The sequence below is a fragment of the Argiope bruennichi genome, chromosome 8 (assembly GCF_947563725.1).
Source record: "Argiope bruennichi chromosome 8, qqArgBrue1.1, whole genome shotgun sequence".
NCBI lineage: Eukaryota > Metazoa > Arthropoda > Arachnida > Araneae > Araneidae > Argiope > Argiope bruennichi.
This window is the reverse complement of record NC_079158.1, coordinates 94183471-94640338: the sequence shown is the minus strand read 5'-3', so window position 1 is coordinate 94640338 and position 456868 is coordinate 94183471. Positions and strand designations below refer to the sequence as shown.

General features: G+C 28.5%; 2 protein-coding genes across 12 annotated transcripts; one reads left to right on the top strand and one right to left on the bottom strand.

Annotated features, from left to right (window-relative positions):
• Positions 1-12095: 12095 nt before the first annotated feature.
• On the top strand, positions 12096-30457 carry LOC129981861 (solute carrier organic anion transporter family member 74D-like). The gene is made up of 9 exons (XM_056092895.1): positions 12096-12964; positions 13387-13473; positions 16948-17124; positions 18046-18210; positions 18878-19067; positions 21110-21254; positions 21909-22081; positions 23576-23640; positions 27754-30457. The coding sequence occupies exons 1-9, from the start codon at positions 12358-12360 to the stop codon at positions 28017-28019; spliced, it is 1875 nt and encodes a 624-aa protein (XP_055948870.1). The 5' UTR covers positions 12096-12357; the 3' UTR covers positions 28020-30457.
• A 3686-nt stretch (positions 30458-34143) lies between these two features.
• LOC129980820 (solute carrier organic anion transporter family member 74D-like) lies at positions 34144-379766 on the bottom strand. Of its 11 annotated transcripts, none has more exons than XM_056091212.1 (14): positions 378637-379765; positions 293180-293247; positions 200839-200936; positions 102287-102377; positions 56441-57410; positions 51278-51535; positions 49767-49856; positions 48946-49254; positions 46978-47142; positions 45278-45467; positions 42679-42829; positions 42391-42551; positions 41152-41216; positions 34144-38909 (listed from the first exon to the last, which is right to left on the bottom strand). In XM_056091212.1, the coding sequence occupies exons 5-14, from the start codon at positions 57381-57383 to the stop codon at positions 38623-38625; spliced, it is 2619 nt and encodes an 872-aa protein (XP_055947187.1). In that variant the 5' UTR covers positions 57384-57410; positions 102287-102377; positions 200839-200936; positions 293180-293247; positions 378637-379765; the 3' UTR covers positions 34144-38622. The 11 variants fall into 11 exon arrangements, with proteins under 11 accessions (XP_055947187.1, XP_055947189.1, XP_055947188.1 ...); XM_056091214.1 differs by having other exon boundaries at positions 378855-379765; XM_056091213.1 differs by lacking the exon at positions 378637-379765 and adding an exon at positions 321560-321637.
• Positions 379767-456868: the final 77102 nt, after the last annotated feature.

The window sequence follows — 456868 nt, the reverse complement described above, 5'->3', positions numbered from 1 at the left end:
TTGAAAATATAAAAAGAATAGAATGCACATTAAAATTTTAATTTTATGCTGAATGATAAAAAACATTTTAAATTATTTTTTCACAAATGCAAGAATATTACTTTGAAATCAAGTGAATTCATTTTTTGAAAAACAAAACTAAGAATTAGGTATTAAACTTTACACAAATATATTTTGAACTTTTATGAAACATAGTGCTGTTCTGAATTTGAAGCAGAATATGAAGAGAAGTTGTTCGACTAATTATTTAATGCCAAACATTGTGCAACAATTAAATGTCTACAATCAGTTCATTTTACCAAAGAGGGGGGATGATCTCCCTAACGCTTTCTCGCATATTCTTTAATAAAAGTGTTATATTATCGCATAAAACTGTGGACCTTAGACAATGCCACGAGTGCTCACATTTTTATTTTCAGTCCCTACATTACATCTGTGTGCTTCATAATATAGTATCAAAAAGAAAAACGGTACTTGTGTATTAATTAGAGGACAAAGATGAACAATAATTGGGAAATATCGATCTTTGATATGAATTTAGTGTTTTTACTGTATCCAGCGGCGAGCTTCGGTGATTAATCGCTAGCAATAGGTTAATACATAAATTTTAAATTTCTATTTGGGATGCCCTTTATTGCAACCGAACCGACTAAACCAGAATTTGACATAGAACTATCAAAGGATCGCATATCCAATTTAATCAATTAAGTCAATGGATTTAATACATGTGAACGTACAGATGGGCAGACAATTAATGCTTTGATAGTTTAGTTGAAAACTTGATTAGATGCTAAACCTGTGGATCAAATTCCATCCATTCATTTTTTTTTTATGTTTTTGAATTATCGTGTTTGCATGTAAATAAAAGTACAAACAGGCAGATAATCAGCCGAAAATGTGATTCGAATCGACAGTTTAGGCGCTTAACCAGTATATAAATTCAATTACATTCAAACAGCCGGATACAGATTTCCTCTTGATGGATTTCGTTCAAAACTAGAGATAAATTTACAAATTTGGTTTAAAGTCCATTTATGAAATTCCATCCATTTAGCTCAATGTGTTTTTGAATTATCGTGTTCATAGAAAAAAATACTGCCAATAATTGGACTTGAGGAATTATGAAACGTGGATTCGATAAAATCTCGAGTCCGAATCTTTTAACGATCACAATTTTTTGTCTTTTATCGTTTTTTTTTATATGAGAAATTAAAAAAATATTCAAAGTTATTTATAGTTACATTAAAATCACCTCAAAATACCAAGAAATATATTAAAATCAATCTATAATATTCATTATCTTCATTTATGAAATTTCAAAAGTACTTTTAATGAAAATGAAATCACCAAAAAACGTAGGTGTAACAAACTTGATCAGGACACAATATATTGACATACATCAATTTCAAAGCTTCACATAAGTATATTTTATTTTTCTCAGAGGCTATTTATAGAATTTAATTTCTACGTATATGCATTCTTATAAATATACACTATCACACCAAATTATTAAAATAAAATCCAGTAATTTTCAAAAAAGAAAGGGGAAGGGGGTGGAGGAATGGAAATTAAAAAAAAAAAAGCTTTAATGAAATGGCGTTTATTTCTACGAATAATAAAGTTGTATGTGTGTGTTGGCATGCAACAGATCAGGTCGTTTCACATACAATTATTAAAGTTGGCACAGATAGCCTTGGGGGATAAAAATGTGCACCTCAGAGCGTTTTTTTTTTTTTTTAATTTTAATTAAAAATTAAGATGAATTTTGGTGTTTCTGGCAATACCTTTCGAAAATATTATTTCACAAAAATAAATTAATTATACCATTTCAAAAAAAAAAATTAAATTGTCTTTTTAATAATTCCAATCTAATAGCTGTGTAATTTTTTTTCTGTATTTTTACATTAAAAAATTTTTTAAACTTTATTTTCAATTCATTGTTGCTCTAAAACTCAAATGGCTTTCATTGCTTAATCAAATATTTAATCGCGTGATTTTCTTTATATTGTTGAAAACTACATCAGGACTCTGTTTAATATCTGTGTAGTTATTTAATATCTGAGTAATTTAAAAGTCGAATTGAAAAAGTGGTTATAGTATTGTGAAATTTAGAAGAAAGGTGAACCGCATATTTGCGTTTTAAATAATGTTATGTTACTATGGTAGGATTGTGTAAACAATTAAACAAAACACATAAAAGAGAATTAAAATTACACTGATTTTCTGACAATTTGACGGAACCCTGGACTAGAAGTTATATCTGAACGATTTCACTGAAATTAAATATAACCAATATCCCTAGTTAATCAACTGTCACCAATGGCGACAGTTTTACATAAATATGGGGAATTGAGAAAAAGTTAGTTCATTCACGAAAAACAGTTCTTTAGTATAGATTTACAAGAAAAAAAAGTTTACATGAATCTGTAACTTCAAGAATTTATAAATTCCTAAAAGAAAATTTTTTTTAAATAAATTCATTGTTTATTTCAATCGACAAACGATTCATATATATTTTATCATCACTTACTACTTTAGAATTCCTAAATTCCAGAAATAAAAATTTAAAAAGTGAATTCATTCATTATTTCAGACGACAATCGATTTATATTACATGAAAGTAGCAATAAGAGTTAATTTAACACTGTTACCAATTATAAAATAGAATAAGAAAAGTATGGTTTTATTTACATAATGTACAAAATATAAAGTAAAACTGGAAGAACATCAAATATGTTTAGCATATTCTAAAGGTAAATTCAATCCAGCCACTGGACCTACAACACTTAACCAAGTAATAATGTAATTTTTAGAACAACATGCTGAAAGTAAATCTGAAGTGTAACAAGGATGTATCATAAAGTAAGGAATTCCTAATATAGGATGTTCCTGTTGAGTTAACATATTCCATTTTGCATCTGGGTCATTATTTTTGAAGCAATTTGGAATAAGCTTCCATAATTCTTCCAGAGATAATAATTTTCCGTTTGAATGATGAGCAGTGAACCATAGAACAGGAACATAATAACTTTTACTATATATAATATGATAAATAAATACTGCATATTCAAAAGTTGGAAATTCCACTTCATCAGAATTGTTCTTATCTTGACATTCTTTATCACACGACTTTATGATTCTCTTTTCTAAATATATATCTTCAATGTCATTTCTTTTTGTTGTTTTTATGACCCATTCATCTCCTAATTGTAAAGAAATTGAAGCAAAGTCATTGGCCAGTTTTTTGAAATTTTCAAATTCTAAGGTCATTGTTCCATTACTTTTTTTTTTTCACCTGAAGAAGAAAACATAACTCAGAAAGAAAATAAAAGGAAAAAAAAAATGAGAAAATAATGAAATATATTATAGAATGTATTCTAATTTGTAAAGTAATGAGTGACAAGTGAAATGATCATAAACATTTTAACACTTTTTTTCATGGAACTATAACAAATTAAAAAAGCATAGGTGATAGTTATCTCACATCTATTTTTTCATTGTTAAAATTCTACTATTTCATGTTTTTAACTTATAAATCATTGTTCATCTACAATATAACCTTCCCGTGTCATCTATGATGCTGGGCAGAGTTGAAAATACCCCCCCCCCTTTTGGTCTGCGTCATTTTCACATATAAAATTCCAACCTTCGTTTTGGTATCAAACAACTAAGACAGTTTTTTTTTAAATATTTAAATTGATTGATTAATCAGTGTGCGGATAAAGATAGTCACGAATAAAAATCAGTTGTGGAATCGTAAACTTCATATTTTATTTAATGTTGGATTATAGCAAAAGCTAATGAGCTGAAGTCTGTAATTTTTATTATTTAATATTTATGTTGATTCATAATATTCTCACCTCTGCAGAGGTTATTGCTAACATTTCCTTTCAGCTTATTTTTTTTTAAATTTTGTTTTGAATTTACTTTTTTTTTTTTTTTTTCTGTTAGCGTATTACTATTTGTTTCAAACTGATGTTCGAGATTTGTTTTGATTTGAATATTTACGAACAATATGGATAGAGAATATTCTAAAGTAAAGAAACAAAACTTTAATGTTAAAATATATTGACATCTCAAATGTACAAAAAATAAGTTTTGTAAGCATGCTGCTAATGTGCACGAGATTTTCTAATGCAACTTTCGTTAGCCAATTTATGGCAAACATATTCATGATGTGTGCGTGTGTGTCAGAGAGAGAGAGAGAAATTTTAGCCCACATGTCATTTTTCAGATTAAAAAATGATATCTAATTTTCCACGCCAAACGACCGTTTGCGTTTCATGAGGTTCCTAAATACTGTCGCTGGTTTCACGTGAATTTTTAGGAGGTTCTTTTGTTAGTTTTTAGTCATCTTCTTCACAATAAACATTAGTAAACATAAATAAATGAAACGGAACTAAGAGCAATAGCTGTCCAATTAATATTTATAAAAAATTTTTGTCAACATTTCAGTTGATTTGCCACAGTGAGTTGTTGATAATGTTATTCTTAGAAAGCCATTCCCAATTGAGATTTTAATAGTTAGGACTTTTAGTTCTCTCCAGTACTAAATCCATACCGACAGCTTACGTTGTGATCGGTGAGTGACTTGCGAACTAGCTCATTGTTCGATTCATGAACTAGTTTTGTTAAGGTATTTGGGGTATGAAACGAGTGTTAGTCTTTAATACTCGTTTGCAATAGTGAAATATAAAGTTGCGTTAAATAAAATTGTTGACAGAGAAAATTCTTCTGTCATCAATAAGTAAATATCAGCAACAACTACAGCAGTAGTAATAATTCCAGAAACTCGAGTATTATAGCAGGATTTTACTCTTCATATCCCTGACGACGGGAAATGCTTATCGACGACAGAAGAAATTTTCACTCCCACCAATTTTATTTAACACAATTTTCTTTTCATAGGAGCAAAATTATTGATAGAAATAAGGTTCACATATTGATGGTTGCTGCAGAAACCTTATAATCAAAGTTCTCTACAGCGCCTCCGAAAATTTTTTTGAAAAACGGAACGTACAAAAATTCAGTACAAATTTAGTCAAAACGACTACTAAGATTTTGCATCCCACTGAGATGGAAAGTTACTCGCAGAATTCTAGGGGGTTGAAAAGATGAACAGACTGGCAATAAAAGTAACTTTTCAATGCAAGGTGCAATTGTTGCGAGTCCCTGAAATCCCAACATTTACAATAGTGCAATTCAAGGCTGCTCATCAAGCAATGGAGAAGTGGGTATAATTGATAAAATTCAAGCATTTTGTTGTAATGTGATAGAAAACAAAAGAGGTCGAATGCATGATATCTACAAAAATTGTAATCTATTCAGTCGTAATTTGATGTACCTCGCTTACCGTCATCTCATTTTTAAGATAGTTTTGAGGGGCGTTTTAATTCACTGATGAGTACAACTTCTGGATCAGACATGGTGCTTTTTAAAAGATTTTAGGAAACTGGATAATACTCGACAAGAACATTTACATAGCTTATACAACAAAGATGATATGGTTGATATTCGCTCAACCATTCTTCGATTTCTTAAACATCACCCTTCTGCACAAAAACAACATGGAGATAATTACCGAGAATTGTTGGAATTACCTATGATCTTTTTGGATGGTATTCCAGATAAAGATATATTATTTTATTTATCCGGAGTTGTAAGTCATGCTAGGTGAATAACGAAAGCTATTTATGTACTTAATATTTACCTATTTCATGATCAATCTGAATCGGATAGGAAGAATTCTTTACAAAGATTATATATTTTTCTTGCTCCATTGTACGTTCAAGCAATAACTGGTTCCCACCATTCGAAGCAATTAAAACATCTTATTTATAGGTGAGCTGATAAATTATCAAGATATTAATTCAGAATAATGTTAAAAAATAAACGGCTGTTAAAAAATTTTCGAATCTTTATTCTTAGTTGATGACAATATATAAATCCCGTTAAAGACCAAATATGACTCAGGTTGTATTATGGAATAGGAAGAAATAAATAAATAAAAAAAATCAACAAAAGAAATACATTCTGCATCAAAATGATTTTTTTTTTCTTTTTTTACAAACAATGAGTTTTCGCCTTTAGTAACTCCAGTCACAAAAATTTTATTTGTGAATTTTTCGATGGGCACATACTTCCTCTACAAAGACTCTTTAACCCATCCTGATTACAAAAGTGAAATTGAAAAACTTAATAATGAAATTGCAACAAGAAGTGTCAAATTAGGAAATTAAAATCAGGAATACACTAACATTTTCACAAAAGACGAAAATGAGAAACAATTTGTCTTTCAGATCATTGCTGAAGATCATAAAAAAATACCCAAATGATTAATCCTCTCTTAGGAAAAACTAATGTTCTATGTTAGATCGTTCACATTATGTTCTGATTCTATAAGATTTATTTTTCTAAATAAAGACGCATTCTGCTTATAGACATTGTTGTGTAATTACAATGATAATAATATTTAAAAAAATTTCATGTTAGTTCAAGGATTGTTCCAAATTTAAGATTTTTGCAGGTAGCCTAATATTGTTCAAAAATTATATATATATACTAGCTGACCCGGAAAACTCCTTATAAATTATTTCTATTGAATATTTTGGTTGTTAACGAATGCATTGTAAGTGTGTGGGGATGGGATCTATGACAGAAAGAGGAATGGAACGCTATAGACGATGATCGACGATAAAAAAAATTAAAAAAAAAAAAAAAACACCAACCATTCATTTCCTCAATGAAATGTATTTAATTAACATAACAAACATATACATTGTTTGATCTCTTAAAAGTTAAACGTAAAGTGAAAAAAGTAATATATTTTTTTATCCTAAAGTATAAAAAGGAAATTAAGAAAGTCAATATTCATTTCGAAGAGCAATTGAGTGTACAATATTTTTTCTCAGTCCGTCTGTAGCCAACACAAATAAGCTTGATGGTTTGCCCACGCGAGAACATGCCACATGTGAAAAACATGGTGTGCCCAAATCTAAGCCGCAAACAGACATCATTTGGCCTTGTGATTTATTGATTGTCACTGCGAATGCGAATCTAATAGGAAATTGAACGTGTTTGAATTCGATTGGCACATCTGTGAGAATCATTGGGATTCGTGGCAGCAAAACATTTTCGGCTCGGAATTTACCATTCAAAATGGTGGCTTAGATAACGCTTTTCATCAATTTTTTAATGACCAATCGCGTGTCATTGCACAGCCATGGTGGGTTCAAATTCCAAAGTAAAATAACCGGTGGTCCAACTTTCAGTCGTAGAAAGTGTAGTGACATGCTTAGCAAATCCAGTGAGTTCAAAAACTCTGTTGGATAATTTACAGCTTCATTAGCATCGCAAACTATCGATCGATTTGTATGATACCAAGTCGCCTGGCAATGACTGCTGAATCTTGAAGTTTAAATCGTCGACGTCCACATTTTTTGCTGCCAAAATGGCTCTTTCTGCCAGTCACGCATGATTTATGTATTGCGTGCGTACATCAGAAAATATGCGGTCAATGAGACCATTTTGTGAATCAACGACAGTGCAGAAATGAGTGGACAATTTTATGCATCCAGTATTTTATTAAACAGCAAATTTTCCATCACCGATATCTAACAATTGGTCCGAGAATGTGTCAGCAGATGGATCTTGTAGCATTTGGACACGCATGTTTATTTTTAGCTAGACGTTTTCAACATTACACCACAGTGGCGATGATTTCAAGCAAGCGTTGATCTCATCAGCGTACGTTGAACGGGATAGGGACACCATAATTACCTAGCGTTATGAAATGTACTTTACGACCTATTCTCATACCTACCAAATACACATAAAAAATTTCATAAAAATCGGTAGAGCCGTTTCGGAGGAGTACGAAAACAAACACCGTCACGTGAGATTTTTATATATGAGATATATCAATGTAGAACAAGGCAGTCAATGGATTAATTACTCATCAGAGGAAGAAAAAATCATTGTGGACTGTAAAATAATAATAATTATATTGTTTTCTGCAAACAGCAATGGACAATAAAGTGAAAAGATATTGTTTTCAACCTTATCTATACTTATAATAAAGCTCAATGTGTGTGTGTGTGTGTGTGCGTTGGCGCTCTACAGGCCAAATCGTTTGACCTACAGCTACCAAATTTGGCACGTGTATACCTTGGAGGCCGGGAATGTGCACCTGGGGGTTATTTTTTCGAATTTTTAATTAGAATTTTATTTATTTAAAAATTAAGCGAAATTTTGGCGTGTTTCTGCTATAACTTCCGAAAATATTACAGCACAAAAAATATTTTTACATGAAGTTAAAGATCAAAAATTCATCTTTTAAATGATACCAATGTTTTAACCTTAAAATTAAATTTCTATTTTTAATGAATTTTTAAATAAATATTTTAACTATATTTTTCAACAATTTTTTTCGCACAAAATAAAAATAAAATTTAAGCTGCACGAGCACGTTTCGCATTCATGGGAGAAAATTAGCTTTTTTCAAAATGTTGCCATCACATTGATTAAAGTTCCAATTAAAAATAAATTAAATCTTTTTGGAAATGAAATCTGCAAAAATATAATTTTCGGCACGTGTCTGTAGGAAATGAAACAAATATGAAATATTATTTTTTTCTAAAAAATAAATTCAAGAAACGTTATTTTATGATCTTTTACACTCTCTATATTATTAATCCAATAAATCAGTTTTATTTTAAGGCAAGTTTTGTTTAATATGAACAGGATATCCATTCAAATCAGGGCCACACAGCTAATTTGCAAACCTTTAGTAAGACACAGATCTGCTAAAATGGTCTAAATGGAAAACGATTATATTTTATGTAACTTGATTCAATAAAGGCTCTAATAAATAACGAATTTTTGATTTTACATAAAGCTTCTGCTGTGGAAATCACTTTTCACAAAATGTTCTTGAAACACTAATATTTTAAATAAAAAGAGTTAATTTCCAATCAACTAAATCAATCACTTAAACTGACTGACTTATGAAAATTTGAATATCACTATTCAATAAAAAAAGGATAATTTTAGATTTTACATCGATCGTTTCAAAGAAAATACGCCAATCAGCGCGCAGATTTCTCAAGATTAATTGGTCTAAGATTATGAAAATGTTGAGTTTTTCTAAATTTTTAACATTCAAAACTTCATAAATAAGTCTTAGTTGATCGTGGAAAATAGAAACATTCATTCATTTATTTAAAATTTGGTGCGTCCAGAATATTTCTCAGAATATGATACCTTACTGCATTAAATTTAGACTTCATAATTTTTGAAATATATTTATAGGCCGGAACAAAATATTATTATGGATTTCATTTCAATCCTTTTGAAAGCAAAACTAAAAACTGAATTTTATGCTGAATCTTAGAAATTTTTGTTGAATTATTGTTTGAGATATTACATAAATTATGAAAATTATTTTGTAGTTCACATAAGACTTAAATAGCGAGCGATTCTGTTTGCAATACTCATATTCAATAATAATAATAATAAATAAATAACAATAAAGATGATAAATAAAATAAAACGCTTGGTTTTATAAAAAATTACCTTTATATGAATTGCATTTTCGTCATTTCCACTTCAAAATAAAGTTAAGTTTAACCGGAAATGACAACAAATTCGGAAAATATATATAGTAAATTGAACGAAACGATCTAAACCACAGTATGAAATTGCTATGACTATCAAAATTTGAAGATTAAAAATGTTTTGTTTGAGAATATATTAAGAGACCAGTTACTTAAAATATTTAATTGAAAATTGTAGCTAGCGGTAATACTGGCGAACCGGCTGGTCGCCAAAGGCGGCTAGTTACTATAATAAACCAATATGGATAAGAATTAAATTGGTATACAAAAAGGAGGTAATATCTAAAGAAATTAAAAGAAAAATGTATAACAGACTAATGCAAATATATTTGGATATAAGATTGGAAATACTCTATAAAAGTAGAGCATGTAACACTAAAAGAGAAAAATTATTACAAAAGACTCATATCTCTTTGCATGTTTGACAAAAGTGTGTTAATATTGTGTATCAAGCTATAAGACTGTGGTGCCTGTTTAAGTATTGTTCGGGAAAGGTTGGGAACAAACACAATGAAGAAGGTAATGATAGAAATTAAGGAGAAATTAAAAAAGATATAATTTGAAACTAAAAATCCCCCCCTCTCTCTCTATATATATATGAATAAAGAAGTAAAATAAGAAAATTTGGTATAAAAGGTGACTGGAAAAAAATTATGAAGAATAAATGTTAATATTTGGAGTCCTTAAAATCAAATAAAAGATGCATTTTTGAGGGTCATAATAGGCATTGTTAGCTAGCATGACCCTAATATCATTTGCAAATGTGGTAGAATTGCTTTAATATGCAATCATTTGCTAGCATCCTGAGTCATTAATTAAAAGTTTATGGAAAGAGATAGTTATTATTGATAGCAAGATTATTTTTTAAGTGTTAAGTTAGCAGTAAGCTAATTTTGTAGGGTATTTTAATAATTCCTATGAATTGACTTACAATAATGTTTTTTTTTAAATTTTTAAAAGGTATCGGAATTCAAAAAAAAAAAAAAAGTAAAGATAAATTTGTTCTATTTATTGTAACTATAAATTTTTATATTGCTTTGCTCCTCAATAGGTGGGACTAAAAATATTCTAGGACAGTTATTGATTTTTAATTAGTTTAGTAAATGTTTTTGATTAAGAGAATTAAAATCTATGAAATTAAAAATAACAATATCATCAATGTATCTAAAAGCAGAATTAATATTTAGAACAACAATCCTTTCATAGAAGTGTAAATAGGTAGGCCCATAGAGAAGAACAGCCAGTTCCCAATAGTATGACTTTTATTTGTTAGAATATATTTTCTCCATTGAAAATATAATAATTGTAAATGCAGTAACATGTTAATAGAATGCTATACAAATTTTTTTAAGATCATACAAACAATTTATTAAAACTTGTAGTTTATCTAAGAAATATATAAAGATCTAGGAAATCATAAATTTCTATTGAATTAATTTTACTTTTCTGGAGGAATTCAATAACAATATTACTGCTTTTTTTTTTATTAAGATGCAATTTTCTTTTTCAATAAAGTGGAAGATGATAATGAGAAAATGCCAGGTTTTTTCACATTAGGCATTGGTAGTACAGATAGACAGCAATATATGCTCTATTAGTATTATAACATTTTTTTTATTTAAAGTAGAAATTTTTTTATTTAGTAATGGTGATATTAGATCTATTGAGTCATTATGTTGTCGATTATTTTAATTCTTTGTCTAAAAAGAAATTATGCAAGTAACTACATAAATATTTTTGCTTTTTCGATTGAATATTTAATTTGTACATATTTACATAATTAAAATCCATTATGATATTAACAAATTCAAAATGAAAAATAAATAATACTTAGAATTCAAAATTAATGTTAACTATTTTCTCATTTGACAGTAATTTTCTACAAGACATTCTGGAATTTCTCTTTTGAAATTCTTACAAAATTAACTTAAAATTAGAAAACAACTACTAAAGATACTATATTTCTAAATGAAAGATTTATTTCATTTAATTTTGTTAGTTGACTGACATATCACTTTAATTTTATTTCAAATTGTATATTTGGTAAATACTAACCTTTAAACTTAAGCTTTCTAATCCGTAGCTTTAATTCTTAAAAAAATAGAGAAAAGTTCAGTAATCAGATAATAATTTTGAATGATTTTCAGATGTAAAATTGATATTTCGCAATTTTATCTCTAAAAGGAAAACCCATTAACTTAAACATATAACACATTGTTTATTTATTTTTTCTCAATCACGGTTACAGCTAGTGAATTTCTTTTCACTTTTATTTCAATAGTTTTTCGCAGTAAAAATTTTTCTCTGTTTTTTTTTTGTTTGTTTTTTGTCTCCTATTGCTACTTTTAATTTAAAAATGTGTATATTTTTCAAAAAATTATATAAAGGCTTTAACAAAACAGCATTCGTAAATTTTTTCACTTTCACATTGATAAAACCACATGTCATAACGAAACTATATTTGTAAACAAAAGGGGAGGTCTTTCGCATTTGATACGTGCGCGCTTTTTTCGTCTTTCAATGAAAACAAAATTTATTTACGAACTTATATTTTTTGGTTTCTTTTCTAAAAATTTTTCATACTATCCATTTTTTAAAATGCATGAAAATTTCTGTCATTGTGTTTGATGAATTTTGATGTTCTAATTAAATAATCAGCGTTCTAGTCATGCATCCCTATATATATATATAACTAATTAAATAATTGTTTATAATTATTTGTATTTTTCTTGTACTTTTAAAAATGGAAGAAACATTTGTTCCAAACGATAGCCATTCTTCTAGAAATTTCAGAAACACGAGATGTGGTATTTTTAATTGGTATCCTCAATTTCTACAACGATTTGCAAATCCCAGGTGGTTTCTATTATTTTTTTGTCTCATAGGAATTTTACAAGGAGCTTATTTCACTTATTTTATCGGAATTTTATCTACATTGGAAAGGAGATATTCTTTTGATAGTGGAGTTACTGGTATAATTTTGATTGCAGATAATTTGAGTCCTGTTTTATTTGGTGTCTTCGTTGGTTATTTTGGAAAATATATGCACAGACCTAAACTAGTCACATTTGGAATGACAATAACTGTTTTTAGTTGTTTTCTAAGTTGTTTACCATGTTTGTTGTTTGGTTCTGAATTTGATGTATCTTCTGGCAATAAAGAGAGTACTGTATTATGTAATCACAGGGAAAACTCGCAACATTGTGCCAAATTATCTCAAAATGTGATTGCTATTGTAATTCTGTTTGCTGCTAACTTCTTAAATGGTTTTGGATCTATGTCTTATTATACTGTTGGTACACCTTATATAGATGATAATGTCAAGAAAAAGAACTCTCCTTTGTATCTAGGTATAGAAATGAACATATTGTATTTTATCTTCCTTCTTTGTTTTAAGATTTTGTTAATAATAAAAAAGCAGTTTTTCAAGCTAAAGTTTTCAAAAATGTATAAAATTTCATCTTATTTAATGGATTTACATATTATTTTGTGTCCAGTAGATGAATATAGTGAAATTTTAACTACATAAAAATCTATTGATATGCATTTTTTGGCAAATAATCACTGTCATGCATTTAATACGTAAATTTGATTAATATCTGATGCAGTATTTTGTCATCTTATTACTTTAAAATTTGTTATATTAGTTTGCTTATAGATAATAAAATAGAGAACCTTTATTTATAATAATTATTTTGAATTTGTATCAATGTTTTGTTCCTCAAAGACTTTGAAATGTAATTTTATTGTTGTTTTTGTTTTATTATTTAAGGAGCTATGTTTGCCTTGAGAATCATTGGTCCGACTTTAGGATTCATGTTGTCGTCGTTCTGTTTGAAGTATTATGAAAATCCATTCAGTAAGATTTAACTTTACTTTTTGCTTTTATTGGATAATATTTTAAAATATGCACATATTATGCAGATTTTTTTTATTTACTGCATGTTATTTTTTTATCTGTTAAGAGTAGTGAAGATGTTAAGTTAGCTATATTCAATTAATCAATTTTTGATGGGAGTCACAATTGTTTCAATTTTTTTAGTTATATTTTCAGCAATATTGTTACTAAGATTCATTTTATTAACTGGAAGACTTTCGCAATTATAAATCCCTCATTTTTCCTATATATCATGGCATATTTTATACTTTTTGAACTTAAGAATTTTATTTATTCTTTATGTTGCATTATATACAAATAATTTTTAAATTAACATTATAATGGGAGAGTATTTTAATTAATTTTAGGAAGGGAAAGATATTTTTTGTAAGTATTTTCATTGTAAAAAAAAAAAAAACATTTTTAAATGACTAAAAATTATTAGTAGGCTACCTGTTCCTTTTTTTCTATCATTCTTTTTTTATTGAAATAATAAACACAATTTTCTTACGTTTTTCTCTTGAATTAAGAGATTTCAAAACATAAAATCTTTATACTTGTTGAAAGTTGGATTAAAATATAAATTTCTTCACAAAATATATACCTGCTTGAATACAGATTTTCATATGTATAATTGGCAAAGATTTAAGTTTCATGGATCTGGAATTTTTTTTAAAGATTTTTTTTTATTAATATTATAATAGATTTTTCCCATATGAGGACTGGTACTATTCTACTCACACACCCATGTCTGATTCTAAATAGACAGATTGCAACAGCAAAATACTGGAGGAGCAGTTAGTGGAGCAAAACACATTGATATTGAATCAGATGTGTGTATGAGGCATAAATAGATGTAAAAGCTTAGTTCAAATAAAATTCCAGATTACTAGTATTATTGCTCATTTTCTCAGAATTGGTGCAGAAAAAGCATTACTGTAAAATAATATTTCCAGAAGTTATCAATAATAGTTTTTTTTATTTTAAATTTTAACTTCAAACTAAAATTTTTAAAAATACACTAAGAGGCATTTTTCCATTTTTGTATTATATTTATGGCAAATTTGGTTAGTATATGTCTGTCAGCATACCTTGTAGAGTGCCTATAGACACACATTCTCTTTTGTAATTAGTAAAGATATATTTCCAATACAGCTTTTATGTACATTTTCCATAATATTGTCAGTTTTTGTCCATTTTAATCTTGTGAATTTTTTAAATATAATTTACAAGTTAATTTTGATGATAAGGCCTGCAATTCATGGAATCAAGTATGACTTCATAATTTCTACATTCATTTGAGATAAGATTTTGCATAGTTGAAGAAAGTTCCAAGAATATTAGGGGGGAGTTTTATACCTTTGACTTTGTCTTCTGTGCTCACAATGAGATTCAAAACCTTATAGATTTTGTATTTAGTTTATAGATTAACCACTAATTACTTAATTTAATTAATTGCTATTTTTAAAAAAATGAATACTTTGATTAATAAAGATATTTATCTTATTTTACAACTAAAAATCATCTATTATGAAGATAATATATTACCCCAGGGCATTTTTTGATACTATTAAAAAATCATATTGTAATCATTCTATTGAAAGACTAATAATCTTATTTTGTGTAAATTCTGATTTTTCCTATTTCAAACTTAAAATGAGGTGTAGAGATTTAAATGTGAAAGTGCACTATATTATATCTTTGCACTATATCAATATAATATTTCTTAGAGAAAATTAAAGACATTTCAACCAAGACAATTTTCTCAGCTTTTGAAGAAAGTTATAATCTGTATGCCATCTCTATTTGACCCTTGGTACTATGACCTTTTGCAAAAAAATTCTATGTTATTCTGTTTTAAAATAAATAAAAGAAGAAAAAAAGAAACATTGTAAGGATGGAAGATAAATATATTTTGGCAGCCCAAAGCAAATGTTATCTTTCCATTTTTCTGTGGATTAAATGTTTATTCTTGAAAGAAGGATTTATGAAAATATTTCTGAGTTATAATCATTCTATTATTTGATATGCAATATTGTACAGTATCTTAGTTCTAAGTAGTTTAATCTTTAGTTAATCTTTTTCTTCTATGATCTTTTTCTTACGGATCCTAATTTTTTCATTATTGTTTAATTTTCAGATTACTTTACAAGACTACTTTCCATTATTATTTAAGCACTTTATGAATTGTATCTAACCAAATCCTAAAAAACTGGCTCTGTTACTTGACTACAAAAAGTTTCTTGTTTTTGAGGTGGCAGAAAAATGTTGTGATTATCATGATCTCTCATCCTCCCTACAATTTTGATTGCATCAATTAGACAGTGATATATTTGACTGATTCAAAAATTATTGCAACCAGGCTAGAAAAAAAATTGATATTAACACTAAGTAATAGATGTAATCTATTGCAATATGATATCGCTAAATAGGGTTACTAAATTTGAATTCAAATAATATCATTGAAGGGTTCACTGCCATAGTGTATTGGTTTTGTTCTTTTTAATAAGAATATTTTTATTAAAAATGAGTTACTATCTTTATCTGTAACTGGCAGACTGATGATTTATTCATGATTCAGCCATTGTAGTTCATCAAGACAGATTCTTACCCTAACTCTTGTTAATTTAAATATAACAATGGTCTCCTCGGTAATATGTCCTGAAAATATGGGACCTTTCCTTAAGGCTAGAGAAGAATTAGAAAAAAATTTAAAAAATTAAATCAAGCATTATCTTTTGTAATCCTAAAAAACTAGCCTTATAGGCATGAAATCAAACATTTATCCCAAAACTTAAAATAAGTTCTGAAAGTTGATTTTTTTTTTTTTTTTTTTTTTCAAATTATAAAATTTAGCAAAGATTTTTCTCGTTTATTTAATAGTAGTATAATGAATATATTTTTAAAGTAGCAAACTTTTTAAAAACTAGAAACTCTTGTAAATGGCTTGTTTTAATGTATAAAGGTTTGAAATTTGTTTTAATGTATAAAGGTTTAAAATTTAATAATAAAAAAAATGTCTCATCATTTTTTGTGATCAAATTCATTTTCTGATTTATGTTTGTTTTCATAATAATTGCAAACTAAAGGTACAAGAATATGTTGTACCTTTGACCAATATATGTGTTGCTTAAAAAAAATTAAAGATGTTAAAATTGAACATTTTAGTTTAGTGTAACATGTAATAAATGCAAAACTAAGCAGAATTAAGATCAGAAATCCTAACAGAATTGGGAATTTATACAAGAAGCAAATAAAAAATTAATATTGAGAATTGGTCAACACTCTACACATTTAATATTGAACTGCATGATTTGTAATATGTTTATTTTTCTCTATTGTTTCTGTATTATTATTTTTAGCCTCTTTACTGTATAATTTTAAAAAAATGTATAGTGTGAAATATTTAATATAATATGTTGATTAATGCATTATATTTATTGATTTGTAATATAGTTGATCCTGGTTTTAGCAGAAATGATCCAAAATGGGTTGGAGCTTGGTGGCTAGGTTTCATCATTCTTGGATTAGCTCTATTCCTTGTTTCATTTCCTGTTGCATTTTTTCCTAAGCGCATGAACAATAACTCATCCTCAAATGAAGATGATAATTCATTTGAAACATCTATTTCTGGTTAAGTATTTGATGTTTTTCAATTAAAATAAATTTTTAAACATAGTTATGTATTTGCAATAAAAATTTCATCTGATTTTTTCACTCTAAATTTACTTATTATCAGAATTATTATAAATTAGTAGAATTATATCAAATGAGTAATAAATTTGGCCTGATTTTATGTCCACATTAACATTATATGTATGTATATGATTTTTTGAAATTTAATTTGAACTTAATTAATTTCTTAATTTTTAGCTCAATTTAGCCCATATTAACTATTCTTGAATATTCTCTTATTTCCTGATCCCATTCCACTTTTTCTATCTAATTAATTCAACACAAGCTTTGTAAAATTGCTGAATCGACTAAAAGCCTAAACATTCTCACACTCTGAGTGAAGGGGCAAAAAACCGCTGACTTGACAAATTCTTCTAAAAGATCCCTGTGTTTCCCTTGCTTTTTGATTGACATGAGATGGAAATCTCTATTAAAACATCACAGTATATAAGACCAGGGATAATAAGTTTATCAGCTTTTCCCTCATTTTTTTTCTGTGTTGTGTGTGTGTGCTCGTCGCTCCTGATTGTACATAATGCATGCCTCTCCAAGATGAAAACGGCGTCAAGAAATTGAAAGTCTCTTCATTGTCTTCGAAACTGCCTTCTGATTAAAAAATTATATGCTTACATATGTATGTATATGTTTGTGTGTGTCGACTGTATTATTATTAATATAAGATGGAATTATTTATTAAAAAATTAATCATGATCAGATAATTGTATATTTTTGTTTTATTCCTCAAAAAATTTAATTTTATAAACATGAATAACACCAATTTAAATATTAATTTATTTAAACATTTTGCATTTTAAAGCAAAAATACTTCTTATTCGAATAATATGCTAACATTTCTGCTTGTTTTCATATTTTTTTTAGATTTGTATCTTTCATTGAAAAAATTGATATCAAACCCAATTCTTATGTTCCATACTCTGAGTATTGTTTTCCAAATAAATGGATTATTTGGCTATTTTGTATACATGCCAAAATATATGGAAAGTCAGTATCAGAAAACTGCATCATCGGCTAGTTTTTTTTCAGGTAATTTTTAAGAACATCTATTTTATAGTAAATTACATTTTTTCAATGTATGTAAATTTTAAATTTGCATCTAAATTGTACTTCATTTGTGTTAAAGATCAACTCAAATGACTAATAAAATCTATAAGATTTGTAATTACTCATGGTGTTATATATGATCCTGATATAATTAAAACTATTAGACAGATTTAAGTAGGATAGGTTTTCAATGTTAGCACTTATTACTTCTTGTAATAGAACTCTTATATTTCATAGATGCTTATCATGCCATCTGCATGTAATGAGGCAATTTGTAACTTTATGATGTTAGCTTAGGATAGAACATTTTGGAAATTAAAAATCAGTCTTGGTTCCTAATGAATTTTGATGACTCTCATGAGAGTAATCGTTTGATTTATTTTAATATCCTATTTCTTTTAAAAGCTATAAGTTTTGATGTTAGTAATTCCATTTTGAAATTTTCCAGAATTAAAATCAGCTTTCTTTTGTTTAGTTATACAAAAAAGTCAAGAAAAATTAAAAGGTTTATGTAAAATAATGCTAGAACAAATGCTATTTCTCATTTATATTTTTTAAGTATTACATATTACTGTATATTTTCATATATAATTTGCATAATAAATTCAGATATAAAATTTCATTTTATACAAACTATTTTATTTTCTAGGTACTATTACCATGATTGCTATGGTGATTGGAGTATTTTTAGGTGGTTATTGCATCCATAAAATCAAACCAAGAGCTCGTTTTCTGATTGGATATATGTTATTCATTGAAATATTTGCTGGAGCAGTACTTTTATCTGCTACTTTTATGGGCTGTGAATCAAAACAAATGCTGAAAACTGATTCTTCTTTGTAAGTTTTTATTTTTAATTACCTTGTAGAGTAAATTAAAATGTATATTAACTATTAGCATTGTTTTTCTTTTAAGAATTATTAGTTCTTTTAGATTCTGTATTTTGTTTAGAGCAATGTTTTTCATTTTTATTTCTATGATCACTACTGTAATGTAAATAAAATGTATGTGTGTCACTTTTTAATTTTTTTCACTTTAAATAACACAAGAATTTGAATTTCCATATACTGTTGCATCAATCTGGTATCTATTTTTTTATCCAGTTAATTTCTCTTCAACAACATAGTGCCTTTACATTTTTTTTCATGATTAATTATCACAGTTATTTAAGTAATTTGCTTTAAAGACATGTAAAAATGTTTTAAGGAATAATTGTAATTAAAAATAATTAATATTTATGTTTTTATTTCATAATAAAGGCAATTACTGTTGAGTAAGTTAAACTTAACTTAATACTAATTTTGTATTTGACATCTTGATCTAATTTCGAATTACATAAATGCAAATTTTCTTCCTTCTTTTATATTTAAACTCTGAAATTTTTTATGGGAAGTTTTGCTATGTGGCATTTAATTTCAATGCTTTTTATTGAAATGAAATGTATATTGTTGTTTTTTCTACATATTTCTTAAAATGGAGATTTTATAATTTATCAGCAGAATGGTAGTTTCAGAAAGAAATATTAAAACTTAGAATATCTCTCAATATGCTATAGAATCATTTACGTGATAAAACATTTTTCCTGTCCGAGAAAATTTCTGTTTCTTTGCCACATTTGAACAAACAAAAATAAAAACTTAAACGAGTAAACATTAACAAAACATTTTAAACGTTTAGAAGTTTCAAAATGTAGAAGAATGCATGAAGTGTGTTATGGCCGCCCTGCAGAAGTTTCACTTGAAACACGCTAGATGCGTTATGGACGCTGAAGAAGTTAAATAGTATTAAAAAAAATATATAGATGATGATGATAGTAGCATTAAGATTGAATAACTATAGATTATAACCTTAACTCTCAGAGACCTGTACGTTGTGTTAACTCTAATGCTTTCTTTTGTTCCTACACAAAATTTGCTAAAAAATATTGATTGTGACTTCTGTAGCTTCCTTATATAATATTTTATTTATTTTCATTTTTATCATTATAGGTTGACTTCCCTTAATTCTCATTCAAACATTATTGCAAATCTAAGTTTTAGAAACAAAACAAACAAAATGGTAGATTATTAATAATGAAAAAAATATTGATAAATAAATATGGCTGTCATTACTCTTGCTTTATATGGATAAAAATATTAAAATGTATTTTTGTTTTTATAAATAGTGCATATTAAGTTATTTTATCCTAATAATGAGCAATGCTTTTAAATGTATATGCCAATTAGTATGTAATTTTCATTGCAATAAATTCTTTTATATATATTTATTATTATTATATTGTAGGTATGGCTTTATTTTAAACAAAATATGACTTGCAACCTTGGTAAAATATGAAGATTTGTTAAAAACAATTTCGATCAAGCAAATTATTTTAGTTTGGAAATTAATAAAAAAATCGTCGTAGATTATCTCAAAATTAATTTACAATCTTGGTTAAATTAAAGTCATTGTAATTATATTATCTTTGTTTTTAGATATTAAATAAATAATAAGGACTATGCATTTTTATTCTTCTATTAACTTAATTTTTAGTGAGAAATATATTTCTTTAAGACATTCAGTAGAAATTTTGAGGAATATCTATCTTGTTTGGAGTTTTCATTGTATATGGTTGTATGAATTTAGTAGCATGCACAAATTATTTTGTATAAATAGGGTAATTATTTATGAGTATATAAGGAAAATTTAATAAAGAGAGACATTACTGTAAGTTCAACATTTTTGCATAAAATCGAGGTATTTAAATGGAAAAGCTCCATTATGATTTTAAAACATTATGATGTTGGCAGAAATTTGTATATTAATAACAATTAATTGAATAAATGTCTTGAATAAATTTAAAAAATCATTGTTCCATAATTTTAAATTGTTTTATTTTTAGATTATCACCAGAATTGCTAAAATGTAGTCAAAATTGCAACTGTAGCAATCATGATTTTCAGCCTATATGTGATATTAATGATATTGTTCATTTTTCACCTTGCTCAGCTGGATGTCAGAATTACAGTATTTTTGAAAACCGAAAAGTAAGATTGCTGTATTTAAGTTAAAATTGTAGATTTTGAATTTTGTATGTGTTTTTTCATATTTTTTTATCTTTGTTAATTTTTTACTGAAAATTATTCTGTTTAAAAAACAAATTTTGATTTTCTTTTGGTAAATATTATTAATAAAAACTCCACTTTAACTGTATCCCATGTTGATTTAAATAATTTTCTAGGATTGTTTGATATAATAGAAGTTAACAGGTGCCATATATATTCATAATAGTGTTTATAACTAAAGGAACATTTTAAAGTTGATGTAATGTATATGAAATGTAGATATCTTAATCAGTTCTTAGCAAGTTTTTTAATAGATAATTTTGAAATGAGAACATCGTTATTTTTGATTTGGTAAGAATAGTAGTATCAAAAATTTATAGTTGAAATAAATAAATAGTTTTCAGGCAAATACAAATCAGTTTCTGAAGAAAGTTTTCAGAAATAAAATTTTCTATTGTTAAATTTTGTTATTAATTTTTTTTTAATAAAAAATTCATTTTGCAGAAAGGTTGTTTTTTTTTAATTATACATTTATACTTTTCAAAATTATTGTAGATTTTATATGAGTGGCTAAAACTTAGGGTTTTATTTTGATTTTTTGGTGAGAGTAATTTATTTATTTGTAACTCTTTTTAGAGATTTCATGAATGTTCTTGCATCTCACCTGTAAAACAAACAACGAATTTTTCTGCAACTAGTGGATTTTGTTCAGTAGAATGTGACATGTTCCTGCCTTACCTCACTATTGTTACAGTTGCAAAAATGCTTTCTGCAACAGCTCGTGTTGGAAATGTTATTGTAACTCTTAGGTAAAAATAATTATTTACTTTTAATTCAAAACTCATTTTCGGATTTAAAAGCAAATCCATATGTTTTTTGAACAAATCTATTTAGGATATAATTAATTTAATTGTGTATAATGCCACTTCTGTATGCCAAACTGTACCAAGATAGCTATATAAAAAAAAGTATAAACTTTTATCATATAATTAATTTTAATTCATCTTATGTTTTACTTACTTTTCATTCCAACAAAATATAAATAAAAATTTAAAAAATATATAAAATTATATAAAATATGAGAATTAAAAAAATGTGATAATTATTAAAAATTCTTCCATTGCAGTTTCCTTTACTTCAAAAACATATTCCAGAATAGATTAATGAATAATTCACAAAAAAGTTTAATGACTTTAAAAAAAAGAATGCTATAATGGAATATAATTATACTTGGATATGTTTTGGATGAATTCAAAATGACTCTCTTTAATTTTTATAACTTTTGTTTCTCTTTTGTATCAATATTTTTTAATGATCGTTGCCTTATTTCCCTGTTATATCAACTTTATTCTAATTGAATTTGTTATTTGCATAATGCTTACTTTCTATAAAATCAAAAATTATTTCTTTAAGAGCAATTTTTAAGTAAGTTTACTTCTAGTGAAATAATTCTTAAATTTTTTAATAATATAACAATGACAAAATGAATCTAAAGCTGTAAACATTGCATTTCGTTGATTCCGTAATGTATAGTGAATGCATTTATTTGATATCAAAAATGTATAGTAAATGCATTTATTTGATACCAAAATGTATAGTGAATGCATTTATTTGATACCAAAATGTATAGTGAATCCATTTATTTGACACCGAAATGTATAGTATCAATAATATCAGTTTAATAATTTCTAATATAACTACAAATTTATATTTTATATAATCATTATAAAAATATAATGAAAATCTATTGAGGAATTTGAACAACATCTTTTATTTATGAAGATTTATTAATTTTTATTTAAAATTGATCCTTACAGTTTATTTGGTTTATTCAATGTCAAACAGTGCCTTTTCTCTATGATTTTTGCTTGATATTATATGAAAATTGATAACATATGTAACATTAATAAATTACAGACAGATAATGTGAATTGTTAAAGTATATGTATTTGTAAGAATTAAACGAAATAAATTGTTGATATTATATTTTAGAAGTTTTACTAAAACAGCCAAAATATAAGTTAATTGCATCATAAAACTGAGCAATGTTTCATTACTTTGCAGAACAGAAAACCAAACAAATGAAACACTGAAAGATTATTAAAAATGTTGCAATATATTTAATCAACAAACAAGCATACAAAATAAGTTTATATATATATATAAAAAGGAATTCTTTTTTATATATAAAAATCCTTTGAATATGGAAGCATAAAATTTCTTTTATTCTTGTGTTCTGAGAAAAAAAAAATAATGACCAACAAAATTTTGTTTTGAAATTAAATATTTTGTTTTAATTCTAGATGTGTTGATGAAAAAGATAAAACACTTGCACTTGGAGCTGTTGAGTTTATGATATCTATCTTTGGTAAGTTTTTTTTTTATTGTATGCTTTTTAAAAGTAATGAATCAATATCTTTTATGGCATTCATGTTATTACTTATATTATTATAATAATTTATTCATAATTGTAAATTATTGTCTATGGTTGTAAGTTACTTGTGAAAAATTTAAGCCAAATTATTCTTTTCATAATTTTTGTAATTAGAATGTAATTGTTGTTGTGTTTTTATTGGATGAATTCAAAATGGCTGATCTTAGTTTTTTTTTAATATTTATTTATTTTTCTTTAATTTTGTTCCTTTTAGCTTTGATATTTTATATAGAAAAATTTTGTATTTTGATATATGTTTAAGACAAAGTGGACTCTTATTTATTAATAAAATTATATTAAAATTGTAGATTATTGATATAAAACCCATAAACAGTTCTGAAATTAATAATCAAAGTAATTAATGGCATGTTTGATACATATAATTTATTACGCTTTTCTGAAATGCACACTTTTTAAATTGAAATAACCTATTAAAATTCAGAGAAAATTTCTTAAGCTTTCTAATCATTTATTTTGATATTGCTTCTTTATTATCAAGTTACAAATTATGTATGTTTGCTTTATATTATATCTATGCCATTTGTATTGTACTCAATTTGATTATTATATGTTATTTGGAAAATTTACCTTTCTTTTTCTTTTACATGCATACTTATTTTTCAGAAAAGACAACAACCCATAAATTAACTTAATTCTTAATGCTTTGCTTTAATATTATTATTTACTGTAGTATTAGTTTCTTGAGGAGAAGCTTTATGGTTAAAATTGGCATCTACCCTATATATGATAGCTCATCCATTTTATTTACAATGAAATTTAATTTATCTTTGAGCAATTTAATGTGCAGTTCACTACAATTACGTACATATGTCATTGAAGTCTTTTATTGGAAGATTTATTAAAAATATGCTTTTACCATGAGCAATACACCTTCTTTCTTGGAAGCACGCTCTCACAAATGCTGTATTACATTTTTACACTTAAAAGTTTGACAAGGATATTGGCCTCCTTTTTATTCTGCAACACTATATTTTGCTATGAACATGCATCATAAAAAGAATGCTGCTCAATCTACAGCCAACCTCATGCATTCAGAACTCACATATTTAAAAATGAAATGATACCGATTAAAAAACAATTATTGTATTAATACCTAGAAATTTCAAGGAAACAGGAAAACGAACTTCTTTGTATAATATGCTTCATTTAGCAAAAAAAAAAAAAGTTATAAGTTTTAAAAAACATGCATTATATTTTCAGTATTATTTTTAAAATGTTAAAGCAACGTAAAACATTCATTGCCTGTGATTAACTTTATTGAAATGCATGCATTTACATTTGTAATCAGGATAATATAGATGTTCTGGAGAGAAAAATATTATTTTTAAGCAATTTTTAAAGTATGACTTTCCAAAGAGTGATTGTTTAAATTATTGAAACATTTTTATTTGCATTTAATGCTATTCACAGATAATACTGCTACATTAAAAAAAATTCTGAAAAGTTTTAAATGTTTTCATAATTTAAATAGATTATGGTATTTTCCACTGAATGAACATAGAATATTATATTACTGTCTAGTCAGAACAGATTTCATTCAATTCAGAAATTTTATACTGCATGCATTTAGCTTATGATAACAGCATTCAAAATTCTCCATAGCAGTCGAAAGAATGTCAAAATTTAAATATTGTCAGATTTTGTGTGCTGCTAAAGAAATATATTGCAAGTCTTTTCAATTAATTCAATCAGTGTATAATAAAGCAGCAGAGAGAAACTAAAGTTTATGAATGACCTCAATGGAGGATAGAAAAAAAGGATCAAGTATGAAGGTACTGAGAGATCAAGATAATCACTATCCACAGTAGAAGTATGAAATTCATCAAAAAACTATTGATAATATTACAAAGCTTATTGGATTAAATCTTTGCATGCTTCAATGAAGATGCTTGTAAGAACATTTTTGGAAGGCTAAGGCATGGATTCTCCATTGTGATTATGTACACAAATCCTTTTGGTATCAAATTACATGTCACAGTTTTACATTCTAACACTTCCACAACCAGATGATTCTCCTCATCTCATTCTATTAATTTTTTCTCCCTAAATGGAAACATTTGCCTAAAGAGAAATAATTTTTCTTATTTCAAAACAGTACAATGAGCAGAAACAAAGAACAGATTATTGAACCTTGTATCTAAGTATGGGCTGTCATCTTGTAGCAAAGAGTTTAAAAAAATCTTAAGCAAAATTACTGTACATTGCATTTTCTGAGTATGGGCTATCACCTTAGCAAATTGTTAAAAAAATATCTAGCAATATTCTTTAGTATTTAGTAGAAACCTTTTGTGTACCTTTCATGTCTTGTTTTTCAGTTTAGCTATAAAATTGTTTTTGTTATGTAAAAAGTAAAATTGTTGCAGAATTGTATTTCTTTAAAAACTTCGAGAAATGTGTAAGGATTTCTGTTATATTTTAGTTTGTGCAATATAATTTTCTAAGTAAACCTGCATATTATTTGTAAGTTTCAGTGTGCCATGTGAAGATTACAGCATATTAGAATGTAAGCATATCGTTTTGTGCTTAGGATTACAAATACATTGTATACTATGAATCCTGATCTGAAATATATGATGTTAATTATTGCATCTTTCATTATTTTTATTACTATGGATGAGGATAATGAAAAGAAGAAAATATTCATCCTAAAGCTACCATGCAAATAAGCAATTAAATTTGTCTGTGATGAAGGAGAAAAGAAATAGTATATTAAGCAAGATGACAGAGATGAACTATGAATTGATAAAAAAAAGGAATTTAAGGGATTTATAAGTTTGCAGTGACAAATAATAAAATTGAATCTGCCAAATAAAAGAAAGAAAAAAGAACTGTAAAGAAGAATAGTTTAGATTATTTATGATAAGATATGATGCAAAATAATTATGCAGAAAGACAGAAAAGAGAATTTTTTCAAGTGTAACAGCTTTCAATTCTACCAATGTTGAAACTTTCTTTAAAAAAAACCTCGAAGATATGGTTCTTTTGTTTTCATCATATCTGAAATCAGGTGAAACAGGACTGACTATTGTATAGAAAATAGTTTCATGCAAGGTACAAGAAGCTGTGACTGCAACTGCCTCAGATCTTTGCCCAGCTTATTATGGATTCCCTAGACTTCACTGTTTCCATTTCACTCCCAGCAGTCTTACATTTTCATTGGCTCCTCTCAATTTGCTTCACCATGGTTTGGAGTGACATCTTCGTCCTGACTGATTTTGCTGATGATTCTATTATGTAAAATGTACTTTTATGCCCCTCTTTTGTTTATTTCTACCTCTTTTTTTTATATTTTTTCCCTACTGTTTTAAATTTTATATCATTCCTGTTTTTGACATCCCTTTTGCCTCTTGACAGTATAAAATCTATTCAACCATGTAACAACAATTATTATATTATTCTACCACAACATTGGAGATGAAGAATTTTTGAGTTAGAGTACTCCATTAACCACCACTCAAATTGGCAGTCAGTGAAGCTGCGACCCTAGATACAAACCCATCTTGAAAAATGAACTACTTGGCATACAATCATAATTCTTTTTAAATAAAATTCCTTTTTTTTTTGCTTTTTATAAATAGTGAAAATTAAAATTCAAAAAGTGTAACATAACATATCCATAACTAAAATAGAAATGTTATTTTAGTTTTTAGTTTATAATAATAATAAAAAAAGATCCAAGATATAACAATTTCCCTCTATGGCAAAAGATGGCTTGTAATCTACATTTACATATTTGTATGAATGGTTGTAAAGATGAATAGTTGTGCTGTGCAATTACTTTGAAAAAGAAAAGAAAAGTTTCTATATGTACTGATTCTTCTGTATTGAAATAAGTGCCAGGAATTTTTGTATTGTGTAGCATATACTGACTTATTACATAGATCATTATATTGTTTATTGGTTTTTTATTTGCTGCTATATTGTCATAAAAAAGAACTACTTAGTACTAATCTACTTAGTAAATATTTAAATAAGATATTTAAATTCACAAGATTTTAATTATGCTTATAATTTTATTAATTTTAGCTACAATACCATATCCTCTCTTGTATGGCTTTGTTATCAATAAAGCATGTGTCCTGTGGGATGAATCCTGTGGACATCGAGGAAATTGCTGGCTGTATGATAATAATTTGTTTCGACAATATCTGCATAGCTTGTCTTCTGGATTTATATTTTTGGCTATTATTTGTGATTTTGTTGTGTTCATAATGAGCTCCAAAATATCAAATATGTATGGTATAAATACTAAACCTGTAGAAAATCTTGAAGTGCAAGATACAAACCTCTGAGTCTCAGTTTTTACACTGTATGTGATTAATTTTTTATTTTTTGTTTCTCTCGCTCTCTTTTTTTCAGCAGTCGTGATATATATATATATTTTTGCTTATTTTTTAACCTTGTAAACTTTTATTGTTATTTTCTTTCACAAATTATTACAATTTGTAGTAGCTTATAAAAAGTATTCTTTTAATGCTGTGTGTGTCTATTTTTTTCAGAAATGCTCATGATTCTGAAATAACAAATTTTTAGAGTATTGTTTGAAAGTTATAATTATTTTGAGAGTACAAGCTTTTATGTTTTCTTTTATAATAATGCATTTATATCCATGCACAACAGTAAACTATTTTTAATATATATTCAGTTATAATTTTTTTATTTATTTTCCTTATCAGTCTTAAATGTTTTCAAAATTGTTATTGTTAATCATTTAAAAATATTTATTCCTTCATTATTCCTCATATATTGTCACTGAAAATATATCCCCCTTTAATTTTCCATAGTATTGTTTTTTATCATAATATTTATACTATTATATAGTGCTACAATCTACTGTCTTATGATTACTATTAAATTCTACTAGTGGTAATAATTCTTGAAATAATAAAAAGTTAAGAATTTTGGAAAAATTGCATTAAACCGTTATGATTTTGTCATTCAAATGTGTACTGTTTCCAATTTATATTGGAATTGAGGTATACTTGCAAAACTCAGTAATAATTTCACTACTGTTATTTTCTTTTTGTCTTTAGATATTGCTTAATACAGTTATTATCCTATACTTTATAACTTTATTTAATATGCTGTCATATTTATAAATTTACCTTTAAAACATTAAGCAGAAAATAGGGAGGATAATCTCAGTCAGAATAAAATCTAAACATTCTTAGAAATATTACTTTGCCAAATCTTGCAAATTTGTTAGATACTTAATGTTACTTTTTTACACTAAAAAGAATAAAATCTTTTCTGAAAAATACTATATATCAAGGTAGTGTAGAAATCACCTGCATTTATTTTTACTAATGATTTTTTTTTAAATTTCACAAATATTAAACAGGAAAAAGTCATTCATCTTTACTTAAAATGAAGAAGAAACAACAGTGCTGACAACATTTAATATATTTATTATCCAGGTATCCACTTATCAAGATCTGGTAATTAATTTTTAAAGCATTTGAAATATGCATATACTTTTGTTCTGAAAAATTCGTTAATTGACTCAATTTTATTGCAATCCAGTATTGCATCAGTGGTTCATTTATTATGTTTATTTTAATAAATAGACTGCTAAAAAAATTACAAAATCTAAATTTTTATACAATTTAGTTATCAGTTATATTTCTTGACATTTAAAAATAAAAACTTCACCTCTTCAATTGAAATTCATCGACTTGTGACTACTTTAAATGATGACCACCTATTTTAAACCATTTCAATGGCATCCTTGTAGAAGATTCGCCCATCAGTCAATCAACAGCATGTGTTTAAAGTTGCTATTCATTGGCTAAAAATAATGTAATTCTGAACTTTTTAATTCAGTAAGTTTTAAACAGTGAAAATTAGAACTTTTTCTTTAAATTGTCTTGGGTATCAAGAATATTTTGTTAAATATGATTGATAAGATTGTTGACTCAAACAACATAAAACATAATCCATTACACTATATATTGCAATATTCCAAACAGAAATATATGTCAATCTTTTAGTTTAGAAATTAGCTTTTTGGACACAATTAGAATGGCTGACATTGGCTATTGCTGGCTATAATTATTAGTATTATATTTTATTATTTTCCTGGTGCAATGGGATTTTCTTATAATTGAATGAAAATAACCTCTTTAGAATTTATAATTTAAAAGTCACACCCATGTGTTATAAATTGTGTAATTTATAACACATGAGCTACCACTGACTTTATCTAATAATTTACTTTGATATATTTTAATAGTCATGATTTTCTTCTGTTGATATTCTTGAACATTTTCACCATTATGTAGTCTTTGTATTCATTCTGTAATTAATATATACACTAAAGGAAAATAATATATCCAAGAATAAATATTATACATTTATATATGAAAAGGCACTTGTTTATTTTTATATCCCCTAGCCACACTTGACCATTTTCAAATTATGTCAAGATTGCCTTCTTCCTTATACATAATGCATCCACTTTGGCAATATAGCATAGTTACTTTGTGATAAAATCCAGGGGCCATAAAAATAAACAAATACCTATAAATTATAAAGTTTACATTTTGATATAATTTACTTATTTATTCAGTAGTGAATTTCCCTAATTTTTCACTTTGATTATTAGTATTTAAATACTTTATTATAGTTTTTATAATTATTATATATTTGCTTGAAAGTATTCATTTCAGTACTCTGCACAGAAATAATATGTGATAATGTAAAGAAAACTTTTTAATAGAACAAAATAATATCTCACTGATTGTATTTATAAAGTAAAAATACTAAAAATTAAGTAATTGATTTGTAATTGTATAGCATTTTGAAATTATATATATGTTAAGCATTTCTTTGATGCTTAATAATTTTTAATATAGAAAATTTAGTGCAATATGAATATGATTTTATAATTGTGACAACTTTATGTTAGGTGAATTTATAAATATATAGTATTACTCATAATAAAATGTTTGAAATTATTATATTGAATTAGTGAATATATATTTTCTATTTAGTTGAAATCTATTTGTCTGTAATTTCTTGTTATAGTTTTAATTTGAATGTCATTTATAGAGATCTGATTGTATTTTGTTTGTTTTTTATTATATTATTTGAATGTTATTCTCTTATTTAAAAAATTTACCCTGATTTGTTTTCAATTTGATTTTGATTTTATTAGTACTTACTAGATTATTTCAATTTGAACTCATTTTTTTTATCAAATTAATATATTAATTTTAATATTAATATCCTTATCATAAAATGTGTTCATATGGCAAGCAATTTATTTGCATTTTTGTTATTTTAAATTAATTAGAGCATTCTTTTTATTTCTATCTTCATATTAGATTATTTTGTTATATCTCTATAATTTTCCTGTAAAGCTGAAATAGTTGATCGACAAACATTATTTTTATGGCAAATTTTTATGTGCATTATTATGTCAGTTTTATTCAAATCTATTGCAAAATTCCATTCTGTTTATTAATAAATTTTTTTATGATTTGGACACACACAAACACATTCATAAATAACCTTGATTAGATACCTTTATTGTGTCCATTTCATGAGTTGAGAACATTGGCAATTTATAGTTAATTGTAACTTTAATCAGTTGTCCTTGGCTTAATGGATGAAAAAATCTTTGATTCTACTTGTTTTCTTTATTACAAAATAGTTCCGTGTGCACATTAAATCTTTGAAAATGCATTCATTGTAATGCTTTGAAATGTGATCATTGTAATGTTTTGGAAAATGTGCTTAATGTGATATTGTTACACTGATATCTAATCATTGTTCAAAATTATATAAGATCTTCTCAACTTATAATCCAAAATTTATCATTAATCAAAGAGCTTGGATTAAGTATTAATAAATTGTTTTCATTCCAATTCCCAAAATGTTAATCTTTGTGCACATTATGATGATTGAAAGATATGTTATTTTTAATGATTTTTTTTTTATCTATAGCATTTGTTATTGTGTATTGGATTCTTTTTAAAATTTTCTATTTATTTTAGGTATATATTTCTGATTTACTAAAAAAAATGGTTATATTATGTGTATAAATTTAAAATTAACTCAGTTAGTTATGCTTCTGAGAATGAAGAAATTGTTTTTTCATTAATTAAACTGTGCAAATAATGTTTTATCTGATGATTGCAATATAATCTGATATATATTTATAAATTTGTTAATTTAGAAAGCATAATAATTAAGTTGTTCTGCCTATCCTAAAAAGGGTAGGGGTTGAATTGTTTTAAAAAATATTTTTCAAAGTAATAGAAGGGCTTAAAGGAAATTGCATTAATTTTTCTGATGCAAAACTGTACAGTTGTAAGGAAAATGTTTGCCATTTTTTGCAATTTATGTATTAGGATGAAAAGTGCTTCAAATAACTTTAATATGGAATATACCATGCTGAGTTATAATGTATATATTCTATTTGTACTTAATATTTTCGAAGAAATAAATATATTTTACCATGCATAGTTAATATTTTTAATTATATTTTATTCCTTGAATGAATGCAAATAAAATTTGTAGAACAAGGAATGATTTTCATGTGATGTTTTTTTTTTTTTAAATTTAAAATTCATATTAAACATATTTCTCATTGTATGCAATGTTATCTTTTTATTTCATGTTGGTAGGGTCATATCGATATTTAAATTACATATTTTTATTTAATTATTGATAGTTTAAATATGCATGCATATATGTTCTTTAATAATTTTAAGTTCAAATCCCAAAAGTTGGATGATTAAGCTTCAGCTGTAATTACTTAAAGAATGCTGCACATGTACTTCTTTTATTTTTAGCTTTTTTGAATATCTTGCAATAAACTTTTGTTTATTTATTTCCTTTTTGAAAAAACTGTGAAGTACTTAAATAATTATTTAACATTTTCATTGTATTTTAAATGCTTAAATCAAATGTATCTATTAAAATAACCCCAGTTTTATTTCTGAAATTTACAATTGTATTTTTTATTTATTTATTTTTTTGCCTGTGATGCATATTTTACTATTTCAATTCCAAAAGACAGGTTTCTTGCATGGTAAATCGTTGACTGATATTTTGATTTTGTTGAGGATCCAATTCTTGGAGCTGTGCATATGAATCTTTTGAAATCTGCAATACATAATTCATGCTTTTTTCCATGTTTTGGAAGGTAGAGCGTAAGTTCAGGTGTTGTTGTAGTACAATTAAAAATCTGGTTGCATGTCAAACATTTGCACTTTGTTGTGATAGTTTAAGATAGTGAGAACCAGCCCAAATGCTAACCTACTCATTGAACCATGTTTAAAATTGCTTGATTCATTTTCAGTAAGATCTTGAATAGTTCGGCTGGCCAACATCAGCATGTGATGATGATTTTGACTACATTTGATTTCTCGTTAGTTTTGGTGAAAAAAAGAAACCTTTGGTGATAGATTTATGCTGAAACAATTGCTTGTAACTAAATATTGCTGTTCTAAAGTGTAATGTTCTGAAGATTGAAGAAGAAAATTGAAAATGTTACATCTCTGCAGTGAGTAAGTTTTAGAACTTTCTTGAGCTATATGGCATAGTTTATTAGATCCAAATATGAGATTTTATATTATTATGTTGAAAAGCTATTCACTATTGCAGTTTGACATATTCTAAATATAATAGTTTCTCTTTGAAAATTTGATTTATCTTCGTACTAAATAAACTTTTCTTTAAAATGTATTACCTGCATAGCTTTTCCTCCATTTTAAATTTTTACAAATTCTTATGGAGCTAATCAGATATTAGGAATATTGTTTTCATTAACAGAAGTCAAGCTCATCAGAATCTATATAACAATATGTTTTTGATTTTTAGATGCTTTTTTTAAATGTTAAACAATTGATATTACTGCAGGTAGTTGTTTTATTATTATTTTATATATATGTATATTTTTTTGGTGTTTTTATCCAAATCACATCATCAAACTTTTGTTATGTAGAAGACTTTTAATATGATGTGTATTAACCCCTTGGATTAAGATGACAATCCAGCTTATTGTGAACTTTCTTGAGCAAAATTGACAATAATGAAAGAAATCATTGGGAGTTTATATTTATGAAAAAAATTTTCTTTATGAGAAAAACCCTTGGTAAATTTCTATATTAATCCCTTCTCTTAAAACTAAGAAAATTAAATTGTCTAGCCTGAGCAGTGTTTACTGAAAACGAATTGCAGTTCAAAGGGTCCATTTTAAAAATTATTAATAAATTGTTCATTTAAAAAATTGGAAAAGTATTGAAACATTTTTTTCATTATATTATCAATTCATGATTTTTGAAATGAAATTAATTACTTATTAGCTTGATATTTTCAAATTCTAAAGAAGAAAAATTCCTATGAAAAATAATTTCAATTATTTTTTATAGGAAGTCATAATGAACTATATGAGTAATGAGACAGCAGTATTTTTCAGCCTTTATTTGGCTCATTAAATCCTTTAAATGCATTCATTGTGGAAGCATAAAGAACAGAATAATTAAGCTTTCAAATATATGTAACATTAATATACCAACATAGCAAAATAACATTCTAAGATTGTTCCACAATCTGTAAAAATAGAGGTTAACCACACATAGGTGGTTGTGAAGTGAATGAACACATAGAATGATTACAAAAAGAAGAGACACCTGTGATTCCTCCCTTGTAGAATTTACATGGTTCTTGTTATATCAAATCCATTTTTAATTTTCTGATTTAAAATTTCATTTTATGTACTAATTTTTTGAAGGAAAAAAAATTTAATTACTTCATAATTTTTTCTCTCCCCCCCCCTTTTGTTTTCAGAGTTTTTTAAATAGTTATGGAGTTTACTTAGTTAATTTTATTTTTAATTAATGTAAGTTTTAAATACTATCTTTAATAGAAAGAATAATAAATATGAATATTTCAATTTAGCAGACAAAATCAATGCCTCTTCCCCAACAGCTGGAATTTTACTATTTTTCTTAAACTGTTACAATTAATTTTAATATTGATTTCATAACACACAAGAGTTCAATTAATTTATGTGTTTTCTAATTAATTTCACAAATGCCTCTCCTTTGAACTGTAATAAAATGTTGTGAAAATGAAACACAACAATACATGGCACAAATGCTCTGTACAAAAAGGGAAATGCAACACATTAAGCATTGAAGCATGTCATGATTACATGCAAGATTGATCATTTAAGTCATATTTATATATTTAAAAGTTTCACATTCAACGAACGACATGTTTCAACAGACATTAATCTATCATGTTACTTTATAAAAAGAACAACAAATATTAAAGAAAATGTGCACACATCATAGATTTTGTAAAAAGATATCAATAATCATTATATGATGCCCACTTTGTAAGAAGTAAAATAGAATGTTTTGTACTTAAAACAAAATGGAGAAATAGTATAAGCACACCTTATTAAGAAATTCTTTATCTTGACAAGATTTTTATGTTAGATACCATTTGTTTTTCAGAATTTTGAGCATCCATCAAATTTTAAATAAACAGAGACAAAAATAAAATAAAGTTATCTTTAAATTTGATAAATTATTAATACAAAGAAAGAAGTGTGATAAATATGTTGCCAATAAAAATATGCAGTAAATAAGACTTAAAGTAAATACAAATTCCATTTAAAGATAAAATGAAACAAAAGATCTACTTGCATAATATCATTAACATAAGATAAATAAACTGAACATAAAAAAATAATACATACAATAAAATTATTAAGTAAATTTGAGAAGAATGCATCATCAAATACATAAAAAAAATTGATAAAATATAATACAAGGAAATTTTGTTCTCTTCTCAACTACTAGTTCACAAATAATTCATATGAAAGTAAAAATAAAATCATTTTTGGATATTAATAGACTTTTTTGAAGAGAATAATTCGGTAACCTTTTACAAATCAGTTCAGTGTGTATGCACTCATGTGCACATGAAATATTTACAGAAAGTAAAGAGAATTTTATAAAATTTGTAACAAGCATCAACTGTATTTATTCAGTTGCATGTTTTATTAACATATAAGGTATAAAATCTAAAAAACGAAGTTTTAATCTTTTTTAAAAATCTAACATTAAAAATGCTGCAAATTGTACTGTGCATAATTCATTTTTTAAAAATAATAGTCATACAATTGCATACAATGTAAACCACGAATAAATTTATAATGAATTCATGCACATAACAAAGGGATGTTCATAATAAATTATTGATTCAATAAAACTTAATAAATAGTTTAATAACATTAAAATAAATAACTGCAAGTACACTGATATGAGCTTATTTTGAATCTAGTCAGAAATCAACTAATTTATATTCTAAGTGTATAGATTTCATTTGAACCTTTGGCGGATTTGTAAGATATTAGTGCACAACTCAGTGAAATCAAATGCACACAGTGTACAACGAACATATATTAATCATCATAGTAAGTACTGTCATCATGATAGAATTAGTAACTAGTAAACCCTTACACCTGAGTAATTAGCACAGAACAGTACTTTTTTTAACTAATTGAGCCTAAGTAGGAACCATTGAATGATATAAAAAAAGATGGCTCAAAATTTTCATATTTTAAAACAATGACTGAAGAACACATTTATCAGTAGGATCCAGGATGTTTTGTACTATCAGATATCAATAATAAGATGAAACATAATTTATTAAAATATAACAACAAGTTAACCAAAAACTGTTATTACAAAAGTTTGTTTTGTGCATTGTTTGGCATTAGTAAGTCTAAATGTTTAAACAATATCAACTAAAATTTATATGTTGTTTCTAAGAATAAAAATTATTGAAAGAGTGTATCATATTATATTTGAACATGTTTTACTTATAGCATAAAATAATATTTTAAAAATTTCATATTGCAGTTTTAACTTTGTTTCATAAAAATGATACCGAGACGACCCATTTTAGTATAATTTATCCAAAAATAAAATTATTTTATAATTTTATTCCCCAAAATTTTTCTTAAAAATATTGACATTTAAATAATATAATTATAACATAATTGTTTTTCATTACATATTTATAATTATTTATGAATAGCAAATAATAGAAATGTTGATTTTAGTTAATATTTATACTGCATTATTATGAAGATAAATAATGCCATTTTTGAACAAAATTTAAGTAATTATAGTAAACTCCTCATTATCCCTAAAATTTGATAGAAAGGTAATAGTAGATAATCTGCAAAATGGCCAACAAAAAGGGAACGAATCAGCACAAAAATGTGGAACAATTTTTATTTATAAAGGATTATAGGGGCTGGACATACACTTATGACTTAATAAATAAATAAAAATCTGTAGTTATAAGTTTAATAATTTACTTTTTTACAAAAAAAAATTGGTCACTTCTTGTATTGAAAAAAACTTTTAATGTGAATTTTTTTTTAACAATTTTGTTTTGTGATTAATGTCCACGGATAATCCACCTGCAGATAATCAAGAGTTTACTAGATTTATTTTATTTTACATATAGAAATTTCTTGATTGTTGAAACAAATTACTGGATATTTGTTACGATTTTTTTTTTCCAAATAATACTTTTATTTTAAAAAATACATAATATAAATCTTATGTTTTACATTATAAAATCTATCAGAAGTAACAAAATTGTAATTTAAAATAACCTAGAGTGTCTTAAATTAATATATTCAAATCCTAATATTTAATTTCGTGATTATTAGACTGTTTTATTTTTCATCACTTTTAGAAACAAAATCTATAGTATGATCTATACTGTCTATGCATGTGTACATATGTGTCACTGTGTATACATAAATTAAAAAATAACATTAAATTAATGACATTTCAACAAAGTCTAAAAACTACAAACATCCTGGCTCAGGGCTGATAAATTACAACCTGATTGGTAACAAATCATGAATATAAAATCACATGATCACAACTATATATATATATTTATATCATATAATTATGTACTACTATATACAAATACTTCGCAGATGCTAAAACTCATCCATTATTGTTCAAGATTGTTTTTTTGTTAAAACATTCATACATCTCATTAATATCTTACTTTACACATGAAGTAGGGCGAAAAAACATGGATATGTTTATAAGATTTTGCGCTTATGAGATGATATCAAAAAAGTTTTTTGATGTTTATGAATGTATCATCAGCACCATCTGTACGAATCAACATCAATAATTTCACCATGCAAAAAGTGCAGCACAAAAGATTCAACACATTAGATTAATTCACTATCAAGATAACATCAAAGCGGGGTAACTGCCAAGATATGCCAATCAGCAAGTTCGAAATGCTTATAGACGAAGAAAAGGAAATAAAATGTTGTTGATAATGATGTATTATTTACAGCAAGTGAAATGTCTTGAACTGTCTTAATCAAGTAAGTACAAAGAAAAATAAAAAGACGAGGTAAAAAAAGGTGATTTTTTTTTTCTTTTTTGAGTGAGATGAAAGTTTATACAAGACCGAATGAAATGGAATATTTTTGTGGTTGTTTTCTAACGCTCGCGTCGCACAATGACAGCTGCCTCATTGAATGTGGGCATAACGGAATTATCGTCTAAAAGACTTCTACTATTCGAATTGCCTTTATAAGTAATCGCTTCATTCAACTTGGCCATTTCAGTTACAAGATAAAAATTTCGCAATGTACCAAGTCAGCATTTCAGACATTTTGAGACTAAAAGCTAAATATCTGGAATGCAATCGGTAGTCGGAACAGTCAATAATCTTCACCATGATCTTCCAGGATATTCGGCAAAATATTAAGTGGCCCAATCTTTCTGGAGGATCATGTTACCTCTGTAGATCCTTCAGAAGGTTAGTTGGCTTGCCGCAGTGAGTTAGTGCTGTAAGTGGTACTTTGTTCACTAAAGAAGATCACACGCTGCTCTCGGACTGTGCGCTGGTCTCATTGAAAGGCACCGTTTCTTCGACGTCTATGGCTTCGTCGTCTTCTTGGAACTGTATGGACTGTGCCTTCTTGCAGACGACGAGGTCGACGCAGAAGGCCAGAGCCATGATGACCGCCGTCACTCCGTGGAACACTCCCCGGAATTTGGACGGATCATACAGACGACAAGCTCCCGGTTCCCCACAGTTGTCCTCCCAGAACAGACAAGCAGAGTCTACGACGGCGCCGTAGATGATTGGACATGGAACGTTGCCTGCAGAAAGGAAAAGATGGTGAATTCCAGGCAATGAATGTCTATCAATAATATTTAAAACTGAGATGCAAAATATTCTACTCAAAAAGAGAACCAATGTTTAATGGTAAATGAAGAGCGGGGGGAGGGGGGCAGTAGATGCTATTTGTCATTGTGTAAATAAATTACCACTAGTATAAAAGTTTTTAATAGATTGGTAGTTCAGTTCTTACATCACTTAATGAAGGAAACATATTTCTGAATTTTATATTATTATGTTTTTAATATACTTTCTTCATTATGTGGTTTAAAAAGAAAGGAACAGGAAATGAACTGCCATGTTTTTAAAAATTAAATGACAGGCGGAAGGGGGGGGGGAGAGGACCGAATAAAAATATTTAAAAAAAATTCAGAATAATGAAAAGAAATGAATTAAAAGTAATGGAAGTGAAGTTTTGAAATATTTGAGTATCCCCCCCCCCGTTTGCTAATTAAGAAGACTTGCTCAGAATCGTAAAGAAGTTATTTCTTTTTTACCTAATTAAATTGGTAATCCGAATGACCCTTGTCGTAAGGAGATGAGAAACCGAAGATGAGTTCCAAGGACTATCATTAGTTAAGGCACAACCTCCGCTCCTCTACCCCATAATATTACTTTGCTTACGGGGATGCGAGAGCCTACTTGCCTATTCAACAGTCTTTTATCCACATATTAGAGGTGGGGAATATTTGCAACTCTTCTTGTTGTAGATAAGGAACATTTAAAATGATTTAAACGGGATGTTCATTTCATTATACAATATGGACAATTGTGTTAATCATAATTATAGGAAAAATAAAGTATTGATTTACAATTAGATTAGTTGTATGATTTAATGTATCAAGGAAAAGATTTTCGCAGAGTTTTTTCTGATATCTTCCACTGGTTCAATTTCAGATCTGGGTGAATGACTAAGTTAGTGATGTACCAAGGAGCCTTATTCTGAAAATTCTGTTTTGTTCTGCTTGTTGGTTGGTACGGCAATCCCCAAATTGGAGAAATGCATGGAACAAAACACTTTTAATGTTAAAGCTTCATTTGAGAAGGTAAGGCTGAAGAACCTTTCAATTCGATTGTAAGCAGCTATATTTATTTTGCCCAAGAAATTATCTTTGGTATTATAATTGATTATTTATTAATGGCATACCAATATTATTAAGACTTAACTGTTAATAATCAGCCTACGATACTTAATTTCAAAATGCTAAAAAGTGAAAAATGTATAAGTTTGAAATTTTACTATAGGAAATAAAGAAAAGAATAGCATACTAATGAGTCTAATTTTTTTCAAATCGTATAATAGTTTTGACAAAAATAATAAAATATAATAGAAAAATTTTCAGACTTGAAAAACTGACATTAATATTACACTGCGTTCCAAAATGATATGAACTTTCTGAAATTCAAAATTAAAGAACTCTAAACTGTACAAACTGTTTATTACATATTCAACAAGCTTCAATATTACTACGATACTTGTATATGATTTCAGCAGCTTATACATACAATTCTGATTCACTAGCAAAGAATTTTTTTTTTTCCATTTACATAATAGTAACTATTTGACCTAGATCTCGAGTAAATATATAGCTGTATATTGTACTAATCTAGAACTTTCTATACAAAAAATACAGTTATAAAGATATAAATATAATATCTTCATAGAGAATCAAATTATCGATTTGTCTCTCAAAAGAACAAATTAAATTCAAGACAAATGACTTACATCAGAGAATATTAGAACATTACCTTATTATGAACGAAAATGAAGCAATCATTTACTAAGAAATTAAAAAAAAAATTAAGGATTATGTTGCTATTAATATTAATAAAAAAAAAAACCCAAGCCATTTCCTGTTTTAGTGGGTTTGAAATGCAATACAGAATTTCTCAACAATAATTATTAAAAATATATATATTATTTTCTTAGAGTTTAATGTTCTTTCCTAATAATTCGTTAATGAATTATGCAACTAAACAAGAACATATTTTATATTAAATTATTAACAAGCTGTCAGTTTCAAATTGTTTGAACATTTTTTTTTCAAGCTTCTGTAGGATGTGTTGATGGCTTTACAATGCTGCTTCTGATTTCAATTTAAAATTAAATTTCACCTTGAAAAGGCATATAACTAGTTCTACACAGTTTGTACAGTCTTAGTTCTTTAACTTTAAATCAAACAGATGCTTCAATCACTTTGAAACGCAGTGTAATAAACTTACCGAACAATCCGATAGCAAAAGCAATAAGTCCTAATGCCATAGCTTTATCTTTAGGTTCAACGCATCTGAAAATAAATGAGATAAAGTAAGAATCAATACAAATGTATGATTTCTCAATTTTTTATTTAAGTTAAATAAAAGTGTTTATCATTTCATGTAATTTAAACAAATTTTAAATATTTTAAAATTCAACTCGTACCTTTATCAAATAATATAATACTGTGAAAAAACTACCCCCTCTCCCTTCATAAAGGATATTAACTATGAAACTATATATACAACTGAAATATTTGGGATTTTAATTCATTATTACAAATTGTATATTATGTGTAATTTTATTATACGAAATCGAACTCATCAACAGCACATTTTATAATGAGAAAAATAAAATTTGACTAATGCAGCATTAGTGTTTTCTATGATATTTTTGTAAAAACAGCTGAGCTTCGAAATGTGTATTCATTTCCCATTCAAAATTATACTAAATTAATAACAGATTATGCAAAGAGAAAATTTTTTAATACTTTATAGGCTTGCTTGAAATATTATAATTAATTTTAATGAACAAAACTGTCGATTTTATTACATTTTTTTTTTCCAATTTAAAGGAAATTCGATTTTTTTAATCCAAAACATCGCAACATGACAATGCTGTAGGCTTGATTCATCTACCTTCATTTTCATTTTAAAAATTTGCTATTAATCATATAAAAATTATAACAACCAACAAAAATTAAATGTTGTTGCACCATTTGTGAGTATAGTTCCACAATTAAAACAAAGAAAAGTTTTGAAAATATATCCTTAAAAAATATCGAAAAGGGGTAAAACTTGTATAGAAATTGTCAAATTGAAAATAATAATATTATCACTAAAAATTTTATTTTTTAAAGTGGCTTTTTTTTTTTTTGTTATAATATGTTTCGAAGTTATTAAAATAAAAACGTTAAAATTTCCATTCATTTTCAATTAAAAATCTATTTAAAATTTTTGAAAACTCTTTCTTAATCACTACTAAATACCCTAAAAATAAATATATGCCAAATTTCATAGTTCCAGATTCAACGTTCTCTCCTGTAGAGAGTTTCGAACGATTTTTTTTATCATGTATGTCACACTTTACAAATAATATGTTTACCTATGCACATTATCAAGTTAAAATAATACCATTGATGGTATCTGCCACACATGGGGTTGATATGAAATATTATTTGCTTTCATTTATCGGTGCTTTCTTACCTCAAAGTCAGCAGCATCGATCCCACTTCCGACGTGGAATGAACCAGCACGAAAATGGCGAATACAAAGATGTAAGGAAGTAAATTGTTGCACTGCAGTTGACAAAATCCATTCGTAGCAGTTACATTAGCTCCCAAGCAGAGGCAGTCTCTATAGGTAAACTAAAGAAAACAAATGAATTAAGCTTAATGCAGATACAAAAATTATACTATTAGAAACACGTCAGCAAGCGATAGATTAGAAATGAGAGAATTGAAAATGACATATATGGAAAAAAAAAAATCTCACCTCTTCATAAGAAGCGCCATACACTTGTGTACATCCAGCTAAGCAAGGTGATAAATAGGTTACTCCTTCACTAGTACAGATTGGTGCGAATTCCCCGGGTTTGCAGTTGCAAGTTTCATTACAAGATTTCTGAGTTATATCCTCATATTCACTGAGAAAGGCAAGAACATGTGGATTTTAAGTATACTGTTCATATAATATAATACCAACATGACAGTAATTAAATAGATAGAAAAAATGTATATTAATGGTCAAATTTAAATGCTACAAATGAAAGTAAATAAATACATTTAAATATAGCAAAGAGTCGAAAGATATTTCTTCGCAGTGACGACTTATGAATAATCATTGTAATAGTAAAGTTTTCGTATAGGAGACAAAACGATATAAAACTTCGGTTATAAGTTAATATCCCTCTTGATTTAAGGAATATGTGAACTGCGATATGGCTAACATGATTTCAAAATTATTCGCAATTGATGATCGAGAAAGTATCTTGTGTGAAGAAAAAAGTTAATTCCAAACTTATTTTGCTAATCCAAATACAAGTTAAAAAACATTCAATGAATTTAATTTGATTCATAATGTTACACTTAGTATTCACAAACAAACATACAACGATTAAAAATATTTATAAGCACTACCTGAATGCATATAAACTGTAGAAAAGAAGTGTATTGTGGCGGATTAGTATGGGTGAGGATAGAACCTGGGACCTTGTGGTTCGCAGCCGAGTAACGAGACCACAAGACAAAAGTAATTGCCCGTGTTTCATAGCTGTTAGCTGGCTTATAAGTTTTTCACCACAGTATATTAAGTATACAAAATATGTAATAACAATATGATATTTGCTAATTCCATAATAAATTTTCAAGTTTAAAATTTAATAAAAAGTTTAATATTGCAATATTCTATAGTAATAAATTAATCTTAAATGATCTAAATTTATTATTTTAATAATCTTAAAAATTTTTAATTATTATTTTTAAATAAATGTACCTTTGTAGCATTAAATTGGCGACTATCAATATTTTTTGTTAAAATTTCGATTATATGTTTTTTTTTATTTATATGTTGTTTACCGCAAGTCCTTCGGGCGGTTTTTTTTACTTGTAAATGTATAAATAAAATACTTTTTAGCGATCTTTTTAAACGATAACTATTTGTATTCTTCTTTCTATATTTAGATTTCAGTTATATTAATTTTTATTTTGCTCGGTTATTATAAAATATCTCATGCGCTTAAGTTTGATTTATAATAGGAAAGGAAAAAAAAAAATCGTTTTTTTTTTTTTTTTTCTGAAATTTTTTACTATACCATCAATTACTATATTTCTACCAATTCATAAAATAATTTAAAAACTAATCTTCTGATTGAGATCGTTGCAAGAAGAATATATAGAATATTCAATGTTAATATTTGAGACAGCTAAACTTCTAGTTTTCATGCATATATATATGTAATATAGGGCATCGCAAACTTTTTTTTTTTTTTTTCATTTGCAGTCGTTTTTCTGGTGGATAAATATGTTAAACATCTCCATTAAATACAAACAATATTTCAATGACCTTAAGGAATATATATGTTGGGAAAAAACAAATAAATATAGTATTGGATGATGTTATTCAATTAAGGTACTCTCTGTAAATCAGACTGCATCAGACAAAAGACTACATAATTTCATCTGCGCCAGAGCATTATGTTTACTCATTTTACATTAACTTTCATACCTGTTAAGAAGGTATTTCAAGGTATAAAAGTAATTGAATATTTGAAGGTTTAAAAAAAAAAAAAAAAAAAAAAAAAACTCAGTTTTTTTTTTTTTTTTTTTTTAATCCATCTCGCTTTTGTAATACAATCGCAGGTAGCAGTGAAGTTGTTCAAATTTCAATTAAAGCTTGCCTGTCCTCTTAAAATAAATCCAGATCGCTTTAGTCCAGACAAAAGGACATAACCCCATCCTATGGGGAAAATGACTGCCAGATGTTTCCTTACAAGTAAAATTAGAAATTTCACCGGGTGTAAATCATTAATGTTATTGAAAATAAAGCATTGGCTTATTCCTTACTTCAAAATTGATAACATTAAATGATGCAATGATCAAACTAAAATGAATGTTCTTATGTGCATTTGAATACGTTGGTACGGAAAAGAGGATTTGATACTATAAAGCGAATGATAACATTAACCGCAATCATATTACGGCAATAAATATTGTAAAATAGAGTTAAAAATTCCATTGTCGCTCCTAAGTCACAGCATTCTGCCATCTATTATGTTCTATTATAAAAAATTTAAATCTTGCACAGTGAATTATGCGCATTTTGGTGCAGTTTTCCATAGTAAATTCGATATCCATAAAATGACGGATGGCCCTACTGCGTAATTATATCCCATTAATGAAAAGGATGTTACTCTCGAAAATTCTTTCAAATTAAACTATTTTTGAAAAATGAAGCAGAAGCACACACGATCCCAAAACTCATCCATTTACACGGCGCAACTGAAAGTCCATCGTTTAACGTTAGCTCTAATAAATTGAATTAAAACAATTAATTTAATTTGTTAACTCTAATGGTAGTGATTGAAATGCCTTACCTTCCAGCATTGAGTCCCACATAGCTGTTCAGAGGGCATCCGAATATCATGAGGATGAGCATTCCAATGGCGTAGAGAGCTGCAGAGGCCGCTATCCAGCGCGCCACGAATCGAGCGTTTGGCTTGAATTTCCTCATGTACGATCCGCTGGCGAAAATTCCGATGCCCATCACCAGGATTCCTGCGATGCCTGAAGAAGAAATAAGAGAGATTTTAAAGCAGTTAATTGAATGAAAAAAATATGACGGGATTCAACGGTTGTATCTTTAACTAATTGACAAAATGCTTTTAATGTTGCAAGTAGTGAAGAGAAATTTTTAATTTTAGTTTATAACAAACAATGAAATATGAAAAATATCTACAGCGTTTCTGAAATTCATTTTATATGCGCACCCCTTGACCTGTGATTACTGTCCACGCATCTGAACCCCACATCCCATTATATATAATTACTAACATCTACATAGATGCACAATAATAAAACTATAATACAAACGCTTTATTTCTGCCAGTTATATAAAAATCTTATCTATTGGCATTCACACATATTTAATTGAATTTAAAAATATAACATTTTAATGGAAGCCTTGAAATTGTTTGGCAGCACAGAATAATTTAAATTCTGATTATATATATCATACTACAGGTTGAAAAACGCCGATCTATAGAAATAGTAAACTTTTGTAGCGGAAGAAACTAATAAGATTTGCAGCAAAACTAACGATTTTGTTATCTAGGAAATAGCAAGTAAAGCGAAGAAGGGAAAATAAAGTGATTTCCTCCGAAAAACAAAGTAGTAGAGGTGGAGTTGTGTATTCATTGCATAATTAAAAATAAGAACATCCCATAAATGGAACTTTTTACGACCTTGCCCTTTAGTGGCCAGACAGGAGAATCGGGTACATGGTGGACATTCGCACCAAGTTGTAACCTTTTGTTGGCGATAAGTCGTCAAATGTGACAACCTTTTTTTTTTATCATCTTGTAATAATCTTAAAAGCGAAAATGGATGCCTCACAAGCGATAAATCGCCAATTTTCTGCCCGTGCTTTTTGAGGCTTCAAAAACCTGAAACTAAAACAATATCATGTTCTCGCATGATAAAAAAAACCTCTAACTATAATTCTGTTGTCAAGTAGTGTGGATTTGAGGTTTATTTTAATCTCGAGCACGTAATAATGAATAATTCTGAATAAACGTGTAATATAGCGTGGAAGATGGACGAAAAATGAATCCATACATTACAATGAAAGACCGGCACCAGAAAATGCCAACATTAACACATTCAACATTCATCGGGCGATAGTTTTGACATTCGCTGGAGAATGTTGATATTCTCCAATTCTTATCTTTCACGGTAACACATACACTAGGAAATATTTCAAATATTTGTCAAAAATATTATTTTCAAGTAAAAGACCATTTTGTTCTGTTACACGCATGTACAATTGCTGTAATTAGCACTTTTAAAATATTGCAAATATTTGCTTTCAGTTCGTGTGCTCTTCCTATACATGAGAATATATTTATGGCAGTATCTTAAAATTCATTCGCTTCTTTGCCTTATCCTGTAGTTAGTTATATTTCAAAGACCATAGAGAATAAAAAGAAGGGAGAGATTTTCTTTAATACTAGATAATAATGACAGTCACCAAGATATTTGAGACTGAAGAATATATTGAAAATGCTTGGATACTTACCTGAGACCATATTAGCCATAGCAGCGGTGAGTTGAAACTGGCTTTCCAAGTATTTGGGCAAGAAAGTGTAAAGTCCCGCAATCGGCAGAATGTGCAGGACACTGCTGGCGGTTCGGTACAGAAGGATTTCATTCTTTAAAAGTCTCTTGAGCGCAGATGGAAAATCTACATTGGCGCAATGAAAACATTATTATTGCAGCAATAACGTGCACCTGATATTTATTTTTCAGGGAGATAATGTGCATTTCTTAGAAATATTCTCTTTTTTTTTTTTGTGGACATTTTTTGTAATTTTTATAACCCCCCCCCCCTACCTCATCATTTAAATCGATTAAACTTATTTGATCACCGGTATATATACTTTTTAGCCCTTTCCATCCTAAATGCAGACAAAAGACTTTATAGCAAACCGAGACAGTTTGTAAATATATTTGTTAGAAAAATTTTTTTAGAGATATATAAATTTGGCAGTTACTTTCTCTTTTCTATAAATATTTGCTGTCTGTTCAAAATGTTCTATCCTTTAAATGTTCTAACAAATGTGGCAATGATATACTTTTCTGTATGGAGAGTCAAGCATACCATTTTGAGTGCAAAGGGATTTAATTTTTAATTTATCAGGCACTCTGGATTAGCTAAGACAATCCTCCTTTTATAGATTTTGCATTAGCCTCAAAACCAGCAGGAATGGTCTCCCCAAAATTTTCTCGCATACTCTCTAATAAATGTGCTATGCCAGAGAGCACCTCCATGGCATTGGCATACAATAGTTACGAAATATTAACTTTTGATGTGAATTTAGCATTTTTACTGAATCTATCGTGTGATCCTTGGCGAGTTTCTCGGCGATTAATCCTTGGCCATGCGAAAATCGAATTTGTGTTTTAGCCAAGTTTTTCTCAAACGATTTAAACAAAAATATGACACAAAACTGCACTCTGTAGTCGCAAATTCTCATACCAAATTTGATGTATTTAAGTCATTGTGTTTTGAATTATCGCATTTACTTATTTCTGAAAGTACAGACCCATAAACAGTTAACTCGTGGTTGAATTTGGCGCAAAATTTGATGGATGTCTATACTATAGATGCTAAATCTGCGTACTAAATCTTATTTATCTAGCTTTCTTCATTTTGTAGCTATCGTTTTAATTTATATTCGAACAGTCAGACGCACGGACTTCCTCTGGACAGATTTTACTCAACATTTGATAGAAATCTGCACATTTGGTGTAAAGACTGTTTACCAAATTCCAACCGTCCAGCTCAGATCGATTTTAAATTACCTTTGTAACAGACAGATGGAAGGACATTTTCTAAAAATATGTTTTTCAAAGTCAGGAAGGTTTAAAACATGGATATTAGTCAAAATCTCGAGTTCGAATTTTTTTGATGGTTACTTTACTTGCTTTATACTACGCATACGAGAAAGTAAAAAGAAAACAGCAGATTTTTCCTTATTTTTTTTAAAAAGAGTCGAATGATGTCGTTTTTATTAATAAGTAAATAGTACAAATTAATTATTTCAATATAATTTAATGTTTAAAGATTTGATTTCGGGGAACATCTCTTCCCATCTTCAATCTTAACATTTCAATGAATAATCCCAATTTCAATGTTTTTGAATATTATTACATTCATTGAATAGGTTACTACTATCATAAGTGTAAATGATAAAGCGATCAGATATCCTAGTATTTTATTTACTATCTCGTCTTGCCCCTCCCCCGCCTCCATATTTAGAATAAAACTGCGACAAAATTCACACAATCCCGTCATCTTATTTTATACATGAAGATACTAAGTTTCCTTCAACTAGTCTGATTAAATCTTAAGAGATTACACCCTATAAATGTAATCCACAAAACGAGTGTCTGAACCCTATATTATCGGGCTTAACACCAACATACACATAAAGGAAAAGGTGGAGAGAGAGAGAGAAAAAAAAACCCTGCCAGCAATACTTACCTTTCAGACTCGGTTTCGTGAGTTCCTGATTGTGGTTGTTGTAGTAAGATGTGTGTTGGCACAACTGACAATGATTATTATCGGTTCCATTTGCTGTAGGGGGCGGACCGTTCCCGTTCGACTTGGCAATCTTGTTCCCGTTGTGGTTGACGCTCTTCTGCTGAAGTGGATGAAAGCAGGGTTTGGGCAAGTGCTTGGGAAAAGCCATCATCGGGAAAGCTGTCAGGATTAAAGCTGCACCGACTATCAGGACACCTAGCCACCATGCGCCGAGCCACTGAGGGTTGTCGGTGGTGATTTCCGTGTTTTCTGTAAGTAGGTGTCGCATGCGGTTAGTGACAAAATAATTACATACGCATATGATTGATCATATGAAGGCGTGCATTAGAAAAGAAAGCAATTCTAGGGATAAAAATGAGAAATAATCATTTAGTCTAGATTCTAAAAAAAAAGCAATTTGTCTTTCTGCAATGCAAATGCAGGAAAGACGGTTTTTCAGAAAAAGCTTGAGCATGAAAAGAAAACTACTCAGAACTGATTAATGTTTTTAAAAAATTAAACTGTGAATCACATTAATTAGCAAATGCAGACTTTCAGTGCGCAATAACTTATATCACTGGATTTTTTTTAACAAAAAAACTAATATATTCTCCTAATAACAAGGGGAAATGATGACTTACCTGCCTTAATAGAAAGTTTAAGTTTAAAATTTTAAAAGAATAGAACCTACAAAATCATTCATAGTATTACTTATTTACTCTTTGATCTTACGCAGTATATGAAGCATTGTTGTAAATATAATACGAATAAAAGATACTTACCAAATGGAAAGTTAACATAAATGCTAGTACAGAAGGATCCGAGTAAAAATCCAAACACTGGTCCAAATATACGAACACCAATAGTGATACCTGTTATAGAGGAGAGAAAATGATCAGAAATGAATTCTTCCCGTATGTCAAGAAACAGAAAACAAAAATTGTTTAATATAAATCAGCTTGCCTTTCAACTTTTCTCAAAAACAATTGTAAAATACGCGAATCATTGCAGCAGTCTAAGCAATGGAACAAAAAAATAATAATTCTTATTAGTAAAACATAACTATTAAATGTTTATAGCAGTAAACTTAAGAAATGACAATAATGCTACTAACTGTTCCTATCTATCCAATCAATATGTTTGGATAAATCAACATTTTCCAACTTTTGACTTTAAATCAATTGCTATTCATTTTTATTTCGAAAATGAGGCTTCATACTTCTGAACAAAAGGTTTTGGATGGGAAATAGTTTAATTTCAAGTGGAAATAATATTGTAACCAAAAATTATTTAAATGATAGAAACATCTGTAGTTTATTTGGGAGGGGGGGATTCTGTAGACTTTAAATGTGCTAGAGTCTAGATAATTTTTTTGCCAATTCATCTGTGCGTTAAAAGAAGCTCCGTATTGACACCGTTTATTTCAATTACTAAAAATAAAAATAAAAAAAATTGAAATCTGTTATGGCAAATTTCAAGTTAACATGTGAGAAGATTATTTTTTATCAGGGGGTATCAAGCCGATAAAAAAACATCATGTTCTCACATGACTCATATTTTGCATTCACCAACATTTAGAAAAGCGATGGTTTTTAAGCATCTCAAAATCAATCGAGTTCTAAAAAATTTTTCTCGAGGTCAGATTTTTTTTTTTTTTTTTTTTTTTTTTTTTCGTGAAAAATAAGTTTAAACCGGTTTGAAACAACCATGTGACTGTCAGATTATGCATGAGTCGATATTTAGAAAACGATGCCCCCCCCCCCAACCCAAAATCTTTCAAGCTCCAAAACGTTATCTCAAAGCCAGAATTTGTTTCCCCAAAAAATCCGGTTAGAACTGGCTTGGAATGACCACGTGACTACTGTATTGCGTAATCAACTTTTTAAAAAAAAGCGATGGTTTTTTTTCTTTTCTTTTCCCTATCCTTCACAAAATCGTTAGGGATTTTGTCAAGTAGAAATTGAAAATTTTAAAAAAATGTTTATATAACTTTTGATACCTCCCCTCGCTATTTTGCATTCATTCCCATTTTCTTCTCTGTGCTATTTCGGGCGATAACTTCTTACGACCCTGTCCTTTATTAGCCAGATAGGAGAATCGGGTACGTGGCGGACATTCGCGCCAAACTGTAACTTTTTATCGGTGAAAAGACGCCAAATATGACAATCTTCTTTATCATTTTCTAATAACCCTAAAAGCGATAAGTCTCTAATTTTCTGCCCATGTATTTTGAGGTTTCAAAAACCCCAAACCGAAACAACATGTTCTCACATGATGGGGAGGAACAACTCACCGAAATAAAGAGGGGACTCCCTCGTGGCTACATTGTCGTCTATGTAAGGAATGCCCAATGTGTACACTGCCGTCGCGCCAATTCCGATGAGCAAGAGGCTGGCGAAGAAAATGATCAAGACCGTCTGTGTTGTCCTTGTGTGCAATCCGGCTCTGTTTCTCTCCTCGCACTGGTCCTGCTTGCCGAACAGAGCTTCTTTAGAGGGGGACATAGCGGGAGTTGACAGGCCATTGCCGGAAGCGGATATACGAGGATCATCTGAAAGGAAATTTATTAAGTAATTAGGAAAATTAAAATACTAAATCTTGAGTGTTATTTATATAAAATAGTGCATATGATGACGCAGTGCATTTCAGTAAACTATTTAATATGAGTCAAAAAGAAAGTAAATCTCTACATATACATTTAAAATGTAACTTTGGATAATTTTAAGAAAAATTAATTTCTTTAAAATATAATATTTTTATAGATTTTATTATATGGGAATCACAAACTGGCAACTCCGACCCGCCGTAAGGCACACGGAGTAATCTGAATGACCGGACCGTCGCAACAGCAATACTAGCGAGAATTGTGGTTGAGTTCTAAGGGCCTTCACCGGCAACGGTACAATCTTTCCCTTGGGAAGTACGCCCCGTCATCGATGGGAGGAGCCCAGACCCCCACCTTTTCATGCACCCACCAGGGTGGCGAAAACCAACCACCATGCTGGAAGCTTCTCATCCTCAATGATGAGGTGCTCCCCCCCTGTGGGACTTATATACGGAAAAAATGCTTATGAAAATGCTTGAGTACGTATGAGAAATTTGGAAATATGCGTTAAATCTTGTTTGTGTAAGACAGTTTACAAGAGACAATTTCGAAATAATGTAGTTATTTAATATTTTATCAAAATTTAGAGATGACCATTATTGAATAGCCTAATAAAAACCACAGTTTTTTTCCCTTGTTAAATAAATGAACATGTACTTTTTAGGTAATCTAATCATTATTACAGCAGTGCCGCTTTCTCTATTTTATAATGATATTAGTCGACTTTCAATAATATAAATATTTATTCTAGATTATTATATTATTTACTAGACTTGTATAGTTCTTAATGAAAAAAAAGGATAAAGCTAAATTTGAATTTTATTTAAAAAATGTAAATATTCATATATTTTTTAAAAACGATGGAAAATATTACATATTATTATTTTTTCCTTCATTTCAAGAACTTAAAAACTCAGTACAATTATTAATTAGAATTGTAGATGAACTTTAATTACCTTTAAGTTATGTATATTTTTGTTATTTTGACATGCTTTGAATTCGAGTGTCTACATCCTTCATTATTATCAATGTTTGTAAAGTTATTATTTCTGTTTGCTTTTCATAGAATACAAACGATTGCTTTTTTAAAATGCTGAGTATACAACACAGAATTTGAGAGCTCGTTCCAGTAGTTTTTTTTTTGCAGAAAATATGAAACAAACGATGTCGCAAATGTAGCCTTTACTAAATTATTCATCAAATAAAATGCATGAAAATTGCACTCTTACCCGAGATTATTTTATGCTAAAATATACTAACAGCATCCTATTTTATTGCAAATTTAAACACTACTTATATTTATCATTGAAGTTTTCTTTTAACAATAGTAGACTTGGAGAGACAAGAAAGTTTCCAAGACCTTGTAATAAGGAAAACAATACTACGGAAACAATACAAAAAGCTTCTCATCTTTTTCACAGCATCCATTATCCAATAGCATCCAAGCAACTAGCATTCATTACAAAAAATAAAGGTGAATTATTTCGAAGGATTCGTGACAGTGTAGTTTTCTCTAAAAGCATCCTGATATTAGACATGATAGAGACTGACTTAAACACCGGCAAAGATAAACTTTTCTCTTCACTGCAGAATTTATCTAAGAGGAAGATGATGAGAAGATGGATAAAGGACGCTGAAGGGGTTTCATCCGAACCAAGATGAGACACGCGCAGTGTGGCAGAGTACTTTCATAATCGGCTTAAGCTCACAAACACGCCATAGACTTATTTAGCAATGGGGTTTTAACTAGGTGGAAACTTTCTTCGTTAATGATAGCCAGGCATGCACTTTTCCGTCACGCAGGCTTTAGGAAGAGCGCTAGAAACTGAGTCGTGGTTTTGAAAGGCATGCTGGAAAGAGCATTAGCTCCCTTGACACTGGCGTTACAAAGGCAGGTTAGTGAGACGATGATTGTGGTTTATTGATTTAAAGAGCTTTGGGTCATTAAAAGTGTTTTAACAATAGGTTTAAAGTGAAAAGTAATTTTACACAAATACAAAATTGTTCCGAAGGAAACTTCTTGTATAAGAGTCAAAATCACCAGAGCAATCAGCACCACAATTCTGTAATATGTGGAATAGAAAATCTAAGACAAAAATATTGAAAATTATAGAAAAATGGGAATAAATTAATTTGTATTCACCTGAATTAACAACCTCAAATATCTAACTGTAACCAACATCCAAATGCATTTGTTATTCGTCACGTTCTTTTTTTTCAGCCTTGTATGTAATATGTGTAATTGATTTTACATTTACATTGACATGCGTATTTGACATTACCACGTCAGCAAAAATTGCTTCAATTAAGAAATAAATCATTTAATCTGTGAACAAATCAAAACTTCGTTCTAAAATAAGAAATTCGAAACTATCAATGACTCTTCGCAACTAATATCAAAATAATTCGAGTTGAAAACAGAATAACTCGAAATGTTATCATAAATTATATTGCAAATCAATACAAAATTACAAAAGCGATCACTGTTAAAATTTTGCAGGCAATTTCCTGAGTAGTTTGAGGCAGACTCGAAGATTTGGAGATTCTCATAACGCTTTAAGAATTTTAGCTACACAATTCCAGAAAAAAGGGATTCATATTCCATAAAAAGACAGTTATTCGAACCAAATGTTCTAGAAACAGGTCGGTCTTGTGCAATCAGGGATGCAGATGTAAAATTAACATACATCAAAAAGGAGAGCTAGTTTAGAGAAGAGGTGAAACCTAAAAAAGCTTCACGAGCTCCGCGAGGAACGTTCATGAGACAGGAAATGCAGCTTGAAGTCAAGGACGTTGAAAGTTCAACTTCTCAAAAACACCGTTAACTCACTTCGACAACTAACTTGGGTGATGCAATACTCTTACGAATTCTGTTTCTTTTGCTATGCAAATGAGACAGCGTCTAGTTTAAAGACGGTATTTTCTAGCGCAAATTTGTTTGCATTTGAAGTAAATTGCTCAAGTCTCATAAATGTATCCAATATCATTGTTTCAAAATTTAACTTTTTTACTATGCATTTTAATAGCGAACTAATTGGGTTCTAATCTTAAGATCTTATACAAAACAATTCCAGATTATTTCTGCTGGATTTTCATCATTAAATTTATAATCTTCAAGAAAATAAATCGAAATACTGTGTTTTTATTTAAGATGCTTTATTAATTATTTTCAAATAAAAGAAATGAATTAAATTTCAGTTTATTGTTCATAATAAATGCTTTATAAATTATTTTATTTTACGACCCTAATAGCACACAGTATATTGTACAATATTTTATGATATAAAACAATATTCGCAATATTATATAATATCGTACGATATTGTGCTACTTGGGTATTTGTATACACATCTGAATCGAGAATTATTTTTAACAAATGAGTTCTTGATTGTGTGTGTGTTTTTTTTCTGTATAAAAGAAAAACTAACAATTCAACAGAAAGTTCAATTCACGCTGAAAATATTTAGCTTAATCATTATTTTCAAAAATTCAGGCAATTGTTATAAAAAAAATGCAATTTCACAGATAATATGCTCAAAATTTCATTCACTTTAGCATTGTGCAGCGAAAGATCATTAAACAAATAAAAGTTACTTAATTTATTATTCGGTAAAGATCTGAAGTGTTGACCTTCACCTCACACGCGTCTTCAAACAATGCTGCATAAGATATTCAAATTATTTCTGAAGCTGCTAAACACTCACACCGACAGAAACTTAGCCATAATTTACGAAACTCCTGATTAAACAATGCGTTCATCTAAATAAACAAAGAAGTCGCCAAGGAACGGAAGTAAATTAATTTTCCAGGTGAGCCGATGATACTGTGGCATTGAAATTCCATGCGTTCATTATACTTACACTGTTAGATCTTTGCCAAGGTTAATGTCAAATCTTTCAGTATAAAAATAGGGATTGGAGCATAGTTTATGAGCAAAATTATTTAATAAGTGTCATCTTTGGACATGAGTTTATTCCAGTTTTATGTTCTAACTAAAAAAGAAGAAATTTTAAATGTCCCTTATGGGAGTTGAATGGTATATTAGAAACTTACGGGTATGAATTAAAAGAATAAATTTTAGTCAAAAGATATGTTTTTAAAACTATTCCATGTCATATATATGAGATTGGAATTTAAAACCAAGATTCAACATTAATTGCATGTAAATTGAAAGAACAAAACTCTACCTTGGAACAGAAAAAAAAAAGAATTTGTATCAATGTTAAGCAGTTATTAATTGCATTAAGGTATGACTATTTCAGGTAAATTTTTATTCAATTTGCCCAAAAAAAACAATATAAAAGAATGAAAAATTAAACGTGTCCTGAAAAGATGACTTATGATAAGGATCCTAACTTGAAGAGAATAGCTATTATCCTGACAACTTTTTAAAATATTTAAGTTAGATGGCAACAATAACATGCAGTTTGAAAATGATTTTAAAATATAAACTTTAAAATATAAAAGAACACATAGACGGTATTTAGGATTTTTTTTTTTTTTTTTTTCTAACAGACATGAACAAACGGTAGATAGCTTTTTTTTTCAAAGAGATTTCAACGTTTTAAAATATAAGAAACATACTTTCAGATTCAATATAATTTAATCCTCAGAGTTCCATTGGCTCCGTTACGGAGACACCAAAGGCTTAAAACACTTATAATTCGATTTTTTATTCAAGCAGTATAAACAACTAATTTTGGTTGCTAATTAAAGTAACTGCTTTGTCTTTTAAGGAATTTAACCGCCGAAATGTGACCGGCAAAGCATTAAAAGCATCTAATTAGATTTTTGATAGGAGAGAAGCGTTAAGAGTTAATGTATCGAAGTATTAAAGAACATTGTACTCACCTGCATGCGCAGAACGATGGGATCTGTTGTACATTAATGTTGGCTGAAGATTTTGATCTATCGCAGTATCATTCGTATAATTACCTAGAGACGATACAAAATCTTCTTGAGAAGAATTGGATGAAACTAATGGCAAAGGTAGCGTTATTCTCATGGAAGTCGGTTTGATATGGCAGAGTTTAGTCCTGAGTTCTTTGAGAGCAACGGCGGATGAATTTTCTGCACTTGAGGTAGACCGCATAGGACTCATGACATCACTATACAAAAAGTGAGGTGTGGCACAAAAAATGGACGCAGCGGCGAACACGAGCATGCCGCATGCTATCCATTTTGGTCTATGGCCTTGTCCGCCGTAATAAGTTAAGAGAAGAGCACCACCAATTTGACCAACCTCGGTCGCGGACATAATCATGCCTGTAGTCTTGCTTTGAATTTGATACAGTTTTTCTATTGTAGTCAAAACACTGACAAAGTACGTATAGTACATGCCCTGGAGAACACTAGTTAAACAAAACACTGCTAGAAACACCTTCTTGTTTGCCAGCCTCTGCATCCACTGGGGCTTGCAGGACATCAGTCCACATGAGCCATTTTTATCTTCAGATGTCTCCTCAAAATGTTTTTTAGGTGACGGCTCGGACTGTTTGAAGCAACACAGACTTTCTTTAACCAAGTTCAGGTGATGACCGTTCTTCTCCATGTGGTGGCCGTTTTTGGAATTACCATTGTTGAGATGAGCTTTGATAAGATGGCTCTTGGGATGACCGTTTTTGATGAGCAAACTGCCGTGGCAACCAGTGGTTAAGTTTTGAGGATTTTTCAGGGGGGTTCCATGCCCAGTAGGAGTAATCATGTTGCAGCAGGTGGGAAGAGAAGTTTTTTCGTCAAGAGTGTTCAAACAAGATTTACAGGTGATGCCTTGTGGAACCTTCCACCGTTCCATTAGAGAGATTTATAGATGATGAAATATCTGCAAGAAATATAAATGCGTGAATTTTTACTATAAAATAATAATAATTATAAATTATGCTCAAGCACATAAATAAAAAGATGTTTCTATGTGATTAAATATTATGGAGTAATTTTATTAGAAACAATATTAAATGAGGGACTGCTTTAATTTTTTCAGATTCTAAGATAGAAATAATTATTTCTATCTAATTTGATCATTTAATATTTTGATAAAAAATTGTCTTGAAAAAAATTCATTAAATATTATTAAAATTGTTATGAAGTTTAGTCAGTTTGATTATCAATTAGAGATTTTTTCTGCAATAATATTTTACTTATAATGAAAATAAGACGAGAATCATCATGAACAAGTTTCTCAAAATAGAATTAACAAAATTCCCTTAAAGCATTTAAACTGAAAAAAAAAAAACTATTTCCATTGTGGTGTAAAAAAAATTTCATGATAAATGAATTTATGTAATTGGAACTAACTTACTTCTATTAATTACTTTTTAAACATAAATATTTAAACGATATAATTTTTTTATTACGTTAACCACACAAAAATGAAATTAGAAAGACAAAATCCAATCGGAAGAGAATCAAACAGTAAAAAATAGCATCAGTACCGGATTCGAATTTAAGTCTATGGATAGCTAGAAGGTAAAAGAACAAATGCGGTTGAACAAATTATTCATGATAAAAGAAGGAGAGGAGTAAAAAAACTGCGTCCGCATCAACCCGGAGATCTTTCGAATGCTTACGAACCCTCCGAAGATCGCTCATGCTTTATATTTTTTTATCATATTTTACACTTATAGTCAAACAAAAGGCATTAAAGTACCTCACAATAGAAGCCAGTTCTCTTTGTTTATTTGAGTAGTGACCTTAACAACACCTTATCTATAAACTCATGAATAAGAATATCAACCAAGGTTCCCTTACGTAAATAGGTTAGTGCTATTCGAAGACGAAAACTCGTTTTGTTTTCAAATCCGTTTTTGCATGGAGATGGTACAAGGCGAGCGAAATAACTTCACTTCCAGTCCACCCCTGAGTTGGCTTGCAACGTAGGATGGACGAGAAAGTGTGTCACTGTGGCAAGACAATGGTCGAGAGGCAATTAGATCAAACCTGACCTAATAAGCCGATCAAGTTATAAAACCGATGTCTGCCTGGTTCAGACGATGGTCGAGGCCAGGGTTACCAGGTCACTTTCATAGAGATTATTGTTTTAAAGTCGATCATATGTTCCAGAAGATTATTGCAACGTGATTTTTAGAAACTGGCATCAATGCATGAGGAATGGAGTCGTGAAAAACACGGAAGGATGTAGTTAAGTGTTTCTGAAAATTCCGTTTCCAAAACTGAATTTCTTTTGTTCCATATATCTATTTCTAACATTTATTAATAACAAAAATGAATCACTAATTACATTTAATTCTGTAAGTAAATTCTTTACCTACCCAAATAAGTAACTGATATCCGTATACAATAAAAACTTTTAGAAAATAAAAGACAATTGAATTATATTCGCTCATATTATCCTGCAATAATTTTCTTATAAAACTGAAAATGTAACTCATAAAGTGTGATCAAAACACATTGTATATAGCATTATGCCATCTAATGATCTCGATATACACCAATAAAAGTCCTCTAAATTACTTTTTCGAATGGTTATTTTTCACTTTTTTATATAATGTAATTTCGATGTTTTTTAGTGATCGTTTGAAAAAAATATTTTAATGTCATCGTAGATTTTAAACATTACATATTAAATAACAGCAGTCTCACTATCATGCTGCGTTTATCTCTGATTTCCACAGTTAAAAAAAATCTTTATTGGACAGAGTAGCAATGCATTTGTACATAACGCAAAAATCAAAATGCATATAATACTTTCATTCATCATAGATAGCAAAGTACAGATTAAAAAAAAAATATCTATTAAAAAATAAGGCGATCCTTTTCGTGTTCTGCAAAGTGAAGTGAAGGAAACCGTTTTATTTATGTGTTCCAGAAAAATATCTCCTCCCACAAACTAAGTCTGTCCTTAACATGATAAAGATTATTTAAAATCTTATGCCAAATTTTAGCTATCTTATTCGCTGTGTTTTTGAATTATCCCGTTTCACATATACAGACAGACAGACAGAAACATAAATGCAAAAAATATTTTATCAGGAATAAGGGGTTCTAAAATGGTGATCAAAATCTTAATGTCAAATTTTTAGACAATTGCAATACGTAGAACTATGTAATTCACATGCAAAAAATAAATTTTAAAATAAATATAAATAAATAAAGGAAACCGCCATAACCTGATGCTGTATAGTACAGCAACTCTATCAAAATGAATTTGAATAAACAATTTTTTTATGAAAAGATTACAATAATTAACAAATAATCTATATAATAAACTTAATTCTCACCATTACAAAAATCATTTTAATTTCAAAATGAACGCGATTAAAATATGTTTTCTTTTAATTGTAAGATCTATTCCACGCTATGAGCAGAATGTTTTTTCGCTGCACGTGACGAATGAAACAAACATAAACCATTCCACCATCAGCCTTAAGAAGCGATTAGCAATTTCTTCAACAGCTAATAGTGTTTCTGAAACAGATTGAAATTTTAATTCGCTGAAAGAGTGTTAGTTGCGCCTCTATGTTAATGAGACACCAAAGCGTCACGCAAAAGTTGTATAAAAATCAGTGAAGATATATGCTAACCGAACCATCTGCGTTTTAATAGAGGCAGGTTCCTCTACCGTTATAGGCGCCAAATGAATGTAAGGAGGTCATTTGTTGCTCACTGTTCATCAAAAGAATACGGTGCATCGAAGTCACGTGGTCGCAAAGCATGAAAAAATAAAAAAGTTTTCCTTTTTTTTTCGAAGATTGAAGAGATTGGGGATGATTTAAAGGTTGCGGTTTTCATTGTACAAAAATAAACAATAGGATAAAGTAGATCAACAGGGCTTGAAAATGAGGAAATGATACAGTGTAGCGAAGACGAGCATTTTTTTTCTTTCTTTTACAAGCACCGCGCCTTCTCATTTGTGTATCGTGACTGGTATGACTATTCATAATATGTTGTTAACAGTTTGCAAAAAAATATAAGTACTTGTTACCGGCCAGCTTCTCAATTATGTAGCAGAATCACAGTAACAAAGAAAAGGCGGAAATAGATCTACTTTAAGATAATTTTAAATATGTTATATTCATACTAGAGCGACAAGCATCCAAAGAATTTCTAAAAAATTGTAAAATTCAAATTTGATTCCGATTCAGGTAATTAATTGGGAAATTTTTTTTTAAAAGTTTTGTATTCTCCATTAGACATATGAGAAACGAGAATTAAAAAATAAATAAATAAAATAAAAATATGAAAAGGCAACATATGTATAAAATCATTATTTTACACAAATTTCCTAAAATGCGAATCAATGACAAAAAAATAATTATTTGCATTAACAATTACAAATTATTAAGCGACCAGCCGTTTACCTATCATATCGATAGTATCACTACAGACATATCGACTAATTTTTAAGAAATATATCTTATCAAAACAAAAGAGAGTATTATTTTACATTATATATGCACGAAATACAGATAAAGCATTCTATTGGAAAGAAAGAACTTCTTAATTAATTAGCTATGCTTATAAAGTGGCGGAATGAGTTGACAAAAATTGGAGAAATCGATCTAGCTGTTGAGGTTTGTGGAGTTCTAGCAAACTTTTATTTTGTTACATCTCTCGGAAATAAAAATAGCAAAAGATCACTCATGACGTAGTTAAATCTCTAGTTTGTATATGAAATAAAAGTATTAGCTTGTATATGGCGAAATCGGTACAGTAGTTGCTGGAAGATTCTATCAACTATTAGATCCATAAACGCATAGTAGCAATCTTTCGAAAATGGACGCTAGTGGAAGGCAGACAACAGCTGATGATGCATTTAGTAGTCAATGATTATCAGATGTAGTAAAAATTGGTGAAATTGATATAGTAGTTGCTGCTGAGAAATACAGTCAACTGTCTGTAACGAATGTACAATGTTTGTGAGATTTCTCCTGAAGATAGAAGATGACATATCTAGGGGTTATGAGCTTTCGTATAAAATTAAAATTATCGAAATCGGGTCGGCGTTTAGGGCTGGGTGATTTACTTTTACGTTTTGTAAATTATTTTAAATGTACCAACATCAGTAGGGGAATTTTGTAATTTATTTTCATTCGTTATATTCGAATATGAACAGAAGACTTTTGGTTTTCAGCTTCAAAAGCAATCCCCTCTCAAAAGTTTAAAAAAAAATGTATATGAAATCTCAATTTTAGGCTGTATAAAATCTTGCAAAAGTTTGAAGTTAATTTATTGATGCATCCATTCTGATTTGAAATATCATTCTACAGATAAGTAAATAACATTCTATAATCTTTTTCGAACACACCAGTTTCAACTTTAAAAATTAAGTTCACATAAAGCAATTCATTGTTTTAATAATTCAGTTCCTATGCATTTAATGTTCTTTTTATCATGTAATAATATACCATGTTTCACATAAATACAAAAAAGTCTATAATTTTATTTACTATGGAAGTTTATAATTTTAATTATTACGCCATTTTTTTAAATCATTATACTTGAGATCAATCTAATTGATACATTTTGAAGCTATTCATGTTTATATTTTAAATTATTCGTTTATATACAAATATTTTAAATTCAATCGTCAGAAATAGTTCAGAAATGAATATAATCTGTTAAGATGCTACAAACATTGTGGCATGACCAACTTATCACTATAAATATAAACTTTTAGAGAATGATTTCCATGCAACAGAACTACTATACTGCCTTTTTATAAGTTGTAATGCGGAAAATTTAATTGTTATAGTTTTCAAAAAATTCCGAGTTAGTTACACTGATATTTTGTAGATGGCAGCACAGGTTTAATTTGCTCGTAATTTTTTTTTATTACAACTAATAAAAAAAATCATAAAAATTGATCTTTGACACTCTTGACAATTTTTTTCTCATCCCCTTTGGAAATTTGCATCTAACTTTTTCTTTATATTTTCTAAAACTCGGGGCGGGTAAGAAGGAGAGTTAGAAATGACAAGAAATTTCTAAAAATATAATGAATTTTTTTAATAAATTGATAATAAAATTCAAGCAATAAATCTATTAAAATAGCTGCAAAATATATTAAAAAACTGCAATAAAAAATAAGATTTTTATTATTATTTTTATTCCACTTATGATTTTTTAATATTATTTTTAAACAAATTTATATAAATATATTTATATGAAGGGGGGAAATGTTCTAGAATAATGAAAAATATAAACGTTAAATAATTACCTATTTTGTACCCATATCAACAAGATCATCTCAAGGAATAGAATTTGTGCAAAAAGACTGTTAAATTTCATGATTCACGAGGAAAACATTCCATACGTGATAAAAATTACAAAGAGATCCAGAAATTAAAATAAATAGCAGCCCATTTTTGAAAACCAACAAATCGTTTTTTTCCCCGTATTTCGTGAAAAAAAAAATTCTTGAAACGTAATCCCAGTCATGTTTAAAATAGCTTTTCACATTAGTCAAAGTGAGTGAAGCGAGTATTATGTGTACGGAGTTACAGGTACGTCATTTTTCAATGTCACCAGCTCACAGTCGGTTTCGTCCTCGAGTTTTTTTTCCTTCATCTTATTTATTTATTTACATACAGTATCATATAAAATCTAATTTAGACTTCAAGAATGATTAATATATTATTTTCACAAATAAATGCTCGTAATTATATGGTAAATAAATATAATTGTACTGTTTTTTTTTTTTCTGTTTTTTTTTTTTTTTTTTTTTTTCTTTTCTAATTTATACTGTTACAGCAGACTTACAGTAATTCGTCATATATCAGATAAAGGAATGCCGAATTAGAGGAGTTTTGTTTAAAAAAAAAAACGATATCAACATGTAAACTCCGCACTCGCCCTATTAAAAACACCGGAATATAAGATAGTCTGGATGGATGCAATACCGAATTAACGCGAGTCTATAGCATTTAAAGTGTTTCTTTACCTCTATTTTCTTGTTAATATAAATAAAAGTCATTGTTGCTTTTTATAAGCCATATCTCCTCAAAATATATAGATCAAATTCAACCAAATTTTGCACACTTATTAAAGATATAAGAAATAACACTGTTCAACTTTCCTAAGTACAAAAATTAATTAAATATTCAATTAATTAGATACTAACAAAAATTCAACCTTTTTTTTACACCTTCAAATAACCTTATTTTTTAATAAAAATTTTCTCTAGCATTTGTGGACAAAATTTGTAGTGCTAATTTAAAAAAAAAATATCCAAGATAGGAAATTAGCTACTGATAATTTTTAAAAAACGTTTGTTCAACTGATATTCTACTAATTAAAAAATATTAAAGATAGGAAATTAGCTATTGATATTTTTTTAAAAATCGTCTGTTCTGTTTATATTCTACTAATTTAAAAAATATTAAAGATAGAAACTAGCTACTGATAATTTTTAAAAATCGCCTGTTCAACTGATATTCTACTAATTTAAAAAATATTAAAGATAGGAAATTAGCTATATATATTTTTTAAAAATCGTCTGTTCAGTTTATATTCTACTAATTTAAAAATATTAAAGATAGAAATTAGCTACTGATAAATTTTAAAAATCGTCTGTTCAACTGATATTCTACTAATTTAAAAAAATATTAAAGATAGAAAATTAGCTACTGATAATTTTTAAAAATCGTCTGTTCAACTGATATTCTACTAATTTAAAAAATATTAGATATAAAATTAGCTACTGATAATTTTTAAAAATCGTCTGTTCAACTGATATTTTAACTTTAATTAAAAACAGATGGCAAAAGGATTTTGTACATTACAATACTTCATTATAAAGCAGATTTTATTTTTAAAATATCGTGCATAAAATTTTTAATTAAAAATTTAATTAAATTTTTAATTAAAAATCTAATTAAGATTTTTAAAAGCCTTTTCTTAATAAGGATCTACTACACAAAAAGGAATTACGCTCCCAATTTAGTGGTTCTGTATTTAAAGATATGTTCACTAGAGAGTTCTGCATAATTTCTTTTACATGCATGTTAACCAATAAACATTGACGTGTTAAAACTCTACTTTAATTATTTATTATTTAAAAAGAAAAAAGAGAAACTCATTCCTGTCATCATTCAACTTATAAGACCAGAGCTTCTGAAATATAAACTAAAACATTTTCTTTTAGTTCTTGCTATATACATTTATTCAGTATGCTTCTATCTTAGTAACTGAAGACTAGATTAGTTAAAGCTAGCTAATCTATTCATCTTCGTACACGAAGTATCTATCACCTACTGCCCGATAAACTATGATTTCCGTTCTCAAAACAGCTTAGCACATGTAAATGGGCCACCCACTTTATGAGGGCCACGTGATGGAACGAGGGTGCCTCTGAGCTCCTCCTTATTCTATTGAAATTTCTAGTTGAATAAACCCCACAATAGGGATCCGGGATATATCCGAAGTTGTTCCGGCAACGCCCATGGTTGATATTATAAAAATGATGGAATTAAGCAAATATTTTTCACTCTTGTCAGGTAATATAATTGAACATGATGCATATAAAGAATAGTGGTGCTGATTTGCATGTTTTTTTTTTCCAACTCATTTGAATTCAAAATTTATATTAATGCGATTGTGGAAATTTCAACATTGTCTTAGATTCCTTCTTATCTTAATCTCTTCATTCTTACTTTTCCTTTAATTATCTAATTATATTAAATATTCTGGGGGGTGTTGTCGTACTTAAGTCAATTAAGAATCTATAGGATGTGGATTTGTCGACAGTCTATACGGCGTTTTAGAGTGATTCGATTTTGGCTGATGAATCTGAAAAACGATAATTGATGCATGAGCCCAACTATTAAGAAATGAAATAAATCGGAAATATTTTCTACCTATTAAATTTTAAAATAATATTTAAAAAAACAAACCTCACTGCGGATCTCATTAATAAATTTAAAATAAACTGTCTTTTTTTATAAATTTCAAAGTACAAAAAAACAACATTTACTCAGAAATACCACTGAAAATTCAGACTCAGTACATCAGAATCATTCATTAAAAAGAATGAGAAAATGAGCAAAGAGCGAAGATAGTCTATCCATACATTGATCAAACTATTGCATGCTATTGATACATGAATCAAACTATTGCAAGCTAAAAATGAACATCTTCAATTGAAAGATATTTTTTATTTATTTAAACAAAGGCTTCAATTTCACATATCCCACTATAAAATCTCTAATGCCCTGTTTTCTTAAAAAAAAAAAAAAAAAAAAAAAAAAAAAAAAAAAAAAAAACGTTATTTTAAAGAATGAGAGACGGCAATTGAAGGTCGGCGACAGAAAACCATTAATTCTGAAAATTTTAAACGCAAACGATCGCCATAAACAAAAGATTACACAATCGTGATTACTAAGAGGGGAAAAAAATATCAAGGATGATTTAAATAAAACAGAAAAACACAGCACCCTGATGATCATTAATACTATTACCAGATGTTCCGAATCAGCGAGCAGCTGTTGCAAAACATTTTTATTTTTTATTTTTTCAAAATGAGTAGTCAGCAATTGTCCGGAATAAATAAAAGATGTTTGTTTACAAACATAAATTCTGACAGTTTAAAATTATGAAAAAAATTTCAATCCATGAGGTTTTTCAGATTTGAAGTTTAAATTTCAATTATCAGTAATAATTTTTGAAGGTGAAAAATTATAAGGTCTTCATTTGGGTAGGATTTAAAAAAACTATATTATTCGCTCACTTTTTATTGTGAGAGCTTAGATGGGTTTCAATGCTTATTCTAACTTTGATTTAAAAAATAATTTAAAGAAATTATTTTGTTTATTAAAAATTATTTAATTTTATGTTCATTCAAAGATTCCTCAATTATAAATTGATATTTTGGTAAAAAAAAAAATTAGTAAAAGTAGAAGAAGTGCACTTGGACTAACTACTAAAATGGTTTTTGTTTATAATCAATAAATAATAAATCAAAACTTTGTAAAAGGACGATACCCTTTATATGAGATAGATGAAAATAAAAGACGAGTTACTGGAACAGTTATTTAATTATTTTCTAAGTTCCACACTTCACAAGACAACACAAATACGAAAAATACACGACACTCATTAGAATACAATTTAATAATGACTCCTGAGAAAGATAATGGAAAATATACTTTAATGTTAATAAGGAAACGCCATCTGTTGTATCAAAAGAGAAGGTAGTAGAGTTAATGTAACCGCTACAGTTTTCTAAAATACTTAAAAAATCTTATTTTTTTAATTTATAATAATTTATCATTTACAAATTTCTGAAATGAGAGTAAAAGTAAATGTAGCTACTTCTAAGACACTAATTATAACGATGCAAAATATTCCACAAATATATTTTCTGGAAGAAATAATTTGGCGGCTATTTTCTTTTTGCGCAATAGAAAGTTACGTCCCGAAATCACCTATTTTGCCTTTTCGCAAACAACAATCTCGATTCTACAATTCGGGTAATTCCCTGATTTCAGGCAAATAGGTTATTCTTAACTATTTCACCTTTTGAACTCGTAAGGTAATATAATTCATAAAAAATTAAGCACCCGATAATGACATGAAAACGATGACAAATTTACGATGTTTTTCCTGCAACAAAATCTAGGTCAAAATTGAAAGATAGTTATTTTCCTTTTTTTTTTTTTATTAGACAAGATAAACAATATTTATATTGACATTTTAACTTTGTTAAAAACAATAAAAATTATTTATAGCACCAGAAGAGATTTAGACAACTTTGTTTTAAAAGCGGGGGTTATCAAAGTATGGGCGTGCTCCTTCAAATAGATATACATGATAATAATAATAAAAGGGAATAAGAAAAAAAGATATATTCAAACCATAAGAAAAGAAACAAATGTTAAACAAATGATTTCCAGATTTATAAATACGAAATGATCTAGCTATTGACAGAAAGAAAATAAAATGTTAAAAAAATCTTTAAAAAACTATGGTTTAAGCCTAATTAAGAATCTCGATCGGAAGCTCCACGGCGATTTTGGGATGAACTTCATAATTTTGAGCTGTGATCAGATGACGATTCAAAACGGGAATTCCCCGAATAATATGGGACATTTTGTCCTATAATATCGATGGTAGTATAGATTTACTCATAATACAAATCAATAATATCCAAAGGAATTATGTTACTGAATTATTATTATTTATTGAAATAGGCAGACCATGTCAAAAGTAAAGAAAGGATATGTCTATCCTTTTTTATAATATGCGAGGTAGAATGGACCAATAACTCAATTTACAAAATCAACTCATACTTTTAATTTAATTTTAAACACACTTTTAAGTTTAAAATAGTATAATGCCAGAAATTTTATTGAGAATCGTCATAAATTCAGGATAATTTTTCCCATTCCAAATATTTACTGAAAACTGGGATTGTCTGGTCACTGTATTGATGTAAATATAATATGTTAATCATATAAAAGTGATTTTATATAAATAAAATTTAAGGCATTTTAATGCTAATTTACAGGTAAAAAGTCACGATTAAAACCGATAGTAGAATATGAGTTATCAATTTTAAAAGAATTCGTAGCTGCGGCATCATAAGTCTGTGGCACTATAAAGTCCATTAATGAAAAACTTTAAAAATAACATTAATTTATCAGAACAATTAATTTACTTATAAAATTAACAGAGCAAGATCTTTCGCGAGTTTGTTTCAAACTCTTTCTTTGTCTATTGTTAAGAGATTAGTTAGGATCTAAAAAATAAATGCTTTCATGTGAATAAAGTCCCCGGTGAGATGACTTATTTGACGGAGAACACTAAAAAGTTACAATGTTTCGCGGTCAGTACGTGTCTCACAGAATTCACAATTGAACGTAACACGATGTAACAAAAGTGCAGAAAAAAAAGGGACACAAAATTATAACAAGAAATTTTTATTGAAAAGACAGTTAGTTATGTTTCGTTTAGTTAGGAAAAAGAAATTTTTTTAAAAAATGAGTTCAATTGACAAGTAATGTCAGTTTCAAGGTAATCCTACGTAAACTAGTAATTCCTGTTAATTTCGTCTTTTTATCTGAAAAGTGTTAGTTAAAACAAGGTCATAATAGCAGAATAACTTATTGCTTAGAATTTTATTCTAAAAATGGATTAGATTTATGTTTTTTCAGAAGAATAGAGAATTGTTGAATAAATGCGTATTATCAGCAGTGTGAATTTGCTATAATGCACTTCATCCTATAAATTATCATAACAACATTATTACATAGTGCGTGAAATTTACTTCTAGTTCCTGATTTTAGGAAAATTTTACAGATAAAATTTAGCGACATTAATATAAATAGTTATTTTTTTAGGAATTAAAAGATACATTTCTATCGCGCCTGCGCATTACTGAGCAAGCAAACAACAAGCCCAAGAATTGTTTCGTAAGATGAATTTAAAATGGCCCAAAACATAGGAAAACGAAATATTTAAATCAGATATATTTTCCTTATTGATATTGAAAAATGTCTCGTTAACTTGAAATTTGTTTTGATTTTTCTTGTTATTTAAAAAATAAATTCAAAATTTCACGGTCAATAATGTCCGCTTTCCTGTTCCAAGCAGTAAATGCATAATTCAAGTTGCCATTCATAATTTTTAAATAAAGTTTTCAATAAAAATTCTTAACTGAAAAAAAATTAACTTTCTGCCTTTTTTTTTTTTTTTTGAAAGTTGCAAGTGACAGACTGTTTTCGAGAAATTAAGGGACTTTAAAATACTTTTATGTAACATATTTTCTCATTTTAATTAAAAATAGAACTGCGGACGATCGAAAGATTTTTTTTTTGTTGGAACTCCTTCGAGTGTTAATATTAAAGATAATTTTAATTTCTGTTATACGACGTTTTCAAATCTATTTTCTTTTCCCATGGACAAATATTTCATGATCATCTACTCATTTATACAGATAGCTCTAAATCTGATACAAATGCTGGTTGCGCTTTTGTTTTTGAGAATAACATCGTGATTTTACCTCTGAATTGACAGCATTATACAGGGTGTTGCCGAATTCGACCAACAAATTCAGAGGGGTGATAGTAGGCATCAGGAGGATATAGAATCTCCATACAACATGGTGTCTCAAACGACGTTTAATTGGTGAAAATCGCAACAATATAGAAAGTTGGGAAACTGTTGGAAACTGTAAAAAATTAAGTAAAAAAAATAACAAATGGTGTTTCAACTACGAGTTTTTAAAAAGTAAAAGCACATTCTTAAAGGTGTTTTTTTTTTTTTTTTTTTTTCATGCTGTTAACATGCGGATTTGATGATCTAGGGGGTCGTAAATTACTGAAAACGAAAAAATAGTTTTGAAACCATATTTGCAAAAATATTAAAACTTGAAGAAAAATAAGAGCTTGAAAATAAAGGAATTTTATAGTTTGTAATTTGATATAAGTGTGTAATGTGAGAACTGGAGAGTTTTAAAGATATTCAAGAAAAATTAAAATGGGAACCAGTAAACATCGCTTCAACATCAGTACCGATGTTCGCAGAGAGCGTTGTCAAATTCGAAAGACAAATTTAGAGCAAGGATAGTAAGCATTAAGTAGATGAAAAATTACCAGAAAACTAGGGTCGCAGGTAACGTTTTTCAATGAAAATCACAAATCGGCTGGAGTTTCCATGCTGGATGCTTGATGCCAAACAGGAAGATGCACATTTTTATGCTAGAGCTTTATTCTCAGATGAAGCCTGTCTTAAGAAATTACTATGTCGTCGAACGTGTAACTCAAGTTTGATATTAACATCTGGGCAGAGTCATCTATTTGGACCGTATCTTCTGCCCGAGCGCCTCAGCGGCAAAAAGTACCTTGTTTTCTTCCAGCACGTTTTTCCGGATTTACTGCAGGGAACACCGACAATTTGGTTTGCATGATGGAGCACCAGCACATTTGAGTTACATTCTTGAAATCTGACTTGTTGTTTGCGAATGAAGTATGACGACCATCCATTCTACAATGCTCATTAATGAATACTTGCTCGCTGCTTTTATTTTTCTAGAAAGCATGAAAAATTTACATACGAGAAGGCTTCTCAATTAACTTGTTCTTGCCATTCTCTTCGCCAGACTCACTGTCTTTTCGACGTTTGTTTTTGAGATTTTCACTGAATAAACGTTATCTGAAACCCTATGTTTTCTGGTAATTTTTCATCGACTTAATGCCTACTATCCTTGTTCTGAATTTGTCTTTTGTATTTGACAACGCTCTCTGCGAACATCGGTACTGATATTGCAGCGATGTTTTCTAGTTCCCATTTTAGTTTTTCTTGAATATCTTTAAAACTCTCTAGTTCTCACACTACACACTTATATCCAATTAAAGACTATAAAATTCCTTCATTTTCAAGCTCTTATTTTTCTTCAAGTTTTAATATTTTTGCAAATATGGATTCTAAACTACTTTTTTCGTTTTCAGTAATTTACGACTCCCTAGATCGTCAAATCCGCATGTTAACAGCATAAAAAAAACCTTTAAGAATGAGTTTTCACTTTAAAAAAAATCGTAATTAAAACAGCATTTGTTATTTTGTTCATTAATTTTTTACAGTTTCCAGGTTTTCTATATTTTTGTGATCTTCACCAATTAAACGTCGTTTGGGATCCAATGTTGTATGGTGATTCTTTACCCTCCTAATGTCTACTAACACCCCCCTGAATTTGTCGGTCGAATTCGGCAACATCTTGTATATAGCACTAAAATATCTTTCAGAAAAACATCCAGTAAAAGCTATTATTTACTCTGATTCTTTAAGTGCTTTGGAATCCATGAATGATGGTATAAATTCCCATGGTCTCATACAAGAAATTAAGCGTTTGCAATCCCACCTGCTTAGGAGGGGTTTTAGAGTTTTATTCTTGTGGATATCAGCACATGTCTCATGGATACCAGCACACATTGAAGTAAATGAACAAGCAGACACTGCAGCTAAATTTGCTCCAACGTATCGTTCTCAGCCTCTGCATTATACTGATAAACTATGTAAGTGGATCCTGAATAATTGCAAAATGGCTGGGATCAAGAAGTAAATAATAAACTCCACGAAGTAAAACCTAATATTATTCCATGGACTTCATCTTTCAACGGAAGTATGATGTGATTTTAACTCGACTGCATATCGGCCATTCACGTATTACACACAGACACTTACTATTTGGAGAATCTCCGCCTGTTTGCGGTTCATGAAATGTTCCTTTAACTATAGGCCACATTTTAATTGGTGCTCTGATTTTCACAGAGACCGTATTTCTGATTTTAACTTGTTTTTCCTAATTCTAAGACCTATTTCCTAATTCCCGAGATCACATTCAAATTTATTTCCGTTCTTGAAAAAACTTAGAATTTTTAGTGAAATTTAAATTTGCTATTCTACTTTTACTTACTGCTTTACCATTTTTCACGATGAATTTATGGAACTGAATAAAAAAACTAAATAAGTGAAACTTGTTTACGGTGCAGAATATCCTAGAAAAGGATCTTGCGCCAGGAAATTACCACATCCAATCCAATCGTATACGACGTTCTTGCCAAACAGCTTTCAACAACTGATTTGAAATATGATAACTTTATAAATATTTGTTACATTATAAACATTTCAAATTTTGCTCACTAACATCGAAGTGTAAGAAAAGTTTCAACGAAAGATTTATGATAATTAATGAAATACAGTTAATTAATTAAATAATAGTTATTTTCTATTTTTACTGAAAAATAAAAACTGGAAAAGAATTCCTTATGGTGCAACGATGTAATCAGTTGCTCAAGATATCAGTTAATAATCCTTAAAAGCCTTGCTATAAATAAATAATGGTAAAATAAGCAATAGCATGACTGACAATATAAAAATAAAATCGAAATCAGTGAATTGCAAATAATACGCAGAATTGAATACTCATGATATTATTGAATGATTCATTAAATAAACTAGCACTGCTAGAATATGAAATGCATTTCAACAAATATTTTAGACCTTTTTCATGGTATGATTTCTTTTAGGAACTAAAGTTTATTGTTTTATGATTCATTGATGCATTTTATTTCTGCGTAAGTCTTTGAAACAAAACTTCAATTTGAAGTTTATTTTATTTAAATTTTCAAAATTACTTCAATGTACATTTCAAGGAATTTCTTTTTTTTTTTAAAGTTGGAATAAAACGAAACATGCATTTTAAGAATAAACACAGAAAACATAGTAATTAATTTACCTATTGACTATTACAAATTTCCTTTCATTTCTTTTAACTAGTGATAACTAGAATGATTAATCACAATCAAAAAAGGTAACATTTTATCAAAATGCTAAAATTTTACAAAAATTCCAGCAGTAGCTACATGGACTAGAATTTGCCACTGTGTAATACTTGAAATGTAGAAAAGCAATAACAGATTATAATCTAAATAAGGTTGCTGGTTTCTCCTATTAGTGCTAGAGATCTAATTTATATATTAGTTTAAATCACCCTTTCTTCCGCCAATATTTCCAGTAGACTTTTAACCTTTTATCGTGAATTTTCTGTCAAAAAAATTAAATTTAAAAAAATCGAAACATTTTTAAAATTATACTAATATTTGCTTATTTCTATGAGTGAAAATTTATTTTTGACATTAGTTGTTACTTATTTTGACTTCAATAATTAGACTTTATGTCTCTTACTTACTTAACTCTTTAATAGGCCATTTTTTTCTAGTCATGGTATATTAAAATATTTTTTTAATTGAGATGGGCTTAAGAAAAGTGATTCATTTTGCTTATTACATAAATTTTAATTTCATTCATTCATTAATTTGGTTAATTAATAATTAGGAGCAAATCAAGCCATACCATTTTGTGTGAGATAAAGAATTGAAGCATCTAAGTTTCTACCTTATTGAAAAAAATTGTCAGAACTTATGCCAACCTACATAATTTCATATAAAGATTGATGAATTTGGTGGTAAGCATTCTTCCCATGGGCCTAGAAAGGTCCTTTTAAAGTCCGAAAATATGAAGCTATTTGAAAAGACAGTTTTATAAATTTAGACTACAAAATGAACCAATTTTACCATCCAATTTAATAATCAAGAAAAAAGAGAAACGCATCTTTAAAAGAAATGCAAGTTTTAACATTTTAGAATGCTGATTGGGCAATATCGATACAAAAATTTCAGAGACCTTGACCTACTGAAGACGGCACGTTCCCTCTTTCTCTCTCTCTCTTTTTTTCCCTTTCGTCATCGAAGAAATGTTTTCTATAAACATCCGGTTGCCTCACGATAACGAGATGGTTATTTTTTTTCCTACTATTTTTAAAGAAATCTATCCGAAACCAACCTATGGACGCGGAGTTCCTCAGAAAACGTTGGCAAACAAGACATGTGAAGGAGAAGCCAGGACGAAAAACAAAATGCCTCACAGGAAATGCTATCAATTTCACTCATTTTCTCGGAAGCTGTTCAGAGATAATGGAAAGTTTTATCAGAAAAATAATTGATTAAACCACTTAAGAGAAATTAAAAAACAAAAATTATTCTTGCACCAAATAAAGAAAAGTTTGGATTAGTGAAATTGCGACATTTTACACAGAAAAACTGGTGAACTAGTGTGTTTTATCAGTGTTCTTTGATACTTAAAAATCAGGGCTTTTTAAATTGTGGGAATTTCGAGATCAAGAAAGCACTGTCATAAAGAATGCTTGATTAATTGGTGAAATAGTGTGCCATATCAGTGTTCTTTGATATTTAAAAATCGAAGTTTTTTAAATTGTGGGAATTTCGAGGTCAAGAAAACACTGTCATAAAGACTGCTTGATTAATTGGTGAAATAGTGTGTCATATCAGTGTTCTTTGATATTTAAAAATCAGAGCTTTTTAAATTGTGCGAATTTCGGGTATCAAGAAAGCACTGCCATAAAGAATGCTTGATTAATTGGTGAAATAGTGTGTCATATCAGTGTTCTTTGATGTTTAAAAATCAGGGCTTCTTAAATAATAATGCGAATTTCGGGATCAAGAAAGCAGTGTCATAAAGAATGCTTGATTAACGTTTTTCAATATAACATTTAAAAAAATTAGCTAGGCTAGAAATAGCGTTTGAAGACTTTCCAAATAAATGTTAAAAAAAAGAAATGATTTTTTAATAATTTAATATTTGCTTAGTAAGAATACTCCACTTCTGCTATTTATTAAATATATTTAGAATCTTGAAAGATTTATCTTGCAGAGATAGGGTTCATTAATGAAAAAAAATGACGAAAGCTTTTTAAAATATTTCAAATTCAAATATGGTGGAAAACAAGCTGCGATTTTCATCGAGAAAATGATAAATATCTTTTCAATCTTAAAGTATACAAATTTAAATGTTGAAGAAAATGGAATATTTTTTAATAAAATTAAAATGAACTCTGAATTAAAAAAAATAGCAAGTCCAAAAATTCTAGGCAGAATTTCTTAAACATTACGATCCTAATTAAAACGGAAAAGTTAATCTTGTTATTTTTCATTTACTACAACGCCAAGGAAATCTTTTTAAAACTACCATTTTCTGCATAAGAGATTCTAAAACTGGAGGAATAAAAATAAAATTCATTTCAGTTTTACCAAATAGCAATAAAACTAACAATGCAATAAAAAAAGAGAAATATATTTTAAAAGTAAACAAACTTCCTCAAAGTAGCTTAACAGATCCACCTGTAAGTTATTAAAAAGATTTTAAGTCTCACATTAAAAAATTGATAGAGGGACTAAAATGCCACCTGGAAATATATATTTAGAATTATCGCAAAAAATACCGCGAGAGCTCTCCTAAATTGGCAAAACGAAAAAGAGATTCGGGCGTATAGATTCCTCTCTTGTTGCTATGACAACAGACAGAAGATAAAAGTGACGTCAGACAAAAAAAATTAAACAGAAAACACATGGCTGATAATGATCATAAAAATAATTTTCGCAATATTTAGCTGCTATTACATACAAAATTAATAAATTCTTCATTTATTGAATTTAGTATTTCCAATACTTTTGCGGACTTAAAATATGCTAATAAATGAATGATATTAAATTATATAAAACAATAATAATACATAAAATCTGATAGAAGAAATTTAAATTTATTATGCATAAACTCTAATCTCGGAAAAGATATATTTTTTCTTTATTACAGATTGAAACTGCCTAAAAATGCATAGAAGTATATGTAAATTAGAGCAACATCGTAGTAGAAAAGACCAAATACTTCCACGTGTAAGCGTTACTCCTAGATGTTTCTGCTGACATCACACAAGTGAAAACTAACAGGCTTTAAAAATTCTACTCAGCTGGAGCTGCCTGGCAGAAACATCGCCTATATTTTTTCGCCAAACCTTTCTTATTGTGCTGTTGGAATTGGGCCGTCTAATCAAATAATGTCATGCTTGCACATATGATAGCAATTTTAAGTACAGAAAAACATATGCTATGCTCAACACCGTCGGTCCTTAGACAAGGATTGCCGATTTCTTATACTTTATCTATGCTTTAACAGCCGATTTCGAAGTTCAAAACTATCGGAACTTCGTTTTGTCTACTTCTTTACGCAGTATGTTTATAGGCTGACATTACTATTCGTAAAATGCATTATGCGACATATATGATTAAAAACATAGCTCTAATGGGCGGATCATCGGACCAGGAGCTACCAAATTTGACATCTAATTACATCATGAAAAGTAAACTTTTGACTAAGAAAGGAAGGTTTAACTTCTTTGTGATATTTTAAACTAAAAGTTAATTAAAATCATAGCAACTTTTCTTAATAATTTGGTGGTATACTATTGCTCAAAACTCATTTTCATACCACTTTAAAATTAAAAAAAAAATGTTTCAGTGAAATAAATCTCTTAATGTACAATTTTGTTCCTAAATGAAATAATTTTTAAAAATATGTTTAAATACATTTACCAACAATACTTTTCATCGTTTCACTTATTGGATTTAGAGTCACTATGTTGGTATTAAAAAATACTTAAATATAATACTATACAATTAAAAGCAAATCATAAAAAAAATGCAAAGAGAGGAATCAGGCCTAAAACGTTATCGACTACGGTGTTTCGAACTAAAAGTTAGAATAACTTCTTAACTTCTTGGTTATCATTTTTCCCAATTGTAAACACAAAATTAGCTTCCTTAAACATATTCAGTTTTAATACAGTAATACATTTTCTTGTTGATATAAAAGTTATCAATTCCATGTTTTCAAGCGACACACAAAAGTTTAAAACCCCTGTATCAAATTATTAACATTACACTCCGTTGTTAAATACCCTATCCGATTTCATTACTTATCATTTCAAAAATAATGACAGGTAAAATGATTTGATTATTGAATAATATTAGGTCTTATAGCCATAAAATGAATTCGGCACCTTTATAACGGTTGTTTTGATTATTCAGAATCGAAGGGTCAAATGAATGTCAACTGCTACAATTTAATTCTGTTAAAGAGTTTGTCTTTTGTTTAAAAATATATTTAAATATATATATATATATGGCAAAGGGTTTGAGTGACTTGGTTTTAGAATCTCGGCTGTTTGATTGGAGCATTGTTGGTTAGAAATGCGATTGCTTATTTCTTATACTTTATCTATGCATCAATAGTAGAGGTTATCTATGACACGCCAATAAATCTGATGCAAATGCACAGTTTTTAATACCTTAAATGCGGTGAAATTTTTCTGACAAAAATATCAGTTTTAAAGTGGCAGTAGCAGACATATTAAGGCTGACATTTTCCCTTTCAATTCATAGATTTCATATACATCCTGCTTAAGAATTATTATATGGAAAGTTATTACATGGAATTATACTTAAATATTTAAAGAGATTATTTGTTTAACAGCCAAAATTGGCTTTCTACCTTAGATAAAAGAGGGAAAAGAAACCATTGGGGAAGAATAAGCACACGTACAAGCATCAAATTCCTTATTCTCAGTTGTATACATATTCGAAAAGCAATTACAAGGCATGTTTGTACCATCATTTGGAATTCTTCACCGTTCTTATTTTCTCATCGTGAAAAACAACTCATTCTTTTAAGATCCTCATTTCACTTTTTTCTTTAAAAGATAAGAGGCAGTCCTACAGGTAAGAATATGCAACAATGCGTGGCAATTGTGATCGTGGAGAATCCGAATTTTACCAACTTATCCAGATGAGACAATTGAAGCGACGCCAGAGCCTTCTGGCGATCCGGAAATTTACTGGGGAATATTTATGGCTGACGCGCGGTTTCAAGGTTATGTTTCTTTTTAGGATTGTTTCGTTATTATTTTCTTTTGCGAGCAAATGTTAAATTATACAATTGCGCTCACGAGATTCAGGAAACGGCAAGAAAGTTACGCACCGGCGAGTCTGTACGCATACGTCTAGAACTTTTCCTGTTCGTTCTCGCTTTTTCCTGCATTTCCTTCGCGCAAAAGACTGCGAGATGCTTTAACAAAAAAAATGAAGCAGGAATTTTGATTGAGTTTCTCGTGTTGCTGAAAACAGAACAAAAGTCGATGTACCGGGAAATTCGGAGTTTATATAGATTCGATTTTAAATTTGGAATTTAATCAGCTATTCGAATCGATGATCCTAATGCAACGAAGAAGACTTAAGACGACGAAGAAGAATTATTCTGAAATTTTGGAATTTGTTAACAGCTGACACCCTATGATTCTAGAAAAACCAAATTACCATATGCGCTAAATTTGTCCTTTTTTTCCTATCATTTCTTTAAATTAAACAATAATTTTTGGTAAAGAATGTTGAGAATTCATCTATTTTTTTTTCTTTCATACATATGAAATAATGTATAAAAATATACATATACATATGAAATATATATATATATATATATAAATATATATAAAAAAACGAAAAAAGGAACAAATAATTTAAATTAGCCAAAAGAATTCAATCCAATTGAAAGTAAGAACATTTCGTTTGAGAAACTGATCATCATACAATATAAACTATCATCATAAGAACATTTTTGAAAACTTACACAACTGAAAACTACAAATTACTTTAAAAATAATTTGAGAGATGGTTAAGTGATTGAGAGATTGTTGTTATTAGATCACAATTTCATCAATTTGAAATCGATAATTAACTTTTAAAGAAGTTATAATAATTGCATATCTCGCACAAAACTGCCACGAATTTCCAAACAACGATTTAAATTCTATCAGAGATATTTGAGTTCAAATTTAATAATGAGAGTTTCAAAAAAAAAAAATATTCTTAGAAAAGTAATCCAATATTCTGAGAAAAATATTACGATCATTTTTTTAACCAGAACATGCCATAAGGCAATGATTTCAATTACAAAATGCAACCGAATCGATATTAAAGAAGTACAGCTATGTCTTTTTTTTTTTTTTAGGTAAACAAATAAGAAAAATAAAAGTAAACTGACGGAAAGTTTTTTATTTGGGAAATGAAGCAAAACAGACGCTTTCAAGCTCAGAATTCTCCCGCCAAAACTAACGCCCACTTCCAGCAGAAGGACCCGGAAGACAAAACCATTGCGCCGCTTTTAGCAGAAATAAATAAAAAAGTTTCACTTACAAAATCGTCTGCACATACAAGGCTTCAGTCGGGCAGCAGGACTCGCGAGCTTTATAATTTCCATGGAGCGGAAAAGAGACAGAATCAATAACAACGTCTGGTCCCAGATTTCTATACGCGAAGTTTCAGTAATGTCTAGAAGCCAGTCTACGTTATTTTCCAACGGACTGTCTATCCTAAGTCTAGACTACAAAAGCAGATTGGAGCAGACCGAGGAAATATTGGGTTTGCCAAAATCAACTAGTTAGATGTGTGTCGAATTTCACTTGCTTATTTCTTCTTTATTTTCGTCATTATTTGTGGAAAACATTCATTTCTTAATAGCGGTGACAATGGAAGCGCGGGAAAGATAAACAAGAATATCACGCATGACTGAGTTTTGGGAAAAAAACAAATGAAAGAATGCAAGAATAATTTCGCAAAAAAAGAATTAAATCATGCTTTCGAAAATAAAGTTTTTTTAAAAATTTTTTATTTATTTTTTCTTAATCCCTGGTGATGTTACAATCGAAACAGTTCAAAATAATTTTTATGTTTTCAACCAAAAATCTGTTGATGCAACTGAATAATTAGTTCAAAGAAGCAATTAAATGCGAGAAAGGGTAAAATTAAAGAGTTCTTGTAAATTTAGGATTAACGGATGGTTTAAACAAAGATCTTGACACCAATTTTGAAAAAATTTACTCAAAAGAATTGTAGAGAAAGCGTTTTATTCAAACATTTCTATTAGTTTTTTTATATATAAAGGTACGCTTATTTATTTATTATTATTATTATTATTGGTATTTATAAACTAGATATGGTAGAAATCCATCTCTCCACATACTTATTCAAATGAAATATGTTTCCCCTAGGTTATTGGATGATGATTAAATAACAATACTGATAAATCAACAAGAGTTAGTTTAAGCCGGAGTCATAATTTATTTTGAATATAATGCTTGATACATAACATTAGGACATTTTTCTTATAGAAGTAGATCTAGACAGAAAAAAAATTATAAAAGAACTTATTTTAGAATATTTCACACTTGAACATTTTTTACAGAAGTAACTTTTGTTTAACTATTGGTCAAAGTATTTAACATCTCTTTTTAAACAGCACAGAAAAGGATTTATTATCAAAATAGCATAAGTATATGGCATTTCCAATCGAAGATGAACAGACATTTTTTTTTTTTTTTTTCCGTTTGGAAAGTAAACAGAGAAATAACGCAGTTGTCTGGAGCTGGTGGTTTTTTTTTTTTTTTTTTTTTGTGCCGTTTAAAATTTAACCTCAGAACAATTCTCTACCATTTCCAAGAAATTCTGAATTCCAGGAAAAGAATAGCACGTCGGGCCAACGTCTCCCAATGGCGACATTAACTCGTCGTCGTAAATTTGAGAACTGAATAGTGTCATGAGGCATGTATTTTGATCATCCCCTGCATTCTACATGCCACAAATATATTTATATGGAAAAAGTTCAATTACACAATTTTTTTTTTTAGAATTATTAGTTTGAGACGAATAGAAGATAATTTTCTTAACAATACAGCATTCTTCTTATTCATAACTTTTTGTATTCGAAACTAGCTTTCCAATCCAATCCAAAATGCTGGATTTAATGAAATATAAAGAAGAAAAATTTTTATATTTCAAACTGTGCTATTAAGCCTCACCTAATAATCAAAAGTGAAGAAACAGAGCGAGAAAAATTTATGAATTTGGAATGAAAATGAAAAATGATACATATTTTATTTAAAATAATGGTAAACCAAGATTTCAAATACGAAGATTGTTGGGTAAATTTTGTCGCTCACATAATACTTCTAATGCATGCTTACAAAATCACCAGACCAATATTAGCGAATTGCCTTCTTTGGAATGGCGATTTTTCTTCAAGCACAGTACATTCTACAGCACAGCACAATTAAATTCTTCGGCCTCTAATGCTATTAGGCATCTCCATAGTGATGTACTTTTCTAGGCATTTGCACTTTTAATTTGGACTGGAGAGAGTTTGAAAGGGCATAGATGATAAGATGACCTAGATACATATAAATAATAAAATTATTTTAATTAACTATTATTTAAATGGGAAATATTTTTGTTTGTTCTTTTTAATTAAAAATAATTATTATTTAAGCGGCAAAGTATTTAAAAAAATTCTCCAAGAAGAAAGCATGCAGTAAATTTTTACTACTTTTAAGTAATAAAAAGTAATTAAGTCAGTAAGTAGTAAAAATAAGTAAGTTAAGTAGTAAACTTCTACTTTCAAATAGAAGACTTAAATAAATTGTAAGCAAATTTGCTTAATTCAGAATTAACATATAATAAAGAAGAACTGGCTAGTTTTAAATATCACAAAAGAATATTATTGAATTACTCCCAACTCAGTTCCTAAATTTCTTTAATAAATTTTTATTATAGCCATATAGTGGCATACGAAACAACTGTTTTTTTTCTTTGCTTACGCAATATTTATAATATTCATGGCAAAAGATCTTCAAATTTTAAATAATATTTTGACATAATCTTCGACCATTGAATATTGCAAATCAAAATTTTTTTTTAAATATTCTATAAAATACCATTGCTCAAATGTCGATTAGCATTAATATTATAATAATGGAAATAATCTATAAGGATGGGTATTTGTTGTTTATGTGAATCATCAATAATTGCGCTGTGAATCATCAATAACTTCAGTGCTATTATTGATGATTCACATAGCAAAATTTGTTAACGGAAGAAATTTTTATTATAGTTTCATAATTATCAACATTTGAAAATAACTCGCGACCTGAAGCGTTTTAAGCCTAAATTAGCTAGCAGATAATTTGAAGGAAAATGGTGAAAACATAGAAAGTGATAGAAGAAAGATTGCAAATTGACAATATATTTACATTCTTATAATGATTTTCAAATTCAACAGGTTGAAAAAATCTCCCACAAAAAATGAGAACAACACCATTGGAATATGTATTAGGGATAGATAGAATAGATAAAATACAAAACCTTTTTAAAAAAGTACGTGAATAACACATATAAAAAAAAAATTCGAAACTTTTTTTATGGCTTCAGAAATATGATGTCTTCACTTAGTTCACGCCAAGGAAAATGTGCAACAAGAAAACATAAAAGAAAAGACCTAGATCATTATAGCTAACAGAACTAGGGTTTCGAATAGTTGATTGATTGTTCTGTGCGAATCTTATTTTCTTCATTGGATTTTTAGAGTCATTTTTATTGATGGAAAGAAAAGAAACGATCAATTAGTGTCATTCTCGACTCAACGACTGCTTTAAATTCGTCAAGTGTTTCGAGGTCTTGAGAGATGATCTAATTATGTTTTTCTCTAGATTTCACGCTCTTGTGACCACTTAACGAAAAGAAAAAAAGGCGTTCATAAAGCAGAAAAAAAAAAAGATCTAAACCGATGAACAGGATTCTTTCACGCTACGATACTTAAAGTAAGCATCGCTGTAAATACTTCGATATCATGAGAACGAATTCCTGCGCTGATTCTGGAGAAAACTGGTATGCTGTAATGTAAGTTCTTTTAAATTTCCATCTTTGGATTATTCACACCATAAATCAAACAAGATCTTATTAAAAAATAATGGTTTGCAATCGAAAACGAATTGATGTTGTTGTAATGTAAGTTCTTTTAAATTTCCATCTTTGGATTATTCACTCCATAAATCAAACAAGACCTTATTAAATAATCAATTCGTTTTCGCTTGCAAACCATTATTTTTTATTTAATGGCATTAAAACATTAAATTTTAAATAATCAATTATAATATCGCAATCGTCGAATCGGTAGAAATGCTAGCTTATCAAAATTCTCTGAAATTATAATATTTCATATAAATTCAGGAAATTAAAATACAAAATAAATATTCTTTGAAATAGTATACAAAAAAAAAGGTATCATATAAATATAAACTAATTTTTAATTTTAAAAGCTTTATACAAATTTCGTTATCAAAATATGAATGAAAACATATAAATTCAATGGATTTCCAACTCGACAATATTGTGTAAAGTGAACATGAAAATGAATTCATTTTTCTTTCATTCAACCAACCAAAAACACAAATTTTCATTTAAATAAAGTGAATTTCATGAAAAAATAAGCAATACACTAATGGCTGAATTCCCAATTGCAGACAGCTGTATAGAGCAAGTGGACTGAGGAGGGGCTCACAGGCAAACTATTAATAAATATTATTAACTTAGATACCAAATAAGGAAATTTGTGAAAAAAAAAAAACACTAATAATAAAGTGTCCCACATGCTTTACCTTTTGACCCATAGTTTACCAAATTTGGTATATATAATGTAAAAATAAAATGATTTCAATAATAGGGAGACCTAGGAGGGTAAAAATGTGTATCTCAATAAGGATTTTTTTTTTTTTTTGAAATTTTTATTATTTAAAAATCAAATTGAATGTAAAGATTTTTCCTGATATAAGTTCCGAAATTTTATTGAAAAAGGATGCATTTTACATTGTTTATAAATTTTTTTTAAAAAAATTGCTTTCTGATTATGACAATTTAATAGTCATTCAAATTTTTGATAATTTTTTGCAATTTTTTATACATTTTTTTTTTGTCTAATTTGCAGTAATAGATTATATTGTTACGCTGAAGTTCAAATCATTTTCATTGTATCAACTACCTAATCGCATGATTTTTCTCCACTGTTAGAAGTAAAAGAAGGATTTTGACTGGATTCTCCAAAATTTAGGATAAGTATAAAAACCTCAAGTTAAAATACCGCGAATTCATGAGGCAAATTAAAGGCATTTATCTTAAGAAGTTTTAAAAACTACAGGAAATTCAGAAATATAATGACATAATTAAAAACACAAATTATATTAAATACAATAATTTAAAAAAAGCAATAATTTTAGAAAATACAAATAGCTTCAAAGCACTTTTAAAATTATTACATTTATTGAAGAACATAGTGGCTTAAGTGACTTTCCATAAACTCATCACTCGAGTTCTTAACTAATTACGGTAATCTGTCCAAATATAAAAAAAAGTAACCCACTAAAACGATCTTTACTATCATCTGTCAGCGTTAGCTGGAATTACCATTTGGCGAAATCCTCCGGCGGCCTATCTTGGCGACAAACGTTTTATCGATTTGGCTGGAGTCTGAATATCGCGACGTGAACTTGACCTCGTTCCTAAATAGGTTCTAGTAGCAGGGCCAAGGTTACAGCCAAGCGCGCGCGTCGCTGTTGCTTTCACTGCCAGATGATGCTCGGGAACCGTAACTAGTGGTGTTTTAATCCATTAAAAAGCGCCTTTTTGCGATCGTTATCTCATCTCTTCTTGGAATAACTGTAGGCAGAAATTTCCTGCCCATGAAGTGATAAGATTTTGGACGTCGGGCGCGTGTCCCGTCACGATGAGATGGCGATTGCTTTTTCGGTGGATTGGCGATAATAGGCCCATTTAGACTACATCTACAAATTCGAGCCTCCTGAATTATTGATGAGGGCCTGGACCAGAGGTAAGGGGTTGAGCGAGGCAAAACATGACTGTTATGCTAATTTCTCAGATTTACTCACTGCGTCCTTTTGTTGGAAATCTGATGACGGAAATGGAATGACATGGGAAATGTACACTGTAGTTGTCACTCGTCTTGAAATACTAGTTTGGGAGATGTACGGCTATTAAGTGGAAATGCTGGTTCTTTTTTTGACGTCGCGCCGCATGCGTCCAGATTAAATGGGTTCTACCATCAGTCGTGACGTTCGATTCTACAGGAATATGTTCCATTCGTCATATGCGTAGCAAATACAAAATAAAAATGTCAATAGAAATTGACGTATTGACAAAGATTTCCAAAACAGTTCGATGCAAATAAAAGTTAAGCAATCTCAAATGGAAATATCATGCATATTTTAAAACTAAGTCTAAGTTTTAATCTTCAAATGAAAGTAACTTAACATTGCAATCGCGAGGCCGAAAAGAAATTAAAAAAAAAAAAAAAAAAGGAATTTTTAGATGATATAAAAGATAGCACTTTTCCATCAAGCAATGCAAAAAATTGCAACTTTCCATAACGTCGCCAAGTCAATAAATTTTTGTTGATTCTGACACACTACTTACTTTTACTGACTTTATTAACACACAATAAAAAGTGGCTTTTTCTTGACTTCTATTCGATTTTGTGTGTGTGTGTGTATTTACTAATCCATATCTTGCATGTGTTTGTTTACCATTCAATAATCGTTTACCCTTACTCAGTGAATCAATAATTACTTTTAGATATCTATCACATATTCCTTCTATAAACATTTGATTTTCATTTTAATATCCGCGATTATATTATGTTCCATTGCATCGCTTGGTAGCTTTAATTTTTCTTTTAGTTTGAAAATACCTTGTTCGTACATTATGAAGACTGAAAAGTGATCACAAAATCCACACAGATTTTTATCTTAGAAAAGGTATGATAATTAACATCATTCCAATGAAAATCGCTTCCATGGTAGAATTTATTTTGTAGAAATATAAGGTTTCTCGAATAGGAGGTTGTAACAGTCAATTTACATGCATCACAGACAGCAAAAAACTTTATTTCCTTACAATGCATTTATGGATATTGTGTCTCGAGTTTCCAAGAAAAATGAAGAATATATCCGAAATTTGGAGCCAAATACTGCAAAACATTGCATTAAATGATCAATACATAAATTATTCAAAAGAAAATGTATTCATAATCATAACAAGATAGAATAGTAATAGCAGTTGTGGAGAGTAAATGTTTTAAAAAAAGAATTATTCTAAAAATAAACGAGTTAAAATTAGAAAATATATTTTACAGCTTAATTTTAAATATGATTTTTTTTTTTTTTTGGTATTTGTAATTCTACACTGCATACATAAAAACAGCTTGAACCATCAAAGATTCGATATAAAAATGTAAATCCATTACTTTTAATGATTAAAAAAAAAACCAAAATGCCGCTGCATAAATATGAAAAAAAAAAAAGTCCACAGTGCAAAGAAATCAAATTTTATTTATTTAATTCTAAGCAGCAAAAACCTAGATCTTTACCATTGTAATATTAAAGACAAAGAAAGTTTTGATGGAAAAGTAGTGTTAAGCAATCATTTCTTATCAAGGTCGAAGTTAAAATTCAGCGGAAACAGCCTTGAAAATCCACGGGGTTGTCTACGGTAAATGCCATTATGTTGCTCAGGCCCTTTTTTTGTTTTGACATCGTTGTTAAGATTCGAAGCAAACTCGGTTTCTAGACAAGATTAGCCGACTTCTTTCCCTGTCATTTCATTCGCATATTTCCAGAAATAAAACTAAGCTTCTTATTTCTCCAACTTATGATAATCAATAAGAAAATATATAATTGAAAAACGCCGTCAAAAACTGAGCTTAAGCCTTTTTTTTAAGATTTTTCTTTTCCAAACATACAGTAAACTAATTAAAATATTCTTCTGAATTCTATTTACTTCTAAGACAAAAAAAGTGCTCAATGTCATGAAAGGATTTAAAATATGGCCATAATATATATATTTTTTTACTTTATTCACATCCAGTAAATTTTAATAATTAGGTATTCAACTGCTCCTCGATGAATCTAGTATTTCAAATTTTTTTATTCAAACATCAGTTGATTATTTGATCAAACAAAGAATAGCTTTATTAAGTAAAAATTTTCAAACTAATTCTTTACTCATACGCATGATTTAGAGAATATAAATGAACGAAAAATTATAACAATAATTTTCCTTTAAAATATAAAACAAATATCACAAGGTAAAAAAATATTATTCATCAAAGTAAAAGAAGTAACTTAAATAATAGTAAAAATGTTTTAATTTAAAATATATTAAGGTCATTGACAGTGAAATTGAAATTTCTTTTCCTTACATAATTGGCTGTCCATTTCTTTTTCTTTTTCAGTCTACAGAAATAAAATTCTCGGTTTTCCAAAAATACTTCATAAACAGCATTAATTGAATTCAGATAAAATTACATAAGAAGATAGTATAAAAATCCAAATTCAAAACAAGACTTATTTTGAAGATTGAATTCCTCCGTTTGAATTGTTTTTCTAAAACGTTAAATATTAATTGAATTAAAAAAAAATTGCTCTTCTACAAATGTCAATTATTGAAGAAAATATATTCTATACATTAAATGTTCACCATTCAAATATACCGAGATAAATTTTTTATATGTACGTTTGGATAAAAAAAAAAAAAAAAAAAAAAAAGGAGAAATTTTAATTGTAATTTTTTTTTCACTCTCTCTATCTTTCTCTCCCTCTCTTTAAAAATTACTAAAATCAGTTTCCATCTCAGCATTATTCCTTGTATATATATAAACTATTAAAAAGTCAATATATGATGCATTATCAGAAAAAAAAAAAAAAAGGAAGAGACTCTTTTGTTTTCGTCGTTAAATACACGGGAAATTTTATTAAAAAAAAGAAAACTTCGAGTGCAGTTATTTTTAACGCCAACAGTGAATGGAACGTGGGATGAAAAAGAAACATTGTTCATCTTATGCTCGAGAAGGCGTAAACTTAGTGTGAAAGGGGTTTACTCGATGAAGTAAAGTAAATTTCATTAATATTTTCAATCGTTATGTGTCAAAAATGCAAAGAACAATAATTCATTAAAAAAAATCTCAATACATTTTAGAGATATAACAACATTTTACTCATTTTAAACACCTTAAAATTTTGAAATTTTATTCTCTAATAGTCTATTTGTATAAACTATGATATTAAAAAAAATCACACACAGCACACAAAAACACAAATGAAACACGTTCGAAACTCTAATGTCATTCAAACTAAAATTAAAAATATACATATTTAGAATAAAATAATAATTTAGAGTAAATCTAACGAGAAATTACAAGCTTAATTCTAAGCAAAATATTTTTACTATTTTTTAATCAACTATCATAAAAAAAATTGCAATCATTTTTTTAAAAAAAAATTCATTTTTAAGCTACAAAAAATTGATATTCTACACGTAAAACACCATGAGATAATACTCAAAAGAAAAAAAAAAATCCACGAAGCAAACAACTGCAATTTGAACTTTAATTCTTAGAAATGACAAGGTATCAATCTTATCAAAAAGTTTCCTGCAATTAAACGCAGAATCGCAAACGATTTATATTCAGAGCTTGTGATGAATAATTAAAAGTAGACAAACGACTTTTAACGCCTTTTGCCAAATTCGCCCATTGTAAATAATTGTTGCAAGGATATTCTAAATCTTTTTTGTTTTTTTCAATACGGGTTTAATTGTTTTTAAGAAACAGATTCACAAATTATTTTTATATATTAACTAAATTAATTGAGCTAGAAATACGGATTTATTATCATTGGGAAATCACGGGATTCGACAATATAATGGAGTCAAATTCTCAATAAATTTGAATATTTAATGTCTCGCTGTTTTTATCATAAATTGTTATGAAACAATGAATGAATTAACGATAAAGTAACTGCATGATTTAAAATCAAAAGATGGATTAAAATAAAAAAAAATTATACAACATTTGAGAATTTCATAATGAAAAGAAAAACACTTCTCCGTAAATAAAAGTAAACAAGATTAACTTTGATTTTGTTTCAATTAATAATTACAGTATCGCTCTTGTATTAATTTGTTTCAATCTGGTGGGTATTCTTACATAATCTTATTGAGGTCTGGGAACGAAATCACTGAAATGAAACACTTTCTACTCAGCTGATTTTTGTTATTAATGCATTTTGCATCTATGAATCTAATCTTGTTTATCATGGATAAAATGTCATCCATCAATGAACATATTTGTTACTGAAGATGAAAATGAAAGAACCATTTTTTTCGGTATTTTCCTTAAACTGAATAATTTGTAAACAATTATATGAGTAACGTATTTCCCAAGAAAATATTTGAGTTTTAGTTATAAGAACAGTTTTAGAACCATTTAGAAATTTAGTCGAATATTTTTTTTAATTACGATGGAATTTTCGTAGTTATTTATTACTTTTGATTATTTAATTTATAATCATTACATTAACTTATTTATTAAGTTAATGGTACTAGTAAATTAATGATAAGTTGAAAAGATTCAAGTTAAATTTGGAATATATTATTATTTTCTTTACAATATTGGGTCCCTACCCCCTAAAAAAATCCTCATATCTCGAAACCTCATCATCATAAAACCCCATTGCATTCTATAAAACGGAATTTAAAAATTTAGAAAAATACAAAAGTTTCAAAATTAACTAAATGTAGTTAGCAAACCGGTTTTAGTTTAGTTATATTAACATCCCGTTTTAAAGCAATACCAGGGCTATTTGGGAGTGGACCTCGTCATTTTGAACCGCGGATGAGGACGTTACCTGAGCTGGCATCCACACTACACCAGCCAGCGGAAGGACGTTTGGCCCGAACAATATATATATATATATATATATCCTTTGTTTTTCGTTTAACAAAATTGATTACATTTCGCAAAGATGAGAGAAAACATAGGAAAGAAAGAGAAAAAAATATTATGTGATGTCACCGACAATAGAAAATAGAGACAATGAGTCACTTTAGAGAAACATTAATTACATCAAAATTATTGCAAAATCTTAACATTGAAATTCGATTTTCACATGCAAGCATTCCCTCACGAGCCATTCTGCAACCCAGGAAATGATTCGATTCGCCTTTTTTTAAGAATGAAATTAGAAATTCCAATTTCGACTTCAAAAGCATCGGTATGTATTTTTATTTTTTTTCTTCAGAAAACTACCGATGAAAAGTCAGCAGAGAATCATTCTCGGTTCATTCACATCGTCGCAATAGTAAATATTAAAATATGCGGAAACGGAAGTTAAAAGTATCTTGCAGAGAAAAATTCAATTTCATCAAAAGCATATCCACATGAATGAAACAAAAACAAACAGACGTCACCGACAGACAACAGGAGAAAGTAAAGCAATTTTCTCACAAAAACACAAACCACAGAGAAAGGAAAACTATTCCGTTATGTTTGGTTAAAACTAGTTTCAATAACGATTCAACAGTTAAATGGGGAGTGGGAAGGGTAAGATGAAGGGAGGGGGGACCTTGAAGTTCAATGCACTAAAACAGGCACCGAACGCGGTTGACGTTCTTCCCTGTGAGTCGTTTGCAACAAAACTAACTCATCGCAATCTTCCATATTTACTTTCTTATTTATTTATTACTTCTTTTCATGTCTAAAAACTGAATATAAAAGGATTTTTTTTCCACGGGGATATAAACAAGAATGAAGGTAAGTTTTCTTTCTAGAGTAATTGTTTATAAGAGCAACTTAGCGGTCAAATACCTCAGAGAGTGCACCATTTTCTCACTCAGCCACCATATAACTGTTTCCCCGAACAAGGAGTGAAACAAAAGGGATGATTTTTTCCCATTACTTACTTATTTATTTTTATCGTCTGAAGAAGTTTCTTTTAAAGAAGTGAACTGGTGTAAGCGAACGATAATAAATCTCCGGCTGTTAAACTTGCATCTTGCGAATGAACATTGTGGACTTCACTTGCGGCAGTCTTACGGTTCAGCAGTTCCCGTTCCAGATATAGTTAGACCATGTTTGGTTGAGCTAACTAACCGAAGGGAGCAAAGGTGAACGAACGGCGACTTCAGATTCTCAAACAATACGAACTAATTCAACGGTTCACTTTGCAGCATAGGTATTCTACTCCATTCCAGAGAATCATGACGCAATTCTGATCCACCTTGCTCAACGTCGTCTGAAAAAAAATCAACCAACAATGACTAATGAATAACCTTTTGTCTCTTTAAAAACGAATATATGCTTCTAAGGGATAAAAATGTTTTATTTGAAGTATTATAGAGCAATATTTTATTTGTCCTCTCAAAAATTCAGTCTTTAAATTAAGGCAATAAAAACCTCACGAGCACATAACGCTGAATTCGATTGAAGCAATATTACGCAAAATCTTATCAGTGCATTATATTAATAAACAACTCGGAATACAACTGTATATGTCGTCGTGAAAAATCCTGAAACAAATTTTTCACAATATAACTAATAATCTGTGTTTAGACTCTACATAGTGATAGAAGATTTTAAATAAATGGAATTACATAAAAGCCAGGAAAATAAATCCACTATTAAAATGTATTACAGTTCTATTAATTGTAGATATTTCTTATTCTGATTATGCTGATTCCGTAGATGAAAATGGGGAATAAAATTAAGCATCCTAGAAATAAATATGTGGCAATAAAACATCCTAGAAATAAATATGTGCTTACTGATCTCTTTCATGAATCGTATATGCACAACTTCGTTATTTTCAGGTAATAGCATGTTTAAACCGATTGACCACTTGTAAATGTTATTTCAGTTTGAAAAATCCATTTTTTTATTATTATTATATCATTTCGCTACTAATTTATTGGAGGGGGGGGGAATACTCTGCAAAAAATATAAAGTCTATTTTAAAAAGCGATACTTATTTTAAACAAAAAATATATTACTTACAATATCTACCTTTGATATAGGTGGCATCCTTGTTAGACTAACCATATGGGTGATCCATGAAAAGGACCGGAAGCCAAAACAACATTTTCTTAGCCAATCGATTTTTAAAATGACGCACATTATCGAATGAGTCCCATCTTATAATCACTCTAAGGAAACAATGACAATGACCTTTGAATGCTTAAAACACACACATGGGACATTGAGAAAGATGCATCTCAGAACTGCAAGTCAAGAATACTTGGCTTACCTGTTCATATTTTTAACCACAGTTCGGTTCAAAATGTGGAAACTTTCTAGGGGCAAGCCAAGATGCAGACTTCAATTGTCGTTATCAAAAATGAGAAACCAATGCTGTGTGAGCTTTCAGAATATGTACACAATAGTAAAGCCCTCATGTGGCGACTACGAAGTGCTCAGGAAATCTGCTGAGATTCTTACAGAGGTCATGTCACCGCAGTCTCGTTCTTTGTCGGTGAGAACCGAAGACCCGCCAAATCGTTAGAATGAATATAAAAGAGACAAAAATTCCAAAAGAATATGAAGATGGTAGAGGGCAACACAACAGACTGAACGAGGAAGTAGACTTTTTTCATTGCTGATTATTTTCGGATGGATACATTATGTTGTTTGAGAAATCATTATTGCGGTTGAGGTAAAATAAGGCATGCAGAAGAAATGTTCAACAATCTTTGTACCAATGAATTTGATTTACACTTAATTAACGAAGCGAATCTGAAAAGACGAAACAGCGGATTTCGAAAGAGTGTGTACCAGAGGTAGCATTGGTTCATTTATTTTAGGAAGAGAAAGTCATAGACAAGAAAAGACAACAACAATATATGGTTTTATATGATTATTACAATGCTTTTATATTCTTCAAATTACTTATCTAATACAAAATAAGACACGCAGAAGACATTTTCAACAATTTTTGTACCAATGAATTTGATTTACTCTTAATTAACGAAGTGAATCTGAAAAGACGAAACAGCGAATTTCTAAAGTGTACCAGAGGTAGCATTGGTTCATTTATTTTAGGAAGAAAAAGTGATATACAAGAAGAAAAAATTAATACATGGTTTTATAAGATTATTGGAATGTATTTATATTTTTGAAATATCTTATAATAATATAGTTTTATTCAAAGATAATACTAGTTTATAACTATGAAGTGTGTAATCGCATCCAGTTAAACAAAATCCTGAATACGATTATTCTAATATATTTTACAGATACTCATAAATATGATGAGAATTTAATTCAAATACTATTATTTGATATCACTTGAAATAAAATTTCATATTAAAAATGAGCATTGTTTCACAGTAGAGTTCAGTTCTTTGAAATGTTTTTACGGAATCAAGCAGAAATATATATTACTTTATTGTCAAGGGATATAACGACTAATAGCCTTTCGTATCACGTGAATTTGAATTGCATTTAACTAAAAAAAAATAGGAAAATATGCCATTGCTTCCAGTGTTTTAGTTAAAAGGGAATAATAATGCAATTAATATGTGAGCATTGGTATTACATAGATTTGTTCTGGTATGATAACTTCAATTATCATACAGTTTTTGAAACTGTTTCCAAAACATTTCACTGAACCCAGAGGTACAACTGGGCGTCATTATTTGCAGGAAAAACTGTTGAACAGAAACTGAAGATAAATAATCTTTTAAGCAGTATCACTGTTTTCACGTGACCAATAAGCCTTGAATAATTTATAGGTTGAGCATTGAGGTTAACGGAATAAGAAAGAAAAGGAGAGAAAAAAAAAAAAGGCCATTTCACCCACTTCTCTATCCATTACCTACTGATGAAAACAGGTGAAAGTTAACTCATCACGCAGTTCAATGTAGAGGACGGGTTTTTTTGCATAAATAATATTATATGAATGGAAACGGGTCAAAATGACTGAACACTTGCTTTTCTTTTTTATGTTTGAAAAATATATTCATTGAATATTCAGCACATGATATTAATCTCGAACAAGTTTAAAATGAATTGACAGAAATGAATATTTTAGGCCCTTTTTCGATACAGTTTCATTTTTCACCATTGATCTTAATTAGGTTGACATAAGAGATTTAAAGGAAGAGGAAATACAAACGAAAGCGAGTTCAGAAACAACTTCCTGAACTCATCAATCTATAAGATAACTTCTAAAAGTTAAGTTTTAACGTCTTTTTTTAATGAAAAATATAAAGCTATTCATATATAAAATATTTCAAGTTGTATTCGTTTTAATTAATAAATATTTGCCATATTTCTAGAAAATGAACAAGTAATTTTTTTAAATACTTTTTTAAGTGTTTTTCCTTCGTATAAGAAATTACTGATATGCTTCATTCTTTTTACCGAGTTGTAACAACAATTGTATTTAGAATTCTGAAACACAGAATGCAGTTTCCACAAATAATGCTTATATAACTATTGTAAAGATCAATAAAAAAAAATTTAATACGAAATCCAAATTTTTAAATTTTGATACATATTTTCACAAATTTCTGAGTTCACATCAAATTAATATATTAAAGAAAACTATGGAAATTATAAAACTAATATAGCCAAAGATGGTAAGTAACATTTCGTTAATCTTACTAAATGTGTAACATTAATTTTTGCTCCTTCTTTCCAACAGCGACATACTCATAAAGATAAATTGAATGTATTATATTGTACTTTAACTGCACAAAATTTTGATTATAATAAAATTAAATGGAACAAAATATTACATATAAATCATAAAATACAAAAAGCAATAAGTATCACAATCATTTAAAACATAAAACTTAATAATAACAAGTTTAAAGACATTAAACGTAAATGATTTTAAAATTATTTAAACAACTTCAAATCAAATAAAATTTTATTTTCTTTTTATTTATCCAAAAGAAAAATTGGATTAAATATTTTCTTTATAACAAATCAATGGCTGTTAAAAAATACCAAAAAAAATAGTGAAAGACAATGAAGAATAGTGAAAATGATCGCATTCGTTGTTATTAACAAATGTGGTACAAAATCAAAAGTAGCCGAATGCTTATTTTCTAGAGCAAAATACGATTTTAGAATTTAACGTAAAAAACATATATTCGTTGCTATAAACACATGTGGTACAAAATCAAAAGCAACGGAATATTTATTTTCCAGTGCAAAACACGATTCTAGAATTTAGTTTACGTAAAATATATATATATATATATATTCATTGCAAAATGCATCAAAAATTTAGTAAAAATAAAATTTATAGCTTACACTAATCAAGTTTTAGCTTATGATGATTAAAAATGTTTTTAACAAAAACAGTTGTGAAAAGCAAAAAACTCGTTTTAGTTATGTCTATAAATTTTCGGAGAAAACTTCTCAAGGTTAACTAAATCATAAAATGAAACGAGTCATCAATATTTAAATCCAAAATCTAAAAATAAAACCACAGCATTGAACTTTTCAACTCTTAAATTGGCTTCAAAATAAAAAGAGGGAAAAATGAAAAATTCTTTAAACTTTTAATTAGCTACAAGCTGATATGAACGCTTTCCGATTAAATAAGGTTTCTTTAAAAGAGATATCTATAATAAAGAAATAAAGTTACATTATTTTTAATTAGTAAATATGTCTAAGATATAATAATCGTCTCAAGCTTTTTTCTTTCCAATTTAATATAATTAATTCATACTAACATCGTACTCTCCGTTTTCAAATTTAAATCAGTGAGAACTGATAAGGAATCACTGATATCAAAAGATAAATACAACTAGATGAAATTAATATGAATACAAACCGCCAGTAGATTAATTTTATAACAAGAAATAATTTTCAATTTAAAGTAAATAACTTTTCATTCAAGAAAATTTTGTCAGTAATTCATTTTTTGAAATGTTGCATTGTGTAAACGAAAATTATAGAGAAATACAGAAAAATTAAAAGCAATCCACATTCGTTTCATAAAAGATAAAACATTTTAACTATAACAAAAATTAAATATCATAAAATTCAAATGAAATAAGCAAAAGTGGATTGGACCCTGCAGGATAAAACATTTTAACGAAATTTATTACATTAAATTTCAAATGAAATAAGCAAAAATGGACTGGATCCTGAAGGATAAAACATTTCAACGAAAATTTATTCTATTAAAATTCAAATGAAATAAGTAAAAGTGGATTGGATGTTGAAGAATAAGACATTATAACTATAACAAAAATGCAATATATTAAAATTCACACGAAATAAGTAAAAGCGTATAGGAAAAGTTTAAACCTCACTTTCGGTATCCCTATGGGCGAGCAACTGTAAACACCAGAAGGCAAACCATTAATAACACAGCTTATGGGACTGAAGCCACTGACCTCTGTCCAGTGTAATCCACAAATATTATGTCCAAAATTCAGCTGGACATCGTCTGTTAAAGAGAAGTTCAGTGAACCTAGCACCTGCCCTTCTTAGGGACTATAAAGAGGGGTTGGGGGTTGGCATGTGTAAACTGAAGGAACAAGAGATTAATACAGCTATTTTTAGAAAGACGTTTGTAATCCTCGGATGTTCTGACTTGAACGAATTCGATTCGCATATCCATAATTTTACACAATTTATCTCATTTTTTAAAAAACGGAATGGATTATAAGAAATCTAAACTTTTTTTCACGTTTGGATTCTTCAGCCTTCCCCAATGAAATTTAAATTTTCTAGAAAAATAAGATCACCTTTTTTTTATATATATATAAATGAAAATTGTTTATCGTTTTAAAAATAAAATTCCAATGAAACATTTTTCTCTTACTTTTTTACGTCAGCATGTAATAAAAACAAAATTAAATAATAACAAAAAAAAATTCTAATCAATAGCACGATTCTGTACGAAACCTATCATGTAAATAGTCATTACTGACAAATTATTAAAGTAACAAAAGATTTACAACTTTCAATTTGAATCAGTTTTCTTTCACAATTTAAATTATAATATACCAATTTACTACAACTATTGTATCAAAATATGTGCAAGTTGAATGATAACTGTAAAATAATTATTAGAGAATAATATTAATGAACAAGTTTTTTTTTTTTTATCTATTTTCTGAAAACAAAATTTTGAAATTCCCAACTGCCAGAGATTTTGAGTAATTATAAAAAAATAATTTAAAAAATCCATGGTACCCCCCCCCCCCCTTTAAACAAACGAATCTGAATTCTAAAGATGTCAATTCAAAAGAATGAGTCGAATTACCTTTTCAGCACTAAAATCTATTCAGATTTAAAGCGTAAGTAGTGCACAAATTATCTGTTAAATCACTGTTGCCATTTGAAAGTAATTGTACATTTTCAATTTGTTCTTATGCTATTTTAATGGGAAAAAATTAAAGTATCATTATAAAGAAATCGAAATCACTCATTTAATAATTATAATATGACTCTGAAGAAAGGCAAAGATCTTAATTAATTTTGTTAAATAGTATAATTCTAAAAATCTTTGGAGACTTTGAAATTTGCAATAAAATTTATTAATATTTTAGAAAAAATTATTATTCAAGTAAGAATAAAGTGAAATTGTTCTACTATAAATAGCTCAATATTTCAGAATGCGCAACTGCAAAATGTAGTTCTGAAATCTATCACAACAATATACAAAAATTGTTTTCTCCAAGGAGATTTTCTTTGACTCTAGTAACCTCATGCCCTACATAAATTAATGGCAGTTTCATGGTGATTTACATACAAAGTAACATTTCCAGAATGCATAGTGAAGTAAGTCCATGACGGTAAAGCATATCCTTCCCACGAATCAAGGACTTATCGAAAGCAAAAGTAAGCAGTGCTAACAAATCCTGCTGTTCCAGACGCATAATTTTTCCAATTTGAAAGATAAAAGAAAGCTTCCAGTGAAAGGACCAGCCAACCAAGGTCAGTACCTAGGACTCCCACCAAGGTCAGTTGTTCCTGACCGGATGTTTTTACGTTTAACGACCCTTCCGGTTTTTAACTGAAAGAAGAAATGAGAGCCTACAGTAGTGTAAATAAAAACAAACTCATTTCGGAACACCTGGCGTTCCAACACAAGGGGAAGATGGTCGAAAAGCTATTTTTAGTACAGTACAAATAAAATGGAAAGAAAAGCTGCTATTGTAAAAGATATTAGAGAATTTCTAAAGGTTGAAGGAATATGAAAAATAATTTAAAATACCGTTTAAAATTTTAAAAACTTTAATAATTAGGTTTAATTTTTTTAATCACAGACCTTGGAATTTTTAAACAGATGATTCTCTGATAATCGCATCTTCATATCGAATTTAATTTCAAAGTTGTATTGAATTGCAATATGATTAATATAGTTGGAAATATATATAAAATCCATGTGTAAAGCAATATTTCATGATTCTAATATTTTTACGCAATATTGTAAATCAGTTTGGTTATTACAAATCTAAAACCTTTAATCATATGAATAAAAATCTTAATCATCTGTTTAAATTAATCATTTTCATAGTTTTTTTTCTTTGGCAAAATTTAAAATGTTACAAGATTTAAATGTTTAGAATTTAAATAAGTGATATAATTATAACGTTCTAAAAAGTAACGACGGTTGTTTGCAAAATTTGTGATTTAAAATAAATGTAAAATAACTCCTTGAACTGCCATTTATGATGTCAGAAACAGCTTCAGCAGACAATTTAATTTTTTTAGTTTTAATAGAAGGGATTGATATAGAAACTTACGGCTTTTTTTTCCATTAAAAAAACTTTAAAAAAATACATTAACTCTCAATACTTTCTGGTGAATGTAGCTCGTTGTCATTTTGCTCAAGAAAGTTTATATCGTGCTGGACTCATCATTACAGTTCAAGAGGTTAAGTTTACTGGTGGTAAACTTTTATAATCTTGTTGATATATCTTTGTGATTTTAAGCATTACATTATAATCTCGACCTTAATGCCTTTTGAAGTAGTGACAAAAAATTATATCAATAAAAATCTGCTGTATATCCACGCAGAAGATAAAAGACTTAACATTTATGCCATCAGGCAAGAAAAAAAGGTTATACTAAATGGAGACATAAATGTTCTTTTGTCAAAAATTCAAGGCTAGTTCAGTTACCTTCACATAGTGACACTGTAAACTCGACACAGAAGCTCAGAACATTGACCTAAAATCCCCGCAACATGTTTCTTTTATACATAGAAAACAACTTAAGATATCACGGCTTTGACACTCGTAAGAGTTGGTGGATATTTTTAGATCTCGGAAAGACGAATGAGTATTGGGGTGTAAATCCTCGCCCTTTAGCGCCTGGTATTTTTCGGTTTTGGAACAAAGGAACGAAAAAAAAGTCACCGTTCATTTCCCACTAAAAACATTTTCATACTCCGTGCCTGTTCATAATACTCAGAAGATAACCCCCAACTTTTTTGGTTCGGCAATCCACACCAATTCGGGGATCTGGATGTATCCGGTTTCGTTCGCTCCCTCACCCCCCGGAAGTGACGTCGCATGTTTGGATCCACAAGGAAGCTGTGGATGCAACAGGTGATGGTATGACTAGAGGGTGGGTGGACCTCAGTGGTACAGTGACCTTCAAGGATGGTTGCTACCCCAAACGGAGGAGGGATTCAATACGTTATTCCACAATGGAAAGTTTATTGCTCCATTCTTCGCAGATGATGTCTGAGGTACAGCAGAACGTAAGAATATATCATCTTTGTACTAAGAAACGTAATCTGATTTAGAATTATTGAACTCACAAGACATAAAAATCCATGCATTTTGTTTAATTGAAATTACTGATTGATTGAATGAATTAAATGTAAACTTCAATCAGCTTAATTGATTTAAAATATCAGAGAAGGAAAAAGCTAATTAGATAAAATAGAATAATAGATAAAAATATAAAGAAAAATTCGTTTCGATTTTCATATCGAATACGAGAAGCGAGATAAATTTTAAATACTGCTTTATGTTGGACTAGGCAGTACATGTACATTTGTTATTTTAGTAGTTTTGGTATATATTAACTCTTATTAATAATCGCATATATCAGACAACTAAATCAGAATTCAAATATCATATTTGAAATTAAATGCAAATAATTAAGTAAAGCAAACTCGAAAGATAAATTGCTTAAACCATTTAAGCTGACTGAAGTATACACAATGGCATATCAGCTTCAAAATGTACATTTAGTAATATAAATTTTTTTACAAAAAATTACAGGTAAAAATTCTAATGCCACATTTTTTCCGAAATTAATTATTGCATGAAATATGTATTTGTCGCGTAATGAATTACAATTGCTTTAACTTTGCAAATCATATAGTGAATATTTAAGTTTTATTATTGCAAGTGTATTATAGTAATAAAGAAATGGGCCAATCAATTTTCTTTGCTTATAAAATATTCTCAAAAACATATTTTTTGCAGGATATTTCGTTCAATAAATTATTCAACTAATTTCCTTTATAAAAATACTTCTACTGATTGCAAGTATCAAGGAATTCTTCCCCCTAAAAAACTGTACGACAACAACCTAGAATAGAATTCGTCCTACGAAAGTCTCTATTGATAAACAATATTATTATAAAGTCATTTAATACCATTTTTTCAAGGTGCATCAAATAATAAAAAATTCTAAAATATTCTTACAACTATAATAAAATTCGGAAAGTATGGTATTCTTAATAAATTTTGTAACAAAAATAATTAAATTCCAAGCAACAATTTAGCAAGGACTAAAATTGAAAAAAAGTGTCCATAAAAGTAAACTGACTTCTATTTCGCCAGAATGTTTGCAACAAATAGATAAAACATGTTTCAGGTCTTCTAATTTCCACAATAATAACAACAACAACGACAGCAGAATGTGATAATTTGCAATTAAAATAGCAGCAATTAGAGACAGTCGTTTAATTTCACTGATGAAAGAACTGCAATTTGGAATGGGAATTATCTGATTCATTGGCGGCAATTTGGCGAAAGCATCTTTGGTTAGCTAGCAAAAAAAATTCAGGCAACCTCCTCTTTTGAAGGCAAATATCGCAAGTTCAGAATCTCTCGAAGTAAACTAAAAATAGCTCTGTGGATAACAACCCAGGGTTTCTCCTGGAAAAGATGGAAAAAGAAAAGGGGGGAGGGGTAGAGAAGCTTTGGGGGGGGTAACGATGGTAACCAAACGACTGAATTTGTTGTTCTCTTCGACAGAAAAATCACCTGTGATTTCCCGTGATCCTTTTGTGTTACGTTTTTGGGATTGCGTTTTTATTTTTAGTTTGAAGGAACTGCTGTCCGAGGCCTCTAGTCTCTACATGGAGCTGCTATTATTCAATGGCCTATTATGAATCGGGAGATTTTTCAGCATTTATGTAAAAACCTTGAGAAAATTTTGTTAGCCACTATTATGACGTTTCTATCCGGAAATCGAGTGTGAAAAGTCGGAAAGAAGCTATTCAGTTAGAAGGATTTTCGGTTATGCATTATGCAAGTACACAGGTCATAAGGTGCAGCAAAATTTGGACTAGAAAAAAAAATTATATGTTAACGTACTTAGAAATAACAGTGATTTCGATTGAAGTCACTTTATGCTAGTGCAAAATTTTTTGCATTAATTTTATTTTTAATTCAACAGATTATCCTCCTGGAGTAGGAGAAAAGATAAATAAAAACGACACAATATAACTTATTATATATATATATATATATATTTGTTTGATTGTCATATGAAATGAATTGACTTATTTACAGAAACAAACAAGAAATGGAGCGTTAACGTAAATAATTTATAAGAGCCTTTATATCAAAATTTTTACCGAGAGGAATTCATAATTTTTTTTCACTTCTTAATTCGCATTCATAATTGATATTTAACAAATTCTTTTTAACCACATTGGTTAATGATTTCAAACACAACAAAAAAAGCTCTGCAACTTAATTTTAATAGTCTTTAATACATTGGAGCATATCAAAAAGCTAAACGTTCTTAACATATGAATGCAAGAAAAGATAAGTAAAAAAAATGACAATAGTTTTTATAGCAAAACAACATCAATTTTGAGGAATTAATGATCAATATAATTTGATATTAGAAAAAAAAAAAGTCAGTTAAGATCAACTTGCGTAAAAGAAATTTCGAAGTATAAGAAAAAATACGTTTCTTAACTAAAAAATCTACCAAATAAGACTATATCATAAGTAAAAAGGAACTATTTCGTGAAATTATGTTAAAACATTTTGTAAGATATTTAAAAAATTTTCTAAACGAGTTAAAAAAAAAACTCGTTTTAATGTATTCATTCTTTTCAACTTCAAATATTCTATATTTCTTTAAAATCATTTTTTAAAAATTCGCAAAAGTTAAAAAGTTTAAATATGCTCTGCAACAAAACATGAGTGACATTCTGTTTAAAGAATAGCTTATTTATATTATTATTTAAGAAAAATTAAGTAAAATCTTTGAAATAACAAATAAAAAATAAAAAAAATTGATTGCAAATTAAATATTTTTCATTAATCAGTGCAACTAAATAAAAGTGAAAAAAAAAATGTTTTATGCATTCATTGCAATACATATAACAAAAATTAATAACAAAGATTTATACCTTTGTATATAAAAGTAACTTACAAGTAATCAACGAAGAATTTTTAAATTTTTCTGAAAATTTACTCCCAGAAAAATTGTTCAGTGGTAGCATCTCGAGTAAATAGGATATAATCTGCGAAAGAAAAACACACAATTTTTAGATAACTAGATAATAAGCTACATATTTCTAGAAATTATTTTAGATAAAAATGCTCATACTTTTTACAAACTTCTTTTTTTTTATACATATCTTTTAATATCTGAAGATGTAATTTTTGAATGAAATACAATTTCACATGATAATGTTTATAGGCGGACATATTATTTATATATTGCGCGATACATCATAAAAACAATATAGTTTGTTAAAATGTTGTATAAAGTAGACCATTGGCTCTAGATTTGTTATATTTTGCATATAATTACTACTTGGATAGTTAAGATAATATTTTTCAACATTTTAATTGAATTTTCAATTAAAATTCAATTAGAATTTTTATGCTTTTCTTCAATAACTTCGGTGCATATTATTACTTAAAACCATTTAAAAATTATAAGAATATGTCTTTTAGTGATATCAATTTTATTTACATACTTTATTACTCTAGTTTATTAAGTTTAAAAAAACATTTTTATGTTTAATTTACAGTAAAATTTTTCTTTGTTTAAATTATTGAATATATATTCACGCTCTTTTACGACGATATTAAATACATTTCTTTCTTTATTGCATCTAATTAAGTACGAGAGCAAACATTAAAAAATAAAATAAAGACAGACAAAATGAATCTAAAACACAATAACGCAGTAATACTTCGATTTAAAGATTTAAATCTGTTTTAAATTATATAAAAAATTATATTTTTGTTCTCTATTTCTCTCTTTTTAAATCCGATTTAAGTCATAATTTAAGAACAGAAATGTACTATAAATTTCTTTTAATTAATTTAAGAAACGTATTTCATTGATCATTCTTATTTTTGTGCTTCAAGTTTATCCTATAAATGTACCATTTCCTCAAATTCGTATCATTTAAATCAATATAATCATTAAAAAAATTCGGTGAATTTGATTCTTTAAAAATTACAGTGCGAAATCCGAAGTTCATTCTATACTTTTTTACAAAATTATTTCAGAAGATTTACATTTACAAACTTTTATTTTAAAATTATTTCTGATGATTTACATTTACAAACTTTTATTTTAAAATTATTTCTGATGATTTACATTTTCAAACTTTTATTTCAAAATTATTTCTGATGATTTACATTAAACATAACATTCATTCTGTAAAAAAAGTACAGAATGAATTTCGGATTTCGCAACTCATTTTTAAACAATTAAATTCAGTTATTGTACGTTTATCAAAAACAATCTTGATATATTTTTTGCATAAAAATAAATTAAAAGCTGCAATTTCGATGAATAAAACATATCAACTTAAACCATCACTCAGAATTAGAATTTTTTAAAACGACAAACAGCTTTCACTTAACAACATCAGTAAGATTTCATTTCGAGGTACAATGAACTTTGAGAAAATGTTAAAACAATTTAGCATTAAAAATTCGATTCCAGAGTAGCAAAACATCATAAGAAACATCAAAAGTTACCATCGGCATCCAGTTCACGCAGCGAGAAACTTCTACTGAAACTTGCCTGACCATCGGAGTTGCTTATTTTCATCATAAGTTAGTTAAAAAAAAATTGAACATCGATAACAAACAAATAAAAAGCAACCGGAAAACTTGTAGATCTTGTTACAAAATGAATGAAGAGAGGCGAGAGGAAAGAACTTTTTTTTTTTCCTTCTTTCATTCTCTTCCCCAAAGCTGATCAATGAATTGCAGGACAATGACTCCTCCAAAACCTGAAGAATTTGTCATCACCGGTAAAGAATTTCTTTCGAATAGTTTCTTTATATTTAGAGAAGGAAAATATTTCAGCCGATTGCATTGTGCTTGTAATTGGGATTTATATATATATATAAAAAAAATGCTTTAACCTGGCAAAGATATTTCGTGCTGCCGAGATGGTTGAGTATTTTTAATCTTTGATGAAAGTATTTGGAATTTTGCAGGCCAATTCGAAAGTAATTCGATCGATACACTTAAGATCGCTTTAATAATAGGTTAATAATGGTATTTACAGAATAAGGAAGATTTTTAAATCGATTATAATCAAATGCTTCCGACAACCATTGTATTTTACTTATCTGTTAAATTATCAAGGGTTTTAAGAGAAGAATAAAATCAGCATTAATATTCAGGTTTTATTATGTTGCAACCTGCATATAGATGTCAAAATTAGTAAAAGTTTACTTTTTAAAAGAAACTTTTTTTTATTTAAAAAGTTGCTATGCAGCCATTCTAGAATATCCACCATTGAATCGTGATCTAAAATTAGAAATCTAACTACCAAGCTAGACATTTAAATTTGAATATAAACGAAAAACAATGAGAGATCATTTGCATTACTGAATTAGATCACGTATAAAACACATGGAGAAGTTCATTATCACAATTACGTTTGAATAAGAATAAATATAAACTTTTTAAATATATAGAAAGAGATTTCATAGTAACAAAAGATGTATCAAAATTCTTTTAAATAAGCAAGAAAATTATAAATCCTAATAAAATACAAATTGCATATTAAAAGAGCAAGTGTTTCAATCAAAAGATGGTCGTTAATATACACAAGTATTTCTATTACTTCTGCAAACAAATACAGACATAAATCCACAAACTTTCAGTTTTTGAATTTAAAATAAAATGTTTCCTCATATTCAAGATATTTTTATTTGTGTTAATCCATAAAGGAGAATGAGACACATATTTTTGTTTCTGTTTATTGAAAAGGTTTTCTTCGAGTTTCTCACTTAAAAAAATATGAAGCATAAAAAATATTTTATTGAAAGATGCTTAACAATTAAATAGATATTGCGAAATGTAATATTTATGCAATTAAATAAACATGGTTGTATTCACAATTAGTTTAATAAACTGGATTTTAAATAGTAAAAACCTGGGAAATTACTTATTTTACAAAAACGATCTGTTATTACTAATATGATTTATTTTACGTTACTGAGAGTAAAAAAAAAAAAAAAAAAGTTTCTTTTAACGGGAAAACTATTAACTGTTTTGAGGTTTTCCCTGTTACTTAAAAATTTATTCAAAACTTTTTATTTGTTTTTAATGATTGATGGTAATTGAAATTTAACGTTGAAGATGGCTAACTTCATATTTCAAATTGTAAATATATATCTTAATTACCATTTACAATCATTAAGTTTCACTATCATTCTATAAACAATAATAAAAAAAAAAATGAGGGAAAATTAGCTTTCTGTGGTTTCAAAAATCGTTTAGAATAATCTGCAATAAATTTTTTTAAGTAGAAGCGAACTATTAAAACTCCTTGATTGCCGTAATATATTACAAATTTGCAAGCCCATATTATAAATTACAAGCTCCTATTGCCGTAACATATTACAAAGTTGCAAGCTAATTTGATATAAAATAACATTAAGTTTTATTATAAATATCTGTTACAAGAACTTCAAACTTTACTCACAAGTATTAAAGTAAAAGGACTGCTTTAATGTAAATTTTCAATCAATAAAATAGTATTTTCCCCCATTTTTTTACAAATGGAGAAATAATTTCAGCCCAGGCAAAGCTAGATATATTAGCTAGTTTGAAATAATGTAATTTAGCAGTTACGGGAAATTAAATTTCTCATCTTCTTTTAAATAGTTTTTTTTTGCTTTAATTAAAGGTTTTACAATTAATTCCTCAGTTATATATTCAATCTCTAGTTAATCATAATTATAGTCAGTATCAAACAGTCAATTTTACCTTAAAAGTGGACTGAAAAAATGTTATATAAACATAATATATTTTGAATCTGCAGAAATGTATATTATTTCCTTATTGATAACAGGGCCTTTCACGCCACGGCCACAAAAATTGCATTTTATCAAATAATTTTTGTCAATCGATTCCCGGATGCGTTTACGTTCAGAGCAAAACAAAAGAAAAATCTAACACGACACACAATCATACGACGGAAAGAGGCTCATTAAAATGAAGAAAGTAAAACTCATCAGCTTTCAGATGACGGAAGTTAATTCGTTGCGTAGGAAATAGAAAGGAAGCCGCTCCAAATAGATTTTTTTTCGTCAGTTCGTAAGCAATTAATTTTTTGCTTACACTCCTCTTATTAAGGCAAGAGAAGGGGGGGGGGGGAAATACGCAAACAAAACAGAATTATCCCTTGCTAAGTTTTCACTGAATATTAAAATTTTTAAATAAAAAGAAAAAAATAGAATAGATATACTTAGATGAATGTGTGCAAGCAAATAAAATATAAATTTAAACAATCCAATTACATGATCCAATTACAATCCAATTAAAATGATTAATATTTTAAGGCTTTCACATAAATATACAAGTTAATTCAAATAAATTATCATTTAAATTACCTACATTTGTATTTGCTACTAAATTTAATTAAAACATTCATTAATAAATGTGTGTAATGTAATTGTAAATAATAATCCTGAGTCCAAAGCTATAAAATATTTAGTTCTAACGTGTCGCAAATCTTAGTAGTGTATTTCGATCAAAACTAAATTTTATTTAATTGGGCAATCATTAGCAAGGTTTTTAATAAATTTTGAATAATTTTCCTATTTTAAAAATTATTATAAGAAAGTTTTTTTTTCCCGACAAAAATAATATCATATAAAAATGGATTAATTAACCTTTTCCTTCTCATAGAATCTTTCAAAAATAAAAAAATAAAGACTTGCTCGAACAATCGATATTTATTTCTCTGAATTCAGTAATTTTTTTTAAAGAAATTTTCATCTTCAGTTTCAGGAAGCGAAATTAAAAACGCAGAAAAATAAGAGAAACAGTAAATTAGAGAAAAAATGTATGATTAAACATTGAAATATTAAAATATATGTTCAGCATTCATCAGAAATTTCCGCGTCCGAATATATAAATGCTAAATATCAAAAATACTAATGAAAAAAAAAATTCAAAATATGTATCTGTATAATGGTATAACGTATTTGGATGCATAAAAATAAAATAATATAATAGACAAGAAATATATAAAAGAATATAATAATATAATAAATACTTCAAATGACGAAAGATTTTTCAAATAAACTGAATTCTATTCTAGTTGAGAGATCTAGGCTAATAAATTTTCTTCAATGTATCCAAAAGCAATTGGATACTTTGGCTTCTCTCATGAGATATTATTACAGGTCTCATGAAAGAAGTGCATTGTGTAAAACTAAATAAAATGTCTTCCTCTTAAATTTGTAGCAATAAGATTTTACGTCTCATACAAAAATAGCTATATATTGAAGAAGATATTAAAATGCTTGCACCTTCTATGAACTTAAATACCATTGTCACAGCTGAAGTTCGACATTATTTTCTGGATCTATCAATAATTTTTTAAAATTTGAAATGTTTGATAATAAGTCTGTCAGTACACCGTGCACTCTCTTTTGGCGGATGAGTATTTAAACGAGTTCTACAATGAATGAATGTAACGAGTGAAATGAATTCAAGTTGCCAGAAGAACCAAAAGGTTTCACGCGACACACTTGCAGCCGAGAAAATGGACTTCCCCAAGCAGTCACCTAGATAGTATGTCTAAATGGAGAATTAAAACAAACCGGAAATTTAGACAGCGTCTTCCTGAATCTACGGGAAACCGTTTACCAACTGGCGGCTTACAGCAGAATCTTTGGGCAAACAGGATGGCATAAAATAATAAAACTGTAGCGAAAAAGCATATGTAAATGCGGCGTTGTAGGTGTGGGCTCATCTTCCTTTCGTGACCTACAAAATTCTGAGTAGGCCAGTCGACGTCATGCGCCAGCTGACACCTAAAGTCAATATTTCCTATCAAGAGAGGGGGGAGGCGAGAGAAATAAGGCATGTAGACAAAATCCATTGTGTCTGCTTGAGGAAAAAGGGGAATAGACCACAAAATTCAAAGCGGTTGATACCCTCTTAAAAAGCAAATGAACGAGAAGATAAGAGTGAAGATGTAAGTGTGAGAGGCAAGAGGCGTCCGAGCTATACGTTGCAGAAGATGTTGGAAAGTTTGCAGCTCCTGAGAATTTAGACACCGTTGTCACTGCCGATATTCTGCCTTATTTTCTGGGATATCTTTTTAATAAACAACTGTGCAATGGCGCAATGACGAGGAAAATGTGGAACAGAAGACCTGGATTACATTCTTTAGTGAGGAGCACAGATAAAACGTATTAATATATTTCCCCAGGTAGCAAGCACATCCTGTTGCACAATATTATATTATATAATTTAATATTCAACAATATTATGCAATATTGGGAATATTGTTTAATATCATACAATATTGTAAAATATATTGTTGAATATTAAACTCGTTTCAGTATCCTGAGACGACCACTGTTCGACGACTCTATTTCACTAAGGGGTGAGACGCGGAAGGATGTGCGCATTTCCGGAATTTACTTGATTGTTAAATGTAAACATCTCCTCCTTTCAGCCCTATATTGCTGAATTAAACTCATCCTAATGCATGCGCAAAAACGCGGTGGGTTTTAGAATCCGTTAGCAAACAATATATGTGCTACTAGGGACAGTCACATTTATAACCAAATATGCTGAGAGGTCTAAAAATATTGTCATTCTCTAGCTCGATACACCACATATCATTTAGTCAAATGATAAACATGAAATGAAATCTCGATGCCACTTAATCATTTTGTCAAAAAAAAAGTTTTTTTTTATAAAAAATTACATATTGGTTTTATAATCAAACTAAATTTACATCCATTCAAAGGATGCACTAACGTGATGGTTTCAAGTAACTCATAAACTAATTCAAAAAATCAAAATATTCATTTATCTTTAAGAGAACTTTAGCTGTATCAGTGATGAATTCGGAAAACTAAATACCAACAGACAGGACATTCCTCAGTACAGCAGACTACAGCAACAGTCCCCGTTCCCATCCACAGGTGGTTTCGATGGTCTTTTCTCCCCGTGCTCATAGAAACGGGGTGATAAAATCTGGCGCCGCACTTTACATACCAGAAACGTCAGCGGCCACTTAGTATCGGGTTTCAGCAAATGACACCCGCGACGAAATTGTTCTAAAGCTGGAAATTGTTTAGACAGATTATTAATACTTTTTGGTTGTTTAACACTTTTTATGATTGAAATAGCATCGATCTGAGACAGCTAGCATTTGCTTTATAAACGGAGTGGAAAGTTGTTTCTACAAAATCGGTCAGTGAAATTTGTGTATAACATCACATGCTACAGTGGAATCACCACTTGCCCTACATCTTTCTTGTTGAAAGCCTTGATAATAATACTTCTTTTTAAGATTTATTGACAGTAATAATTACAACTTTTTCATTCCTTTTTATCCTTCTGTAACATCTCATAAAGAATAGATGATACTTTAAAATGACAACCTAGTGAAATAAAATAAACAAGAAACAGAAATTACTGCAGAGTATTCTAAATTTCAAAAAAATGAAAATTACCACTTACTGAAGTATATCTAAAGGTTTAAATTCAATCTGAGTCTCGATTTGTTGCATTCCTTTTTTATAATTTTAAGTTATTAATGATTTAACATCTGAAAAATAATTTAAAATACTTTTACTCTGAAGTAAAAAAAAAATTGAATTAGATAGGCGTTTGTTTTGTTATTTTTAGTGCATCAAGATGTAGGTCATTTGTAACCAGGTGTGCTTTATCTTTGATCTACGGTTGCTAACGTTTCCAAAATGATTAGACCGTTATGGTTGTGAAAATCATTATTAATCTTACAAAAACATACGCAAAAAAGCATAACGAATTTGTGAGTGCATTTTTTGTGTCTTAATTAGCCAATTCTAATGGCATTTCTATGTTTAAAGACTTTTTAATTGTAACAAAATGAAAAAGATTTACTTTTCACTGGCTGAGATGAAGAACATCCAGTTGGGCTGGAAAATATTCAAATGATTCATACAAAGGAATATATGCTACTGAATCCTTTTAAAAGTACAAAGATAAACAAGATAAGTTTATAAAGAATGCTTTTCGTGAGATATAATATATTGGAAACATTAATTTACAGATAAAAAACTTAATATCACAAGCTTCTTCAAAAAATATTTGATGTGCCGCATATATAAAAAAGCACTTTTATCAATTCGTAAATGGCATATTGAATGATATTGATTAAAGAAATTCTACATACACCATTTCTGCTATTTTGAATGGTAATATTTGGCCGGATCCATCAGCCAATAATTAATCAGAATGTCGGAAACCTGTATTTATTTCCTACTGAAGATGTGTTAGAACTAGTCAAGGCTGAAAAGTGAAATGATAGGCCCTTTAGCAATTGACATTAAAACCAGGTTATAATTTTGTAACTGGCTTACGAAATAGGTCACGTGGTGTGGAAGCAGTTGGTCGCTCCCTTCATCTTACGTGTCCTGGAAAAAAAAGTAGTTGAAATACGGGCATTTTTCGAACCCAACAGCTCGCGAAGTAGTTTATGACTTATGTGCGGAGTTTGAATGTTGTTTTTCCAGCTGCAAAAGATTTTCATGCCTTTTTTTTATATTTACTTTTTATTATCAATTCAATCATAAGAAATTTTAGCCATCGGGTTTCAAAAAAATTTCAAGGGTTCTCTCGAAATTATTTTCAATTAACGGCGAAAATTAAGAATCCGAATTATTCTTAATATTTTTTATTGTATTTAAGGGCAACAGAATATTTTAAACATAGCTAGAATATATATATATATATAACTCGAAAAAATTAAATTATCATATAATTTTATTCGTAGAAATACTACAATTTATTCCGTGCAGCAATGAAAAACATATTTACGATAAAATTATTCGGTAATGATAAAAAAAAGAGACACTTTAAACTTTTATGCGTAATTTAATAAAGAACATTAATTAAAAATCATGAATATTTTTAATTTACATGAAATCATTCAGATTAAAATAAATTTTTTAGTGCAAAAATTCTGATTTGCACAAAAGATAAGGAAAAATGAGAATCACAGAGGCAAGAAAAAAATGATAAATAAAATCGTGATAAAAAAAATTAAAGCTTTGTATTTTATCCCATATAAAAAATAAACTTCCTTTCAACATAGTTTAGTTCAACAATTTCTCCAAAATATTTTAGTATATTAATAATGTGCCCAAAATTAAAGTTCTCACATAAAAGTATTATTTTTTAAGCCTTTATAACAACTATTCTAAAAGTTAATAAACTAGCCAATAGGTAAAATCATGCCAAACGATAAGAGTTGATCGGAATTATTAGTTTCACGAACAACTTGAAGAAATATAAAAACAGAATAATGGAACACTGAACTATAATCAAAAGATTATAGTTCAAATCTACACGACTATATGTATATATGAGATAGAATAATTTTATATAATGAATTTTAAAACTGATTTAAGAGTTCTATCAAAAACTGTTGTAAATGTGAAAGTATAAAATGCTTAAAAATCTCATTACGGCGTTAAAACATTTTTTAAAACTTTCATTTATTTATTACTTCAAGAGTAATTTATAAGAGCAGCTAAGTAAACAATTATATATATATATAGTGATTATTAAAAGATATATAGAACAACTTTTAAAAACATATGATAAGTTTTTAAAAAATGCTAATTTGGTGTTACCATTCATTTGTAAACTCAAATATCAATAAAAAATCATCTAGATTCATCTATATCTTCTTAATTAGTTCTATAAGTATCTTTAATACTAAATTCATAAAAAATATATTTTACTTACTTGCCCAGTTAATAGTAATTCGGCCTAGTTATCTGACATGGTTATTTAGATAAGTAATGTAAGTCACAAAGTAATAAGCAATATAATTTACCAAGAATACCGATAATGAAAATTAAAGTATGTCACAAAGATATTAAAAGAAATTAATCTAAAAGTAGTAAAATAAAAGACATATTATAAATCTGACAGACAGGCTTTTAACCAGCAAAATTCTACTTGCAAATGCAAACGAGTTACAGTTTTATGAAGTGATGAATTCAAAACATTATCCTTTATGCAAAATCTTGTTCCGGACAATAAAACATCCCTTTCATGAACTCAACAGATAATTTTAGCTAAAGATTTTCAGATGAAATGACCAGAAAAACTCGAGTGTTGCTAAGTGAAGCAATCATTCAACAACTCTTTTCTTAATCTAACAAAAAAAAAGAGGGGAAATATTATTTTGTGCCAGACCTTATGACATTAAAAAGAAATAAAAGAATGATATACATGCAGATATATCAACCAACGCCAAGCCACTAATGGAAATACCATTTTTCATGAGTCGGAAAGTGATGACACACGACCCTCCAATGTTATTATTACACAAGTTGATCTTGATCATTTTTAAACTCAAAATAAATATCAATATTACAGAGATGATGTCCCAAAAAAAGAATAGTCGGAAGAAAAAAAATTAACTCGAGGACAACTCCTCTACTATTTCCTTGCTTTTCAAGGGCAAAGCAACTCAGACACTTTAAGGGGAAAAGATCAGGACTGATTGATATAGTGACACAATTTCATTGACACAGGAAGCTAAAATGCAAAAGTGCAGAAAAATCATTTTAATATGATAATTAAAGAGACATTAAAATTGATGTGACTGTTGCCACGATGTTTATCAAACAAATACATAAAAAAAAAGACCGAGTCATTGAAAAGATAAAATATTTTGATGTAGTTTAGATTTTCTAAACACATTTCCCAGATTTTTGTTAAGAATAATTTATATCACTAATTGAAATAGAAATCTCTTTTAAGATTAGGAAATAACAGATAATGATTTTTTTTAAAATCTTAACATCAAATGGAGTATAACGCGCTAAATTGAGTTTTATATCTTTTAAACAAAATGTTTCTGAAAGTGTACTTATTACGTAAAGACGAGAAACACTTTAAAACATTTTTTCATAGAAACAGAAAAATATCTCTTTAATATCAAGCATATTTAGCACATCTTACACAAAATGAAAGTGAAAAATTGGAATTAGGAGTTCACAAAAGCTAACTGTAACCTATTATAGCTGATAAGATGAGTAAAGAATATTTTAGTTCAGCAGTGTGACAGTCCCACACATAGTAAAGAATACGAATGATAACGTGATTATATTATGAAAAGAAATTTTAACATAAAAATGACAGTACTATGAACAAACATATTTCACATTGATATCACATTATTCTTTTTAATTTAATATCAAAGAGAATTTCACAAAGAATAAAATATTCTAAAAATGATTTTTCTTCGAAAAGATTGACAAAATAGGAATAACAGCAATGAAAATTCTTCCGCCAAGACATTAAAAAGATACTTTTGTTATCGCAAACTAATAAAACTGAATATTACAGTTGTATGTTGTAAATGACAATACAGCAAAAGGAAAAAGTTGATTGATTTTAGTATTTGAAATAGCAAATAATAAATTTCTGGACTTAAGACTTCTGGACATTCAAGAAATCAGAAACATTAAAAAAGTTTTAAAAAAAAAATGTTACATTTTGAAGAAACATACATTGCATTGATTCACTAGTTTATAAAATCAATAAACTTTTTATTACATATATTTATAAATAAGTGATTCTTGAACTATAAATCAAATTTATACCTCAATAAATACTTGGGAATAGAATTTACTTTGCTTAAACAATTTGAAGGACTGACAGTTTTATTTTTAACATATTTACCAATTTTTCTTTCACATTCACACTTAAATTTAAAATTGCTGTTATTTTCTCTTTGCTGGACATGGCTGAAGTTTAAACATAGCTTATTAAAGTTACACGTTTTACTTTTCTCATAATGTCAAAACTTTCTTCTAGCAACATAAAATGCCATGAGTAAAAGCTACCGTCAAATATTAAATTCAATTAATGTCAATTATAGAATGTCTTCATCAAAAAAAATAATATATATTATAAATCTTAACTTTATCATTATTTTGGTCACAGATTATTGAAGAATTTATTTTTAGGTATTTTTTGCACATTATGAGGTCTTTCTTTTAGGCCATTTTAGTTTCACTTTTTAACTTATTCAATATGTTTATTATTCCTTTAGGTTAATTTCTTTTGTTTATAGTAACTTTCTAAAAATGCTAATATTTATTTTTCATTTTATTATGACATACCGTACGAAATTCACGTTTGTTCCCAATGTTATTTAAGCAGATGTTCAGTGCTTGTATATATTCAAATAATTAAGTGACAGCATTGAAATACACAGAAACTAGAAAAATTCACAAAATGGTAGCACTGAAATTTTTTTTATAATTTACAGAATTTAGATTTTTTTAATTAATTTATTTGGCAGCTAAGTGAAATAAATTAGCAAAATTTTAAACGGAAATGTCCCTCCATCAGCCAAGCTGTCTAAGGTAGTTGTCTAATCAGAAATCAGCTACTGGATCTGCTTTAAAATTAGATAATACTAAAAAGCGATCTCATTCCAGCAATAACATCAGAAACACATGGAAAATATCAGGCTTGCTTAACTTTCCAGGTAGAAAAACAACACATTATTTTAAATGATTTAGTGATCGTAAAACATAGCAATTATGCATCATGATAAATGAATACATAAGTCACTATATCACTTTCTGTAATGTCAAAACAATATTAATGTTTTGCCAGAAGAGATGAAACAAACAAATAAAAGATCTTTTATTCATAAGTAGATCATTAGACCGACGACGTTGAACTGAATGAAAATGAAAGCTGCAGAAAACAAGAAAAATTACGGAGTTAGTCACGAATTTCACGAAATATTCACACATGTATACTATTGTGTATATATACAAAAAAAAAAAAAAAAGTCCTTTTCAGAATAAACGTATAATCAACCCCATAAAAATATAAATCAAGTTTGCTACATTGTAACGTACGGTTCGGCGCTCTCAGTACTATTATTTACAACTAGGCTACATACGTTGTCAAGATGCATTCTCCCCTCTCAGGCTAACACAATGGTCGTTGCACGGGATACCGTCAAAAAGAAAAATAAATTATAGAGATTAAACAATCCTCGAAACGATGCCGAAGGGTAGCTAAAAACAAGTGTAACAAGGAAGAAAAGTTTTAGCTGCTGTCAGAGAGTATCCGTCAGTAAAAACAGTAAAGTCATGAAAAGAGAAGGAAGGAAGAAAATATATAGAAAAAAAAATTTCAAAAAAGAAAAAGCATACTAACCGGAAGTATGTGACTGACCTGTGTGAAGGCTTGAACCCGAATGCCTACTACTAATATCCACTTTAGGTTGTAAACCTGTTTCGCACTAAAAAACTTGTACTTTCAACAATTTCTACTACGTTGTATACAAACTCATGCGGTTGGAGATTGCCTTCAGCCTGCAGTTTTCTGTGAAGATTCGTCCTGTCGCTTTACGCGCGTAAAGCGAAATGATGCGCTGCGGTTAACACGTTACCGAAACCTAAGTCACAGGTTGGCGAGAGGTCTGGAATAGCGCCAAGTCGCAGCGCCAAACCGGACTGCGGTACCAGGAAAAATATTCTTTCTACCTTTTTGTTTATTATTAACATCTTCCGCTCGCTCGATCAACATCTGTCAGTTAAGATTTCTGCAACGTTAGTATTATAAATATTTTTGCTTAAAGGATTCCGTACATCAGAAGAGGAACTCTTCTTCCGGAAAGGTAATGTACATACACACACAAAAAAGAAGTGATGCAGATTTAACTCATTAAACTTTCATTTTCGCATGCCTCCTGAAAACTTTAGCTTTGTTTACAATTTCGAATGTAAACATCCAATTATTTAAAAATAATGACAATAATTTAAAGAGAATTGAATTAAAGAAAGCAATTACAAATGCAAAGATAATTTCTATCTAATATTTATGAGTATCATGAAAATACTTAAATTACTAGGATCATATTACAGCAATGCGTATAAAAAATAAACATATTTATTAGAAAAAAATCTTGCCAATATATTCTAATTAATTTATGTAAATTAACTTTATGGGAGAGTATTAAGTCATACATAATTTCAATGGTTTAGAACTGTTTAATTTTTTTTTTAGTCCTGCTTTTTAAATTTCCACATATATCTTCAATAAAGAGATGTTTTAAGGAAAAAAGAAGGGAAATTCTTCTTTGGTAGATTTTTAGTTATTTTGTCACTTTCCTTTTCTTTTTCTCATTTTTGCTTCCAGCACTGGCGAATTCCACAAAAATCTTTTTCCAATTAAAAAAAAAATCTTTATTTTTTTTAATTATCAATTGTTGAATTACCAATGAACTATTTGAATTACCAATTATTTATTATATTACATGGAATAAAAATTTAATGGAAATACTTGCACAAATACATCTAATTTGCATGAAATTTAGTTTCTTTTTAGAATGCTTACAAAAATAAGTATTACTTATTACATTGGGATAAATCACAGAAGAGCACATAAGTGTAAATGCACGGTTAGATTTTCTTTTTAGAGCAAGTACTATCGAATTTCATCAGTTAATATTAAGACAAAAAATTAACTATAAAATTAAACTGAATACGATCGTAATATAACATTAAATTGTTTCTTTCATACATTTTCACGGACAAATTTTCTCTTTTGAACTGAAATATTTCGTTGAAATGCGGAAATACAAATTGCGGCTTGCACAAAAGGCGATGGAATTCTCAAATTGATTAGAGACAGAATGAAAAGGACTGCGTTATTTGACCAGAAACATTTTTTATGTCTCATCAGAGTGAAAAGAGAGAGAGAATTTGCACGTCATTTCTTGGAAAAGTCTGCAAGAAAAGTTGATGAAAGGCAGCTCGTGTGCCCAGTGCATGAAAGAGGAACTTTCTAAAATAATATCGTCGGGAAGAGGGAAAAATTGACCTTGACAATGCAAAAAGGAGTTACCAGCTTGTTCCCAAGGGGATGGATAATTTTTGGTTCCACGTGGTTAATTCTCCACAGCATCAGTATGCAGCCCCATGCGTTTTAGAATGCGGATATGCATAGATTGTTTATGTACCTTCGACAACTGTTAGAGACGAGTCATTCTTGTTGAATTCTCTACCTCGGGGAAATTTAAAGCTTCTTAAGTTGTAACTTTGAATTAATTTAATTTATTCGTAATACGAGTTGAGCAGGTATTTTTTAGATATATCTTTGATCAGCTATTTTCTGACTTAAAAAAAATCACTTTACTTATTAACGTAATTAAATGAAATTTACAAAATTAGTTAATGACTTTAAAATAAAATTTTATTCGAGTCGATGCGAATACATATAATAGCACTTTCTTTTATTAATATCGTCTGGATATATAATAAGTTTAAGTGACTTGACGAAAGAAATCCTTTGTGGAAAGGATTACATTTTAAGAGAATTCATTCGTTTCTTTCACAGAATTTCTTGTTATAAGGTCTATTAATTATCAAATTTTATTTTCAGGCAAATAAATGATTATAGCTGTTAAAAAAATTTCTTAGAACCTCAACTCAAACTGAGGCTTACTTCTCAAAATTTCGCTAATCGTCTCGTACAAGAAAGTTAAAAATAAAAACTTCCATAATTAAATATAAATGGCGCTTTGGTTTTCTCCGCCCCCCCCCCTTTTCATGAGCATGGTTATGTATCATAACAGAAGACATCTGAATTTGACAAAAATCTTTCATTTTAGAGTATTTTTTTGGTAAAAATAATGTTATTAAATGTTTCTAAGATTATCGATAGTAAGACAATAATGATATTGATTTAGTAAGCCTATAATCATTGGCTGTCTTCTTTACTATTTTGTGATGTTGACTTAGCAAGACTGTAATAATTGGTTCTTTTCTTAACCATCCAATGATAAAGAGAAAAATTACGTGTAGAGAGTTATGGTGGTAAAGCTTATAATTGCATTTTAATGTATCACTTTTTTTCAGGAATCAAAAACTAACTAACAAAAGAGTTACTTAGAAGTTTGCAATATAATGTAACACGTGCATAAGTAGTTTGCATTCATTAAAAGATTAGTGTTTTAATGCTTGTTTACTTATTTGTTTTTAAATGTATTAATATAAAATCTATAGCGTAAGACGACAATAAAAATCAAAATGAAAATAATTATAGTGGAAGTTAAGAAATACTCTTTAATTTTTTTCTGGGACCGTGGGAAATATAATTACACGCATCTTAATCTATTTTATCATATCTGGTTAGAGCTGCCTTTCCTTAATAAATTCAGAACTGGCAAATACACTATATAAACACATAATTAGGTTTTAATAATCAAATTAATTATAAATTAAATATTATTATTATTATTTAAGGTAACGCGTCAACACCTAACGCTAAGAAACTGCAAGTTCTCACCACATTTGGCAATGAAACAAAAACTTAGAATTTTAAATATTTTCTTGATTTTTGATAAATAATTTTTTAATAAGTTATCAAATTAATTAACAAAACAAATTAATTTTATCTAATAAAATAAATTAATTCCTTTTCTTATACTAATCTCAACCCCCAAAAAAATTAATACCCTAAAATCCTTACTAGGAACGCATTTGATCTTTAAAAACTTAAAGAATCACATATAATGTTGTATGTTACAAATTACCACATTACCACGTATTTTATCGAATTCAAGTTGCAATAAAATAATTGTTTATGGAAATTCACAGAAAGAATAGCAACTCCTGTTGCACATGTCTTTGAGCAACAGAAGCATTAGCATCTACCTACTTGTAGAGGGAAACTATTTGTACTGATTTATGGTACAATCCCACCTCTGATGTGTGAAATTCGATTTCTTTGCTCCCTATTAGTTGCAGGATGTTGGTAAAAGATAATCTTCTGGGAGATTTTCTAAGAGACCCGTTCAAACTGGTTGAAAAATTAAAGTGACCAGAAATTCCTCGCGCAGCCATTTTGACCTTTTCTGCAACAATTGCCAAAGCAATTTGATCGTTGTCGTTGATTGGTCTGTATACTCACATAAAATATTTTGTATCAGTTTCAAAAGTAGGATACTAGGTTTTCTTCATGCCGTTGAAATAGTTTCTAAACATGACAAATGAACTATTTAATTTTCCTGACTGTACTTAATAAGTTTCTTGTCAAAACAATTTTGGTATAATTATTCATTATTTACATCAGTTAAGCAGTAAAATGGAACAGTCTAAAATTCATTTAAAAATTTCCTATATTTATATAACAAAACGATTAAATATTCATGATATTTAAAATTCTGCAAAAGATAAAATTTTGTTTTACTAAAATAATAAGAATTGTACATTTTGCAATACAAATGCATAATATAAATTATGCATTTAGATAATATGCGATACCGGATTTTTTTTTTTAAAAAATAAAACCTTCCTATATTGGCGAATAAGAATAAAATAAATCAGCACAGAATAGGAATGAGAAATTTGAGAATAAACGAATTATTTCAAACGTTACTATACGCCAAAGCCATATTAGTCATTACATTGTTGTTCTAATTGTAGGTTTCATAAATTTCAAAAGAGGAATAAAAAATTATCTTGAAATATTACAACAAAATATTTTTCTGTGAAAAATAATAACCGATGCTTTTCTTTCAAAATCTAGCAATATCAAAATAAAAAAATAAAATAATTGTTCTTTATTGACCTGAAAATAAATATATTAAGATGGTCAATGCTAACACGTCATATTAGTCAGAAAGTTATATGCATTAAAATAAGCCTGTACATTTCATGTTTGTTTATTAATTAAAAAAAATCAAACAATTTTTCTTTAAATGAACAATCGAAAGAATTCCCTAAAATGTGACGATTTTATGCAAAAATTATAAACATAAATTAAATTTGGTGACTTAACTTTGTTTAGAATTTCAGTTTAACGCAAAATTTAAAAGCATAAATTTATGTAACAATGATAAAGTTTTATGATTTATAAAATATGCAGTCTGGCTCCAAAATGTTTCAATAATTTAACTCTAATAAGCTTGCCTTGCAAATGTGTATTCTATCATTTTATTTCATCTTGTATAATTTTCAGGGCAGATTATTCCAGAAGAATAAAAAATAAAGCCAAAGAAATGTGTCTTTTTTTATCAATAAAATCGTCTTAGACACACAATTATTTTCTAAATCATATAGAATCAGAGTTACGAAAATAGGAAGCATTTCTTGTGACCCATTTATTTAAACAATAAATCACTCTTATAAAACTGAAGAAAGGAGAAAAGCAAATAAGAACAGATAGTGAGTGAGTTGCCGGAAGATAATTATTTACTTTTCTGAAGCTACAGATAAGACAGTAGAACGACCATTTTGATTACACTTTACATTTCTAAAGCGATAAGTTTAGATTTACAAGACAAAATTTATTCCTTGTAGGAAACGGCTCGTTGTAAACTGTAAAATCTTACGATATATTCTCAACGAACTGAAGAACCGCAAAAAAAAAAAAAAAAAAAAAAAAAAAACAGCACAAGAATTTTATTCAAAAACAAAAATGAAATAGTCAAGAATGAAATGTCTGCGATTCAGAACTTGACTCAACATGCAGGTGATTTGAAAGGAAGTTTACTTTGGAAAGTTGACTGTTGCTTTGGATCTAATGTGGTATTTAATCAAGCAAATCTCTGGTCATGCGCTACTTACAAATATTTTTATTTCCTAATATTATTTTTATTCCTAACTCTATCAATATGGGTAGTGTTAAACAATAATGTAAATTGCGAAAATCGTACAACACCTTTCAAAACTTATAACATTCATCAATGAATAGAAATGAATAGAAAAATATTAAATTCAGTCCAATTCTATGATCCATATGATATTGAGAAATGTACTTCGTCTCAGTTTGTATTAGAAAAAAATCATGAAATCTATTAGGTTCAGGTTAAGGTCTATGAGGAACAGTTATTCTATGCACGCATATCAAGAATTGTTTTATATATATATATTGCAACTAACAATAAAAATTGACTGTAGTTTCATTAGGTCCCCAAAGACAAATAAAAACATGAAACAAAAAAAAAAGAGAGAGGGAGTAAGAAATAAATAATACATTCATGGAAAATTTCAAGGAAATTTGATGAGTGAAATTAATTTTTATTTAAGACTAAAATAACTAAGTCTTTTCAAGTGGTACACATTTAAATCCGCCACATCAGTTTAATTGCTCCGAAGTTAGTTAAGAAAAATGTTAAAATTTTGATTAATTTTTAATAAAATTAAAATTTTGAAAAACCCTTTTTTCAGTAAGTAATTAGTCCTAAGACGTAATTATCTGCCAAATTTGGTAACTCTAAGACTAGTGATTTGCCCTGCAGAGTGTTTAGCCCAATTTTTAATGATTCACGCATGTCCAATCTTGCGTTGCGCAGTTTGCAGATAATATATGAGTCTATAAACATTATCTTGTTAAAAATTACGAATTTAATAAATACACAAGTTACCTTTAATAAGAGTCGAAAATTCTAGCTATTCCACACCAATTTTACAATCAATTCTCAATTCTTCAATTTTCTGTCGAACTAGCCGCCTCAGACTACCGGCTGATACGCCGGGAGTATTAGTTAAATTGATTTTAGATAAATCGTTCAATGAGTTGTTGTCTCCAAATTGTCTCACATTAAAGCCGTGCTATTGTAATTATGCATATGTTCTATTCATTGGGTACATCCATTTTTCTAATAGATACTAATTCCATGACTCTAAAAGCGTAAATATCAAATTTATATATCTTCTAAAATTTGAGATGTTGTAACTTCACTTTTTTATTTTTCTTGTATACAGATATTAAACTATATTGTATATAGATATTATATATAAAATATATTATATACAATATAGATTTATATTGTATACAGATCTTGTATATGGATATTTAACTATGCAGATATTAAACAGAATCTCTCTTCTTTAGCTTTCAGCAATGCAAGAAAATCACGTGATTAAATTTTTAATGAAACAATGAAAATGGTTTGAATTTTAAGGCAAAAATGTAATCTATTACTGGAAATTATGCAAAAAAAAATATTTGTCAAAATTCAATTAAAACGGTATCAATAAAAAGACGAGATTTAATGGCGACATTGATTTCATTTCTAATTTTCCATGAGCAACCGCACTAGGGTACAATAAACTCTTCTTTAAAATCCAAAGGATTCTACTTCTTGAATCGAAACAGAATACATTTATTATTTTTGTTCAACGTATAATTTTGAGAAATACTTGGAATCTACTCAACGTAAAAGCCATTAGGTCAAATTTTCATTTGTAGTAGGAAAGAGTTAAAAAGACAAGAAAATAATGGCGACATTGGTTTAATTTCTAATTTTATATGAGCGGCCACACTAGGGAGCAATACACTCTTCTTTAAAATCCAAAGGAATTCTACTTTTTGAGTAGAAACAAAATCCATGCATTAAAAAAATTGTCAAATTCAGGAAAAATTCACAAGACAATTAAATCAGTACCATTAAATGACAAGATATAATGGCGACATTGATTTAATTTCTAATTTTCTATGAGCGACCACACTAGGGAGCAATAAACTCTTCTTTAAAATCCAAAGGAATTCTACTTCTTGAGTAGAAGCGGAGTCCATTTATTATTTTTGTTCATCGTATAATTTTGAGTAATACTTGGAATCTACGCAACGTAAAAGCCATCAGGTCAAGTTTTCGTTTGTAGTAGGAAAGAGTAACAAAAAAATAAAAGTCGTTCTCAAATATGTACATTCAAAGTTCTTGTTCAGGGTCTGGCTAAATTTGTGGTTTCTTACCACAGGTGTGAATGACCTGAACCTCCTTCCGCATGCTACTATCCTGCTATAAATTTTTATGAGTTTGGTTAGTCGCTGTGTGTTTGAAGAGCGATTGCGAAAGGTAACGCAAGGAGTTTTCCCTCCGAAAAGGCTCTTCAGTGAAGTGACGGGCTGAACATCTCAAATTGCCAATTTTCTACAAGGACCCAGGGAGGTCTCACTTTGCATTCATTTTTTTTTTATTTCATCACGTGAATTTTTTTTCTGCTAAATTATTTCTGGCCCCTACTTTATGTAATACTGTAGAATACAGACGGAATTACAATAGTTAAAACATGAGAAAAAAAGAAGTGGAAAAAAACAGCACCCCCTAGGTGAGTTTTTTAGGTATACATACTACAAGGTTTATGAACAGATCTAATTAAAATTGAGTAACGATTTTTAATATATTAGAACGAAGCGCATTCTTTACCACACGGTGTGAACAAGGTATTGCGATATAGGTTATTGACTTCCTGTACGAAAGGCGAAATCCGCAAGGGTTCAGAAAAAAAATTCTGAAGTTTTTTTTTTTCTTTTGAAATCGCCGAAAATAAAATTATCACAGCCTGTTACCATCATTTAATCATTTGTTTGTGATATTTACATTTGATAATTTTTAATTTACTTCGCAAAAAAAAAGCTATTGTTTAAAAATAATTAAAATTTTCGAAGCAATTTAGTCTCTTAAAGCGGTTAAAATTTATGTAATTGAATGAATACTCATAAGGCCAGAAATTTTGTGGTCCATAAAGTAAGGTGAAGAAAAAAGAAAATGTGAAAAATATTTTATGCCGGTTTTTTAAAATTATATTTACTAACCTCATTTGGCTCACCAATTGGGATGGTGAGCAAAATGCAGCTGGTAAATATAATAATGAGATTAATAGTTGCTAAATATTTCAATTAATTATTTTGTGTAATTTTATCTTAATAGCTATCTCAGCCAAATATTTTTTTTCAAATTTTGATAGATATATAATTTATCCTATTTTAGAAAACCTTATTTCATTGTGCTATATATCCTCAATTTTTTTTGTCTATCTTTATACAAAACATTATATTATAGAAAAGAGCAGTAGTATGAAAATGAAAGCACATTAAAGTAAAAGCCATATGAAAATAGAGTAAAGGTAGCATGATAATGAAAGTACATTAAAACTTTTTTGACATCTCTCGATTCTGAATTCAAATCTTAATTTAAGAACTACAAAATTTTAAAAATTTCGTTAGTGTAAAATATGAAAAAAAGTATGTTTTATACTGAAATTTATTCAACATGGAGAAATGAGCCGAATTTTTACAACTTGATCACGAACAACAGAAAAAAAAATCCAGGATGAGATTTTAGTAACAACAATGAAAATAATTCACATTTTTCTTCAACAACGAAATACATCGGTACCAAATATGATTAAATGATTTTTTTAAAAAAAAATATCAATAGAATGAACATTATATAATAAAAATATTGATATCATTGAAAAGATAATTTTTGAGTTTTAAAATGATGTAAAAATACTTTTTCAGATATCGCTTGAATTTTGGTTAAATAAACTTTTAATTAAAAATTTAAAAAATCAATTTGAGGTGCGCATCCTCCTCCTCCACAGATACACACATCTTTATTAGTAGTACAGATTATTTCTCATCAGAAGAGACTCAATTCTCCCGATGTAATTACATAAAATACTATTAAAAAGTAGCATTTTATAATATCTAACCATTCTTCAAATATTAACTAAATAATTATTTTTATTGAGCAACGTCAATATTAATTTTTTAATAATGGCTTTAGTGCATAACAAACAAGAAGATATATCAGAAGTATCTAATGTATCATTTGAATTTCAACCACTATTTTCACTATTCTCTTTCAATTTTGCTTAAACTCTCATATGAAATCATCTTTAAAAACAAATCAAAATTTTCTTCGCTGTAAGGTGTTGCGAATAGTATGCATGCACTAAACATTTGCCTGTTTGCAAGATTTACTGAAACGAACATTTACCCCCCTTCTCTCGTCAAATATAGCTGGAAAATAATTGATTTGCCCTAACTTGACTTTAAGACTATGCTTTGTATCGTATTTCTTTTACTTTTAGAACGTGGGATGTGGGAGACTGCGTCTGTCATTTCAAAAAGCTTCAGCCCCATGCTAAGACTAAATATAGGGCCCCGCGATAGTGTTGCCAGCCTCAACTCAGCGCTAGTAAAATTCCAGGTTTTATGTTTTACTCTACACTGTTTCGCTGATGGATGTATCCTGGAGCTGTGTTCAAGTTGTTCAACAAAGTATACTTTCTGGTAGATAAGAGTTCTGATTTACGAGAGTTAGAAAGCATTGGAGGGAATGGTTTGGGTTTGTTCTGAAGGTCACTTGCCCTCTCTGCTGTTTTTCGGGCTTTGTCATTATCCCTATTAAAACATTCTTGTTCCTATCCGACCCAAGGGTTGTCGAGGGGCGACCCTAAGGGGGGAAACTTCGGAATGGAAAGTGGGAACGTTGACTCCAACGGTAGGAGCTGGAATCCTGAGATTAAAATTTATTCATGGGATTTCACATGCGTGTTTCTCTCTTTCCTAAAAAAAAATCTGTTTGAAATTAGCTTATGCCAATGAAATGGAAGAGAAAGTGTTTCAAAATCTTCACGATGTTTTATTTTTCTCCGTCCAAGTTCATTGACATTGCAAGAAAGATAAAAACCGCAATTTTTTTTTTTTTTTTTCTAAATTCCGCTTTTTGAAAAAAGAAAAGAAAAAAATAATCACGGAAAGTGAATAGTTTACCTAATGCAATCGGGCCCTGAAAAATAATAAATGTAGTTAAAAAGGATTAAGATGCTAATTTTAGAGTGCCAGAAAATTATAATTAACTTAATATTACTTTTAACTTATAGTCATTTATAACAACTACTAGTAAATTAATAAATACAGGCTAGTAGTGGTTTTGAAGTGGTTTAAGTATTCTATAGATCAAGTTATATGGAAGAGAGAATCAGAGAAAGGTTAAACTCTAAAGGTGATCTTAGGTAATGTAAATCTTTGGAATTCCCTTTTGTCCTTTTTCACTTTCTAAACCAGGTATTTTTTATTAATTTTAATTCTCTATATAAGCCTTTTAATGTAAATGACTCTCAGAAATCGACAACATACTTAATTGCATGTCCCTTTGAGAGAATTGGTTACAGTAAATTAAAATAATCGAATAGTTCGAATTAAAAAATGATTAAGATTCAAATTTAAAAATCATTTTTAAATGAAATAGCTTAAAAAAACAGCTTTTGAACACAAACTAAATATTTTTTAAATCATTATGGAACATTTTTTTAAAATTATACAGTAATATACTGTTTTAGAGTTTTTTTAAGTGAGATAATCTGAAACTTGTAAAAGAAAATTAGTTAAGAGTGTTAAAATAATGTTCTAACATTTAAAAGATACTTGCATTTAATTTGAATCAGTCCAAGTACATGGCCCTTGTAAATTAAAAGAAAACATAAAATTAATATATTCAAAAAGTATCACATACTATATTACATATCGAAATTTCGTTTTAAATAATATTGCAGGACCTCTATGCAATTTCCTTTTCCTATTTGATAATCCGGCCCTGAATAGAGTTTGTACTACATCAAGAAACAGACGGCCGGCTATCTCACGATCAGAATCTATTACTTATCGATATTGATATGTAATTACATTGATACTGAAATGAATATATTATATATTTATATCGATACATAATATAACATTTAATCAATATATTATATATTGAATTCGATATAATATTTTATCTTAGACGGAATATTGAAGGAAACCGACAGCTAATAGAGAATTTTTTGAAATTACAAAACTTACTTTTAGGTTTCAACATTCTTAAATGTAAATATATTTTTCGTAATATATCATACAAATTTAAAGACAGTATACAGCTTTCGTAATACTTTATTTAAATGAAAAGCTACATCACACGCACAAGAAAAAAAAAAAAAAAAACTCGAATACTTAAGATTACAGAAAAAAAAAAAATCTTAGAAGCATTCCACATGTTTTATTAAAAAAAAAATGAAACAAACATCAAATGAGTGATAAAGCGCCAAATGTATCGATCTTGAAACAAAACAATTTGCTGAAGTCGAAAAGAATGCTTTGAAATCCACAAAAGAGAGGGAGAAAAAAAAACAATAAAAAAAAATCAGCCTGTAACTGAGACGCAGAGTCAGAGTCAGTGGCGGAATGTTCACCGAGTCAGGCTGAGCAACTGGGGCGTCCTACCTACTGGACATTAGGCCAAGGTTTGACTGAGTGAACTTAAGAATGGAAAGTAGAGAAATGCGAACCGATCAGCAGGGCAATGGGGAATTGTATCTGTGTCTCGTTACGTTTCGATGTTCAGTTATGCCAACTGATGAAAAAAAAAAAAAGACTGGACATTTTTTAGAAGTCTAATGAATTTGTTAATATGTGTCGTCAAGTTTATTTATGCATTAGCACACAAGGCTTTATTAAGTACTTTTTTGTTATTTTTCATACTCAAATATATTATATGATTGGTCTAAGAATATGTATCAAATTCGACATTCGAAATAAGAATTACAATTAACAGAAATTTAGAAACATTCAGGAATCAAACTGCCACTTTTGGTGAAATTCATTAGATGTTTCAACTTTTTCATAATTATTACAATAAACTGGTATATTAAAACTAAAAAAGATTTTAATAAAATATCGCTTATTTTTCTTTTTCTCCGACTATTAGTGGATTTAAGCATGTCAAATATTTAAACAATTTTTAGTTGCAGATAATGTTAATAATTGTTCAAAATACATATATAGTGATAAAATCTTTCTTTAAAGAAATGATTGCTCATATAAGCTTGGGCTTTTTAAGGGGACAAAAAGGAGTGGTATGAAATAAAAATAGTTTATCCGTTGTAAAACTTCTGGGAGAGCACCTTTAAAGATTCAGTTATAAAAGTTTTAAAATCATTGGTTCGCATATTTTCGTACAGCTTATTAAAATTTAAGCCCCTTTCTGAATATAGACTTTATATATGTGTAAAATTCAAAATCATAAATGGTTTAAAATCATTGGATCGGATATTTTCGTACAGCTTATTAAAATTAAACTATAAGTAAAATTTTATATATATATATATAAGAAAGCTTTTACTTAGTTTTAGCAGAATGCAATACCGTGCAAATTTGTTCCGTTGTAAAATTATATAACTATAAGCGATTTATTTCAAGACTTCTAACTTTATAGAAATATTTTATGATAACAGTAAAAAATCTATAATCATAAACATACTCACTAAATTGGAAATAAATTATTATAAAATACTTTTATTGAGACAGAAGTATCTTGATTTTTTACAACGTTAATTTACTCAATTATTCGAAACACTCTTGCGTAATAGCACTAAAAATAATCCTGACATTAATTACTAGTATTATTTAATACTAATATTAGTCTTTGAATTAATAACTTCATTTATTTAATGGAAAATCGGTATACTTTATACTGATTACGGAATTGAGTGAGATTGTACTTGGTTGAGATATTAAAGCGTGAAACTCCTAAATACGTAACGACGGATGTCTTGACAAACTTAGAGAGCTAAAAAGGTAGAATAAACTCACCCTCAGCAATTTGGAGACTTCGAAGTTTTTCACTAGTTAAGGTGGAATTCTTAGCTTTACTCTGGCTGAAAGTAGATTGTTTTTTATCTGGATTCTATTTGCTCAAGGAAGATAGCAGAAGTAAATAAACAATCGTAAAAATTTCCGCAACGTAATAGAAAGTCGTAAAAGATTTTCCACGCTGTAGAAAATGGTTCAAAGTTAATTTTGCTTTAGTGACTTCTCAAGATAAATACTTAAAAGATTCTATATTTCCTTCTAAGCCAATAAATAATCCACGATTCCTTTTTATTTGAGTCTTGGACGATCAAACAGACTTTTAATGTCATATGAGTTGTAAAACTTCCATTCGATACATAAGAGTATTTCTTTTTGTTGTTAAATACTTCATTTTAAATGGAAATGTTACCTAAGAAGAATATGTTTTCTTTGATACGTTCCGAATAGCATAAAAATTCGACATCTTATCAGAAATTTATAAAAGGAGACCTAGAACAATTGCCTATTTTTATTTTCCTCAACATGATGATGATAATTGTGTTTTAATCTAGCAATTATTCAAAATTATCTTCTTAATAATTCATAAATTGGAGATATCGTTATTTCGATAGATTAGGATAAAAGAAATTTCGTATTTATATAATTGGTACACAATGACCACGGAAATTAAGGAAAGAAAGTTAAAAATAAGTTCTTTCAAATTATAAATTCATCACATGTTTTCAAAATAACGTAGAAAATTTTCCTTTTCTCTTAAAACAATATTCCTTTTTGCCGTTAAATGTCCTGATGCTATTTATTGGTGTTCAATCGCGTAAATATTCAGTATTAAAGAGGAAGAAAATTTTGCTTTCTATGCTCTGTTCTTTTTTTTCCGAATTAGTATTGCTTTTAATAATAAGTAATCTAATACGTAATTTTTGATATTATATTTTTAAGAAAGGAGAAGATCACCGAATCAAAGTATAAAAAAGATAAAAATCTTAACAGCTTTGAATTTTAAGATATTCGTTGACTTCGCAAGTTCCATTTAACAAAGAATTTCAATATAATGATATGTCTAAATCTAAATTAATTTCCTAATTTTTATCTTAATTTTACCCATAATAACTTAATTCTAAAATGTTGTCTTATTTCCTAATCCAATTCCACCTTTTTTATTTAATTAATTCAACGCGAGCTCTAAAATTGCTGAAATCGACAAGTTCCAGCACTCCGAGTGAAGGGATAAAAATCTGTCAATCTAAACAAATTCTTTCAAAATATACCTATTTTTCCATTCCCTAAATCGACACGTATGAAGAAATCCCTATCCGAATCTCACAATATATAATAATAGGGATAAATATTTCGTTCGCTCTTGTGTCGTGCTGCAGATTGACGTGTGTGTTATATATATATAGCTGATAATTTTAAATTATATTCTTCCTCCATTAATTGCCGAACATTTTTAAGATACATCCTTTTCTCTCAAAGATATAATAATTATTAATTTTTCCGTAAAATAAATATTAATTTTTACACGAACTGTTTAGTTTCAAGAGAAACTATTAAGAAATCAGAAATTCACCTCATGCAAGGTCAAATTATACTTCGAGTGCAATACACCGTCGTAAAGTATAGGTATTACTGAGAAAACAAGCAAGGAAGATACAATTTCTAAAATAAAACGCGGAAATAACATTACCATAAGTCATTGTTGCCATGTTCAACTGAAGAGAAAGAAAAAAAAATCTTCATAGAAAAAAAAAAAAGAAAGAAAGAAAAGTAAAGAAACTTTGACCGATTTTTGTGAACTTTAAACAGCCTTCTTGCCTATAACCATAAAATTTAAGAGTGTACTATTTATGTCGCTTCCCAGTTTTCTCGCTTAAAAAAAAAATTTAAGTCACAAGTTCACTAAGGGTTACCTCGATTCCAGATTCATATTTAGATTTCGATTCCGATGAGAAAAATTTATTCCTTTCATGAACGTAGATTTTCTTTTCCGCTTCAAAAGATGATTAGATAAGTGAGATACCTTTTTAAGCGAAAGTCAATAGTTTCATTGCGTATTGTTCTGTAATTTTCAACTCATTTTGAGCTAGAGGAGAAAAACACAGGACATAAATGCTACGTTAAGTCAGAAATTTTCAGAATCTGTTTTTATCATCAGTTTTCAATCATCTTTTTAATCAAACTTTTATAAAAGCGCTCATTAAGTCAACGATTACCTTTAATTAAATATTTACAATATGCATAGATAAACTGGAATTTTTTTCAAAATTAAGGTGTGACATTTTAAATACGATTTAAATTATACTGCATGACAATTTCACATGCAAGCCTCAATTCTAATCGTGGCCCAATGGTTAATGTTTAAATCGTATATAATAAAAATATGCATATAAAAATACTTTATGATATCTATTTGATATTTTTTTTTTATTTTTTAGACCAGAATAAAAAGTACTTTAAATGACATAAGTTATATCTTTTGATGTTCGAGTCAATAAATATATTACAAAATGAATTATAATGTCTAAGTTTTTATGTGGTTCCTTTGTTATTAAAATAGTCATAGTTAGTAAAATATTTTTGGTGCGCAAACTTATTAAACTCAAAAGTTTAACAGCTTAAAAGTTCAAAAGTTTTTCTGTGACTAAAACTGACCGAGTTATGAAACATTGAATATTGTTATTATTATTTTTTTTAGATTAGATGATTTTAAACTATTTCTGTAGTTGTCTCGAGGATCCAACAATAAACATACAACATTTCCTTGAAGCGGTAGTTGACTTTTCTAAAACAATGAAATTCAAAATTTTATAATTCGGCTGGTTTTGATAGCAGAAGTTTTTTTTTTCAAATGCTAGTATGCAAAAAATATGTTACTGAACATGACTAGCCTATAAAAATTTAGATTTCATAACTTTGTTTCGATAATACATTTATTGATTCAAACATAGTTTTTCATAGTTGTGACTAATAGGACTGATTGGATTATAAAAATTTAGATTTATTACATTTTTTTCCGTTGAGGACTTTATTGAATCATACAAGATGAAATATAGTTTTTTTTTTTTTTTTTTTTTTTACTTTATCCAAAACTTTTTTCCATTTGTAAAATTCTAAGTCTCTTTCATAGAAATATTTATTGGTCCATCATCGTACCAGAAACTGCATAAAATTTTTACCTTGGAATCGCCTGTAAAGAGGAAAATTAATGTATTTGCTCGAAAATGGAACAAATGCATTAAAGCAGGAAATTTTCACGATAGAAATCTTGTAATTCCACGAAAACAAGAAAATAATTTCAAATAATAACGCACTAACTAATGGTTAGTTGAAACAATTCTAAATAAAAATTGTTGTTGCCGCAAATTATATTGGAAACTTAAGTGAAGATGAATGATTGCTTTGGTTAACAGATTTTGAAAGTTCTCGCAACTCGCTATTTACAAAACCATATATTACAGAATGGTAGATATATTTTTAAGCACGAATTAATTTTTTTTCTTATTTACATATTTTTAAATTCATTTCCCTACATTTATCTCAAAAAAAAAACACATCTATAATAATTTTCAAAATGAAAAAGATTTTAATTGGTTTTGTATTGATTTAAAAAGCGAAATACGTTGATTCGATAAATGTATTATCGAATTGCTATTAGCAATTATTGATGCTATTAGCAATATTTTTAAAACAGACCCAGGGATATGTTATTTCTGGCAAAATCTAAACGAAAATTTTCTAATTAATTACATTTTTTTTTTACTCAAAATATTTTTACAAATGATTGAATTCTTTGAAAATTAGACATTACAAAATACTTAATAAATAAACTATTATAAAATAGTGAATTATTAGAGAAGATTTTACTTAGTTCTTATCATCATCCATTACAAGCAAGGAGTTCGTTACTCGTTACAAACAATTTTTCTTTGCCTTTAATACCCGAGACAATTAAAAGGTCTTTTAATCATTATGAAAAGATATTAAGTATAAAGTGATATACTGATTTTATACGTTTACTAAATTTTGTAGGTTTCTTCTTCTCCTTTTTTTTTTACTTGGCGTTGCTTTTTATTTAGTTGTCTTTTTAGGTACAATAGTGTTCGAAGACTCCATAATTCGTTACATTTGTTATCAGTTGACCTTTGGGATTTCATTGTCCGAAACAATGAAATCCTGAAGGTCAACTGATTATTTGCGAATCCTAGAAAACAAGCAAAGCGGATGTGATGTTAAGATCAGAGGAAATAACACAAGAAAACAGGACCATAACTTCTGCTTATAAAAAAGGCACTATTTGGTTCAATCGGACACACCTCGGTCCAGAATTACTATGGAAAAAAAAATTGAAAAAAAAAAAAAAAAAAAAAAAAAAAAAAGAAACCACAACAAAATTTTTGAACGAAATCAGTTGCATGTCATATAGTATTCTTAAGACCTAGTTCATACTAGTTGAACAGATAAATTGTTCAGCATCAACAACTGGTTCAAACCAGAGATGAAGGTCGAACTTTTTGACCTAAAAAACATCGCCGGTGTAAAATTTCAGGTTTTTTTGGTGGAGTAGCCAAACGTCTGGCTGCTGGACATCTATCGCCAGTGACTTGCGCAAGTTGAAGACGGTCCGTGGGAAAGGGTTCATCCCTCATCGCTCTGAAGTGAAAAAATTCGTGCAATGCTCCTCGGGCGAAATTCGCGCTAAAAATACTATCGCGAATGTTTCCAGAAATTCTTCGTATAAATCGAGTGAAAATCGTAGCATCGAACAATGCCCTCACCATAAATGCGATCTTTGAACTTTCTTCTAGAGTTTACTCAATAAAATGTAACTAATAAATGCCCATACTGAAGTACAAAATTTAAGACTTTCAAACCTCTCATCTGAAACACCTTGATGTAATGATACTTTAAGCTTGATTCGTTATATTATTTTTAAAAATTTACTCTTTATTAGAGCAATGATAATGTGCACATACACACACTCAAAATGCATCCAATATTATTGCCACAAGTACATATATAAATGCTGAAAGTAAAACAATGGAAAACATTATTATAAAATGTACCTAAAATATGTACAATGTATAAATATGTGTATATATTTAAATATGTATAAATGTAATTAAATTATGTTTTTTAAATGTATTAAGACTGGGGGAAAATGTACAGAAATAAAATTAATATCAATGAAAAACCATTTTTTGAATTTCAAAGCGGTGCAAGAATATTTTTTGTACAATAGTGTACTTCGGAAATATTTAGAGAATAAAATGTTTAAATTTGAAATAAATTGAATAAAAAATAGAATAAAAGTTTTGAGAACCTTCCTTCTAGAGGTCATTTATTAGCCAAGATTAATTCCGTGCCAAAAGTTTTGAGAACCTTCTTTCTAGAGGTCATTTATTAGCCAAGATTAATTCCGTGCCAAATGCGATAATTTTATGTCCAAAATTTGGCTCTATAAAGCATTTCGAAGAATTTTTGCAATATGCATCTTGATATTTCTTCATGCCGAAGATTAAAGCTGATATCCGATTTATAAATATTATCATAATAAAAAAAATCATTTTACAGAGTTAAAAAAAAATGCATGAAAAATATAAACTCCTTTTTATACTTTTCAAAATACCATATAAATAGGAGCGTAAGCAGGAGAAAATTCTAAATCACAGGGAGCTATTTATATTAATCACAGGAGTCTGAAAGAAACCAGCAAAAAAAAAAAAAAAAGTCGTCGTAGAGAAGGATACAATGTTAAAAATAGTATGCAAAAAGAAAAAAAATAAAGAAAGAAATAGTGTTAAGCTAATATATATTATCTTTTCTAGTTTTTAATAGACAACGTTACATTTAATTGCAAATACCAGGAAAAGATTCAAAAAAATTTTGAGCTTGATTAACATTTATTAACATTGAATGAAAACGTTGAATGTAACGATTCTAATCCTAAATGAAAACTGCTACAAATTAAAAGAATACTTTGCGCTAAATTATAAATATTTTCTATATAACTATTCCAAAATATACAACTGGAGTCAATAATAAAGAAGAGAAAGTAAATTTCATATATTAAATGGAGTTTAATTCTTCTACTTTGTAATTACACATTTGCAGACGCTCATCATTTAATAAAAATAAAGTATTTACAATATCAAACGAATCAATGAAGCTTGAAGTTGAGTTCCTTTTTCCTTTTTTTAAATATTTATTTTAAATAAAATCAAGTGATTTAAATTCCTTTCTGATAAATCCCAATTTCACTTCTCGATGCACTGCTTCCATGTATATATGAAAAGCTTATTTAGCGTCTAATTTCCAATTTTCTGCGGTAGAAATTAATTCTTTTTACAATTTATATATATCTAATTATCTGTAAATGATATGCAGCAAACTCTCGATTATCTACTTTGTGTATTATGTTCAATTGTTAATCCTAAAATCCTGTTAGAAATCTATTGTTTATTATGCTATAAGTGTCTGTGCAGATCCTCTGCTATAAATAAAAAATTATTTAAAAGCATTATTCAAGCGTTGATTTGCATCTTTTTTTTTTCACTTATTATGCGGATTACCCGCATTTGATGCGCCACCTAGTTTCGCGGATAATCGTAAGTTTACGGTTATGCATGCCTGATCTTGAAAAAAAATATTCAGATACCGTTATATTAAATGTAAAGTATTATCGCCGCAAAAATAAGAAATCAATCCATAAAATTATATGGTCAGATATCACAGATTAGCTCTGACAGTCTAGACTATATCTTTCGGCAAAAAAAAAAAAAAAAAAAGTCTTTAGGATTTTTTCCGATTATGGATTAATTGATCTTGATTGTCCAGAATTTTAATTATAATTATTATATATCAAGCTCATATTAAAATGAAGTAGATTTAATTTTTAGAGTTACAGAAAGAAGTTCAGTTTAAATTGACGTTTTTGCTAACCGGCTACCGGACAGTCAGAACAGTTCTGATCATCAAATTAAAAATATTTCCCTAATTCGCATTAAATGTTTGGTGTGCTCTATTTTTTATTTTTCAATTAATAGCTCATGATAAATAAAAAGAAATATTAGCTAGATTTTACTTTTAAGGAATTTAACTTCTGAAAAATTTTCCTTCCCACCTTTTTCTGTATTTCGAATATAGTCAGTGACTAAATATCAATGACCTTAACGTGACCAGAATATATGAAGTACCTTGAAGGAAAAAACAGTAAAAAAGTTTTTTTTCCTGCATCGCTTTGTACTTTGAAAAAAGTTAAATGATCCATCTTTATTACTTTTTATTTACATAGCAGTTGGATTTTGTCCAATACCATCTCACATCTCTGTCTATCTAGTATTTCGAGAAACACATCCAATATTTTAATTATATTAATACAATTAATCTGACAGCAGGTTAAAAAATATTTTTTCGTTGTCATTCAATTTCGCTAATCCTCCAAGAATATCCTCTAGCTAAATTTAATAATACACAGTGCAGTTTTCGGGATCAAAAGTTATTCAATTTTTTAAAATGGAAATAAATATATATAGAAAAATTTTAGAGAAGAATTAAAAAATTAATATTAAGCATAAATTTTCAATTAATAATTTTTATTCATTACTATTTTAACCATTTTAAGGCAAAAAAGTAATGGAAGAGATATTAGTAATTAAAGTACGCAAGCTATGTAGAGGAAGGTTAGAGCAGATTTAACTAAGAAACAGCGCACATAAAATAAAGAAATTATACAATTTTAGTCATAGTAATTTTTACTTGTGCATAAAATCATATGTATTTCAGAAATGTAAATGAGTATAATCAACTTTCTAAAACAAATTTGTCAATTTGATTGTAGCAGAGAGAAAATAACATATTTCCAATATTAAATAGCAAATAATCGCCTTTGATTTTACATATGTTTTAATTATTCCTTAAAAAGCTTAAGCAATCTTTCTGAGAAGTGTTTCTAGAACTATGTGTAGAACATACTATATTTTTTTCAAAGAAACTTGTCTCATTTTTTTAACTAATATCGAATGAAATGAATCTATGAAATATCAAAACATAATTGAAAATTTCTCGTCAAGGCTTCTGCATTTAGTTTGAACACACTAATGAAAAAAAAAAAAAAATTAAGTCCAAAAATAAATCAGCAGTCAATACTAATGCATGAAAATTGGAACATCATCCGTTTTACATCAGTCCATAAGTGGAATGTGAAAATAATATTATTATTTTTTAAATTTTTTCCTTCATATGACATTTCCGTCAACGAGCACCAAATTAACTGTCATATCTTATGCTTGAAGCCCAACATTTTCGGAAGAAAAATGAAAATAAAGTGATCAGGGCTTCTCGCCCACACAGTCTGGAGTTTTAATACTGAGTGGCTGTTGCTCAAAAAGTGTTCCAGGAAGGAAATATATCCGATTCCGATGTTTAATTTTGTTGAAATCAACCGTTTTGAATGAATTGTCGTATTTATTAGGAAAATGAAAGATAGAGAAAAAATGAAACCAAACTGAATATGAGAAAATTCATTTCCGCATTTTTCAATAGAAAAATACTTTAGAATTCATTCATGATATTAGAGGGAATTTTTCAAAAAAGTTAAACTAACACTAGTTATGTGGAGGAAACTGACAACTTAAAAACTTATTGATTTCAAAATAACTCTGAAACAATAATAACATTCAAAAAATGTATTTTATGTTCTGAAAAATAAAAGAATCATTGATTGAATTTCATTGATCTAATTAATTAGAATTTCATATGCAATAGAATGTAGAAAGTTTAGAAGCCAACATCCGGCATTAAAAATTTGTGTTAATAAACTAAAAGAAAGAGGAGTTCTTGGAACCGAATTTCGATGGATTAAGTTTTAGTGGAACAAAAAGAATCATGACACGAATAACTTATTTTGGCTTAAATGTTTTTAATTAATGGCGATTATGTTTTAAATTCTAGAAAATTTATATAATAATAAATAAATAATCTATTAACCCTTTAAAGGGTCATTTTTTTCTAGTCATATTATGTTAAAATATTTTGAGGCTTGAAATTCGAATAAGAAAAGGCATTCATTTAGCTTATTAGATAAATTTAATTTGATTAATTAATTAATTTGGTTAATTAATAATTAAGTAACAAATCAAGACACATCATTTTGTGTGAGATAAAGAACTGAATCATCTAGGTTTCTGTCTTTCTAAAAAAAAATTGTCAGAACTTATGCCAAACTACATACAAAGATTGATAAATTTGGTGGGAAGTATACTTCCCACGGCCCTAGAAAGGGTTAAAATATGCGTTAAGGTATCAATATAGCTGGAACTATATATTTTTTTCTCTAGAAATCAAAATCGAAAAGAAAATGAAATAGTGCAGAATATTTCATTTAAAAATTTTTTTTAATTGATTAACTTTGAAGTAAAATACAAATATTTTTGTTCTATACCGATATATTTCAACATATTAGAAATTAAATTAAATGTTTTCGCCATTAATCAAAAACATTTAAGCCAAAATAAGTTATCCGTGTCATGATTCTTCTGCATAAAGAATTTGATAAGCTTATTTAATTTTAGAAAAGCACCAGCATAGATTTGGTTTCTCACGGTGTTAGAAAATAAGAGGAAAATATTTTTATTTTAACTTTTAACAAATTTAATAAATTAAATAATGATCAAATTTGATTTAATTTGATATCATTTAATTCTTCAAATGATTTTATAGCAAAAATGGTATACGGTCTGCTTGGAACTTCTTTAACTTTTTCAGTACATTAGCTATATTTAAAAAAAATTCATTATTACATGCAAATGAGATCAATTTTTCTGACTCTAATTTTAAAATATATTTATTTCAAGGGAAAATATATTTAATTCAAACACAATGAAATAAAGAGCACGGTAAAAAATTAATATATAATTCGTTGAAATTAATAATAAAGGTTCACACTGCATTTATTGAATATAGATAATTTTTCGTAGTTTTGCAAAGTATAAAAAAAAAATTAAAAATTTTTTGTTGTCAAAAAATATGTGCTTATTTTTTAAAATTAAAATTTAATAAGTAATTTTCCTTCTTATATTTCTATCTTTAGTCCACACATTCTTTGAAATGATAAAGGTATGACAAATGAAAAATCAAAAGAAATGAGAAAGACATAATTATATAACGTTTGAATTATTTAATTTTTTTTTGTAATAAATGTTTACCGTTAACAAAATTCCTAAAAGTATCTGAACAAAAGCCAGAGCCAAGAATTAAGGAGAAACTTATCGCAATAATTTTGCTTGCTGTGTAAGCTATTATTTTTCAAATTTTGAATATTATATATGGATATTTGAATAAATATCGATTTATCAAATACAATTTCAAAATTCTTACTAGTATATAAAATAGGACACTACTTACGAAATAAATAACATAGTCTATATATTGCTGTAGTCAGATTCAAAGCATTTCAAAAGAATGAAGATGTATCTTCATTAAGTAAAAACACCTTGAAAGAACAGGGAGTCTTGCGAAACTGGATATGATGGTACTTCAGTCTAGAGCTTCAAAATTCTTTTCCCTCACCCTGGTAAACGATCCTTATCTCTTGGCGCGTTCGAGAGCGGGTAAGGGACGAGGGCGATAGAAATGGAACAGCCCCACTCACTTTGTCAAACGACAAATATGAAAGTCGACAGCGTACAGAGTAGTTTCTGGCGTGCGCTTTTCGGGGACGGACGGACAGGTGGAAGAGTGGAACACCCGAGAGGAACCCACCTTGGGCCGAAAAGGGGCCAAAGGGAAAATGATGGATGGATTTTTAAAAAGCAAATCACGGCATGCAGAAAGCTTGGTAAAACCGCGGTGGTAAAAGAAAAACTCCCTTTTGTAAAAGTGAAACCAGTTTGGAGAGAATGCCTGGCTTGAGCAAATACTGTTAAATGAATGCGAAATGAAGATTCTAAAGTTTGGGTTGAGAAATATTCCTCGATTATTTCAATTACCACTCTCTAATTCTTGAAACAAATCCCATTCAGTTTTTTTAAAAAGAGAGAATTACTAATTGACTGATGAATCCAGAATATTGTGAATTTTAGAGTTTTATAGCAGAGAAATCATATTCAGCCATTCTGCGTCAATCAGTAGTAATTTTCAGGCACTTTGTGATATTTACAAATATGACTCAATGTTCATAAAAAACACCTAAGTTTTAATTTAATGAGGTAATTTCTAATAATTTAGAAGGGATGAAACAAATGCAAATATATTAAAATGACAATATTTTTAAATGGATCCATGCCAATAAAGATAAAAATTTCCAGGATTCTATTATTTTACAGAATACATGTTTTTAAGCAAGCTCTCTTTTATAAATAACGCGATGAATGCGAAATAAAACCCAAGAACTTAATCTGCTAAATCTCTAATGCATGCTGAATTTCTTGTATAGAATAATAATTATGTTGCGTTTGTGTTGCCATAATTGTCGTGTGATAATTTTGTGAATTCCATTTAATAATACAGTGCTGTCAGAACTTCAGTCAAATTACTTTTTCGTAAAGGAAAACTGAAATCTATAGCATTTATTTTAAATTTCGGATTATAAATCTTGTAGGCAGTTGAGAATATCTTCCAAAATCCTATTTGACCTTGATTGACATGTTCGCAAATACATCTGAATTTACTTAGAAATCTTTATTACAGCATAAATGCATCTATTTATGATCAGTAGAATTTTAAGAAAATAGGAAATAATACATTCAAGCCCCAAAAAATTGAAAAATAAATTTTGTTCCCATTTTATGTCAGATGTAACTGATAGGAAGTAAGATGGCAAAAATTTGAAGAAAATATAATGTTTTATATTAATTTTTAAAGTACCAGAAAATTTAAAATGTTTAACATCGAAATAATAACACAAGAATATAAATTATTATTGTTTTTCTAAGGGTCATAAGTAATCATTTTTGCTTAATTTTTGATAAATAATTAGTGAGTAATTAAATTATTACCAGTTATATATCAGACACGGATGTTGTGTAGCAAAAAATATCAAGGGTGATTTTCAAAAATTACTGATACAAAAAGTTTTGAAACATAGTATGAATTTTAGTGTCCTTTTCCAATAATTGAGTTCAAATTCCGTCACAAAACTATAATTTTGTCGAAATTACCACTTTTCAATTGTATTATTCTACACATTTTCGAATTAACGTGTTTATATACTCTTAATATAAGGCTAACAAACGGTCGGTATTGTCCAAAATTTAACAAAAATCTACATTTCAAATGATGAATACTTAATTTAATTCATCTAGCAATCAGCAGTTTTGAATCATCTTTTCTGATGGAAAATCAGGTTTCTTATTATTGGATTTCATCCAAAATTTGATAAAAATTTCGAATTTTGGTGTAAAAATTACATACCAAATTTCAGGCTTGTGGCTAATTGTATATTCGAGTTATATTCACAGACCGATTGTCTTGAATATATTTTATTTCGGACTCAAGATTAATCAAAATCTCAAAATGGGATATTTTGCCGATTGCGATGTTCTTTGCATATTAGATATACAAAAAAGTAAAGATGCTATAACAAAATGATGCTATAAATTAGACATTAAAATGCTATAATTATATTATATTAGGCATTTAATGCTATAAATTAGGCATTAAAACTCTGGAAGAGAATGAAAGGTTGAGAACTGACTAAAATCATAAAATAGTAAGAAATTGATTCTAAAGCTTTCATCTTATTTAAGATTCAAATATAATTCAGATTCTTCTTCTTTGCATATTAGATATACAAAAAGTAAATATTCTATACCAAAATGATGCTATAAATTAGATATTAAAATGCTATAATTATATTATATTAGGCATTTAATGCTATAAATTAGGCATTAAAACTCTGGAAGAGAATGAAAGGTTGAGAACTGACTAAAATCATAAAATAGTAAGAAATTGATTCTAAAGCTTTCATCTTATTTAAGATTCAAATATAATTCAGATTCTTCTTCTTTGCATATTAGATATACAAAAAGTAAATATTCTATACCAAAATGATGCTATAAATTAGATATTAAAATGCTATAATTATATTATATTAGGCATTTAATGCTATAAATTAGGCATTAAAACTCTGGAAGAGAATGAAAGGTTGAGAACTGACTAAAATCATAAAATAGTAAGAAATTGATTCTAAAGCTTTCATCTTATTTAAGATTCAAATATAATTCAGATTCTTCTTCTTTGCATATTAGATATACAAAAAGTAAATATTCTATACCAAAATGATGCTATAAATTAGATATTAAAATGCTATAATTATATTATATTAGACATTTAATGCTATAAATTAGGCATTAAAACTCTGGAAGAGAATGAAAGGTTGAGAACTGACTAAAATCATAAAATATTAAGAAATTGATTCTAAAGCTTTCATCTTATTTAAGATTCAAATATAATTCAGATTTTACAATTATTCAAGATATCAAGCGATCAGAAATACAATTGAGTTTTTATTCAGGAAGTCTGAAAAGGTTTTGAAAAATTTTATCTTCGTATCAGATCCAGGATGTATTTATTATTCTTTAAGGTCATTCAAGGAATGCTTTTGCACTTTCTGGTAGGTGAAAAGAATTGTAAAAGAATTCATCCCCCTATTGTTTTGTTTGAGGTAATAAAATAAAATATTTTGTTCTTACATTAAATTGTATTTACAAGAAGTGCAGGAATTTTGATTTTAAAGATTATTAATTTGAAGAATATTTCATACGAAATGTATCTCTAGTCATGAAATTTAAGGCAAAACTACTGAAATTGAATACTAGATAGAATATTTTTCTTTCTAAAGTTTTCAAATACTTACCTAAAAGCACATCAAAAGCAATATAATAACCTATTTAATTCTACATTATTTCAAAAAACTTAATTCATTTTTTTAATTTTCAATTAAAAATTTTAAAAAAATATTGTCCTATATAAATGTCATGTTTTTTGTTATTTTTGATTATGATTTACATATATATAATTTCAGATTGAAACTTGTTGCCATTGAATTTCAGAAAAAATAAATTATAACTAAATTTTTATCATTATAAAATATAGAGATTATTAAATTAAATTCTTCATTTATATTTTATTAAATTATTTCGGTCTTTCGATCATATTTATTTTTCAGTACAAGAAGAAAAATGGTCATAAGTTAAAGCAATCATATTAATTATAAATATATAGAAGATAAAGTAAATGAAATGATTTAAAATTTGAAAACATAAAGAAGTAATTTAAATAAATAGGTCATTATGTTTTAGTTGGTTCTTTTATTGAATTCCTATAATTCATATAAATATGCTAATATTTTCAGAATTGACCTAATTAAAGGAGAATTCGGTTATAATTCACTTAACGAAAATAAAAATAGATTTTTTTGGAACATTTCCTCGGCTTGATTAAATAGTTCATAATTAATGTGCAACAAAATTGTCAGCCCTCTTTACTTTAGTTCTCTGTATTGAAATCCTTATAAAAGCTAACAGTCCAGATATTTTATTGGCATGATATTTTGTTTTAGAGACTCTTTTTGGTTAAATAAATACAGAGCAGAATTTTGTTTGCTTTAGCTACATTCGTTTGAGTCTCTTTCTTATTCAATTTCTTTTTGCGAAGACATAAAATCAAATATCCGCGGAAGGAAGAAAAGAAAGGATACTATGAATCGACAAAAAAAAAATCGTTTTTAATCCACTATGCATACAGACTTATTTCGACGATCAATTTCTCAGCTACTTTTTCTTTCAAATAGATATAAAAACAAAGTCTCGAATTAAAAGTAAACAAATATTCTTGCAGAATCTGGAGTTTGTTAGAGCACTTTTCGATTTTTTAAAAAAATTTTTACTATTGAAATTTATCAAATGATTATCTTACCAAAAGCTAGAAAACAATGAAACTTCCTTTTCCAAAGATGAAATTATAGACTTAAAAATCATTAAAAACAGTATTCTGAATATACGCATGAACGCTTTTGTTGAAATTAAAATTATATCGCCCTACTTAGATATTTGCGGCTGGTTCCTCGCCTTCGCAAAGCGGAAAACTATGAAAGAAATAAAAGCAAGAATTCCTATTAATCATGTTTAAGTTTATCAAAAACCTTTAGTTTTTACTGTAGGTAGTGATAGGATAACATATTTTAAATCAGAAACATAAAATATATATAACTTTCATTACAGGATTGTTTTTACTTTCTCGTATACGTAGCATAGCGAAAGTATAGCAATCGTCGAAAAATTCGAACTCGAGATTTTGATCAATCTCCACTTTTTAGATCTCCCTGAATTCGAAAAATACATACTTGGAAAACGTCCGTCTGTCTGTGATAAAGATAACTCAAAATCACTTCGAAATAGACGATTGAAATTCGGCATACAGTCTTTTTACCAAATTTGCAGATTTCTGTGAAATTTTGAACAAAATCCATTCTGAGGAAGTCTGTCTGTCAGGCTGTTAGAATATACCTTATAACTACAAAACGAAGACAGCTAGATAGATAAAATTCATTACACAGATTTCACACCTACAGCATAGACATCTGTAAAGTTTGAGCCAAATACAATTATGGATCGGAACTTTCAGAAACATGTTGTTGTTGTTTCTTATGGCACTTGCCACAGACAAGCCCGCTGTTCGAAGACAGCCGATTTAAGCCTAAGGGGGAGCGCCTCTTGTTTTTATCGTAGAGCCATCTTGGACCAAGAGTACGACTTGACTACTCACGCATCACTCATTCGCTTGCACAACCCCTTTTTACAGGAGGGCACATTCGCACATCTCACAGATAGAACAACCATGCATAAACCGGGACTCGAGCCCGGGATGCCCAGATCACAGGGAAGACGCGCTACCCCTATGCCAGGACACCGGCTCAAAAACATGTAAACTCGATCATTTAAAAACCAAAAATAAAATATGGTATGGGGTTTTGTGACTACAAGTGCAGTTTTGTGTCAAATTTTTGGCATTTTTTTTCAATCGATTGAGAAAAATGTGTCTAAAACACAAATTCCGGTTTTGGATACAATGAACTCATGTCAGGGATTAATCGGCAAATAACTCGCCAAGGATGAAGCGATAGACTCACTAAAAATGCTAAAATCACGCCAAAAGTGAATATTTTGTAACGATTGTATGCCTATGCCATATAAGGCATTTTCTGGCGTGAAAAGTTTATTAGAGAGTATACCAGAAAGTGTTGGGGAGCCCATTTCCTCTGTTTTAACCCTTTAAAGGGCCATTTTTTTCTAGTCATATTATGTTAAAATATTTTTAAGCTTGAAATTAGAATAAGAAAAGGGAATCATTTAGTTTATTAGATAAATTTAATTTTAATTAATTAATTTGGTTAATTAATAATTAAGTAACAAATCAAGACAAATCATTTTGTGTGAGATAAAGAACTGAAGCATCTAAGTTTCTGTCTTACTAAAAAAATTTGCCAGAACTTATGCCAACCTACATAATTTCATAAATATGGTGAGAAGCATACTTCCCACGGCCTTAGAAAGGGTTAAACTACCATCTGAACATAAGCACACTACTCACATTTAAAAATATGTATCCAAAACCCAACGTTTATTTAAAATTCATCAGAATTATATAAAGAATAGAAGCATAATTGTTGGATTAACCCCCCTCCAAATAAAATATAAATTTCATAGGCAATTGCTTTAAAGCATCTGTTATAATTAAATCACATGATACTTAAATGCATTTTCGGTTATTGCGAGAATACATATTACATGACTTTTTCTAAAACATTAGAATGTTTCAGGACAGTAAAATAGCTTTCAAAGGCGATAAAATAAATTACTCAACATTTAACTAACCGTTAGTCGCAATAATTTCCATTCGTAAATAGCTTTAAGTGTCTAGAGGATACAAAATATATTTTATGATAAGCTCATCTGACATTGATAGCTTTTTCTTTATATTTATTCTAGGCTAGCCGTCTCTGATGATTAGATGGTTCATCAGGATTTATTTCTTATAAATTTAAAATGACATGAAAGTCATTTTTGTGCAATAATATTATCAGTAGTTACTGCGAAAGAACGTCAAAATTTCGCCGAAATTTTAATTAATTAACATTTAATTTAAAATTTCAAAATAATAATAATGATAATAATAATTCTGCAAAATGCACATTTTTATCCACCAAAGAATGCATATACCAAATATGGTAATAGCTTAGATGTATGTTGCACGCGTATCTATTAGATATTGCAACTAAACGGAAAGTTAGCAATTCGACAATGATAGCATTGAAGCATACTCACAAATAAAATAACTGATTAGATAATTTCCTGCTCTATCCCTTTTTCAGAAGAATTTGTGGTAACGAATTTTTCTTTTCATAATTGATTATTTACTGTAAACCTGAATACGTGCCTAACATGATCTTGAATGACTGATTTCGCAGTGCTTTTAAGCAGAATCAACAGGAGACTTATAAACATATCAAGGTTTGCTTTTCTCGCAAATTTTCAGATAAAATTCTGCCGAAATCAGCGAATTTCTATCGGAAAATCATATAGCACTTGTTGCTCAATGGTAAATTTGCTCTTAAGAAGATGTTAGTGTTCGATTCCCTTTTTATCGTTATCGTCGTAAATATTTGCTGTTCTCAGCTGAAAATCAATAACGATTCAGCTGTTTAGAAGAGACAAATCCACGGAACGGCCTTCATCCGGAGAACGGAAACTAGAGATCCTTAAAGATAAAAGTGTTTGTCCTTGAATTGTTCATAAGTTCAATGGCCAGTTTATTTGGCCTTGTGCTAAAACTTTGGTCATGTCGCTTTCAACTAAAAAATCAACATATTTTAATTTTTTTTCTCAATTAAATGAAATTTTAAAATTATTCATGCCTTCTTAATCAAATTTTAGAATAGATTTAATTTTGTAACTTGCCTTATATAGACTTTCTTCTTCGATATATATTCTTATGAAACAATAATACGGGTGAAGCACAATATTTTACCATATTTTATTTCTGTAAGCAACATATTTTATTATTAACATAATTTGTAAGTAACCTATTTTATTATTAACATAACTTGTAAGCAACATTGATCTCTGCATCTAATTAAAAAAAAATATGAGGTGTTTTGTGTGATACCTACACTTGAAACAGTAAATTTTTCTAAAATCATGAAGTCTTGAAGCTTTATTTAACGCATTTCTGAGTCAATTTTAGTCACAAGCAAGGAATATTAAAGTGAATAATATGCTTTTAATATTATATATATATTAGCGAGAGCTTGTAATCTAAGGAAGAATTTTGTTATTGCTTTCCTCTTATTAAAGAATGTATTCTTCGGTTATAGATTCATTCTTGGTCTAGAATATGCAGCAAAAGTCAATCAAATACCAAAAATGAAGAGATGCAAGGAGTAAAAGTACAGTATATTTATGTATAAGTTTCTACAAGATGCACAGTAAAAACGAAAAAATATATGAGCATGAGATTAAAAGTAAATCACATGTGAATATTTGGCATCGATTCTTTATCGCTAGTTTATCGTTTTTTCAATACTACACTGCAATGCAAGTGAAATGCAATTTCTAATGCAATATTGAGCAACATAATTAACTCACTCCTTCGAATGCATTTCAAAATTTTCAATTCTCTTTCAATTGTTCTGCACATCTTCTGCTTAGTGTCGATTTTTTTTAAAAAAATTTAACTCTGTACTAACAGTTAATACTCTCCGTGCATTGCTGTTTAAAGGAATGTTATATAAAAAAAAAGGCTAGTAGAAGGCTATTGTGGTATGGATCTCGTAATTTTGAATCGTGGTCAGATGACGAGGACGACACCTCAGTTGACACACCCTCTCCAAACTTTCACACCACACTAGAGGGAGGACGTTTGGTCTTGACGGATTTAATGCGCACTTTAAAGGCGGACGGATGCGGATCTCGAACCTGAAGGCTTCTGGTTTCGGAACTGAGGCCTTACCACCAGGCCACCGCGGCTCTCCAGAGGAAACAGAATAAGTAATAATAAGTAAGTAATAAGTACAAGACTGAATAATGAAATATGGTAACAGTTCCATATATACGGGATGGATAGCAATCCTATATATAATGATAAATAATCTGCATATTATAACTTTAAGAAAATTCAAGTCTTAATAAATCTCTCACACTTTTCTTTTTAAATATTTGCACGGGTTTCATCAGAAATAGTTTACATGAGCATTTACTCTAAACCTCGCAACTATCATCTTCCCACTCAAAAACTGCTTCATTAGCACAAAATATTTCAACATTTCTCTCTTTCAACCCTTTACAAACACAAAAGGAAATATTAAGTAAATATTGTTGTTATTGATTCACTTTCTGTTATAAACAACACACCCTGATAAAACGAGTTGAAAGTTCAAGATAAAATAATTTTGCTGACAACTCTAAAAAGTCAAGGTTTCAGTTATGAAACAAATAGTTTCAGCTGTGAATGATGAAATCTGCGTCATCTGTTCGAGGTATGAAGTGAAACATTACGTAATTTTGAATGGATATAATATGAGGTAATTTTTTAAAAATTATATTTTAAAATTACGAAGCACTGAAAGTTTCAAATTTCTGACATTACTGCTGTAAATCACAGTTCTCATTGGAAATTTCATTTCCATTCCTGTAATGTATTATTTACAATGTATAAAAGCGATTAGGAGAGCGTACATGTAATCGTATTAGATATTGCTCTCATGCACCAGACTAATGGCGACAATGATTAAACAGTACAGTTTTCGAGAAATTTGAGATACTGTGGAGTTTAAAACATTCAAATGCTTTCGTCAAAAAATTTGAAATAACTTCGAGGAAAAAGTTAAGCTTAGTAAAAATATGACTAATTAATAAAAGAAATTTCAATTGCTTAAATTATCGCCTAGGAGACATTCATTGAACTTTTGAAATAAAAAAAAATATTAATGGTACTTGATTATTTAACTCTAAAAAATATATGATCATATAATTAAACTATTGCAATCTTGATTTAAAAGACGGTGGACTTTCAATATATGAATGATTTTCGTTTGGGAAAAAAACCATCATCAAATATCTTTTCTTTAATGTTTCTCTTATTTAGTGTTTCTGAACCTGCAGGGCCCAATATAAAGATGACACGCGAAGACGAGTGGAAAATAAATAATAATATATATATATATATAAATAAAGGAAAACAAGAAAAAGCCACCAAGAAATATAGAGCCAATAATGCATTCTTTTAATACAAAAATAAAATGCCATTTCTAAAATAGATAAATGTAAATACGCCAGCTTTCATTCGCCTAGCTTTCTACATTGTTGAGTTAATGTATTTATAGAGAGGCGAATGTTGACAATGATTTAAATTTATAGTCTGAAACATCGTAGTATGACAGTGGTTTTGATGTGATTAATCTATCATTATTTTAGTTTTAAAATGTAATAGCATAATAAACATTTGCTTCTCAAGAAATAACTAAATAAAAAAATTATTGCTCTGAATTTAATGATAGATCTTGTAAAAAGTTTTAAACGTTTTTTTTTTTTTTTTTTTTTTTTTTTTTCCCCATCAAACATATCACATTACGTTATGTCACGATTTGCAGATAGCATATTAATCTATGGAAATTACGTTAAAACGAATTTTGATACCGATCAGTTCAAATTCTGTAAATCACCACCAGAAAGGGGTTACAGTTCAAACTGTTAAAAAAAGGTTTGATCTCATTTACGAAATAATTGGAAAGCGCTGCCCTAGTCAAAGAGACGCTCCCACTACAACTTGACATCGATGCGAGTCAACTGCTGACTTTGCATACAGTCATGGAAAAAAAAGGAGGGAGGTAAGAAAACGAGAAGATAAAGAAAAGAAGAAAAGAAGCACAAAAAAAAAAAAAATCTCTCCCACCTTCCTATGACAGTTTATCAATGCTCTGAAGTTCAACAACTCTTGCCTTCATTCTCGTTTTTTGTAGCGTTTAAGAGGATATGGGTAAAAAAAACAACCCCATCTCTTGCACGCGACTAGCTCGCGACCAAAGCACCCTACCTTTCCAAAAAAAAAAAAAAAAAGTGCCCCATTTTACTTTTATTGGGGGAGTTTTTGGCGGGCAAGTACACCCCAGCAGCCCTTCCTTCACCCCCGCTCAAGGGAATACCATAAATTTATTTACGGGGGACTCAAAGAGGAAGACGGCAACGGAGAACCAGAGGGGGAGGAGGGTAAGAATCTAGCACAAAGTTATTAATACCACCCTCCGTAGGGCAACGTACGTAAATCTTGATATCCGGCGGTGGGTGCACCGTGTGTACCACCCCACAGGAAAGGTATACAAAAGGTGTAGGTACGAGGTTGTTTGGGGAAGAAGTGATTTTCTTCCCTTTTCAAGGGACGGGACATCTGTTGCTAGTTTTCGCGGCCTCATGAAAGGACTTGAGGGTGCTTTCTTGCGCCTTCGGTGTTGAATGCTGAAAGCTCACATAGCGTTTATTGCCTCGAAATCTCTATCCGGAGATACAGACCATTAGTTTTCTATTCAAAATAAAAACAATCGAGTTTATAAAGATTTTTTCTTTTTTTTTAATTACAACACAACTGACAACATTAAAACATTGTGTTTATTGCCCCAGTATTGCTTTCGGAGAAACAGATCATTACCTTTCAATTCAAAATCGAAATAATTCGGTTTATAAAGGTTTTTTTTTAATGTTTTTTTTTTCTTTTTTTAAGATTTTGAGTGGTTTGCAAATGCTTAATTAAGATTTTTGTTCAAGAAGGTTGGAATCAAGTTAAATCATCTATTCAGGAAATTCAAGCTTTTTTGAAGAAACATTGCATTTATTTTAAATTCTAGAAAAGAAATTTCATTAAAAATTTAAAAACTTACATGTTTTGATTATATTTAATATTTAAAGAGGAAATGACAACAGCATTCTTATGAGAATTCAACCGATGATGGAATATGAATTGAATTTATGCGCTACAGTACTGCTCATCCAATGGCGATAAAACTTTGCCAACTTATTACTGTGAACCTAGAAAATCCACATTTTTCACACGCCAGTTATATGTTGATTGCTCACGGACGGGAAAAAAAAAAATATTGTTTACCCTAAAGTGCACTTGAATAATGAAGGGAAAAAAAAGAATAAATATTATTTATATTCTCTTTTATATATTATTCAATTTCATCGAATGTATTCATTGTCGGCAAGAAAAATAAATTTCATTCTTTCTGTTCATTTCTAATTAAACAAGATAGCTATTGCAAACGATATTTCCAAAATTATTGTCGGTGGCATCAACGCTCTTGGCACCAGCTAGCTAGAAATAAGTTCTAAAAGAAATGTGAATGATGCTTTTTAAATACGTATTCATCGGAATGTCAATCAACTTCTTCCGTTATTTTTTTCAGTAAAAGATTCACATTTTCCAAAGAAAAGTCTTTCGCAACGAGCTTAAAATTGTGATATTATGATTTTTCTTAGAAATGATTAATCACTATGATGATTGCAAATAATGTAATCATTACTTTCAGCGCGCTTCTCAAATCATTCTTGGAATTTTGGCTCAAGTGATAGGAGCTCTTTTATGTAAATAATAACGCAGAATTGAGATACGATTCAGTAAGAGAATCACTTAATCACCATATGTAAATCTGAAGAAAACTTGATAAAAACGTGATTAGAAAGTTTGACACGTGCCTTGAGAAAAACCAGTTCTAAATCTTATAAATCTGACTCATCTTTTATCTGACCATCTGGATGGTCTCCTAAAAACTTTCTCGCGTGCTCTCCAATAAAGGTGTAATTCTCAGCTCCCATATAAAATTGTGGACCTTAGGTAAGGCCACGAACCTAATCATCTGACATTAGCGAACGCACAATTATGATTTCTGATTTTTTAAAAATATATATACTCTCAAAAAAGAATAAATCAATGTTCTTAACTGTTATTCTTAGATAATTTATCAGTGCTAAAAAACAAAAAAACATAGAAGACCTAACATAGACAGAACATAGAAAGAAAACATAGATAAAAATGCGTAAATCAAATTTTTTTATAATAGGTAGATTCCTATAGGAAGATTACTTATTACAATGGTTCTCATGACAAGACTTAGGGAAAATTTCTTCAGTTCTTCACCTATCATAGTCCCTAGAACCTCAAACTACCCTTATTTCAAAAGTTTATATATGTTTTTAAAGCGTTGCCCATGTTGTCTTGTGAACAGAACAATTAGAGTAATTTTGTCTGGATTTTAACTGGCTTGGAATATATTGTTAGGAATGTAAAAGTCTCGAACGAGTTTGTAAATGGCGCATCTAACTCAAAAGAGATGGTATTGGTGAGGATTAAAATTTTCGTTTCGCTATAACTTTTTTAATATTGACAATAGAAAAATAAATCCAATTAATCAAATTAGCATCTTATTAAGACAAACAACTTTTGTATTTAAAGTTTTTTGATAACTACAATATCATAGATAGTAGGGATTAAAATGTGATGTTCAAGCCTAATTTTGACTGTTTCCAACATCAAAAATTAATGTTAACAGATAGTAACTTAGATGTAAAGGAATCTATCTACCTTTGCCTTCCAGCTTGCCGAGAGGAATTGTTTTTTTATATATTAGAATGAAGAATACGTTACATAAGGAGATACAAACTTAAGAATTAGAAATGGACATGTTTCTTCTCCCCCCCCCCCTTTAACATGACAAATAAATCGGAGTCAGAAATAGAGAATAAAAGCTATTCCCTGCAAGGGAAACGTGTCACCTGGTTAGCGCCATGTGCGATTTAAGACGATCTAAAGCGTGTGACACAGTTTCGGCACACGACCGAACGCTTTGCTCAGATGTGAAATGAAAGGAAATTTGAATCAAGAGCTTTTCATGGACGAGGGTCGAAGCACTTTCTTCTGTCAACGGTACCAAGAAGCGAACGTGAGTTTTCATTCTAGAAAAATTGGCTTGCACGCGCGAAGAAACAGTTCACATCAATTGATTCTGCGATATGATCGTGCAACGATTTCTTAATAATCATTGATGATTAAGAATATGGGATTTGAGTGTATGATTTCGTTTCTAATTAGATGAACATTTCAAATTATTCCAATTTTTTAATAAAATAATTCTAAATATATAGCATAAAATAATATATGATTATTTTATGCTATATATATAATAATAATATATAATATATGTAATAATATATGATTATTTATTAAGAATTTTATTTTACCTGCTTTCTTTCATAGGAATATTTCTGAATAACACATTTTAGCATATCTTTTTAATTCATCTGTTTCGCTATAATAATGAATAGAACAAACAATCTACAAAATATTAATTTTAATCGATTTACTAATCGATAATGTTTAATCGATTCACTGTAATGGGTGAAAAAGCTTGTGAACTTTCCTTCCCATTACAACAACAACAAAAATTCAACTAAAATAAAAAAAAAATTATAATATTTTAGTTTACTTGTAGTATTAATAAATAAGGAGAAAGATATATTTCTGAGGAGTAGGCTAATAGAAAAAGAAGAATTAAGCGTTTTCAAACTGCTAAAATTATTTATTAATAAGTGGACATTTGCTAGTTTTCTGTTGTCAATCTTGACAAAACTAGGAAATTCTTCAATTTGTTTTGAAATGAAATTGTTATTTATGAATTCAAAATAAATATAAAAACCGATTTAAAAATTGAGCAAGTAAGCATTCTACCTGTTTCAGCACATAAAAATATTCAAAAAAGCATTTCAACAAGAAAAATGCAATCAACAACTACATTTTCAGTAACAAATTCTTAAATAATACGTTAAATATTATTTTATAAAATACTTTTATTGAGATGTGAGAAGAAAAAAAAACTTTAAAAACAAAAGAATTTTTTTTATATCTAAATTAATATTTGCAAAAGTATCCAAGACTATCAAAGACTGAAAAGACATTTAAAGAAATCCAAATGAAATAGTTTAATGATTTTAATTCAGGATTTTGGAACTTTGCTTATTAATGTATGATTTTCGAACTATTTAAAGAGTAGAAACTAAAGACAAGTCAGAAATATTATTGATCTGTCATCTATATAGAACTGTTTCAAATAAACGAGGCAGTTTAGTATTGTTTAAATTATTTTTGCCATCAATAGCGGTGTTTCATTTAATATTAAATTTTTAAAGAAAGCTTTTTTTATTTATAAAAGAATTATACTATACAGTTAATCTAATAAATAAAACAAACAAAGAATTCTTTACTTTAGGGAGAAATATATGTTTGAAATTTATGATATATAATACATGTATGCCAAATATTTGCACCAATAAAGACCATTTGTGAATTAATACATAACTTACTTATGGAAAAATTTCATTTTGTTGAACAGCTTAATTTCTCACAAAAAGAAAGAGATTAAAACTGATTCACTTACAAAATCACCTTGAATAAAAGGCGATATTAATTGACACCCTTCTAAGGCTATCTCGTAAATTCAAGGGACATCAGAGTAGGCGTTAAGCGCCTACACTTGGCTGCATACCATTAAATCATAGATCCTATCTATAATGACAAATAGGTCTTTCTAACCAAAAGCAGAATAGTGAAAAAATAAAATTCATCAAATATCTGGACTATTAACGTCATATTTTTCCAAGATAATCTTAGCTCTTGATGAGTTTGTTGCTGAACATGACTTACATGAAGTAAAATATACTGAACAAGTAGTTTTGCCATTTCAAAATCAGAAGTAATATCTTTCAATGAATTGTCTGGAATTTCATTTTTTTAGTAAAGAAACGTTAGCCGTATTCTGCTGATCACTAATTCATTCTCATATATAAAATCTTGACATGATATAGCGGTAAAAATAATAAATAAAGCCTTTTTTTTAGTTTTAAAATAATAAAGCGAACTGAGCTTTTATTATGTTTTTTTGAGTAATTTCTAAATTATCATACGCAAGTAATAAACAACAAACTTTTAATACTGCTTCTAAAAAGTAATCGAATATATAAATTATTTTATATCAATGTTTTAATTTAATGATTTCACAAAGGATATTATGCATATATATAATTTTGAAATTTTAGAAATGAACAATAATTATTTGTTCTAGATAACTTAACCAAAACTATTTATTTGATAAGATCTTCTGAGCTCATTTTTACCTTTTCTGACATAAATATATAAAAAAAAAATAACACGCGCCTGTACACAAAAAAGCGAACCCTAACCAGGTGGGTTATGCTTTGTATTTAAAACTCCAGTTGTTATTTATTAGATAGCGTAGGGGATAAATGGGCCTAACCTACCCTTGTCCTATAAAACTCTATCTCGAAGACCTAATTTAAATTTTTTTTTCCACCTGTCTCTGTATGCTACGTATGCCTGCACAGGAACTTTAACCCAGAAAACCCGTGCCCCACCCAAACACGGGCATTTTTGTGCAGCTAAGATGATAAGGAATCATTTTGGAAGATCTTCCGACATGCCAAGAAGGGTCGAGAGCTGTTACGGCGGCGAGAGGATGGGAAGTTCAAGTACACAGTGGGGTACTTGCCCTCTAGTTCCTTGACACCAACTCCTTAAACGGAATAAAGATTCCTCCTAAAAAGAAGAGGTTAAAACTTTCTCCTGTGCCCTTAAACAATAAGGTTGTGTTTCAGGTAGGCACAATCAATCACCTCCGCGCTGCTCTACTGTGCAGGTGTTATATTTGGTGGCGTAATTGTAAAGAAATAGACTCATCCTTTTGTTTATCCTCTGGGGTTTTGATATCCTAAGGTTTAAAAGCCAATGAGAAAGCGGAGAGCAACTAAGCATTAAGTTTTGTAAAGGTGGGTATGAGTTTCTTTCAAAACTTAAGCCAAGAAATAATGAAATGAAATCTCCTCATTCTTCTTTAAAAAAAAAAATTAATTGCAAATGAGATTATTTAGATATTCTATGTTGGGAAAACAGAAAAGTTTAAAAAGAAATTTACGGAAGTTCACCTGTCAGTTTAACATAAAATGAGAGGATATTTCTTTTATTTGGGGATTTGAATACAGCCCGATAATAATGATATTTAAAATTGCAAAATCAAACGAGGCATTTTTTTTAAAATTTTTACTGTTAAATATTTTGTGATTTTTGAAAAAAAAGTTTGTCAACAAATATTTTTCACAAAAATGATACTGCCAAAGCGAAACCAAGAGAAAAATAAAGATAATTTATTTTTAATGCATTCACATTGAATTAAAATAAATGCATACTGCAGAGAAAATTTGCAAAATATTTTATTATCAAGCTTAATATTCTTCGAAGCACTCAGATTTTATGATCTGATGTAAAGGTGCGTCATACTTTGTTAGTATGCAGTGTCCGTTTAAGATGAATGTCCGGTAAATGGGATCTCAACAAATATAAAGTTTTAAAGATATGAAAAGTCAATATAAATATAAGTTAAATCAGGAATATTTGCATATGCTGCTGAAAAGTTTAATATTTAAATCAACAGGTTAGTACATTGTATACATTACATGAAAACATGATAGAAAATTTAACATTCAGATTAAAAAGTAATTTCAGATCTTATTTTTCATGCATCAAAAAAATTCTTAAATTAACTCTACAAAATAAAAAAGAGATTTGGAGAAATTATGTTGTTAATATCAAGTTTAATTAATGAAAATTTTTTTTTCCATATTTAAATGTTTCAACTATAGTAAATTCTGGGAATGTTCTAATTGATATTAATTAGGTTTGTTTCCAGAAAATACAATCAATTTACAACGAAAGCTTAAATCTTTAAAAAAATATTCAACAAGTTACAAGTAATTTTTCTTACAGATTTCAAACTGAAAATGTGTGATTCAAATTTAAAAGAAACATTATCTTTCTATAAGAAAATATTATGTAAATCTTCGTAAAAAATGTTATTATGCGGCTAGCAAGAAAGAGATTAATGTTGGCCGTCATACATTTATGGATATTAAGTCTTTAAAATTTAAATTCACATCGCATTTTAAAAAGGCTGCAAATAAAAAGAACTTATCTAATGAGCGAAAGTAATAATAAAAAATGAAGGTTAAAAGAGAAAACGTAAGAGGAGCAGAAACATGCTCCACTGTTACATTTTACTCGTTGAATATTTCGAAATATTAGAAGAAATAGGTCATGTAAGAAAAAACAATGGCGTTAATTATTATTATTTAACCATTAACAGTGACCTGAATAATACAGAGTGACAGTGTAACACTTTTTCTCTTAGTTGGAAAATCCTTACTTAAAATTTTATAGGTTACCGAAAGAAATTACAAAATCAATCTAAATTTATTGTGAGGAAAAATCTTTAATGTCCCTTTAAATTGTGCTAGATTTAGAATATTAACACAGAAATCGTTTTCTTAAAATGTCGTTTAAATGACTTTATTAAAGTGACTTTTTTTAATTTAAAAAATGAATGAAGAATTAAAATTATTCACAAGAAAATTTTAAAAATATACAACAATTTCAACTTAAAAATTATGAACTTCTAATAAAGTCCATTAAAAAATAATGTAAAATAGATTTTTGTTCCTTATTTGACTGCATTTTGAAAAGTTTCTTAATATAATATTGACATGCTGATATATCATCTACAAATTGTGACATGCCTGCTGAAAAAAATCATTGAATATGTTGTACAAGGAAGAATTTTGAACCATAGCCACCAATCTATTCCAAAGGCAAGCAGATTCTTAGTAGTTTAATGTACTAACATCTTGATTAGTTTACATTAAAGAAAGGTATTTCCAAAATTTTAATTAGATTTTTAAATGTAAATCAATCAAATTTTGTTTTCCCTCCTTAACTTCTTAGCATATTATTGCATAAAAAATATTTTTACATAATTTTAAAATACAAAGATAAACGTTTTAATTATACTAATTTTATTTCACATTAATGTTTTTTTCTAATTTTAATTTTTCAAAATATATTTTTAGGAATATTTACAATAATGCTTCTCATCGATTTTTTTACTGAATTCCTTGTGAATTCGCAATTTTAAATTTATTTTGTGTATGTGTGTGTTCACGTTATCGCTGCTGCATAATTTTGAAGGTTAAACAAATAAAAATAGACCAATCACCATCAAACTACAATGTTTGGAACATTATAATTTAGTTAACCTCATTTGTAAGTATGTAATAGGTTTAATGATTACTTTTGAACTAGTTAAATGAAAGTTATCACTTCAAGTTTTCTTAAATAAATCACGGCGATGAAACAGAATTCGCTTTGAATTTGGCATGCTGAAATTTGATTTATCTTATGTAAATTGCTATATCTTGTAAAGGTTAAAGAACGCTAATATAAAAGTCATGTTTCAATGGTTTTGCGATGCGTGCGGTCGTTTACTCCAGGGGTTATTAGCCTGTGGTACGTGAGCGCCAATTGAATACAAGCTGAAGAAGTATACAGAAACGAGTGGAAAATAATCATTAATCCCTGATGAAAAAATTATAGGAATATAAAAAATAACTCAAGATACCGTAAGTACTATTGAGTAATTAAAGATATAAAATTTGAAATCATAAATCATGAAATCTGTTTCTTTTTTTGATATTAGTTTCAAGAAAGTAAAAATATGAAACCAAATTAAACATTTAATATATAATCTCGTTATATCAGTTCTTATATGGTTGTCATATGCTAGAAATGTAACAGAAATTTTTTTTTTCTCTATTACTAATAAATGTATGAATGTATAGAGGGCAGAATGTTTTCTCTTAGAACTACAAGGTCTGGAAAACAGTTTGGAGAGTGGAAATATACACCTCGAAACAACTTTGTGAACTTTTAACTGATTATAAATTAAGCGAAATATCGTTGATTTCATGTGGTAAGTTCCCAAAATATTATTACACTGAAAATTTTTTTTACCCTGTTTTTAAAGCTGGAAAATTATATTCTTAAAATGATATTTATTTTATAAACGCATTAATTTCTTTAATTTTGATGTATTTTTTATGAAAAGTTTCCAACAATATTTTCAATCATCGTAATAAAATTCAAACAGTTTTCATTGTTTTATGAAATATTTGATGGTATATTTTTTCATTGCTAAAAGCCAAAGTATGAAAACTCTATTTATATTGTTATACTCTTTATTTATAATACACTTATGTTTTCCAATTTTATTTCATTCATTTTTTTTGTGGAATGTATAAACATAATTCTCTAAGATATGAAGCATAACAAAATGAAGATAGGTTTCCTGGATGATTTTACATATTATTTTAAACTTATATCGGCTTTTTACAATCCACATAATATGTTCTTGGATGTGTTTGTATGATATAGTCAATTGTACCGTACTAATATAATGCTAGAATCAATATTGTATGAGAAATAGGGAAGTGAAGTAACAACATCCCATAAAACAACATGCGGTTAGATGATAAAGAAAGCAAACGGTTATGACATTCATGTGATTTTCACATTTGACTGGATTCCATTAAGAAGTTTCATGCATATAAAGAACAGAAGAAATATAAGATAGTTGAAATATTGATAGTTATATTTCTTCTTTAATTTGAAACTTAAAAATAATATGTTGAAGAATACACGAATATCATGTATAAAAAAATTAATTGAAATTAAATACAACTAATATGTTTGGCGAATCAGTTAGTTCTTCAAAGGCGGCTAGTAATTATTAAAGTAAAATATTGTTGATTTCACACCCCAACATAAAGGAAAATATGTTCAGCAAATTCAGTAATAGATTCTCTTGCATCCTTATTCAAATCATTGATACATTAACCATCATTGGCCTTACACAGTAAGGCATAATAGCAAGCATAGTTTCCGTATATCACAGAAAAGTCCTTTCTTTGCAGAATTTTTCTGTAATATGCGGATTATACAATTAATTTGGTATATTTTACTTTTAATGTAATGATTATCCATTCTCAAACTATCTTTTTTTATGTTAGCTAACCTTGATGAGGGCATACAATAAAAGAGGATACACTGGAAAAAAAAGTTTATTAAGATGAGATGATTAAAAAAATGAAATGAAATTTATGAAAATGTGTTTTTTAAAAGGGTACAAAAATGGAGAAAGTTGGAACAATACACATTTGTCCTTTTAAACGGAGAGAACATCGTGATTTATATAAAATAGAAAAAAGACTATGCTGCATAGAATTAAGAAATGTCCGAAGACACTTGAACAGCGGTTTCCTGTCAGGAAATCGATCGATCAAAAGATTCATAGACCCTCACATCCCCCACTTCATTATTAGCCTCACCTACAACATCCTGCAAGTATAAGAGCATAGGAAAATTAGAGCGCATAAAGTGAAACGGTAAGAGTTATGTCCCACATATCGCCAGTAATGATCCAGACTTTCTCGCAGAGCTAAAATTTTGATGCTAGTTTGGCTCCGTTATATGGAAATAAGATAGGAAAAAAATATACATTCTAAAAAAGTTCATCTATAAATAAATTCTGAAGAGAGAGAGAGAAAAAAATCTACGTGATCAGTAGGTAAGAAGGTTATGACCCGGAAGTGACGATATAGGCGCCGCTAACTTCCTGAGTAGGTTCTTTATAATGGTTTTTATTTAAAATTGAGAAACGGAAGCTTTATAAGAGGAGGGGTGGGAGCTTCGATCACTTGGGGTGGGGAGAGATGTCGTGTGTTGAAGTTTCGTGCAGTATGTGTGCGAGGGGATCTTTTTTTATATATATATTTATTTCAGCCGTTCTCTTTTTGAGGTTTCCGACCTCAATTTTAGGCTCGGTCAAGTTCAGGGATGAAAAAAATAATGAAAAAAGAAGGTCTATGGCAGAGATGTTGTTTATTTATAAAATAGTAAAAGAAAAAAAAAGCAGTCTTTTTTGAAACTGTCGAAGGAAGCTGCCCTTTTACTGTTAAGTAATGTGCTCTTTTTTACATTGTTGTCCAATCTTTTCTCCGTTATTTAGACTTTTCATCTATTGTATCTGTGTGTTATTTTTTATAAGCATGCTTTCACTGCACTTAAAAAAATGTCTATTCTTTTATCCCAGCTGTGAACGCAGTTTTGTGGTATAACCGAAGTTTGCTTTCAATTTTAGAGCAATTTCTTATAACTGGGAATCTAAATTAGACCGAATATTAGAACAAATTCACAAACTGATAATGTAATCCAAAATGTTTACATATAAAATGATTATCTATATTTATAATAAAGTTCAATGTGTGTGTGTGTGTTGGCGCTCTACAGGCCAGACCGTTCGACCAACAGCTACGAAATTTGGCATGTGTATACCTTGGAGGCCGGGAATGTGCACCTCGGGGTTATTTTTTCGGATTTTTAGTTAAAATTTTATTTATTTAAAAAATAAGCAAAATTTTAGCGTGTTTCTGCTATAACTTTCGAAAATATTACCGCACAAAAAAGATTTTTACATCAAGTTAAAGATCAAAAATTTATCTTTTAAATGATACCAGTGTTTTAACCTTAAAATTAAATTTCTATTTTTAATTAATTTTTAAATAAATAATTTAACTATATTTTTCAACAATTTTTTTCGTACAAAACAAAAATAAAATTTAAGCTGCACGAGCACGTTTCGCATTCATGGGGAAAAAATTAGCTTTTTTCAAAGTGTTGCCATCACATCGATTAAAGCTCCATTTAAAAATAAATTAAATCTTTTTGGAAATGAAATCTGCAAAAATATGATTTTCGTCACGTGTCTGTAGGAAATGAAACAAATATGAAATATTATTTTTTTTTCTATAAAATTAATTCAAGAAATATTATTATTTGATCTTTTACACTATCTGTATTATTAATCCAATAAATCAGTTTTATTTTAAGGCAAGTTTTGTTTAATATGAACAGGATATCCATTCAAATCAGGGCCACACTTCTAATTTGTAAACCTTTAGTAATAGACACAGATCTTCTAAAATGGTCTAAATGGAAAATGATTATATTTTATGTAACTTGATCCAATAAATCCTCTAATATATAACGAATTTTTGATTTTACATAAAGCGGAAATCACGTTTAACAAAATGTTCTTGAAACACTAATATTTTAAATAAAGAATTAATTTCCAATGAACAAAATCAATCACTTAAACTGACTGATTTATAAAAATTTGAATATCACTATTCAAAAAAAAAAAAAAAAAAAAAAGGATAATTTTAGATTTTTTATCGATCGCTTTAAAGAAAATACGCCAATCAGCGCGCAGGTTTCTCAAGATTAATTGGCCTAAGATTATGAAAATGTTGAGTTTTTCTAAATTTTTAACATTCAAAACTTCATAAATCAGTCTTAGTTAATCGTGGAAAATCGAAACATTCATTCATTTATTTAAAATTTGGTGTGTCCAGAATATTTCTCAGAATATGATACCTTACTGCATAAAATTTAGACTTCCTAATTTTTGAAATATATTTATCGGCCGGAACAAAATATTATTATTGATTTCATTTCAATCCTTTTGAAAGCAAAACTAAAAACTGAATTTTATGCTAAATCTGAGAAATTTTTGTGGAATTATTCTTTGAGATATTACGCAAATTATGAAAAATATTTTGTAGTTCACATAAGACTTAAATACCGAACGATTCTGTTTGCAGTACTCATATTCAATAATAATAATAATAAATAAATAACAACAAAAATGATAAATAAAATAAAACGCTTGGTTTCATTAAAAAATATCTTTACATTAATTGCAATTTCAGCATTTCCACTTTAAATTAAAGTTGAAGTTTTACCGGAAATGACAACAAATTAGCAAAATATATATAGTAAATTGAAAGAAACGATCTAAACAACAATATAAATTTAGTATGACTATCAAAATTTGAAGATTAAAAATGTTTTGTTTGAGAAGCTATTAAGAGACAAGTTACTTAAAATATTTAATTGAAAATTGTAGCGAGCGGTATTACTGGTGAACCGGCTGGTCGCCAAAGGCGGCTAGTATTTTAAATAAAATTTTGCTCTTTGTTCAAGCATGAAATACGTATAGGAGCGGTTTGTACTGAAAACTTATATCTATATTGTTAACAAATCACATTTTCAGTGTTTTAATATCAGTACGCTGTATTTTATTCTGGCCAAAAAGTACAATTTTATGCAGTAAGAAAAGCATGTTGGAATTAAAAGTGCAGATGATTCAGTTCGTTGTGATAGTTACCAAACTATTCGTGTGATATAACGGCAGATAGAGGAGCTTTTCAATTCTTCTACATATATTCGTAATGATACGCAACACTAGATATAACGACCTTCGACACAGAACCTTTTCCGTCGTGCCCTGAGGGCTCATTGGCTCAATATATTGCAAGATAGTACATACGCAGAATTTCCGATAAGAATGTAAAATATCAGAGGGGTTGTTAAAAAATTATGGTTTATTCTAATATCTTTGTCTTGCTATGTAACAACTCGTATTTATAGCAAAAGGAAAGAAAAACAAGTAAAATAAGAGGATTCATTATTTAAGGGATCGACTGCTAAAAGATTTATCATTGGGAATATTTTCAAAAATATAATATGTCCCCTTAAATCATCCTAGGTTATATTACAATTCATACTTTCTATCATTTTTTTGGTTGTTTAAATAATTAATAAGCAGATACACCCGATTGCGCTCAAGGTTAAAATACTAATACTTTTATAATGTAAAAGCCCCTTTCTGTATAAGATGTTATGGTGCACAACATTCTCTTATCGTCTGGTATGCTTTTTAATAAAAGTGAGAAAATCAGTCAAATTAGACGACTTTTGACTGATATCTTTTATGTAAATAGTTCAACTTTTTTTCACAGATATTGACACATAAGCAAGGTCATAATGAACACATCGAGTCTGAATTTAATAAGTTAATTAATTAAAAACTTCCGATTCACTTGCTCCTCATAGCTTGATAGCTTTCTCATAGAGTCAGCTTCCTCATAGTCTTTGGAGCGGTCCCTCAAAGCCCGAGGCCACTGCTGTCGTTGAATGTCTGTTTCATATGTTCGCAAAGTTTCATTTTCATTACCTTCATTTGAATAAGAGAGATGGACATTTATTTTCTTTTAGGCTTCGTTAAAGCTCTACTACAAATTTCGCACTACTCAAAGTTCCATGTCCTGTTCCATTACAGTACAACTTTTTTATTAAACGTAAAAGATGAAAATAATGATTAACTGTTTAATTTAATTTAATAAACTTTAGAATTCTTTTAAAATCAATAAAAAACATTGCCAAAATATTTTTTTAAAAATATAGAAGAAATATTGAGCAATAAATGTAGAGCAGTTCAAAATTTTTCCGTTGCTTAGTAACGGAATATCAATATATTTCCTTCTTTTAAAATCGTTTGTATTTATTCAATTATTTACTAAATTCTGAAAGAAAATAATAAAAAATGAAGGACAAATTGCACATACTGAAGAGGAAAAATTTTAAATTTTAAGATGGTGTAAAATATTTACCATGGGTTATTTGCTTTGAAATTATTCCGAAGGAACGATGATATTCGGTTAATGTTTAATCAATTGATTATTTATTTAATCCTTGCGCTTTGTAAAGTTAATAATATTCTTTCTCTTGTACTAAATAATAAGTGTGCAAAAGTTGTTTGAATTCAATCAAGTTGTTTAGGAGAAGACATGGAATATATATACATGCAAAACCATAATGGCTTTTAATTACCTATCATTGTAGTAAATATATGTTCCGATCTCATTAAAGTGGGTTGATACTTATAATAATTTTAGAAAACTTTTATAATTTTGAATGACATTTGATGGATGTTTTTAATAATTTTTTTGCTCTAATCTTAGATGCCTTCTTCTCGTAATATATTTAAATAACTTTTTAAATTGATTATTACCATGTAATTTTACAGGACTATAAAAATTCACATAAATTCATATATAAAATGGCTGGTGTATTCTAATATTAAAATTCAGCAGGAGTGGTCAACCTGAACCTTTCTGACATACTCTAAAATGAAAATCTTATCCTCCTTATGCCACATGAAGCTGCAGACCCTGGATAAGGCTAGAAATTCCTTACACGGCATTGTTGAAGATAAATTATGAAATATAGGCCTTTGTCTTGGTGAATCTAGCATTTACTTTGAATCCGTTCAGTTAATATGTATTTAAAACATCTTTTGAAGGTCCATTAACAAAAAAAAAAAAAAAAAAAAAATTACAGTTGTAGTCACAAGATAACAAACATATCGAATTTCATTGATGTAAGTCATTGCGGTTATATACATGTGAAAGAGCAGACCGACAATCTTTTGACAGATCTGATTTGAAATTTTATAAGAATCAGTGTTTTAAATGCTAAACCGGTGAAAAAAATTTATCTACCCAATTCCTTGCAGTTTGAAATTATCGAATGCGCGTGTAATCGGACAACCAGATAGGCAGAATTTCTGTGTATGGATTTCGTTCAAAATTCGATAGAAATCTATAAATTTGGCCATATATCAAAGTTCATTCGTCTAGTTCAAAACGTTTTTGACTTAACATGTTCACAAATATATAGACATAATGGCAAAAATTGTTTTTTCATACTTAAGGATGTCTGAAACGTCAAAATCTAAAGTTCAAATTTTTGACGATTACAAAATTTTCTCTATATTTTCATGATTAAAATGGTTGACTAGTAAAAGATAATTGATGATCACATATGATTATCCCTACGCAGGATTTGTTTCTTATTGTTAATTAATTCTTAAAAACAACACTAAAATAAAAAATTTGTAAACATTGCTTTAAATCTAAGTTTTGTATTCAAACAGTTGTCTGTTTTTCAAATAATATAGTTAGTTATGTAACAAAGATAAAAAAGATTCATCTTCAAAACAGTTTATATTTCATAATAAATATTTCTTATTTAAATAAATTTCGTAAATATGTGAAATAACTAATTAAATCAATTATAAAAATCTATTCTTTTTGTTAATGGTTAGATAATTTTTTTTTCATAAATAACTATGCAGTCTGGCAGCGCATTCAAATCAAACAGTTAAACGGTGAATACTCCTACTTTTCTGTTGTCAGCTGTTGAAGTAATAGAACTTGCTTTTTCTTTCTTTCATGATTAATTTTTCACATTTGTTTACTGTTTTCATATAACTAGAAATCAAAATAAAACCACTGTCCACAAAAAGAATTACTATATTTTTGTAATAGATCTTACATATTTGAAATAAATTATAATAAGGCACAGAAAAGTAAACACGGAAACGGAAGTAAGCCATTAATTATTTTACTTTGAAAAACAGTGGAATTACTTTTATTTCCTATAGCTCAAAAGATGACAATCCATGAAATTGTAATTATGTATCATATAATATCGGATTGCACGTTGTCTCATGATGTGTTATGATGTCCTGTCTAGATTTTTCTTGCAAGATGCGCAATAGATCGAAAAATTGAATCAACATTTAACATACTTCTGTTGAGCATGAATTGACTTGGCCAAGATTATAGCATGCAGTTCTATAAGTTTGTATCCAAGTTATGCAGAATATATATCAATTTCATGACAAGTTTCATTCGACGATGGCTCTCACTTATTCTCTTTACTAAGAACAAAAGTTCTTGATGAAATGAGTGAAATATATCTTAAATAGCATTTGAATTTTTCACCGATTTGACTCGGAGGACAGAAATTATTATATTCGAATAAAATCCCTTTAATCGCATTAAGTTTTATAACATATAATTTATTTTCAATATAAAAAATATCCTTATGGAAATTTTTTTTGAAAAGATCTAACTTTAATGAAGTTCAACTACAACATTTGAAGGCTTAAATGCATACTTAATAATACACGCTACAATGAAATAATTAAGTAACAGACTGTTATTTCGTGCTCTTTACTGCAGTTCATATATTTCTTTAATGTTGAATAACATGGTTGTTTGAATGAAACTGTTTCTATGTATGAAAGCAAGTGTTTCAACCTTTCTCTCGCCGATATTTCAACAGGAGCGATGCAGTGCAGCAAATTGATGCGGCATTACAATCTCATTCCATGAAATTCAAATGACTAGACACCTGTTTTTTTCACACATGAGCCGATAACCCATATATCATTTTTATAGATCACTTTTTCTTTCTGCAAGAGTTATATATAGCGTTTACTTGAACTTGGTATGGAAAGAGCTTTTTATTCTAGTCTTCACTACTGTGATTTTCTAAATTGAGATGCATTTTTATTTCTTCCCCAGTAAAAGTTTATTTAAATATTATCATTACATAACAGAGGTCTCATCAATTCAAGAGTAAAATTAAAATAAAATAGCAGATGACTCTGTCAAGATTTCTGCTAAAATTATTCAGGAATTATTTTTGGATTATTGAAACTGTAGGATAATGAAAGGAATGGTTGAAAAATTGGTAAAAATATTGGGATGATGTAGTTTGTCCGGAGTTGAATTCACCTTGGGTTTGCGAAAACCGGGTAGTAAGATCTTGATGAGATCGAAGAATGTAAAATTTGAAACCCAACGCCACCAGGGAATCTGTATGTAAGTATGTCTGGATAATGTTAAATCCATCGGAACCCTACGTCCCCCACCCCCACTAATGTGGCACCGAAGTTTGTAGAGAGGAGTGCAGGCTGAAGTATCATCCTCGTCATATAACCATGGCAGATATATTCGGTCAGTTAAAAAGCATCTATTGTGTTACTTTAAACCGGGGCGTCAATATAATTAAACAAAAATATATCTAAAGCTTCTTTTTTTTTTTTAATTCCATCCATTTACATTTAATACATGATACTTAATTTTTCAGGTAAGATAAAAAAAATCAAGCATATATAGATATTATTTAGCAATCATGATTTTATAGAATGCATTATTTAGCAATCATGATTTTATAGATTGCATTATTTAGCAATCATGATTTTATAGATTGCATTATTTAGCAATTATGATTTTATAGAATGCATTATTTAGCCATCATGATTTTATAGAATGCATTATTTAGCCATCATGATTTTATAGAAAGCATTATTTAGCCATCATGATTTTATAGAAAGCATTATTTAGCAATCATAACTTTATTTTTATGGTATCTAACTCTCATCTCCGATTGAAATTATATGTACATTTACAGATAATGTAATGCTAAAATAAACAATCTGAAGTCAAATTTATACATATTATCGTAACATTTACAAAATTATAAATAAAGAAAACCAACATTGTGATTTTCGGGTAATACTACTTGGCAGTACAAAGCGACATTCGTTTGAATAACCAAACTTTATGCTACCAATTCTTTCTCAGATTGTCAGTAACAACTTCTATTCCATTTTATTGTTTATTTTTTTTCAAACAAGAATTTCTTTTGATTATCAATCTAATCATCTTATTTTGAGGTAACAGACCAGGAAGAAGAACGGTTATGATTTAAATATTTGGATAATCATCTCCTTTCTTCGCAATAAGAACTTAGAAAACAACTAGAATATAAACAGGTAATATACAATCTATCTGAGTAAATATTTATAAGAAAGCTAGGAGTAAAAAGGAATAAAAGGCATGCACAATAATTCATTAAATCCTGATAAAAGGGGTATTTTTTATAACAAGTGTTCGACTTTGTCATAGCGTTTAGTCTGGCGCTATAAAAAAAAGAAGGAAAAAAAACATTTTTTATATTTACTTGATTGCTGATAAGTTCCAGTCACATTTGTCTTGCAAATTCTAATACAAATAGAATTTTACACATTATCCGTTAACATTACACCAGATAAATTCTTATGTTGTACCTGTACAGATGTAAATTCAATTTTTCGCTTTTGTATGGTCTGAATCAATTATTAATCCTTGTTTATCCCTTGTATTTACTTTCAGCGGATACTAGAAGAAGATTTCTTTTCAATTAACCCTTAACTAACTAGAGTCTGAAATTTGTCCTTAACAAAATTCTTTGAATATTTAAAATATATTTGAAAATTTACTATTTTATAGAAAGAATTTTAGAAAATTTAATTTATGTAATAAAACATTTAAATTTGTATTTTTTACTTATTTGTTAATGATAACTCAATTCTTGCTGGTAATTTTATGTCTCTGAAGAAATATATTTAAATGTAATATTTTTATCTGAATGAATTACATAAATTTATTCATTTTAAATAGTAATTTTTTCAAATATTCTTATAAATAGGTGTAACAATGCATGGCTTCACAATATTAAAAGAGTTTTATCGAAACATTCAATTTAATAACGAAGTCTTTAATAAAGTTAGATTCTGCATGTCAAGAAAATTAGTTTTCAGTAACAACCCCCACCCCCTTCAAATAAAGATGATATTGACAGTATAAAACTTTTAAATAACAATTTTGTGTAATTTCAATTACTGGAATATTTAAATTTCTATACATTTAGAACTATATATATTTAAGAGTTAAAAAAAAAACTATTTTGAAAATTTCTATAAAGAATATATTTTAAAATTTTTATATATCTAGTTAATTGTTATCATGAATTTTAAAAACTATAGCCAATTAATATTTTCTTATCTATGTTTGGAGAGTTCACTTAATTAAGTTTATGCTAGAAATTTTTCTTAAATGATAGAAATTTAGTTAGAAATAGTTGGAAATTTTGCCTTTCGTCTATTAATTAATAATTTTTATAACTAAGATTTTAAAATGAAATATGAATTTATCGGACAAATATTTGTTATTTGCTCAAAAGATTTCTTTTATTACATTACCAGCTACTATAGATAAAATACCAAATTAGATATTATTTAAAACAAAATCATTGTGAACGCATATTTCCTTTTAATACCATCCTGACTCAAAGTTTCATCATATGGCAGTGAAAAAAATCATGAGCGTAAAAAGAAAATCTAGAAAGTATATTAAATTTTATAAAAATATTTTTATATTATTATCGCTGCTTTCTTGCATAGCCATCGAAAATAACTGTCATTTTCATTTCAATTTTATCAGTTATTAACATAATAGTATCAGATAATAATTGCATTTATGCACCAACTTGAAATTTTGGCAAGCTTTCAAGGCCGCATGAAGCATTATTTCGTAACCAAGGAACATTTATAGATAGATGCCGCCCATTTTGTTACACATGACGTATTTTTTTGCCAATTTCCGACAATATACTTTTCTTATTTGGATAATTTAAGCTTCCTTATTGACATTACAATTTGGTTGAAGTGTACTAAATAAAAAAAAAATGCACAAATAGTCGAATAAATTGAGAAATTATTCGTTCATTAAAACTCTTCAAGGTAGCCCGGTGGGCATTTTTAAGGATATGTGCGTTCTGTCTCCTTTACCACAAATTTTTCCTGATAACTTGTTACAAACGAGTTCTGAGATAGATACATTGTTGTCATTTGGATACAATGTAGCTGTCTTAAAACTTTTGGAGGGAAAAGTTATAGGTATAAGCTACAATTGTTATCTTTTTTACAGGAAACTTTTATGAAAAGGGCATATATTGCAATTTATTATATTTCTTTATAAAAAAATCTAGAAATAATTCGAAAAACAACACTTAATTTTTTTAATCTTTAAAAAATCGATAAAGTTCTTTTTTTTAGAAATGAGATGGATAATTTAGTGCCAACTATTATTTTATGGTATTTTTTTCAGGTTGATGAAAACTATGAATAATATTGCAGATTACTATGCAAAGTTCAAACAATTCCAATTCATTACATTGAAAACTAAGAATAATATTGCAGCTTACTATGCAAAATTCAAACAATTCCAATTCATTACATTGAAAACTAAGAATAATATTGCAGCTTACTATGCAAAATTCAAACAATTCCAATTTATTACATTGAAAACTAAGAATAATATTGCAGCTTACTATGCAAAATTCAAACAATTCCAATTCATTATATTAAGAACAACTTATATAACTCCATAATTAATTTTGAAATAATGAAGCATTAACATTTTTTTTTCTAATGCTTCTCACAAAACGTGTACTTGGGAGTTCTTTTCCTGATTGCTTAATTGCGTCCATTTTTTTTTCAAATAAATTTGTATATTGATTCTTATTTATTGAATTAAAAAAGTATATATTTAATATTCAATAGCAAATAGCGTTTTCGAATTTTGAATGTATGCTAACAAAGTTGACTCAAGTTTCACGTTCTCATTTTTGTTTTACATCAAGTTTATTTTCACCAAAGGTGTGAAGTTTGATAGAATATTTAAAACCGCTTTCTCCTATTTCAAATCAGTTTACAGAGGAAACATATCATCAGAAATTCGCGAAGTTGAGTGGAGAATTGCACGAAGGGATAAGGAATTTGTATTAGCTGAAAAAATAACTTACAAATGCCAAGACCAGTTGGGACTGCATCAAGAACGTTATTAAGAAATGCGTAAATGTGTTTCATATTACTCAGTAAATGTTACAAAACCGAGAGACATTTATTTTCCACATGTTTACTACCTCTCTGATCTTCGGAACCCAATCCATATGGTGTTAGTTGTGGGTAATTTGAAATGCCTAGTAAGTAATGACAATGGAAGAGTGTTATCTAACTTTAAAAGCAGCATTTCACACCATACTGAGCATTTCCACACACACATTTCGGACGGCCCTAGAACCTTCCATCTTGCGATATCACATGAAATCTGAAAATCTTAGACATCATGTGGGCATGCTGTGCAGTGATTTTATTGTATTTCATTGTTTATTACAATATGTTTTGTTGCGGCAAAACTGTTAAAATTGTAAAAGTATGTAGAAACCGTTGTAATTGTGAAACAATTTAGAAATTGCACTTAGTAAAAATGCATAAAATGGTAGAAACTGTACAGGTTCCAATTCGTACACATTGTAAAAATACTTAAAATTTGTAGAAATGGCCAACGTTTATCGAAATATTCATTTCCTGATAAAACTGCTGCCGACATGTATAAGTTAATTTCCCTTCTTTTAAACGAATCCCTTAAACCATCCTTTCATGAAGTTATTCACCCATTTTCCTGAAACTTGGATGACTGGATTCTCTTGTAGACTAATTTGAAATAAGGTCTTTTAATAGTGGACACTGTACATTCAGTAACTCAAAATAATTTGTCTTTAAATGAAATAAGCAATTACCTACAGAGGATTATAAACTTCTGAACAAGTACAGTGTTCAAAAACGAATCATCATCTTCACATCTTCGTTTGGGAGAAATGCCGCGCGACAGAAATACATGATCTTGATTTTTGATTAGGCATTATCGGTAGTCTCTTAATAATTCTATATTTCATGCTTGAATGTCTGATAGAGAAATCAAATGACCAGATTGAGAGATCAGATTTCTCCAGTGGCGAATTTTGGCAGAATGTTTGGATGAACGGTAAGACTAGAAGTTATTGCAGAGTGAAATATGATTCCAGTACTCGCACCCATTTTTTCAAGGGTTTTTTCATTATACGTGATGAGTGGTCAATGTAGGAGCGTACACATTGGTTCCGTGAACTGGCTGATACTATTGCCGAATTTATTGTGCGCAGTTTACTTTTTTGGGATCAAATGGCATATTTTTGCTGAAGATATTATTCTATATTACGGCCTTTCTATCGCAGTAGAAGCTATAGAATTATTTAGAATGGTCATGTTGATGTTATCAGTTATATATTACAATTTGTGAAGATAATTTTGAATATTTCGTTTAACCACTGAGTATACCATAACTAATTATTATTAATAAAATGCTTGCTATTTACTTCATTTATCTTACTCTACATGTTTTGACGTATGATGATTACATTTCCATTCTGAGTTGTTATGACATTCATCTTGTCTTTGAGAACTCTTCACCATGTTTAAAATTTTTTACTAGTTATAATGAGCAATTTTTTTAGTATGTCTTGATTTGTATAGTATCTTTTTCTGTAAAGAAAATAAATCAGAATAGAATTTAGTAGAAAATGACAGTTAACCATTAACCATTTACTGACTACTCCAACCCACCAGTAGGCACACGAATAAAACTGAATGATCGGGCCACCGAGACAGCAACATCAGCGGGGACTGTGGTTGAGTCCTAAGGGCCATCACTGGCAACGGTACAACCCTTCTCTAGGAAAGAACATCCTCCCCCATCAGCGCGGCGAGAGCCAATTACCATATGGAAGCTTCTTCTTCTCATTCCTGTGGTATCCTCCCCCCCCCCCCCCATTAGGAGGAGAATGACTGTTAAATCAATGTTCAAAACATTATTTCATTGTTAATCATTTTAGTTTTAAAATATATTGTTTTGTTAAAAAAATCATTTGTTCATATCCTTGTAATTGAATGATTTCAACTACGTGTTATTATGAAGAATTTCTTCCCCGTTGTCTAATTGACATTGTCTCTTTTATTCGACATATGAGAATTTATTGCTTGTCTGTCCTTGTCCTTTACAAAGATTTATATATAATATACGTTCTTACAAACTCTTTTCCAAAGACCAATTTCATACTGTTTTTTAATCGTTGCTTAGTCCTATAATTAAAAATAAAGTTGTCCGTGGGAATCTTCTGTCGGAAACTAGTTTTAAACATAAATAATAGTTTTCTCTAATTGCATCTCCCAAAGAAGCGTTTTCTCGCATCCAAACGAAAACAAAGGAGAAATAAAAAAAGACTCGTTTGAAATGCTATTAGCTATTTACTTTCAACTATGTATTCCCTACTCACACTTACTTGCAACACTTTTCTAACAAAATATACTTCACAGTAATTAGTTCAACGACCCAAACGAAGAAAAAAAAGCAATAAGAAGATATAAATAACCCATGAGATAGGAATTTAGTATGAGAAATTTGTACGGAGCAATAAATATAAGCCTTATGTACCAAAAACACAACAGAAACAAAAAAGAAAAAAATACAGAAAACAGCAAAAAATACTTGAGCCCTTGGGTGTATGCGAGGGGGTAGGGGGTAGGTTAACTATATCTCCGGGCAGAGAGACAAAAATGTGCAGGCTGCATTTCGAAATGATTTCAGTAAACGAGCTCAGCAAGAGATGGGGGCAAGCTGAACGAGAAGGGGGAAAATAAAGGAATATGATATATAGAGGCAGAGTTAAAAAATACCTTTTGGGGCCCCTCAACAGGTTGACTTTAGACCACAGGGTTACAATTCAGGTGTATACTCAACTGCTTTAACATGAATTGGTTGCTCAACGGTCCAAAATTTTCTCATCATTGCTAGATAATTTTGTTCATCTATTACATAATGCAGTGAGATATTATAGTTCACTGTTTTTCATTTTTTTAAATATTTTAACGATTTTATTTTTAAAGGGCATATAATTTTGTATTAATGCATGCTTGAAACACACGTTTTTTAAAAATCTAAACTTATAAAAAGATTTGAATGAATTTAGATATGTTCGAACATGGTTATATCGAACTTAAATTTATGGAAAAGAATTCGATAAATAGAATATTTCAATTTACAGAAATTTCAATATACGGAAACACATGTTGCAAATTTTTCCTCACTTTCTTTTATAAGCAATTATGTATAAATAATTTTTCAGAATTAAAAAAAGACGTAAAAGAACTAACTTATTAAATGAACTTGGTTAAAAAAACTGCATAAATAATTAAGATTTTTTTAAATTATAGGTACAATGTTCGCCGAAACTTTTGTTTTTTACGTTTGTTGAAGGGTCTTTATTCTTTATTTTCTTAAGCTAAATATATCTTTAAGTTCCATACTCATTTCAAGAACTTTAAAGTTGAACTCGATTTAAAGTAAAAATTTAGTTCAAAGGTTAGAAACACATTTGCGAAATAGAAACTAAAAATAACGCAAGATTCACATGTGAATGTTTATTGTTTTTCTTTAACGATGCTCAGTCTTCGAATTCAGTCCGAGATTTCAAGTAAGAAATCTCGGACTGAATTCGATGGAATTTTTTTTTTCCTTATTGAATTCATATTCTTATGGACGAAATCGATAGTCACTTTTTGACTGCAATAAATATAACTAATTTTTTTATACGAAATATTTAAATTTTATACGATACGAAAAAGTTGTTTTTTCTATTGGAAGCCTAAGATTCCCGAGAATAGTTCAATGCATAGTAATTCGCTATATGGTAATTACCACTGCACTTTATAATACAAGAAAAAATAATTTTGTACTTGATTAAAAAAGCAGTAAAAAGAATAATACATAATTATGAGGTATTGTTAAAAAAATAAACGATTAAGCAATTAGGAACAGAACATTAACATAGCAATAACTCAGTAATACATTAAACCGTTATCAAATTACAAAATTACTAAAACTTTTCATATCAACATTTATGAATTAAAGACACAAACAAGTTAAATAAATTTATACATATCTAGTAAAGGCTACAGAAATTACTCCAACTATTTAAAGCAAAATAATCGTGTTAATATTAGCTATGAAAACCTGAAAATTGTCATCTTTTATTCTTAGGTAGTTTTTGAAGCTGTCTCATTTGTATCATATTCGTGTAATAAGATTCAAGAATCATATTAAAAACCAATGGGAATATTCTCAAGCGCGACACTAAAATAATGACTTGAGTGACACTAAAATAATACAATTGAAATACTTACGTCTAAAGTGCTCGTAAATATAAGCATTATGAGTGTGTTATAATAATAATACTCGTAAATGCAAACATTATTTTTACATTAAAAATATTCATGATGAATTTTTGGTTATTGATTTTTTTTGTGGTCTTATAAATACAATCCACTAAAAAATGAATGTTCATTATTTTACGAATTCTTTTTATTTATTTTTGCTTTTTTATGCTGTCCCAGCATGTAAACATAGATGGTATCAAATAAATTAAATTAAAATTATGAAAACAATACTTTCAGAAATTGATGTTAGAACTACTCGTCAAGGGAAGTTAATTTCATTTCATCAATGGCATCGACGATCATGAATTCGTAGTCTAAATTTCATTCTATTTTTCTGTTCTTTTTCGTTCTATTTTATTTTTGTGAATTTTATTTTGTTAGACGTACCTGTAATAAAATAGGGGTTGACCAATGTCTATTTTTACTACAAATTGCGAGGATAAGTTTACAGAGCAGACCATTAGACCTAGAGACATGAAATTTGATAGAAATATACTTTGGAGAATAAGAATATGCTCGAAATTATTTTTTTTAAATTTAAAATTTAAATGATATTTTGGTATTTTACCACGATATGTTCAGCTAATATTATTGTACAAAACTGATTTTCATAAAGTTTTAAAATTCAAAATATCTTTTTAATGATATCAATTTAATTGTCCTCTAGTTTTTCTTTCATATTTTTGAAAATTATAAAATTTTTAATATGTATAATTTGTGACAATATTTTTCATTGTTGCAATGAAATTCTAATCGCTTCGATTGTTTCATCAAATATTTAATCCTTTCTTTATTAAAACCCCAAGATTGAAGATTCATTTTACATTTTCATTTTCTTTGGTATTTATAATAAATTTTTGCTTACTGATTTTAATTCATTTAATTTTTTATGATATTTATAGATATAGTCCATTAAAATAATAAGTGTATTAAGAAATAAACCCTTTATGTTTATTGATTACACTTGTTATTCTTTAGTCATTTATCGAAACTTCTAATTTGTTATTGAACGTGTTTTTAGAAAACAAGTCAATTGAACCACATCAGGTTAGTGTTGAAATAAACAGCGTATGAAAATTCTTTAATGAAAGAACCATGAATATTTAGTTATGCACAAAAGAATTAATTGAAATCAAGTACAATTAATATTGCAGGTGTAAGTTTTCAAATGATATTTTGTTTCCAAGTATCAAAAGTAGGATATATATATATATATATATATATATATATATATATATATATATATATATATATATATATATATATATATATATATATATATATATATATAAAGATTATTTTGAAATTGCGTTTGCGTGTCCGAAAAAAAGAAACTTTTGAAATGTTAACTTCCATCTATTTTATCGCGGGAGTCTATTATGAACAGAGAAAAAGCAATAAGAGATACGTCAGTCTACATCGCGATGCAAGAGCAAAAGAAAGAAATTTGTCCCTCCAGTAATTTGGCTGTGAGAGTCTGATAGGGATTTCTTTGCCACATGTTGATTTAGATAAAAGAATCTTGGATATCTTTAAAAGAATGTTATAAGCATTAGGGATTTTTATTCCTTTACTCTGAGTGTGAGAATGCAAAAATCATAAGTTTTCTAGAGCGCGTGTTGAATTAATTAAATAAAAAAGTGGGAGGTGGATGAGAAAAATAAGAGAACATTTTCAAATGAAATTAATATTGACTAAATTAAGATAAAAATTTGCAGATTAATTAGGATTTAAATTAGATTTAAAAATATCATTACATATACATATTCTTTATGATCTTTAAAAAAGTGTCTTATTATTAGAAAATCGATGTTATTCATTTCCGTCGCTTTCTACAATAATAAAAATCTTAAACATACGTGCAAATATTTTTTAAAAATTAAATTCGCCTTTAAATTCAATAGATATATCTCTACCATTATAGAATAACTACTTTTGAAACTAGGAAACAAAGTATCATTTGAAAGCCTACACCTGCAAAACTTTCTCTACTTAAAAAAAGAGAAAAGATAAAACCGTAGCGAATCAATTTTTTTTCCTTTTACAATTTTGTGAGAAAGCATGACTGAGAGAAAGGAAACATTCTTCAACAGTAATGAAAGAGAAAAGAATAATTTCCTGACAAGAGAATATAAAAAAAGCCTACGCCTCTAGAAATGCTACGATTAACAGGCGATGCACATAACATAAAAGCCCTCCTTAAAAAGGGCCCCTAGAAATCTACCTTACGAGTTGGGTCGTAATTGCAGAAACCTACTGCTGAGTTTAGAAACTGAAAGTGAATGCCTCTTAACCTTGAACAGAAAAAATGAGGGAGCCTCTCCGAAGGGTAAAGGTGAGACAAAAGAAAGTTTATGTTCGAATTGCCAAAGCTACGTGTCCTCTTTAAGAATTTCGCAATAAAAGAAATCGCAGGTGAATTAGTATCGCAATTTTTTTAAAGGAGAATTTCCCAATAGGATGTTCTTAAGCGCATTTTAACATGGTATAGTTACACATTTGAGAAATATATAATTGATGACTAATGGATAGAAAGCATAAGGCACAATAATTTCGACATTAGGGAAATGTAAGAAACAAAGACGCACCTTGAAATTCACATGTTCTCATAAGTCGCGAAAAATCACAGTATTGGAAGTGATTTATATTACAATTACAATATTAAGCGGATTCAGAAAAAGAAGAGGAATATTCACAGAAGTGTTGAGCATAGAACGGCAATGCAGCTGCTGACTTTTTGCAATGCATTAATTTAATCACTAATGTAATTCATTTTGCACGTGATATCTTAATCCAGCTGCAGTCTACAAGCATTCTTTTCAAAGGGAAAACACAGCGAAAGATGGTAGGTCCTTCACGAAAAGAAAACTTGCCAATAGTGCCTATTGCTGCTATTTATACATACACAATAACATAGCACATTGGACCAGCTCCACAATTCATGAAGAAATGAAAACATAAACGGGAATATAGATCTGCAAGCGTTATTCTGCTACAAAAGACTTTTAAAATACAAACGAAGTTTCAGACTTTATTCTACTGAAGAATTTTTCATTAACTTGAAATTTGATTCAAAATAAAAAAGGAATTAATTATTAATAAATAAAAATTAATTCTTGTAAATGTAATATTAAATCTTTCATAAATATATACACGAAAGTACTTTTCTTAGAGTATATAGTAATTTCCCTCATAATTTTTACTTGCTTAGCCGCAGTTGATTAAATATTCATGAAGAATAAAGACTGCAAGAAAAATAACTAGGTTTGACGGTTTTTCAAACCCGGTTTTAAAAAACCGGTTTTTTAAAGTAAATTTGTCACATTTGAAAATCGGTTCTTAAATTAAGAAAACCGGTTTTCCTGAAAGTTTGGATATTTCTCTTCTTCAAATAAATAAACAAATATTTTGAATTTTATCTGCTGTGACCGATTCGTCTAGCAGCTGAAGGTTTAAGGTGAAGAGATGGCAATTTATTAACAAGTGAAGGTAAATTTGAATTTAGGTAAGGTGACTGCCTACGTTCGAGACAATTTTTTTTAAAAAGGCTATTTTTTAAGCTTTAATTGGTGTTTTCTAGTTAAGTGGGATATTATAAGAATAAAAATCTGTTTTAAAAAATTCTGTGACTGCCCCATTTTTTTGAATTGTCAAATTTGATGTAAATTTTAGCAAAAATTAACCAAAACGGTCAACACTCTACACAAAATTCTAATTCAGTAATTAAAATTTTCTTTGCACATATCATACATAACATAGTTATCTTCAAAATGAACTAAAATCTAAGAGATTTATTGAAATGCAAAAATATTATGAAGGTTTTTATGTTGCAATGTACACATTATTCATAATTTTTCAGATATTTTATAACAAAAAAGGTTATAAGTAAAAAAGTATTAGATGTATAACAAAACTTTTAGTTCATTTCATAGACAATGATATAAAGATCATTTTCTGAAAATTTCATTAAAAAATATTAATTAATGCTGGAGATATCATGTTAATGGTTTACAATTTCTATGGAAAAAATTATTTTGAGAAAAATGAGTTTAAAGTTTACAGTTAATTTAAAAAAGCATTTCCTCTTAATAAATCAGTCTAAAATTCTCCACATTTATAGTTCAAACCTTCTTTTACTTCATGCATTGCACATTTTTTCTTTCGCTGGGCTCTTCTTTTCTTTCTTTGAACTTTTGCAGCTGGTAATGAGTGCCTTTTTGAGCTACAAATTCGCTCATAATCAAAAAGCTTTAGTCCTTTATGAATTTGACTACCAACTTCTATTTCCAATTGATTTAATACACTTTTTATGCCATTCCCACCTTCATTAAATTGAAGGACAGCAATATAGGACCCCAAAGACAGAGTTTGGAGCTCAACAAAATGTTGTTTTGGGACTATATTCCAGAGCAAACCATTAAAACTCTCATTAGCATTTTGTGTCATTCCATGCAAGCACTTCTTTAACAGTTTTTGATCACAAAGCTGCATATATAAAGGTTTGACGATGTTAATAATTTTTTCTGGAAGTCCAATGGATTTCCCAAGAAAGGTTTTCCCCTGTGCCATAGCTCGTTGATATTTACACCAGCTATCGACACCTACTGGACATTGCCCATGCATAGGATGTTTTAAGCTGGAACAACAGTGGTAAAATGCTGCAATAACTCCAGAATGCATGTTATTTAGATTATCAAGATTACTACGAATGGCAGTTCCATAGTAATTCTGTAATCTGTCGATAAAATTATCAGTTAATTTGCCCTTGCCTTTCAGGCCCTTTGTTGATTTTTTCAATTTTCTCAACCGACTGCCAACTCCTTTTTGCACGTGACCAATGCATTCTAATTTGGTGACCGTATTTGCACCATATATATTTTTCACAGCATCATAAGTTTTGGAGTCACCATCGCCATAATACTGTGTATATTGCAAATTTCTTGATTCTTCAGAGCGTTCAAATATACGATAGGCTCCGACAGTCTCCATACTAGAAGCAGAACCTTTGTGATTTCGACACGTATGCTTTTTCTTGTTAGATTTTGACATGCTGTTGCACTCTCTACAAAAATTGGACATTATTTCAATATCTAACACCTTTCCAGTGTCAACTGATATGCAACTTACGCAACCATTGCGGGAAGAATAACCACGTTTCTGCCATGTACCGTCCACAGACACTTCACAATTTGAGGTATTTTTCTGTGATATGATTTTATTAGCAGCAGTTTTCATAGATTTTTAGCTGCTTCAAAAGCAGCCTCCTTAAATTTTATCTCTTGATTTCTAAAAGTTCTTTTGGAAAGAAATGGCAAATCCAGAAGACAGAAAAGTTTTCTCCGACCATTATATCCTTTTCCAATCAATCTTAAAGCCAAAACAACAAGTGTGTTCAAGTGATTCTTGTTATCGACTTTCATTACTGAAGGAAATCCTTTTACAAAGCTGCAGTTTTTGCATCTTATACAAAAATTTGATGATAAACCAAATCTGGAATCTTCATGTAGCACCAAATAATTTTTGAAGCACATAGGACAACATAATGCAGCAATTACAGATATCAATATTTGCACACTTATGATACGATTTCCAGTGAATTCAGAAAGAGTTTCTTTTGCAAAATCATCATAACTGGTACTTACAAGTTTCGAAACACTTGCAGTTAATTTCTGATCACCATTATCAGGAACATGCTGATCATCTGTTTTGGTACTTGCATTTAAATAGCGATTTCCAGCAAACTTTCGTTTCGTGCTGCGATATTTTTTTGCGTGACCCATTTCGACAAAGTTAAATGTGATTTATGATCAAAATAAAATCTAGAAAAAATAGATTTCAGTGAAAAAATTGCAAAGAAAAATAAGAGTCGAAAAGCGAACTACAATGTAAACAGAGTCTCGAGAGAGTGACAATGTTGCCATTTACCAAGAAGAAAATTAAAAAAGTGGATATTCAAAAGTTATGGCCGTGTACTAGCAACATTATAAAATTATTATTTGCGTTTTAAAACAAAAAAAAAAGGTAAAAAATATGATAAAAGGGGCATTTTACAACAATTTCCGGTTGCAGACTGACACTTCCGGTTAATTTTCAACAACACTGCACTTTTTTAATTTGATATATCTCGGCTTCTAGAAGACATAAAATGAAAAGAAAAACAGTTTTAAAAAGAAAAATGTTTGAATTAAAATATTTTTGAAAAAATTTTTTTTGACCAAGATGGTCAAAGAATGCCATTTTCAACGTAGGCAGTCACCTTAAATGAATTAAAAAACAAAAAAACATTGAAATAAGTTTGAAATTATTATATGCCTTAGAAGAACGAATTCAAGAAAGAAGACAAGTAGAATTAGCAGCTTTTGTGCTGTATTTTCAAAATCCACAAAACATTTCTAGTTCAGCGAAGAAATCTACTATACTTTCTTTAGCTACAAAAACCGAAATTATTAAATTATCTGGAAAGATAATATCTAGAATACTTCCAAATTCTTATGTGAAAACCGATTCTGATGAAGAGCAAATCGAAGAAACTACTCATCAGAGTAGTTTTTTTAAAAGAAGCCATGGACAAATCAATTCATAAGTTTATTGAAAACTCTGAAGAAAAACGTATAAATCTAAGACACTGAAAACTGAATTTTTCATTATTTTAGGCAATAAATAAAAAAAAAAAAAAAAGATTTGCTATTTGATGCCATGAAAACTACAAAACCAAGATCAGTAGCTAGTGAACGACTATTTTCAATTTCAGGTAATATTGTGTCCAAAATAAAAACAAGACTTATCAACCGTTCAATAGATATTTTGTTTTCTAAAATCCTATTTTCTTAGGAGATATTAAAATTAGTGAAAATAATATAAAAATTTTTTGAATTTTTTGAGTTTAGGTTATTTTGTGTAAGTAATATGTATATGTAATCCTTACTTTTTTATATTTTTTTTTGACTTTGATTTTGATATTGATTTCGTTTTTTTTTTTTTTTTTTTTTTTTTTTTTTTGTTATTTTATATAAACTAAATAATATTATTTTTTCCTATTCAATTTTTTGATAAAAATGCAAAACCGGCTATAACCGGTTTTTTGGAAATTCTGAATTTGAAAAACGGTTTTTCAAAAAGTCGGTTTTTGTATAAACCTTAAAAATAACCGAAAAAATTCATTGTGAATTTTAATTTTTAAATAACATTATTCAAAAATTAATAATTTAGTTGAAGTTTCTTTGTTAAAACTTACATTAATAAATTAAGATTCTAATTAATAATTTTCTAATTTAGATTATTAAAATTATTTTAAAAGTAAAATTTAATTATTAGAAATTATTTTAAAAATTATTTTTTAAAAGTAAAATTATTTTTTCAACGGCTAATAATTAAACCAATAAAAATGATTTCAAATAATCAACATTTAAGCTATATAGAAAAACAATACTGCGTATTATAGAATAGGTTTTGGCACTCCCAAGCCTACAACGCAGGAGCCGCCACTAAAACTATTGAAACGCAATGCTGCATTTTAAAACCAAAAAATCTGATTTTTCAAGGATGCTTCCTACCTAAGACTAAATTGCAATCAATTCTTAAATAGATTAAAAGAAGTTAAGAATAAAATCAGAAGTGTTTATATTTTATTGATTTCTGGAAACTTCATTTGTAATCGTTATTGAAAGCTACACAGGGAAAAAAATCAGTACACAAAAAAAATTAATAAGTTGCATGTACTTACTATAAAGAATGTATTACACAATGAAAAGCTTATTTGTAATTTGTAATTTGCAAAAATGTTTGAAGAAACAAGTTATGTGAGTTTTACATTCTATTTGTACAAAACTATCACATTGCTCAATAAATAATAATTTACCAAATAAGAAAATAATGAATTATCTTATAAATTGTTAAAGTAGTTTAGAAGATCCCACAAACAATTTTCTTAATGCAAGGTATTACCAAATTATTTGCATTTGATACTTAAACTTAATATTCACATACGGAAGATTTTGAATGATTTAAAATTGAACATCCTTAGTTAACAAAACAATGGAAATGTTTTACAAATAACACACATTTCTTGCATTTATTTAATTATATGCATTTAATTTTGGCTAATAAATCACTCAAGGAGAGAAAAATTCGTAAAAAATCCCATGTTCTATTTTTACTTAATTTACATTACAATGCTTTCCATCATACATTAACTAATTTTTGCTTTTATTTAAATATAAAAATTCTATTGTGTGGAGCTATTTTTTAGAAAAATAATTTAAACATACAACCTCATTTTGAAATTAAGCACAATTATTATTATTATTATTATTTTCCGATGAGTTTGTTAACTTTCTCTAATTAAGATTATTTTTCTATCACTACGTTTTCACGTAAAATATTAAGGTTTCGTATAAATAATATGCTATTCTTTAAAGTTCAAATTTAATTTTGAAAAAATTACTCATTTATTCTCTTTCTTTCTTTTTTTTTGAACAGATAAAATATTAAACTTTTGAACAAATTTTGAAATTAATAAGCTTATTAAAAAATTATTGAAATGCCCATTAATTCTCCATTAAGACTGTTGAAATTATATTCAATTTCCTTTAAAATCTTTTTGAAAAACGCTAGTTTAGAACAAATATATAAAGCTACATTTTAAAGGGATTATTTTTTGATACTAAATTTAACTTTTAAAGACTTTTGAAGGAAAATTATTGTTTTATCCGTTGGCTAGAAAAAAAATCTGTTTGAAAATAAATAAATGTTACAGGGATTCTATTAATAAGTCAGAAGAAAAAATTTATTTTACATTAAATTTATTCTATCAATATCTGTAACATTACAATGTCATGAGCAATAAAAATGATGGAAAATGAAGAATGGGCTTATATATTTATAAAAAGGACGTAATAATTCAGAAAAAAAATGTTTTGTATCTTCGATTCGTTAGCTATGAATTGTTTAAAAGAACAAGAAAGAAGTCCATAAAGAAATGGGGATGGAAAAAAAATAAGAGCATAAATAAAATGCCTCCCTCGCCATTCTGAAAACAGCATTTCAAAGCTGTAAAATCTCCAACCACAACAACAAAATGCCCCGCATATTTGTGTTTGAAACAAACAGTCTTCCCCACGCTTAGAACCCAACAACAGATGCACAAACGAATTTATGACTTTTCTTGATCTTTTGGACCACTCTGCGCACAATCACTTTTATTACTGGATCACTTTTGTTGTTGGAATTCACAGCGTGTTTATTGTCCTTTTGGTTCTATTGACAACTGATGCTATTCTTTGTAAATTACGGATGTTTTTTGTGGAGGGGGGGGGGTTCTAAATATCTAGTCCTCCATCAAGCGCTTTTGCTTTTCTTTATGAAAATGAAGAACATAAAAGAATTTTTATGAGCATCGGAAGCACTAAAAAAATGCACACAATAGAAAAAGTGCTTTCTGATTTGCACAGATTCAGTGTCAGATTCATTGACAATCGCCAATAACATTTCTACGAATACATGAACTGTCGGTGGAGCTAATTGATTCTAAATTTGAGTGATAGTTTTTATTAATATTATATAAAAAAGAATTATTAGTGCATAGAGAATATATAAAACTAATAACAATGATAATCCTTTATCTAATTAAAATATATGCGTAATGAAATAAAATATTTTATTATTGATGAAAAATATTTTATTGTGATCAAAAAGAATGTTGTCATAAAATTAAAGGTAGGAATTTATTGGTCAATAGTTATTATATTTCTACCAAAAATTTAACATTCTCAAAACATACTTTATATTTGTGAAGCTCTTTCAAGATTCGTAGCGAAATTTCTTTTATTATGCCATTATACTCAAAACGGTAGCAATGACGAGGTAGTTTCAACCTTAGAAACAAATAGAAAAAAAGAAAGAAAAAACAATACTATATGCCATTAATTATAGAGCTCTTGGAGACATGTTCACTTCATTTTTTGCCAATATTTTGCGAATAATAAATGTATTATAAGAAGGCTTATTATCGTGGAGCAAAACCAACTAGTTATCTCACCACAATTCAAGAAATTTATTCAACAATATCTCGAACAAAAATCACTAAGCAACAGTTCTCTGCTCTGATTAGCATATTTATGAGCAGTAGCCTCAGGCGACCAGCTGATTCTCCAGGAATATTGGTTATATCTGTCTTCAGATAAATTGTTTAGATATGACTTCATGTCCATGGTTCCCACAAGCTCTTTGACATCAAAGTCGTATTATTTTAACTCGTACGTGCTCTGTATAGAGTGTACATGAACCCTTCTAATGGAAACAGACACATAGTATCACAAAGCTGTTAAAAACATAAATATCCGGTTCATCTATTTTCTAACTGTCACGATATTGCAATTTCACTCTTTTATTTGTCTTGTAAACTACCTAGGTATTAAACAGAATCCTTATTTTTTTTTTTTTTTAACTTTCAACAATCGAAAAAAAAAATCAAGCGATTAAATATCTGATGAAATAATGAAAATGATTTAAATTTTAGTACAACAACGTAATATATTGTTAGAAACTAGGCAGAAATTTTTTTTTTAATTGCAAAATTTAGGAAAAATTGGCAAAACTCTTAAATTATTATCATGAAAATGACATCAAAAATTTTTTTAATTGGTGTAAAATTTATTTTTGTGCAATAATATATTCGAACGTTACCGCAAAAAAACGACAAAAATTAATTTAATTTTTAATTTATTAAAATTGGATCTAGAATTTCAAACAAACACATACACATGCGCGCGCGCGCGCCTTCATTATACTTAGAGATTAGATTAAATTGATGATCTACGAAAAAGTAATTCATGTACGAGGGATTTTTTACTTTCTTTAAATACTTGTTTTTGAGATCAGTTGTTTTTAAAGACGTTTTTTTATAAGTTCAACTATATTTGTTGCAGAAATGGTATAAGGTGGGCCAAAATGGATATTCTTCGCAAAATTACATCTACCTTTTTATGATATCAATTCAGATTTTTTTTATTTCATTAAAAAAAACTTATTTTTAGATAATAATATGAAATCAGATACTGAGGGCTGCTAGACGAGTATAAAACATTCCATAAAAATTGGCAAGGAATTTTTAATATCTATTTTAAATTAAGCTTTCTCAGTATTTTTTTGATTACTATAAAAAGTATTATACGTATTTGATTATATCGAAAATATGTATTTGATTAATAACACATATGAAAAATTAAAAGAGTTTTAGAGAGATATATCCAAAATTAAATTTTACAATACAAAAATGTGTTACAGATTTTAACACTTTTGTTCAAATTCTAAATGCAATGATGTTTTGCAGCTGGAATGAGAAAAGAACATGTTCATATTCAATAAATGCCTAATATGTATTAAGAAATTGATTGAAAGTTAGGGCTGAAACATTTAGAGGAATTTTTCGCAATTCCTGTAAGCGAAATTTTAGTTTGACGAAATCTTATTATGTTGCTACGTTTCTAAATATTCAAGCGTAGTTTGTAACAATATTTAGGAAAAGTGAATGCACTCTCCACAGTGGTTTTAAAAATGGAAATATTATTTCAAATTACAGATTGCATTGATCAATTGCATTATTCATTATTGCATTAAACAGACGTTACTATACTGAAAAGAGGTATTAATTATTGAAATATACAATTTCTACAAAAAGAAAATCTACAGTTTAGTTAAAAAATTAAAGATAATATTGAATAAACGTATAAATTTATAAAATTTACATTTACAAATATGCATTTTCGTTAAGACACTGTTTAAGTTTGAAAATAGGGCCATTTCATTTCTCTTCTTATCAACGGATACAATATTTTCGTTTATATTAGACTGTTATATAAAATTTAACCTTGAATCTTATTTGCTCAAAAAATAATACATAAAAAACTTAGCAAACAAACTTTTGCATAAAAACTGTTCTGAAGGACGGGAACAGATACACAGAGCTCAAATAAAGAGAAGAAGAAAAAGAACGAAAAAAAAAAAAAAAGAAAAAAAAAGAAAAAAAAGCGCAACTTCCTCGCCAACCGGCGTGTTTTTCAATTCCCACAGAAATTGATCTCCTAACCTCTGGTTCGTCAACAATAACACTTCCGGTTGTAAACAAGGCGAAACACCAAAGAAGATGAAAGTAGGGAGAGTAGAAATTTAATGGAACGGACAATGTGGGGAACACTACAAGCAAAACAATTTCGACCCCCCTCCCTCCCCAGCTTCCATTCCCAGTGAAATTTTCGACAGCTGACAGCTTTTCCTAAACTTGACCTTCTCCATCTACTCATCAATCAAGCGCGGTCTTCCACAGAATTAACTACTTTATCTCTCGAACAGCTCATTCAGATGAGACTGCTTTCCATTATTATGTATATCAGAAGATGACCGGTGTGCATGCACAGCTATTTTGGAACCGTTATCTTTAAAAAGGAAGTGAACTATGGAGAAAGGTGGCAGAAATGTCCCGTGCTAACTGTTGTTATTTATAGAAAGTGGATTCCTTTAAGGAGGTGCTTTTGAAGTTGTTGGTGTAATTGATGGGTAGCATTTACTGTTGCATAATGCATAATATCCCATTTCCTGCATTTACACATTGTTGCGCACAGATGGAGATTCGAACACTAATTTCCGCCGCCGCTCTTTGATCATAGAACCAAACACTATTACCAACATTAAGACATTAAGAAAAGAAATAATGCTCCTAAAATGCCAGTCTTAATATTAAAAACTAATAACACTACGTTTTTTTTTCCTTGGCTGATAGAGAGACAGGAAGGGAATTTAAGAAACTCTTATAAAGTCTTTTTTTTCCCTTCAGAATTTTCAATATATTTTAGGAATTATGATTGAGAATAAAAGTTGTGGACATTTCATAAAATTCTAGGTAATAATGTTTTAAAATAGAATTTGTATTTAATTTTTTAAATAAATAATGGAATTCAGAATTACAACGAACTTTCAGAAAAGAAAAAATAATTTGGGTTTGGGAAATAATTTTAAGTCGAAAATTGTACTTCTGTTATAATAAGTTTTTAGAAGCATTTATTTAGAAAATTCACTAGTACAATCGCATGTGGCTATTAAAAAAAAAATACAAAAAAAAAAAAATGAATTCAAACTCAATATTGCAATTGATATACGTCAGATTGTAAATAATTCACTTAATACAAATCTTTTTATTTAACTCATTATATAATCTATTTTAAACTCAATAGTCAGATTACAAACATTTGTTCAAAATTCAGATTACAAATATTACAAACATTTGTTCAAAAGTCAGATTACAAACATTACAAACATTTGTTCAAAAGTCAGATTACAAACATTACAAACATTTGTTCAAAAGTCAGATTACAAACATAACATAATAATAAATGAATTATTGCTATGAAATTTTATACGCGCGCGCTCAATATTATTAAACAACTAATACTGAAATGGTATAATGAAAAGGAATAAGCTGTTTTTATTTAGATATTCAATTCAATGGCGAATGATATTTGATGTTTTTAGAATCATTGAACTAATAAGTCAAGCTCTGAATTCTATGCAGCTTTACGTGCCTTTAAGCGCCTTCATGATGATAAAAAGATTTTTTCTAAAATTTATCGCAACAGAATCGATTTTTCTAGTAACGATAATTTTAAATCCTAAAGTGTCTTTTGAATGAACATTCTTGTCATTAAAAGTATTTCCTAGAGAGGGATTATGAATGGGATTATGATAACAGGATCTTATCGGCCATACTGGTGAATACACTCTTTCTTCAAAAAATTGTCCACTGCCTTATATCTGTAAGATCTTGCGTAATCGAATGTAAAAAATAAAATCATCAAAAGTTTCTGAAAAAAAAAATAAAAGAATATAACTTGAAAACATCATCTTTATTTCAGTGTGTGGTCGTAGAATCTGCATCAAAGATATCTAAATGTATGCTGTTGGCCAGCATGGTTTCTTCACATGCAAAAATTCTACTTTTACAGAGATGCTCGGTTTCCTTAGTGATGGTAGCGAGTATCTAGTTACTTCTGAATTAAGATTCGTTGAGAGCAATTATGCGTATTTGTATTTTGACTCATCAGTAAATACGAAATCGTTTGAAATTTGCTGTGTAAAAAGACTAATGTTCTGGTTCTCTTCTGATACGAGCTGAGAACGGATTGCTCAGTTAAATATCTACAAGCAGTGTTATTGTACTAGTATTAGCAGCGAAGTCTCAAGAAAATTCTCTAGTCATTAATCTTCTATGGCGTGCTCCCTAGAAATCACTTACCGATTATCAAAAAATAACGTTGCTCTTAAGTGACTTTGGATTCTCTTTCCTTTGATGACATTTCTAATGTTTAATTAGTTCCAAAGTCTGGCTAAGTTCCAAATTCGAAGCACTCTTATCCATCGAAGACGCTTGCTTGAGATAGGCCATTAACACATTTAGAGACGACTGTCTTTATATTTTAAATTCCCCGTCTGAATAATCCTGATATCTTTTCCAATGATCAGTTTGAGTGCAATTAATTAATTGCAGAAATGTTCACTCTATCTTTACATTTCAATGGACGAATATCCTAATAAATAAAATCTGCTACGTTCACATTTTCTCGAAAAATGTTTACTCTGTAAACGCTTAAATCCCCTGAATAAATACAAATATTACATCGACCTTATTTTAAATAACAAGAGAGGAATTTTTTCTAACATTAATTATAGAAACTTTGAATGAACAGCAAAATCTTATCAAAGTAAGTTTATATCAAAGTACAGTAAATGTATGCATTTCTAAATAGAGGTATTTCTAATAAAACTTTACTTCATTATCAAGTTGAAAATCTTGATAAAAATAAAATTGGATTATTTGTTAGATGTCTTAAACAATCTAAAATTCTATGAGAATAAAGTCGTTTTTTAATGCATTAATTAATTATTTTCATTTTAAGGTAGCTATTTTTTTTTCTGTGATCATTTTTAACTAGGTTACAAAAATGAATTAAATACAAAATTTTCAACATTAAGCTCATAAATACATGTAATATTTTGTCAAATTTTGACTGGAGATTATGTATTTGTTCATTTTAATTATTTCATTTTATAATTCATTAATTAATTATTTTCATTTTAAGGTAGCTATTTTTTTTCAGTGATCATTTTTAACTAGGTTACAAAAATGAATTAAATACAAAATTTTCATCATTAAGCTTATAAATACATGTAATATTTTGTCAAATTTTGACTGGAGATTATGTATTTGTTCATTTTTACGAAAGTAATCATTTCATTTTTTTATAATGACATTTCATTTTTATAACGCAAGAACTCAATACTCGTAAGGAAATAAACGGTAATATATTATAAAAAATTTTATCAAAAGCATGCATTTACATAGAAAAATAAAAAAGTATAATCATTTCGTTTAATTTATAACTCATTATTTATCTCTACATGATTTATCAAAAGTTTTACAATATAAATGTTTGTTTAAATGACTGTTAAATGAATTCCAAACTTTCCAACTACAAATGATTTTTGCCAGCTTTTATAAAATTCTTATATAATGCACATAACATTTTTATATTAAGTAATTTATTCATCGAAAAAAATCATAAATTTGAAAAACATTTAATATACACAATAAAGAAACACAAGAGCATTTTGATTTTCAAAAAGAATTGTGTGTCTTTTATTGATTAAAAATTTTATTTAATTTCTTCCTGCTTAAAATGGAAATTTGACAATGGCAAATTATAAAATGGAAGCAGAAATCGATATTTACTTAGAATACCCTATCCCACAGCTATTATTTTTTTCTATAAATTGAAAATTTGATATCAGAATGATTTTAATCGAAATATATATTGTTGCAAAGAATTATTCAGTTCGTCTTTGCTTTCTTTTCCATTAGATTCCACCAAACCAGCAAAGAAACAGTTAGACGAAAATCTTTTGTTCTTCGAGCCATTTACGAAAAGATTTCCAGAAAAATTTTGTAATTCCCATTTGTGGCATTGAAGTGCTATTTTTGTATATTTATGAGCATCCCGACATCCCATAGTTTCTAATGACTCACCTGCTCTTTGTGTAGGCTATTTTATGGCGCTGAGGATGAGAGCTACCAGACTATCAAGGACGACAAGTATATTTTATTTTAACGAACGCCCTGCAACGCATCATTACGACCAAATTTCACGATTTTTTTCCTCTTCTGCTTTTAATTTGGCGGTATACCTCACGCTAGCACACCCATCAAAACACTTTCAGCATTGCCTATTTCACCACGGACCTCCTTCTGCTACAATAATTGGTTTTAAAATGCAACTGCTAGAGGTGCCTGTATGGACTCCGGGTAAACTTTAGAAATGACGTAGTTTCTTTCATGTTTTAATGAAGCACAAAAGTATACGAATGCTTTTTCGGGGCAACTCCTGAGTTTCAAAGAGTGTTAAATTATTTTTAAAAATAAATAACAGTTATCAAGAAATGATTGAAGAACTTGGTTAGATGTCATTCAGAGCAATTAGCTACCGTACTGAATTGGTAGTTTAAATGGATGATGTCCTTGACTGACAATCAATTCTATGATTCATTGATTTTCCTATGGGAGAGCAACCTCTCCAATGCTCAACTAATGAAATGGTTGGCTTCACACTGAATTCAGACATAACAAACAAGTCTATGAAAGGTTGTGTTAATATTTAAAAAAAAATCAATATAAAAACAAAAATTGCATATTTTTTTGAAAATTCGTGAATTGTATTCAAATATTCCAAAAGTCCTAATCACTCCCTAATAATTTCTTTGAAAAAGTTGGAAAAGTGATTTCATTTCAGTTCATTATAAATGCCTGGGTGGCGTTATGGGGACCTCCTCATAAAACTTCATACCGTTTTTTGAAAAATAACATATTTCTCAGTATCTACGCCCCCCCAGCCCAATATGTAAGGACTCCATCTCATTTGCCCAATGGATTCTGGTACATATAAAATATTACATTTGGATGCCATTGGATAGAACTGTGGTTGGTCCGGTTTATTTGCTTACTAGAATTGTAAATCTATCAAGCTTTTGATACCCTCTTGTAGAATTATATTTGGAGAACCTCACATTAGAAGAATCACAAATCAGACAACCAGAAGCTTAGTGGTTGGTTCTCGCTTTCCTGATTACAAAAGTGGTGATATTGTTGTATGGGCCTTTAGCCAATAAAGAGCACCTTCATAAGAGAGATAGCATGTGTGCTGCTGGAAATGGAGAATGCTATGCTTCGTGTACAGTACGACGCTATTCAATTCACCCTAGATGCTAAGAAGGTGCTGAGATAATTCATTATGATTGTGACATCTCTTCAGATTCTGGCGATGTCTAAAATGTTGCAAATATTTTGCATAAACTGCTTATGCCAAACCTATGTAAGAATTTCTGATTTAAATTCCGCATAATTACTGTAGGTTTTGTGTTTTGAGAAATTTAAACATGATTAAAATACTTAGTTACACCTACATTTTGTTATTTCATTTTTCTTTTTTTTTTTAAATCTTTTTTATCGGAATTCGAAAAAAAGATATTTATTTTTCAATCTTTCAGTCCTATGTGATTCGGTATCATGTTTATGTAGTTTGCTTCTTCATTTTTACCGAATCGATCACAAGAATATGTATTTTGTATGCCTTTTGCCCGTTGATTGATATCAAATTTTACATGAAATTAATGTTGCAATCCCAAGATATACCGAGTTTCGTTTGTTTAAACCATCATGATGATGAATTTGGTCCAAAATTTCATAGAGTCTATATTTTAGATTCTTAATCTGTGTACCAGCTTTTATCGATCTAGCTCTTTGCGTTCTGGTATTAACGAGTTCACTTGCCCTCGAACAGAAATTCTGCAAATGAATTTTTTTTCTTCTAAATTTCACTAAAATCTATAAATCTCTTCGGAAATCCATATGCCAAATTTCATCAGTTCAGCTCGAAGCCTTTTTGAGTTATCGTGTTTACAGATAGCAAAGATAATGCCAAAAATGTGTTTTTGAAACTCAGGAAGTTTTGAAACGTAATGATTCATCAAAATTTAGAGTTCGAATATTTTGATGATTACAATAATTTCTTTATACTTTCGTATACAAGAAAAAAACAAACGCATAGAAATTGAAAGTAATTCTTGATTAAGAAAAAGAAAGTAATTTTTATGTAGTCAGTCATTAAATACATTATGATGTTTAAGGTTTTTCTTTGGATCTGGTGTAGTTAACTGCAACCGAAAACATAATTAATTGTTCATATAAAACGCGTTCTGTTTTTTTTTATTTTAGTTTTTCTCAAAGGATAAAAAATATTATCTTTTTACTCTGATCTTGTGTATACCTTTATGCAAATTTAGCACGAGTCTCATTGTTAATATTCTTTAAGGTCTTATTTCAGCTGATAAAATAAAAAAAAAAGGTTAAATTATTTTTTTGTTCACAGTGATTAATGGTATTTACAAAACCTCATTGCTTCTTTAATTTTTTTAAATGGCTTGTCTTGTCAGCGTTTTATCATGGTTCTAGAAAGAAGAATGCCTATCCTATAAGGAACTCATATTAAGCCCTATAGGACTTAGTCTACATTAATTTTATATTTATTTGCTTTGGAATGTTTCGTGTTATATTATGATAAAATTTTATTATATTCCAACTTTGCGTTAATTTATTGCTGTTAGAGAAATCTAAAAGAAAACTAATCGCCAACTTTAGGAATATTATACAATCCTCCCCTTTTTTTTATTCGAATTATCATGCTATTTGAATAATCTTTCAAAATTGCAACTGAATATACTATTTTATTGAAAATATTTTTCTCGAAAACTTTCTCCCACGAAGAAATAATGAATGATAAAGATAGCAATCTGTGTTATTTTATCTTCAAAACTGCTTTAAAAAATGTTATCGCATGATTTAAACCACAAAAAACAGGAACTAAAAATTAGAAAAAAAAATGTCTTTAATATATCTTTAATGTTTTTAATATAGTCGACTGAATCATAAAAAGTTATTCATCTCTTAATATTTTTTCGACCGAAATAGTCAATTCAGCCTACTTCTTTTTGAATTCTCCCCACCTTTCCGTAATAATAATAAGGACATGCTGTGATTAAAAAAATAAACAAATAACTACTAATATAAGTTGCAAATAAATCCAAACTAACATATTTTTTATATATTTATTAATTTAGAATCTGTTAATCATTTTGAATGGAAGGAAGACGAAAAGATGCACATACAAATGTACATACATGAACATACAAGGCAAAAGAAAGAAAGGAAAAAAAAAAGCATCTATAATCCATTTTTTGATTCGCACTTCTAATTTACTGCCTAAATACATGGATAGAAATAATTCACCTTAAGTTATGATTAAATAACATTATTTTCAGTTACTTATTTAAGTTCATCGAATCTAATATTCTTTTTATTTTTACTATCACTATTATTTTAAGACTAAATTTCCAGACTCGCAGAAGTGCTTATGGAAATTAGGAAATACAATACTTTGTTAAGGCCCCTTCTCTTACTGACAGACTTTCGGTTTCGGTTTGGTTTTTCCGAAGATACTTCGTGCACGAGGATTGATGCTTATTAAATTAGTTCTAGATTAACATTCTTACATTGATAAAATGTAAAACTCAAGAGGGTCGTTGTCCGCGTCATCTGACCACGACTCAAAATAATTTGATCCGCCCCAAAATTCTTCAATTTCAAAATAGACGTTCCATCTAACTGTCCGTGCGCGCCTTGCGTCTGATGTATTTTGGCCTCTTCACCCTCACTTGCGATTTTCCGGGTTCTTCGATGTCTGTTCATTTCACAGACAGTTTGCAGGAAACTCCCGATCGATGTCCACAGATGACAGTGGTCCTACAATAGGTCAGATGGCAGATTTACGACCAAATCCGTAAATTCAACGGGCCATGGAACGGGGCTTAACTGACCTAACCCAAACCGAATTTTAAAGAAAATAATATATTTTTCTTTACTAGATTTATAAGCAGAAGAAGATATAAATTAAATTAATGGAAGAATAAATAAAATGGAATTTTTAAGGAAGAATATTTTCTATTTGGATGAAATTTTTATGATTATGATGATGCTTGTTTATCAATATATATAAAGAGGATTTCTTTATAGTCAAATGATTTTCCAGAATGTGAATTTAATTTTATAATTAAAAAAACATTTTATTATAAGAAAGAATAAGATATGTAATTTTGTTTTAATTTTCCCAATTTTTTTAAAACATAAAGTTTTTGTTTCTTCATAAAATTTATTCAGCCTTAAATAAGCAGTTTTTTTTAAATAAAATAAATATTTTGTAAGTAGTCTAAAATCAGCATCAAAGATCAAATAATGCCTTTTCACCACACAATGGCTGTAAAAAAATGCCAGGAAGGAAAAGAAGATCCTTTATGAAGTAAGAGCATTTCACAATAGGTATATTGCAAAGAAAAGAATACCCAAAAAAACAAAACAAAAGGTAGTTCGCCCGATTCATCTGTCAGCTGTATGTGACCGTAAATGTTTAACCACTTCCTCCTTCATTCGAGAATTAAAACGAAGACACTCCCTGAGTAACAGAAGCAATGCGGCACTGGGAAGCAAGAGCAAGAGAAGATACAAAGTTTCTTCTTCCCGAAGCCAGAGTTTCCTCTGGATTTTGGAAGGCGGCAAGCGGAACGCCTCGGGGTGTGCTGTCAATCAAGGCAAATTTACGAACGGAAAATTTCGAGAATACCACCTCATTATCCATGCACAACGGAGGAAGTATGTTTATTTTCTAAAGAGCAAATAAAGTAGTTTTCCCAAGGTCTCCAACGCAGCAGGGATTCTGCCAGTAACGGAGTACAGAGAGGAGGGGGTTATAAAACTGTCTAGCCGTTCGAATTACGGTCGCCGTTAACCAGTTAAGCGGTCGGGGGGCATTACGTCGCTTTAAAAAGGGCTGTGAATTTAATAATAAATCGAGACGGTGATTTTTCATCACTAAGTTGAAAAGGACAGAGCAAAGAACTCGAAGTCGAAATACAGGCAGAATCGGAGAAAAATGATACGCCTAAAGGCATTAGACTCGCTTTCAAGACATTGCCAAATAATTTTCCGTCGACGAAGTTTTTTAATTTGTATTGTTAGACAGAAAAAAAAAAAAGGAATTTTTGAAAAATATGAGGTTAATAACCGAAAATTTGTTATCTCTTATCACCCTTCTCCAAATTGTTTTTTTCATTCTAAAAAATGAGACAGAAAACTGTTGAAACTGAAATGAACTGAATTATATATCGACTTCATCAGAGTTTTCATAGATATTAATATTAAAAGAACTGAGTAAAAGAACGAATCGAATAAACTGAGTAAAAGTGGTAGCCTCTTCAACGCGATCTCAGCAGTTTAAATTTAGACCTATCAGCAATCCCTTGAAGATTTTTCCAAATACTGAGCAAGGAAACCAACTATTTGGAGTAAAAACTGCCAAACAAAATAACATTTGATGAATTAAATTTTTTATAACAATTCATGTCGGAACTTACAAATATTTTATATATGAACTTAAGAACACAAGCAATAACCAAATGCATCGAAATAATACTCAATAAGATAGCCTTTTCAAGCCTTTTTCAAATAAAAAATTACATATATTTGATGTACCGAATTCGTTTGTATAAAATCTAAGAAATATTTCACCAGGTATAAATAAAAAATCATTTCGATTTTCTGTAACTAAATATTTGCTCATTATTTATTTAAATATCTTGTTGTTTCTTTCTTGCAGACTCAGTGGTCTTCAGGGCAATTGTATATTATTATAATGAGTGGATACTATTTTAAACAGTTTCTGCTATTCAAAATATAAATGAAGTTTTATTATTATAATGAGTGGATAGTATTTTAAACAGTTTCTCATATTCAAAATTTAAATGAAGTTTTTTTTCTATTTTTTTTTATTGTTTATTTCTTAATTGAAATATTATACTGACCACCTAAAACTGAACATTAATGGACGAGTCAGGCATGGGTTTGCATTTAAATGATGAACATTCTTTTCAAATGAATATTCCTCTCAGAATTGCTTCAACTTAAAACACAAGTTAGATTGAAATTTGGATGTCTCCCCGTCAAGGGCGGAGTTATACAAATAGTAAATTATAATTTTCTAACAGACATAATAAAGCGTTAGGTAACAACATTTCCATTATTAGAATGTGTGTGAAAAAAATGATTAAAAAATATTTTATAACGGTGGTGTTGAAGTGAGGACAACTATCATAGGGAGCAGGAAACAAGAAATTTATTGTCTGGTTTATTCTTAATAGAGAAAACTAGTTCCGAGAATCGGGTATGGTCACGAATGCTTGATCTCATATTATTGTGAAATCTTTTTAGATTTCTTCAAAGAATATAATTTAAGACTTTTAATGTTAAGCATGATTCTCGAAGATAGAACTTCTTAAACTTTTGAGATTCGCGATTTGTTTTATTGGCTACTAAAACATTTTTGTCTCTACATTAAATCTCTTTTTTAAATGTCTCCCAAGCATTTGTATTGTCACGAAGACAAATAAATTTTAGGAAACAGTTTTGTCTATTTCAAAATGTAAAGATAAAGGTAATAAAATATATTAAAAATGAAGCACGCACTTAAATTTATATATCAAATAGAAACTTCAGGAACTTTCTAACATGGTGAATTTTATATACGATTGTTAAAAAAATCTTTAACAGTTTAAAAACTAGTTTTTTAAATTAAAAAAAAACCCAAAAGACTTTACTCAACGTGCATTTCAAGGTTGGCGAAGAAAGTAAATGGGAAAGTCTTATTTTGTTCAAATGTAACAATATATATAAATAAGAAAATAATATAAATCATTAAATATTATTAAATGATAGAAATCCAAACGAATATATTTATTTATAAATATTTAATGGCATTTTAAATTTGATGTCTTTCAGCATTTGATTTTTTGTAATAATGAATATTTATGCGAGAATACTTAATAGGAATATTTAATGTTCAACAACGCCAAGCGACCCTGAAATCGTAGGTTCCCATGAACGTTATTCCCCGTCTTCGGAAGTTCATTTCAGAGCTTTGTAGATAACCCATTTAAATTTGGAACACATAGTTTAAGAACTCTCGGTGTAAATAATTAATATTTCCTTTTACTCTTAATTTTTTAAATTATTAAGAACAATTTTCAACGTATGTGAAACTGAAATGTTTGAAAAGTTGATTCAATTGAATTAATTAAAAACGAAAGTTACACAAAGATTTTCAAAGTAAAGAACAGAGACAAAAAACATTAGAAAAGTACAGTAAAAAAAAAAGCATTTTTTTTTTATATTCTGTAGTTTTGGTTGTAATAGATATAGATTAAATGTTAACTAAATAAAGTATTAATTAATTATATTTGTATATTTATAGGGTTTGAGAGGTTTTATTGAGAAAATTTGTGAGAGGTGATGGTAGAAAAATTCAGATTCTCAAATTATAAAATCAAGTCGGAATTTTTTTAAATCTCATATCTCTGTGCAAAGCAGTATTGCAAAGTCTTTAAACTTAATGGTTTTAATTTTAAACTTTCTCCTATGTTAAGCTTTCCAGGTGATAGATTTCGAATCGAAATTGGCAAGAAATTATGTATGATTAAATGATTTAAAGATGTATCAACATTTTTCAAACACTCTAGTCATAGTTATGCATTAATTTCCATGAAAATGTTAAGGAACTTTTATAAAAAAAATCACAGAAACGTAAGTGTGATGAGACTAGGAAGGCAAGAAATGCAGCTGAAGTTTGTAATATTCAGTTAGTAGCATTTAAAAATAATCGCATTTGCGGTTTTGTCTTAATTTCTGGAATTCACTAACAAGGTAAAATTAGCTATAAAAAGCTTTTTTCCCCTTGTCTGCATGGTTACAGAAATTTCTGGAAACGACAGGGGCTGTTTTTTTTTTAAACAAAACAAAAAAATGATAAACAGACTTGCTTTGATTTGTATTGTTTATTTTAAAGTAAAAAAGAAAGCACCCAGGACTGTCTAGAAAGAGAACGAATAAACCTACACTTTAACAAATTTTTCGATCTTCGTAAAGGTGTACATAAAAACCTCATAAGAAATTTTAGTATTTAAAAATTTATTAATGAAGTATTGATAGGCATTGAAGATGTAATTTTAAGGAGAATGTCATTTCAGATTAATTTTCCCCCATTAAATTCAGTATTTAATGATCATATATGTAACAAAGAAAAATTAGAAATTATTATTATCTATATATGTAATGATATATCTTAAATAATTTAAATACTTATTAATTTCCAATTTTTATCCTAAGTTAGTTCATGTTAATTTCATTCTAAACTGTTCTTTTATTTCCTGATCCAAATTCCCCTTTTTTATTTAATTATTTCTAATACATTCTCTAAGAAAATGCCGACTCCTTTGGTTCTCAATGAAAGGAATGGATGAGCAAAAGCATAAAATTCCTTAACATCAACACATTTCTTTCAAAGATTTCTCAGATTCCATGTCAAAGAAATCCCTATCAAAATATGGTTAATAAATCCACTAAAAGGAAAATTTCTGTCACTTTCGCTTTTATCTAATGGTGCAAACGAACGCATCGCGCTCTTCTTTCTATGTAAAAATTATGCCTTCCGGGGTAAAATAAAGCAAAATTCAATCAAAAATCTTTTTCCTTTCGATCACGTAACTGCCAAAGTTATACCACTTACATATATGATAATTTCTAATTATCCACGTTCTAAGCATAATTTCCTGAACACTTGAACTCCAGTTTCACTTCTGTTGGCGGATTTTGATTTCATACAGATTTAAAAGTTATGTCGACAAATTCCTTAGTGAAATCATATAAGTTCACAGTGGTTTCTGCCTTTCTAATCGATTAATTGCGCTCACGCACGCACACACATACACCCACACACACAACATACACTGCCACACAATCTTTATATTAATAGAGATACAGATATATTATTATCGGAATATTTGCCTTTTGGTACCATTTTCTGGCAACAACATACTAATAAAATAAATTGCTAAAAACAGAATTTTCTAATAATTATCTATGAATCTTTTTAGAAAGCCATTTTTATTTCTTATATTACATGGATATAAATGAATGTAATATTAAAATTTATTGAATGAATTTAAGAAATATGAATTGTCGATAAAGTAAATTTGCAAAGAATTGTAAAAAAGACAGTTGGCTTACTTTATACTAATAAAAAATACATAATTATGAAAAATTTATTCGGGATTTTATATGAAAGAAATGTCAAACACTTAAAATTTTATTATCAATTCTTTAAAAAAAAAGAGGAAAGATTTAAATCTGGTATAGTACTTACTATGGGTATCTTTGTCATAAAGTCACTTTTTATTTAACTGTACGGATGAAAATGGCAGAGATCTTTCACAATTAATGATGAATTCTATCTCACCTTTCCTGAAAAAGAAATTCATATATAATTAAAGATAATATTAGAAATATGTGACCAATATATTTACAGTTATCACTTATTAATAAAAAATATCGTTTTTAAAATTTTGCTTTATATTTATTTTTCCATTTTTTAAAAAGTTAACTACTTAAAAACAAATATCCCCAAATATCTCACTTATTAAATATTCTTAAAAGTTTAAGTTTCATTAAAAAAATAATATATCAAAATAAAATTGCATAGTTGTCGCCTATAAAATTATACAGAGCCCATTAAAAAATTGCTGAAGAAATTTTGTATATTCAAATTAGATAAATTACCATTTTTGCTGAGCGGTTTTAGCTTTTGCCTTAAAAGTAATGAGCGATTTTGTATTATTATGATGCGCAACTTTATTAGTCATCTTGAATTACAAATATAGAATAAAACAGAATTCTTTGTGTATATTTTTCACATTAATTTAAAAAAAATTTCAATCTTCTAATCTGTTGATGTCTGTCATATCTGTAAGGACGAGTTTGAACTTTTTAGTGAAATGAAACAAATTCCATTCTCCTAAACTGTATATTCAGATTTATCTAAAATTTTTTGATATTTACCATTGAATAATTTAAGAGGTTCTTCTTTGGGAAAACAATCAGACCTTCCAAAGTTGATAAATTTATACAAAGAAAGAAGAAATAGCGTTTACTTTCATTATTTCCGGAAATCTTAAATATCTGTGTTTCAGTTTAATTGAAAATTTCATGATCGTTATTTAAGAAATAGTCTCATACGAAACAATAAAATTCCTTTGATACAATTCTTCATTAAATCTGCATTATTGTGGAACAATTTGAAGAACCAAAAATAACTTTTCGATTTCGACGTCACGAATTCCATGGCAACAGCTCTAGTGCAAATGTATTGATAGGGCATTGAATTTTCTGCTCTTCAATAAACAAATTCAACAGATTAAAGCTGGGTCGTTCTTCATCTCATTATTTTGCTATGTTTCTTTTCTGTTTTTCTTTTTTTAGCATACCAGTGAGATTTTTCATGATATTAAGAAAAATCTATGTATTAAAATAGATTAATCTCTAGTTTCATTTTCATTTTTTTTTATTTAAATGCCATGCTCTTTTTTTGCTTTAATTTTGTCCGAATGAATGTAAAAAAAAAGGAACATATCGCGGAATTTTGTAGAATGTAACGCATTCTGTTTTAAGTATCTGTCTCTTAGCTAAATATTATATAATTCCAGTGAATACAATAAATTTTAAATATTTATGCTAAAAGAGATCGAATTCAATAAAATATTCTAATATTTAAATGTTTTTTTTTAATCAGCTGATTTAAACAAATTAAACAAAATCAAATTCGAATGAAGTTTTTCAGAAAAGTAGTTTTACTGAAGCGAAGTTTGGTATTACTTCACATTTAAGAGAATGCAATCAATTAATACTTAATGATGTGTTTTTGTTATTCATCGCTAAGTTATTCTTAATTAAATTTAAAAGATACATTTCAAAGTTATATAAATAATGAGTTAGTCTGAAGATATAGAGTTTATTAATTTAAACAGGTAAAGAAAGTTTCAATTTTATTTCCAGAAGGGGAACATTTATTCATTAATCAATTTCTTTAGTAAAAAAACTTATTTATTAATTAATTTCTTCCGTAAAAAATTTATTTATTGATTAATTTCTTTTAGAAAATTAAGATAAAGTTAAAGAATTTTGAGATTTCTCTGAATTACGGTGTGGAGAGTTCTTAATCACTAAAATTTATTTATTTAATTTTTAGACAATAATAATACAAAAATGAAAAAAATAGCAATTAATTTTACAAACAATACAATTTATTGTGACTAATGTATTTTTCAGAAACAATGACATCTCATTCGGTTATTTTTTTCTTTACGTTTATAAAATTCAAACATTTTTTAAAAAAACTATATATAATAGCATAAATGAACTATGAATAACATACATGAAAATGAATAATGAATATAATATCTTCGAGAGATAAATTTCATTCATTAAACTCCATTCTTCATAAGGAATTAAAATTCGATTTTTCATTCCAAAAGCAAAAACTTTCATTTATTAAAAATGGACAAATAAACTAATAGATTGAGAAATTCTTAACATTTTTTAAAGGAATAATAATAACTTTATTTGCAATAAAATAATTCTCTAATTAATAATTATTTATTTTAAAATTTCAAGAAAAAAAAATTATTTCTGCTTGTTAAGTTAATAAAGAATGGAAATAAAAAAAAGTGTAAATAAATATCGTATTTTTTGCAAAAATTAAAATTATTATTTAAGAAGTGAATTTTTTATTCCCATTTTTTTTATAAATGAACATTTTTTTTTTAAATTTTGCATTAATTATCCTAATTATCAGGAAATTACAAAAAAAAGCGGAAGATTCTAAAAGACTTAAATAAATCAAGAAAATAAAAATATTAGTGCACATCTACAAAAATCAACAAATTACTTACCAAAATAAATACGATACCTAAACTGAAATAAAAAGCAGAATTCTATTTTTTTTTCCAAGCAGAAATTTCTCTTTTTCTGTGGTTTTTTTTAAAACGTATGTATTTTAAAAATCTCATCCCAAAATAAAATTATTGAATGTTGCCATTTTTATTTTTTATGCTGCTTAGTTACAACAAAAGTTTAAAAAAAATCGTCTGCATTCAAATCTAAATACAATGCATAATTCTTAATAAAAATATTTCAATGGAAAAAAATAAGAAATTAATGTATAAAAACATTTTTTTTAAAAATCGAAGTCCAGAAATAAAGCATATTTTCATTCAATGGTATATATTTTTTTTCTTGATGTGTCCGAAATTATAACTTTTTGAACTATAAAAAAGAATTAAAATTCAAATTAGCTAAATACAAGTTTTCCCATATTTTTATGAAAAAATTATGATTTTCTAGTTAAATTTCCAATATAAAGACATATTGAAAGAAATTATAAAGAACAAAAACGAAAAACGCGAAAAAAAATGGAAGAAAACAAACGAAACTGCTATTACTTTAAGAAAAACAGGTTGCTTTCTTGAAAAACAACAAAGCTGAAAAACAAATACAACAAACATTTTTTGGCTAAAATTTAAAATCGATAGATGGCAGCACGGATATTTTTGGCATTTTAATTAGCTCTTTTCCCCCCTTATTGAGAGGGAAATAATAAAAAAAATTAAAAAAGATATTATGGCTAACTTTTTACTTTGATATGCTAACTGCCTGCTTAGCAAAACATCTATTATTCCATTTAAATTCTTAATTAAAAAAGTGAAAAAAAAGTATTTCATAGGTTGTTATATATAATAAGTTTCATTTCTTTACAGTTTTGATAATGTATGTGAATTAAAAGGATATTTGTTTTCATTGGCTGTAAAAACTTGATAAAATTATATGATTTTGTTAAATATAAAAATACAAACATACTTTCCGCATATCTGATAGTTTGTTTAGGCACACTTGCAATTATCCTTTGCTTAACACAATAAAACATTGTTGTTTTAATATTTTAAAACGTGATTTTAGAAGTATAAGTGTATTTTGCAACTGCTCTTTTTCTAAATCTGTATGCAATTGAAATTCTTAGCAGAGTTTATATGAATAAATAGAACTATTAAGAAAATAAATTGTATGAATTTCTGCTTCATAAAAAAGAAAACTTATATATATAAATCATATTTATTTCAATTCGTAATATTCATCGTAATAATTCAACGTTTCAACTCATTTTAACTTTTGATTACAGATAAAGATAGAGATAAATCCAATTCAACAGAAATTTTGTATTACATCTTTTTCTCACTAGTAGCTGATATATTCATGTGAAAATTTGACGCATTCAGCAATGTGTTCTTTAAAAGAGCAATCTACTGAGGGAATAATACGATTTAATGGGTAAGACAATACAGGATGTTTCAATACTGAAGATATAAACTTTAAGTGATGATTGAGGAAATCTGAATTAGCACAGATTACCACAACATACATGGTCATAACTCAATAAAATTCAAGTGATGGTAGTTGCTGTGTTCTGAAATGATAAAACACAAACATGAAAGTGAAAAAGAAATGAAAACGAACGAATTTAAGGAACATATTTCAGAAACGAAAACAGCCGCAATTCTCCACCGGTGGAGGCTTGAAACCATCGATATAGTGCTCCTGTACGTTGATTCAGGAGTGTAACAAGTTATGGCCTTATTTATCGTTGATTTTGAGAAGGAAAACCTAAGCTTTCTATTTTTTTTTTTGCACTAATAAATTCTTTCCCCAGGCTGAATGTTTTTGTGATCTGAGTATTCGTCGAACAATATCAGGTGAAATTCAAATGGTAAATATTTTAGTAAATTCTATTTAAATCCTCACAGCATGCAAATAAGGATTTTTCGCAATTTTTTAAATTATAAACCTTAAACTTTGCTGGACGAAATTTTCTTAACTTTGTATGAGATTCAATTTCCCCCCCTTTACAGTGTTTGATCACATATTGCACTGTAGAATAGAATACATTTATTATTTTCATGATATGCCGAATTTGTTGGAAAATAATCACTTTTAGAATTCCCTTTACAATTACGATTCTTAATAATAAAAAAATATAGCATAAATAAGTAAGAAAGTAAATATTAGAGTCAAACGATTTTTAAAATGTCAACAAAATGCAAAAATAAAAAAAGGTACAGATGTTAATTTATTTATGATTTTTTCAATATGCGATTACTTTTGTGACATATTTTATCACTGCATTCTTACGTTTTTATTTTTATTAAATATATAGCAAAATAAAATGAATTTCTCATAAATTTGTAAACTTCATATGGAGGTGATATGAAAAAATATTGAAACTCATGAAATAATCGAATTTAATTCTAGGTTTATGCTGCTTTTTTTTGACACTTTAAAAGGATAAGAACATTTTGAGGAGTAGAAGTATTTTATTTTTTTCCTCCTTTTCATAGATTATTTATACTTATTTATTATAGTTTTAAATGATCGAAAGAATCTTATAATTTTGGAAGAGTGATGAAATATTTATTTATTCACAAGATTATTTTAGTCAATTAACTACATGCATGTCGATATGACTCTAATTAACATTAGGGTTATTTGGTAGGGTGATTTTTATTAATACAATTATTTATTTATCAACTCTAGAAGCGTAAGACGATGGCAAGTTCTACGTGCCTTCGAAGTTCTATTAACTCAGATCAGGTTCTTTAAGCCAGCAGACTTTGGTATCTTGCAAACTAAGATATTCAGTAGCTTATACCATTACGTCAAAGATGAAATAACCGGGAATTTCGTATAAAGCAGTTGGTTTAGCGAGATTGGACAATCATGTGGAATGGAGGTCGTAATGAAATTCCTTGTGAAGTTTTTTTCAAATTGAAATCACTGTGTGAGAATATATGCATTGCATGCTTATATCTGTTTATCGCTCTTTAAAATTTGTACTATGATTTTTGAAATATTCAGTACAGTAAAAAACATCCGCCAGCAAGTTTTCAACAGAATAAAAAAATATGCTGAAAATTGTCAGAAATATTATAAAAAATCTGTCTGACTGATATATGAGATTGATATTTTGTGAAATCTCATTCACAGGCAATTAATTCCATTTTACCAGTTAACTGCGGAATTTTTTTAAAAAAGTCTCTCAAATAACCATCTTGAAGTAAACTGATGATGCTTATACAGGTCGAACACAATAAAAATGGTTGCATAGTAAATTTTGTATAAAACATAATATAGCGAATAAGATTTTTTTTAATTGATAAATTACATATCAACTGCGTCAGAATAAAAATTTGAATTGACGAGTATACACATCGAACCCAATTAACTAGTTAAAAGTACCGTTTTTATTAGGGTATTTTAAGAATATCTTGTCTTGTAAGGTTCCTATATTTATTTTTTTATGCATATTTCAGAAGAAAAATATATCAAAATAGCTATTTTTGTGAAATTAAATGTTTTTATTTTCTTAAAAGTAGACAGAAAAAAAAAAAAAAAAGAAACACTGTAGTCATCAGCAAATTGCAACAAGAAAATTTTAACGAGTTTCCACGTTTCAAACATTCTGAGTACCAAACACTCATTTTTAGAATTGTGCTTGCATCGAATAAGACTGAGATATACCGTATGCAGTCTTGATGATGTCGTGACCGCGTTGCCACGGAAAGGGGGTGCAGTAGCTTCTGAGGGTAAAGACCCCTGATCACCCGAGGGCAGAAGTCTGACTTCTAGTTCATATGAAGATGAAACTCACATATTCGCTTGCACAACCGCTTTTTACAGGGAGGCACATTCACACACCTCACAGATAGAACAGTTGAAGAACAACCACGCCCGAACCGGGATTCGAACCCGGGACACCCAGATCACGGTTTAGATGCACTACCCCTGTGCAAGGACGTCGGCGTATGCAATCTTAAATTTTAAAATTATTGATTTTTTCAATAAACTCTGCCATTAAGAAGGATATCTGTTTATATTTCTTCTTGCATATGGACGTACAACTTAACATCAAATCGAATTATATAGATGAAATTTGGTGCATATATTTATTACTAAAATTGTAGATATGTAATGAATTTTGAATGAAATCCCTGAATGTATTTCAATTTGCCCATTTGTATAAACGTGATAAAAATGCAACAAACTAGTGAGTGAATTTTAGTATATAATATTTACAATGAAGTTGTAGATATATGTCTAATCTTGAAATAAATCTATGACTGGGTATGCTATCTTTTTTTTTTAATTCATGTGTATCCTATACAATCAAAAGTAAATAACCTAGACATAACAACCAAAAGTAACATAGATTTGGTACATGATCTTGACACCACATTTTTACACAGGTGTCAAAATTTAAATAGAATCGGTCAACAGAAAGAAATTGAAAATTCGATTATCTTCATTACATTACAACGCTAAAAACAAAATGCACTGCATGCTGTAAGTTTACGAGAAAGTTGAAGGGAGAAAGATCCCACTAGTTTGTACTTCAACCGAATGAAGAGGAACTGGTTACTTTCGCATGCTTTTTTCTTTGTTGAATATCGCATGTTAACTTTATGCTAATGATTGTTGACGGATACAACCGAGCACTTTTACTACCGCTTCAGAACATTATGTTGATTCGGATATATGTCCGTTTCCGTCAATAAATCCGCGACGTCAACAGAAGAAAAATTAAACGGGAAACAGTTTGAAATAATCTTATTTTTACAAACCTGCTTTCATCAGCGATATAAACAAAACTGTGTATGTTGGAGATTATCAGCTGCGTTTTTATGTCCACATTATTTTCTTTTTCGTAATTCACCTGCTGTCATTCTTCCTGCTATTTATTTGCTGTATTTATAAATATTTTTGTACGCATTGTATGGCAACAAAATTCTAACTGACTAATGAAAAAGATTTTCACGATATCGATGATGATGAATTTATTCTACGCAGTTTCTCAGAATTTCAATCAATTATATTTTTTCTGTAATATTTTAGTTATTTTCCTATTGGTGTTTTCATCTGAATTTGTTTTTATTTATCCTTTTTTGGTGAATGATATTTTCGGAACAATAAATTTAAGCGAAAAGTTTGTTTGTAGTATCATCTATACCAAGATTAGTTTATTTATTAAATCTATTAGATTTCCTAGAAGGTTTTAAAATAAATGGTTGAAGAATTCACGGAAGATTATATCCTTCTCCAGTTTTTGTTCACTTTCCTTTAATTTATTTCGAGCAAGTAAAAATAGATTTTGTAATTGATTTTTCACTATCTTACTGATGTGTTAAAAAAATGTTGTAGATTTTCTTATACTGAATAACAATACAATGTTTTAATATTTTTAGAACTTAGTTATCAATTTATATCGATTATTTGAAGTAATTTTTTATTACATTTTAGTAGCACCAGATGGCTGCGAATTCAATAAAAATATTTATTAGATGTTCCATAATATTTGTGATAGTGAATTATAAAGAATAAAAAGGAACTGGAAGATAGTTATGAGAAAAGAATTTTTGTTTACACATAAACTACGTTATGAACAAAAATACTCATCTCATAACTGTTGTTAACGTACTTGTCTACAAAGTTTCAAATTCGAATGTGTTTAAGAAAATACCCTCCGTGGGTAGCTCCTGTCTTTTGTCCTTGATGGACCTGCGTAGTCTTCGAGCGTCCACCTTACACATCGGAGTTAACGTGGAGCCATCTTCACATGCACTGCCACGTATTTCGAAGGCGCTATTTCTAAGAGCATCTGCTCTCTCTCCTGCGCATTCTCCGATCTACGCCGGAGACTCCAACCGCATCTCTAGATGTCTCGCTACGTTCTCCCATAGCGCTATATACAAATATGTTAACGGTTACGTTGTTACGACGTTTCGTACATTTTCAATTGAACACCTCTTGTATATCTCCATTTATAACATGCATCTTGAACAGCATATTCTTGAACGCTTCTGAAAACTTCATTTTTGCAGATTTAAAAGTATAAATTCGAATTTCCTCGAAACAAAAATAATAATATGATTCATTCTATGGGAAGATTTAAAAAATATATTTTACAATATCCTATAAATAATCCAATCGAAATTGTCTTTTCGCAGAAGAACAGATATATTTCTAAATATTAATTTTTTTAAAATTTCTAATAAATTAAGTTTTCTCAAATACTCTGTACATTTCAAAAAAACTTCTTCATTATCAGAAATAGTCTGATCGCGGATATTTTTACTTTATTTTATTCCTCTTATTTATTTATAATATTTATATATTCCTTTAAATAGTTAGAAGGAATATAAAGATGTTTTTAACTTAGGAAAGATTTATTCTAAATATAGTCTTGATTTTTATATATAGATTCAAATAATGAAGTGTATTTTTAGTTATTTTAGCAAAACAATTAAATGATTAATAATAAGATTTACAAAAATGAGAAATTTATCTTAAGTATTTTGTAGGAAACTTTCTACATGTCATTCAAATAGAAATTTTGTCACTTTAAATGCATTTTTTAAAAAACACACTTTATATCTGCGTCAAAAATAAACTTAAAATCAATTTTCAAGCCATTTTCCAAAAGTAAAGTAATGCATTCTAAATAAAATGCTTAAAAAAGTGTGTTGAAAAGTATAAATAAAATATAATAGATCACTTTATTCCAAATTTTTTTTTGATAGAAAATTGTATAATTAATTTTCATTTATTTGAGACCGTTCGGATCAAAATAACACGCCACATCTTTTAATGAATCACTTATTTTAAGAGTAAACTTACCTACTCGGAAAAAAAAGAATTTCAGACTTTCTAAAAAGTAGGCAGTTAAAAAAAACTTTAAAATTATTAGAAATTATTCGAAGAAATGGCATTGATTGAATTTTCTTCGAGCAATACATATATACTAATTTTTTAGACCAATTTTGTGCATTTAATTTATAAATACCTAATATTTGTGGATAGATTTACTTTTTTTAAAACAGAAAAACTTTGTCCTTTTTCTTTTCCTCACAAGAAAAATGTATTCCAAGAATCGTCTATAAAACAGGATAAAACAAATAAGCAAACCAGATCAAAGAAAAAAAAACTCACTTCTCTTTTTAACTAGGTGATAAGTGCATGAGACAAAAAAGCAAAAGCCCAGTTTCAGCGAAATCAATTAAAAAAAAAGTCAAAAGAACTTCGCCGACATCTAAAGGAGGCATTGTTTTTGTCGCAGGTCTGTATCAGACGAAACGACAGCGCCGGTTCTCAGTCAAAGGAATCGAAAGCGGCGAACAATTCAAAATCTATTACGTTATCACACAATAAGCAGCAAGAAAGACATAACTGTACTTAACTGTTAATCCTTGTGTTGTTGATGGGAAGAAAAAAGCGTAAATTGTTGCGTCTAGTGAAAGGCGAAAAAAGAAAAAAATTGACTTAGCCCTCTCCAAGGCCTTCAAGGCTGAATAGGTTTGAATGATGATTTGGTCATGAGAATATAACTACTTTCCGACTTGTAGATTCACCGTAATGAAATCAGTGACTGCAGGCTACTTAAGCAATAAAAAATAATAGATAATGGATATGAATTTGAAATAAATAGCGGCTTCGAAACGCGCCCGAGTCGAGAAGACAAAAAGGTTGCGTCAAATGCTGCGTCAGCTGTTACTTTCGTGGAATCGTATGTCAAATGTTAGAAAAGATCTAAGTGTTGAAATTTTTTAATTAATGTAAATAAATTTAAAAAGTGGAAAGTTTAAAAGTGATATGTGGCCATTCAGAAAGAAAAAAAAAACCCTGCAAAAAATGAGTAAAGAAAGTTAACTTTTGTTATCAAAACTCATAAGAAATATACTGCTATGCAAAAAACACCTAACTTATTATAAAGGGTGTCGCAAAATAAACGCAAGATTTGAATTTGTAACTATTCGTGCAGTAAAGTGTTGGCAATTCTATTAAAAAAAACCCCATTTGATAGCTGATAGTTTAGGGTTGGTAAAAATGGAGTTTTACACGATAGAACTTCTTGTTTTCATTGTTGAACAATATTAAAAAAAAAAAGAGGAAAGAAAGTCTGGCGGCTATAATTTGAAAATTTGAGATTTGGCCTCGTAGATCGTCTGATTTAACACCATTGGATTTCGTTTTATGGAATTATTTGAAGTCAAATATCTATGCTAACAAGCTCACAAGCACACGTGCATTGAAGGAGGAAATTCAACGCAGTATCAACGAAATTCAACTATATTTCATGCAAAATGATCATGGAAAATTTCGACAAAAGAGTGCTATGTGCCCGCAAATCCGCGAAGGTCATTTGCCCTATGTGTTATTCTATACATAACTCTATCCTGCATACTTTACGATTCAATAAAAATATAACAATTTAAAGGAAAAAAAGACTGTATTTTTTTGTTTAATTTATATCTTGCGTTAACACTTTGTTCTATCGTATAAGCACCATTTTTACTAATCCTAAACTATCAGCTATCATTTTTTTAATAGGGTTGCCAACATTTACATCACGAATGTTGGCAAATTCAAATCTTGCATTATTTTTGAGACAACCTTTACATGCCAACTGGAAGACCATTAAGAAAGAATGAAGAAAAACAGAAAAAAAAAAAAAAAACAGTTTATTTTTGTAACTAAAAAAAATCAAAAGAAAAATTCTGTTATGCAAAACAATTAGCTTGCTGTACATGCAATTTATGAAATTAAGCAAACGATAATATAGGATCATTATTTTGAGGTAAAAAAAGTACAGAATCCTAATTCCTTTTTATTTTATTTCCATTTTTCCTGATCTTTTCAAACAAGAATTTTTCATACAACGATTAAATATAAAATAATAATGTGTTTAAGATCTCACAATGATCATTTTAGAAAATAGTAAAAATGCTCAATTTCATTTGTCTTCTTAACTAAGCAAGCGAAAGCGCATTAGAAACGCGAAATTCATAGAAAGTCTACTGGAATGCTTTATCATCACTAATCTGACAACAACAAATTTTCGAAATGAAGCTTGCAAAGATATTTTTTTCAGAGAATCTCAGTATAACCAAATCCAAGCAATGAGAAGGAAATTGAAATTTAATTTGTATTCAAATGATTCAATTTCTATTTAACATTCATTCAAGTATTTCGTTGCACTAACCAGTACCCATTAAAAGGTGTCTCTTTTAATAAGATGGTCAATTCAGGTTCACATTTCAACTCCTTTTTACCATGCTTTATCATTATTTTAGATTAATAATTGTTATTTTATTAACTTTATGAATATTAATTTGACTTTATTTATTGCGACTTCAGACTCCATGATTTTCGTTTGTACACAATATTATTGAAGAAAAAAGATTTTATAAATATAATTGAACTGATAAAAAATACAAAAATATGATAAAGCGTTTATATTATCTCAATATTTTAAAATAAATTGATTTCATTTGTCATAAATTTATTTATTTGGCAAATAGAAAAGTACAATCTTTTAATTCATCTGCTTGCGGCCATAGGCAATTACCTGCACTGTCTAGAAGGTAATAAACCATGATAACATTGTTTACAGGCTGGTTAGTTTTAGTTAAATGCGTCACGTGTGATGCGATATGCATAATGCAAAAAATCTTTTTAAACGCTATACTGGATACATCGTTAGATTTGGATGAAAGAGTGTTTCAACATTTTAGCATGATTTTTAGTTAAAAATTTTAAATCTCTTCTTCAATGCCTACATATTTCATTCTTGCACAAAAAGTATTTTTACATTTCTAAAAAAAGTCTTTAAAAAAATTAGTTTTTCAATAATTTCGTACAATTTTTTCCCTAAATGTAATAAATTATTAAAATATTTTTAAGAATATTTTACAACAATAATTTTCATTTTTTTCCATAACTGCATTTATATATTAAATACATATTTATTTTCTCGTATGCGAAATATTGTAATTGTCGAAAAATTCGAACTCGAGATTCTAATGAATTTCCACACTTAAATTTTGTTTATATTATAAATCTTTTCAAAGACTTTATTTTTTAGTCATGCAAAAAAAAAAAAAAAAAAAAAAAAAAACATTGCATAAACATATGAATGATAAAATCTGATATTAATTATTTATAAGTCTGACTATTTATAAGTAATAGCCTGATTAGAGATACATAATACAACAGAAAAATGTGACAGAATTTTGAATTCAAAAAATCAAAATTTTGAGATCGCGATACATTGTACATTGTTGAAAAACGTATGATAAACTGAACTAGATAACAAAACACTCCTTTTGGATTCTGTATGTTACTCACACTTTCTAGAAAGTTCGAAATATTATTTTAAAATCGATTTTAGAGATTTATGTTTCACTATTCTTAAGTGGGACAGACTTAGAAAACCATTTGAGAAGAAAATGTCTGACATATTTACTATTTGAAATGAGACACAACAAAAACCAGGCGCTGCACAATGGCAAAAGCAAATTTTTACTGTCTTTGCTTGTTGTTAAACGACTTCTTATAACTAACAGCTTATTTACGGTATTTCAAGCGACTAACGGCCTGTTTACGGTATTCAAATATTTCCTTCTTTCTTTCAATAAAAGTATATTTATAAATGCAATGTTTTATTTTCATTTAAAATATTTTTCTCAAAACGGTGTGTTTTGGCTTATGGATGTCTAACCAATTTCCAGGATAGAAATGACAAGGAAAAGTCTTTCAACATCATTATAGAGGTTCTACTTGAGTGATACTTTTTGACATCCATCTTTAATGTGGTAATAGTTTTTTTATAAGCAAATTCTTGAAAATGGCAGCATCCTATGGATTATTAAGGGAGCCTAACCACGTGAGGTCATATTTATATGGTATAGATATAGATTATAGATTTATCTATTATCTATATCCAATTGCATGTTTCTTTTCGTTGTGCAAAACTAAATACAGTACACTCCCGAGTATCCGGCTTAAGGGGAGTAGCAGAAGATCAGGCTGAATAATCTTAAAGCCGGATAGGCCGGAGTTTTATGATCTCATTTATTTGCCCAGCAATACTAGAATACAAAATTTTTATCCAAAACTCACTGTTATAATATGTATTTTCTCGCTTCTTATTGAGAACTAAGCCCTCCATTTATCTCAAGCCACGTAGAATGCGAACGCGGCCGTGATCCGGTGAATCATAGCAGCCGTTGCCGGTAACGTGTCGAGTTAAAATAGAAGGCTCTGTACTGATAATTTATATATGTTTATATACCGCACCATACGTTTCAAGAATTTATACGATAAAAAAATAAGTTAAAGGATGTAAATTGTTCACGTTTTAACATAAATTCTGTAATGCCTAATTCAAATGCTGGAAATATAAACAAAACATTAACGTAAATCTTGGGTCTAATTCTTAAGAAAATTGACTCAAACTGATTTTATTTTTCACTGATAAATGACACACAGATACGAATAGGTAACTCTAAGATAAAAGTCAAAACTTACAGTTTTTAGTTTATGAAAAACCAGGCCGATAGTACAGAAGCCAGCTAGTTGCGAACCGGATATTCGAGAGTGTACTATACTTGTAATGCTATAATCAACAAACAGCTTTAATACTACAAGCAGCGAGGGAAAAAGTTCTAGGTGGATATAAAACTTCAATAGAAAGGGAATATTTCATATACATGATAAGGATAACCTCTTGTCAAGTTATGTGAAAAAAATTTTGTGCAAGAGTTATTATGCTTAGATAAGTTTTTCCTCTTAGGAATTGTAAATTTCTTAATTGAATTTTTAATTAGACCAATTGGCTTTTGAAATCTGGAAGCGAGTTTCCTTTCTAGCTCGAGAAACATCAGGATACTATTTTAGTTTCCATCACAGGTTGCTCAACACTTGTTATATAGCACTGGACGCAGAATCTGGGCAAACATCGATAACATTACCTAAATTCTCCTGGAACAAAAATAAATAATTTTATATCGCGTAGTTACAAATATCATTGTTTTCTTTCAACTTCATTCCGTTAAAAATTAAATCCCATTCACTTTCACACTAGCTGTTCCACTTGTTCAATACTACTACTAATAAAAACTTCAGAAACAGAGGCATGCAATGTCAAAAAATTTATAGTACTGTCTTCAATAGTCATTTGACATAACGTTTTGCAATTAGCCAAGAACTTAGTTATGATCCTGTATAATATATGAACGTGTATTGACTCCATTCTGGGTTTAAGATAGATTTTATGTATTTGTCTATTCATATTTTCAAATTTTGAAAAATACTAATTTGTTAATATAATATAGGTCGATATTTACTATGATCTTAAATTACAACTATACTAATGAAAAATTAACCTCTATCCATACGAACATATTTTAGCAATTGCATAGCCGGATAGAAAAAACTTTTGAAATTTTAAAACTTTGATTTTTTCACCACGAGAGGCATATTATGAATAGGAAGAAACGATGTACGCTGACGTCCGTCTACATCGCGGATTCTATAACCAGAAGAGCAAAAGAGACCTAAATTTACCCCTCACTGGTTTTACCATGAAATTTTGATAGGGATTTCTTTGGCACGTGTAGATTCAAGACGTGAAATTTAGGTATCTTTAAAAGAATGTGACAAACATAAAGGATTTTAATCCCTTCACTCGGAGCGTGAGAAAATGCTGAAGTGAGCAGTTCTATACAGTGCGTGTAAAATTAATGAAATAAAAATGGAAATCGGATCAAGAAATAAGAGACCATTTTAGACTGAAGTCAATACGAGTTAAATTGCGATTAAAATTAAGAAACTAATAAGAATTTAAATTTGATTAAGGGATATCATTACATTCCTATCTTGAATAAAGAGCGACTTTTTATAAAATCCTGTATTGACTAATATAATCGAATAAAATATTACATAACAAAATAAAGTTACAGTTAAAAAACATTTGTTACAATCTGATAAATTTAATACATTTTGACAAACACACTTTAAAAAAAAAATCGAATTATTTGTTTATGTTCACGTGTCCCAAAGGAGACAATGAAACTTGCTTTCGTGATATATTTCCCAAGGAAGTCGTAACCACAAAAAAAATGAGATATTCTGTGAGAGAAGAGAGTGCACGTGACCTTGGTCATAAAAATGGGCAACCAATAAACGCAATAAAATCCTTCTATAAATATAATACAGTCATGAATTTTTCGGACACGTGGGGAACTTTCCGCTCTGCCATGTGTGTGGTTGATTTCATTTGTCTTTGTATACTAACATCCCGTCTGGAAGCCATTTCAGGCCATTTGTGCGAGGACATTCGTGCAATTTTGCGATCAACTTGATTCTGATCTTAAGATTAAAAATCATAAAATATTCCTTTTGTGTGACAGCATTCTATTAACAATCTTGAACCATCTTTCTATACAGTTTGTTGGTTTAATAACAGCCTTCCAGCTAGGTACACTGAAAAGAATGAGCGGAAAAAAATTCGTGCTATTTATATATCGCAAAAGTCGTTAAATTATAACAGATAGTACTATGAGAAACCAGCAAAGTCAATAATAAACGACAGTTGACTAAATTTTTTTAACCTTCAATTCAGCTTCTTAACCACGTGCAACATTATTTTTAACTACCTGCAATAAATAAAAGGAGGATCTTCTTTAATTTGTTCTATGATGCTAAAAAAGTCATTGTGATGGCGGCAGAGATGTTTGCAGAAATAAAAAAAGCAGAATTTAAAAGCCAGTGCACAATACATCGTTATACTTTAATGGCTGTTAATATATGACAGATATACAGGATGTCGACTGTAATAGTGGTTCAGTGACTAATTTTTAAACTGTTAAATATAAGCTTACACATCCAGTTAGAAAAATGTTAATCTTTTTCTAAAATATTTTTTTTTGTGTTCTTTGTCTCAGTGGATTTCAATGTTACATGGGGGAGAGTATATTTGATGATGCTGTATTTAGGTGGTTAGATTTTTAAGTTAACTTAAAAATCATCTAACTTGTTCATTTTATTTTGTATTTGAGATTGGTTTTTATGTATTGAGGTTACCATACATTCAAAAATTGAGTAAAGTTAACTTATTTTGCCCAAAACAATCTTTATCATGTTTATTGTTTAGCATAAGTAGACACTTCATTTATATAATGGCGATTTCTTAAGTATTTCGTAAATAAGCTTGAATATTAACAAGCAAATATCCTAATGAGAGTGCTTTATATAGCAATAGACATTAGAAAAAGTGCAGTGAAAATAAAGAATGAAAGCTAACTAGATAAAACAGGGCGAGCAACATGCCTCTGCTTGATTATGAAATAACAGCTGGAAATACTATTGTAAAATTTATATCATTGTATTACTCTATTCTTTAACTGTATTAAACCATGAATAAAATATAATGGAACTAATTCATTAACGCAAGCAGTGAATCAAACGTTAATAAATTAATGGCGTTAATGAGGGAAAAAAAGCACAATGACTATTCTTCAAAACTAAACCAGTTTTTAATAGCTCAAAGGATGTTTAGTTGCTATTATGGGTTCAACTCTCGAGATGTTAAGTCTATAAAACTCTCCGTCATTGTGAAAATTCCATTCTACGAATTAAACTGACAGAGTTATGAAGCTTTGAATATCATCCTTTTAGATTGATTGATTGGTTGATTCGAGAAGATCTAGTAATTCTCTTGAGACTTTTAGTAATAGGCTTAAAATAATGAAATTTAATTTTTTCTTAATTCAGGAGTTTTAGTACCAAATGAAACTTTTTGTTTAAAAAGTTAATATATTTTAAATAACTTTCGATATATAATTATTAGAATCAATGACAATTAAAAAAAATGGGCTTCACAATATTTACAGTGGTGCATTTATTGACTCAAAGAGTATAAAATATAATTATTTACGTCACTTATAAATAGGACCAATATATTTAACTTTAAAAATTTGTTATTGGGAAAAAGTTTGAAGGATATCTAATATATAACAAACAAATTAAGAATATTAACGCACATATTTTTCAATATTTATTTTACAACATGCAATAATCAAATAAAAGTATATGAGCTTGCTAATTAGACCAAATTACATTGTTGTAATTGTGCAATAATAACTATTTTCACGGTAAAATAAGTTAATTCAATAGGAATATGCAAAGCTAGATCTTGTGTTAAATCTATGCTAGGAAGAAGCACAAAAACTCCATTTAAGCATTTTTTTTCATAACTCTTCATATACAGATTAGCAGCGGAATGAGAGAAAATACACCTGTAATTGCTTATTTCTTCTTTATGAATACTGACCTCTGAATCAAATGAATAAAAATATTTTTTATATTAAATCAGTGGCAGGGGTATCCCGCCTTTCTGCATACTCTCTAATAAAGGTGTTATTCCGCCCTTTCATATAAAATTAGGGATCCAGAGGAAATTAAGTAAACGCCATGATCTGTCTGATTTTCACTTTCTCGCTAAAAAAATACGCCAAAAAATTCGAACTCAAGATTTTATCAAATCTCCACCTTTTAGACTTCCCTGAGTTCGAAAAACACATTTTTGGAAAATGTCCGTTTGTCTGAGACAAAGACAACTCAAAAACACCTAGATGGATGAAATTTGGTATACCGTCTTTACATTCATTTGTAGATTTCTATCAAATATTGAGTAAAATCCGTTCAAAAGAAATTCGTCTGTCCAGCTGCTCGAATAGGGTTTAACACGATGACTACAAAACAAAGAGAGCTAGATAGATAAGATTCGGCACACAGATTTAACATCGATAAATTAGACACATATCCAATTTCGAGCCAAATCCAATAATGGATTGACCGTCTGTTGATATGTACTTTCAGAAACATATAAACACGATAACTCAAAGTAGCAATGACTTAAATATATCAAATTTGATAAGTGATTTTATGACTGTAAATGTAGTTTTGTGTCAAAATTTTTATTTCAGTTTGGGATAAATGCGTCTAAAACGCAAATTAGATTTTCGGGTAATATTAAACGCATGCCAGGTATTTGTCTCAAAATTTATCATGTCATCGCCAAGGATGACATTATAAATTCAGTCAGAATGATGAATTCACGCCAAAGGTCAATATTTCGTAACTATTGTACGCCAAAGCCATGCAAGGCTTTCTCTGGGAAATACTTTTATTAGAGAGTATGCGAGAAAGTTTTGGGGAGACTACTCCCACTATTTTATTTTCAGAATCCACCAGCTAGTTAAAAGTGTTGTGCTTCGGTTTTATATATTTTCTGGGGTTAAAGCAGCGTATCGTAACTGCTGTTCATTTCAGTATTTCTCAATGATTTGTAAATGCAGAATGTGAAACTGAGTACCTTTAGGACATATTATACGCAATTAAAGAAGCTGGCATTGTAATTCCTTCGCTTTATCATTTCTGGTGTAATTAATTACAAACATATTGTTTCTATATCTTATATTTGATGTTTTCCGGATCACTAAGATTTCTCGAACATACTGTGTAATAAGTATTATACTAGTAAGCTATTTTTTTCCCTCTTTCTAAGAAAATTTACACATCCTTAATTTGATAGTTAAAAAAAAGGATTTCAGAATCAGATGATTGAGGACTCAAATCCAATTCCATCCAAAAATCATCATTCATAGAGCCAAAAAAAAAAAAAAAAAAAAAAAAAAAAAAAAACTTTAAGCTTGCTATATAAAGTCTAGGTTTCACATTTCATTGGAGAGTGGAGTTTCGGTTAGTGGGATATTGAATGGTCATCTAACTACAGTTAAAAATTATAATGTTCGCCAAAATAGACTTCAAACGTGATATAATTCTGTCTAAAATAAACTAACCTTATCTGAATATATAATGAAAAAAAACCCACTAAAGCAAAAAGTTGCTTGAGAAAGCTATTATTATCGTGTTAATTAAATACCCGCCAAAACTCGAGAGGTGTCTTTTCCAAGAAATTGTAATCTAATTACAGAAATAGAGTCTGGGACGAAATTGCGCCAAATGGCCCTTTTTCCATGAAAAACCAGATTTATTTATTTTTTCACTACACGACCATGACACTCGTGACACTCTTTCCAGCAAAATTTAATGTCATTGAAATTTGGCGAAGAAAGCAAAACAAGAGAGGGAGAGAGATCTAGTTTACTCGAACCCAGTTAGTTCCTCGCATGTTTGTGTTTTGTATCGCCACAGACGATCAAAAACGAAAGATTACGAAGAAATTTGATTATTCGCATTGACAAACCGCAGTTGGCGACCTTGTATAGAATCTCCATGTAAATATGTAGCCTTGAGAATCTTTAGATTTCTTAAACGATGCCGAATTTCTAAGAAACAGTCACGTCTACCGAGGGGCAAACAGCCAAAACAGATAACGTCGTTTCAGTTACGCCACTTTTAAAGTCTGTTTTGTGCTTTTTTTTGTCTAGGGATTCTTTTTTATCATCCCAAAAGGCATCTTGACACTTGCTACACTGAAAAGATGGATTGCTCGCCCCGTACGTGAAATTATGGGTTTCCACTCTTATATTTTAAAGAGAAGGTTGCATAATATGACAAATAAAACGCGAATTCGAATCTGCTAGTTGAAATAAATTACAACGCAACCTTTGTTTGCGCTGACCATCAGTGATTGTTAAGGCATCGTAAAGAAGAGGAATCGAAAGAAGAAACAGAATAGTAAAGAATGGTTTGCGATATTATATGGCTATCTGGTTGATAAAATTCCGCTGAGTTTCTGCACGGAATTTGTTTACATTTCGGCTGTGCCATTTTTATGGGTAAAGAAAAATAATTTATAATCTTCAGACTTTTTTTGGACTTTCTCTCAGACAGTACTGAAGACCAAGGCATTTTTGCTTTTTTTCTTAAATATAAAATACAATAAGGGTTGGCCTGGATAAAAACAGAGTCTGAAGCAATGTTGATTTGCGTGCCTTGAAACAAATTTCGTGCAATAAAATAATTATTTACTGCAATTCGCTATTTAACATACAGCAGAAATTGGTGTAATGAAGATATAAGATATGCCTGAAGACCATAAGTCATTAAATTATTTTTATGAATTTAACAATTCAGTAAAAATATAATTAATAAATCACAAAACAAAAATAATTCCTTCATAAACTTATAAAATAAACGATATGCGAACTACTAGAATATATGAATTTGTTTCATTTCCAAAATCATAGAATAGGATTTTTGTTTTACTATCACAAATTCGACAGTTATATAGTTAAAATGTAGATTTTTTTTGTCTATTTCAGGTCCGATAGATAAACGCTCAAGAAGTTAAATCTTACGTTTAATCGATTTTGTAATTTTCCTTCTTCTCAATCCTCATATTTAAAGCACCTAATTTGTCTCGGATTGGTGGGAGATGAAATGTGCAAAACTCGTGCAATAATCAAATATATGGATTTTTGGAAAGCGATTGCTTTTTTTCTTTTGCAAAATCAATCAACAGTGTATGCTCCCAATTCTCACAATCTTCTTCTAAACAAAAATTTCTTGCTTCAGGAAAATAAAAGGCAGATATGATCTGCAAATCTTCACACAAAAAGGTAAATTTTAATATTTTTTTTAGTCAAAATCAGTTGCAGTAATTAAAAGATTTAAAATGAATTGGCGAGAAAAAAAAACAAGCAGAAAAACTAAAGGGATTTGTGAGAGAGTATCCAAGTGGCATTTGATTCCTATTTTTTGCATATTTTTCTTGTTGACATTTTCCGATTCCAGTTGATGGGATATGGCATAATAAGAGTGAGCTGCTTTGAGTAATCAACAGATATTCCCATTTCCGTTTGCAATGAGCTTTCAGGCTTTTAGAAGAATTTGAAACAAATAAATACAACAACAGTTATTTGCTTCAGATTCTTCTAAGCAACAATTCTACAACAACAATTCTTTTGCTTCAGGAAAACAATTAAGGTATTTTAGAGATTTATTTCTTTATATTCTTCTAAACAATAATTCTTTGCTTCAGGAAAACAATTAAGGAATTTTAGAGATTTATTTGTTTCAGATTGTTCTAAACAATAATTCTACAACAACAATTCTTTGCTTTAGGAAAACGATTGAGGTATTTTAAAGATTTATTTGCTTCAGATTCTTCTAAGCAACAATTCTTTGCTTCAATAAAATAATTAATTTATTTTAAAGATTTATAGTTTGCTGGAATATAAGTACCCACATTACTTTTTTTACTCATATGCAGATATGGTAAATTCCAATTCGATTCACCAATCAACTAATTAACTTATTTATTATTTAAATTGATGACTGTAAGTGTATTAAAGGTAAATATGCTACCGATTATTTGTTTATTGAAAAATTGTTATAAATATATTGAGATTTATTATGCTGTTTCACATTTATCAGAAATATGATTCAATATTAAAACCTAAACAATAAAAGATTTCCAAATCCAGAAAGAGCTGATAGATTCGAAATGATATTACAATCAGATTCCGATTCAACTCTCCAATGAATTAATTAATTGATTGATTTGATTTATTATATACGTGACTGTCGACAAATAAAATTTAATTATATTTTCAAAGAATATTATATTAAAGGTAATGCTGAAAAATAAATAAACAATTTATTATGATGTTACACATATCGTATGTCAGAAATTCGATTCGATGTCATAACCTACGTAGTAAAAAGTTTCCAAATTGAAATGATATTACGATTAGAGTACTAATAGATTACTAGGTGGAAAGCGTATGACTAGGTGACCCACTTTGATCAGTAAAATTAAAAAAAAAGTCATTTTTGATTAACATTGCAAATGCCATGACCTACATTTCCTGCGGTAGGTTGCAATAGGTTATGCAAATGCGGACGTGGAATCATTATTATTCTTGCTACCCATGAGCGTGGCTTGGCAAATGCAATGTATACATCATTCACATGGCAGGCTAATGATGAAACTAAATTTACGTAATTTCTCGAAACGGGGCTGATGGGTAGTCAGAGGTAACGTGGAGTTCAGGCGATGAAGATTATTCATCTTTGGATGAATTTCAAAAACAAAACATACACATTTCATAGGCATTTTACGTCTCTGAAACATTATAACTATTCAATTTTAACTCTGTGAAATGTAAAAATAAATGTTTATAAACTGGCGTATTGTCTGCAAATTACGCCATTCGACATGCATGCTCAAAAATGGTTTACAATTTTCTACGGTGACTAAATGTAGAGCTAACAAATTTGGCATGCAATGACTTTTTGAGTCAGAGTTACGTAGAAAAAAAGGTTCATTTAAATTTTTTTAAACTAGACTTTTAATTAATCCTCAGTACTATACTAGTGCTGCATCGGCAACATTGGATTACATGCATACTTTAAACTTACAATACATATAATTCAGCTTTTTTATTCTTCACCATGATGTAATTCCTTTGATTAGTAACCAAAATCAATAATAATTAATAATATTAGTAACCAATATAAGTAATTATAATTTTAGATAAGGTATCTCTACATTGTTTGAATAAAAAATTGAAAATTACATTTGTTTTAAACATATGTGTGGCAATCCAATGTCACCATATCTGCGACAGTACAAAGATTTAAAAGTCAGTTAAAATGTCAATGTTTTACTCTAATATTATCAATTTTATTGCACAAGAAACATTTTTAAAAACTCTTTAAAATTAAAGAAAGTTTGCTTTTCAAAGATATAAATTTTACACCCGAACAAAGTTTTCTTTAATTTTTGATGAGTTTTTCAAAACATTTTAAATATGTTTTATTAGACAACTTTTCATTACTTTAGGAAAAGTGTTTATGCATATGCTTGTGGATACTGCTTGGTACTATTGCTGTAATTAAGAGTACATTAAAAAAAGCTGTAGAAACAAATAAATCCCAAAATATTATCATGCCTCGATGTTTTGGAATAAAGATTCGAATTTCCTTTAATTTTTATTTTTCTCTAATAAGGATTCATAATGATTGGTTGATTGGTAAAGTAATTAAGTAATAAATTATGCCTTTATTTAATAACTCTAAAGTTAGAAGAAGTTTGAAATCTGGCATTATTGATGCAAAGTTACAGAAGCTGATTTCAGGAGAATATTTTATCAAAAAATTCGAACTGAGATTGTCTATTTATAATATAATACTCATAGAATATAAATTTAAATTTTGGAACATTTTAATATGTTTTATTATTTAGTAAGTTAATATCCTTCCAATTCTTTGAATAGATTCATCATATCAAGGAAATGATTTTCAATATCATGGGATTTTTGAAATATTCTTCAGTCCGTTTGGTGACAGGCCTTTCCATTAATCGTAATTCTTGGTTTCCTTTTCTGTTCAATTCAGTAGTAATATATTCATTCTCTTTCTGTAGAAACCGGTGGAAATTGTATAATTCATCAGAAACTATATGATTCATTAGAAACTGCATGAGTCATCAGAAACTATAGGATTCTTAGAAACTGCATGATCCATTATTAATGTTATTTCAAATGGAGATAATTTTGCAGAGAAATAGCATATCGATTCAGCACAACACAGAATGCATAACAATATAATTAAATTTCTCTCAGTATTTTGATAGATATCAGATCAGAAGCCAGACGGATTAAAAAAAAGCGTCGAATTGGTTCATTTTAAAAAATAGCATTTTAATTGAGAAGTGCTGTTTATTTCACAAAATACAATAAATTATACAAAACCAAATTTTTAACAAGGCAGACTAGACCGTATCGATTTTTTCTAGGGAGCCATATACCAATTTATCTAGTGAGATTGGCGGGACTCATTCTTTCAAGGAAAGAGCAATGTTACGCATTTGTAATGTTACTTCCCAGAGCAGAAAATCTCTTGATAAGGAAAACACTTTTACAGATAGCTCTAGTAGATGCTGGATAAACGACTCCCGGGCTTGGCGACTATTTGGTGGTTTGACAACTTTTTAGCGATTTTGAAGACAAAATCATAGATTCCAGAAACAGCAAGAATTTTGGAAATATGTCCATCAGAACGCAAGTTATGCCGATCTATTTTGAAACTTCTTTGTCCTGTCATGGAAACTATAAAAAGTCGGGAGATTGTTCAAGAATCAATTATCTGAGTTGAGTAAAGCCTAAGGTCGCTTGGCTGATGATGGGACGCAAATAGATTGATTTGAAAAATTGTTAATAGCACAGCTGGCAAATTCATTTATAAAAATACAAAATTTTAAATAAATAAATAAATAAAAATTAGAAAATATAAGAATAGTGTTAGCACTTTGTCAAGTATAATTAGTCAAGTAGAAATTTGTTTCATTTTCTTAACTCATTGCAGTATTTTATAAACAATAGTATGTGGTAAAATATTGCTGGAATGCCACTGAATCATGAGTCATAATAAACGAATACAAATGTGCCTTTTTTATGAAGTTACAGAAGCAAAGATGTTGCTGTTGGTTTGGTTTATTTGGCGGAAGATACTTGGCTATGTTGTGCCAAACAAATGGCGAAGAAGCAAAGACTTAACATAAAACAAATTATAAACAAGTTACTTAAGTAAAAGTGTGAAACTAAATTGATTAAAAAGAGTAGGAGTATTCACAATATACACTGCCTAGAGCATCAAAATTCCTAAATTCACCTCTAACTCCATATAATTCCGAATCTGACCCCAAGTCTATTGTTTGAAACGCGTCGAAATCGCCGCATGTGATGATATTTTCCCTCCTGGATCTTTATATACTTTCGACTGATGATTGCTGAATTGCAAAGAGACTATATAAAGCCTTTTTTCAAAGATTTTTTTTATATAAAGATTTATAAGAAGTATAATAATAGATTCCAGATTTATATGATGTCTAGACTAAACATCAAAATTCCAAATTGTAGATCGACTAAAAAATTTATCCATCTAGAATCAAAATGCTTCTTACATTAGTTACTGTGACCCTCATGATAAGATGGATACCGTAAGTGTTAAAACATCGTAAGCCAGACAGATCCAGGTTCTAAACCAGATTTCACCGAAAATAAGTTGTTTATGCGGGACTAGCGCATGGCAAATCTGACTTCCTAGTCCAAATCCTCTCTCCGCCGTCGCGGAGCGGCATGGAACCTTAGAGAGGGACGGCCCAGATGCCGTCTCCTTTATCTGAGGGGGACTTAAAATTAAGAGATCTCTCCCCAAATACTCCAAATATTCCTTTCATACGGGACGTTAATATAATTAAACTAAACTCCAAATTTCAATAATCAAATAGACTTATATTTTATATATATATATATATATATATATGATATAAAATATTCAACAATAAAAGCTCATATAACTGCTTACCAAATAAAATATTTTTTTTTACTTAAGTATTTTTGTTGTTTCAAATTTTTATTTTAATAATATTAAGATACAATATACAACTACAAAAACAACTAAATAACACTATTTTGATTTATATCTTGATCTTCTTTCTGCTATTTTTGGCAGATCTATAATCAAAAGTGTTTATTAAAATGTGACGCCATTTCCAATCAAAAAAAAAAGATATCATTTAATTACTTTTCTTTAGCTTATTATTCTCGTGTCTGACTTAAGTCTTACAAATCATCGGTTACGGTTATAATCTGCTTTCAACAACGGCGAGACATTGATAAAAGAAAAAGAAGAAAGTTATACATTATTTTCTTACAAATAATTGTTCCGTAACCGATCTCAGTTCTTCGACTCACGAATCTTATTACAGATGATGTTAGGCTTCTGGCAATGAGAAAGGATTAAGTGACGGTTCAGACACCGTAACAATTAAAGTGATGTCTGTCGCATGTCTCTGTTAACTGAATTGCTCTTGAGGTAGTATTAACTTTATGACGCTTTTGTAGAAAAGCCTTGTAATGAGTCGTGTAACTGGATTTGCAACTCGTAAACCTCAGATCTATGAATTAGCTCGCATTGTGTAAAGCACCCAATGTATTTACTTACTAAGTAGTGAAATACGCCGAAGGATTGCAACACACCTGGAGGCGTCATCTTTCTTTTTCTTTTCTTTCTTTATATTTTTAAATGTGCCATGTTTATGGATTGCAGATTTTCGTCTCTCTAATTTTGCAAATGCTTAGAATACTATTAAAATCATTCTGTCTCCTCTCTCCCCCATTCACTTGTCTATAAAAGAATCACTCTTGTAGAAGAGAGAACCAATTTTACCATCAAGAATCAATTAAAGAAATTACCATAAAATTAAAGCAGAGTGAGAATGGCTGATAATATGAATCCTGTTATTACATATAATGCATCGCCAATTATCGGGTATTAAACATGAAATAAATGTCATTAAAACGAGTGAAAATCAAAAAGTCTTTTGCTATATGATTGATCTTAAAATTAGCGAAAAATAACATCGTTCTACGCTCTATTTTAAGTAGTGTTATTATAAAAAAACATGGAAAGAAATGAAGGAAATATTATTGAATTTATAATATTATATATTTCCTGAATGGAACGCTTTCTTCGGAGCACATAAAACGTGTGTTTCAAATTTGCAGAATTTTCAAAAGACATGAGTTTGGAGATGATACGATAGAATTATAATCATATACCTACATTTACATCTGTAGCTTTATAGCGAAATTAAAAAAAGGTACTTGTTTATTTGTATGGTCTTCGTGTTTGCTTGGCGATTTTGAGTTTATGACAAGATCGCCAAACTCAGGCAAACTGTAATCAGGTTGCCTGTATATCTCGGTTCCTTGGCGATAAAACCCTGGGGACTTATATTTTTCTTTCAATTCCTACTATTAATTCACACGCGCCCTATATATATTTATATATCTTGTTTAAATTTTGAATCGTTTATAAAATACTTTTTATTCATCCACTCAAGTTCAAATACATTTTTTAAAACTTGTAGGGGATGACACTTGATGTTAATACATTTTTTTCAAATATTAATTCATTAATTAAATTTAATTAATTTTTAATACTTTAAACAGAGTTTTAGCAGTTTGTAATGAAAATTGAAATCAACAGGCAGTAGCTCAATCTGTAAAATGCAAGGATTTCAGTATTTTTCACGTGAAGGTGAAGAATGCGAGTTCAATTCTTGCAAAAATCAATAAGTTTTTGATACTTAATAATTTTTTTGATAATTATTTAATAAAAAGTAACTAAAATAAAATTTTTCTTTGTTGACCTAAGTAGGAATTGAATTAAAATTTTTAATATTACTTGTTCATTTTAGAACATATAAATTCTGATTATAATTTGATAACAGAGAGTATTGTGACAGATGCGGACGCTATAAAACATATAAAAGGGTTGATTATAATAGAAGAAGTGAAAAACTAAATAAAGGAAAGAATTAGGAATGCTCCTCAGCAAAATGAATTGATACAAGCATTGGATATCCGCAAGTTGCAAATCCCACAAATTGTTGAATTCCATAAAGAACAAAGTCATATTATCCAATCTAGAAAGTGTAAGCAAATTAATTGGGATATATATTTTAGTATAAAGAGTTCCAAATAAAAGGCGGGGAAAGGTTATATTTTTGGCATTCTTTATTATATTTTACACTATTAAGATTATTTTATAATGAAAACTTTGTCATAGACATAATTTTCATCACAGTTAAGCGAACAAGTAACGTTATAACAGTACACTATGATTTTCTTTGATAAAATCGTCAATAAATGAACGAAGTAACTTACAACAGCATTCAATATTTTTACCCTTAATAAACCCCGTGATCTGGGCGTTCTGGGTTCGAGTCCCGGTTCGGGCATGGTTTTCTTCTGTTCTATCTGTGAGATGTGTGAATGTGCTTCCTCCTTGTAAAAAGGGGCTGTGTAAGTGAATGTGATGCGTGAGTAGCTAAGACTTACTCTTGGCCCTAGTTGACGCTATTAAAAAACAAGAGACGCACCCTCGGCTTAAAATCGCCGATTTCGTCAGCGAGCTTGTCCATGGTAAGTGCCATTAGAAGAAATAACAACAACCCTTAACAAATCTATTTCTAAAACAGATTCCATAATACCATATAGCTTTTGAGTAACTAAATTTATTACACTTAAAAATATTTTTAGTTTGGATTAAATTATAAAATATTTTCAATTAGATTTGTTAAGATAAAATGGCTATCAAAAGTCGATAGATCAATAAGAACATTGCTTTCTTGCAGGTGAATCATATGATTTATAATTGAAATGCCTCGTTTCAAAATTTTACAATCATAATTAATCACTTTATCCCATACAAAGTTAGTTTGGTTTAGTTATATTAACGTCCCGTTTTAAAGCAACACTAGGGCTATTTTGCCAAATCCAAAAATGAGTTTACAGTGTGTCTGTCTATCCGTACTTTCAGAATTATGTAAACGCGATAACTCAAATATGCGACATAAATATGTCAAATCTGGCAAGCAATTTTATATATTTTATATTACAAGTTGCAGTTCTTTATCAAATTTTTGTTCCAATCGATTAAAAGAAACGTGGATAAAACACAAATTCTGTTTTAAGATATTTTCAAACTGCATACCAAAAATTAATCACGAAAAAATTTACCAAAGATCATACAATAGATTCAGTGAAAATGTTAAATATTTCATAAGCATTGTATGACAATATCATGTAAGGCGTTGTCTCAGATGACACCCTTATTAGAAGAAATGTGAGAAAGTTTTAGAGAGACCATTATCGTTTTTTTTAATTATCTTTAAATTGATATAAGCGCCGTATTTGAGACATCAGAAATAAATCCATTGGGGGGGGGGGAAAGCTTCAATTTAATATTCATGATAATTCATGCGATATCGATTGAGCCTTTAATGACAGGAATATTTAAACAGCTGATAATAAAATAATATCCACCATTCTGCTTGCTTAATACTTTTAATATTCTGCTACTGATGCTGAATGACACAAAATGAAGTACATCAAAATGTGATTGAAGTACTTATCTCATGAAAAGAAAAAAAAAGTCTTCGGTCAGATTCAGAATGACTGACATTCGCTTTGAATTAATTAGAAAATTTATCAGCGCGGGTAAGATACCCCTTTAAATAGAGGATAATAGCAAAGAATTTGTGATTTGTCAAGAAGAAAACTAAAATTTCCACTGTCTTCGTTACTTTTTACGTTGCAATTTCAAAATAAACTTACTTTATTAAAATTATTATTTTTTACCAGTATAAAGTAAGATTTTATTTATTATATTTGACCCGTGCTAGTGTTTAAGTTTGACATTCTTATTACTTTTCTGACATTATATAGATTGTTAATACCTACATTGAAGGCATCTATCAAATTTTGAAGCAAATCCAACCAGATGTTGAATGTCTGTACTTTCAGTAACTTGTAAGCGCGATAACAAATAGTGACTTAAATATATCAAATCTGATATATGATTTTGTGACTGCAACTGTAGTTCTGTGTTGGGAAAACACGTCAAACGTATCACATTACTGCGCATCGTTTTAAAATGTTGGAAGTTTACACAAAGAAACGTGGTAAAATAATAAAAATAATTGTCAAAATACGTAAATTTGGAAAACTGTACAAAAAATGGCAAATGAAATGAACACACGCACACACACAACCTCACATCAGAAAGAACAATGAGTAAAAAATATCGGAATTAATCTATGCTAAGTGATCAATTTTTTTCCATGACAATAAAACTGCCAAATTCTACAAACGCAGGCTCAGTAAGGAAAAAATACAATACAGCGGCATGTTGTTGTCTCGTTGGGACAATTGCTAAGATAAAGTGCTGCCAGAAAAATAACACCCATTTCTGCAGCTACATACGCGTAATAATGAATTATATTCACTCCATAGTTTATGAAGCGAGAAAGATGCTATCCCGAGTACAGTGCCTCTTTTCCTTTCGCATAGATAAAAGCGGGTTATTTAACTATTTTTTTTCAACTGCAAACGAGTGAGTGAGCCCAAAATATGAATATCAAAAAAAGATAGATAATTATTAATAATAAAAATTAATTAAAATATTGTACTTTTAAATCATTTCAGAAATAAATATGGAAATAAGATCCCTACATGAGCATTTATTTTAAGCGCTATTATAATTTTTTTATTATTTAGACGCACTTGAGTAAATCTTCATAAATCCGAATATGAAATGCAAAAAAAAAAAAAAAAAAAAAAAAAAACATTTACTTGGAAGTATTTTTTTCAATAAAATTATTCAAAGATACCAGTTTTATTGCCCAAAACTTGCCTATTTCAAACAAAAGAATCTTATTCTTTTTTTATTGAATAATAATTAAATTATTCAAAATTAATCAGTAAAGGCAAAATTTCTATTTTAGAGAAGTTTAGTTTAGTTTAGTTATATTAACGTCCCGTTTAAAGCAACACTAGGGCTATTTTGGGACGGACCTCCTCATTTTGAACCTCGGTCAGATGACGAGAAAGACACCTGCGCTGGCACCCCCCTCTCCACACCTTGCCACACCAGCAGGAGGACGTTTTGTCATGACGAATTGAAAGTGCAACAGACTTCCTTACACGACGGTTCTTCGATGGAATCGGGACACGAACCTGAAACCCTCCGGTTCCGAAGCCGAGACCTTACCACCAGGCCACCGCGGCCCTCCTGTTTTTAGAGAAAGATATTATTATTTTTTAACTAGTTAACTATTCCGACCTCTTCGGAAAATGTGTATCTAAACTGTCTAAATATATATATATATATATATATATATATATATATATATATATATATATATATATATATATATATATATATATATATATAATAAATAATTAATTATAAATATAATAATTTTCATTGAATAAACCCGCCATAACGTAAAATGTTGCACTTTTTCCATGACGAGTATATTCGTCAAAATCAGTTAAGTGGTTAATGTAAGATAGATTGTATCTGCACGACTCACCGCTAGTTTTGATCCATTGCTGCGTAATAAGAATCTCCCATCTCTAAAGCAAAAATCGATACATTTTTATGTTTATAAAATTTTAAAATGCGTACAGCTTTCTATATGAAATATATTAGAATAATATTAAAAAGATTAGCCGGCGAAGAAATTGAGAGTAAACACATGCATATATTGAAAAGATAATATCTATTTATATGCATAGACATTAAAAAAACATTGAACAACAAACTGCATTATAGGAAAGTGTATGCAATTTCACAGTCAAGGTTTGAAATTCTTTAGAAAAGAGAATAAAGGAATAAAATCAAGACCAACACATTCAAGATAAGAAAATGAATATTTTTCCCCATTAAATTGCATCAAGAGCTTTTCTACTAACATTTGTGTGCCGTCAGAAAATGAAATAACTTCACAAAGAAGCTATAATTGGATTTTACATGAAGTTTGCTTAGGGCATTATTAATATATTTTAATTTCGTTAGAGGAAAAGTTTCAAAACAAGCTAATATTAGTTAATTCCTTCCTCTTCTTCAAATAAATTCTTCTATGCATTAACGAAATTCTTGGAAATTCTTTTGTCGAGAGATTAATAAGTAATTCATAGTCCAGAATTTTGCATTGATTTGAAAGTTTGTCATAGAATATTTCTCAGATAATTCAACTAATATCGTCATGCGAAGAATGACAAAGAAGTTTCGATTTGAATGGTTTATTGCTAAATTCAAATATTTTGAATGAAAATTTTTTTATGTGAAAGAATTTTAAAGTTTTATACAATATAATTTGATTTTATTAGATTGCAATGTATACATTATTTCTAAATATGAATTTTTAAAAAAATCTATTTTCTTATGCAAAGCAACACACAGAGAATATGTTTTAAGAACACAATTGCCGTTCCTTTAGGACTATAATTAAATTTTTTCTATATATTTGTATTGATATATTTTTTTCCACAAAACATAATGAAGTTTCCCACAAGATGTCTTCTCATGAAAAAATTCTTTCATATTTAAATCACTGCGCCAAACATATAAAAAACTCTTATTACTGTTGTATAATCATGTTCATGACCAATTATCTTTGTTAAAATTATGTGAAGGGGAGGGATATAGCGAAACAAGTGGCATCGAGGTTCTTTTATCTTCTGCTGAGAACGGAATACAATGGTTAGTGGTATTGAATACCAGCAGCTTTAAGGTACTACATAACAACAATAACTGTTCGTATCAAGAAGTTTTTCATCCATTAATATAGGATAATTATTAGAATGTTGAGAAGAAAGAAAAAGAAGTAGTGAAAAAAATTAAGTTAAACCTGTTGAATTGTAGGCATATCTTAATAACCTATTGGCCATTTCATCAATCACAGTTTTTAACATTCTTATGGGTTCAGAGAGAGGATCTCGGTTAAGTGGTAGCTATGCTAATTAAAGTAGTGGGAGTGGTCTCTTTGAAACTTTCTCGCATACTCTTTTATAGTAGAAAACGACTTCCATGGCAGGAAGGCAGCATGGCATGGCGTGGAAACTTATAAAGAATATTATTTGTTTGTGTCTTTTATACAAATTTACAGTTTTTATCCGATCTTCATAAAATTTAGCACACCTACACTTCAAGAAAAGCGCAAGATTACTGCTCAACTTTTGAAAGTCCAAAAGTTAATAAAATTAATAAAAAATTAAGCGAGTGTTTAGTTTTTTTCTCTCGAAATAATATCTGCCAAAATTAATTTTTATAGTATCTTAAAACTAAAAATATCACCTTTTTAATAATACATATTCAAATACATACAATCATTTTCTCTAATTTTAATACTTTTTTTAAAATTTTATTTAATACGCGATCTATAACAACATTTTTATAATTACGAGAAAATTTAAACTAATTTCATTATTCATTCAAACCATTCAGTCGTTTGATTTTGATAATATAAAATTTAAAATAAAAAATTTGTTTTCTTTGGACAATATAACTCAGAAATAATATATTCACTTCCTTTCTTTATTTTGTAGTATATATTACATTTACTTTGCGATTGCGCAGTAATATGTACCTCCATTAAATTCATATTTTACAATTTTATTAAATAATATGGTAAAATTTTAAATAAATGGTTCCCATATTATTAGTTCACCAGATTCGAAAGTCTGATAACAAACCGCTCATGAAAGGCGGCTAATTTACTAATAAAAACAAGTTTCCCCATTTTTTAAACATCCTCTTTAGAGAGAGACACTCGGTTAGGAAACTTTTTTAAAGACGCTACAATTCTTCATTTATTGCTCTTGCCTTTTTATAAACATCTAAACAGCTTGCAATTAGCATATAAACCCTAAGGCTTCCCATTAGTACATAATAAAAATTATTAGGTGCTTGCATGTATTTTAATCAGCGACATCTATTGGTAAACATGCGAAGTATCCATAAACGCCAATAGTTTTGGGTTTTACCAATTTACTATTACTTTATTGTTACCATTTTGAACGTTTTCCATTTCGTATTATTGAGTTATTCAATGTACAAAGACCCCTATCATGGAACATTCCAAATTCCATTTTCGGCATTCATTGCTTTTTTTGTGTGTGTGTGTGTGATTCGAAGAAATCTGCTGCCGAAGCCCGTCAGACACTTTTAGAAACTTATGGTGATGCTGCTCCATCATATCCCAATTGTCGGTTTTGGTTTCAACGATTTAAAATTTGGACTACCAACGGGGCCTATACATCCCACCAATCTTTTAAAATCAGCTTAAATAGTTATAAGTAAAAGTATTTTTTTGGTAGGGGGGATGGTGTATTTGGCCAACATATCTTAAACACCGGGGTTTAAAAACATCTGAAAAAAAATCGAATAGATTTATTTAATACAGAAGCTGTTATCTTCATTTTCAACGCGATTGCAGAGAAAAAAATATTTAAAAAATTGGCAGTCAAAGGGTTAAGTGTGGTGATTTCGATGTCAATGACAAATAACGGTCTGGAAGATCAAAATATTGTAAAAAGTGATGGAAAATATTTTGATTGATATATGTTGTACCAAATTTTTCTTAATAAATACCTTTTTAAAGTGAATAAATGATCAAAATACACGCAAGCATTTAACACAGTAAACTGCATCAAAATTTATTATTTAGTAGAAAATTCTATTACTTTTTATTCTAAACTAATTAAGTACTCTATGAGATGATATTAATTTTAAAAAAAGGAGCAAAGTGACCACAGAAACTGAAAATTAGTTACAGAGAAGGAAATAAGGTTCACAGAGAATTATTTTATTAAAATTGTTGCCGTCTTTAAGAATATGCTTCATTGATATTATTTAATTAGAATAAGTTTTTAACATTAGATGTAGGAACCTGAAGTGTCACGGGAAAGAAATGCAGATTCAATTATTTTACTTTTAAGTAAACCTGAATAAGATTGCAAATCCCGCAAACCTCCCAAACAAATTTTCGTTTATTTTTAAATATCAATTTTAGAGCTAAAACAAATAATAGACAAACTTTGATACTTATATTTCAAAAAATAAAAATAAGACAGATTAATTCTCAAACCGACGTTAAAGAAAAAAATGTTATTGGAAAACTGTTTTTATCAAAATTTATCGAAAAGCCTTACAACAACCATTGAAGTCTCGTATCGAGATTCAAAAATGACAGCCTGTGGTTTGCGAAGACCAGTTTCTACCGAAGCCATACAAAAATTCCTATCATGAAAGCCCTGTGAAAGTGAGGAATTTCCATTAATGGTTTGAGAACTTTCTATTTTTTATAGCTTCTTCAGATAGACAGGGAAAACCCCAAAGTCAGTGGGAAAAGACGTGCAAAAAATTTAGTTATAAATGAGAGCGTATATTTTTGGTGAATGATTTTCGATAACACTTGTTTAAAAGTATGCAAAGCAGAATTTATGACCAGATTATTCCTTAACTATTTTTTCTTAAGGAAAAAAAAATACGTTTAGAACAGTTGAGAATGTACTTTTTAGCGCTGAACGAACGTCTGACAGAACTACATCGCTCTCCAGACTACTGTCAGTTTGTTTGGTGTAAAACTTTATTATGTCAGGGAAATTTTTCCTGGTTAACTTTTCACACGCTTAGAACATTTCGATTTCGTTCTTGATGTACAAACGAGTAAAAAGAATTCCACATTCAGAATATTTTTTAGATACATATTCGCATTCATTTTGTGCATTTATTTGCTGACTATAATAAACTAGAAGAAATTGATGAAAAGATGAGAAATGTGGATGAATGATGAGAAGAAATTCATGAAAGAACTGATTGAAAGGAAATAATTCTATTATAAAACATACACTATGAAGACGCAAACATCTCTTTTGGTATACTAAATATATTTATTTGATAGGTGTTTGTATTTTTATATAAATAGACCCTTATAATAAAAAAAAGATATCTCTGAGAAAAATAATTTTGAGTTAGAATCAAGTGGGAAAGTAGGAAGTATTTTTATATTCCAAACAAATGCTGGTCACTTCATATATGTTCCATAAACATTTTCAAACTTAATATGTTATTCTTTTCTCGTATACGAAATATCAAATAGAAAGTATTATAATCGTCAAATATATTCAATTTCTCCACGTTTAGACCGCCTTGGGTTCGAAAATATATTTTTGGGAATTATGTTGGGAAACATGGTACCTCAAAGACACTTCGGAATACATAATTTGATATGTGGTCATTATACCAAATTTGTAGATTTTAGACAAATTTTGTGCGAAATAAATTTATTTCTCTAAAAGCAAATGAGAAGGATAACTACAAAACGAAAAGCTAGATGAATAAAACTTGGTGCAAAAATTTAGCATCTAAAATGTAGATTCAAGTCAAATTTTCAATCAAATCCGCCAACCAACCTGAGTTCCATTCGCCAACAGGTTGACCGTCTGTGTTTCTACACATTGGCTTGCACGTAAACAATGATTACCGAAAGATTCAACGATTTTGGTAAATAAATGTGATCTTGTCGCTAAAATTGCAATTCTGCATTTAATTTTGGTTTCATTCGGTTGAAGAACGATCATCCAAAGTACACACTTGCTATTCCTCATTACACTGTGAAGAACAAAATATTATTTGCATGACTCTGGTAAGAAAATCTGATTGTTCACAGACTTGTCCAATGTTCACAGTTTTTATACGAGACGGTAAAGAATAACATCTTTATTAGGACTATTACCACAGGTTTAAAGGCTGATTTTAGTATATTGTACTATATCATCAGCAGGGCACGCAAAATTTTCCTTTTTTTCCATTTCCATTCCCAAAATCAACAATAAAACAAACTTAAAGGCAGACGGTAAATGGTATGCCTATTAATTCCCATGAATTCCCCAATAACTCTTCCAATGTACTGTGAATTCTTATAGAAAATTGTGTCTGATTCTCATATAGATCGATAAAATATCCTATTTGAAGCTCAAGATGTTGGTTATATAAATTGTATTATCGTCTGCAATTTCCTGTCAAAAGGAACATACTGGAGTCTACTGTAGTTTCAAAAGGTTTTAAGCTGCTAGGTTTTTTTTAGAGTATACCATGGGCAATTTTAAGAGTACCATTAGTAAAACCATGGGCAAATATCTATAATCGAAGTTAACTTAGTTTACATTTAAAAACGAGCCTTAAATTTCCACTTTCCATTCCGTAAAGCTAATGAAGAGGCAATTAAACTTGTCAAATAAACAGATATTTAGCATATAAAATAAAATAAATCATTCACTTCTATCTCATTTGGTGTAGTATCAACTTTTGATGAACACTATTTAAATTATAATGTCTCAGTCACGTCTTAAATCTAAAAGAGCATCATCTAATAAATAACTGCACAATGTCTTACAATGTGTATGTTCTTTCATACCTTCTGCAAGCAATGAATTTCCAATAAGAATATTAATACTCATTACATAAGTATGAAATTATTCTATTGTTTCCGCAGAAAATATGTTATTCTCTCCTGAATCTTTTATTATTTCTGCATAAGTGTTACCAAAGAAGCCAAAGTGGATATATCCAGATGTGAACAACAAACTAATAAAGGGCTGTCATTGGGATGGAATCCTATTTTTAAACCCTAAAAAGATATGAATAAGAAAGAAGAACCTGTCAACCCATGACATTTAGAGAAGCAAACCTAACAAGCGATCCATGACAACACTATTTAAAGAGTTCCGTCCCGAAGAAAGTCCTTTCAATTATCTCACGCAACACACCGATTCTTCACCAAATTGAAATTCGAGACGCCGCAATTATCGAGAGCGCAGACAAATCCAGCAAGACTTTCCCTTTGCTTCCGAAACAGCAATAAATAAACAAGAAGAAAAACAAACAAACTCTGCTGCTGTAAAAGCAAAAGAAAACAACAACTCCCGTCTCATCACACAGTTAATGGCAAGCCATCCTTCCTCCAGTAGTATTGACAATGCAAAACCTGGTCGACCTACTTCGTTAGTTTGCCCCCACATGTGTGCGGCTCCCGTAGGAGATGGAAAGCGGTATAAATTCATCTCTCCTTCGTTAAATAAACGATTGGTCTTTGTCTCTTCTCTTCTTCATCACATCATCCAGGTCTTCTTTTTGACAAGGGCGCGCAATGCGGTACTTTATTCCAGCCAAGGACGTCTGGAAGGTTTCCGCGCACATTAGACTGCGTCTAGACACCCAGGTATACTTTTAGAAATAAAATGAGATTACCACGAATAAAAGAAAGCGCGAGGGGAGGTGGAAAGAGGCGAAAAAGAGCGGAGTTTGATAAACATTCTCGAAATTTGTTGGATTGGATTTGTTTTCTGAAAAGCTGCAAAAGAACATGGATGGCTTCTGAGCCAAAATTGTTTCATGCTGTCTGTCTGTAGTTGGCATAATAAATTACGCCTGACAAAAAGCGATTCTTTTAATTGTTACTTGCCAACACTACAGAATTCTTGCTTCAGAATCCGAAGTGTCTAAAGAGAATTGACTCGGGAGAGCAGGGGAATACTTGGTAAATGGAACAAGTTGGTTTCCATCTATTTATACGCGTCTTTTGTTGCACATTTTTAATGGTTTTTCAGAGAATGAAAACCAGAGTCAGTTCATCAGAACTACAGAATGATGCTTAAATGCTAAGCAACTTTGAACAGTGCTTCTTTTATCCAAAAAGAGGAGTTTTAATTTAGAGAATTCGCTCGATTATTTTTAACATTCTTCGATCCAACAATGTCTAGGCGCCTTTTCTTACGTCATGTGACTATTTCATGTTGTTTCTCCATATTTCTTTTGCTATTTCTAATTCAACATTACTTTGATTACTCAATTGTCATGATTTTCATATTGCAGTTTCTAAATTGTTTCGAAATGATAATTTTAAATTCTTTTTATATGCAATATTTTGCTGAAGTTATCCATTTTCAAAAATTTCCCGAACCAACTTTTTATGAGCTTTATGAGCGAACCAACTTTTTATAAGCATCAACACTTAAAGTTGATATTTCTACAGAATTTGATTATAATTATTAATAAATTAGTTTACTTTTCATGACTCTTCAAAATTTGGAACAACTGGAATTATTTTAATAATTGGCATGGACTGCGAGTTTCCTCTTTATAAGAGAATTGCTCTAATAAGTCGCCAAATTATTGCTTTTATTCTATTTATTCTATAGATAATCAACATATTTTAGCAAATATACTTTGATTTTACAGAAGAATTAGTTTTTTAAATTCGTCGGAACTATTTCTTTTTGTACATGATATATGTGTTGACAGTGAAAGATTTTAAGATTGTTTATTAGAACCTCAAAGAATGATTTAAGTAAAGCATTGTATATAAAGAAGCGTAACTTGGTATATAGTATTGTCGTTATTAAAGGCAGCTCAATTGGTAAAACAAATTTATTTTGTAATTTTGAATAATATGTCAGAATATTTGACAATATTTTAAAGAAGGTTTTACAGTTGTCATAATTTGAAAAGTATTGGTATAGAGGTATTTATTTTGTTGATGTTAAATAGTTCTTCACGGTTTTATGTTGATTGTTTTTGCTACCTCTCAAGATTATTGCCAATAACATGGGAGTTAATATCTTTATTAATCTCTAAAATGAGAGACAGAATCGAAATTTTGCATGGGCTAATCATCCGCTATTTGAACACTTACAATTATTTAGTCTTTATTGATTTTTTTTTTTGACATTCGATTATTTTTTTACTTAAGCTAGACTGCATAAAGTCTTAACTGTTTGATCTAGAATTCGGTTTATTTACGTAAATAAGAATTCTGCTTTACATATCACTGACTCGTTTAAAAAGATATAAACTAGTTTTATGACTTTATCAATTGTAAAGTTTTAAGATGACATAACAAATATCGAATCACCATTATAAAGAATTCTACGCCATGACATCCAAATATGATTGTTAACCTTAACATGAAGTCAAACTATATGTTCAGTGCATTGTACAAATACAATCAAGCCTGCTTTTGTGCGGTCCTTTTTTAGGCCTTTTTTTAATGCTGCATATGGGGTCCAATGGTGTTCGCAATATAACACCGTTGCATTGTTTTCTATCAGTGTACATATGTACACCAATACAATGTGTATGGTGTACAATGTACAGAGTGGTTATAATTAAAGTTCTACTTTGAAATGGTCATAAAAGGAAAACTACTGGACCAAATGTTATCAAATTTGGTAATAGTTTACAGGAGATCATGAGAATTTCTTTTCCGCCGCCCCCAAAAAAATGTTCAAAAAACTCATTACCAGGGGAAAAAATGGCGTTGTATGCAATACTGTTAAGCAAAACAGGATATGAAGGGAGGCATCAGTTTAAAATGTACTTAATCGTTTCTAAAACGTGTTACAAACCATGTTCAATGTGGCGTTCCATTTTCTGAAAGCAAGTTAAATCGCATTATTTCCTTCTCAACAGTAGTTTTAGCATAGCAGGAGGAATGTTACTCCCATGTCGGTGCATCGCATCTTTCTGTTCCGCCAGATTGTTCAGATTATCACTATAAACAGTGTTTTTTGAGATAAGACACAATATTGAGATAACGCAAAATGTTGCAGAAATGATTAAACACATTTTAAACCATGTCTTCATGTCCTATTTTGTTTAACAATATTCAATACAGCTCTATTTCTCTCCTGGTGGTGAGTTTTTGAATTTTTTTCCTTTAAACTATTACCAAGTTTGATAACATTTGGTCCGGTAGTTTTCCTTTTATGACCATTTCAAAGTGGAATTTTAATTATAACCACCCTGTATATATATGTATAATTTCAATTAATTACAATATTCCAAAATAAAATAAATAATATATTCCCAAAAATATATCAATTCTAATATTTTCAAATGATGAAAATAATTTTGAACCAGGTCATCACAAGAAGACGCATTTTGGATTACGACGAGTAGTTTTGATAATATGCTTTTGAAAATTTTTTAATATGCATTTTAAAATCCATTCAAATGAGAAATTAAATTTAAAAAATGTTTGCATGTGTAATTTAATTATTTATTTTATTGGAAAGCAGTTTCTCATTATTTCGCAAATCTTCGATAATGTTTCTAACGCATAAATCCCCCCCCCCACTTCAACGCATAATATTTTTTCTTTATTATGCTGTAAAAAATTATTTAATATAGTTATTTATAAAGTTTTGGAATATTTTTTGTGTTATTTCTCTTATGCGGCCCCTATTTACTGATAATGGATATCTATAAACAGATTTGACTGTATGTGAATATTGTCAGATCAGTGGCTAAGTTATGATTTGAATTATTAATAGAACTGATGAATTTTCCATAATTAATGATATTTTCGTAAGTCATAAAGAAATTTGAAGGTCCAGCGTAGACATATATACTGTATAATATGTTACAAAGTTATTATTATTGTCTACAGCCCCGTTAGATTATTTTTTCTGCGATTTCCTAATTTTATGACTATTTAATTTTGCAATTTGAATGAGATAAAGAAGTAGTTATTTTTTCTTTCATTCGTGTTAAAACAATATAATCTTTCCGCTAAATACATTTCATTGCTCTACTTTTTGCACACCCAGTGCACACTTCGGCAGACATTTCTCGGCTTTGCTGTCCAAGAGCTGAGATCCAAAATCAATTTATAATGAAGATTCTTTCTGTATGGTGGACGTTAAAACTGCCGTCGTTTGACAAACGTCATTAAAACCAGCAGCGCAAAGCTTTGATTCAGATGTCATTCGTACAATCTCGTTTTGATTCAAATTTACGAGTTATAGGACAAAACGTGAAAGTAATCTAACGATAAATCAAAGCTCTATCTTGTATTCAAAAGGAAAAAAAAAGAATGCATAAGTATGACAAGAAATATTCTTCCATTTATTCTCTTGCGCATCTTCATAGATGTGGCCGGTTATATAAAATGTATTTTGTTGTTTAGCTTCCTCGTAGAATGAAGAGAATTGTATATGTTTGTTTGGTAAATATCATAATCTAAATCTGTCAATAGCCATTTAGCAAACGATTCCTTTTCAGACATTTTATAACTATTTCTATTTTTATTTTGTTTAAATATTATTAAAAAGTAAAAGCAAACGATTTTTTTCTTTGATAAACATATTTTGTTTAAATTATTTCGTTTATTTTTTGTATAATAGCTGATGATCAATTGTAAACCTTCTTGAATCTGGCAATGTTTGTAAGATTCCTTTTTGTTTTGAAAAAATAAACAAGCCGATGGAATTCTAAATTGCTTGGAGTATTGTTTTAGTTTTAAGAATTTAAGATGCACTGCAAGCTATAGTTTGAAGCGTAAGAAAACGGGTAGTTTTCTAGAAAGCATGCAAAAATGTTATTTGAAACTTTCTCTCTTCCGCTTGGATCTAAAATTTGATAAAGATTATTTTGAGTTGAAATTTGTCATTGTATGTCTTTTCATACCTCCAATGATGACAAAATATCAAACAAGTGGCAATGTTATGCTTTTAATTAATTATGGTGGTTCTGATGTATTTCCCACAAGTAGCGATATTTTGTTGGAAAGCTGATGTATTTTCCACAAGTAGCGATGTTTTGTTGGAAACACAATTGCTGTAAAATCAAACAGAACGGTGAAAGATTGCTTTGGTTTTATAACTACTCATTCACTTTAACAGGCACTTTAAAATATATTTCATTCCAATTTTGATGTTAAAACCTCATGTTGAATTTTATCGCTTTGTATTTTTCAGTTAATTATCTAAACAGACAAATTTGTATTTGATGGATTTATCCAATATATGATATACATCTACAACTTTAATGCGAAGATCACATCACAAATTTCTTATATCACACGCTTTCTATTGTTGAGTTATCGTATTCATATAACAAAAACACTCAGACAAGTCGGAGTCAAGAGGATTCCACATAATTTGAGCGATCTTATGTAGAAAGAGAAACTAACACATACAAACATAACTTCAAATATGTGGTTTTGGCAGAAAGTTTAAATTATGGATATTCATCATGATCAAGAGGCCATATTTTTAATGCTCACAATCTTTTCTCTTTGTGCACTACTTCGATAGAAAATCTACAGCTTTCATGCTGATGCCACATAATTTCTTCATTCAAGCTCTTTCTACTGTTATTGCATTCGCATAATAAAAACACCCGGACAAGTCGGAGTCAAGAGAACTCCATATAATTTGAGTGATCATCTGTAGAAAGATAAACAAAAAAGAAAACATAACTTCAAAAATGTGGTTTTCGCTTTCAGGAAATTTGAATCATGAACATTCATCAAAATTAATTTAGCAATGCTTTAGAATCTAATGATTCGGAGCAATTTAAATATCAAATCACACATGGAGCAAAAAATAAAAAAAATGATAACACATATAAATCTATATGAATCACAAATAAATAACAAACACACATTAAAAAGACGAGATTTATGAAAAATAGATTAAAGAAATTCATGTTGAAAAAATGAATGAAAATAATTTAAAAGCTTTAACATCAGTTTTAAAATTATTAACTTAAAAAAAATCCACTCTTTTACTCATTCAATTCCATTATATTTTCCCGCCTTCATCCCATCCTTGTAATTAAATAGTTTTTCATCTTCTAAGAACGAAAATTGAAAATTGATTTTATTAATACATCCAGTTTACAGATGTTTTGGTGAGAATTTAATCGCCTCTTTGCTTTCTTTATTAAATATACAAAACTGAAACTTAATAAGGACGTAAAAAACCGTAATTCCATATGATATACTTCTAAAAGGATTTTTTTTTAAATAAAGAATTTTTTCTAACTCAGTGAATCGCATTTAGTATCAACACAGTCGTTCAAAAATACTTTGAACGGGAGAAATAGAAATTTGAATTAATAAATGAATTATTTTCTTTCCTATTTCACTTCCTTTTACATATTTTAACGAATAATTTTTCAGCTGATAAAACTAAAAATAACAGAGTGCGCTTTAGAAACTAATTAAGTTGCATAACATAAGATCAGAATTTTTTTAATGATGTTTTTCTCGCCAAAAGAACGGTTTTAGCGTGTCTTGACATTTTGTATTTGAATTAGTTTCGTGACTAGTAATAATTCAAATTAAATTTCGATAAATTTATAATTTTTCTTAAATAAAAGAAATTTTGGGTTTAAATAGGATTCTATGACATAAATTTCGAAATTCCGATACTGAAAATTTTTAATGAATCTGCACATTTCAGACCTCTCTCAGTCCCAAAAGCACATTTTTGACATTATTTCAGCCTGTGACATTATTTCTCCAAAAATACCTTGAACTAAATGGCTGAAATTTGGAATAAGAAATTACGACCATATTTATACATTTCTATCAAAATTTGACTGAAATCCATTAATGGGAAGTCTATTTGTCACTTTGTTCGAGTATAAACTCGACAATTACAAAATGCAAAGAACTAAGCAGATAGAATTTGATTTATATATATATATAGATTTTTTAAATTAAATTTTGAATCAAATCTGTCAGTTGATAGTCTGTCAATCTGTACTTTCGTATGCATGTAAACGCAGTAATTCATAAAGGCTATGACTTAAATCAAGGAAATTCGGTATGTCATCTTGTAACTACTACTATAGTTTCGTGTCAACTTTCGGCGCTAATCGGCCTCCAAAAAAGCCTCCAAAATATTTTTCCTCGCAGTAGATTCAGTAAAAGCGCTAGATTCACATCAAAGATCTATATTTTTTAATTATCGTTCAGCAATATCATGCAAGTTATTTGTAGCTTACCCAAAGTCAACAATTTCGTAGGAAGGGTGGGGGTGGGGTGATAAGATCTTTATTGCAGAACATGTGAGAAAGTTTCGGGGAGACCACTGCCACTGGATATAGGTGATTCTTGGGAGTTTTTTTTAATTTATCATTTTCATTTTTAAAGAAGAAATTTTAATACTAACCCTCTGGCTGCATAATTCATTAAAATCACTATTTAGATGCAATGTTTGCTAATAAGTTTAAATATTTTTCAAAGAAAGTGAACTCATACTATATGTTACACGATAATAACATAATATAAAAGCAGTATAAGTAATAAAAAGGAAAAGAATAAAAAAAAAAATTAATGAAATCTATGATCGCAAATTTCAAGTTGCCATGTGAGAACCTTATTTTTTAAGTCATTATTTGTCTTAATTAATTTAAGTCATTAACCAGTTTAAACAAGTTTGAAACAATCATAAGACTTCTCTCTCTCTCTCTCTCTATATATATATATATATACACACACTAGCAGTACCTGCACAGCGTTGCCCGTGGCATAATATCCAAGAAGAAAATTTAGCTTTTAACTTTAGTCTAGCCTCCACCCAATATGACATGGGCATGTCACGCAACACCAAACAAACATAAAAATATGCTTACAAATCACCAAAAATAACTACAAAACAATTTTTATAGCACACATTTATAAATATTTATACTGTTAAAAAGGTAAAAATATATGTTCATAGACAAAAATATAATCACTATAATATACGATCACTATAATATCGTATATCACTAAAAATATACAATAGAAAAGCTGTTTTAAAATTTAAAAATATACAAATAAGTCATTGTACCCACTGTTCCACACTTGTTTATCAACTCTGTATAATTCGATATGAAAATAAAATTCAGCTTACTTCATAAAATTTCTTTGTAAACTATACTGGCTATTTTTCCATCTGGTGCCAAGACAAAAATATTTTGTTTGGACGCGACTCTAGAAAATGCTACATAAAGTTGTCCATGGACTTCAATATACTAAAACCTTCCTCAATAAATGCCCTACCAAATTGTAGAAATATCTCCAATATCAGTTAATTTTTGGGGGCATAACGAGTTTTGAACCTCTGTTTAAAATCAGATGTAAACAAAGAAATGAATCGCATATGCATACTACAGCTCTTGCTATTTGCGCATGTGCGGATAAGTGCAACGCACAGATGCTGCTGCTTTAAAGCTTGTGCGAATCGTAGTATAATAATTTTTTAAACTTAAATTTTCAATTTTTCTAGCTGGCAAAAAAGAAAAGAAAAAAAATTGAAGCTCGACCGATTTTGAGATGAAATAACAGCTATGATGTCATAGTTCTAGTTCAAACTTTTAAAAACGCATCTGCTATTAAAGAAGCAGACATAATAATGCAATACGGGTAAAAGCAGGTAAAAAAATCATATGCCATTAAAAGATGATAGTGAAAATTGCCATTTATGCTTTATTCGTTGCCTACTCGATTTCGAGCTTCCAACCCCCCTAACCAAAACAACATGTTCTCACATGATAATAAAAATTTGTAATTGTCAAAATAAACACTCTAAATTGCGAAAAACGATGAATGCGTTTTTCGCAATTTAGAGTGTTTATTTTCAACCCTCAGAAATCGCGGGATACGCAACTGGAGGGCTAATGCTAGGGAAACAAGTTGTTCAAAATTTCTACACGAATTAAATGTGTAAATTTATTTTAAATAGTATTAATAAAGGACGCAGACACACCAACTGAATTTCAGCTTTATTAATGACGTCTACTTAAAAACCAAAGATAATATAGTATAACTTGGGCGTGTTTCATTAGTTAATCGTTAGTTAGTATATTATTTCGTTAGTTAACGTTATAATTTCTAATAAAGGATGGATAGAAACGTCTGCTTTCCAGACCAAACGATATCGACCTACTTACAAACCTACACAAGATATTCTAATACAAAACCGAGTAGTGTGGGCATATTTTGCTGTTTTTCGGTAATTCTTTCAATATTTTCGTAGTAATAATATAGCTATATGCTTTTAGGAAAATATGCGTAGACTTAGCCTCAATATTGAATGGTACTACTCAGTGTCAAGGCATCGCTCCATTTGCATGTTATATACTTAGTAGCACAGTAGCAAATTCATTACTTAAACTAAAAAGAAAATCATTACTTACCAGTTGAATAACGATAGATTCTGTTATACTTTTTCATGTAATTTTTTTTCCAGTGATTGGCTAGCTCTTTCCGCATGTTTAATAAATCAAAAATGAAGCAGGAATATAATCATTTCAGGTTCATTATTGATAATTATATAGTATTTCTAATTCCATTTAAACTGTATATCTTTCTAATTAATCCTGACGAAGAAAGAAATTTGATTCCTGATATTTCTGCTTCGAAGATTCGAACCTTGTCCGTATCTGTCTTGGATTAGTTATTTTTTTAATGCTTAAAGACAGCAAACATTTGTGCTTCATGAGTTATTTGTTGTTCAATTCATATGTTCATATTCTCTGGTACCATTTTCAGTGAAAATCAATGAGTTTTTCAGGCAACAAAATACCATAAGTTTTCACGTCAGATGATCGAATAGCATATGATCTTGAGGTACTAATCCGGTATTTGATATAGTGACAAAATTAAATTCCTGGCATAACTTCCGAATTGTAAGAGCGCTACTTGTTCTGTCTGGAGAAAATGCAAGCCGTGTTTACTTTGTTATAGTGACGAAGAGCAACTTAATAAAACACCTGACAAGTCATGAGAATTATTTATTGATAAAAAGTCAGACTCACTGAAAAATTTTGTACAAAGAATATTACTTCGAATTTCATTGAAAATCAGTGATTTTTCCAGGCAACAAAATGCTACTAGCTTTCACGCCAAATGATCGAATGGCGTATAATCCTGAATTACTGATCAGGTCTTTGATACAGTAGACAAAATTAAATTCCTGGCATAACTTCCGAATTGTAAGAGCACCACTACTTGTTCTGTCTGGAGAAAATGCAAGCCGTGTTTACTTTGTTATAGTGACGAAGAGCAACTTAATAAAACACCTGACAAGTCATGAGAATTATTTATTGATAAAAAGTCAGACTCACTGAAAAATTTTGTACAAAGAATATTACTTCGAATTTCATTGAAAATCAGTGATTTTTCCAGGCAACAAAATGCTACTAGCTTTCACGCCAAATGATCGAATGGCGTATAATCCTGAATTACTGATCAGGTCTTTGATACAGTAGACAAAATTAAATTCCTGGCATAACTTCCGAATTGTAAGAGCACCACTACTTGTTCTGTCTGGTGAAAATGCAAGCCGTGTTTACTTTGTTATGGTATCGAAAAATGTCCATAAAGAAGCTAAATGAAATACCTGACAAGTCACGAGAATTACTTATTGATAAGAAATCAGACTCATTGAAACGTTTTGCAAAAAGAGTATTACTTCGAATTTATTCACATATTCGAGTAGCACCATATAGCCAATGAAAAGGCACTGAAATTCTGCCATTTTTACACGCCACGATCAAAATTGGTATTTATATCCCAGATGCAATGATTTTTACTAATGTTTTGTCATTTTATCATTATTTGCAGTGTATTATTTTTTCAATTATATTTTAATTATTAATTGAATTACATATTATTTTATTGTTTATACAAATATTTGAAATATGATAATCTCCTTGCAAATGTATTGTGTAATTTTCACTACACTGTAACTAAAATAGTTTCATATAATTTTATTTTTAAAGATACCAGTTTTCTATTCTTTCTTTTATCTAACGATATTAAATCAATTATATCATTTTTTCGCAAATTTCAAAACTCGAAAAACCATAATTCAAATTTTAATCCTGTTGTCTTATGTCAATTACCTCTTAATGGAATCTCTTCTCTTCAGAAAAGTATATAACCACTGTAGAAGTTATTTATCCGCTAAATGATGTCTATTAACTTTAAAAATAATCTTTCTTTCGACATATTCTTTTATTTCTATTTATTCTTACCAATTACACTGAAAGTATTGTACTGCTCTGAACAAAACATGCACGGTTTCCATAATTTCCATTCTGAATAATGTATGCAAATTGATATCCTCATGAATGAAGCTTCAGCAAATAAAAGATTAACAGTAGATGCTGAATTAATTCAAAGAAATAATAGACAAGGGAAATAAATATTACTGCAATCAAAAACTGATTGAGCGTAGACATTGAACAACTTTCAGTAACGGAAATATTAATATTTTATGATTTCAACGGCTATTGGCAAACAATTATTTTTCTTTTTTCGATCAAATTGTTTTATAGCGTGACAGATTATTGATTATTCCACAGTCTTTTTTTTAAAATTTCTTATGTATAAAGCATAATGTAAATATTCCTAAAGCTTGTTATATCAATTATTTCTGCTTTAATGTTTTCCTGATACCTTTACGCGAGACAGTAGCGCGTTTATTTGCTTCCCTGGCAGAAAATAACATGAAAATTCAGCTAAATCGATATAACTGTATCTAAAGATATAAACGTAAATTTCATCTTTCATAAGCATATGTACAAAATCTATAATTAATAGGCGATTATGAATGATTTCTAATTTAAGAACATATTTTTTAGTACTGAAACTTTAATAAGTTTGTTTTGATGGAAACCTAGTTTTTACAGCCAAATTTTTTGTCAAATATTTAATGAAGCAGTTATCAATTCGTCAGTCTAAGTAATGATATTCAGTTGCCAGGTTAAATACTTATGACTACATCGTCTGTTCGTTATACCAACATTATTCACAAGGAAGTTGCAGTCAGTTCTATCTAATAACAGAGAATGAGTAATTATAGTCTCGAATTGCATATTCCAAAAGTAATTTCTATCTTAATCACTTTTCAAATGACTGAAGGGTGTTGTATTCCCCTTTTGTTAATGATTGAAACGTGTTACGTTTAGCGGGTTTGATGGCCCTACAAAACAACGAATTCGAAGATTTGTTTGAACCTTTGTTAAGAAATTTATGTAAATTAGATTTTTGCTAAAAATATTCCTTATATATATTTTTTTTATTAATACATAGACTGTTAATTAGCTTCGTCACAGATACAAACATTTAAGGTTGAAATAACATAGAGGTAGTAACTAGCGGTTGAGTCAATAATATACGAGGAATATTAAGGTCAAACCCACACTGTGATTGTCATTTTCTGTTTTTCACATCATCAGAATGTTGGTTCATATCTCTATGCTTGTAACCATGGTGGCTACTCAACAGTCGGTTGTTTTCCAAATCCTGTGTTATTATGAGGAGATTTCAGGTTGGAAAACGACGATTATTGGTTCGACAGTTTTGGTCGCTTTTCTGATGTGGTGGTTTACAGTTCATATAGCAGACTGCAATATTTGGCAGAATTGAGGGTTGCAACTTGAAGAAGAAGTTCGCAACAGACAAAAATTTCCAGTCCCATCGAATGAATGGACAAAAGAACTTTCAACGAATGAAGTCTAGGTCTCGCAACAGTTGAAGATATATTGTCGTTAGACTAAAGCGTTTTCGATGTACATTTTCGATGTGCGCAAAGTCCAAGCTGCGTCTTCAATGGCGTTTCTTTAAAAACATATCTTTTTCGCGTCACTGGAGAAGCAAATCATACGTAGAGACACTGTCTGATGCGTCACGACCAAACTCCATGAAAGGCAAGTTTCTCTGTTCGAGAGTGGTAACAGATGTAAGAGAGAGAGAAAAAAAATCTGAAACGTTTTTTTTTTCTTCTTTTTTTTTTTGGAAAATATGGTGAAAGAATAAAGCGTTTAATGTTTGTACTGTGCTGTTTTGATTTAAATATATGTTGTTGATGTTTCCTTCAGCATTGCCATTTATGAACAAAACTGCCTACATTCATTTTTACAGTCAATCCTTATAGGAACTGCACTGTCTAAAATGCAGGTCTCCCTTAGTAGGTATGGAACTTAAACCACTTCAATTGACATATCTCATCCGGGTCAATTGATTATGTACCGCTGCATTAGTGATTCCACTATCTTGCGCACACTACTATATCATATATTTTCGATGACTATGACATTGATAAAGTTCGTAGCAATAGTTTCTGGGCGGATTATGCAGTGTGCATCTTTCAAGTCAAAATTGCAATCGTTAAACTAATTGAAGATGGTCGAATAGTAGTATCACCAGTCTCCTGAAAGGTACAAACTCATCTGAAGTTTCTTTAACCATTGTCTTTTTTAAAGCAATAAAACATAACATTCAGCAAATTTCCTTTTAGCTATGCTTATTGAACGGAGGAAAAATAAATTTTTAAAAGAGGCAGTGTAGAAAAAAAGGCCAATTAAACGTACTTCAAAAAAGCTCCGGGATGTCCAAAACTGATATAGACGACTGTAGATAAACCTGCATGTTTATATAAACAAAACCCGAAAAATTTCTTTCTAGCATGATGCGAAAGAAACATGGGTGTGTACTAAGAGTGGGTATTAGTAAATAAACTGAATCAGGAAAGGACACGCATTACCATTGGTTACATTAAAGAATTTGCAAGAAGAGTTATTGGAATTTGTCCAATTAGTAGGAACACAAAAAGCAAAGATTTTTTTTTTTTTGATCTTTATATATATTGTGCGTCTCATACTGTAAGGAATTATAAACGAAGTAAAATAATCCAATTCAAACATTTTTTTTTTTTTTTTCATTTTAAAGTTAACAGCTTAAATTGTGCTATCTATCTGGTATCTAATGTCTCAAAATAAGATTCATTGTTCTTTTCCTGTTACATTCAAATGATTGTATGGATTGCTATACAATGGGTAAAGAGGGAATTCCACATTAATGGCAGTCTTTTTTTACAGTTTTGCATTGATCATATAATTTCAGCTAATCTTTTAATTAGCAGAACTTAAGTTATTTTCGTTGTTTCATGAGTTTCGTACCTTTGGTACAAGACACAAAACAAGGTTATATTATTAATATGAAAAGTATTAATAGGAGTTTATGAATAACTTTATTTTAGCCATATGAATTGACATTACTATCACTTTAGCAAACACGCCAAATGTAAAAATAATAATGTAGAATTTGTGATAATGCAAATGAAAACTCCTGAGTGAGTATAAAAAAGTGGAAATTAAAAAAACCTTTTTTCATAGGACTTTTTCGGCCTATTTAGATGAAAACCTGATCTGAATTACTGCATATCATGCTGATCTTAGCAGATAATGTTTAATCCTATAATAATTGATTGATTCATTTTATTTATTGTTTTCATTTTGACATAAGAAATACAGTTGAATTTATATGTAAGACTTGAAACATATGCTGTATTGCAAGAAAATAAATTAATAGCTTTATCTTGAATTAAAAAAAAACCCTGCGGGCACCTCGAAATGAGGATGAAGTGCTTCCGGTATGGTGGTTGGATCTCGCCACCCTGGAGGGTGCACAAAAAGGCTTACTTATGTGAGTAAAAATACGCATCAATTTTACGGGCAATTACTATAAGCAATAACTGCACATACTGCAACATTTTCGAACGAAAATATTCCTCTCTGTCTAACTACCCATAACTGTTTTAGCCTTGCTCTATCGATAATTGTGGTAATCAGGAGAACACTGTAATCATATAGGGTTACTATAAAAGTAAGAGGACTTGCGTAATAAATCACTTGATTTGCTTATTACCGCAGTTAGTATTTGCTGTTCAGAATTTGTTATAAATTAAAATTTTTGTTTTTATCATGTGAGAACATGATGTTGTTTTGGTTTAGGGTTTTTGAAGCCTCAAAATGCACAGGCAGAATTTTGGCGATTTATCGCTTTTGAGGCTCAAATTATTCACTTTTAGGGTTATTAAAAAGTGATAAAAAAAAGGTTGTCGAAGGTTGTTTGGCGACTTATTGCCAAAAAGTTACAACTTGGCTCGAATGTCTACCATGTTCTCGATTCTTCTGTCTGGTCAATAAAGGGCAGGGTCGTAGGAAGTTATCGCTCGAAGAAGCACAGAGAAGAAAATAAGGATAAACGGTATATATATATATATATATATATATATATATATATATATATATATATATATATATATATATATATATATATATATATATATATATATATATATATATATATATATATATATATCCAGTTGTCGACTTACTAATACACGACTGACTACTCCTCACATGACTCGATGTTGCTTCTATTATAAACAACAGAATTCAGCACACAGTTAAATTCTCCAAACGCTTTGGCTCCACACAACGCTTACACTTCTCTGGACTGATATTACTATTCGCCGTTGACTCGCTACGAGACTCTAAACCTCTCGACGACTCTATACACGACTCTCTTCAACTTAGACTAACGGCCTTTTATAGTTCCCGTAACCGGGCAGAGAAAGTTCTGGAACAATCTGGCATATTCTGGCTCCTATTGGCTCTATCGCCAAAATTCTGAAAGATTCCAGTATTATCTATTTTGTCGCCAAAATACCAAATTTTGTCACTAAAATGCCAAATAGGCGCCAATTTTGTCGCCAAGCTTGTGAGTCACTGATCTGGCATCCGATCGCATTCAATAGAGTTCATCGTAAAACAGTCTTTCTTATGATGGAACTATTCGTTCTGGGAAGCAACATTACAAATTCGTAACAATATATATATATATATATATATATATATATATATATATATATATATATATATATATATATATATATATATATATATATATATATATATATATATATATATATATATAATTTTTTTCAATTTTCAATTTTTCCAGCTGACAAAAAAAGTTTTTGAGAGTTAAAAAAACCCATCGCTTTAAAAGTTGATGATTGCGCAATACAATAGTCACGTAATCATTCCAAATCAGTTTAAACTGGATTTAAAGAAAAAATCTGACTTTGAAATAAAGTTTGAACTATTTTGAGATGGAGGGGGGGGGGGGGCATCGTTTTCTAAATATCGACACATGCGTAATCTGATAGTGACGTGATTGTTAAAAACCGGTTAAAGCTGGTTTTTTCATGAAAAATAATTTCCGGCCTCGAAAAGAAAAAAAAAAGAAAAAATTAGAACTCGATTGATTTTGAGATGGGTAAAAACCATCGCTTTTCTAAATGTTGGTGATTGCGAAATGTGAATCATGTGAGAACATGAAGTTTTTTCCGTCGGATTGATTCCAAAAAACTAAAAATAATAATATTCTCACATAATAATTTGAAATTTGCGATAGCAGATTTCAATTTTTCTGTCGTACTGTTTATGTCATCAGCAGCTTTTTGTCTTTGTAACTCTATGTATTATAGAATAAGCTGATGATTCTACAACTTGCAGATTTTGTACTTATTAATTTGCAGCTGAAACTAAAAACAATTTCTTCGGGTTTTATTAGAAAGCTTTTGATGCATCAAAACCTTTTTACTGCAAATTTCTCCACAAACTGATTGTTGTCGAAAACAATCCCGTAATGATAATATCACTCAACAAGATTAATATTTTGCTATTATGCTGAAAACTATGACTCAGGAAGAAAATGGCACAAAAAAGATTAAGCTGCTAAGTTAATGGAAAGAGAATTATGTACCTGAAAGTACTAAGAATTGCCAAAAGTATTCTTAATTATTTTAGTAAAAGCATTTATAAAGATAAAAAATATCTAATTGAAAACATTAGGTTTTATTTATTTACTAGCCGTCTTTAGCATTCAGTTGGTTAGGAATATCGACAGTGCTTTTTTCAATCAAATTTTCTTTATATGATATTCATTATACGCTTAGCAAAGAAATTAAGCATCAAATTGTGATAGGTTTTATTATGCTATTACAAACGCAACTTTTCAGTTCTAATTTTCATGATACATTAACTTCACTTTCTTATCCATCATGTAAATTGTACAAATATTAAACGGAATCCTTCTTCCTTAGCTTTTAACAATGATGGAAAATCAAGAGTTTAAATATCTGAAGAAACATTCAAAATTAATTTTGAAAATCAAGCGAAAATTCAAGAAAAATTTGCAAGACAATTAACTTGGTATCACTAAACAGATGATTATTTAAATTTTAAAACAGTCTAAAAATCATTTTGTGAAGAATATTTTAATTGTTATCATAAAAGAAACGTCCGAATTTTGTAGAATATTGTAGAATAGAATTTTAGATAGATTATAGAATTTTGTAGAATAGAATTTTAGATAGATTATAGAATTTTGTAGAATATTTGTAGAGATTTATTTATTTCAATTTTGTTATAAGTTAGTTTTTATTTTTGTGATGTTTATTCGAATTCGTTATTAGAGAATAAATTTATATGACACATTTTATGGATGCATTCTAGAAAATTAAAAGCACAGTTCACAGTTTTCAGTAACTTCACAGTTTTTTCAAAATGTGAAACAAAACAAAATAGCATGGCGGCTGAATTGAAATTGCTGAAAAATAATTTAATCAATCAATATATATTTTGTTTTTTTCTGCACTAATGTGGTTACCGATTTCGATTAACTGTTAAGACCTTTAGAAAATTAGATTAAAATTAGGACCTTTAGAAATTTACTAAAGTTTGTAAACATTTATAGCTTCAGTTAAGTAAATGTGGTTGCACAGATTTAAGAGCCATCATAATTGCTACTGACAGAAAGACCTTGGAGTAGCCTTGTATCCCTTTTATTGGTAATACGCTTTTCCAGAAAAAATGTCACGTGATGCCCATTTATTCTTAAATATGAAATTTAAAGTATATATGTCCGTGGGAAGAGCAATCAAATCATTTCTCGGAAACGTACAATATTTTGTCATTTACACAGCTAAAGTTATACTTTACAAAACGCAATTATCCTAGAACATAAAATTTGCGGACATCTGCATTCGGAATGCTAATATCCATAAGAAAGTAAAAAGATATAATTATGGCTGTTGTTTTTTGTAATTTTATATAAAACCAAATCAAGATTTTTTTAAAACCACTTCGAATGACTACTAGAATATAATTTTTAATCAAGATAACGCACTGTTGCTTGCTTTCTGTTTCCAATAAGTAACAAAAGGGTGCAATTTCCGCAGTTTAGTGACAAGGCTAAGATAATTAAAATTTTGTTTTCTGTCTGTTACTTTATTCAAGGACTATTATTTAATAAAAACCTAAATCTAATCGCAATAATTGATATTTATATTTTGTTATTTATTACTAGCAATTTTAAATTTCATATCCTACCTTTTGAAATCGACTTTTTTAGAGTATGCATTTTTTTGGAATGCCGTCCTTGGGAATCTGTTATTTATTAAAGTCATTTAAATTTTAGCGTGATGATGCCTTAAAGCTGTTATTATATCTGTAAATTCTGTAATGCGAAAATCATTACGCATAAGAAGAAACACACCTTTAACCTACAACTACCAAATATAGTATGTAATTACTTTGTAGGTAATAGGTGCTCACTGATAAAGGATTTATCAAAATTTCCATAAAAATTAATTAATTAATTTTAATTAAAAATTAATTTTTATTTAAAATTAATTGAAATTTTAAAGGTTTTCCTTAATAAGTCTGTTGCGTAATATCGCTTAAACCACCTTAAATAAAAAAAAAAGTGCTAAAAATTCCATTCCGATACAGTTTTTCTTTAATTTTAACAAATTTTTCAAAATTAATTCATGTATTAATTGCAATAATGCTTTTTATTGTTTCAAAAAATTTCAATTCAATTGTATAGTTTCATTAATTTTTTTTACTTTTATACATTTTGCAATGTTCACTTTATGATAAAAAAATTGCTTTCCTTGGGCATTCATTTGAACTAGAAATCTTCATTTTCGTTTTTATTTATGTCTAAATATAGAGGAAACATTGTGATAGTCAATCAATTCAGACTCGAGATTTTGAGTCATTTCCACATTTCAAACATTACTATTTCCAAAAAATACATTTTTGCCATTGTATGAATATACCTATCTGTCTGTACGTTCATTTTTCTGGCTGTAAGCACGATATTGGTATTTGGAGTTAAGACCAAATTTGTAGATTTCTATCAAAATTTGAACGAAATCCATTCCGAGAAACTCTGTCTATCTGACTGTTCAAGTACAAGTAAAATAAAAATAAATTGTATTTTTGTATCATTCAGAGATGTTTCTCCGATTTTCTATTGTCCGGTCACTCTCTATAGTCCGAGACGGTTCCATATGAGTCGAATTAAAGAGTGTCTATTGTATTAACAACAAACCTTCGGAGTATTTAAAGCGAATGTTCAGATGATCTGAAATCTAAAGTGATACAAGCTTTACATATTGTTATTCCTAAATAATTAAAACTGGCATCAAGAATCAAACGCACTCCAGCTGGTGAGATGAGGAAGATTGGGGAATTGTCAGTTTAAGTATCATTCTTCTTATCTGGCCACAGTGTTGCATTACAAATTGTCCAGTGTTGCTTAAAAATGGGATATTATTTGGATTTAAATCGCTGCTCGCTTAAAAAAAAATCGACTGGGAAACGATTTGATTATAACCAAATAAATTCATACAATACCTCAATTTCTCAGATTCTGAAGAAAATGAAAATAAACTTCTGTGGCTGACATAAAACCAATGTGAGTGGTCTCACTGCAATTTTCTCACATGTGCTCTAATAAAAGTATTACTCCTTCCCCCTCTCCTTACTCCTGTAAACGTGAACATCATGAGAGCTCAGAATTTCATTTTTAGAGTTTTGTACATGATAATTATGTGCCTTGAAGCACAATTTAAAAATTTGAACATGCATTTTGTATGACCTTTTCTTCAACCATTTTAAACAATATTTGAAATAGATGTACAACTCTAGTAAAAAATTACATATTAACATTCATTTATTTAAATCAAAGAGTTATCGCGTGTACATGCATATAAAAGTATAGATAATAGATTCATAGATTCGGCAAAAGATTTAATAAAAATCTACACTTTTGTTTCGAAGATCCAAAGACAAACTTTATTTCTCTAAGTCAATGATTTATCGCGTTTGCATTCAAGCAAAAGAAACGACCAACGAAACGAAAAGACAAGCGATAAACTCGCTAAACAGATTTGGTTGAAAATTTGATACTGATCTTCAAATTAGATGTTAAATTTGACACTGATCTACGTATTAGATGCTAAATTTGATACTGATCTATAAATTAAATGCTACATTTCATACTGATCTTCAAATTAGATGCTAAGTTTGATACTGATCTTCAAATCAGATGCTAAATTTGATGCTGATCTACAAATTAGATCCTAAATCTGGGTACCAAATTTCATCCATCTGGTTCTTTACATTTTATAATTATCGTGTTCACTTGTATTCGAACAGACAGATATCACTGATGTGAATGGATTTTGTTGAAAATTTGATAGAAATCTGTAAATTTGTAGTCCAGATTTTCAAATAAATTCTATCTGCCTACTCAAAACATTTTAAAATTATTATGTTCACATTCAGACAGACATAATTCCAAAAATATGTTTTTCTGATTCAATGAGGTCTGAAACAAGGAGACTCATCCAATTCTCGAGATCTAATTTTTTGCTTTTTACACAATTCTTACACGAGAAAGTAAGAAACAAAACATCTAATATGAAATATATTTTGAAAATTCACTGCCAGAGATATTTACAGACCCTTAATTTTACTGCAGTTTCCTAAGAGATGTCTCGTAAATGGTAGTGAATGGGTTAACTGAATGCCGCTTACTCCCAGCTATTTGTATGATGCACAGATGTATTAATAGCAAAGCATGGCATCAAAACAATTCCCAGAAAATGTTCAACCGTTTGCTAGAAAAGAATTAGAATCTCCAGTTCGTTATTTAGGGGACGTAAAAATCGTCTTATTAGTTAGAAGAGGTGAAAGAAAAACAGTCGGCACTTTTTACTGAGTTTGTTGATGCAATGAGCAAAACAGTGATTCAGAAGTAACCTGTTTACAGTTTCGAATACAGCGGTGCTTTTGAAGATGTTGTTTCTATTACTGTTACAAAAATTAAATAAATAAATATAAACAAAACAACGGTTAACCAAAAATTTATTTTGAGTTTTATGCTACTGTAAGTATAGAATATGTTCTTAAATGATTTAATCAGAAATTTAACATATCGAGGAAAAATTGACTTGCAGTGTTATTATTTTATGCAGGTTTTGAATACTTTATTGTATATAAATGTTAACAGTTTGTTATGAAAAATTCAATTCATATATAATTACGAAAAAAGGGTAGCAGTAGAATTTGATTCTGTAATGTTTTGGGAATTTTTTTTTATATATTTTCATATATTCTAATCGAATAATTCTATTCTAAGTAGTTATCCAATGTTTTATTGGATAACAGCTTTCAATTAGGCTATTAATTATTATTTTTCTTTTAGTCATCATTAATTACAAATAAAAAATTATCGGTTTCTATTGCAAACTAGTTCATGATTTCAATATTCTTCGTTAAGAATATTGGTTATATTTTTTATTCATTTCAATCATTTAGAAATCATGTATTGAACCCTCATTAGAATGAATGCGCAATATAAAGCATTTCAAAAATAATTGAATATCTTGAATATTAATTACCGGTCCCTTTATTACATAGTAGTTTGGTGACTAGATGGTACACCGGAAATATTTACTACATTTATTTACAGATATATCGTTTTGATATAATTTCATGACCACGGTTCCATCAAATTATAAGACCTTAAAGCTGTGCTATTTTAATTTTCTTACATATGTTCCGTTGATTATGTACATGAACATTTTTAATAAAGGACAATCCCCTGAAATTACAGTCGATTAAAATTATAAATACTGGGTTCATCTAGGTCCTAACTTTCTTCATATTGTAAATTCATTGTTTCTGTATATTATTCAGCACAAACAGATTTTTTCATTAGATTTCAATAATGAAAGAAAATCGCACGATTAAATATTTGATAAAACAATGAAGGTGGTTTGAATCTCAGGGCAGCAATCTTGTTTAGAAACTAGGCGAAAAAATATTTAATGTAATTCAGAAAAAAATTGATTACATAGTAAATCGATATCACTGAAAAAATGATTTTTTGAATCTTAAGATGATGTTAAAATTATTTTTGTGTTTTAATATATTCAGTTGTTATGGGGAAAAACGTTCCAAAATTCTAAATCTTTTTTAAAACTTTCTTCTAGATGCATATTTATACCATTCGAAGTATATATGTACCACCCACACATTCATTTTTTTAAAATAATTAGTAGCGATGTATTAACCTATTCGAAAATAAGTAAGAATATATCTTAATTTGCGACGTCAGATGTTTAAGATTTTCTGATAATGAAACCTCACTTTTCCTTGGCACTCGGATTACTACGTAATTGGATTTGCGTATTAATAACAAGGCTATTACGGAAGCGATTTTATTGTAAAGTGAAATTTACTGAAGTTTCTTTCAGATTGTTTACTTTTGGAGACCTTTTTTTTTTTAGCCTCGATTGCAATTATAAGCAATGAGCAAATAAATATTGAAACAAAAAATAACATTATGAGTAACAGAGAATAACATTATGAGTAACTATTACAAAAACATTCCATAAATATTCATGAAAGAATTCGATATGATAATTTTTTAATATTATTATTTTTTTATTAATTCAAAGGGAAAAAATACATATAAATAAAATTATGTTGATTATTTTACTATTCCAAATATTTTCGTAAGTTATTTTAGCTTTAATATATGTAATACTAGAAGCCTTAGGCACTTCACTGGTTCTCCCTGATTATAGATTTTATCCAGAATAATAATAACTTTTATATGGAATGCTTTATTAAAAATTCCACCTAAATATTTTATAAGACTAAAAATTGTGAATTTAATGGTGTCAATCAGCTACAAATAAATGCACGTGGAAATTGGAAAATGTAAATATTGCGAAATAAAAATCTGTCTTTAAAGAATAAAGGAAGGATATTTTTATTTTAAACTAGCCGCCTTTGGCGACCAGCCGGTTCGCCAATCTTAATGTTCGTTAAAATTTTAATAATTAAATATTTTATGCAATTTCTACTTTAATAGCTTCTTCATCAAAATATTTTAAAACTTCAAATTTTGATTATCATATAATTCATTCATAATATTATAAAGGCCTTCAGTCATAACGTAATATGTATCTCTCTCATTTTCTGTTAGCACCCGTAGAATTTATGCTTTAAATTAAAGTGGAAAGAATTTATCTTCAATTAATATAATAATATTTTTTACTGAAACAAAGCATTTTTTTATAATCTGATTACTGAAAATAGAGTCACTCAGCGTTTAAACTTTATGGGCACTAAAGAATATTTTTTTAAATTTATGTAATATCTCAAGAGTTGGTCAACAAAATTTTCTTAGATTCATTATGAGCAGATCGATTCATTAACAATGTTTAAATTTAAATGCATCAAACACTAAGAAAATAAAACGAATCGTTTAAAATAAACGGTTGAAAACAGGTTTTAAAAAAACTACTTAAAAAACGTTGTACTTAAAACTATAAGCATATACATGTTGTCATGGCAACAATCAGAACAGAATGCGCATGCGTGAATTTTCTTCGCCGGTTACGTAACGCAAATACGTGATTTTTTCTACGCCAGTTGGGGTAACGCTATGCGGATTAGAAATTTTTAATTTCCTTTATTCTGTTTTATTTTAATTCAAAAGTACTTCAGAATGAATCTGAAAGATTGATTCATTAACAATGTTTAATTTTAAATGCATCAAACATTAAGAAAATAAGCAGAACCGATTGAAATAATCCGCCGAAAAATTTTAACCCTAGCCTCATTACTGTTGGGAGAAAAAAACAACGGAAGCCTTTCTCGTTTGGCGCTGGGGATAATGGAAGATTTTTTTGGCGGAAAAGTTGGCGGTGGGGAAAATGGAAGATTCTTTTGGCGGGAAAGTTAGTTTTTAATTAATAATTAAAATTCTAATTAAAATTTCAAATAAAGGGACCCCAGGTGCACATTCCCGACCTCTAAGGTATACATGTACCAAATTTGATAGCTGTATGTCAAATGACCTTGCCTGTAGAGCGCCAACACACACACACACACACACACATTGAGCTTTATTATAAGTATAGATATAGATATAGATATAGATTTACTATTGGCCGCAAGTACTCAAAAATGAAATTATAGACTTTGTTATAGAAATGATAGCATTGCAATAATTTGAGAATCAAATTAAATTAAAAATCAGTAAAAATTATAGAAAAACTGGAAGGAAATAAAATCAGTTTTTTTTCGAAAAATTGTTTTTAGTTTTAAGATGTAGTAACTAAAATCTAATTAATAATATCTTCTAGTAACATTTTTGTAAGATAATATTTTCAAGCATAAAGTCGAAAAACATTAAAAACCTGCTTAATTTTTAATAAGTGGAATTTTAATTAAATTTAAATAAGTAAAATTTTAATTATTTTTTAATTAAATCAAATTTGATTTTTTTGAGAGAGAGAGCACTACCTATATTTCATCGAGATCAGATAAAAATTTTAAAAACATGTAGAAAAACATTCATTTTTAGATAACGAATGAATTAATATTATTTTTATGCCGATATCTTACTGAAATAAGAAATTAAAAAAAATTATCAAAAAATAAAATTATACAATTTGACCAAAATGTAATTTTTTTTTAGAGTTTAAAAACCTTGCATAGTCATATTTATATCACTGATGAGACATTCACTTTTTTGAGAAAAATGGAATGCCATATCATTTATATCTTAAAGAAGTTTCATACTAAAGAAAGTGATAATTTGACTCGATTTTTTTTTAATATTATAAAATTTATTATTTTTGAATCCAAATTTTTAATTTGGACCGTTAAGTTAATTTTTAAAAAAATGTTATTTATTATGAGTAAATTATCTATGATTGATAAATTAAAAAGTTCCTTACAAGAAGAAGATGCACATCCCAGTTATTAAATTACTTTCTTCAATTTAAATGTTTTACCTGTAACCTTTAAAAATTACAGATAGATTTGAAAATTTAATGATTTCGACGCATACAAATTTTTCAGTTAAATTTGAAGAATGAGAGAAAATAAGAGATTTCCAATTCTTCGATTTGCGGATGCCATTTTTTTTTTTTTTGCTGTATATAATTTGAAATATAAATTTTTAAATGGATAAACTTTCGGCAGTTACAAGAAGTGAAAAATTTAGTACAGAAATGTTAAAAAATTGCAACAAGAACAAATTATCATCTTAGCTCTCACTGTTATAATATAATATAATATATGAAAGCAGCATTGAATTATTGAAACCAAATTAAAATGTTTAAAGCGTCGTTTAAATTTCCGAAAATTCTTCTTAAGTTTCTTTCATTCATTTTAAATGGTTTGCAAATTACTTTGTTCTGTTGTAAATTAGTGTGTATACAAGATGTTTTTTTTTGCAGTTAACTGACTGATTCTCAAGAGCCAAAGAAATAATTCATATTGAAGTAATTAAGTAATGTTAAGAAATTTTGGAGCCATTTATTTCTATTGTTTAATATTACAATAGAAATAAATGGTTTCCATTGTTTAATATTACTTTTTAATTTAAATGGTAAGTTTTAATTCATAAGATGATTATGTTAAACTAGATAAATTGCAGGTTTTTAAAACGACGAAGTTAAAAAAGACTTACAATTAAAATATTTTATCATTTCAGTCTATCATAATGTTTGACACTTAGAAAATAATTATATAGGGATTATATTAGAATCAATAAAAAGAATATCCAATTTTGGAAGTTCGTGAGGGCAAAATGGAATTAAAGGCGTTTACAAGAATTAATTTAGCATTGAAGAAAGTATACACAGTAATTTCAGCTTGACACTTTTTGATTTAATTATGCCTTATTAGCAAAGTAGACAGATTTCAGATTTAATGTAATCTAGAAAAGTTAAATTGTATTAAAACGTCATTATAGACGTCAGCATTAGGCATTTTTTTTTTCTGAAACCAAACAAACCTAATGCATTACTTGCCATCACTCCAAGATGCTTTATTTAATAACTAGCCGGACAGGTTGTCAACTTCCAATCAGCACACCTGTCAATACAAACTGATGGCTACATTCACTATTCCTCCGCGCTTGGATGGTGGTTTGATTCAAGAAGTTAAACTTCTTCGGCAACAATCTCTTCAATCTTAATGAGAGTTTGTTTGTTATCATTCCGTGTATGGGCATGGAAAAAAATGTGTTACATTAAGCGTGCAATGATCTCCCCTCTTTAAACGACTTCCGGTCGCTGGAAAACTTGTAAATGATCCTTTGTGAACGTACGACTCTTGCATCTGCAATGCAGTCTGTCCACCAGCCATTCTCTGGTGCCGCAGCTCTTGGCTTGCTTTACTGGGTGAATGACTCAAGCGTAATGTTGCTGGGTTGGATTTGTGTTTATTGTTGATGCGCGACTTGCAGAGATAATCTGTCAGCGGCTGTGAAAAGTGCAAGCTACTACGACAGAGTGTGTTATTAGAACTTTTTTTTGTAATTGGTGGATGGATTGTGCGATGCCAATGGTGGAATTTGTAAGCCTGGTTTAAAAATAAATTAAGGGGCTATTATATGAATGGCTTTTGGCGGTGTAAGGAATTAGCATAAGAAAAAAAATACAACAGCCATTTTTTTTTCCTTCTATGGAATGTTCTTTTCTTTAAAAATAAAAATGCACATATAGATACGAAAAATATATATTTGAGGTTTCCTAGTTTTAGCTAAGATAAGCATTTGATGTAAATCTTAGTATAAATTAATTGTCTTTTAAGAATTTGTATCAATCGACTATGAAATTTTTTCTAATTCTTAAAATTCCATGGCATGGCTTTGGAATTTTAAATATAAATGATAAAATACATTTTCGTAAATCAATGAGGTACAGACGCTGTTTGATTTAGTTGATAATCAAAAATAAATAACACAAACTAGATAAGTTTCTTTTGAATAGAAAATATCTAATAAAATGAAGCAATTATTAATATATTCTTGTACGATAAAGCTTTTTTCTACCTTTTTTTAATAATTACAGGCGTCAAAAACTACTGATTTTATTATTTTTGTACGAATTTTTAATTTGTCAAATTTATTTAGACATTATTTCCAATTACTATTCAAGCAAATAATTTCTAATTTCCCCTTATAAAGACATTTTTTTTTGTATTCTTTATGAATCGCTTGTCATCTTATATAAAAATTCCTCCTAATGACTTCTTTTTTTGTTGTTGCTTTCTGATATATTATAAAGTATACAAATAAAAATCTTTTGGAACAATAAAAAAATTCCTTTTCGTGATTTCGAAGAACTTTTGCTTTGTATATTTCTCTAAATCTGATTTTTTAGTAACAAATCTTATCTGTCCTGTGCTTGTTAACTAAAGAACAAAAAGTCAGCATAGAGCTTTTTAGATTTAGTTATGTTAATGTCGGGTTTAGAAGCAAGACTATTTTGGAATGGATCTCATAATTTCGATCCCACTCAGATGACGGATTCATCACTTGAGGTAATACTCTCCTCTTTAAACTTTTGCACAAGATTGACGAAGGTTGGCCCACGACCCCAAATTTAACCCTTAGACTAACAATGGGATACATATGTCCTTAATATAAATCAATATAATCTCATTGAAATTTTATGAATTCTAAAACTTACTGAATCTTTAGGGGAAAAAATTTCTCATTATTTCAACCAAATATGTCGCCAAGGGAGGTTAAAAATGAAGTGTGAAATTACAGACCGACATATTGTCAACTCCTTGATGAATTTGCTTTCAAATTTGATATGAATTCACAATTTACATGCTGAATTTGTGTGCCAAATGTCATCCATCTTGCTATCTTTGCTGTATATTTATCGTCTCAACTTATTTTCGGACAGTCGGACAGATATATTTTCTCGGATTGAATTTCGATCAAAATTTTATAGAAATCAATAAATTTTGTGTAATATACCAAATTTCACTCCTTTAGCTGAAAGCGGTTTTGAGTATTGTGTTCACAGACAGACAGATAGGGCGGAAAACAAACGGACGTAATTCCAAAAATGTGTTTATCGAACTCAGAGAAGTCTGAAACGTAAATTCGTTAGAATTTCGAGTTCGAATTTTTTGTAATTCCCTGTTTCATACTTCGTTTACGAGAAAATTAAAATATCCATATTTCTATTATGTTTTTACAAATACTTGCTTAATTAAAAAGGATATATTTTATTTAAATCTTTTTCTTTTACATTTCACTTCATTGCGCCTCCTCTTATTATTGCACTCCAGAAGGTCAGTGTGGCTTTTGTCGAATACGTGTTTCATTCACAATGACTTTTTGTTCTAGGAAGTTAACATGACTCTAATGTGCGACCTGCAACTAAATTCCAAAGGTAACAAGATTGATTCGTCTAAAAGATCAAGACTTCATTATGCTTGTATAATCGGAATTTGTCAGACTTGCCACTCTTGTTCTATCTTCTAGGCCAAGCTTTCCTGACCTCGCCCAGTTGAGGGTTCTTTCTCATCCATCATATCGGAAAGATATTATTTAGTTGCAGGAGGTTATTGTTAAGGCAACGGCCATTTTGTTTATTTCCAGCAAATAGATTCCAAGAGAACAGAAACAAATTGTATTACAGTTGACAATGTGACTTTCTATACTATAATATTTATTTCTATGATAATATGAATAAGGAAAAAATAATTCTATTTTCTAAAAAATAATAAAAATAGGAAATTAAGAACTTAAATGATTGTTTTATTAGAATAAAAGTTTTCCGAGTTTAATGCCCTTGAGGTTCAGAAACAAATATTAAGGAACAAATTTTCAAGCTAAGTAGTCATCTAATTCATCATATCATGAATTTATGGACAAATGCCTTAATTTTAAGCAAAATCAGAAGATAAGGAAGATATTTGTTTTGGCATCTGATTTTCGAATTTTCCTTACTACATTAATATGAAGCCCTTTGAATTTGCATAGCAAAGTTATAATACTACGTATCTAGATTTACAACAACTGTTCGGTGATATCGGATCTGGAATCAATAATCCTTTGATTCTGAAAATTGATATAATACCGTCATGGCATTGTGGCTATCAATTGTCAAGTGTGCACTGCGACATTTTGGGGAGTCTACAAGTCCTCATAGGACCTCTGCGAAATATTATTTGAGAAATTAAAACTCATTTTGATTCCTTTTACTTGTCCTGGCTTGTATTAATTTTAAAAGCTGTTTTGTCACAAAGGTAATGTCAGCCAAAAATCAACAAGGGAAAGGAATGAAAATGATTTCACCCAGTATGATTTGAGCCCAGTATGCATGGATTAGAGACTTCATCCATCCTCTTGATTACTGATCCTGTTCATTATTAAAAATTGTTTAATAAATTTTAAGACCCGAAATGTATTTATTTATATTTATTCGACCTAAAGAAAAAAATATTGATTATTTTTCAAAAATAATATGATGGAGTTTCAATGGTTTAGTTTAGTTATATTTAATTCTGTTTTGAAGCAATCAATACAAGGACAATTTTGGGACAAACCTTGTATCTTAAACTGTGGCATCTTACTTAATTCGGCATCCCCTCTTCCTTTTCTAAATATTTATGTACAATAGCAGGGAGAGGAAACTTGACTCCGACGGAATTAACATGGAGCAGTCGCATGTGTCTTAGCGCCAGTTTTTTTTTTTTTTTTTTGGTCGTGTGATTATTTTAAGCCAAATATTGCGCAGTAGCTTCCGAGGATAAAGATCCCCGGGCAGAAGTCTGACTGCTAACTCAAATGAAGATAGCACATACACACTCGCTTGCACAACCCCTTTTTGCAAGAAGGGCTCATTCACGCACCTCACAGAGAGAGCACAAAGAAGAGAACAACCTTGCCCGAACCAGGACTCGAACCCGGAACGCCTAGATCACGGGGAAGATACACTACCCCTAGGCCGGGACGCCAGCTTAATGGTAGTTATTTGATGAAATAGGTTTCGTACCTAGAAATCTCCAACTTTGATCTTATCATCAGATCATCACGGTCTAGAATTTCACACTGGTTCTTTCAAAAGTCTGTATTTATAAAGGTATTTAAGATCGAAAATATTTGTGAAGCTTTATTCTATCTATCGATAATTTTGTTCTTAAATCTAGATATTTCCAATGGAATTTCGAGTTTCGTTTGATCCAGAAACAGAAATCCCACCACTAAACTATGAGCTATGATCATATGAGTAACATTTGAAATGTTGCTGCGGTTCAATAGCAAAATGACTCATTCACGCAATTCTTACTATTTGTGATTCATAGCCTAAACCAAATTTAGCTTCCACAATTAACGAGTCTCCGCTTATGACTCACTTGGCGAACTTTTTCAAATACCATGTCAGATATCAACAGCATTAAAACCATAGAATATATATATATATATAATAAATATATTTTCAAGGAAAATTTCATAAAAATTGGCATCAACAAAACCACAATTTCAATTAAAGCATCTTTAATTGCGAATAAAGGATTAATCCGTTAGGTGTATGTGGTTTTAATGCATTGGTTTGCAATGATTGCAATCGCCATAGATCAGATTGCTACTGAAAGGGTAAGGTCAGTGAACTGATGGTCCAATACACTCGGGCTTTTTCAACCACGCGATCACAACATATGGTCCAAACTAGGCACAGCTGTGTTACCTCTCTTCAAGAAATGAAATGAAACACCCATTCAGCCAGAAGGCTAAGGAAAAAAACCCATTACAAACTAATAACTCTATTCTCTGTTAAGACAGAGGTGTGCTTTCATCGCAATCGAAGTTACATATTTTCCCTAGCAAAAAGGATGTGCTGAAAAAAAAAATGCGAAAGAAATCCAACATATGCGTTAAGACAAAGAGTCCGAAAGTAGTCGAATGAATTTCTTCGAAGCGCTAAGCTAATTGGTTTTCTAAAAATAGCTTATGCATGATAATGCATACAGTGATGAAATGTATAAAAAACCAATGAATCTGCATGATATATAGATTAATCAAAATTTCCTATGTAGTTATTCGCAATTAATCAACGAACCATTAAAAATTTAACAAATATATTAGTTTGTAATATATAAGGAACCTAAATTCATTTAAATATGGAGTTTAAAGAAAATTGAATTCATTTATGTATGGAGTTTGCAGGAACCTAAATTCATTTACATGTGAAGTTTAAAGGAACCTGAATATACTTATATATAGAGTTTAAAACAACCGAAATTCGTTTGCAAGTGGGGGAACCGATATTCATTTACAGGTGGATTTTAAAGAAATCTAAATTCATTTATATGAGGAGTTTAAAGGAACCTAAATTCATTTATACGTAGAGTTTAAAGGAACTTAAATACATTTACAGGTGGAAGAACTAAAATTCATTTATATGTGGAGTTTAAAGGAACCATTTACAGGTGGAAGAACTAAAATTCATTTATATGTGGAGTTTAAAGGAACCCTTTACAGGTGGAGTTCAAAGGTATAATTTGTATTAGTCACTAACAACTATAATTAATATAACTAACAATTATATTAATTATTAATTATATTATTAACATCAACCAATTAATTATTACTTAATAGAAGCTAAAGATATATAATTTAAATAAGATTATTAGAATTGAAACCAAACACATTTTGCAAAATAATTTGTTTAAAGACAAGACCCACTATCAGCATTATTGTCTACATTGTTTATATTAACCTATTGGCAAAATGTGATATTCCCAAATCTAGAAATAACTTTCTAGAGAAATATCGAAGTGTTCACCCGTACCTGAAGTGTAAAAGGCTACCTTTAAAGATAATTACTAGATTATTCACAATGATAATGGTAATGGTAAAAAAATAGAAATAGAAAATAATCACAAAATCTGACAAAACTTGTCATTAACTACTGGATGTGAAAAGAATAATGGAACTACAAATTGATTTGACCACATCATGTATGGTTTTGTGTTTTTGGTATCATCTTGTAACTGACCTTTTCATCATTAATTTTTTTTATACAAAAAGTGGGCCAAACTTATTTAATTATTTCAATTGTTTATGAATGTGAATAAATTATATTGCGGAAATACGATGTTGCAAAGTTTCGTGAATTAGATATTTAATTTTTTTATTTTTAAATTCTCTTATTGTAAGCAGCGGGGTTTTTTCTGTTGATACTGAGAAATTATTTTAATTTATAAGAAGCGCTAAAAAAATGAAAAAAAAAGTACACACACACACACACACACACACACACACACACACACACACACACACACACACACACACACACACACACACGCACACACACATACACATGCGCACACATTTAAAAAAAAATGGAATAGGAATGAGAGTTGATTATATATAATACTCTTGCGAGTTAAAAATAAAAGATTTATTAATTCATCGCTTTTTTATAGAAAACCGATATTAAAGAACAGACGATATTCAGACAGTCAAATGCAAAGAACAAGTTCTTACTCAACTCTCTTTCATATTACTGGAAAATAATACTTAGATATCAAGAGTAGATAACTTAAAGGTTAAACAAAGTAGGTGAATAACAAATAATGAATTGAATAAGCTCCTAAAGACACGTTTTGAAATATCGTTTACAGTTAAAATTTTAATATAAGAAATTTTAAAATAGTCTTCATTAAATCGAAAAATGAATAAGCGAATGAACGCAGATAAAAAATAAAAAGCTGGCGTAAAAAAAAAAAAATCAATTATTACATAATTGAAGATAATTTCAGATAATTGTAATCAATAAAATATTTTTTTACTGTATAAACGTTGCTTATCTTGTTGTTTGAAGGATTATGAAATGAAAGCTTCTTTATATAACTATATTATAAATATATTTCATGCATTTTATCTCAGTTGGTATTCATTTATAATTCATTGATTGGGTTCATATTAATGTGCTCTTAAATTAAACTATATAGCTGGCACAGTATAATTTCACATTGCTCTCGTGCCAATAAACCCTATATACCTAGCTACCTACCTACCTTATATAACTATAAATTATTTCAAATGATCATCTAATAGAAGCAATTTTGTTCGTCCTTTATTTATTGTTATTTTTTACTCTGTCTTATATGAAGAGAAAATGTTATAAATATTAAAATCGTCAAACTCGATATTTGACGTATTTTCGCCAACGACCCAACCTAGTACGAACTTTTTAGAAAGCTACATTTCGTTCCTGGAATCCACCTAGATGCCCTGGAACACACTAGTCTATACTCTGATTGACTCCACCCTCATTGTTTTACCACAGCTTGGAATGACATATTCAATTTTACCAATTTTGCCGATAATATTGTAATATAAAATTAATTCCTCCCTTTTTTCTCTCTTTATTTTGCTCTCCCCTCTTCTTTTACATTTCCACTTTATGGCTCTAAAATTCGCCATGTCTAGTTAGAAATTTCTCATAACAATTTATTCCTTCAATTTCTACTCATCAGTGTAACTGCAGTTGTTATGTTATTCTCTACCAACGAACTCAGATGCGGAGGTGAAGAACCTTTGAGCTCAAGCACTCCGTTCACCGCTACCTCAAATTTGTAAATATTTTTTTTGACTAATTTCCATGTTTCAGACCTCATTGAGTCCGAAAAACACAATTTTGGAATTATGTCGATCTACCAGTCGAAACCGGTTTGAGTTAGATCGATAAAATTTGGTATATGAGCTTAGCACCAAATTGTAAATTTCTATCAAATTTTGAACGAAATCCATTCAAAGACAGTCGGTTTATTCTGACTTAACAAAGTGAAGCGATAACAGTAAAACATAAAGAATTTTTTTGGATAAAATTTGGTGTCTAGATTTAATATCTAAAGTATAGATCCATATCTAATTTCACTAAATCTGTTTCACGTGTCGATCTTTTGTTTGTCTATTCTTTCACAAGAACGTAAAATGTAACTCAAATATGCAACGACTTAGATAAATAAAATTTGATGCACAGTTTTAGCATCAAAAGTGCGGAGACATAGCAAAATTTAAACCAAGTCAAAGAATTGACCTTCTGTCGGTCTATGCTTGAACACGCATGTAATCTCGATAAATCAAAAGCGCAGTGTTTTTAAAGGGATAAATGAACCTCGAAATAAGAAAAACTGTATAAAAAAGGGAATTTTCTTTTTATTATTTCATTGCTAAAATATAAATTTATGTTCAGCTAAAATAGCTTTATAAAATGTATCTTTTAATAAAATGCCTAGATTAAAAAAGTACATTTTAATGACATTTCTTCAAAACGATATTCTAATTCGATTTAAAAGTCTTTTAAATATTCTATTAGTGTCTTAATTTTTGAAGAAATTAAATGAAACTGATAACAAACATTTCGGCTCAATATTAAAAGAAAATTGGGTATGGTAAGCATTTTATGTTTCAAGTATTTTTATGTAGTTAAAAGACAATTTTAGTTCAGAAAGACATAACATTCTTATGAAAAATCAATGCATGTGCAAAAAATAATTTCTAAAATATTAACATTTGATTGGAATTACAAAATCATGTATAGTTTTGTTCCACATAAATTTATTTAGGATAATAAAGAAAGAGTAATAGAAAAAATGAAAAAAAAAATTTAATCGCCTAGAATATTTCGAAAGTTTTAAAGTTTATAAATCATTTTTTTTTATTAAAAATAATACATCGCGTTTTAATGATTTTATAAAAATATTTTACATATTTATATTTTAAAACATATGCGTAAAAAATTTCATAATCCTAAGTGAATAATTCAGAATAATACCTAATACTGTCCACCATCTTAAATAAATGAAATTTAATATGAGAGTTTGCAACTTAAACTATCGTTTTGTGACAAATGTTGCTTTCAGTTAGCTATAGAAAAGGCGAACAAAATACATTCGTTTTTTGTACATTGCGAGCCACAAAACTTTCATATATAGGCTTTGAAAAATAATAATCTGATCTCTTGCTGTGTTCAAAGCCTTGGCAAAGGTCCACAGGAGAAGTGGGAGGATAACAATGTCATTAGAGAATATACGAGAAAGTTTTCGGGAGATCACTTCCGCTGATTGCATTCATCTTTCATATTTTATTGAAACTGATATGCTTCTATTGATTTCCTTTTTTCTGTTGTTGGAAAGTTTTAAAAATATTCCATGATTATTTCAAGTCCTTCAAAATTATCGTTTTGAAATTCCTTACACATGTAGATTCTATTCATTATACCACAAATCGTATTCATAATCATTTGATTAGATATGATTATTTCAAGTCCATCAAAATTATCTTTTTGAAATTCCTTACACATGTAGATTGTATTCATTATTATTCCTTATACCACAAATCGTATTCATAATCATTTGATTAGATATGATTATTTCAAGTCTTCAAAATTATCGTTTTGAAATTCCTTACACATGTAGATTCTATTCATTGTTATTCATTATACCACAAATCGTATTCATAATCATTTGATTAGATATGATTATTTCAAGTCCATCAAAATTATCTTTTTGAAATTCCTTACACATGTAGATTGTATTCATTATTATTCCTTATACCACAAATCGTATTCATAATCATTTGATTAGATATGATATGATTATTTCAAGTCCATCAAAATTATCGTTTTGAAATTCCTTACACATGTAGATTCTATTCATTATTATTCATTATACCACAAATCGTATTCATAATCATTTGATTAGATATGATTATTTCAAGTCCATCAAAATTATCTTTTTGAAATTCCTTACACATGTAGATTGTATTCATTATTATTCCTTATACCACAAATCGTATTCATAATCATTTGATTAGATATGATTATTTCAAGTCCATCAAAATTATCTTTTTGAAATTCCTTACACATGTAGATTGTATTCATTATTATTCCTTATACCACAAATCGTATTCATAATCATTTGATTAGATATGATTATTTCAAGTCCATCAAAATTATCGTTTTGAAATTCCTTACACATGTAGATTGTATTCATTATTATTCCTTATACCACAAATCGTGTTCATAATTATTTGATTAGATAAAATGTTTATTTTTCTTCGAAATGTAATACGTGCAGCTGGCAAAATAACTCATGATTGCATAAAAAAAATATGTTGAATAAAAACAATTTTTAAGAATATTGTTTTGTTTTAGTTATATTTTGCCTTTAGTCTTTAATTTATAATTAATTATGTAGTGGGACGGGACTTTTTATTATTTCATTATAAGGTAGATGAAAAAAAATAATAGGCGAGTTTTCAGGAAGAATTATTTAATTATTTTCTAAGTTCCACATTTCTTAAGACAAAACAAACACGAACACGAAAATACACGACACTCACTTGAATACAATCTAATAATGACCCTCAAGAAGGTTCATGGGAAATGTACCTTGATGTTAATAAGGTAACGCTATCTGTTGCATTAAAAGAGAAGGTAGTATAGTTATATAACCGTTACAATTATTAATTATTTTATCAAGATTTGAATCAGTATTTCTCAAACTCACCCTCAGATCTCGACACTCATAAGAAATTAAATTAAATTAAATTAATCGATTAACTGATAATTAAGTTCTGATAATAGTAAAATAGTGTATGGTAATCGATAAATGCAGAAGAGTGTGAAGAAGAAAAGTTTAAAGAAAAAAATAAAGGAAGAAAAGTCTAAAGAAGAAAATGACTACAAAATGACATTTTATAAACTTGAAACAAATCAAATTGAATAAAAGCATGAAGTAAAATAGCGCAATTAGGGATATTCACTATAATGAAGAAAATGTAAACAAAGTTTTAAAATTTTATTAATCCATCTTTTGTTTTTGTGAGCAAAGTAATATTTAAAAAAAACAACCCCCCTACCATTTAATTAGCAGCCTATTTTTGTGAATTTAATATCTTTTTAAAAAAGTATATTCTGAAAGTTTATATTAGAAATACTCTATTGATTTTTTTTTATCACGAGACTTGCCAGAGAAAATGAGATAAAATTACGAATAAGTATATTTTTTGATTTTGAATAAATTTCGAATTTTCTCAGATTAAAAATGAAAATACATACAAAAACTTTTAAGAATGTCTCGTACATTTTTTTTAAAAAGTTTTCTTTATTATGAAGCAAAAAAAAAAAAAAAAGAAAAGAAAAGAAAAGAAAAAGAAAGAAAGAAAGAAAGAAAACTAATATAATGGAATATCATTTAAAGAGCATAAATTAGAAATAGAAAATAAAAGAGAAAATCTATAAAAATGCTTTATATATAAAAGTTTCAAATCTTAATATGTCGAAATTTCTTTGGGAAAAATGAAAGAACGGATTAAACTTGGATAATAAATATATGAAAATATATGAAAGCGATAAGAAAATAACATATATTCATTCATTTCATTTGAATTGGAAAGAGATATGAGATCAATTCCTGTATCTTAAGATATATTAGATCTAATACCATTCTCATATATGTTGATCAAAATAATGTTACTAATTTCTTGCGAAAAACGTTTTCCAATATTTTTGTCAAGAAACGTCATATTTCTCAACTTTCACCTCCATGAGTTTAAAGTTGATTAAATTATAAACTGAAAAGAAGTCATCTATATATGCTATATTTAAGTAGAGATAGTAAATATCTGAAGCGCTTTACTGTTTCTTAACTCAATGAATTCAATTCCCAAAATCAAAGGCGCCATCTAATTAAATCGAAAGGAAAAATAAAAATTAACTGAGATTTGAATCTCTAGACCGAAACATCGTAGAAGATGATGCTTTAGGCTTTATGGCTTAACTTTATATGATTTTAAAAGATTTATTCTTAAATAAGGGAACGATGACTTGCATATAAAAATATATTTAGTATAGTCACAACAGCCATGCGTACGAACGTAGTTACAGAAAAATGAAAAGCATTGTTGTAAAATGTATTTGAAATGGGTATTAAAACTGGAAAAAAAAAATGAGCGGATACAAAACTGAAGTAATTAAAAAAGCAAATGAAAATGGTTTATGTTCGTTAATGCTCACAGTTATTAAAAAAACTTTGATATTTCAAGTAATTTTTTTAATAAAAATCCAATTAAAAGCATAAAAACCCCTTTATTACTGAACCCCTACTCTCAAGAAATAACTATGTGCCATATCTGTCATAATTATGTGACATAAGTCCAACAATCTGCCGTATAAAACATTTTGATCTATTTTGAATCATAAATATTATCATCACAGATAATAACTGCAAACATTAATGGATTTGTAAAAATCCCTAAAGATTTGGTCAATCTCAATTTAAAAAGCATTTCTTCGAATATTAAACAAAATAAAGCAATAATATCACAAATTTACATTTTGTGGAATTTTTATATGAAAGCCATAATATATTTTGATAATCTTGTGAATAAGCTTTTCTCAATAATGGCAGAATTTTTCAGTCGACTTTTTTTTTAAGTTGAGCAAACTGCTGATTTAAAATAGCAAGAATAAATTCGACACATTGACATGAATAATTGGCATAATGCTATATACTAGGCAACGAGAGCAGGTGCATCCACACAAGGCCAAAAACAAAGATGGGGGTTTTGAAGCAGCGCTGATAAACTGTCAAATATAGTTGGAGGTTCAAAATTAAATCCTTGAGAAGGCCCCATAGGAATGAAAAAAAGGCATTGGATGGTCATTGCAATTCATAATAACAGGTGTTCTACTTTCCCCCTTTAAGGTGGAAAGTTCCCAATTTTAGCCTCTTTTTCCATCCGCAAATCATTCGATTGTTTATATATATCCTTTCTTGGCCTTTCGCATCTGCGGAACTAAGTTAAAAGTCACCTGGTCAAAACAGAAGACTTCGATTCTACATCAATCCAATTTCGCTTTGGCTAAAAATTATAATGGAAGATAAAATTTCATGAAGAAAACGAAGCATTAACCAAAACACTTTGCCTTTCGAATGTTTAATTTAATAACAGCATAATTTAAAAAAAAAAAAAATGAGAAAATTTTAGAAGAATAAAAAAATTATATTTCAAGAAAATGATCCCCTCAACCATAATCCGTGATATCATATTTCCATTTCTAAAGAGACGTTTCATTCCCACTTTCGATTAAAAATGAATTCTTAGATGTGTATAGCGCCATCTAGTGTTATGTTTTGAAAACAAATTTAAATAAAAGTTTTTATTTTTTTTATATAAAAAAGAAATGAATACAATTTTGTATTACAATAACTTGAATTAAAGGCATTGTTTTCTATTTTACAAGATTCCATAAATTTTCCTCCGACAATTTCATTTCAAAAAGAAATACTGAAATCATCAACGAAAACGATATTTTAGATATTTATTTTTAACCTTATTATTATTCTCTATTTCCAAACTTTAAGATAAAACGGATTATCTAGATATTAAATTGTTATACGCTGAAATTTTCTTAATTAATTTATAATTTTAATTTATGTAAATATTGATTACTTTTCTTTTCATGAAATTTTTATACATTTTGTGTTTATTTTTATTATTAATATAGAACACAAAATTTGTACAAATAATTTTATCTATCAATTCAATATACTCACAAATTAATTTAATTTCTTCAAATAAACAATAATAATGGCTATTAGTTCCACTTTACTCTGTCAAAAAACACAAATGTCAGATAATTCGATTAAACTTATTCCATATTATCAAAATATAATTAAACTTTTAACTGGAGGACAATAAGTAATTGAAATAATTTTATTGATTAAACCTTTTAAAACTAAATGGTTTAATATTATTGTAATTAAAATCCTTTTTATTTGTGAAGCTGTAATTCTAATATAAATTATAAATTTATTTAGCAAATTTTATTACGAAAAAAACACACCCTAATTTTATAATATGAAACTGAAATGAGAATAGGAATATCTAGATTAACGGTAGAACAGATTGCGAATGCTGAATTATTTCGTGTTTGTTTATAAATACAAACACAACATAACTAATAAAAATGGAAAACTGATCCAATTTATTTTTTTCCACTGATAAAGTATTATTCCGTCGTAAATATAAATGTTAATATGTTATCTGAAAGATAATTCAGTTTCGAATATGTGCAAAATATCGATTTAAAATACTGAAATACTTATACAGGGCGTCAATCTTGTATTAAACTGCAATGAAATAGAACTTAAAGTTGTTTAAATATAACTAAATCTTTTCAATATAAAATGAAATAAATATCATAGTAAGACATTTATACAAATTTAATTTGATACAAAATCTATGCACTTATAATAAAGATAGGAACATTAAAACAAAATATGAGAAAATACAAATATTTTAGAGCATTTTTCTAAAGATAATTTCTAAATGAATTCATAATTTAGAGCAATTTATCTGTGAGTTATCGCGCTAAAACAAAATTTCTTAATTAATCTGAGTCGTTGTTTCAGATATAGAGTTAAAACATCGCATAAATAAAAAATCGATAATTCTTCTATGTGTAAAGTGAAACTGCTATTATAAACGCCAATTATAATGAAAAACTGGAAAGGAAATTTGAGTCTTTAGTCCAAAACATAAAAACATAGCTATTCAATGAGCTGATAATGTCAGGTTTGATTGGTTTATCTTTGTCTTATTTTTAAAATTTATTCTGTCTTAATTATATAGCAACGCTAATGTGAGCACCGTAAATATATTTAACGTCTTAGCAATTCTTTTGCATATAAATATATTATTTAAACCTTTTGTTGCATTCTTCTTATGGTTTCAATGTCCTCATGGAACATAGTAGCATATATTTTAAATATTTTATTCTCCAAAAACAGATTAATTATATAATAATTAAATATTAATGGTTGCTTATTGCATTTTAATAGTCTGAATGTTTCTCCAGAAATGTTATAATTTGAATGAAAAAAGGTTATGATTCCGTTTCAACTTGTAGGAAAAAGCAATGTCATATGTGTGATTCACGGTATTACTTATTTTTTTCATACTAGCCACCTTTGGCAACCAGTTTGTTCACCTAGATAATTGACTTTTTAGGCTATTAAATGAATAATATGGAATGCATCTCTTTAAAAAAACTTTGTGACTTGATAAGACTAAAACACATGAATTCATTTGAAACATATTACTATAAATTACAAAAGTTAAGGGGAAAATTGCATGGAGATAAAATTTATATCATTAAAAGGGTAATTGTTTTAGCCTTAAGGTAATACAAAAAAGCATTTTTTTTTGTAAGACATGAATATCAATTCCATAAGTAAGTCATAAAGGTTAAGGCTAGACTTAAGGTTTATATACGGGCGCCAAAATTGAAAAAATTGGATAGATTTATCGCCAAATATAATCTTGACATTTTTTATTGAAACTTTAAAAACAATTTGCTAGTATTTCTGGTATGCATCCAGGATTGCTGACGTTTAGAATTGGGGTGGCGATGGCCTAGTGGTAATGTCCCGGCCTCAGAACAGACGGTTTCAGGTTCGAGACCCAATTCCACCGAAGAACTGGCCTGGTGCGTGTTAAATCTGTCGGGGCGTTGTGGAAGTTTGGTGAGGGAGTGCTGGCTCAGGTGTCGTCCTCTTTATCTGACCGCGGTTCAAAATTACGAGGACCGTCCCCAAATAGCCTTAGTGTTGCCTTAAAGCCGGACACTAATATAAATAAAACACGTTGAGAATTTTTGGACCATTGGTACTATTTTGACTGGCTTGGTGAAAAACCAAATATTAATCTTAAAATTCTGAAACTGCAATTTTCTTATCTGGCAATGGTTAAGCCAATATTTGAGTTTGATTAAATCCTCCATTTGAAGTTAATTTCTTGATGTCTTTTATATCTTTTTTCCTGAAACTGAATGCCCTCTTTGGTGACGTGGCAAACTATCTATAAGTTCTTTGACTTCGGTCCTAATGATACATGCATGTATTACCGACGATTCAAAACAGCAGACTTATAAATCGATTAAATGGCGGGAGGGTTAAAAATAGCTTTAGAAAAGCTTTATAGCTTTTTGAAGAAGTAAAAAATATCACAAATTGAAAGGTGACCGATAGAAATACATTTAATTATTCGAATAGCCGATTATAATATAATATCAAAGATAAAACTAAAATATTGAGATTATTCAACTGATTAGCAATTTTCTATGTTGGAATCGAACCAATAAAAGCCAAAAAATGAAAGAGGTCATTGCCATTAGGCAATAAGATAAAAAAAAAAGCCCGTCAAGAGCAAGATTTTAATTCAGAAATTTCAAAATAAGCTAATCCTATTGGCAACTTCGATTTAATTTTCATTTAACCGGTGTGGTCCTTAATGGCAGGTCATCTTCTGATAGAACTCTTGCGCAAAAATAACCGAAAGCTTTTAAACAACTATATATTTCAGGCAGACTACATTAACCTCGCAGATAAAGGACCTTATTCCATTAATTTATCAGAAAATGCTTTTAAGGCTCGGGCATGTACCGTTATTATTTCGATAACTTTTTTAGTTCTTAGTGAGGCTACTCACACCATTATATTATAGGTCTCTCGATTCAAGGACATATTTTAATTTAAAATCCAGTTTTTCCATTCCCTTGTCCTATCACTAAAACCTCAGATAAAGTGAAGTATTGCGAGTTAGAGGCAGCTTTCTGCATTTTGCACTAATGACAATTATGCAAAATTTATTTCTACTTTACTGATTGGATAAAAAGGATAGAGTACGATAATGGAGAAGATATTTATAAATATTGTTTTCTTGGATAAAAAGAAATCTCCAAAAGAGATTATTTATTTTTCGAATAAAATGGGGAGATACTGAATAATTTATGCAAAAATGCTGTACAGAAAAGTTATGATAATATGAGAGAAAGGAGATATGAGAGAAAAATTATTTTTTTAAAGATGCTGAATGTTATCGAGATATATATTAATTTTAAAGATGTGATAAATTCATAATAATTTTAAGAGTAGTTTCGAGATTATTATTTACGTGAGCGGAAGAATAAAAAGGGGGGGGGGACGCACCAATTTATAATTTTGACTAGATTCATTATCAAAATATATGACATTGGTGGAATAATTATTTAAAAAAATGTATTCGTCAAAAGGTAAAAAAAAAAATAAAAAAATTAGCATTTCTAAAATTATAAAGGTACAGGATGGCCATAAAATATCTTTTCTTGTTTGACGGCATATACAGCTAAAAACAAAGAGCGAAATGAAACCACATTTCATATACAGAGTATGGAAGGCATGGGAATATGAATTACTAAGAAAAAAAATTAATACCAAAAGTTGCCGATAGGGTAAATACTGGCGCTGTGGGAGTACAGTTATAAATGAATTCATGAAATTCACAGCTTCCCCAATTTCCTCTTCAATATCTTTTTTTTTATTTCCCTTGGCAGTATCGCTGCGCCTGTGGCACGTGTACGACATGAAACAGTTCACTTGCCTCGGGTTCTAATTTTTTTGCGTTTTTTTCGCGAATTTATCTGCATTTCTTTTTTTTTCGTTGATTTGGAATTTAATTGGGACAGACACATTTCAATTGTGTAGTCGTCAAATGATATGATACATTAATTATTGTTTGCTGTAGCAATTCTTTTTTTTTTTCTATTCTTTTTCCTCACGTGTCTTACCATCATTATGAAGCACATTCATTCTTTAACTTTCTTCATTTTTATGCATTTGCAAACTGCCGTGTTGAAGAAGTAAAATTTTCAATCTTTTTAATTTTTTTAGTATTTTTTTAGTTTTTATTTTTCTTATGTTATAGGTTTGTTTTTCATAACTTCGAACAAACCTTCCAGTAAGACCACGATTGCACAGAAACTGTACAGTAGCAAGTACTTGTACCATCGAGACAACTTGCTATTGTCCCCCTTCTGCGCATGCGTGACTGACTAGAGTCTTATAAATGGCTGAGTGTAAACCCTCCTTAAGTCTTTGAATAGAACTGATAAACAATAGTGAAAAAATTATAAATTGTGTTTATAAAGTGAGAAGTTTCTGGTAATAAAACAACGCTACCTAATCATAATTAACAATAAGAAATATCTTCCCTTGAAATATTCTTTAATGTAGCTAAAACTTAAAAATTTCTTCATCGTCATAGTTTTTCTTACCATTTCTAAAGAATGTTTGATCGTTATTTTTTAAATTTTGAAATCCACTAGCTTACAAAAATATGTTACATTTTCACCCATAAACATACGTTTTTCACAATGCAAATATAATCTTTGGTTAAATATGAGTTTTGGAGGAGAAATTGGCTAAAAGTGCTGTAAAACTCTTTCCCTTTGTACTCTCTTTTATTCCACTCATACGTAACTGACATCTAATGTGGTTCTGAGAATTTATTTCGAATCAAAATTTTCGAATAATAGAAATTCACTTTCTAGAAAACTTATTCTTAAACGTTGTATTGAAATAAAAATTATAAACAGCTATAAAAAAAAGCGCATTCCAATAAATTTTATCTTTTTAAAATAAAGACAAATCACGGGAAGCATAAAAGAATAAACATAGTTAATTTAAGGACTTTTTTGAAGTCTTAACACCTTAATAATATCATATATCCTTAAAAGATTCACTTACAAAAATTTATCCAGAAATAGTGTTGAATTATAGCGGGTGTTTTAATTTTAACTGCTTCGGAATATGTCTTTTTAATTTTCTTGAAATAAATAAAATGTTGAATATTAAATAATATGTCTACACATTAGTTCCATTGCTTTCACTTTCTAACTGATACATTGATACTCATTATAAATGGCATCAAATTCTTTGTATTATTAAAAAAAGAGAGAGAGAGAGAGAGAAAAGAGAATTCTGTGGAAATAATAAAAAAAAATTAAATATTTTCTTTTTCGATTGATTGCTTATTTATTCAAGTTTTTCATCTATCTATAAATAAGATTTGAAATAATATATTTTTTTTAAAAAAAAGAAAAAAAAAATTCATTCAGGAACGAAGATTCCAATGCCAATCAGTAACAATCTTAAATTTATGATTTGAGATGTCCAGATATTTTCATATAGAAAGACTATTTTTGTCATTACATTTTCAATAACTCTTTTATTAATTGCTAAGGAAAAACCAAATTTATTTAGCACTTAAATATGGAGTGAATGCCTATACAATTAGTGAAAAAATTTTATTAATGATTTTAATTTGACTTGAAGGAAATAAATGGAGTATTTTCTCTCTCATATATTCAAAATATTTCATCTAAAAATAAATTATTCACGTCTGTTATCTTTTTTTGCTCTAAGATAATCTGAAATTATTAAAAAAATTTTTGATGAAATAAATGTATAAATAAAGTGAGGTAATAAAAATGATGAAATCAACTGAGGGAAATTAATAGTTTGGAAGCAAGGTTGACCCTTATCCTATGACAGAGTTTCAAAAATTTTGGGTCCCAGCCCAATTAAAATTGAGCAGAAATATAATTGAAGGAGAGAAAATTTTCAAAGAGGAATTATTTTTCAGCTTTTTCTAGATGAATTGCAGAAACATGGAAAAAAACTCGTCTTTCCTAAAAAGACTTTTTTAAAGTTGGTTGATTATTTAAAATTTGCCTTACTGCATTAGTTAAGACTTTATTTTTAAAATTATATTCTAATTTTTAAGGCACAGCAAAGTTTTTCAAGAGTAGATGGTGTTACGAAAATTTTAACTAAAATAATGGCAATATTTGAAAAAAAAATTGAGAAATACTGTTTTATAAGTTTATGAAAAACAAACCTATAACATAAGAAAAATAAAAACTAAAGGAATACCAAAAACAATTAAAAAGATTGCAAATTTTACTTCTTCAACACGGCAGTTTACAAATGCATAAAAATGATGAAAGTCAAAGAAAAAATGTGCTTCATAATGATGGCAAGACACGTGAGGAAAAAGAAAGGAAAAGAAAAAAGAATTGCTAGAACAAACAATAATTAATGTATCATATCACTAGACGACTAAACAATTGAAATGTGTCTGTCCCAATTAAATTCCAAATCAACGGGAAAAAAAAGAAATGCAGGTAAATTTGATAAAAAAACGGGAAAAAATTAGAACCCGAGGCAAGTGAACTGTCTCATGTCGTACACGTGCCACAGGCGCGACGATACAGCCAAAGGAAATAAAAAAAGACACTGAAGAGGAAATTGGGGAAGCCTCAAACAAGGAGAAAATCATTCCTGCGCCGGTTTTATGTTGCTTGTTTTGTTCTTTTGGCGTGTTTTCACTCCTTTCTGAGGATCATGTGATTCATTGAGTTGTGTCTGGAGAGAATTCACTTTCTAACACGAAAGTCGAAAGCTGGAGGAATCTTGTTCATTCATTGTTAAGAAAAATGAAAACAAACAGAAGTAACTTTAAGGCTCTCTATTGTATGAGCTGCGAAAGGTGTGAAAGTACAGACACAATACAAAGTTATTTCTACGGAACATTCTGCAAGTCTTTTCACTTTCTCGCGTGGAAGATCTATAAAGAAAAAGAACTGCCATCGAGATTTTGATGAGTTTTACTGAATTTTTTTTTGAACATGCAAGATATATGCTTTTGAAGATGTGGTAAAGATTAGCATCCTAGGCATCAGGAAATCCTATGCATTTTGTAAACTAAGTTAATATGCATAATGAGGCTAATTTAGTTTCTTTCTTCAACATATTTTGAAATTAAACAAATAGTTAATGATTTCTTTTACATTATTTTTTTCTTTTTATATCAGCAATTTTGTGAAAATAAATTTAGTTCTGTTTGCTTATTTACTATTCCTCATGTTATTTACTATTTCTTCACTTTTGTGAAAATGTGTTTAGTTTTAGTTGCTTATTCATTAAACGTGTGCATAGTTATATTTAATCAAACACTCAATGTTTATAAATACAATAATAAGTAATTAAAATAAAATCGAAAAAACTGATAAATTAAACTTGACAAAATGTTAGAATTATTCTAATGCTTTAGAAATCATATAACTTTCACTTTTTTTACAAATATATTTAATTGGCAATCTGACTATTGTTTTTTTTTTCAGTCAACCTATCTGTGGCTCGGAAATACGCCATTGCTCGGAGACATCAAATATACTCGAAAATGGATATCATTTTCATGATGCATTAAATGCGTCTATTCCTTAAATGTTATTTAATCACGGATGTTTATAAGTATTTTTTTCTTATTAAAACTAAAGATTTCGTTTAGGAAAAATCGTTGCATCTTGGTCATAGATTACTAAAGCAATGTTCAAACGATGCCAACTATTGCGCGCAACAGAAAATCACGCCTACTTCAGGAAGATCACATGACCCGAATGGGACAGTGGCAAATAGTTGTCTCGAAAAGACAGCCATTTACCACTGTCCCATTGGGGTCACTTATGTTGTTCCCGAGAAAAGTGTGATTTTCTACTTCGCACAATAGTTGGTCTCATGTGAATGTTGCTTAAGCTTTAACCCTCGATATAAGTTTATATCTAGTGATAAACAAATGAACTGTCTTAAGTAATACTCACTATTACTTAATATAAAATTGTCGTTTTTTATAATTCAGGTATTATTTATAAGTGCATCTGTTAAGTAGGTTTGTCTGTGTGAAAGCAACTTAGGTGCATCAAAAATTATCTACGCTTTTGGTATAACTTGTTACAATGCTCAAAGGGCCGGGATAGTCTGGCTGGTAGGGCGCTGGATTCGCGTCCCTTGGGTTGCGAGTACGAACCCCGCCGGCCTAAAACTCTCCGTGTGTGTGGTGGCTGGAGCACGTCGTAATTTTGTCGTGAATGCAGTACCTCCATTGGTAAACTCCATGACGAGAGTAATACCAATGGGGGTACTGCATCAGAGGTGATCGTTCTCTGATTCAGGTCTAAATTACGTCTGTGGATGAGTGAATGAAATGCAGGAATGAAGGCTGCTGCGTAAAAAGGGTTGTGACTAGCTATGCAGTACTCTTGGCGTAGTTGGCACTATTGAAAAAACAAGAAACGCTCACTCGGCTTAAATCGCTGACAGATAAATGTCACCGGGCTTGTAAAGTGCCATAAGTCACAACAACAATGCGCATACTGACTTCTGTCCTCACTCATTTTATTGCTGTATGTACTGTTGTGATAATGCTAGGAAAGTTTGATCCTGTGCCCGCCATTTTTTTTATTTTTGTTGCTGATAGTTCATGGTCGCTTCGCTTCATCAGAAGTTTGCACCAAAGAGAAACAACTGCCGATGAACCAATTTCTCTAATCAGAAGGTATTAAAGATTCGGAAACTCGCCTTTGTTCCTGCAGTATTTCTCATGCTTGTTGAATGCTGTCATCTGTAGTGAAACATGGTGCTCATTCTGCATTCTCTCCCCTTTGACTACTTTTAAATTCCTCGATTCATAAAAAACACCGTTCTATTTGATGGTGCACTTCCCCTACATTATGACAACGATCTACGATGCATTTTCTGAAACATTCTCACCCACCGATTACTGTTTGATCTCTTCGGTGCAAACTCTTAAGGCCATAATTCATTTACAATAGAAAGAAGATAATTGGTGTCATTTGGACCAAACTTTCATGCATTATCACAACAGTGTAACAATAAAGTAAAACGAGAATAGGAACCAGTATGCACAATGTAAGAAGAGTTACTTAAAAAATGTGGATGATTTTTGTCTTACCCTCATATGATTTTTGAAGAATTATATTTATTCACACATCTCAAGCATTGTTCGAGGATTTCCACTATATTTCATTTTGTGCCATAAATAAATGTATAAATTGTTTATAAGTTCGAGCATACCCTGTAAAGTGTCAAATATGCTACATGTTTGAATTGTAAATTAGCAGTTTTTATACCATCTCGTTTCTTATGGCACTTTTGCCATGGACAAGCCCGCTGTTACGAAGACAGCGATTTTATGCCGGAGGGGTGAGCGTGCGTCTCTTGTTTTTATAGAAGCACCATCTAGGGCCAAGAGAACGACTTAACTACACACACACACACGTCACAACCCTTTTTACTTGGCGGACTCCATTTCACGCATTTCATTCACTCATCCACAAATCGTAATTTAGACCTGAATCAGAGGATGACCACCTAATGAGAGTAATACCCCCAACGGTATTACTCTCGAGATGGATGACTTTGTGACCACGACAGATTTATACGCGCTTCAGTCATCAAGCACGCGAGGAACCTTCGGCCGGCGGGGCTCGAACTCGCAACCTAAGGGACGCGAATCAAATGCTCTACCAACCAGGCTATCCCTGCCCTTCTTTATATCATGAAAGATAAAAGGTCTCTTACAGGTTATGGTACAATACCACGAAACAAGAAGGAGGAAAAACTTGAAAATATTGATCCTGAAGCATTAAAATGAACCACAGAATCTTTTGTGCACTGAGGAAGAGTTGAAAATTTTCATTAGAAAATCGGGTAAAGTTTTGTATGCTATTTACAGCGTTTCCTTTACTCTCTCTTATATTAAGTATAGAGAAAATATTGTAATCGTCAAAAAATTCAAATTCCAGATTTTTCCGAATTTCCAATAATCGGAACTATAAGTGAAACTGCTTGTCTCTAATATAATGAAAACAGTTTTTTTTTATCCATAAGCACAAATCTAACAAAAGTAGCTAACTCCCTGTCTCCCACAAAAACTGAAGTTAAATATATGATCACATAAAATAGTTTAGATGTTACTGTCAATTAAATAAATTTAAATTAGCAGTTTTTATTCGAGTTATTAAAAAAATTATCTAAGACTGCAAGGTCTCCTATTTCAAATATATCGTATTGCCTTACATAATAGCAATAATTATATTTGTGTTTCTAACATAGAATCACCATTTATGTTTCTGTACTGAGATTCTCATATAAAATATATTTATTGTATAATATTAATTTTGATGGAAATTTAGCATTCTTTCAATGCTAAAATATAGGCGTGGCTTAGTGAGTTGAAGAAAATGAGGAAAAGAACTCCAGAGAGGTAACTTTAGAGAAAATAAAAACATCAACAATATTCCCAATTTTCTCTGGCCTGTTTATCGCATGCGCAGTTCCAAAGAAAGCTCACATTTCATTTTCAAACAACATCCTATAATGGGTCTACTGTTGAGTAGAAAGCCCATCGGCATATGTTACCATAGTGAATTCTCGTATTTAAGTTTCTATAATAAAGCTACTCAGATTTCTATGAATGCCATTAAAAAGCTTTAAAATAAAATTAGTTTTTTTTTTCAGAAGAAATAAATAAGAAAATTATGGAATTACAATAGTTTATTATATACGTTTTATATTTTTTAATTTAGAAATCTTTTCAAGTGTTAAACCAAACAATAAATGATATAACATAATTGGCAGTAATTGGTTTTAATGAGCACTAAAGTAAACACGTAATTCACTTTATATTAAATGCATTCCCCCCCCCCTTTAAATGAGAAAAATCATTACGGAAATTCTATTTCGGTCAAAGCACCCGGGCTTAGTAGACACAGCAGTTTTGAAAGTCAAAACAAGTAAAATAAATGTAATGCCAAAAAGTGGGAGCATGTACATATATGTATATTCGCGAAGTCTTTCGGGCGATGTTTGGAGCGGGTTATCATCTTAAAATAAAAATTCAATCCAGTTTGTCAAGTTCCATATAACGTCTCATAACGATTGCTATGAATAAACGGCGATGCTGTTTAGAAATTTGTTTTTAATAACCGTTCTTTTCTCTTTGAAAAGGGTTGATAACCTTAAGCGACTTTCTTCACTTGCCTTCTACTGCAGAAGAGACTATAAATCATTTATCGATTTTAAATAAAATATTTCTAAATAAGGGCTGACGATGTTAAAAATTAAAAAAGAAATAAATTAGCCATTTGTGCTTAAATAAACTGTCTGATTCGTGCGTAGAATTGCAGAATTTTTGATAGTTAACGATTAAATGCCTCATGCAAGAACACGATATTTCTTTAGGAAGGAAGTGTGATGCCAAAAAAAATTGTCCAAAGATAAACATTGCTACATTTTATCATAAGAGAACATGATGTTATTTTGGGAATGGGATTTGTGATGTCGAAAAAAAATTGAGCAGAAATAAATATTGCCACTTTTATCATGTGAAAACATGATTTAATTTGGGAATAGGGTTTGTGACGTCGATAAAAAGTGGCCAGAAATAAATACTGTCCCATTTTTATCATGCTAGAAAGGTGATATTGATTTGGAATGGGGTTTGAGATGCCGAAAGAAATTATCCAGAAGTAAATATTCCATATTTTATTATGTGAGAACATGATACTGTTTTGTCAAAGGGATTTATGATGTCGAAAAAAATTGGCCAGAAAAAAATGTTGTCACCTTTGATCATGTGAGAAAATGATGCTATTTTGGGAATGGATTTTATGGCGTCGAAAAATTGAATAAATATAAATATTGCTACATTGAAAAAAAAATGACATATTGAAAAAAAATTCTTCGTTTACTTCTTTATTTTAAAAATGATTAAATGCACGAGAATCAAAAAAGAAGAAAACTAGTAATTAAATTTTTAAAAAATCTATTTTTATAAAAAAAAAATATTTATTTAAAAAAATAAGCCCCAAAAATTATAAAAACATGTTTAGACAAGGTCTATCTGATATTTTTCTAATAAAATGAAGTTCTTTTATTGCAAAACCGCAAGATTATATTTGTTTCGTTCTTCTCAAATGCTTTTAGCATTAAAGATGAAAAAATTAAACAATGCAAAACAAACATATAAATAACGAATCAATGAAGAATAAAAAAATCTTCAACCAGAAATTCCTAAAAATATTTATCTACATTAAATCTCTCTGAGCTAAGCTCAGATCTCTCCCTTGTCCAAGATCTTATTTAATATAGGATATTTGATATTAAATTATACCCTCTATTTTATTTCTCATATAAAAAAAAGTGTACAGCAACTGTAAATCTTAGATAGAAAGTTTAGAAGAATAGAGAAAAGAATAGAAAAAATTTCATAAATCAACTTCAATTCAATATCAATTAAATATTACTTCAATACTTCAATTCATAAATCAATTAAATTTCAATTTAAATAGAAAGTTTCAGTATAACAATATTTTCAAATAAAGAAAAACATCACAACGTTTGGAGGATTTATGTGGTCACAAACATCTGCCTTATGAAGAGTTGCCATAGGCAACGGTCTTAACATCAAAGTACGTAAACAAGTGAACACCATCTCGGAGGTGCAAACGATATTTGCACTGCTAACAACAATTTAGTCTGTGATCGTTGATATCTGGTTTGGACTACTGCAGCTTCAATTATATAAACTCTATTCTGTGAATTTTCGATAACCTTAATACCGCTAAATTTATTTAAATTCAATTTTAATATAATGTGAATTAAAGTTGTATTTTGCTACTAAAAATGGAATTAGAGGAATTAATTCCTTTTAAGTTAGATGAATGACTTCATTGTTAGAATTTCTCGGTATTGGTGACATGCACAGTTATAGCGTAGGAAAATATAAACAAACATTTTCCTGAAGATTTACTGCTAAATTGATGAAATCGAATATAGTTGAAACATATTGCTTTAATTTTTATAGTTGCATCGACATTTTTATAAAATAATTTAAAAAAAAAAACAGAATTAGAAGAATTTTGCTGTTTTTTCTATAAGATGTTGTCACTCGGCATTTTCCAAGGCATTGGCGCATCTCAGCCAAAATCTGACTCTTAAACCAAATCCATCAATGATTTATCACATAGCAAGTTTAAACATCAAATAATGTAATTGTGTTTTGTTTCAAGAAATGTTGTGTGATGTTTCAAGAAAAAATTTGATAAAAACATTTTTTTAACTAGGAAATAATTTTCATTAATATTAATTATCTTAAAACTTTCATTTTTTTTGTGTGTATGATTCATTATAAAAAATATGAAATTATAAAAGAAAATGTTTTAAAACCAAGTGGCGCCATTTGTCTGAAATCAAAACTTGATTAAATTATTCGACTGATGGTAGTTAAGTTTTGAAAATATTAACACGGAAATATGCAAATGTAAAAGAATTCAAATTTGCATCATATCAGGATGAGTGAATGCTGGATTACAGAAATCCATTTCAAAAAGCTTGAAACAAGGCAAATTAAATACAAATGTGGGTTTGATAAAAATATTAAAATGCAAAAAATTAAAAATAAAACAAATAACTAGCGTGAAATAAATAATTTGAATAGAATTTGATGTAACTACATTTACTTATTTGTAGATATAAGCCAACTGTTCCGGAATGGAATTTAATCTTCTTTTTTTTCTTCCTTCTTTAATAAGACGCCGAGACATATTTATTGAAATTTGCATTTCCAGTGATGATTCCAGTTACTACCGTGATTTGTTTGCGTTTCTCCGAATTTATTTCAGTCCTCTAAGCGAGAATTCAAAGAATAGACACTCATTTGTTCTTTCAATTAAAGCTGATTACGACATGGATCTATCAAAAGAATCTTTTCAGGATGTCGAAATCATTGAAATGTAGGAAATAAACAGATCATAATATGCTACTTTTGCGTATTGTGTAATTGATTTAAACTGTTGAGAAAAGTAGGGATTTTTGAAAATGTTTTTAATGATTTCAACGTTTTGGTACTATCTTTTTAATTAGAAATTGTTCCGATATATAAGTTGAGGAAAGGGGATATTATCATGTGAGAATACATGATGTTGTTTTGGTTTGGGGCTTTTTGAAATATCAAAATGCATGGGTAGAAAATTGTCGCTTTATCGCTTTTGAAGCATCAATTTTTTTGCTTTAAGGGTTATTAGAAAATGATAAAGAAGGTTGTCACATTTGGCGACTTATCTTCACACACGCATACACAAACTTGGCTTCAATGTCTGCCATGTACCAGATATGACTTAAATTAATTAAGACAAACAATGACTTAAAAATAATAATGTTCTCACATGATAACTTGAAATTTGAGACAGCAGATTTCAATTTTCAAATTTTTATTTTATTTAGTAGCTGATATTTCTCTTGTTAATTTACTCTTTGAGTTCCAAATTCTTATGTGTCTTCCTATTCTATTCTCAAATAATAAAGCATATGCTCCTCTGATCTCCGAATGCCGAAAACTCAAATCAAATAATTGCATATATAGAATTTAAAAAAATGAACGCCATCACAATAGTGAAATTGAAATCTTAAGGCAGAGAACAATTAATTCCGATTATTAGAAAATATTTATATCCGCTGTTTAAATTAATTCTTTCATCTGAACTTTCCTTTAATTAACTTTTCAATTAATTTTACATCTTAAATACAGGAAATAATTAAAGATCCCTGCTTTTGAATTGATTAAAGACATTTGGATTGGTTCGCTTTTAAAATAGAACATTAAGAAATTATATTTCATTTCAAAAATATGTGCTGTTTAATAAACAGGGATTTATAAAAAAGCATTCTTATTTTATTATGCTTATTAGGATGTTAACATTTTCAATTTTGTTGAACAAGTAGTAATTAATTTTAAATAGAAAAGATTTCTTTGAATATTATAAATATGACAAATAAAAAAAAATTAAACTTACCTTTTCAGATGCAGTGGCTCTAATAAACAATCTATTATTGATTGTTTCTCCGGATCGGATAGCAAAGACTGAAAAAGAAGACAAAAATAAATTAGATTTCAAGAATTAGTTTTAATTAAATAGCTGTTACTAAAATAAAAGTATTTATTATTTTTCTACAAGATACTCAAGAAACTTTACTCCGTAATGAAAACAACATGTTTTGAATATGATATTAAGATTCTTGTTTAGATCCTTGGTAATTCTATGCCACTTACCAAAAATATATATTGTTTTTGCAATCTAAGGTAAAATAAATCTTAGAAAATAAATCCCATTAATAATGCATTAATTTAAAGAAAAATAAAATTTAGTACAGTGATTTCGCAAGTTGAATTGAAATATTTCAAATTTTGACTGTTTCTTATTCGCTTCCTTTAAATAAATTAAGTACTTCTATATCACAAAAAAATATTCGGCTATAGTTATAATTCGGCTATAGGAATTAATCAGAATACGTGTGTTAGAAACAGTAAAGAGTTAATTAGAATTATTAATTATCATTTTGTTTTAAGGTATTTTGCATGCCTAAAAAATTGCTGCACGATTCTTTGTGGAATCACGATTTTCTACTTAAGAAAATTAGCTCACCAACATAAATGCAAATTATTTATGGATAATCATAGGCTTATGGATTATAACTATATACAAACTAAAAATTAAGCCTGAAAATTAAGTGACAACTACAAGATGCTAATTTTAATACAAAGAAAGAAATTAACGTAGCTGTTATGAATATAAAATATTAATATGCAAATATTTCGAATCATTTGATAAACACAATAAAACTAATAGAATGAAAAATAAAATGGGCAAGTAAAAAAAAAAAAGAAAAAAAAAAATACTGAGCTCGAGAATACTCTGAATTGCGTAGAACAATTGGCGATTATTTTATTATCAAATGTATGCAATAATTTTATTATCAAATCTTTAAAGATTCGCTATATTAAAAAATATTAGTTTATACAAGTTTATATTGATTGAATGTATTATTCTAGACTCATATACTTGGAATATATCATAAGACGTAAACATTAAAATTGGTGTCTTTAAAAAGAGAATAATAATCTAAAAAAGAAAAAAGATATTAAAGATAAAAAAAAAATCTAAAAACCGTACTAGCAAAATTTTATGACTATCATATATCATTGTCTGAAATATTATCGAACCGTAAATGATCCGCAACCGAAGATCACGTCACATTTACGACTCTATAATTCTTTTAGAAATCATGCATTTTTAAGCCCCCTACTTATTTTGTAATCTAAGCACGAATACAAAAATCCGAGATCTTTTAATACGATTCTTTTTAAATCACAAACAGACTGTGAAAATAATTTATAAAAGCATTCATTTCAGCACAGCTGGGAAATATTTCTAACAAAAACAAAAATAAAGGGAATAATTCTTTTCCCCAAAAAGTTATAAAGTTCTGTTGTTTCTTTTATGTAACTTCTTTTTTTGGATATGTTTTAAATTTATAGACTTTGAAAGTCATATGTCACATAAAAAAAAAGAAATTAAACTCGTAACATTTCTTAGGATGTTTTAGCTAAGTCGTTATCTTTTAGGGTTTTCTAGCTCTTTTTAATGCTATACATTTTTATAATTTGACATTCCACAAAAATTATACTTTTTACAAATTAATTGCTTTTTTAATATTATTAAATACGAGTTACAATTTAAATATATATTAAAAATATAAAATTTTAATTAGATTTTTAATTTAGGTTTTAAGTTAATCTGTTAAAGATACGCTTAATTTGCAGCAATCACTTTGTGGTAACTTAACTCAGATATTTAATACTGAGTGTTCCAAAATTATTTCCAGTTTAAAAGTTGAAAGTAAAGCAATTTAATTCTGTTATTTTTCAAATTTTTTTTTACGTAATTTTTTTCGTAATTTTGTAAAATAAATTAATTTTGTAAAATAATTTTGTAAATTAAAATACTACGGACATAGGAATGTAAAATTAGATTAGAATGTTTAATTAGATTTTTAATTTATCGGAGGTAGTGACTTAGATATTTTATATTGAGTGTTCCAAAAATATCTTCAGTTTAAGAGTTGAAAGCAATTCAATTTAATATGTTAATTTTCAAAGTTTTTTTTTTTGTAAATTTACATTTAAATTATTTCGGATATATAAATGTAAAATCTGAATTAGATTTTTAATTTAGTTTTGAAGTTAATCTGTTAAAGATAGGCTTAATTTACTACAGTCACTCTGTGGTAACTTAACTCAGATATTTTATTTTGAATATTCTAAGAGTATCTTCTGTTTAAAAGTTTTAAGAGAAGAAATTTAATTCTGTTGTTTGTCAATATTTTTTACAAAATAATATTTAAAATACTACGGATATATAAATGAAAACTTTCAATTAGATTTTTAATTTAGTTTTTAAGTTAATCTGTTAAAGATACGATTAATTTATTTACAAGAGTCACTCTGTGGTAACTTAACTCAAATATTTTATATTAAATGTTCCAAAATTAAGAGTTGAAAAAGAAACAATTTAATTCTGTTATTTGTCAATATTTTTTTTTTTGAAAAATAGCATTAAAAATACTAAGGGCATAAAAATATAAAATTTTAATTAGATTTTTAATCTTTTAAATTTACTACAGCTTAATTTACTACAGTCACTCTGTGTTAACTTAACTCAGGTATTTTATATTGAGGGTTCAAAAATTATCTTCAGTTTAAAAGTTGAAAGAGAAGCAATTTGATTCTATTATTTTTCAATATTTGTTTTGTAAAATAATATTTAAAATACTACAAACATGTAGATGTTTATTTTGAAAACGAATTTCTGAGTGGCAACTCTAGATACTACCGGCGGTTGCGATTAAGTGCATTAGCCCATTAAAATTTAGGTAATGATGCATCCCTAATGTTTACGTCATTACTCAAACATGATGCCATGGAACATCCACTAAAAAAAGTGATTAAAGCGTTGTAGACAACTGCCTACAAATGATTTATTATATTAACTACATGGTCTGCAACGTGCAGCCACTGGCAACACACATGGGTTAGCGTGCTTTTTCGATGCATGACATGTAATACGTCATTACCAACGCTGGGTGGAAAGTTTTGATTTAGTTGAAGCTTAGGATTATGTAATAACAATAATGCTACTGCCGACTTCTTGCGCAAAGGCGCATCTACCTCGAAATGGTATTTGAACACACCTGGACCAGCTATTTCCCATCCCATACTATTAATGAAGGAAAGAGGTAAATGACACATAAATGCTTCGATTACGTAGTTTTCTTACCTCTCCTCGGGCCACGCATCGCGGGCATATTTAGCTTCAATGGCTTATTTTCAAGGTCTTCAGTAATTGCAGCATATTGATCTCGCCAAGAAGTTCAATATTTTATAAGAACGAGACTCACAATAAGTGTCACACCTAGCTACTTTCGTTAACGGTCAAGAGATGGGAAATGCACAGCATTTATTCGTTTTTTCTGTGATGGTAGAGGGTTCTTTATTTGTTGGAACTTACGATAGATTTACAAGCATACAATGCTAACGAATATTCTCCGTATAATAGTAAGTAAAAATAAATCTCTCAAAGTAATAATCATTCAATCTAAAATTTATTCCTATTTCGAAAAATTCTGAAATTCTGAAAGAAGCAAAAGTCAGAATAATGAATTTACTACTATTTCGTTTTAATTTGAAAACTAAAATACAACCAGTTTTAAACAAAATTTGCTATTTAAAATATTTTTTAAATTTATTTTAGTTTTTATTTATGGTTGCTAAAAATTAATAATCTTAATGATTGATAATAACATTTTTAATGTTCCATGATTTGATCTCAAATACCAAATATAAAATTTGCAGTTGGGAAATTTAAAAAATCACAAACATAAATTTTCAAGATCATTTATATGGGGCTAAGAGAAATTTTTTTTTGTATATTTTTAATTCGTTTCGAAAATGTAGATATTAATTTTTTTTTATTTAAATAATTATTTTTTGGTTTTTTTAGCTTGCGTGAATATGGAATTTTGCAACCGATTTTAAATTTTCCGCTGGACGACAACTAATGACTAGATTTGTACCAAACAGCAGATAAGCAAACAGATAAACAAGAAAGCGAATTTAATATTGTATAGTCATCCGTCATCCAGTGCAGAGGTATGTTTAAAGTTTATAGCTTATCGAAAAATTGCTTTAAAACCTATTACAAAATTTGTGCCGAACAGACAAACAGATAGGCAGACAAGAAAGCGAGTTAATAATAATGCAATAAAATAAAGAATATTTTATCAAAGACGTTCCATAGAAAGAAATTAAAACACTGTATCTCTATTTCTTGAAGTGTTAACGTGTTAAGATATTTGACATAGGAAATAATCAACTTGATCGCGAAAGTTAATTTACATTGAGCAAGCATGCTTGAGATACTTTAGGTACCACTTAAAGCTCTTTTATTTCCCACTTTCTGAAGCACATAAAACTACATTATATGACTTCTTTTAATAAACTAAACTAAACTATCAGGTCCCAACAGTGAGATATCACACAGGATGTAAAATTTAATTCTCGTAATGGCAGGTCTCTAGTGGAATTAGACTTCGAATTCGTCGTCCTATTAGCCCGATATCAAGATTCTACCGTCAAAACAACGTGATCAGAAAAATAAAATTGAAGAAACTTACTTCCATTCCTATATCACAAATGAGCAGGAGAAATGAATGCTGCATTGATGCTCCTTTTAGGTACTTAGTCCCCGCCCCCAAGGTAACGGATCGCAAGCATATTTAGCTTCAATGGGTTGTTCTCAAGGTCTTCAGTAATTATAACATACTGATCTTCGAAGAGGTGCAGTATTTCATGAGAATGATGCTGTGAGTGTCACACATTGTTTCTTTGATTAACGGTCAGAAATGGGAAATAATTCATGGAATTTGTTTAATTCTTTTTGAGTTAATGTGGAATTCATGATATTCATTAGGGAATGCTTTAGAATGAATTACTTGAGCACTTTTATTTGAAAAGGAGATAGAAGCTTATTATTGCTGTATTATTACAGTCTATGATTTAATATCAATAAATTAATTACTTTTTTTGCACAGATAAGAAAAAGTAATTGTTTTAACTGCAATGTGCCGTTAAAGGTGCAATAAAAATTTGTTACCTATTCAGTTCTTATTAAATGATTTTTATAAACTCTCAATATATTTTGTTTTTAAAGTTTCACATTGATGTTTCGGGTTAGGGGAAGTATAAGATTAACTGCATAAAATTCAGTTATTTTAGATTATTACTCTGTCGTATACTTAGTATAGAGAAAGAACTGTAATCGTAAAAAATCTAAATTTCAGATTTTGATGAATTTTTACATTTTAGTTACCTACCTCTTACGTTATCTCACAGTTCGCAAAACACATTTTTGGAAAACGTCTATCTTTCTGTCTGTAACAAAGATAACTCAAAAACGAATTGAGCTAGACGACTGAAATTTAGAATACAGTCTTTACACGGCATTTGCAGATCTCTATTGAATTTGGAGCAAAATCTATTCAAAGGAAATCTGTCTGTCTTCTTTTTCGAATATACGTTAACACTATAACTACAAAACAAAGAGAACTCGGTGGTACACAGATTTAGCATCTATAGTATTCACATCTGTCAAATTTTGAGTTAAATCTAACAATGGTCTTAATATATACGTTTATTTGCTCGCGCATTAGGGAATATAATAATTCGAAATGGGTTGAGTGGATAAATTTGTAGCTAATAGAAATACGTAGCCAACGGATGAAATGTAACAAGAGGACGTTACACTCGTATCAAATTTGAACATCCTACAAGTATAGCGAATACTTTATTTGAAATATTTGTATATTCTAATGCATAATGCAGTCAGTGGGAGTTGCAACTTCCTCACATAGCCTCCAATAAAGGAGTTATCCTTCTTGTCCAGAGTAAAATGAACACCACGAGTTATTATGAACACCACGAGTGCTCATATTTTTATTTTCATACACTACAGTAGTATGATGATTTGTGGTGTACTGACATTTGTGTAGTAACTGCTTGCCCTTGGTAAATTATAGTTGCGAAAGATCTATCTTCGGCACAAATCTAACGTTTTTACTGAAATCAGCTTTGGATACGTGATGAATCGCTGCGATGAGTTTAATAATCAAATGCCAGAAAATCGAATGTGTTTTTGGATTTTCAACAGGAAAATTAGAACTGTAATTGTAAACGAAGGATCATATTACAAATTTCATTTACCTACGTTTTTACGTTTATGATTTATTGCGATTATACGCATGCAGAAATGCAGACTAAAAGACGATCAATCCCTTGACGAATTGCAATCCAAATCTAATACGGATCTATTATTTGGATTTAAATATGTGTATCAATTTTTACTTATATAACTCTTTATATTTTATCACATTCGCGTGTACTCGAATCAAACATATTTCCTCAGAATTCTCCTTAAAATTTAAAAGAAATCTACAGATTTGGTATGAAAACCATTTATGAAATTTCATGCATTTAGCTCAAAGTGTTTTTTTTTTTTTTTTTTTTTTTACAGAGATATAAATATAAGTTCAAAAAAATTTCAAATACGAAAGAGGGATTAATTCAAAGAAGGGATAAAACGGATGATTAATCAAAATCCCGATTTCGAAATTTTTTTGACAATTGCTATACTTTTTTTCTTTGTACATTTCGTATACGAGACAGTTAAAAAAAATGATAATTCATCTTGCATCAATGAAAAAATAGTTATTCGAAGATCGTGTAAAAGATTCTTTTTCGTCAATAATATGACCTAAAAGTATTGTTGGGAAATAACTTTACGAAATAAACGAGAGTGACAAATAGCCACTAGTAAATATTACGTTGAATGGTTATAAGATAATTTTCTATTCATCCTATCGAGATTATTGGGCTATATTTGACCCACATGTAGTAAATGATATCATGGATACAAATGCCAACTATAGAACAGGAAAAGACCTTATTATCAATTCCGCTCTTCAGAAGATTCTTTGAATATGACAATTGTGGTGGTAATATCTTGAACCTGAGTTCCTTTAACAAACTACAGAAAGTTATTAGGATTCTTGTGTATATGAACATATGCACGGAGTCATAAACATCCAATCAATCATCCACAGCTCATACATACGAGAGGTTAAGAAATGATTAGTGAAGGTTTGCTAAACGTTACTGCTGTTGGCAAGAATACAGTGACGGGAAAAAATGGCAACACCCAGAAAAAAATATTGTACAGCAATGAAATTTGGAATTTAGTTAATATTAATTGATTAAATTTTCAAGGTCACAAGTTAATTTAAGCTCAAGAAAACGCATTTCAAATGTAAAATACTGTTACATTAATAGACATTACATTAATAACTCCAGAATTTTGAATGCAAGCCTGCAAACGTGCTTGCATTGTGTCATACAGGTGCCGAATGTAACTTTGTGATATGGAATTCCATTAATGTTGTACTTGTTATATCAATACTGAGACGGTCAGTGCTGGCTGTGGATGATGCCGGAGTTGGCGTCGAATTATATCCCCCACGTTCTAAAATGGAGACAGATCTGGTGATCTCACAGGCCAAGGTAAAATGTCGACACTCTGTAGAGCACGTTGTATTACAACAACGGTATGAGGGCGAGCGTTATCCTGTTGGAAAAATCCCACTTGAATACTGTTCCTGAATGGCAACATTACAAGTTGAATTACCAGACTGACGTACAAATTTGCAGTAAGTGTGTTTGGGATACCCATGAGAGTGTTCCTGCTGTCATAGGAAATTGCAGACCATGACTCCAGGTGTAGGTCCAGTGTTTCTAAGCCGCAGACTTAGACACACGTTTTCCTGGCCTCCTTCTGAACAACACACGACCATCACTGGCATCAAGGCAGAACGTGCTTTCATCAGAAAACACAACAGATCTTCACTTTGTCCTCCAGTGAGCTCTGGCTTGACAATGGCAATGACTTGAAGTCAGAGGAATGTACACTACAGGGCGCCTGGCTCAGAGCTTTCTTTGAAGTAACCGATTTCTAACATTCGTTGTGTCACTGTGGTACCAACTGCAGCTCGAATTTCTGCCGCAGACACAGTGCGATGCGCCACAGCCGGCGCCAAAGAATATTTCCTTCATTCCAAAGTTTTTCCTTTCATTAGTGCCGCGTGGACACCCGAAACCTGGTCTTCTTGAGGCAGTACCATCCCTTGACCACTGCTCCCAATAATCATATAATCATGCACAGTGGATACATTCCGTCCAAGTCTTTCTGCAATATCGCGGAAAGAAAATCCACCTTCTCATAGCCCTACTACACGACCTCGTCCAAACTCGGTGAGCTGTTGATAATGGCTTCTTCGTCTTCTTAAAGGCATTCTTAGCTAACATCAATTCACTAAGTCAAATTTCAAACATAAATAACACTCACGAACTTTACAGCATGCATTTAAAGAAAACCAGATTTGAAAGTTCTGAGTGGCGCTACTAACGCCACACTTATGCGCGTAGCGCGAAATTTGAATCGATGTCATCTTTCAGATGTATATATATGCCTACCAAATTTTGTTTATCTAACACAAGTCTTTTTTGGTGTTGGAATTTTTTTTCACCAGTGTATATGGCGTGTGAATGCGTCGAGAAATTGCATTGGTATTTTAATTATATGTTGATGCTGAAATACTATGAAAGTGTTAAAATTTTAGCGTTCTACAAAATTACTGATGGCTTTAAATCATCAATACTTTTAATTAGATTTTATGGAACTGTACTGATAAAAAATTAATTTATTCAGTGTGAATATTATTCTAGTACAGCCATATTTTGTGCATAGAAAATTCAATAACATTTGAAGCAAATTTTGATTCTTAAAAAATGAAAAAATAATGCTAAAATTTTTTTTTTGTGGTAAATTTAAAAAAAAAAAAATTAATTTAATGAATGCATTTTTTTTTTCTGATTATAACACACAAATTAATTGTTGTAAATCTTTTTAAATCAAAAATTAGTAAGATTTCTATTTTCTTTTGATAAAAAAATATGCAAAGAAAATATTGAATTCATAGCATTTATTCACCGTTATATGCTTAGTATAATTCCCAAATGAAAACAATAATTTTCCTCATAGCAACAATAAAAACTTTAATAAACTCTACAAAGAAATCGAAAATAGCAGAATTCTTGGTAAAAATAAAGCATCTGGGTTTTACTATTACAGCCATAGAATATTGTAATGAATATTGCTTGACATGCATCATTTAACTGATAGAAAAGTGCATATTTGAAAGAAAAAGAGCAGGAAATAACAATCGTATCGCATCGAAATCATATTTTGTTATTAACATGACAAAGTATCCAATAAATTTGTATTTGTATCGACAATATGTCTCTATAGGAGTACATAGAAAAATCAAAGGAAAGATACCACTAGATCATCATCCTCAATTGAATACCAACGCTTAACAGCCACCATATATAAATCACAAGTTTCCTGTAACTGGCCTGGGGCGCCTACTTCTTTTTTTTTTAATCATGTCAGGTAAGTCCTCTTCAGAACCAAAGTGCTGGCGTTTCCAGAAGCAGCATAAAGAGGACAGAAGATAATGAAGCAGCCCACATGTTCGACGATAAAAGAAAGTAAATGTCTAAATAAAAGCATCTGTCCCTTCTTCAGGACCGTATAACAAGGCAGAAATGCTAATGGTTTTTTCCCATTGATCGTTATCGCGTAATATACCAGTCGCCGGTTGGTCGTTTCGAGTCACGTGATAACGGGCTATTGTTCGTTTACGTAAGTTATAATTCCAGATTCGATAATATTTTGGAGGTCATTCGAGGAGATCGTTTGGGTATCTGCTTATCATAACCCGCTGCTTGGTTGTGTGAAAGCGAAACAAAGAGCGTGTCCGGATGAACATTCGCTACCGAACAGCAGGTGAAGGGGTGCGGGTTTGCGGCACAGTAACACACAGATGCAGTTCTCTTTTGTTGTTTTACTGTCTAGTCACTGGTAGTTTTTTTTTTTTTTTAAGTATACAAAAGCACAGAGCTAATGGTTTGAATAGAAGTCGGTTTGGAGCTTATTTTTTGGGCAGTAAATAAACAATCGGAGGAAATAAGAAGTAAATAAACAATCGAAGGAAATAAGAAATAAATAAACATCAGGAGTTTTCTCAAAAACTTTTTATTTTGTTTATTTTTTTAGCTTTTGGAGAAATAAAAAAAAAGCTGGGAACATTAGTGAAACTTCAAAAAAAAAAAAAAAAAATGTAGAAAGTTAATTATTCGAACTCCAGTTTTTTTAAATGTCTAATTATCCTAATTATGGAAGGAGGGGGATTTCTACAAACAAAATCTTAGTGAATAAAACAGTGAAAAAACTGACTTTTATTGGTTTTATTAAAAAGTTATATTTCAATATTGTTTCTAAGCATATATAATTAGCACCAATAATCCGAACTCCAGTTTTTTAGATGGATAATTATCCAAATCGCTTTGTGAGGGGGAAGATTTCTACAAACAAAATCTTCATGAATAAAAGTGAAAAAACTGATTTTCTATTGATTTGATTAAAAGTTATATTTCAGTATTACTTCAAAGCATATAGAGTAAGCACCAATAATCCGAACTCCACTTATCCATTAAGAATAATTCATGTGCAAAATCTTCCCAAGTAAAAATATTGAACCAGATAAATACTGACAGTTTTATTTTGTATTTAAGCAGTGATATTTTAATGCTGTATCTAAGTATGCAAAATATAAACAAATTGGCTTTATTTCTTCGCATTAAATCAATATGTAATAAAAGCACTACTTCGCTTTTTTTTGTCCTCAATTATCCAATCGTATGAATATTCGATTATCCGAAATGGGCTTGGTTTCAATTAATCCATTAAATAAATTATTAGAATTCTGTTGTAATCGAATATTCCTTCATTGATCAGCCCTTAAAAAAAGAAAGAAATTTTATTTAGTATCACTGCATTTTTTCCTTATAAATGGAATTTACAAAAGGAAAATATAAATGTAAATAAACTGGATCCCAAATTACTTATTTATCTCTCTTTGAGCACGAGACTCAAAACTGCGTTGAGCAAGACGAAGAAAATTTTGTATGGATGCAATTTTGGACAAAAACGGGAAGTTTGTTTGTAGTATTGAAAAGTCTACCCATCTCTGAGCATATAAACATGATCATTCAAACTTGAAACTAACAAGATGAATGAAATTCGGCTTATGGCCTTAATTCTAGAATTGCAGAATTACTTACTATATGAGATTTTGGGCATGCCTAGCTGTGAATGAATTCGATTTCAGACTTGCAGAAATTAAAATTAATTTCACAATTAATGCAAGATACAAATTAAAAAAAAATTTTCTTTATGCATTTTTTTTAAAGAATTAAGACAAAAATATTTTATAAATTAATTAATTTAATAATATAATAATACAAAAACACTTTGAAAAGATTGTTATCCCCTTCATATGAATTTCTAATATATCTTGATTTGAAATATACATTAAAAAAATGTTTATTAGAAAATCGAACCGGTGCTCCTAATCATGGTGCATGATAATGTTTAAGGTTTATCTCGCCAATTTATATTTTATTTTTTTAATTTACTTGTAGTTGCATATCTAATAACTAAACAATGAAAATTATTGCTGAAAAGATGTAATATAGGATCGACGAGATAAAATAAAGAAAATAAAATTAGTATCCTGAAAACAATATTTTATGAATTTTAAATTTGAATAAATATAACTTTTATAACATAATATGATCTATGGTATTGAGGAAAAACATTAAAATATTATCTATTTATTTATTTTTATCGGCCCTGTGATAGATATATTGATAAAAAAAAATGTAAATCGACGCCAACAGAAGTAACTGACATAATCTGATCTTGCCGTAATCTTAAAATCGCCAAGTAAACCCGGGAGTGCAACCAGTTTGAGGTTTTGTGTGTAATGGATCTTGGCGATCTTGACCTAATCTGAAAATCCCCAAGACATAAAAACAAATGCAAACTCGAGGACATAAAAATAAACAATATCAAATATTAATTTCATTTTTAATTAAAAAAACTTATTAAAATTTCGAAAAAATTCTTTCTTAGTGAAACCTAACGCTCGAAATTAAGCACAAGGCTAAATTGGTAGCAAAAGCCTGCCTGATAGACCATTTTGAACATTCTCTCATCTAGCATGCCACAATTTACAGATAATTCATTAGTTTTTATAAATATTTTCATGTTAAATTGATATAAGTTGGGCTTATTTTGTGATATCTACATTACCCAATCTGTTTTTATCTTTAAATCATCCTCTATTGGCCTTCAGAGAGAAGTTTTATTAGTTATGCGTGCCTATTGCTATTAATTGTACAAAAAACAAAATTAATCGAGGTAGCGTAAATGGCACTATTCAATGTCTATTTTATAAAAATGGAACACTAATAATAATTAATAATATTAATTATATTAGGGCAACACTAGTCACAATTATACATATTAGGGCAACACCCAGCTACAATTATACACATGAAACGATTCAAAACCAATAAATAAGTTTAGTATGATGCTTTATACCGAACTATTTGTTAATTCTATACATTAATTAGCCAATAAAGCACACTTAAAAGAAATGAATGTATCATTCTTCCTGCATTAAATTAAATTCTAGCTGCAATTCATTTAAAATATATGCTGAAAGCAACATATTTATGTAATATGTATCATTAATATGAAATAATTAAACATAGAAGTATTTTCGTTCATAAGCTAATTATCGTCTAATAATTGAATAGTTGCTATACATTGGAAATTGAGCGCTTCAAATTAGAAACGCTGGGAAATAAGCAACCAAACCAATAACAAGAAACTAGAAAATAAATTTAATACGTTAGATCCATGTTCAAGTATAGAAGTTGCATATTTGAGCATTGAAGACAAATTGCATAAATTTCAATTTTATTTACTCAGACGATTGAGATGATTCACGAGAAGTATGAAGGATTGCACCTAGAACTTGCAATCCTTAGATTACTGAAGACTGCAACCGAACAAATAGAATGAGACTTGTTTCTTTTCCTGAATGTTTGTTTGATTGCTGCTAAAACCAGTGTTAATATAACTTTTTCTTTCCAATAAATCTTTTCTTATCTTTATTTATATATAAAAAATAAGCTGAGGATTCTCATCTAGAATAAAAAAAAAATTCTTGGTGATGATGCATATTCGAAGCACCGTAGTCAGGCGATTTCCCATTAAATGAAAAAAAAAAAAAAAAAAATAAATAAAAAATTCTGTGTTACGTGGACTATTCAGAAATAAATTATTAGCTGTTTGAAAAATAAGATTATATTTTAATATTATATTTGAAACTAGTTACTTCAGGCTTCGCCGGGAATACTGGTTATATTTGGTTACAGATAAATCTTTTAGATATAATGCTTGATATTAGATTTATGCCCATGATTGCATCAAATTGTTTGACACTAAAGCCGTGTTATTTCAGTTGTTTTATTTAAGTGTTGTTTATAGCGCATATGAACTTTCATAATGAAAACAATCCTATATCATCAAAACGCTATTAAAAATGCAAGTATTCGATTTCTCTATCTTCAAAATGTCGCGATATTATAATTTCATTTTTTTTTTTTTGGTTTGTCTTCTAAACTACATAGATATTAAACCGAACCCTCCATCTTTAGCTTTCAACAAAGGAAAAAAAAGTCCCGAGATTAAATATCTGATGAAATAATAAAAATGATTTGAATTTCAGTGCAAAAATGAAATATATTGTTAGAAATTAGGCAAAAAGATATTTTTTAAGAAAACTTCAATAATATAGGAAAAATTGGCACAACTATTAAATTAGTATCATAAAAAAATATCTTTTTAAAGTTTTGAAATAGAGTAAAATTCATTTTTGTGCAATAATATATCCGGATGTTATCTCCATAAAATGACAAAAATTCAGCCTAATTTTTAGTTTATTAAAATTTGTATTAAAATTTCAAACAGATTTCTTTGGAGATATTTCAGCTTTGCAGTGCCTATACAGAATCCAACTCTGTTATCTTTTGAGAACATGATGTTGTTTTGGTTTGAGGCTTTTGAAACCACAAAATGCACGGACAAAAAAAAAAAAAAAAAAAAAAATGACAATTTATCACTTTTGAGACATCAATGCTGCGCTTTTAGGGCTTATAAAGAAAGTTGTCGCATTTGGCGACATATCGCCAACAAAAAGTTACAACTTGGCTCAAATGTCCGCCATATACCCAATTCTTCTGTCTGGCCAATAAAGGGTAGGATCGTAAGAAGTTATCGCCTGGAGAAGCACAGAGAAGAAAATGGGAATAAACGTGCGAAACAGCGAAGTGAGTTATCGACAGTTTATATACATGTTCAATTTTTCTAGCTGGCAAAACAGTTTTTGATCTGAACAATTTTGATTTGGGGGGGGGAGAATCCCCTAAAAGTGGACGATTGCGCAATACAATAGTCATGTGATCGTTCCAAACTAGTCTAAACCGGATTTTCGTCCCTCCCCCTATTGGCCTCAAGATAAAGTTTTGGAGCGATTCGATGAAAAAAACCCCATCGTTTTCTAAATATCGGCTCATGCGTAATCTGATAATTGCGGGATGGTTTAAAAAAACCGGTTTAAACTGGTTTTTCTTGAAAAAAAATTTTGACCTCTTGAGAAAATTTTTAGAACTCGTTTGATTTTGAGATGGCCAAAAACCATCGCTTTTCTGAATGTTGGTGATTGCAAAATATGAGTCATGTGTGAACATCTGTTTTTCTGTCGAATTGATGCCAAGTGAAAAATAATGTTTTAACTTGAAATTTGCGATAGCAGATTACAATTTTTTCCTAATTTTAATTTATTTAGAACTATTTTATCCATCATTATCCAAAATATATTGCAACGCTATACAAAACGTAATGAAGAATTCTTTAAAAGTCTCTGCCAAATAAGGAATTAATTATCTCAAAATACTTCGTCAATCTATTTCCAGTGCTCCATAAATCAGAAAATAACTGTTGACTGCGATGTTTCACAGAATTGTGAACGATTTCCGTAATTCAAGACTCAGGAAGCAAAAAGAAGTGCTACCATTTCAATGGAGTTAATTCATGATCATTTTATACACATCAAACGTATCAATCAATTTAGTTTTGGAATTTGTCTTTTTTTTATCTATTACTTAAAGTATAACGTTTCAGACATTGTAGAGATATGATGTCAGATGTTACATATATTTTGTCATAAGACTACAACGTTACGTAATAGAGATTATAAAATTCAGCGAATAAACATGTTCTTCATTTTAGCATCTAAAAAAAATTTGGTTTTCATTAAAAAAAAATTATTTATGAATGAACTAATGAAATATTTAGATAAAATTTTAATTAATAAAGCTAACTGAGGTTTCGTCAAAAAATTATTATTATTGAAATTTAATAATAAATTATTAAAAAATCATTATTATAGTTTGTAAATATAGAAACAATTTGAACCTGAAGTTTTAAGACAGTTAACAGAGAATATACATAAGTAATGAACTAAACATATTGAATTACTGATTACTCTAACAATAATAAATAAATTTTTTTTAATTAAATTAAGAGAAAAAAAAGCGAAAAATAAAGAAAAATGATAATAATAAAATAAATAAAATGTAATAATGTAATTACAACAACTCGACTAAAATAATAACAATTAAAAAAACATTCGTAGGAAAAATAATAAAAAAAGTAGGAAAATTCTGACTCTTTTTCCAAACACTGGCAAATTCTTTTTAAGATAAATTCCCTTAAATAAAATGGGCCGCTATGGCCTGGTGGTAAGGTCTCGGCTGGAGGGTTTCAAGTTCTCAACCCGATTCCACCGAAAAACCGTCCTGTAAGCTGGTCTGGGTGTACGTTAAATCCGTCGAGGCTAAGCGTCCTCCCGCTGCTGTGGCTTGGACGTTTGGGGTGGACGTGCTAACTCAGGTATCGTCCTCGTCATCTGACTGCTGTGGCTTGTCAATTCGGTTCAAAATTACGGTCTGCGGTTCAAAATTACGAGATACGTCCCAAAATCGCCCTAGTGTTGCTCTAAAAACGGGACGTTAATATAACTAACTAACCCTTAAATAAAATAGATACCTAATCGGTATTGTTGTATCAAAAGAAATGCACTTAAATATTTAAGACCATTTATTTTTTTTTTTAAAGAAAGAATTACTTCTATAAAAACTCGACGAAATTATTTGTTGAAACAAATAAAAAAATGTGCCATGGAATACCTTGCAATCACCACAAAACAACGAAATAACTAAACTTTAAGACATTTTAAAGTCAATATCAGAGTCACCCATCAAAAACTAATCTCATAGTCTAGATATTGCACAAAGAACCGCTGACTGTTTCCGTAATCCAAGAGTCAGACATCCAAGAGTAAATTCCACAAATTCAATTTCCCCTTAAACTACAGATCTTCGCTGGTCACCGAAGATTATTTTCACCACTGACGCAAGGAGACAACACACGTGTCGGTCAGAAATTGCTGTTGCTATTTTTGGAGTACAAGAGTGCAGATTACCAGGAATCCGTTGCCATGGTTACGTAAACAGGGCAATCACTCCTGTCTGGATGTAAAGAAGTCTATTCATTTTCTTGAAGTGTAACTTAAAAAGATGAAAAGAGATTTAATTTGAAGAAAGGGGGAAGAGAAATTAGATTTGCTGATCTTAAGCAAATACTTTGAATGGATTTCTGATGTTCAGTCAATGGTTTTTAATTTGGAGAACTAATTAAAACTAAGTAAAAAAAGGAACTAAAAAGGAAATATGTTTAGCTGTAATTATCGATTTTTTAGCCCTTTTTTTTCCCTTCCTTGCCAAATAAATCGGCTTAGTGTTTTTTCTTCATCAAGCAAAATTTAAACAAATAATCGTGGTTTTAAAAGGTCATTGAAGTTTTTTTTAAAAAAAAAAACATAAAAAGGATTTTTATTTCTTAGGAGCTTAGTTCTGATAAAATTTTAATTAAATGAATAAAAAGAAAATATATAAATATAAAAGGGCTTTCAAATCAAGTTATTCTAGTCGAATGTTTTTGAAAACTTGAAAGACTTCAAGTATTTTTTTCAATGAAAAAATTCTAATCCTGTGATAAAGCAGAATTCAAATTTTGTTCTTTTGTGTATAGAAAATAAATAAAGCAAATAATTCAAATATGAGAAAAGGTATGTAAGTAAAGAGAACAAATTCTTTTCTGACGGATAAGTTGTGGTGTTTACAGTTTTTAAGGATGCACTTTAGATAACTAAAATGTCAACAAATAGCTAAAATTTTATATTGAAATCATTCACTAACTTTGGCGGGAAACTGACTTGGCCTAAAGTTTTGCTACCAAATGGGAATTGTTTGGTAACATTTCGCCAAATTTAGTACTCTTACAATTTTGTGTCCATCCACTTGGTTGATCTTTGGCGAGTTTTTTTTTACTATCAGTGTATATGTCGAGAAAAAGGAGCGAACTTATCCTGAGATGCTTTTTAAGTTCAAAACAAATTCTTTTTATCAAAATGGAATTTCAATGATAACCACAGACATCAGTAGCATCATACAAATATTTTTATAGAGATTTAAATGGAACTTTGGAAAGAATAAAACAAAAAATTTATCATGAATAATAAAACTCCAAAAATTAGTTTAACCGAAGTGCCATGCTCAGATTAGGTATTTTAAAATATTTTATCGAAAAATAATTGTTTTAACAAACAGTCACAAAAAGTAGAATTCCTAACACCGTGATCGATAGTCGATAGTTATTAAATCGACATCTATGGCAATCGAATTGTTGTGAATTAATAAAAATTGTTGTAAATGGTTAATTTTTCTTCATTAGGTCGACAATTTTAATTTTTAACATCAATTGTCCTAAAGTTTCTAATGTGCCTTATAACAGTACGAAAACTAGCAACTAAAATTCTTTTTTTGGTTAAATTTTGAACATATTTATTTTTTACGAAGAACATATTTCTCATCTAAATCTCAATATATGGGATGATAAAAAGAATTTTGGAAGATTTTTATATCATCTTGAGAATATTGAGAATATACAAAAATCGTATTAATATATTAGAGAATTTTAGAATGTTTGGCAACAAAACATTTTTCAACGTTTTTGAATACAGTTGAAACAATATTAAATTTTTATAGCGGCTCGAACACAAAAACTACTTCAAATTTTTAAAAAAATTCGTGGAAATAAAATTAATTGCAGGAATTAATTATATTCTTTTCAACATCTTCTAAGCTAAGCAATAAAATATCAGAAACGTGAAACCAAATATTGCCCACCGTATCTTAAAAGGAGATAAGCATCTTTTTTTACTTTCTCTTATATTTCGTAGGGAAAAAATTACAATTATTAAAAAAGTTTGAATTCGATATTGTGACAAATATCTGTTTCAGATCTTCCTTAAATTGAAGAATATATTATTGGAATTATGTCTGTCTGTGAACACTATAATTAAAAAGTCCTTTGAGCTATACGAATAATATTAGATATATAATCTTTAAACCAAATTTGTAAATTTCTTTTAAATTTTAAAAATCCATACACTGGAAGCCTATCTGGCTGTATTATAAGTGAACATGAAAATCACAACACATGAATAGCTAAATGAATAATTTTTTTGCATATATACATTTTTTTACAACTTCTAAAATGTAGGTTGGGATCAAATTTTAAATTAAAACCGTCGAAGAATCAACTATCGATTAATCTGTGTTTTTATATACATGTAAATGTGATAAATCAAAAACGCAATGACTTAAATGATATAAATTTGATTGATTTGAAAAATGAAATTTGATTTTGACATAAGAATTGTAGTTTTTATTATGGGAGAAAATAATGTTGTTTTAGTTTGGTGTTTTGAAGCCTATACATATCAAACCAGTTTGATTGATTATATCAACCAAACCAAGGAAAAAATTCTGTCCTTAAAAAAAAGTTTTGGAGCTCGATCCATTTTGAGATGGAGAAAACCATCGTTTTTCTAAATATCGAACGCATGCGTAATTTGATTGTCACTGGTTGTTTCAAACCGGTTTGAAGTGTTCTTTTCCGAGAAAAAAAATCTGGTTTTGAGAAAAAATTTTAGAACTCGACTGATTTTGAAATGGTCAAAAACCATCTCTTTTTTAATTGCTGGTGATATAAATGTAAAATATAGATGTTTACAAAACGAGTGTCTGTCGTAAATGAGCTCTCTCTCCAACCTTAGCACCTTTTATTCCTTCGGATTGATAGCACGTGACTTTAAAAAAATCAATGTTCTTAAATGATAACTTGAAATTTGCGATAGCAGATTTCAATTTCTTAATTTTGTTAAATTTTAGTTCTAAATGGTCCACAATTCATATTTGTTTTCCTTTGTTATACTATAAACATAAAATTCAGATGTGCGGAAATGTGTAAATGAAAATTTCAGCACCTGTGCCATTCACGGACTAGTCCAAGATAAAGACTACTTCTACTATTATAAAGCCTACTCCAAGCTAGTTTTAAAAGATTAGCAGAAATAACAAAGTCTGCTTCTAACATTTTCTCTATTTCACAAGAAAATGACTAGAAAGCATTTTAAAACAAATATTTAAAATATATTAAATAAATAAATTATTTTGAAAGTTCGAAAGGAAAATAGCTTCAGGTTAAATTCCTACTCCCGCATAATTCTCATTTTTAAACAGTTTTCACTCGCTTGCGATAAATTCTTAATATTACTTTTATTCAAAATATTCAAGGCAAATACTGCTCCAATATGAGAAGTTATTCTTTTGCTTAATTAATTAAAGGAAGTAAAATATTTGTTTATGGAAAACATTCAGACGAAAGTGAAGGCTAATAATTAAAAAAAAAAAAGCGCAAATTAAGCGCAAAAATGAAGAACGAAAAATTTGCATGTTAATGCACATTTTTCAACAAAATTAAATTTCAGCGAGTTCATCACACAGTCTAGATTAACTTTTTAAAATTAAAGTACATATATGGCCTGTGAAATTTTAACTAATTTTTTTATAAATATTCATATTTTATTTGATTAGGATAAAATGTTGTTAGCGAAAAGAATAATTAAAAACGATAGAATTTTTTTACATCCGAAAAAGTTAAAGATCATCAAACTTTCTGCATACATATTACATCTCATTCTTGTAAATTTTTAATATTTATGGGAAATTTAAATGAAAAGATGTGCATTTCGAATGGCCTTTTAAATTATTTTATCATCTTATTATCATAATACTGAAATTTGATGAAGAAACACAATTTTTTAACTTTCTTTGAGTTTTTATTAAAAGAGAAAATAAAGAATGTTAAATTATGATATTGCAGACAGAAAAGGAAAATATCTGATGTTAAACAGTTATATAACACCCTGAAATGTAATATTTTGAAATCATTCTAATGAAAAAGTATATTGTTTTTTTTATTTTAGAGCTATATTGAATAACTATAATAGTTATGTTTTTTGAATTGAATTTGATATCATTTTATATTTACAATCACAAAGAAAGATTGAGTTAGGTTGAAGTTAAACAAATTTGATGGAGAAACAAAAATTTTAACTTTTTTTCCAATACTTTTTAAGCAGAAAAATAAAATACGTTAAAATGATTGTACTGTAGAAAAAAAAAGGAAAATATCTGAGGTTCAACAGTTATATAACACCCTTAAATGTAATATTTTAGAATCATTGTGGGGAAAAAGATATTGTTTTTTTTTATTATTTTAGAACTATATTAAATAAATATAGCCATTATGTTTTTTTAAACTAATTGTATTTCATTTTATTTTCACATTCCCAATGAAAGATTGGATTAGAATACACTTAAAGAAATATTTCTTTAGTTATTGAACAGAATATTAACAAAAATTTATTTTTAAAAATATTGAAAATAAAAAGCGGATATATTCTTTATTCTACTTTCTGTTTATGTGGAAAATCTAATACATTCCTTTCTGTTCTATCCTCTTGTGAACATACAGTAAACGTCTTCCTGTTCGTGTGGTGTGAAAGTTTGAAGAGCTCAACTCAGTTGTCACCCTCGTCATCTGACCGTAGTTCAAAATTACGAGGTCCGTCCCAAAATAGTCCTACTGTTGACCTGACATTAATACCACTAAATCAAACCAAGACCTCAACATACAGCGAGATGGGATAGTGTAAGAAAGAAGCAGCAACTATTTATAAACGTCAAATTATGATAGACATTAATCTTTTATTATTTTAATAGCCTTACACCTATTCCATTTTTGGCGTAAAGGAATCTTTTTAATGGAATCAAGTCCCATGACATCACAGCGCGATGAAACCAATAGGAATGACCTACCTGAAACTTTATCCCATACTCTCTAATAACGAACTACTTTCTCCCCCCCCCCTCTCCATCACTGCATAAGATGTGAACATTGAATATGGTTCAAAATTTGATGCTGATTTAAGTTTCTGATTCTAAACATGTGTACAAAAGTTTATTTATGTAGTTCTTTACGCAATAGATTTTGTTCACTTGTACTCGCAAATGTACTCTGAAAGGATTTTGTTCAAAATTTAATAAAAACATAATTATTTTTCTTCTAATTCAAAGCTTTTTTGAGCAATTTTGTTTACAAACTGACAGACATAATTTCAAACCCGTGTTTTTCGAATTCAGGGTGTTCTTAAACATGAAATCTCGCTAAAATCTCAAATTCAAATTTTTTGACGATATAATAATTTTTCTTTCTATATTGCGTATACTGGAGGGCTATTACAAAGTTAAAACACATGACAAAATTTGGTAGGGCAGTTAGGGAGTAAAAATACAGAAAAATGTTTACCAAGATAGTTACGAAGTAAAAATACAGGAAAATGTTTACCAAGATAGTTACGAAGTAAAAATACAGATCAAAGTTTACCAGAACTGTTAGAAAGCAAAACACAGGACAAAGCTTAAGAAGGACAATTATAAAGTAAAAATGTAACTGTCCAGGTAATCTATCTTCAAACAATATGCTGTTGTTTGCAGTAATGTAATCTCACTTCCTGATTACTCATATAAATTGCGTAGATAACAAATAGAATCCTTCTTCTTTAACTTTTAACAATGGAAGGAAATCACCTTTTAAATATTTGAAAATTATTAATCATTTAAATATTTTGATGAAACAATGAAAATTATTATTGAAGAATGATGTCAAAATATATTTTAACTTTTCTTCAAAAGTTAGGGGATATTAATAGCAATCAAATTCATATAAATAAAAAAAACAACAATTTTTTAAATTTAAATTCCTCTAAAAGTCAGTGTTAGTGCCATAACATTTTAGAGAGTTATCGCGGGAAAGTTCCAATATCTAATTTAATGTTTAAATAATTAAAATTAAAAAAAAACGTTCCAACTTACACATTTACACCCACCTTGTATCAAAATCAGTATCTCTATTTGCCTTGTAAAGTGCTAATTACAAAAATTCCCTTTATTATTGATATAGATTATACCTTTATATATGTGTGTTGCTTTAGTTTAATTGTAGTTGTAATACAAGGATTTCGGCCTAGACAAAACGACACTGAGAAAAACTTCAAGAATATTTTGTAATCAGTGATAATCTAACTGATCAAATGAAATCCTTTTTATATCCAACCAAAATTCTAGACCCTTAAGATTATTAGGTTTGTCAATTTAGCATATTTTTGCTTGTGAGCTTAAGGTAAGATGTGACCCACTTCAATAGAATCTGAGAGTCGTAAAAGTTTTATGGTGTGTCAAAATTCTTCTCTCTACGTTGCTTTTCGTGCACATGATTTTCATCCTAGTTTCAAAGTAGCAGCGGATGGGACATTGAATCAAAATTTAAAGTTACTCGAGTAAGAAATCTGATGAGTTAGTACTTTTCATATTAGAGTTTTATTGTGAAATAAGTACAGAAAATAAATATTTCGTTTAAATTTCCTAGACGTTTTGAGTAATAAATTCAAAAGGAGCAGTGTGTACATCATCAAATATTTGAAACGAGGAACAAATCACATGATGTTTCAAGTTACAGCTACATTTTCTTATAGGACAGACTGAATTTATATGCATATAATTCAGCGAATAAATATGCAAACAATATATACATATAATAAAGCGAAAGTTTTGTCATGTAACAAAGTAAAAATGTTTTCTTAAAACTGATATATCAAGCAATTTCCTTTATTTCAAAACATGATTCATCAGTATTTGTATAGAGGGTGTTTACATATTTGTAGACAGATGTCAGGGCTATTTAATTATTTTTTAAATGTAAATATTTTTTTTTTAATTTTTGATGTGAGAATCTTTTTTTCTGGAGTATATATCTGCATTTAACCCAAATTAAAATTCTAAAATTTTATCTTATTTTCTGATCCATTTACACCTATTTTATTTAATTAAGGCAATACTAGTTCTGCAAAACTGCTACAATCGACAAATTCCTACACTCCGAGTGAAGGGATAACAATTTGTCGATCTAAACAAATTCTTTTAAAATATACCTATAATTCTTTTATCTAAATCAACACGCGCAAAGAAATCCCTATCAGAATCTCACACTATATAATCATGGGGATAAATATTTAGTTCTCTTTTCACTCTCGTCTGCTATTGTATCGTTTGTGAACGGACTCCAATTCGCCCTCGCTTCTTGAACATAAATTATGCCTCTTGGGATGGAATAAAAACGAAGTTTTAAAAATGCAGAGTGTTTTCTCTGCATTCAGCTACGACCATGCTTCAAAAATGTGTGCGTTTACATACAGACACACACGCACGCACACACATATATATAATGGTCAATATATATATAATTGGCGAATATAAAAGTGGCAGTGATAGGAAATGATGGTGGTGGTGATGCAAAATATCAAGTACTAAGGGATAAAGGAAATAGAGGAGTTATATAACGGAAATTTACAATGGCTATTTAGATCACTGACTATTTCGAAGGCATCATAACAAATATATTTTACACAGATTTAGTCCCTATCTAAATGTTGAACGAGACTAATTTTCATATTTCTTGTAGATAACTCAATTTTGAAAGCGATTTTCATAACGAATTCAAACATGTAAATCAGTTCAGAGGAACTTTATATAAAATTATTATAATTTCCTTTCGCCATCCAAATTTACCCGAAAAGGAAGAATAACCTCATAATGAGTCTTAATGTAATTTTCAAAATATTCATAAGTAATAATGGTAGCAGCAATAGAATGAATTAATTTAATATAGTCATACGCCTCTAATATTCATTAACATGCCATTTTATATTGCAGAGTCATGCCGCTCCTGTAAGATGCACATTAGATGCTAAAATGAAATTGACTTAGTTGATTTCAAATGTGAGTAAATTGAGTATTAAATAATCAAGTTTTGAGACACAGTTTAATTATTTTTGTGGCGTTTCATGTCTCTTTCAAAATTCAAGCTTTCGGCAGTTAATAATGTCCATTTAGGTGCTTTATAACAGAGTACCTTCTGTAAAAGAACTCATAACTTGGTGTCTTTAAATTAAAACATTTTGCAGATGGAAGTAGGGATATAAATTGGAATAAACAGCTTTATACCATTTAACCGTTATACCATTACATTGTTACCATTATACCATTTACATTTACACCATTTAAGTGCTTTATAACAGAGTATCTTTTGTAAAAGAACTCATAACTTTTAGCCTTTAAATTAAAGACGTTTTACAAAGGGGAGTAGAGATATAAACTGAAATAAACAGCTGTCATTGTAGTTTTTAATTTATTAAATACTGAGAACAAATATTATTTTATTAATTTATTTTCGGCATACCAACATTTATTAGATTTTTCGTGCACTAAAAATAAATTTGAAAATTTATTTGACAAAATCTGAGTAAATAATAGTTTACATTTTTTCCTCTGTTAATATAAACAAATTATTTAATTAAATGTTTCCTCATCATGGTAAAAAAGAAATGATTTTGAAATTCCAAGAAATGATTCTTTTACAAATACATAATATATATAAAAAAATATTTGAGAAATTTTAAAGTTAGACTTACAGTCATTGTGAGCTTTTCGTTTTATTTTGTTTTTGTACAGAGCAAGGAATTTTCTCCAGAAATTTGTTAAGAAATGCAAATTAAGAATCAAATTATACTAAAGTGGAATTTCGTAAGAAAAGATCGATTTGGCAAATCTTGGGAAAAGGAATTAACTATTTTATGCATCCCTTTCCTGCAAACGTTATTACTTTGCAGAATAGAGACTTTTACAGTGAAGGAAGGCCAAATTGGAAAACTTTCCGTGTGGAGAAAATCGAACATTCAACAGCTGCTGAAAGGAATGCCATGCACTCTGCTGTTTGTTTCACAAAAAGTTTAAAATGAATGGAAAAGAATTAATATGCAAGACATTTAAAAAGATTCGATTATCAAATATTGATTGTTATTTTTTGATATATTTTGCACGTACTCTCCAAAAAAAAAAACAAATTCGTTTTATTATTTCAGAAATTATTAAATTTTGATTTATGGCAACAGATGAAATATATTCTTAAAGACAAGTTAAAATGATTTTTTTCTTTATTTTTTCATATTAAAAATTTTAAGACTTTTTTCCCATTTAAGAGGGAGTTATGTATAAAAGCAAATTATAACAGTTCAGTTTTTTTTTTTTTATACAAAAATGAGATACAGTTAAATTTTTATTTTTGACTACACCTTACAGATAATATCCATTTTGGATTAAATATTAAATGCATTTTATAATTCATGTACAGTTTTGTGTAGTAAATTGCGATGAATATATAGTATAGCATTACTAAAGATAATATATATCAACTACAAATATTATATATCAATATTATTTATTAAAGGAAATTGAAATGAAAAGGCAGAATAAAATAATTTTTTATTTGAAGAATAAAGTTATTTGAATATTAAATTTTAATACTAGCGATTTCTTTAATAATATTAAAGAAATCGCTTTACTTTTAGCATGGTTACTTTTACTTAACCTGTTAACCTGTTACTTTTTTAGCATTTAAAAAAGTAACAGGTTCTCTGAAATTGAGTAAAAAGTTAAAGTTTTAATTGCTAAAAAGAAGAATCATTAAAAAAAATATTTTATAGTTCAAATCTTAGGAAATTTTTGCAAAGGCGATTACCTGGAATAGACAAGTAATGTAATTTTATAAATAAAAAATAAATTAAAGACCGTGGCCCACGAACATATACATTAAATAATCTCTTGATGGAGAATTTTTTTTTTTTGTGGTTCTTCCATTGAAGTATTGTTTTTTTCATCTTTGTCATTTGATAGTAGTTCAAAAAATATTATAAGAAAATTATATGAAAAACATGCCGAAATAATCGCCGTTTAAATTTACAATGTATTTCATTTCGCTGTTCATTTCCCTGAATAAAGAAAATTAAATTTAAAGATGGCCATTTTTTAATGACATATTTACGAATATTGAAAGTTAGAGCACTGATAGGTTACAGTTTACGGTGTCGTAATTTGAACAGAGAAAAAGCGATAAGTGACACATCAGATTACATCGTGACATAAGAGCAAAAAAGACGGAAATTCGCCCATTCAGTGATTTTATCATGAAATTCTGGTAGAGATTTCTTTACCACGTGTTGATTTAGGCAAGGAAATCTTGGATATATTTAAAAGAATGTTGTATCTCTTCTCTCTGAGTGTGGGAAATGTAAAAGTCATTAGTTTTCTAAAGGACAATTAGAATTAATTAAATAAAAAATAGGTATTTTGGATTAGGATATATGAGAACATTTTACAATGAAATTAACGTCGACTAATGTAAGATAAAAATTAGGAAATTAATTAGGATTTAAATTAAGAGATATCACGCAAACACACATTATTGTCAAATTAAAGCTGAAAACCGAATAACTATTAAGTAATTATAAAAAAAAAGAGATTTCTGCCACTCTAGGTTTTAATTTATCATGTGTAATGTAACTTTCTAGTACAGCTTATCGGAACAATATTTGTAAATTTAACAGAATAAAACTCGGGCTGCATCGCCCATTCATTATATGCTTTAAAATACAAAATGGAAAAATTTTGAAGCTGCAAACAAATATGACAATATTTTTTTAAAAATAAATACTAAGGACTAAAATCAAATAATCTAAATTAATTATAACAAAAAATTTTTTTTCTTTAAATATATATCGATGCCTCAGTTCATAAATAAAGCTACTAAATCTACAATTTCAGAATGCTAACAAGATCTTTTAACCAAACAAAAAAATTCTCAATACCATATTCAGCACATACAGCTTTTGAGTTTAAATAGAATAAAGCAAAAGAGTATTTTCTGTGCAACAAATAATTTTACAAAATTTATCAAAAAAAAAAAAAAAAACAGAATTTATATTTATCTTTCTGTTGTATAAGGCTACATATATGTTACGGTTAGCATTAAAACAAGTTTTATCTAGAATAAATATAATGGTAAATTCTGATAGAATTATTTTTTTATACCTCTAACAAAAAACATTGATCAAAATATTCTGAGCTTTTCAAAATGACAAATATCAAAACGTGAAGGCTTTTGTTGAAAAATTCATTTTGAAAATGCAATAAATGCAAAATAGAAGTAGCGAGAATTTCCCAGAAATACCAATTTAAAACCACTTTATACTCAGATAAAAGTGACTCTCTTGTTAGCTATCAAAGCGAACTTTTGATTTCAAAAATACACTTGACGAACTTCACCAATGTGTAGCGAGCATAAATAAAATATAGAAATAGAACACACATTCTGTACTTTGCCAATATTTCTATGAAATACCGAATTTTATGCATTGCTGGCCATGTTTATATAACACCAAAATGCATCTCCCAAAATAACCTCAAGTTCGCGCATGGTGATAATCGAAACAAGAATATATTAGAAGAAAAATCGAAATGCATTAGACGGAGAGAAATGATAATCCCACATAAAGAAGACAAAATAATAATAAAAAAAAACTAATACTAAGAAATCTAGCTTTTTATCTAACTACATCATCTAAGAAAACGAAAGAGTCTCCCGATTTTTTTTCCGAGCATGGAGATATCAACCCACACTCTTTACAGAATCTCCTTGTAGTAATATTTGGAAATAAATCATTATGAATTGATTTTTTTTCATAAGCATCGATATCTAATACAACCAATCATGAAACAGAAAAAACAAAAAACAAAAAAAAACAAGAAACTAGTGATCGATCATTTTTACCTGTTGTTTAGAAAACCACTCCCCATTCCGAAACAGTCAAACCTTTCCGTTCAAGAGCACCGATCTGACACACTCCTGCCCTACTAACATTGCCCTGCTTTCGCTTCCCCCCAAAACACTGCGACCCCCACAACGCCACGTGCCCTGGTAGTGAGTAGTGTTGTGAAGCACGAGAGTAAGACGGGCAAGCGTAACGTAAGGCGGAGGGAGCATGCGCGTCGTTCTTGGGCCTGATATTGATTTTTTGGTTACAAACTCTGTAGATGGGCCTAAAGTCTCGCTTTGAAAACTGAAACGCAAGCCTAGAATGGAGGGCATGTTTAGAAAGGGGTGGAGGTATGAATGGAACTTTCCGCTTTCCAGTGTTAGAAAGTTTTACTATTTTTGGAATAGTAAGCGGTGTTGTGGCGGGAATGTCATTCATGAGATTCGTGGAATAAATTGATGGCTGCTTTAGGAGTCATATGAAATAAACATTATTATATCGCTGCGGTTTATGCATTTAAGGCGAAGATAAAATCGAGCACACCACGAATAAAAATGCAAAACGGGTTTCATTATTTTTGGAATACTAAGCATTGTTGTAGCGGGAATGTCATTCATGAGATTTGTGGAATGAATCGACGTCCGTTGTAAGCATTATGTGAGTGAAACATTTAGTCCGGATTTCGGCATTTGAAGTGAAGGTGAAATAAGAAGGCATTTAAATTAAAAGTTTATTCTTGATGTTAAAAATTTTAACTTTCACGATTTTAACTTTTTATTACATGATAATTTAAGGAAGAATCCTAATGGACGAGCTTGCTTTATGCGAAAATTGTTTTTGTTCTCATTATATTTTTACATAAAAGTATTTTCTTTTCTTCTTAATCTTTTCTTCTTTATAATCTTGCATGTTACTTGCAAATTACATTATGTACATGCCTGATTTAAAAATCTTTCAAAATATCATATCAAGCATAAATTATTTTTCGGATAGTAATGACCGCTAAAATTTTATATTAAAATTTCATTAGATTTCTAATTAAATGTAGTTATGGAATGTAATTATTTCTTTAATAGTAATTATTAATAAAAAACGCATTTCAAAATTTTATTTAAATTTCTAATTAAAAATTAATCTAAGTTTTAAGGATTTTGGCAATAATTTTGGAACATTTACATTACTTCTCATTCAAAGCATAAGTTTTTCACTGATACTAATTTTGTGTTTGTGCAATTAGTTTCATTGATTAAAAATATAAATTTAATAATTTTTAATATTAATTTTTGAAATCGAATTCTAACTAAATCGAATGCAGGTAGTTAATTCTCGATGCTTTAAAATATGTATATACTTTTGAATGAAACATTTTTTTATCTAACCTGTTTTTTTTAATTAAAAGATAAAATATAAAGGAAGCATTCGTAAAAGATGGAATAATACTTATTTGTTGACATAAAATTGAAACACATTAAAAAGACATTGTTTGCAAGGCTAGTTTTAGTTTAAAACAAGGGTTCTAAACCTTTGACTTATGTTTACTAATGATACATTTCTTTATTTCTAAGAATAAAATTTTTAGTAAAAAAATTTAAATAATTTAAATAATTTCATATTTTATCATTTTATTTCAATATTTATTATTCACACACATGCACGCACACACACACACAAACAAACAAACACACACACAAACATGCACACACACACAAACAAACAAACACACACACAAACATGCACATACACACAAACACACACACACACACACACACACACACACATGCACATACACACAAACACACACACACACACAAACATGCACATACACACACACACACACACACACAAACAAACAAAACACACATACATACACACACACATAAACAAACAAACTCACACCTCACTTCTAAATTGGCGTCTATGGTGACACGCGCATGGGGCATGTGCTATGACACTGTTTTACATAATGCTGCAATTGAAGAAAACGGTCCATTTTTAGATATTTCATGTGATATAAATTTCATAAATAAATTAGATAAAATGCAATTCTTTATAAGATAATATAACTATAAAATTTTAAAAAGATCGTATAGAACTTGATTTAAAAAATGTAACGTAAGTTTATTTATGGCAATTGATGAATTTTTAACAAATATTTTTGAGAATGGAATTTTCAATTATGTTATTAATTAAAAAGAAATATTGAACTTGAATATTTATCTATGAAATTAATGAATATAATATTGGTTACAATAAGGCAGATCTCTTAAAATAACTTATATTTAGAATATGTTATATCGCCATTTAATCACATGTATATAGAAATTATATTTTATAGATAAGTAAGCTTTATCTAATTTATTGTTTTAATATAATCGACTAGCTTAATTATAAATACATTTAAAATGCATTAAATTTTAATTTGAAAAATGCTTTATGAGGTACATATATTTTAATTCCCTTTTAATGTGTATGAATATTTTGATGTTTGAGAAGCCCTGCTAATAGTCTGACGCTCTATTTAACAAATTTCGTTTCAAAACATTTATGCTTGAAATAAAAAATTGCAGCATTTCTGTCTGTAGAAAGTACTGGTTTTAATTGTGATTATAATAATCAATTCTATAAAAAAATTCTTTTTATGAAATATTATAGTTAAAATATCCAGTTGAATGAAAATTACAAAAAAAAAAAAAAAAAAAAAAAAAAAAATTAGCAATTAAATTATGGGTTAGAAAAAAATTAATCATAATTTTGTAAAGAGTGCGAAGAATCTAATGAAGAATCAGGTAAGTCCTCTTTCTTCTTTTCAAGTAATTGGAAAATAATATCTGTAGTTGTCTCTCGCAGTCCTCTGAGTTATTCGTATTTCGTCTCATTGACAATCATATTAGAATCATATATGTGGAAAATGAATAGAAAAGTATGGTAAATTGTTTATTTGGATCAAAGGTTTTCAGTCTGCAGTATTTGTATCCTTAAGCAGAGTAACTATTGAAATCTTTTTACTGGGAAAATATGCAAAACTTTAGTGATTAAAATGACAAAAAAATATTTGATACACAATTTTTTACTCCAGTTCGGCAGGAAGCTGGAAGTTATTCAATCGTTGCGATTGGGAGTACGCTAAAGTTATGTTAGATGTGATGGGAAGCAAAACATTTGGAATTAAAACGCAAAAGAAAGTGAAAAACAATTTTGTTACCCCAAGTTTGAAAACTAAACCGGCGGAAATGATCGACCCAAAACTTTCTGGCATATTCTCTAGTAAACTTGACTTTCCAGAGAAAGTCTTGTACTGCAATGGCTTATAATATTTTTTGGCGAAAATTTTGCATTTTTACTGAATCTGTCGTGTCATCCTTGGTGAAAGTTTTGTCAATTAAGCTCTTGCATACGGTTACTAACATCCAAAAAGCACTTTGTGTTTTAGACATGTTTTTCTCAACCTATTGAAGCAAAGATTTTGACACAAAATTGCACTTGTAGTAGCAGAATCCCATTTCAGATTTGATATATTTAAGTCCCAATGTTTTTGAATTACCACGTTTAATTTCTTCTGAAAGTTCAGACCGACAGACAATCAACCCTTTACTGGATTTGGTTCAAAATTTGACAGGTGTTTACACAATAGATGTTAAATCTGTATGCCGAATCTTATCTATCTAGATTTCTTCATTTTATAGTTATCGTGTTAACTTATATTCGAACAGCTGGACTGACAGACTTCCTCTGAACAAATTTTAATCAAAATTTGATGGAAATCTGAAAATTTGGTGTTAAGACTGTATACCAAATTTCAACCGACTAGCTCAAATCGATTTTGAGTTATCATTGTTACAAACAGACAGACAGACGAACATTTTTTAAAAATGTGCTTTTCGAACTCAGACAAGTCTAAAATGTGAATAGTAGTGAAAACCTCAAATTCGAATTTTTCAACGATTACTATACTTTCTCTATACTAAGTATACGAGAAAATAAAAATTATTCGACTGAAAACATAATAAATAACGAAAATTATTTACATTTAATAAAGCTTGATTAGCTTTATATTTTTATTATTTTTCAAGTAGTTAATTATCTTTCAATGATACATTAATTAATCTTTCGATTTATTTTGAGCAGCAGCAAAAGAAAAAAAAATGAGTGTTGCAGTAATAGCACATTTAATGCCCTTTCCAAACTCAGATTTTTTGGGAAGAGTCTTTTTGCTTTTTGCGGATATCAAGGACAACTATCACAATGAGCTTGATGCAGTTCCAAGAATGAGATTATATCTGTTTCCATTTAAACATAATTTTATAAAACCAGTTTCTATGAAAAGAGCTCAAGGATTGCATTGAAACTATCTTTCACTTGTTTAGTTAATTATGATAATAAGTAATAATAAGTCTTCATCATAAGTTACTGCAAAACTATTCTAATGCTTTTATTATCGCTATTTATAAAAATGAGAAAATACAGAATAAAAAAATAAGTCTAACAAATGTAATTAATTTAAATCGCTAACCTAAGCTCTCTTCTAAGCTCTTTACGTTATTGATAAAAACTTTTATGAGCGGAAGGATAGTTAGGAGCTAAAGACAGGAGGAGAAATTGAAAAATGAAAATACTCATCAAGGCGTAAAAATGAGTGGAAACGCTGATTTAGGTGATTAAAATAGAGACTGTATCATCTGAGTAGGGGTAGGGTGATCTTTAGAGCAGAGGAAATTTTCCAGCCCATAAATAAACGTGAAAATTTTGCTGATATATCTTTATCCCCATAAAGGAATATTTTCGAAAAATTGTATATTCGACATCAATATTCCCTTAAGGGAAATGGTAGATTTGTGATAATGAAGCAGTATTTTTACTTTCTCATATGCAAAATATAAAGAAAATAATGTAATCTTCAAAAAAAATTCGAATTCTAGTTTTTGACGAATCATCATGGTTCAGATTTCCCTAAGTTTCAGAAATATATTTTTAGCATTATGTTTCACCGTTAGTCAGTCAGCTTGTCAAGTTGTGACAACGACGACTCAAAAGTGCCAAAGATCTATATTTCGTAACTATCATTCACCAATACCATATAAATTCTGTTTATATTTGTGGCTTACCCAAGATTCATAATTTTACGTGGAGGAAGAAGCATAAGACCTTTATTGAAAAGTATGTGTTAAAGTTTCGGAGAGACCCCTGCAGCTGGTTATATTGCTCTCAGAAGCTTATGAATTTGTTTCATATCGGTATTTGTTATCTGTTTTCTTTTTTTCCTTTAAGTATATCTTTATTTATATTTTGTTCTACTTTGCTTATTTGTCTTTATTTTTTGTTTTTTATAGCCTTTTAACTTTTGCTAAGGAATTCTTTTACAGATTGAAATTATTCGTGTATTTACTTTAGTAAATCTCGTGTTGCACATTCCATTGCATGCGGAATATTTACTGTTCAATTATAAACTATAAATCACCCTTTCGTGCAAATTTTTTTTAAATTATTGTTAAGTGCTTAGGCTAGTTTAACAGTAAAATATCTTGAACTAACACATAAACGTAATTAAATTTGTAAAACTTATTCTTAATTTTACATTTTATACCTTTTTTATAATAGTAGATTGAATTTAGTACTAAATGTTTAAATATAGATTGAATTTAGTATTAAATGCTTAAAATCAAATACACAAAATTTTACAATCAAATAAGAAGCTGATGAAGTTGTAAGAAGTTGATGTTTATATTTTTTTAGTTTAAGGTTTCAGCAAATAAAAGTATGATTGAAATAATTTTGTTAACAAAAACTAATAAGTATTATTCTTGCAATTAAGTATTCAAAAAATAAGACAGAAGTATAAGATAGAATATAAATATATTAATTTCATGGAGTTGCGTATTATAAAATTAAGTTTAAATGAAGAGAGATATTACATAATATCAGGAGCATCAAAGAGCTTACTACGGTATCTATAAATTATATATATATATATATATATATATAATTTAGCCCAAATTAACTTCATTTTAAAATGTTCTCTTATTTCCTGATCTAGTTCTCACTTTTTTATTTAACGCGCTCTGTAAAACTGTTAATTCAGCAGGTCTCACGCTCCGAAGAAAGGGGTAAAAATCTACGACAGTCTTTTCAAGATACCTAAATTTCTCTATCCTAATTCCATACGTGTCAAAGAAATCCCCATCAGAATCTCATTATAAAAACCCCTGAAGGGAAAATTTCGCTCTTTTTTGCTCTTCTGCACTTGCATCACGATGTAGCCTGGACAACTCTTATAATCTTTTGTTATACAAATTATGCATCTGGGGATGGATTAAATCGAAAATGGAATCGAGTTGTTGGTACTTTTTTTTCTGTACTACTTGATATGCATTTGGACTTGAATACTTTCCTCTATTAATTAAAGAAACGAAATTATATAAATTTTCATTTTAATCTCTTATGTTTTGTGTTTTTCGTCTTTTTATAAAGTTTATATTTGCCAATCTTTCCTTCGTGTATCCCTGAATACCCTGGGAAAAGTGAATCACAAATTTAGAATCTCTGTCCTAAAGTATTATGGATCAAGTAGTACTCAAAACACTTTTTCTATTGTTTCTCATTTTGATATTATACATCAAAATAAATTATAATTTGATTCTTAGTATTTCTAAAATATACTAAATTTGTAAACGACATGATCATATTTTTATTTCAGGAAACCGCAGAAGAACGTTTAATATTGTCAGACTATATGTATTATAAGTTAATATATGGCATTAATCTACATATGACAAAAAAATCTATGCAGAGGATGTTACAATGCGGACGAAAATAGAACGAAGTCTAAGTAACTAACATCATTAGTTATCAACAGTCTGTAATGCTTCGGGCAGTTTTATAATTTATTGTCTTTCTTGCAAGAATCGTGCTATTTCCTTTTATAACGACGCTATAGACATTTTATACTCCTCAAACAACTGCTCAAGAATTGAAGGGCAGATAATTAGTTGAGGAGTAATTAAGGAGTGTTCAAAAAATCTCGTGTTTCACATCCGTGAACAGTTATGTAGGGATATACGTGACAAGTATTAAATATTATTAATAACAACGCTCGAAGTATGTGATATTGTTATAAGATGTTATAAAAATGCCTACATTAATATTTCAAAGCAAGTTAATAGTTTCTTTATACATTAATGTGATATCTGCATGAATTCTAGAAAAAAAAACTTAAACTACTGAGTGAAATTGCATGCTTAATAAAAATAATTACACGTTATATATCTTATAATCAGATTTATATTGTGTAAAATCTAGTTATTTTAAATCATAAAAGCTAATTATTTTTAAGTAACTTTTATTTATTTTTTTGAGTTAATGCATTCATTCTTCTTTGGAAACTATTTAATTCTTTTATTTACAACATTTTTTATGCTTATGGTTAAACGATTTTGAATCAGAAGTTTCAAGAGCGGAATTCTTGGGTTTGAAATGCATTCTAATTATAGCACTGCCATTGTGAAATAACTAGAGCTTTTAGCATTGGGTCAAATTACAATAGACGTTTACATTTTAAACTGTCTATCAAAATATTCTTTCACTGAAATTCGGCAAGATAATGGATAAAGATATTACAATGATAAAAAAATACATTTCACAAAAATACATACTGATATTTTTTTAATCATTATAAGATTAGAAAAGTTCTTATAAATAGACACAAGCCACAATAGTCCATTGGTGAAACTTTAATTCACTTCTCAGAAGTCTATATGTATAAAACGCTAATGTACGTGACACAGAAATCGCTGATTTTACATATTGTTGAATGGCAACAGGCAGATGTAAACAAACCATCATGCAAATTTCAAACTTCATTGAATGAGTTTGGATGATAGATTCAATTCAAACTACGTGTAGCTAAACTAATGAAGCTAAAAAAATATAATGAGAATTGTTTTAGAAATGGTTCGCATTGTTACCAAAAAGTGCATTTAGTCATAGGAAAGCAGATATAAAAGAAATAGGCCTCAAACAGAAAATTTTACCAAGCAAAATATAGGCTTAATCGACACCAGATGGGCAATAATCTGTTTGTTTACGAAAATTGATATTCATATCTTCCAAAACAATTATTCTACAAAAATAGTTTCAATTTTTCGAGTCATTTTAGATAATGCTAACTTTTTTTGTGATATTAGTTTCATTTCCGTAGAGTTTTTTCCTTTTCCTTTCAATAATATTTTTAATTCAGTTTGACTTAAAATATAAAACAATCTTTTTAAATACTCAGATGAAATTCTGATTCATCCATTAACTCATTCAATCACAATTTTGCCAATCCTTAATTTTTTAGTAGGAATTTCACTTCCTCTTTTCCTATTTTTAAATATATACGCATTATAATTTACAGTAAACCGAATCAACTGAATGTTTCTCAGTCGCATTAAATAAAAAGGTAAAAAATTTTAAAAAATAAAATATGCATTTTAAAAATCTTTTAATAGCCTAAAAAGTTAATAATCTAAGCGAAACACCTGTCACCGAAACCGGCTAGTAAGTTGAAAAGATATGTATTTGATGTACTTGCATGTTTTCAAGGAATGCAGCGGTACTTACGAGTTATGACTTTTAGCTTTGTCTTGATAAAGTTAGGAAGTTTCATTCTTTTGGATACAGAAAAGTAATTTTTTTCTGCAAATATTGGACGTAAAATTTTCTTGTGATTGTAAGTTGAGTTGATAGTAGCCTTTTCCCCACTACCCCTCTTTTTAATTTCCTACTGTAAGAAAGTCTTGCTACAATCACAAACTCCTTAATGAAAACTTATTTTTTTGCGTTGATAAAACCAAGTTTGTATATTCTTTTCCTTTATTTTTCGATAAAAAAAAGATCTATCTTTCTTGCAATCGTATAGATAAATCTAAACTTCATCAAGGGTCACAATGTATTTTTATTACAATCTGATCATATACAAGGTTCTACAAATTCTTCTTCTTTAATCACATATTTTTAGTTTTTTTTATTTGTAAATCTCGGTATATAATTTTATTTCTTGTTGCTATGCATGCATTTAAATACTTTGACATTTATAAATGCTTCGGCGTATTTTCAACAGTCACCAACGATTTCACTTTAGAAGTACTTGAAATGGTACTTTCCTCTTTCGGATATTGCTTTGAAGTCATCTTTCCCCGAAGTAATGATGTTGATGGTTTTTTTTCTTTTCCGATTAATAATACTACTTATTTTTATTTAGAAATTTTAATATCATGCATTTCATAGTGTTTTTGAATTGCGTAATATTTTCCACGGAAAGCGCAAAAATGTTTCCTTTAATCCACAGTTTATTACAGCATTTCAAAATTTTTTTATTGCATCGTTGAAAAAAGGTTAAATGTCATCTGTATCATAATAGCTGAGAATCCATTATCTTTAATTACAGAATAAAAATTCTAAATGCTTTCTGTTTAAAACAAGTAAGCATAAATGTAATTAAAATTCATCAGTAAGGTTTAATAAATATCTATTCCCTTTTGACATCAATTTTATTGAATGAAGTCCCCCTTTATGAAAATCACTATTATCTATACTTATAATAAAGCTCAATGTGTGTGTGTGTGTGTGTTGGCGCTCTACAAGCAAGGTCATTTGACATACAGCTTCCAAATTTGGTACATGTATACCTTAGAGGTCGGGAATGTGCACCTGGGGTCCCTTTTTTTGAAATTTTAATTATTAATTAAAAACTAACTTTCCCGCCAAAAAAATCTTCTATTTTCCCCACCGCCAACTTTTCGGCCAAAAAAATCTTCCATTTTCCCCACCGCCAAATGAGTAAAGCTTCAGATTTTTTTTCTCCCAACAGTAATGAGGCTAGGGTTAATATTTTTCGGCGGATTATTTCAAACGATTCTGTTTATTTTCTTAATGTTTTATGCATTTAAAATTAAACATTGTTAATTAATCCACGTTTCAGATTCTTTCTGAAGTACTTTTGAATTAAAATAACACAGAATAAAGGAAATTAAAAATGTATAATCTGCATAGAGTTACCCCAACAGGCGTAGAAAAATTCACGCATGCGCATTGTGTTCTGATTGTTGTCATGACAACCATTATCAACGGATGATTTAAATTATTTTTAGGTTAATCGCATGCTTTTGTAAGTAAATTGTATTTATGTTAGTTATATATTTTTTATATATGTTTATAGTTTTAAGTACATCGTTTTTTAAGTAGTTTTTTTAAACCTGTTTTAGACCGATTATTTTAAACGATTCATTTTATTTTCTTAGTGTTTGATGCATTTAAAACTAAACATTGTTAATGAATCGATCTGTTCATGATGAATATGAGAAAATTTTGTTGACCAATTCTTGAGATATTACATACATTAAGAAAGATATTCTTTAGTGACCATAAAGTTTAAACGCTCAGTGACTTTGTTATTAGTAACCATATTATTAAAAAAAATGCTTTGTTCCAGTAAAAAATATTATTATATTAATTGCAGATTAATCATTTACACTTTAATTTAAAGCATAGATTCTACGAGGGGTAACAGAAAATTAGAGATATACATACCACGCTATGACTGAAGGCCTTTATAATATTATGAGTGAATTATACGACTATCAAAATTTGAAGTTTTAAAATATTTTGCTGAAGAATCTATTAAAGTTGGAATTGCGTAAAATATTTAATGGTACGACCGGAGTTTGACCCCCTGCTTGGCAAAATTTTTAAAAATTGCCAACAACGGCCTTGCGAAATGTTCAAAAGCAAAGGAGCAGATGTTCAATCATAGTGCATAATAAAGATTGCCAGCTTTGGCGCGTTATCGCAACTTGGCGAAGAAGGGGGTAAACTCCGGTTCAAGCTATTTAATTATTAAAATTTAAACGAACATTTAGATTGGCGAACCGGCTGATCGCGAAAGGCGGCTAGTATAAAATAAACTTTTAATTGAAAATAAATTGCTTAAAAAGCGTTAAGAACACGTTAGGATAACTTCGAGTGCCGATATTAAATAAATTCTTTTGTTTCTCGCATACGATGCATACTATAATTTTTTTCACAAATACTAAAATGTAAGCATGTTTTTAACGACATTTTCGAGGCACTTAAATATAAGTTTTAAAATATTTTTAAAAATAATATTTCATTCCCAAATATTCTGAATATTTAAATTAATTACATTAGTTTATTTTTAGTTTCTTACATTTTTTTACTCAGATTTTTTGACAGAAGATGATTATTGAATCAAAAGAGTTATTTTCTATTAATATATTTCCGTCTTTATAACACTGAGGCTTTCTGATTTAGAAAATAAATAAATCATGAAAAAAAATTCGAATGCAAGCATTTTTAAGAATGTTATTCAGTTACATGCATTTTGTATAATCAATAATTCAAAAGGCGTAGAATTCACGATTCGGTTTAGCCGGGAATATGATAATTAATTTCTATTTTTAGGTTGAGTTGATAACGCTACTTACATCTATGTACACGGTTCAGAAAATACAGCCTGGAGGGTAATTGCATACAAACTGCATATCAGATATACAAAGAAAATCACTTACCATTCCCTCACGGAAAATTTAGAAAAAAAAATGGAATAACAGGAACGAATAGTGTTTTATTTTTTATTTTTTCAGAATCATATCACATAAGGATGAAATGAATAAATAGGGGACGTGGAAAACAATATCACGAAAAATTTCGAAAACAATATTTTTTATTGTTCTATTTTTCGATACAAAATTTCACACAATTCTTGCTCAAGTGATACACGTCAAATGTATCATGTTGATTCAACGTTGTAATTATAAGAAGAATATGAAAATGATGTAATGTCGATGAGTAGTTAGAAGACATGTGAGTTTTGGCCTATCATGTGACACTGACGTCACGTGAGAAGCTACCAACGACAGATAAATTCATTTATCATTTTGATAATACATTGTTTCTGCCCAGGTTGTTATTTTTATGGATTCTATAACACGAAACGTAAAACAGAAATTTATGTGACAAAGAATAATCAACTCAAAAAGACTCATGGTGACGAATATTTTTCTCACACAGAATATTTTAATATATTTATTCTTTTTAAAGATATAAAAAGTGATCATTAGTATGTATGTGGTGCATTATGAGAAAATGATTTTGCACAGTTTCGTAACAGAGAAACTGAAAGATAAATCAAAGTGAAAATGCAAAAGGAATACCATTTCAGTCTACACTGAAAAATAATGGAGCGATTCATTACTTGCGCAGTATGATATAGGGTGTTTCACACATTTAATTAATAAAACAAGAATTATAGTAATTGAGAAGTCATTTTAGATTTTTTTTTCAGTATTTTCGATAACGTCAAATGGAGCGACAATCTCAGCCAGTTACAATCTTCTGATAAACTGTGTTCCTTTAATTTCATGTCATATTTTGGTGCAATTAATAAGAAAAAAAAAGAAAAGAAAAAAGTTTTATTAGATATTAATTTACCCAAATTAATTAAAATTTGAATATATACACATAAATTATCAACAACTGAAAAACCTACCATGTGCTTATATTTCAGTTGACTAAAAAAATGGTAAGCACTAAAATAATTAAGCTGTAAAATTTTATTTCCTTTTCGTTAAATTTTTATTTTTGATAATCAAAGTACAGCCTTTTAATTTTTGATATATATTTGGCATATTCTATATTTGTTATATATATGTATAACAGTTGGCATATTTGACACATTTTATAATAGTTTAGAAAATTCTTTGACATATTTTATATTTTATATATTCTATATATTTGACATATATCAATATATGACATATTCTTTAATAGTTTAAAAAATATTATTTGAACTGCAAGAAGCATATTAAATGCTATATGCTTTACAGCAAACTGCAATACTTGATAAGAAAAATATACAATATGAAAAAAGAAAAAGTTATTCTGGTAATATTGGAAAAAAGAAAAAGTTATTCTGGTAATATTAAAAAAAGAAAAAGTTATTCTGGTAATATTGGAAACCAATACTAAGTTTAACCATTTCAGCAATTTTTTCAACATTAGTGCCTATTTGATAGAGTGACGGAAAAAAAAGATAAGTACAGAGAAATAATATCTGTAAATTTTAAACTATTTGTTGTATTGTTTATAATTTTTAAAATAATAAGAACATAATTAAATGAAATATTTGAAGTTATTGTGAACAATAAATCATTTTAACTTATTACAGTTTTACTCATATTTTACACAGAAGGAAAATTGGAAAATAAAATAAGGCCTGTTACAAATTTAGTTCACAAAACAATTAATTCTAATCACAAAGCAATTAATTTTGATCCGATATTTTTTTCGAGAATTTTCGATCGCATACTTTAACTCATATTTATTGGTGTAACAACGCCAGTGTGCATAAATCAAGAATCTTCCTCCCCCCCCCCTCCGACTCCACACAAATATTCCGTAGGGTTCAAATCAGAATTTTCGATGGCCAGGTCAATAATTCTACTTCATTTGCTTGAAAACATGATTGCGTAGATGATGATACATGGATAGATTGATAATCTTATTAAAATATATAATGTCCACTTGCAATGAAACAATCTTCTTTCATTGCAAGAAAATTTACAATGTTCTTTCATTGTAAAAAAATTTCAGTAAGCATGTTTTGATAACCTTCAGAGTTAGTTTTTTGGTTTTAAGAAAGCTATCGAAGTTTTTATATTATGAGCGAATCCTCCACAAGCCATAATATTACCACCGCCGAATTGGTGTTTAGAAAATACTATTCGTTCATGATGTAAATCATGTTAATAACATCGAAAACCGTTATGTCCAACCAAATTAAATTTTTCATCTGAGAAAATTATGTCATCCCATTTATTTCCTAGGAAAATATGCTGTTTTGCCTATCTTACATGATTAATCATTTGTAGTTCTGGTAATGGTATCTGATTTCTCATTTTCATATGCTTTACAAGTGAAGATCTTAAAAGTACGTAACGAACAGTTCTACTCGAACAAGACAGTTGCATTTTCTTTTTAATTTGAGTAGTAGATTGGTGTTGAGAAGGGATTCGATTAATTATGGCTCTTTTTTGATCGATTCGATAGAGAGGGTGTTCTATCAGATGATTTATATATTTCATAGTGATCAGAATCTTTCAAGACGTTGTTTACAGCTCTTTTTGAACGTCTTAATTGTTTTGCAGATTCTTTGGAAGAAAAGCCATATTCTCTGAAACTAAGAATCATACCTTGTTCTTATTAACACAATTTTATCCCTCTTCCATAACTCAGAAAATATTATGATTTCATCAAAAATGCTTTTAGTTGAAAACAAAAATAACGTTAATAAATAATTAACTGTTATAAAAATAAGTAACGTAACATAATATAACAACGAATGTTTTTTTAATCAAAAGAATAATACAATTTTTACTGTCAAAACATATAATGAAAATAAGTAACATCATTCACATTAATAAAATTAACATAACTTTACTTTTATAATTGAATTCTAACAAACTAAAAACATTTGGAGAAGTTATTTGTACCACCCAATAACATGTTGAGAGTAAAATAAAATTCAGAATAATGTAAAAAAATATTGAGCCTTATTTTTGTTTGTAACTTTCACTTCATACAAATATTTTTTAAAAATGACTAAAATATAAAAAATTACTAAAATTTTGATAAAAACCAAATACTTTCTCTTAGATATTTAACTCAATAAAAGATTTTATATATAATATTATAAGATTTTGTAAATATTAGAAATTATAGCTGGTCCTATCTTTTCCACCACTGTACTATTGTTAGTCAGTAAAAATATAATTCCTTATTAAAAATGATTTTCTTTGACAAAATTACACATTGTAATCGTTTTCCTGAATTGAATAAAGGGTATTTTTCTTTTAGCATAAAAGAATGCCTTTTTTTTATTTATGGATTATTTTCTCTTGCTTGGGTCTTAGCATGCCTTGATAAGGGATCAACCATCTACAATTTTGTCACCAATATTTACTATCCAAAACCCTAATCCCCTTTAGTTTCTTTGAGCTGCGTATATTGGAACGTGGGGTTACTTATGATTAAGACACTGTTATCCCTTATTTCATTCAAAAATTCAGTCCATAATTTCGTTATAGAGAATATAAATATATCAGATTATGTTATAGAGAATATAAACCTCAGAGTTTTCTTTAATAATGCTATAATATAGTATACTGATTTAAGATAATCATAGTTTCAGCATGTAATATATAATGTATACAATTTGCTTATTGCTTATACAGTATGCATAGTATTACAAGCAGCTCTTGGAAGTTTTTCTTGCTTTTTTTTCCTACACTTCTTTAATTTCATTAGGGTTTTTTTTTCGCTTTTTATACGACATTATTTTTATTTGTAATGAAAATTATATTTCTTAAAAAATTATTATAATGTGTTCTCGCTTACATCGAGGATTTCAAGGCCAGAGTAATTTTCCGTGCATGAAAACTGATTGAAGTTGCGTTCATATGAGCATTGGTCGCGAATTACTTTTAATTCCTAGGTTTCATCTATTTTCCCTAAGACGCTAGAGTCAAGATTTAGTCGAACTGTGCGAGTTGGAGAGAGATTAAATAATTAAATTTGACATAGTTGCAAGAGTTTTCACTTATTTCTTGATGTTTTGGTAGACGGACATTTTATGCAAATTGAATTCTTAATAATGATACTTTATTTTAATATTTTTAGTTAATCATTAATTACATTAAATTTTGACTCTATAGTGAGTGTGAGAAATGTATTTTATTATTTCTAACTACTAAACAAGTTTACTTATTTGATTTTTAAAAAATCACATGTATATGAATAATTATGAAACAGAAAATGCATTTGTTTTCAGAAAATTATATTCAACTTGCGATTTTAAGTTTGAATTGATTTTTCAGAATTAGTTTTATAGTAAAATTATTAGATGAATAATTTACATTGGCATCAAGAATAAAATGGAAATACAGAAAAAACAAAATGAAGTGAAGAAAATTATATAAAAGAATTGAAATATTCGACTGTAAATGGAATTACCAGAAATTAATGAAATTCTTTAGTGTAAATAAAATGTCAATGAAAATTATGATAAAAAATTCATCATATTTTAACAAGAACATGCATTGTATCTCTTTTCCTTTCAAATGGAATTCCATGAATTATACATAACATAGGAAATACATTCTTATTTGAAATATCTAGATATCTAAAGTCTTAATTTTCAGTATTGTATTTATAATAAAAATGAAAAACACAAACACTTGTTTACAATAACTTTACACTTATTTAGATATTTGGAAAAATTGTAATTTAATAGGGAAAAAATCTATCAACATTAATGATAAAAATTCGCAAACCGGTTTAAACTGGTTACTCTCTGAAATTGGCATTCGAAATCCGGTTTCTTTGGATGTCAGTTCTTATATAAACTCAACGATTTAGAGAATAAATCTACCCGGCAACTGTTTTCACTTTAAAGTAGCTCTAAAAAATTTACTGAATCAGCACTTTTTTTCACAAAAACCATTTTAAATTTAATTTAGATTTAACCTTCGTGCCCTTCACAATATTACAATAAAAAAGAGTCCCTAACTTAGAATGAGTAGTTCATTCACTTCAAATACTTCAAAATAATTTCATTCTTCGCGAGATGTCTTTTCCAAAGAACTCCACAATGCAAAACAGCTTTTATTTACACACCTGGGGACAGTCATCCTTATTTTTTTTTTCGTATTTATTTTCCAAAAAAAAAACCCCTTAATTATATTTTACTGTTATTTTCGCATGGATCCAACTCTCGAAGAACGAAATTCGACAGGGAGAAGGAGGAGGGGGGGAGGGTAAGAAAATTGTCTCGCTGTTGCTTATTACTTTCAAACCAGTTTGAAATTTCTTAAAGGAAAAAAAAAAAAATTGTGAGATGCATTACTGTCCAATGCTCTCTGTTGAATTTTTTTAAAAATAAAATAAAATAAAAATAAATTATGCAAGAAATGGAAGGAAAAAAAATCTCGCCTTGTTTTTTTAACTTTAAAAATAAGAAATAAAACGAATCAGCGCAAACATCCAAAAAAGAGCAACAGCACAAAGTCCAATTTAGCTAGAATTCTAAGTCCTACGTATTCCACCTCGGGGTATGACGATTCTTACTCGAGGGGAGGGATTGAGAGAGGGGTGGGTAGAAAGGGTGGATAGAGAACGTAGAAGAATTCCATCTTTTCTCGTGACCAATTAGAGGTTGAAAAAACTCCCAGACCAGTGGACCGCATATCAAGCAGCATGCTAAACGATAAACGCACAACTTATGCAATTCACGCAACTGGAAACGACTAGCTCCGTATGCTTAGCATAAGGGAGTTGGTGCAACTGTTGGCAATAAGAAAAAAATAATATATGTGCCATATTATCGATTTCGCTGAATTTTAAGATGTCCTGGCCTTGGCTATAAAACCGATATTTCTATAATTTAATTTCATTGATAATTTTTATTGGTAACTATCTTTTATCTCCATTTGTGGGTAATGGCACAGCACTGAATTGCTGCATGTTAATTTTGCTTATGCAAGCATTGGGGAAATATCGACGCATTGGTATTTCACTTAGAATGATTAAAGGAGTGTAAAAAACTATGATTTTGATGGAAAGAGATCGTTGTAAGAACTGAAATCGAATAAAATTACTGACAATTATTGTTGTTATAAAATTTTAATGTTCTTTTTCTTCTTATTTTTTTTTTCAGAGCCATTCATGCAAGCAAGATTGTCATTTCGTATGGAAGACTTTGAAAGAAAGATTTTTGATAAGGATAAAAAGACTTTGTTTATGTAATTATTGCGCAATGCAGAAATCTTAACGAGTTTTAAAAACTTTCCTTTTACTATATTTATTTAATTGAAAAGAACACACTTGTCCTTTCAGAAGCAGATAAATGCATGGCACTGACTTAATTAACCCAGATTTCATTTTAATTTGAAGCAGGATTTACAATTGTAGTATTCTTAAACTATCAAGTGATCGTCAATCTAAAACCTTATATTCTTATGCTTTCTATGAAAAGCATTTCTAAAATATCTTCAAATTACATCTTCAAGAGGTTGTTGCTGACATTAGGGTCAACATTATTAAAGGAATTAGCAATGCCATTGTATTCGTCAACAGTCAATGCAACTTCACTCATTAAAAAGAAGAAAAAAAAAAAAAACTTCACTAACTAACTAGATTACATAATTCTAATTTTCATAAAAGCAGAAGATTTATAAAAGCAGTTGATTTATTTAAAAAGAATTTTTAAAAACAATATGCATGTGTTTTGTAAAGAAATACAGAATTAAAAAACTATGCACCCTTTTCTAGACCTAAAACTAGTTGGAACACTATGATGATATTCAGCAGTGATTGTATCTTTCTTAACACGTTATGTATCATCGATTTTAGCTATTTCTATATAAAGAGTATATATGAAATCTTTATTTTGATAACATAATGTAAAGTACAAATTTATTTTATAATATTATCTTGCTAAGATAAAATTTCAAATTATCGATCTTCTCTAAAATGTTAAAAAAAAATGTATAATATTTTTCAAGAAATAAAGGAAAAATCTACGACGACGTATCTTTAATTACACTGGAAAAATACAAACCATATATTTTAAAACCTAAATTTTATTTTCATGCAATATTAAAAAATAAACTTTATAAATAATTTTATATCGTTAGCAGAATAAATGAGAAAATTTCTTTTTATTTCATGTAACAATAATCTTTTGCTTTATTTTAGTACAGAATACTCAAATATTAATGAAAAGTAAAAATTATATGTTGATTCAATTTTCTTTAAAATTTTGTTTAGTAATTTGCTCATTTTTTTTCAAAATGAGTGCATTCTTACAAAATTGAGAATTGTAGAGGTATCTATAAATAATGAAAAAATTTTACATCTATGAAGATGATATTGCCGTCTATGCAGGTGATATTGCCATTGCAGAACATCATCAAGAAGATGATGTTGCCTTGGATAAATGCGGAAATGATGTTAGGAATAGAAACATACAATTTTTTCCCATGTTAAAATGATTTATGACGGGAAAGAATCATAAAATAATATAAATCGAAAAAATTTAATATTTAGTGGAAGTAGATAAAAAAAATAAAGTAATATTTATGAAATGATTTTCAAAAAGACAAGATGACATAAGAAGCTGATTTTAAATTTCTAAATTAAAAGATTTTCCTAAATCTCTCAGAAATGTTTTAGATAATAGATTTAAAAAGACATAGCAAAAGATAGAATAATTTCAAAATCAGTATTTATAAACCTATAAAAGCTTCTACAGTTATAAAAAGCTTTAAATGGTAAAAAAAAAGAAAAGAAAGACAAAAAGTAACCTCTTGTTAACTTTAGATTACGACTAGATAGAATCTCAAATGTAATATCAAAACGAAAATTTCGTCGGTTGAAAAAATCATTACACATCTCTCTTAAAAGTCATTGAAAAATAAGATCTGTTTGCAGTTTCGAAAACCCATGGATTAATGTCCATATTTTATATTATTAGCAACGTATTTAACTATAATATTATGAAAGAAAGGAGTAAAATTATGTACAGTTTGATTGGAGGCCTTACAACACCAAGAACGTACAACCCTAATATATAAGTAGTAATAAAATCGTATTATCCCAGATGGATGGAAGGAAAGACCATCCTGATACAATGTTTGCATTATCCGCAAAGCAAAGTCTACAAAAATACAATTATCTAATATCAACTCAATGAGAAGTATCATCATACAAATATATATTTAAACTTATCAAATGCATAGAAGGTCAAAACATAGCATGATAAAACCATGGAAGATTTTATCAATTAGAAGGTCATGGGAAGAAGGTCATAGAGTTCTTATCTAGAATTGTTGTAAAACTAATAGATACATGCACAATCGATAGATGCGTTTGAATTGAAGGTGAAGGTACTCCCGATTTCATTGCAAGGGAAAGACATATCTCAGACAAAGACGCCATGATACCTTGAAAGTTCTCGTGTAAGATATTCAATTTTCATATAATGACCTAATTCAGACTTTCACCTCAGATATTACCTAGATATTACGATACCTAGAATAGGTCATTATAGAGTTCTTATTAGGTCCTAAAAGTACTGGAATACTGTGACGACATTCAACAGTTATTGCGTCTTTCTCAGATCTTTCATTCATGGATATGCTAAAGATGTAGAATTAGAGCCAATAGTGGATTTATAAATTATATTGCTCTAAGACGTACATATTATGAAACATTTCTGTTACTAAAATGATCAAATGTTGTTCCGTATTTCATGATATTTTAATTTAATTTAAGTCTATTTTTATTTTAGTAATTTAATGAAAATATTATTAATTTATTATGACTCATGATTTATTTTTATTATTATTTAATTATTATCACTATGAATCCATCCACATTTGCGATCAATATTATTTAAATAGTCGCTAGATGTTTTTAAATAATGTAATGCTTAAGTGAAGGCAATGAACAGATAGGAGCTTAAAGAGTTACTAATTACAAAATAATATCTTAGCATTTTATTATTAATTAAATTTTAATTTTTACAAATTTATTTGTAAGTAAGCCAATAACATCTTTTTAATTGAATCACCTGCAACCTTTTCAGCCTAGCATGTCAAAGCAGTGACCAGTCACTGATTAGAACTGCCATCATTTGAGATTCAAAAATAATGCTTTGTTAATATAATATTTTTTACATGTTAATTAATTCTGATATTTTTAAAAAGTTAATTGCTTTATTTTCAATTTAATTTTTTACTATTCATAGAAATTCATTTTTTAAATAATTGAATGAATCATCTCTAATGTTTTAAATAACTTCTTTTATAAACTTCTTCCTTCTTTTATAACTTTTCCTTCTTTTATAAACAGGCATTCAAATAAATTACGAATATCTTTATTTTTATATTTATTTCCTTTTAATCTATTTTTTATGAGGTTCAATATATATTCATGACATGCATGTGAAACATATCAACTTTCTTTTGAGATTAAAATAAAAAATAACTATAAAAGAGAAGGAATTTGAAGCTACAGATCCTAAAACAAAATAAAAAAATACTACTCTCTACAGTGACTTCATTTACCCGTTACCATCTCCTCGAAATCAAAGTCTAGAGCTAAACAAAAGCTATCAACTTTTTATGTGTGTTGTATCAATTTTTTTATTCGAATGATGCATAGTGGCACGTTAGAGCAACAAATGGCGGCATTCGATAAATTTCTAAAGAGCACGCATCCATTGTTTGGAACCATTCTATCGTAAATGACGAATCACTTCAAGTGTCAAGGTTGTGACCAGAATTTATGGTTTCCTTTAAAAACGGCCGTTTTTCACATTTCGGATAAGTTACGTAAGGTTTATCCAAGGAACCAGCTAGGAAAAGTGAAAATGTGTGAGTTTTAATTCATTATTTTGTTTATTGCCGTCTGGATGTTTTTTTATAGTCAAAACTAAATCCGAAAAAAAAAAAAAGTGATCGAATTTTTTACTATCTCACACATGAAGTATGCAAAGAGACAGAATTGTAATCGTCAACAAATTCGAATTCGAGATTATTCGAGGTCCGAAAAATACGTTTTGGGAAGTACAGTACACTTCCGAGAATCCGGCCTTACGTGGCCGGATACAAAAATGCCAGATAGGTCAGATTTCGTTTTAACCAAACAAAGTTTTTAACCAAAATTCACTGTTATAATACATATCTTCTCACTTCCTATTGCATACTAAGCCCTCCATTTATCTCAAGCCACGTAGAATATGAACACCGCCACAGCATATTGAATCGTGGAAGCAATTGCCCAGTAACGTGTTGATTTAAAATAGAAGTCTCTGTACTGGTAGTTTATATATGTTTATATACCACACTGCCCGTTTCCAGAATTTATTAGAGAAAAAATAAATTCAAGAATATATATAAACTGTCCACATTATAACATAAATTTTGCAATGTCTAACTTAAATGCAGGAAACATAAAACATTAACGTAAATCGTAGGCCTAATTCTTAAGAAAATTGACTCAAACTTATTTTATTTTTTTGAATGATAAATTATTACACAGCTATGAAAAAGTAACCCTAAGATAAGAGTCAAAACTTTAGAGCTTTGAAAACGTTCAGCTTTTGAAAATGCGCTTAATAGATGATTGCTTCTGCTTTTTAAATTTCTGCATGTTAGCTCGTAACAGACGCCCACTACCATTGTCTTGGTAATGTTACCAATGCAACGCTTTGCCTTCCTCATTTAATTATTTAATTACAATAAAAGAAACTAGGCCGGATAATAGCGAACCGGATACTTGTACTGTCTATCTGTGAACACAATAACTTCAAAACGCTTTCAGCTAGACGGGTGAGATTTGGTATATAAACTAAATACCACATTGGTAGATTTCTATCAAATTTTGAACGAAATTCATTCTGAGGAAGCCTTTCTATCCAAGTGAACATGACAATTATATAATTTTAAGAGCTAGATAAATAAAATTTGGTGCATAGGTTTAATATCTAAAATGCAGATAGTTATCAACTTATAAACCAAGTCTCTCTAAAGGGTTGGCCATCTGTAAATAATTACTTTCGCATTCATATAACAGCAATAACTTAAAAAACGCAATGATATAAATAAATGAAATTTATTATATGATCTTTTGGATTACAATTGCAATTTTGTGTCAAATATTCGTTTCAATCTGCCAGAAAAAAGATGTCTACAATACAAATTCCTTTTTTTACCTATTTGTGTATTAACCACATGCAAAAAATTAATTTCCAAAACAAAAATCCCCAAAGTTCATGCAATAGATTCAGTAAAAATATTAGATTCAAGCTAAAGATCAATATTTCGTCATTATTTTTCGCTAGTGCCATGTAAAACAGTTGCAGCCTTAAGCTAGGTCCATAATTTAATGCTGGGTAAGAGGATAACATTTTTATTATCCTCTTATCCAGCATTAAATTAACATTTTTACTATTCCTTTTATTTTATTTTTATTGGAGAGTATGCAAAACAGTTTTAGAAAGACGATAAATTCTGATTTTTTTTATCTGGTGAGCCGATTTTTATACCAAAACATGGATAGACTATAGCTGTGGAATTGTTATTAAATAAATAATATTTAACATGCAAGATTTGGTATTTGGAATCTTGATAAAATGTACGGGAAGTTTTTATTAAAGATGTATAGATGACATATATTAGAAATTTTTAAGAAAGCAACTTAAAGGAGATTTGAACTTTTATTCCAAAGTTCCAATAATCCATCCATGTGTAATCGATAATTTATTGCATTTGTATCTCCGCATCATATTTTTGCAATTTGCAATAAAAAAAATCAGCGCATTTTAGTATATTCAAGTATAACCGTGCTTTAAAAAAACTTCTGTATTTTTATCGTTCTATTTCGCTTTCCAACATTTAAAAACACATGGGATCACGAATAAAAAATGTTCACAATGCGTTCGCGGAATATTTTTGCAACCGAAATAGGATTCACGAATTCAAAAAATTTCAGAAGCTCTACGATAAAACATTTCTTCCGCATCTAGAATATGCGCATTTCTTGAGAATGCGTCGAGCACCCTCAATCAAAATGTCATGACATTTCAGAAGTCACGGAATAAATCGGCCAATACGCATTTGTTTCAGATTCAATGGATTTATTCTTGATCTATTTTATTTTTAAATATTTGACTCTTAAGTATTCGTCTTTGAACTCTTAGAAGACTATATTCTATCCTTAAATATTAGTCTTTAGATTCTTAGAAGACTATATTATATTTTTAAATATTATTCTTTAGACAAGTAGAAGATATATTCTATTCTTAAATATTATTCTTTAGACTCTTAAAAGATATATTCTATTCTTAAGTATTATTCTTTAGAACTCTTAGAAGATTATATTCTATTCTTAAATATTAGTTTTTAAGCACTCAGAAAGCTATATTCTATTCTTAAATATTAGTCTTTAGACTCTTAAAAGACTATATTCTATTCGTAAATATTAATCTTTAGACACTTAGAAGACTATATTCTATTCTTAAATATTAGTCTTTAGATTCTTAGAAGACTATATTATATTCTTAAATATTATTCTTTAGACTCTTAGAAGACTTTATTCTATTCTTAAATATTATTCTTTCGACTCTTAGAAGATATATTCTATAATATTATTCTTTAAACTCTTAGAAGATTATATTATATTATTCTTTAAGAAAGAAATATTATTCTTTATATTCTTAGAAGTTTATATTCTATTCTTAAATATTAGTTTCTAGACACTCCGAAGACTATATTCTATTCTTAAAATTAGCCTTTAGACAGAAGACTATATTATATATTTTAATATTAGTCTTTAGACTGTTAAAATATATATTCTATTCTTAAATATTAAAAAAAAAACTTCTTACAAATTTTAACAATATAATGTTTATAGTCTCCTATATTATTTATAAATTGCAACATGGTACTCATATAGCCCAATAGAGCAGATCGTTTGATCTAGAACCACTAAATTTGGCTCGTAGTTACGTCTTAGGTAGCACTATCTTACTAAGAAAGTTTTAACTTTAATTAGAGTTTTAATTAAAAATAAATAGAAATTTGATGTCTTTCCTTAATAATTTTTTAACATAACATTAATGTAAAATTATTCTCACACCATTATAAAATTAAAAACATAATATTTTCAGCAATCAATTTATTTCCTGAACATTCTTTAAATCTAATTTTAATAAGTTTTCAAAACTATTTTTATGAATAATTAATATTATTTATTGGGTTAATGTTCACATTCATTATGACGACATTAAATACTGTTGGAGTTACATAACTCTACCACCTTCTCCTTTTATACAACAGATGGCGTTACCTCATTAACATCAGGGTATATATTCCCATGATCCTTCTTAGGAGTCATTATTAAATTGTATTCTAAGTGAGTATTATGTATTTTCGTGTTCGTGTTTGTTTTATCTTGTGAAATGTGGAACTTCGAAAATAATTAAATAACTGTTCCTGAAACTATATTATTTTCATCATGATGAAGTCATAAAGTTATTATATTCATCATGATGAAGTCATAAAGTTATTATATTCATCATGATGAAGTTATAAAGAGTCTCGTCCCTCTACAATACATTTTATTCGCACGTTATTTCTAATATATAATTAAACCAAAATTGAAATACAAAATAGAAATATATGAATCAAGTCGAAAATAATCAGCTATGATTTATTTTTACTTTTTTACTTTAAGTTATTAAATAAAAAAAATGTTTGATTGAAAAATTATTCAAAACACAAGCTAAAATAACAAAATCCATTTTTCTGAAGATGGAATTCGGCTTACAAATTTCTCGCAATGTATTCTATTTAAGACAAAAGTGATTCATTTCTGTGTTGAGAGTTGTTTAATATTCCAAATTAGATTAGTTACAGCAGATTTATCATAATCCAGTAGCATAGAAGCTTATTCAAACCACAGCTTCAACGCCTAATTCCAACTTTCAGACTTAATCAGGTCATCAATCTGGCTAAAAGGGGTGTCTGTTTAATTTTCTCATCTTTTCCTTGTCACATCTTGATGAATATTCTTTTAAGTATCAATTTTAATTTAATTAAGCTGTCTCGTTCGACTTCCTCTGAGAATTAATTAAGGTCAATTGTAGCTACGTGAAATACGGATTCCTTTTCAGATGACGAATCTGAAGATTTTCGAATATTTAATTGAGAGTATTTTATTATTAAACAGTCCTTAAAAATTGCTTTATTTTGTGTGAAAATTATTAATTAGTGACATTTAGTTAAGATTAGAAAAAGTTAAATTTGAAAAAAAAATATCTTATATTTTATACAGTAATATTACAGTAAAAAAGGACGGATCCAATTGATTTGTTACTTGTTGTAGTGTTACAAGGGAAGACGATTACAATAAGATTAAGTTTTAAAAATTCATAAATGGTATTGATGTTAATTTCAACCTGAAAATAGGATAGATTTTAAGATTTGTTTAATAATTTCAGAAGTACTTTTATAAATAGTTTTTGAGACGAACAGAAGTGAATTGATATTTGCTGATACAAATTTTTTTTTTTTACTTATTAAGATATTGTGTCTTTGAAATATAATTAAAATTAAGTATATATTATATGTATATTGTTATGTACAATTATAAAAGATTTGGAAAAGACTATTATTAAAATAACAGAATGAAATTATAAAAATAACAATATGAATTGATGAAAATAACAGAGTAAAATTATGAAAATAATAGAATGAATTGATGAAAATATTATAATGAAAATAGCAGGATGAAAATATTATAATGAAAATAGCAGAATAAATTAAATTGAAGAAAATAACAGAATGAATTGATGAAAATAACAGAATGAATATTATAATGAAAATAACAGAATGAATTAATGAAAAAAGTGATGAAAATATTACAATGAAAATAACAGAATGAATTAATGAAAATAACAGAATGAAAAGATTATAAAGAAAATAACAAAATGAAAAGATTATAAAGAAAATAACAAAATGAAAAGATTATAAAAAAAATAACAAAATGAAAAGATTATAAAGAAAATAACAAAATGAAAAGATTATAAAGAAAATAACAGAATTAACTTATGAAAATAACAGAGTAAAAAGATTACAATGATTATTATGAAAATAACAGAAGGGAAAGTTTAATTTAGAGTAAACAAAACCAGTTTTTAATTCATTTAATCTTTAACGAATTGAAGCAATCAATGAAATTAAATAAACGCAATACGAAGTTCTACTTTAAAACGTCGTAGCAGGATAAAGTTTTAGGCTGTTTTGTCTTTTTATCTGTCTTGAGTGCCTCAGTCATTTTATTAAAAGAAAGATTTATAACAAGGCGTAGGATTTCCTTGAATGATTTCTTTTGTGTATGATGATGATAATAAGAATAACTAGAGATAAACAAGATTAACATCACAAAGAAATGTTAATATCGAAATTGTGGATTTCGAACTCTTGAAATTTATATATCATACATATACGTTAATAATAATAATAATTTAAAAAAAAACACCTCTTGAATGATTTTATAGAGAAAAATTTGTTGAACGATCGTGATCTATTTTAGTAAAATGAATTGTATCTAAAACATTTAAAAATATTTTGTCTTCATTTAAATCTCAAAAAAAGATTTAACATACCTTTTTAATCGATTCTTAATTCTATCAGATTCATCATATGGTATCAGATGTTTCAAATACTGTTAATGGAACATAACCCTGACTTCAGAAGTTGTTCTAATCTTGATGCAACACTATCTCTACTTGAACTGCCTTTGTCAAAGCAGAAAGCTGCGAGATAGATTTTGAAATCTATTCTAAGGACAATGGCTGATTGAATTTTGATGTTGCTGATGTGAGGTAACAACTGTGGCATAGGAGGTCGTATTCCTGCCTTTGGGAACGCAAACTTAGCAATATCAGACGCGATTGCAAACGAATAAATAAATAAAACGTTTTTTATTCAGTATCTGCGTTTCTTCAGAGTTGTTAAGTAACTTCTGAAGACGCTTTCAGAAAAGTCGCGTTTTCGTCTTTATTTCATCGCAAAATTGACAAAGTATCGCGCTCGATGTAACTTTATAGATCAAGGTCACAGTGCCAAATTTATACGTCGTGCATAATGATACTTTCTGTGGGTCAGTTTGTTTTTGTAATGCCTTAAAAAGATTACTTTCTATGTGTGCAAACTACACCGTATGCAAATTCCCGAGATTTATGTTGCTTTTCTCAACGGGCACGTTCCACGACACGTGAAACAGTTTCAGAAAGTGTTTTAACTTCATTTTCACGCCACGTAATATTTTTGCTATTAAAAGATAAAAGAAAAGAAGTACATTAAAGAAGTACTAATGCGTCTCCTGCTGAGGATGTTTGCGAAGTACAAGCGTGCATTAAGTCATACGCTAGAAGTACACAGTAGGAAAACTCATTAAAAGTTCTGACATCTATTTTATGGTTAATTAATTTGATATGTTACATCGTTGTTAAGAAGTAAATGCAAGAAAGGGGGCGTAAAAAAGATTACTGATGTATCAGGCAGTGAGTAATTTTTATATGGGGAATCTTGAAAACAGAGCCATAAAAAAAAATAATGAATATTTTAGATTTTTTGAAACCGTTTTAACTATTGCTTTCATTGAATAGCAATGGAAATAATTAAATAAATAAATAGTATAAAAAGTATCTAAGACTCCTAAATATTAATCTAAAATCATATATTACAAACATGAATATTTACTGAGAAAGGTCCTAATCTCCATTAATTCTTTATATCTTACCACTCTATATCGATTTTTCAAAAAGTTTCATTTGAAAATTAAGTAGATATGATATATTAATTATTATTTGAAGAATGCATAAAGAAAAGCATCATTCGCATTTAATTCAAAAAATAGGATAAAAGTATTAATTAAAAAATATTCTCTAAAAGGGACGACACAAATTTGTTCGATGTCTTATGTTCTTAAATATTTATCTTTGTTATATTTATTATATATATAAACATTTACTATATACGGATTCAGTTTTTTTTAATTTGCTTTTGATATATTTTTCACTCTGTAGAGCGTGCCTTACGCAAAAGTTCTGAATATTATTTCACACGGCTCACACATAAACATTTGCTGTCGGGGGAACCCGCACCCCGATGAACAGTATGTCAGTGTCCTATGACGATTCTTCACATTTTAATAGAATGTCCACAATTTAACAATGAACGAATTCGCTACTTCCATTCTCCTCAAATCAAATTAAAAGATATTCTTCATAAAGTTCCCCATCCCCACCTTTTTACCTTTTTAAAAATGATTGGCTTTTACTTCTCGATTTGATTTTTAAATAACTCTTAGATTCTGTTTTACCATGCTATTACTTTTTGTAGATTTTACTGGTTGACAAGTTCAAGAAAATGATGCAATTTAGAAAGAAATTTTTAAACTTTTAAAATAGGATTAAATCTTACCGTATGTTTGGCGCAGTTTAATCAAAAATGGTTCTGCGCCAATAAACTCCATCAACCAACCAACCAACCAACCAACCAATCTGAATATTATTTATTTGAGAGTTAAGTAGAGAAATATGATTACAATTTATATTTTTTATTGATTATATTTTTCAAAAAGAAAATTCAATGAGGACATGAAGAAAAGCATATCATAAAGCTCCAATTTATTCCAGACATTAGTTTTTTTTTTTATCATATAATTTTTTTAACTTTTCTGACGCTGTTAAAAAATTCTATTATATCAAATGATTATGATGTTTATATACAGAAAATCGTTAGTTTAATTCAATAAATATTTCAATTATTTTGGTGAGAAATTGCTTTTTATCATTAAAAATCAAACAGAAAGTCAAATATTCAAGAAAACTGTGTTTAAGATCCTTTTTTTTAACAATATATAGTAAATATTTCATATTGCTACTACTAAAAATGAATGTGAAAAATGAAGTTATTTAAGGATCACTGTGTCGAAACAAGAGCATTCTTGCGGTTTTCTAAATAAAAATTTGTAACAAGTTCATTTTTTTCTAGTTGCAAACCATACTAATTTTCATATTAAATGATACATAATCTAAACACCTGTCAATATCTCCACACTTGGGTATATAAGTTATTGAATTGATTTTAATAAAACTGAAACCATTTTAAAGCGGGTTTTAGAGGAAGATATTCACAATTTGTTTCTTTTTTATATATTATATATACAGAAATAATGAATAATTAACAATTTATATCAAAATTTCATTAGCAAGTCAATAAATACAAATACAAAACCTTGACGTTTACCAGAAGTTTTGAGATTCTAATTAATTAATTAATTCAATATCAGTTCAATTGAATTTTAACTTATACTTATTTTCTTAAATAATAGTTCACAAAATCGTTGTTATAATAGCATCTGAAAATTCATATTTGTAAATGGAATAATACAATGCAAGCCTATCAGGTGTTAGCTGGTTAGAATTTGGTTAATAATTTCACGTAGGTCTCTAGTGTGGAACTCAATGGCACACACAAGAAGAAGAACTAAACCAATTTATTAACTCAACTCTGAACTCAGAACACAATGACTGACAGATCTTCTGCTTTTATACTAACATGGAAAGTTCCAGAAGACTTTTCTGGAGACAGTAGTTGGTTTGGTTTGGTTTGGTTATATTAACGTCGCGTTTGAAGCAACACTAGGGCTATTTTGGGACGGACCTCGTCGTTTTAAACCGCGGTCAGATGACGAGGACGACACCTGAGCTGGCACCCCCACTCCACACCACACCACCGTTTGGTCATGACGGATTTAACGTGCAACAGACCCCCTTACACGACGGTTCTTCGGTGGAATCGGGTCTCGAATCTGAAACCCTCCGGTTCCAAAGCCGAGACCTTACCACCAGGCCACCGCGGCCCTCTGGAGACACTAAGAAAAGTCCAGAACACTTATCTGATAAATTAAAGAAAGGTCCAGAATCTACTGGAACATGAAATAAAGGATAACATAAAGTCAAGGAATTAAATATTTACACAAACTGCAAATCGCATTTTCTCTAGGGGGATTTGAACTTCCGAGCTCTTGATTATAAGATCTTTGCTATGACCATTCGGCCATAGAGAGTCGGCTGCCTCATTTCAATGCGACAATATTAAAAAGATTATGAATTAGAGACACGTATTGTTAAGTAAAAACATAATTCATTAAAACTGTTTTTGTTTGTAGAATTTCTGACAATTTGAAACAATCTAATTATTCTGAAAAAAAAAGTTGATTATGCTAAAGCCACTGAATACTTTATCTTGCAATATCTTCAGTTAAAGCTCTAATTTCGATATTGTAAAATAACATTTGATCATTGCAATTTAGCAATTTTAAAATTGATAGATTTTAAATTTAAAGAATCAAGCTTTTATTTCTTGAAATACCTACGCAAATGAAAATATAATCTAAAAATCATGATTATATATCTCTAGAAAAAGTTTAGAAAAAAATGATATTTAACAGCATGAAATATTGTTGATTTGATTTATCAGATCATAGATCAGTTTTGAAAATATTTCACATTTAAGACTACATCTTTCTAACCCTCCAAATGAAAATCTTTGGCGTCTGCCAAATTAAAATTGCAAATCGTACCGAATAATAAAACGATACAGGAGTCTTATCTGTGGAAACTTTATAATATTTACTAAAAGGGATAATATTTTAGAAAATATAGAAAATAACCATGAAATCTTAAAAAATTCTATATTTGTGGATTTATTTCGTTCAGGAGAACAAAACATTAAACGAAAAGGACTCAGTCTGAATAAAACCTTTTATTCAGACTGAATCACTCCCAAATAAATCGTTTTGTTGTTACTATAAAACATGGAATATTATATTTTTGTAACAACGTTTTATTCAAAAACACTTGAATGAAATATTTTTGAGGTCGTTTTTTTTAAATCAGAGATACATTATGCACATTTTTTTTTACATCGTAAGCTACGGAAATTATTATTTTGGACTTTTTACAATTGAAATGAATTTGATACATTCTTTCAATTGATAAAAGTTTTTGTTATACCAATTAATGTTTTATGTAATCAATGTTTAAATGCCTTGTCTACATAAAATATGTTAAATGTTAAACCATTAAAGAAAAAAGAATTATAAAAATCTACTTTTCATTTTTTTAAAGATATGTTTGCAAATAAAAAATATTAATGAATTGGAATCAAATGATGTTTCATTTATACCAGTATTGTTTTAATAAAACATAGTTAGGACCACAGAAAAGCCAAAAGAAACCAAGTTTACACAAATTTAAGAAGAAACGTTCCATTCATTTACATAAATAATGTTTTTGTTAGACATTATTGAGACTATAATAATGTCACTTTCGATGGAAGCAGCAAAAAAAAAAAAAAAAACGTTTACACAAATTTAAGAAAAAATTAACTTTCCATTCATTTATATAAATACTATTTCTGTTAGGTTTTGTTGGAATCATAGTAAAAGTATCACATATCATGAAAGCAGTAACGGAAAAGCGCAAAGAAACCACGATTATATAAATTTATCATTAAATTAACGTCCCACTCAGAAACAACACGAGAGCTATTTTGGGACGGGCGTTGTCGTTTTAAACCGCTCCAAGCTCCAAAACACTACAGCAAGAATTTTGTACATGGAGAAGCTGCTGACTAAAATTTGGAGACAAAGCATAAAATATTTCACTCAGTAATTGAACTTCATTCATTGGCTTTTCGTTAATTAAAGATTATTAGTGGAAATGATGTAAGTTTTAAAAGAATCAAATGCCCTGAAAGGCATTAATGTATCAAATAAACAATACTTTAGAATATTGTAAACGTGAAAAACAGGTCGCTAATGTAAACATTTCAACGGTTGTTGTGGGGTTTTTTTTGTAAGTTTTTTGTTTTTACTTTCTGGTTAAACGAAATGTAAATGCAACGGTGAAAAAATCTGAAGTCGAGATTTTGACGAACCTCTATGTTTTAGACCTTTCCCGAAATTCCATTTTTGTCACCATAACTGTCTATACGTCTATTTGCCTGTGACAAAGATAACTCACACGCACTTTCAGTTAGATTCATGAATTTTGGCATAATGCCTTTACACTAAATTCGTACATTTTCATCAAATTATGAGCGATAAAAAGAGACCTAGATGGATAAAATTTGATACATTGATTTAACAACTGAATTCTAGAAACCTATCAAATTTAGAACCAGATCCATCAAAAGGAAGACTGCCTGTCCATCTGTACTTTCACAAGCAATGTAAATGTAATAAATCAAAAATGCAATGAATTAAATTTATGAAATCTGGTATTACATTTAATGACTAAAATTGTAGTCCTGAACCAATTTTTGATTCAGTCAACTCGAAACAAAAGATTTAGAAACCAAATCCGATTTTCGATACCTATTTCTTTATCTCTGGAATAAATCTCTAAAAAATCGCCGAGGATAACAGGATAGATTCAATAAAGAAGATATATTTAAGTATGATATTAATTTTACTGTATTAGGTATGATAGTCATGATATATCGTAAATTTCGCTGGCCAATCCATGCGGTATTCGGAATCTTATCGAATATCTACAATTTTATGCAAGGGAGGTATCTAATATCCTGCGAGAAAATTCCGAGAAAACCCTTTCTATAGTTAATTTTTGATTTCTTCAAAAGAGATATTAGAAAGTGACAGAACGGATATTTCAAGTAAGACCTTTTGCGTTTAGCAAAAGATGTACTTAACAAAATGGGCGGTTTTATTTTACGCATAATAAACTGAAATATTTTAATGTTAGCACCTTCTTCTCTGAAAGATAATACTGAGATGTTAAGGTAAGCGCTTGAATAGAGAAGAGAAAGTCGGTATATGATTAGGTATGTACGAGATGTCAGATGAATATTGGTTTAAACTGAAATTCTGTTGCATTCTTAGACATCTCAAATATATATTTGATCGCATGCAAAGAAGGAGAAAAATTGGCATAAAAATTAAAAAAGCAATTAAAGTAATAATGGAAAACAGAAAATAAGGCACAACAATTCGAAATTGGATCCCTTGTTATAGAAGACCAACATTCTAAACTTTTGACTGCTGAGAAGTCGATTTATCTGTTTAGAAAACTAAAAAAAAAAAAAAAAAATGTTGATGTATGGGATAATAAATAATGGGATAAATGTATGGGATAATAAATTTGTTCAGATTATATTAACTACTTCAAATATATTTTGAAATTTTATTATTGGTTAATAAAGATACATTTCGTTAATCAGAATTCTGAGACAATAATTTGCTACTGAAATACATTAATGAAAATCGCAAACTTTCTTTTAAAAAGTTTATGAATAAAGTTATAAATAAATGTTTTGGCAATTTCATTTCAATGCACAATCTTCGTTTACAAATCATATAAAAACAACTTTTTTTTTCAAAGGAAATAGTTTGAATTTACCTTTGAAAATGATAATTTTATTTTAAAAAATACTGGTTAATATTAGGAGTAATTCATAAAATAAAAAGTTTCTGAGTGACAAAGGCAAAAGGCAAACTCGACAGAATAAAAATTCTTTAACAACAAATCCTTTTTTTCCAGACATAAAAGGAAAAAAAAAAGGCTATAAAAAATTAGTCCAAGTTAGAGATTCAAAATCACTTTTCAGCCTCTGACTTTTGAGCAATTGCAACTATCACAAAAAATTTATATAAAAGCTAATATAAAATTACATATTTTAAGAATAAGGTGATAATACACTTAATTCAAAACATTTTTTTAATCTTTTATCTGAGTTATGGAAACTGTAGAGAAAATTTGCAGGAATCGTATCATGAGAATCAAAGCAAAGGTAATTTTCCCGTATGGAATCTAAAGGATGGAATCACTCTGCGATCTTACGAATGAAGATTGACTTACATAGACTATATTTTCAAATAGAAAAGTGAAAAATAAATTTTAAACTACAGTTTCATCTTTTGGTTATAACAGCACAGTGGAAAAAATAATCATTTTTACTTTCTCGTAGATGTAGTACAGAGAAAAAAAAATGGAACTCGATATTTTGAGGAATCTCCACGTTTTAGACCTTCCTGAAAAACACATGTTTGAAAAATGTCCTTCTGTCTATCTGTTTGTGACAAATATAACTCAAAACTAGAACTACACGGATGAAATTTGGTATATAGTCTTTCAACCAAATTTGTAGATTTCTATCAAATTTTGAGCAAACCGCCCAGAGGAAGTCTGTCTGTCCTTCTGTTCGAAAATTATTCAACACGATAACTACAAAACGAAGAAAGCTAGATTAGATAGATAAAATTCCATACACATAATTTAGACACCTACGTAAACTATAGATGTCTAGCCAAATCCAACAAGAGTTCGGTAGTCTGTCTGTCTGTACTTTTACAAACATGCAAACGCGATAATTCTAAGTCACAAGGACTTAAATATATAAAATCTGGTATATGATTTAGTGACTGCAAGTGTTGTGTGACAAACTTTTGTTTGAACCGGTTGGGGAAAACGCGTCTAAAACACAAATTCGATTCTTGGATATTATTAACAGCATGACAGGGATTAATCGTCTCAAACTCTCCAAGGATGACACGATAGATTCAATAAAAATGTTAAATTCATTTCAATGGTAAATATTTCGTAACTATTGTACGCCAATGTTGGGTAAGTTGTTTTGGGGATAACACCGTTATTAGGGAGTACGCTAGAAAGTTTTGAGTAGACCATATCCGTTTGTTGTAAAAAGAGACAAGTAAAATGTTTTCCTTGAATTAATTTATAAAAAGATTTCTCAAGTACCTTGATTACATATTCAGAGCTTCATGATTGGATCATTTCAGATTTGAATTTACGGTCTGTTATGGTGTGTACGAGTATACTAAAAATTAATTAATTAATTAATATGTTGGTGTGGCATTAAAGTTGGAAGAGTTTTTATTTGTTGAGATGCTACTCTTATCATCTATACGCAATCCAAATTTATGCATTTCTCTGTCTATAGATATACGTATCTTTAGAATAGAAGATGAACTTACGAAAAAAGGCATTTATGACAATCAAAGTTATATTAAAAATTTATAAGATTTCTGAAGTATCTTGATTAGAGATTCCGAGCTTCATGATTGGATCATTTCAGATTTGAATTTCCGGTCTGTTACGATGTGTACGAGTACAATAAAAATTAATTAATTAATACGTTGGTGTAGCATTAAAATTGGAAGAGTTTTTACTTGTTGAGATGCAATTGTCATCACTTGTACAGAATCCATATTTATGCGTTTCGGTGTCTATAGATATATGTATCTTTCGAATAGAAGATGAACTTACGAAAACGGCACCTATGACAATCAAAGTTATGTTTAATTTGAAATGCTTACATAATTGCAAACAACAGATTTCAATAAAATTAATTTGAAATTAACTTTCGATAATTTTACTTTATAATTGGCTGTGAGACTACATTACATATAAATTCGAATAAATAAATTTGACCTTTATAAATATTGTGAAACCTCATGTTCTGCGAGATACACAGCGTCAGTCTCCTAGGTAACGTTATTGTATTAAACAAGTGCGAAATCTATATGGTTTTATAGTCTTTTGGTTGGCACCGTTTCAAGGTTCACATTCATTTTTCAAAGGTTAATAAGAAAAATCTCAAGACTGCATTCTTTTAGATCCGAATATAGTCAAAATTATTTATAGACGAATTGTCAGAATAATGATCTTCACCACGCTTCGAGACATAAATGTCACCTAGTTACGGAGAAAGTATTGGAAATATGAGCGGGTGATAGGAATCTAATTTTGATCCTTCCGTGATTAATTTTATTTATTTTGTCGGGAGCAATATTTATGTAAGAAATGTTTGTTAGTGACAAATGAGATTTTTTAGTTTTATTCAAATTTAAAATTATCTTTAATACTTTATTTAGTTGGGTTTTAAAAAGATTACTATTTAATTGATTCTTGATAAAACTGATTGAAAAAATAACTTTTCATTAATTTCGGAATTTTTCTATTTATATGTATTAAATATCACAATACGAAATCAAAATAATATTTTTTTCTTTTAGTATATGATAGAAATAATATTTATCGTTTGATATCACAACTGTCAAAAAAATTCGAAAAATCTTAATGTAAATCGTATAATTTTGAGAAAATAGGATAAATTGCTTTGCTAATATTAAAAAAAAACAATTCAGATATGATAAAAAAATATAAAATTTTAACAAAAGCATAAAAGTAACTGAAAAAAAAATATGTGCTAAAACTGATAATAATAATTTATAGTCATTCATTCTATTTTTTTTCAAAGATTTGTTCAATAAGAAATTTTATTAAAATCTTTTTTGTCTTTTTATGCTTCTCAAAACATTTATCAGAAAAGAGTTTCTAAAATCACTTTTACCATGATTATATAGTAACTTCGATGTATAATGCATTGGCAATGATTTCTGAATAACAAATATATTTGTGTGCAAAATATACCAATAAATGTTCGTTATTGCGTAAGATAGAAATTTTCAAGCTTATCCTCTATTATAATAACAAGTTTTCCAGCCAATAAGGCTGATTAAAGTAACTAAAAAATTCGAAAAAATATATTCAAAATTTATAAAAAGGGCAACATAGAATTTATTTTGGTTTTGAAGAAGGAAGCAAAAAAAAATTATAAATCGAAATTGATTTAGTCATTAATAGGCCAAAAGTTTGTGCGGAAATATATATTTTTAATAATGGATGTGAAACAAAAAGAAAAACTAAATGTTCAAAATTTTATGATATTATGTAAGGATAAAAATAAAGAAATAAAATTGAAATAAGGAGAAAAAAATTATAAATATAAGATGATGGAAATTCTATGCAAAATATAAAATCTTAGATGAAGTAAATTCTATGCATTTTTTTTTCACATGCTGAAAATCAGAGCATGCGCACATGACCTACGTTAAACATAATTTTCTTAGTGTCAGGCAACTTCTGTTAACTTAGTGTACTGTTAACAGTACTTAGTGTACTGTTAACAACTATAGTTAAACAGTATTTATCCTCGATAAAGTCGTAAAAGGGCGTGATTTCAGTTACTATTTTTAAACAACTGCTTAGAGATCAGAAGATCTGTCTTCAATCGATCGGTGTTTCGACAAGAAGTTGCTGAACTTTAAATATGTCTTGCAAGTAAGTGACAAACAAAATTCTTTACTTTTCAATACTAAATCAATAACTGATTTTTTTGTCATAAAAATCGTAAAAAATTGCAGAATGTGTCAAAATATTGAAAGAAAGGATTTCGACAAAAGAATAACAAAATTAAGATACTTAAAAACATGAAAATATTTACTTAAATGTAAATTTAATATTTACTTAGATATTTATTTAACGTTACTGAAAATGGATATAAATTATTTTGTCAAAGTCCATTTTAAAATAATGTAAATACTATTAATCCATTTTTATTTTCAAATCATTTGTTATAATATTGAAATCATGAATGAACTGATAAGTTAAATTGGATTTTGAAATAAGTATTAAATTATAAGTTATAAAATTATGTTATTTATTTTACAAGTCATACAGCTTGAAAAATGGTTTAAGCATTAACTTTTAAGTTGCTTTTTTCACTGTTTATGAGTTTTTTTTTTCATATTTCATTTAAATTGTAACGATAAATATCAAGTAATGAATATTTTGTATTCGTTGTTTTATAAACAACCGTGCAATGAGCTAAATGGTATAAATGTTAAAATAGAAATGTATGCTGCATTTCATTTTAGAATTTTTAAAGCTGTTGAACTTTACAAAGCAAGGATTACAAAAAAAATAGAGGAAATTAATTATTTAAACAATTTAATGTGCTTCAAATTTTAATGCAGAAAATGCTCAACTTGAAATTTTAAAAAAGAAATAAAGATACCGTCTATGAAAAATAAATGATGAGGTTAAATCTTAAAAAATAATTCACTAATACAATATAAAAAGAGATTGTAACTCAGAATCCATAGAGAAAAGAGTAACATTTTAAGATTCTCGCTATTGTATCAATATATTTTGTATCAAAAATCATACACAGTAAAACATGTGACATTTTGATGTAATAGCTGGAGTCATCAACGATATATAACATTTTGTGACAATATACAACACATCAGTATAATGATTTATAGCAAAAACATATGTATTTAACTTACGCAAATATTTTGCACCAATAAAATGTTCCTTCAAATTTTACAAATTGACATAACAATCAGATAATAATGAGATAATGAGACAATGAAATGCAAATAATGTAAATTAGGGTTTGTTTCCCATTAATTTCTTTTGATTATAACAAGTAAATGGGAATATAAAAGTTATAAAAAGTGAAATAACCATCGGAAAGGCATTGTAAATAATTTGAAGTAGGAATTATTTCGTCTTTTTTTTCGATTAAAATATATAAGTATTAATGGCAATAAAAAGGAAAAAAAGTGATAGTAAGGGCAAGGTTTTAAAGATGACGTAGTGTGGTTCTAAATGTTACTTTTCTAAAATTACTAAAGTGTTTCCTGGAATCATTCTCAGTGTCATGCACTTCTTCTGAAGTGAAATGAATTGCTTTTTTTATAATGCATATCACGAATTATACCAGAAAGAAAAGACAGGTGGTCATTTTACATAGTATCCCTCACTTAAGTTAAGTCACTCGTTTTAAGTGACGCCCTATGACTTTCACCTGGTGCTGTGTGGCAGAAAGGAAAGTAGTCATCTGGTGAGCCTCGTCATAGGAGGCCCAAACAGGGATGACGGAAACCCCTGAAGGTGTTCGGGTTAGCAGAAAATCGTAGTATTCAAAAAGTAAGAAGTTTGAATAAAGACAATTTAATTCATTAAAAAGCAGAATAAAAATAATTTATACTGTGTATTTTTATTAGTGCACTAAAAAGTAGAATAGAAACAGTTTTAAAGAGACATTTTTATTGTTGCAGGGAAAAGTAGAATAAAAGCAATTAGAAAGGCACATTTTTGTTAGAGCACTAATATGCAGAATAAAAATAATTTTAATGATGCATTCTTATTAGTGTAGTAAAAAGTAGAATAAAAACATTTTAAGAAGTGCATTTTTATTATTGCACGAATAGTTAGAATTGTAGAATAATTTGTATAGATATATCAAAAAAATTATTTAAACAGTAAAATTTTATTAATGCAATAAAAAGTAGAATAAAAACATGAGAGGTACATTTTTATTAGTGCACTAAAAAGTAGAATAAAAAATTTTTAATTGTACATTTTTATTATTGCACTAAAAAGTCGGATAAAAAGATTTTAACGGTTATTTGTATTAGAGCACTAAAAAAAATAGAATAAAATATAATCATCATGGCGCATTTAGTTAGTGTACTAAGAAGTAAAATAAAACAATTTTAACGGGACATTTTTATTCATTCAATAAAAATAAAATAGAAACAACTTCAATGAGATACTTTTATTAGTGTACCCAAAAATAAAATAAAAACAATTATAGTGGCATATTTTTGTAAGTGCATTAAAAAGTAGAATAAAGACAATTTTAGCAGAATGTTGTTTGTTATTAGTACACAAAAAAGGCAAAATAAAAGTTTTAATAACCCTATTATTAGTTCATTTAAAAATCAAATAAAGACAATTTTAACAACACATATTTATTAGTGATCTGAAAAGTAGAATAAATATATTTTTGTTAATGCACTAAAATGTAGAATAAAAATAATTTTAATAGAACATTTTTAGTGCTAAAAAATAGGGCGGAAACAATTTTAACATTACATTTCTATTACAGCCTTATAAAAATATGTCAATTTCATTTGTGCAATAAAAAAGTAGAAATTTCCTTATTTTAATCATGTTCTACATTTCGATTTTAAAATATAATTTATTGTTCTGTATATTATTGAATCTTAATATCATTTTTTAATATCCCCTACCAGATGGCACCGCTTGTATGGAATCAAAATTTAGTTCATTTATGAAATTATAACTAAGTTCTGAAATTAATAAATTAAAGTCTTGTCACTGAAAACACAAATATACACAGTATTAAAATATCTAACAGATCAGGAACTCAGCGAAAAATGGATTATAAAATTTCAAATATAAATTAGTCAGTAAAAATTTGCAAAAATTAATCATGTAAAATTTTTGCTGATATAATAATTCGAATTCGTTGTCAAAATCTAAGAATTTAATAAAGCAAAATTAGTAAAATACGTTTTAAAGAAATATTCAACAAGGAATATTAAACTTTCTCCTCATAGTAATTGAAATTTTAAACAAAAAAGACAATTTTGATATAATTTTGATTTATTTTTAGAGTTTCAGGATAAATTATTTTGGAATATTTACTAGAAGAATTTAGACCGAATAATTAGGATATTGATATTTTTAACAATGAGTGGTTTTAATCTCGTGCTAAATGATTAATATTATTTTATCACATTTATAGTGATATACTATATTCAATTCACTTTTATATTATTTATTACTAATATTCAAATAAGTTAGTAAATTAAGGAGAAAAAATAAGAGACAAATTTATTTGAAATTCAATTTCTTACATTCATTAATTAAAACTGCTTAAACCTTTTTAAATTTTTATAATTACTCACTATATTATTTAGAATTAATTTTAAGATTTAAACATGTAATTGGTGGAAAATATGCATATGTATGTATATTTTTCCTACTTATGCATACTTGCAATATGCACTATATAGTATATATGTAATATATAGTATTTAGAATTAATTTTAAGATTTAAGCATGTAATTGGTGGAAAATATGCATAAGTATGTATATTTTTCCTACTTATGCATACTTGCAATATGCACTATATAGTATATATGTAATATATAGTATTTAGAATTAATTTTAAGATTTAAGCATGTAATTGGTGGAAAATATGCATAAGTATGTATATTTTTCCTATTTATGCATACTTGCAATATGCACTATATAGTATATATGTAATATATAGTATTTAGAATTAATTTTAAGATTTAAGCATGTAATTGGTGGAAAATATGCATAAGTATGTATATTATTCCTACTTATGCATACTTGCAATATGCACTATATAGTATATATGTAATATATAGTATAAGATTAAATTGAACCTTTTCTTTGAAATAAAAACAATTATAATGTCCACGTTTTGATCATTTTTGTTTTTGAGAACATAAGAATATTTATTGTTGAGTGGATTAATTTAAAGCTCAGTATATTATATTTAAAAAAATCATTAATAATTTTCAGATTATTTAGAAAAATAATATTATTTATTCGTTTCTATGATATTTAACACAAGAATTATTTAGTACAGTAGTTTTATTTTGTTTTGTCAACTTCTATGATTTTTAACAGAACAAAGTAAGTGGATTTAAAACAAAATTTATAATTGCAGTTTAAAAGCACTTTACTATTACTATTTTACAAAATTTTATTATAGATTATTTAATAATATTTAAAAGTATGTCTTCAAAAATAGTACACTTAATCCTTTTTCAATTCAAAAATGAAACTATATATATATTCTCAGACTTTTAAATCATAAAAATAAAACTGTTATCAAAATTCATTACGATTTTGATATAATTTTTAAAATGCTAGAATAACCTGATTTTCGAAAGTCGATTTGTAGAATTTAAATATACAGTTTTTTATTATATTCTATATTTAAAGATATCTATATTCCTGTATTTTTCTGGTAAACTTTGATATAATATGTATATTCAATGATATAATTTTGAATATTACCTAAATAATTTTCAGGGCATATTTAGAATAATTAGAAAGGATGATATAGTAAAAATTTTGAAAAAAAAAACTATAATGAAAAGAATATTCTGTGGTATATTCTGTCAAGGTTATTTTTCATAAATTATTAACAGCTTTCAATAATAGAATAATATGAAGGCTGACGATATCTTTATGTGAACTGAAAATTAAACTTATTTGAAAAAAAAAATTATCTGAGATTTTTTTCCCCAATCATACTTAATTCTTTTTATGAATATGTGTCTTCTTCGATTGCATGATTAAAAAAAAAAAAAAGGATTCCTGTTAAAGATTTTTTTAAGTATTTTAAAGACTTACTTGTGAATTGTTTATATATATTACTTTACCTTGATTCTGAAGGACAGAATTCATTTCGCTGATCATTTGCATCCCAAAATCATTAAAAATCCATCATTCAATGTATCAGTAAATTAACTGGTCTTGTCACATATAATTATGTTGCTCTGAAAAATTCAGAACGTGCCATAGGTTTTAAAATTCGTTCAAATGGTTTCAAATTTGACAGATTAGATATTTATCTGAATCTGATGATGATTATTTGCAGATGATTTTGTTTTGGTTATTCTTCAGATGAAAAAAAAATCTCATTTTAGATCTTAATAAATAATAAATCGTCTGTATAAATCTCGAAAGTTTAGTTAATTACTGAGAATTAAACTAGGACGGAGTTATTAAAGATAAAAACCTGTTTATGTATAATATTCCTAATGTTAAAACTGCATTTATATAAAATATTATAAAATGCAAATCCTTTTATAAGATTGTTTCTTACATTGAAATAAAATAGAAAATAAAAACGATAAAGTACCTAGCTCAAAGTCTTAATATTGTCCAGCAAAGGGACTTATAAATTTCATTATTTCAAACTCGTCTGCATTAAAATTTCTATAGGATGAATTATAATTGAAATAAAAATTGCACATATCGTTGAAAAGGTAAAATTTAAAATCTTATGATGATGTAATTTTTTTCGAAATAACTTTTTCCAAAGTTTCTGTGGAGAAAAGGCAAAATATCAGTTAATATTTCAATGTTTGTAGTGACTGCTATCGTCAAACAACTGCTTCTTTGCTGGCAAGTGCTTACCTCTTTTTGAGCGATTCAGGCAGCTTACAGCTTTTTCGCTTTCAGAAATGAAATCAATATCATAGAAATGGTAAAATTTCCAATTTTTAAGTTAGTTTTGAAAATATTTTTTTAGATAATTTCATCTGAAGCAAATGCGGAAAAAAGATGAAATTTTGATTTTATTAATTAATTGAATATTTAATTAATTTTTGAATTTTGGTTAAACTCAGTTGTTTAAGAAGCGATATGGATATATAATTTGTACAGTAAAAAGCGGTAAAAGGATACTTCAATTTACATATATCGCGACACAAGAGCAAGAAGGACAGAAATTTTTACCTTCAGGGATTTTACTATGAGATTTTGATAGGGATTTTTTTTACACGTGTAGACTTAGTAAGGAGAATCTTTGGTATCTTTAAAAGAATATAGTAAGCATTAGGGATTTTAATCCTTTCACTAGGGAATTTGATTAGGAAATAAGTGACCATTTTAGATGAAGTTAACATGGGCTAAATTAAGTTAAAAATTAGGAAATTAATTAGAGTTTAAATTATATCAAGATATGTCATTACATAAATATATATTATATAACTATAATGGACTTATATAAAAATTTAAAAATTATGGAAAAATTAATTTAATTTTCTATTGTATTTAAGTATCAGTATGATGTGAGGGGAGGATAGTAAGACTTGGGCTTCGAGTTCGAACGTCAAACAAGCTCCAGATTCCAAATGCTATTCTCACTAATTTTTGCCTTGAATTTGAAGTTGAAGCTAGCAGAAAATGTTTTCGAGGATTAAATGTACTTCTACTAGTGTGACGAAGGAGTTCCTACTTAACGGTCGTCCTACAACGTTAAAAGTTGTTTACAATGTTCGTCTCACAACAACACTTTATTTCGATTAAATACGTTTCTGCTAGTGTGACCAGGGAGTTTCGATTAAATTATGGAACTACCACGTTAAAAATTTACAATATTGGTCTCAAAATAACCTTTTATTTCCAAATCACACATTAATGTAACGAAACACTGACATTTTTTTATGTAAAAGCAATTACACTTTTTTCATGTAAATGTAATTTTTTTATTTAAAAAAAAATTCGATTTTTATAAATATTATAAAAATACATTTTGTAACATTTGTATTTCTTAGGTGCAGCAGCAAACCGTTTTTCAAATTGCAGGCTGAAAAATTTTTCTTGAACATATTCTGAAAAACGCGTCTTCTTTGTGCAGTTTATTCAGTTGTCTACAACAAATAGTGAGCACACAACCCAAAATGAGTTAATGTTTACAATTTCAGATAAATTATGTGTAAATTTTATTATAGAAGTATTTAGGATATAGGAATAAATATATGAAAAACTGAATGAATTTAACGAAAGATAAGAAACTAATAGAGATATGGACGCATAATAGAATATTTTATTATTCAGAAAAACTTCTATTATATTCACAAATATAAACTTTTCAAGCGAATGTAAGTGAAACATATGATTACAATAACGATTAAAATCTATATCAGTAAAATACAAAGAATGATCTGAAAATTAAAATTTTATTGCTATATATTTTCATGCAATGCAGGAAAAAATTTCATAATATTTTAATAGTTTCATTTAATAAGAAGGATCTGTACTTCAATCTTCAATTATATACAAAAGGTTTTTATTTTAACTCAAGTCTTGTTAAATTATCTCATTTTTCTGTCTCAAACTGTTTCGTAGAAAAATAATAACATGAGAATGTTTCTAGTCTGGCAAACTATCTGTCAATTGCTTCATGTGGCCAGCTTAATTTAATTTTCATAATTAAAAATTATGCAAAACACCTCTGAATGCTATATCAGCGGACCCAAATTATCAAATTGGGTAAGAAGTTATTTCTTGGATAGTAAATGTTCATTAAGAAAGAAGTATTAAATTTTTTCTATTACTTTCTTCATAAAAATTAATCGAAATTTTAATATCTATCCTTACAACTGTGAAACATTTTATCTCACAAAAATGTTTTAAAGAAATTTTAAAAATTAAAAATAAAATTAACTATGCTATTTTAAAATTAATAACAAAATTAACTCTGCAATTTTAAAAGTAATAATTAAAACTAATATTTCTAATCCAATTTTCGTACAATTTTTGCAAAATTTAATAGATTTTAAAGTTTATTTTTCACAATTACTTTTCATTGTTTTAATATTTTAATGTTTTATAGATATATAACACGACATTAAAAAAATAGTTTTTATGCATGTTAACGCTGCAATATAATTAAGAGTGATTTTATTTTTAAAAATAAAATTCGTGCATTTCACTTTTCTAAGAAAAACGACGAATCAAGCTAAAAACTTAATCATTCATCATTAGGTTTCCATCATCATTAGGTTAGGTTTACATCATCATTAGGTTTCGGACTAGAGGTTCGAATAATATTTTATTTTTTTCATCATTCTATCAGAAAAAAAGTGAGTTGACCAAAATTTGAAGAATAAATATGAAAATAACGCATGTATTATGAACAGCTCAAAGTAAATTCAAGTAAGAAAATTTCAAATGAAATATTTTAAGTAAAGATTATTTTCTTCGATTAATTTTGCTTTCACATGTTGAAAGAATTTCAAAACGGGAATCGATGAAAAGTTTCACGGTCGCCATAATTTACAATTCTAACCCAGTCGGGGTGATACCCACACTTTACGAATACCTGTTTTGGAAGAAAAAAAATATTATCTGCTTCTACTAAATTTGGTAGGGAGACATATCAAATTTATTTTATTTTTTACATTTAATTTTGTTTTGGTAACTTTGCAGTATCATTATCTACAAAAAAAAAAAAAAACATCTGCCTTCCGATCGATTTTACAAATAATCCTCTTCGGGAACATGTGTTTTTCACAAAAAATTAAAACCTCGTCTTGTGACCCGGTACGTGCCCGATCTTTGTCGGAATGCTTATTAATTTGTAGCAAGACGTATAGTTTAACTTTCACGGCTCATTTCATAGTTGGAGGACACACTCTGTATTCTGAAGGCAGAGTTCTATCGTTCTTGAAGAAAGCACAAAGAACTGTGATGTGTGAGCTAAACCAGTAGGAGAAACATTCACTCACGAACAAAGGCGTATAATTTGAAGCAGATGGTCAATTGTTCGTTTTTGGGTTTCTACACTTTCAACACCATAGTTCAATTCACTTAAGTAGCGTGCGTTAAAGTGTAAAATGCTGTATAATTACTGTAATGCAGCTTGGCGCTGCTATTTCGTTAATGCCAGATGATAGACACATTTGACGTCAATATCATCGGCCCATTGATAAAAAAAAAAAATCTTTCTTTCAGCATTGCTGACTCGTGGCTGCAAAACTGATTGGGTATATGTTTAAAGAAATAGCTTTTTAAAAGTAATTCATTAAAGATGAAGAAAAAAAGTAGAAGAATAGAAATTGCTTGATTTAAACTGGGAAGCAATTTTGATTTTTAAAAGTCTGGATGAAAGATTTCTCAACTTAATTGCTTGAAATGAAGCAACCCAGAAAATATATAAAATTGGAGACTATCTGAATTTCTCCACTTAAATTTGAAGTAATAAATCAGTTAAATTATGTTTTTCTTAATGGTTATAAGCCTCCTTAAAATTTACATAATTTTAATTTGCATTGAAATGTATTATAAAACCGCATATAAAATCAATATCTGAAAATCTATATGTGTGATTTTATATCCTACTAATACATAATCGTAGTTTTAAAAAAAATTCAAATCAGTGTTTGTTTGGATTTGACAGTGCAAATGAAATGTACAAAAAAAATTTCTTAATCATAAAATTATAAAAATTGAAAGATTTTTGGAAACAATATTAATTAAGATAAAATGAGATTCGTTTTAAATATTTATAACTTTATTGTCTTTTCTACGTTTCAGAAATAAGAAAAAAATCATTTATTACAGAAATATGTTTCTACCGAATATGTGTATTTGTGAAAGTTCGTTTTTTGTATTTTCTGTTCAATTAAATAGATAATCAAACATAGTCACACAAAGAAATTCAATCAATTTAAGATAATCAAAGCAATAATTTCAAAAAAAAAATAGTATTGATTAAATTGAGTCTATAATGAATGTGATAAAATATAGTTATAGTAATTAAATAGGCTTAAGTATTATGATTTTCACTGTGTTTTGTAAGTGCATTACTGAATATGAATAATTAATTCGGTGATATTCTAGACCATAAATTATTCATCTACAAATAATAATAAAAATAATTATCCTGTATATCACCTGTAAAATAATTAAATAAAAATTCCTTATAAAATTTCTTTTGTTTTATTCCCCAAGCCATTTTATAGCTTTTGGAAGATTCTATAAAGGTTCATAGTAAGTTACATTATTTTTAGGTTACTTTTCAGCAGCTGCAATGAATATAATCTTTGTGGGAATATATAATAAAATTGCTGCTCAAGTTTTACTAACTCTTCAAATGAAGTATAAAAACAATTCATGCAGATGGTTTCAAATGAGCTTTACCAGCTGTTAATTCCGATGGGGCTAATAAATATTCAAAAAACTCTTGCAGCTGTTTTAGAATATGCAATTAAATGTTAATTATAATATATCGTAAATATGTGAAATTAATATTCTCAAATTTTGACTTATTATAATTTTTTAAGAATTTGTTTTCATTATTTGCTTACGTATAGATTTAAGCTTTTATAATTTTGATAACAAAATGATGACATTTTCAAAATTTGTTTAAATTGTTCATGTTCGAATAAAAATTGAGTGTTAACAGAAAAAAATTGTGAAAAATTAAGTTAATATTCTCTTCTAATTAAGAAAGAAATTTTGTTTCACAACATCTTTTGAACAAGTGCAGATAGGGAAAATGGCTACTGCAATTTTCAAAAGACATTTGTTTTAGAACTGGAGGTATTAAAAGCCATATCTCGTCTTCAAAATGGCGTATCAAAGTTGTAAGCATGCTTAGACTACTCGTACATAACTATAATGACATGCATAAAAATTTCCAAGCTGAAGTTGAATCACATATCAATTACAATAGTGATATAATGATGTATTTTACTTTATTCTGATGAATCGAAGGTTAGGACAAGTCTTTCTTTCGGATTTCATAAAAAAAATTTCTTATTTGCGGGATTAAATATTTCAAAGTAATATGTAGAGTAAGACGAGATATAATCGAATAGGTGAAGAAAGCGTTGAAAGTGGATACACAGAAATACTTATTGATGTTATTAGTAATGTCTACATTTCCATCAAACAACACTATGAATATCGCTGGAATCGCATCGCCATGTATTTTCATTCGTTTTACAAATTTCTACATTTTTATAAACTAATTTGAATTTTGAGAATTGAGTTGATTTAAGAAAATTTGATATCTTTAATACTAATAATGATGTATGTGTGTGTGTTCGGTGTTCTGTATATCAGGCCGTTTGAACTAGACCTACCAAAAATGGTACATATAATACATTAAAAGGTGGGAATGTACACATCGAAATAGAATTAAAAAAATTTTAATTAGAATTTTGATTGAATACAAATTAACCGATATTTTTATGTTTCCCACCATAATTTCCAAAAATACTATAGTACAAAATTGATTTTTACTTCATATTAAAATTCAAAAAAGAATTATTTTTATAATAATTCTAATTTATATTCTTGCAATTTCTTTTTCTGAATTTTGAAGATTTTTAAAAATGTTTTTTGTCTAATTGAATCAATTGTCTTGAGATACAAATAATTTTCATTATTTCTCCAACTGTTGAAATCTAAGAAGGATTCTATTTAATATATATATTGTCTACAAGACCAATAAAAAATTTATAAGGTGAATAAAAAATATTAAAAACTAATTATAATACAGCGAAAGTTAGAAGATCAATGAAATGGATATTTCTGTTTTCAATAGCGCTTTGAGGTCATGAGACTGGTTTCCATTAGGGAGGCTCATGTACAGAATGAACGAGATATATATTATGACAGCTAAAATATCACTACTTTAATGTCTAAAAATTGTTGGAATCATGGTATGAAGTTATATTTAATTGAAATGAAATATGACAAATATCCCCGTCAAAGTTATCTCCAAAGGTGACCCCATTATCTCCAAAGGTGACTACCATTTAATAAATCGTAACTGTTCTAAATATTCAAAATATGTATTTTTTTTTTTACTGACCGTTTATTCTAATGGCGTCCTATTAATTGTTTGTTAATTCATCAGAAATCAATAAATAATGTGAAGATGTAAAGTATAATCCAAAGATTTACGCTTTATGTAATTTCAGTCAAAAAATGTATTTCTAAAAAAAATATGATATATACATTTTTACACAGTAGTCTTGTGCTAATAAAAATATATTTGAAAAAATATTCTTGGTACTCTTTCTAAACAAAAAAAGTATCGCATTTTGATACTAAAATTATGAAAAATATCACTGGAAAAAGACCCACCAATCAGTTCAATACTTTTTAATGAGGCAACTAATGAATAACATATAATAATCGCCAACAAAACATCATAATTCAGTTAATTCTATTCACAGATGAATATAATTTTTTTTTTGTTTAAATTGTTAATGTAGCAAGAATATATTATTTATATGATTAATATGGTTATGAGATTATATAAATGTTTAAGATTTCATAGTTTTTTATAAGTTCATTTATTGATTCAAACGGCATAAAATATAAATACATACGTCATTTAAAACATTTTTCCAATTACAAAATGTTCCATTCGCTCACCGTTCAGAAATTAACATTAAATATTGGCCATGATTAGAGTGAACATCTTGCTTATAAAAACTCTGCTTATTAAGCATAAATCCGTTCCATGCTTTCGTACGTAGCCAAGTTTATCCTCACGAATATGCTAATTAATTAAGGCAAACCAATCTGCTTTCCTTTATAGTTATTTCACCTGCCATAATTAATGCAACAGAAGATATAAACTTCAGCATTAAAATTTATTTCTCAATAAACAAAAACTATATCCGGTCTTTATGTTTGGAACCTCGTCGAGACGGTATTACAGTCAATTAAAGTAATGAAAAAGCGGATTAACGGCAGTATTATTATTTTTTTCATAAAGATGAATTATGTTTTGCATTTTTTTTAAAAAATATATCTGTCTTCAAAAAGGGCCGGTAACTGATAGGATCGTTTTCGAACATAATGGTACGTCATCGGTATGAATCCCGTTATTACATTGTCAATAATGAAGGAATATAAATCTTCAGTCGTCATTTTGTTTAGATTGATGCGACGATAGGAAGCACGAAGCTTTGGAGATATGCCGCATAATTTAGCTCTATCATCTGAAACAATAGCTGGAAATCGAAGATTCTTCTTGCGTAATGTTAAATGTTTTTCGAATGAAATGATTCATGAAAAGGAATTTCTGTAATTTTTAATTTTAATACTTATAATACAGTATAAGCATTTATAAAGAGAAAGAATAATTTAACCTTACTATGCATTGTGTAGCCATTTGGTTACACATTTTTATTTCCATTTATAAACTTCACATGACTATTCCAAAGAGCAAAAGTGAGTGCTTGGACATCCTTTTTTAAATGCCTTTTGATAAAAATTTATAGAAAATGCATGACAATAGAGGTACTAGAATTAGATTTAAATTAGAAACTTGGAAAAACAACAAGATGGCTGTTGTATAAATAGTTTCTACCATTGAAATATATCAAAATATTCTTCTTTTGTATTGCAAAAAAAATATATTGGTTAAAAAGTGAATTTTATTTTTATTGTAAAATTGCTATAATGTGATCTGTGTCATTGGGATATTGTTTAATTGATCATGTAGCCATTTGGCACTAAAATTTTTTTTTAATTTCACAAAAAAATAATTAAAATTTTTTAAAAATAATTTTCCTAGATTATATTTAGCGATTCAAAACATATATATCTATTTTTGTAAAAAAATATCATGCACTCTAGAGTAAATAAGAAAATTTTAGAGATATTAAATTTATATGTTACTGCCAATATATAGAATATATGAAATGCGGGTTTTCAATTTATAGAATATATGAAAACCGGCATTCGACAGCATGCCTAGATGCTATATAGAATGCCGTAAACTAGCCAGCAACGTATGAAACGATTAACATTTCACACAATTCCAAAACCTTCTATAGAATATCAAATTACAAACCGGCAGAATATGGTATAAATTCCCAGTATAAAATGTTCAAAAAGCCTGAATGAAATTATAATCGATAATGAGTTAAACAATATGATGATGATATGTTTAGCGAAGTGTGTTTAGTATGTTTAAATAAGACTATTACATACATGCATGCACAAAGTGCCGGTAAAATTTCACACATTCTGTGGCTTTGCTAATAAAAATGATAAAATGGATATTTTGTGTATTCTTTGTTTCAAAGTTGAATAATATTCTTATCATGACCCTCCTCTCATACTTTGCCTAAATAATATTTATTATTCTATAAATATCTAGATATTTAGATATAATGCCTAGGAAAAGTATATAATAATTGTTATACTTCATACTTTGTTTAGAAACACCTGTCATCCAACAAAATGCGTAGCTATTCTATTATTCTATGAACACTAGAATTCCGCTGTTCTATATATTGCCAATAACATATGCATAATATTCATTATCATTTCGTATAGTAATGTTTTTTAAACCATGAGTCTCAGTTTCAAATAAGATTATATTTGTTAGTTTTGTTTTTTTTAAAATTTTTGGTGGGTTAATGTTCTGTCTTAAAGATTTCAGGATGGATTTCGTGAAATGGATAACAATAATGAACTCGATATCTGCTCACATTAAGTATAGTACCGAAGAATTTAGCAATAGGATGCATACATAGGAGATATTTGATCGAATCAAACCTGTACACTTTCGGTGTTGAAGTCGAAATGCAACCATAAAGCTTCATCAGACCTTAGAGTGAAAAAGAATGCCACTTTTATAAATTAAAATTCCAGATAAATAAAATTATTTTTTTATCAAATATTATCGTTCAACATGCGTATTTTAATTATATATTTCAAAATTCATTGAATTTTTTCCAAACTAAATTTGTGAAAAATAAAAAAAAGTATGAATTAATCATAAAAATTTAGGAATCCTATTAAGTATTTTTATGATACACTTTCAAATTGATAAAAAAATGTTTTAATATGCCATTCATTTTGTTAAGATACTCGATAATGAAATATAAAGAATGATAAGAATATGATGATTTGAGAGGATTGAGATTTTTTCCAAGTTTTTAATTTATTTTATTTTAATTAAAAAAGCAATGTAACTACTGCTGATAAAATAGAAATATACATTTTATCCCCTATTTTTAAAAAATTTTATTCGCTTTCAAACCTTCTCTTTCTATTTGGATGTAATCGCAAAAACACAAACCTACATTAATTTTTTAATCTTATTAATACGAAAAGCTTAGATTATCTAACTCATGAAACTCTTTGAATGTCTTTAAAATTTTATATGCCATATTAATCGTCGATTTTATATAGCACTTAAATTGTATAAGACCTATTATACAAATTACATAATTTGGACAAAAAACAAAGAGTTTTTCATTCACAATTTTTTGAAACAAAGTTATTCATATAGTAAATTTACTCGGCTCAAAATAATTCATATGGTAAAGACATTACCCAGACTTCGAAACACATTTGTTGTACTGTCTTTCAGCTTCATTTGAGCATATCTCATTTGACTGACAGTTCAGCAACCTGAAGCCTTCATATGAGTGACAACTCCTTTACCCGATTTATTAACTTGATAGGGGTAGCTTGTACAACTGCTTTTTATACTAATGGTCAATTAACTTCCAATCAGATGAATTCATTTTTTTTTTTTAAACTCGACTCAACCAGATATTCCGTTGACTAGTCTTACAGCTCTGGAGATTATCAATGATGAATTTGGAGATTAGAAAAACTTTTTTTTCTATGAAATGGAAATATTAACAAGGAATATATGTAGTAATAATATAAAAGCGATTTTAAAAATATCCTATCATTTTAATACTTTTTTAAAACCTTAAACTTGAAGTTAAATGCTTTTTCTTATTATCACTAAATCTGCTAACTATTGAATTTTCTATCAATATCAGTATTATTTCCGAATTTATTCATTATAATAACAGTAGATAGTAAATATAATGATTATTTACTTAGGTATTTTAATTCTAATGATTCTTTATGAACATGAATAAGTGTCAATTTTATTATTAAAATTAAAATAATCATTCAAAATTCTTCTTTTATCTATATTTTATAAGTACTATTATCTGTAAGAAATAGCTAACAAATGAATATTTACTTGAAAGTACACTATTTAGAAATTTTCATTAAAAAAAACAACTAAATTCTGTATTGTATTTTAATTTTGAGTTTAAATTAACATTTTGCCTTCAAAAGGTTCGCGTAAAAATAATTAAAAAATAATATAAAAACATACATATGCAATTAATTAATGAATTAAAGCAATGTGCAAACATATTTAATAAAAAAATGTTTGGTCCTTAAAAATTAAAATATATATATATATGGCATTTAGTTTTGAAGTATATAGTTTACTTGCCTAATCGGAAAATTGTCCACAAATTTATTTACTAAAATAATAAACTAGTCAATAACTAAATAATACTATAATTCATTAGAAAATAATTCGATGTAATAATTTTTAATAGACAACAATTTAAACAAAAAAAAATTGAGAGACAAACTTCAGAAATATATTTAAAACATAACTTTGAAAAATATATTTAAAAATTTCGAATATTACAAAATAAATTTCATGTACTGCAAAAACAGGCATTTTATAATATGAACCTTTTATGATATCATTTTGCATTTTCACATAATGCAAAATAAGCATTCAATCTTCAAGGTGAAAATATAAAAATAATTGGGGAGATATGAAATATGCAATGTCTGACTCTACATATCATACGATCCATATATGATGTAATCTTTTGATTCAGAATAAATAATGAATACTAATTTAGAAAAATTATTTTTTTATATATTAAAAATATCATTTTTTTAATTTAAAATTTGAAAAATGATTCTTAAATGATAATAAAAATCATTTTGATTTAACTAATAATGATTAATTTAGAAAAAAAAGAATTTTTAAAACTAATTTTTATCAGATAGAATCAATTTGATAATTTAAATAGGATTAAAGATTTAAATAAGTATATTGATACTCAGAGAACACACCTTTTATAAGACATTATTTTAAGAAAATTAATGTTCACTATACGAACTTTATGAATGTTTAGTACTTTATCGATTTTAACACTGAACATTTTTTTCGACAAATATAAAGGGAAATTAAATGTAAAACAGATTTAGCAAATAATTAAATATAAGGAAAATAGTTTTTGTTTATTAAATTTAAAAATAACTAAATACGTCATTTTTTTATTGTAACTTATCTTATGATGCAAAAATCGTATTGATCACGTTTATGAAATGTTTAAATTTAACTAGTTTTTAGCATGGAAAAAATGCACAAATTCTATTCAGAAAATAAAATGGAAATATAAGATTTATTTATCTATTTTAAATATTCGAATAATTTAATCTTAAATGCAGAATTCCAAATTGGTTTATACTAATTTTTACATGTACATATTGGTTTATACATGGAATTATTATTACTAATAATTCCATGTGATTTGGCTTTTATTATATTATGATTATATAGTCATCGATTTATTCCAAATATTTACTAAAAATTGCTTTAAATATTTATTTCCAGAATAAATCATTTTAAACATTCATATTCTTGTTTTACAAAGTTAGCTTTGTAAGATCACTATGTACATAAACATTTGATCAGTATGTTTTTCATGATATTATGATGATATTAAAATTCATTCTTGGAATCATACTTGATTTTAACTAACCACAAGAAAATTCAAAAATATTTCATTTTTAATTATGAAACAAAATTGAAAGAAAATGCTAAAAAATTAAAATATATATATATTTAAAAAAATTTCTTCATTAATAAAAAAATTATAAATTATGTACATCATTTTATAGTCGTTGAAGTATAATTGAAATTTTGGTGAAAAACTTTATGAATTTGTCTTGACGTTCTCCATCACGTTCGTTGATGAACAGTCAATTTTTAATGGCGGCCAACGGGAATCCATTTTGAAACATTCCAACACTTTCGCTTAAAGATTAAGCTATTAGAGTTTGTTTTATTCCTTGTTTGAAACGAAATGAAACAAATAAGTGCCGAATGCTGAGAAAATTCAATTTGAAGAGATTAATTAAATAAATGGCTGATTAAGGGATTGGTCAAATCAACATTAATTAGCAAGTAAATTTTGATGCATTCAATTTTAATTAATAAACATTTCTTTCGAAAAGCTCATTATAATTTACAATCATTATCATGATAAAACAAATTCCTGAAATAAAATAAAAATGATTTCTTTTCTAAATCAGTAATTTCAAAATATTTTAAATAATGTATATATTATATTAAATAAATAATATTTTTATTACTTTACGGTGGAATGAATAAAAAAAATCACTTTTGAAAGCATTTTCTTGGTAATGCTTATATTTATAAGATTTAAAACTTATGCTTATATTGATAAGATTTAAGAAATGATTCAAATACAAATTACCATAACTTCAAATACAAAAGATGGCATTAAAATTTAGAAGTGGAACGTCAGAAATGGAATGATAAAATAAACGTTTTAATATTTATAAAATTATGCTTTACTTTATTTCATAGTTTCAATAGAGAAATATGATTTTCTTTAAAAATTTAAATAATAACAAGAAGACTAATAATTTTTCAATCATATAATTCATTCTTTATTTTGGAAATAAATTATCAATATCCATAAAGAGCAAAACATAATTTAGTTGGTATTTCAATATTTTGGTTATATAAAGCTATAGTGTTATTAAATAATTAAATCAAAATTTAGTGAACCGAATGAAAGTGCGATGCCAAAATCAAAATTATTTAGAAGAAAATGTAATCGTCAGGTTTGGAATAATACAATGGCGTTTTTATTTTTACAAAATTATGCAGCGTTTTATTCCAAACTTTCAGTAAAGAAATATAATTTTCTTCCAAAGTTAAATAAAAGTATGAAAATAAATAAATTTTCATTCGTATAGTTCATTTTTATTTTAGAAATAAATTATCAAAATCCATAAAGAATAAAACATATTTTAATTGGTAGTTCAGTATTTTGGTTATATAAAGCTTTAATATTATAAAATCAAAATTTAGTGAGATGAATGAAAGGGCGATGTCAAAATCAAAACTTAAATATTTAGATGAAAATGAATGAAAGTTTATCAGCTGCAAGCCATATATTAGCTTTTATGTTTATATTGAATAGAAACCTAATTGTTGTGGTGTAAAAAAAGTATAAGATTGCGATAAATTGTTACAATTCCGATCACTCATTAGTATCTAAAAAATATTCTCCCTACCTTTATAGATGCTGAAGAACTGTTCTATGAAATTTCCTTTATCAAACACACTTTTATTTTCAACTGTCACGATTGTCAAAAGTTATGACAGCTTGCCCAAAAAGTTCGCAACAGCAGCACTCTGCGCTTACTACTAGACAGATGCTCCGAGGGAAATGAAAACAAGCGCCGGGAACAATGATAACAATAACAATAATAATAAAATAAAAAGTTCTCACATCGTTCAGAACGAAGTTTCTCCCTGAAGAAAAGTATAACGAATCGTTTTCATCAGACACTGACACCGTTTTATATGCTGTCCAAACAAGAGCTCAAGGCGCCGCTCGGTTCTAAAAAGATGCGTCTCTCAGAAAACATTACCTTCGCGACCTTGGACAGCGCAGCGATAAGTAAGTAGCTCGTGCTTTTAGCCCTGACACTGAACTGGTCAGAAAAACGAAGAAAAATCGAGTTCTCCAGACTCTACTGACAGTTTTTCTGCTTTTCGCGCGCGCGGTTGCCTATTTATTTTGGAAGAATTTTCGCTGCTGCTGTATTCAAGGCATGTAGACCTCGGTGGTACATTGAAAAGTTTTGTAACATCCACTGCTGTTATAAGTTTTTTTCCTGCGAACACGTTGTGACGTCTCAATTTATTAATTTATTTAAACAGGTTTGAACCGACGGGCATGTGACGTATAACTATTACTAACCAATGGCGATTGTTTATCTTTCCATAGCCCCATCTACTGACAGACAAGTAAACTAAAATATTTCCACTCCAACTCGGGACCTGGAATTACATACACCAAATGCACACTTTACAACTCATTGTCAGACACGCCACTGCGACGAAATGGAGTTCTGGATAGACATCACAAAAGTCAGAACATTTGAATCCCCGATAATCTTTTTCGAACAACTTTTTCTTTGAGCGAAAGGAATGCAGTTTCTCCCTGTAGACATCCAGAGAGAAAAGGTGAGAGAGAGTCAGAGAGGAAAGCGGAATAAATTTTGAAAAGACGAAAAACAGATGACAACTGGCAACGATGTCAAATTCACTTCAGAGCAGCACTGACACGCAACATAGTTTCTGCTCAGTGTCGATTTTGATGCCTAAATATCATTTCTGCTTCGTTCATTCTGAGTCAAACTTCGCCCTGTGGACTGGCAATATCGACCGTTACGGCGCTCTGCAGTGGCGCTGCTGTGCGAGTGACATTGAATTTTCTTCTCTAATACTGATGTTTATTTGGCATTTTAGTTTTGTTTGTGGGTTTACTTAAATGGTCTCGGCACATTCACTGAAGCAGGAAGAGACATAATCATATGCTCTCTTAGTTTCTTTTAAATGGATTAGTAGTTTTATATCCTTTCCCTTGAAATCTCAGCTATTAGAATGAGAAAAAAAATTAGGATTTTTCTGAGAAAAAATCGCGATTTGCAGGTTTTAGAGTAGCTGTAATTTTCTATGTACTCGCCATAAAGCATTCAGATGATTTTTATGTAAATTGATGCGTAAGGTTAATAAATAAAAACTCAAAAAAAGTATTCATGAAAATAATAAAATGAATTGAAACCATCAAATATTTCGTAAAGTGTTGGAAAAGTTGTCTTTTTCACAGGAATTTTATAATTTATGAATTATTCTTGAATTTTTTTAAATCAATGTTTGCTTTTCTTTATAAGAAAAAGCGTTCAATTTTTTAATCTTTTTAACAATTGTATCGATGATATTTAATGCTTATTTTTTCTTTAATATTCTATTATTTTCGTAAATTTCGATTTTAATCGTTTTACATTTCATTATTCATTTTTAGTATATAAAATTTTTTTAATTTGAATTTTAAGTGTGGTTTATTTATGAACATTTTAAAATGATGACACAGAAACAGATTATTTTCTATTTGAATAATTTAATCTTATAAAGAATACACTTTAACAACATTTGAAGACCTAGCTACAATATATCAAATGGTCTTTATGCTGAGTTCCCTGTGTTATAATCATTAATAAAAGAACTGTGGCTACTTTATGAGTATTTGTTTATGATTATTTGTTTGTCAATAAAAATTACAATTTATTTATTAGAAAAATTTAAAAATTACCTTTGTTTTATTGCATACTAGCCGCCTTTGGCGACCAGCCGGTTCGCCAATCTTAATGTTCGTTAAAATTTTAATAATTAAATATTTTATGCAATTTCTACTTTAATAGCTTCATCATCAAAATATTTTAAAACTTCAAATTTTGATTATCATATAATTCATTCATAATATTATAAAGGCCTTCAGTCATAACGTAATATGTATCTCTCTCATTTTCTGTTAGCACCCGTAGAATTTATGCTTTAAATTAAAGTGGAAAGAATTTATCTTCAATTAATATAATAATATTTTTTACTGAAACAGAGCATTTTTTTATAATCTGATTACTGAAAATAGAGTCACTCAGCGTTTAAACTTTATGGGCAGTAAAGAATATCTTTTTTAATTTATGTAATATCTCAAGAGTTGGTCAACAAATTTTTCTTAGATTCATTATGAGCAGATCGATTAATTAACAATGTTTAAATTTAAAGGCATCCAACACTAAGAAAATAAAACGAATCGTTTAAAATAAACGGTTGAAAACAGGTTTAAAAAAAACTACTTAAAAAACGATGTACTTAAAACTATAAGCATATACAAAAAATATATAACTAACATAAATACAATTTACTTACAAAAGCATGCAACTAACCCAAAAATAATTTAAATCATTCATTGAAGACGTTGTCATGGCAACAATCAGAACAGAATGCGCATGCGTGAATTTTCTTCGCCGGTTACGTAAGGCAAATACGTGATTTTTTCTACGCCAGTTGGGGTAACGCTATGCGGATTAGAAATTTTTAATTTCCTTTATTCTGTTTTATTTTAATTCAAAAGTACTTCAGAATGAATCTGAAAGATTGATTCATTAACAATGTTTAATTTTAAATGCATCAAACATTAAGAAAATAAACAGAACCGATTGAAATAATCCGCCGAAAAATTTTAACCCTAGCCTCATTACTGTTAGGAGAAAAAAACACTGAAGCCTTTCTCGTTTGGCGCTGGGGATAATGGAAGATTTTTTGGCGGAAAAGTTGGCGGTGGGGAAAATGGAAGATTTTTTTGGCGGGAAAGTTAGTTTTTAATTAATAATTAAAATTCTAATTAAAAATTCGAAAAAAGAAACCCCAGGTGCACATTCCCAACCTCCAAGGTATACATGTACCAAATTTGGTAGCTGTATGTCAAACGGTCTGGCCTGTAGAGCGCCAACACACACGCACACACACACACATTGAGCTTTATTATAAGTATAGATATAGATATAGATATAGATATAGATAATTTCATTTTCTGAAATATTTTCTTCTCTAACTTTGCACATTGGGTTCAAATTCAAGAAAATACTAATATACGAAACGTTGTAAAGAAATAAGTCAGAGAAACATTCGTCAAATTTTATATTCATTTATATTATTCTACATTCATTTGTTACAAATGAATATACAGATTCAAATTCTATAATCATTTTCTATATTTTGCATTTTTTTCTATATAATACAACTCAGCAGTTTTTAAAATATTATAAAAATTTAATATATATTCAAAATTACAATGTTGAACAAGTACTCAGATTTTTATTCTGAACATAAAAGATCTATATTTTCTCCAGAACGAAAACTTTTTTTTCTTGCATAATGAAACAGCATACTCTAAATAAAATGTATTATTAAATCTCGCACATAACTCAAAACTTTATTAAAAGGAAATAATTCTACATAGTTTGTCACCTCTATAAGCAGTTTCATTTTGAAGAACCAGGGGACACTTAAATTTAAAAGAGAAGACTAAAACAGAACTTTTAAGACTAAAGCAATAACTATTTCAATTGATTTTTTAAGAATGAAATATCATATCATCTTGCATTGCTTTTATTGTGTTCTGGAATTAATTGCAACATAAAAATTTAAGAAGGAACTTTAATAGTATTCGATATAATTTTTAAAAAAATTTATAATTCTTATAAATTATAACTGTCCAGAAGTAATCTAAAATTTAAAAAAATTACAAATGTACATATTTGGAAGCAAAATAATACAGATAATAAATTAAAAGAAAAACTCTTTGTATTTAGTGGTGATGATGCACAAAATATTATCATAATTCTTCGGAAAATTAATTTTAATTTTACTGATCTCTTGTGTATAGATATGTTATAAAAAAAAAATTTTTTTTGAGCTTAACTTTTTTACTTTCTCGTATAAGTAGTACAGAGAAAATATAGTAATCATCGAAAAATTCAAACTGGAGTTTTTGACGAATCTCTACGTTTTAGATAACTCTAAAACGTTTTCAACTAAAAACTTTTTTTGAAAATAATTCCATCTATCTGTCTATCTGTGACAAGGAAAATTCAAACACGCTAAGCTAGAAGGTTGAAATTTGGTATACGATCTTTACACCAAATTTGTTGATTTCTATCCACTTTTGAATAAAATTGTTCAAAGGAAGTCCGTCTATCCCGCTGTTCGAATATAAGCTAACACGATATTTATGAATCCAAGACATCTAGATGGATGAAATTTGGCACACAGATTTAACATCCATAGAGTGGAACTTGTCAAATTTTGAGCTAAATCCAACTACAGGTTGACTGTCTGTCGGTCTGTACTTTCACAAACATGTAAACGCGATAATTCAAAAACACAATGACTTAAATATACCAAATTCAGTATGGAATTTTGTGACTACAAGTGCCCTTCTTTGTCAAATTTTTATTTCAATCGGTTGAGAAAAAGGCTCTAAAATACAAATTCTATTTTTGCATATTATTAATACACGCCATGGATTAATCGCCAAAGATGATAGATACAGTAAAAATGCTCCATTCATGCCAAAGATTGATATTTCGTAACTATTGTACGCCAATGCCATGTAAGCCGTTTTCTGGCAAGACAGGTTTATTAGATAATATGTGAAAAAGTCTTTCAGATCACTTCTGTTGGTTTTTAACTGTTTTTGAAGTATTTTTTTAGGAATCTTAAATATGGTATATGAAAGACCTCTCTGAAATCAGAACCGGGATGAAGTGGCCTGTTGATAAGGTCTCGGCTTCGAAGCCGGAGGGCTTCTGGTGCGAGATTCGATTCCACCGAAGAACCGTCGTGTAAGCGGGTCTGGTGCAAGCAAGGAGTTGACAGCTCAGATGTCGTTATCGTCATCTGACCACGGTTCAAAATTACCAGGTCCGTCTCAAAATAGCCCTAGTGTTGCTTTAAAATGAGACGTTAATATAATTAAAACTAAAAACTGAAATCAAAGCAGTTTCTAATTTCAGTTCAGTTTTCTGAAATCAAAATCATGAACTTTATTACAGAATTAGATACAATGAAAAATCTTTTTTATCTTTGATAAACGTATTTATTCATTTACAAATGAGAAAATATGTTTATTCTCATTGGTATGAAGAATTCATTTAACTGAAAGAAAGCACTAATTCTCTATTGAAGAAATTTTTTAAAAAAGGACGCGAAATACCTTTCGATATTATATAAAGTTTTCCACTTTAAAAAAAGATTGCTATAAAATAGAAATATTTGGAGTATGTAGTTGAAATACTTTTTCTAAAGATAAAAAATGCAGCAGGAAAACTGAGTTCTGAGCATACATCATTTGTCACTTATCAAGAAATCTGCTTATGATTGATCGGCAAGTCCCTGTGTGTCTGTAGCTGTGTCACCTCAAATTATCTCCTATATTTTTAATGACCTTGCGTGCTTTCACGAGAGCTTCTCAGTTCTTCCTGTGAAACATATATGCAAAACTTTTAACTCATAATGGAATTTGAAGGATACCTGTAAAGTTTGTATGCAAATTAAGGTAGCCATAAGCTCGATCAAATTCGCCATATATCGAATATTTTCGAAAATCTCTCTATATCAAACTTATTTCAAGAACCTTGGTTTCTCATAATTTTCATTAAATGACTGCTTTAAATTTTAAATAGTTAAATATGCCATCAATAGTTATGAACCTCGGTCTTAATAACAAAGAGAAAATTTCAACCCATACCTTACTTTTCCTAATTCTATTTCACACCAGCATAGGAACATGTAGCTAAAGTACACCAGGTATAGTACTAACAATTACAAAATTAGAATCATTGCATCAGTTCAACCGCAGTTCCTGTAGAAATCTGTAAAGAAGTCTTTTGTGGTTTCTTGTAATGTATGTTTTGTAATGGTTGTTCCTGTAATGTTTCTTGTAATGTATCGTTATGTTGTTAAACGATAATACTGGATAAAAGATAGCGGTATGATTACCGGTACTCTTTACAGAAGCTTTTTTTGAGACAAAAAACTTTGGGGATCAAGAAATGCGGTTTGAAACATTGTTTTTGTGGCAAATTTAAATTATTTACTTAAGATTGTTATTTTTAAAGAGAGTTTTGTTGAAAGTTGATTACAACTTTCAAGTTGTTTAACCACAAATTCATCCGTATGGACACGCGCCCACACCGAAATGAAGCTTTCCAAATACGGTTTGAATGGTCATTATTCTCTTGTATGTTAAAGACAATGAAAACTTCGATCGCTTATATTTTGATGAAATTTCATATTTTGCGAATAATTTTAATTCTTCATAAGCTTGAATGTCCAAAACTTTATAAAAAGTGACAAACTGAGTGCACTACAGCAGCGTAATTAAAATAAAAGATTGAAAAATTCACCAGTACTAAGCAAAGCATTATTATATTTCTATTCTGCTTATTTTGGTACCCGAATCAAGAACTCAAGGTAAAGAAAATACGTGGTATTTTCAGTTGGTCAAAGTGGTCTGGAACACTTAGAAATCACCTAAAATAGGTTTGATAAGCTCTAATATATGTAGAGTTTCTTGCCTTCTAGGAACACTTTCAGGGGGAGACTTGCACCGTAATCATTATACTATCTTTCTGGCAAATAGTTAACTTCTGTAAATAAAAAAAATCTGACTATATTACAATTTTTGCATGATTAAATGTACGGTATAATATCAATGTCCGTTCTTAAGCTATATAAGAGCTGTTATTCGACGAATTCTTTCAAGTTAAATTGAGTCAGATAACAAGAATTTTACCTGAATCAAACCACTCACTCTCTCCAGCAGCTGCTTACCACCCAAGATGGGCTGTTGGATTTTCGACACGTTTTAACATGCATCACGCCCATATGCACTGAGGATTATTCTAGGGATTCTTAATACAGGTTAATATATATTTAGTGCCAGGCTATTTTTCTGATTTAATGCGTTTCCTGTGTTGAAATCAAATGTTATGATTTTAGTTTCTACCTATCAATTTTTTGTAGCAAGGTATGATGGTAATCTTATTTAAGGGGCCGCGATGGCCTGGTGGTAAGGTCTCGGCTACGGAATCGGAGGGTTTCAGGTTCGTGGCCCGATTCCACCAAAGAACAGTCGTGTAAGGGGGTCTGTTGCACGTTAAATCTGTCATGACCAAACGTCCTCACGCTGGTGTGGTGTGATGTGGAGAGGGGGGTGCCAGCTCGGATGTCGTCCTCGTCATTTGACCACGGTTCAAAATTGCGAGGTCCGTCCCAAAATAGCCCCAATGTTGCTTTAAACGACGTTAATATAACTAAACCAAACCAAAAAATCTTATTTAAGGTAATGTACTTAAATAAAGCTTAAATTAAGCGTTAAATTAAAAACTTTTTTCCTTATGCAAAGCAGTTTGCTAAAAAAACATCAAAGCAACATTTCTCTAAATTCACAATGACTTAATAAAAAATTAGAAATGAGATTAATCAAATTAAGTCAAAAGAAAAATCTTCTGTTCCAAGCCGAAATCTTCTTTACTTTCGAATTTTTGAATGATCTTTGTTTACGTAGATCCAAACAATAAATTTACCCTGAAACTGGTCTCTATTTTATTTACGTCTTTGTAAAATCATTCACTTTCTTCTCTGCTGGTATTGTCAAGAGTTTCAGGGAAACGATTCAAATAGCTGCGCTCAGTTTACGTGAGTTAAATTTTTTTAAAAATCCTTTCCCTCAATAAATTTTGAGATACAATTTTATTAATTAATAATAACACGACAGCTCCAGTAAACCTAACATAGATTAATTTTGAAATTAGAAATTAAAAGAATGAATTAAAAAAAAGGAATAGGCATTTTTGTATTTTCCTAACATTTCTTTTGTTTGACATTCTTGAGTGGTTTCTTTACACAGCAGTTTTGCTGACTCCAGCATTAATTTGATATTATACTAATATCCTATCTGCTATGGTATTGTTTTTATGTCTTGCTTTTCTTTATTTCCGATGCTGATTAACCCTGAACTTGGAATCGCCAGGATTTCCTTTCAATTGAATGGATATACGGGAAAGAAATATTAAGGAAAAAAAGGATTTAAGTTTATATACAGTGCACAAAATAATAACCCAACAGCTATACACAATACTGTAATGAATAAAAGGAGTATTTGGTGGGGAATATGATCTCAAGAATTTTGTTGAAGTTAATATTTTTTGGAAAAGGGCTTGATTGACAAAAGAGACAAAATTTATTCTGGGCTTGAGTCTGTGGAAATCAAATCTTTGTTGTCTTGCAAAAACCACACAAGATTTCCAATTTTGATTTTGGATATTTTGTGTGTCATGATTTACTATCGTTTGCTTATTATCGTATTAATATTGCTCAGATTTCCAGAGAAACTGTCCAAAGGATAGCAAGAGTAATAAGAATAGGCTCATATTATTATAACAAAGATTTTGAAGTTGTTAAACTTTTGTTAACAAGAGCAAAATAATTTTAAGCCTCGAGGTTGTCCAGAAAGTTTTTAAAATCAAAAGCTAAAGAGATCCCCGATTTTCGCTGTACCTCATGTATGGAATCTCCAACATGAGTATCCTTAATGAATTGTTTGTTTTGATGCTCATAAGAAATTCCATTTCAATTTTTTTCTACTTATATCCGGAATTTTTGTTTGTGTGTTTTCTGTGTGCAAGCAATTCTTTAATCCTAACTTCATAAGAAGGCGAGAAAAATAATTCCGCTTTGTCCGCTGAAGGTTTCTAGAATGATGTTTCTTTCTTTGTCAATTATTCTCTCTATTTGGGCCAATTTCATTAACTAGTAGTTTTGTTATCCAAATAGACATAAGGATATTTCATATTGTCTGCCTGCTGGTTAAAGGATGATTAACTATTTTTAAGTCTATGAAAATTATTTATTGACACCTTATACATTTTTTTATTTCGTTAAAGGAATGTCTTTTTAAAACTAAATACTAATATTCTTTTTTTTCCCTTCCGCTTTTCTCACGTGATTCTTATGATTCTCGGAATTAACTTATATTTTAAAATTTTGAATGTTTTATGATTCAGTCACACTAAATCTCAATAAATAAAGCTGATGATAGAAAAACCGTTTTTATTTTTGCTATATCAACAAAACAAATACAATCAAAGTTTAAAAAAATTCCTGACACTAAATGAAAATTTTTGCTGCCTAGTGTAATAAAATACATAGCATTTCATAGTTTAAAAATAGTTACACATTCTGCCTAATGTGTAACCATTTTTAGATATAAAATGAAAACTGACATTCAACTAATTTTTCTTTGACATTTATGCAGCCTGAAAAACTTTGCTTAGCGATAGAATACTGTAATGTGCGTTTATTGAACTCTCGACAATCGTTAACTATTCTTAACCACCAAAACAAATTTTGATTTAGTAAAATTCGTACTTTTCAAACTTGTCATATTCAGTAGAATATCGTCAACTTCATCAATCTCTCAGAAAAACGAATTATGGTCATTTACTTTGGTATCTTCAACAAAATAATCCAAATATACATATTTGTTGAAAACAGATGGGTGATTGGAAATGTTACTTTCTCCATCTCTATAACCTCGTTTCTTATTCAAAAGAGTCTAAATCAACATCTTTAGATTTCTTTTTTTCTGCCTTGCATTTTTTCCTTTTTTTGGCCACAGTTTTATTGTTTTCATCTATATTTGATGCTAACCAGCATCTATTTATTATTAATAATTACCTTTGACTCGTTAAAAGTTTTATGTACGTAAATAAATTATTAAATTCTTTTAAAATATCAGTTCTTAATTTAATATAAAATTAAAAACAATTTTTGGTGGGCTCCAACAATATCGTGTTCCTAGACTTAATACTACTTCCTGTTATATAATAAATTATTTAAAAAATATAAAAATTATAGTTTTTTTATTGCATTAAAAGTCAATTCTTAATTTTAAACGATGAAAATGTGATGAAAATTGCAGTAGCAATTGGAAATCCTATCTCGTTTCTCAGGAGAAAGGAAACTTTAGAAAATTTCAACGAAAAAAAAACGATAAAGGATTTTTTGTTTTCCTCTAAAATGCTTTAAAAGAGTCAAAAATGTTTTTAATTCGCTAAGACTTTACTTGTGCATAATATTTAATTATTCTTTTTTCCCATTTACCGCCTATGATCCTACTTGAAAAATATTCTAACAGTTAAACCAATTCTCAAAATATTTGCAGTTTCAATTCAATAGATATGATAAATAGAAAATTCTATGTTGACTTTTAAGATTAAAAAATTTGCGATTTCAACTTGTTATGATAGATTGTTATGTATTTCCTCTCCTGAAATGCACTGGTGTATTTAGGCCTTTAGTAACCATAGGCAGTAAGTACACATTATGAAGCCCATTTGTAACAATTTATCAATAAATTTCTCATTTCAACATAACTTTTTTAAGTGAATAAAAATGCTAATGATAATTTGATTTTATTTTAGTATTTTAATTAATAAGATATACTTTTTTTAATATAAAATACACACTTTTCAAATAGTCTATATTACAATTATATATTTATTCTATATATAGTATGAGGGAAACCGATTTTATCTCGCGGCGTTAATATAAAATACACACCTTTCAAATAGTTTATATTTATACTATATATAATACGAGGGAAACCGAGCTTATCTCACGGTTTTAATATAAAATACACACTTTTCAATTAGTCTATATTACAATTCTATATTTATACTATATATAGTACGAAGGAAACCGAGCTTATCTCGCGGCTTTAATATAAAATACCCACCTTTCAAATAGTTTATATTTATACTATATATAATACGAGGGAAATCGAGCTCATCTCACGGCTTTAATATAAAATACACACCTTTCAAATAGTTTATATTACAATTCTATATTTATACTATATATAGTACGAGGGAAACCGAGCTTATCTCACGGTTTTAATATAAAATACACACTTTTCAAATAGTCTATATTACAATTCTATATTTATACTATATATAGTACGAGGGAAACCGAGCTTATCTCGCGGCTTTAATATAAAATACACACTTTTCAAATAGTCTATATTACAATTATATATTTATTCTATATATAGTATGAGGGAAACCGAGTTTATCTCGCGGCTTTAATATAAAATACACACCTTTCAAATAGTTTATATTTATACTATATATAATACGAGGGAAACCGAGCTTATCTCACGGTTTTAATATAAAATACACACTTTTCAATTAGTCTATATTACAATTCTATATTTATACTATATATAGTACGAAGGAAACCGAGCTTATCTCGCGGCTTTAATATAAAATACCCACCTTTCAAATAGTTTATATTTATACTATATATAATACGAGGGAAATCGAGCTCATCTCACGGCTTTAATATAAAATACACACCTTTCAAATAGTTTATATTACAATTCTATATTTATACTATATATAGTACGAGGGAAACCGAGCTTATCTCACGGTTTTAATATAAAATACACACTTTTCAAATAGTCTATATTACAATTCTATATTTATACTATATATAGTACTAGGGTGTGGTGAATAGCATATAAGCCAGTTAACAGCTCTTCGACCCGAGCAATCGTTTTGGTGTAATGGTTAAGTTACTGGACTGCTAACCACAAGGACCCAGGTTCTACCCTCGCTCATTACAATCCGCCTACAAGGGATGCCGAGCTTATCTCGGCAGCTTTGATATAAAATATGCACTTTTCAAACAGTCTTTATTACAATTCTATATTTATACTATATATAGTACGAGGGAAACCGAGCTTATCTCACGGCTTTGATATAAAATACACACCTTTCAAATAGTCTATATTTATACTATATATAATACCAGGGAAATCGAGCTTATCTCACGGCTTTAATCTAAAATACACACCTTTCAAATAGTCTATATTACAATTCTATATTTGTACTATATATCCTACGAGAGAAATCGAGCTTATCTCGCGGCTTTTATATAAAATACACAGTTTTCAAACAATCTATATTACAATTCTATATTTATACTATATATAGTACGAGGGAAACCAAGCTTATCTCGCAGCTTTAATATAAAATACACACTTTTCAAATTGTCTATATTACAATTCTTTGTTTATACTATATATAGTACGAGGGAAACCAAGCTTATCTCGGCGACTTTAATATAAAATACACACTTTTGAAACAGTCTATTCTATATTTATCTCGGCAGCCTTTTTTTTCTTTATAAAATCGTGTTTTTTCAAGAAAATATTTAAATACGAATTACATACTGATTACATGCGAATATATACATATATAAGAATTGATCGTTTATATTTATAGTATTTACTTACCTGCTTTAGACAAAATGAATTGGATTTTATTTCTTACTGATAAGTCTCGATATTATCAATTAATTTGAATTAATATTAAATCTCAAAAATTTCATGTCCTGCAGGTCTTTAATAAAATGTTGTACATTGCGGTCGTATTGATTTGAAGGTATTTTAGTCTATTCCTCTTCAGTGCTTGTCACACAGGATGAAAGTTTATTTTATCAATTAAGGCAAAAATAATTAATTTTCCGAAAGGAAATTAAATAATATGAGAGCAGATGTTCAATCCTGGACAATCATCCTCACTTTTGTTCTTTGTAAACAGAGCAATGCAGTGTTAGAGTAACATTGAATTATCAGGTTTCGTCAAGTTTATCGTAAGCAAGCTCACAAAAATATTTTGTGGAATCTTTTAAGGATGTGCAAAGATAAGAAGTCGTAGTGAAAATTCTAAAAAAGAAGGAACATATCATTGCAGAGATAAATATTGGAAAAGTTTTCCAATATAAAACTTGTAACAGTTGTCAAGATCTTATCTCTGAAGCTAATAAAAATTTCATTTTGTTGCGATAATATTTATTATTTTAATTCTTTTTTCTTAGTTCGAAGAATTTTTTTTTTTTAACTTTTCATTCTTTTGAAAACTTCGCTTGATGCGTTAGTGTTGTACTTTAGTTAAAAAGAAAAGATTATATATTTTTAAATTTTATTTTAAGATGTGGTAAGTGCTATCTGTTGCTCTGCTGCAGTTACAATATGATTTTATTTTTGTAAAAAGAATTCGGGACACAAATATGTATTCAAATCATTAGCATATAACTTGCTTTAGGTTCTTACTAGATATTCACATAATTTAAAGAAACTTTACCTGCCATTTACAGTTAAATTATTTTTCAATAATCAACAACTTTCAATACTTTAGTCATAAAGAAAAGATTATATATTTTGAAATTTTATTTTACTATGTGGTAGGTACGAGGGAAAATTAAACGGGATTATAAAGTTAACTTGCTGCTAACTTTAAAAAATCCAACATTTGATTTTTTTGTAGATAAAATATGAAGGACATTTTCATTTAAAAATAGGTTTAGAATTTCCCTCACTTACTGAAATTAAATTTAGCAAATGGATAATGTCAAGAACTGTATATTCCATTTAATAACAAACTATTATAATATTCAACTATATCAACTGTATTATATCAATATTTATAATGTAAATAATTTCCATTGCAGCAGATTCCAGTAGGTTATCAATTCCATTAGTCTGCTGGACTCTGATGTCTGAGTTAAAACGATCTCATTAAAATCTCGAACCTATAATCCCTAACCCTTATCTATAAATCAAGTGCTTCTGAATTTTGCACTTACCTGGGCAAAATCACTCACCTTGCTTTAATTAAATATGATTACTTAGTTACTCAAATATTAAACTGCTAATAACTTTCATTTAGTTGATATTCCGCTGAAAGTGTTAATATGTTATCTCCACGTTAAATATATGCCATGCTCCACATTAACTTAATCAGAGTAATTAGTTGCACAAATTATGAATTAACGTAGCTTTTGGTACAAATAGTAATTGAGAATTACAACGATAATAATCAGTGTAGATTTTAATATGTTCTCTAAAGAGTTCGCCAAAATCTATTTTTAGAATAATGTCTGCATTTAATGACATTGAGTTTGTTCAAGAGAATATTGCATAAAATTTAAAGTAGGAGAAAAATAACGTTGACTTATGTCATTATTAAAAAGATATGATATGTAAAACAAGTTTAAGAAATGTAACAATATTAATCTGAATAGATTTTAAGACATCCTCTAAAGATTTCGCTGAAAACGATTAATAATATTTCATTTTTAATACCTTCAAGAGATTTATTTCCCTATAAATCTGAAAATATATAAAAAAAAATTGATTTTCGTAATATTAAACCGATAGAAGAAAACAAATAAAAAGAAGTAAATATGACTTTATGAAGTAAAACGACTGAATTATTTTTCTGAATATAATGATACTTCATTTTTAGTCCGTTCAAGAGGTTTCCGTAAAAAAACTTAAAATACAAATATTGCATTGACTTTTGGAATATCAAGCAGTCAGGAGAAAATAAATAAAACGAATATAAGATACATATGATTTTATAAAGTAAAATAGGAGAATTAGTATTTTATTTTATTCTTCACCATAACCGGATCCTTTAGGCAAGGCAAAAAATAAACTTTCATTTTCAACCTTATTAAAATCGAAATAAGCTTCAAATGTGACATTATGGTGACAAAAAGAAGAATGTAACTGTTCATAGAAAATATTATTTCTTTTTCTTATCATTAAATAAATTTTAAAAAAGCCATAATATACAATTATTTTATTCGCATATAAAATAATTAAATTTTTCTAAAACATTATTAAGTGACAGTAGTAAGTAGTAACATTAAGTAATAAGTATAACAGTAAACATTATTAAGTAACAGTATTCTTAAATTAAGAATTATCAAAAGGAATATTCGAAACTTTTAAATAAAAGAATTAAAACTCTTTATTATTGTAGGAATTTTATTTGAAACTATGTTAAAACTGATGTACGCAAAAAATTAATTATTTAATAAATTCCTGATTCTAGCAAAATCATTTTGTCATGTTTTCTTAATTTAAATATTTTTTTTTTAAATTTTTAGAGGAAACAGTTTTCAGTTTTGTTATTGTCCGAAGCTTTCATTATTGTCACCTGTTACATATATATTAGAAATTAACAGACTTTGACGACAATATAAATGAAATATCTTAGGTATAATTTAATGTTCATGATTTTCTCAACAAAAGAGGACTTTGCTTAAAATCTATTTCAAAAGCATTAAACCGTTATTAAAAATTTAAGTGTCTGCATATGTAAATTAATTCTTCCATAATGGAATTTTTTCACTGTCTGGTTTCTTAAGTAAACTGCTTGGATAATTAACTGAAAGTTTCTTCCTTAGCTTTCAGCAATGGTATGCTATAGCGAAATCATTGATGTCGTCATGCAGTGACTTGTTTGCTCTTTCAAAAACGCCAGCCTATAAGGAGAACCGGATTGGAGCAGTTTCAGATTAATAAGAGTCTACTGTATTACTATTTCTTTTTTTACTGATCCCGCGATAAATCGGCAAGATATGCAAACTGATACTTACCATAGTAACTGCTGTATCTGAAAATCGCTACGTAAAACCATAATCTTGGCATTCTTGGCATAAACTGAAAATTGCCAAGTAAACCAATTATCATGGCGATCTTTGTGCAATTTGAAAATCGTGAAATAAACTTGGGGGGGCAGTAAAAATCAGCAAGCACGGTAATATCTAATTTACGAAAACTTTATGAAGTAATGCCATATGATCATAAAGAACACTAACCGGGATAATAATTTCAGTTTATAATGAGACTTGACACTAAATCCGAAATTCTTATCCTTTGTACGTATGTTTGTACGTATTTATCAGTAAAGTTGTTTTTGGTTCTAGATTGTCATATATAATTATGTCATTATATTCAACAACAATATAAAAATTAAATTTAATTTGAAACTTTAAATATTTTCTGGTTCAATAAATAAGGAACATAACCATTATATTGATACTTTGCTCATACATTTTGATAAAAGTGCTTCTGAATTATATCTCAAAACTCTTTTTGCCGATATCAAATAAATATTTATAAGTCAGAAACAAATTTTAGATATGACTAAACACAATCTCCTGTTAAGTGTAAGTTTATTGAAGTTCTTTTCTATTAATACATGGCAGACTTTTTAGTTAAATTCTGCTTCAAAATAATAGTTTAAAATCTATTTATTTCTAAGACTATTATATTTATTTCGATGCAGTTGTCGTGTATGCGATTTGAGATCTGTAGTATTACTATTCCAAAGCATTTGAAATTCAATATTTACTACACGTTTGTGAGATCTTTTTTTATTCGTTTAAATATATTCATTGCGAAATAATTAATTTCTGCACTTTTACTTATATTATGATATAATAAAGATGACCGTGTTTTGTTCGTGTTTGTGTGTCTGCATACACAAAAATGTCTACAGGGCAGACCGTTGGATCTAAGCCTTTCACACTTGACATATTTATATTGGAGAGTGGAAATATGTAGCAATATGTACCTTGGAGCAATTTTTTTTTGAAATTTGAATTTTAATTAATTAAAAATTAAGCGAAAATTTGACGCTTTTCTGACATAAATCACGAAAATATTCTAGCACAAAAATGATTCTTAAGTCATCTTAAAAAAAAAAAAGTAATATTTATTATGTAATTTAGTATGTAATGTAATGTTAGTTATGTAATTTTTATATGTAATTTAGTTTATTCATATACACATTTTTGAAGGATACCTATTGTTTTTCCTTATAATTTAAAACCATCTCAAACATCCTTTCCAACAGTATATTTCATGATATTAATAATAAAGATCAATGTGTGTATACATGTTGGCACTCAACAGGCCAATTCGTTTGACCTACAACCACGACATTTGGCACATATATATCTTGGAAAGCGAGAATTTTTTTTAAATTATAATTCAGAATTTTAATTAATTAAAAATTAAGCGAAATTTTTACGTTTTATTACGATATTATTCAAAACAATATTACTGCAGAAAATTTATATTAAGAGCATCTTAAAATTAGACTAAAATTTATCTCTCGAATGGTACCAAATTTTTTTGTAATATAATTTTTTTTATTTTTAATTAATTTTTAAATGTTTTAAGCGTATTTTACCACAATATAATTCATTGTTGAAATGAAACTTAAACCATTTATATCATGACTACTGAAATTTCATCCTGCTAATTCCATTGTTGCGAAAAAGATATGAAGATTTGGCTTTATTTCCATGTTTAATAGGTTTCAGTATAAAGCATGCTTTTAATAAATGTTTTGATTTTATGCTGTTCTTAAGATTAAAGATTAAATTTAGAATCATACAATTACGTAACAAGTTTAGGTTATTACAGTTAAAAATACTGCTGCTTTTTCCTATGATATAATTATTTGATGTATAAAGATGAAGACATAAAATCAAGAAATTAATTATCACTGCAGACTTAACATAGGAAAGTGTAATTTTTAATACATATCTGCATAAAATTAAATAAATATGAAGCATAATATTTTTGTAAAAAATAAATGCAAGAAAAAGTTTTTTTTTTTTTTTTTTAAATATTCTATATTATTGATTCAATAATTTTGTATTATTTGAGGTAACCATGACTTATATAAACAAGATGTTCACTTTATTTGGGCCCAACAATTAATTTCCAAGCGGGTTTAAATATACATATACATCTAGTAAGAAATATGGTCTAAATAAAGAAAATAATTGTATTTTATTTAGTTTGAATAAATAAATGGTCTGATTAATTTTAAATTTTTATACAGACTCATTATTAGGAATTACATTTAATAAATTCTTTCTTAATGTAATAAACTGCTGCTTTATTATAATAAGAAACAGCTGCTTTTCTACATTAATATTTATGCAGAGCCAGTGAAATTTTTATCCTCTAAGATATTGCATAAATCGTAAAAAGTAGTAAAAATAGTAGTAGTTCTGTAGTAAAAATAAAACTTCAACGCCAAACGATTTTATCTTCTGTATTCATACTTAAAAAAAAAGAATGTTTTGTTTCGGTGAAAAAGCTTTTGTATTAGTTGAAGTTTTAACATTTCTGTTTCTATTTTAAGTTCTAATTTAAGTGGAGACGACAGAAAATTAGAAAGATCGTCAATACAATGAACAGAACATATCAAAACTTTTAAAATTGTATGAATTATAGGACTATCAGCTTTGAAACTTAAAAATACTTTGTTGAGGATGCTATTAGGATCAATTTACATATAAATTTAATTGTAAATTTGAGCGACCGTTAATCAATCGGAACCAGTCGGTCGTCAAAGGATGCTAGTAGATTATTAAGCTCTATAGATTTGAAATAACAAAAAGTTTAAACAATGAGAAATCGTAAAAAGCGAGAACGTAAATGAGGGATAATATTGCAACTTCTGAATAGCTTGGGCAACGCGGATTTGGAATTACTCTAAGAAAATGATGTGCATTTCATGCATAAAAATATTTTAAAAAGTCGATTATTTTTCCTCTCATGTTTGGGTGTTTAAGGATATAATAATACTCCTTTATCAGCATATGTTATAATGTCATAACTGTCACATAGTCGTTACCGCTTCCTCTACTAAATCTTAGAAATCACCCACAAAATTCGTGATTATTTTGTTCAATTGTCTTAATAAACATATGTTTAATCAACAAAAGATCAACTTTACCTATTTAAAATTTGATTAATGTTTTTCTGCTGCTTTTCATGTAGGCGTAAGTTAGCGGTCTACAAAGATCATTACCAAGCGCAAGAAAAATTACATTTTTTTAACCCACTTCCTTATCTTAATTGTTTTTTACTTAGAAAGGAAATTAATTAATTTTTCTAACTGTGGTTCTATGTCGTTTACTTAAAGTAAATAATAAACAAAAAAATGCGGTTTTCTTATTAAGAAGTCACGAAAAAGACAATTACTTATTACAAATAATAAATATGGAAATTTTGTAAAATTATGTGTTAACCTTGAATATTTAGGGAAATATTTACCTTACATTCGGTTGAAGCAACGATGTTCATTTCTTCATGCAATTCAGTGGTATGGAACCGCATTGGTAATATTTACTTCTTTCCCTTTTACTAAGAAAAAGTATGGTACTTGGAATAATTTTTATTGCACACAAATGTCAAGCATTTTTAAGCTAAAATTAAGTTACTACGTAACTGGTTAAAATTAATATTGTAATTTGAAGTTCCCTAATTATTAATTATTTGGTCTTGGTTAAATTTAAAAATCGAATTTTTATATATTTTAATAAATTCTAACAATATTATTCAAATTATAGACATAATAATATGCAAAAATGTTTATGAAATATGTGTAAAAACCGCACATACCATTTTATTGCAGGATTTTAAAAAGTTATTTTTCCCATTTTGAACAAACAAGGTTAGGGCATGGACTGGAGAATTAAGTTCGAACCAAATTCGATATTCGAACCAATTAAACTATTTTCGAATCCAAAAAACACGCCAGAATTGCAACATATATTTTTTTATTGATCTGTCTAATAGGAATTTTGTATGATTTCAAGGACTAATAAAGACTTTGGTAGACGGAACCCTTTTCAAGCTTAAATAATCTGCCAGAAAAAATCTATATATTTAATAAACATTTTTATTAAAAAAATTGCAGAAATGTTAGTGAATAAAATTTATTCTATTTACGGGTTTCTTTAATTATTCTATAAGGAGATTTTCCATTAATTTGATGGTAGACAACACGCGCATTATTTGCTTTTAGCAAAGTAAACTTAAGTTACAAAAAGTTCGATTTTTCTCCATCTTTTGACAGTTTCAGAGAAAATAACAAATGTGTTAACATTTAAAATATGTTAAAATTTAGAAATATATATATTAAAAATACTAAAACACATTGTAATAAATTTCACATTATCTAAAAGAACAGCAAAGAAATAGAGAATACATAAAAGATAAACAAAGCCGATAAGAGAATACAAATATTTTAAGAAGAAATTAAATTATTCTTTCTTGAAACAATTTTATAAAAACTATAAATTTTCAATTAAAAAACCGAGCTTTTTTAATTAATTTTAGAAAAGTAGCAATAACAAAATTTAAGAGAAACATGGTAGAAAATGTATGATATTTTGAATTGTTTTTATTGCACAGAAATTTTAAGCAGTTTTAAGCTAAAATGAAGTAGTTGTTTATCTTTTCAAATAATTAATTTCTATACAAATACAAAAAATATACGAGAATTGAATCATATTTTTTTATTTATCTGTCTCATGGACATTTTTATGATTTCAAAGACAGTGACTAATAAAGCGTTTGACGACGAAAAACTTTCCAGGCCTAAATAATCTATTGGAAAAAAATCTATATTTTTAATAAATATTTTTATTACAAAAATTGCCGAATTGTTAGTGAATAAAATTGATTTTATTTATAAAAATAAAGAGGTTTTCCATTAATTTGATCGCGGTATTATTTTCTGTAAACAAAGTAAGCATAAGCTACAAAAAGTTCAATTTTTCTTCCAACATCTTTTGATGGTTTCAGAGCGAATAACATATAGTAGTAAAATTTATAAATATATATAAAAAATGCCAAAATGCATTGTAATAAATTTCGCATTATCCAAAAGAAGAGCAAAAAAGAATGAGAGAATACATTAAACATAAACAATGGCGATAAGAGAATACATCTTAAAGAACAAATTTAATTATTCTTTTTTGAAATAATCTTACGAAAAGTTATAAATTTTCAATTAAAAAGCAGAGTGATTTAATTAATTTTTAAAATGTACCAGCAACAGAATTTAAGAGAAACACGGACTGTTAAAAATGAATGAATAAAGGAATAAATCATCATGCTGTGCATAAGTATTCAAATCATCTACTCAGTGGTAGAGGTAAACTTGGATAAAAATGGCATGAATCAAGATTTTTTTTTTTTTTTTTTTTTTTTTTTTTTTTGCAAGAGAAGTAATATATAAAAAAGAAATTAAAATTCTAAAAGGGACAAATGTAGCAATAACTTATCTAATTTTATAAAATAATTATACTTTGCGAAAGAATATAAGTTTCCATTTATGCTTATCTTTAAATAATTGTGGCACTATAAGAGGATGATAAGGCTTCTTATATCCAGTGCTTAGATGCTTTTATTTCTAGAGTAGTAAAATCTAATTTATTTACGTTTAGATTTTATCTAAGTACATCTTTCATGTTGACGCTCTCTGAAATATCATGGAATCAAAAATTTTATTGTCATAAAGTTGTTAACTCTGGTCTAAATGGCTTGTCAAATATTTATGTTAAAACTATCAAAAGGGAGCAGAACCGAATTGTATAAAGGAGGACGATAAACCAATTCCTCCATACAGCGATAAGTACACACTGCACTGCTTACTGTACACAAACGCAATGGATTGAAATTTTGATAATACTTTTATAAAGCAACATTTACATACTTTTATATTCTAAGTTTGATATATGGAATTGCTGATGAAGTTATGAGAATTAAAATAAGCCACGTAATGTTTGCTAAAAATCAGATATTACTTTCCCTAAAGAATGAATACACATTATTATCAAATTTCAAAAACTTTAATGTTCTTTTTGACCAAAAAACATGAAAATTTGACTCAAATAAAACTTCTCAAAAACTTTATAATACTGAAACAAACAATAAATATTTATAGTCCATTTACTTGTTTTTTCTCATATTGTAGATTTGATTATATATAGATTGTTATCCAATTTGTATTCGAAAGTATATTGTCTTGATATTACGATGAATCATGTTTTCAAAATGCAGTGCATTTCATTTAAAACAACATGTTTGGTATTGTGAAGTATACAATAATTATGTAATCATACAAATATAATCATGTATACATTATATTACATTAATATATTAAAGAAATATGAGAATTTTTTATGGATTGATTAATGACAATATTGATAAATTCATAAAGATGATTGAATAGGATGTAGATCACCTTCCTTCACACTTCTTCGCCAGATGGTTTCGTTAATTTTTTCACCCATAAAATAATTCTGAGCCACACTTAGTGAGTATTATTTTACGAATGAAGCAGATCTTTCACCCTCTCGTCTAAGGGATTTTTATTCCAGATTTACAATGTAATATATATATATATGTGTGTGTGTGTGTGTGTGTGTGTGTGTGTGTGTGTGTGTGTGTGTGTGTGTGTGTGTGTGTGTGTGTGTGTGTGCGTGTGTGTGTGTGTGGGTGTGGGTGGGTGTGCGTGCTTGCTTGAGGGTGCGTGTGCGTGTGTATAGATAGATATAAGCGTATTAGTCTCTTGTATTGTTTTAAGTTATAAAGTTTAATTGAATGGTATCATGGGATTGATTAATATAGTTGATTCTAGTGCACAAATGTATCTTATATGTTGTCAGTGTGTCCCTATTTCTGAATATCTAATACGAATATTTCTACTTTTACATCAGAATGGTGAGGAATTATAAAAAGTGGATTAACTTATCTTTCATGAAAGGTAGGACTATTAATTCTAAATTTTGGTGTAAATAGATAAATTCTTTAACAGAAGAAATGTGGAGAAGTGGAATTTAAAAGGGCTATATTGCTTTCGAAATTACTAATATTTCATCATTCATGGGCAAGAATATTATTAACACTTTTTCAAACTGGAAAATATAATCTTTTTATCTGCATTCTAGTTTGCTATAATATTTATAAATCATCTGCTTCATTTGTTGAGCATCGTTTTGTTAGCAACAAACGATTGATGCAGTATCTTCTACATGAAATAACGATGTTAGATTTATTCCACAGAGACCCGGTACAGTCTTGAATACTGCATCTTTCAAATGTGGCTCAAACAACAATATTTAATGTCACACCGGAAATATACTTTTGACAAATTTTGAATTCAAAGAAAGGGAAAAAGAGAATGGGGTGATGGAAATCAAACCGACGCTCAGGAAAAACAAATGTTGAAAGAATTTCATAAATAAAAGAGCAGAAAAACATTTGAAAGAAGAGAAACAGGGAGTTATAAACACAGAAGCTACAAGAAAAATTTTAGCACATTTAAACAGCCCGTGAAACAAATCAGTAAAAAAGAGACACAGAGGGAGAGAGAGAGAACCTCACAGATAAATAGAAATTCTACCATTTTGCGTGAATTTAAGAATAAAGATTCATCTTCTGATTCCAAATAATTTAAATCATTCTAAAGATGACAGTTCTTTGCAACAGATTTTGTTCTTAAATTAACACTGATGATCACAGGTGGCAACCTTGTTCGGGTAAAGTTTGGGAAAAAAAAAGATTATTAAACATTTCGTTGGAAAACCATTTCTAAGTTAGCTTATAAAGATTATTTCATTTCAGATTTAAAAAGAATACCTATTTTTTTGTGTTTACAATGTGAGCACAAGGTATCATATTTCAGACATTTCACAAAGACTTGCAGCAAAATCAATCATTTTGCTTACAATATGTTTATAAAAAAACTGATAATTTATATGTTACTCAAGCTATTTTTCACTTTATTGTATTATTATTATAATCCTAAAAGCTTTTAATGAGAAAAAGAATTCTAGAAAAAAAATTTAGGATTTCTCATTAAAAGAATTACTTTAATGAGAACCGAATTTTAGATCTTTTGTGTCGTTTTATATTAATTTTGAAAGCTTTCGTTTATCCTTATATGTTATTTTCTAAAGGTGTATTGTTACATTTTTCTAATCTCATTAAAAATACCGGAATTTCATTAAAATAAAAATTTGTTACCTTGTGTTGACTTTGATTTAGAAAATAAAAAATATCAATAGAACATATCTTGTTTTGATTTCGCAGATATTAGTTATCCTAATTTTGATTTTCTCAAAAAAGAATCAATATGTCTCAAAAGTGCATCATTGTGCTAATGTTATGGAGTAGATTGTCTCAAATACGTACACGAGTGTAAGCGTCAAAATTTAAGTATTTCTCCCTCTATAATTTTTGTTATTCTACAAACGATCAAGGTCTCTTCATCCAATAATACCATCTGCAGCCAATTTAATTTAAATAATTACAAAAGAAAAAAAAATAGAAAAAGTACGTAAACATGACGGAATGATTTGTAGTGAAAGAATGGAAGAAAGTGTTAATTGAAAATGTCCTTAAAAATGAAAGCACTTGAAAGCTTCCAACTTATAGTGCAAAGTCAAAAACAGCATAATTTTAAAAAGATTTACATTTTATTATGCTTAATAGGAGATTTTGAACAAAACAACAAGCACTAAATCATTCGAAAATAAAAATTCTAAATAGAATCCTAACAAAAACATTTATTGGTAACTAGTACCCACTTGTTATTTCTAAAGAACTTTCTAAAGCAATTTTACTTTACAAAAGCAAAGGCATAAATCATCATATCTTCCTTCTTTCCATTAATATCTCTATCTTAACAAACTGGGCTTTTTTATATTCAAAATGAAATGCAAATTAAGATTAATTAGTATTCCAAAAGCAAACACAAATTGTGAAATGAAGACAAATTAACATAATACGCTGAATGCATTAATTTACCTTGACACGTGTATTGCTGTGTCACTTTGGAATTGGAAACAAGAGTTATTTTCATTTCTTCGTTACCAAATCTGGAAAGTAGAAGAATTTGATAACGTATGAGGATTTTTTAAACGCATTATCACGTTATTTTTATTTAAAATTCATGCAGGAAGAGTTAACAATTAAAGATATGCCAACAAGGCTGCCATAAATTTCAGACAATTTAATTTAATCAGCATTTTATAAGTTTTATACACAGCGTGTCAAAGAATTTTTTAAAACTGGGTTTCTAAGACGAAATGAAAACAAGAAATTGTTAGTTGTTTCGGTGTTTGATTGAAAATAAATTTCTCCTATTTCAATTCATTTGTTGTGCGACTTCGGAAACAAGAGTTATTTTCAATTCATCATTACAAAATCTGGAATGTAGAAGAAATGTTTTTTTTTTTCCTATTCTTTTTCTGTACCAATATGCGTTTTCTCTAGAGGATTCTTTATTGTTTGCAAGGGTTTAATGTCATCAAATGGAGTTTGTTCCTTCGTGCCAGGTGGGGTTGCTCTTCAGCGGCCCCATCAAGTTTCCCGCATGGCCTCTGGCTAGGTCAGGGTATCGCAGAGTATAACGTATGAGATTTTTTTTATGTATTATTAAGTTATTTTTACTTAAAATACATTCAGGAAGAGTTAATAATGAAAGATATACAAGGCTGCCATAAGCTTCAGAGAATTTAATTTAATCAGTATTTTATAAGTTTTGTACACAGTATGTCAAAGAATTTTTTAATACTGGGGTGATGAAATAAAAACAAGAAATTGCTATGCGTATCGAAGTTTCAATTAGAATAAGTTTATCCGATTTTGATACACTAGATGCAAAGATATAATTTTTATTTCATTGCTTATTCCAGTTCATTTCAGTCTCCAAAATATACATCGAAGCTTTTTCTAGAGACAAAATAATATCAAAGAAACACTCCCGTAATTTCATTTTTTCTGGAATTAAAAAGCGAATAAGATAGATAATTCAATACAAGATTTTTTTTTTTTTGCCAAAAATCTAAGAACAATAAGTGAGTTGTAAATAAGTACATTGTTTTACAACAAATACCAAACGATTTCATTCTAATATTTTAGACGAATGCCACGATATATAAGCATCAACACTTTAAAACATTTAAATCATACTCGCCAATAATGGATTATTCAGTAAAAACAAACTCTTTGTGGATAATATTCTCGCTGTCGAAGATTGAATAAACACTTTTTTGTCGAAACAATTTTTCCTGCATTTTTATCATGTGAGAACATGATATTGCTTTGGTTATGGGGTTTTGAAGCTCAAAATCGCGTAGGCAATAAATAAAGCATAAATGGCAATTTTTATCATCTTTTAATCGCATATATTTTTTTTACCTGCTTTAGCCAATATCGCATTATTATTATGTATGCTTCCTAGAAAGCAGGTGCATTTTTAAAAGGTTGACCTGCTTTTACCAGTATTGCTTGCTTTATTATTAAGTAGGCTTCTTTAACAGCAGATGCATTTTTAAAAGGTTGTCGTAGAACTATGACATCATAGCTGTGTGCTTATATCAGTCGAGCTCCAAAACTTTGTTTGTCAGCTAGAAAGATTGAAAATGAGTTTAAAAAAATTGTCATCATATATATATAAGCACATAATTTTTTAATCAGAATGCAGTTTCGAAGAGACTTTCGATTTCTTGGCGTCGTTTTATTTCCTCTTGGAAAAGCACGCATTATCTACAAGCAGGAGCGACGAGCATAAACAAAAAACAGAACAACACAGAAAGAAATGAGGAAAAAACTCTTGAACATTTTATCTCTAGTTTTATACAACCTGAGATACTGACAGGGAAAATATTTCTCCATATGCATATATACAATGAGATTTCGATAGGGATTTTCGCTACACGCACCGACGAGGTAAGGGAAACACAGGGATCTTTTAAAAAAGAATTTGTTACGTCAGCGGTATTTTGTCCCTTCACTCGGAGTGTGGGAAAGAGAGGCTTTTAGCCGATATATATATATATATATATATATACATATAAGAAAATCAAAGATATATGTATTATGAAATTTCAATTAAAATTAAAACCTATTTCTGAAAACAAGCTAAACAATAAAAATTATTTCCTAATCAAACTAAAAAAAAAAGATACAATTATATTTAGAGAGCGCTAATACTGCTACTACTAAAACACAGATGAACTTAACCAAATTAGTAAAAATACAGATTTAATATTAGCAAAAAGAATAGATATAGAATCAAAAAGGAAGAAATTAAGAACCCGGCCTGAAGACTTTCTCAAGGGTGACCTTCAAGCAAGCATTCAAATAAGGGATTTTTTCTGTGAAGGCTCTGACATTTGTCCAACAATATTGACCCCTCGTGACCCACCTTCCTTTTTTGATTCTATAATTATTCTTTTTGATAATATTAACTTGGTATTTTTACTAATTTGGGGATATATATATATATATATAACCGGTTTAAACTGGTTAGTTACTTAAATTAATTAAGACAAATAATGACTTAAAAGATAAAAATGTTCTCACATGATAACTTGAAATTTGCGATCGTAGATTTCATTTTATATTTTTTTATTTTATTTTTGTTCAGTTTTTTAATATTAATTTCGTATTTTGTCATTTTGTTTTTGGTTCATATGAAAGATATTATGTTTCATCATCTATTACATACATTTTAAGAAGTTTGGAAACATTTCCATTTGATGAACGGCCAATTGATTAATAAATCATTAATTCCATTGATTAACAAATTTAGCACTGACTTTTGTTTCACCAAAATTTTCATTCAAGATTATTCAAATAATTTCTTCGAAGACTTTTTAATTATTTTTAGAGAAAAAATTTTTTGTGATGAAATCACGCATTTGTACAGAAGTCTCAAGAGTCTTTGATGTGCTAATAAGAAGAAAACACGGATTGGAAAATTGAGTTCGGGATGAGATTTATTGTAATGGTCGTATGTCTCTAGGATACTCATGCAATAAAATATTAAAATGCAATAAGCAGCCAATTTCAAAAAAATGGCATTCAAATTTGAAAACATAGTAATGTGTGATTGTCGTCAATAGTCCCATCAGCACGGTCGTTACGGTGCTGCTTGCCATTCGCGTAATCCGGGTTCGGTCTTGGATTAATGTTTATATATGTAATTTTAGTTTTTCTTTCAAAATTATTTCAAATTAATTTACAATTTATAAATAGTTTTAATTAATTTGTATTTCATTTTTTATGCAAAAATGAATGTTTTTCTCCTAATCCTTGAACTACAGTTGAATTGTTAAATGGATTAATTGAATTGTTGTTAATTTATATGAATGCGTTTTTTCAAATAAAAAATATATTTCATCAAAATTAGCAATTTGCAGACAGTTTTGATTAATATGTAATTCTTGTATAATGCAAAAATAAACGTTCATTTATCCAATATTTGAATCATATAATTTTATTTTTAAGCAGGGAAAATAGTTACAAATATAACATAAATGAAGATAAATATTAATTATATTACTGACAAAAAATTTAATTAATTTTAAATTCATACAAGAACCAGAACAGAACTTATCGTAAAAAAATTGGAAACAATAGATGATTTTTGATATCTTGCACAATTGATAAATAGTGATGATCCACAGGAGAACATTAAAGGAATCGATTGGAAAACAAACTTTATTTACCTTCAAAAAATACGTATATTTGTTTTTTGTTTTTTTTAGAAAACTTGAGTAGCATACGAAGCATACCGTATCATGTTATTATATATTTTGAACCATCTATTCATGTATTCCACAATTTACACCTTATTTCTTTTTATTTCTTTTCGATTATTGCTATTGAGAAGTTATTAATTAAGTTATTCACTTTTTTTTATTAATTTTAGCTTCTCTCTTTAATTTCCGATATAAATGCAGTTTTGTTGAGTTATGACACATATTCTTTCTTTAATATATAATTAGAGAATTAAAACTGTTTTAAAATTAAAACTGAAGTTATAGATACTCTGAATAAAGCGTATATAATCTCTACTATTAATGCAGAAAAATGAATGTATGTTTTGGCGTTCTGCAAAACATATTTCTAGATCTCGAGCTCTTAAATTTGCTACAAATATACTTTGAATAGTGAAATATGCACCAGGGAGAGTTTTAAAACTTTAATAAAAATTTTTAATTAATTAAAAATAAAGTAGAATTTTAAAGTTTTTAAATAGTAACTTCCAAAATATAGTAATAAAGAAACTTTTGCACTATTCTAAAATTCAATAAATTATGTTTGTAAATTTAGTTGTTGCAAGTGTTTTCTTGTCTGATTTGATTAATTTTTTAAAATGAAGCCAAATAAGTCAAAAGACCAGAAATCAGACGTGTTATTCAATCGGACGCTAAGAGCTTGCTTGCATAATCCAAAGTTTTGTTTAATTATTATAATTTAAAAGTGTGTGGTTGATTGCTCGTTTTTAAAAATATTGAGTATGTCATTGGAGAAGTTGATTTTAAAGTGTTTTTATGTAAATTGATGCAAATATATCACATGTTTTTTTTAATTCAAAGATTAAATATTTAAAGAATCCTTTTCAAAACTTTATTTTTCAAGCAACACAAGCCAGACAAAATTTTTTTTCCAAGACTAAAAAAAAAATTATTTCAAGCTTCTTAATTATTAAATCAAAGGAAAGTTTAAAAAATATTTCTAGCGCATTTTCATACTTTTTTCCCAAAATGAATTCGATATTTATTTAAATTTACAATACATTTTAAAACCAACTTCATCTCGCACTATCATCGACATATTCTATCTTTTTATAAAACGAATTACTATATACATACTTTTAAAATATTATGATTCAACAAAACTTCGATTCATAAACAGGAGCTCATGTTATAAGACTGACAAGGCACATGTAGATGCAACTTCAAGGTGATAAATATTATCCATAGTTATTTATTTGATAAAAGGTTTTTATTTACTTTTTCTAGAAATCTATTCCACAGTTACATGTAACAACCAGAATCTTAATTATCATAAAAGCATAGGAGGCGAACAGATATTTTGAACAGTTATCTTGAACAGTTTGACATCTTGAACAGTTATAAATGAAAATCGCTCACTATAGCAACATTTATTCAAGAAATGTTCTGGAAAATGAACTTCATTTGCATTAAAAAAATATTTCTCTGCGTATTTAATCACTTAACACCTGCTTTCTGCTATTTCCTTTCGATCATTAAATTTGCAACCACCTGCTTTCGTATTTAATGAATTATTAGTTACTCTCTTCAATGTTCAGGAAAAAGTTTTATAGAGTTAGAATAAATAATTTGTAGGTATAAAATCCAAAGTTTTAAAATTTTAAAGTGATTTTATATAATAGTAATTTGTTATTTATATCTGTTATAGTACTATTTATAATTATTTTACTATTTACAAATTTAATTTAAATTGTAATTTAAACGTCATGTGAATGAAGATTTATTATAATTCATTATAAATGAATAAATAAAATATTTATAAATGAATAACGGATATTTAAAAAATAAAATATATTGCATCGATTCATTTTCATTAGAAAACGTGCAGGAATATAAATGTTTAATCGTATTTTATTTTTTATTTTTATCTCTACGCATACAAAATAGTAATTTTTTTCTATTAAAAATCTGCCTCTTTCATTTTTGCTGCAAAAGTCATTTTTGAGAATATAATTTTTTTTCGTTTAATAGATAAACGATAATTTTACCACAAATGGTTTATTAACATACAACAGTTTTTAAAATGAAATATTTGAATACTGTTACATTTAAGTCAATATCTAATTTTCAAAATTGCTCGAACTCTTTCTAAATTTTCTAATAAGAATAGACGTGCCAACGCAGCAACAATTATTAAGAATTTCGTAATATTCAGAATATTAAATTTCAGGATATTTGCTTTTTCATTACAAATGGACCTATCAATTCATATGCAATGAATAAGGACTTGGAGACATCTAAAAATGATTTCAGGCTATTTGGCAGGCAAAGCCTTATTACACTATTTTCATCAGAAATATTAAAGAGAGGAGGTACTAAATAATAAATAAAAAAAGCCTCGAAAGTATCAAAAAATAATAAACAATTATTGAAGCCGAAATACAATATAAATGACTAAATTATTAACACTAAAGTATAAATTAAATATGAAGTTATTAATACATTTTAACTTACTAAAATATAACCTTTAGAAAAGTAAATAAAATTATGAATTTAACTAAATAATTAAAACGAAAGTATTTAATACTATAGATTAAAATTCGACATATTAGAAGATTCCTTGTATATTGGAGGGGGGGGGGTTGAATAATAAATAAAACAAACAAAAATGAGATAATATTTTTATTCTCTATAAATAAGGTACCTGAGTATAAAAATAAAAAGTCACATTTCAAAACCTAGAAAACATTCCAATAAATATTTCGAAAAGGTAGTTGATGAATTTTGATAAAATTTGTTTGTCTATAATTTTTATCTAAGAATCACATACCAAATTTCATTAATACATGTTGCGCTTTTAAGATATCCAGCTTACTTAAAACAGGGATAGAAATAATTTTTTTCGAGGGAAAATAAATAACTGAATTTCATAAGAAAGATCATTACTGATTTTTTCTATAACTGTCATTCCTCTTCTATGTTCTATTATATGTAGAAAATGTAATGTTCTCTTTTTGTAGGAAAACTCAAAAGTTACAAAACTTAAATAAAAAAATTATTTCATACCTTATAAAATGGATAATAAATATTTCGAATCAAAATAATCCAGAACCAACTTTGATGCTACTCCTATATGGTTTATTTATGGTTTAAATGAATATAAATTTATTGAAGGTTTAAAGTGAACAAAGAAATGAAGATTCATAAACATTATGTTTGTAATTAAGAAGGAAATGAAAATTCGGGAATCATAACTTGTTTTAATTAAGTTTAGTCATTAATAGAATTACTACTATCTATTAATGCTAATAAAATCAATACCATTAATAAAAACGTGTTGCCAGAAATAATATAATATCTGTTAATTTAATTTATATATATTTTTTTCTTTTTCTATGTCTGAGATTCATTCGAATGGCTAAAAACAAAGAAATGCAAGCAAATATTTTTCAACATACATGGAAAAACACATGTGCAACTCAATTCTGTTGTTTAATTTATCTTTTTCATAAAATGTTGAAAGAAAAATGGAAAAGGAATGTGTCGAAGCATTTTCATCATAAGGAGAATATTTATGGGTAAAGTAATGTTTAGTAATGGTTCTCGAAATAATGACGTATTGCTTTACGATGAAAGTTAAAATTATCTTATCGATCAATCTCCGTCTCCTTCCTGTCTGGGACTATATAAAGCTTTTAAATAGTTTTTCCTTATATAACTCCATTTTCGGATGGAAGACATTTTAAAATTTCAATTAAGTCAACAATTTGTTCTCGGATTACTTTCGGGAACCGTATTATTTTAACTATGTGAAATAATACGGAAATTTTAACTTTCTTTCAGTAATAGTTAAGAATAGTTTGGAGGTAACAACTGAAGACAAAATTAAAAAGAAAGTTTTTTTTTCCCATGGTTTTATGAACAACTGCAAAACACGTTTTGTAATGTCTGCTGTGTTTTGGGTAGAAATAAAACAAACATGAGTCAATTGAAGTAAACCAGGCGCTTTACTGGTTTTTATTTGTTTGATATTTTATTATTAAAAAATAAAAGAAGTTACTTTTAGAATTCTAAATTTAGCTTTAGAAAAAGTACTGAAATAACCAGATGCTAATAGATGTCACAGTTTGCAAGTATTTATTTATTTGATACTTTATTAATAAAAAGCAAAAAAAAAAAAGTTACTTTTAGAATTCCAAATTTAGTTTTAGAAAAATACTGAAGTAACCAGATACTTATAGAGGTTTCTAGTTTTGCTCGTTTTTATTTATTTAATGTTTTTAAAAAACAAAAAAAAGGCAATTTTAGAAATTATAAATTTTATTTTAGAAAAAATGGTATTGATTGCAAAGTGATGACAAGACTGAATTGATTAGGCGGATAAATTTTATTTTTTACTTTTCATTCCAAATTTTTTTTTAATTATCACACATGAGATCATATATTGAGGCAGAATAATATAATTGTCTTTCAGGTGATTATAACATCGATAGATAACTTTAGGGGAGTTGTAATGAAATCTCAATAATTTAATGGTGTTGCATTTCTGCGAACCTTAAAAGAAAGAAATTCTATTGATATAGCCTCTACATCACCTATAAATCTTTCAAATAGTTTTGGATCTAAAATTTTAAAACAAAAATATTTTTTATTGCCAAATAATAGAAATAGCTTTGAAAGGTCAGAATTAGAAGAAAAACTATGTATCGCTGTTAGTTTTTGAAAAAAAAAAAACCTTCTTTCTTTATAAAATTTTATGAAAATGTTCAATGTTAAGACAAACAGCACAATTAAATAAATAATGAATGTTTTAACTTTCATTTCAAATACTTCTCAAACCATCAAGAATTAAAAATACCACAATACAATTATTATTCCAAAATAAATAAATTTTTATGAGCATTCGAATTGTTGTTAAGGATTCTTTTGTCAAATTATTCTATTTTTTTGAAATAGATAGTGTCTGAAACGTGATTTAATAAAGCCATCTTAAAATCTTCTATTTAAAGATTTTTGACACATGTATACTACATTTCACTATATTTTATTGTATTATTTTTGAAATAGCATGTTTTCCGTAAATCTGTCACAGTGAAATATTTATTGACAAAAGAACAAAAAAAAACAAAAAAAAAACAGCTGAGTAAGCAAATATAAACGTTTTAAATATTATTTCAGAAGAATATTATCGATAAAAAATGGTATAAATCCTTCAATTCTGATTTAAAATATCCCTTCCTCCGATTTCGCTTTTATTTGTTGAGCATTATTAAAACTGCTTTATCTGCATTTCTATTTTGCATTGAATGACAATAAAAACTGTTTTAGAATCTGAAAACTTGAATCTTGATTTTTAGAATATAAAAAAAATCGTTTTCATCATTTTTTTGCTGAAAAACATCTTTTTATCTTAGTCGAATATGCCAAAGGATAAAGTTGCAGCGGATTCAACAGGTTAGATACAAATTTCATTTTAAATCGAAACACAAACTCATTAAGGACAATAAATCTATACATTTAAGGATTTAAATAAGAATTACAATTTTTCAAGACAAACAAGAATTGCTGCCATTTTAATAGACGTAAAAATCTCCTTCAGTTGCATTGATAGCCTTCTTTTCCAAAAACGATTTTTTATATGATAATGAAGTACAATATCGATGCAACAATCGGATGAACGAATTCGATAACGTGTAACGTTGAAACTCACATTACAGCTTGTCCTTGCAGTTAACAAATCGTAAAAACTCGTTTTAACTTTTGAATCGTATAATCACGGTTAGTTCCCAACGATACAGAATACATTTAAAGACTATAAAGGCCTCTTCTTTGTATTACAATATAATTGACTAGCGTCATAAAAATGGCAAAGGTCACCTTTTAATGTCATTTTCCTGAGACTATACATCATACTCGAGCTGTTTTACGATCATCGCTTCGTTTAATACGGTTGTTTCAGAAGGTTATAAAAATGTCACTTTTAAAAAGCACTTTCTTTGCTGCCATTTTTGGGATGTCATCTTTTTTAACACGACATTCTAAAAATGAATGTTGAGAAAACAAAGAGAGCCTTATGTATTTTGTCATCGTTCATTTTCAAGCAAAGAGTTGGCTTATATATTTTCCATCATCGTTCATTTTTGGTTACAATGAAACATGAAGTGCGAAATATCAGAAGATCGAATAACCTTTTCCGATGGGAAACGAATCTCGTCAAGACCACCTTTAACGTTTAATGATAGTCACTAATTGAGGTAACTGTCTAGCGACTAATCCTAGATTTATGGTTTTGATTGCGTCAATAAATCAAGCGTAATATCTTGTTTGATATATTGTATCTTCTTTCGCAGTAGACTTCAATTTTCCCTTGAGGTTCATATATCCGTTAATTAAAATGTTTTGTGTTTATATTATTTGGCAGCTAGAAAAAAGATAAAAATGTACTTTTCTCCTTATCAAGTGATAAGAAGCATATTAAATTGGTAAGATTAAAAACATAATTTTTTAAATTTTAAATAGGTAAAAAATTTATTTTTATGCACTAAATTGTTAGAAGTTAGCATCGAAAAATGTCAAAATCTAATATAATTTTTAATTACATAAAATTATAATTAAAGTTTAAAAAAATCACTCTGATATGCTGATTTTCATTTTTTAGGCGTTTAGCTACCAAAATTGTGATATTTGTACTTTAAAGATCAAAGCAATATTGCTTGTAGATCGTCAACACACACACACGCGCGCGCAAAAGAGTTAGATTGAACACTATCGAGACTTACAAACTTTATTAATATTATAAATCAGTGGAAATGGTTTTTCCCTGCATGACCTTGGGTAAGCCCTTGAAAAACATGAATGCTCAAAGCCCCGCACATAAGAACTTTATGCTAAGTTGTACAGCAAAGAAATCCGAGTATATTTTTTGAATCTGTTCTTCGTGGAGTGGACATGAATGCTATACTACGTATCTCTATAAGCCTGTGAACGCTATATTATGCAACGCCATCAGCCAGTGAACGCTATGAATGTTCGCATGTCAACTTTATGCTAAGCAGTATAGAGAAGAAAACCGAATATGCTTTTTGAATACCTTTTCTTCGACCGCTTAAGATTAGAATATGACATAAAAATACAACTGTAATAACATTATCACATACCAAATTTTTCTTAACTAAATTGCGCTTTTGAGTCATTGCGTTTGCATATGTGAGAAAGTACAGAGGGCAAATTTTTAATCTTGACGAATTTTTTTTCAAATTTTGATACACAAATATATACATTAGATGCTAAATTGGCATATGCCAAATTGTATTAATCTCTTTATGTTGAGTTATTGTGTTCCCTTGTATTCGGACAGACAGACTTCCTGTGAATGGATTTTGTTTAAGATTTGATATAAATTTGCAAATTTAATATAAAGAGTAAAGAACGCGATCCAAATTTATACTGACCCTATTCACAGCAGACATAATTCCAAAAATGTATTTTTCAGAAGCAAAGAAGTTTAAAATGTCGTAATTTGTCAAAACATCGGGTTAGATTTTTTTTCGCACTTTTATAATGCGTTTTCTTCTTATACTTCGTTACGAGAAATTATAAAGAATATTTAGTCATAGTCAGTAAAGTATATTTAGTCTTAGTCAAAATTATGAGAATGATTCACGTTAGGAAGCTCGGAAAATACAGAATGGGCGTCTGATTGTGTTTGTGTCTAGCATCAGTAAAACAGTATGCTGCAACTATACTTAAATTCTGTCAAATTCTATTCTAGTTGCTTCGCAAGATTATTGGTTGCGTTTCGTTTAAGTTAAATTTTTAATGCATTATTTTGACGGTCATGAATTTCTCAAAGAGGAGTTTATCTCATGAAATCGAGTTCCAAACATAATAATTAAATTAAAAACATAAGTCTCTCTGTAAACTATTTCAAACTGCTCATTGTCTTTTGTGTTAATGTAACTTCACTTTCTGATTCCTAATGTAAATTGTATAGATAATTGTATCTTTCATTCTTAGCTCTCAAAAATGGAAGAAAATCAGACGATTAGATATTTGATGAAACAATGAAAGCATCTGAATTTCACCGAAATAATGAAATCTATTGTTGAATATTTTGCAAGAAAAATTGTTTTTTAAATTGTCTTAATTTAAGAAAACAATTCCACTACAATTACATTGGAAAACTAAAGAAGATTTTTAAATGTTTAAAAATGATATAAAAATTATTCTTATGTAATAATATTTTCTGGAATTATCGAAGAAAAATGAATCAATCCCATTTTTTATTAATTAAAATTCCGAAAAATTATTTCAAGATGTACATTTTACACCTTTTAAAGTGAATTTATGCCGAATTCGGTACCTCTAGGGCAGGTAATCTAACCCTTTGAGCATCGGCACATACAAAAACAATTCTTTTTGTAAGTGCCGATTTGTTATGACATACAAAATTGTGAAAGCAATGCTGTTGACTTTATTTATGTGTACAATGCTTAAAAATATCAGACATTTCTCTCTTCTTCAGATATGAATAATTCAATAGGTTGGCTCATATATGCTTTCTTATCTTCATTTTGAGGCTATAATAAAGATAATGTGCCAAATATTATCGGTAGTATTATCTTTACTAGATCATTAGGACCACCTTAATGCTTAATGATGATCGTTAATTGCGGTAATTGCCAAACGACTTTTCCTAGATATATGATTTTGAATTCCTAGCCATTTAATCAAATAGAATATCATCTGTCCGAGATAATGCACGTCTTCTTTTCTTTTGGAAGATAAATTTGTTTCTCCCTTAAGATTTGTCAGGTCTATAATTAAAATAACGTGTAAGGTTCATATTAATTTGCAAATCGATAAATATAGAAATGATGTTTCTATTTAAAGATACAATAAACTTACCAAACAGATATTTTGATTTAAGAGGTACTGTTTTGAAATTTTCAGCATATACAAGTAAATCAGTAAATTGCATCAATTGTTTTATATAACTTAAAAATGCATCACTTGTACATGAAACAATAGTTTACATATGTTTGTAAACATAATGCAACTGCGTGACCGAAAAGAATAAACATTTGGAATTAGACTTCAATCTATTTTACACGGGAGGCATATTATGTACAGAGAAAAAATGATAAGAGATGCATAATCGCAACACAATAGCTAAAGTTGTCCTTTCTGTGCTTTTACTATGAGTTTCTGACAGATTTTTCTTTGCCATGTGTCGATTAAGGCGAGGGAATTTTAGGTACCTTTGAAAAGTATGTGTGTCTTTTAGAAATTTTTATTCCTTCGCTCGGAGCGTGAGAAAAATCCAAAGGCATCAGTTTTATTGAGCCCGTGTTAGAAATAATTAAATAAAAAGTGGGAGTTGGATCAGGAAATAAAAGAACATTTTAGAATAAAATTAACATGGGCTAATTTAGGATAAAAATTAGGAAAATAATTGATATTGAATGCTTTGTGTGCATCAGAATTTCATAAATATAATCCAATTTTTAACCTTTGCTAACATTCTCCTGTCCAAGCTATGGCAGAAGCAGAACGGCAAACCGAGCAATTAAGGAGAAAGAATGAAAAAGAGAGAATGAGAGAATACTTCCATCTTATATAATTTAGAAGGAATGTGCAACCCTCAGCGTTTTGATTCGTTAAAAAACACTTGACTCCAAAATTAAAGTTACAGTGAAGATAGTGGAATTATTACATACATTATATTTAACTCCCATTCACAGACTGTGTGTTTTCCTGTCGTTGATAAAAAAAATATTTTTTTTTCGAAAATCCTTTCAAGGCCGGACGATGAGCAAGATTACATAAATAAGGAATTAAAGTAACAAATAGAAAAATTAGCCTTATATTGTGAATTTTTCTGAGATTTAAATTACATTCTATGTCTAAGAAATGGTAAAGATTACTATATTTTATCTCGTAATCATCATATTTCACTAAGGCAGTTTATCCTATAAAAGAATTTTGTGCGAGGATAATGCTTACATATTTCATAATTATTCAAATTCTTAACAAAAAACAGGTGAGATTTTAATATTAACCTGAGAAGTGCTGTAATGCCTTCTCTTTGATCCTGTTCTTGTCGAACTCCAAATGAAATCAGTTCGGCATGGTATCATCATGTTATTTTGTACCTGAACAAAAGTGTTTTTAAGTTGGATACTTTTATTTTAAGTCTGTGAATGATAATGTTTATGTGCCTGCATGAGGGATAGAATACTTTTTTAGATGTAAAAGCCTTCAACAATGAATAATAGATTTTTCAATCGAATTCTGCATGATATAAAAACAATATTCATCAATATCTTTTGATAATGAAAGATTAAATTCGTTTTTAAATCTTCACTGAAGCAGAAGTAGTAACAGATTTATCATAAAATTTAAATGAATTGAAGTAGGAATCATTCAAGATTTTTAAATTCGGAACTAGAGTAAAGTAAATTTTCCTTTATGGATTATAATCTTGGCTCATATGCTTAAAGCATTATGCCCTGATCATTTTCTTTAAAACTGGCTAAAAATATATTACCACTCGATTTTTTTTGTTATTATTTTCATCTCGACATGCATCTGGCTACTTTTTTTATTGAAGATTCTTCAACCGTATAGTATATTACTTCTTCACACCGAAGGTATTCTATTTATCTTAATTCCAGTACTTTTGTTTATGAATTTTCAAAACGTTAAAAATTCTTTGTTGTTCTATTAGTGGCTCATTATAGTAAATTATAATTTTCTTTTTTTTCTAAATACTTCTGTATTCTCTTCTTTAAAAAATAACTTTTATTTTACTTTTGTTTGAAATTCATGCATTAATCATAACTAGATTTTTACCATCCAATTTCTCCTTATATCATATCTTGACTTGATATCTAAATACAGTAGTTACTAGTGATAGTTTAATGCGATCACTTAAGAATTTGACAAAAATTACCGAATGTTAACAATAATATAATTGCATAAAATCAGCTGCCATATTTTTATCATACCAAAGGAGAACAAACAGACAACCCCCCCCCCTCCCCATTTAATTCAGTCTATCTAAGAATTTATTTCAAAAATATCAACAAAAATTTATTAATTTTTGCTTATCGGCAATCATTTCTTAACGTTTTACTTATATATTGTTTATACTTGAGTTATTTTATTAAAATTTTCTGAACAATGATATTGGCTTTCAAAATATTAAGTACTTGACTCATTCCCAATTCCTTCATTGGAGGCTTTTCAAGAAGTAAAACAGTTCTTTTTTATTCATTTTTCTTTCGTAATTCGCTCGCAGGTAATACTGGTTTACGGCTGTTCAACAGACATCAAACCGTACCTGGTAGCACAGATGATAATTTAAATCAATATCCAGATCGCTCTAGTCAAGATTAATGAACGTGAAACACATTCCATGAGAAAAAAGATTTTCAGATGTTACTTCAGAAGCGTAGCAAGAAATACCACGAACACCAATCATTAACGTTGGTTAAAAATAAAGGATTGGTCGATTCTTTATTAACTGATAACATTAAATGATGTAGCAGTCGCTCTAAACGAATACATTTGAATATATTGGTTTGGGACCAATGGAGATTGATAATATAAAACGGAATATAATACTAACCATGATCGCAATGTACATGCAATTAGATATGATTCAAATACATCCACTTGATATAGCCTAAAATATCTGGTTATAGATATAATTGCTATTTGCAATTGGTTATTATGAGACAATGTTATTATTCCCTTAATATGTTTTTTCTAACAGAATATCATATTCATAGGCTTGATAAATTTCGTTTGATAAATTTCTTTTAAAACTATTGATCTAAAATAACAAATATTTCTAATCATTATTAAATACTTTTATGTGCACTGTTCGCTTAAAAAACTTATGTCTTTAATTTTTGAACGATTTAATGCTGTAGAAGGGTAGAATTCTTTTTCATTAATGATTGGCGAATTCAAAACTTATTGGCGCATGCTCAGGAGAGTGCAGGGTTCCAGTATTTTAAAGCAAACAGTAATTTTACGTTGCTCGAATATTTCTATCTACTACATAAAAAAAATTATGTAAAGGTGGGTTTACATTCAGCCAGTTACAAATCATCCAGTAACACCACACATGCGCAAAAATTGTACAGTAGCAAGTACTTGTCCTATCGGGACAATCTTGCTATTGTTCGCTCTCTCAGCTAGGGTTTGACGGTTTTCGAACTAGGGTTTGACGGTTTTCAAACCCGGGTTTAAAAAACCGGTTTTTTAAAGTAAATTTGTCACATTCGAAAACAGGTTTTTAAATTAAGAAAATCGGTTTTAAGAATTCATATTATTATGTAAAAATTAATTTTGAACTTATTTGATTTGCTATTCTTTCTATGCAACGGGCAGCAAACACAATTTTTCAACGTTGCAAGTTGTGTTGTCCAGTGCTTGCGCACTGCACAGTTGCGCCTCGAATTCATCAATTTATGTTTTCATGAACATCCCTTTTCACTTTTTTTCTAGGTGAAACAAAAGTTTGATAAAGTTCATCTCTTGCTTCTCGTCGGATGTTTTGTCTATCAGTATGAAGTCGGTGCTAATAGAAACGTCAGCAATTTGACTGCCTCGTTTCGAAGAAAGCGTGAAAGGAATAAATAATTCCCCCTTTTCTGCTTCTTGATCACAGTATTTAATGATATCATATAAAATTTCTTCACACCACTCCTGAAAGCTTTTTTACACGTCTTGAACTAGCCATATCAATACGAAATATTTAGTTAAAATAAAATGTTGTCAAAAATGACATAACACTCACATATATGTGAAAAAAATAGAACTAAAAAAGTATCTAATGCGAGATATCCAAGGTCAAATATGCTCATCGTTCCGCGTCTCACCCCTTAATGAAATGGAATTGTCGAAATGGGGTCTCAGAATCCGATCCGTCTCGAGTCACGACAGGTTTGCTTAATATTGTGAAGGTGACAACTGGAAACAAAAATATAAGGTTGTTATATTTGGTAAAAATAACGTAAATATTACGTTTTTTTAATTTTTATGTTTATATTTTCAATTTTACATTTTAAATTTTATATATTATATAAATTTTATATGTATATAGTATATATTATATAAATTTTATATTTATATATTATATATTATATAAATTTTATATTTATATATTATATATTATATAAATTTCTTTTATCAAAAATTAGTGTAAAATAAGAAGTTCTGGCTTCTGTTTAATGGAATTTTAAATAAAACACAGGGTGTTAAAATATTCCATATTTTTTTTCGCAACGTTTTAACATAAATTATGTCTTTAGCAAGCATCATTTTGTTATTGTTGTTGTTGTTTTCAAAATTCCTAGAAAATGTGTTGATTAGATTATTTTAAATTGCATTAATATTAATAGTTAAAATAATAAAATTGTAAAATAAACGTCAAAAATATTTATTCAATAACTTTAATGTCATTTTTAGATAAAAATGAGTAAGTCGGAAGTTTGGGATAGTTTCAAAAAGTTCGGGATAGACAAGGCAATCTGAAATCATTGTAATAAAATGTTGAGCTGCAAAACGAGCAATCTACATAATTATTTGAAAGCAGTTTATAAAATAACTGTCGGAAATAATATAATTGTTTAGTTTCTTGAAGACCCTGAAGAAAAACTTACAAATCCAAAGACACTGGAAGCTGAATTTTCATTATTTGAACAAACGAATAAAAGAACAAAAAACTTAGATTTGTAATTTGATGCCAAACACAGTAACTAGTGAACGAGTATTTTCAATTTCAGGCAATATTGTGTCCAAAATAAGAACGAGACTTAGCCACCGATCAGTGGATATTTTGTTTTTTAAAATCCTATTTTCTTAGGAGAAATTAAAATTAGTGAAAATAATATAAATATTATTTGAAATTTATTTGAGTTTTTGTTACTTTTTGTAAGTAATATGCATATGTAATCTTTAACTTTGTTTTTTATATTTTGACTTTGATATTGATTTTGTTTTTGTTTATTTTATATAAATTAAAATAAAATAAAATAAATAGAATAGGAAAAAATATTTTATTTTTCCCTGTTCAATTTTTTTTTTTGACAAAAATTCGAAAACCGGCTGAAACCGGTGTTTTTGGAAATATCGAATTTGAAAACTGGGTTTTCCATAAGTCGGTTTTTGTATAAACCCTACTCTCAGCATATGCGTAATCTTCCTTCTGCGTATGCGCATAGCGTTTTATACGCTTTATGATGGGTAGATGGCGAGTCACTTGATTCATGATATTTGAGGTTGATTTTGCGAGTACTGTATGAAATATTTAATGAAAACTGTTATTACATCGTAGTAAGTATTTATATTGCACTTGGTGATGAAATGGTGACAAAAAAAGTGAAAATAAAGCTTTAATTAACACCAAATGAGTTTTAAACAATATCATTTGTTAACTCTACTTTTAGGCACACTTTTTGCTCCAACACTAATGAATAGACATTCAGTTTGTTTATCTTTTTCGAGTAACGGAAATTTTTTCTCTCTAGACTATCAATCGTCTGAATTCATAAGCAATAGACTTCTTAAGCCTACGTTGACTTTTTAAATAGCAATGAGGCATCCAATTTCATTAGATGAAGAAAAAAATGTTAAAAAAAAAGATCGACCGAGAATCTAGCAATTTGAAAAGAGAAGCTGGTCGTAAAACTTCTAAATTGGCCACAGATGTGAAAAATGATTCAATGTTTAGATACTGGAAATATAAGCAAAGAATGTTTCCACTGTGGAGCTTTGAGTTTTGAATCGGAAGTAGGCTGATCGGAAGATATGTGTTCTCATCATAGAAAGATCAAGCTTCCATTTGAACGAATGGACAGTACAGTTTAAAAACTTGCTAACTGTAACTGACGAGCATCTTATACATTATCGGGCAATATCAGGGTTTCCGAGTTAAAGCAAGCAAGGGGCAAAGCCCCCTAGTCAAAAAAGAAAAACAAAGTAATATCTCAACACTTAAATAAGGCCTTTTTTTTTTTTTTTTTTTTTTGGCCCTTGGTACCTGTTGTACCAAATAGTGTATATATATTTAAGTACATCAATGCATTTATCGTCAATATTGCATCTTCATTTTTTTTGTTTTTAAAACCTATTCTCTCATAACTAAAAGCTGTGAAATATAGTTTTAATAACAGCGCCAAGAAGTGGTTGCATCGAGTAGCATTTATAAACAGTACATTTGGTAAGAAATTCTTACTATTTGATGGCGAAATTATTTTTTACATTCACATGACATCCTCATAAAATAAATATTTTATTTTAAACGAATCGAGCCGTAATCAATTATGTAAAAGCTTTTGATTCCTGAAAATCTATAGAATTGAATCTACCTCGAAAAGAAATTCCTTTTTAATATTCTTTAAATTAAGCTAGTGGAAGTTTGGACTGGATTAAGAAAGGGAATTTTTAAAAGATAAGTGCAGATTAGTCACAAAAAGTTGTACAAAATTTTCATGTTGTTCCATCAGACCATAGTAAGCAATTTATTCACAGAAAGTAATGCCTGTAAGTAATACTACTGGCGACTGCTAGAAGGTGCTCTTCTTGAAACCTTGAAAGCTCTTCAAAAGTCTTGCTAGGAAATATGTGACAAGATTGTTTCAGACCAATATATTACAAGGGGTAGGGAGGTTGCTTTGCTACAGAAATTCTAAGTTGATGCGTTTTACATTGAGTGAATCGCAATGAATCCGTGATATTCAGTATAGAACATTTGCCAAACTACATTCGCTAGATTCTTTCCTATGGGGGTACTTAAAGTTCCAGGCAAACAAGACATTCCTGATAATAAATGCGAATCTCTATAACAAGTAGTGGGCCGCGGTGGCCTGGTGGTAAGGTCTCGGCTTCGGAACCGGAGGGTTTCAGGTTCGTGACCCGATTCCACCGAAGAACCGTCGTGTAAGGGGGTATGTTGCACGTTAAATCCGTCATGACCAAACTCATCGTGCTGGTGTGGAGAGGAGGGTGCCAGCTCAGGTGTGGTCCTCGTCATCTGACCGCGGTTCAAAATGACGAGGTCTGTCCCAAAATATCCCTAGTGTTGCTTTAAATGGGACGTTAATATAACTGAACCAAACCAAAACTATAAAAAGTAGTGATACGCTTGTCTAATTTGAACTATTCTGAGAATTCATGCATTGAAATCATTAAAATTGCACATTGGCGAAAGTCAAGAGTTAATAAGATCTCCGGTAAATATTTCCTTTATTCATTATTTCCTATGAGTTTTGTATATTACTGAGTGCATTTGTACATTAATGAATTTTGTGTGTTCATAACGCCATATTTACTGCTACTTACGTCTATCCTGTCAGTCTTCTTCACATTGTTGTGACAAAGGCAGGCTGCAATTTTCGCACAAAATACAAAAATTGTTCACACCATAGTGTGACGAATAGATACACGATCTTTTAAGATGCCCTATGTAAGAATTCAAAATTTATTGTATAAATTGAACGAATCATAATTGCGAGAAAATCTGTTTCTAAACCAGTAGTACATGGGTTCATCAAAAAATCAAAAACCATTGAACTATTCGTTCTCGGATTCTGAAACAATCGGCCTTTTGTGCATGCGTCAGGACGAGTTTATTTTGTCAAAAAAGGGGTGAGAGGAAAGAAAAAGATTTTTACATTTAGCAATAGGGTAAACTCAGATTATTCACGGAATTGGGAGGTGTAATAACTGTTCAACTTTCTGTGTACTACCCCATATCTAAGTACAAGTGTCGAAAAGTGCTAGTTTTGGGATCTTGAAATAAACGGTAATCCTCTGATCTGAGTTTAACGTAAGTACATTTACCAAAAAGAATTAATATTCCAAATACGAATTTCAATTAAAAAATATTTTTTCTTAAAAAAGAGTTGGTTTCCTGAAATTGATAAGAAACGGAAAGATAATTTTGATTGTACAAAAATTGATTTTTTTGTGTTTTTCAGCTTAACTGTGACAAACAAATAACAATAGCCTTAGGATTTCTTTAAAAACATCTCTTGTAATTAAGATCTATTAGATTAATGAAATATGGCCCATTCATTAGTGAAATTCTGGTGATTGGCTGGTTATAGAATTTTAAAACCACAAATAGTTGTTCCAAAATTTGAAAATAACAATATAAGAGAATAAAAAACAGTACTTCAAAGGAATGTTACAAATTTGTACTAAACAAAAAAAAAAGAAAAAGAAAAAGATGTGTGAAAATAAATTATTAAGTGTGCTTTGATTTCTTCCTGTTGAAAAATGATTAAAATTAACGATATTTCTCTAACCAATTATGGGGAATAAAAAGAAGGTTTTAAGTTAATTGAAAAAAAAAATTATAGTAAAACCGTTTCGCTTTCACTTGATAATCTTGTTAATACTAATTATGTATACTAAAACTATTTTGTGCTTATGAATTGAATAACGTAATGAATGAATGTTGAATATGTTATTGAATCGAAAAAATTCCTTTTTTTACAGATATAATATTCACGAGATTATTAAGAGTTCAATTTGAAAAAGATGCTTTTGAAATGATTATCCTATTAAATTAACCATTAGATTTTATAGAAAAAATGTTTCTAATGAAAGCGATAATAAAAGTATTATTTAATCATCAAACATCATAGTGAACCATAAAAGACAATTTACTGATTCTTGAAAATTTTGTGCCTTTTGAATATAATTTAAATACATTTCGTTAAAATTAAATACATTTAAAACAAGTATTTTCGAAAAATTAAGAATTAAATATTTTAGAAAATATTTAAATATTCGAAAAAAGTAAATATGAATGAATAAATGTCTTAAAACACACACACGCGCGTATATAGGTTGTAAGATTTTTTTTTCTTCAAAATAACTTCCAAAATTATAACTACACAAGACCGATTTTTACACCATATTGAAATTTTAAAAAAACGTCCTTTAAAAACTATGATTTAGTTCAATTTTTTTTTTTCAATTTTGGTTAATTTATAAAAATATTTTTTGCTTGGTTTTCTACATTAAATTTCATTACTTCACAGAAAGTAATGTCGCTTTCATTATTTCATCATATATTTAATCAAGTGATCTTCTTCCATTATTAAAATCCAAAGGGGAAAAAATTATCATCTTTGGATTATTACATGCGGATTATTAATGTGACCGAATGGAATAAAGGAAAAATAGATTAACAAGACCCTTAAATTTAAAATGATACTATTATCTCAATTAGAAAGTTTATTGTACACAATAGAAAGTTTATTGTACATTAGAAAGTTTATTGTACACAATAAACAAAACATGTGCAAGTTAATAAAAGAAATAGAGCTATATTGTTTGTTACTATAAAGGCCTCATATAGGCCGGGATAGCCTGGTTGGTTGAACGTCGGATTCGCTTTCCTTAGGTTGCAAGTTCGAACCCCGCCGGCTTGGTGGCTGACGCGCGTTAAATCTGTCGTGGTCACAAAGTCCTCCATGTCGAGAGTTATACCACTGGGGATACTGGATCAGGGGTGATAGTTCTCTGATTCAGATCTAAATTACGATCTGTGGTTGATGAGCGAATGAAATGTGTGAATGAAGTCCGCCCCGTAAAAAGGGTTGTGATGTGTGTGTAGCTAAGTCGTTCTCTTGGCCCTAGGTGGCGCTACTTTAGAAACAAGAGGTGCTCCCCCTCAGGCTTAAATCGGCTGTCTTCGAACAGCGGGCTTGTTCGTGACAAGTGCCATAAGAAACAAAAACAAGGCCTCATATTATTTAGTTTAACATGATTTTCAAGCTATGCATACGGGATTTAACGAAAAATATTCCCGGAGAACTACCCGATTTCTAAGGCGGCTATTATTTGAAAAGTATTATATGCTGGTGGTGATTTGGATTTTCTATTCCCTAAGCTGAGCTATATACATGTAGAAAAAAATTCCTTTGAATATTTTTTCAAAAAAATTAATGAAAACATTGCATAAAAAAATTCTGCAATTGTCCATCAATAAAATTAATCGCATATCATTGCATCCATATGATTTAATCAATTTTATAACCTTCTGCTTTCTCCAGGATTCATTGAAAGAAACCTTTGTGTGATATTCTTTGTAAATAAACATTGTAGTAGGTATTTATGTGGCATGTATACATAAACTGTATAAAGTTATTGAATAATGGTCTTCTGAAAAAAAAAAGACTTCTGTTTCAAATTTTTAAAAATTTAAATACAATAAAGATATCCATATTATGTACTGACAAAAGAAAACATCTGAGCAACAAATTATAAATTTTATAATTATAAACATCCAAATATCGAATCAATATTTTAGATCTGGTTTCCCCAATCGATTGAAACAAAAATTTATTAAAATCTACACTTGTAGTCTCATATTTAATATATTTAACTCATTTCATTCTTGCGTTAGCGCATTTATATTCTTACGAATCTGTGATGCTGCTTCCCAGCATGGTTGGTTCCATCATCAGAAAGACTGTTTTACAGTCATCTGTATTGGACGGAGTCCGCGTGTCGCCTCGGAGGTCCCAGAGTTTGGCGACTTTGGCGCCAAAATAGATTATACCCGAAACATCGAGAATTTTCCCGATCCGTCCACTGGGAACCGAGATACGCCTCGAAAGTTCCTGATTGGTTGAGAAGCTGCTAGCCCCGCCTCCTGAGACCTATAAAAGGAGACAGTCTGCATCTGTCGGGTGGTAGTCGGAATCGATGGTAAGCAACGGGTCGTCCAGACATTAGCAGAGCAGCGACGGAGTCAAGCTAGTGCTGAACTAAGCTGTGCGCTACTGTCTGCAGTAGAGTCTTGTTGTGTGCTGCTGTGTGCACGTCTCGGCTGTCTTCTCTATGTTGTATATAATTGTCGTCTTTGTGCTGTCCTTTGTGACGTAGTGTCAATAAAAGTGTTGTGTGTTCGTCTCCTGAAAGGACTGATCATTGTGTTGTGTTATCTTCATACCATACACAATCACTAAATACACACAAGTAAACGAACCCGACGGATTGATAGTGATAAAGGGAAATCCGTAACAATATGTTTCTAAAAATACAGACCGACGGGAGGTCAACATCTCATTGGATTTTGCTTAATTTGATAGTGCCTATACTAGTGTTAAATATATGTGCGAATTTCAACCATATAACTCTGTTTGTTTTGTAGTTATCCTGTTAACTTATATTCGAACAACCGGACAGACAGACTTTCTCTGAACGGATTTTGCTCAAAATTTGATTGAAATATACAAATTTGGTGTAAAGGCCATATATCAAATTTCAACCTTCTAGCTTAAAGTGTTTTTGAGTTATCTTTGTCAGAGAGAGACAGGCGGACATTTTCCAAAAATATCTTTTTCGAGCTCAGAGAGAAACTCAGAGATTGATTCAAAATCTTGAGCTGGAATTTCTTGACAATTGCTTTATTTTTTCTATACTACATTTATGAAAATAATAATACAGGGAAACGAAACAAACTTTATTTAATTCCTTCTGATTTTTTTAACTGTTTTGACTGTATTGATGCGCTAATTTCAAATATGAAAACAGTCTTCTCCTATAAGCTCTACATTTTCAGATTTAGGGTAACTCAATTATAAAATATTTAAAACTTAAAAGAACAAGTTATTCTTTAAGAAAAAAGAATCACTGAAAAAAAAAAGGAAAAATATTAGTGTTTTTTAACAGAAATTCTTTTGATAAATAAAATAAATGTTATACCATAGCTCTGATCATGAAGAAGATTATCTTATAAATATTAATGGGTAATTTCCGTAAATTTAAAAACAAAACTAAATAAAGTAGTTTACAAAATTCATTAATGGAAAGGGGTTTTTAAAACAATTTTACACCCGCAAACTTAGCAAGTCATTTGGATCATTTCCATGAAACTCTTGGCAATACTAGTGGCGAACAAAGTATGAGAATTCACAAAGAGATGAAGAAAATCAAAGACCAGTACCAGAGCAGATGAGATATTCTTTTGATTGTAAGTTATTTATGGAATCTAAAAAGAAACTGCATAAACAAAGCTCATTCAAGAATCTCAAACAAAAGAAGCTTTGGAGTTTGAAAGGAAAATATCTTTTTCTTCTTTCTTTACTGTTCATATTTCTTATATTTCATTAAGTTATTAAAATTTTAAATGTTTGTTGTAATGTTTTTTAGATAAATAAAATTATTTTACAAAATATATGAGAGAAAAGAGTTTTCAGTTTAATGTCTAAATCCTAATTTTACAAGATCTAATAGAAAAACACTGAAGTCACAATTGTTTTCAGCATACGAAACATATATAAAATAATTTAGAAAATATACCTAATACTAAAATGTGTATTAACCTGTGTAATATTTTTAATTAAGTAATTTACGCGAATTACAAACTAAAATTGACTAATTTATCCATCCTTTTTTTAATTAAATATATTAATATACAGTGGCTCAAAAAATTGAGAAAACACCTTACTTTTATTTCATAAATCCGACTTTCAATATAAATAACACATTACCGGGTAAGTGCAAACTTGTTTTTATTTTTACACATAACAAATGGTTTAATTTAGAATAAAAATAAAGAAAAATCAACGAAAAACTTCTAAATTGAAAAGTTTCAGAAGCATTCTAAATAAACATACGCAGAATTTTGTCTCAAAAAAATTGAGAATACACCAATGAAATTTTTGCAATATCACGCATAGAAACAAAGTGTCACTATTAAGTTTCATATCTTTTGGCTCTTATAATGGCCTCTAATCGTCATGGTACCGATTCGACCAATTTTTGGTGGTATCTGAAGAAATTTTACCCATTCTTCTTGCAACACTTGTTTTAAATGTGTTTTGTTTCTAATTTTGTGCTTTTGAATCACTTTTTCCAGTATAGCCCATGAATATTCCATGGCATTGGTCTCGGGGTACTGTGGTGATGTGTGTAATGCTGTTTACAATGAAAAAGATACAATATTTTGACATTACGTGCATTCCGTTTGGGGTCTTTGTCCTGCTGGAAAATGGAATTCCCGTCTAAACCCAAATTTTTAACACTTTCCTTTATATTGTTGTGACCATACGGTTCATCCAACTTGTTGCAGAAACTTTTCAAATGATAGGCAGAAATGTAAGTGCTGAAACTTTGCGAAATGCCATTAGACAAGCTGGATATAAAAGTCGCATTGTTAGAGAGAAACCGTTCATCAGCTTGCAAATTCAGAAAAAGCATTTTAAGTTTGAAAAAACTTATGAATTGAAAACCAATAACCATTGGAAGAAAGCTATATTTAGTAATAAAAGAAAACTCAACATTTTTGGCAGTGACAGCTATCGTACTGTATGGAGAAAGCCTAATAGGAAAGTGCTAAAAATTTGGGTTTAGATGGAAATTTCATTTTCCAGTAGGACAACGACCCCAAACAGAATACACGTAACTTCAAAATATGGTGTCTTTTTCATTGTAAACAGCAATTACACACCACACCACAGTACCCCGACATCAATACTATTGAATATCTGTGGGCCACACTCAAAGAAATGGTCCAAAAGCACAAAATTAGAAACAAAACCCATTTAAAGCAAGTGTTGCAAGAAGAATGGGGCAAAATATCTTCAGATACCACCAAAAATTGGTCGAATCGTTACCACGACTTTTAGAGGTCATTATAAAAGCCAAAAGGCATGCCACTAAATACTGACACGTTCTTTCTATGTGAGATATTACAAGAATTTAGTTGATGTATTCTCAATTTTTTGAGGCAAAATTCTGCGTATGTTTATTTAAAATGCTTCTGAAACTTTTCAATTTAGATGTTTTTGGTTGATTTTTCTTTATTTTTACTCTAAATTAAACCATTTGTTATGTGTAGAAATAAAAATATGTTTGTACTTGCCGGTAATGTGTTATTTATATTGAAATTCGGATTTATCAAGTAAAAGTAAGGTGTACTCTCAATTTTTTGAGCCACTGTAAATGCATATGTGGATATTGTATCAAATTTTCTTGTCTCATATATTTTGATAGCATCATCTTTCATTTAGTATGGTGCGAATTTGGAATTTTGGTATATAACGTTGAAAAACAAGACGACTTTTGATATATCTATTTTAGCATAGTTGCAGCATGACTCGGAGTGATTGAAAGGTGCTCTAAGAAAGTAAAATATAAATAATGCATTGAAATCTGTGATTACATTTATACAAGCATTGCCTTTGAAGAAAACCAATAAAAATAACATTTTTGTCAAAAAGAAATTTTTTAAAATTGTCTTATTAAGTATTATCGAAGTATGAAGCATTAAATTAATAAATGTAAAGAGAAATTTCACATCAACAAACTTCAAAATTATTCATAAAATTAGTTGAAAATATCCAGCATTGCTCACGACAAAATGTTCATATTTTTTAAACTATTGAAAAACTCATGGTTTGATTCATTGTAACAAAGCTTCAATAATAATATTATAATTTAAATTATTCATCTATAATACAAATTTTAAGAATAATTATAATTTAATTTCGTTTTAATAATCATTATTTATATTTCAGTATTTTTGAGCAAAATTATAATTATGCGCCGTAGAGCCAAAAAAAAAAAAAAAATTAATATTAATACTCAAAGAATTCGGAATTTTGCAAACAAACACATCTTAAATACATTATTTTTGATGCAAAAACTTACCTTATTACAAAAAATTTCGTCTTATCGTTTGAGATTTTAATTTTAAAGGATAAGAATTCTTTCAAAGCAACAAAAAACTTTGAAAAATATTTTAAAAAGTAAAACAAAACTATCAAAAAATAAAGGTAGATGTAGTTCAAAGTGTCAACGTTGCCTAGCAACAGAGTATCAATAAATTTCCTTACTTCAAAATCGTCTGCATCGATTCTATCAGCTGCTAAATTTTAAAAGATTAACTTATATTGAAGTCAGCAAGGGAAATTTGAAGAATTCTTTGGAATGAAATTGGTATCAAAGAAAAGGTAACATTTTGAATTTTAAAATGGCGTAATTTTCTCCAGAATGACTGTAATAAAATATCTCTTATATTCGAATCAACTGAATATTTAATTAATTTCAGTATTTTGAAAAAGATAGTAGCACTTTTTCTCTTATTAATAAATGAGCGAAATTGAATGAATTCAGCACAGTTATTATGGAGGAGATTGGATCTAAGAAAATAAAAATTATTACAAGAAATTACACAACCAAAAAGTACATCCTTAAACAGTATATTTATTCAAAACCAAAATAATGGATTATTAAAAAAAAGATGTTAGATTTTTAAAATTATTATTTTGTGGTTGAGAAAACCTACAAATATCTATATCTATATCTATACTTATAATAAAGCTCAATGTGTGTGTGTGTTGGCGCTCTACAGGCCAGGTCATTTGACATACAGCTATCAAATTTGGTACATGTATACCTTAGAGGTCGGGAATGTGCACCTGGGGTCCCTTTTTTTGAAATTTTAATTAGAATTTTAATTATTAATTAAAAACAACATTCCCGCCAAAAAAATCTTCCATTTTCCCCACCGCCAACTTTTCCGCCAAAAAAAATCTTCCATTTTCCCCACCGCCAAATGAGTAAGGCTTCAGTTTCTTTTTTCTCCCAACAGTAATGAGGCTAGGGTTAATATTTTTCGACGGATTATTTTAAACGATTCTGTTTATTTTCTTAATGTTTTATGCATTTAAAATTAAACATTGTTAATTAATCCATGTTTCAGATTCATTCTGAAGTACTTTTGAATTAAAATAACACAGAATAAAGGAAATTAAAAATGTATAATCTGCATAGCGTTACCCCAACTGGCGTAGAAAAATTCACGCATTTCCGTTACCTAACTGGCGAAGAAAATTCACGCATGCGCATTGTTCTGATTTTTGTCATGACAACCACTTTCAACGGATGATTTAAATTATTTTTAGGTTAGTTGCATGCTTTTGTAAGTAAATTGTATTTATGTTAGTTATATATTTTTTGTATATGCTTATAGTTTTAAGTACATCGTTTTTTAAGTAGTTTTTTTTTTAACCTGTTTTCAATGGTTTAAATTATTTTTAGGTTAGTTGCATGCTTTTGTAATTAAATTGTATTTATGTTAGTTATATATATTTTTTTGTATATGCTTATAATTTTAAGTACATCGTTTTTTAAGTAGTTTTTTTAAATATGTTTTAGACCGATTATTTTAAACGATTCATTTTATTTTCTTAGTGTTTAAGGCATTTAAAATGAAACATTGTTCATTAATCAATCTGTTCATGATGAATCTGAGAAAATTTTGTTGACAAATTCTTGAGATATTACATAAATTAAGAAATATTCTTTAGTGCCCATAAAGTTTAAACGCTCAGTGACTCTATTATCAGTAATCATATTATTAAAAAAATGCTTTGTTTCAGTAAAAAATATTATTATATTAATTGCAGGTTAATCATTTACACTTTAATTTAAAGCATAAATTCTACGAGGGGTAACAGAAAATTAGAGAGATACATATCACGTTATGACTGAAGGCCTTTATAATATTATGAGTGAATTATATGACTATCAAAATTTGAAGTTTAAAAATATTTTGATGAAGAATCTATTAAAGTAGGAATTGCGTAAAATATTTAATTATTAAAATTTAAACGAACATTAAGATTGGCGAACCGGCTGGTCGCCAAAGGCGGCTAGTATATAATATGCTTTTTTTGGTATCCTTGATTGAAATCAAGGAGAATCCCCTGATTAGAATCAAAATTTGATACAAATCTATTATTTTAATGACAAAGTTATATACCAAATTTCATATATTTAAGTCATTGCATTTTTGGGTTATTTGCGTCAACATGTTTGTAGAAGTACAGACCGATAGCCGGCACATTCTTTGTGGTATATGATTAAAAAATTGTTAAAGATGTACATCTATTAAATCCGTTCAGCAAAAATGTATTCATCTCGATTATAACAATACAGAAGAAAGGTAATTTATTCATATTTCGCACCTATATCTTCTTCAGATTAAATGATTACGGTTAAAATAAATTTCTTACTTTCCCTCTCTCTCTCTCTCTCTTACACATACACACACATAACATATATATATGTGTGTATTTGTGCGTGAATATATATGTGCTTGTATTTGTATGTGTATATATATGTGTGTGTGTATATATATATATATATATATATATATGTGTGTGTGTGTGTGTGTGTGTGTGTGTGTGTGTGTGTGTGTGTGTGTGTGTGTGTGTGTGTGTGTGTGTGTGTGTGTGTGTGTGTGTGTGTGTGTGTGTGTGTGTGTGTGCATAGAAAATATTGTAATCGTCAAAAAATTTGAACATGATATTTTGGCGAAACTTCATTTTCAGACCTTTGAATTATAAAAAATAATTTTTCGATTTATATCGGTCTATCTATGAATATGATAACTGAAAAACGTGTTGAACTTAACAAAGGAAATTTTGCATATGGTCTTTACACCCTGTTTGCAAACTTCTATCAAATTTGATAGAAGTTTGCAACCAAAATTTGAAGTTTTAAAATATTTTGCTGAAGAATCTATTAAAGTTGGAATTGCATAAAATATTTAATTATTAAAATTTTAACGAACATTAAGATTGGCGAACCGGCTGGTCGCCAAAGGCGGCTAGTATAATATAAAATAAAAAATGAGTAAGACTTTTGTTATTTCTGTAATTAAGTATAGCCATTCGATTTATTTCAAAATTGACAAATAATTTGAAAAAACATATTTTTAAAATTAATAAATTCTATGTGGAATACAAGCACATACACGCGCACACAACCAACATGAATCTTACTTTTATTAAAGTAGAATTTACATTCAGCCAGCTACAATCTATCCAGTAAGACTGCGCATGCGCAGAAACTGCACAGCAGCATGCACTTGCCCCGTCGAGACAAGAACTTGCTATTGTCCGCTCTCTCAGCGCATAGGCAATTTTCTTTCTGCGTCTGCTTGACTTACTGGAATATTATAAATAGCTGAGTGTGAACCCACCTTTAGATACAATATTCTTAATATAAATAAAGTCCTTTTGTTGCCAATTCCTTAATATTAGTATTTAGATGCAACGTTTGATAGATTGGGCATGGAAACTTTAAAGCATATTTAAAACGATTCAATTTGTCGCCAACTGATAGGTGTTCGTGCTACAGTGGTGCAGTTCAGGATGTCAAGCATTTGATTTTTGAATGCACCAAGTTTGTTCCGGAAAGACGTAAACTCAAGAACTGACTTCGAAAGAACAATATAGCTTGGCCTCCTCATTTATTTGCCTTTATACAGTGTAAATCATCTTTCATTTCCTTTTGTACATATATTAATTGTATTTTTCCACGTATGATTTAAACTTTACTTCAGTGTGTTTGCCTACATATATCTGCATATATACTTTTGTATTTGTATTTTGAATATTTTATTTGATCATGCTTCTTCAATTGTTTTATATCATTTACTGTATGTTTCTATTACTGTGTGAGCAATTTTGTTTCATTTTGCTTTTGTTTGTGTATCCATTTGTTTTCCCCTATTTTTCTTTCTTCTTTATTTGCATTTGTGCCTGCGACCTTATATTTGAAATTTATTTTACTGTCAATTGCTTACTGACTTACATCTGTAAGCCTTGTGGTATACTTGTTGGCATACAAGGAGTTTATACATAGAGAATTAAAAAAAACATATTGTTACTATAAAAATATAATGTATTTTAGCATTACAAAGTGAAAGATATACACAAAGTTCACTAAAACCATAGAATTCTGAATAGAAACAATAAAGAGTAAGTTTCTATGAGACTTTAAAAGAGAAAAAAAAAACCTAGCTTATTTCTACAAATTATTTTAGCTAGATTTGAGGGATCAGGAGCTTATTCATTTTTCTTTCGAAATATATGCAAATGTTTTTTTACTCTTATCACTTAGTGAAAAATTATTAAGTGAACGCATTTATTACTTTAAGAAGAAGAAGAAAAAATCGTTAATGCAATGCATTAAACGAAAAAAAGACCTTAAAAATGTTCTTTTTATCCAAGTCAGATGATCGGACGTTTAAAAACTCGCTACCTAAATTGCCCACTAACCCGAACCCATTAAACGCATTTTCTCAGAAATCAAGTCCTCTCCCCGCTGGAGAGATAAGAGTTCAAAAACCCTTCAGCCAGCATCAGCGCTTCAGAAAAGTCATTGGACTTGGCCAGAGAAAGGTGAAGACTGCTCGTTTTTTGCAGTTTTAGGGGAATATGAAAAGGAGAAAAGAAAACAAAGGAAAAGGCGGGAAATTCGAGACGACACGCACCTAGGTAATTCTGGTGCAACTTAGGAAAAGGATTGCGTGATTTGAAAATCTAGCTGAGAAGTTTGAAGCAATTTGGGTTTGCAGCACGATATTATATCGGCTCATTTGAAATAAGCGAATTCACACCACTCGCATTCGATAAAAAAAGAATCTCTTTAAATATTTGCAGATGAAGTTATTGGATCATTTTTAATTTATTCATTCATGCTTTTCTTTCTTTTTTTCCCTGCAAATTTCACCTGATCTTTCGCCATTTCGACAGCTGTAACTAAAAATTCATATAATTTTTTATATTTAATTTATTGATTAGAAAAGATAGCATTTACACATTTGGCATTCCGCCGTCTCTAAAACGCACATTTTAAGATACAGCTTAATTTGCAACAAAATATTATAGAAATTCAAACGTTACAATTGCTTAAAATTATGATTGCATTTTAATTGATTCCATACTTTTTAAAATTTGGAGAAGGTCTTCTATGATCTCATCGTTTGGTAGACGTTCAAAGTTACGAATTCCATCCCAGAGTAATTCTCATTCAACTGCAAAAAAAAAAAAAAAAATTTAAACTAAAAGAAATCATATTAAACCATATCAGCCAGTGCATAAATTAATTTACCCTTGACATGACATAGCACACATTGAAAGAAAACGAATCTGGAAATTTATTGCTATAAAATTCCTTAATTTATAATGATTTGAGAAAATACAGCTAAAATATGATATTTAATGAGCAGTCTCCATCTCAACAATAGTTTTTCTGAGTTGTTTGTTCCCTTTTTACTTTCACCCATACGTAGTACAGAGAAAGTATAGTAACTGTCCAAAAAATTCGAACTCGAAGTTTTCATGTTAGACTTCTCTGAATTCGAAAAACAGATTTTTGGAATGTGTTTTCCAGAAATCTGTCTGTCTGTGACAAAGATAACTCCAGAACACTTTAAGTTAGACGGATGAAATTTAATATACGGCATTTACATCAATTTTGCAGATATCTATCAAATTTTGAGTAAAATCTGTTCTGAGGAAGTCTGCCTGTTCGCCTGTTTGAATATAAACAAACATGATAATTACAAAATGGAGACAGCTAGATAAAATTCGGTACACAGATTTAACATTGATAATGAGAATATCTATCAAATTTTGAGCGAAATTCTACGAGGGGTTAACCGTCTGTCTGTCTGTACTTTCAGAAACATCTAAACACTATAACTCAAAAATGAAATGACTTTAATACATCAAATTATTCCAAATTTTTGTTTCAATCGGTTGAGAATAACGTATTTAAAAGATAAATTCGATTTTTTGGGATACTATTAACTGCATGCCAGAGATTAATCGCCAAAAAACTCGCCAAGGATCACACAATAGATTCAGTAAAATTGCTAAATTCCAGCCAAAAGTTAATATTTCGCAACTATTATACACTAATGCCATGTAAGTCGTTCTCTGGTATGTCAAATAAGTTTATTAGAGAGTGTGTGAGAAGGTTTTGAGAAGACAACTCTCAATGGTTTCAGATGAAAAAAAATTAAATCTGTGAAATTAAAGGTGGAGAAGATATGAAGTTGAGTCTACGAACAGTGAAATTTACATTTATTTAAAAAGAGTTAAAATAAAAGTATATGGTCTTACAAATCATATTTTGGACTTATAACTGACTTATTAATAGTTTACAGTTGCATGTTGAACTAGAATAGCAGCTCATTCCTTTCAGAAAGAAAGTTAAATACAAGCTACCGAAATGATAACGTCAATCAGCATTAATTAAATTGGCATATTGGCATTGGCATATTAATTATATTGGCATTTTATCAGACGCCAACACTTGCACTGTGATCAAAATTATTTAAGTCTTAAAACAACTTTTCTGAGGTAGAGAAAATAAGTTTTAAAAATTCATAAGTGAATTATGATCTGTATGAGACAACCGTCCATATTCAGGATCATAAAGCATCTTTTATATGAAAAGAATAAATCATTCAGATGTCAGGCCATTATAACCTTCATTAACTCAAAGTTTCTTTTTCATGTAAATGGCGAATCACTTAACGTGATTTAACAAATAGTTGGCAACTTCAGCGCAGTTTTGATGCGTCGCTTGGCTACTTTCCAAAGACTGCTATTTTGAGTGAGTTGGTTTACTTTAATTATGTTTATTACTTTGATTACAGCTGTCTGCCAATACGTTGCTATTCTATTTGAAATGAGTCATTCTGAATGACAATTTGGGAATTTTCTTCTTTTGAGTTACGCTTAGAAATAAAAATTTACAGAGGAATACAGAATTTCTCAACAATGAGGAAAACGAACTTTGATATATTTGAAGATTATGATTTTCAATGAAATCAGTAAATAGATAGTCTGTGGTTTGATTTTTATATTTGCTTGGCGTGTGTAAGGTAATTTAGGACTGGATTTATTGGTGATTTCTAACTGTTTGTATTAGTTTATTTCAATATTTTTGTTATATTCTGCTAAATTATAAGAAATCAAATGGTGTGTTTCCAGAAGCATTTTTACTTAAAATGTAATTAGTAAAAAAAAAAAAACTTTTCCTATCGAAAATTTATTTTTTATACACAGTAAATAAACAGAATATTTCTCTAATTTTGAAACAAACATTTTGTGTTTCATAATGCAGGAATGGATTTCCGATTAGGTAGCTGCCTAGGACCTCTAGGCATTGAGAGATAGAAAGCGTTTGCAAATCGATTAAGAAATTTTATTAGCCTAGATGTAAAATAATTAAATTTATAAATAATATAAATTTCACGAGTTATTAATCATTAAAATTCACGAAACTTTCCCAAATATAATTTGTCTGGTTCTTGTTTGTTTCATTACGCTCTCTCTAGTAAAGTAATAATAAGATAAGATAACGTTCAATGTTAAGTATAATTATGAATTTAGTATTAAAATATTTCAGACATCTGCTTAAATATAATAGTGTACTAAAGTAAATACCGAGCAATCATGAATCGCAATAAATATGGAATTACATATTTTTAAACGATTTGGTGGCCGTTTAATTAATGTTTAAAATGTAAAGACTATTTTTTTTTTAATATTCGATCTCATAGCTCTTCTTTTCTGGACTTATAAATGTGCATCGTGACGTGTATAATAAAACTGCTTTACATAAAATTCTCAAGGCTGTTGATTTCCATTAATCTTCTACCACTTCTGCAAATCCATCAATCATGATGGATTTGCATCCTAGAAAGATTTCATTTCAATGGATTAAAGACATAATAGTCGAAAGGTGAAACGTCAAGGGACTTCACGGGAATATACATAAAATGTATATATGCAAATATTGATATCATTCTTCATTTTGTCAAGGAATGCAATATTACTTTTTGAAGTAAGACTTTAATCTTTATCTTAATGAAGTCATTCGTTGAAAGCTATCCGAATGAGGGAAATAAATGTAATATTAGACTAGTTCTAATATTACTCCTGTAAATATTAGAACTAAAACTTTCTCTTAATAGTAAGTCGAGTAGATTTTATCATTTTTCTCTATTTTTCTTATTTTTAATTTCCCGTTATAGTAGAACCTGCAACAATCATAAGTCCCTTACTGAAACTTTCTTTACTTCGGTGGAACTAAATTTGCATATTTATTCTCTTCGCTTTTGGTTGTAAATACTTTTTTTTTCAATTATTTAAGTAACACATACTTCATCAAGTGTCACAAAGCATTTCAATTTATCTGCTGTTAAACAGTTTTCATACAGGTTCTACAAACTGTTCTCAGTTAAGCCACATGAAATAGCAAATATTAGCTAGCATTGTGATTTTCAGCTTTTTTAAACTGTAAATAATTATTTTATTGTTGTTACAAATATATTTGAAAATATTGAAACTGTTTTCTATGCCGACAGAATTTCTTTTATAACCAATTTTGTAACTTTTGAAAATTCGAAACAGCATGCACCTCTTTTTTTGCGCGTATTCGTTTAGTCTTCTTGCCAAGTAGAAATAATTGACATTTTTTTTTCTTTCTTTTTCGATTAATATTGTTGCTTATTTGCTTAATACAATTCATAACATTTTTGAATTATGGAATAGGAATATTTAACTTCGAAAATCTTTAAAACCTATCCTTCAATCCACAGCTTGTATACAAACGATATTTTGAAAGAATAATGAATTTAAATATAGCAGACGATATTTCTCTTTTCAAGTAATAAGCTTTCGACAGAATTTTTGTTTTAAAACATCTGCTCCTTTAAAAAAATTCTATAGAAACCGTTCGGAAAATGTGTGAATATCCTCTGTAAATAAATAAAAATGCCCCTTTTTTAAAAAAAAAATATTTAAATAAAAAATAGCATAAAATAAGCCATTTATATGTATTAAAATATATTAAAAATCACCATTTTTAATTATGTAGCATCTATTAATAAAGAGTCTTCATAATGTACACTCTTAGTATAACAAAATGCCAAATCCGGCAATGTTTTCCCCAAAACTGTAGACCTACTAAAATCTTAATTAAATTAATCAGAATAAATTAATTACTTTTGTTTTATTGTATGAGAATTCGATAACTCAAGGTTGCAAAATGTAGAATTTTGGATGAACAAAGTCCGTCAACGGTTTGACTATTTGTATGTTTTTAATTTAATTATTCAAAATCTCTTCTGGCTACATGGGTATATTTTAGTGTATGTTGATTGCATCGAATAATTTTGAATTAAATCCATGAATGGAGGGGGGGGGACTATTTATTTATAAACTGCGTATAAAAGAACATGATAATTCAAAATACAAACAACGAATTAAATTTGTAGGAAGTATTGACATTTATTTTAGAGACATTAAATCCACTTTCACTACAAACTCGATTCTCATTATTATTCTATAAAGCTTAAGTAAAATGCGCCATTTTATATAAGTATACAAGAAGTCGAGGAAGTAATTCCACACTAGTTTTAAAATCAAAAGCATAAATATTAATTTTAGTATGTTTATATTTCGAGTCACGTGAAAGCTAAAAGAAACTAATACAACTGTGTTCAAACTTCTAAAATAGGATAATAATCAGAAGTGGGCACATAAAAGATAAATTGCGTTGCGAATACACTTACAAACTTTTTTGTTATGGATTCATTTAATAATTGTTAGCAAATAATTTTAAAATTAAAGTCTGTTCTTTAAAATATTTTTTTACTTTATATATTCATATATGATAATAAAATTTACTAAAAAAGGATTTTACATTGAATTTTTTAAAAATTATCTTCCTGTTTCGAAAAAATTTGGTTGGACGGAAATTGAATCAAAAATTGAAATAAAATATTCTAAAATCATACTACTTATATATTTAAAATAATTAGAAAAGCAAAAGAACTAATCCCCACCTCCAATCATGCATCCGATAACATCAATTTTAATTTCAAATAGAAGTTTATGAGATTAAATAGAGCACTCTCCCTCACTCATTCTTCTTACCATTTTTCGTGAGAGATTAACCGTTTAAAGGGCCATTTTTTTCTAGTCATATTATGTTAAAATATTTTTAGGCTTGGAATTAGAACAAGAAAAAGTATTCATTTAGCATATTAGATAAATTTAATTTGATTCATTAATTAATTTGGTTAATTAATAATTAAGTAACAAATCAAGACACATCATTTTGTCTGAGATAAAGAACTGAAGCATCTAAGTTTCTGACTTATTAAAAAAATGTGTCAGAACTTATGCCAACCTACATAATTTCATACAAAGATTGATAAATTTGGTGGGAAGCATACTTCGCACGGCCCTAGAAAGGGTTAATTTATATTCGTAGTGCCTAACAGAAAGAATAGATTTCGTTTAAAATTTAGTAAAAATCTTCAAATTTGGGGTTAAGAGTATATACTAAATGTCATTCGTCTGGTTCAAAGCATTTTTCAGCTATCTTTGCCATAGATAGACAAACAGACGGACAAATACAATTCGAAAAGTTCCTAATACCTAACCTAACATTACCTAAAAATTACTAATAATTCTTTGGGAGTTCATTAAAATTTAGCATTCGAATTTTTGACGATTATAATATTTTCCCTATATTTCGTATACTAGAAAGTAAAAATAACTACGAAAGAAAAAATTTGTTTTCTTCGTATATATGAATTGTTTTCATCTTAATCTTCTCTTACATCTCTGAAAATTTCGCCCGGGGATTACTTTTGATCCTGTTGTACTGTAACTATATTGTAACAAATATATTTCTTTTCATTCGTATATAAAACTACTTTACTCCTACTTGCTTGCACTTCTTACTTACTGCTCAAATTTGCTCATAAATAACTGCAGCTTGTGTTCCCAGACATAGTAATATATTCACATGCAAATATTTGAAAATTACGAAACCTGGTTTGCAATTCTTTTACCCTTCTTGTACCCCAACTTGTTGGAAGACTGGATTCTTCTCGGAATCACGTAGGCTTCCCGTTTTGCATAGTTAGACACAGAAGTTCTATATTTACTCAGAAATAGAAGTAGAATCTAAAGTACTAACAGAAGTTGGTCTTTTTGTCTAGCTTACTATTTTGATTAAATATTTGTACAATAGAAGAATTTCTTCTAAACTTTCAACAAAGGAAGAAAATTATGTATGTAAATATTTGATGGAACAATGAGACTAGTTTGAATTTCATTACAGTAATGAAAAACTTTATTGCGAATTATGCATGAAAATACTTATAAATTTTTTTAAAACTATGAAAGCATTGCAAGAAAATTCTATTATTATCATTGAAAAAATGTTTAAAAAATTTATGATGCAAAAATTCTTTTTTGCAATATTTTTGCAAGTTAATGACGAAAAAAGCCAAATTTTCTCTAATTTTTAGTTAAATATAATTTTATGATTGTACCGAGATGCATGTTCGAACCTCCAAAATATATTTATATAAAATACGGTGATTAATCAAACAATCTCGCCCAGTGGAGGCTAAAAAAAGAGATACACATTATTCTTTATTATTTGTTAACATGAAAATTAATTATGTGCAAGAAAACAATCCCAGTCACCTACCTCGTGTCCGTTTATCCATGTTTACTTAAACATCGTTAATAAGTGTGCATATTGAGGATATTTTATCATGTTAAAACATGATGTTGTTTTGGTTTGGGGTTTTGGTTTGACGCCTTAAAATGCAAGGGCAGAAAATCACGGGCGATTTATCACTTTTGAGGCATTAATTTTCTTTTTTAGGGTTATTAAAAATGTTAAAGATGGTTGCCACATTTGGTGACTTATCGCCAATAAAAAGTTACAACTTGGGGCGAATTTCCGCCATGTACTCGATTTTCCTGTCCTGCCAATTATGGGCAGGGTCGTAAGAAGTTATCGTCCAAAGAAGCACAGAGAAGAATATGGAAATGAATGCGAGCGAGGTGATGTATCAAAAGTTATATATTATATATATATATATATATATATATATATATATATATATATATATATATATATAAATGTAATGATAAACTCTTAATTTAATCCAAATTAATTTCCAAAACTTTACCTTAACTTAACCCATAATAACTTATTTCTAAAATATTCTCTTATTTCATGATCCAATTCCACTTTCGGTTTAATTAACTCCTTTGTAAAAATAATGAGCCATCAGTACTACGTATCAAATGAAAGTGATACTTTTGCCCTTGTCAAAAGGTCATTCTCTCGGTGTGTGGCCGGAAATCCTATGTTATATAAGGCAAGTCATCATCTGTTCGTCCCTTTTTTCCCCCTTTTCTTATTTCTGTGTGTGCCGCGCTGCGTTTTCTTGTATATAATCATGCCTGCCACTCGGAATAGAAATAAAATGAAATTAAAACTACAAAGTCTCTTCACTGCTTCGAACCTGCATTCTAAACCAAAATATGTTACATATTATTTAGTCGACAGTATACTAAATTCATTACATATATATATATATATATATATATATATATATATATATATATATATATATATGGAGCTTCAACGATTTTGAGATGGAGAAAAACCATCGTTTTCTAAATATAGACGCATGAATTATTTGGTAGTCACGTGATTGTTTCAAATCGGTTTAAACTGGTTAATGACTTTAATTAAGTAAGACAAAGAATGACTTAAAAATAATAATTTTATGATAACATGAAATTTGCAATAGCAGATTTCAATTTTTTTTTCCATTCATTTTAAATTGTTTTGATATCATTTGTAGGTACCGCCAAGATTTCATAAGATAAAAAATTTCATTTTGACGAACTTAAACCTTTTCAAACATTACAAAACACTCCACATCCTCATAACCTTATTGTTGAAATACCCTCTGTCCAATCCTAAAATCCACTAACGGACACAGAATTGACTGGCCATAATTTTATCCCAATATTACGAAGAGATTATTGGGCAATAGTCTCGATTCTGAGCCACCTTTCATAAAGTTCTTTCTGTACATAGTCCTGGGCAATCAGCTTGAGGAGGGAATTCCAACGGAGGAAGGTTATTAAATCCTTAGGTTGAAGGGATTATTAAATCCCACTGAAGGTCATTATTAAATCCATAGAAGGTTATTAAATCAGACATAAGCCTTAAATTCGTTGACTGGCAACATAATCACTTAGTGTATCGATCACTTAAGAGGGAAGTTGTATATATATATATATATATATATATATATATATATATATATATCGTATATAACTTCCTTAAGAAGTTATCTCCTGAAGAAGCAAAGAGAAGAAATGGAATTACAGAGAATGGCACAAAGAAGAAATGAATGCGAAACAGCAAGAAGAGATATATATAGACATATGGATTAGTTTGAATGCTTTAACAGAGCTTCAAATGATTCTTTGCTGTTCGAGAATATTTTTTGCAAGATAATGCTATTTACTCTCTTTGAGAAAAAAGATGCGCATCTTATGTACGGTCGTTAGCATTTCTTGTTATTTCTGCCTACTCTATTCATTTTTGACCGCTTATTTCTATTTAAAAAATTCTTCTTCATACATATTTAACTTATCTTTTATGTTTAGTCCATGAATTTATGAACAACTTATATATATATATATATATTAATATTCTAAAATCTAATTGTAAACTTAATTAATTTCTCAATTGGTATCTTAAATTAGCACATGCTAACTTCTTTCTAAAGTGTTCTCCTATTTCCTGATCCTGTTCCCGCTTTTTTTTTTATTTAATTAATTGTACACCCTCTCTAGAAAATTGATGAATTGTATTTTTCATACTCAGTGGGAAGGGATAAAAATCTCTAATGCTTACAACATTTTTTTAAAGATGCTAAGATTCCCTTGCCTAAATTGACATGTGGTAAAGAAATTCCTATCAGAATCTCATAGTGAAATCACCGAAGGAAAAATTTCTGTTTCTTTACTCTTATATTGCGACGTAAACAAACGTCTTTTTATCATCGCTTCTCCCTTGTACAAATTTCTGTCTTTTTTTGCTCTTGCATCGCGATGTAGACTGGCGCATCTCTTACCGTTTTTTTTTTTTTTTCTTTACATAATCTGACTCCCTTGATGAAATAAATAGTTAAAATTTCAAAAATTCCTTCTTTTTAGCCACGCATCTGCAAAATTATGATCATATATAGATATATAAAATAACCAAAAATTCATTACTTTATTTTTGAAATGATGTGTCTGTTTTACAATATATAGAGAATATCAAATTACGGCTCGCTTGTCTAAGGAAGAAATACAGAAACTGAAAAAGTAGCTGGGCACAAAATTAATACCAAGGGTATCCTTCAATTTTCTAGAATTCTAACGTAATGTGTTTCATTTCGAACTACGTGATACGATGAAAATAATCAGGCATGATTTTGAATGTCTTCCTTTAAATAAATTTAATCCAAAATTTGATACACATCAATGATTTTGTTCAATATAACATATTCTATAGATCCTTTATCTACGTTTTAGTTTTTTTCTGCTTAACGCGTTCACATACGTAGGAAAGTACAAGCAAAACAGACATCAATCCTTTAACGGATTCGGTGCGAAGACTGTTACAAATGTAACATGTTAATTGAAAAACCGTGTGTCAAATTTCCTACGTCGACCTACTGTGTTTCTGAGCTATTGCATTTACAGAAATCAATTTGATATATATCCAAAAATAATTTTTTCGGACTCAGGAAATCTAAAACGAGTTGATTATTTAAAACTATGAGATAGAATTGTTTAGATTATGATGTTTTTTCTTTCCTTTATATTAATTACTTGGCTTTATATATTTCGAATTAAAAAAAGGGAAATATAAAACAACTAAACACGGAAACCAAAATACCTAAAGTATTTTATAATTAAAAAAAATTGTATTCTCAGATGTAGATAAATATGTGTAGGTGTATATATTATACAAAAAATAATTTTGATATTAATTATTTTCAAAATTGAATTATAATGAATTTCAAAATTGTTTTAAAAGTTTGATTCAAAAATGTCAATAATTTTTCAAAAAATGCTTTAACAAGGGCAAAATTTGCTAAAGTTGTAAAAATAACGAGGGTTTAAAAAAATTTATTTAGAACATTAGGTCTAAAGCCTCAAAATATTAAGAAACATTGATTATAGATTTTTTTTACGTAATTAGCATGCAAATAAAAATTACATTTAAATTTAAACATTTTGTTAATAAATTTGTCATTTATACGTTATCAAGCATAAAAGATTCATAACTATACATTTTTCAAAAAAAAAATGTTTTTCATTCTAAACCAAAAAATAAAACAAATTTATCTATTTAAAATTATTGCATTTTCAGTAATGAATAGACAAAAACCAATATTTTCTTTTGTGAATTCAAATATTTCTAGTAATTATTCTGAAAATTTCTTGCCAACACATGTAACAACATGTAATGGAAATTTTAAAGTGGAAAGTATTTATTACAACCCCAATCCCTGGAAACTTTCATCGCCATGCAATTAAAGCTTACCGAATAAGATTATCCTTTCCCTGTGAGTTGTGGTTTTCAAGGGAAAGCAGAGGGCGAAACAAGGTGCTAGAAAAATCGTGCATTTCTTGTGAACGCGATTTGTAATCGTTTACTGTGAAGCTAGGACCAAACAAAAAATATTAAAACACTATTGAATTCGCATATAGTTAATCTGTTATATTCATTTCTCAATTCGCAATCAACATTTCTTCTTTGATATCATTCTTTTTTTTATCAGAAATCATTATTTCTTATTAAAAAATTAAGAAATTGAGAATATCATCTGAAAAGAATCGTGTTTTGGGAATTCAGTTAATTCCAAAATTCTTCGAATTTGAAGAATTTCGAATCCGATGCTTGATGTAAACGTTTCTGGAAAAAATACAGCGATTTTTCATGAGAAATATTACTATTTTGTCTGAAAATAAAAGAAAAAGATATGCCATAAAAAAATTAAGAGGCGTAGGCAGGGTATCATCTCTAATCATTGCCCAATAACTGATTTTTAAATAGTTATCCGAAGCCATGTACTTCCAACTGAAAAAAAAATGTTTTAAATGACATAAAAATTTTTACTTTATGTTCTGAGAGTCAATAAATGTTTCCTAGTGAACTTTAAAATCTAACTTCCTATATAATAACCAAGACCTATTAGTTCTTGTTAGTAAAATAAAATCTTAAAACCTGAATACTTTAAATAAAAATTTCTCACTTTTTATAAATAACTGAATTATAAGGTTTTAAATATTAAGACAAGCCTTATAATTCAGACAATCAAAGGTATTCATATCAATTATTAATTCAGATAATCAAAGGCATTCATACTAATTATTAATTCAGAGAATCAAAGGCATACAAATCAATTATTATTTCAAGACAATCAAAGGCCACTTCCGAAAAGTATCGCCCAGAGATTGACAAAACTTCCTAAATGTGGCCATTGAAATAACATAAAACTATTTAAAATATTGATCTTAGAAGTTTTATAGCTCAATCAGTTTTAATCGCAAAAGAATTGAACATTTCTTATTTAACCCTTTCTAAGGCCATGGGAAGTATGCTTCCCACCAAATTTATCAATCTTTGTATGAAATTATGTAGGTTGGCATAAGTTCTGATAAATTTTTTTAGAAAGACAGAAACTTAGATGCTTCAGTTCTTTATCTCAGACAAAATGATGTATCTTGGTTTGTCACTTAATTATTAATTAACCAAATTAATAATTAATCAAATTTATCTAATAAGCTAAATTAATCCCTTTTCTTATTCTAATTTCAAGCCTAAAAATATTTTAACATAATATGACTAGAAAAAAAAGGCCCTTTAAAGGGTTAAAATGTCAGATCTCAAGAATATTTTGCTAAATATAACATACAGGATCGATTGTTATCGATCGATAAAAATTCAAATTTCACAATCTTTACTACTTTACATTGACTAAAGATACTTTGGCATACATACATTGACTGAAATAACACCATATATAACTCTTCACGTCATTTAAAGTATTTCATATACCTACTCTGAGAGTTAAGAAATTATTTATTGGCACACAATTGCATTGAATAATCGAACTGATTACAATCATCGAGAAATTTAGCTCGTAAGTTTGGAAAATAGTGAATAATTTAATTAAATTCATGAAAGAATGAAAAGTTTAATGGAAAAATAAATTTTGTGATAAAATGAATAGATATTCTTTTCTTTAGTTGGTAAATCAATTCATATTTTGTTGAAAGAAACCTCGGTTGTCATATGAAAAGAAATCAAGACTTTCTCCTTTTTTTAAAAAATAAATAGTATAATCATTTGTTTTCATGGCTATCAGATAAACCACATCATAACTATTCGTTCATCTTTCTTTCATTTAAAGCTGTGCGCGATTTTAAATTTTTCGTTTCTAAAAGAAATTATATAGAAGGGATCTTGAATTTAATTTTCAAGATTGTTTTTAAAAAAATTATATTTAACACATCTTTTATTGCTAAATGTTCAGAAAAAAATTATTTTAAATTTCTGTTTAAATTTTGTGATATATATCTATACTTATAATAAAGCTCAATGTGTGTGTGTGTGTGTGTGTGTGTGTTGGCGCTCTACAGGCCAGGTCATTTGACATACAGTTATCAAATTTGGTACATGTATACCTTAGAGGTCGGGAATGTGCACCTGGGGTCCCTTTTTTTGAAATTTTAATTAGAATTATAATTATTAATTAAAAACTAACTTTCCCGCCAAAAAGTCTTCCATTTTCCCCACCGCCAACTTTTCCGCCAAAAAAATCTTCCATTTTCCCCACCGCCAAATGAGTAAGACTTCGATATTTTTTTCTCCCAACAGTAATGAGGCTAGGGTTAACATTTTTTGGCGGATTATTTCAAACAATTCTGTTTATTTTCTTAATGTTTGATGCATTTAAAATGAAACATTGTTAATTAATCCATGTTTCAGATTCATTCTGAAGTACTTTTGAATTAAAATAACACAGAATAAAGGAAATTAAAAATGTATAATCTGCATAGCGTTACCCCAGCTGGCGTAGAAAAATTCACGCATTTGCGTTACCGTAAAAGGCGAAGAAAATTCAAGCATGCGCATTGTTTTCTGATTGTTGGCATGGCAACCATTATCAACGGATGATTTAAATTACTTTTAGGTTAGTTGTATGCTTTTGTAAGTAAATTGTATTTATGTTAGTTATATATTTTTTTTGTATACGCTTATAGTTTTAAGTACATCGTTTTTTAAGTAGTTTTTTTAACCTGTTTTCAATGATTTAAATTATTTTTAGGTTAGTTGCATGCTTTTGTAAGTAAATTGTATTTATGTTAGTTATATATATTTTTTGTATATGCTTATAATTTTAAGTACATCGTTTTTGAAGTAGTTTTTTTAAACCTGTTTTCGACCGATTATTTTAAACGATTCATTATATTTTCTTAGTGTTTGAAATATATTATATTTATTATATAATATATTTATATTTTCTTAGTGCATTTAATTATAGTGCATTATATTTTCTTAGTGCATTTAAAATTAAACATTGTTAATGAATCGATCTGTTCATGATGAATCTGATAAAATTTTGTTGACAAATTCTTGAGATATTACATAAATTAAGAAAGATATTCTTTAGTGCCCATAAAGTTTAAACGCTCAGTGACTCTATTATCAGTAATCGTATTATTAAAAAAAATGCTTTGTTTCAGTAAAAAATATTATTATATTAATTGCAGATTAATCATTTACACTCTAATTTAAAGCATAAATTCTACGAGGGGTAACAGAAAATTAGAGAGATACATATCACGTTATGACTGAAGACCTTTATAATATTATGAGTGAATTATATGACTATCAAAATTTGAAGTTTTAAAATATTTTGCTGAAGAATCTATTAAAGTTGGAATTGCGTAAAATATTTAATGGTACGATCGGAGTTTAACCCCCTGCTTAACGAAATTTTTAAAAATCGCCAACAATGGCCTTGCGAAATGTTTGAAAGCAAAGGAGAAGATGTTCCATTATAGTGCATAATAAAGATTGCCAGCTTTGGCGCGTTATCGCAACTTGGCGAAGAAGGGGTTTAAACTCCGGTTCAACCTATTTAATTATTAAAATTTAAACGAACATTAAGATTGGCGAACCGGCTGGTCGCCAAAGGCGGCTAGTATATATATAAGTTGCCACCTTTTAAAATTTTATTTCTTCACAAGAACATTTTATAAATTATTAGTTGTTTTATATAGGTTCTTTGATCAAATTCATATCAATGTCAGAAAAACTGACAACTAAATAATTCTTACATATCTGTAAAAAACCGGTAAATAAATCTTTATTTAAGAAAAGAAATAAGATTGGATAGAATTCCTTTGATACTGAGGAGAAAAAAAAAAGGCTAAAAAAATTTTTTTTAATTAACTTTTTTTTCTTTGATATTTGTAAATATGGAATTTTGTAATCAGTTTATCACTAACTTCCTAATGGATTAGGGTTTTGAAATTTTATATTTTCCCGATGACAAACAAGCACTAAAATTTTATGAATTTCGGAAGTAAATTAAAAATTAATTTATTTAATGAAATAAATTTTGATTAAGTGCTAGCTCGCTGCTTAATATCCATTTGAGAAAAATTAATTTTGCAAATACAAAGTTTTATTTTCGATTGATTTTGTAAATACGCAGGTTTGGAAATTCATAGTTTAATAGTTTTAGAACAAAATTATAATTCATGAATTAATACAAATTTCGATTCCTTGCAAGTGGCGCCACCTAATAGTGTAATTGAGAAGAATTTATTTCAAGATTCCATACTTTTATAATAATGAAATATAAATTAAAAAATAAACAGCAGAAGGAGATAAAAAATAGAAAAAAATAAAAGTTTATTATGAAAGGTTACTTTTTATGTTATTAATAAAAAGTTAAAATAAACTTTAAAATATTTTTATTACAACTAAGTTTGTTAAAAACTATTTCAATAAACTTAATCGTAATAAAAATATGAAAGCATTAAATATTTTGTGAAAGACATTATTTATTAAAAATAAATTACTTTAAAAATTACTAATTAATTAAATTACTTTCACATTTAACAGCTTCATCATTATTTTATTGTTCGTGGAATGAGCTCGTGTGCTGAATTTTACATTAAAATAATTAAAAAATATATTTCCTTTATTTTATTTATTTTCAGACATACGTATATTTTTCCATAGTATTAAAATTTCATTATTTTCTATTTTATTTTCATGTATCAAATATAAATCGTAAGTTATAATAATGACACACAATATGAGATGAAATATAAGAATACCAATACTCGGAATTTGTTGTAAAATTAGAATTGTGTGATATTCCATAATCTCTTATATGATTTCTGGGCTTATTACCATTGTAAAAATTATGAAAATAAGTCGAAAAACGAATGTTTATTAGAAACTAATAATTATACAACTAAGAAACAACTTGCCTTCGCTTTAGCCAGAGTTTTCAACTTGAGAATATTTCTATCAGCTCAGTTGTAGATTTTTTTTTTATTTTACACCAGTCTTATTTATAGAATATGTATCTTGATCATGTAATTTATTAATGTTCTGCTAGAAGAAGAAATAACTATGTAATAATTTATCTGCTGGAAGTATAATTGTTTTGAATTTCAAAATTTTCTTTTGTGATTATAGCTGTTGTAGCTATATCAGCTCTTTCAAAGTTTCAGTTGACTTAGTATGATAGAAGTAATCTTTTTTTACCTAAGACTTCCGTTTCTAAACATTTCCGTAAAATGACAGGCAAGCGTATTCTGATGTTGCTATAAGAAATCACGATAACCTATATCATTTTTGAACTTTAATTTTCATTTATTACACTATTGAAGATTCAAAATAACTATTTAATTTTATTGTGTTGTCATTCTAATATTAAATTAAAATCACCTGCATTTTGATGCAGAAAAATGGTGAGATTATAAATTTTATAAAAATACAGGAATACTAAATTCTAGTATTACCACACATAAAAACCGTTATAATACACATAAAAAATTTTATACCACACATAAAAAATCAAGACATAATCTTTTACAGAACATCATATTCTACAAGCAAAAATCTAAAAAATCTATCCCTGAAAATAAATCGGGCCATGGTCACCAAATATAATGATAGCAACAGAATATTATAATATAAAAATATACAGAACAAAGCATTCTAAAAGTACAAATTTAAAAAGCCTATCTCTGGGAACGAATTGGGCAATATTCGTCATATAAGTGATAGCGCCCCGAAGTAATAAAAATATAATACTTTTACAGAGCTTCATATTCTAAAAGTAAAAATATAAAAAGTCTAACTCCGGAAATAAATGGGGCAATATGCATCAGATAAATGATAGCGTATATCAAGTGTAAAAAGACACCATCTTTTACAAAACACTGCAATCAAGAAGTGAAAATTTAAAATGGCCATCAGATGGCAAGCAAGATATATCACCACTCCCAGGCAATACTGAAAAATGCATAAAGAATCTATTGATAGTAATTCTTTGAAAAATAAAAAAAATTATATAATAGTATCCAATAATAATTCATTGAAAATTTATAATTATTTTTTATATTAAAAGAAGTAAAAGTTACATAATTAGAAAATTTTTTCATTAACTATATAATCTGCAATTGACATATTTTCTGCATAACATAAATTGTCTGGCATAGAAAATCTCAAAACTGCTTGGATGCTTGGATGGAATGCTTTTTTAAATGCGTGCCTTAAACCAAATAATATGGAATCTTAGTAATACTTGGAAAAACAATCCATTTGCAATAATTAGAGTAAAACAAAGTTAGTTATAATGGCAAGGTCAACTCCGACCACTTGAAAGGAAATGCTGCAAGATCCACTTTTGGTGAATTTTGAGAATTTGTTAATCGAATTTGGGTGCTACTAGAGAAAAAAAATTGCTACAGTTGGTTACCCAAAGTGGAAATATGGTTGGGTTTTTCTTTACTATGCGTATAATAGAAAGTTAAAGTGGTTTTTCTGAAGAAATTCTGCAGGAAGTCATCTTTCCACAATTTTACAAGAATTGGCGCCCGCCAATTAGATACTTAGCAAATGACCTTGAATTTTGGCTAAGCTGTTCATCAATTAATGACAAAAAGGAGTTGCCCTATTCTTCAATCAAATAAGTGTTAGTTAATTATCCTAGCTGATATTAGATAAAGTGATCTCAGATTGATTCTGAATATTGATTTGGGCCTCTTTAAGTATTAGGGCTTGCGATATTATCCTAGACAAAGGATCGAAATACATTTGTCTCTAATAATTTGAAACATTTGGTCTATTATTATTGCATATTGATGCATATTGACATTAATAATAGTACATTTCTATGCATAACTGATATAAATAACATCTAAAAAATGATATTGAATAGCTTTTTTCATTAAAATAAAATAAAACTATTCCGTGTTAAATAGTAAAAGAGTTATAATAGTGAAAATATATAGATTACGATAGAGAAAAAAATTATTTTCAGAAACTAATTTAAAAAAAATTAAGCTAATCAATCTTTTTAAAACAAACTATACGTATTCATGCACAAAATGAAATTTCAAAACTGTGGAATGCTTTCATTTTGATAAAAATTAAAAATAATTTTTAATAAAATGTTGTTAAATGTTTAAAAAAAAACTAATTTGAAATATTTTTGTCGGAGCTCAAAGAGAATCAAAATCCGTGATTGTTAATACAAGCACACTACAATGGATTAATACAAGTATGCTTGGTCAGTTGTAATTAGCCAACGACTGACGTCGTAGTTAATCACAGCTACAATTGGAATGATTTTGTAAAATATTTTAAAGCTATCTTGTATTTTGTTTTTTTATTTGTTTTTTTTCCTTTAAACAGCAATAAAAGAAACGGATATCCATAGCAATTACCGAAATGAGACCTGAAAATTTTTCACAATCGTATTTATACATTCCTTTTCCAAGACATTTCAAAGTTTTTTTTTGTTTTGTGCTTTGTCCCATGCCTCAGGTAAATTATAGTTTCATGCAAGTAATTTCGCTGCGGGCACGGATTATTAAATAGGTAGAACAGGCAACTATCTATAGGCTCCATAACTTGGAAGCTCTGAAGTATCGATATTCTTCAAAACCTTTTTTTTTTTTTTGCATTATTTTCAGGTTTATTTAATTTAGTGCTTTCCTTTAGTTTAAAAAGACCACGTATTCGAACTTCCTTAATTGAAAACAAGCATAGGTTAAATTGTAGTAAATTATTATTATAATTTTTTTATATATTTTCAAATTTGTTTGCAAAATAGTAGGGTTGATTTTTTTTTGAAGTGTGTTAACTAATTCGAAAGTCAGTCTCACAAAGAACATTTTGAATTTGAATAATTAAACTGCGTTAACTGACTTTGTTTTAAAAATTAAGTTTTATATACAAAATATGGAAATATCCAAAAATTAAATTAAAATCAATAAAAAATTCAGTTAAATTAAATTAAAATAAATTAAAATAGTAAAATTAAAAAAATAATTTAAAAAATTAAATTAAAATCAAATAAATTAATATAGGAAGAATTTTGAAAATTTCTGAGGGGGTGGGAGGGTTTCCCAATCTTACTGTGCCTAAAAGTCCTTATCTGATTCGCTAGTATTAGTTTGTAGTTATAATTAGTTATGATAGGAGCATCCATAATTAATTTGCTACGCATAACGAGAAAGACTTATTAACAGGACAAATTAAAGGAAGAATATAAAAAATAATAATTGTGATATTACAAAATAATACATAATACAAAATAATAATAAAAATAATTTAACGGCTTGAAATTTCTTTAAAATTTCATTTTTCTTTTAAAAATTATTTTTCCTAAAGTTCTAAAGTTATTAAAAGGCACATTGAATTATTGTAACTAAATATAGCTTAAAATTAAACCGAAAATTTTTTAAAGTAACACTTAAAAATAGACTGCTACGACAGCCAAAATCGAAATTTGAAATTCAAAAGAAGAAAAATAAATCGATACCATTTTGCATTAGCCTTTTACACAAAATAATAGGATTACAAAGACAAACTTAAATACTAATACATTCGATCGTTTTGTTTCGTGTGTCTCTTTTGGGATATAATCCCACTTAGAAATTAGTTTTTCTGCTGTTTTTAAAACTACTTTTATTTCTTTGTTTCGTGTCTTCTCCGAACGATTTAAAACAGAGACATCTATTGGTGAAATCCAGAAAAAATCGTTGAGTTCTGTATCGATTTCTGCTTCCAACTGTAAACAAATTCACAGCTGTTTCTTTCTTTCTTCCTTTTTTTTCAACTTCTTTGCAAACAAGAATAACTTTATTAAATATTAGAGAAAGTGCCTACAATTCTGCACTTGTTTTTTTTTTATATATATATAATTAATTCCGATAAATATCTAAAATGGGTTTTCGTATGTTTTTGAAATCTTTGTTTCATTTAATATTTTTGTGAGAAAAGAATATTATACTAAATTTAAATAAAATGCGAAATTTGCTGTTATTCTTCTTTTATATTTTGATTAAATTTTTTTTAGTCAAATAAAATAGTACTTCCGTACTTCTATTGCATGAAAGAAATATAAGTACAGAATTTTTTTTGATATTCATATTTTCTTCTCTTAAATTTGCACTGTAAATGCCATAATATTTAAAAAAAATATTATATCAACCAATAATATTTTAAATCAAAATAAGTAATGTGAATAATTACTGAAATATGCAATTCATTGAAATAATTCAGATGTTTTCTCTATATTCGCAAGATATTGTATGATATCTCTACCATGTTCTTCAATATTCGAAATACTAGACAATATTGTAATATTGTCTAGTATTTCGAATTGTAACAATATTATAACAATATTGTAACAATATTGCCCAACAATATTGTAACAATAATGTTGGACATTTTGTACAAACAGAATTTATATGTGTTTTTACACATTTTTGAGTTACTAAGTAATTGCCATTACAATAAAACGGCTTTACTTGAAAATATAGAAATTTATTTTATAGAATATTGGTGCCTCGAAATCAGTTATGTTTAAACATATTAAGAATATTTATGATCGTTATATGTCACACGAGCATTTAATTAACACTTCTGGACTTATAATCTGAAATTAAGTCATTCAAAAAAGCCAAAATTCCATACAAAAATTATGCATGATTTATGCATCCTGTTATTCCCAACTGAATCGATGAGACAGCTCATTTTTGAAACGAAAAACTTCATCAAAATAAAGTAAGAAAAAAATAAACGTTTATGATATAAGATATCATTTAGGATTTTTTAATGTAACATAATTGTATATCATATGATTCTTCTGCATTAAATTTGGGCTGCGTTAAATCATACGCATAATTAATTATTTTTTGCAATGAAAAGTGAGTTTTTAAATTTATTTTGAAAAAAAATTATAAATTTCGAACTATTAGCATGATGATATTGCATACTTCATCTGTTAATGCTGCTAGATTGAATCAGCCGATGTATTTAGTTCATATCGAGTTTTGTATTAAACAGTTTCTAGAAAGAAACCAACTTAAATACATTATCATGAAAATGAAAGCGATAGTTCGAAATTTCACTTTTAAATTAATTCCTCCCCCCTAAAAAGTTAATTTTCAATATAAATTTAACATTGATAAAAAAACGAGAATTGAAGGTTTGATGTGAGGGTAAAATTCATTTTATTCTCATTAAAACAATAAAAAACATTAATATAAATTGTGGGTGAAATTAATTTTGGAAAATTATTAAATTAAAGAATTAATTTCATAAAAATTGAGAATA

Bases quoted from the DNA above. Each gene is read 5' to 3' on its own strand.
- LOC129981861 (XM_056092895.1), top strand. From the start codon at position 12,358: ATGGAAGAAACATTTGTTCCAAACGATAGCCATTCTTCTAGAAATTTC. The intron at 12,965-13,386 runs GTATAGAAATGA...TTATTATTTAAG, and splicing joins GAACTCTCCTTTGTATCTAG to GAGCTATGTTTGCCTTGAGA. The intron at 23,641-27,753 runs GTAAGTTTTTTT...TATTAATTTTAG, and splicing joins GTTTATGATATCTATCTTTG to CTACAATACCATATCCTCTC.
- LOC129980820 (XM_056091219.1), bottom strand. From the start codon at position 57,383: ATGGAACGGTGGAAGGTTCCACAAGGCATCACCTGTAAATCTTGTTTG. The intron at 49,857-51,277 runs GTGAGTTGTTCC...CCTCTATAACAG, and splicing joins GGAGTCCCCTCTTTATTTCG to GTATCACTATTGGTGTTCGT. The intron at 45,468-46,977 runs GTAAGTATCCAA...TTTCTTCTTCAG, and splicing joins TATGGCTAATATGGTCTCAG to GCATCGCAGGAATCCTGGTG.